This window comes from Pelodiscus sinensis, chromosome 1 (genome assembly GCF_052426305.1).
Source record: "Pelodiscus sinensis isolate ZL-2025 chromosome 1, ASM5242630v1, whole genome shotgun sequence".
Classification (NCBI taxonomy): Eukaryota; Metazoa; Chordata; order Testudines; family Trionychidae; genus Pelodiscus; species Pelodiscus sinensis.
The window spans coordinates 162533191-163109906 of record NC_143052.1 but is presented as its reverse complement, the minus strand read 5'-3'; the positions used below and the strand labels follow the sequence as shown (position 1 = coordinate 163109906).

General features: G+C 40.8%; 1 protein-coding gene and 1 pseudogene across 5 annotated transcripts; one reads left to right on the top strand and one right to left on the bottom strand.

The window, feature by feature from the left end:
- Positions 1 to 96014: 96014 nt before the first annotated feature.
- EPHA3 (EPH receptor A3) lies at positions 96015 to 418965 on the bottom strand. 5 transcript variants are annotated; one of them, XM_075908777.2, is made up of 18 exons: positions 418853 to 418965; positions 417955 to 418336; positions 395969 to 396033; positions 301726 to 302386; positions 194629 to 194784; positions 193682 to 194017; positions 165129 to 165253; positions 160300 to 160462; positions 157438 to 157540; positions 156916 to 156983; positions 153010 to 153135; positions 144269 to 144454; positions 134908 to 134969; positions 131405 to 131614; positions 122189 to 122338; positions 119830 to 120023; positions 102033 to 102188; positions 96015 to 99455 (listed from the first exon to the last, which is right to left on the bottom strand). In XM_075908777.2, the coding sequence occupies exons 2-18, from the start codon at positions 418040 to 418042 to the stop codon at positions 99350 to 99352; spliced, it is 2955 nt and encodes a 984-aa protein (XP_075764892.1). In that variant the 5' UTR covers positions 418043 to 418336; positions 418853 to 418965; the 3' UTR covers positions 96015 to 99349. The 5 variants fall into 5 exon arrangements, with proteins under 5 accessions (XP_075764892.1, XP_075764884.1, XP_075764903.1 ...); XM_075908769.2 differs by lacking the exon at positions 418853 to 418965 and adding an exon at positions 418541 to 418640; XM_075908788.2 differs by lacking the exon at positions 418853 to 418965 and having other exon boundaries at positions 417955 to 418162; positions 418325 to 418498.
- Positions 418966 to 516122: 97157 nt separating this feature from the next.
- LOC149525668 (uncharacterized) lies at positions 516123 to 516788 on the top strand (annotated as a pseudogene).
- The last annotated feature ends 59928 nt before the right edge of the window (positions 516789 to 576716 follow it).

The following is a 576716-nucleotide window of genomic DNA, read 5'->3' as shown; positions in this document are numbered from 1 at the left end:
AAAGTGACAGCTGTTTGAAGATGCTCAGGGAGTTGGATAAATTCCAAAGGAGACAGATTAGTGGGCTGAGGGCCAGGTGAGGTAGTCAATGGTTCAAGACAACTGAATTTATCACGAGCCTCACTGTCACAAACTTATGTATATGAAGCAGTGAAGACATTTGATCATTCTGTGTTACAGTGTTCGTGAATCTCAAGGAAAAAAGGAATATTAAATGAGCCCCCTTTTAAGCATGTTCTGAACTGACAAGTAATTGGCATGTTGTGTTACTTATATTGTATTTTGGTTCATCTGGACTAGAAAAGGAACAGGGCTTATGTTTGTAATTACCGTAGGCATTTCTAAGTTGATTTATTATAGAGTGATTATACATTAAAAAAAGCCATCACCACAAACTCAACATTCCTTACATTGTGAAGGTGCTCTTATGCCTTCATAAAAAGAAACAGCTGGCCTTCGAGCAAGCAGTCAGGAGGAATCTTCCACATAGCATCAAATAAAAGCAATTAGGCACTGTAGTGTTTACTGAAAAATGATCAGCAGGGTAACTCATTCCATTAGGCTTCACTTTTCTCATGTTCAAATGCCAGCTGAGAATTCAGTCACAAGGGGAAATGTTTAATAGTGTTCAGGGTAAATGACTACTCCAGAATTCTATTTAATAAATTTATCTTTTCGGTGATTAGGGATTTCAAAAGGAAGACGATAGACTTTCAAATTTTTGTATTCTAATGTGTCACATTGCACCACTCAGTTTATCCTCTAATATATTTTACTGTGTGTTCTTACAGTGGCTAGCACAATGTGGGGAGGGGAAGGGTCCACATCTTGGTTGGGGCCATTTGCAAGGTATTAGTAACTACACAATGCAGATAAATATTGCATACCACATGCAAGGATGTTACAAACTAAAAATAGAAAAATGGAAAGCTTTTCCCTCAAGCCTTACGTTTTGTAGCATTAACTTTTTGGAAAAGAAGTGACTTACTCTGACACACTATCTTTCCATTTGCCTTTGGCCAATTTTTTTTTCAAACATTTTTTTGGGGGTGTATAACCTTAAACGTCCTGACCAATTTAACTGGGAAGGGCTTGCAAATAGTCCAACTCCTTTTCTTCCTGCTACATCACTTCAGGAGGTGGTCAGTGGATACAAATCACTGGGGAGCCTCCTCTTGGCTGCTCTAGGGACTAACTCCTTTCAGATCCAATGCCCCCTTTTTAGACTTGTCCACAGCCACCTCTCTCTGTTTCAGGGTGTTCTCTCTTCATGGCATGGCCTTCCAGCTGAGTTAGTGGTTTTCACTTTGGGAGTATTAAAGTCTATTCCTCTACAATGGCAACCGTCTCTTCACTGTTTACACCGTGCTACTTCCCTCGTGACTGGTAGGATCACCCAGGCTTGCCCTGTATTTGGGGTTCCAGTCCAGGGATTCGGCATCTGGCAACTGCATTCTGCTTGCTCTGCTGCCATTTCCCTCTTACGTTTTCTGGCTCACCTCCTCCCCTTTGAGTTTACCAGCCTAAACTCCCTCATCCCAGGGAGTAACTGCTGACTATCAATTCAATTTCTGCTGCCAACTGCCTGGCTTTTTACCAGCTGTGTCTGTTTCATTCTCAGCTGTGTTCCATCATCAACCTACCTTGCAGTCCCAGGCTGTCCTGTAGATGCAGCCTATCAGATTACTTAACCTACTCTGAAACATCTCTGTAATGGGATGTCCACCTACATAATGCAGAGGGGTCCTTGAACTGAGTTTAAAATAAAACAGATGAACAACTAAGCCCCAAAGAAAAGAGTACTGTACTGTAGCTCAGTGATTCAAGAGTTACCATATCTACCCCAATTGTTGCATTTCTGTTACCATTTCCTTATCGCCATCCACCTTCATTTTGACATCCCAGTTTTATATAAAAAATGGACATATGCTACTCAAATCCTGATTATCAGTAAGATTAAAAAATAAAAATTGCTGTCTAACAAGGGGGCTGAGCCTTGTAATTCTGTTTCCTTTGAAGTCACCAGTTAGCAAAGGGAGCGGGGGGGGGGGGGGGGGCGGGGGGGCGGGAAGGGGAGGAGGAATCTCCAATTGGGAAGGAAATTTACACCCTTCTCTGCCTCTTGTAAGGACCTGGACCACCAAATGGGGCACCTGATGTACTGGAGTCAGGTCAGTGCCACCTTACATGCATCACACATGTTGAACAAAGAAAAGCTTATCTAAGAAGGGAATCATCCAACAGCAAGTCATCTGTTAAAAACCCCACTTTTGAGATGACATCTGTATGGTCCCACGTCCCTGACCCTGGTGAGTTTGGGAACCTTCCAGAAAGAGAAAGCATATTAGGATCCTGTAAGTGTCTCCTCCTGGCATCAAATGTCCAAGTTGAGACTAAGAAACTCCATCGTTTTCCCGCTGTCTCAGTTCCTTTCTTTCTAAAGGTACTTGCAGACAGAGACTGTTTCGCTCTGCCTGGAGAGCTTTAACTTGTTTTTCTTTCCATTCTTATAAGTTTAAAGATTTCAGGTAACATTGATAGTCTTACCCAGGATAATTCTTTAGGACCACCCTTCTCCTCTGAATTATACATTAGAAAGTGGTTTTGAAATGTCTATACTGTACTACAGGACTATCTGGATTATTGGCAGATGCATCCCAGGAGTAAAACATACTACCCCAGTCATTTTTTTAAAGTAAGTGACAAAAAAATCAAAATGAGATGAATGATGATCAAGTTGCAATCAGTGAAGATTTTGGAGTTTTATTTGTGAATGACAATTCATTCAAGAACTGTGGCTTTCAATCCATATGGATCTTATGGCACTGCTTTTATTAAAAATACAATCTCCCTGGGCAAAATCATTGCTCATTCTGAAGTAATGAAAAATATGTACAGCCAGCAGCCCTCTGATATTTGAAAATGAAAATTGATATCCAGATAGTAAAGCATCAAAGTTCTGTTAATCCTTTTAGAAAGCTGTTTGATTTCAATGCCAGGATTACTTTTTTGCAATGGGTTCCCATGAGTAATAAACTTCATTCAGCTGAACCTCCCCCTCTCCCCACACTTCCCACCCAACCTGCCAATGTTTCTTTTAGCTTCAGGCTGTAACACATTACTGCCTGTGCCTATTCAGTGCATTCTTTTTTGTTTAACCGCTTTACCAGTGCATTCAAACAGCTTTCCTCCCAAATCAAGGAGAGACAGCCAGGGCTGAGGCGGGACACGCTGGGGCCCAATCCTGCATACTTCTGGTACACCATCACTCAAGTAAGTTGTCCTGTTGATGTCAGTGCAACTATCTGAATGAGAAGACTACTTGCACAAGGAAGGGGTATGGGAATAGCATACTTATTTTAAAAAGGCAGCAGTCAAGAATAGAAAATTAATGTACCTAGGGACAGTGTTAAAAAAGAATTAAATGCAAGAGTCATCTTTCAACTGAAACATATCGATGACACTTGAGTTTGGTTTGTGGTTACTTTGCCACTCAAACCATATTTACTCTTCTTTTCTCTGGGGTTTTTAAAATACAGTTCAAGAGACAAAGATGCACTTTGGAAACACTTACAAGTACCAATTTAGGTCTCAAATTCCATTCTCTTATATTTACCATAGTCTCTTGGCTATTTTTCAGAAAGTGAGCCTTTGAAAATGATTGGGAGGTGGAAAGGATCAAAGTGAACTATTCTCTTTCCATGCTTCAATCGTATTGGGCAATTGTCTTTTTGAGTCCTTAAGAAGGGCTGCTCAGAGGCTCAGTTTACACTCCCACTTGCTTCATAAAGTCATAAAAGTAGAACTGCACACTTTCATACAATCATAGAACACTAGAACTGGAAGGGACCTTGAGAGGTCATCGAGTCCAGTACCCTGCCCTCACGGCAGGACCCAGTACCTTCTAGACCATCCCTGATAGATATCTATCTAACCTGCTCTTAAATATCTCCAGAGATGGAGATTCCACAACCACCTTAGGCATTTATTCCAGTGTTTAACCACCCTGACTGTTAGGAAGTTTGTCCTAATGTCCAACCTAACCCTCCCTTGCTGCAATTTAAGCCCATTGCTTCTTGTCCTCTCCTCAGAGGCCAAGGAGAATAATTTTTCTCCCTCCTCCTTGTGACACCCTTTCAGATACCTGAAAACTGCTATTATGTCCTCTCTCGCTCTTCTGTTTTCTAAGCTAAACAAGCCCAGTTCATTCAGTCTTCCTCATAGGTCATGTTTCTAAAACTTTAATCATTTTTGTTGCTCTTCTCTGGACCTCCTTCAGTTTTTCCACTTCTTTCTTGAAATGTGGTGTCCAGAACTGGACACAGTACTCCATTTGAGGCCTAACCAGTGCAGAGTAGAGCGGAAGAATGACTTCTTGTGTCTTCTCACAGCACTCTTGTTAATGCATCCCAGAATCATGTTTGCTTTTGGCAACAGTGTCACACTGTTGACTCTTATTTAGCTTGTGGTTCATTATGACCCCTATACCTCTGTCTGCAGTACTCCTTCCTAGACAGTTACGTCCCATTCTGTATGTGTGAAACGGATTGTTCCTTCCTAAGTGGAGTACTTTGCATTCGTCCTGATTAAACTTCATCCTATTTACCTCAGACCATTTCTCCAGTTTGTCTTGATCATTTTGAATTATGACCCTGTCCTCCAAAGCAGTTGCAACCCCTCCCAGCTTTGTATCATCTGCAAACTTAATAAGTGTACTTTAGAAGTGCTGGATTAAGACAAGAGTGAATGCTGTGCAACTAATAGCTGCATCAAACTCCTTGCCAGAGGATGTCGAGAAGACGAGCACTTTAACAGGGCTCAAAAAGAACTAGATAAAGTCACGAAGGATAAGTCTATCAATGCATATTAGCCAGGATGGGCAGGGATGGTGTCCCTGGCCTCAATTTGCCAGAAGCTGGGAATGGGCAACAGGGGAGAGATCACATGAGGATTGCCTGTTCTGTTCATTACCTCTGGGGCACTTGGCATTGGCCACAGCTGGAAGACAGGATACTGGGCTAGATGGATCTTTGATCTGATCCACTAAGGCCGGTCTTACGGTTGTGCTAGTGTCCCTTCGTATTGATGTGCCAAAATGGTTCAGCTTAGTGCTGGAAGGATCACCTCTAGAGGGAAGAGGGTATTAGTAACTCTATGGTCAGTCAGTGATCTCAGACTGCTGACAACAGCACCACTAATGGCAAGAGAGGATTCGTAATGTGCCCATGACTATTAGACTCTGAACTGGCATATCCAACTCATCGTGTATGCCACCACAAAACTTTGAACTAGTCAGAAGTTTCACTACCGGTAGCCTGGCTAGAGGAACTCTGGAAATTGTGTCATTGGAAAGCTCTAGATCTTCTGACCAGCTCCAGTGGAATTCAGTGCTGAAGTAATAGTTGTTACTGACCGAACCATCCATGGAAGCCTGGCATTTACATAAAGACCCTGAAACAGAACTGGTCAGGACCAATTAATTCTTTATTATCTTCATTGCTATAGTGACTTTGGGCTAGGTGATGCTCAAACATATCACTGTATCAAGGTTGCTTTATACTTCCCTTGCCTGCAGAAGTTAACTTTTGAAGTTACTCATCTTTAGAGTCTCATTGACAAGCATGCCAAGTGACTACTTGGCCAGTGTCAGATTTAAGGTTTACTTCCCCTTCTCCCCCATAACCTTTAAGGAGATATAGGAGATAGAAAGTTGCTTCCTAAATGGGGCAGAGGGAAAGAGAGAGGTGTGAATGCCTTCAGTGCATGACAACAGCCCATATAACCAGGAGAAGTGGTTTAATTTGTTTTTCATTTAAATGCCAATACAAAGACAAAGCTGACAAGTCAGCCTAAATTTTTCTTGGTTCAAAATGCCTTACATTTAGAAGCCCTCATTAAAAAATATGCTGTTAATATATACTGTATATATGCTTCCAACTTTGTGGAAGGGAGTAGGAGGGATAGTTTCCCATTACTGTTAAGCCAAAATTCTGGAAGACTATCTATGCTAGGCCAAATTCATTGTGCTTCCTTCCAACATCATTGTAAAGGTGAATAAGCTGCCATACAGACCAAATTCAGTTCACTTTACCCAAGCAAAGAAGTCAATAGAAGCAAGAATTTGAGTGGAAACAGAGCTCTCCAAGATTAGTACAAAAAGCTAATGGTAAAGTAGTGCAAGGATGAGCATCAAATCTTGTTTGAAAGTTGCAACAGCACAGGATAGGTGAGTAAATGGAGCTATCTTGCCTTGGTACAGTCCCTCACATACCAAAGAACTTTCACAAACCATAAAATATGTATGAATCACTTGACTATCACTGAGGTGCAGCCAACTTGGGAGAGTAACATGGTAGCTCATGCCAATACAGAGTAACCACAGAGCTAATTTGGGTGGGGTGGCGGGTATGCATGCTAGGCACATACATGCATGCATTAGAGCTGACCCTCCGGCTCCTTAGCTTTGCCCCTCCACACATGCCACCCGGAGTGGTACCTGGGCCTCTGATGCTAGCTCAGGGGACAGGGTCAGAGGAAGAGATGGGCCAGCTTAATGGGGATGTCCCAGTTGACGCAATGACCCTACTACTTTGGTGCCTCATTGCTGCTCCAACTGCTTTTCTGCCCCATCACGTGCCTCTTCCCCAATGGCCCCTGCCTTTGTCCCCTTCTCTCTCCCACTGCCATGGGCACTCACCAGTGTACACAGGAAAGAGGATGGCAGCCATGAAGGACTCCAAGGGAGGGAAGCTCAGCATGAGAAGAACAGGACTGATCACCTCCTCTCCAAGCAGACCAAGCCCTGCGTGGCACTCACAAAAATGGGGGGGAGTGACACGTGATGCCATGTATCCCAAACCTCACCATTGTTTGCAAGGCAATGGCCCCTGCCCCATAAACTACACTCATGAGAGCAGCATTACATCAATTGCAGAGGAACTGAATACTGCACAAAGCTGAAACAGCAGGTGGAAGGCTGAATGCAATTACCAGACATTTACTAATGAATCAGTCACAGAATGTAAAGCCAGAAGGGACCCTCATGATGAGGTCAGACCTCCTGAAAGTTGCAGGCCCTTGCCCAGCCACTCCTGTAATAGACCCATAACCTCTGGCTGAGTTATGGAAGTCCTCAAATCATGATTTAAAAACACTTCCTGTTACAGGAAATCAACCATTTACACTAATTTAAAGCTGCAAGCAACCAAGGTGCAGGTGAAGGCAAAACTATCCCCCCCCCCATTGACTTTGCCAATCTGCCCTGGGGGAAAATTCCTTCTCTGCCCCATTGGCCAAGAATGGTTAGTCTCTCTGAAAGAAGCAGAGCCCTGATTAGGGTGCCTATAAGGCAGCCAAGAAGTCAGTCAGCAGCACAAGAGCCAGTAAACAGAACTGAAAACCAGGGAGCTTGAGTAGGAGCTTATAAGGTAGTGGAGTTTTCTATTTTAGTTTCTTGTTTTCCTTGACTGGTACTTTGGAGGAAAGATTTTGACAGCAAAAACCCAAGGAATGAGCAAGAAAGGTGACTGGATGGGGAATGGCAGAATATACATTATGCTGGAGAAAGTTCCCAAAAGAGTTTACTTTGTAGGCATCAAAATCATAGAACTGGATGCCTGAAAAGAATCTCAAGAAATCATGAATTACCATCTGGAAGAGCTGTTGAAAAAGAAGATCAAATGTTATGAAATGCAGATGGAAACCATGGGCATTGAAGGGAATTGGAGCATATGATGATGGGAAGGCAAGAGGAGGCTGAAGGGAAGAGTTAAGACACTGAGGTGCAAACTAAACTGGAAAATTGAGGATAGACTGTTGGAAATCCTTATTATATTTATAAAACTTAGGGGTTGTACCCCATGATTGGAATTGCCAATATATAGGTACCCTTTTTAACAATGGAAAAAAGTGGTTCAGGAAACTAAAGCATTTCATTTTGACCTCAATCCTATACAAGGTCTTGAAATAAATTCTGAAAAAGAAAGAATTTTACAGATGCAAATGGTTATTGGGATTAAAAATAAATGATTTTACAAAAATTAGATCCCACCAGACAAACTTGATCTCTTTGCAAACGTGACCAGTTTTCTTAAATTAACATGCAGTAGAGTTGATCTATCTGGAATTCAGTAAGGCATTTGATATAGCTCCATATGGAAAGTTAAAGAGAATATGGAGCTTAATTTGCAAATTGCAAAGGCTTACAGCAGGTAATACTGAAAGATAACCTGCCAGGTTGGAGAAAGGTTACTACTGGAGGTCTTCAAAGATCACTCTTCACAATTTTACTAATGACCTGAGTACAAAAAGTGGGAAATTCAGTAGCCCTGAAGTGCATGACTTTGTACTAATAAGAATTGTCATTATAAAGAGAACATTCTGGTTGGAAGTGACAGAAAAAAGATCTTGGGGTATCAGTTGGACAGGTGGCCATGAACCACCAAGATAACACAGTCCTAAAAAAATGCTAATGCAGTCCCTGGATCTATCAGTAAGGGCAGGGAAACATTATTGCTATTATACAAGTCACTGGTTAGACATCTGAAAAATTTCATGGAATCCTGATCTCCCATGTTTAAGGGAGATGACTACAAATGGAACAGGTGCAGGAACAGAAAAGGAAAACTTATTAAATAACAGCAGGCTCAGAGCTTATAGTACACAGCCTAAAGTAAGGCTCAAGAGATAAGACTGCATTACATGAATACATTAGAGAACTGGATGTATTAGGGGTAGGAGCAACTAAGTTAGAAGCCATTTGGATGCCCTTACATAACTTATTCAGGCTCTGCTTCTTCCACAGCACACCGACTGCTACCAGACACAATACACACACTTATCACCGTGCTGCTCCTGAGGCACAAGGGCCTGCTTCCTCCCTTCTCCTCTTGCAGAGCTCTTACTGCTCCTACTTTGCAATATCCAGCTTCCAGGCTGCCAGATGGCCACCTGGCTTCCCTTACAGTGTTGCTAATCAAGGCAGCCCCATTTCCAAAGCAAGGCTTAGTTGCTGTCCAGCAAATCAACACCACGCAGAGACAAGAACTCACCTTACTGTTCCTGGACTACATGGGCTCGTTAACTCGCTCTCCTCCTGCACAGCGCCCACTCCAGCACCCCTGTTTCAAGCTCCGAAGCTGTTGAGTGGGGAAGTTCCACCCTACAAACAGGACTCAGCTGCTTGCACCCTGATCACTGCAAACAAACCACACTAACTCCACCAAGACACAGGAATTCACCTTGAGCACCCATGAAACATGGATCTACTGCCTTCCCTCTTGCAGAACTACCGCTTCAGGTCCCTTGTTTTCAGCTACCTGCTAAATGACCACTTGGCTATCTTATCTCTTTAAAGGCTGCTAAGCAAGGCAACCCTAATCAAGGCTCAGCTGCTAGCCCAGCACAGCAACCCCTGCCAGCTCCTGGAAACAGAAACAAAGTCCACTACCACACAGACAAAACTCAGCTTGCTGTTCCTAAGGTTCAGGAGCTTGCCTCCTCCCCTCTCATCCTGCAACACTCCTACCATAGCTCCCCTGATTTAGGCTGTTTCTTCCGACATTGCTTGGCTTCTGTTCCAATCAGCACCAGCCCCAAATCAGGGATCTCCTTCTTTCCCAGCACCTAGCCTCCACCAGCTACTGGAAATAGCAAAAACCACATCATCACATAACCTCCCAAGAACTCACCTCAGTATCCCTTAAGTATACAGAACTAGCCTCTTCTATTCTCTGAATTCCCATTCCAAGTCTCTTGCTTCCAGCTCTGTTTGGCAGCATCTGTGCTAGTGGTTGTTGACTGGCTGCTCTATAGAGCCAATAATCAGGCTAGCCCACCCTCTCATTAGGGCTCAGGTGTTTTCACAACTCCGTGTCCCCTGCAAAAAGGAAGACTCATATCACACACCACAAAGAACAAACACAAGAACTCACTCTTTGTCCCCGAGGCGGGGAAAAAAAGGTAGTCTGCCTCTTCCATTTTGCTCCAACCAGGCTCCCCAAATCCTCAGTTTTCCACTATGTTTCTGTCTTCTGTGCTACTGCACTTGACCTCAGTCTGACCACTTCTAGTCTTTCAAAAATGCTACAGGATCATTCATGATTATAGCTGGTCAGACCAGCCTTTCACATGTCATCTTAGAAATAGCCAACTTCAGGAGCACCGGGCACTGACACACACCATAACTGAAGCATTCATTCAATGTGAACTCCCATGGTAAAGTGAGCTATGAGCCCCTCTTCATATGATGAGCTGTGGCTGAACCTGAACAGATTGTGAATGGTTTTTTCTATTGAGTTGATTTGCCCTCTGCACGTATTGCAGACTTTCACTACTTAATTTTTGATCTGGTTTGCTCAGGCTGAGCCCCAACACCTCTCGGTTTGGCAGGTCATCCTTCTAGGCGGGGTATAAGGAAGGCAGAGCAAGAAGCAATGGCAGGCACTTCATGACTAGAGCCCTGCAAATCCACAGATATTCACATGTATTTGCATCTGCAGATGTAAAGATTAAAGATCTGCAACTCATTTTTGCAGCTACAGATGTGGATACAAATTGTGTAACTGTACAGGGCTCTATCCATGACTCTAGGTCAGTTTCCCCACGTGGGTGCTGTAGAGAGGTGCAGGCATGAGTAAAGCACAAAGGGAGTGGATTTGTAGGGATCTGCTTACCTGAAAAGAATATTCTGCCCCTGTCCCCCATACCTTGTCTGAGGGACACATTACCCATCATTTCTTTCCTTATTCCATCCCACTACTGATCCTGTGGAGTTTAGCTTAAGATTTGGACTGGGATTCAAGTAATTTGTTTTTCTTTTGATTCAACTACCCTTATAGAACAGTGTCTGGAAGAACATTTGACCAATAGAATCAATATTTCTCAAGCTGAACTTTGATAGGGAAACCATTTTCATTTCAGTGCTATCCCTTTAAAGTTGGACAAGAGGGAGACTGACATTTTTATTCACTCTTGCTCCTATATGATCTTATGGGAAGTGAGGGTATGTCTAGACTACATTGTTTTTTTGAAAAAACTGCCCTTTTTCGAAAAAACTTCACCTGCGTTCACACTGCAATCACATTCTTTCAAAATTAAATGGAAAACAGATTTTTTGACATTAGTATACCTCAAATTATGAGGAAGAATGCCTTTTTCAAAAGAGCTCTTTCGAAAAAAGGCATCCGTGGATGTAGGACAGGGACATTTTTCAAAAGAAGAGGCAATCAAAAAAAGCACAGGTGCCCTGGTGGCCATTCTGTGACTAGCAATCAGGGCTTTATTTCAAGAGAGTGTCCATGCAGTCTGGACGCTCTCTTTTGAAAAAGCACATTGCTTTTTTGATCCGGTTATGAGGTGTGGCTGCTCTCTTTCGAAAGAAGCTTGCAGTCTAGACATACTCAAAGTGTCAATGTCACCCAAATCATCAAACGCATTTGAACGTGGAAATGCATCACTTGCATGTGGAAGTGACACAGTGAAAATAACAGTTGTGGGGATAATATGGTTAAGACCTGGAGCAAGAGAAGCAAGTGATATGAGAAAGCCTGCCACATACAGGAGACTAATCTCTAAAGTGGATCAGAGAGGGAACTTTGAAATCTGAAAAGAAATGTGGGTTGAAATGAAAGATAATCAGACAGATCTGAAACCATGGAGTAAGAAAGCCATGGCTAAAGAGTTCTTCATAGTATCACTGGGAGATATATTCATGCAGGAGATGGGAAAGTAATTATAAACTACAATTTTCAAAATGCTCTGTCTTCAGGCAGAGGGCATAATTTTTTCCCTTCCTGCAAAATTATTTTTTATAATGCTTTCCTTTACCAGATACTACCTTTTATTCCATGCTTGGTCATCAGTGTTGCCAACTCTCAAATTTTGATCACAAGTCTAATAAAGCTTTTCTGAAACCTCCAGCTCCTGCTTCCAAGAGAAAGTTTAAGAAACTCTTGTCTTGTAGTTGTGGAGAAAAGCTTTAAATCACGGGATATAAAGACTCCAACACTAAAAGAAACAAAAAAAACCCAACATTGATCATGTTTAAATCTTACAATTTAAGCCAATCAAGATTTTGCGGGAGGGGGCCTGATTCATATTATTAGCTACCCTAATAATTAAAAAATTATAATTGTTCTTCATATCTTGCAGTGGTATAATTCCCAACTCCTAAAAAGTTTTTTGAGGAGTCCATGAAAAGGGAAATCATGTGAGTTTCTGAAATACTGCCCTACAAATACCTGCAATAGATGAGTTGCATAGCGTGAGTCTGGCTAAACTGTGAGTTTGAAAGCTGTGGACATAACCTAAGTGACACAATACTAAATGTACAATATAGAAATTAATTTGCTGATGGAACAATCAGGCAAATTTCTGAAAATTTGATAACTTTTCTTGATAGGCTTGAGGAAAATAATTTTAATTTATTGTCAATCTAGAAACACCAGCAAGAAAGGATAACTGGAAAAGAGGAGAAGAGGTATCACTTTTCTTCAAGAAATCAAAACAGAGTTTTACATCTTGAAGTTCTTTCTTCTCTAATGGAATTATCAGAGTGTAGAACATAGATATTTTAAAATTCCATTCTAGTGAAGTAGAATGAAAACCCATTTGTTCCTGTGGATTGCTGTGGGAAAACTTCAATTTCAGTTATAGTGCATCTCTAATTACATTGATGCTGCTTAGTGAAAACTGTCTTTTCCCTGGATTTGCATGGTGTCTGTCCATAAACTTTCAGCTATGATTTCACGTATGAATTTTAAAACAGTTTTCATAAATAGCATTATTTTAAAAATCAGTTCCTTTTTATTTATTGCTGAATTTATCACTGTACTTATCAAGATTCGAGTTATTAGTATAACAAGCATAGTATTACTCTTTAATCAATGTGTTAAATAAAGCAGGGCATTTAGTGCTTTAAATCGTATGAGGTGCAGATTCCCTTATTAAAAAAAAGACCTATTGAAAGCTGAACAAGTAAAGTGGTAGCATAAGACAGATACATACTAAACAAATGTTATTATGGAAAATGGCAATTAAGATTGTCTTAATTAGCCTGTCATTTTGTATTTATCATCATAATGTTTGTTTTACAATGCTTTATTAAATCTGGCTTTATGACAAGCAGTCTGCTGGCAGCACATCCTGCTGTGCAACATATGGTGTTACACCTAATGAATATTAATGTGTGAAGTACAAATGGTCTTCCGGGACAAGCACTGATGGCTGGGAAACTCCTGCAGATGGCATTATTATTTGGAAAGGTTAACTCACGTGTTTCTCATCAGGTCTCATCACTGCTACCTAGGACTCTGTGGCAGAATCTTAATAGACTGTTGTAATGCTATTAAGCAGTACTTTTCTTTCCCATGTGCCTGTTTTTTGAAACAATATATATAGGAGCTGGGTATCACACTTTAGCTTAGGGAGTTCTCAAACTGGGGGCCATAAGCCCAAATCTTCTTCACCTCCAGCATTTATAACAGTATTAAATCTATTTTAAAAGTGTTTTCTTAAAACTTGTAAGGGTGTCACACTCAGAGGCTTGCTATGTGAAAGGGATCATCAACCCTTTGTATCAAAGGGTTGTATCAACAGGTGTGTTGTAAGCAAAACTCGTGAAGTCATTCTGCCGCTCTATTCTGCACTAGTTAGGCCTCAGCTGGAGTACTGTGTCCAGTTCTGGGCGCCACATTTCAAGAAAGATGTGGAGAAATTGGAAAGGGTACAGAGAAGAGCGACAAGAATGATTAAAGGTCTAGAGAACATGACCTATGAAGCCAGGCTTCATGAACTGGGCTTGTTTAGTTTGGAAAAAAGAAGATTAAGGGGGGACATGATAGCGGTTTTCAAATATCTAAAAGGGTGTCACAAGGAGGAAGGCGAAAATTTGTTCCTCTTGGTTTCTGCGGACAGGACAAGGAGTAATGGGCTTAAAGTGCAGCAGGGGAGGTTTAGATTGGACATTAGGAAAAAATTCCTGTCAGGGTGGTCAAATATTGGAATAAATTGCCAAGGGAGGTGGTGGAATCTCCCTCTCTGGAGATATTTAAGAACAGGTTAGATAGACATCTGTCAGGGATGGTGTAGACGGAGCTTGATCCTGCCTTGAGGGCGGGGGGCTGGACTCGATGACCTCTCGAGGTCCCTTCCAGTCCTATTATTCTATGATTCTATGATTCTATGATCAGTATGGGTATGTCTACACTGCCGCACTATTTTGGGGTACTTCTGGTATCCCGAAATAGTGTTTTCCACGTCTTGACAGTGCACCCATTATTTCAAAATGTAATCAAAATAACGGACGTGCTGTTCTGATTTCCCAGTAGTCCTTGTTCCACGAGGATTAAGGGACTTTTCAGGATAGTGGTCTATTTCGAAGTTTGGCAATGTGTAGACAGCACCAAATTTCAAATAGACTTTGTTGAAATAAGCTTGAAATAAAGTACACAGTTTGCATAGTTCAAATTGCATAGCTTATTTTGAGCTAGCACCGTAGTGTAGACACTATGAAAGTTTGAGAACCACTGCCTTAGGTTTTACTTAGCTAGGTAACACAAATAACACTTTTCATTTTGAAACTAATTCTCAGTGTCTGCAAGACTCTCTTGCCAGGATGGAAACATATAACTGAGCAGCTCTGAGAACATCATAAAATGTATTTTAATCTTAGGTCTATGGCACAGTGTGTATCAAAGGTGCTGCACTCCCCGTCTTGAAATGGTTCCCATTATATACAGGGCTGACAGTTTGGTTTAATGGGTCTCAGCATACCCATTAGACACATTGTTCCTGTGCCCCTGTTGTGCATCTCCAGACTTACTCCTTTACAAACCTAGAAGTGAAGCTTTTGAAGTTTCTTGGCTTGTAGTTAGATTCCAGTTGCTTTGGCCCTTGTAAACTTTGGTAACTTCTCCAACCCACCAAAAATGAGGATTTTTTTAAAGGTTTTGTGGGGTTTGGTCTTTTTGATTTTCAAACTGAACTCACCCTTCTGTTCTGGGTTTATGAAACAACTAGTATTGCCCACACAATTTTATTGGGTAAGGTGATTTTGGCTTGCACTGTAGGAGCTATCACCCTCACATCTGACAGCTGCCCAGTTCATTCTACATACCACTTCTAAAATTAACTTGTCCTCTCCCCCACAAAATTCCCCATCAGTTCTATGCCTTCTGCCACATCTACTCCCTTCCCACCCTGCCTCCCATCTGTTCTTCCCCCTCTTCCCTTCCCCACTTCATCTCTGCTCCACCAAGAAGCTATTGGGTTCTTCACCTCTTTTCCCAAGCTTGGGGTCCAGCCCCACCTTCCAGTCTCAGGAGGCAGTGCCAGGGGTTTGCTTTCACTTTGCCAAGCCTAGTGTTGAGAGGAGAGGGGCAAAGAGCCAGCTTGTTGCTCACCAGAAAGAAGGGCTGAGAGGAGCTGCCCTGAGTTGCCTGCTCAGAGGCTACATCTACACTACAAGCCTCTTGCGGAAGAGCAAGTGCAAATGGAGTGCTCATTTGCATATGTCACGCTCTCATTTGCATTTCCTCTTCCTTTCCCTTTTGCGCAAGAGGTATGTCAACACTGGAGTTGGAAAGTGCAGTTTCCAGCTCAGACTCGTGCTAACTCTGATAGCGCTAAAGGTGCCCAAACTAGCCATGTAGTTGAAACAACAAGAGCGATGAGACAAGCTTGTCACCCAAAGTACATATGTACAGTTTCAGACAGGATCATACTTGGGGTAGCTGGCCCATTTTACTGCTTGTGCTGCCAGGGCTACATTGTTATCTTTAGCATGCTCAACTCAGCCAGAGCTAGAAGAGATATAACTATCTGAGATGGAAATTACACCTTCCAGCTCTAGTGTAGGGCTGTGCCCTGTAACCCACCAAAACTGTTGCTTTTCCTATCCTGCTTTGATCTCATGTAGCTACTCCTTCAGGCAGCTGGGCAAACCAGCTCAGAGGCCAGACAGTGAACCTCTCTGAAAAAAAAAATAACTGAAAAATTGTAAAACAGTTTTCTGGTTTTCATCTACTTCCCTCTACCACTCTTCCTTTTCAGGAAAAGAACTCAAACAATTTTCCATTTTGAGAAAAAAATAAAGAGGACGGGGAGTGAGGGGGAGACTGACAAAGAGCAAAGGGCATAGAAACGAACAATTTTGTTTAGCAAATAAGCCAATTTTGTGGCACTTTTTTCCGTTCAGTGAAGAGGATTTGAGTAGTGCTGCTGGGAATCATTCAGAAGCACTGCTGCCAAGTGCTGTTTGAAGCAGCAAATTCTGAGTTGAAGGTAACAACAATTCCTCTCCGTCTCCCCATGGTATTGAGGGGATTTGCATGAAGACAAATTTTCTCTCTCAATAAACTACTACATTTATTTTCCTTACACAGAGACAACTATGTAATTTAGGGTTATAAACAGGGAAGTCTCTAAAGGGGTGTGGTGTGAGAGTTGCTCCGTCAATCCTGACACACAAAATGGCAGCTGTACTTGCAGAGAGAGAGAGACTCTGAGTTAGTAGTAGCTCTGCAACTGATGCAATACACACAAAGCAAACACCACACAATACTTATGCAAATCTCTCCATTCTGATTCACTACAGTAAAATCCTGTATTGGCTGCCCAACATAGAACGTTTCAGGCACATGCTTTTTCCCTCTTACTGCTGAGAAAAGAAAACTTTCACACTCTAAATCAGGGGCGGGGAACCTCAGGTCCAGAGCCAGATGCGGCCCCTGGCTTGTCTGGATCTAGACGCCAAGGCTCAGGACTCCTCACCAGCATTAGGGAACACACACTGGTGCTCCAGCCCTTCTGCTGCCCTACCGCAGGGCTGGAGCACACAAAATCTGCTAGCTTGAGCCCCACTAGACTCTGGTGTGCAAAGGGAACGTGAAGAGTGTCTTTTTCTCTCTCAGTCAGGGGCCATGTCAGTGAGGGTTTTTGTTTTATTGTGTCTCACTTGTGAGTGGCCCCTGACTGATTTTTCTGTGGGTTAGCAGCCCCCAACCAAAAAAAATATTCCCCGCCCCTGCTAAATCAAAGATGGAAAGAGTGTACAAAAATAGCATCTGCCAAAGTGCTGAAAGATGGGTTATTTTATTTTTAAATGTTAATTTATTTTAGCCCCTCAAGCTTCTGTAGCTGAGAAGTAAGTGCAAGAAGTTTGTGGCTCAGTTATCTGAAATGTGTCATTTTGGACACCTCAAATCATAAAGCACATTTACTCTTCCAACCAGAGCTAGAACAAGAAGTTGTTTCTCGGTAAGGAATATCCTGCATCATTTTCATTATATCTGCTATTTCAAAAGCCAAGCCTCATTTTTCAATCACACAACAAAAATTCTGAAAGCATGAAAATCTAGCCCAAGCATGAAAATCTAGCCTAACCTCTACACTCCCACTGGGGTTTCCCAGTAAAGAGAACTACTGTAAAAAGAATGATTAGTTATACAAAGTAACACTCCCAAAATGCATTGGCTTCTTAAGGATCATTAGAGTAACCTAGAAACTGACTCAGGTTTATTTTGTTTCCCAGCAATATAGTTACGCTAAATTATGGAAACGTAACCTCTGTTTCATTCCAAGAGGTACCTAGGCTAAATACACTTTACTAATTTAACAGTACATGTATGAAATAAAAAGTACTCATGAAAGATGTCAGATAGACAGCCACGAGCCAGAAGCTTTCTGTTTATCAGTCGAACAGCAAAGATGGTACAATAGCCACTTTCCCATATACTTCTGGTAATGCTGAGATCATCTGTAGAGACAAGAGAATAGGTGAATCTCCATTCATTCTGTGTTATCTCTGTTGATGTTTCAAAAAAGATGCAATTTAGTAAGTCCTGTTGGTAATTTTTATTATGTAATAGACCACCAAACTCACTTTATATACACCACCAAACAAGCAGCAGACACTCTCTCTCAAGATAGTACTACTGATTTAATGTTACTAGGGGGCTGAACCCCTTGCTCGCTATGCTCACCAACCCTCCCCCCCCCTCTGTGGGTAGGTGTCTGGCCAGCGGGGAGGGCGCAGGAGTGGGCTATGCAGGGCATGGAGGGTCGGGCTTGGACGGCAGAGAGGATCCAGTCCTAGCAGCTCCTCCCCAGAAGTGCAGCCCAATAGCAAGCGGTCACAGCAAGCGGCTGAGGATAGAGGTGGACAGCAGTGGTGGCATGTGGATGCTGATGACATGATGTCATTCTGTCATCCCACAGGAATTTATTTTTTTATATATGAGAGAGGGAGAGAGAGAGAGGGAGAGAGATGGATGTATTGGGTGACCTATTGTGAAACTTATTCTAGACCTCTATCCTTCTCCCAAGTCCTACAGATGTAGTTTAATTTGATATTTTCTAAATTTTTATGATCATAGTCCAAGAGGTTACAATAGCTTCTAGGAACAGTCAACATTGACAGCTGCAGTTAAACCCAGAACTGCTCAGTTGTTTGAAATCATCTAAAAATTCCCTTAAAGTATAGCTTATGCTGCTTTGTGTAACCATATGAGTGAACAAAACATTTTTTGCTATAGGCAACAGCACTCAATATGCTTAACTTCCAAAATGCACACACCTTTCAATTCCATGCCTCATCTTCTAAATAGTGCTAATCTCCGGCAAACATCCGAGAAACTCATTAAAATAACAAAATTAAAGCAATGTATTATTCTGCAAGAGCCAGTAAAAATTGCTGTGCCCTATTAAAACCTCCAAACCAGAAGGGTACACAAATAAATATAATGGAAAATGGATCAGCTAAGGGGTTTCCCTTTCGATGGATAGTTCAGTGTTTGAGAGAGTTTTGCTGCAAGCTACTATATGCTTGGTATGGTGTTAGAGGTATAGTATGGGAATGAGCTGGAATCACATTCACTTTAGAAGCCATTCTTATTCATCAGAGACTGTGAATTTTGGCAGTCTTTGGAGCAGAGGTTAGCAGTTGTCCTGCCAACACTTTATTGCTTGGTTTTTCTGGGTGCTTTTGCCATTTGGCAGATGCTTTTCCTCATTGTGTGTATTATGATGAAAGCAGAAGCCAAACTGGGCCTGGTTCATTTGCCTGTTTTCCTGCTTGTTTACCAGTATCATCAATAACGTAAGCAGGTCTCTAAGAATGAGATTTTTGCAGTACTTTTTAATTACTGGGATCATTAAAACATGTCCGGGTGTCCTGCGCAAGTAAATAAACAGTAGCTAGTTTTGCTTATGAATTTGTTGGCTAGGGAAACATCCATTTAGAAAAAAAATGGTTTTTTCATGTAGAATCTAGAGGACATATGTCACCCAACTTTACTAAATTTTAAAGGAAGCAGAGCCAATTTCAGGCACAGATTTTTTAATGCATGATATCACAAGGGGCACTTGACAGAGCTTTCCATAAGAGGAATCTTACAAAGAACACTAGCCAGTTGCCTGTGCAGGTGGCTCTCTCTCTCTGAAGAGTTTGGTGCCGAAGGAAATGACGAGTTAATCAATTTCCTCTATTATCATGCTCTAGAGGGAACTGACTGCAAAGAAGAAAGGATTCCAACAATCCTCATCAGTTTCCCTTCTCAGCTCCCTAATGTGTTTGATACAGAGTAAAATTGATTACTCCTCCTCGGTTTCCCTCTGCAGACAAAACTGAAACCATTCCTTTCATATACTGCAGCTGACCTTGCAGTGACCCTTAAAAAGGAAATATAGGGGCATAGAAAAAAGTTGAAGGTGTATGAAGGGCAAAAATGGGGTTCAAAGGAAATCAAGGAATGGCAAAAAAGAGGAGGGGGAAACAGAGACAGAAAACTAGAAGCAGACACCGGAAATACAGATGAGAGGTACTAAAGACAGCTCTAGTCCGGAATCCTTTGTACCAGCTCATAGCATTACTACAGCCAGTGTCAAAAGATACTGGGACACATTTGAGAGCAACCAATGGCAAAAAATTTCCACCTCACTGTGGTCAAAGTTTGCCTCTGAGACCAGCCTACGTTGCTTCAGAGATTGATGTTAGATGCTCCTGTGTAAAACACTTCAGCTTTGCTTTGTTTGATCTCATATCATCTGTATTACAGCAGCACCCCCAGTCCTAGTCATGGACCAGGCCCTCATTGTCCGTGGTGCTGTACAAACCAAGAACAAAAAGAGATGGTCCCTGCCCATGGAGTTGAAAGTCCAGCTAACACGAGACACAACAGATGGGGCTGTTGCAATTCTCCAGTGCAAACAGTCTTTCCCAAATCTAAAAGAAAATGAGTTTGTTTAGGGATCACCATTAATTTTGGAAGGTTCAGGTGGCTTTAATCTCAGATAGCATTTTTTGAGGGAAATATTAAATGTTTTTTCATTTACTCCTGCTCATTTCTCTTGTAAATGGTCACCTATTGAGTTATAAGCAAAGACTTCTAAAGGAAAATGAACTGACCTGTACCAAAGTACCACATACATTCAATATACTACCTTTTCTTTTGAGCACTATATTTTGATTTTAAAAACATCAATGCACAAAGCGCAGACTGCTGAATTCTGACAGGCCCAAGAAAGGAGGATAATAATATGTTGAGCTTTGTAAGGATTTCATATAGGAGATCAGAATTGCTCAGTGTGAAAGTTAAAAGGACACTAACTGCTGATCCTGAAAAAAAAAATCATCCTGTGGATCGAAAAAGAATCTGGATTGCTTCTAGCTCTCTCTCAACAATTAAATCTGGTACCTCATTACATTTGACCAACTCGGTTCCCTTGCATGAAATTCTCTTGTCCTCAGTGTAGTCAATCAGGTTTAAGAGGCAAAACATTTGGTCCTGCCATTGAGCTTAACCACTTTTGTGATGTTTGAACCAAAAGACAACTCTGCTGTCTTTCTCTCTCTCTCTCTCTCTCCTGTAGCTGTGCTGCCTTCCCAATACTAAGGAGTTCAAAGCTAGTGTGTCTGTGTAGATAGACTCATAGCAGTGGCAAGTGGGTGTGTGACTCAACTCTGCAAGGGTAAATCGACACTGCATGCTGACTATCAGTGCAGGTAGTGAGGCATAGTTTAGGGGAAAAAGGACACTTCTAATGGGTGTGGTTATGTACCCAAGAACATACCCTACGTGCAGGGCCGGCTCGAGCCATTCCTGCGCCCCGGGCAGCGGGCATGCAATGCATGTGCAGCTCTGCCCCCGGGCACAAGGCACATGCACAGCCCCTCCCCCAGCGGCGTGCTGCGCACCTTACAGCTGCCATCGGGCGCACGGCGACTGATGGCAGCTCTAAGCGCGGCGCCCGATGGCAGCTCTAAGGGGCGTTGCGTGGCCAGGCACGCGGCACCCCTTACAGCTGCCATCAGGTGCCCCCCATAGCTTGGCACCCTGGGCAGCTGCCCAGCAAGCCCCCCCCCCCTTAATCCAGCTCTGCCTACATGGCTCTCTACTTGACCCTTGCCATCTACACCATTATTTTCACCATAGCAGGAAAAGATTCTGGCAGCAGGGAGACAGTGGGCAAAGACTGACATGTGACATGGCAGCATGGACATAGCTTGCATTTCATTACAGAGTGTAGATACAATTGACCTACATCCCACGGCTAGTGTAGATATAGCCACATAGAGCTGATCTGTTGGTGAACTCACATTCCATAGTTTCTTTTCAAAGTGTAACCACAACCTAAAGTCAATTCTTTATTGGAAAAGACTCAGAAAGAGAAGGATGATGATTGTCTAGCTCTTGGATTTAGGATTCCTTTCACATTCCTTCTGAAGCATGTGCTCCAGTCTCTTTTCTATACTGCCTTTATATAGTAATGTAGCATAACAGCTCTGATTTTCAGCTACACCTTGTGCAATCACATCTCAGCCATATAAGTATGAAATGCTACCATTCAGAAATGAATTTGCCATTCCTGTAAATAACTAGAAGGGTGAGAGACAGTAGAAAATCCTGTTGATTTTATTCTATGAACTGATGACGTGTTTCAACAAGTTGGATAAAATTACTTTGTTAAACATTTTTGGCTTCTAGAGAAGATTTTATTGTTAAACTGGATGGCTTGACAGTGGTGTGTGGAAAGATCTACCTAATAGTGATGGGATGAGTATACTTAAAAAGTAAAAATGATTACTAAATATCAGCTGTTTCTCCTCCATTGAATCTGGATAACCAGCAATGCAAATAGTCAACTACACACTTTAAAAGAGTGAGTGTTTGAACATTGGTATGTAGTTTTCCCCAATTCTCACTTGAGGCAAGGGAAAGAATGCTTTATCTAGGTTGCTGAGTTGTAGCCTAATGCCATGTCATCACTAAATGGAAAGACTGCTGCTGCGATCAATCTTCCAGAGCTTGATTTAGATAGTCTAGTTAAAACTCGCTAAACTGAACTCAGAGTATGCCCCCCCAATGGTGGCCAGTACTCCTCCTTCTGCAAGGAATAAGGGGAGTTGATGGAAGCATTTGCTTCTGTCAGCATCCCGCTGTGGGGTTGGTGGAGAAACTCAAAACAAGATATGTTGACTACAGCTATGTAATTAACTTAACTGGAGTTGTGTCTCTTGATTCATTCTTCCCCTTTATTGTAGAGCTAGCCTAAGCAAAACGTTCATCATTATTATACCAATGAGCTGCTCAGATTGCTGCTGATCTCAAACAAGTATTTCCAGCAGATTTTAACATCTAGTCAGCTGAAATCTCCTTAAGCAAAGTATCAAAAGTTAAAAATGACATTTATAGTGATGACTTGTGTGCAAATTCTCTGATATGTACACATGCATAAACACACAACATGTGAATGATTCAGTTTGCTGTACTCAGGCACTAACCAATTAGCTTGGAATCTTGAACACACAATTATTGTATTACAAAATTAACTGGTGCTGTTTTGATCATAAATGTCAGACACTGAGTTATAAGAAGCTATGTAAGATTCATAAACACAACAAAATTGGCAGATGTAATACATCATATCTAATGTACTCAAACAAAATACCAATGGCTACATTTTATAAGATCTGGATTTACTGCTGCTTCCCTGAAAAACAAACAAACAAACAAAAAAGAGATCCATAACAAAGTGGTTTCTACATGTTCTCCAAAGACAACTTAATAAGGAGGACTCACAATTAATGGCTCTTTCAGCCCAATGGATTTGGAGGGTGGTTGAGTAGGGGGCTTATCCAGAATTTAAGAGCTATCTTTTTCTGGTGTTAAAATCGTGAAGAAAAATTGCAGAACGATAATAAAAGTAACTTCTATTACTGTGAATGCATGGTAAGACTCATGATCCGAATCCACAATAATTGTCCATTTGGGGCATAACAAGCTTCAGACTTGATGCCACAGAATCATTCCTGTGTATGCCTTAACATCTCATTAAATAGGGTGATGAGTAAGGTTTAAAACATAATCCACAAACTGGAAAGCATTGTGGGGTGGTATATGCTCTACGTACCAGTGCTAAATAAAATGACCTGAAGAGGCACCTTTCTGTGTGGGTTGAGCTGCGAATTGGAAGTATGGGAGGAGAGGGGAAATGAGCAGGGAATTGAAGAACATGGTTTCAACACCTTGCCTCTCAACTGCCTATGACAAGCAAAAAATGCTATGAATACATGTGGTATGATTCAAGTTATTTGGCACCCTGGATGAATTGAGTGAAACCAAAGTGATTGAACAGACCAATTCCCTGTGCCAGTCTGTATATTAAAAAAAAGGAAGTAATTAATTCCACATTTATAGCACTAGACCATCAGTAGCAATAACAGGACAAGGAAAGGAGCTGCTGAGTTAAACGGAATTTAACTGCGTATTTCAGCGATCACTGGGAAGCTGTTGAGTCTGGATTAGTAATTAGAAGTATGAAAATGTAGCAAGTTAATGTTCCTCCCCAACTTTTGTCCATTTTCTCTTATTAAAAAAAGGAGCGTGTGCGCTTTAAAGGCAGACACTGACATCAGAATCAAATGCTGCATTAGGGTAAACTGGTTATAGCTCCTGTCGTTATGGACCAGCCAGACATGGGTTTATAGGATGTCAGCAGGAAGTAGGTCTTGTAAGGAGCTCTGAGGACATGTACCTAACATGTTTTGCATACATTCTAGTAGGGGACGTGCACTTCTGCGACAGAGTGACGCGAGAGTAAAATCCTCAATCAGCCTTGCAAGGTCTTTGCTGTGTGAGAAACCGAATGTAGCAGCTGACATCAGGATGTTGGTGTCCAGTGAGCGCGATTGGCTCAAGGCATATTGCTCTGTTGAGATTTCCTAATAGCTCAGCCTGAGCTTGTTTTGCATTCTTAGCATTTCAGTAAGCAGACCCACCAGCTGATCATTTTGCCCATTGGAGGCAATTATCGGGCAGGAACAAATAAAAGCAGAGTGATGGTAGCTGCCATAACAATGCTAATGATGAGATAGATTCTGCAGGCAAAGATAATTTTTTTTTTTTAGTTGCAATCATTTGATACAAAAGAGCTCCTATTTTCTTTCTCTGGTAATATATGCCAATCAGACTAGGCCATTGATGACACCAGTAAGCAGAGTCAATAAGTCTGATTTGTCTCTCACAGCTGTATGGCTCTATTACCTTCGCTGCCTTTATTTCCAATTTACACTGAAGATGGTTAACGGAGACTCAAAAGCAGCATGTTCTGGGGAGGTCTTTGCAAGACAGGGCGGAAGATTAGCTGCTAATGGAATCTGATAACTTACTAGCGAAACAGTGTAAAATAGCCTTAGAGAAGTGCCTAGTAAGGGAATCCTAGATTGTAACAATTTAAAGACTGCAAAAGGTAGTTTAAATATGCATGTAAATTATTAGTCTGCTGTTTCCTTTGGAAATGTCAGGGAAGTGTTTAACAGTGGCTAGCAGAAGTGGAATGGATTCTCAGTGAAGCTATTTGCATTTGCACTGTCTAGCTGCATCAGTTCCTGGAGGAAGAACAAAAAAGAAGTCTCAGAGGGGTAGCCATGTTAGTCTGTAACTTTAAAAACAAGAAGTCATCCTGTGGAACCTTAGAGACTAACAAAAATATATACAGTATCCTGTGGCCCCTCTGCCATGTATATTGACCAAAGTAGTCAGTCCCTATGAGAAAGAATAGACACAAGTCAGACATCAGAAATGGTAACACACAGAAAGCTGCAGGGGAACATTTTAACCTGCCTAGTCACTCAATCATGGATTTAAAAACAGCCATTCTTCCACAAAGAAATTTCACAGGCTAATTACAGAGAGTACAGAACTGACTTTCCTATGCAAATTTGACAGTTTCCCTGGGCTTGAACAAGGACATTAATTGGATGTCACATTAAAAGGCAGCCTTCCCTGCATTTAACATCTCATTTACAACAAAAGCTGTGTATGGGACTGTCAAAGAGCAGACTCACCACCATGGTGCTTCCTGCCAGCAGTCCTGGGAATTAGCTCACCAACCCACTGGATGCCTCTCGCTAGCTGGTGTCTCCCCATGTTCTCGCTCTTCCCTCTAGTCCAGATCCATGTCATTCTTTGACCACGGTATCCTCTTTAGGACACTGCCTTCCAGCAGTGCCCACTCCAGTCTCTCTGAGCCCCCTTCAAGGGGATGGAGGCAGGATTATTTACCCATCTGCACACTCCAGGGTCCTTCCCTCTCAAGGGGTACCCAGTTCTTCTCCCAGGGAACAGCCAGTTCCCCTTTACCCACCTTGCCTCAGTGACCCACTGCCAGTCTTCATCTGGCCCCTGACTCAGGGGCAAACTGCAGTCCGTAATGGCCAGTCATCATGGGTAAAGAGGTATGGACTTGCTGCCCTTGCCTATCATGGCTGCTTCTTGCAGCCCCAGTAGCTTCAGGCCTTGCAGCTTGGGGGCTTGATTGTCTAGAGCTTCCCCAGCAATGCTCTACTTCCCTGGCAGCCAGGTCCCTGCTGCTCTCTAGCCACAGCAAAAGTGATCTCTCCCCCGCAACCTACCCTCACCCTTCTTTATATAGACCCCAGCTGGGCCCTCATTCGCCAGAACTGCCTCAGCTGGGGCTTCACACTCAGCCCTCACTCAGGGCTGGATTTTTGCCCTTAAAGGGCCAGTGCAGGGCAAGCACCCAGTCACAGGGACCCTTCCAGCCCACTCAATTAGCCTCATTAGCACTGGTACAACAATTGATAGGTACCTTTTTTCCTCCTCCTTTTTCTCTGATAGATTCTGAATTCCTGTCATTTCCATGCCAGCTTCCAGTTCATCTGATGAAGTGGGTTTTGCTCACAAAACCTCATGATCCTATACATTTTTGTTAGTCTCTAAGGTGCCATAGGACTACTCGTTGCTTTCAAAAAAAGAAGTGCTCATTTATTGACTTCACTTTTAAAATATCTGCTAATTAAAGCCCAATACCTAACACTAAATTTGAGAAAACTGTAAGGAAATGAAAAGCCAGCAGAATCACGCATCAGCCACCACGGACCAGGTTCTGTCCCATGCCAATCCAATCTGTCATATTTTTGGTAGCTAATGTAAACTTGAGCTGCCCTTAGTAGGAATTCCACTTGCAAGGGCAAAATCACTGCCTGGTATAGAGCAAGCATAGCTATGTCCGCACCATCCCCACACATCACACTGGTGCTTGGAGTATTTTGGAGTATGTCATGGATAAGGAGAGGTGTGGCACTCTGGCATTATTCAACTGGTTTAAATGCTCCAAGGCTCTCATTGCAAGGGGTACAACTGCCACTCTACTTTACATGGGGTCAAACTGTTTTTTCTCTGTTACTGTGATTGGGGAGCTAAATCTAGCAAAAGAAGAAGGAAAAAGAAAAAAATTACCTTTGAATTCTCCACCTCTGGTCTACAGAATGCTGATTCAACACCAATTCTGTGAAATTGCCAGCATGGTAATTCTCTAACTTTGCTGTGTCAAAAAGTCTCTGATCATCCCATGAAATTCAGACACAGCAAATATACAGCAAGGCTCCTTGTAGAGCCCTTTTGCGCTCATGTGCTAATGGGTTTGATTATTAGAAGTGAAAAAAAATTAATGTGTATCTTGTTACATGAAGATGAATGTCAGAGCAGTTTCCAACTGACAGAAAAGCTGAAGGAAAAAAAAAGTCTGAATGTTGTATACAAAAATCACTGAAATGCAGGAATAGGAACTCCATCCTTGAATATTTGCATGCTCCTTGCAACTATGTACAAAGTAACAAAGAAAGTGTAATTAGTTTTTGTCATCAAAATGCCAGAAGCCTGTAGATTTTCCAAGCAACTGCAGCATATTGACTGAATGTTTCTGTAGTAGTGAATTTTCTGCTGAAAATATTCTTTATAATACTACTATTCTAACCCTAACTATATTGTTTCATCACTAGTAAAATTACTATAGGTAGTTTAACTCTTCCATCCAAAAGCACACACAAAAAATATTCCAGTTAGACAATGATTTTTTTTTGCTTTATGCTCTAAATTGTTTGAAAAAAGGACTGATCAGAGATATTAAGAGTGACAATATTAGTGCTAATGTGATAAAAAAGATGCATAAATACATTTTTACAGTCGCTCAGACAAAGCAAAATATTCCCATGCGTCTGCCTGCCACAGGGATCCTATTTGCATGTGGGTTTGAGAAGATGGGGCTTTGGAAATTTTGTTCCAGGAATGGATTAAAATTCTTATCTAGTGAAAGACACCTAGAAGAACAGAGCTGTTGCGTCTTGATCTTTAAATGCATCAAAAAGTAGTGGTGGGTGTGAATGATTGTCCCATCCCTTCCCCAGAGGGGAGAAATTAAGCCATTTTGTGCAGCTGTCATTGGCTTGTCATCGTGACAGGCGACAAGACTGTACCTTGGAGCCTTCCAGAGGCATTTAAAGAAGCTTAGTCCAATAAGATAGTAAAAACCAATGCGCTCTGCTAATACATTTACTGTATAACTGTGGCTGTGGAACTCTAAACCGATAGAGATTGCATTCAGTAAAACTCGCAAAGGCATAAACAAAGCTTGCAAGGTTTGACAGACTTCTTGACATCTCCTCACACAGACAGAATCTTTAAGTTACTGATGTTTCATTCCAAAGACCGAGAAAGTATAATATATTCCTGTGGGAGTCTGGCAGCTCTGTCACCTTGCTCATTATTTTTCCCGTAAATTAATTAGCTGTTCTGCACAAAGTTCTGGAGACACATTTTCTGTTTATGTGACTTTTCACTGTGATAGGGATGCTGAATTTCTTTTTCCTAAACATCTCTGTTTCTGCATGATAAATACTGGATGCCACAGACTGTGGGAGGAATCTTCACAGATAAACAGCCCAACTCGGAGAGAACTCTAATCCAAGGGGAGCAGTTTTTAAAAATATACTTTTTGTTTCTACTTGATATTACTGACAACTGGTGAAGTTACTTACATAAAGGAAGGTTACAACAGCTGTTTTTATTACTAAAAACTGCCTGTATCATTTGAGAACAGCCCCTGCACGAATGCTTGAGAATGAAAAGGAAGGAAACAGATACCAGTGAAGGAAAATGGCTACCACTACTAACAAACTAACAAATTACTGAGGGCCGTCTTCTGGCATCCTTGTTTTGGGTAGTGCGATGGATTTCAATGAGATTAGTCATGGAGCTAGGTAACAAGGTGAAGATGGCAGATTTGGATCCTCCATAATTTTTGCTGTCCACAAGGAAATAAATGTTATGTCTCCCTAGACAGGGAATAAAAATGTCTGGTATTGTAAGGCTGGTTAATTTGGGTCATAAGGGTTAATTTTAGAAGTCTATTACAGGTTGGACCTCCCTCGTCTGGCACCCTCGGGACCTGACCGGTCCCAGATGAGGGATTTTGACAGACCAGAGGTGGTCATTTCTTCCCCCGACCCCGGCTGCCAGCCCCCTCTATCCCTGGCCTGATCACTGCCCTTCCAGCTGGCTGGCCCTGCTGCCCTACCAGGCAGCCCTGCTGCCTCTGCTTGCTGGGCTCCCACTGCCACACCAGACAGATATGCTGCCTGTGAGTGCACCCAGCTTCTCCTGCTCCAGCACCTGGCAGCCCCGCTGCCTCTGCATGCTAGGTTCCCGCTACAGAGCTTGGCTCCTGATGCCATTCTGGGCTGCCCTGCAGCCTCTGTGCAAGGCTCCTGCTGCCACGCATGGGGCTCTCGCTACCCTGCCAGCCTGCAGGGCTCCTGGGCACTAGCCCGCCAGTGGGTCTCTCTGGTCCTGAACCATTTGTGATCATGCATAAAAATATACCCTTTTTTGGGGGAATAGATAGTAGTGTACTTTGGTTCTCTGAAACTACTGTACAAAAATTCCACTCTGTTTCCATAAAAATCTAATTTCATACCGTCTTTTGGAGTAAACACTGATATTCTCTAATTCAATCTAAATGATTAGAAGCAGTAGAGAGGGGGAAAGCCTAATAAATCATTGAAGACAGGAACAATTAGATGAAAGGGATACATCTGAAGAATACATTTCCCCACAATCATGTGTAAAAGCTCCAAATTGTAGAACCTTGAATGATACAGCTAAACCCCAGGTGACCAAGCAGGCACAAATAAATGTTGAACTCCAGAAAGAATATGGGAACACACTACAGCAAAGGCTGTTGTTGTTCAGCCATATTCTTTTTCCTAGATAAATTGTTATCATTTTTTAATTGTCATGATGAGTTTTCACTGACATCCTTTGTAAATGAACATTTTTTTAAATGTGTGAAAATACACAGTTACCCTTAGTATTCTCCACGCAGTCTGAAAAGGATATCGTGGGAGATATGGGTAATTAAGAGGCTGATAATTATTTAGTAAAGATTTATAAGTGTAAGGCTCAATCAGGATTAGAGGCTCGTTGTGCTGGGCACTATATAAACAGAATAGGGGAGTCAATAGCTCTACTCTTAATGGTTTGGGCTCAGATCCAAGCAAGTTGATTGTTCTCTCTAATTCTTTTAACCAATGCCAGTTTCACTTCAAATAGGGCAAACTCTAAATATTGACTGCACAGTCATGTCCGCCCTGCAAGATAACTGCATGATGTATGTAGAGCCTCCCACGGGCTCCTGGCTAGGATTTACATCACTATGTTTGGCGCTCTCAGCCAGCATACCATGGAGGTTACCACCCTACCAAAGGAGATTCTAGTTTCCTTCTCTTCTTAAAATGAGAATGCCTTGAACTTCAGTCACTTTAAATTTCAAAATGATGTTAATAAATTTATTGCAAAGAACTATAAATACCCACCCCTGCCTAAAAGAGGTCTTACCAGAATGAATGCTTGTGAAAGGCTGTGAAGCTATACAAGGTCACATAACACTTACTGGCTGCATCTAGCTGGAAAAACTTAACGGCTGTCTACACTGGCCGCTTGAATTTCCGCAAGATCACTGACTTCCTACTGTCTGAAATCAGTGCTTCTTGCGGAAATACTATGCTGCTCCCGTTTGGGAAAAAGTCCTTTTGTGCAAAGTTTTTGCACAAAAGGGCCAGTGTAGACAGATCAGATTTGTTTTGTGCAAAAAAGCCCCATCACAAAAATGGCGATCGGGGCTTTTTTGCGGAAAAGCACGTCTAGATAGGCCCGGACGCTTTTCCGCAAAAAGTGCTTTTGCGGAAAAGCATCCGTGCCTATCTAGACGCTCTTTTCCGCAAATGCTTTTAACGGAAAACTTTTCCGTTAAAAACATTTGTGGAAAATCATGCCAGTCTAGACGTAGCCCCTATGTATTTAGATTTGACACATGGGTTTGATGAGAACACAGAGGCAAATGAACAACAGACCCAGGGGATTTAATTGACAGGTTGCGGTGTTACTCATGTATCACTGGGAAGAGATGATAGCCTTCCAGCAATCAGTTTGGGGTTACAGGGACCCTACAATACAATTAACAACTCTAGACAGAGCCACCTCACCTTTGCACTCAACTCACTTTTGAATCCTCCCAGCCTCTCTTTGGGTGTGTCTAGACTACAGGGTTTTGTCGACAAAAGTGGACTTTTGTAGACAAAACTATACCTGTGTCCACACTGCCGTCGAGTTATGTCGACATAACTCAGCAGTTTTGTCGGCGGCTGTAAACCTCATTCCATGAGGAATAACTCCTTTGTCGACATAGTTATGTTGACAAAAGGCAGGTGTGGACTCAAGGGAGAAGTTATGTCAATAGAAAAGGCCTCCAGGAAGAACACCTGGTGGACACTCCTGCCACACCTTGTAACTCTATTGTTCCTGCCTGCAGCCATCTTTAAAAGGCACAGGCACCCAGGATTGGCACTCTGGCAACAAGTGCCAGAGTGGACCTCGATGGCGGAGCTCTCGTGTAGTGAGCCATGTCCCAGGGAAAAGCCCCCAAAAACCTCCCTGGCCCTTCCAGGGACTCATCCCCCCGGGAAGCCAGGGGCACTAAATGGCGGTCACCCTCCTGATCAGGGCCCGAGATTAAAGTCCTTTTGGAGCTTTGGGCTGAGGAAGAGGCTCACCAGTCAGGCACCGGAACGTGGACATTTACGCCAGAATGGCACATAGCCTGGCCAGGAAAGGCCACCACCCCTGCACAGCACCGCAGGTCAGGGCCAAAGTGAAGGAGCTGAGGCAGGGGTATTTCAGGGCCCGTGAGCACAGTCCCGCTCCAGGAAAAGGCCACACTCCTGCGCCTACTATGAGGACCTGGACAGAATCCTGGGGGCAGGGGAACCTCTGCCTCCTGAGAGGCTCGTGGAGTCCAGGCTGGAGACCCCCGTGGTACAGCGGCCGCAACTTCTGCTGGAGGACCAGGAGCTCCAGGAGGAGGAAAAAGAGGAGGAGGACGGCACCCAGAGCACCCAGGAGCCAGGCACCCAAATGCAGGAGGCCTCGCAGACCACCTCGGAAACCGGGAAGGGAACATCAGGTGAGTGCTGTGAGGGTCCAACACACACAGGGCAGGGCAGGCGGGAGCAAAGGGGCTGTGCAGAGCTATGACATGTCATGCTGAGCATGGCCTGGGAGGAAGGGGGGGACACACCCATGGCTGCCCTCAGGGAGGGCCGTGCTACCCCCCTGTACCCACATGGCTGCTAGGCACCGCCTGTTTTGCACACAGGGATGGCACATGAAGGCATGGGCTGGAGACGCTGGGATTGCTGCACAACCGCAGGCCTCTTAGCACTCTGTGGGAGTCTCAACCATGACCCGACACTTGTCCATGCTGCTCGGCCATGGGGGATGTGTGAGGGAGGGCACGACGGTGGCCTGCACACCACCTGGGCTCTAGGGAGGCAGTGGCTGCGGGCCAGGCCACACCATGCCTTACTGAGACGCACATGAGCAGCCTCTGACCCTAGGGTAGGCACTGCCTGGTGAGAGGAAGGAGGGGAAATGGGAAATGGAAAGCATGCATGACTGACGACTTTTCCCTCTTGTCCGCCACAGCCCGACCAGCTGTGCAGGAGGGGGGCGCCACACCTACCCCATCACCGAGATGGCCGCAGGGAACCCGTCGGCACTGGCGCAGCTACAGCTGGTGCTCCAGCACATCACGGTCCTGCAAAGGATGCAGGAGTCAATGGACAGGAGGCTGGAGGCAGAGGCAGAGGTCGAGTGGCGCCGGCAGTTGCTGCAGGAATTTGCCCTGCAGCAGAGGGACATCTGCACTGCCATCCAGGAGGCCATGGCCTTCCCCAGTCCTTTGCCTGGTCGTGCCCCTCCTCCTCAGCCTGCCCCCACCCTCAGCCCCTGCCATCCCAGCCCCAACCGCAGCCCCACCTTCTGCCCAGGCCCCTGCTGTGGCAGCCCGCATGCACAACCAGGTGCGACAAGGCCTCTGTAGCCAAACTGCCAGGGGCTCTTCCTCCGGGCAGCCCCCTCAGCCCTGAGCCTCCATCCCCCCTTCCAAGTTGACATTCCCCCTTCCCACCAGTGACACAAACTGAGGGACGCATTGTATTTTTTTTTACAAACAGTTTATTTGATAAGAAACAACATTTTTTTTCTCTGAACACAAGAGTTATTTATTTTATTTTGTTCCAAAAGCAATAGTTAAATAAACTGCACAAAAGTTTTCACCACCACCTGTCTCCATTTTTAGTGTGTGATGAATGGGTCGATTGAGTGAATGTGGGGTCGGGAGGGGTTGCAGGGAGGAAGGCACCGGGGGCATGTGGCACTCCCACGTGCCCCTGGGGACAATCAGGGGCCTCCCTGTGTGAATTGCTCAGGGCTTCCTGAATGTGCAGGCCCAGCTGGTGGGCTTGCCGGGTGGCAGCTGTCTGGGACTGCTTGAAGTGCCTCCCCTCCACATCATCCCGTGTTCCCCATGCAGAGAGGAAGGCCTCCCCTTTCCTCTCCATGGCTGTGTCCAGACTCCATGCCTCCGTCGACGGAGGCATGTAGATTAGCCAGATCGGAAGAGGGAAATGAAGCCGCGATTAAAATAATCGCGGCTTCATTTAAATTTAAATGGCTGCCCCGATCTGCCGATCAGCTGTTTGTCGGCAGATCGGGAGAGTCTGGACACGATGCCCCGACAAAGAAGCCTTTCTTCATCGACACAGGTAAACCTGGTTTCACGAGGCTTACCTGTGTCGATGAAGAAAGGCTTCTTTGTCGGGGCATCGCGTCCAGACTCTCCCGATCTGCCGACAAACAGCTGATCGGCAGATCGGGGCAGCCATTTAAATTTAAATGAAGCCGCGATTATTTTAATCGCGGCTTCATTTCCCTCTTCCGATCTGGCTAATCTACATGCCTCCGTCGACGGAGGCATGGAGTCTGGACACAGCCCATGAGGTTGTGCAGCACACAGCATGCTGCAACCACATCGGGGATGTTGTGTTCCCCCATGTCCAGCCACGTGAGAAGGCACCTAAATCTGCCCTTCAGATGGCCAAAGACGCATTCCACCAGGAAGCGAGCCCTACTGAGGTGGGAGTTGAACAGTTCCCTGCTCGCATCCAATTGGCCAGTGTAGGGCTTCATGAGCCAGGGCATGAGAGGGTAGGCCACATCGGCCACGCTGCACGTAGGCATCTGCACATCCCCGACTGCCAGGTTCCTCTCTGGGAAGAATGCCCCAGCCTGCAGCCTGTGGTACAGGTATGAGTTCCTGAACATGCGGCCATCGTGTACCCGGCCTGACCACCCGACACAAACAGTGAACTGGCCCCTGGGGTCGACAGGGCCTGCAGTACGATGGAGAAGTAGCCCTTCCTGTTCATGTACTGTGCTGCTCGATGGGGTGGGGCGCGGATGGGGATGTTGGTCCAATCAAGTGCCTCACCACAGTTTGGAAACCCCAGCCCCGCAAATCTGGCCAGGATGGTCTGCAGGTCTCCAAGGCAGACAGTCCTGTGGAGCAGCTTGGAATTGATGGCTGTCACCACCTGCAGAAAGGGACAAATAGAAACACACAGAACAGGACATTAGAGGGGTTGGCTCAGCTGCTGAGGGGTGCTTCCCCCCTCCCCCCCAGACACCAACAGCCCCCCCCAGACAATCCCTCTCCCACCCCCTGCACCATGGCTTCTACCTCACCCACCCCATCCCCAATTCCCTGTGTCTGGTCCTTACTGATCCCCTGGAGTGCCCCCTGAGAGTGACTTACCTCCATTAAGACGGCCCCGACAGTAGACTTCCCCACACCAAACTGATGCCCCATGGAGCGGTAGCTGTCAGGGGTGACCAGCTTCCACAGCGCAATGGCAACGCGCGTCTCCAGGGGGATGGCGACCCACAAGCGGGTGTCCTGGCGTTGCAGCGAAGGGGCAGGCCAGACACAGAGCTCCTGGAAGGTGGCCTTCTGCATCCGGAAGTTCTGGAGCCACCGGTCGTCATCCCACTGCTGCAGCACTAGCCGGTCCCACCAGTCAGAACTGGTGTCCAGCCTCCAAACTCGCCTCTCCAGGAATAAGGAGGGGGGCAAGGGCAGCAGGGCTGCAGCCTGAGCGAGAGGCTCAAAGCTGGGCTCAGAGTCCAGCTCTGCCACCAAGGTCATCATGCTCTCCTGAGCATGCAGCAGAGCTTCCAGCAGCACGGTTAGGGCCATCACCTGCCCAGAAGCTGCTCAATCTCCATGGCTAAAAAAGCCAAAGTAACACACAAACAAAAGAACAAAAGAAACAAAACAGACAAAAATACAAACAAAGAAACAAAAAACCAAAAAAGCCAAAACAAACAAGCAAACACAGAAGCAAACACACAAACAGACAAACCAGAAAATAAACAGCTGTGGTGTCCGACAAAGCAGGGCACCCAGAGCCAGAAAAACTGCAGCAGCTTTGCTTCCACTGTATAAAGTAGGTAAGCCAGAAGCAGGAGCAGAGCTACAGCTGTCCAGGAGGATCCCTTTAAGCACCCGTCTCTGCAGAGAGCATGAAGCAGTGCCTGGGCTTTATGGCTGCCCCTGTGAACTTCCAGAAGCACGTCCAGGTGCCTTCTTCTGTTGACAGAGCGTCCCGCAGTCTGGACGCTCTTTGTCAACAAAGCAATGTAGCCTGGATGCTCTTTGTCGACAGAAGTTTTGTCGACAGATTCTGGAAGCCTGTGATGGGGGAGATGGGAGGTTATCATAGTGAGATCTAAATCTGTGAAGATTTTGAGTCTTCCTTTCAGGTCTCCCGTTAGGCACATGGGCCACACAAAAAAACTTTATACTTCTAAGAGCAGGCCCTTTAAAGACACTAATTATGTCCTGCAAATTGCAGGGAGCTAGACAATCTTACCTTTCCTACTGTTAATCTTTCAGGTCCTATTGCTCCTGTGGCATAGTGAGAAAAGCAAAAAACCAAAATCAAAACCCAAATGAAACAACCAAACAATCCATACACCTGTGGGTAATTGGTCTCAGTGGGAAAGATTCCTTCCTGATCCCACACTAGGAGATTGGTCAGATCCACAGCATTCCAAAACACAGCTCCTGTGATACCTAAGGGGAGGGAGCAGTAGGCAGCTAATAAGGGTAAGAGGCATTTGAAATCTCAGGAGAGTTTCAATAGGCAAGGAGCAGCACCTGAAAAGCCAGTCAGCCTTGTCTGCCCTGCCCCAGCCTACGAGAAGGCAGAGGACTTGATGAGGGGCCATCCCTCATCCTAACAAGTATGTGATCTCACATTCTCCCAGCACTGAGCAATAGTTACCTACCATTGATTTTGGGTTGAGGGTAGATTACATCCCTTTTTCGATAAAATTAGACATATTGAAATTGTAAATGAAGGAGGGATTTGAATTTCCTGTGCTTCATTTACATAATGGTGGCCGTGGCTTTTTTTCAAAAAGCTACTTTAAAAAAAAAGTGGTTAAGACGGGGATCTTTCAAAGTAAATGCCCCTTTTTGAAAGATCCTGTAATCTTCAAAAATGAGGTTTATAGGCTCTTTCAAAAAGGGGCATTTATTTTGAAAGATCCCCATCTTAACTGCGTTTTTTTCCAAAAGCAGCTTTTAGAAAAAGAGCCGCATCCGCCATTATGTAAATAAAGCGTGGGAAATTCAAATCCTGCCTTCATTTACAGTTTCAATATGTCTAATTTACATCCCTTTTTCAATAGAGGGATGTGAGTGAAAAATCTAAGGGCCTCAGATTTGCTCTTTATTATTACTGATTCCCTAAATGTACATTTTAGCAACAGGTGACAAACTAAATCCTAGATTCTTAACTCAGTCCTAATCTAAGTTGCAGGAAAAGAAATCTAGAGAGAAGAAAGGAGAAGAAACGAAGAGGAGAGAAACAGAGAAAAGGAGGACAGAGAAGGAAGTGAAATAAAAGGCAGAAGTAGCAGTGGTTCTAAAAGTAAGCAGATTTCCCCATGGAATGATGCTGAATGTGACACTAAGTCACTGAATAAATAATAAACTCAGAGCGGTAGCCATGTTAGTCTGTAACTGTTTAAAAAAAAAAAAAAAAAAAAGATAAGTGGTCCTGTAGCACTTTTGTGCATGTCTACACTAGAAAATTATTTTAAAAATAACTTATTTTGAAATAACTCCCCAAAAGAACTATTTCAAAATGTACTTAAACAAAAGGTCTGGTAGCACTTTAAAGACTAACAAAACATGTAGATGGTATCATGAGCTTTCGTGGGCACAGCCCACTTCTTCAGATGACCAGAGTCATGAGTTTAGGATGTGCAGACCCAAAATAAATAGGGGAGAAGGGAAATAGCATGTCCACATTACAGGAAGCCTTGAAATTAGTCTGAGTCAGGCTCTCTTTACTGGATGCGCTACCTTGATTTAGGAAGCACTGGGGAGCAAGTACTTTGAATGACTCTGGGGAATAGTTATTTTGAAATAGCAACAGTGGAGCATCCACACTGTCACTATTTCAAAATAACTATTTCAAAATAAGCATTATTCCTTGTGGACAGCAGGAGTATTTATTTCAAAATAACCAGCACCTTATTTTGAAATAATGGGCTTGGTAGTGTGAATGCTCTGCTTGTTATTTCAAAATCAGGGCTGTAAATTAGGGCTTACAGACTAAAAACAAATGTATATAGTATCATGAGCTTTTGTGGGCACAACCCACTTCTTCAGATCAGTGGAGCAGGGGTCACAGAGAGTTACAGAAATGTTGGGGTTCTGTATCTCTCTGTGCTTCTTGCTCTGCTCATCTGAAGAAATGGGTTGTGCCCATGAAAGCTCATGATACTATATACAACTTTTGTTAGTCTCTAAGGTGCTACAGGACCACTCTTTTAAAGTTTTTAAAAATAATAAACTGTACATTCAAGTTATTACACACACATTCTACCCATAATATGATGCTTCTCAGAGGTACCCAGGGTTGTGAGAAAGCATCTTGCTATCACCTGCCCTTTCCACAAGAAAGCCTTGTCAGCACCTACCTGGAGTCAGCATCCTGACATCACTAGCCTCTTGCAATACAAGTGTTGCCTTCAAAGCCTCCTCCAGCCCTACTTTCTTTTTACAAGTTAGTAATAGGCATACAACCCCAAAGCTGTCCAAACAGTTGCATGCAGTGTTGTGCCCCTAGTTCAATGGATTCTTACAGACTGAGATTCTCTTTTCCCAAGGGAACAGTGCACCCCACTTTACTGGTGGAATGCAGCTCTGCTTACACACAGCACTTAGATTTGTTTACAGAGGAAGGAAGTAGAAGTTTGTTAAATAAAGAACAGAGATGCATAGGCTATCAAGCAGATATATTGAAAACAAATTGCTAAAATAAAATCAAATCAAAACACACATTCTAGAGCCTAAACTTACCTAACATATTATTGACATGTTATATCACACAAAAGTTCACCTTACAGTATCATATAGCCAGGTTTGATTGTAATCTTTCATTCATGAAGCAAGTCATGCTGTCGTCTTGCAATTTCAATGCAAAAATGCAGTCTCTCTCTCTCATTCCTCCTACAGTATACTCCAAAAATCCATTTTCTTCACTTACGAACAGAGTAACTCCTATTTTGGGCTACTCATCCACCACTGGTCATATCGCTTTGTGGTTATCTAACCCAGTAGCCTGTCTTCTGACAGTTGTTAGTGTCCCAGAGGGAATGGACAGAACAGGCAATCATCAAGTGATCTGTTGTCTTTTGCTCATTCTCAGCTCTGACAAACAGAGGCTAGGGTTACCATCCCTGCCTGTCTTAACTACTATCCATTAATGGACCTACCCTCCATGGACGTATTTAGTTCTGTTCTGCAGTTTAGTTTTTCTTCCAGCTCCGATGTTTCCTCCTGTAGTCTCTTAATACATTGTGCTCTCTCTCACTCTGAGGTCCTCCTACTCTAGCATCTTAATTGTGACTTTGGCCCTCCAGCCAGCTCACTATTTAATTTCCCCTTCCAGAGTATAAGATCTCACTGACCAGGCACTGCCATTTATCAATGGCTGGTAGGGGAATCTTGTCCCATCTGCTACTCCATGTTTCAGCCCAGGGAACCTAAAACATGAAGCCAAGGTCTGCTCAGATCCTAATCTCACTGCTCTGTCCTTGGACTGCTTTTTACTCTGCCTCCCACAGGCTTCCTTGTCCACCTGTCTCTCTTCAGGGTACACTCCTTCCTCTGGAACAATCTCGAACCCTTTCTTTATGTTCACTATTCCCTTCACTAATTCTCACTATCATCTCTTCTGTTGCCTATACTAGTCCAGCCCAAACTTGCTCATCTGATCTTCATCTTCTAATCAGGAGTTGCTTCTTCAGCCTAACTCTCTCACACAAAGGGTAAGTCTACGCTGCACAGTTATTTCGAATAAATAGCTTATTTCAAAATAGCATGTCTACACTGCTTTGGCAAGGAGTGTGAAGATAGCATAATACTCACATTTCCCTGTACCCTCTAAGAGGTCACACAATCAATGGGCAAGTCTTTCACTAACATTTAGTGTGCGCTATGAGATGGATCAAGAGTAATATGGAGACCGACATTTTTATCCTAACCTACAGGCCATAACTCAATTGAAATTCAGTTTTTATTACAGAATGCATTTGCCATATCAATCATTGGAGCAGCTTAAAAAGGGACATGGTGAATTCATCGCTGCAGTCTTCAAATCAAGACTAGAAGTCTTTCTAAAATATTTACTCCAGTTCAATCACAAATTATTGGGCTTCATGGTATTATTCACTTATGTAGTAAAGAAGAAAGATACCCTTCAGAAACTACTGGGTGAAATTCAGTGGCCTATGTTGTGCATGCAACAGGTTCAACTATATGGCTATACTGGCCTGGCCTGGCCTTAAGATCCCTTCATTTATAGTTGTACATGGCTGTAGGAGGAGCTTTTATATATAAATCACCCACTGGGGCATGACCCAATAAAAATAAACATATAAAATGTGATAAAACAGAATCCAGAACAATGAACATGAATGTGAGCCTTGTAGTCTCTCTTCCTACTTACACTAGGATTACATTTTAAATAAAATTCTATATGGTAAAAACACATTTCTAATGACACATTCAGTGATTTTTTCCACCAGTGCACATCCAAAGTGGCTCGTTGCTATTGTTTTATCCTTTAAAACAATTTTTTTTTCAGGAAGAAAGGATTGAGTCATATCTTTTCACTACGAAAAAGTAGTTACGATAATTGTATTGAGTTTATTTATTTACAATACAAATCTTTCCACCAGTTTAGGGATTAGATAACCACTGTGCATGTTTGGAACTTGGTCAGCAGCTGATGACATTAAAAAAGGCCAGCCAGCCAATCGGAACATGACTGTAGACAATCAATGTTTCCTGAAATCCTCTAGTATTAAACTGGGAAAACACTGAATATGACTAAGAGGAAAATGATAGATGTAAGAAAAGATTTTTCTGACAGTTACATTAAAGGTTCTTCCAACAACATTTACATCAAGAGAACTAACTAGTCTATCCAATGCCCATTACATCCTAATCACATTAGAAATATTGAGTCATTAGGGTCAAGTGAGGTAGACACAAAGAGATTAAAGACAGTAATCAAGAAATCAAAAATAATTAGTGCTTAAGTCAATTCAAATAGGTCAAAAATAAACTATGTCTACATGGATTTATGACTGAGACCCAATTTTGAAGAGTAATAGCAGGACTTTTGAGAAACTGATGGGATACATTCTTGAATTTAAGAAAACACACCTGGTTTCAATGGAACAATGTAGAACAACACAGAACATATAGCACCCCATTTGGCTGACATTTTCATACTTGAGTTAGGCACCAAATTTAAGTGGCCTGATTCTTCGAGGTCCTGAACACAGAGCTGCATGTATTGACTTCAGTAGGCTGTCCAGCAGGCTCAACATCTCGGTAGGTCAGACCTCTTTGTTTTGGCACTTAAACATGGATTTGGATAGCTAATTTTAGGATTCCAGGTTTGAATACTTTGGTCACAATGCTCCAAAATATGAAATATGAACTATTGCCCACATAAGATATGAAAAATACTTAAAAAACGAAAAGGAGAAAGATAAGAGTGGTAACAAATAGCATTCAATACTTGACATTATCTGGTGAACCTCAAATGTCTGACATTTCAGTTAGTGTGAGGGTCTTTACTGAACTTCTTTGATCTCCACAATTGGGTTAGAAGACTTGCGAGTGCAAGCTTCTGCAGGAATTCTAGTGTTTCCCACTAATAGAAATACCACAAGTACCTCTTTTGTTGTGGTGTTGCAGAATGACTGCTTCTCTTCTTTGCTGAAACTAGGAAACAGAAAGGAACATGAACAATCACCATGAAAAACAGCCCTCCAAACTTCTTTTTGTACACCAAGTTCAATTCTGTTCCAACTCCAGATGAAGATTTGAAGCTTGCTGTACTATGCTTGTACTCCACAATGATTTATGCACGTACTAAACTGTCTGTGTGCACATACTTACTTTGAGCAACAGATTTACTCAGTTGTGTACAGTGATGCATGTGAGGTAATTCCCTGCATGACTGGGGTCTTTATCTGAACCAGCTGATTGTCATTGGAAAATATTGGTAGATTTTATGGAACATGATTCTAACCCCTTATACATGTATTATAGCTTCTAATGCAGTAAATAGTCCCATTGAATACTCAAGTGGTACTGGTCAATATGGGCAACAGAATCAGATTCATGGTAAATATATAGGTAGTTACTATTTGTAACTGTAAAATTTGAAAAATCCCGGAATAATAATAAATGTAAGAAAAGCTGAAAAATTCCTCTTTTTAGTATCGTTACTGTACTCCATCTGTCTGCATTATGATCACCTAAGCCTGTTCCCTTAGCTCTAAGGCCTTCCCAGTAAGTTGAATCGGCATCTGCACTGTTATATTTTAAATCACACAGGTATGTTGATATCTATTACCTCTGAGCAAACCTTATGGCAAACATCAAATCTATAGACACAGCAAGAGATGCTAACATGTATAATTAATAACACTACTCTTCTAACTTTTTGGTAAACATCCCATGGGAAAGGAGATGAAAGCTGTACACTTCCCCAATGTATCATCATCATCATAAAAAAAAAAGTGAGGGGGGAAGCTGTTGTCATCCTACCAGCAAAGACCACTTCCTCCCCTGTGAGTGTGTCAAGATCACTATTTAAGAATGACTTTATTGTACACACCTCTGTGTGAACTCAGATTTAACAGTCAGGCCATTCCTCTTGTAAAGCTATCAGAGATTCATTTCTTTTAGGCCTAAAGCAATTCGTATTAAAGATAAGCACATCGTGTACATTGGGCTTTACAGGTTGGCTGGCTCATGTTTATTTGCTCCCTGGTAGGCTTTTGAGCTCCTTGAAAAGGCTGGTAAAATAACCCTGTCAAAACTGTTTTGATGAAATATTAGAAAGACAAGATGGATACCATAATAGCTTTTATTGGACCAACTTTTGTTGGTGAGAGACAAGCTTTTGAGCCATATCTGTGTTCATGGTTTGCCTCTCTAACAAAAGTTGGTTCAATAAAAACTACCCACATGATCTCTATCATCTTGGGACATAACTGCAACTACACTGATGAAAAAAAATGGCATTTTGACTAACTGAATTTTTTTATAAGTAGTCTTTAGCTTCCATGAAAATCTTTGACACCTCGGCCCTTCCCCATCCCAGAAAAAACACCCAAAGCCAAAGTTTCAGTGTTCAAGAAATACTGCCATGGTGCCTCAATGAAGAAGAGCGGTGTTTGTGGTGCCTTCCTGAAAATGTAGTACAGACAAAGGCCCTCAGCCTACAGAGGAGACTGAGGATGAGAGGCACATGACCTGCAGCTTCCACAAGGCACCCATAGTAGCATTTCCAAAGCAGAATCTTCAGTTTCTGCCAAAAGACTTTCAAATTTTACCAAAATAATCAAACTTTTTAGGAGGACACTGGAGGGGAGAGCAATAAAGGAATTATAGTTTCCTGGCCAGCTCAACTTGCCACATTCTCTTGGACTTTTATCCTGTAGTTACAGCCCACAATTAAAAATTGTTAGTGTAATGCAACCAAATACTCTCAAACTGGGTCTCTGAGTTACTGCCCCTTGATTTCCAACCATGAACAGGTTCATCTGAGAAAGTTTCCCCTAAGGAGCCTTCAGACAGTAATAGGACACACAGTGACTTGGAGAGCTTCTTTAAAACAAAATATGATTTGCCAAAAATTCCATAGCACTTGGATGAATGGCTTAGTCTTAGGAACTCTACAAGAACCATCTACGAGCTGGCACATCCTGCCATGGTGGGGTATGTCAGAGCAGGCTTGCCTCTGGCACCTTCTTCTAATAGCTGCTTGACCTTGCAGTGGACCACTTCACTTTGTGACTTGATCTGCTATCCAGATCACATTCATTCCCACCCCTTCTGAGGTAACAATTCCAAAAACAATGGATCAGTGACTTACTCCACATCTTTGGTCCCCACAAATCAGGCCTAATGTTCCTTCCACCCCTTTTCCTGGGCATTCAATAATCCTTACCCCTCATATCAGAGGATTTCAAATCACCATGACTGATGGCCAAGAGGCAGTACTCAGGCAATTGCTCCACTCCACGTTCCCACTGAGGGAACCTGTAACAAATAAGCATTTAAACATCTGCTTCCCCACAGAGCTTGCTGCTTCCCTCAACTAATTCCTACCTTTCTCTGTCTCTAGGCTCTGTCCCCAATCTCTTTCTGCAGTCTTCATAGCACTTTCTGGCTCCTTGGGCCAGTTCTAGCCCCTTTGTTATAAATCATTGCAGAAACTTGTTCCACCCCTGTAGCCTCTCAGTGTCTCTTCTGGCTTTCTGCCAGAGTATGCTTCTTGGGAGAGGCTCCCAAAAGTCCTCCTGGCTTGCCTGCCTTTCATTTGCTCTGAAGTCCTGCCTTTATACAAGCCACACATTCCTCCTCACCTGGGTCCTTATTTGATGTAGATGTGCCCTGTAGTTGCCAACAGATGCCCTCATTGCTTCCTTTAAACTTTTCAGTGCCAGTACAGTGACCAAGACCTCACAATTAGCAAGTTCCAGCCTGTTTACTATCAACACTAAGCACCTCTACACTAGAGTTTGAAGGTGTAAATCCCACATACCTGCTATAGCACTGATCAAGCCGGTGTGCTAAGAGTGTAGCTGCCATGGCACAAGCCAAAGGCTCCACATGGTTGCTTTGAATGTGTGTGTGTGTGTGTGTGTAGGGGGGAGGACACAGAGGTCTTCTGCATGTGAAGCAGGGCATGTCACAGGGAGTGGGGCAGGGGAGAGAGATTGGAGTGCTCTGCAAGAGGTATTACTGTGGCTCAAGAATGGGGCACATTCCTACCTGCCCCCTCCTCCAGGCCCTCTGGGTTCCACTTCCACCTAACCTCCGTGGGTATATAATTCACAGGGAACAAAGTGCAGGAACAGAAACATGGCTCACAGTCCCCAATATTTCCATTGCTGTGACAGTCTTGATATGCTGCCTTGAGCATGATCCCATATGAGATGACAGGGATGTACTTTGGGGTGGGCAATAATTTTTGATGGGAGGGGGGCAATTCCAAGACTTTGGAAAGTGGTCAAGGGACGCACTCTTCCATGAAATTAATGGAGGAGGTCCGGGGTCTGGGATGGAGGTTGGGTGCAGAAGGGAGATTGGGGTAAAGGATTGGGGTGCAGGAGGGAGTGTGGGGTCTGGGAGGGAATTTGGGTGAAGGAGGTAGTTGTGACTAGGGCAGGGGACTGGGGTGTAGGCTTTTGGGTTGTGACCTAGGGTAGGAGGGGATTGTGATCTGGGGCAGGGGATTGGGTTACCAGATCTGGGAGGGAGCATGGGTACAGGATGGGGGCAGAGGGCATGGGTATGTTGACTGGGAGGTGGGGAGGGCAGAGGGCTGGGGAAGGGAAGGGCTGGAATGCCAGAGGCAGGCTCTGTCCAGGCAATTTACCAGCCAGCAGCCCAACCAGCCTGCCAAGCTAAATGTTTGCAGAGCTTAAAACATTTCTCAGCCAGTCTGCCTGCCCTGCACCTTCATAGGTGTACTTGAGTGAATAACTGAGCTAGAGGGGACGGGGGCGTGGTGCTTCATGTGCTCCCTATTATTCATACAGGAAGTTCCCACTGGCTAGTTTCTGGCCAGCAACTAGCCAATGGGATTATGCTGGGGGCAGGGGCAGTGCCTGAAGCCTTCCCCCCCCATTCCTCCGAGATCACAGTTTTGAAAGAGAAAAGGCCTTGCAACTGCTTTTCTGAGTGGTGTGCAGGGCTAACAGTGGAACCTGCTGGGGCTCCCCACTGCATCTGCAGGCCGGATCTGGTGGTGTGGCAGACCAAATCCATATTTTTCCCAGGCCTGGGCTAGGCCTTGCTGGAACTTGTTCCGCCCCAGCTATGCTTTTATTTTTTGCATTTTTGCTTGATCAGAGTTAGTGCAGGAATCTCTCCTTGAGCAGGAATTGACACCTACCAGCTATAGTGCTCAGTCAGCCTGGGTGTTTCCTTCCATCCCTGTGAGCACTCACTGGTACGCTTTGGGCACCCTTTCCTAATTCCCTCAGACCTCTAGCCTTGTCTAGGGCCATGGTCCTGGAAAGGCTTTGTATCCTCCCTTTAATCCTAGGCTAAGCCTAGGGAGAACAAGCTGTTCTAACCTGGTTGGAGCCAGATAAGGAGTATTCCCTATTTAACAGCTTCCTCATTGTTTCCTATCTGTCATCATTTTGCCTTCCCCATTTGCTCCAACACCACAGGAACTAACCCATCTGACACACACATAAGCATGCACAATATTCACACAAAATACACTTGCATATTTGGCCTGTCCCTGGAAAGAAACAGGGGTCAAATTCTTTCCATCTCGGTGTAAGCTGGACTTGAATGATTTCTTTGCTCAAAATTGGCTGGGAAGAAAGGCAGAGACTCTGCATGTTTTTATGTAAATACCATTTTCTCCTGTTTTGCTTAGATCGGTTAGATATTTTGCTGATGGAGTGGTGTTTTTCTCATTGTAATCAAGTTGGCTGGTGTCAGTTCACAAGCTGTGTTAATACTAACTGCAAAGTCTGTAATTATTGTGGGAATGCAGAAAAGAAAGACAGTGCTTAACCTGGCTCAAAGGTGGCAGACACTCAGTTTAAAGAATGAGACTTTGTGCAGGTGAAGGTACATACAGTTTGCTGCTGTTTTGTTTAGAAATGCTAGCTATTCAGCTGATGAAGTGTCATTTTGCTCATTCTAATTGATTTAGAAAGCAGGAATTGTGAAATATGGGCACCAATACTTGAAATTATTGTGGGAGTACAGAAAAGACAGCTTTCACGTAACCTATTTCAGAGGTGGGAGAACCTCAATGTAAAGAACCTTGGATGGACAAGAGCTCCACTGCCAGGGTTCTGTGAGGTCATGAGGGGAGGGCAGGACTCTTAGGGTATGTCTACACAGCAAAGTTATTTCAAAATAACTTTCCTAGCATCTACACAAGCCAACTGCTATTTTGAAATTAATTCAAAATAGCGGAGGGCTTATTTCGAAATTAGTAAACCTCATTCCATGAGGAATAGCACCAATTTCAAAATTTTATTTCAAATTAAGGGCTGTGTAGATGCTTATTTCAAAATAGGGGGCCTCCAGCCCTTCCCAGGGTGCCCTGCTGGCTACCCGGGCCACAGGGTAACTTCTGACCTGATGCCCTGCCAGTACCAGTTCTGGCTGGCCCTAAATGTGATTCAACGTCCAATCAGTGTGGATATGCTATTTCAAAATAGCAAAAAGCATTTTGTGTGTAGACACGTTATTTTGAAATAAGATATTTCAAAATAACTGTTTTGAAATTAGATATTTCGAAATAACACTGTAGTGTAGACATACACTTAATCAGCAGTCCGCATGCCCTCAAGGATCTGGCTGCAGGACTGGTTCAACCTGTTTCTCCCCACTGCTCCAAAAGCAAAGCTAAAATAGCTTGATCAGGAGTCTTTTTTTTATTATTTAAAAATTACTCCAGTGGAAGCTGAAATTCTTTGTGACTGGACTGTATTTCGGACTAGGAGGTGAAATCACGCATGGCAGAACTGGGTTTCTGCCAAGAGCTATCCACCATGAGTGGACACTAATGGAAGCAATGAATGAACAGGTAGCCAGCAGGAGCTACAAGGAGGTGGCCAACAGGACGGTTGGCAGGAGCATCTCCCCATGCACAATGAGGGAGACTTCATGTAGAGGAACCTATGAACTCTGGGTCTGAGCTGATCAGACACAACTATGAGTGAGGTGTTGGAGGGGAGGCACGCCACAAGAATTGGGACGTTAGACTCAAGAACTTGGAGCAAAGGACACTAGCCAGCAGACTCTGGGGAGTTTGTGTTGCTCATGGGTTTTTATGTTGTTTATGGATATTGCATGTGTTGTTTTCTTAGATTAATGTGAGGTTACTTTTATTAAACAAATTATTTCTACCTCATACGCTTGCTTCTAAGAGGGGGGAAAATTGTCTTTAAATGTGCCCAATCGGCAGAGTGAAATTTTCACAGGTTACTGGGTGAGAGTTCAAACCGGTTTGTTTATAATATTGGAAAGAACCTCCTAGGTATCGAAACCAGACCTTCTTGCTGTCTACTGCTAGTGGCAGAAGAGTTACATTGGTGCTGGGCAGGAGATGGTAGCTGAAGAGCAGCACTCTGGGACTGTCCACCGATCATCACACCGTCTCCATGTGCACACATACTCGGGTGAGCCCAGTGGTTTCTTCAAGGGCTGTTGGAGTTGCTTCCGATTCTCTCTGTTTCTAAACTGAGGCAGCGTGAGCAGACCTCTCCCTTATAGACCTCAAAATGTTACAGCAGCTGTGTCCACTCAAACTGCCACCAACAAGCTGTGGCACTTGTAACATACTGTTTATGTTTTTTAGGTCCTTTTTGCAGTTGTAATGGGTTGGGAGGTTGTTGTTTTTTCATGAACACTTGCATTCATTGGTAATTAGTGGCACTGCACAGATTACCCAGAACAGCTTCCCTTTTGTCTCAGGATAGTGGGATTTTACAAGTCCAAGGGGGCAAAGCTTTGTATACAGAATTTTACACATCTCACAGAAATATAACTCCTGACTAACCTGCTTGCTGTAGTGTGTAACAGACTGAAGCATTCTCTCTCAAACTCACATCTACCCCCTATTGTGATCATAAATAATAAATCAAGGCCCTGTCAGATTTTAAAGGATGGGTTTCCTGAATAGTTTTGCCATAAGTAATGTAAGGTTTCCTGGCATTCTCTAGCCTCTTTCACATCCTTGTCTCTGCAAGTTTCATACAGTAGCAACATCTGCTGATAGCAACCAGATTGTATTCTTGCACCAGGCTTTATGGCAGTGCTGGCCACCACTGATACGGTAATTCATGCCAGAAAACTGGTACCAAATGAACCTACTACTATTTGCGCTGGTTTCTGCCTACTCCTTCCTTTCTCACTAGACCACGGAGGGGGAACTTTTTTTGGGCCAGGAGCCTCTGACCCAAAGACATATCAGTCAGAGGCTGCACACAAGTGAGGAGCAAAAAACAAAACAAAAAAACCAAAGCAAACCCTCTCGGACATAGCCCTGACTCAGAAGGAGACACTCCCCACATTCCCCTTGCACCCTGAGCTTAGGGGGGCCCAGGCTAGTAGATTTTCTGTGTTCCAGCCTTGCAGGGAGATAGTGAGGGAGCTGGAGCAACAGTGCAAGCTCCCCAATGCTGGCAGGGAGTGCCCTGAACATCGGGGGCCAGATTCAGACAAGACGAGGGCCGCATCCTGCCCTCCGGGCCTTAGGTTCCCCACCCTGCACTAGACCTTCAGTGTTGCTGTAATCATTGCTCTGGTGATGAGTAAGACAAAATATTCATGTTAGTTTCTAGGAAGGACAAAAATGTGTTTGACTCTGTCTTCTTTGTTTTTAAGTCCAGTGCTGAAATGGCAAAACCAATTCTCCTCGGGCTTAAAGAGCATATATCCTTCGAGTGCCATCTCCCGTGTCAGGTGCACGGGGTAAACTTTTAGCCATTTTTCCATAACCATGGAATATATGCCCTGGCAACATATATCCTATGAAAGAGTTTCTTGAGGAACATTTCTCTAACAGTAGTTTCTTCATCCACTGATTTACAAGCTACTGATTTACAAGCTGTGAATGAGTGGCGGCCTTCAACAACAGGAAGCACTGCCATTGCGAAACCCTATCGCGTCAGATGGAGCCTGGAGACAAGCCTGTCTGCTTACAGGAAAATTCACTCCAGGAACCTCAGGAACCAGAGCTGTTAACCAGAAGGAAATGTCTTTAATACTCTTACATGGCCTTTAATCAGATACTGACAGAGAACCTTTGATCAATGAATTTTCAAAGTAAGGTTAACTGCAGTGTACAGTATGCCTACATAGATTTCAAAGGCAGCTCCAAATGTGTACAGCCTGAAATCATTCAAACCTCCGTCTCCATTCTGTTTTTATGTGGGAGTCAAAGAGGCTTAGAAATTGGCAACACACTCTTTCAGGGGTGTTAACTGGCTCTAACATTCAAGAGTGAAAGAGGGGGAAACCCCACATCTGCTTGCCTAGGAACAATGAACTATTTTAGAGATAAAGCAATGGTGGAGGAAAAGTACACTGCCAAGTATTTTTAATTTGCCATTTCCCATGTAATCAGATTCCCAAATTCATACTGAAACAACGCCTCATGAATAGACTTGCAATGAAAAAGTTGGCAGGGTGGTATTATAGGAGGCTGCAGAACTTTGCATTCCAGAATGTTATAATATTCTTAGTGACTTAAGTTGCCTAATAATCAATGTACAATATCTTATGGATGATGTAAGTAAATATACTGCACTCGGTCAACAATGAATTGATTTCCTTTTGTCCAGATGAAGCACTGCTGGGAAGCCATCATACCTGATGTGGAAAAGGTCTGAAAAAACCCTCACAATACTTCTATATTCAATTGGTAATTCTTTTACCAGCATTATCAAGAGTGAAGTTTGTGGCTGCACTCTAGGCCTGGTCAGAAGAACAAACTGAGACCACTAAAAGGAATATGTTTATACTGACTTTGTAGCGAGTATCTCTACTTCACATCTTAAAAGCTTTACTCAGACAGATTTTAATATAAATAATGAGATTATACAATCAAAAAACCAGATTCCACACTGTTCAGCAACAAGTAACTTAAAATGCTGAAGTGGTCTAAGATAAAGAAGCTGGTTTAAACTTCCAGATTATTAAGAGAAGTATAGCATTCAAAATTAGAAATAAATATATTTTAAATAGGCAGCTAAGCCATCCTTTGCTCACCTGGTTGTACCTTGGTACAGCAGGGCTTCTGGAGCAGTGGGTGATCTTACATAGCGAAGGCAGTGAACTGTGTAGCACATATGGTATGTACATTGCAGAAACACAAGATAAAAGGTTACCCGCTGTTCTGTGGCTTTCTTAATAGAGTACCTACACACCACAGGGTGATTTAAGAATGGAGCAGCAGCTTTAACTACATTTCCTCACTTCAGAGTTAGAAACGTTACCTTGTTTAAAATAAATAGCACATTGAGTCACTGAGAAAATGAAGAGAGTGATGGTGGGACTCAGTGTCATTTAAATGGACCTAAAGACCCTCATAATGCTGGACAATTTAAAAACAATCATATTACCTAGTCAAAACAAAAGCTTATTTGGAGCACAGAACAAATCTGTATACCACTGAAGCTATATATTAAAGGGAAAAAAATGGTTCAGAAGTCTGCAAGAGTATTAGCATTTTTGTACATGAAGGCTTGTCAATGAAGATGTTGAAAGAAAAACAGAGCTATCATTCACCAGTTTGAGAGGATGGATCATCTTCAGCAATGGCAATAAGATAAGGCTGGCAAAGAAGTGACATTTCATCTCAAATAGGAGTGAGTTTGACATACCTCCTGTATTCAATTTAAATATCATTCTCTGCATATCATAATGAATATTATTCATATTTTTACAATCCATCAAGTAAGGTTAACTACTCGTTGTCCATAGACTGAATACTTGCAGCATTTGTAAAATTCAAAGATCTAATATCTGGTGAAAAATCAGAGAGCAACTATAACATAGTTGCACTATAGAGATTTGACTATAGGTAACTATTTGGGTTTATGGTGTGCCATATTTATGAGAGATTGTGTTCTTCCTGGCCTAGTACATACATTTTTTGGCATACTTTGAGGAACTGAGATTGAGGAAGCTGAGGCAGCCAAAGGTTTTAGAACTAGTCCTGTGTCTATATCACATCTTTTTAAAGACAATACTGTATACTGTAGTGTGAGCATTTGGCTTCTATAGTCAGGCAGAACTAGTTTTAGAATTCTCTGAATTTATGGTACAGATCATCATGTGTGTCGGGGGGGGGGGGGAATTCCTTCAGGAATTATATAAAAGTCTATACTTTTTGTTATATCAAAATCTCAAATTTTATCATTTGAGGATTTTTTAAAATGGCTAGGATGTACAAAGGTCACATCCATTTATTAACCACATTGCTAGCTTATGGTTGGGCTGGAGTGAATCCAGAATGCTATTGAAACTACACACAAAAACAGTACTGACAGCCTTGATTTTTCCATTTAACTTGATTGTTCCTATGAAAGTTCTGATATCAGAGCATGATATTCTGCATTGCAATATTTGGGTTATGTGCTCAAGTCATCTGATGTGGGAGGAGTAAGCACAAAGCAAAGAACATAGAAAATCCTATGAAATCAAGTAAGATACTAAGGGCATCTTACCTTTCGTACTTCATTTAACAAGATGTTACCAGAACAGTGAAAGTTCAAAATTACATTTACACTAGTGTTAGTAATACCCTGAGGCCAGTCAAAATTTGACAATCTAATTTGTGAGAGAAAACCAGTGCTTTGTTTTGCAAAATAATTCTCATCTGCCAAATCACTTCTGTTGCTGTAAGATTGCTACCATGCCTCAGACATATGCATTTGACCAGGAAGAAATTGTCATTGAATAATTGTCTACATCTCTGAAGGACAGTTACTGGACAATGCTATTAATCTGGACTCTCAACAATTGTCAGAGATTACTTGATTCACTAGCTGTGACTAATTACTAAACTCTTTTAATATTTAAGAAAATATTTTGAACATATGGAACATCATTCAGTTACTCATCAGAACTTAGTGTTATACTTCATATTGTGGAGAGGAAGGGTAGTTTTAGCTTTGTTCCCAGCTCAAAACTATTTAATGCTGGCCATAGATCCTTGCATGAAAAAAAAAATCATTTTCAGTGTTTGAAGGTGATGATGGTATACTAGAGTAATCTTTAGAATAAGAATATGCCCTCATATCTAAGGCAAATGGTAGTGAAACTTCATTGAAGCCAGCTTTGCTACACATGACAGAGGTTGGATTATATAGAAGAGATTATATAGAAGAGAGTGCAGATGCAGCTGGTAATTACCTGGATTAAAATTTGAGCCTAAATTTACATATGGATACTGCATCAAGCTCCTCCCCCTACAATCTGATCGAATAATTTACTTTTCACATGGAAAAGGGAGACTGACATATGTTGTCTGTGTCACCCTGACACTTTGAAAATATGAGCTTAACATACCCAACTTGATACTGAGCAAACTCTCATTCCTTTGTACTAAAATCACTTGCCATGGTCTAGAGGTTTCAGTTTAAGTTCCTAGTCTTGTTAGACATATGCAGAGCATAGGTAAAAAAATTTCAGAGACAGACAAGAGTTTGATCTACATCTGGGTTTTGAACACTTATAAATTTCATACATACATGAACCTAAAATATGTGTTTTGATTCATTTAGTCACCACTAGTTTTCCTAAGAGAATGGAATTCTTCAACCATTTTCCCCAGTTTTAAAGTCACTATCTTCTACATACAAATGCTTTCATGTGAAAAAATGGTTTTATGCCATCATTCATCCACACAGAGTAGTGTTATTGATCCAACAATGCATTCTGTATTGTTTATAGACAGACTGACCTATTAAATGCTAATGCTTTCTCTATGGCCAATTTTGCCATTGCTCTATTACCTAATTTTTTCTACAGAGACAATTTTCCATGCTTTGATTATATGAATGTAGAGTCATGTTTTGTTCTGAAATGGCAGATGAAAACTGACTCAAATAAAATAGTTGTTGTTAACTTTTGACGCTCACTAGCAATCAGTTTTTCCTCCTTCTAGTCAAGCAACATATTCAAGAAAATTATGGTTTTATGAATGGATGCACCATAAGTCACATCTATCACACACAACAAGACAGTAATGACATCCTTAAATCTATACATGTTTGTATCTATTACATACACATATGAAAGAGAGAACAAAGATGTGAGTATGGTATAAAAAACCTCATCATATGTATAGGCTGGCTCCATTATTCATGTGGCCCCTCAGCAGCTATCGTTGATGTAAAGTTATGAATATACCTTAAGGTTAATGGGATCTCAGATATTAGAATTCTGATTACTTTCTTATTTCCCTCATCTCCCACTTCAGTTCTGAGCTTTTATCATCTGTTGCTCCAGCGGAGAACAATGTAAAAAGTGAGCAGCAAAAATAGGGAAAAGTTCTTTATTAGCCAGATTTCAAGTGCTTAGCCCCTTCAATTGGGACCCGAATTTCAAAAGAGCTCAGCACCCATTTAGATGTCTAAATAAAGCAGCAATGTATCCTCTAGTACTCTAGCACTCAGGGAGTTACTGGATAATAAGCTGAGGTAATCAAAGCCTGAAATTTCTGTCTTGTGGTAAATTCCACTATTTCAACATCTGTTTTCATCTTCAGATGAATCTTTTCATGAAATAAGAGTTTCAAACAGAATATTTTCAGAATAGTCCAAAGGTTTTTGCCCAGTTCAGTTCAATGTTCAGTCCAACTGACCAGTGTTTCGTGCTTATTTTCTCACCCTTGAATCAGATGCAGACTCTCAGGATGCATTTTGGTGGTTCCAGCAGAGGGGAGACTGTGGTACACCACAGGAAATCCAGGGTAGGAATCATAGTTTGATGGCTAACCAAAATATTTCAATTCTGTTCAACATCAAATGTTCTGATTTTGCATAACCCAACACCAACAAATATTTTTGTTTCTATTTCCTTGACAGGAAAAAAAAATCAAAACGTTACAGCAAAAATGGATAGGAAAGCATTCATTTTTTGGAAGGCAATTTTTGGACCAAAAAGCACTGGGGAAAATTCTCTCTTGAAAATCTGATCACTTATGAAGGAGCCTAAATAGAAATTGTTGGGTGTTGGTCTCTGAAATATTTGGCTTTAGTTATGTTTTATTTAATTTCTTACAAGTCTAGTAATTTTTGTTACTTGTAATGCAGGTAAGGCTATTCAGTCAAAAACGATAAAAAACACCTTTTCTAATGTGACTGTCCTTTTGAATAATTTCAAAGGACAGTATTGCTAATTTCAAGCATTCAAAAACGCCATGAGATTTTAAAAGATAATATTTGGGGAGGTGTGGGTGTCAGTGGTTGTGTTTTTGTTTAACGTTTAGCTTCTGGTTTTGTGGCCTTAAGGAGGTCCACGTTTTCTTCACATTTAGAAGGACAAGAAACAATTTTTTTCCCATAAAAGGAGACATTCATTCTTCTAGAAGTTTGTACTTTAAGAAAAAAAAGTCAAGTAGTGCGAGGCTTGTGAAAAGAATCAGAAGTACTAACAAAACAAAGTATTATGAAATGAGTGATTGATATATTCTAAGTATTGCTATTAGTTGTAAGTATTTCAGTGGAAACCAAATTTGAGCTTGACTCATAAATATCAACATTTTATTTAACAATCACCATTCATTCAAACACCTGATGGGCAGCTGGAGGTTCAACTCGTTAGCCAGGCATGATTAGTACAGATGGAAAAAATAGCAGACCAATCCCAAAGGAAAAGGGGAGAGATTGCAAATATAAAAACATCACATTCAATAGCACCAACACTGTTCAATTAGGAGGCAACTTCATGACTGTATTGGCAAAGTTCAAATATCCATAGCTAAGAGTGGAAAATGGAATCTCTTCCTATCTTCTAGCTACAGTATGACAGATGCCAGACACTATAATGTTGTCCTTGTGCATGTTTATATATCATTTAAAATCCAAAAAACATAAACAAACAAATGGGACCACTGTGTGCTCACCAATACAAGAGCAACCTTGTGTGTTAGCTCAGAGATTGAAAGCAGATGTAGAACTTTGTAATTAGGCACGATTCAAGCTGCCTGTGGTGCATAAAAGCAGTTGTTTAGGAAATGGTGGGAGGGGCTAGGCTAACGTAAACATTATTTGTCTTTTTTGCTACACATGGCAACAGATTAAAGCCAGTGTGAGAGCATTAATCATGGAAAATAGTCTTCAGGGAGGGCACTTACATAAGTACCTCTGGCACCCTTCAAAACTGAAATGTTTAAAAAATAACCATTTCAGAGCTTATATTCTAATTATTCAGTTCTACAAGTCTGATATCAAAGCTGAACCACTTGAGTATGTTCTGTTTTTACTGAGCATGCTGCCCCAAGCACCATCATCAAAATGACTGAAAAAAAAAAACTGTGAGAAAGTTTCTCATATTGTGCCTGTTCCAAAATCCTACTGCAGTCAATAGAAAGACTCCCTTTAACTTCAGCGGGCTTTGGATGAGGCACTGGGTTTTCTGGAAACGCTCTTGTGTCATATCTGAAAGATGCCTTTATAGATGACTGGCAGCGAAACAGAATGATGCATAAGAGAAGGCAGTAGTGATGTATGTCTTGCCTTTCACCCAGAAATTCAGCAAAGCACTTCACAACCGACATCCAAGCTATAGAAGGTTGTCTGCATATCAACAATATGTAGAGTGCTTTGAGATCCTTGAATCATACGCTTCACAAGTTGAATACCATTCCTAAGCATTCTACAAATCCATTTAGGACTGGATTTTTCATAACACCACAATCTCTGAGAAGTTGGCAAGCATATAGCTCATGAATAAAACACATTTTATTAAATGCTCCAGTGAAATTGTTATGTTAGGATTAATATTAAAATTCATTCAGAAATAAAACCCAACATCCACTATAGTATCATGCAGGCAAGATCCTATTTTATTCAGAAATTAAGTCTAATATCACTGATTATGCTGAGCAAATCAATCACAGAAATATTCATTTCCCTTTGCTTATACAATAGCCATCTGGCTAATGTGCCAGTATAATGTGGATACATGACACTCAAGGTAATCATTCTACATTTGCAAATCCATGAACATCTTCATTGTGATTAATATTTATTTAAAATTCTCAGTCCTTAATCTGTGTTTAACATTCTTGTCATACAACTCAAATGATTTCACCCCTCAGCAGCAGTTTTCAGTAACACATTCCAAAAGTTTAACTACCAAGTTATTGGCGATATTAAAGCTTGTCAGGCTGCCTTTTATAGGATTAAGCACACAAGTGGCTGTTCCATATTTTTAGAGCTGCTAAGATCCCCCTCTCTATTAGAAAGGAAAGAAGATTTCGTGGAAAAGTCACAAGACTGGAACGCAGTACACCTGGACTGAATTCCTAGTTCAGGCTGAATTCCTATGTGGGCTTAAGCAAGTCATTTAGGGCTGGATTTTTACAGCTATTTAGACATTGCTCCACTCAGCTTTGCAAGGCTTAAGTAAGTCCTATTTTGAAAAGTGACTTAGGAATGTAGGTGACTAAGTCTTGTTCAAAGTCAGGCGGAATTAGATTTCTAATGTGCCTCCATTCACCACCCATGAAATGCAACTAGAGCTATTTCCTCGCTCCCTCCCCACCATTGTTTCCGTGGCCCTCCTAACAAAAATAGTTTACGTCACACAGATCATTTATGTGGCACCCTGCCCCCTTTTCCGCTTGATTATTTACTGCTGCAAGTTTAATTCTTAGCTAGCCTGTGCTAGGCAACCCTGCCTAGGCTGTGCCTGTTTGCTTAATACATCCAGCTGGGGAGTGGAATTCACTGCTGCTTTCTCATTAGGTTTGCATTCCTTCTCTGCACGGATTGATCATGGTGGGGAGAGTGGGGGAAGAATAAGGGTAAGTCTACACAGCAGGGCTAAAGTTGGACTAAGCTTCACAACTTCAGCTATGGCAGTTGCATAGCTTAAATTGAAATAGCTTATTTTGGCTTTTGGCACTGTCTACACTGCAGGAAGTCGAAGGAAGAGCACCTTTCCTCTGACTTCCCTTACTCCTCGTGAGAGAAGGTTAGAGGAGTTGGAGTAAGAATTCCTCCAGCTTGACATTATTTCGAAATAAAGGCTTGTAGTATAGATTCGCTCTTTGTTATTTCGGAATAACATCAGCTATTCCAAAAAATGCTGCTGTGTAGACATAGCCTAACTGACCTGGAGATTTTCCCCTTCAGTAGCAGGAACTGGTTTCCCCATCCAGCTTTAGCTGTTCAGCTGTCTGCCCCACACCACTTATTGTCCATTTAGCCCCTGAGACAGGAAAAACAGAAAGGGGAGGTGAGGGGCTGTGGAGAATTCTAAGTAATACATGCCTACTCAGCATGGCACTCTTTCCCCACTGTTCCAGCCCAACCCCTATTAGTTGTTAAGACCATATGCAGAAGTTGATGGAGCTGCTATAGCTGTAGCTACTAGTGGTGGGTTCTTTAGTTCAGGGGGCTGAGGTTCATGCTTTTAGAACCCATGGTCCCAGCTTCAATTCCCAGTGCTGACAACAAACCCAGGGGCACAGCCTTACATTGTCACATGGGAAAGGCTGAGAATCAAAACGTTTCAGAGGGGTAGCCGTGTTAGTCTGTAACTGGAAAAACTTAAAAAACAACTAATAGTCTTGCAGCACCTTAGAGACTAACAAAACATGTAGGTGGCATCATGAGCTTTTGGAGGCACAACCCACTTCTTCAGTTGAAGGCTTTCCAGAACATTGCAGTTATTTAAAGTTGTGGGTCTGGGAGGAGGAGATATTGTTACAAAACCTACAATTCACGTTTGAGGCATCAGCAAAATACAAGTGTGATGTCATTTAAGAATAAGCATTTTTACAGTGATGGCATGTTGAAGAATTACTGTGTTTACCACATAAGCTTACAATTGCTTCTGTCACCAATTTCCCATCAGCAGCAGCCCTGGGTTCTAATGGTGCACACTACCAATTGCCATGCCACCAGTTTTTAAATCAGAATGAAAGGATGTACCTTCAAGAACATACACACATCGTTCCCTGCGGGTGGAGAAAAAGAATACAGCTTCTTCAGCTAGGAGCTAGCTGCTCAAGGTACAAGGCATTTTTAGTTCCTCCTCTGCATATAGAACAAAACAACAGCCTTAGATGAAGGATTGCTGAAACACAAAGCAATGCAAAAGGTTTTAAAAATGAAACCACTGGCATTTGAGTGGATCTGGAATCAGAAGTTCAACAGCAGCCACGCTGTTTTTAATCTACTAGAACTAAGTGACAAATGTTACCTTCATGCTAATAGTAATGTCCCCTGCAGATATTTGCTCCTTAGTATAGGTCTTGAATGTTCTTCCTAATCAAATATGAAAATAAGCAGTGCATCAAGAAGCACCTTGTATTGTACAAAGACTGAGTAGATTTTCTTATGCATCAAAGTTTCAAACTGGGATATGAAATGTGTCATTTGTTGTAATTCGATTGCATTTTTCACTCAATCAGATCAGCAAAAGAAAATTGGAAATGGAGACAGGCATTTACAGACTTCAGCAGGGTCTTGTGTTTATCAAGCTGTATCATACATAGGCTATTTACTAATTAACCTAATTTGTTTATAGTAGCTCGCGGGGGAGGGTATGTTTCTCTCAGTGGCAGCAATTCACCTAACTCTAGCAGTATCTGAGTGCTTCACAATTTTAATATATTTAGACTCCCAACAGCACAAAACATAGGGAAGTATCATCCTCATTTTGCAGATGGGGAATTAAGGCACTAAGTCTCAGATCGTGAATGGTACTCGGGCTCCAAACTTCCAGTCTGGGTAAACAACTTGCCCCATCATACAGTCTATGGTGGGGTGGGGAACTAGGGTGTCCTCACCTCTTTCTTACCATCCTCTCTGTTGGACAAACTTGTAGGATAATCAGTTGCTGCCTTGCAACCTCGACTTCAAAGTTTTGAAAATATTTCCATCCTTGTTTAGAAGGAATAGATAAATAAATACATACATACATAAATAAAAGCATCTACCAAAAGCAAAAGACATGGTTTTCACTCTATACTAGCCATTTTCTTTAATAGTCCAAACAAATAATTTGTAACTTAATAACATATCCCTTACTTCTTCCATGCCAATGCTCATTAATTCTCTTATTGATGCTAAGTCGTGATTAAAGCTACTACTGTGTATTGGTATGGAAAAGTTGGTGATAAAATGAATGTTATGATTTACAACTACTCCACATTTAATTCACCAAAGTAAGAGTAAACCCACAGGGCTTGGTCCAAGGACTCATGAAGACCAAGTACATACAGCAAGTGAATCCAGATGGTCACTTCAAGGATTGCCTAGATTAGACACCCTCTTTCCTGTCGATGGGCTTGATAGAAAAGTGACATCCAGTGAATCTTCTCTGTGAGCACATCTTCAGCCTTTCATGTTGAGATTAGCAAGCATTGTTTTGTATCATATTTGCCAGAATGAGATGATAAATTCCATAGGTGTGGCCTTTATCTTTTAGCTTTTTCTAAATACCGTGAACCTCTATGGCGCTCTGTAAAACATTCTGCAGTGGCAGAAAGAAGACACGCCTCTCCATGGCTCCATTTCCATTTTCACTACTCTGTCAGCATCTCCTGGGATAAATCTTCCTCAGACTGGCTGTCATGGGTCAAAGGGATTCAGCAGGGTCTCTACCCCTTTCTCCTTGCACATTTTTCCTAGGAGATCGCATCCCACGATTGTACTACCAGCTGTATGGTGATGACTCACAAATTTGCCCCTCTGCTCCTCATCTGGCTTCAGATTTACACATGAGCCTCTCTCACACATCTCTGCCTGTAGCTCATGCCAGCAACCCTAAGCCAAACTTAATATGGATAAAACTAAACTTCTTACCGTTCTCTCTCCACTTCCCACAGTTACTATTGACAAAGACACCATTCTCCCTCTCACTTCAACTTATATCTTAATTTTTTAAAACAAAATGGTCTTTAGCGGCTATGAGGGCAAAACAAACTTTATACCAGGGCTACTCAACTTGGGAAGACCCGGGGGCCGCAATGATACTCACAGCACATGCCGAGGGCCGCAACTTAAGTGTGGTTGCATATACATGCTAATATATATGCAAATAGCTTCTTTCACACTGACTGACATGAATACAAAGCACTTCCCACAATAACCTGCTACTCCTGGCACCTTCTCCCTGGGGGCTAGAAACGCCGACACCTTGTACCCGTCTGTTCTAGCCCGCCTGTCTGCTTGCATCTTTCAATGCTCACCCTGCCTGGGAGACGCCTCTCCATTGTGGAGTGTATTTCCAGTGGAGGCCATGTTCACAGGGTCCCACCCACGGGCCATGAGTTGAGCCCATGTAAACCCAAACTGCACCATGGGCCGCAAACAAACAGGCCGCAGGCCACATGCGGCCCACAGGCTGTGTGTTGAATAGCCCTATTTTATACCATGAACCGAGTGTAACCAGTGCAAGGACATCAACCTCAGGTTGGCAGAGAGTCTGATTTGGCTGAGAATTGTAAGCTCTACCAATAATTTCTGATGACCAAAGATAATTTAAATATCACTGAACTTTGCTTCTCAACAGAGCTTGGTAAAGTACCTCTGGTTCCCCCACCTCCCAGTGTTCATGTAGCTCAGTCTGAGGCATTTGCTAGTCTTTCCTCTCCTCCCACCAAACCTGTTTGGGGCAAACTGACTCAGCCAGACAGTGACCTCCGAGAGAACCTGGGGAGTATCACTAGGGACTTGAGACAGTTTTACTAAGGACTCCAAGAGTGAACTGAGCTCCTGCCATGAACAGAGGGATTGCTCAGGAGTGCAGGCCCCCGTGGGGAACTGAGTGGCAAGAGACTTGAACTATGGCCTTGCCCAGGGGGATGGCTGGATGACTACAGACTCAGACTGAAAAAAATTCCTCTCCGTTTTCCTTCAAAACCTTTTCACAACTTTCCGACTCTCCTTGTGTGGTCACGTGAGCTTAAATCTCAGCCCTGTGCCACCTTTAAAAATAGCTCACTGTGGGACACATCTATATGGAAGAAAGTATGATAAGGTAAGAAAATCTTTCATTGACTTCAATGGTTCAATTAGCAGAGAAAATATTCATGGTACAGCTTCTTAGCAAAAGACTAATTACCATAGTTGTTGTTCTTCAGCTCTCCCTGTGCTGGAATAATCAGCAGCAGGAAGATGTTTGAAAACAAGTGGTGAAAGAGAAAGGATTGGTGAGCTAGATTATCTTACGCAAATATCTCATCTTTCATAACCTCAACTCACAGGTAAAGTAAATATATCCTCTTTTTTCTGCACTTGTTGGCACCTACGGTAATTACTCCCAGAAAGGTAACTCTCTGAGGCAATATTTCCATCCTCCTTAATTGCACAAGTACCGACTTACGCTATCAGCATTGATGAGCAGTGACATCCTCCCATCAGCCAAGTAATTTGTTGGCAGAAAATGCCACAGACACTTTAGGTTCCATCTTTCAAAACCTCTCATGCAAATGAGGCACAGTAATTAGCACTGACCTTTGGCTAATGTTGGTTGCCAATCAATGGCATGCCCTTCTCAGCTGCTGCCTTCATATATTCCATTTAACAACTGGGCATACAAAGTGGAAAGCAAGAGCAAGGGAGAAACATCAGTGTCATGGTACAGCATTCATTCACGTTACCGACGGGGCACTAGACATGTTTTTAGTACTTCAGGATGGTAAGAACACAAATGTGGAAAGGCATATTTGTGTCTTGAGACAAGAGGAGGCTGAAGGCACTCTACACCTTGCAGGACTGGGCTCTGAGAAGGTCTACCCTGAAGGTGGGAACAGGGTAGACTCACACACATACTTGCGCTGTGGAAGCGGACATGCTAAAAAATAGCTGTGTAGCTGGAAAGCATGTTCAGCAGCCTGGACTAGCCACCTGTGTACATACCCAGCTGGTCTGGGCACACAGGTAAATAGCCAAAGTTGCCCAAATACATTGCTCACAGGAGTCAGATTACTTGTATTTGGAAGCATGCTGCCTGTTGCAGTGCAGACATTGATTAATGCCACAGCCCTTTCATCCACTGATGAATATTCTGAGTTTGTAAACATCTTTTATGCTGTCTGTCCAAATTCAAGATGCTCTGCTACCTGAAGCAGGGCTAAGATCTGGGTCTGGGTCTCTTGCAATAGCTGGGCCTGCATTTGAGAGCTCAGTTGTGAGTTCACAGAATGCTGTAACAGCCAGTAAACTACAACTATGAATGTACATAGAAGAAGGTCTGAAAGCCTGAATTAATCCAGATTAAAATTCCTAGTGAGCTAACTCAAGGATTCTGTTAAGAACATGCCCAGTAAAGAAGGGGAACTGAGGACCAAAAATTAATGAACCAGATTTGAACTATGCAATGAGGTGGTACACACTTCTCACAAACACCCCTGGCTGGGGGCACATCTGCACCTCTCTTAGTTTGTGGTAACCCTTGTTGGTGATTTCTCAGGCAGTTTTGGCAACACAAAGTCTGTGTGAAACGCAACGAAAGCAAACCCCTGTCTGGTGCATCAGTAAACAAGGCCCTTCTGGTGCCCTCAAAACTATCTTTATCTGTAGCCTGGGCTCTGGTCTTTAAATAGTCCAGGCCTTGATATCTAGCCATTCCTCCAGACCTCCCTCCCTGGAGACATCTTCACCTTTCCACTCTAGCTGGGCCACTAACCAGTGCAAATCTCCTTCTGAGAGTATATCAAAATCATTTCAATAGCACTGACCCTCTTTGAGTGGGAAGAGTCTCTCACCCCTTCCCAGGGCAACTTCCCTCGCTGGGTTTAAGGGCGCTCTGACTGTGGCAGATGGAGGATTTAGGCCTACCCATTACTCTGTCCACACCATGATATGACTTGCTGGCCACTTCAATACGGCCCTGTCATTTTATTAATTCTTACCTTAGGGTTACAACTACCAAGTCCCAACAGCCAGCCAGGAGCCCCTCTTGTTCACCTGGTCCCAGCTGGCAACTGCTCTGTCCAAGGAACTGCAGTTCTTTGTGCTCATCAGGAATACCACCTCTCTGCTGTGACTCCAAGCAACAGTTGCTCACTGCTCTCCTGTGCAGTTCTTTTATATGAACCTGCTGGGCCTGGATTGGCTGCTTCCCTGTAGCCTGTCCTTGACTGCCAGTGTCCTGTGCCATCTCTCTAGGCATCTAGGTGGACTTTGTTCCTTTCTGCAATGGGATGTGGTAGAATCACATGGCCTCTAGCAGGGGGTCTCTGGGGCTAGTACACTCCATCAGAGTATGTCAGAATATTAGGCCTAATTGACAGACAAAATAACGAGGACATGAGTTATCCCACCCATCACTCTTTTTTGGTGTCCTTAAAGAAACTCTGGGAGAAAAATTAGTGACTGGGGTGAACTTCACCATCATGGCTGCTCCACTGCCATCTTCTGGGGGCCTGGACCTTTGTCATCCTGATCCTGAGAAACATCCTGCCCAGACCATTCCAAGGGGAGGACTGTCAACTCCACCAAGCATGTGAGACTTTGCCCTCCCTACCTCCCATCCTATGCAGACTTTACCTTCCCCACCTTACTTCGTCTCTTTCCTTTCTCCTTCTGCCTAATAAGAGTCTGTCCGATTGGGACAAGAAAGTATATTTTGAAATACCACTCTAAGCCTGTGACTGCAAAGGCAGCTTTAAAGCAATGCCTTAAAATCCCAAACCTGGTAAAAGTTTGCAAGGTCTTGGAGTGCCTAATAAAACAATGTGCTGTGCCTGTGATTTTCTAGCAATAGGGTTGCAAGTGAGACAGAAGGTTGCATTGTCTATCTTTGTGGTTCTTTTTGTGCCCTTGTTGTGCATTTGTCTTGTTTCTCTCTCTAGAGAACAGGATTGGACTTTAAGTATAACAGCTTTAGACCACCTCAGCTAATTTCTTCTGTTCCCTCTCTGTCTTCAAGAGGACTATTGTTACCTGTTACTGTTATTTAAATACCTTGTCCAAAAGGGTTTTTTCCCTCTAAAATCTCTTTACAACTAATGGGGAAAGGAACAAGGGATGTTGTTGAAATGAAAGCTTTAATTAATAATTTCAAATGCTTTAACAGTTTCCCTTCTTTTCTGTATCTTTAGTAAAAGGTTAAAGGGATTTTAATGGCATGTTTACCAGAATAATAAGCAAGCTGAAGGCTCTGTACACCAAACTCCAAATCTTGTTTAAAAATGTTTAATGTTGGATAGTGACTGGATTATGTTAACAACTTTGACTGGTTGGGCCCCTTTATTGCATCTGAATTAATACAACAGGTCAGAATAACAGAAGACAGTGTTTCACTGAAAAACTCAAGTTTAAACACCGATCACTGGGGAACTTGAGTTTTATTGTAGGGGTCTGGTTTAATCCACATAGGGACAGTCTCTAGCCACATTCTTTCAACGCAGCTTTACAAACAGTAAATTCAGCAATTCAAAGTACCAATGAAAAGGGGAGCTCTTATGCTGCCCCAAAGCTCCTTATATCTGATGAGCCCTGCCTCTCACTAAGGGTATGTCTAGACTACATGCCTCTGCTGAAATGAGGTTTACAGGAGCGGTCGACAAAGGCATTCCCCGTTGACTGATCCACGTCTTGATTGCATCTTGACTTCTGCGCTGTGCTGACGATCAGCTGAGCCGGCACAATGCAGTGGCCATTTTTATTTTAACAAAGCGGGGGATATTTAAATCCCCACTTCATTGACTATGTTGGGTTGTGTAATTTACATGCCTCTGTCGGCAGAGGCAAGTAGTCTAAACATACCCTAAGTTACTACATCCAATTAGCTCCAAAAGGGAGTGCCTCATAAAGCCACCTCTGAACCTTGTCTGGGAAGTAATATCCAGAATGCCAAACTTTACTAATGAAGACCTCTTCTGAGGCAGCAGAGAGTTGAAGGGTTAAACGTAGCCAGGATGTGAACTGCCTTCTCACACCCAGAAATCATCTTTCCAGATCATGGGTGAGGCACATTGATTACTCTGCATTTGTTCAGTGGGAAAATGAGATAATTTAGCTCCAGGATTTCCAAACTATTGCCTTTCAGGGGTCTCAAGGCTCACATACAAACATTCACGAAAAACATGGGAAATTGCTTAATGTTGTAGTGTAGCTTCTGCTCCTCTGTGAACACCTTCATTGTTCTTTTATTTTTAAGGACCAACGGGGGGATTATTATTTCCATGAATGTGGATGGCATATGGTTGTCTTCCCTGCTGATTACATCTAGCCAGGGCCAGCTTTAGGCGGATTCTTCCGATTTCCCCGAATCGGGTCCCACACCTAAAAGGGCCCCGCGTACCAAAGCAAGAGGGCCCTGCACCCTAAAGCTGGAAGTGTGCTGGCATGCTGGGTGCACTGCAGGAGGGGACATTGGCCCCAGAGGAGCATGGCGGCTTCTGTGTGTCACAGGAGGGATGAGTCGAAGGCAGGGATTTCCCTGCACTGTGGGAGGGGGAGTCAGCCCCTGGGTTTGGTGGGAATGTGGGACTCTGCCCTGCCCTGTAACTGGAGATTTAAAGGGGCTGTGACTTTTTTGTATGTGTGCTGGTTTTTTCTTTGCTCAACCAAAATTTGTGAGTGTGTTGGTTTTTTTTGGCTGCCGGGGCCCCGTCGAAGCGGTTCGAATTGGGCCCCACACTTCCTAAAGCTGGCCCTGCATCTAGCATCCATAAATGGGATAGTCAGTCCTCAGCCACCATTTTTCCATTTAGAAGACAAGCATGGGAAGTTCTTTTCAGAGGAAAAGCACAGTAGTATCTGGTGTGGTTTGTTACAGCTCTTAGCTTGTCCTGTCACCTAATATTAGCTTCAGGTGTACCAGTTTAAAGCTCTGCTTCATTAACTTGCTTGCTTGAAGGGATTAAGGGTACGCCTATAATAGAGCTGGAAGTGTGCCTCCCAGCCCAGATAGACAGATTTGCACCAACTTGCTAAAAATGGCAGTATAGCTGTTGCAGCATGAATGAAAGAATGCCAGAAAGGCAGAGCGAATGATGACAGAACTGTTGGATGAGCAGGGAAAGACAGTGAGCTAGCTGCTGGGCAACTGAAAGGAAAAGGAGAAGTGATGAAGCAGGAAGTATGGAGAGCAGAACTAGTTCCAGAACACGGTGAAGGGATTTAAAGAAAACCACAAGCCCTACAGCCAGTTAGCGTGGTTTGGCAAATAGGCTTTTTGTCCGAACTGTCAGATAATTGGATATGCCTTCACAGCAAGTATTGAGGCTTTAAAGCAATGAAGGCCAATAGCTAAAAATGACCACAAATCACAGTTATTATTAAGAGAAGGCAGTTCAGGATGAAAATTCTAGGGATCTGAAAACAAATGAAAGATAGCCTAAGATTAATATGGTTGGCCAATGTCTTAGAACACTCAATGTACATCTTTGCTTCCAGTCCGTAATGGTTTATCCTTAGTTCCTTTGCTAGAGGCAAATTGGTTACAGTCTCCCTCACTGTCAAGTGAATTCAACAGAAGATAAATCATCCTGAGTTAATCTCTCACAGTCTACAGGAAATACAAAGGAACTGTAATGCGACACTTAAAAAACTCTTAGCATAGTTGGAATGGAAAGAGATGTTTGCAAGAGTAAAATTATTATTTCTGTCCCAGTACAAACTGTGAACAAGCCCACACCTTCCAGAGTAAAAAAGGCGGTCTCTGGAAGAGCTAACTCAGTCTATCTGATAGCATTAGGATTAATAGAGAAATCAATATAAACTGTGGATGCCCAGCAGCTCTGAAAATGAATATTTGAGTGTAAACAGTTTGGGCACCTAAAACATGAGACACTCACAGTAACAGTGGCCACTTTGGAAAGTTTGGGCCTTCCACCAGTGAGGAAGAGGTTGGTTATGTTTTCAAGGCCTTAGTAAGAAATGAAAACCATCAATCTTGGATATTGTGTTTTGGGGAGAAGGGAAGCAATTTTGTCCTCCACACACCCAAAAAGCAAACAGCCTACTGTATATTTCTAATTCTGAAAGATGACTTATATGACATTAAAATCAAATCAGCTGTTGACCATTATGTGCAGTAGTCAGACATGAATGTTTGAAGGTGTCTCAGAGAATGTCACTTGCGCTACACAATCTCAACAAGTTTTACTGAGCGTTTAAAATCCAAGAAACTATGCTATCTACTCTTCAGCACCATCTGCTGGCACATTATCTGTTAACTATTTACCTATATACAGTGACAGAGCACTCTCGCATGATAGTAACCTCCTGGCAAAATATATAGCTAACCAAGAATGATACCCAAAGGGGTCCAAATAGGTTATATAGATTATAGGTTTACATAATTTTATGACAGTCAGCACACCGATGCCTCTATACATGATCTTTACATCAGAAAAGAAAAGTGCTGCTGCTTCCTCCTTCACATCAGCCACAATCTGAACAATTGAGACAACATGCTGGAAAAGTATTCAAGTAAGCAATCCACTTTCATGCCTTTTTAGGATTCGTGTTTAATTCCATTATGTAACTGCAGGCGACATGCTCAGTGCCATAAAGGACCCAGAATAAAGATAGTTTTTCTCCTCCAAAGTATTTCAGTTCTAAACAAGATAGACCCTGGACTCTGGATGTAGTTGCAAAGACCAGAGAAGTGAATGCTGGGGATTTTTAAAAAAATAACATCTATCTACTTTTTGTAGGCATCCTGGGAAAAAAAGTGATTCTTCAAAGATTGAGGAGAGTGAAGACTCATGGCCTAATTTGCAGAAGTCCTGAGAACCAGCAACTGCTCATGAGATACAAAGTCAATAGAAATTGTGGTTTTTCAGTCCCTTTAAAAATCATTCATGTATGCCTAAATGTGGTGTGTGTAGACACATACACGTGTATACATGCATTTACACATGCATATAAAATCCCCTCTTATTTAGTTTATAATCACCACGGGACATTAGAAATGAACGGAACCAACAGCTAATAAATAGCATTACTCTTTAAAAATCTAAATACTGTGGTTCTTAAGTCTGGGAAATGACAGTAGACATTAGTTTAGCATTACTGACTATGTCTAATGAGGGCTGAGAAAATAAAAATGAAATGTTTAAGTAGGAGTGAGGGGAGGGAGAGAATGTGAGAGACTGAGTTTGTCTAATGCTAGGCAAATTCTCTTCATTCTTATATCGTTATTCAATTGTTCAGAATCTGTTTGCAGTCAAAGGAACAATACGGCCATGTGCTTGTGTAATATTTACCATATCACCAAGCTGTTTGATGCTAACACGTTCTATTAATAGACTACCCAGGAGTGACACTAATGGAACTACACTAAAGTGGTTCAAATCATGTTTAGCTGACAGACAATTTGTCAAGGTGGGAGGCTGAGTTTCGAGCCTGGAATTTAATTCAATGTAGTGTTCTTGCAACAGTCTGCATTAGTGCTTTCTGTAAAACAGAAAACTGACACTACAAAAGTATGCAAGGGGATAAATGAAATGATCATTCCCTACAGCTTCAGAAAGAATGCATTTTATTTTCTAGTACAGTGAGTCTTGTCTTTGACATAACTTGCACTGTCATCTTTTTCCCTTATCCATTTGCCACATGCCCCATCCATAATCCTTTCTCCTACAAGGCATTCAGTGTAACACTTTTCATGCTAGCTGGCAGAGTTATGGCTTAAGCAGGCCATTAAAGGAATCACAAATATGACACTGCAATTGGGAGATTTTCTATTACAGACCCTTTCCTTTTAGTGAGTTAGGTATTCAGACCGTACAAATTCACCAACAACCAAATGCTAATACCACTGAACACTAACAAGGATTAGTCAAATTGGTGAACTCTGACCATGGCCCATCATGATGACTAATATTGTTTCATTGTGCTCCCTTGTCTGTCAGTTTAGTGTACACCTCATGTCTTATAGGTAGAGGCTCCAACTCTTTTTGAGCTGTGTTTGTGCAGCACCTAGCATAATGGGGTCTGATACACACTTGATAGATGATACTGTAATACAAATAATACATTATTTTAATAAATCACTGGGAATTTTACCGCTGACCTCAAAACAGAAGCAGGACTTGGCCCATTGTATAGTAATGAGTCACCTATACAGTCATACTATACAATACCACAGCCCTCATACATATAGCTGTAATGAAATTTGAAGGAATGCAGAGTATTTTATAAGAGCAGAAGTCTCAGAGGGGTAGCTGTGTTAGTCTGTAACTTAAAAAAAAAAAAAGCAACAAGTAGTCCTGTAGCCCCTTAGAGACTGGCAAAAACTATATATAGCTTTTGCCAGTCTCTAAGGTGCTACAGAACTACTCGTTCTTTTTTATATGAGTAGAAATCCTCAGGGCTAGGTAGCACAAGAAAACGAAAACTCTTCAACCCATGCCTAAGCTAGTTGTGGGATCCACAATTTCTGATGAGATAAAATCAAAGGTATTCTTATGATTCAAGAAAAGAAATAATGTAAAAATGAAAACACAAAACACAAACCTTTAGGAGAGAGAGAATGGAGAAAGCGACCCAAAGAGGAAAGCACTACTTCTTGGAAATCTTCCCAGCGTGGAAAGGAATGTTCTACCGAGTGCATGTGTTCCTCTCTTTCTAGCTCTTCCAGAGCTATGTAGCCCAGACATCTGTTGGATGTGGACAACAAGGAAGAAAATATAATGAAACAACTGTTCTCCTTCGGTGCACGATTGGGATCCTTACAACAACATTTTGCTGCCCTTTGGTTGACATGGCAGTTGGTAGCATGAGGCCCTGCATTTGCAGAGTAAGAATGCAAGACAAAAATGCAGAAGATGCTAATGTAACAGGTTGCAAAAAAGCCAACAGGAAGAGAAGGACTAGGATGCACCTGAAATGAATGAAAGAAAATGACAAAAACCACTTTTTTTTCCTGAAACAGCCTTATATTTTAAATCAAAATAAAAAATCCAAGTGCGACCCAACAGGAAATCACAAGCAACGCTAAGGAATTCCAAGGAATTTAAGATGTGTTAGTAAAAATATCAGACAGTTATTTTATCAGCAGCCCTGTAATGTGGCAGAAATTTTAACTTACATATTTGAGGGGTTTGTGTCTGCCAAAACTGAGGGCTGGGCAATGCAGAGCTGGGAAGTGCATGCCTGGATGTCAACTCTCCTGTACAATATCAAGTGTACTGGATTATGTTAGCATAGATTTTTGCAGATGATTAATCTGTGTGGTGGACTGCATGACTTTTTGCTTTATTGAAATACAGAATTGCTTCTTTTTCGGTACTTCTTGGGAAAGATGACGCATGCAGTAATCTCATTCTGACAATGCCAAGAGGAAGGGCAGTTGAAGCTGGGACTTTACTGTGGTACATATTTTGATGTGCTGAGGCAGGGAACTGGTTACATGTGAAAAAAAACAAGCTCCCTTTTCCCTACTTTTCCTTATTAATTTGAATTGATATTAGGTGTCTCAATCAGGGCTGAACTAACTCTTTTGTGGGCTTTAGGGGGTAGCCGAGTTAGTCTGTTAGCGTATGTCTACACTAGCCCCCTGGAATGAGGTTTAACAGCTAATTCGATTTAGGGCTTTAATTTGGAATCCCATTTCACTGCCGCGTGTAGACATGGGCAGTTACTTCAGGCTAGTCAATTTCTAAACTGGCGACCGGCTGGGAACATGCTAATGAAGTGCGGGATTTAAAAATCCCGCACTTCACTTCCAATTTTGGTCACTCTCATTAGCCTCCTCAGATCGAATTAGGGGGCTAGTGTAGACACACCCTAACAGAAGACAACAACAAATGGTCTGGTAGCATTTTATAGACTAACAAAACATGTAGATGGTATCATGAGCTTTCGTGGTCACAGCCCACTTCTTCAGATGACCGGAGTTATGGGTTTAGGATGTGCTCACCCAAAATAAATAGGAGAGGGGAGGGGGAAGGGAAGCAAAAGGGAGGGGAGTGGGAGATGGAGAGCATCAGTAAGTATCTGAAGATTGGGTAGTTAAACTGAAGCAGCTAAGAATCAAAGTCAATAGATATACTACCATGTCAGGAAGGGGGCTCAGGTCTATTTGTGGGGCCTCCTAGATGGGTCCAGAAATGAGGGGTTCACAGAGAGGGGAGGGAACAGTATATTGAGGCAAGGGGCTGGGTGCAATAGGGGCAGAAGGTTCTGACTGGGGATTTGAGCTCTGGGATAGGCTGGGAATTAGGCATTTAGGGTCCAGAAGGTGTCTCCAGGCAGGGGACAAGATGTTCAGATTGCAGGAAGGAGCTCAGGGTAGGAGAAGGTGGTGGTGGTGGTACAGGATGGGATTTAGGGTGCAGCAGAGGGTTGAGGGCAGGAGGTGCAGGGTCTGGGAGGGAGTTAGGATGAGGGAGGGGGCTCAGGTCAGGAAGTTAGGGTTGAGTGTGGGGCCTGGGTGGGAGTTAGAGTGTGGGGGCACCTCATGCCTGGGGGGTGAGAATACAGGGTCTACGTGGGAGTTAGCATGGGGGTGGGGGCTCAGGACAGGAGTATGGGGAGCAGTGCAGGGTATGGGCAGGATTTAAGGTGCACGAGGAGCCTCAGGGCTGGGGCAGGATATTGGGATGCGTGATGCTTACCTGGGGCAGCTCCCCTTTGGTGGCCCTGGCCCCATGGAAGGGAGAGGACAGGTCTCTCTGTGCACTGCTCAAATGCTACCTGCAGACATCACCCCTCTCCTACAGCTCCCATTAGCCAGGCAGCTCCAGCCCAGTAAGGGAGGAATGGCAGTGCACAGAGCCATGCCCCCCGCTCCACCTTGCAGGAACAGATAATGTGAGTAATTAATGCCTACTAATGTGCAGGGCCTTTAGTAGGTGCAGCCCACAGTCCTGAGCTATGGGGGCCATGCAAACATCTGCGTTTTTGGCAGTCCCAAGATTTTTTTTTTTGCACACACCCTTTTAGCCCAGGCTCTGCACTGCAGCTTCTAGCACCCCTTTCTGAATCCTGCCCTTCTCACATTACAGTCCTGATTCTCACATGCATGAGTACTTTTCTGGGCAGTTATAAGGATCAGCAAATGTAATCTTAAAGCAACCTGGCATTCCTTTGTTCTGATGGCACAAATTAGAGCAGCCTCCCAACTGTTTTACCTTGTGGTGGCTTTTAATTGCTCTAAAGGGCCCATATGTAAACAAGTTTCACCCCAATACACCATACTCACACCTGCTCCTGACACTAGAATACCCCCACTGCCATCAGATCATGGCACTGCCTTGCACAGTAGTCATTAGCACTTGTGCAAAGGAATCAACCTCTCTCCTTTGGTAAGGCCTCCTTTGCACAGGTGTAAGTGACTATGCCAGATGAAAGGCAGTGGAGAATCAGGCCCAGTAACTGAAATTCTCTTCCCATTGGCTTTGCTAGATTGGCAAGCGGTGTAAGGAGTACGAGTGCACGGCCAGCTTGGGTGGAGATCTACAGCTCTTTAGCCTGCCGTGCATTGACTGGTGGTGTGGAGAGCGCTACCAGGCACTAAAAGTTCTGCAGTGCACTTTTGCCTACTACTGAGTGCACTACAGGACTTTTAATATGTGGACACAGAGGCCATATGACCAGTTAGTGTATGGCAGGCAAGAGCGAGTAGAGTTATACTCTTGCCATATGTTAGCCCTGCTTTCTGTGCTGCAGGAATCCAGGGCATGTTGCATGCAAAGCTAATCCAGATACAAGGCCTTTCCCTGAATTAAAGTCTGGATTGGAAACACTTTAGGCCAAATCCTGCTCAAGTGAAAGCACTACAGCATGGATGAGTTTATCCCTTGATAGCTCAGTGGTTGCACTGTTCTTTATACAAAGCAGATGGACAGAGCTAGGTAGTGGTTGTGAAGGCCAGGACTTTATCTAGTTTTGACTAGAGCCAAATCCCTGAAAGCTGCATGGAAACTTTTTAAAGACACCATAATAGAAGCCCAACTTAAAAGTATACCCCAAATTAAAAAACATAGCAAGAGACCTAAAAAAGAGTCACCGTGGCTTAACCACCATGTAAAAGAAGCAGTGAGGGACAAAAAGGTATCTTTTAAGAAGTGGAAGTCCAATCCTAGTGAGATAAATAGAAAGGAACATAAACACTGTTAAATCAAGTGTAAAAAGTGTAATAAGAAAAGCAAAAAAAGATTTTGAGGAACAGCTAGCCAAAAACTCAAAAAGAAATAAAATGTTTTTTAAGTACATTAGAAGCAGGAAGCCTACTAAAAAACCTGTGGGTCCCCTAGATGATCGAGCTATAAAAGGAGCAATCAAGGCCGATAAAGCCATTGCAGAGAAACTAAATGATTTCTTTGCTTCAGTCTTCACGGCTGAGGACGTTGGGGAGATTCCTGAATCTGCACCGTCCTTTGTGGGTGATGAATCTGAGGAACTGTCCCGGATTGAAGTGTCATTAGAGGACGTTTTGGAACAAACAGAAAAACTTAATGTTAACAAATCTCCGGGACCGGATGGCATTCATCCAAGGGTTCTAAAAGAACTCAAATGGGAAATTGCTGAGCTATTATCTGTGGTTTGTAACCTATCCTTTAAATCGGCTTCCGTACCTAATGACTGGAAGGTAGCCAGCATGACACCAATATTTAAAAAGGGCTCTAGAGGCGATCCTGGCAATTACAGACCGGTAAGTCTAACTTCAGTACCGGGCAAATTATTTGAAACAATAGTAAAGAATAAAATTGTGAAACATGTAGAAGAACATAATTTATTGGACAAAAGTCAACATGGTTTCTGTAAAGGGAAATCCTGTCTTACTAATCTGTTAGAGTTCTTTGAAGGGGTTAACAAACATGCGGACAAGGGGGATCCAGTAGATATAGTATACTTGGATTTTCAGAAAGCCTTTGACAAGGTCCCTCACCAAAGACTCTTGTGTAAATTACATGGCCATGGGATAAGAGGGAAGGTCCTTTCTTGGATTGAGAACTGGTTAAAAGACAAGAAACAAAGGGTAGGAATAAATGGTAAATTTTCAGATTGGAGAGGGGTAACTAGTGGTGTACCCCAAGGGTCAGTCCTGGGACCAATCCTTTTCAACTTATTCATAAATGATCTGGAGAAAGGGGTAAGCAGTGAGGGTACGTCTACACTACAGCGCTAATTCGAACTAACTTAGTTTGAATTAGTTAATTCGAACTAAGCTAATTCGAACTAACGTGTCTAGAACTGAAAACTAGTTCGAATTAGCATTTTACTAATTCCAATTAGCATGTTCACATTAAGTGGACCCTGAACCGGGGTTAAGGATGGCCGGAAGCAGTGCCGGCAGGGCATCAGAGGAGGACTTAGAGCATGGAGATTCTGTCTCAGGCTAGCCGAGGGCTGCGCTTAAAGGGACCCGACCCCCACCCCGGACAGACAGTTCTCAGGGGTGCCCCGCTTGAAAACCAGTCCTGGCTTGGAGTGCCCAGAGTGCCCACACTGGGCACATCACAGCACTCGGCCATCAGACCGGCTGCACTTGCCGCAGGCTGCCATCTGGGGAGAGAGGGAAATTGGGGGGCTGCAGGAGAGCTTCCACCCCCAGAAGCCCGCAGAGCCAGCCCAGTCCTCCCCATCGGGGGCTCGTATCCCATCCCTCCCTCACCTCCTTCCACTTACCCTTCCCTAGTCCCTTTTCTTGATGTACAAAATAAAGGACAATTGTGTTAAAAAATGGAATCTGTCTTTATTGAACAAAACTGGGGGAGACTGGGAAAAGGAGGTGGGAGAGGGGAAGAGAGGCTGGGAGAGGGGAGGGCAACTAAAATGATCAGGGGTTGGGAACAGGTCCCATATGAAGAGAGGCTAAAGAGACTTGGACTTTTCAGCTTAGAAAAGAGGAGACGGAGGGGGGACAGGATAGAGGTCTCTAAAAGCAGGAGTTGGGTGGAGAGGGTGCATACAGAAAAGTTCTTCATTAGTTCCCATAAAGAAGGACTAAAGGACACCAAAGGAAAGGAATGGGAAGCAGGCTTCAAACTAGTAACAGAAAGTTGTTCTTCACAAAGCAAAGAGTCAACCTGTGGAACTCCTTGCTGCAGGAGGCTGTGAAGGCTAGAACTGGAACAGAGTTTAAGGGGGTGTGAGATCACGTCATGGAGGTTGGGTCCATGGAGTGCTATTAGCCAGGAGGTAGGAGTGGTGTCCCTGCCCAAGGTTTGTGGAAGGCTGGAGAGGGATGGCATGAGACAAATGGCTTGGTCACTGTCTTCGGTCCATCCCCTCCATGGTCCCTAGGGTTGGCCGCTGTCGGCAGACAGGCTACTGGGCTAGATGGACCTTTGGTCTGACCTAGGACGGCCATTGTAAGCTCAGGGCTCAGGGTCGGGGGTCTCAGTGGACCCTCTTGATTTTCATGCACACCTGCTCCTGGGTGGCCAGGCTGGCAGCTCTCCTGCCCTAGATGGCCACTTTCCTGTGCCTAGTGCGGACATCGTGGACAAAGTCCACGATGTCCGCACTAGACCAGGCGGGTGCCTGCTTCTTGCGGTCCCGGGCAAGCTCCCGGGAGCCGCCAGCCTGGTCCCGGGAAGAGGGGGAGGGTTGGGGTGGCTGGCTCGAGCCGTGCCAGGTGCAGGGTCTGCTGGCTGGGTGCTGGCAGGCTTGCACCTGGCACGGGCACCGTAGCCAGCCCGTGCCCCTTTAAGGGTTCCGGGGCCGGGAGGGGGACAGACGAGTTTCCCTGGTGTTGGCCAGAGTGGCCACCAGGGAAACCTGGGGAGGGCTAGCCTCCCACTAGTTGGAATTAAGGGGCTACACACCCCTTAATTCGAAGTAGCTAGTTCGAACTAGGCTTAATCCTCGTAAAATGAGGATTACCTAGTTCGAACTAAGCGCTCCACTAGTTCAAATTAAGTTCGAACTAACGGAGCGCTAGTGTAGCGCCTATGAAAGTTAGTTCGAACTAACAGACGTTAGTTCGAACTAACTCTGTAGTGTAGACATACCCTGAGGTAGTAAAGTTTGCAGATGATACAAAACTGTTTAGGGTAGTCAAGACAGAAGCAGACTGTGAGGGACTCCAAGAAGGTCTCACCAAACTGAGTGATTGGGCAACAAAATAGCAAATGAAATTTAATGTGGATAAGTGTAAAGTAATGCACATTGGGAAAAATAACCCCAACTATACGTACAGTATGATGGGAGCTAATTTGGCTACGACAAATCAGGAAAGAGATCTTGGAGTTATCGTGGACAGTTCTCTGAAAACTTCCACACAGTGTGCAGCAGTGGTCAAAAAGGCAAATATGATGCTAGGAATTATTAAGAAAGGGATAGAAAATAAGACCCAGAATATCTTGATGCCCCTGTATAAAACTATGGTACGCCCACATCTTGACTACTGTGTACAGATGTGGTCTCCTCACCTCAAAAAAGATATTTTGGCCTTGGAAAGGGTTCAGAAAAGGGCAACTAAAATGATTAGGGGTTTGGAACGGGTCCCATATGAGGAGAGGTTAAAGCGACTGGGACTTTTCAGTTTAGAAAAGAGGAGACTGAGGGGGGATATGATAGAGGTCTTTAAAATCATGAGTGGTGTGGAGAGGTCCGATAAAGAAAAGTTATTTATTAGTTCCCATAATAGAAGAACTATAGGACACCAAATGAAATTAATGGGTAGCAGGTTTAAAACTAATAAAAGAAAGTTCTTCTTCACACAGAGTGTAGTCAACCTGTGGAACTCCTTGCCAGAGGAGGCTGTGAAGGCTAGGACTATAATAGAGTTTAAAGAGAAGCTGGATAAATTCATGGAGGTTAGGTCCATAAAAGGCTATTAGCCAGGGGATAAAATGGTGTCCTTGGCCTCTGTTTGTCAGAGGCTGGAGAGGGATGGCAGGAGACAAATCGCTTGATCATTGTCTTCGGTCCACCCTCTCTGGGGCACCTGGTGCTGGCCACTGTCGGTAGACAGGATACTGGGCTAGATGGACCTTTGGTCTGACCCAGTACGGCCGTTCTTATGTTCTTATGTAGTTCTTTTTTGAACATTAAAAAAATTCATGGAGGTTGGGTTCATCAATGACTATTAGCCAGAATGGGAAGGAATGGTGTCCCTAGCCTTTGTTTGTCAGAGAATGGGAGTCAGAGAATGGATCACTTCCCTGTTCTGTTCACTCCCTCTGGGGTACCTGGCATTGGCCACTGTCAGAAGACAGGAGACTGGGCTAGATGGATCTTTGGTCTTACAGTATGGCTGTTCTTATGTTTTTAGCGGTCACTGCTACAGTTTAAAAGGCAGCCTGTGCAGTTTATCTTAGAACAAAGATATCAAATATTGAGACAAAGAAAGTAGCAGGTAAAATTGTGAATCTTAAATATGAAGCTTATGCCCCAAAAGACATTCACAGGACAATGTGGATCTATCTGGTTACTTCAGTCTCCAGAATTTTTCCCTTATGGCCACACAGTATGTGCCAAGCCAGTCCTAATGTCTTCACACACCAAATATATATCTATCTTGATGTCTAAGTGAAGAGTTCGATGACCTTACCATGTGATGTGGGAGTGAAATATGTTAGTACATGTCACAGCTGGGTTTTTTTACATTGACTTGTCCTTTCCCAAACACTTTCTAAAAGGAGATAATGAATCCCTTACCCACCTTGGAATAAATCTGCAACATATTAAGCATCTCGAAAGGCTATGAAACTCATGCTGTGCCAGACTGGAAGGCAATGATCATTCAAAGCTCTGATAATCAAGAAAACGGACAGATAGTCTTGGAACTGGATAATCCTTGAAAAACAAGATACAAATTAAATCCAACTTGGTCATCTTTTATTTTTGTGCTTGTTTGGCTCCAGCCAAATGAGGTTTCTTTCCACCCTTAACTGTAAACAGGATTTAAACTGAAGGGAAGGCCCAGTATATATGATGAACCCACCCACACAGTTTTGTAAACATCCAGAAATCCTGCATGTGGAATCACTCAGTCATTAAATAGAAACTTGTGCTTTCACTATTCCAGTTTCTGTGTAGTTTTCTGCAGCCCAATATAATGCACCATCTTGTGACAGACAAGTAACACGTTCTGCTGATTATAGCTCTGAAACAAACTAATTTATGATCTGAGTACAGGACAGCCTGAGGACTGTATTTAACAACATCCTCTGGGATGCATCTGCTTGCTGACAAGATGCAGCAGTAATTTTGGTAGGCTTCCATATTTCCATTTCAGGGGTTGCTTTCCTTTCCAAATAGCTGCACAGTAAAAGAAGGAACAATCATATACCCTTTGTTCAAGGAAGGTCTTTGTGATATTAGATTCAGCAAAGGTATTCAAGAACAAATATTAAATATTTTGCTTCTGAATAGGCATGCTGCTTCCTGTAGTACACAGATTTGCTAGTACAGAATGAGAGTAAACACTAATTACGCTTTCAAGATGGTCTGTTTGGTGTACCCATCATGCCAGACATAATGCATTTAACAACACAGAACAAGAACTCTGTTCTCCAGGTTGTGTATGCGAAGGTTGGAGAGTAACAAAGGTATTGGTTTAATTACCACATACAGTAATTGATCTGTACAAGCTCACAGCTAACCAAAGACCTGGTTGCCCCACTGAGGCTGTGTCTACTTTGGCATGATTTTGCGCAAGCAAAAACTTGCTGCCTGTCTATACTGGCGGAGAGTTTTTGCGCAAGAACACTGATGTTCTAATGTGTGAAATCAGTGCTTCTTGCACAAGAACTATGATGCTCCCGCTCAGGAATAAGCCCTCTTGCGCAACTGTTCCTGCGCAAGAGGCCAGTGTAGACAGGCAACATGAATTTCTTGCGCAAGAAAGCCCGATGGTTAAAATGGCCCTTGGCATGGATGCTCTTGCGCAAAAGCACATCTCTTGCGCAAAGGCACATGCCAGCGTAGATGCTCTCTTGCGCAAATACTTTAACGCAAAAACTCTTGTGTTAAAGAGTATTTGCGCAAGATCATGCCATGTAGACATAGCACCAGAGTAGACTGAGCAGATCGTCTCAGGCTCAAATTTACACAACATTTAGTCCACTGCACTGAAATTAGTAGATTGGCTTGGGTTTAACTGAGGGTAAAACATGGCACATGGAGTCAATAACCATCCGTAGACTAAAAAAATCTTGACACTATCTTCTTGCACCCTACACTGTATAGTCTTCTCAGGTCACAGAAGTGTCATTTCTGGTCCTGGGACCTTGTAGAGGGCAGAAGAGAGATTGCCCATGTAGTTATTTCTCATATCTCTGCCTAACGCCCTACAATGATGGACTTTACTTAGTGCAACTGAATTACCCAGAATGTTAGAAGAGACATTCTGGTCTTTGAGCTGGAAGCAAGAATCTTCTGGAAACAATGAAGATCAGCTGATTTCTTCAGATCCATGCCTACACAATATGCAGTAAGCGTTCAGTCATCAAGAAGAGTTGAGACTAGGAGGGAGAAGGTCATGTATAGGAAAGGAAATTATGGTTGGAGAGAGAAGGAGGGATTTCTGCACATTTATCTCTTGTTAATCAACAATATACACATTAGCCTTCCTTATTGTACCTCTAAGCCACTCAACTGCTTGTATTGAACAAATGGCTAGGCATTGAAAATACTGGTTAACTAGCACCATTACTGAATAATGACTATACCCTCCATACACATATGCTATGAGATTGGCCAAGATTTATAATCCCTTTGGGCACCAAATTCCCTGTATAAATAACTCTGCCAAAACTGTATTTTCAGTTTGCCTCTTTATAGTCAACCTACCTGGACCTTCTGTTTTGCCATAAACACCACTCTTGATGTTCTCTTCTCTCACTCCAGACTTCATACTGAGTAGAGCATACTGAGTAGATTGTGCTGCTAGCTAGGCACGGTCAGAATCTCCCCCAATTCTGAGTGTGCTATTGGAAGTCACTTACACCTATTACAATGAAAATTTCCTCTTCTAGTCTCCTGCCTTCTAGTCTTCTGCAGGACCAGGAAATTACTCTTTAAAATCTAGATGAAAACATTCCTGACTTGGACCCTCTCTCTTTTCTCACTCCCACTATTTGTAAACTGCTCTAACTCCACTGACTTCAATAGGACAGCTCTGGATTTAGACTGATGTAAGTGAAAGAATCTGCCCCTAAACCCGAAGGAAATACAAGGACAGCTTTACACAGATGGATAACAATGCTAAATGAGAATACAATTAAGCCCTGATGAAATATTCAGTTTTAACCCACACTACCCTAACTATGTTAAACAATCACGTATTAAGATTTGGAACATAGTCCTGAAGATTATATTCCACAGAAAGGGTGCCTAGGTAACTAATCTTCACCAATGAACAGTGTCAAGGAATCCAAAATACCCATGTAATTTGTATGGATTTTTACTCTAGATTGATGCCTCAATTTCTGCTATGAAACACAGAACAGAAACCGTCATTTAAGACTCACTGCATTATCATTTTAAAAGTCTATATCAGTATATAAATCTTCATAGACTTCTCAGGTACCAGCAGCGATTTTGCTTTTAAAACAAAAGAACTAGGCTGGCCCAAACACTTATTTGTTGGCAAAATAGATATTTTTAAGTAAATGTCAAAAGCATACAAAACCCTTTCATAACCACCTCTATATTAGGCTCTTCTTTGAACACACGTGAATTCATCCAGTGCAGAATCAAGCAGTAAGAAAACATTGGACATTATATTCCCTCCTGAATTTGAGCTTCACAGTGAACCTGAACTGCTGTAATAACCATGTCTTGAAAGATAAAGCACACACTAATAAAAGGCTGATAGCGTATGACATACCAGTGACCAATCCAAAGAAAACTAAAGCCCAGATCTTCCAAATCAAGGTTCTCTCTAAACTGCATGGCAGCACGGCCCCTCAGCTGCTTAATGAGCCCTACCCAGAGGGGCTCAGGACTCCAGGCATGGAACTGCCTGGCTGGGAAAGGGGCACTTCTCCCTTTGGAAGAATGGCAGCTCCCTGCTGAGGACAGAGCCGCAAGTCTCTCCCAGTTGCTGAGGGAGAAGTGCCTCTCCCCCAACTTGGCAGCTCTGTGTATGGAGCCCTGAGGCCCTGGCTGGGTTGGGCTCATTAAGCAACTCCAGGGCCAGGCTGCCATGCAGCTTACTGGAAACTTTGTTCTAAATGTTTAGGTCTGTATATGACTCCATCCATGAAAGTACTCCATAAACTCTATGGGGCTATTTCCAGTGGATTTCAGCCTTAAGAAAACAAAGAAGAAATCTTAGAAAGTTAAAACTGGGGCAGTGTCCAGGAAAGAAAACTCTAATTGTACAAGCACCTATTTCATTTTTGTTTGTGAAACTCAATACAACTGTTCACAGATTTTGAGTCAGAAGGCATCTTAACCAACATCTAGTGTAATTGCCAGCATAGCATGGGCCATAGAACCTCAACCAGTAATATCTGCACCAAGACCATAACTTGTATTTGAGCTAGAACATCTCTCTTAGACCAGTGTTTCCCGTGGCTCCCCTTGACTGGAAACAGTGAATGGGAGCCACAGGGAGCTGTGAGGGTCCAAGGCTATGGACCCTTTAGGTAAACAAAGTGGTGCAGGTCTGCTAGCAGCTTTCTCAAAGTGGGCCTATGGCCTATGGCCCACTTTGAAGAACACTGTCATAGATCAACATCCAAATATGTTTTAAAGACTTCAAGAGATGGCGAATCCTTCACTTCCCTTTACACATTGTTCCTTTTCCTGCTGTTTTCACTGCTCACAATAAAAAGTAAGGAAAATCAGGAGTGCAGAAAATAGCATAGTAATGATCATCAAAATCTTTAATAATTGTCTCCCATAATCTATGCAAAAAGAAAAAAAATTGTAATCAGAAAAATATTTTTTGCTGTGCTCCAGAACTGATGATACATTTCTGGTTTCCAGTCATTATTAGTATGCGTTGTGATGACACAATTCCTAGTAAAGTTACATTAAAGCAATCTTTACTTAGACAGAAATTTCATTACACCCCAATTCAGCAATAACCGACTCTCCATTAAAATGCAGTGTTTCTCCAGCACCTCATGAAATGTGTGTGAAGTTGGTACAGCTGCAAACACAGTCACATCTACTTATAACTTTAAAAGTTGCCAGTAAAATAGACTTGTTTGATTGTTTTTATTAAGCCATCTACTCCAGCTACTCTTGTAATTTCTACATTTCAATGTATTCTAATTTCATTTATTAAACTTTAGAAAAATCATACTAGTAGATGTCGTGCCCTTATATTTCCTGAAGCTACAACTGACGTGTAATAAATTTCCCCTGTGCGTTACAAAATAGGGCTGTCAAGTCATAATAGCTTTATTACGGCTTCTGCTTCAGTCTTTGCTAGCCTTTCTATGCACTGCCAAAATCCTCACTTACCCAAGGGAAGTTATATTCAACAACAAAGAGGAAAAATTGTGTTCAAATGAATTGTTCCCCTACCAAACAGATTAAATAGGTTGTTCTCTGGATACTAAAGTGAAGGAATAAGAGGATGAGAGAGAAATGGTGCGGATAGACGAGGATCAAGAAAGGAGCGTGTGTGGGTTCTTTCCCTTGTTTTATTCCTGAAACAATACATTGCTATTTGTATTAATTTCTGTAATACCAAAAAAACAAACAAAAAAATTAGAAAAGCAGTAGAGTCAAGTGACAAAGACTCCAGACTGTGAATAAAAAGACCTCAGTTAAATTCTTGTCTGTACTATTGACCTTCTGTGTCTCTTTGAAGTCCTTCATCTTTCTGTACCTCAGTTTCTCTGAAAAATAGTGATAATGATATTTACCATCATTGGCAAAGTACACTGAGATCGATAGCTGGAAAGTGCTCTACAGAAGCTAATTATTATTATGGGCTTTGAAAAAAAAACAAAACCTTCAACATCTAAAAAAAACCCCAATTGCTCAGCACACCCAGAGACTCTTCACATAATATTCATTCCTGTGACCATAATGTCACCATTGCAATCTTTGGCATGAAGCCTGTTTGTGATGAAAGAGGTTAAAGAGGGGCTAACTCCCAGTCAAGAGAGTAATTAAAACTGAAAAGGAACAATACGATTGAGAGGCGCAGCACTAAAAATGCAGATGACGATGGATATTGAAGATAACAAAAAACTGGTACCTATGATGACACTGCAAATTGTTAAAGAGAATATGGTATTCCTAGCGTATGTATAATAGCACATATGGTCCTCTGTTGATACCTCCCCCCCAATAATATTGAAAATAATTGAGTCTTCGCTGGTGAGACTTTTCATACTTTTCAGTACAGTTTTATATAATTTACCATTTACATTGCAGGAGCTCCCCAATGTCCCAATCAGAACTGGAAACTTGATGTGTACTCACAGGAAACACTGGCCCTGTTCTGAGCTTTCTATCTAACTGAAATCCTTTTAAATCCTTCATCTCCCTGCAGCTGGCTCACTGAACCCCGGATGCCTCCATACACCACTGGTCTACCTCCAAACTCCAGCTGGCTGCTGAGTTCTCACATATTATCAAGTATCTAGACAGACTGAGCTGAAGCTCTTTGCTGCCTGAAGTATCTCATGGGCTTCCTAGGGGGAGGAACTCCTCTGTTCTTCCTCTCAGGAGGTGCACTGTAGAGTAGCTTCCCTACTAACCCCTTGCTAAGGTCGGCATGAGGTGAGCTCCACTGCTGTCTCCCATGGGGATGCTGAGAGGTCAGTAAGAGAGGAACTCTGCAGCTGTGTTCTTTAGCAAAAGCTTACGTAAGGAGTCTGGAATAAAAGAGAGTAACTGAAATGGTCTTTTAACATAAGACATTTTATTTGCGAGTGAATTTAATTTTTGTTTGACTATTTATTGCTGTATTTGTATTGTCTGTAGTTTTTGTGAATAGACATAGCCATTATATCAGCTTAAAACTGGGTACCGACACTTAAAAACAGGACTTGCAAGAGTCTCCTAGCAGAATGAGAGAGCAGTTTGCAGGCACTTACACGATGTGCAGTGACAGAGCATTTGTTCATTCATACTATACTATCCACTTCACACGTGCAACATGCCCTTCTTTAGTTGAGAACCTTATTGAACTTACTATGCCCCCCGACTCATGTAATGCACACCTTTCAGTAGCTCCTGATGCAGTAAAATCAAACCAACTTTCATCTCAGCACTCCAACACATCTCAGAGAGGCCTATTTCCATGACAAACATCAGCTTTCACGCCCCACCCATTTCTATTCCAAAAAGTTGTCAGATTTTACTGAGGAATGTATTACCTCTCTCCACCCATGCACATCCTTTTCTTGTATTAAACATCTTCATATTTTGAGCGCATACCTTAATAGAATAATAATACTAATTTAAACATACACGCACATCCCAAAACCAAACAATTATAAGAAAGCAGAGATCTAGACCTGGATGATTGCAACCTAACAGTGAAAGCTTTAACTTCAGACAAACAGGAGCTCTATTCAGGGCTTATCTCCACTACATGGTGGATCAATGCTGCAGCAATCAATCAGCTAGTAGTTGATTTATCATGTCAGCAGAGATGCAATAAATCACTCTCTGAGAGCTTTCCCATCTTGGTATTCCACCAAGATGGAGAGCAGCTCTCGCAGAACTTACTACATGGAAGATGCTGCAATATGTCAACTTCAGCTACGCTATTTGCGTTGTTGAAGTTGTGTAGGGTAGATCAATGGGAGAGGGGGATTAGTGTAATACAAAACACTGAACTTCACAATGAGCTAGAAGTCTTTCATCAGTAGCCTACAATCCCACAACTTTAGCTTGCTACTGGCTCAATTGTTATGCTAACTTCTCATCATTGACCCAGCACTTTAAAATACTTTAAAGATAAAAATTATTAAAAGCCTCCTTCCCCTCATTATCTGGGATAAAGTATGCACTTTGCAAGGAGAAAGTTACATATATAGTAAAGTGACCTTACATGAAAACTGATTGGGATAATATTGTAGTGGAAGTAAGTCTGTTTTTTTTCCTCAGGCACTTCTAAGACATTCAGAACTTAGTATAAAAAGCTTCACAGTCAAAGTTTTAGATGCTCATTGAGGTACTTTGATTACAATACCTGTAAATACTGCAAGAGTCAAGATACTTTTGTTCAAAAAACCTACATTTTTATTTTACACACTTGAAAGAGATTTATGAAACATCACTTTCATGGTGCATGTGATACTTTACGTGATACCTCTGGAGAATGAAGTAATTTTAGCTCTATAGCCATGCTCTGCTAAGGCTAAGTGGAGGAAACAGAATGCTCCCCAAGAGATCTCTCTGCCCCTGCCTCTTAAACTTGGTATTTCAGGTACTCAGCTAGTCCCTCTTTTTTTTTTTTCCTCTGCCCTTGGAGAATTAATCAGTGCTTTGCAAACTGTAGGTAAAGTTTCTGATGACTCTCCTGAGCCTTCTAGGATTTTTAAAACCAGCAGAACTAAATGTTCTGTGCATACTAGTGGCAATTTCTCCCCAAAGCCCTAAAGGGGAATTATCAAAAGATAGTGTTTTAGCTAAATGTTCTTAGAGCTAACTATATTTCTCTTGTGTGTTTTTAGATCCATTCAATTTTTATGAGAGTGTATAATATCTATATATCTCTATCTAACTTCAATACAGTTTTAGTCCTAAAATGCAAACAAGCCATTAACTCATGGGAAGCTAATACTTAAATGTTTGCGTGTTTTACGTTATGAGAAGAAACTTTAGGACAGAAAAAGATTTAGGATTTATCACCAACTGAGAGTAAATAAAACAGTCTAACAATATGTTTTGAATATGTCCTTTTAGGCAAGTTGCAGGGAGCCATTTTCAATTATTTATTACTTTTGATCCTGCCCCCATCCACTCATCAAAGCCATAGTTTCAAAGGTAAGAGTAGCAACTTAAAGAAAAAACAAAAGCATTTGTGTTCTCATTCCATGCTCCTTCTTCAGTGTCTTCACTGAATTTGGGCATCTCCAGGAGGAGGAAAGGTCATTTGCTTTTATGGTTATTTGGCTCCTAGTTTCTCAACAGATATTTCTGCAAAGAAGCCAAAGTTGTTTTTTAAAGCAATATCGTCCTGCAACATGGATACAAATTATTTGGGAAATCCAAATGATTCTCAAAGATTCTTCTCTTGCTGGGGGGAAGTGGGAGGGGAGATAGGCTACCACTATAACAACAACAACAAAAAGTCCATAACAGGTATTTACTTGCTAGAGGGGAAAAAAATACCTCAACAACTAAAATGGCCATGTTAGATTTCATTGTGCTTGGCAAACAAAATTTTAAGGACAAGGCCCAGAAATACATGCTAGCAGAAAAGTTCCTATAAAAAGATGGCCCTGCATCAAACCAAGTGTTAACTAAGATCAGCAAGACATTGGAGAAGGTGTTATTATGGGAGGAGATTATTTTGGTGTGCGATGAGATACTTTTGGGAAGATAACTTAACCCTGTTTTTTGTGGTTTTTTTTTTAAGGTTCAGCCTAAATCCACTTTAGACCAGGTTTGCTAGGAAAAAAAATCCTGCACAGTTGTGGCTGTGGTGCCAATTAAAGTGATCATAGTTAATGGACTGTTTGTATCTATGATTGTTCATATATTGTAAGGGTCCTTGTTGATCATCTATTCTGACCTTCTGTATAACTGAGGCTACAGAACCTCAACCTAGCAGGTTGGCATTAGAATTGCCCACATGCTTTCAGTCAACATTACATTTAGTTATTTTTCTGTTTTAGGCAAATGTAACATGCGAGAACATAGAACTATCCAGGACACCAATTCAATATTTTTATACCTATCAGTATCCCAAATCAGTTTATCTTTTTCTGCCACATATGGGAGAATACCTTAGGAAAGGTGTAGAGGGTAGATAAATGTAAAGAGTTCATTCTAGTTCTCTTTTAAGAATAGGAAATCTCTCATTTTAAGTACAGAGATGAAGTTACCTTTTTAAGTGTGCCCATTATATTAGCAAAGGACACTTTGGCTTGTTTGAAGTAATCAGTAATGGGAGAAGGGTTTCATGTAGTGTTACATGATGTCAATGATTCACTTGATATGAGACCAAACTTTTTCTCTATTTTGCAGGCACTTAGCTGTTTGTATGAACTCATTTGCTAGATTTTTTTGAACCTTCTGGTCTATTTATTTTAAAAATATTTCTGCGGCATATATTACAAAGTGCTTTTCACAGTTTATGTCTTATGCAATTCAGAGAGAAAAGGGAAAGGATGTAGATTGAGAAAGAGGAAGAAAGGGAAAGAAAAAAAGAGAGGTGGGGGGACAGGGAAGAACTAGACAAAGAGAATGGAAGTTGGCAGAGAGAAAGAAAAGGGAATAAAGTAATGACATAGGGAGAAAGAAGGCAAGAAAAGATAGCCCTTTTAAACTAGAGATTTTATTTGTTCATGTTATTTCCTATGTTTCACTGTATTTCCCTGGCAGGCATCCCACAGCTCCATAAGTTAGAGGAAGGGGAGTTGCAAAATCATATCATTGTAGGGATTGAGTTTTATTGCTTTGCTATTGCATTTAGGCATATATTAACTCTTTTAATGAGGCATTGATTTTTAAAATTATATACAACAACATCAGGTAATAACCCTCCACTAACTCCCCAAACAAATACTTGAGGAGAGAGGGAATGGGTTTGGAACAAAAAATAAATGTCTCAGCTTTAATGGGGAAAATGAAAAGCAGGGAATGATTAGTGCTGATTCACCAGCAGCCAGCCCAAAGGGAGACTGCATGTTCCACTAGTAACCAAGAATTTGAGCAGCCAGCTAATCACTCAGCAAGCCACCCACATGCCAGACTAGATGTAAGGGATATTAGATTATATTAATCTCTATAGATGTTAACTGCTCACTGCCTAAGTTACTGTTTTAAGCATGTGCAGCTGCATTTGGATACTTTTTAAAAATGTGCATCTATTTTTCTCCAGGTTGCCTGACATACATTTCAGATGTTAAAAGGGAACATCTTGGTTTAACAATCCATTTAGAAACATCTTTGTGGCCTAAACTTTCCCCTAACTTTATACACAACTTAGTCTTGACTGGAGAAAACTTATCTTCTTCATCTTATCCTGGGTGTCAGGTCACTGTGCAAGCATCTGACATCTTTGCCTGGACAAGGCATCGCTAAAATCCATGTCTATCATCATCATCATCTTTGATGCAGTCCATCCACCACTTCCTTAGCTTTTCTCTCGGTCTTTTTTCTAACAGTCACTTTCTTCTGTCATGTTATCTTCACCAGGATCTCTTCAGGACCAGCAAAGTTGGGCTTTCTGGCTTCTGTTGGCCCATGACTAATGTGAACTTCCATCCTAAACTTTCATTTTGACATCTTGGAGTCCAAGCAGTTTTATATTTGGGGTGAGTTATCAAAGAGCAATAATAGATAGTAGCTAGGAGGGAAAACATTAACCATTGCATAAACTTAATGGGATAAATTGAGAGGCATGTCTAAAATTCTAATTGGAGTCTACTTCAAGAGCCCCAACCCTAATTTCTGGTACACGTTCCTTTGGATGTAAAAGACATGAATTTAGTCTTCCTTGTACTCACAAATCATTAGAATAGGAATAAGGAAGTGAAAAGGGCTCTTAAGTAGATTTAAAGAGTCAATCAAAGACTAGGTCTACGCTTGCAATTGGTTGACAAAACTTTTGTCGTTCACGTGTATGGCAAGTGCAAGTGTGAACACTGCTTTGTAGGCAAGAGTGCTCTCCTGCCAACAAAGCAAAAGCTGCTCATGGGGTTTAGAAGTGTTTTATCAGCAAAAGTGCTGGTAGTGTTTGCATGCACCTACTTTTAGCAACAGGGCTTTGTCAGTGCAGTCTTGTTGCTATAAACTGCAGAATGTAAATGAAAGGGAAATATACCTCCTTACACATATGTATGAATTTGGCTCTTTCATGAATCTCAAAATTCATCATCACCTACAAATATTTCTATACTATTTCTTGGGGAGCCACCCCAATCTCTTGCCTGCACCTACATTTTATATTCCTAATTTCAGAAATTTTCAAAACAATTTTTAATGAGAACTAGGGTGAGAGGTAGAAAGGAGAAAGAGAAGCTATAACAAAGGCACAGAAAGGGAGGGGTATGTCCCGTCTTAAACTTTTTTAGCTTAAGCTCAGATTCAGGGGACTGCTCAAACTACTTAACTGTACAAAAGAAAATGGGAGCTTTGAGAGCAATGAAAAGACTGTGAAGACTGAACCAACCACTCTAAAAAAATCATTTTAAGAGGTAATCTTTATGTGCATGGACTCATGCTCAACAGGTGGGAGTGTAACTTAGCTCTGCTGACCTGAAGGGTACTTATGTGAATCCCTGGACACAGCACTCGACAAACAAACAGTCCTGCATTGTGTTTCATTCAAGCAAATTACTTTTAGTGTGTGGCTCTTCATTCAGGCTTTATTTTAGCTCAGTGTCTTTTAAAATTAAATGTTATGCTCCATAAATTCATGTAACATATTGAGAAGCAAATGCCTGGTTATGTATCTTACAGGCTAGGGAAAGAAATTCAGATCTACACAGATCAATACAATCTTTAGAGTTTAAGCAGTGCATTCAGTTCACGGTAAATTTGGTTGTGACTGAATTCCTTATGATATCCTGCTTTCTAGGTAGACGTCAATTTCTCATTGATGCTAATGTGAGCTGAAGATGTGCTTAAGGCACAACCTTTATACATGGTGTGGTACAATTTCTTTCACGAACACTAAATAATTATAAATACATTTGCAATGCATCTGAATTGTTTACCCAGCATCAAGCTATGCCTGAAATATCATTAATGGTGTCACTGCCAATTATTGTTTCTGAAACCATGATTCCTCCCTTTGAACTTATACACACTCGACACCTGGCATAAGTGATGAGTGAGATTATAAAGCCTCAGTGGCATATTCTGCTTCCCTAAAATTGAACTATGGAAAAGTTTTAATCTGTTCATTTCACCCTCACAGGCACCACTCTCATGTCCAATTTTGGACTGAAAAAGGGAAAGAATCAGGTCATCCAGAGAAGAGCTATTCTTAACTTTATGGCTTGACCAGAGCCAGGAGATCTAAAGGGAGGGTCTGTTTTCAACACACTGGCACCCTGGTTGCTCATGAGGAGGCTTGGGATACATCTATCCATTGGGATTCTTATCTGAAGTGATACCACCACATTTTGTTTGGTCAAGCCATCATTAATCCTATTATTCTTGCTTTGTGTCACTCTTTAATATAGTTTAAAGACACTGCTGAGCCAACTATTCTAGAACCAAAGCTGTGAATATTCTTAAAGAGAATGACTGGGATTTAGAAGATCTGAGCTCCATTTCCTTCTCTGCCACAAACTTCCAGTGTGACATTGAGCATGTCACTGTGTGCTTCAATTTCCCACCTGTAAAATGGATATCATCCTTACAAAGTTGTTGTGAGGATAAATACACAAAAGATTGTGAGATGCTCAGATACTATGAAAATGGGGCTGTATGAATACCTAAAATAGATTAAAACCCTAGTGATGTTCCGCATAGGAAGTTCTATCTACACCCAGGGAGTGGGCAGGGGAATGGTGTTTTATGGTTATGCTAACAGGGTATGAGAGCCCCCTTAACATCAGCATAGCTCTCCATCAAATCTGCAATACTAGTAGCTTACTTGACTGAAGACGTGTCAAGTAATGTCTATGCTGCTATTAAGGGGCTTTTTAATAATACTAATCTAACTTCACTGAAAAAAAAAACCCCTCCTCCCCATGCAGATAAGAAATCACTGGCAATGTGGACTGCAAGATTTTATGTGAGCCAGGGCACTGAATCTCTATTAACTCTACAAGAGCTCCCATCCCCAAAATTAACTTTATACAAGTAGTAATGAATGAAAGTGACTGGGTCTAAATAAAATCCCAGTGATAAAGTTCTCTGGCCAAACATAGTGAGATAAATGCTTTCTCCAGTGACTACTTGTTTGCTAACCTATAATGATAAGTTGAAATGGTAATATACAACACTGAAGGGGACACTTAGCCAAAATGTGTTCTCACAGAATTTGTCTCTTTTTGTTGTACTTGATTTACAATGAAGTGATCTTAAGAACTTGTAGGGGACAAGAACATACCATAACTTCTTACATAAAACTGGAGCCAAAACATTTGCAAATACAATGGACAGATGAGAAGATGAATCATGATTACAAATTCCACCACTCTGGAATACACAGAAGTAAAGAGGTAAAGCAGGGAGATCACAAGAGATCTGTTTACAATTACTAGAGCTGGTTAAAAGTTGGAATTTCGCTTCTGTGGGAAATTACTTTTTTATTTTTAATTTCTTCATTTTGGATCTTAAAGTAAGAACTTCATAATTTCTTGCAGCAGAGGAATTTTTCCCTGAATGTGTTTAGAACCAATCTGAACATTTCATTAAGTACATTTCTAAATGAATTTCCCCCCTAGAAATCCAAGCTCCAAGGCCCCAGTCTCACCTGTGGCTCCAAGGCATCTTGGCCTGTTGCTTCGTGGCAGGAAGACAGGAAGCTGTGGGTTCCAACACAGTGCAGCAGGCAGGCTGCCCTGCAGCCACAGAGCCTGGGAGGCCTGGGGACCTGATTCTGAGGCTGCCCACCAGGGTGGGCCAACAGTTGGTTAGTAGGAAACTAGACAGGTAAGTTTCTAAACCTGCTGGTAGGCCAGGTTCCGTTGGAAGTTTGTCAAATGGATGTGGCATGGGAAAATGTTCTGTTGGGGAATTTCCAACTAGCTCAGGCAAGTACCATGACTGACTGGCTCTCTGCATTCACAAATGGCCCACATACTTATTGGATGAGAGCCACCATAACTATATGTGCAAGCTAAGCAGGAAGAATCCTTACAACTTGGCTAAATACCAGGCATATACATAATAGAACTGGGATTTCTTTGAGGAGCCTTTTAGAGGTACAGTACAGATCCTGCAGCCAAGGAGGGCACGGGGAGGGAGGGAGGAAATATGTGATATTTATACCACTTTTGCACCCTCGCCATCCTGGGCTGCTCCAGATGATGAAGGAGCCACTGGTGTCACAGGCATTGGAATGTGTGATTATGTTACAGCAGAGTCTCTGACTGAAATCATCACAGCACTGCATGCTGAAGCCTTCCCCTTAACACACCATCCTTCCTGCCCCCACCTCGTACACCAGCTTGTGGGTGGTGGTGCCTGAAAGGAAACCTTACAGTTGTCTTCTGTAAGTGCCTGTGCTCAGGTAGGGATCTTCCCTCAACCACATCTAGAGCCTTTTAATGCTCTTTTACTCTACTCTATTCCCTTTTTCTGGCCTAAGAGAGACAAGAGTAGGGATTAAGACCTTACACTGTATCTTCAAGTAACTGAGGAATGCAAAGACATTTATTACTGCTAATTATTTGGAAGTAACAAACAGAGAACCCTATCTTAAATTATGTTTTCTCTTTATACTGATTTCAGCTCCTTTTGCAATACATTGGCTATAGGTTATTAGATTTTATGGTTTGAAAGGGGTAGGATTTGTAATGAGTTTTTGACAATCTTTTCTTTCTTCCCCGTCACTAACAGGAATTGTTCAAGAACATAATGGAAGCAACAGCCTGACGCTATATGTCAATCTTGTTACATCTCAGACAGTTTGAGGACAGCCTTTGGAGAGGTGGTGATTTGACAGCCCTGAAGAATGCTTGCATCCAATTTGGGCTGAGAGGTAACCACTGACTTCAGATAAAACTATCTGACTTTATTTTTAATGATGTAATTTCTGCCCAAAGGACTTGGATTCAATTTGAAAATGACACACAACCTGGAATATGGGGCCAAGCAAGAGCACAGATGGTTTTGCATGTGGAGAAGAGATGCATGTACCAGAAGCATTTTACATGTGCAACGTGAGAGTAAAATAGACACTTTTTCAAATTCATGCCAGACAAATATGATTATGATCTCCAGATGGGCTGTCTGGTTCAGGGGATATACAGTGGGTGCACTTGAAGACATTCTTCTGTTCTGAGAGGTACTGCCCATTCTGACGATATTTCCCACCTGAAGTATAAATAATATCCATCAATCAGGCTGAATCTTTCAAAATGGAAGACAGTTTGTGTGACCATGGTAAAACAGCTAGGCTTCTAGCTGGATCAAAAGATGAAGAGATGTTGTTTACCTTTTGAAGCCTTCTTAGTGACAAAGCACATATCGACTGAAGAGTGGCTCTCAGGACCATTCCTCGGGGATGGATGTTCAAAGCATCTCTTCCACTGGCACTGAATGGTATCCCACTGGCAATTTCAATAAGGGATGGATAAACAGATATGGGGTAAAACTTTCTTAGGCACCTTAGTGACTTAGGCATGTGAATCCCGTTTTCAGAAGTTCCATAGCCTCTTAACTCTCAGTAAGGCTTTCCATAAGGCTTAGGCACCAAAATCCCCTTTCAAAGTGGAATTTAAGCCTAGGAGTCACTGAGGTACTTTTAAGACCACACCCCTGGGTAACGAACTGACCTCTAGCACTTAAACTACCAGATTAGTATAGTACCATGGATAGAATGGAGTTTGCCTTCATTACTGCTGATTACATATCTGTTCTATGCCAGTGCTTTCATGAGTACCAATATTCTTTTATGATAAAGTAAAAGAGTTATGGCAGATTATTATCCAAAATTCCTAAAGAAATTACTTTTAGGTTAGTGTGCCAAAGCACCCAGGGACAAAACAAAATTCTAAGTATTACTGCTAAGTATTACCTTTTCATAGAGTAAACAGCTTGCATACTGTACAGATTAGATGAACCTTGTAGCTTCAGACCATAAGAATGGACATACCCGGTGAGATCAAAGGTGCGTCTAGCCTAATATCCTGTTTTCTGACAGAGGCCAATGCCAGATACCCCAGAGGGAATAAACAGAACAGGTAATCATCAAGTGATCCATCCTCTGTCATCCATTACCATTCTCTAACAGAGGCTAGGGACACCATTCCTGTCCATGCTGGCTAATAGCCATTGATGGACCTAACCTCCATGAATTGATCTAGTTCTTTTTTAAACACTGTTAAAGTCCTAGTGTTCACAACCACTACATGTCTCTGTCCATCTACCTTGTATAAGGAACAGTGCAATCACTGAGCTATCAAGGGATAAACTCATCACACCACTCAGGGTTCCAACCTTAGGCGCTTTCGCTTCTTGTAAATCCCCTCTCCTTCTACTCTCTGGCTTCTTCTTCATCCCCTGGCTTCCTTCTTCTGTGCCTGTTTATAGCCCCAGGCAAATTGGGCCAACAGCTGTTCTGTCTCTGCCAGTCAGACTCAGATTACTCCAGTCAGCTCCAATTCACTTCCCTCAATTGCAGCTGGAGTGACAAGGCTGGCCCAGCAGTTTCTGGTAAGCAACAAGTCACATACCCTCTCCCAACCTTTGATAAACAGAGGCTAGGGATACCATTCCAGCACATCCTGGCTGCTAGCCACTGATGGTCCTGTCCTCCATGGGCTTTTCTATTTTTTTTTAAACCATGTGATAGTCTTGACCTTCACATCTTCTGGCAAAAGCGTTCCACAGATTGACTTGGTTTCCACATCATTTCAAATCCAACACTGGGATTTGGATTCGCATCATATGAACCAACTTCAGCACAGTATGTAACATAGGGGTGTTATAAAGAGGTGCTTCAGATTTGAATTACTGTCTCCTTCTTTCTGTTCTGTGGTGTCCAATAGCTCCTCTTTCAATTAATATCACTTAACAGATAACACTTGCCAAGTTTACCCACATAGAATTACTGGCTGTGTCTAGACTGGCAAGTTTTTCCAGAAAATCAGCAGCTTTTCCGGAAAAACTTGCCAGCTGTCTACACTGTCCGCTTGAATTTCCGGAAAAGCACTAACGATCTCATGTAAGATCATCAGTGATTTTCCAGAAATACTATGCTGCTCTCGTTCATGCAAAAGTGTTTTTCCGAAAGACTTTTGCGCAAAAGGGCCAGTGTAGACAGCACAGTACTGTTTTCTGCAAAAAAGCCCCTATCGTGAAAATGGCGATCGGGGCTTTTTTGCGGAAAAGCGCGTCTAGATTGGCCACGGATGCTTTTCCGCAAAAAGTGCTTTTGCGGAAAAGCATCCTGCCAATCTAGACGCGCTTTTCCGAAAATGCTTTTAACGGAAAACTTTTCCGTTAAAAGCATTTCCGGAAAATCATGCCAGTGTAGACGTAGCCACTCTGTAATGCATTGCTTTGCATGATTAAAAACAGAGTGAGTTAAAATACAAGCATGTCCTCCTCATTTGTAATACAAATGGATACTAATTCTTTACTCATCCTAAGTAATTTTAACGGGAGAAGCAGAACATCCTCACATTCTTCTAGGACAATATCTCTTGAGATGCAAAGCTAGGGTTTACATTGGTATTTTCAAATGATTTATGCCTCAGTGAAACACATAGAAAACAATGCTTTTGTTTTGGTACAGTAAACAGGAAAAAATCACTGCCTCTCACACACACATATAGGAAAGAGCATTAGATGATGATTTGTTTACAATACAGAGGAAAAAAATGATCATGGGGAAAAGTTACAGTAACTAATGGGCTTTGCCTTACTTTGTTGACAAGAACATCCTTTATAGTACTTAAGCGTTCTGGACCAGTGGAGGTCCAGTCCCCTTGAAACAAAAGTAGAAGTTTGGAGTTACTTGGCTTAGCTAATATAAACAACTTTCTCAACACCCTATATGCAGCTTGTGACTAAAACAGTCTTCCCATACACAGAGGGAATCAGATCTCCACACTAATGTAATTTGGCACAATACCAAGGGATCTGGCCAGTGGGTCTATTTTAAACATTGATTTTTTAATAGGTGTTCTTAATAACTGCTCTTTAACTCAAGCTGTGCACTGAAGTTGAGAATTTAGCCACAGGTAATGTATTACATTTAATCCCAATGTAATCAAGCCAGTTAGTTTCTTTTTTTTAAACCAAACAGATTTACTTTGCCTCAAAGTAATCACCTGGGTATTCCAATATGTAAAAAATACTTTCATTATGTTTATTATAAAAATATAAATGTTTCCACTACAAATAATTTTACATTAGTAAAGAGGCCATCTATAATTGCACAACATATAAACTAAATGAGTAAGTAATGTTTGAATTACAAGTTAAAATAAGTACATATTACCAATCAAATCACATCTATACATTGCTTATTGAATGCTAAGTACAGCACAAAACTAGATATGTTAAGAGAAATAAATTATATATGTAAACTATATTTAAAGATACAAAACCAATAATATGGTACATAATGTTGTGAATAGTTTGCATTTTGTGTGATGTAAATAACCAATGCAGATCCTGTACAGGAAGATGGCCACAATAATTCTAGTACCTCTACTCCACATTTAAGAATTGTACACTGTTATGTTTACATATGTACAAGGGGAGGGGAGTGTGGGATGTTTTCAATAAGAGGCCACTTAAGAGTATTTGTACAATTCTGAAGGGGAGAGGAAGCTAAACTTGTTTAAAACCATGCTACTCATAACTGCAAGCAAAAAAACAAAAACAAAAATGAATTTCCCTCTTACCAAGAATCAATATCACTCACATACGCTGAGCATGTTCAGAACAGTGTCCGTAGAGCATGACTAAATACTGAGAGAGAATTAAGGATGGCGTGAGTTGTAAGATTTCAATTTGAAACATTTTTATTGTTTTGAAAAGTATTTAAAACTGCCCTCCCCCAAAGATTCCTGAATGAAGACTGAGAGAAACATCTATAGAAATACTTTGTGACAAGATTTCTTGTGCACTTGTGTCCACACTGGAGCTGGGTGACTTAAAAATTCAAAATTCACAACTTTTTAATCAAGTTAAGCCCAAATTTGAAGAGAACAATTCTGAACACATTAAGCAAGCTGAAACTGCCATTTGTACTTCCTTGGATTGGACAGGGTGACCACCCATTCCTAACTGGGCAGGAGGGTCTGAAAATGTACATTTCAAGTCCTGGTCCGAGGCTGAATGACACTGGGATAAATTGGCCCCTAATTCCCTGGAGTGCCTCTATGTGCCTGCCTGTGGCTAAGGAGCAGTACCAACCTTTTGCTGAGGCGGACTTTGCTCCCACACATCACAAGGTTCCATCCTGTGCTCCTCGTTACCTTGAGGCTCCACCTCCTGGACAGGCCAAAAGCTCAAGCTGGGCAGCATAAAAAACATCCCAGAGAATTCAGGCTTCTGTGGGGAATCATGGAGGTCCGGACCCTTCATCTGCACCTTGCAGTGCACCCTGGAGGGCAGGGCCACAAGATGGGGGCTGTTCTTGTGCATCCCAGACGCCCACCCAAAAGAGGTGGCGTGTCTGAGGCTCCCCAGAGGTCTGAACTCCCTGGGTAGCCCTTTCAACTCCTTGATGCCAGCTTGCTACCTGGACAGGGGTGGAACCAAAGGGGAAAGAGAAGAAGAAGGTCTAAGGCCACAGAGGAGGCAGGGCTCCTGCATATATCCCATTTTTGTATTTGAAAAAGATGGGATCTGCCCTAATATTGGATCCTCCATCATAGTTCACTGCAGAAAACCATGAATATTTTGTGTGCTCTCACTGCTTTCTTTTTAATTTTTGTGTGTGCACTTTTCAATACTGTTGGTTCAAATTTATGTAAAACTATTTCATTGTGTTATAAAATCATACTAATAGCTATTATCAATTGAACATTTTCAAATCAGATTGTTCTAAGCATGTCCACCAACCAGCATGTCCCTATTTACCAGTGAGTGATAAATGTGTTCACAATGTTCATGTTTGGGATCCAGGAATAATAATTTAGAAGCAGATTCAGGCTGAAAAATTCTAGGAATTCAGCCTCATGCGTCAGTGTGTACTTCAGAAGAACAAGCAATCGATTTTGCATTCATGGCAGACAACAACTAGATACCTAGTAATCTATACTACATACAACTCTGGAGCTTTCAAATTCCATTTTGACTTTTGCTTGTTTTCGCAGGAACTCAGCGTTACTCGTTAGAATCCATTCTGCAGAACAGGTAGAAGTTTAAGGAGGGCAGGATTCCAGTCATAGATGTGCAGCACTAAGTCATATCCTAGTGTAATGACAGGGGCTGTATACATATACATGCCACAACAGCCTTGTGATCATGTGAATTTCTGACCTTCGGCTCCAGACTCAGACTCAAATCTTTACAAGTTAGCTCAAGCAATCCCACTAAATTAGGGTGCTACTCATGATGTGTGAAGATGGCCAAATCAAGTCTTTGTTAAGTAAAGAGAAGTAACATGCTTAAGCAGGCTGGATATTGATCCGTGGAACAATTCATATGTTGTCCACACACGCAGTTCCGCTAGTATATTTACTCCAGGTTAGAAGCATAACATATTATTGTAAACAGAAACATGACATATGTAGAATGTCAGTAACGCCAGATGGATTGTTCAGAGCAAGAGCTGGAAAAAAGCTTTTCTTTCTCAGATTTCAAACAGGGCAGTGTGAACATACAACAAAATCTAGAAAGTAACACATCATACAATTTCTCAGGTTAAACCTGAGAAACCAGTGATCCTGATCAGTGAAGTCTGACTGCATTTGGCACATGGCAGTAATAAATCTAAGTTAAGATATTAAACATAAATATAAACAATAAGGAATAAAAGGAAATAAATATGCCTTTTGAAAAAAAATTAAGACTTTTTGTTTTTAAATGGAAACATTTACGGAAGCTAACGTAGTGGCAAAAATCATTTCTGAATTAACTCAAAGTCACTACAAATTTTATTTCTCTACGCCTTTCCACAGTCGAAACAAAGGATGACAGTAATATTATTGTAAATATGGCCAGATAAATTTGAGGTATAATCCCTCGATTTTGCTTGCCTTTAAAGAAATAAAATGCCTGTTACAGATCTCTTTTGTGTATAAAAATACTGCAAGTCTTTTTTTGTGGTTGTTGTTGCTGCTGTTGATCAAACACACAGCTTTTCTGTCCGTGGTGTTTCATGATATTCAGTCAGTAAATGTTCAAATGGCTCTAGAATTCACTTTCACTGTTATACTTGGAGGGTTTATACATATTTTTTTCTTTTCAAAATTATTGTCTGTATTATCAATTAGATACTAGAAGGGGAAAAGAAAGCACCCACCCTTTAGGATTAAAAATTTTTGTTCCTATTTTTAAGGCATTTGTACTCAATATTTGAGTTTCTTAGTGGGCTTGAAATTTCCACCAATGTTCCCAACGTTGTGAGAGCTCCTTTAATTCGTGCAGTTTCCGCAGTGGTCACTGTTTGCCCTTTGACGCAACTTGTCTCTCTTTGACCTGAGCAACATCATTTTGGTACCTTACACAGGAACAGGGCCATTCTTTGTATGAGTTTCTAGCGCTTTAATACTGCTAATAATCTTCTTCTGAGGCCCCACAACCGTAACACCAACCTTCTTCATATCACTGTAAGAAAGAGAATACATGGCTGATAAATGTGTTGTATCCTGCCTTTGTGTTTCATACTGCCTTCTTCCCTATTGCTAGATTGGAGGAGCATATGGGCACAGAAACTAGTGAGAATGTACAGGACTATATAGCACTTTAAAGACTAACAAGATGGTTTATTAGTTAGTCTTTAAAGTGCTACATAGTCCTGGTTTTTGTTTCAGCTTGACTAGACTAACACGGCTACATCTCTGTTACAGTGAGAATGTGTGTCTCAATAAGACAAACAAACAAACAGCACAAGAAAAGAAGACCTCACTTAGCATCTGCAAATGCCCACTCAAAAAACAAGACAATGAACTAGTGCTGATTGTAGAATCAAGTAGAATATTGAGACTCCTGAGGCACTTTCCCCTGCTTTCTCAACACTTCATGCTGTGATCACGGGAGAGCCTCTCTAATGCCTCAGTTCTCATTCAGCATGATTTTTCCCCCCACATCAATCCTGCTATCTTGTTCGCTGAGCTCTTTGAGCAACATGGCTTTCATAACTCTTGTAATGATGCTGAAATGTATAGCTACCAGTCATGTTCACAGGCCTTGCTGTGTTTTTGCTTTCTGTTTCTCCAGACAATCTAATCCTTTTGTTGGGCACAGTGGAAATGTGACTTCACACTTTTGCTGTAGAGCTAATTAACTATTAGTCTATGAGCTAATTAACTATTAGTCCACAGGAAATTGGTCATTACCAGCGAGCTTTTGCAGTGTTTTCAGAGGTCACTGCTATAGTAAGCCATTATCAGCTTCTTCTTACAGTTGCAATAACATGCTAATTATGTGTTTGAATTTTCATACTGTATCTATTGATTACTTGAAGCAAAATGCAGGACAATGTAGCACTTTAAAGACTAATAAGATGGTTTATTAGATGATGAGCTTTCGTGGGCCAGACCCACTTCCTCAGATTGATTACTTGTTCCCCATCGTTTAACTGTCACTAATGTATACCAATAAGAATTCAATAGTCTCTGGCACAGTATCTTCATAACTAGACCTGACGTGTTCCCAGTAGCAGAGAGACTACCATGACACTCTATATGACAATAATAAAGATGGTATGGATTTAAACAAACTAATTCATTCTAGGTGGACACATGAACGAGCAACACCAATACTTCCTACTTCTTTCTTGATATGCCAGGAAAGAATTGCACCCATTTAACCAGTTCATTTCCTTCTCTAAGTAAATGAAACTTAAGGTAGAGTAGAAGACTTGTAACATTTGTAATATTTCAGAAATAATGGAGAACTCTGTTTTCGCAGTATATGTGTGTGTGTCTTATTAGCATAAAAAAGAAACAGGCACACATATCAGACGATTTGAACAAGGGGACGATATGTTTGTAAGGGAAGATTGATTGCAACAAACAATTTGATATTTTTTGGTCCACATGCATTCTTAAGTACAAAAATACAGGCTGCAAATTTAAGGTTCCCACCATGCTTTTGTGATGAACTGGATGAAAAATGTCCTAAAATGTCTCATGCTACCTCTCCTGTAAACATTCCCACCCTCTTCCTGAGAAAATGAAAACCCCCAAATGCTTTTTTGGGCTGCCCTCCTGCTTATAAAAGTTGTGATCATCTAATCATGGACAGAAAAAAAACATCTGGCCAGTCATCCAGCTAAAAGAGAGAAGATTTGTAGTAGACACTCCATGAGCACTGTCATTGTTGAGTTCATTGTGTGAATTGATTCTCAAACACTTCTTCCTACTGTTATTTTGCCTTCCATATATACCATATCACGTCCCTTCCATCATCTGTTCACATCCCTGACACTGAGCTCTCTGTGACAGTGGCTGTCTTTATGTTGTTTGTTTGTACAGTACTTAGTACAATGAGGTCCTGGTCCCTATGCAGCATCCCAAGACATTGCTATCAACAGTATAGCAGTGAGCAGTTCCTAGGCTGAAGTATATTTCTCCAAACATTCACCGCATAAAAGGAACAGCAACAAAAATAAAGTTCTGGGATGTGTTTCACAGGCAGATTAGGAACAGATACACTCAACAGAAAAAGGGCTTCCCTATGAAAAGCTTGTATGTAGCTCTGGTAATAGTTGATAGTTTTGTTTTTCACAGCAAAGCATTTGAAATTAAATTCTAAATCCCCATTAGGATTCTATCAATGGTTGAACTTTTCAAACCAAGGAGCTTGAAGTCAGATTCCTAAACAAAATGGCCAGATTTTCAGAGGTGCCAGGCAACCCTAGATCCCACTGCTGCTTGGCCAATGACTTCTCAGGCTCTGGCCCTGCAATTGGAATCACATGGGGAAGATCCGTTGCTGACTTCACTGGGCTGTGTGAGAGAACAGCAGTCTGTTTACACAGAGCTAGCTGCGGAGTCATTTGCTTCCTATCACAACTAAATTTTGAGATTCTATTTGAAAATGGCTTTTTAATACAAGAGAGTATTTTAAGCTACTCCTGTTAAAGCTTAGCCCAATAGTGTGACATATGCCTGCCTGAAATAAAAAAAATAACCATGGGCAGCAATCATGCAGTATATTATCACTACAATTTGTACTTACTCTATGGAAATCTTGGCTATAGTGTCACATGAACTGTATTCCACACCCGTGAAGATGTCCTTGCACTGTCCTGACCGAATTCCATTAAGCCAGTCACCTGTTGTGCGGAAGGCTGAGATGTCAACGTTGCTTTGGTCCAGGAGAAGATTTGCTGGCCTAGAGTAAAAGTGAATGTGACAAAGGTAAGACAGGAGGAGACAAACAGAGATACACCGTGTGTCTAAACTTAACACCCACACCAGGAGGAGTTTCCAACTGCCTTCCAGTTCACTTGTGGAATTTATCCACTACTGAGGCTGCATTTCTTCAGACTGGCAGCTTTGAGGAACATCGTGTAATTGTCTTACTTACGAGTCCAGCTCATCCCCATGCTTTAAGTAACTGGAGCATTCCCGGTACATGATGCATATTTTTTACATTATTCTTTTTTTAATCTTTAACAAAGATGAGTCTAATTTACATTACATTTATATGGCTTGACTAGTCTCAAACAACAGACTGGTCAGTCGAGTGATGAGTTTTCTCAATTACGAATCCAACTCACTGATGATATAATTCACTGATACTCAGAATTTGGAATATTAGAGCTGAAACCACAAATGAATAATCAGAGAGAGCCAGGGATTTAAAAACACAAAAAAGGTCCATAAGGGCTCCAAAAATCACACAGTGATTAGTAAGGGAATTAAGAGCCTTAGTGGAGCAGTTGTAACCTACGTGGGGAGTTTGTACTTTACAGTGCACAAGCACAGAGAGGTTCATTATTGAATACAGCTAGACAATTTCTCAAGTGGTTGTTAAAGCCCTACATTAAACACTTCAGGCATCCCAAAATTAGAGCATTCTGCAAGTTGCTGCAAAGTTATAACATATCTTTTCTTTAACTTTAAAATTAACTATTGCTCGCACAGGGTACGTCTAGACTACAAGCCTCTTTTGAACGAGGCTTTTTCAAAAGAGATCTTTCAAAAAAGCCTCTTTCGAAAGAGATCATTTAGACTGCCACAAGACTTTCAAAAAAGCAATCCTCTTTTTCAAAAGAGAGCATCCAGATTGCCTGGGTGCTCTCTTTCGAAAAAGTCCTGTTTGCATTCAAGAACGCCTTTTTTCAAAAGCGCTCTTTCAAAAAAAAAAGGCATTCTTCCTTGTAAAATGAAGTTTGCCGCTGTCAAAAAACCTGCCACATTCTTTCAATTTAATTTCAAAAGAATGGGGCAGCAGTCTAGACGCAGGTGAAGTTTTTTTGAAAAAAGGCCATTTTTTTTTAAAAAACTCTGTAGTCTAGACATAGCCGCAGAGTACTGAATTGGCACATTTACTGAACATAATTCTCTGATTATCCACAAAATAAAGCATGACAAGGATACCAAATATGCAAATTTTCCTCTTTTCCTGCTCTCCCAAGGCACCTTAATTTCCTGTGAAAGGGATCGTGCTCTATTGGTTAGATGATAGATCAAGTCTCCACACTCTTATTGCAGCCTTTACTATGATGTACAAATAGTTATCTAGGAATTACATTATGCGCATTCATTCACTTATTCAAAATCTGTGAGCAAACAGAGGGTAATATCTTGGAGCTACAACTGCCTGGGGCCAGGTCTGAATGTGTGGTAAGTAAAAGGCATAAGAACGGCCATATTGAGTCAGACAAAAGGGCCATGTAGCCCAGTATCCTGTCTTCCAATAGTGCCCCAAAGGGAATGAACAGAGCAGGTAATCATCAACTGATCCATCCCGTCTTTGTATTCCAGTAACAATCCACCAAACCATTCACACCACAGGTTAGAGTAAGAGGGAAAAGAACCTTCCCTCTATTTTGAGTCTAATTTGACCACTGATTCAGAACAGCAATCTACTGTAATATTAAATGTGTGACACAGCCACTCAGGCAATCCTAGTTGTGTCTTCTTCAATCTTCACTTTATGTGGTGTTACGCAGTGCTCATTTGTGTACCAATTTGTCTATCATAACCCATTTACAGGCAGTATGACTTGAAATAGGAGGCTGTTATTGGGTTAATAGCAACTGGGGAGTAAACATCACATTGAAAATAAGCATAAAAAGTGGGACAAGGTAGAGGAGGTAATATTTTGTCTTGGGCCAATTCCTCTGTGGCCAGGAAGATCTGGATGACAGATACCCCTGCCTTTGATAGAATTATAGAGGGCTATACTTACTGCTTTCATAATGGTCTATCAATGCAGTCATATATGGGATGGATCTTTTATCACAGAATAATAGAATACTAGAGCTGGAAGGGACCTCAAGAGATCATCAAATCCAGTCCGCTGCCCTCATAGCAGGACCAAGCATGGTCTATATCATCCTGGACAGATGTCTGTCTAACCTTTTCTTAAATATCTCCAGTGATGGAGATTCCACAACCTCCCTAGTCAATTTATTCCACCATTTAACCACCCTTGTCCAATTATCAGAGAGCAAAGAGAACAATTTCCCCCCACCCCATGACCCTTTTAGATACCTGAAAACTGCTGTCATGTCCCCTCTCAGTCTTCTCTTTTCCAAATGAAACAAGCCCAATTCCTTCAGCCTTGCTTCATAGCTCATGTTCTCTAGACCTTTAATCATTTTTGTTGTTCTTCTCTGAACCTTCTCCAATTTCTCCACATCTTTCTTGAAATGTGGTGTCCAGAACTGGACACAATACTCCAACTGAGGCCTAATCAGTGCAGAGTACAGTGGAAGAATGACTTCTCATTTCTTGCTCACAACATTCCCGCTAATGCATCCCAGAATCATGTTTGCTTTTTTTGCAACAGTGTCACACTGTTGATTCATATTTAGCTTGTGCTCCACTATGATACTTAGATCCTTTTCTGTAGTACTACTTCCTAGATAGTCACTTCCCCTTCTGTATGTGTGAAATGGATTGTTCCTTCCTAAGTGGCGAACTTTGCATTTGTCCTTATTATATTTCATCCTATTTACCCTTGAGCATTTCTCCAGTTTCTCCAGATCATTTTGAATTATGACCCTATCCTCCAAAGCAGTTGCAATCCCTCCCAGCTTGGTATCATCTGCAAACTTAATAAGCATACTGTCTGTGCCGTCATCTAAATAGTTGATGAAGATATTGAACAGAATGGGTCCCAAAACAGACCTCTTGTTATGCCCTTCCAGAATGATTGTGAACCATTAATAACAACTCTCTGAGAACAGTTATTCAGCCAGTTATTCACCCACCTTATAGTAGACCAATCTAAGTTGTATTTGCCTAGTTTATTGATAAGATCATGCGAGATTGCATCAAATGCCTTACTAAAGTCCAGGTATACCACATCCACTGCTTCTCCCTTATCCACAAGACTTGTTATCCTATCAAAGAAAGCTATCAGATTGGTTTGACATAATTTTTTCTTTACTAATCCATGCTGGCTGTTACCTATCACCTTATTTTCTTCCAGATGAATGCCTTAACTACTTGCTTCATTATCTTTCCTGGCACAGAAATTAAACTGACTGGTCTGTAGTTTCCTGGGTTGTTCTTATTTCCCTTTTATAGGCGGTCTCTATGTTTGCCCCTTTTCCAGTCTTCTGGAATTGCTCCTGACTTCTGTGATTTTTCCTCTTCTTCTTCAATATTCCAGTATATTGTAATGTCTTATTTTACTGCACAGATGCCTGGTGTCCCCTTATTGACACTAGTTGTTGTTTGTTCTCATTGCATTGTCATGTTTTTTCTAAGCTGCACGCAAAGCCTCCAAATTGCCACGTGATCAGTAATCTTTCTGGTGAACATGACATTTTAATGCCAATATTAATTATTTCCCAATTGTAGCACTAATTAACAATATAGCAGGTTTCTCCACCTGTGACAGTATTTGAGATTATAAGCCACTATGGTAGATGCTTTTTTGCAGCAACACCTTTAAGAGAAACCACCGTTTATGAACAACATTTCCCCTGAGACCATTTCTCCTGAGACCCAGTGGGTTGCTGACACTCCTCATAACAGCAACAGCCACTTAGGAGCAACATAGCAATCCAGCACTGCTATGTTGTTACTAATGTGTCTCTACTGTATTCTCTTCAGTATTGACCTCCCCTACAGCTACTATGAGCCTGTATGGGTGAACAGTAAATCATATTGTCTTATTTTTTTTACTGAACTCACAAGTAACCTGAACTCAATTGTACTGCCCACCTGAGAAGGGCATGGGTATACCATGAGCTTCACCAAAATACTCCCAGTCAGTGAGAGTCCTTTCCTACACCTCTTATTACCAATCCATACCTTCGCTACCGTTGTAGACTCAGGACCAAAAAATTAAACCATTTAATGCTTACTCAGCACAAAGCAAGACTGTGAAAATGAATTGCCTCTTGCTACACAGCAACTGAACTACTTAGCAAAACAGGAAGGGCCCCGGGACTCCTTGTCTGTGTTGGTTTCACACACACATTGTACTGTGCTCCATTGAGTTGTGGACAGTATCTTGAAACAGGTCCTTTAATAACAAAGAGAGGCTGCCTGACATTATGCTGGTTTCATGTTTGGCAGGAGACAGCCAACCTCAGCACTGAAGCTCTGTGTGAGGGCTACATGGTGGGCCTGCCGGTAGAAGAGCCACATCCTCCATGTACTGCAGAGAGTTTACTGCACCAGCACCAAGGACAGTAGAAAGGAATGCTCAGATGACAGGCTGCAATGTCTGCATGTGCACAGGTAGCCCTCCCACATCAGGCCAGTTGGCTAACGATCTATTGGCACTTCTCTGTCATTTCAGGCCCTATCCCTCGGCTTTTCAGCTGGACTAAATCTAATTATTCCAGCTTTAGGCAGTCTTCACCAGGAATCAGAAGTGAAGGAGACTGATTGGAGAACATGCTCCAATTACTATGATTTGAAGTTAAATGATTATGCCGTATTACTGCTGGGTACGTGATTCATTAATGTTGGTAATGGGAGGACTGATTTGGGTTCAAAAGAACAACCGCTAAAGACTTTTCTGTCCAAATTTGAACAGAATCTGGGGTTTGGAAAAAACTTTTAAGGTAGAATTTATGAAGCGGCCCCCAACAGAGTTAAATGCTCAACTTCCAGTGAATTTCAATGGGAGCTGGGCACATAATTCTTGTAGGCTGGTTTGAAAATCCCAATATGAATCATTTTCATGTTCTTTTACCCTTTTAAGTTTCATCAGGAGCAGAAGTACTAAAAGAGCATGTTCGTGTGGTATGTCTGACCCTGCTGAGGGGTAGGAAATACCAGAATTCTTACGCATATGATTCTGACCTCAATTTTTAAACTAAAGAAGTTTGGCTAAGTTCAAATAAGCCACTTTGACTTTTGGCTACATATCCAAAGCCAACCTTCCATCCTTGAGGTTTTGCCTATCATTAGTTTGATAAATGGATTCCTCTTATAACTTACAAAATGCTTTCAGAATGCAGGCTTTGGAAGTTGTGGCTGGCTACTTGACTGCTGTAGGATAAATACAAATATCACTACCCATAAAATTACTCAGACGGTGCACAGTCATGTACTATAGGAGACCCAAGTTTGGTACAAATCGTGAAACTCCCTTTCTGAATTACTGGACACTACTGTGAAGCCAGTAAGAAGCTTCAGAATATGCTGCTTTAGAAACTGGAAAGGTATTGATACTCAGGGTCTTTCAGTAATTCTCGACCAGGTTCAAGAGCAGTCATTCAGCTGAGAAGAAACCTGAAAGCCTAAGCAGTCAAACAATTTGTTGTTGTCTGGAGTAAGAAGCTTTGGAGTCATCTGGGGCTGATCCTTTCTTGCTATCAATCGTGGCAGCTCCGTTGATTTCAATGGCACAATGATTTCAATGTTTTACAACAGCTGAGGACTAGTTTTAGATGGGAAAGTTTCCTGTCTACCATCATACACCACTCCACGAAGAGAATAAAAGTGATAGAAGACACTTGAAAATGGTACAGTATAATAGGCCTGGTGGATGGGGAAAAGAGCAACCAGCGGAACATGGCAAGGGAGTTAAAGAAACCCCTTTAAAGCTAAGCACCCTCATTATCAGGCAAAAAGTAGCCATTATGCACCTATAGAGATGAAATTTAGAACAGCGAACACTAAAATGTCCACGTTTGGCAAGCAGGCCCTGGGTGTACCCAGTAGCTATATGGTCAAACCTAGCTAACTATTATTTTTGTTAGTCTCTAAGGTGCTACAGGACTACTCACTGTTTTTAAAGGTACAGTCTAACACGGCTACCCCTCTGAGACTAGCTAACTACTGTTTGTCTGATGGACAGTCACACTTATTATTTATGCTTTCTAGATATAGCATCTGGAAACCCAAGACATTTATTAAAGGTATTTATGAAATGTGTTTAGTGGTAAAGTACAAAGATTTTTTCCCCCTATTTAACTTAGCGTGTTCCTTTTTTTTTTTTTTCATCCTAACTCTAATAAAACAGGGCTGGACTCAACAACTGCTTAGAGAAAGAATGAACATCAACAAGTTGAAATAACACAGGTCACTGGGATTAGGGATTAGAGTGGCCCAACAGAGCTTTTATGTTTATTACTTGGATCAAAGTATCACCAGGACAAAAAATATGACCTAATTTTTATGTAAGTGACCTCAGACTAACCAGCACTGTAAAGTATCATTTTTCTCCTTGTAGGATTCCAAACAAAAATTAGTTACTTTCCTCCTCAGAGAGGACATCTGGACAGTTTATCAAGGAACAGGAATTTGTCTCTCACTGTGAAGAGTCTGTGATGTCTCCTCCCATGCACCAAGGGAACGCTGGGCTTTCAGAGCATCTGCACAGATCGGCATTTTTTCCCTCTGACCCAGCCCCTAGACAGCAGGTCTGAACACGAAATTTATGGGCTGGGTGATGTGTGCCATGAGCTCACACTTAACGAGACAAATTAGATGGGTTGCAATCCATGCAGCTGTAAACGACGTCCTGCAGGGTTCCACCTGATCTTTTACAGCTTTTCATAAATCAGTACCTACCAGCTTCAGAATAGAGTCATTAAAAAGAAATTATGGAAATAGCCTGTTTGCTCAGGGGAAGTGAAACAGAAGATTTCTCCAGTCTCTTTTTGGAGGGGGGCTCTTTTGTTTTGTCCCCACCTCCCCCCACACCAACTGCTATATTTTCTAATTGTTATCCTTCCACTGGCAAAGAGAAATTCTCAGTTTCACTTGTTCTTGTATTGTATGGGGTTGGAGGTCCATATTTGCTAACATGTGATATACCGCCCCCTCCCCGCAAATAAATATAAAGCAACAGATTTAACCTAGAGATGCCAGACTACACTTTCTATAAAATGCCCTGATGCTGTCAGATTTCAGTGGACTCGCCCATTGTTTTAACAACTGGAATTAACTCTTGTGTCATGCACATAAACACAGAGGAACGTGGTTTGCTGTCACTAAGACAGATTTTGTCACAGTGCAAAGAACAATGTCACAGCACATCATGTCTAGAAATAAATATATAAATAGCAAGGAAATTTCAGTCCCTGCTTATATAAATCTCTATCATAGATATGCCAGCTATCCACTGAGAGGGAAACAACTTAATTTGTAATATTCAGATGCCAAGACCACCAGAATGAAGCATTATTTCTGGTTAAAAGATAGAATATTGCTTCTGGATGGAGAAATCCCATGTTACCTCCTGGATTTCATGTTCTCTCCCCCCCCCCTCTTCATCAATGCAACCTGATTCTGTATTTCTAAATTTGAAAGCATCTTTTAGACATTCACTTTTAAAAACAGGCATCTACAATTTCTTTTTTGTCTTACAAAAAGCAAACTGACACCTTCACTACTTTGCTTTGAATGCAAATAACTGACTATGTGGCGTAAGTAACGTCAAACACTGAAATTCTTGACTAACGGTAAGGACAACATAGTTATCGCAGACCTTAGAAAAACAGTGCATGTTAAGCACTTTTAGTTTTATCTTCTATAGCAAATAGAATCATGAGGGTATGTGCTTCCCAACAGGAGACCAGTAAATAAATGTCACACTGAGGAGAAGTAGACTCATTGTGTTAACTTTAATTATCCCTGGACCTTAAGGACTAGAATCTTTGCAGTTACAGCTATTTATGCCTGGTATAAAGTGTCCCTCTGGTAAAATTAGTAGCTTTATTCTTAACATCAAATTTGCCTTGCTGTTTGGCATATTTTTTTCTCTTTCCCATCCTCCCTTCCCCTGAGATTTCATATCATGTTTGCTTAGTTTGAGAGTAAACCGTATTGTTGCTACTTTTTCTTTTTTAGGCAAAAAATGGGTACACTTTGTTGTTATATGGATCACCAGTTAGGAACTGCAAGCAGGTATCTTTGCCGACTTCCTTTTGAAATACACTCACATTCTTTACAATCAATAAGCTTCTTTCCACTCACTTTGCTTCCTGAGTTTTGGCATTATTAATCAAGAAAAAAATGTAAGACATTAAAGATGAGCCCATGTCTTTTCCTCAGGCTTGGCTATTCCTAAGGGTCCTCTTCCAGGACTGCTCAGCTACACCCTAAACTATTTCCCTCCATTCAGCCATCAAACCTGCTTTATATTCAGGTGGGAGAAAGGAGCGACTTGCTTCAGTTGATTCTTTCACATACACCTCCACCCAGCCACACCCAGGACATAGGTGGGACTAAAAATATCATCTCAATCTTACTCTGCAATTCACCAGAGCTACATTTGAGTTAAGAGAGGTTCCTCCCTTCCCAATTAGTCCTTATTTATCCATTCTCAAGGCAATTACAAAGAAAGCAACCTGCTGGCACTTTTCTTCCAGCATCCCCAGGAGGTCCAGGATGGAAGCATCTTACTCAGGGTCTGATACAAAGCTTGCTAAAAGGAATCCTCTGTATGATTAGCTTGCCTCTTCTCAGCCTTGCCTGCTTCCAACGTCCCTCACTCGGAGCTGCTTCCACCACACATTAGGTCATCTCTCTCCAGAGAGCCATCCTCAATCCACTGTGTCCAGATAAAGTAATGACTCAAGTCACCTCACTAAGTATAATTCACTCTGTGCTTTCCAAGCAAGGTCAATACTGTATATTCAGGATAGGGTGTTTTAGGACAACATTATTACTATGTACAGGAATGTATTTTCAACTGACTACACACAGTGCAGTGATAGCTATATAATTCAGTCACTGATCTCATTTCTTGGGGATTCATGACTAGCTGAATGCTGCCCATTAACACCATCCACTCATTATTGCTAAAGCAACGTGTAACCTCTTTAAAGTGAAAATAATGCCATTAGAAGGCTTATAAAATCTTGTACTGGCTCCCTGTCTGTCCCATTTTGCGCGTGTGACCTGCCTTATGCGGACATCACATCTCACATTTGGATGAACTGTGAATCTCAAGGCAGACTTAATGTATAAGGATATATCAGGTAATAGCTTTGCACAGTTTGTTTTCCAGCACCTCCAGCTTAGAATATCCATTAATGCTAATGAGGGTGGCACAGTACATGCCCTGAACACTGAGTTGAGAATAAAAGAATAGATCCCTTCTGAATTGCAATAAACAGCAAGCCAAAAAAGAGGAGGGGTTCCTCGCCTTGTGCTGTAACTAGAGTTTTTCAAAATAGGTCTCCCATGGATAGTCCACATGCACCTTGAGCCTTCAACTGGAGATTTTAGGTAGCAGTACCTGTTTATTCCATGAACACACCCTACATATCCTTGTGCCCCATAGTGAGGTCACAGAGGTCTATATGGGTGAACCGCTCTCAGGCTATGTCTAGACTGCAGGCTTCTTTCGAAAGAGGCTCTTTCGAAAGCATCTTTCGAAAGAGCCTCTTTCGAAAGATCGCGTCTAGACTGCAGGCGGATCTTTTGAAAGAAAAATCCGCTTTTTCGAAAGAGAGCACCCAGCGAGTCTGGATGCTCTCTTTCGAAGACGGCCTCTTTACATTGAAGAACGCCTTCTTTCGAAAGAGGAACTTTCGAAAGAAGGCGTTCTTCCTCGTGAAATGAGGTTTACCGCCATTGAAAGAAAAGCCGCGTTCTTTCGAAATAATTTCGAAAGAACGCGGCTTGAGTCTGGACGCAGGGGAAGTTTTTTCGGGAAAAGGCTACTTTTCCCGAAAAAACCCCTGAGTCTGGACACGGCCTCAGTTTCTTCTCTACCACAAAGAAACTCCAACATAGTGGACGGAAGGGCAGGTAGTGGAGCACATATGGGATACAAACATCTCAAAGAACTCCAGTTAGTGTACAAGGTGAGTAACCTCTCCTCCTTTTTTGACTAGTGTCCCTTTGGGAATTCTGCTTTGGGTGACCACATAGCAGTAACCCTTTAAGGAGAAGGGAGTTTTGAACAGAGTGCATCACAAAAGAAGAACTACATTAGCTCCTGCAGCATCTGAGCTTGCAGAATGAAACAAGGAATAATAGGTAGAAAATGTATGAACCAAAGACATGCAACCATGAAGAGTTTAGCAACTGAAAATGTCCTTGAGTAGGGCTATAAGGTAGATTTTGATCTAGTAGAGAGTGAAATCACTCAAAGGAGAGGGGAAAACACAGCAGAATTGGCAGTAATTCATTCAGCAATTAGCAATAAAGCATCCAGGAATCCATTTAGAAAGTTTCTGAGTGGAGACAGAAGTTCTCCTCGGTCTATTTGCAATAGAAATATAGTTTGTTGAGTCTTCCTGAATGGCCTAGTTATATTCAAGTAAAAGACTCAAGCCCTCTTTGAATCTAGCCTACAGAAGGCAGATTTCTGTGTATACTGATGGGACTTAGGAAAAAATATTAAAGAAAACTGGAAGGTGAATAGTTTGGTTAATGGGAAACTCAGAAGAAACCATAGGTAAAAAATTTGAATGGGGTCATAATGAAACCTTTTTCTTGCCATACTTATGATCTCGTTAGGTGGCATTCTGCCAAACTACTAAAATGCCATGGCAAAAAAGTCTATTCCCTCTCACAGACTTCAGAAATCTACTATAATAAAGATCTAACCACTAAAGTAAAGAGTGAACAAATACAGACTAAACTCCATGTCTGGCGGAACACAGATGAAAAGGAACTGAGGATGTTTAACTCAGACAGCCCTCTATAGCCTTGGTGTAGACTGTGAGGATGTTCAGGCACATGAGAGGGTAAAATGGGCTCAGCAATCAAAACCTCTGGAAGTGAAGTAGGCAGAGGGACGCTACTTGAAGAACAACAAGGTCATAATCTGACCTGTGGCTAATGATGATGATTCTGAAAGGTATAAATCAGCCTCCAATTTATTGTTTGGATCTTATTAACAGGGTCAAAATGAAAGCAGTAAAAGAAAAGCAAATGTTTTACTTATATACTAAACGTAAGTCTTAATTATATTGCATTCTTGTGGGGAGGTGATTTCAGTTTATTTATATCAGGCTTGTTACCCATGGCTGTTGAATAAGTTGTCATAGCAAAGAGTCTTTTCTCTCTTTAAGCACAATGGGAGCTAATGCTAATAAGCAAAATTGGACAGATATCTCTTTGATCTCAATAAGATTGAAATTATTATGAATGTCTACTGGTACCTGGACAAGCACAGTATAATTTCCTGATGAATACAATGGCATATTTGGCATTGGTTGGAATGCTTCAAGTAAAATTGGAGTTCTTTTGCTCAACTTATTAGTCTTAAAATACTTATGGTGAGAAGCAAATGACCAAAATGAAAGTAGGTCAGAAATGGATTTAAAACTTCCTAAAGCATCCTACTACTGACAGAAATTATTCACATAAATAATTTCAAATAATTAATAACACATTCAATAAAGTGGCATGGCGTTTGCAGACCATTAACAGAAAAGCTTGCATGATAAATTATCCACGCAACTTTTCATACACATTCTCAGTTGTATCATGGAGTGAATTTCTTTTGATCTTTTGAATTTGCAAGCTGGTTGACAATGGTAAAGGGATTCAAACTTGCTTTTTAAGAAAAGTTGATTGTTTTGGAAATATAGTAATGTTTGCAGAATTAAATGGGTTGCCTTTTTAGATAATATTTAAAACAGACATCTTACATTCCTGAGGTTCTCTATTTGATACACTGCAGCATATTCTGGAGAGAATGTCATTTTGAGGCTTTTTCAAAAAGGTTAATTAGGGCTATGATTAGATATTAAAATAACAAAAGTTTTAGGGCTTACAGTTATGTAACTCTGTTCAGAAAAGACTGTTTTGTTTTATACAAGATTAGTTATTTTTTATTACTGAATCCAGAAAATTAACGGAAATATGCACCTTCAGAGCAATGCCTACAAATTACAATTCATGGGGACAACTCCTTCCCTGTACAGAGTCTCAGTGAAAAATAATGGGGTTCTGTGCACATAGCACAGGGATCAATCCCCACATTGCAATCTGCAAGACCAGAGTCAAAAGATTATTGAAGACTTGTTCTGCACATTTACTTTAACAGCTTACCTGAAATATTAAGGACCAATTTCTGCTCTCAGATACATCAGTGCAAATGAAGAACAAATTCACAGAGTCCTGATGAATTTCTCTGAATTTACACCTGTGTTTTTGAAAGCAGAACTTGGTCCTACATTTTATTTATGATTTAACCATATAAAAAGGATTAGTTAATCAGGAAAAATGATTTATGTTAGATATTTTAGTACAAACTACAATTTTAAACCTGTTAACTGTTGTCATCGAATAAAAGACAGGATATACTGCTTCACATTTTGTGGGGTTTTGTAGTTGTCAGTTTAGTATCTCCTTTTAAAATGACATGACTTTTCCGAAAGCCTCTGACTGGACATGTTAGTGCTCTTTAAAATCGGACAGGTTGATAACTATACCCAACACAGACAGTCTGAGGAGATTCAAAGAGAGCTTATAAAAACAAAAATAAAATATCATTTCACAGGCGCCTGTGCTTTATTTCTGAAAAAAATACCTTAAATTGAGGACTGAGTTTGTTATATTTCCACTCCAGCTTTTGGCCTCCATAAAGGTAACTATTTCTGTAGCAAGAAAGTAAGTTGGGAAGTTCCCCATTTCTGAGGAAATGGGTCTGGCCCATGAAAACTCATCATCTAATAAACCATCTTGTTAGTCTTTAAAGTGCTACATAATCCTGTATATTGTTTCAGCTACACCAGACTAACACGGCTACATTTCTATTACTATTTCTGTAGCAAGAGTCATCCTCAGTTTGGTTTTCAATCAAATGCTTTTGCTGAAGCCTTTTGATTTTTCCAAATTAGATCAAGTTTGCATGAATTACTAGCCCTTTAAAATATTTTGTAGTGATTTACTGCTACAACAAAGAGCTATGTCTGCAGATCTAGAAGCTGTATGCTACTAACTATTGGTATTTAGCCAACTTGTCACACTTTTCATGTTCCACAGACTTAGCAAATATTAACTAATTAATCTTCCTGTGAAAAAGGCATGTGTTATCCATATTTTACAGATTGGCAGAGAGGTTAATTTAGAACTTGCCTACACAAACATTTAATTTGTAGCAAGCTGCTATGTAAATCTACCCCACAATAGGCTACTATGCAGTAAATGTCTGTGAGGACCCTGCTGAGATACACTATCATCTACTTAGTACACTTATATCTACTAATGGTTTGAAGTGCAGTAGACCAAAGTCTATAGTCCATATCAGTGGAATCCATGCTGACATTTAGTTTACTGCAGGCTAGCATGGCATAGGGTCACATATCAGCATGCACCAAACTAAACATTTGTGTAGACAAACCCTAAGTGAACTATCTGTGATCAGAATCAGTCATTCTTCAGAATCTACTAGTCCTTGTTTAAAAACACACTATTTCTTGCAGGCAGGAGTATGCTAAAGCCAGACTGCAGAAAAAATTGGTAGCCTCTCGTGTAAAAAACTAAATGAGCTGATTAATGATAACAACTACCAGTTTTGTTATATTTGTCCTTCGTTAAAAATTGCTAAATAGTTTCTGATTTGCAAATTGTGTAGAGGAAATGGAAAGAAGGGTAATTTTATGAAAGAGACATGAACTAATGGTTTCAGTCCACTTCCTAGTAATCACTACCATTTCACTTGTCAGTCTCAAAGAGGAAGGTAAGAATGATAGAATTATTTCTAATCTCAAAATTGAAAAGAGAAGAACAGCCCTTCTGAAATTTTGTGATCAACCATGTAGCTGAAGGAAATTTTGCAAATGTTAAAATGTAACAGAATGTAGAGTTTCAATGTTTTAATTTCTGGAATTAGAAAAATGGGGGAAACTATTTTCTTTTCCCACTAATTCCCCCTCCCCCAGATTTGTTTAACGAGTTCTATGGATTAACCTAGCTCCATTTTAGAAATAGGGTCAATGAGACACAAAGAGATCAAGAGATTTTGCTCATGACAAATAATATGCTGGTCTTCAAACCAGGCCTGGACAAACCAATGTTGACTTGCACTGAGACCCCAAACTGAGGGAGACCTCCATTCAACTAGATTTGACTTTGTTGCCCCAAAACTATGAGGAGTGGCTTAGCTAAATTTGAATGGACTGGGTCGCACACTCAAGTTTTGTCCTCTATGAATGCTGTGCTGAGAACCAATGGGCTGGACTATGGACAGGACCCAGCCCTGTGGGACAGGAACTGGTAGGGGTTCATCATCAACCAGATTGCTCACCAGCCTTAGGTAAGCTGGTAGGGGTAGGACCTGAGCTCCTCCATCACATTCTTTGGGAGCAGTTCACCCCCCAGTGCGCACACAATTTTCATAGTGAACAGGGCCCCTAAATTCTTTAATTTAACCCTGCACCTCACTCTTAGTTCAGTGTAAAGTTGCCTGGAAACCATGCTTTGCCCATTAACACAACACATTTGGGGTCACTGCAGTACTTCTAATGAAGTTTTATTACATTTTAATTATATATATATTTATTTAGTTCAGTGTTCTGACTGCTTATGCCCATGATGATATAAATTTTCATCCATCACACCTATAAGAGTACATCTACCTTGTACTTTTAGCTTGAAATAAGCTATGCAATTTGAGCCACGCAAATTGCATAGCTTATTTTGAGTGTATTTTGAAATAGCTTATTTTGTAATTTCGTGCTGTCTATACAATGCCAAATTTCTAAATAAACTGCTATTCTGAAATGTCCTTTAATCCTTGTGGAATGAGGTTTACAGGGACGTCGGAATAGCGCACCCGTTATTTTGAAAAATATTTTGAAATATTAGGCATGCTATCAAGATGCCGAATAGCTATTTTGGGACACCGGAAGTATCCTGAAATAGTGCTGCAGTGTAGAAGTACCTGAGATAAAAAATTTTCCTTGAAATCTAGCCAAAAAAAAGTTTGCTCATTAGAGTTTGAAGAATCATAGAAATCTCAAAACAGCCTCTATAGCAGACAAAAAATGAAGTGTCAGAAGCCCATTTCAGATTATTGTTGTTTTGGAAATATTTTCAATTATGCAACTTATGGTTTCCATTGTGTCTCACAAATGAAAAAAGAATCAACAAACTGAATTGGACCCCAGCGTCACCAACTCGTTATGGGGTGGTTGAAATATTTCTGACTCACCCCATTGTAATTTGGAAAGTTTTTCATCTCTTTGTAATTGAGTGTCATTGAATACACACTAGATTCAAAAATAATAAATGCAAGTACAAAAGTAATGGAATTGATGAAAACTGGAAGAACTATGAACTCATTTCCAGTACATTTCCACTACAAATATCCAAACAACCTAGAGATTCAATTATAAAAGCAAACATAATGCTCAGATACCAAGAAAAAATAGCAAGGCGTGAACGAAAGGAAATTATTATTAGGTTATGCAATGCTTTGGCAAAATTATATGACTTGCACAACTTCACTTGTAGCCGTATTCTGTTTCTACATCACATAACTAGACACTTACTTCTACAGGAGAAGCCATAGGGATATGAGTGCACCAAGTATATACACAGCCAAGTAAAGACAGACTTCACAAAGAATACGTAACTGCAGAACATACATTGTAAATGAGAAATAAACTTTGATGGAGTTAAAAGCCCTGCACTATCGGTTTAAGGAATTAAAAAGCTCCTGTGTGCAGGCCCTGCACCTCTGTTCCTGTCAATCCTGTTAAGTGTGAATATCTGAGGTCTAAAAAGCAGGAATTTCTAGCCAGTTGCTGAGAGAGCAGACTGTGGCTCTACAGCTTCCAAGAGAGACTCTTGTAAACCATCAGGGGAAGGGGGGTTGTTCTCAGGCCATTCACTGTGCCTACAAGGAGACAACAGTTTTCACTGTACCATCTGGGCAGATTAGGTTCAGCAAGCTGAAAGATGAGCATTTAGGTAATTGGAACCACTACCCATGACCCCTTTCAAAATGAGGGAATCAGGGACTATACTACAAGGACTAAGGGAGTGGAACCCAGAAAATTCAACCCCTTTAAACACCATCACACTATCTGTCTCAATTTTTGTATCACAGAGACTCCTGCTCAGGGAGGCTGACAGCTTCCAGAGGCCCCTGGTTAAGGTGTGGGGAAGGCCCAGAGCTGTGGCCCAAGAAGAGGAGGAGCCTCTAGTGAAAGGGGTGGGGTCAGAGGGCAGCCAGCCCGCAGTTCTTCCTGGACCATGACCCTCAGAGCTGCGTGGCACATATGAAGTGGTGCTCTGGTGGCAATTTAAAGGGCCAGAGCTCTGGTTGTCCCTATAGTAGTAGCAGCAGGGCCAGGCACCTCAGCCCCTTTGAATTGCCAGGCCCTGGGATAACTGCCTCTTTTGCCCCCTTCCATTGGCAGGCCTGCTCCTGCTTAAGCAGATTGGGACACCATGAAATTTGTACAGACTAAAGTTCTGAATTCAGCAAAGCACTTAAGCACATAGTTAACTGATTCAATTGGGACGAAGCGAAGAACATGCTTAAGTGCTTTCCTCAACTGGGGCTTAACGTAAGTGAGAAAGTAATGCAGCAGAGGATGGTGATAAACTATATTGCACCTATAGTAATATGCATTTCATTTGGACATAAGAGGGTAGTGACTGTTGTAAAAAACACCAGTGTATTACCAAACACATTTAAACATATACGATTAAAAGCCACAGAGAAGAGGATTTTATATCTACAGTATTTTTTAGAAGACACTATCAGGGTAAATATTCCCTTCTCTAACAGGACATTGCTTATGCCCCAGCACCCCCTGGATGAGCAGGGCTATGAATGAGTCTTTCTAGTGCAATTAGAAGTACTATGTCAGCATTCATATGAGACCTGAGATCTCCATGAAGGCCCTGACTCAGCAAAACACTGAAGTGCATGCTAGGTCATGGGAATACTCCTGTGTTTAGGCAATTTGCTGGATGAGGCCAGAAAAAAGTGGGGGCAATACATACATGGACACCATTCCGCAAGATACTTTAGCACATGCTTAGTTACAAGCCCCGGAATCTCTCCATTTTAGTGAATGTGGCTATTTAAATGCTTATGTAGCTTGCTGAATCACAGCTGCTGGGAGATACCGACCACTCTCAACATCAACTGAAGTCAGTGGGAGATAAGGGAACTCAACACACTGCAGGATCCAAAACAACGTGACCTGCAATCCAGATATTCATTCACCCACATTTAACAGCTTTCCTTAAAATTAGCTGGGTTTCACCAGCGCAAACAAAAATTTTATTTAAAATAATCTCTTCCAACCAGAGAGTGGAAAGCTGTCTCTAGTGTTCAAGCATGCAAATAAGCAATGGATAAAACCGAGAAAATGGATGGACAAAGCAAACATATTTTAATTGCTGTAGATGGAGAAAGCAAACACTGATATTCAGTAAGTGTGATGCAGAATTTAACATGTCACCTTGCAGCCGCATTAGTGATTATTTTCAGACTGCTGGGATTACGGATCAGTTTGTCCAGGATGCTGACAATCTGCTCAAACTTGGGTCTGTTATTTCTGTCTTTCTGCCAGCAGTCCAGCATCAATTGATACAAGGCAGCTGGGCAGTCCATAGGAGGTGGCAAGCGGTACCCTTCATCCACAGCCTTGATTACCTAACAAGGATACAAGTTTTTGGAAAGATGAGGCAATTAAATTAACTTATTTTATTGCTCCTGTGAAACACACTAGCACAGACATTTTACGTTTAAGCAAATATGTTTATTCACCATTTGTCTTGCAGTGTAATGCTTCTGGTTTATCTGCAAAGTAAACCATGCCGACCACAAATTAGATCTACAGAATGTGCTACTGGAAGGTGAAGATACAGTATGTGACTTTCAGGAAGGTGAAACTCTTAAAAAAACAAAACAAAGCAACCAAACAAAAAGCTTCCCCCAAACCTCAAAATGATTAACCAAAGCCATGAAAATGCTGAGTTTCATAAGATGTCAAAGAGAATAAAACCATATAATCTGTCCACCATTTAGGGTTATAACAGTTGTCTCTCCAGTTCTGATTATTGCTTATTTGATTCCAGTATTATCATTAGTAATTATTAATACTTATTATTTGTAAATATTAATACTTATACTGTAGATGCTACCATTTAGGTATCGTTAGTGTCTCATAGTTTTCTCTATACACAGCTGAACTTCCATCTCCATCAACAGGATACCCCACCTACACCCCAATGGAAATTCCAAATATGGGGAGCCTTAAAGAGCACATAGCCCTTAGATCACAACAAATCCTGGTTTGGGAGCTGGTCACTCAAAATCACCTAATGTGACAATGGCTTATTGTCTAAATACAGTGCAGGTCAAATTATCTTCTCATTTTCCTGGATGTAACATCACTGAAACCAGCACCTTCATTTAAAATCTAACCCTGCATCTATAATTTTATGAGATTTGTGTCTATGCGACAATTTCCTTTCTTTCCTGGTATTACAATCCTTACCACTCCATATTAAAGATATTGTATAACAAGTTACAAAGTTATGTATCAAACTAGATCACAATATGGGGAATATTATACTGTGTGTTCCCAGGATTGCTAGATTCCAAAGTTGTGAAAATTGATTTGAGACAGGAATCTGATAGAAATGTATTCAGGGGTTTAAGTATCCCTACAGTGAAAACACATGCCCTGAATTTAAATTTAATATGAACAGTTATTGTGGAAAGCATTCCACTACAAAATAAACCTAAAGAACACTATTAGTTAACCATGACCAATAGTAGGAACATTATTACATCAAGTTAGGAAGAATACAGCTTTCTGCTCAAGTTTGAGATATAGCCAAGAGTCATTAGTTGAAAGAAACAGTTTTGTTTTGTTTTGTCATTATTTTTGTATTTATAGTCACAACTGTAGACAAAGTAGGAAAGAAAATTATCTGCCTGCCTGATTCTAGTTACCATTTCTGCTCCTTTATTTAAGTGTTAAACATTTGACTTAGAAAATCTTCTGAAATCTATACCCAGCCCATTTGTGACAGAATGTTACAGTTTTACTTCTATCCAAAAACTTTATAATTGACTGATGTGGAATAAATCCAGCCATAAGACAAGAGAAACAACACAATTGATTTTGGGTGTTTAAAATCAATCTTACTTTGGAAAATGCCATTCCTATTACAATACCAAAAACGTTAGCAGAGATGCATTATTTAAGCCCACAAAGAATGGCAGGTGTGTTTAGTTATTGATGCTACATAGACAAAACTCAACATTAAAGGTCTTCTAGAAACAACGTTATCTGCCCATGTTACCATTTGACTGATTTTAGAAGAATTTTTGTTTCATGAATGTCTTAGTACACGTTTCCATTCTCCTCTTCATAGGATCTAATAACTTACTTCATGCATTCAAGTTTTATTGAAAAAATATATAGACTGTTGCAAAGATGGGAAAAAAGTGATCTGCAGAAATTTAGCATGGTTCTAAAATTAAAGTGGCTCTAAAAAGCCTAGGAGTGTAGAAGAGAATATCTTCTTATTTAAGTGTTGAGCATCATCTTTTAGAATATTATAGCATGAACATAATTCTCTGTTACCATGTACACAGTGGTCCAAAAACCTTTTAAAGAGCTTATCATTTTCATTTAAATTCTACAGGTCTTTTCTACAAACATAGAGACTTGGAAGCTTTCCTTTTTACATCTTACTCAATGTCACTGGCAAAAACTAGGGGCCACCTGGCTTCACTATGCTTCACTTCCTCTCACAGCTTGATTCTTTATTTGAAAACATAACTCAAGACTACAATATACTCACGTCCTGATTGGACATCTCCCAGTAGGGTCTCTCTCCATAGGACATCACCTCCCAGAGGACAATCCCATAGCTCCACGCATCACTGGCTGAGGTGAACTTGCGATATGCAATGGCTTCTGGCGATGTCCATCGGATTGGAATCTTCCCCCCCTGAATGCAGAACAGTCCTTTAATTATTGTAACACATGTGCATCTTGCATAGGCTTTGTTACCTAGCCATATTAATCTTATGGAAACAGGACATTTATTATACACATTGGATTACGTAACACACAATGCATTATATGGTATCTCTAAACTCTTCTGAGCTTCATGTGTGTATGTTTTTTATATAAATCAAATCATCAATTTATTTATTTACACGTAAAAAAATTGATAAGCCAGTCTCTCAGAATTCAAGTGGAGAAGCGATCAGTCAGTGTACACCCTGTGGGTGTAAAACTGACTCCTAAATTCCCTGTTGCACTCTCATGTTTTGGGGAGCAGGGGGCAGGTCTCCTTCACTAATGACAATCTTCTGGTGGGGTAAAATCTTGTGGATCACATGAAGGGACATAATTAGACTAACTTAGGGAGGCCAACAGATTTGCTGGCCACTGGGTAAAGTAGGGATTGGGGCACTGGGTGGAAGGGCTGAAGGCAGCCAGTCCTCTGTGCTGCCAAGACTGTGTTGTGCTGCTCCTCTACCCCACTGCAACAGTCCTCATTGCAGCTCAGAGCATGCTGTGTGGTACACTGGCAGCGATTTAAAAGGCCTGGCGCTCTGGGCCCCAAGGCAACTGCCTCCGATCCCCTCCCCCCTCATTCCCATCATGGGCATAACTAATGCTGGGGTTCGGGCTAACATACAACCACTCTCAGAGTCAGGAGACAGCTACTCTGTTTCGCCCATTTGTACTGGTAAGAATCTGTCCTGAGACATTTTTACTGTCATGAGTAGAGCCATCATTAAATGATTTAAACTTGGAAGAGAAGAAATGCTACTGTTAAAATCAGACCTGCTGTTAAGAGGAACATCTCTCCCTGATTGAGCCCACTGTTTCGTGCCATAAACCAAATTAACAAAATGCATGCAAGGAGCCTCAGGCTGCGTTTCTGCAACACGAGAACTAGTCAGAAGAGACTGAGTCACTTTCCAAAGGCGCCAGCTTTTGCAGAAATCTGTAAGTCTATGATTTGGGGTCACGCATGAGAAAACAAGCCCATATTACACAGTAAAACAAAACTTTGGCATCAAATAATTCAGAAATGAATATAATTGAATGCAGAATGCAATGACAGGTTCAAGCAGCTTCCAACACCAGGAATATACAGTACATGTAGCTCTGGTGAATGGTCCAGCAAATGGTGTCTATTTAGGAACTTCCATTACTGTATAACACGAGCACCTCGCAATTTGTTATACATTCATCTCCCAATGCCCTATGAGGTAGTGAAGTGCTATTATCACCATTTCACAGTGAGGAACTGAGGTACAGAGAGACCACGTGATCTCCCCAAGGACATGCAGGAAGTCTGTGGTGGACATGGCTCTTCTGAATCCTATGCTTGTGCCCTAACCATTAGACCAACCTTCACATCACATGAATCCTTCAAAATTGTGTGGGTTTGCTGTAATTTCCTCACCTTAAAAAAAAAAAAAAAAAAGTAGAGAGCAGTGTTTGAAACCACTCCTTCCCAGAACACAGATTTAATCTTATGTTCCAAAGCCAGAATGACAGTCTTCCTCTTTCAGACTCAATACCCAAAATGTAACAACCCCTACGCACACTGAGTAAAATGTTGTGTGTTTGTATTACAGTCCTCGTTGCTGTGGCATTAGAGAGTCACACAAACCTTCATAAGTTTCTGAGGAAGAGAAATAATTCTGTCCTCTTTTCACAGATGCTCAAGACCAGCAAGCCTGGGGCAGACCTGAGGATTAAAACCAGCTCTCCTTGAATCTCAGGGCCTTAACTGTCAAAACTACTGCTTCAACCTGCTGTTTCTTGGATTTCTTAGTATTTATTTTTTCTAAGTATCCAGTTTGTCTATGACAGTCTCTCTTGGGTCACCCAATAAAAATTAAATCCGAACAGAAGAGCTGTAATCCAGGGGTCCTCAAACTTTATTGCATAGTGATGCCTTTCTGACAATAAAAATTACTAAATGGCACCAGAAAGGAGGACCAAAGCCTGAGCCTCCATGCCTGAGCCCTACCACCCAGGGCAGGGCAAGGCAAAGCCAAAGCCCAAAGCCTTCAGCCCGAAGCAGAAGGGGGGAGAGAAGAAGCCTATAATCTAAGCTCTGCTACCCAGATCTGAAGCCTTTAGGCTTCAGCTTCAGCCCTGGGCACCTCTGACACCCTGGCAACCCCATTAAAATGAGATAGCAACTCACTTTGGACTGGAGTCCAGACCCACAGTTTGAGAACTGCTGCATGTAATCTAAAGGTACAAAATACACACACATACATCCGAAAAGTCTCCTTCTTGAAACTCTCCTGCTCATCTAATTTGCAACCAGACAGCCTGAGTAAACAATAATCCTTGCAACATGACACTTGGCTCTGGCAGTAGAGGGGAAAGTGATCTGAGAAGCAAGGGCCTTACACTGAGACAGCCCAGTCCTCAGAAGCTCATTGCTAGGGGCTATCTTCTTACATGTCCCAGCTGCTCTCAACTGTCAGGGTAAAATTACCTTTATGCTACCTGGGACCTAAACTACAAAGGACTTTTATAGATCAAACCCAACCTTTGAACTACATCTGGAAATGAATGCGTACCGATTGCAGTCTCTGGAACACAGATGTAATGTGCTGTCAGTGTGAAGCACAGATGCGTATGTCAACAGCAGAATTCTGCTCTAAGTGAATTTTCTAAGAGAACCTGAAAGGTAGGCCACATTGCAGTATTCTAGACAGGAGCCGACATAGGTTGAGGTTTGATTTGATAGGGAAGGTTGCAACTTCCTAGCCAAACCAAGATGGAAAAGAAAACACTATCCTGCTTTCTAAAACAGCACCTTATCCTACACTGTGAATCTGTCTAAAAAAACCAGTGAGCAAACTCCCTCAATCGAGGAGTCAAATATCACTTCTGGTGTTTCCCGACCTACCTTTATCACCACAAAACCCAAGTGACTGCACCATCCGATCTGAGAGAAATTCAGACACGGAGGTAAGAATCGCCAGTACATTAATAGCTCTGCAGCCCAGATTAACTCACATTAGCTCGCACTGTCCCTACTGGTTTAGTCTGCGCAGTGAATAGAGGGAAGGCAGAACATAAACTTGCAGTACATTATGTGACAAAGCTCTTCAGCAGATGAGCAACTACCCATTACTACCCTCCGCGTCTTCTCCAAGAAAAAAATGACTTGAATACTAAAGTGTGATTCCAGCTAACTCACCAGGTTTACAGACATGTATATACCATCTTGTTGTACTAAACACTGCTGCCGGATCCAAAAGAAATCAGTATAGCCCGCTCTGCTTTTTGCCCATCAACACAAATAAGCAGTGCAGCCAGGGATGAAAGTAACTTACATGTCTTACAGATACTGACATATCATCACCCCTGACCCTCAGTGTAGGGTGGAATCCAGAGGACTCACAGGGCAGGGGGTTAGAGGGGGTATGGGTGCAGAGGGCTCAAGGCAGGGGGTTGGTGTGGAGGAGTCAGAGCAGGGGCTTGAGTGGGTGTATGTAGGGTGGAATGCTCAGGGCTGGGGAGGTACTGGTTAGTGATCTCACCCTGCACTGCCCCTGTCAAAATGGGAACTATGGGGGAGCACTCATAGGCATGGAAAGGAAGCTTTGGGTGGTCAGGGTGCAGAGATCCTGGCCCAGTGACTGCATTTCCAGCTGCCAGCTCCATGTTGGGACTTTGCTCCTGGCCTCAACTTTTGGCAGGGAGTAGGAAGGGAAGAGAAGGGTTAAGGCATCTGGCTCAGAGCCCACCCCTACTTTCTTATTGGGACACTGCACTAGAGTGCACTGGTTTACTTTCACCTTTGAACACAGCTCAAACATCAATTGCCTTCAAATACTGAGTATGCCTGGTTCACACCTGCTGTTTGTGTGTGGAAAATAAGCATGTTATTTTTCTTATAGTCAGGTTGGGACTTATTTCTTCCTCATAAGATAATGTCAGTGGAGAGCCTTCAGGATCTCATTCACCAGAAGTCTGAATTCCCAGACCTAATTTAGGAGCTTACCTTCTGGGCATGGCCATTTTTAATTAAGAGAAAAGTACAAAATGAAATTAAAATGGTTGCAAAATACCAATTTTGTGCCATTTTCTAATGCTACAGTGTATGGGAATAAATGCAAATTTGGATCTGACTCCTATACAGCCCTAAACGCTTTCCAGCCCAAATGGTTTCAACTTCTGAAAAAGTTTAGAAAAAGAAAAGACTTGGTTATGTTAAAATGGAGATAAAAAAGTGGGCATTCAAATAGCATGGAAACAATAGCAAGGTATAACATATACTACCTTTAGTGCAAGTACAGAATCAAGATAATTCTGATTGGGTCTGGCAGAAATCACCAGATGTTAAAGAGGTAAAAACTAAAATTAGTCTGTGATTAGAAGCTAAGAACGTCATGAAGGGGAAGGACATGCTGACCGATGGGAGGCGGGGGGTGAAGAGGGAAACTGCCCTGGGGCCTAATGATTCAAAAGTGCCAGGGCTCCCAGCCACTCTTGCCATGGCAGTGGCCAGACCCCTGGGTCCTTTAAATCATTGCTGGAGCCTCATGCGGTACACTTGGTAGTGATGAAGGGCTGCCTGGGGGAGCTAGGCTGAGCCCTGCCTCGCCCCACCCCTTCATTCTTAGATCTTAGGATATAGAGTTAACTCGGAGAAATATACAACTCTTCTGCTCCCCTTCTGAAATACTCAATAGGTTAATAGAGGTCCAAGCATATAAGGAACATAATAAATCTACATAACTTAAAAGCAAGGTATACAGTATACCATTTTTCATTTCTCTAACATAAATGTTCATGATAAGCCAGGTCATAACCATATCAGAGTAGGACTGCCATGTGGGATATTTCAACTGCATGTTGTATGGAAGCTATTACTCACTCAGCACAGTATACGTCAGAGAGTTCTGGCATTAATTTCATATCAAAAGCAACATCACATTTGTTACCTTTCAATGCAGAACTACAAATTCATGCAAAAGAGGAAGTCTAAAATTTAACAAATGTATTTAAAATGGGAAACAATAGAAAATAAAATTGGGAAGCTAGGATAAAACACTTAAAATTAAATATTTTGTGGCAACTGAGCCACCTTTTATATCTAAATTCCACAGAAAATATTGAATTTTTTTTTCAAGAGGAATATTTTAAAATTAAACTGGATCTCTCATATGCAACTTTAAAATCGTCAGAAAATTAAATTACAGAACCCAAGCATTCAGAATTGAAATTGAGTTTATGCAGTGGTCCTGGAAAATACTTCTGCTAAGAGAAGGAATGAGGCTTTCTTAAATAAAAGTGAATCCAAAACTTTTAACAAGGCACTTTAGCTATTTTAGCTAAAAGCATCCACTGACATTGAATGGGTTCTGCTTATAGGACTATAATTTTGACATTTTGTCCTATATCCAGCCATACAAAATCCAGCAACACTGTCCTTTCTGAAATTATAAAAATAGCTCATTATGAATAATTTAGCTGTAACAACAATGAAAAGCAAAGAAATTTTAAACATGTTAACATTTCAGCACCAAAAGCTAAAGATTTTTTTCTTAAAATTGATGCAACATTTTCACATATTTCTATATATTTTAAACAACAAATAAAACAGTACCATTCATTATAGTAAACTGAATTTTGAATATTTATGCACTCATCCATTTTTTGACAAAATATACAAACTACTCTAAAAGTCAGTAAACTGAAAGAGAGCACTTAGTAATCACTCAGGTAGAAAGAATACATTTCTCGCTCTCTCTCTCTCTCTCTCTCTTTTAAAGAAATATTTATCAGAGTTGAAGATTACTTGAACACCCACAGAACACAACAGGTTAATTTTTATGATCTACCCACAGCAAAGATGTCATATAACTCATGGATAACCACACATTTTCTATTAGGCTATGAAATATAAAAGAGCATTTGCCAACACACACAATTATTCTGAGAGCCCTTATCACCATTTAATTTTTTAGGATTACAATTAATGTGGTTATAAAAGTGACAAATGTAGGAAGGACACAGATTGATTCCCTGTGGTCTGCTCAGGTCCCTTCATAGTCTTGTGCTGCATTGGCACACTGCACAGACTCATGATGGAACACCACATATACTACATGCTCATGAATAGAGCTCTGCAGAGATACAAAACTTTGTATCTGCATATACATCTGTATTTGCAAAAATGAGGTAGGGATATCTGCATTCACATCTGCATCCGTGCATGCGGATACCTGTTGAATATAAAACAGATATGAGTAGAGCCCTGATAACATGCAGATGTGTACCTTACGGAGCACCTTATGTAACATAAAGTTGGGGCTTCTTACATTCCCTTCCATGAACACAGGCAAAATCCTAGCTAATACTGTTGGGCTATTGTTTGTGTGATTGTTTGTTTGTTTTTTTAATTAAAGGCAACTGGGCAAATTGAAACATGTAAAACCAAATTTATGAATGAAGATACTAATGATGCCTACAGAAATGTGCACTGTAATATCATGTCCACAGACACCAACCAATGGATTCAAAAGGAAAAGGAAAAGGAAAAGGAAAAAAAGTTGTAATCAAGTGAATAAGTAGTTACATGTCTGTGTATTCTTACCTATTGGTGCCCTCTTTTGTCATTTATTTTTCTGAAGACAAAGTACCATTATGTACACTTCTAGCACAGTCTCTTTTTAAATGTAACCAGGAATAAACAACAAGCTAGACTCTCTCTCTCTCTGCCGTGGCATCCTCCTCTTTCTTTGATTTTTAAGTAAAAATGTAAAGTTGAACCCCGGGATTGGAAAATGGGTGCACCACACCTTAAAACACTGACAGCAGTGCATAAAACAAAGTAATCAAGAAAAAAAAAGTGCTATTGTGGGGACTTATGAAGGGACGTAGCATAGTGCCATTACAGGCAGTGTGAGAATCACATGAGCAGTCACACGTGTGTGGGAGTATGTCATCATTTTCGTATCTGGCAACATTTTAAGACCAGAGGTGCTTAGTTTCCAGCTATGTCAATGTGAGTTTGACATTGCCATGCTGATGGAAATTTAAAAAAATTCTGAGGGTAACCCACCGGATCTCCTGCTAGTAACATAATGCAGAAGCTCTCCACCCGTTCCTAATCATGGGCCTAGCCTCAAACAAAGCCACAGGCTTATTAATACGCTCTATATGATCATATGAAGCAAAAATGAAAAGCACTAGTTCAGCTAATTCAAATGGCTATGTGCTACTATAACCAGTGAATTGAATATATAATATTACAACACCATAGCACACTGTCTTTGCAATTCACCTAAATCTGATTGCCTAAAACGTGTATTATTTGATGCTATTTATTCTATTTTTACTCTCTGCTTAGCCCAGCACACTTTCAACTACACTTTACATTTATTTCTTAGATGTTTTGAAAAATACACAAACTTGAAGTTCAAGGAACCTGTGCAAATATTCATTAATTCACAAGACATACAGATTAAGATCAATGTCCTAAATATAACATCCTCCAAAAATGTCGCAAACGATAACTCTTCCACATGCTAATATAATCCACTTGGTCCACTTTCTCCCCCCAAAAACAACTCCTGAGTAAGTCTATGCTAAGTACAATAGATATTTACAAAGGAAAATCAGTTACATGCTTAAGAGCATCACAAAAAAGTAAAAATGTGGTATACTTTCAAAGTGAAAAAAGAACTTCCACTTCAATTCAAGAAAGAAGCCAGCAATAGTTGCAAATGCCGCAGAACTGTGTTTTAGCAAATCTGCAGCTTGGGCATCTAGATCCGATATTTGCTGTTGTGTGCTGGAGCAAAAGTGCTTGTAGTAATCGAAGATTTTGTTTTTAGTCAACTGAGATGAATGATTCTTACAATATCTGACCCGTGAAGCATAAATCTGCCAAATCTAAGCACAACCTTCGATTTATTTTGAGTATGTCTGCTATTCAACACACAGCAGCTGCTTCCAGGCCTACATAACCCAATCTAATATTTTGATTTATAATCAGTTAGGAAGTGATTGTCATGGACACTTGACTAGGAAGAAAGGAATCAAGAAAAATGGATTTAAACAAATTAGAAGAATTTGGCAGCCAAAAATGGGATGGCAAAATCCAGACTCATACCGTACAGGGTCATGTTACAAGCGAATCAGTATTGTATTGGACATGAGGACAGTCCAAGAGCCATCTGACTGATCCAGAATAGCATGGTTCTATGGTGGCTGTTGGAGACCTGACCAATTTCCTTAATTAGTAGAATGTGATTCTCCTTTTGCTTTAATGGACATGATAACTAAACCCATTAGGTAGTGTCCTCTTGCATGGAGGTGACTCTTTAGATGCCTAGGGGAGGTGGGAATGAGCAAAGACTGAGACCTATGATCTCACTCTGCAAAGCATCCACACAGCACAAGACAGGAGTCAGAATTCTGACTTCAGAGAGACTAACAGCTAATTGGACTGCATTCCTCAATTAAATGTCATGTGCATTGGGGATGTGTCTACATATGCACTAAAAGACTGGTCTAATGTAGTCATTTGTCTAGAGTACATAATATTACATATCTGACAATGCCAGCCTATCCAGGGGGGCCACTGCTTGGGTGGGAAGAGAAAGCCATAGAAGACACACACCCTAAGAATCCGGCATGTCTTTACTCAACTTAAATAGTGCCTTAAAGCTTGTACCCATGCTAGGGGTGTTTGCACCCATGCTAGGGGTACACTACATACCACCATAAGTGAGTGTGTAGCATAGACACACTCACACGATTTCCCACCAACTATAAATGTAGAGTTACAATTTTATACTTGCTCCTTCCTTGACAAACATATAGGAATTGGCTGCAGTGAGCTCACCAGCACGTTTAACCGGCTATTGATCAGATTTTCCCATGCTTTACAGGACAGAATGATCCATGTACCCCTGTTCAGGAGTCTTGAGGTCACATGTGGTCTCAGGTTGCACTTTCAATACTTCAGTTTTATATTACAATTAAGATAGGCATAAACATATGAACTCACTCTAGTTGTGTAAGCAGCTTCTGGGTCATCCTCCAATACACGAGAGAGGCCAAAATCCGAGACTTTGCACACCAGATTACTATTGATGAGAATGTTACGTGCAGCTAGGTCACGATGGACGTAACCCATATCTGACAAGTACTTCATGCCAGATGCTATCCCTCGAAGCATGCCCACAAGCTGGATGACAGTGAACTGAGCATCATGTTTCTGAAAAACACCAGGAACCCATGATTAAGAGACTGACTGTACATGTTTGCCATGCACAGATTTTCCATTGAAGTCAATAGGAGTTGTGCATGGGGAGGGCTTGCAAGATAGAGACCCAAAATAAAAACCAGTCAAGAAAATACTGAAACTAAAGCAGTACAATCTCAGAATTAACTGGAAGCAAACATAGGACAGGCTTTAATTTCAGATAAAATTTAGCAGAGCCTGTTTTTACTGCCACTTGAATTTTAAATTGCCCTTATATAAGATAGGTGCAAATGTAGGAAAAATCCACACTGTATGCCTCCACCAAGGCTAGGAATTTCAAGGAAGCCTACAGGAATTAATCACTGAACTCCTGCTGTTACATCTGTTAGGTACTTTGGAAAACCCCTGTCTAAGTGAGTGCAATAAAGTAAGTTCTATGAATAGAGAAGCAATTTTAAAAACTGCAGATGCTTATGTGACTCAGGAATTGCTAAATATCATCCAAATTGAAATCTGTTCTCCAAAATCTTCCTCAGCTCCAGAATGAAAATCACTATGTCACCATTTTTAGATTGAGAACCAATGTATTCATGCAGTCATCATTTGGCTACCAAAACAGGCAAAAGTTCTCATCTTGCAAGCTCTTGCAAATATGTTTTGCTTGTTAGAAATATTCCTTACATGTTGCTATGTGAATCGACTTATGACCAAAAATAAAGTGTACTCCATGATCAGCTGTCAAACACATTGACTCCCCACTCCTGCAGGCATATCAGTGTGTGTAGCACCTGTACCCCCATGTGCATGCTTACTACAGAAATGTGTCTCTTCACTCCCACAAGGATAAAGCGTCAGGAATCTGACTGAAAGACAGGGCTCATACGTTTTACTTTGGAGCACTGTTCTCATGGGACTATATTGGCCATGAAAACAATTAGCTGAACATATGGTAGACTTGGCATTGAAGTGGCAGTCAAATGTTTGAAAAGCCCCATGGCATTCACTTTCAGAGTGAGATTCTGAGTGACTGGAAAGTACACAATTGCACAGTTTGCAAATTATGAAACTTGTCTTAACTTTAATGACTTCATAAGTGAAAAATACAAATTTTGTTGCATAAATTAACAAACAGAAATCAATAAACAATTGCTGAAACACAGTCCACCAATGAATTGGTTAAATTACATTAAGAAATGAGCTAAGACATGATGTAATTGGCCAGATCAGGGTCTGAACAGTAGGCAGGCTCCATTATTTATTTTTTATAGTACCCCATAGGTTGTTAGCCAATGCACAGGGAACACAAAGACAGGTCTCTGCTCTGAAGAGCTCACATTATGAATCATGGACCCCTCAGGCAAATATAAAATACCCCAGAGATGGGAACAAAGACAAGTATTATTAGAAATACGAATCTACTGGTTCCCTGTTTTTATGTGGGAATCTGTATGAGCAATTTGAGCTTTTTTTTAATTTAAATGTTGTAGGGAAGACGTTTTTGGGAGGGACTGAAATGGGATGAAGATGTGATGTTGCTAAACTGTTTGGCATAAAGGGACAGCATGGAGGAAGACAGTGAAATGCACGTGAAAGAAGAGACACGGAAGTTAAAAAGGCAAGCTTTGCTGGTGGAGCAGACAACATGGATAAGAATACAGCGGCTGCAATTGGATGATGCTGGGCCCCAAAAGCAAAGAAAAGTTTAAATCTGATGTGTGGTACAAAGGGACACAAGGGAAATGGTATGACATTGTAATACATATAAAGTGATCATCATTATGAAGTCTGCATCTGAAAAAAGAGAAATAATGGATACCAATTTATGGCACTAGGCATGGTTAATATTTTTTGTGAAAATATTAGGCTAAAGAGGTATTTAGGTAGGGAATGCAAGTACCTGTGCTTTCCTGAAATGTTTCAAAACTGGTCCTGGCCAGTTCACAGTGATTCAAGGGATTAAGGAATTGAGCACACCCCTCATTTAGCTAGTACATAGGAACAGCACTACTATCTTCTTTCATTTGCAGTTTTAACTTTGTTACCTTCTGGATATGTATTGTTATGCCGTCTTTCATCACCAGACTGCATATTATGGTTTCTGACAGAACTTTGCCTCTCATTCAGGGAAAGATCTAAAACCTGCTGAAAATGAGTGGGATTTTTGCTATCAATTTCAATGGGCTGTGGATTAGGTTTTTTCGGGGATACTGTGGAACACTGACCAAATTAATAAAGAAAATGTGATCTGTTCAGTGATAAATTTATTATAGAACACCAGAGTAAAATCACTGTATTATATGTAACAAATACTTGACTCAGCGTGTATGTGTATATCAGAGCAGTCATTGGTCTTGTAGCCTTGAATGACTGAATCAGAGATAAAACTCCTGTGACCAAAGAATTTTCAAGGATGTTTATCCTTATCAAAAGTATATAATTCAGGAGAAGATTGTTAAGACAATATTTATATGCATTTTATATGATTCAGCAGACACCATAACATATATAGTATATACAGAAACAAGAGCTGATAATATATCTCCTTTTGGGGTATAATGTCTATTTCAGTGTATGAATTTGAGGGATAGTATCATTCAAGCATGACAGAACCAAAGCAAGGTTTGTAGCCAGAACTGAGGTCACCCTAGCAAATGAAAATAAAACTGGTGCTTCTCCCCAGGCGGGAGTTTACTTCTGGCACACTAATTGTTTTGCCTCGTGTAAATCTTGGTAACATGGGGAGGGTTCAGGTTTTGTTAGGCCCATTACCAGCTTTAAAAGGGAAGGAGAATAAAGTAAGCAAAACATTGCAAGAGTGTGGAAAGAGGATGTGCTAATAGAGCTTGGCAACATAAAATTTCTACACCTCATGGTGAGAGGTTATTCTTTAAACATCTTGCATTTAAATTCTTGGCTCAGCATATTAGTTTACCATTATTTGGATAATGCTTGGTATGATGTATAGGCTACCTACCAATATCAGCAAGCATCAGTGCATTAAAGCTATTAATTTAGTCCTCATAAAAACAGTTTACAGTTGTAATTGCTAGTAAATCATTCTTTTCCCACAGCTGGAATGTACTAAATAACATTTCTGCTTTTTTTCAATTAATCCCCAAACAAATCTGATTGCAAAGGGTTCACACAGAATGCTAGATTTCAATGACAACACACTCTAAAATGAAAGAAACAATGGAAGATAAAACATGGGACAAGAGTTCATGGTGATTTAAGAATAATCCAACAGCCAGGACAAATCTGATGACAGGAGAAGATCCACACTGGGTCATCAACTTTGTACTTACTCGGAGGAAGCTGTCCAAAGAACCATTCTCCATATACTCTGTAACAATCATAACTGGTTTACCTGAAAACACATTAAAAGCACCACGTAAGCATTTAAAGAGAAATACAAAATTCATAATAAATGAAAATGGTTTATGTATATTTAAGAAACTGGCTTCCAAATTCCTCTGCCTCTAAATACTAATTACTTTTAAAAATATAAATGAAGAAGAAGAAGAAGAAAAAAAGAAACACAAAGAGAGGAAGGTTCATGAGACATTTGCAACTCTGGTAAACAGTAAATGAAACTCCATTGGAAACATTCGAAATCCACCACCTTTACCAGGGCTCAGTCTAGGCCCATTTGATTTTAACATGTGCAAAAAAAGAAGATGTAAGCACTTGTATTTCTGTCTTGCATTATCACTACACTGTAGTCACACCCACTGATTGTGAACCCATAATAGGTGCTCACATGGTACTGAGTGGTAAAAAGGAACAGATATTGAAGCACACAAGAGGGATGCTCCTGAATGGGGGCACCACTAATATTTTGTTCTGTTTTCTCTTTGATAACACACTAGCTATATCTTTCCCCCTATACACTACAGGGTGGAGTCTCTGATCAGCAAAGTCATAAAGTGACAGGAGAAGGGTCATAGAGAATCCTCCCTGTGCATGGAAACTCTCAGCCAATGCACAGGTTTCTGCACCAACTCCCTTTCTACCCCTCACCCCACAGTAAGAGGAGGAAATGGGGCAAGGCAGGGTGTGAAGGCCCCAGTGGAGCTCTACTTTGATCCATCTGCCACTGATATAAATTATAGTTGTTCCCCTGTAAGTCTAATTTGCACCAGGCCTGGGTAGCTTAGGTTCAGGGCACCGCAACCAGGTCCCTGTTTTCTCTCCCTTGGCTTTGAAGTGGGCTTGCATGTGACTGAAAATCTGGCCCTATATTTTACTTTGTATTATAGCAAGGTACTCTGCAAAAAAAAAAAAAAAAGAAAGAAAAAAGAAAAGAAAGAAAAACCCCACACTCATGCTGCTGACTGCTTCCAGGGGATAACATTTTGAGTCTCTGTGCTCAACTCTAGTCTGAATTATGAGCTGGGAACCTGAAAAGCCACTAACTAATCCATTTAGCAACCCACGTAGCTTCCTAGGGGAAAATCACCCTTTCCCCTGTTCCTTAGAGTATTTTTTATAGAGCAAACGATGCAACAATCAATGCATAGATTAGACTATAATACATTAAAGAGCTTTAATTATTAACAACTGTACCACAGTGGCACATAATTTATCTAGACAATGCACTTTGTGTACAAGTTCTGAACTTGTAAAATAAGCCACTGACAACATGTGCAAAGTATTCCTTGTTCTACTCACAAAACCATTGTTAAATGATATCTTTAACACTGTTACCCTTTATACATGGTGATACAGTTTGAATCTAAGGAGCGTGACACATGAGATAAGTAACAATTACCATAAATACAGCACTAGGGTGAGCGTTTAGCAAGGTAAGTAAGCATATGACTAATTCAAAGTTTGAAAGTATTCCCCATTAGCTTCAATGAGATTATTTTGTGCTCAGGATAGACATGTGCATAAGCACCTTGCTCACCTGTGGCCTAAGCTAACCAGCGTTATGAGCAGACACCAAGTTCCTTTGTATTAAAAACCAAACAAAAGCAAGGCGATGTTTTTACTAAGCCCAGACATTCTAAAAATCACGAGTCAGGTCTCCCAAAATGCTGGGTGCGTTTTTAAAAAATAGATTATTTCTAGTTGCCTTCTGGCTTCTGAACCATTACAGCGCACACTGGTCACTCTTTCAAATTCTCTCTGGTGGAACTGCAATAGAACCTTTTTTAAACACCATGAAAGCTGAGACTCTCATCGAATCCACTGACTCCAGAAGCTGAGGTTTAAAGGAAAAACTTGAATTATCACAAGAGTTGTGACAAAAATCATGAGACTCAGCAATGCTGATGTTGCTGCGCCCAACTATAGGGGGCAGAGGTATAGCAAGAGCAAGCGAGTTGTCCAAGATCATGCTGGAAGCAAATCAAAGCTGTGTCTCCTATGTTCTAGGCTAATGCCCCAACCAAAAGTCCATCCATCCCTTCCTCATATCAGTCTATGAATGTCATTGTTTAATAATGTTTTCCAAAGTTCGATTTATCTGCTTTTCTTCCTGTGGAAAAAATGAAATTGGGCAATGTAGGTATTTAGGGAGGTGTACTGTTAAGTCCTGAAAGAAGACATGGATGTTTAAAAGCATGACAACAGCTTGCACTGTATTCCCAACCATAGAGCAGCTTCCAAGGGCTTGTTTCTCTTTGGGACTAATGTGCACTAGCATTTGTGTAGTAGCAAGTCCTTGTAGATTCTGCTTGTGCACCTTAAACCCTAGTAAAGAACTTTTAATGCAGTGCTAGTTGAAAGAACACTAAGATCAAGTGCACTAGGGAAACTTGAAGGTGCACCAGCAGGGTCTCTAAACCCAATGAATGTTTAGAAACCTCACAATGTGGGTAAGTCCTCAAGGAAGGCAATGGCTCAACCCTCAAATTGTTATCTACCACAGTTAAGTGCATGAGAATCACAAAGAGAAAGTAGCAAAAAACTTTTCACTGAATTGTTTTGTGTCCCCCCGCAGAAAACCCAATTGGCTTTTCCACAAAATTAGATTTTGTAGAAATTGTTTTAAAATGTTTGGTGGGAATAATCAAATTGAAACCAAATCAAAATATTTCATTTGGGGTCAGTTCAACAATAATCTGGGTCCTCCAGAGCCATCACAGAGGTTTGTAGGCATTATAACTTGGGGGCTTTGTACCTTTGTTCCCCTCTATGACCTGTGCTCCCTGTCCAGAATACATTGCATGCATAATGGCAATCATATGACAATGGTGCAACTAGAGCCAGATCAAGAAAGGGGCTTTAGGGGCTGAAGCCCAGGACCCTCAGCTAGAGGGAGGCCCCACGGAAAGATCTCCAGGATGCTGAAAGGCCAGATTTATTTGCAAAGCACCACTAGCATTCCAGCCCTGCCTGTTTGGGTAGGCAGTTGCGCTGCCTTTCCTCCCTGCATCCCAACTGGCCTGGAACCATGTTGCTGCGAGCACCAAGGGCAGTTCCATCCCCACACTGCCCTTGCTTGCAGGCTCTGCCACCACCGCTCTATTTGGTGGGGAGTTACAGACAATGGGAACCGTGAGGGGCAGTGACTGCAGGGCCCCATGGACCACAATGAGCCACCTGCTTCAGCCACACAAAAGGGGGGCTGCCAAAGGTAAGGGCCCTGCACACCAACACTTTGCCCTAACCTGAGCCCCCTCCAGCACCCTAGCCCCTGCTCAGAACCTGTACTTTCACCCCCTGCCTCCGCCTTTAGCCTCTTCCTGCACCCTAAGGCAATAACTCCCTCACAGAGGTCTGGACCCAACATGCCAACCCTGAGCCTGCTCCAGCACTCTAACTCCCACCCAGATCTTGCACCTCTACCCCAGTTTCCTTCAATGAGCCTGTTCCCACATTCTAAACCCCTTAGCTCCAGACTGGAGCCCCCTTCTGCACCCCAGATGACTTATCCCCACTCCCACCCCCAAAGCATCCACCCCTAGTGGGAGCCCTCACCCCTCCTGCCTCAACCCACAGCCCCCTCCCACACTCTGTGAACCCCTCATTTTAGCCCCATCCCAGAGCCTAGGGGGCCCCACAAACTTTAATCCACCCCTGAGCATAACAAGACAGAGATAATTTGTCTCCCCATATCTCTTGCAATAAAGGGTAGACAAAATCTGTGTCCCTGAAACTTTGACCTTTTACTCAATTATTCTGCAGACCTTCCAGCCTGTTGAAGAAAGAGAAGAATTCAACCTCTTCAGCAACCTTCTATTGATTGTTTGCAGTCAGGTTTTCAGGCAAGGTACAGCAAGACAAAGAGAGACTACTTATGCTAAAAGCAAATAGTGTCTGTTTCCATAAACTATCAGTAACACTTTGCTATTAGTATTTCCAATAACAACTATCCTTACAAATTCTAAAATGCAGTTTAGTATCATAAATGAGCTATCCACAAAGTTTATAGGATAATTCATGCTCTGACAAAACTGAAGTATTGTATACCTGTCAAATACTTGGTTACCATACAAATTTCTATTTAAAGATGTGTCAGAAGTCTGAGATTAGTTAGGGCAAAAAGGAAAACCTTTCAAATTATTAAAATAACATCTCCCTCTCTTATTTGTCCTCCCATATGCTGAGTGTTCTGAGTGCAGGTTTTCACCCACATTCTGTTGGAAATGTACATGTAATCAGAAACATATGCGCCAAAGAAAAGCTGTGTACTTTCAAAGGAACATTCTGCATTCATTTATCAAAAGGCAGCCATTTATACACGATAACAACTTGTGTCAACAGTGTTTCAAAAATTTATTATACTAACAGGCTACAAATTGCTGTAAATTATTAGTAAACTAAGGAGAACATGTGTGCTGGCTATTAAGACTACTGCCTATAGGGCACCCTTGAGACCAGAGTAGAAGGAAAGTTCTGAACAGAGACAAATATGAAACAGGGGAATAGTTCAGAGCTGGAACAAAGAATCAAGATCTTATTTAGCTAATGCACCTCAGCACATCTCCAGTGTATTGTAAGGCATGTTGCACCATGCTAGATTTCAAGCAGTCACTTTTAGCTATGGTAATCATTGTAAATTGCTAGGTGTTGCTTCAAAGGTTATGATCAGTACAAAAAGTCAATTCATTGCTCTAGACCATATATCAAAAGTAATTTGGTTAATGAAGAAAGGGGCGCATTGTCTCATGTTATATATGTTTATCTTATTATATATATTGGGAACGATCCCATAAATTCTCCACAAATGGACTCTTCACTGATTGTATATAAATGCTCATTCAATGCCCGAAAAGTGCCTACGACATTGTTAAGTGCTATATATCTGCTATTAAATAATGATTAGTCAGTATTACAAAATTGTAATTTAAATGTATCTGCCCAGGACAATATGTACTAATCTAGGCAGAAACAGCGTCTTCTTTAAGTATCTTAAACGACAAGTTATAAATCAAGAAAATAAGGCCTCTGGATGAATAATTGAATTGTGCGTGCACATGTGCACGTGTGTGTTCTACCACCTTGTTGACTGATTATTAATGAAAAAAACGGACTTCATTTGCCCATCAAAAAAAAAAAATCACTCCACCAGAATGGATGTGAAGTATTTTATAAGTCTTCCAAAATACTTTTAAGGTATTTATAAGCACGGAGAACTGGAAGTTTCCCAATTTATAATTTCACTGTTCTAGAACTCTGATGATTTAAAAGGAGAGAGGAGACTAAATTTTGGTTTCTCAGATTAAATGTGACCATCTATATCACACACCTTTGATGTTCAATAGCTGCTACTGAAATAGTTAATAGCCTATTGTGAATAAACCAAGAATTTAACTGACTAAAGGATTTGCAGAAACCCACTTGTATAAGAGCACAGCAAGGGCTTGCATGTTCAAAAGCTTCAGAGGTGTAGCCAAGTTAGTCTGTAACAGGAAACACTCAATAAACCACAAATAGTCAATCATAGAATCATAGAACTGGAAGAGACCTCAGAAGGTCATTAAGTCCAGCCCCCTGCTCTAGGCAGGACCAATTCCAACTAGTACCTTAAAGCACTAGGACCAATCAAGTAGCACCTTAAAGACTAACAAAATGTGTAGATGGTATCATGAACTCATGATACCATCTATACGTTTTGTTAGTCTTTAAGGTGCTACTTGACTATTTGTTGTTTTTTAAGCAAAGCAAGAGTTAGCTGTTCAAAGTGAGCATCTGCAGCACACATACAGTTAGAAACACACAAAATTGTGTGTGCAAAGAAAAAAATATTTTCAGCAATGCCGCGAGAATCTTTAGTGCAATTGATTGTAAGGTATTTTCTCTGCTCTGTCATGTGCAGAAAACTATCCTCAGTATTTCAAGAAATTTGGGGAATTCAAAATTTAACTTTATAGAGTAGCTTATTAGACATAAGCATGAGATACATGGAATTTATACAGGCAGATCTGACAGCCTTTTCAGACTTAATTATTTGTCATCTTAGGAGATAAAGCTTGTTTGACAGATCAGTCCCACCAGATATGACATTTCTAGATTACTATGAAAATTAGCTATTATATTTTACATGGTTTTACATAGTTTTATACTGTTTATTTTTAGACACTCCATTTCTCAGTTATTTGATTGCCTATGGGTTAAAGGCTACACTTATGGCAGTATTTAGAATATGTACACTGCACGCCCCACCTATCATGGGCATAAATAGTGGTGTAGATTCTGGAATGCCTTTACTTGCCTAGTGGTGAGGCAGTGCCTAGGCAAGTAAAGGCATTCCATAGCCTTTGGAACAGTGCCCTTCATGGCTCTTTTAAACACCCAAGCAGCACTCTTCGGGTAGATCTAAACTACAAAGATCTTTTGAAAGAGGATATGCAAATTTTGTGGGGATTTATATATCTTCTTCCGATTGCATTTTTGAAAGAGGATCTTTCGAAAATGAAAGTAGTCTAGATGCAGGGTTTTTTTGAAAAAAGTCCCAGCCCTTTTTCAAAAAAACCCGCTCTTCCTAAAAAAGGAAGTTTATTAAATTCTTTTGAAAAAGGATTTTTTTTTCCAAAACCCGCCCCCCGTGTCTAGATAACTTTCATTTTCAGACTGTCAGGGGAAGGCAGTGGGAGAATGCTCCATTACAAGAGACTTCCCGCTACCACCTCTTCCAGAGCCTTTCACTACTACTGTTTGTAGCCACATACCAGTGTGGATGTGGCCTACTTTCCACTGAAGAGTGTAGCCATTGCTACCAGTACACAAGGGCCTAGTTCTGAGCATGAAGCAGTGTAAATCTACTCTGCACTAAGGGTTGCATAGTGTGCTTTGATCTATCCAGCTCTGAAACAGGAGTAAGGCAAAGGACTCCAGGGAATGCTGAGTGTGCTGTAGCTTGGTCCACACAGACATGCGACAAGCTACGGAGGGGAAGATCTGCATTCCAGCTTGCCACCAACTATGTGTTTGTGTAGACAAGCCCTTTGTTCCAGTGAGTTGAGAACTTCTGGAGTTTGCCTTTACTTGTTTCAGAAACATCACCCAAGCAGTTTCGGTAACAAAAGAAAAATTTACTAAAACAAGTATACAGCCAATTGTATCATTTTACATTGGAAGAATCCCCTCCCCCGAGCTCTAAGCAAAGCTACTCACTGACAGTACAAAAGTTGCTCCTTCCTTTTATTGACTGATGTCTATGGAATGAAATAGGGAAGGGTAATGTTTCTGTACCATTTTCAGATTAAATCACAGAGTGGGTGTACACTTTACTGTTAAAATCTATAGGTTTTAAAGGGTAATTAATAGCAATCCCTTGAGGTGTTATGCCCATCAACTCCTAAAGGATTTTTCCATGAGGTGAATCTAGTATAATATTTCCAGTTACAAAAAGTGACACTGGAGTAGCTGTATTTAGTTTTAACAGCCTCAAAATGAAACCAAAATTGGTATATTTATCTGTCCCATCTTTCCTCTTTCCCCTTCATTTCTTGTTTGAAGGTCTCTGGAACGTGTCTAAAGCATGGTTTAAACACCTTCAGCAGCCACCTATGGAGATCCATATTGAATGGGCAAAGGAAGGCAGGACCAAAGCGTGTGTTCTTTGGCAAGTCAGGGAAAAGCACTCCAAGCCTTTAAAGTATAGTACAACTGAGGAGAAAGGGAACAGCAGGGCAGTGCTCACACCTGTTCCTGATTACTAAGCAACCAATCCTATCTTCCTGTCTTTATACCTCTTTGTTCTGACCTTTAGTTCAGTCAGTAACAGGAAAAAAATGTGGCTGTATCTCACCATTCCTCCTTTTTATCACTCTTTTTGACAGACACCTCCCAGAGGAAGGGATTATGGGAGAAACTCTAGCTTACGCATATCAATAGGAGTTGGGATACAGACTTCAGCCCATGTGTCCTCACCACAAACAGATGTGACACATTTGAGGGAGAAAAGGGATAGGGATCAAGTCAGCTGAAGATGATGTGAGAAGGCAGCGATTTAAAAAAAAAAAAAAAAAAAAAAAGCTTTGCAGGGCTAGTAGAGAGCTCAGAAAAGAGTGATCCTGTGCAGTAGCATCCCGCCAACCTGCTCAGCTCCTCAGAAGTTCTTTCATCTGTAAATATTTTTTAATGGCTGAAATGTGCTTCCCAGCCTTTCCCTCCCCCATACTATGTCTAGGCTGTATGACAAGTTTAGGAATGAGAGCATGGGTGTCCATCCTTCTCATTACCCCCTCACAAACATTAGAATGGCCTAAGGCTGGTTATTTTTGTTGTTATAAAACTAATGCACCAACCCAGGATTTTACCAGTTACTTATCTTGCTTAATAAAAGCAGCACTTGTATGCTTCCTTGAAAAGGGATGCTTTCCTTAGTCAGGGTCCAAACTGGTATCTAATTATTAGCACAATCTGACAAAAGAGTTTAATAAATCATAAATGTTACTGAAAAATCTATTTGTAGCCACAGATTTGGAATTTTCTGTTTGGCAACAAATGAAATAATGCTCTGATTTAAAACTCCGGGTCAAAACTTTAAACTTACAAAATTATAAACTTTCACTGTATTGACTTGGGGTGCCCAACTAATGACGTCTTTGAGAGGGGCCTCCTTTTTGTAAAGTATTAAGCACTTATCCTATGAAAATGAGTCAGAGGCTCAAATTGGGCACCAAAAAATTGAAGCACTTAAAGTCTCTTAAAAATCTTAGATGCTTAGCACTATTCCTATTAATAACTGCACAAATGTCACAAGACAGTTAATTTAGTCTATGTGAATGATAATAGCTAATGATTTAGCTTGAAAATGACACATATTACCTATGTCCAATTAGAAGACCAGGAAATCAAACTCCATAACTCCAAATCAGCAAGTGCCTATTGGCTGCTTTAAAGCAACGAGCTCTGGAGTACTAAATTGGTTAATACAATCTGTCTGTTTATAATTCAGCCACAATACCCTCCCTTTCTCCTTCCCTGCCTCCCTTTGCTGATGCACTGGCATGTGCTACCTCAATGGAAGCTTAGCTAGTGCCGTTCATCTGAGTATTTGTTTCCTGCTTCTGAGGTAATTTAATGCAATAATGAAGTAAAAGTGCATGTTTTTCATGTTAGAATTTTAAAGGAGTGAAATAGTTTGAACATAGTCTACTAAGGCTGCTGTATAAAACAATTCTGGATTTAAAATTAATCCTTTAAAAATGGTTTATAGAAACACTGTTGAGTACCCCCCACAGTTGGTGTATACTCTAAAGTTCTTACTTTTGGTGACAACTCCCTCTAGACGAATGATGTTCGGATGGTCAAACTGCCCCATGATGCTCGCCTCCCCCAAGAAATCTCTTCTCTGCTTCTCTGTGTAGCCAACCTTCAGGGTCTTGATTGCCACTGAAATTTCCTTCTTAGAAGGAAGCTTAAGGCGCCCACTGCATACTTCTCCAAATTCTCCTGGGAAGGTTGAGGGGAGAGAAAACGTGAAATCTAGTTATTTCAACCAGAACTTTAGAGAGGAGGCTTCGCCTTATAGAAAAGTCACTCAGGCTGTATCTTTAGTGCAAAAGACTGGATGTCAGGGATATGAATTCTTTCAGCTTTCAGCCAGTCACTTAATTTTTCCATGCCTCAGTTCTCCATCTGTAAAATCGGATTAACATCTCTGAGGCCTGGTCTAGACTAGGACCTTAGTCTGAAATTAGCCCTCCAAGGTAGATTTTGTAAGTGATGTGTCCACACTACCAAGCCTGTTATAAGGGGCCAAGCCTGGAATAAGGGGCCACGGAAACAGAACTCTAGATGGGCAGGGAACTGGGTTTGATGATCTCTGAAGGTCCCTTCCAGTTCTAGTATTCTGTGATTCTGTAGTCCTGATTTTCATGAGGAACACCACCATTTTTGAACTTGTAAGTCCAAAATAGCATTAGTGTAGACACTCCAGTGCTGCTAATTTGAACTAACTGGCCTCAGAGGAGCCTCCCGCAGCTCCCCAGAGTGCTTCCTATGGCTCTGAGTCTGAGGCAGGCTTCATGAATGTGTGCGCGCTACCTCAGACTACATTCAGTTTTTCCCTGTAGTAAGGATACAGAACTCTGAATTTGTAAAATCGGGTGCCCAAAAGTCGAACTTAGTAAATTTGAAGTAATCTCATAGTGTAGACATGGCCTTAGCTATTTCACAGGTCCTGGTAGCTCCAAAAACAATGCGTGGCATAGTGTTCACTTCTGATGCAAACTGATGCGATGTGGGATAGCTGGGGAGGACTAACTGAATTGGTGTAGTTTTAAGCAAAGAAGTGATGCATACACACTGATCATGAACTGACATAATTCTGACCAAAACAGAGTAAAACTGATTTCAAAGCAGTTACATTATTTCAGTGTAAGTAGTGAGATAAACCACTATAAGAAAATCTGAGTATAGGTATGTGATCCTATCTATCAAAGAAAGTTTGTATTGTACTGCCTTCCTATGCACAGGTCCTTTGTAATGTTGATCAGTGAGGATCTGATCTTGCAAGCACTCATAGTGTGACTTGCATGGACCTATGAGACTACCTTGGCAATATGAAGTGCTTTTGGAACCTAACATGGTAGACCTCTGTTCAGTGTTATGTACATGTCAGCAACAAAGGATTAATTAATAATGCAGGACCCCCTCCAAAAAATTATCTCATGTTCCAGTTTGACAAACATAAAATGCGTGGACAAATTGCAGGTTATAATCTCACTCATGCTTTACTAAAACTAAGCATCTATGTAATGAATATAGAAACCATAAAACAACTGAACCAGGACAATTTTATTACAGTGAAGAAAAGCTGCTATGGCAGCTGATTTTGACTCTCAGTGATCTAAATTCAAAATATTGTAGAGGAATATTTCATATAATATAATGAACAGTACATACAATATCAGAGTTCTAAAATAAATATTTTTATATGTACTAAAGAATATGACAAATGTAGCGAAAATGGATAAATATTAGGGATGTCAATTAATAGCAGTTACATGATTAACTAAAAAATTAATTGTAGTTATTTGTGTTGTTAAACAATAGAATGCCAATTGAAATGTATTAAATATTTAGAGGTTTTTCTACATTTTCAACTTTATCAATTTTAATTTCAACACATACTACAAATTGTATAATGCTCACTTTATATTATTTTATTATAAATATTTGCATTGTAAAAATGATAACCAAAAGAAATACAGGTTGAATACTCTCTAGTCCTGCATTCTCTGGCCCGGCAACATCTGTGGTCTGGCATGATTTTCATTAACCAAATGTCAGAGGGGTAGCTGTGTTAGTCTGAATCTGCAAAAGCGACGAGGAGACCTGTGGCACCTTATAGACTAACTGAAGTGTAGGAGCATAAGCTTTCGTGGGCAAAGACCCACTTCGTCAGATGTATGTACATGCATCTGACGAAGTGGGTCTTTGCCCATGAAAGCTTAAGCTCCTACACTTCAGTTAGTCTATAAGATGCCACAGGACTCCTCATCCCATTAACCAAATGTTCACTTATCATGAGTGTGGCCAAGTTTCTGGCGATCCCATAAGGTTTGTTCATAGCCACCTATCCTAGCTCTTAGAAGACATTTAGGGGGTAAATTAGAGCTAAATAATAGCACAAAACAATAAGAGCCCAGTAAGCAGTGGAGGTGTTGGTATTGCTGCTAGACACTCCTCCCATGGTTCAGAAAATTCTCTGGTTCAGCACTGGTCAGGTCCCGAGGGTGCCGGACTAGAGAGGTTCAACCTGTATCGTAATGCAAACTCTATCATGAAAGTGCAACTTAGAAATGTAGGTTTTTGTTATGTAACTGCATTCAGAAACAACACTACGTACAAATTTAGAGCCTGCAAATCTATTCAGTCATACTTCTCATTCAGTCAAACATTAAGAGAAACAAGTTTGTTTCCATGTATTGGAAATAATGCAGCCCATTTCTTAATTACAGCTTCACCCGAAAATGAGAACAAGGATTTGCATAGCACTGTTGCAGCCAACATCGCTAGATATTGATGTGTCAGATGCGCTAAAGAGTCGTGTGCCTCTTTGTGCTTTGGCATGCCATGCTTCCATGCTGATGATGTTTACTAAAAAATATAATACATTAATGAAATTGGTGACACCCCATTTTGGGGGGAGAATAGTGCATCTCCTGCTCTGTTTTATCTGTATACTGCCATATACATCATGTTACAGCAATGTTGGATGATGGCCTAGTACATTGTTCGTTTTAAGAACACTTTTACCACAAATTTGACAAAACACAACAAGGATACCAATGTGTGCTTGGGTGGCCACTCGGAAGAAATTCAAATGCCACCTAGCAGATTAGGGGAGTGCCCCCAGCTAGATTGTTTCTAGTAGAGGTGCACATCTGCACATACCTCATTGCACATAGACAAATTTATTCTATACATGGGTGGAAAAGTTTAGAGGGTACCTTGTACAGCACTCGATCCAAAATTTAAGAATCTGAAGCAGAGCTATCCCTACCAGTGCTAGTGTCCTATATAGTCCATCACTGGCGCTCCCACCTGGGTGGCCAACTCTCCTGGACCAGATGTCATTTGCAACCCTGGAGTATGGCAGGGCAGGGCAGGGAAAGAAGCTTACCTTCAGCCTCAGGGAAGCAGGCGGGAGACATGGGCAGCAGCAGGCGGCATAAGCATGGGATGGAAGAGCAGACGGTGGCTGTGCTGCTAGTTGGAGAGAAACAGCACTTTGAAGGGGAAACTAGTGTCCCTACATTTGCCAAATGTGTGACCTTCTCCTTCTCCTCTGGAGTCCTCCAGCCCACATTCACCATCTTCTGGTGAGTGGGGGTTGGGTGTAGAACGTCCAAAAATATTTAAATAAATGGTATTTTGCTATTGTTAATTGTGTGATTAATCACAATTTTTAATTACTTGACAAACCTATTAGATAAGCATAAATTGCAAAGTAGGTATTTAAGTAATCACTCTTTTATAGCTTCTGATTGTAGTAGTAAGTGTATGTGAAGCTGAAATACATAGAAAACTTTTTGTTGGACAAGAATGGAATTACAGACTTTTTTTCTTACATAGGCTGCAGATGCACGGGGCTATTTTAAAATAAAATTATTTTGTTAGTTCATTTAAAATAATCATTTTGTTAGTTCTTTTCTTGGAAATTTCTTAGATTTAAATGGAATATTGGCTCCTAAATATTATCATTAGTCAAATGTTCTTGTGTAGAAAAGTCAGGCTTGGAAAGGAACAAAAGCTTCAGCTTTGTATCTGGACTCATTTTCAGGCCAATCAGGATTTTTTTTTTATGTATGTGAATGATATAGCATTTAAGAGCAATTATTCTGCTCATATCTTAACTTCTTACTAGTTACAATGTAACAATCCAATGTGAAGTTGGATTATCTAGACCTATGGACAGCAAAATCACTTTAGACCACAATGATTCGAACATCAAGGAGCAGATAGGCAATACTTCAAGACACTAAAATAACTGGAATGTGTGGGAATAAAATATTCTGAAGTCCAATCTTTATCCCACTTGTTGCTTATAATGGATTTAGTGCTCAGAGAAGCATGCTTTCTGGATTGACTAGTGCTAGTTCCTCCACATCGACCCATCAGTGTGCCTCCACTCTATCTTGGAGCTATCATCTCTTGGATGGGAGGGTTGTCGTTCTCCACATTGACTAAATCATTGCCTTGTGTTCTCAGATCATAAACAATGGTGCCAAATGAGATTAATTTGTTTTTATTTAACATATAGGACTGTCTCCTCGCAAATTAACAGAGGTCATCAATTTAAGTGACACAGGCCAACACACAGGTATTACATTGTAACAATTTATCACCACTAATCTGGATTGAATTTGAACCAACAATGCAGAAGCAAATGACTCCCTATCACATCACCAATCTCCATGCAATTCAGTTAAGAACCTGTTACACCAATAGTGTCATAAAAAAATCAAAATAAATTAAGGTGGAAATAAATGATGTATGGAAATATCTCTATATACAATAGAGTACAATTTTATTACAATATATATTTTATTATACCTACATTCTCTAAATTATCTCTACCCACAGATTGCAAAGCCACCCACAGGTTGAGAAAATATTGTGTAAAATCATTTTTGAGTTCTGGGGTGGAGCGGGGTGCTAAATTCTGTTCCAGAACTTGCACAAATCACAAAACTTCCAGATTAACCTTCCTCCCCAAGTTCTGCAACCTAAAAATGCCAATATGCTTTATTAAGAGCAAACAATGCTTCAGTTCAGCTATTTCCCTCAGCTCGATACTGTTAGAACACCCTGTGAGAGAAAGACCAAAGCATGGCTTTAAAACAAGGAGAAACTTGCAATAAATCTTGTGATGTCCCAGCTTTGAATTTGCTTTTCTTTACGCTTTAATGGTCTGCAAAGCTATAACAAGCTAGTTTCTTACAACGACTGTTTGGCCACTGCCAATGGGGCTTGTATTTATGGTTTCAGAAGCTGGGCATGCAGGCAATCCATCCTTCATCTTTGACTGGAGTTAGGAGTGAGCTGTTTGTTTGATTTTGTGTGTGTGTGTGTGTGTGTGTGTGTGAAGGAAAAGGTTATACTTGATGTCCTACATCTCTCAGTACCATTTAGCACCAACTGTGCAATTTGATGATCAGATGAATTAAGATGATTTGTAAGAGCACAATATTCTTTCAAAACCAGTCTGAAAATCCTAATGACGTGATTTTCAGAAGGACTGAGCGCTCACAAACCTCCTTGAAGCCAATAGGGGCTGCAAGATCGTCAACACCTCTGAAAATCAGATCGCATACCAGTAAGGCCCCCTTCTGTTGCCTGTTTCATCTGTGAATCTTGAGTTTACCTACATAAAACAATTTTGCTGGCTTTCACGTAAACACTGTTATGCTTTCTGAGCTGCCAAGAAAAACAAGTTAATCCCTGAATAGAGTGTAATAAGGCTCCTGGAGGGTTCCAACTGGATCAATCTTTGGTGTCTTAAGGCATACAGTATAGGATCAGCACCGTGAGAGACTGGCTAACCAACACCCAAACTGACAAACCAACTAAAACAATTATACCACACCTTTCTTCTGTGAACCATTGCTCTGTATCCACTTTGTGGTACCCACCTGAGAACAATGGACTGGATTACAGCTGAAAATAAGAGCTGTCAATATCTCAGTTTAGAAGGCAAGGGGGCTTTGGTGAGAAAGCAGAAAATCTGAGGTAAATCTTGAAAGAGAATACCAGTGACTTTCTCTAAAATGCTTCAGTATTATTCCCTTCTTAGGTCCTGAGCAGGGAGACGGTGTTACTTTCAGTCAGGTGTGTCTCTTTGTCAAAGAGATATTATTGGAAGGGTAGTAAAAATCAATTCAAGGAATGCTAATATTTCTGTTAAACTGTTTGTGATATCAGCATTTTGTTGTGAATTTAGATATAGTGAAAAAATAGTAGATGAGCTTGTGAACTGCCCTCCTTTTAGTGTCTTATTAATGAAAGCTACAGCTGCTGCGTTCTACCATAGATTGGGAAGGCAGCAAGGATGAAAATTTCATAGACTTTGTGCACCTCATCAGTCTCAGAGACATACTTTACAAACCGTAATTAATGTGCTACAAACTTTACTGACAAGGGAGTAGCTAATCCTCCATACATGTTAGATGTGCATTGTTTAGCAACACATTATATTAGATGTCTGTTCAGTCTCCAAAAGAAACACAAACACTTGGGCCCTGTTTGAGCAAAGCAGTGCTTAACTCCATTCTCATTCAAGAAAGTTCTTTCTATGCACTTAACTCCCCTTTTAAACCAATGCTTAAATACTTTGCTGCATTGGAGGCTAAAAAATAAATGAATGGTCTTACATAAAGGAATGCATGTGCTGAAAACTTGAACATGGGCAGCCTAACTTGGATTGACTGATGTTCAGCCTCTAAGTCCCCTTATATCCTTTGAGGTTCCATTAGAGATATTTCCTTGTTATGCAGGGATATATTTTCAAAGTAACATTAAAGTCTCATAGTTGAAGCCCCGAGGAAAAATTTGAGGAACTACACCAAAATGTCAAGATTACCTCTCAGAATCTGGTGTCTACTTGTTAATTTCATGGGTAGCCAAAATTCCTTGTCACTTCTACTACTTCTACCTCACCATTCCACTCCTCTGTTCTTACCCACATTTGTAAAGAAGGTGGCTAATATAAAGGGAAACACAGAAAGACACTGGCTCAAATAGCATTTTAAATAAAGCCAGAATGCTCTCCCCTACATATGGGAACAGACAGAGAAGAAATTAGGGATGCGGATCAAAGGAGTGCAAGCTTTAATCCACATCCCTAATTTAATAATACCTCCAGGCTATTTCATGGGTTGAGGAGTCTATGATAGACATGCTGCCATGAGTTGGGTATGGAACTAGGGACACTAGAGGCAGTACTGAGGTCCAGGACTCCACAGAGCTCACCCATCTGTCAGCTCCTCTGAGATCAGTATAGCTTTCCAGGGATCTGCAGGTTTTCAGGGCCAAACTTATTGGCATTTCTACTAGGATGGGAAGAAACATTGAATTTCTTCCCCCCCTCCACAATCTTCCTCTCTCCTGCTTTGTGATGCATTTATTTTCAGGCTTCTCTGAACCTAGTCCATTCCCCCAATTTCATATCACATTTTTTAAAAAATGTAGTTAATTGTTCAATCTTATATGCACCATAATAAAAGTAACTCATAACAACGATCTATATACTGGGTACAGTTTCAGATCTTCTGCTTTGAAGATTTCTATGGTACATGGAACCTAACATATTTACCGGGAACTCTAAGGTTTTCTGGGAGGACTGTGGACAGCTTAAAAGAAACACAATTTGTTCCTGAATTCAGATTTTTGAATCTCTCTCTCTCCTTCTGTCCCCCACCCCATGTTATGTCTGCCACATCTGCGTGTAGTGTGCACACTGCTACACTGCCTTTATTAAACAAGATGGAGAACAGTGCACTCTTGTGGGGTAAAATTAAAACTAGCACATATCACAGATTTCACTACTGTGGAAAATAATCTGACTTGTTCACACTTACACTGACAGTAGCAGCAACACTGACAGTAGCAGCAACAAAAGAGAATAATCTTTCTTTCCTTTTTCTTCTTCTTTTTTTAATTAGAATAGTAAAATATTAGGAATAAACCAGAAGGAAACAATAAAAACAGAGACTATCTGGTAATTTTCAATGGATTAAAAATTGATTCTGATTTGCACTCAAATTATTTCATTTAGGAGTAAAGCTAAAATGCTAATTTCCTGATATGACAAATCATATTTTGTGACAATATATGAGTGAGTGTTCATCATATGATGGTTTACATACTATATTGTTCCACCCATTTTTACTTTTTATTAAAATCAGCATTCAGGGGCATCTGTATGCTCAGAAAAATGTTTATAGGGCAGAGAGCCCTTCACTGTTGAATCACTAATGCAAATCCAAACCAGTGACCAAAATCAGCCCAGTGATCAAAGGTCAAAGCAATTTGATAGCAGTTTTGTGACCTGTGTGAAGTAACTTTGAGGTATGAGTTCAATCCTAATAGGCATGTGTCCATATAACAAAATGCAACTTTACATTTAGCACTGTTTCCCATGATGAGAGATTCTTTCATTTTTTGTGTTGCTTTCTCCAAAAAAGAGTGGAGTTGTAGTTTTGGGAAAGTGAGCACGTTGTTGTCTGTGCTATGCCTGCCTTGGCAAAAAAATCACAGATGCGTGTCTTCAGAACTGGCAACCCTCAAACTTTCACATGCACTAAAGTCAACTTGTTCGACTTCATCTCAGTAAGCGTTCCCTTCTTACTATGAAAACAGAATGTTACAGTGACACTTTTCCCAGGTCTGTCTTAATGTGTCCAGGTATAATTCATTAATCCAAATGGCATAAAGTTCTAGGGAAATATACTGATGATACCACCCCCTGACTTAAATTTGATATTGATTAAGGCTGTTACCTGCTCCAACAACTTTATCAATGGATATGCAAGTAGCATCTAGTTCCTTGGCAAATTCATGGACAGCCTGATTGGGGTCCTCATACGTATGTGGATCTACATAAGTTCTGAGACCTGGGAGTTTTACTGTTAAAAACAGAGAGAGAGAGAGAGAGATAAAGAGAAAGAGAATATTACCTGGTCTTAATTACTCATAACTAGGAAACTGAATGGGAAAATAAACGGCAATATATAAACACGGCAAACAAAAATAACTATAGCAATAAAAAGGACCATTACTTCCTTGCATTGAACACGTGTTTTTTAAGGTATCTGAGATTTCAAGATTTAATAAAATTGATATTAACTTGAAACTCAGAAACAAATACAACTTTTCATGTCATTAATGCATGTTTGAAAGGGTGATTCTTAAACTCACCTGTGCTATAATACAGTTGATGTCTTTTTGAATATTAAAGCTCAATATAATCAAGTTCTCTCTCTGTTGAGATACTTCTTTAAACTTACATTTTTTGGGGTCACACACAGAGGCAAGGCCTCAAATTGGTATGAAAATACTGCAGTGCAACATGTGGCATTCTGAAATAAAGATTGCATAGAACTCTTCCCTCAAACCTTTTAGCTCTGAGTACACTAAGAATTCCACTGAATGCATCAGAGAAAAGGCAATGCATGGACAAAAGCTAAAAGCACTGGAAATAATGAGTTCTATATACAGAGAATGGCAGATTACTATTATTATTTAGTTTTAGTGACAAATAATGCTAACACCAACATTATCATATCATTCACTTCCCCACTTTTCTGGTGAGTGGTTATCTGTTCATCCAGGGCAAGCAGTAGAATTAAATGAATGCTTAGCACTGAATGGCTTTAGGGGCAAGACACAAGCTGACCTCTCATTATTCCTTCCAGCAGCCAGACTGGAGGGAGGGGAAACACACTGTGATTCCAGATTCCCCACTGCCTCTGGCTATGAAACTATAGCCTTATTCTCCTCCTGCCTATTAGCCAGGGGCCGCTGATGCTTCAATCTGATGAATGAATATAGGGCCAGTTGGGCAATTTAAATAAATGTTTCTTTAATAACAAGTAAAGTAACTTACACATTCAGGAGTATGGCCCTACAGATTGTGTCACATATTGACCTGTGCTCCATTTAAAATATGTTTTGCAATGGTTATGCAGAGAAAGAGAGGCGAGGGAGGGAAAGAGACCTTCCTAATGTCAGGTAGAATGTGGCATTATTTTAACAAACCGTCACAAATGTCTTTTTACAAGACTTATGAAACATCCATTTTAAAGAGATTTATTGGCCCATGCTAATTGCCTCCAAAGCCAATGTGAATTAAGAGTCATATGCTGAACAGAGGGCTGTGTGTATATATATACTATTAAATGCTGAATGTGTTTCCCTAAAAGGTCTCATAATTAAAGAATCATTCTCAAGTAAAACAAAAAGTAATTGGCCATATATTGTTGTTGGTAAAAAAAAAAAAAAAATCTTGTAAATGCTCTTTTCCATCCATGTTGGATGTATGTTACGGGCTCCCTCATGCCCCCAATAAGAATAACAACAATTAAAAGCTTCTGCATGGTGGGGGGTTTGGCTGCTGATTTTTAATGCTGACCCCAGAGGTTCCCAAGATCAGGTGATGGTGAATACAGGGAGAATAATCCCTTCACACCAATAATTAAGAGCAGCCCGTATAGTAACTGGGTTCTATCATGAAAAACAGATAATAAACACATGCACATGTGTTAAGCTGTGCTACTTTACAGCTCATTCTGTGCAAATACAATAATTTACATTTCCATTTTACCAGCATGAATTGTGGTAAGGGTAGCAAAAAAGTAGAAAGGGCCTTGCTAAAGGGCAAGGGGAGAGGATCAGAGTAGGTGAAACATTTCTTGTCCTTTGAGGTACTATTATAGGATTTGTAATAAGACTGCAGGGAATAGTTCATGGCTGGAGTTTTTTTTTAAGTAATTCAGAATTAACAGACTGAAATAAACCAGCTGCCGTATTTAAGATGCAGAAAGTTTATGACAGCCATGGAAGTTATTTTATCCTCTTGCAGTTAATACAAGAGAATTTTTGTTTCTTCGAGTAAGACTGTAAAATAACAGGGAAAGAAAAACCTTTCAACAGCCACATGCACACACAAAAAATCCTGACAGCTATAATATGTGAGCATAATCACTTACTCCTCTAAAGATATTTCTCAGTAAATTTATCAAAGCTCAGAATTACGTGACCTATTGGATTCTCACCATATCCTCAGGATCAGCATGGTACTACTCAGAAAACAGTACATAGACAGACAAAGCCAAATTTAAAGCAGTATAATCCACAGGAATTTAAGTGCACTGACAAGTTTAAGAATAGTGATTGTGACATTCCATTGTGGGGGAGCAGGAGGGAGAGCAAACCCTGACCTGATATTTGTCCACGACACTTTTAGTTAATGGCTGCTTTTATTTTATAACCTCATTAAATTTGAGTGATGAAGCATTAATGTTATGGGACACATACAACTATATAGATTATTTTAGCCTACTTTGTTAGCTGTCAACATGCAACCCTAAACAATCTGATATCACAGCCTGTGTGTTCCATGAAATGGGGCAGGAGGCAGAGAGAGGAGAGATGGGGTGAGGGAGAGAGAGATTACTGGGGAAAAGATGGATCCAAGCATAAACGTATGATAAGAACTGCCAAGCATTAAAGTCCCCATAGTGACAGTAATTACAAAGCAGTTCTAATTTCAAGTCTGTGTAAGAGAAGGGCATGCTATTATGCACAAAGTAATAACAGTTTTATTTGGGATGCAACTACCTACTACACCAAACCACCATTTTACAAAGATGGTTATGTCACTGCTATACTCAAAAGGGTAGACGAAGAGGAAAGCTATTTAGTCACACACTAAAATATTCTTAAAATGCAATTTGCTACACTGTATAAATGCAAGATACAACATTCTTTATGGTGTTACGCTGAGACCTTCATCTGTAGATGAAGCTGTTTAAAAACAGACTATTCACTTTTTCTCAGAATGGACTAAGTGCACGAGGAACAGAAACTGTTTATGAATGGTGGCTTCAAAAACCATGTTCTTTTCTGCCAGAATCATAAACACAAAAATAATGTAATTAGCTTTAAGACATTATAAAGGTGTCCAAAAGAGGCCTTAGCCCAGACAACGTCTTGCATCTTTATAAATCGCTCTTTGGTGATTATAAAAGAAGGCCCTGATCTAAAGGCAATCCTGATCAATGGAAAAGACTCATTTTGGATCAAACCCTAACAAAACTAAATGATTCACTCTTGTCAGCTGGCTTCTGTTCTTTAAGACATTACACAGAACATGCACTTTAAGTACAGTAAAATGTGTAAATGACACCCCCCTTAGCAGGCATTCCTGTCTTCAGAAACTGATCCAAAATCTGTCAACAAATTAAACCCATTTCCAATGGAAGTTTATTAATAGATCATCTTTATCAAGCACACTTGTTTTGTTGGTCAAGATAGAGCTCACTATCTTTGTTGTTTCCTTAGGAAAAAAACTATTTACATGTCACCAATGGTTGATCATAACGAAGTTGAAGCTATGCTTCGCATTTCAATGCGCAGCTGAGTCGATGTGGTTTTACTAATCACATGTATCATTTGAGCACAGCCAACCTATTTCATTCATTACTAATCTGACCCTGGAGGAAAGAAGTTGAAACAAAGATTAATTAGTGGGGAATACTCTTCTCCACAATAGGAAAAAACCAAACCCTTTCTTCCCAATTGCATTTCAGTGTATTTGTTTCCTTTCTATTTAATCTGAAAAACTTCAGTTATTTTAGGGATTCACTCAATACAACAGGAAATTATAAGGCTCTTCAGTAACTTACAATGTCCATTACCAAAATGCAGCCTCTTCTCATCAGCACCATGTTTAGATTTGTTATAGCCACAGAATCTATAGGCAGCAGAGAAAAAAAAAAAGAAGACACACACACACACACATATATATATATATATATGGAAACAGAATAAAATGTTTTCCTTAAACAATTAAATTCCTGTTTGAAAGTTTAATTATATTTACATTCTGTGTATCCTACAGAAGCAAGCTATGTTCGCAGGGAATTCAAGGCAATTGACTGATAAGAGGATTTGTTGATTTTTCACCCCTACAGTTTAGTTCTTCAATTGCCTAAAAATGCTACAAATACATTTAACAACTATTATATGATTGTGGCATACTCTATAATGAGCCTGCTAACAGTGCTCTTAGTAGGCTGACATAAGGGGAAGGGGAAGTCCCAACTGTTTTACTGCTTGACAGCATTTGATTGAGCTCATCAAGTCCTCATGGCAGATGATAGAATATGGAAGTAGAAGTAAATGTTTAAGATGGATGACAAACTAACCTCCCAATCAGGACATACACCACGACTGTTAGGAGAATAATTGCTACTGCAGCTGAAATGGCAATCATTACAACCTGGCTATTTTCGCTGGAGATGGAGAATGCTGGAAAGTTAAAAAATTACGCAAATAAATAAAACAAAATGGCATTAAACACATCACAGCACACAACCCCATGACAGCTGGCAAATTAGGTAACCACTGCTTTGTTCTGAACTTTGAAAACATCTTCCTGGTGCATTTTTAAGTAATTTTTCAACAAACGCAAACATATGGAGAGAAAAGAGAAGATTTCCCTTTACTGCCTTTTCAAGTTTGCAAAGGTTGTTGATCAATGATGATAAGTATTGTTGTTATTGTGATGGATGCTGCTAATAGCGATTGTCATTCCTGAGGAAAGATGATGTTTAAGGGAAGAAGTCCAAATCAATACTTACCATTATTATTTGCTTCTAGAAGATTCTGTAGTTGAGGTTTTCAATTGGGCTTTAGTGAGCTAAACCTCATAATATCCTTGTGAGGCAAGGGATTATTAACCTATATTTACATTTGGGAAGAAATCTGATGGGAAAGATGCCTCTCCAAAATTAGGGCAACAAATTAGTGGGCTGCTGGGCAGAGGGAAATGAAGAGAAAGTGGTCCAAGGTGGTAAGAATCCATTAATGAATTCAGGGAAAAAACTCACTATGAGGTTCAATGGGGGAAGAGCTCCTCCATGATGGCCCAATTTCCATATGGAAAGCAGTCTCTATGCATTATGGGCACAAGCTAACTCATGTTCCACAGACTAGAGATGCACAACAACACTCATGTGGCTTCAGTAACATTGTGATTGTGATCAGATTATGGGATAATTTCCTATTTACCCATATAAAATGTACAGCTATTATGGTGATACATAGTTATAGTTGTGACCAGTGTTCCCTGTGAGTGGTGTGGCACCACAGCTTCACAGGTGATTAATCAGCCCTGCCCAGTCAATCAGGCCAGGAAGCCCTGAGCCTCTGACTGGGTGGAGCTGATTAATAATTGGTGAAGCTTTGCTGCTGAGCAGCTTAGAGGGAACACTGGTTGTGACCCATCACCATTTCTCCCAAGATATTTATCAGCTTCTTTCTGATTATCTTGCAGTGGCATCTTCAATTTTAAGCATGTTGAAAAAAACCTAAAATAGACACAAGTGCCCCCTCCCCTTTGTTATTCCTACCATCAATTACTTTTTCTTGGTACTCCTTGCTTAGTTATTTTAAAAGCTGAAGGTCACCACAATAACCATTTAAAACCGAGTGATTTTTAGAACAAGGAGCTCAGTTATTTCCCAGAATAAGAGCTCAGTGAAAAAATAGCTCACATACTTCAAACGTTCAAACATGTCAAGTGCAAGTACCATTTGGCTTCTTGCTAAATTTCTCTGTTTATTTTTATGACATTGTAGTCTCTGAACAGAATGTTTCTTAAACCTCACACTCTCAATCTTTATTACAAGTCCATAAGTACAAATTCCCACTACAGTATCTGTTGTATAATCTTGAGTTATGTTACCTTTGGAATTCCCCATCTTATCCCCCCCCCCCCCCCCCCCCAACACACACCTCTAAATTCATAGGTATGGCAAATTAATCACAGCTGAACACTGGATAGGATTATATTTAGTGAGTTAGATTTTTGAAATTTTCCCCTAAAAATGTTTTATGCATACTATAGTGGGGAAGGCCCTGGCTCAAATGTTCAAACCCGGTTTGGATGCCAAAAGTTAGGCACCTACATCCTTATTTGGGCACCAAAATAAACAATTTTGCTTTTTGTGATACCGAACATCTGAAGCTTCTAGTATAGAAAATCTCAGCTTTAATTACTAAAAGTGAACAAAGGTGGTGAGAGAGCTAACATTTGGATGGGTGGCTCCAACAAGTGTCTTTTAGAAGTATAAAACACAGAGGACAGAGTCCTCATTTTTACAGAGCACTCAGACACATGCTTAATGTCTCCAGTGTCCCAACTACAAATAAAGGGCTCATTCCTGCAAATGTTTACTTATTTCAGTAGTCCTTACATTAACTATACCAATGACTTCAGCCAGGATAGTTATGTAACTAAAGTGTGCAGGAGACAGATCCACAAGAGAAGAGTTAATTTATTATGTTGGATTATTATTACATTTAAAATAATTAAATTTCTCTTGGAACATCCCATGCTGGATATTTGTTTAATGCTCAGTGGGTATAATTTGTTTCTGTGCACAAAATCAGTAGAAGATCTATGCATTACTTTGCTCCCATGCACGTAGTGCATTGGCCTAGAACAAGTACTCTGCACACGGCAGGAAGGGTGACCATTCTGAAAACATTTTCATTCCATTAACTGACTGAAATTTTATTTTGCAAAATTTTCAGCTGGATTTTTTAATCAGCTTTTTTTGGTTAACATTTGAAATATATCATTTTTAGGGAAAAAAAGTTCACCCCCTCAAGTAAACTGACTAGAAAAAACGTGACCCTCATTCTCTTGGAGCAGAGTTTTTGGAGTTTGTGGAGTCAAGCAACAAGCTTGGAATGTTATTTCATTATGAAACTGTTACTGTATCAGACTTCCTTCCTCAGCAGGAGCTGCCACGGAGTGTAAGATCTTATTAATTCTGGTAACAGGAATAAGATAGGGCAAGGAATGCAAGGAAATATTGCCTGTGCTATTTACAATATACCCCTTACACCATATTTCAATTGTAATGCTAAAATATAAGATTACATAGCAATATTTCCCAAAAAGACACATAATAAATAGTTACAAATCACATTGGCTAAACTGAAATGGAGAGGGAGAGAAGCTAGATATTCAAATCAGTGGGCAGGAAAATAATACATACAATCTGGACTGGTTTCAAACTCAAACTTGCGGCTGTTTGATCCGTATCCAGCTGCTGTCCGGGCTCGGATTTGGAAGACGTAGGTGGTATCAGGTTTGAGGCCACTGATGGTAACATTAGTGCCTCTTGCTCTCAGAATAGTATAACTTGTCTCTTGCTCCTGCTTTGGGGATAAAACATTGCTACATTAAACCCCAACATATCCCTAATCAATTAAAGCAACACAGTACAGTATTACACAAGTAGCAGTGCTCGGTCAATACTAATAGTTATGAAATATGTAAGTTTTGTGAAGCCATGATCACCATGGACCTGTAGATTATCAAGAATCTCAAATCATTAGGGCTTCTTTAATCTACTATACATTCTATTAATGAGATATTTTATTTTTCTATCGCTTTGCCTGTAACCTGAACTATACATGAAAATGACAATGAAAATGTTATCTGAAACCCATAAAACCTAGCATCTCCAACTGAACTAAATTAGAAGCTAATTTAAGCCCATTTAGAACCTTTAGTGCCTTGCAAGCCCTATAGGTTTGGCTCAGCTTTTACGGCCATATGTTTTACAAGTCATTTTTTACCTTTATAGCCATAAGAATACTTCTCAAAAACTTTACCTTAGTTTTACACAGAAGTTAATAGAACAATATGGCAGTTAAACATGGTCCTGCTTGTGCAGTCCCCTCTCATGCCAAAGCACTCGAATGTCAGTGGAGGCTTTGACTGAGTGGGATCTGGGCTGTAAGAATCAGAGAGGTAAGATGTAGCTGCTTTGTTTCTCTCTGCTAAAAATTGTACGTAATTATCATATCTTTCCATATATGTACTTGTACACATATATAATGGCTAGCAGTATACACACAAAGCACTCTGTCAGAAAAAATGGAAAAGACCAATCTCTATAACAGCACTTTAATTATTTATTTTCTGACAACATGTTTTGTTTGTAAAAGTAAGTAAATCTGGGTACATTTTATACCTTACAAAAAGTTAAATTTGCTGAGAAAATGACTCAGACTCACCTGTAACCACATAGTGCAATGATTTAAGCATTTTCTGTTTTGTACTCTTTGTAGTACTTACCCTATGCTGTGCTGAACCAGCATTTGGCTACCTAAAAATGGCAGCTGGTTTCCACCTCAGAAAAAGCACTGGACAGGTGCCATACATGTGGGGAGCCGTGGGGCACTCAATTGCTTTTGTTCACAGAGGTTCATGGGAACTTTTTTTTTTTATTTCAAAAGTTGCTTTACCGCTTGGTAGCATTCAAAACTCAAAGCAAAACTTTCTGAGTTCAATGATTTTTGCTTGGTTTTCCCAGGTGAAATGAGTTTCATGTGAATGTTGAGAGGAGGCATACTCACCTAGCTTTGCATTGCACTGTGAAGTTTCACAGAGCATTACCCTGAGTTTGGAAGGTACTGTGTAAATACTCATACAATCAAGTATTAAACTGAGTACTAAAGTACCAATACTGAACTTGGAAACTACCCTCATATTCTCAGGACCGAGGCATGCTTATTTTACTCACACGGATACTTCTATAACTAGGACAGCATTAGAGTATGTCTACAAATTTCTGTAAACCCAGGTTGTAGGACTGAGGCTTGTGGTCTTGCCATTTCCAAGCCCACCTTTTAAACCTGGTTTTACATTTGCTGGACCAAGGACTCAGAGTTATACCAATCAATGTCCATACTGCATTACACAGACCTAACTCAGACCTGCAGCTTGAGCTGCATCCACACTGCAAAATGTCAGGGCTTGGACCTGAGTCACAGCGGGACATGGGCTATGATCCACCATCTCTATTAGCAGGGTCTTAGAAGCTGAGTTAAATTGATTTCTGTGGATCAGAGGGGAATCGGTTTCAAACCTAAGTCTGAGCCTGGGTATAATGTGATATGTAGACATAACCTTAGAGACTGAAGCTTCAATTCACAAAAATACTGAAGCATGTACCAAATATTAAGCATGTGAATGACCTAACTGTCATCAGTAAGACTACTCACAAGTCAAAAAGTAGGCCTACCTTCTAAAATTAGGGTCTTAAATCTAGTCCAATTTACATCTCTATTGTGGTAAATTTGATGTCAGACTAATAATGGAAAATAAATTGGCAATTCTTTTTATCTAGAAATGCTGCTCCTACGAACAAAACACATCTTTTAATTAAACATTTAAATAATATAGGCAAAATAGTCAAAAACAATATATGTGTATATAGTTTGAATGGATAGTCAGTTTGATCTGATTTTGTTATTTTTATGCATTCAAACTTTTCCTTATGCATCCCGGCACATGAAAAGAGAACACATGGTCATGGCTTAATATTTAGTACATGTATTCACTATATTACTCAATGCTACTCAGTAAATAAACATTTTAAACTGTGGTATGGTGGATATCATAGTATGCTAGTTTATGGTAAACTATGGTAAATGAAAGACATATGTTTTGTGTGTCAATTTTTATGTTAATAGTAGTCAAATCAGTGTAACACCATAAACAAGCCTTAGTTTATCTTCCATGGGGGAGAAAGCATAACTTCAGAGATACTGCACTCTATTAACCAGAAGCCTCAGGAATATACAAAAAGAAAAGAAAGTCTGTTCCAGGCAGACATTTTAATCAAACACTCAGTTTGTTGACAAATTAAAAACATGACCCACTAAGTGTATTCTGCTTAAGCATCTCCTCATGATATGCTAGATACCATCTGTATTAGGGAGAAAATTCTGCTGTTCTTAGTATTTCACGTGCAATTAAAATTGGGTGGTTTTAATCTACGTGTTATTGAAGGTACTTCAGCTAAGTTTAACATTTACAGTGGCATCATTAGTGAGAATGTATGTTCTTTTTTCATATCCAGTCTTTACACTGTGTTAAAAGGATTTTTTATGCAACTGTTATGGCTAGCACACATAAGGAACAAAAAAGTTGAAATCTCTTCAAAAGCAATATACAGATGCAATAATATTCCCTCTTCATCCAGAATCTAACCTGCACACTGGCATGTCAAAATTTACAAAATTAACAGCATATACATGGCCTATCTCAAAAAATGAAGGAACTGGAATTTGAACGTGATTAAAACTGACTGTATATCACTTGGTCTCTACTCTCAAGATCACAATCATATTTATTTGTCTTTATCTTTGCTTTTTAAAAATTAACCTGCTACACAAATGGAAAAAAACACTTTTGAGGGGCACAGCTATCTGAATCTAGCGAAATTGCTATTATAACCTAGTTGCCATATATGCCTTCTGGGTACATTTTCAAAAGAATTTGCACAAGTTATTATAATCAAGTCACTATGTACATATGTTTATCCGTATGAAAAAAAGTTGCAAATTTTCTTCACAAATATATTGATATCTGCTGATTTAGAAGATGACAATGTATGCCCCCCAGGTTCTATGTATCTGTACATCAAATTAGGGCATCCTTAAGATCTAGAGTAGCAATCTTTTAAAAACAGTGAGTAGCTATATTGACTCATACGATCTATTTGCATGAATGAGTAATTGTGAGAGTAAGGATTTTCAAGGTTTTCAATTCAACAAAGAATTTGTGCTTTGTGTTAAGCAAATGCATCTTTCCATTGACTGCAATGAGACTACTCAAATGCTTGAAGTCAAGCACATGCTTAAGTGCTTTGTGAAATTGCAGCTTTATTTTGTACTACTCCCATAGCTGTGTGGATACTACAATGTTAACAGTGGGAGAAAAATTATAAAAATTCACTTTTAACACTTCTATAAACTGCTTGCCAAGAGCTAAGTGATGGTATATATTAACTCTTCATTTAATTCACTTACATTAAACTAATTCATGATAAGGTACTCTTATTCTGGAATAAGAGCATCTACGCATGGAGTTAATTAGGAAGAGTTTTTCAGATTTAAACCTACACTCTCTGGACTCATCTACACAGCAGGACTGTTGCCAAAATAAACTATGCAACTTGAGCTACGTCAATTGTGTAGCTTAAGTCAAAATAGCTTATTTCGGCTTTTTGTGCTGTCTACATCGCAGGAAGTCCAAGGTAGAGCACTCTTCTGCTGACTTCCCTTATTGCTTGTGAAATGAGGGTTACAGGAGTTGGAGTATGAAGTTCTCCAGCTCACCGTTATGTCAAACTAACTGCCAAAATAACGCAGCCTTCTTTACTCCAGATTAAATTGCATACGTGGACAAGCCCTGAGACGACATTATTTTTAGAAAATATACAAGGTATTAGCTGTTGTCAAAATAACACAAGTGGTGTACTTCCTTGGTTTTATTTCCTTCTTTTGCATGTATTAATTTATTCACAAATTATCAACATTCACTTATTCACAATCGGTCTCCCAGTCTTTACAGTGCATTACTAGAGTGATGTGATTGTTAACAGGAAAGTAAACAGAGAGCTCTAATCCCTCTTCATTCGCTTTTGTGCAAACATTGTGTATGCTGCACTGGAACACCAACACTTTAGTGCATGTTTAGTGGAAAAATAGTATATTTTAGTAAATGCAATGCAATTGAGAAGAAAAAGGTTCCTTTACATTTCACCTGTTTTGATCCTTACTCTCATTTTGGAACATTCTGATATGAATTCGATGCACAGGACTACTTACCAACTTTTTCAGATTCTCATAATAATATCTGTATTATTAATTAATGATTATTAATAATCCATTACAGTTATTATATTGAATGGTGTCAATATTTAGTTGCCACTGAGAACGAGTGAACTGGTGCATCCTAGTAGCTTTGGTGAAGGGAAGAAAAAATTATTTCAGTGCACACACCTCCCCTTCAATCCTTTCCTCCCACCTTTTCATAGTACTTGACCTCGTAGTCCAAGATGATTCCATTAGGCTGCTCAGGTTCTTGCCAAGAGAGAGAGACACTATTTCGGGATGTCCGCTCTTTCCTAATTGTTGTGATGGGGGATGGGGCTGTAAGAAGAGGAAGGTAGGGAAGAGAGAAAAAGCAAATGGAGTTTATCACTGTTCTAATCCTTGGCAAGGCGGTATTGTTTCCATTTAAAAGACTCCTGAGTATAAGTCTGGCCCTGTATCAATACTCAGCAGCTGGGTTATAGTCTTGATACACATGCCTTGAGGCATACTGGCCTGAAGGAAAGCGAGCTGAGACTTTGCCTTACTGGCGGACTAGTGGCAAGACAACAGATGTTTTCAATCTGCTACTATAATGTAAGCAATAAAATACATTTGATATAGTAAAAAATTCCCCCAAATAACAGTACTACCTATTTGTTATAATGTTGCAGTATTATTATTACCAGGCTCCGCAGATCATTGATAACATTTTCATATACAAGGATATGACAGGACTGGAATACATTACATACAAGGAGTCTTATGGTATCCAAAGTTAATAATAATCATCAGCATATTGCAGAATACATCCTTTTTTATTAGAGTATTTGGTAGGGATGCCCCTGAGGCAAATAATTCCCACACACATCACATTTCCTTTACAGTGTTCCTTTTTAAAATAAAAAAAAATCTAAAACTCAAAGTACATGTGATTTAACTTACACTGCCAGTAATTTTATTTGTGAGATACATTAATCACAAATACAGATGACAAGCTATGGCATGCCACCCACTAACCACTATCCAAAACCTGGAAGTACTAGAGGTCTGGCAGTAAAAATCCTGATCTCATGAGATTTCCAACATAAAGAATTTCAATTAAGCTTGAAACCATCATTTTTTGGATGCTTTTCCAAACCAGTACTGAAATCCTGGACTCTTGAAATCTAAGGCAAAACTTCCATTTACTTCACTGGGTTTATTCTGTCAAGGTTTGGCCATCATAAGTTAGGCAAGTTTGATAGTTTTGCTGTTTGTATATTTGTTAAGTTCAGCTATTATCCATTCCCAAGTATTAGCATAGTGCTCTTAAGTTTGCATTTCCAGTGCTGCAGAAGAACATCTAAATACCGGGTATATTGCTCTGACTAAAACAAACAAAACAAAGAAATAAAAACTGCATTTCAAAAACCATACTTGATTTTGTTAATTTATTTAAAGGACTAGAACAGAGAAAAATACGACCACCAGTGTCAAACACTTTACCTACAATATTTTTATATACAATCTCATATACTCCCTAAATTTGCATTTCAGAAATGCTCTCTCAATTCAAATCTAAGTAAACATGTATCTTACAGTTAGGCTGCTAATTAATCTGGATTTTGGGGGGCATGTGAGGAACCTATCATAATTTTTCCTCATATTGACCAGATGTACAATCTCATTATGGTTGTTGAAAAACATTAAGCAAAGTATATAGGATTGGTTTGTAATATACATCATTGAATAATTCCACATTTGCATAAATAGGTCAATGCTAGAGGCAAAATATCAGTGTGATTAGACTTGGGACTGCTGTAGTACAGAAACTCCTATGTTAAGTCATCCCCTCCTGTTTGCTGCGTTTATGCCCTTGTAAGTCATATTTATGCCTTTCTAATTAATGGTATTTGTCATTTTTGTGTTTGAACAGCATATCAAGCCCAGTACCCCAGCTGGTATGGTTTCTCATTAAGTTAACATTCATGAAAATTATTAATAGTTAAATGATTAAGAGAAATGGCTTTTCTCTAATAAATTATTGTAAGATTTACTATAATATGTTGTTGAGACAGATCTAAATAATCATATGTACTTCTGTACATAGTGGTCATATTAAAGCTTTCTGATATACAGTAATTCTCATTTAACACGTGCCCGCTTAACACATTTTTGCAATAGCATGATTTTTTTTTTAGGGAACGTTTTTTGAATTACACGACCATCCCTGGAATAACATGATTTCCCCAGCTGGACCATTGCTGGCAGCTGCGTGGGGCTTCCCCCACCTCCCTGCAAAGCAGTGGAGGGCTCGCCGCTCACCGCGCCGTTCCCCATCAACCCCCCCCCTCGCCGGACGCAGTGCGGGTCCCAGCAGACCCATCACAGGGGCATACTCCCAACCCAATCCCCCTTCCCTCTCCTCCCCTTTCCTTCCCCAGAGCCAAACGTCTTCCATCCCTGCTGTAACCCAGTCCCCTTTCTCCCCCAATCCCCACCTTTTCCATTATTTTCAATGGGGAAAATTGACCCCGCATAACACATTTTCACTTAACACGATAATTTTCTGAAACATATCTATAGTGTTAAATGAAGAATTACTGTAATTGTTAAAAATACATTTGTTAAACATTTCTTATAATGTGTAATTTAAAACTTTTTTATACATCTCTGTGGATTTTACAAGTAACATCTCATGCCAGTTTATTAGAAATGTGTTTGCTATGCATTTATCAATGACAATTTACATGCATATAGTTTCTCTCTGCCCTGTGGATCCTGAAGCACCTTAGAAACTATCTAGTGTACATACATAGCAGTTAAGAGGTATATTCACAATTCTATCGAATTGATGAGAGAGGAAAATTTAATCCCAGCAAAAATGCTATCAGACATATTTCTATAGAACTTTAATGTCCAAACACAGTACTAGTCTCTTCTGAAACATTCAACCCACAGCATAGTGTATCTCTATAGCTGACTATACCTGGATATAATCTTGCAGCACTTTAGGGTATGTCTACACTACAGCATTATTTCGAAGTATCTTATTCTGAAATAACGCATCTACACACAAAATGCATTTCGAAATAGCGCATCCATACTGAGTGGATGCTGATTCGCATTTAAGGCTGGCTGGAACCATGTCTGGCAGGGCATCAGGTCAGGAGTTACTTTGTGTGGCTGCTGCCTGAGTCTATCTAAGGCCTGTGTTTAAAGGCTTTCCCTGCTTGCTTGCCTACCTCGATGAGGGATAGCAAAGCATTTTATCTCTGTGTGCTCTGGTTGCCCTCACTTAGGACACCACAGCACTCTGCAACATGGAGCCAGAACTGCCCCTGGGCACTCTGGTGCTTCTCATGGATGTGTTGCTGTGAGCCTGGCTACACCATCTGCAGGATGCCATCCGGGAGGGTCATCGGGGGATTGTCTGTATCCAGGAGGCCCTGTGGGAGAGCTTCCACCCTGAGGAGCACTAAGAGCCTCCCTGGTCTGCCCCACTGGGGGCTTGTGCCTCATTCCTCCCTCACGTCCTTCCATTTACCCCTCCCTAACCCCCCTTCCTGATGTCAAATAAAATACACGTATTTTCATGAATACAAACTCTCTTTATTTAACAAAACTGGGGGGGGGGGATGAAACTCTGGTGAGACTGGAGAAAGGAGGCGGGAGAGGGGAGAAGAGACGATGGGAGAGGGAAGGGGAAAATCTGGAAGGGGGAAGCTAGGGAAAGAAGGGGGGGGGGAAGCTCAGGGCTCAGGATTGGGGAGGTCTCACTGGACCACCTTGATTTTCATGCAAACCTGCTCCTGGGTTTGCCTCTGGTGGCCAGGCTGGCAGCTATCCTGCCATAGACGGCCACGTTCCTCCATCTAGTGCGGAGATCATGGATGTTGGGGACGTGCCCCCCAAACCTGAATAAGGTCCATGATCTCCACCCTGGACCAGGACGCTGCCTTCCTTCTCTGGGCTGTGGCAGGCTCCTGGGAGCTGGCAGACTGCTCCAGGGGAGTGGAGGAGGGCTGGCTGCCAGTGGCTTGCTGGCTCATGTTTTGGGGCTCTGGGTCAGGGGCAGTGACTGCTGGCTCAGGGCTGGCAGGCTTGGAGCTGGCACAGGCACTATGACCAGAGTCTACCCCTTTAAGGGCTCTGAGGAGCGGGGAGGGAGAAGAGTGTTCTTGGCTGAGGCTGGAATGGCCACCAGGGCACCCTGGGAAGGCTGGAGGCCCCCTATTTCGAAATAAGTGTCTACACAGCACTTATTTAGAAATAGCTATTTTGAAATTGGCATTATTCCTCGTGGAATGAGGTTTACCAATTTTGAAATAAGCCCTCCGCTATTTCTATTTAATTTCAAAAAAGCGGTTTGGCTGTGAAGATGCTAGGATAGTTATTTCGAAATAATGGCTGTTATTTCGAAATAACTTTGGTGTTTAGACATATCCTTAGAGATTAACAAAAAAAAGGTAGATGGTATCATAAGCTTTTGTGGACATGGTCACAAAAGCTCATGATACCATCTACATTTTTTGTTAGTCTCTAAGGTGCCACAAGAATATTGGTTGTTGTTTTAAGTTTTTTCCAGGCACAAACTAACATGGCTACCCCCCTCTGAAACTTTTATACCTGGGTATGGACCTCACCTGACAGGAAAACCAGAAATTTCAAACCTGATGTTTAAACTACTAAGATGCCTCCTTTAACAGTGCTGCAAATGTTACTTCATTAAAAAAAATATTAACCTCCAGCTCCTGCAGAAATAGCTTGTCTAGACAATTTGGGGAGTAGTTGTTTGTTTTTAAAGATTAACTGAATTCTCCATATTTTGGGGCAGAAAGAAGTTTAAACAATAATAAGAGTGGAAATTACTTTTTAAAGAAATGTTCTGTTTTCTAGATAATCTGAGAATGGGGTGTCCAGTCTGTCCTTGGAAATAGGGAATGAGTAGGTGGGAGGCAGCAATTTAGACTTAAGTCCCTTCTTAGGTCCCTAAGGAAAAGTCTACACTGCAGAGCTATTTTGGAATACCAGAAGTATCCCAAAATAGCTATTCCTTGTTTATTGAAACAGCCTGTTATTTCAAAATGGATTTTGAAATAATGGGAGGCTTATTCTGACACCCCAGTAATCCTTGTAGAGGGCATTTCGGAATAGCAAGTTATTTTGAAATTACAAAATAAGCTATTTTGAAATACACTTGAAATAAGTTACGCAATTTGTGTTGAGCAAATTGCACAGCTTATTTCGAATGAAGGGTACTGTGTAGACGTACCTTAAGTCAGAAAATCATTCCTATTTAGGACATCACTTAAGCACATGCCTAAGTCCACTGCAGTGAATGGGACTTACATGTGTTTTAAGTTAAGCATGTTTCTAAATGATGTCCTGAATAGGAATAGATGTAAGTGTGTGCATAAGTGCTTTCCTGAAATTGATTCCTTAGTTTGAATGAATTTCAGATTTTGCCACCTATCTCTATTTGTGTGGAATTGTGTCTGGGAACTTTTCTACATGTTCCCAGAGTGCATTTTAATAAGTCGTGAAAAATGAAATATATTTGAAAAACATTTCTTTAAAAAGGTGACCGATTTTCAGTTCTTAAAATTTGCTTGTACCTCTTTTGAATGCAGTGGAATTTATTGTGCTCTCATGCGGATACAAAATAGCATTAATGCCATTAAAATCAGTACAGCTTTATCAATGTAAAGCTAATAGTTTCTCATAAAAGAACCAAAGTAAATGAGAGGAGAAACTGGCCCAAGACTAGAGGCAACCAATTAGAGGAATCAATTAGTTTTTTAGAAGGCACACCAAGCCCTAATATGGCAAATCTATTCTTCACGTATTATGAACAGCACAGTTACAGAATTCCAATTGTTTCACATTACATGAAATCCAGCAAAAATGAGAAGTGGGTTCACTGCCAATATAAACTATTTTTAAGAAGATGAGAACATCAGTGATATGCAAATTCTATAGGCCCTTCAAACCTTAAGAAGAGGGAACTTGAGAATTCCTCTCGAACCTGAATATTCTCAGTTACCAAAAATAATGTGCCCTTCCAGTGGAGGACTGGTTCAAATTAAAAACAAAGAAATAAGAATCAATTTCTTAATATGCCATTTGGATTTTACTTTCTGAAGTGCTAGAAGGTTTTGAATATACTTTATCAAATGAAGCCTTTTTGGTCTATGTAAACACAGACTATTTTATCAGTACAGTTTGCTAAAATTGGCATTTTGTGAAGTGGATTGTGCAAACATTCATTTAACACAACAAAATGAAACTGTTTTACTTAGGAAAATGTATACAGATTTCAAGATAAGACTTAAGAAAACTGTTTAAGTTAAGACATGTAAACTTCCACTGGCTTTGGTGGGTGTTGGATAAAGCCTCATATATCAGTGTATTAATGTTTGTATTGAGGGTGTGATGTATCTATTATCAACCTCAACTTTCTCACGATATGGGATTTGTGTTTTTTGAGAACAATCTTATCACATATGTATCTCGTGAGTGAGTACCAAGAGATAAATTTTCATTCATGAGTAAAGAAGATTGTATATTTTCAATACACATGTGCAATGTGTACATCCATAAAACTATTATTTGTCTATGTACTGTATGACTGGTTTATGACCACTCTATGCTGCTAACATGCACTAACATAACTCACAATATTAGGGGAACTGAGGCAAGATGCAATATAGATTTACTAGGGGAAATGTACTTTGTGCATTCAATATTGTTAGGTGGACTTTGGTGGCAACTAGGGACTTGGATGTTGAAAACGTAACTAATTGTATGGACTGTAGAGATTCAGGGAGCTTAAGCTCAGAAGTGTAAAAACCTTTTCACTCAGAACTGTTAAAAGTGTAAGTGAATAGCATGAAGGGTAGGAGAGAGGACAATAAAACTCTGCTGAAATTGATTTCCCAGAGAAACTGACCCCAACAGATCATTTGTTTTCTTCCCGTTTAATAGCAGATGTATATAAATCTACTTATTGACTTTTTTATTCCTTGGTTATTGTTTTCATATGTGACTGGTTTACAGATGTACATACTGTAAGTGAAATTTCCTTTTCCTAAGAGAGGGAAAGTTCAGAATTAACTTCAGGAAGCCATGTATATGCAACTAGTGAAATGTTTAAAGTCATCTTGTTCCTTGTTTAGTCCTGCTGGTCACAAATTACACTTCATTAAAAATCTCATAAAGTTACATAGGATTTAAATCTAAAAAAAAAAAAATGTGGGTCATTGTCTTCAAACAATGATGAACCCACTTGGCATGCAAAATTGTATCTTTAAGGATAAAACATTTCAAGTAAGTTCAGGTAGCATGGGTGGAAAATTAGTGATTTGGACAGGATTTATTCAAGAGTGCGTAGGAGGCCCAGGAAGAGCACTAGCTACTGAACATGTTCCATGAATGCAGGTTTTCATTGAACTGGTTTTTTCTTAAGAGACTGTTTTCATTTATTGTGATCTGACGACATTATCATCTAATCTTGAATAAACCCTATCCCATTTCCTAGAGACACCATGCCTCCTGTCTCTATAGGGAATCTCTAAAGAGACTGGCATGGCAGGATGTATTTTAAATAAATTTATGTTTTTAAATTGAGGGTTTGGTTGCTTGGGTAATGACATACTGAGTCTCCCCTCCCAACGTCACTATTTTCATCCCAAATCTGTAGTGACAACAAGACACCACCAGCTGGAGTCTGATTGTGAGCTACCTAAAATGAGTTGAAGATCACAATCCAATTCTCAAGCGTATCAATGTCAAAATTGCAAATACCACTACCAATCATTGGCAATCTTGCTGGAAGGCCTAGTGGAGAGACCAAAAACTGAATTAACATGAAGTAAAAAAATACTTTCCCACATATAGGTGGTCCCCACAGAATGCAGAAGGCACATTCAAATCATAGAATCATAGAACCCTAGAACTGGAAGGGACCTCGAGAAGTCATCGAGTCCAGTCCCTGACCTCTCGAGGTCCCTTCCAGTTCTAGTGTTCTATGATTTGAACGTTCCTTCTTCATTCTGTGGGGACCACCTATATGTTAAAAAGTATCGTTTTACATAGAACAGCCTAGGGAAATGTGCATGTTTCCAGTGCTAGTGGTTTATTTTTGTCTGGCATCTTTCACAAAAAATGATTTTTTTTCCTTTCTCTCTCAAAAACAAAAAACAAAAATTTCTCTTTCAGCTTGACTTTAGAACAAGGAGAAACCAATATAGGGATGGTTTAGTGACTGAGCTCTCACTTTTTGATTTATCCAAAACACCACTATCTACTGGCATTGTATTTGTTCAGCAGTCCTACATAATGGAAGTGGAGGTACATCCGTATGCCTTAGTAACTTTTATTAAAATTTTCTCTTTAAGAACCATTGCATTTCTCTTCGGATGTGTGACTTTCTTCCCCATCTCCCTCCTTCTCCCCTCCATCCCAGGTTGGTATCTAACAATGGTTTATTCTTTACCATTGCTTATAAAAATCAGGAGTTGAAATATTTTAAATAGGGAACTTTATTTGATTGCATTACAATGTACTCCCTTAATGAACTGCAGTTAAACAAGCTGCCACCATATATAATATTTTGCTAGAACAAGTCATTACAAGGTTAAGCACATTCCAAAGAGGGTACAAACAGAACATTGTGTCAGGTGGCTCATAAGGCTTGTGGAAGAGAAAGGAAATCATTATATTTTAATGACAACTTTGGAAACCTGCTAAACCCTACACCTCCTTCTCCCAGATACAATCACCCCACTCTTGAGTGTTGCACACACACAGACCTTTACCCTTTAATCTCCAGGATATGTAGTTAAACTAACACTGTACTTTTGAATGTGTTTTTGCACCTTTTGTTTAAGTACTACATACTCAATATATTTTTATGACATGCACTGTGAAATGTTACCTGAGTCTGTATAGTCATTAAGTGATCATCAAACTGAATGGAATTCACCCTTCTTTCTTTTTTTCTCCAGACAGCTGGAACTTGGGACTGTATCAAGCCCCAGATCCAAGAGCATCATGTCAGCATACAGAGCTCTTACCCTGGACCTGGCTCAAAACTTTGGTGGGACACACTGAAACATATGGAAAGAGTAGTAGTTTCTGAAAGAGGCTGTCAGGAACTAACAGTTTACACTAAAAGAAAAAAAAGATCTAATGGTAGGAGGAAAAAGGATGTTAACAGGGGACATGTTAACATTGGAAGAAACGGAACACAAAGCCAGATTGTAAGGGGCTGGTTTAGGTTGTATCCCAAACGAGGCTTGTTTCCTTAAAATCCTGTGGCTGTGTTTGTGTTTTGTTCAAGTCATTCTCCAGTCCTGAGGATAGACACCTGGGAGGAACGCTTTCTGTGTAAAGCCACTGGCTATTGGAACTTGCCAGCTAAATCAGCAACTTCTGGGATAATGTGGAATAACGTATTCTGTTCTGAACAGGTGTGACATTCTACAAAAATGTTACATTTAAACTATTTATTTTAGACATTTTAAAAGGAATTTTCTCACTCGTTCACTGCATGGATACCCTCTTGCCTCACAAATAGGAATGCTCAAATGTATTCTTCAGAGGAGTGGACCATAGCAGTAGACTGCAGGCTCTGGGATGACAGCAGGCATTTCAAAATGACAAGAAGGAAAAGAGAGGAGGTGGGGGGAGGGGAGGCAAAAAAGAAAGCTTAACATAGGAATGGCACTAAAACACAGCTGGTTACTTTCACTCTTAAGCAAAGAGGAAAGCGACATTCTGGGCAGCAGCTGTCACCAGACAAAGGAGTATCAGGGCTAATTTCTTACCCTAACAATTAGTTTATAAATTAAAACCAACTTTATTAAGTTGCGCACTTTCACATGCTCCAATATCTCTCACTCTCTCTGATTTTGCTCTTTTTAAATACCTGCTGCACTACAGACACATTTCTTGACTTATTCATGTGCTTAACATGTGTGTGATAAATCATGGACGTGCCATGTCCATTTGAGAAATATCAGGCTACACAAGGCACTCACTTCAGAAACTAAAAATTATGGTGCAGTTGTTATTTCAGAGAAGGGAAAAATCATGTATGCTTTCATAAGATTTCATCCAAAGGTACACAGAATAGCAATGTTATTCATTCTAGTCTCTATAAGAAATGGGAATGGGCAAGAAAGAGGAATGGAAAGTTTCTCACCTTTTCATATTTTCACTCAATATTTATAAGGCTATTTCAATTAACACACCAATTGAGCTTCCCCTGCCCAATCCCACTGTCAAGTTGCTGCATGCTTTCCTACAGTTTTGTGCCTCCTGGTGAGAGCTTTCAAGAAAGAGTGAATTATTCACCGTGACTGCAACACCAACTGTGGGATGCTTACTAGGCTATTGCTCTCCAGGAAACTAAATTATCACTTCAGTTGGAAAAATTCCCTCCGATTTCTTAGAAATTTCATTAAGAACTCCTTGCGTGTGTGCCAATATCTTAGACTGAACTCCGGCCCTGAGAAAATGGGTGATTCAAGATTGCTGAGACAAACACTTTTCTGCTCTGAGCAGCAGCCCTGAAGTCCTTTTCGCAATCTGCCAGCAAATGTAATCAAAACGGCTTCACTCTGGTTCTAGAATGTTGGGGGTACAAAGTATACAGAAGCAATGTAAAAATGGTATTTTTTTATTATTTTAGAGACATTCTTCTCTTTACCTCCCCCCCATCCCCCTTCTGTTCTGAAATTTGATTTGTCCTTTTCATATGTGTGTATTTTTTTTTAATTGTATCCTCTGGTATATTCGGTTGTGACAATTTTCTTCCACTATTTGATCTGAGGCAGTGGGTCTGGGCCACGAAAGCTCATCACCTAATAAACCATCTTGTTAGTCTTTAAAATGCTACATAGTCCTGTTTTTTGTTCTCTTTCACTGTGCCTCTCTGCAATTCTGTGGTAGTTCACAATTTCACCAATGCAGGTGACTTCGCAGTTTTTACTGCAGTACACACTGTCTCTGAGTGATACTATCCTTTCAGAGAACAGCTACCTACCAGCTTCAGCTTTAGACGATTTAATCAGCATGAGCCGTATGCATGGGTAAACTGCAGCTAACACATGTAACCTCCTTTGGACTTCATTTCATAATAAATGAAAAGTGCCTTCCACTATTCTAAGCACAGCTTTCATTTTGAGCCACATCTACCACTGGCATAGTAGATTACCCATGTCAAAAGTCTAGAGAATAAGTTTGATGAGGTGATCCCCCTGAAGTAACGTAAGTTACATCAACATAGAACACTCTCTTGTCAAGATAGCTTTTTCCTCTTATTGAGGTGGAGTACAGTATTCATGTTGATAGAGCTGCACCCATATAGCATGGTAGTGAAGCTGGGCCATCAGACTGACAAAGAACAATAAGGCTCACTAACCAAATTCCAGATAAGCATTCAAAAAAATGGAGGGTTCACAGCTTCAAAACAATAATTTCACTTTAAATGGGGAGGTTCTTTTTGAGTCCTGCAGACTTTATGAACACAAATCTCCTCTTAGCTGCAGTGGAAGCTAAGAAATCTTGGCCAAAAACTAGTAGAGGGATGGGTGTTTGCACCTGTGGATTAAAGAAACAGGTAGTTTTAGAATTGTCTTGATTCTAGAATTCTCTAGAATGATTCAGCGTGCAAGCGGTCTAATAAAGACAAGCTTCAAGAGACAACGCCAGTTGTTGCTTTAAAAAAACCCAACAATTCAGAGGTATACTTATGGACTCTCTCATTCGTGACTCACCTTGCAATATTAGTGCTTGCATTGAAAAACAAATTAATAAGATGAATAAGGGACATTTATCCAGAGAATATGTGTTTCTTGCCTTAATTTCTTTCTTTTTTTATTATTTTAACAAACTGATGTGTTTACCTATTCTGTGTCACATGACTTCACATTGAAAACTTAAAGAAATCATAGTAAGGCATAAATGGATATATGGATCAATGTTGTTGACAATTATCCATTGATATCCAATCTACCATTCCAACACCTCCACTTACAAGACAAGAAGCATGAGAGTAAAGGCATGAGAGATGATGGGCATCCGGAAGGAACCAAGACACAAGCTCCATATTGGACTCTCAGAGATGAGTGGATTTCAGACACACACTGTTGTTTGTGGCTTACACTGATCTCTTCAATGTGCCAAAGTTCAAATCCAGGGCATAGTTCCCCTAAGGCTTGTGGGGGTTGGAATCAAAGGTTTAGAAGGGGATCATCTCTGTCCAATAACAGTGAGAGCATGGAAGACACTTGCTACATTTTCCTTTTTCCATTGCTACAGGTTGAGTGTTTGAGTTAAATTGATCCTTGAGCAGCCCCAGGGCTAAACTGTAAAACACATTTGAAAAGCGTAAAATCCTTATTTATGCCAGGAATCTTTGAAACTCAAAAGATAAATGTCATTCAAAAAACAAGCATGTCCTAGGCATCCAATATGTAATGGGGCACAGCTGTAATAACAGTCACTGAACCACAGGCTCCCCCCTACATCATGTCACAAGTTGACTTTTAATAAGTCTATCTTCTGGTCCTTTTTATAAGGGCCATTGGGAAAGAAAGAAATATATCATCCACCAAACATCTGTGGCTTTGTCATATTGTGTCTCTTAAAAGATATATTTACTTAAGGGACCTGTCTTCGGATATAGACGGTAAAGAGCATACAACCATCACTAAAAATGGATTTTATTTAAACAGAGAACAACATAGTTTGTATGTGAGTTCCAGCCGTCTGGAGAAAAGAAGAAAGAAGGGTAAATTCCATTCAGTTTGATGATCACTTAATGACTATACCGACTCAGGTGACATTTCACAGTGCTTTTTAGTGTAATAGAAAAAAAACACGTATTTACACAAAGCTGTAATAGTTCCTCAAAATAAAATTAGGTGTACTTCTGACATTTCTAATAGAGCTCAAGGCCTAACTCACTTCCATATGTCTTAGATATCTTTGTGTATTCCCCCAAGCCACCAGGCACAAGGAAAGCAAAATCATAAGTCTGAGGTGATTTTGAGAGTTCGCTCCAGATGTCCCATAGATTTCTGCATTGCAATAGGGTTTTAAAAGTAAAGGATTGTTTTACATGTTTATTTCCAAGGTAAAGTCTGATCTGGGAGAGTAGTTTGATAATCTGCACTTCAGGACAGTAGACAAAGTTATAACCCAACCACCAGTTCTCATCTGCAGCCATTTATCCCCCTACTTTGCCAATGATGCCAGCCTTGATGTACCCATCAGTTTTGCCTTAAAACATCCCTGTACATTTTTTCCTATCAACTTTCATGCATGGCTATTCTAGTTCACCAAGCTACCACAGCTCTCATCTTGCAAATCCTTCCAAAAAAACCATTTATTTTGCGTTTCAAACTTCAAAATGTTGATAATTCAAAAATATTACCAGACACATAAAGAGATTGAATACCATGTCACCTCTGTATTGGACTCAATGCCCCAATGTATTTACTGCCACTGAAGGATTTGATTTTAAAAGATGAGATTGACTGCACAGAATTTTGAGGAAAGAAATGTCATGTTAGTAATGGGCCCTAAGCTAGCAATAACATACAACAGTTTTATGGTTTTTTTCTAGAACATCATTGATACTTCCTCTTCACATTTTGCAGAAGAAAGTTCTATCCTGTTTAACTTTTATTCACATCACATTAGGGCACCATCCTGCTCTCTGGTGCTCACTTGAAAACCTCAATTCATACATACTACTTTCCCTTTGGGTCTTGAACACATCTTAACTTTCTCTGATTGGATCAGCATAAACCTCAGACTCAGCTTTGTGGCCCATAAATAACTGGGAACGTAAGTTTAAAGTCGGACTTTCTTCAAGATCTAACCCCAGTAAAGTAGGATTCACATGACTCTGCTCATGACAAGGAAACATGAAACCGTGAGCACAGGAAAAGTGAAGTTCTTTAAAACATTCAAATGACTTGTAGTGGGAGACTATTTACAGTGCTGGTCCAACACTAATTCTATGCATGTACGGAGAGAGGAATGTCAGAATCATGCTTAATTCTAAGAATGAATGGTATTTTTCCCTCAGAGCCGTAGGAAAGAAATTGAGACCACTCTGCTTATCCCGAAAGTCTCACACCTGAAAAAAGGATGCCAAATCAGTTCTCCTCACAGGTTTTAAAATTCATTCAGTTGGATGTTGTTATTTATTTATATTATCGTAGCACTTAGGGGTCCCAATTATAGACCAAGTCCCTACTGCACTAAGTGCTGTACAAATAGAACAAAAAAAGACAGTCCCCAGTCACAATGATGAACTGAGGGGGGGGGGGGGGGAGGAACACTTGGCTCTCATTTCTCCATGCTCCTCAGGAGTATCCTTTTCCCATGCCATGGCTATGCCTGGAATTCCGCTCCTCTCCTTGTGAGCTAAACTTCCTCTCTTCTCATGTCTTCAAATCTCTCCTCAAGTCATATTTCTTCCATGAGGACTTTCAACATTGAATTTCCACATATAGCATATTTACATGCACACACAATTAATCTCCCTCTCTGGAAGGTGTGTTACCTCTCTGATTTAGACTGCCTGCATCTGATATGGATTCTAAACTCCCAGGCCATGTCTTCCTCTGTGCCTGCAAGTGCTCAACATATTATCTGGGCTCAGTACATAAAGAATACAATACGGCATATTTTTCCCTAATAGCATGAAGCATGCAAGGACTATTGGGTGCATCACAGGTCTAGAATGTACTTAATGTCATATCAATATTTGCTACATGGTCGCAAATGTCAACGTTTACATTGTATTCTTGAAGTTACATTTATGCAATAAATACACTGCCGGTCAGTTTCCTATTAACTCTAGATTAGAGACTGCAGTAAGTATTCTGTCTGAACTGTAAAACAATTTGTGCCCCTAACAGATGTCAGATGAGGGATTTTAGAAAGCAGAACATAAATGATTGGCACATTGTATTAATCACACTCAGTGATCCAAGTCATATCTCATTTTGGGAGTCCTACCCTCTGAAATCTACAACAGACATAAGTCTGGAAGTAAGTGTGTTTAGTAGCATGGGGCACATCAGTTGAAGTGTATAAACCACCACAATTAACCACTTCTCAGAGGCACACAGTTGTGGAACTGTCAACAGTCTTTTTTGTCCTCAGTACATTGCTAAGTGGAGAATACTTCACATATTTTGAGAACGATTCAAAGTAAGATCTTACTTTAACACCTATTTGTGCATGGAGAGCTAATGGGATTAAAGATCAGGATATAGACAAAAGCAGAGAAAAGTATTGAGAAATCTGACCTCATGAGTGCAGAAGGCAGATCACATGGCTTTAGCTCCGTGGTCACCAACCAGTAGATCACGATCTACCCGTAGATCTCAGGGGCTCTAAGAGTAGCTCTTGAGCCCTCTCTGAACTGCGCGCCTGCACAGTATATTTACATTACATTTCCTCATTTGAGGAGCAGCTACTCACCAAGCAACAACATAGGTGAGTAGCTAGGTGGAATGGTGAGAGCTGGGAGGTCAGGAGGGCTGAAACACCGCAGCCAGCTGACTGCCCCACGCTCCAGCTGATCAGCGGCTTCTCCTCTGCGCCTGCCCACGTGGAGCTTGGTGCACCTTGGCTGAGCGCCATGGCCAGCTGGCTGGGCAGCCGCTTCTCTTCCCTCCAGCTCAGCTGCCCTGCACTCAGCCCAGGGAGGCTGGGTCTAGCTCCAGCTGTGCTGGAGTAAGCTTCCTGGGCTGAGCGCAGGGCAGCCGGGCGGGAGCGAAGAGAAGGGGCGGGGCGGTAGATCTTGGCTTGGTCTGTCACTTAAAAAGTGATCTTGGGTGTAAAAAGGTTGGAGACCACTGCTTTAGCTGAAACAAGCACCTTGGTTCCCTACAATCCAGAATTAAACAAGAAAAGATGATGTTACAGAGTAATTTTAAGTTCAATGAATCTGAATACCCAATAATTATACTACTAGTCTTAGAGGAATACAAAGCTCTTTGGTGTACAGGAATCTATTTTCCTGTCTTCTTTAGTGGAACTTTTATCAGGCTCAGGATAACTAAATTCTTCTTCTTCATGAGTTCCAGAAATGCAAAGGGTGTAAGAGAAATAAAAGAGAAATATAAAAGAAAAGAGAACTGATGATCAGCCAGAACCCTCAAAAGGACCCTGCAAAATGAGTTACTATATACAATATATCTTATTTTTAATACAGGTGGTACTTTCCTAAGCCATGGATGTTCCTGGATCAGAAAGCCCAGGGTCATGGAGGCCAGCAGCAGGCCAGGAGCCACGGTGCAGGAGGCTCAAGTGGTATGGGGAGCCTTGCACCGGGGAGCTCAGGTAGTGCAGCCAGGAGCCCTGTGGCAGTGGGCTCAGGTTGCACAGGGAGTCCTGCGGCATGGGAAGTCCTGCAGCAAGAAGCTCTGAGAGCGTAGCTGGGAGTCCTGGGGCAGAGGGGTCCAGCCAGGACCAGCAGCACAGGGATGGCCTGTTGGAGCTGGAAGCAGCACCTATGAGGAGCTGGAAGGTCGGTGTCAGGGGAACTCCCATGGTTCAAGCAAATTCCTTGTTTGGAACTGGTCAGTTCCCGAGGGTTCTGGACTCTGGAGGTCCAACCTGTAATCGTAGCTGTGCTGAGACACTCCAATTAGCAGAGGCCCTGGAGTACTACTGACACTGGACTAACTTATAGTAAGAGGAGTGCCGCAAAGAGCTCATAGTCTAAATAAGGGTGAGCAATAATTTTTGGGGGGAGCGGAGGCATTTAATGACTTTTGGTACGGGTTATGTTTGGCTCTACCTATGGAAGGAGCGTGGCCTCGGACAGAAGGGGTGGGGCTTGGGAATAGTCTCCCTCCAGACTTATCTGGGACCAGAGGCTTTGAATTAAAAACAAAGAAAAGGGCTTGCGGCTCCCAGCCCCGTTACTAGGCAGCTACCTGGGGTTGCTGCAGCTATTTAAAGGGCCCATGACTCTGGCCCCAGAAGGAGTAGTGCCATGACTGGGAGCTGGAAGCTATTTAAATAGGATCCTGCTGCCTAAGCCACCTCCTGGTAGCATGGGCTGCAGAATAAAAATAGAAAGCAGCCAAGTGCAGTCCGCGGGCTGGATCAAAGTGTTAGGCCAGATCCGGCCTCCGGGCCACATCTTGTCCAGCCCTGGTCTAAATGCATAACATATGGGAAAAAGGAATCACTATTTTATAGCTGAGCAATTGAGACAGGAGAGGTTGTGACTTTCCCAAGGAAGTTCTGTGGCAGATCCAAGAATTGATCTGAGATCTACTGAGTCCCAGTCCATGCATTAGTCAAGAGACCTTAAACAGAAATTACCATGTCTTTAGTCTGAGACTCTCAGTCTCTTTTAAACCTACTGCCTCTTAGACCTCATCCGTACCATCATCCAGGAGTCCTCCCTCCTCCCCCAGTCTCTTTCACTACAGTTGAACAAATGTTCCAGCCTCCACAACGCTTATCAAAAAGAGAGGTGTATAACAATAATAATAAACAAGTGCTGCACATTAGCAGAAGACAGAGTGGCTGTTAGTCCCAACTGTATCATGGAATCAGAATAATGTGCTCATTAAGTGGAATGGCATTCGGCAAGGTCATATATAATACAGTGCCTTTATGGGCTCTAGCCACATTAGAAAAATGACTGTGATCTGAAGTCATGTTCAACAAATGATTTCAAAAGTTTTTTCCCCTCACACAACTACAGGCAGTCCCCGACTTACGCGGATCCGACTTATGTCGGATCCGCACTTACGAACGGGGCTCTCTCGCCCCGGAGGTCGAGGTAGCGGATTGCTACCTGCGAGCTCCGGGGCGAGAAAGCCCCGTTCGTAAGCTGCTCCCATGCCCCGGGTCTGCTGGAGACCGTCTCCAGCAGACCAGGGGCACCGGGCGGGTTCCCGCGCTTCTGAGGCTTTGCCAGAGCAAAGCCTCAGAGGCACGGCACCCCGCTGCCGCTGCGGCTCTGCTCCCCGTGTCCCTGGTCTGCTGGGGGAGGGGGGGGCGCGGCTAGTGTGCCCCCCCCCCAGCAGACCAGGCTTTTGTTTTGGACCCTGGAGCAGAGCAGCTGGGGCGCTGCGGATTGGTCCTGCAGCGCCCGGTCTGGGCACTACTGGACCAACCCGGCAGCACCCCAGCTGCTCTGCCCCAGGTCCTGATTCAGCCGCCGCTGGTCAGTTTCAGCAGTGGCTGAATCAGGACGCCTGGGGCAGAGCAGCGGGGGTGCTGCTGGGTTGGTCCAGTAGCGCCGAGGAGCGGTGCTACTGGAGCAACCCAGCAGCACCCCAGCTGCTCTGCCCCAGGCGTCCCCAAGTCAGCCGCTGCTGAAACTGACCAGCGTTGACTACAGGAAGCCGGAGGCAGAGTTGCTCTGCCCCAGGCTTCCTGGAATCAGTGCTGATCAGTTTCAGCAGCAGCTGACTGGGGGACGCTTGGGGTTCTTAAGTTGAATCTGTATGCAAGTCAGAACTGGCAGTCAGTTTCAGCAGCGGCTGAATCTGGACGCCAGTTCCGACTTACATACAGATTCAACTTAAGAACAAACCTACAGTCCCTATCTTGTACGTAACCCGGGGACTGCCTGTAGATCAGCTGGATGCATAGCGTTTGTTTCCCATCCCTGGCAGTTACCTTGGTATGGTGAACATGCTTCTCAGTACATTGGTTTAATGTAGGTGGCTAATGGTTCCCATTCCCTGTTGCACTACACAGACATTATCACCTTAGGTTTCCTAATCATTCAGTCATTGATTCAACAGATAACTATTTAAACTATGTGTTGAAATTATATAAGGAACCTAAGCTGAAATATCCCTTTGATGAGCAAAGAACCAATGAACCAGCCCTACAATCCCTGGTACATACTGAAGCAAAATGCAGGACAATGTAGCACTTTAAAGACTAACAAGATGGTTTATTAGATGATGAGCTTTCGTGGGCCAGACCCACTTCCTCAGATCAAATAGCCAGATCACTATTTGATCTGAGGAAGTTGGTCTGGCCCACGAAAGCTCATCATCTAATAAACCATCTTGTTAGTCTTTAAAGTGCTACATTGTCCTGCATTTTGCTTCAGCTACCCCAGACTAACACGGCTACATCTCTATCACTATGGTACATACTGGCATGACATCCAGTCTTTTTTGTTTATCACTTTGCAGTGAGGAGTCCTTGGTAAATGAGATCTCTTCTCACCAATCATCAGTTTGATTGATGGGACCTTATCCTTTACAACCAAGCAAACCAGGCGCTCGCACATGCACATGCTCACACAAAACAGAGATGACTGAAAGCTGATGATGTATTTTTTGGGATTAAGAAAAGAGGCTTTTGGTTGCAAAACAATAATATAGTAAAGATATAGGAAGCCTGCCTTTTAGGCACCAACTTTCATATTTATTTGATCTATTTAAAGTTAACTTGGAACAACGTGGTCCTTGCCAAGGAATTTGGTAGTTGACAATTATTGTACCAGGGCTTTGGACACACTGATTCATATTGCCCAGATCTGAAGAAACTGTAAACAGTGTAAGTAATCTCGGGGGGCGGGGGGGGGGGGGCAGGGGTAACCCACAAGTGGAAGGTGTGAAGGTCAAAGATGGGATAGTTCACCGGCCTAATATGACGAAGCCAGTAGAAACCCCAGACTGCTGCTACCATTACAGTGAAGGCAGTGGACTCTGCTCACCCAACTTTGCTTTAAATGGCTGTATCTATGAGCTCTCGTCATGTTCCCACTTAGGTCCATTCCCTGCTCCAATCTTTGTTTGAGTATGAACAGCTGCACTTGATGCCTAAAGAAGCTACACAGAGCCATTTATGTTATGACCAATAGAAATTAAAAATAGAATGATTAATCACAATACACTTCCCTTGACAAAGCAAAGTTATTCTTCACAAATCACTTCCCTAGAGTTTACGTACTTCCTTATAGCGAAGAAACTAAAAGAATGCTTCAAACATAAATTAATGTCTACATGGGAAAATGGTACTCATTTAATTTAAATTGTTTTTAAACCAATTAAGTTTGATTGATGCAAACCTCCATCATGTGGAAACTTTTATTTTTGTTTAAACATGTTCCCAGTCAATTTAAGATAACTCAAGTAAAATAACTCTTAGACTGGAAGAAGAGTTCCCAAATAAAGGAGCTTTGGAGGTTTAACATCAGTTTAAATTCATACCATAGGTTATTCATAGGTCTAATCATTCTTGGATGTATGAGATATGGGATGACTTCCTCAGGATCCATTCTGCTGTTTCTCAGTGTTAAAGTCCCATGACATTGTGACAGTGAGCTGAGAGGTCTAGGCAGGAGGATTCCATCTCTCTTCTCCTTCCTCTCTCCCTCCCTCAACTGCTGCTTTTCTCTATACAGAGTGAACCCTACTAATAATGAAGATCAATAATGAAGAGAGTGTGACAGAAATGCAAGCTGGACACTTACCACAGACACACTTTGAATTACGAGGATTAAACCCAGAGTCTTCAGCTTTATCATCAGGCCAAAAATGTAACTGAACAGACAATGTGTGGTAACGCTTTTGTGCAGCTTATTATTCAGCATCTAGTTATTCTATATTAATCCAGAGCCGGGAGCTTCCCCAAGGCGGAATGGTATCACTGATGTGTTAAAAATTACAGGGATGTATAAACACACTGTGGTCTGCCACTGCCTCGCTTACAATAGTTGTTCCAGGAGAAATGCACTCTGCCTGCATTTCAAAACGAACTGAAAATGAACAACCGGGCAAAGAGATGTCTAAGGCCTCAGTTCAGCAGTCAATCCCAGTACAGCAAAGCACTTTAAGTGCATGCTTATCTTCAGGCACATGGTTAAGTTCTGAGTTTGCTCAATAAGTATGGACTTTAGCACATGTTTTCATTTATTTGGTCAATCAAAGTCCAAGGCCTGCAGTATGACCTTTTCTAACCAAGTCTCAGTTTTGCTACGTTGTGGTATTGCCTAGTTAAGGGTCCAGGCTGAAATAAGTCAAGGAGATTTTCATTTATCTCTCTTGTTTTCCGTAACAAACACCATCAGCGCTTGGAATTAAGGTATGCTATTGGCACCTTGTTTGCCAATATTTGCATTTGTTAAAACTACCAAATGCAAAATATAATAAGTAAACACATTTAAAATTAAAGAAATGAATGCTTTTCCTGAACCCTGAGAATTCTCCTTCAGCTCTGAGGCGCTCATTCCCATTGGTCAAGGTTCTTTGTTTTCTTCTCTGAAATTGCAAGCACAAATATTCTGCACATTGCTATTTAAAGTGTAGTTACATTAATAAAAATAGTTATAGCTTAACATAAACTTTTGCTCAACACCTGCTGCTATCAGGTTTTACTAGTGTTTACACTATGAAACTAGTAATTTTATAGAAAACTGGATATTCTACCCCGGTCACGATCAGCAAACATATCAGCTCAGTTCTCACTTAGGAATCTTCATTATTGGATGTCAAGCAGAAAGATCATTGATTAGTTTTTAGATCTTAGTGCAAGCTTTCAGTGATGCCAGATAGAAAATTATCTTCTGACTGGAAAAATGAGCATATTGCATAGATATTATCAAGAAAAAAAATAAGCACTCAACTGAACTCCACAATGATTCTTACAGTCAATTAACAAACCACATGTTCCATTTGCAGCTTTCAAACTTTAACCACCAAGTCGGATATGGATTGAAGTGTCCCTGCCCCCTCTTAACTCCTGCACTAGACTGAAAGAAAGCAAATCTGGAATGGTATGAAAACCAATCTTTTGCCTTTGGGGGGCCTGCAGGCTAAAAGAGAGGCATTGCTGTTTTCCTTTGTGTTTTTAAGCAAAGGAGAAGGGAGATGTGAGGTTATCAGAAACTATTCGTGCACATCTGTGATAGTCTAACAATTGGGGCTGAAGAAAAAGATACACTTCTAACAAAACTTTGGTCACTGAATTAAGATCACCCTGAAAGGGTAGAGTTTTACAAGTCAGCCAAACTGTGATTATAACCAGGGTGTATTATGAACCCTGAATACAAGATTTGAGTCATCTGACTGGCAGCTAGTAAATGCAGAGGAACTGAGAATGACCTGCACAAACCAAATATGAATAAGCAGCTGCAAAATCACAGGAATTACTGGTTTACTCTGTCCAATTTATAAATTCTTTATCTCAGTGGTTTCAACCAGGGTCTTTCAAGGTTACATCAATTCATTTAGATATTTGTCTAGTTTTAAAACGTGAATACTTAAAAAGCACTAGTGAATTAAGTATAACTAAAGTTTCATTCAGACAAAATGAGAAAGTAAGCATTTAGTAATAGTGTGCTATAACACTAGTACTTTTAGGTCTGATTTTATAAGCAAATTTTTTTTAACTGAGGTGAAATTTGGGGTACCGAAAAAGGATACTACAGTCTGGAAAGCTTGAGACCACTGCTTTAACTAATGAGAGCAATCAGAGTAAGCACCCTCTATGCTGGAGTACTACACCGATCCACTAGAGCTGCTGTATTGTTCCCAGTTCCTTTCTTGGAAGTGGCTTCCCCAGTCCATCCCCCTCTACAATTCCTGTTGACTTCAATGAGATATGTGCATATGGCAAAAAGTGCCAATCCCTTCAACTTGAGAACAACCCTGATTTGAATTGCATCTTAACTTTACTTAAGATGCTGGAGTGACCCCTAAAAACCCAACAACAACAGTAGTGGCTATGGGAACCAGCCAAATACCTGTAACCTCTGGATCTTGAAAATATCAAATCAAGCGAACCAAAAAACACAAAAGAGCAAACTACAACCAGGAAACCTATAAAACAAATAAATCCAAATAAATAATAAATCTGGCACAAGGGCCGGAAAAAAAGCTGAGAATTCTGCACATAGACCAGGCAGTGTGGCACAGTTGTCAGTAACTCTGCATGACATTCATAATTAACACCCCGTCTCCAGGGATTCTGACTTCCATATAATCTCCTGTAGCAGTCGATGACCCTTCCTAAGCATGGTTGATTGGTGTTATTAGGAGATAACATCTGTGTGAAAACATATTGATGTGAAACAGGAGAGAGAGTTCTTCCCTTCGGCATGTGCGATAGGCAGAGGCGAACAGCTCCAATTTAGAATATCATAAAGCATAATTCAGAGGGTGTCATATTACATTGGCATCTCAAGGAATATTAGAATGCAATTAAATGCAACACTAGCCAAATTCGCCTTATAAACTAGATAAAAATGAAAACCTGTGTCCTGCTGCTATTATTTCCATGTCAAATACAGAAAGGCTTAAAGGTATTAGAAATACTGCAGTAGGAGCCATATCCTGCCAGAGGGCTCATTTTTCAAGGCTTCCAGTTCAACAAATTTCACCAAAAAACAAGGAAAGGAAAACAAAAACACAACTGAAAAAGAAACCCAACAAAACAAAATCCCACCAGTTAGAATTGTCACCTGTCTTACTTTACACGTGGAAGTGAAAGAAAAAAGCAGCTGTTAAAATCTCAAAACAGACACCAGATGAACGGGCCTGATTCACTATTCCTCTGGATTTTTCACCAACGGTGTTTATTGACCTTTGCTGCAGCACTAGTTCCGATTTATAACAGAGAGAGAGAAAAATCAGACTCAAATATCTTACATGCATAAAGCACCTTTTGTCACATTCTCCCCCTCTCCCCACCTTCATCCCCTCACCATTTAAGGGACTTTACAAACTGCATACACTGCATGAAGCTCTAGTGAAGTGCAGCCCCATCTGGGTTATCTATCAGCTGGCAGCATAATCACTAGGGGGGATGTTTTAAAAAGACTACATCTGAAGGACCCATATACTATACATGTCATGGTGGTCAATTTATCTGTCTTGGAAGGACTACAGGTTAAGTCACCGCTGGTTGGGGGTTAGAAGGAGGCTGATGGGTTGGTGGCAAGTTCTCACACCACTGATTTCCCTGAAGTTACTCCTAGATTTATACCAGTGTGAGATCAGAATCCAGCCTTGGGTGTTTCCAGCATGACGTATGACCATAAGGCATTCCACTATTCCACTACCTGCTGAGAATGAAAAAGATCTTCTGAATTTTCATTGTGATTTTTATTTATATGGTAGAACAGTACGTTTCGTGAGTGTTCAGACCTAGAGCTTTGTAGTCCTTTCACAGGCATCAGCTGATTTCTCAGCAGCACGTAAGATGTTTCTCTGTGGTTTACTTATACATATATATGTGTATGAAAAAAAGATGTGTTGTTCCTTATAGGTGACTGACTTGCCAAAGCAGCCCTCCATTTATTTTAAAACAGTCTAGCAGAGCTCTCAGATGCCATATTACCAAAAATCAGCACTGCCTTTGTTCTGAACTATGAGGCTGCTGACGGATCCATAAGCAGAGATGCCCACAAGAACAGTGAAAAATGTGGCGAGAAATATTTGCTCACTTTCTAGGGGGCTTTTGGACTTGAGAGATACAGCAATTATAATGTAAACTGATGCCTCTCTTGAAATTTTCTAACTGGCAGAACTGCCATAAAAATCACATTTTCACCAGTGAGGGAAATAAAACATGTGGCAGTTTTGCCTCAATATCTTCATAAATTTCCCCCCTAGGAGCAACAAAAGGCAGTTTTCTGTAGGTGAAAATCCTCACTTGGAACAAAGATGTGTAAAGTAATCACTTTGCACCAGGCTAAAATTTCTTTATTTTTCACTATACAAAAAAACCAAAACTGCTCATCACTGTGAAAGAGCAAAATTTCATAACTGACCATACATGTGAATTAACATGAAAAAGCAATAAGGGGGAAAATCTCATGAGACTGTCTGATGAAGCAAAACTGGATGGTTTTGCTCAGCCCTTCTCTGAAATCTTTGACTATAAAAAACAAGCAGAAATCCTACCACAAGCTTCCACAGCGAAAACACTGTAGCCCAATCACAGCCATTTATGGTTTGGGTCCTGCGTAACTTGGAAATCATGGGCCAGATTCTTAGCTAGGGCTCTCAGGAAGCCCAACATGGAGAGAGGAAGGCACTTCTGAATTCTCAGCATAGCTGTGGGCCAGCCTGGCTTATGCTTAAAATTAGTGAAGCCTCAAGGACTGCTGTGATTTAAACTAGCTTTGAGTGATACTCAATTAGCCCAGAATAGCCAGATCACAAAGCACTTCAGCCATACTTCTATTACAGGAGTTGTGTGAGGGACTGGTGAAGAAATCTACATTGGCTACATTGTCTGGGGAGCTTCCCAGATGTGGGTATTCTATAGGAGCTGTCTGGACAAGATGGTGGATTTTAGTAGACATCTCAATTCACCTCAGCTTTTGTTTTCTAAACTGGTAGTTGTGATCTAACGGAATATTTCAGCTCTCCAGTTGTATTCACTAGAGGCTCTGAATAAGAGCTAGGGGAAACCAGGCTATTTTCTTTGCCTTCAGAGTCCTACACTCTAGGAGATTCCTGGACCATGCTGCAGTCTGTTTTTTTTTTCCTTCTGCAGTATGGCAGCTTTCAAATCTGTTACTGTGTGTCCAGAAAGATTGAAGTGTTCACCTTCTGGTTTTTGAATGTTACCCTTCTTGATGTCTAATTTGTGTTCATTTATTCTTTTGCATAGACAGAGTTCAGTTTGTCCAATGGCAGAGTGGCACACGATGGTATATGTCACATTAATAGCTATGCAGGCAAACAAACTCCTGATAGTGCGGCTGATAGGGTTGTCACCAGAGTAAATATGTGCACAGAACTGTCAATGGGGTTTGTTGCAGGGATAGCTTCCTGGACTGGTGTTTCTGTTGTGTAGTTGGAGGTAAAACTTCTGAGCTGGAATTCACATGCAAACCTGACCCCATCAAAATGGATCTGAATAGGGACTGGGAATGGCAATTACAGCAAGTAATTCTCCCCTACTCTCACCTTCTTATCAACTGTTGGAAGTTGTCCATGTCCACCCTGATTGAATTAGCCTTATTAGCACTGATCTTCCACATAGTAATGTAACACTCCCATCAATTTATATGTATGGAAGCTGCTATACTGAAACTTCTACTTCATCCATCTGATGAAGTGAGCTGCCTATTCCCTAATAAAACTGTTAGTCTCTAAGGTGCCACAGGACTCCTCGTTTTTGCTGAAACAGACTAACACAGCTACCTCTCTGAGACTGTGTCTAAACTACATCCCTTTCTCGAAAAAGGGATGTAAATTAGACACTTCGAAATTGCAGATTTAAATTTCCCACGCTTCATTTGCATAATGGCAGCTGTGGTTTTTTCATGAAAAGGGACTTTTCAAAAGAAAAACGTCTATTTAGATGGGGATTGTTCAAAAATAAAACCCTTTTTCAAAAGATCCTGTACTTCTGAAAAAACGAGTACAGGATCTTTTGAAAAAGGGTTTTATTTTTGAATGATCCCCATCTAAACAGCCATTTTTCTTTCAAAAAGCCTCTTTAAAAAAAAAAACCCCCGTGGCCACCATTATGTAAATGAAGCACGGGAAATTTAAATCCTGGCTTCATTTGCAATTTTGAAGTGTCTAATTTACATCCCTTTTTTGAGAAAAGGAATGTAACCTAGATGTATCCTGATATCGTGAACTTCCGCACAGGGAGAAATATAGCCTCTGAAGAGTCCTTACATTTTCTCTGCCCAGTGTCTACGAAGGGGTGGGGAAAGAACAGAGCAAAGACACCAGTTAGCACTAGTGCTCAGGGGATACGTACGCTATGCAGGGCATAGACTCGGCACAACGTTCTTTCACACTACAGCAAGAGAGAAGCCAGAAGGCAGACAAGAAATGAAAGTAAGTCAGTAAAAGCCAGGTAACACCAGACCAGAAAGTACCCAGCAAAGTCCTCTATGCCACAACAGCTATTTATAGCTGGTACAGTGAATCAGAAAGACACCACATCGCCACCAGTGTCTACACACAGCTGTCTCCCAGAACAGGGCTGGGGGTGGAGGGTCCTGAGAGTTGCACAGCAGCTGGAGGAGCGGCTAGCATTCTGCTCCTTTCTTCATGTGCTACTGGCCCTCCCTGTGGGGAAAGGAACGGAACCCCCAGACCAGCCCCCCGCTCCCGAGCCCTGTACTCTGGAAGGGCTGCTGCTGTACAGAGAGAACAGGTAGCTCCATGGAGGGGCAGGGTGCATGGCCAGGGCTTCTGCTCCTGACTCCACAGATCCTACAATTGCTGTACTGCCCCAGCCCCATACCTCAAGTAATATGGAATGGGGAGGGGAAGAGTGTGGGGGCCCTGGACTGAGGGTCGGGCAGAAATGGTTCAAGGAAACTGAATTTACACAATGTGTCGCAACTCACTGACATTGCTGCTATTTGGAAGGGACCGCTAGAGAAATCTCTCTCTCATGTAACTGTAGATCTTGTAAGAAGGAGGATTTAGATATCTATTTAAGGCCTGCTCCTGCAACTTTTACTCACATAGTATACAAGAATTTGTGCTGAGACATTGAGCACTCAGTGTAAGCAGGAGGTGGTGGAATCAATATGGCAGTAATTTACGACTCTTGGGTACAGTCAGAGAAACACCAGGCTGTTCTCAAAAATGAACCAATTGCTTAAGAAACTTCACAACACATTGCATTACCCACAACCACTACTGGAATCACATCTGACAAAACAGAAAAAAGCAACCCAACGCATCTTGTATCACTCCAGGAAGGCTCCTGACTTTGGTGGTCTACACCTAAGGAAGCACCATTTCATTGGTCCTGGAAAGTTCATTGCTGAAGCTGTGAGCAAAAGCATTCTCCAGCTGATTTTTAACTACTGCCATGGAGCACAGGGTGAAAGACAAAATCACCAATACAAAAACAAAACAAAATCAGAATAAAAGAGACTTTCCTTGCATACAGGGAAGGGAAACCCCACCAAGTACTGTAATTGGATGTATCAACACAGATATCAAGGATATCCAGGATTGTCATAATAAACATCCTGTGGAAGGGATATTAAACCCTATATTTCAGGGCTTAAGCCAATTTCTAATCATTAAAACTTGAGATGAGATAACTAATGTGTGTGTGGGAGGAAGAATACCACATATTTACCTATAGCAAGTTCTTACATCTACCTCTGAAATTCCTGCAAGTAGCCACCATCAGACACAGGATCTCATTATGATCCAGTATTGTAATTTCCCATGGTACTGTGTTCAACACCAAAATCAGGCATTCTTCCTAGAAGTTGTTAGATACCCTAATTAAGTATTCATATCCACACCCCTATAATGCTGGCAATGGTTTGGACTTGGATGAAAAATGATATGTGCTAAGGAAAAAATATAATTCATTGTGCTTTGAATCACTATCAATTTAAAACTTAGCTTTTCATGTGCCTAACATCAAAGCATTTTTTCACTTCTATTTAATCAAAATTGATTATGAAGATTACTACAGTAAGTTATGTTGGAGATTACTAAAATTAATATTTTATTAAAATCTGATTTTACTAATAAAACACATTCCAGCGATGGCATCATATCAGTATGTCATTAGGGACTACCAACTAGAGGCTGGAAGTTAATTATAACAGTAATCCAGCCAGATCCTTTGACAGCAAAACCAGGCCTGATTTCGCTTCCATTTTCACTGGCATAATCAGGAACTATTTAACTGAAGTCAACAATTACATCAGTGCGTTAAGATTCATAGCACATGTGAAATAGGAAAAGGTGATGGGATTACACAGTCTTTGTTATTTCAAATACAAGAGAGGAACACCAATAAAATTACACTCACCAGCCTGATTAGTTGTGATGCTGACAGCAGCAAATTGCCTCTGGAATGTACTCAAGTCAGACACCCCATTGACTGCATCAATCTCAAAGGTGTAGTTGGTGTGTGCCAGAAGATCTACTACGGTCACTGTGGTGTTGGTGAGTCCAATCTGACGGGGTAAGAAGCGCACGTTGGCACTGCATGGTTCACACAATTTGATGTTCCCTCCGCATTTTTTGCAAATGATGTTGAAGGTGACATCTTTCCGGCCTCCTGCATCAAGGGGCCAGCTCCAGTCTAGGATAACTGATGTTTCATTGATATTCGAGATAACGTTTCGTGGTGCAGATGGAGGTCCTACAAAGGTAAGCCCAAAAGGGAGATTAACGGGATATTGTATTTGGTACTTTTCCACCAGGGTGACAGGACAAACAAACATGGAACTGACCACAGTAAATAACTATATTGTCTTTATTATACATCTCATGGTCTGCCTGAGATGTTCTACTGAATTATAGACACACATAACTGAGGAGCACACCTTCCCAAAAATGGTTAACTATCTTCCAGACAAGACTCAAGATGGAAGATGTTTTTGCAGTAACATAGAAAACAATTTACTGCTTAATACAAAACCCCTTGTAATACACTATTCTGAAAACACTGGTATTAATTTTAAACATTCCAGACTCTTTTCCCTATTAAATCTGACAGATAACAGCAGAGAGGAATTGAAAACAGAGATATATAAATCCATGCCTATAAGCTGTAATAGCCTGTCAAATATAAAACAGGGCCTGGACCAAAGAGAGATGAGGGTTTTTTTTTTAAATTGAATGTATTTTGTATTTGAGAAACAAGGTACTGAGACAGATCTGGAAAATAAAGCTTTGTACACAGCTAAAGAACCTATGTGGGGCAGAGTAAAAACGACAATCACAGCCCTAAGCCAAGATGACACTACTCACTTGTGCAAGCCATGGATGGAGGATCTCTCTCAGATCGAAAGTAATTCTTCTCACACCTGCAGTTCACAGAACCCTCTTCGTAGGTAGAGCTGTGTGGTGGGCATTTGGCACATTTCACGTTACCAGCAAAGGCCTTGTAGAACCCAGGTCGGCAGGCTGAAAAACAACAGTAACAGTTTTAAATCCCCTGAGTGCTGGCTCATTGTAACATTCTCCCTTTGTTATCCTCTTGGCATCTGTTCATACATACATCATATTTTTATATATGTTTATCGTCTATAAAATATGTACTTAAAATGAAATAATTGAGGACACTGGCCCTCTTGCTACACAGGAGTTCTTTATGCAAAAATTAGCTTTATATCTCATTTTGCCTCTCTCACAACAGGAGGAAGCAGTTTCTACATTTCATTATCAAAGCTTTACTCTTCTCCCTCTGCCCCCTCCCCATGCAAAGAGGCTAACTTTTTTTATTCTCTTGCAAAGGCTTGCTTATGGAAGCATCACCGCTATAACCTGTTTGTTCCATTGAATATGACAAAGCAGGCCAAAACCAGAAAATAACACCACAGTGAAAGTCTGAAAGACTAAGCCTGGTGCAATGAACTGGCTAAGGTGTTGAGCAAATATCAGGAACTTTCACCAAGTGTACTAACTTGAAAGACTAAGCCTGGCACAATGAACCGGCTAAGGTGTTGAGCGAATATCAGGAACTTTCACCAAGTGTACTAACTTGAAAGACTAAGCCTGGCACAATGAACTGGCTAAGGTGTTGAGCGAATATCAGGAACTTTCACTAAGGGTACTAACTACAAGGATGACTTTTGCAAACACAGGATCCTCTAGGGATGGTGCATCTGATAAACTCCAGGGGGTGTTATTTCATTAACATTCACATCGTCCCCCTATTTGCCTCTTGCTGCATTTGAGACTGACTCAGTGTCACGCTTGCCTCAGAAGGAAAAAATGTTTTTTTTAAAACAAAAATCACAGATGTGCCACTCCAACCTGCAAAATAATACTATTATTATTAAATAATTTCTCTCTGTTAAGATGACTTCACTATCCAAGAATAAAATCCATAGATAAGCCCCATACTCTCCCATTCATCTATGACAGAAACATGAATATCTCTCTAAGAAATGCACGTGTTTCCAAATGAGGTTTTGTAAATACTGCTGTCCATCTGAAACTCTGCCATTCCACAAACATACATCAATTAAACAGTGTTATGAATAATATTAGCAAGAACAGATAATATTGCATAATTAATGTCTTAGGACATGTTAGCTTTGCCAGTTATATTTCCAAAATTGGTCTGCATTAATACTGTCCAATGAAAAGTCTGAAAACTCCCCATAGTAACTTCTAACTTGCATATGTGATAATTTTCAATATCTCCTTTTTATTTCAACACCAAGAGGACACTTCTTTTGTGGATCACAGCTCTTTGCCACCCTGTAAAATTGTCTCTGGGGTGAATCCACAGCAGGATTGCAGCCCCTTGCCATGCCCAGTTACAATTGTAGGGTCAGCCCAGTTGAAGCCCCAGTCCATTAGAATTTTCAGGCCTGCTTATTTTGTTGCAGGTGGGGAAAACCCCAAAGTTCAAAGTCAACGGAGAACAAGACCATTCTCTGGGCAACACAAACAAAATGTATCAGTGGCTCCAGAATGCCTAGGTAGCAGCTCTACCTTATGGCCAGTTTGAGTCAGTTTCTCCATAGGTGGCTTGAGCCTGACATTTGCTGGACTTCTTGCAGAATCGGGGTGTCTCTGGCAGAGGGATTCCTGCAGGGACCCACTCCAGCAGTTACCATCTCAGGGCTTTCTCCTTGCTGACTACAGCTTCTGTCCTGTTCCTCCTTCTAAAGCCCTCCTTCCGGTCATGCTTGTTTGGCAGGTCTGGAGTTTCCTTAGCACACAGAGCCGCCCTAATCCACATGCTGTTTTACACATTTGCACTGAAATCTGGCTTCAGGGAACCCTAAATCCATCCCTGATTTACATCCTATCTGAAGCCTAAATATGAGTTCCTCTAGCGCTAGTACAGTAAAACTCCAATAGTCCGGCATCCAATAGTCCGGCACTCCTGATAGTCCGGCATCAATATGGCAAGAGCCTAGTGAGTGAGCTTCGGCAAAAAATGAGTCACAAGGTAACAGTGGCAGCAGGTGAACCGAGTGAAAAGGGTTAAAAAAAGGGTTAAAAATCCTAAAACATTATAGTATACTATATACAGTATGTACAATAAAAAGGGTTAAGAACACTTTATATACAGTATATACTGTATATGGTATATACATAACCAGCTTATAGTACCTCCTGATACTCCCGCATATCTGATAATCCAGCACCACCTCGGTCCCATAGATTCCGGATTATCGGAAGTCTACTGTATCCTTCTAAACTGGCAATCTTCGAACAACAACAGTATGGTATACAGGGGCAATACATCTTTTAAGCTGACCCATATGCTGCTCTAATACATACAAAGTGCACAACAACAACAAAAAATGCTTTGGAGGTAGTCACTGTGGCTACTTACTGTTGCTTAATATCAAGATAGACAATTTTTAGATAAGACAATTTTTCTGTCAGCTTCAGAATCAGAACAAGATAACTGAAAATAAGAAAAAAAAATGCAGACACTTGTCCAGGGCTGAAGCATATTAATAAGGGGAAAAAAATAGAAAAGAGAAAAAAATGCCCCTCACTTCCCCTCCCAAAAAACCAACCTACCCTGAAAACAATGAACACAGTTTGAAAAATATGACATTCCATAAGAAGTCATCCCATTCTCAGTCAGCCTTTAGCCCTCCATGTACCTTCCACATAAATCCTGACAGGGTGCAGCTGCTGTATTTTAGCCATTAACATGTCCCAGAAAGACACCCCATATTTGAAAGATCTTTCCTGTTAGCCTTATGAAATGATCCCGTGTTTCATCTATGATGTGGAGGCCACCAGGCAGTTATTGAAAATAAGCCTGGCAAGAATGAGCTTGCAGGCAAAATTCACAAAATTCACCAGTGACTGGATCTGCAGAAACTTACATGACTTCCTCCCTAGGGATATGGCTTCTTGTGCCACCATCTGCTTAAGATTTTGGAAGTATGTGGGGTTTCAGATTTTTTGTTTTGTTTTATTTGTTTTTAAATAGGAGTCAAACCACAGTCCCTTCCCAATAAAGCTGAATGGACAAAAATAACAGAGCCACAGTGACCAGAGAATTTTAATTCCTGTAGAATTACCACATTATCCTATTTCTTAGCATAGAAAGGCATCAGCTGGACCTAAGAAGAAATTGAGTCACTAAAGAACTGATATCAATTCAGACTTTAGTTAGGGTAAATACTTCAAACTATGAAGTTTGCACCTCCATCAGAATGTGTTCTTCAAACAAACTCTAGTTATCTAGTTCAAATGGTTTCACATAAAAACAGTTACTTGGATTGGAGAAGCATACATAAATAAAATTATATATTCTCTTAGTAAATAAAGTTGCAAGTTCTTCCCTGGGTTCTATATAATAACCTAAGCAGATGTCCAGTTTGTGATGTCAGCCCTCCCATAAGATGTAATGACAATTGCTTTTTAAAATTATTTTAATTTACAGCACTGTTATTATCAAAAGTGTGATTGCAAGCAATTGCTAGTTCAGAAGTTACAATATAAGAATTTTTTTTATTACAGGCATTTCCAAAGTACCTGCCACTACAGTATCAATGCCATTGCTCATTTGACATTGGTGCATAAGATTGTGGGAGATATAAATGTAAGAATTGGAGGGGAAAAAGGAGATGAACTGCTTTGTGAAGATGATTCTCCTTTTTGACCCTTCAGGAAAAGGCCAATAGATCTCATTTAAGAAAGGAAGAGAACAAAGAAGGATAATGCAGGAAATAGCTTAATAAGGCTAGGATTAGGAGTTTTTTGTTCTTTTCTCGAGGGGAAGGAACTTCATTGTCCTCATGGTTTCTGTGATGCTCTGCTATCATACTGTGAAGTCAGCAGTCAGAGAGAGAAAATGAGTTGGTTAGAACCCTGCTGTCCCACCCAGAATTCCCTAATGGAAGGATTCTGGTTTGTATCTTCCCTTTAGGCTGTCTTCCACTTTCTGTCCTTGACTGTTACACCAGTTTAAGACAATTCAGTGCTTTAGAACCTAAAGGAGAAGAAATGCAATGATACTAAAAATAAAATCTGGAAAGAAGGTGAGACAAGGAGGAGATAACACCCTTTTTTTTGTGTGTGTGTGTCAGTTGTTTTTGACATTTAAAGCGAAATCCCTCATTTCTTGAGAGATTACTTTTTTGCTGTAAGTAGGATTGGATTTTTTGGGTTGAAGGAGCAGTGTTTGGCTCTTTGGAATGAATAGCACTGCACTGATTTCAGGCAGGTAGAAAAAAAAACCACAGTGGCACATTCATCTTTGCAACACTTTTTTTTTTAAAGTTTTCAACAAGAGGACTGGCTGCGAGCAGAATTTGCATTTTTTTTAAATATCCTTTTACAGCTGTTTGCTTCTCATTGCCTCTCTCTCCACTTCAACATTCATTTTAAATTGGAGGTAAAACGCATATTATTCTATTTGATTTCTTATACCACCCTATATAGAAGAGGTGTTATCTCCTATTTATCCCACCGTCTTTCCAGATTTTTTTTAGTATCATTACATTTTTTCTCCTTTAGGTTCTAAAGCACCCTATTGCTTACTAGGCAGCAGGTTTAAAACTAACAAAAGGAAGTTTTTCTTCACTCAGCGCACAGTGGAACTCCTTGCCAGAGAATGCAGTGAAGGCTAGAACTTTAACAGGGTTCAAAAAAGAGCTAGATAGATTCATGGAGATTAGGTCCATCAATTGCTATTAGCCAGGATGGATAGGAATGGTATCCTTAGCCTCTGTTTCCCTGGAAGTGGGTGACAGGGGAGGATCGCACGGGGATTACCTGTTGTGATCCCTCCCTCTTGGGCATCTGGTATTGGCCACTGTCATCAGATAGGATACTGGGCTAGATGGACCTTTGGTCTGACCCAGTATGGCCATTCTTATGTTTTTATGTTCACCTTTAGCTAAAAGCTTTATTGGGGAAAAAATTGCATACTGGCCAAATTGATGGGTTTTTAAACTTTCAGGCCTGGCCAGGGTCCTGGTTTAAAGAACTGTGTCTGAAAAAATGGAATGTTTCTAACCATTGGAAAAGGGACTGGGTCAATACAATCTCTGGCTCGCTACACTTTCATCTACTTTCTCAGTTGGCTCGGCTCTCCTCTCTCTCCTGCTCCTTGCTTGCAGGAGGTGCAGAATTTACAGTAGCAGTAGAAGCGGCAGCTAGAACGATGTCTTCCTTATGCCAGAAGAACTCCATAACTTCTGGGCCCTGATGGAACACTCCTCTGAAGTGTAAGGAAACACTATACTTGCAGCCCACTCCATCCTTACTGCAGGACTATAACAGTGAGGAAGGAAAAGTGCCATCCTGCACAGAAATGCTAATTTCTCCCATGCTTAATGGGTAAAAATAACTATACCATATCAACTTTGGAGTTCTGAAGCAGAAACAAATACAAGAGGAAGTAGACACATTAGGTTAGGGAGCAAATTGTCTGAACCCATTTTAACTGACTCAAGGAAATTTTGTAAGTGATTAAGTATGTGATAATTATACACTGAGGCTAAGATTTTCAGAAAGTACCCAGAGTATTAGGTGGCCACAACACCTTTTGACATACATTAGTAGCTGAGCACCTATAACATTACTTAAAAATGCCTCAAACAAGACTGTAGTCTCTTTTATCTCAGTGTAAAACCACTAACTTTTATGAAGTTACTCCTCAGATACTCCCATTTAACCAAGAGTATTTTCAGGCCTAAAATCCTGTCATCTTACTGTATAGCAACTGAGTTTCTAAAGTCATAATGGATGGGACTGAGGAAAATTAACTTAGCGAAAATAAAGCAAATATATTTACAATCCATGATAGGTATTGCTAAAAAGAAATGAGAGTCTTCAACTGCAAAGTGAATTTTGCCTCACTTTGTGTTAGACTTTCAGAGGAAAACAGGGTCCTAATTAAGGGTCAAATGGAGCATTTCAATCTGAATTAATTTTAAATTAAAAAAATAAAGCTGTTGGTAAATAAAGCTCTTTTAATATTCAGACCTTCAGCCTCTTATATACACACAGCACTATCACCAATTCCCAGTCATAGCACAAGCTAATGCTCTGAACCAGCACTGATTAAACAGATGATTTCCAGGCACAGCTATTCCAGGCCTGACAGGGCCCATTTGCCTGTGCAAGGTCAAAGCAACTGTTTATACGCAAAATGAGCTGCACTCCATGATCCTACAGGAACTCCATTCTTTGCACTCTGAATAGAGGTAAAATGCTTTGAGGCAAAACTGAAACATTTCAATGCACTGGAAGTGGATATATGCAGCCATTAAACACTGTGTGCAATGGGTAGCATTAACAAAGTGATCAAGTGTTTCCTTCCTTTGTTCCTCTACAGCTCAAATAAAGAGCCTGAGGGCAAAATGCCACTGTGGTATTAAAACTCAATGTTTAGAAAATAAGGAGATTGAATCATAAACCAGAACGGCTCAGAGACCTTAACAACATATTCCTCTCCCCTTGCCAATCTCCCCCAGCTCTGGAGTGCTTTACACAGGTATCAGCAGCCCTAGAATACATTTCAGTCTCTTTTCTCTACAAATAAATAAATAAATAAAGCTAATGGCCCCCTGAGCAGACTATGTTATGGAAGCCTTTCAAACCTCTCCAGCTTTCATCTGCAGAAACTTATTGAAGAAACTAGCAGCAGCAGAGGTTCTTACACCAGACCTCCAGCCAAAACATTTGTTTTGACAGCATATGCTTTCCGTGGAGCAAATGCTACACAATATTTCACCTTGACTCAGAGGTCAATCTTAAGCCTATGAAAGGGTTCTTATGACTCTTCAAAAATCATCTATGCAGCTCTCTTGCACAATGCATATATTAATCCACACTCCACAGATGACAAAATGCTGTCGAGGACACCACATTTGCCAATAGTAAGGAAACTACACACACACACACACACTCAATGAGATGCAAAATAGTTCTCAGTATGTGATAATAAATGGCACAAAACATATTGGAGATTAATCTCATAACACACCCATGTAATATTTCTTTTAATTACATTAAGAATTTCCTCCCCCTTCTGTCTTTTTTTCCTGCCTTTCCATAAAGAAGAGATTCAATCAGCTATCAATATAAATGAAGACGATCTCATTGCTGTGCATTTCACATTGGCGATGTCACACAGTTACATTCACACTTGGGAAAGACAGAGGCAAAATATTAAACAATTCAAAGGCTCTGGCTCAAACATACAAAGAGCAGGAAATTCAGTTCAAAGTGAAGGTATAAATCCTTGTCTTAGACATCCTGATAAGCATTCCTGCTGCAGGTCATGTGCTATATTGACAGAATAATGAAAATGGCTGGTTTTGAACATCCCTTCCCCTCCCGATTCTTCTGTGGCATCTCACACAACTGAAATCAATGCATTATAATGGAGAGCACCTACAGACTCCCCAAGTGCTGGAAAACACTCTTCAACATCGCCCCTTGTGTAGAACTATAAGGATCTAGACACAATATAAAGAACTACACGAGTAGGAGCACTGTCTGTCACTCACTTCTGAGTCTCTTCATAATCTCTTCATTATCTAGACTGAGCAAACAGCTGAATTATATAACTATCCTGAAACTCACTCAGTTTTTGTTCCACCCTAACTTCCATTTAACTCATTAGATTTAGTAAGGGAGAAAGATCCCAGGTCAAAAACCCTTCCTAAATGCATGGTGATAAAGACATTGAGCTGGGTATTATTAGCCTAGAGAAATACATCCCAGCCCATGTGTCTGCTTGATAACCTCATATATACATTCAGTAGGAAAGGGCAAAAATATAGACCCACTGGTGGCCCGTGGTAGAGAACTCTCAAAGAAGGGGAAGACTGGTTCTTTTTCTCAGTACTATCAACAAGTCAATAAACCTTGTAAGGCATCAAACAGCTGTTGACTGATCTAAAAGAATCACTACAGATATTTATGTTTGTCCATTGCCAATAATAATGAACTAACATAGCCAGTGCAATTTATTTCCCTTACCCAGACCTCTAATCTTATTGAGTAGGGGTCAGGAAAACCAAAGACACAAAAAAATTATTAGAGCGTTATCCCACTAACAACCTTCTCCACAAATGGGAGACTAGCTAGTTAGCAACATTGTCAGTATCAAGAGTTTGCTTCTGGAGCGTGGGACTCACAATGGCTTCTTGAAAAGCCACTGGCACCCTCCCCCTATTTTTCCCTTTAGGCAGCTTTCATATTTCATCCAACAGTGGACCTATTACTTCACTGGTGGCCTTCTATAGCCAGAGTCCAGCTCACAAGTTGTAGCACATAGCTGTTCCAGCACCTCTCTAACTTCAATGGGGGAGACAGATTCAAGCAGATCTTGTTCTGTGTCCACAGCATTAGACAGTTTCATCTGAATTTGATCCATTTTGCCTGCAAAGTAAAAAGAACATTCTCCACACAGAGAAATCTCAAATCCCTAACCCAGTGGAGGCAGCTACATATTCAACCTATGTTGAAATGATTAATTCCAGATCTACAGTATGCCCAGCCTTATGAGTAGAGTCAAAGGGAATAGTCCATTGGCTGTAATGGCAGCCAAGGAACTCAAATATCAAGAAAAAATATCAGCCACTGTACTGCACAGTGAAACCCCCAAATGCTTTTTGCCCAGGTGATTCGAGTTCAAAGAGTATCTCTGCCTAGAAATGATGTCCCAGGCACCAATATTAACCTTTTCTCACTCCTTGAACATCGCAGCCTGGAAACCCTATTATGTCTGGCTAAATTGAGGCTGAGAGAGAAAATTCCAGGAGTTGTCTTCCCCACCCATGCAAGGGAAAGTACAGTACAGTCCTCACAGCACTGTGTAAATTACACAGTTTTGAATCTTTCAAAACAGTAGATCCAGTTTCCTAATTATTTTCCTTTTTATTTACTTGCCAATTGAATAATACATTTTTTTCAATCTGTGGTACAAATAGCTTGTAAAATCTCATTCTGACAAAGCAGGCTGGTCTGATCTATCTATGGGCTTTCTACAGATCCATTCCTTTTGTACCTGTTTCCTGTTTCAGGAAATAAGAATCTGAGGACACTTCTTGTTTTATTTGTTTGGAGGAGGTTAAAGGTGAGCCGGATCCTGTATTCCTTGTGTATCCAACCCCCCTAGTGATTTAGTGCAGTACACCTACACTACAGGTGCCTCAGTGGCATAGTTATGGCACTGCCCCTAAGCGGCTGTGATTCCATATTGTATACACAGCCTGCAGCAATGGAAGGGACCCTTCCTTTACAGCACTCGCCCATGAACACCACAGCTATGTCAACCTATGTTTCAAGGCCTTAGAGCAATAATGCAGGATTAAGCCCTTCATGATATCAAAAAATGATTTTCTTCAAACACTGTTAGAAATCAAAAAGCTTTTTGGCCAGGAACTTGGTAAGGCAACTTTCCAACCATAGCACATTTTTAGAGAGGAGCTTGTTACGCAGAAGTCAGGGCATATACAATGGAAACGATGACAATCTTATTTCAGAAGAGTGAACTTCATCACTATTGATAGTGCAGGGATTCACTATGTGATACTGCAGTGCCTCTAGAAAAATCATCTTCAGAATGAGAACTTTTCATATTTTACATTGGAAAGCTGCTGTTAGTACAGAAAACATATTCTATGGCATTTAATCTTACCCATGAGTAAACTTCTGCCATTTACTTCCCACTTCATATTTTACAGTGATCTGTGACCTTACGTATTTTAATCAGATGCCTTTTAAATTGGCTTTACTCCCAGGTCAAGTTATTCAACAGAAACAATTCTTGCCCTTTGTTTAATAACTGTTACTGGCAGACATATTAATTATATGTACATAAGAGATAGCTTTATCCTGAGGGAATAGCACTGTACTTTTCAACTGCAGTCTGTAATAGCTTCCCATTATCCTTTGCCGGCTTCTGTTTTTTTTTTTTTTTTTTTTTTTTATGAAGTACATTACAGTAAGGATTGCTACTAGCAATGTAGTTAAAAGGCATGCTGGCAATGATGTAGGTTTCAAACTTAGCCCAGCTGGAAAATGGGATTTTGTTTGTAGAAATGCATTCAAAGGGCCTCACACCAGAAAGCTGGTTAAATTTCAACTCACTTGAGCTACTGTTTTTTATATATATATATATATATATATATATATATATATATATATATATATATAGTTCAGCAAGAGGACCAACTACAATCTTGATTCAAAAAACACTTAGGCATTGTGATTAATTCCATCCCTATTGCAAGAATGCACTTCAGTTCACATTTTGATGTCACTGACTTTGATGAAACTTACTTGCTTCAAAACTCTTCCCTGAGCAGAGATGGTTTCCTGGTTTAGCGCCTTCTATAAAGTAGATCAAATGGTAAGCTTAGACTCCCTCACTCACTTATCTTACTTTGTGTTACTTTAGTGCAACACAAAATGCGACTTCCCAGTCCAAGCATCATCGAAAATAACCAAGAACTTTAACAGGCAAAACTCATCAAACACACACATACATACATATATTTGGGAGGTTTAGATGCTTTTTGGGGGTGGTGAGGGGGTAATCAATGAAAGTCAAAAGTTTCATTAAAAAAAAGTATGTTAAAAAAAGGTTCAGGTGCGAGTAGCTAGTTCACATACACATATGTGTGCTAGCTTTCACAGAGCTAATGTGTTAACAACAATATGGTAGCTACGCAGCATCAAAGGGCAGCATGGAGGCACACTCCTCCTTACCACCATCAAACACTAATCTGCTTAAATCCCATGAGTATATACATATGTGGTCCAACTAACCTTTGCCTCTGCTCTCACTATCCTGGTGAGATAGAGTCCGGAGTGGGCTGGGGCTGGGGATATAGGTCTGGAGCAGGCAGATAATTGCAGATAGGTCTTGGATCATTGCAGATAGGTGACCCTTACCGTCTCCATTTTGAGATGAAGAAATGGAGACAGAATGGAGAGATGAGTTGCCCAAGGTAACGCAGTAGTAGAACCAGAAACTAAATATTTTGAACCCCAATCCTGTACTTTATCAAAAAATTGTTTGATGAGTTGAGTGGAGTTGAGGGGATCTCAGTACAGTTCCCAACTTAGGTGGGTCCACTACTACAATTAGCATGAATTAGTACTTTTATTAATAGTCTCAACAGAGCCGTCAAGTTAATTGGAAAGAAAATTTAACATGTCTTGTCCCTTAGAGAGATTCTTTCAGATCAGGGTTGAAACACATTGATTGGGCAGTGTTGCTTCTCTCTATGCAGAACCTGTCCTTTTCACATCAATAGAGTGTTTCAGTTTCTTAGGCTAATAATCTGGTATCTAGAATTGCCAATAACCTTTTATATTAACTTGCTGCTATGTAATAATGTCTAGCAGTCTTCAGCTCTCTCAAAACCATTCGCCACCTCCATGCTCAATACACAATATCAGACTAATAGAGCATTCAGACTAAAACAAGGACTAAAAAGCCCTTGCCATTTAAAAAATCTTTACAACAAAACACATACGTGCAAGTGTAAATAGGTATCCTCTGTATTTTACTCTGTCCCCAAGGACTTGAAGTGGGTACACAGAGAGAGGTTTCAGTAATTACTTTTGAAAATAAGTTTCCTCTTAAGCCAAGATATTTTCTTCCCAGTTCACCTCTCTTCTCCCAAGTCCGTATTTAATTGGCTGAATTTTCATTTTCCTCCTGGAGCTAAAGCTTGAAAATTAAACACCTTGAGTCTCTAGAGACAACGCTAGGCTGACAGTCTTCTGACCACAGCTGAAATGAAAAGCCCCAGGCCACTGAAAAGCTACAGTACCACACAAGCATAATATTCATGCATGGTTGGTTTTATTTTAGCCTTTCATTGGACTTCCCTGGCTTTTGTGGCTTGAAGACAGACTCTTGTAATTTCTTAACATGGGGTTCTATATGCATGAAAAATTCTCTAGCTATCCAAAGTAAGTAGTTTACAGACACTTATGTTTGTGTGCTGTATTCCACAGAGCTAGTTTTAGCATTTATTTTATCATTAACACAAGGAAACTTCAGGTCTGTATCCTGTAAGACACTGGTGTCAGCAGTTAGCATAAGGTTTAAGACCTATGGACTTTGGCACAGATAAATAGCATGTCACCCCCTAGGTTTTAAGGAACTAGGATAGGAATAGTGTGTTTAAGGGGAAAGTTTGTACATAACAAAACCAGGCAACCACAAGAATATGAACTAATACCAGGTTTTATTTGGATATTTTAGGACAGGAACACTTGCAGATGTCTGACCGCAAGAATGACCTGGCAAAGAACTGACTTTATGATAATAAGCTGAGATCATTAATATACTGAGCAACAGGAGAAAGGCACCCACACATTCTGTACATACTGGGCCAAACTATCTATAATTTTCAGCTGGAGTTCAGCCAATTTATACAACCACAAAGCTTGTGTCATTGTCATATAAGAGAAGACACCTAATCAAAAGTAACCAAGTACTGTGAGCTGTATGAGTTATTGGTTTCAGAATTGTCCCAGGAATCACCAACACCTTTAACAACTTGAAATGAAAGTGCTGCTCAAATTCCAATTCTGGGCAACCAGGGGCAATTTTGTTTGGTGAATAAGAAACTTCTCATGCTAGAGGACACTCCAATAGTTGACAAAATATGAGGCCAGGTTCACCAGTATTCTGGTTATTTTGAGTCACTCCTCCTGGCTGACCCAGGATTCTCACTGTTTTGCAACCCTGGAATACTACTCATCTGTCAGGCTCTCTCACATTGTTTTATATCTCATATAAACATTACAAAAAACAAAGTGTTTATAGCACCACTATTTATTTTCCCAGGAAGTTCTACAATTATCCCAAGTCATATAAAACAAAAACAACAAAAAACAAACCAAAGAGCAGCAAAGTGTCACCATGGACTGCTGGCTTATGTATGACTTTAAAAAATCATGTGTGTTGGGGAATCAGCATAACAATGACCACTAGCACATGTTGCCTTCTGTTCCCTAGAAAATAACCGAGATGGTTTTTGAGCAGTTTTCTGGTATTCAAGCTAATGTTGCTACACATAGCACAGGGATTCATTTACCCATTTTCAAAAAACTTATCTGGAACATGCTACTTTTAAAAAATAAAAAAGACCATTTTGTCTGAATTCAGACAGGCCTTTTATTTTTTGTTTGTTTTTAAAAGAGTTGTGTGATTTGGTTGTGGTTCTGTATCAAAACTTGGGACAAGTGGTCATGTGCAGAAGGGTCTTCTGGATTCAAGGGAGACTTTCAAATCTTCTCACAAAGAGAGTGTAATGAAACTACTCCATTTCAATTCAAGTTTCACCTTTACGATTTTGGGTTAGAACAAAGCTGAAAATAGACGTCTCAAAGTGTGGGGGAACCCATCTGAACCAAATAAAACAAAGTCAAAATTACTGAAGTGAATCAAGCAGGAGTCTACCTGTGTGGTTACAATATTACATCGAACAGCATATTTTCATACCAATCTCTCTGTCTAGCAGAAATATCCCTACCAAAGCCAATGAGATTTCCAGGATTTATCTGAGAGTCTTATAGTGCAATTTGTGGATAGCCCCACCAACTTTTCAATTTTACTTGTGAAAACAGATGCAGTCAGTTAAATGTGCCTGGCACATAGAGGGGATAACATTGCTTTTTCTATTTGTAGAAATCATGTCTCTGACTTGCTAGAAGAACTGCAGCTGAAAGATGAAGTCTTGTAATTTATGCTCTTTATGACCGGAACAGATCATAATATCTGATGCTACAAAAATTGGTAATAAAATTATTTATATGATAGGATATTGCCCCAAAATTGAATGTGACTGGGTCAAGGTGGACTATTGCTATCTGGATTATAAATGATATACTTTCATACTGATGTGTGTAGAACAAAGAAACTCAACAAGAATTAATTTCAGCTTTATTACTCTTGTGAAGAATATTGCATGCCCTTAAGAAGAGAAGCATTATTATCTGGCTATAAAATTAGCAGAAAGGACAATATTTCAGTATTTAATGTGGCATTTTAAATTTTAGTTGCATGTATTAAAAAGATTGGTTACAGTAGAAAGTGGAAAAAATCTCAAATCACACAAGTTTCCTTTATTTTTGGCAAGCCCATCACATATTTCTATTTATGCTATATTATTAAAAACAAAATGAAAAAGAACATAGCAACTGGTCAAGATTCTTCTGAATGCCCCAGGCAAATAAAGCTATAAGAACATAAGAATGGCCGTACGGGGTCAGACCAAAGGTCCATCTAGCCCAGTAGCCTGAAGGTCCATCTAGCCCAGTAGCCTGTCTGCCGACAGTGGCCAGTGCCAGGTGCCTCAGAGGGGGTGGACCGAAAACAATAATCAAGCGATTTGTCTCCTGCCATCCCTCTCCAGCCTCTGACAAACAGAGGCCAAGGATACCATTTTATCCCCCGGCTAATAGCCTTTTATGGACCTAAACTCCGTGAAATTATCTAGCTTCTCTTTAAACTCTATTATAGTCCTAGCCTTCACAGCCTCCTCTGGCAAGGAGTTCCACAGATTGACTACACGCTGTGTGAAGAAGAACTTTCTTTTATGAGTTTTAAACCTGCTCCCCATTAATTTCATTTGGTGTCCTCTAGTTCTTCTATTTAGGGAACTAATAAATAACTTTTCTTTATCAGCCCTCTCCACACCACTCATGATTTTATAGACCTCTATCATATCCCCCCTCAGTCTCCTCTTTTCTAAACTGAAAAGTCCCAGTCTCTTTAAAGTAGAATCCCCTACTTTCTTCCATTACACAGCCCTTGCCACAAAGTCTTTAGAACTCTCTTACCCCCTCCCCCAAAAAAGGAATGAAGGAAAGATGAGCCTTGAGGCAGGCAACTTAGGATATTTGAGACAAAAGGTAGGTTAGAAAACTGAGGAAAACACGCTACTAGAAATACCCTTTTTTTTTGTACCCAGGAAGCTTCACAAGCAGAGTTGGGCAATAATTTTCAGTTGAAACTCCCCCACGACTATAGAAGCAATTCACCCACCTCTAAGCACAAGCAAGTGTTCTCAGCATCCCATAACAGTATCTTCTCTATTTCCGTCAAAGCTTTCAAGCTTCTAGATGCCTAGAGGATTATCCCCATTACAGAATATGAAGGCAGACGAATTACAATGGACATTAGCAGAAGGGCAATGGGAATTATTCTACATGAAGACCCCCCAAGTGCATTAATGGCAAGATAGATATGGAGCACATATTGTAATCTGTCTAAAAAATATGCTTCTGGAAATACAAGGATCACATTTCTCAAGCTGAGATGGGTGTCATGTGAGGAACCTTCACCAAGAAAAGAGTGATTCTTTATAAACATAATGGTTACCATTGAAAAGCAATGATTTACCAAAAGGCACCACCATCTGTATTTGGTGTTCCACCATAAATCTCCATTAACATTCTTCTGAGCTTTTGAATCACCAGAACACTTCACAAATATTAACAAATTAAGCTAGACTGGGAGAGCAGCAAAAGGAATTAGTTACTCAACTCTCATTGACTTTTAATTGGATATCTAATTCACTTAGGCATTTCTGAAAAATACACTCTCAACACCCTTCAGAGGTACATAAAGCAAAGGTAATACTAACTTTTGCCCCCATTTTACAGATGTAGAAACTGAGGCATGTGATTTTTTTCATTAAGTGATTTGCCCAAGGACACAAAAGGTGTCAATTTCAGAAACAGGGTGAGAAATCAGGAGTTCCGGGCTGGCCTACCTCCCTCTTAATATACTAGATAAAAACAAGAAAAAGAGGAGCAATCATTTCCCGACGAAGCAAGCACATAGATAGTACATGCATATAATTAATCATTTGTATTTTTAAGCAAAGATGGGTTGAAGGAAAGGAAGAAACCAAAAAGTTCATTATCAATTAGAAGCGGTATGTTTGTGTATATCATCAATTGTCTTAGTATTGTTCTTCAAAACTAAAGTGGAAGACTGTCATGCTGAGTTTTATAAGCTCCAGACTTAGATCAGAGTTGTGCCTTAAGGGTAGATTTCCATGGTGGTGCAAACTTGAGATTGATTAAAATGTTATTTAAAAGGAATTTTTTTTTTGTAAAAGTATCACTCTGCTGAACATGAAGGAACAGAACAGTAACACACACGTATATTTTATACTGCAATGTAGTGTGTGTGTGTGTGTGTGTGTGTGTGTGTGTGTGTGTATAAATTAAATGCACACACACACACACACACACACACACACACACACACACACACACTCCATTGCAGTCTCTCTCCAGCACAAATGCCTGTGTTTATCAGATGAAAAATGTTCACTGAGTTCTTTCCTAAGAAGCCATCCTACCAACAAATACAAAAACTAGAGATGGTTGGGAACAGACATCAGATACTAGCAAAATAAAATGTTTAAGCATTTTCTTGTTGAAAACATTCATTGAAAATGACACATTCCCTCCAAGTTTCAATATCCATGAAATTGTACTTTTCCATGAAAAAAGTGTGAGGTTGAAAAGATTTCAACCAGCTCTAACAAAAACAGATCTAAAATATTTTAGCTCTGAAAAATCTATATAAAATATGAAAACTGGATACATTTTCTGTTACAGTACAGTCAATAGGGGCAGGGAACAGAGTATGACAGATTATCAGTACAGAACAAGCAATTGCAATAGGCAAACTCAAGCTGTCTCTTTTGTTAGACACTGTCACAATGCATTAGTGAAGTAGCATGTTAGATAACTAATGTGAAATGATGGTCCACTGATAGGGATGTCATGGATTCTGTAGTCTGTTGTATTGACATCACACAGTAAGGTAGTTATTCACAGTTATAACTCTGGCACTGTGCTTCCAAAATAAAGCCAGAGAAACTGTTTAAGTGCTTGCATTCCCACCTGGTCTTAATGAAGTGACACACATAATCCTAGGTTTTGGCCAATTTTTATTCTATGCATTTTAACCTGTGCATCGAAACTGCCTCGGACCCCATCCTTGCTGACAAATGGCATCTTCTGAATAATGATGGCCAGCAATGTATGAGACACAAGGTGGACTGCTCTACATTATCTCTCTCTTTTCCCTTGCTTGATGCCATTTGTACATTCAGGAATTGAGAATGTATAGAATCTGTTTCATGGGAGCATAAGAATGGAGGAAAGATTTTTGTTTCCTCTTTCTTGGAGAGGAAGAACATTTTTTCCCACATCAAGAACTTGCTTCATTAAAGAATGTGGTTTTTTCCCTATCTTTCCTTGACAGAGAAATCCTGGACTGTACTGATATACAGCATCAGCAAGAACTGATTTGGAAGCTGTCCCCTCCTTGATAATTTCAATGATTAATAGACAGTAAAAGCTGGAATACGGAGTGCTGACTCTAATTGCTGACAGCAGTCCAAGTTTAACAAAGACTGGTCCAAGCTTTGTAATCTCACTCCAGACAACATTCTGTCCATATTCCTGGCAGCATATGAAAAGATGGCAATTTTGCTTTTTTGGTTTCTCAGTGGCTCCTTCCTCTTCCCATGTCCAATTTGCAGCAACAGGTCCCAGATCACTCTCTTCAGTCACTTCTCAGAGCTACACTGAGGGGGAGACTGATCCCACCCACAGTGATGACCCCAGTATAAGAACCAAAACAGATGAAAGAGGGAGCCAGTGCTGAGGGAGCAACCACAGGGGAAGTCAAACTCAGTAGAGCAACATGGGAAAGGGAACAACATTTTTCCAGATTTTTTTCCCAGAAAAGTTGAGGATAAGCACCCCCAGTTGATTTCGTGTACAAGACCTCTATGAAAAGGATAACTTAAAATGCATCAAAAATACACTCAATTGCTATCTGGGGGGCTGGATGCCTGGGATTCCCACACCTTGGTTCATTAGGAGAACTGTACCTGGCAATATTTTTCTGCATGTTGTCAATTAGAGTATGACTCCAAATTTGTAGACCATTGTGACTAACAATGCTGACAACTCTTCTTGCTTTCTCATGAATGTCAGTGGAGAAGCTTACACTATCACATCTAACAACCATTCCTTACACTAGGGGAAAGAGAAGATAACAAGCATTCTCCAGAGACTGCATAAGCTTCCAAGTTCATTTTCTATCACATCCAGAGAGAATTGTCCCCTCTTCCACTCTTATGGCAAGGCAAGGTCACAGCACCTACTTCCCAGTTAGAAAGACAAAAAAGACCCTTAGATCTGCTTGACCTCTTGTACCCTCACCTCTGCTGAAATAGCACCTTAAGGATTCCAAAATGGCAAGTGAAAGAAAATGAAACATCCAAACATTAGGAGATCTCATCCTCATTAAAGTTTCCTTGTGTGTATCTGCTCTACATCTCTAACAACAAACTTAGGGCAGGAGTTGTGGTCCAGGGAAAACAATCAAGGGATAAGGATATCCTCTACCACTGCATGTCTAATTATTGGAGAAAATGCATTTTTTCCTTTCCTGTTCTTTTGGCTATTTTAAGACCTGATACAAAAACAGGGCTGCTTCAGAACTAAGAAAAATACTGTGGATATTTTTTAAAAATACTGTAGATTCTCATGGCTCAGACTTTGTCTAATTAGCTCCCAACTAATGAAAGCATTGCGTCTCTGAGGCTTCGTCTACACTGTGGCGTTTGCCGCAAGAGCCTATACAAACGAAGCGCAGATTAGCATATCACTATGCTTCATTTGCATAATTTATCCAAGCTGTTTTTGTACAAGGGGTTTTTGCGCAAAAACAAGCAGTGTGGATAGGGTTTTTGTGCAAAAAAAAAGTCCACACTGATTTTGCACAAAAACCCTTTGCACAAAAACAGCTTGAAATAATTATGCAAATGAAGCATGGCAATATTCTAATCTGTACTTCATTTGCATAGTCTCTTGCAGCAAACGCTGCAGTGTAGATGAAGAGAGAATCTCATGTAAAACAAAAACAAAGCAAGCCCCATTATTTTTTTTTTTACCATACAGTAGTATGGAGTCTTTGCCACAGGGTGTCACTGATTTGAAAGCTTAGTAGGATTCAGAAAAGGACCATACTTTTAAACGGATAAAGAGAATATCCCAGAATTGCAATAACAGGAATTGGGGGAAAATCTACCTATGGCCAGGTTATTCCTTATCTTCCTACCAAAGAGTTTCTTAGGTTTTTTCCCCCTGACCACTGCCAGAGACAGGGTATTAGATAAGATGGACACTGGTATTACCCAGCTATTATGGGATTGCTTATGTTCTTAGATTTCAACTAGACATGCCAATGCCTGGAAAGTGATATTTTCCTTTTTTATATTCTGTGTGTTACTGCTGGATACCAATATTTGCCTCAGCTGCTTTTTCACACTGTTCCAGATGCAGCCATGACTCTTTATTTATGTTCTAACAAGAAATTAAGCCATTCATCCTTCACGGCAATTAAGTGATGTTTCTAACTGTCACATGGTGCTGTGAAAACCAGATCTAACAACTTTTTAATGTAGCTTTTGAAAGCTCATCCTAATGGCCTTATTTGTCTAACTTGTGGCTTTTCTACATGCAGCATTGCCAGTTTAACGGAGTGATTTTATACTGAGTTTGTTAAGCTAGTATAAAAGACACATTGGATATTTTTGTTTAGGTTTAAACCAGTTTAAAATCTATTGGATGTTGTCTAAATGAGAAAGCCACGAAGCTTTAATTAAAGATGTAATTTTTAAGGTATTCTAGTTAGGACTGTCTATATCATGGATTTGGATTTACACTTCCTTGTTTTATTTTAAGAGTAACTTATTTCAGTTTAGTGCACACGCACACACACACACACACACACACACACACACGTTTCTACCAGGTTAAACCAATCAACTTTCTCCTGGACCAACACCCTTTGGAATAGATTTAAACTCAGTCCAAATAATTTGATTTCTCTTTAATAGAAATCAGGCTACCAGATATGTATGCATTTAATTGAACTAGCTTCACTCCATTTGTGCAACCTTATGTGAGACAATACCTTATCATTCTAAATCCTGCAGATGAAACAATAGGACCTCCTATTAATCCTGATATTAATGGAAAATACAACATACTCTCCATAGCACCTTCTTTCAAATTAATGGTTCTGGCATTTCCACCACATTTTCAAAGAGCTAGCCTAGCACTCAGAAAGCATGAATGGAGTTTTATTTTAAACTTGTGAATGTTTTAGGGGTTATTCATTTAATCTCAAGCCTTTTAAATGAGAAGATAGAATAATATGGGAATGAGCAAGCTTTTCTCTCCGCACATCAGTACACAAGGACCTCTCTATATTATCTAACCTCTTTTTCTTGGTTATAAATGATTCTGCTGTTTTCCAAGTCATATTCACAGACACATTATAGTTTTTGAAACATTTGTCATTTTTGGTCTCATGAACTTAAACCCTAGCAGCTTGGCACATATACAAAGTGCAAAAAAGTAAATGCATTGATGACAACATACCTCCTTCAGGATTGCTTTCTTCTCTTACCTTTGTAACTAATATGAACATTATGAATTTTATGATTGCATGAAAGCTTATGATCTTTTAAATCCAAAGTCCAGCTGTGTTCATTACCCCAGTATCGCCAAGAACAATTATTTTAAAGCAGCTGTCATTTTGTAGGATTTTCTACATGTCCTATAACTGAGATACGTATCTTCACAGTTGCTTCTAATTTGTAAGAACTGTTTTGTCACCCATTCCAACATTTCTGTCACAGTCACACAGACCACCAATCAGCTGATTGACCAGTAGACCAGTGAGATAGCAAGTAATTGTGACACTAACACTATTTGGATTCATAGGCCTCTTTTTGGAGAGGAATATTTTCCTTCAGTGAGGTACTTCCTGTTACATGATGTTGTCTGTTTAGTAAATGGAAAAAAACACAAACACGACTTTTAAACACAAAAAACTTAGAACTTTAAGGAAGGATTTAGATTTGCTTACTCCCAACTCAGACCATGAATAGCTAATAGAAGTTTGATTCAAGATCATTCAAATTATTACTCTAATAAGTTGACATTTATGCAACTTATTTTAAGACAAAGAGAAATCCATACATGTAACTGAGAATAAGAAGCTATGTAGAAAGAAGGCAAATAATGATTCGAGGATCATTTCTACCTTTTCAAAAAAGACAGCATGTTCCTGGTTTTTTTCCAGTTTCACAAATAATGATGTGACATTTATGTTTTATTTCTGCTGTCTCCATCTCGTACATATCCATTGACAAGATGATTGAATAGTTCTCTTCCTTTCCCAAAAATAGAATACGAGAAGCCTAACATTAAAGGAAATCTGGTACACTGCATTAGACTTGAAAAGTTTTAGAGATTTGTTGTTTCTACTGAAGCCTTATAGCTATTTCAATTTTTGAGTTGCTGAGTATTCTGTCATGAATTTTAAAGAACAACGTATCATGTTCTATAGAAATTCAGTTTCTCTTACCCAGAGGTTTAGTTTCCCTGAATACAATTGTATTCAGATAGCCCTTTGTTACAGGCAAAGATTTTTACAGTAATTCCTTTAACAGAGAAACTGTCTTGGTGAAGTATCAGTTAGTTCGTACTCATTAGAAATCTTCATGCTCTTAAGCTACCCCTGAAACCACAGGTATGTGACTCTGCAGGTGGCTACAAGCCATGCAATATAACCTTGTTAGTGCACTAACTTCTTCTGGATACCAACATTAAAACTCTGTTTTAGGTGAAATAAATGAATAGCATTTTGGGATTTCATTTATTTCCCCAGGGAACCTTTCTGTACATCATGAACTGGGCAGAATAAATCACAGAGAAACAGACAGACAGAAATAAGTACAAAGAGAGAGATGTTTAATCATCAATTAAGTGCATGCAGGGCTTTTTTATGTAGAAATGCACATTGAACCTCTCCAGTCTGGCAACATCTGAGGTCCAGCAACATATGTGGTCCAGCATGATTTTAGTTAGCCAGATATCCACTTATCATGGGTGTGGTCAAGTTTCCCATGGTCCTATAAAGTTTTACAGTCACCAGTCCTGGCTCTCAGTGTTCTGTGCTGTTATTTAGCTCTAATTTACCCCTAAATGTCTTCTAGGAGCCCAGGATGCAGTGGAAGTGTTGGTAATGTTGAAAGACAATATTGATCTCCTGTGGTTTGGCCCTTGAAAGAACCCAAAGGTCCTGGACTAGAGAGGTTCAGCCTGTTTTCTGAAGCATCTGAATGGCATAAAATAGGAGAACGCTGGCTTGGAAACAATACTACAAAAATTATTAAGCTACAGAAATCCAAGTACAAAATATTTTCTAAGATTAATTACTGGTAGGGAAGAGTTGCCAGATCTAACACATGACCCTGCTGATATGTAGATAAACACATATTCTTTCTGAAACACACTGAGTAATTATCATTGAAGCACCTGATGTTTCACAGAACTAGTCGAAAATTCTAATCACATCAGTCTCCACATGAAATGCTCTGGACCCAAGATGATTTTAGCTACTACAAACCAAAGTAACCAGAATGGATACTTTATATGGACTTTCACTTTCAATTAATACAGAACATTTCAAGAGAATTCAAGCCCTGTGGGTAAGTGAGTCAGATTGCCTGAATTGTGTGTTAACTTTCTACAGGAATTCAATTCATGGTAATCAATACATTCAACATCAGCATGTGATAGGATGCTTTTAAGAAAAGTCAAACTTTATAATGTGAGGCCAAGAAAAGAGATGCAGGTTAGACCTCCCTGGTCCGGCACCCTTGGGACCTAACTGGTTTCAGATGAGGGATTTTCCCAGATCAGGGGAGGCTATTTTTGGACCACTGGCTCCTGTGGCCTGGCCACTGTCCTTCCAGCCAGCACCCCATCTCCTGCTGATCCCGCTGCCCTGCTGACCTGTAGGCAACTATTGCTCCTTCAGGCAGCTCGGTGCTGGGGCTCCAGACACATGAACCTTTGGGGTTCCACGAGCAGTCTTGCACTTCATGCGCCAGGGCTCCCTAGGCAGCCACACCACACTGAGGCTTCCAGCCTTGCTGGGCAGCCACACGCCAGGTCTCCCAACTCCCCTGGGCAGCCACACTGCCATGGGCTGGATAGCCCCACCATCAGCCCACTTCCCTGTCAGCCCTGCAGGGATCCTTACTGATGGCCCTGCACTGGGACTCTATGGTGCTGCAACATCCATGCCGGACCATAGATGTTGCCTGACCAGAGAATTCCAGTTAAGAGAGTTTCAACCTGTATTATATGGAGGACAGAATTGGTAATTCTCAATAATTCTGATTTCTTAATAGCTTTTTACAAAGCAGCATCTGGAGTGTCACATACATTTATAACAGATATTGTAAAATTAGAGTGATGCCAGTGGAACCTTCCCATGGTGGCAGGGAAGATCCTTAGCTGAGACCCTCAGACAGGCTCAATCTTTCAGAGTACCCACCTGCATAGAAATCTGGCCCACCTCCTTGTAGGCTTATAGTGATGGAGAGTATTTGTATATTCTTTTACTAAGGATAGCTTTCCCTTTGCCTCTAGAAAGCAAGGAGACAATCTATAGGAGAGGAGGAAAAATGGCATATAAGTTTAGAAAACTTGATCTATGAAACCAGGTTAAGACATGTAATCAGAGAGAAAATGTTATTAAGGAGCAACCAGTCGATGCTATGTAAATGTAGTGAAGCATTTAGAAAAGATAGGGGACAAAATGAGAGAAAAATTACTGTAGTCAAGATCATATCCAAAGCTAATGGCTGGAAAAAAAAGAAAAGAAAAGAAAAACCCAGAAAGAGGCTTATCACTGAGATCAAGAAGTGCAGTAACCTGGCAAAGGATGTTGTGAGCTCAATATGGAGATATTCAAAGTTGTCTTTGAGAAGGGACTAATGAAAAATCATGTAGCAAACCATTAGTACTATCCTTCAGTAATGCCGGAGGAAGGACAACATTACCAAGGAAGCCTTTTCCAACTCTAGTCTCTCTCATACTAACTCTCAAGCTTTGCCATGCTGTGATTGGAAACAAAAAGTTCCATGACTCCACTCCCATTCAGCTATAAAGAAACCAAGGGTGGTCACCATTGCATAGTGAATCCTGCTCTCAAAACCCCCGCTCAAGAACATATGACGACTAGGAAACCTCTGCTCACTGAAATATAATTTACCAAGTCTCTTTTGAAAAGAGGCCCACTACTTCAAGAGCAGGAGTGCTATCAGTTAAAACTCAAGTGTGTTGGCAGAATTGTGCAGAGACATTTGCACAGCACACTGCCTGTCCTGTTCCTGGCAGGAGCGAGTGATGTTAATCCCTTACTTCCATAAGAACTAAATTCATTATTTTAAATAGGCACAGCAGATGCTGTTCTAATCACTAGTCTTGCATGTGAGTCTGAGAGCTTAAAATCCTTCCTTTTGCCCGAGTGATGTAATTACATGGAAAGTCAATGTCCCTCAAGCATGGAAACTTTAAACTCAATATTATTACACATTAAAAATCCAGGTTTCTTGTGGAATACATATGAAAAGTTTAAATGTGGAACAACCAAAAATCTAAGGGAAATGGCAAAAGATATTTTTCCAATACAGGCAGTCTGACTGTCTTATCTAGAGAGGTTAATTCTCTTGAAATGTCCTATATCAATTCAAAGTGAAAATTCATATGCTGTATCTATTCGGGTTACTTATAATTTGCAGTAGCTAAAATAGAACAGACTTCAGTATAAATGAGATGCTCCAGAAACTACGTCTCTAGATTTAAGTTTTCAAAGAGAATATTGAAATCATTCAAAGTAACAAGTTCAAAATACTGAAACAGTAAAAATTTAAACAAGCAATTTTAAATAAGATCATACAGATTGTGCCCACATACCAGTCACAAATTAGTTGTCTGCTCGTTGAGGGACAGTTTGCCCTGAAATTAACAGTGCTGGAAGCTTGAAGTTCATCATTTATCATCAGATCACAAAGCTACTGCTCATATTACACAATTTAGGTGACTTACTCTTCTCCTGAAGGGACTATTCATGGTCTAAGGAAAATGCAGGACTTCTCTTGCTGAGATGGTCTTAATGAAAGTGTCAATTCATAGTCTTATTCCTTATTATATTGTTGCTGTCCATTAAAATGGAGGCCACCAAGTCATTTCATGCCCACCATCTAAAATCCTGAAAAGGTTACTTTTTCGCTCACTACAGAACTGGGCTGGGGCTGAAGGACCGATGCATAAGACAAATAAGCTACACCCCTTTACAAATTTCTTATGTGATCCAGTCACCTTTTGATAATGCACATTAGGTTGAAGAGGAAGGTTGGCAGGCCCACCGAGGGGGGAGGCAAAAGAGGCAGTTGCCCTGGGGCTCAGTGACTGGTGGAAGCCAGAGCCCTGAGTCCTTTAAAACACCACCAGCACGGTGGCCTACTCTAGGTGCCTCTGGGGATTGCCTGAGGAGGGGGAGGAGGAGGGGGAGGGGGAGAGGACGGTGCAGCACACTCTGAGCAGCACTAACGGCTGGCTCCCTCAACCCTGTCACTTCCTCACGAGGCCCCACCCCTTCCAGGAGCACGGAGATGCCCCCACACTTTGCCCAAGTCTGTTAGTCCCCCTGGCTGGATGCAATGCTGGCAACTGCAGCAGAAATGAAACTAGTGTGAAATGCACTTGTTACGAAAAAAACAGGGAATTCAGAAATGAGAAAACTTCACTCAGAAAGTGAAGCAAGAGTAGCCAGATGGAGTAATAAAGATATAAAATGAAAAAGAGAGAATAGCTACCTCCAGCAAATAGTGCCATGATGCTACTATTTCTAAAGTTCAATCTTACATAAATCCATTGTTCTCTGCTCAATGGAAAGTTTCTTGCGTTTTCAGAAATTATATATTGGTTGTACAGTGCATCCGAGGAATGAGCTAACCAGCTAACAGATCCTCAGAGGTTGAATAAGTTGTGTTATTGAAAGAGTGTCTGTAAGTAAGTAAGATAGGAAGTCCTAGAATGAGGTTGGAAAGTTAACTAAAAGTAGAAGGCAATAGTTTGGTGACCATGAAACTTTTACAATATAATTCCTAGATCAGATGTTTGAGACTAAACATCCAATCTTGATTTAAAAATTGTCGGTGATGGAAAATCTACCATGAGCATTGGTAAATTGTTCCAATGATTAATTTATCTCGCTGTGAAGAATGTGTGCTTTATTTCCACTCTGAATTTGTCCAGCTTTCAAACTTCCAGCCATTGGATCATATTACACATTTCTCTATTCGACGGAAAAGCCTATTATTAAATATTTGTACCTCATGTAGATACTTAGAGGTTGTAATCAATTCACTCCATAACCTTCTTTTTGTTAAACTAAATAGATTGAACTCTTTGATTCTATTCCTCTAAGATTATGTTTTCTAATGCTTTTTAATCCTTCTCATAGTTGTTCCCTGAATGCTCTTCGATCTGTCAACATCCTCCTAGAATCGGACACAGTATTCCAGCAGCAGTTGCCCCAGTGCCCAGTATAGTGGTAAAATAACTTCTCTACTCCTATTCGAGATTCCTTAGCTTATGCATCACAAAATTGCATTAGTCCCTTTGGTCACAATGTTACACTAGGTACTTATGTTCAGCTGATTATATATTACAAACCCTACATTTTTGTTCAAAGTCTCAGCTTCCTGAGGATAAAATCCCTCATCCTGTACATGTCTTAACTCTTTATTCTAAGATATATTCATTTACATTTTTAGCCATGTTAAAACACAGCACGTTTGCTTACACCCAGTTTACTAAGTGATCCAGTTCATGCTGAATCAGCAGCTGTCCTCTTTATTATTTTGCAGTCCCCTCAATTTTTTGTGTCATTTGCAAACTTTATCAGCAATAATGGTATGTTTTCTTGTAGCTCAATGATAAAATTGTTAAATAAGGCAAAGAACAGATACTTTCAGGATCACTGGAGACATACAGTTTCATGATGACTCTCCATTTACCTGTATCAGATAGCATTTAATATCCCCTATGTTAATTTTAGATTGCTATTGGTTTTTTTTAAAATCAAGAATATAATTGAGGTACAAAGTCAAATACTTAGGTGTGTGTAAGTATATCACATCAGCATCATTATTTTATCAACTAAATTTGCAACCACATACCAAAGAAAGAAAATATCAAATTAGTGTGATAGGATCTATTTTTTATAATCTCATGCTGATTTGCATGAATTACACTGTCCTGGTTTAATTTTTTATTAATTGAGTGCCATGTCGATCACTCCATTATCTTTCCCAGAATTTGTGTCAGGTTAATTGACATGTAGTTACCTATACATCCCATTTACCTTAAAAAAAAAAAAAAGCAGAATAGCTTTCTTCTAGTCTTCTGGAGCTTCCCTAGTGTTCTAAGACTTTAATGAAATATCACCATTAATGATCCAGTCACAATCCTCATCTGCCAGCTCTTTTTCCACTCTTGAATTCACGCTGTCTGATGTGCTCATTTAAAAATGGTAGTAGTAGTTGCTATTTAATATCCCCATGAGATAATAGTATAATGGAATGTGTGATATCATCACATGAGGATATACTGTCTATCATCCCCACAGATACAACTGATTTCCATCTCATAATGGATCAATTTCATGTCAAGATTCTTTTTGTTCCCAATATATTTTTAAAAATTCTTTCATACTCTCCTAAATTCTCATGGCCGAAGATTTCTTCTTGTGTCCCTTTGATTCCATTATCAAGCTTTTCCAATTCTTGCTTTATAGCCATTACTATCAACTTCCTTTTTCTTCCTTTTATAGCGGCTCCACTTCCCTCTAAAGCAAGTCAGTGTTTTAACCAATGGTGCCTTCTTCCCGGGCTCTTGGCTTTTTTAGGCATCTAGCTAGGTGTTTTACATGCTTTCCATTCATTTACATTTTTTCTCATTAAATTCATCCTCCCAGCCAATGGGGCTCATAATTGTTTTCAGCTTTGTGAAACTAGCCCTATTAAAGCACCAAGTGTACACATATATTATTGGTCTGGTCTTTATTTTGCTTGCAGTCACGACCAAGTCATGATCACTTGTACTTAAGCTAACATCATTTTTCCAGTTCAGTTCATTCCTCCTTATTTGCTCAGACATGTTCTTATTTAAAAAGTCCCTCATAGCTGTAACACCATTTAAGGTAGGAAACCGCCACATATAGGCTACGTCTACACTGGCATGATTTTCCGAAAATGCTTTTAACGTAAAAGTTTTCCGTTAAAAGCATTTTCGGAAAAGCACGTCTAGATTGGCAGGATGCTTTTCCGCAAAAGCACTTTTTGCGGAAAAGCATTCGTGGCCAATCTAGACGCAGTTTTCCGCAAAAAAGCCCCGATCGCCATTTTCACGATCGGGGCTTTTTTGCGGAAAACACTACTGTGCTGTCTACACTGGTGCTTTTCCGGAACAGTTTTATGGAAAAAGACTTTTGCCCGAATGGGAGCAGCATAGTTTTTCCAGAAAAGCACTGATGATTTTACATTAGATCGTCAGTGCTTTTCCGGAAATTCAAGCGGTCAGTGTAGACAGCTGGCACGTTTTTCCGGAAAAGCAGCTGATTTTCCGGAATAACTTGCCAGTGTAGACACAGCCATAATGTTTAGAAATTCCAAGGAAACTTTAGTATTGGAAACGTGAAATGTCTAGTGTATGTCACTGAAACTGAAGTTCCCTAATACCACACAGTGTTATTTCCTACACATTATAGATAGGCGCGTAAGGAAATGGTCATCTCACTCCCTGGTGTGATTTGATGGCCTGTTGCAGACACCAACTAATGTCCCATCTTCTGCTTTATCAGCTAAGACACTGATACACAAGGATTCAGGACCATTTTCTTCTCAGTTAACAGTAACTCAGAAACTGGTAAAACCACTTTTGGCAGGTAATGCCACTTCCCTTTCCTAGTTGCCCACTCAATCCTTCCTATATCGGTCATAATAATTGTTTTTAATATTCTAAGTTGTACAACTCAAGTTTCAGTAATACCATCTACATTGAATTTATGTCCCTACATGAGCTATTCCAATTCCTCTTGTTTGTCACCCAGGGTCCTAGCATTGGTATATAGGCAATTCAATAATTTATTTTTTCATGTAATATGCATTAACACTTAGAACTTTTCCCTTTGTTTAGTTTTAAGAATAAACATGACTTGAAGCTGTGGCGCAGTCTGCAAAATGCACCGTAATTACACAAGTGGAAAATGTATTAGAAAGTACAGCCTATACCATAACCTCTGAGATCATATAACAGTGATCAAACCTGCTTGGTCCATTGGGTTCTATTGTTTTACATCAAGACACAGAGAATTAGTAACATTGGTGACAGAAGCATCCAGTAGTGATTGATGAGAGATGACCACTTTTGAGTAGTATGTTATTTATGTGGGTGTAAATCAACTAAAAACATTTATTTCCTGAGGTTTATGAAACTCGGGAACCTCAAGTGACAGCAAGTCCCCGTCTTCTCATAGGGCTAAAATATAAATCATATCCGACGCATCTGGCTCAGCGGGGATGTGAGCACATTTGTTAAGATTTGACTGCCAGGCATCTCCAATTTATCTCTAAAGTCAGGGCACTGAAGCTGTCATAAGGCACAGTGTAAACCTGCTCAAAATACATCAAACTTCACATGGAATATGAAGCGCTTCATCAGACATCTTCATACATCTTACGGGCCAGGCACAAGTCACATAAATCAGCCAAAACTTTTAGCCAGGCAAGACAGAAAGTTTTGTTCTCCTTGCTGTCAATAAGTGACGGAGTTATAAAGTGGAGCAAATGATCCTTGCACATAATCTCATGCAACACTGCACTTCAAGGTTCTTAGTTAGTGGTTTAATAATAATTCTTAAGCCTTAAGTACCTAAATTGCCTAAAAGGTACTTCAGATGAGCAATTGATCTTATTATTCAAATATCATGTAAAATATTCTCTTGTCCCCTCCCTCTCCTCTAGACACAGGCCTTTGTTCAAGAGTAAATTAAGTAAAAATGCATTTATTACTGTCCTTAAACATCTTTGCATATACATCAAGCTGTTTGAACTGTTCTGCCTAATTAGGTTCTGGAGCTTTTGAACACATGTAATTTTTCTCCAACCCAGGTGCACTTCACATACTTCAGAAACGCTGAACAGAATAGTTTCACACACAACTTTTGTTCACCAGAATCACTTAGAAAAATCAAATAAGCTCGTAAAAAGTAAGCTTTTCACTATGCCTCTCAGAACTATTCCTTCAATGAGAAGTGCCAATAAATGAGGACTAGGGATATACTAGTAGTGACATCTACCAAGCCATGGGCATTCAGTATCTGATTTTCTTGTGCACAGTACTAAATACTTACTCTGAAATATCAGATCAATATCCAAAGAAAGAAAAACGACAGTTTAAGGGCTTTCCCCACCAAATAGAAATTAAGGAAGAAGCAATAAAAAGAAGAGATGGTGATTTCAGAGGGATGAAAGTAAAAGATCTAGGTTCTATTCTTCAAGTCTGTCATTGTCATTGAGTCAGTTGTGTAACCCCAGAACATAAGAACAGCCATATTTGGTCAGACCAATGGTCCATCCAGTCCAGTATCCTGTCTGCCAACAACGGCCAATATCAGATGCCCCAGAGGGATGAAACACAACAGGTAATCCTCACGTGATCCCTCCCCTGTCACCTACCTCCAGAGAAACAGGGGCTAGGGACACCATTCCTACCCACCCTGGCTAATAGCCATTATAGACCTAACCTCCATGAATCTATCTAGCTCTTTTTTGAATCCTGTTAAAGTCGTAGCTTCCACCGCATCCCCTGGCAAGGAGTTCCACAGGCTGACTGTGTTCTGAGTGAAGAAAAACTTCCTTTTGTTTGTTTTAAATCTGCTGCCTATTTATTTCATTTGGTGACCCCTGTTTCTTAGATTGAGGGAATAAGTAAATAACGTTTCCTTACTCACTTTATCCATATCAGTCATGATTCAATATCAGTCATATCCCCCATTGGTCTCCTCTTTTCTAAGATGAAAAGTCCAAGTCTTTTTAATCTCTCCTCATACGGGACCCATTTCAAAATCCCTAATCATTTCTGTTGCCCTTTCCCGAACCTTTTCCAATGCCAATATATCTTTTTTGAGATGAGGCAATCACATCTATATGCAGTATTCAAGATTTGGTACCATGGTTTTATACAAAGGCATTAAGAGATTTTCTCTCTTATGTTCTATCCCTTTTTAAATTATTCTTAACATTCTATTTGCTTTTTGACTGTCACTATTTTTTCCAATGTGCATTACTTGACATTTATCAACATTAAATTTCATTTGCCTTTTTGTTGCCCAATCACTTAGTTTGGTGAAATCTTTTTGAAGCTCTTCACAGTCTTCTTTGGTCTTAACTATCTTGAGCAGTTTGGTATCATCTGCAGATTTTGCCACCACACTGTTTACCCCTTTCTCTAGATCATTTAAAAAAATAAGTTGAATAGGATTGGTCCCAGGACAGACCCTTGTGGGACCTCACTGGTTACTTCGCTCCATTTGGAAAACTTACCATTTATTCCTACCCTTTGTTGCCTTTTAACCAGTTATCAGTCCATGAAAGGACCTTCCCTTTTATCCCATGATAACTTACTTTGCTTAAGAGCCTTTGGTGAGGGACCTTGTCAAAGGCTTTCTAGAAATCTAACTATACTATATCCACTAGATCCCCCTTGTCCACTTGTTTCTTGACTCCCCTCAAAGAACTCTAGCAGATTAGTAAGGCATGATTTCCCTTTAAAGAAACCATATTGACTTTTCCCAACAAATTATGTTCATCTATGTATCTGAAAACTTTATTATTTACTATAGTTTCAACTAATTTGCCCAGTACTGACATTAGACTTACTGGTCTGTAATTGCCAGGATCACCTCTATAGCCCTTTTTAAATATTGGAGTCACGTTAGCTATCTTCCAGGTATAGAAACTGTTTAAAGGATAGGTTAGAAACCAGAGCTAATAGTTCCACATTTTCTCATTTGAGTTCCTTCAGAACTCTTGGGTGAATGCCATCTGGTCCCGGTGACTTGTTACTGTTAAGTTTATCTATTTGTTCCAAAACCTCTATAATGACAACACAATCTGGAACAATTCCTCAGATTTGTCACCTAAAAAGAACAGGTCAGGTTTTGGAATCTCCCTAATATCCTGAGCAGTGAAGACTGAAGCAAAGAATTCATTTAGCTTCTCCACAATGTCTTTATCATCTTTGAGGATACTGATATAATAGGCATCATGGAAACTTGGTGGGGTGAGAACAATCAATGGGACACAGCCATACCAGGGCACAAAATATATTGGAAGGATAGAACAGGTTGTGCTGGTTGGGGAGTGGCACTATATGTGAAAGAAAATGTATAATCAAATTAAATAAAAATCTTAAATGAGCCTAAATGTTCCATCAAATCTCTATGGATAGTAATTCCATGCTTCAATAAAAACAATATATCAGTAGGGATATATTATTGACCACCTGATATTTACATATCTTCTGAAAAATAATGGCAGTGTAGCTGTAGTCTCTGTGACTAGTCAAGTAGCTGACTGCCCAATAAGCCTAGGATTATCAGGCAGTCGAGTCACTACTTGACTAGTCGCTTCTCCCTCCTCCCTTCCCCCCCCCCTCCACTGACTCTATCAGTGGCGGTAAGGGAGGGAACAGAAGTTGGTGCTGGAGGAAGCTGGCTTAAAAGCCAGTCCCTCCCTTAGTACCATCTCCATGGGAGGGGAAGAGGCAGAGGAGGCAGAGGCATAGCAGGGGATCGGCCTGGCCTTCACTTCTCCCAACTTCAAAATGGGACAACTACCAACTGCCTTCCAAGGTGTGAGGTGTGGTGTACAGTTTTATGTAACAGGGTGGTATTTATGGATGTCCTGATGTTGAAAGATCTCATATGTACATTTTCTTTGCTTTGGCAAAAGGTATCTCCTTCATGATTTTCAGGAATGGGCATATTTTTTATTCTGACCTCATTATCCTTTCCCCAATAACTCATTCCCATATGTGTCTTTGATCAAATGCCAGAAATTCCATGATTTCATTGCTGAAGGAAAGCAGCTACTTATAGCTTTACACCACTCTGCAAAGGGATAAACATTTATAGAAAATTTAGCTGGGTTTTCAAAAGTTTGCTTCCAAAACAAAAATGCATTTAAGTGGGATAACTTCAGCAATTCTGTATGATCACTGAGTCAGTTAGAAAATGTTCAATATTTTGGCTGGTCAAAATTTGTATTCCAAGAGCACAAATTCTTCTGCTGTACAAATCAACTGGTAAATTTATTTTAGTGTGCATAGAGGCACAAAAAAGACCATAATATGTTTTATAAGTGCACAGATGAGGTAGCATAATATACTTAGAGGTTCAGAAAAGCAAACCTGTAAAAGTCCCTAGGAAGACCAGTCTCCAAAGTTACAGAAGCAGAAATCATGCAGCTATGTCTATGTCTAGACGGCAGGTTTCTTTTGGAAGAAGCTTTTCCGGAAGAGATCTTCTGAAAAAACTTCTTCTGAAAGAGAGCTTCTACACTGTCAAAGCGCATTGAAAAAGTGATCTGCTTTTTCAAGAGATAGCGTCCAGACTGAATGGACGCTATCTCTCATGTAAGCTGTGATTACTATGGACAGAATGGCCACCAGAGCACCTGTGCTTTTTCCGCTTTCCTCTTCTTGCGAAAGAACTCCCTCTTTCCCATCCACACACCTTTTTCCGAAAGAACTCTTTTGGAAAAAGGCTTCTTCCTTGTAGAAAGAGGTTTATCAACGTTGAAAACTCCCCTCTGTTGTTCCATTTTCTTTCAAAAGAACACTATTGCAGTGTGGATGTAATTGAAGTTTTTTTCAGAAAAACAGCCATTTTTCCAAAATAACTCTGTAGTGTAGACATACCCTATATGTATCAAGTAAATGACTGAGGCTGAGATGATGATAGTCCACAGTGGCAGCCTAGCTGGATAAAATGCTATTACTTGTCACTTTTAAAGTATATATTACATTATTCTATTATGATGTATATGGTACTGCAAACATGCAAGGCACATCACAGGCAAATCAAAAGACATAATTGTGCCCCACACAGCTTGCAATAGCCAGGAGAAACAAATTAAAGTAAAACAAGATGAAAGTGTGTGTGTGGGGCGGGGGGGAGGAGGGGGAGGGGAGGGAACTACAATACAACAAGGTGAGGTGTAGAGCCGGTTAGAAAATGTGTTATGTTCCATGGGAAATTTTGACAACAATAAAAAAAAGGCCCGTCTTATTGAGGCACCACAGTGCTTCATGAGAGATATAGTCCTGGCAAGGAGCCCAGCCTGCATAAAACAACTCATGAACTACAACTCCTATAAGGTCTCACAGTGGCATTTCCTAATGGAAATTCTCTGTTTTTCGCTGAAAACCAAAACTTGTTCAGTTTTCAGGTGCTCAGTTTGTTGAGGAAAAGTCACAGAAAGCCTCCAGTTACTTGTACGGATTCCCTCAGAGTTTCAACTCACTGTGTGTGCTGTGAGTGGCCTAATTAACCCCAGTCGGGACCAACGTGGCAGGCAGATAAGGAATATGGGCTTAGCAAATAATTGTTTACCTACAGAGAATTTTACTGTTTAGAAAGCACCAGAGAAACAGATCTCTGCAAATAAACAATCTTGAGACATCCCCTTGTCTGATCCCAGTGTTACAGGTTAGGCAAAGTCTCCCCAGCTTCTTGCTCTCCAGCCCAGATTTCTGGCATGTGGCAGTGGACAGCCCTTCTTTTTCAGAGCATGCACGCTTTCAGTCTCTCACCCTGTTTTGCCATGTATACCGACTGGGAAATATTAACACCCAGCTAGGTAACCTCAATTTGAAAAAAACTATTGGCCCCCAAGAAGGTCTAGTATTTTACCATAATAAACCTTGATGGCCCTCTCCATAGTGTCCATATAGCTCTCTGGCAAGGCAGTATCTGGAATGTCTGTCCTTGATCACGGAAAGCTATCTTTTGAACAAACGCAAAATGAGAGACACAAAATACGTTTGCAGTTCAACATAAATTTACCCCATTCTGTCACATTTTTACATGCCCACAACGATGTTCAAAGAAAATTAAGTCAATAAAGGGAATGATTATGTATCATCATCTTTAAAAAAATGGTTAAAAAGAAAGCAGATTGATTAAATGATTTCCCAAGGCCATTAATACAGAGAGTTGCACAGCTGGATTGTATAAATGGCCTTGGGAAATCATTTAGAGAACGGTAGAACCAACTCAGCTGAACCAACTGATTCCCAACTATGTATTCTATGTCCGAGACCATGAAAAGTTTCCAGGAGCTTTAGAAGAGCATTTATGCTCTTCAACAGTGTTTGCATCAAAAAGCCATCATGTATTCTGAAGAGAGTAGGCTCTTGGTCAAAACATGGCTCGTTGGAGAAAGAAGAGTCATTGGTTGGATGCATGTGAGCAGTACTCTCTCTCTTTCACACTCACACAATACTGAAAGCATGATCAATTACTTGCATTTCATTTAGAATTGTTTCTTGTTTTCCATTCCTCTATTCATGCTTGCAGCATACAAGCATGATAATACCTGTTCTTTGTAATTCTAGTTGGTTTGCACATCTGTGGAAACAGGATTCAACCTCAGCACTATTCTGCCCAGGAAGCTGTAAAGAGGTCTCTAACAAGAATGAATTACACGGCAAACTGCCACTGGATGTTCATGTTTTTAAACCAATTTAGTCTTTTCAGAAAAGGGTACATGATGACAAATCTATTGACAACTTGTTCTTAATAATGCTCAACTAATTGTCAGCTAGTAAAACAGAGTTTGCACCCAGTTAGGGTTACACAAAAGGTCACCTACTAAATTATAATCTAAAGACGGGAAGCAGTGATCATGAGATGGTAGATTTCAGGATCTTGACCAAAGGAAGAAAAGAGAGTAGTAAAATACACACCTTGGACTTCAAAAAAGCAGATTTTGACTCCCTCAGAGATCTGATGGACAGAATCCCCTGGGATGTTAACATGAAGGGGAAAGGAGTTCAGGACAGCTGGCAGTAGTTTAAAGAGGCCTTATTGAAGGCACAGAAAGAAACCATCCCGACACGTAGCAAGAGAGGCAAACATGGTAGGAGACTGGATTGGCTTACAGGGGAAATCCTTGGTGAACAGGTTAGGAGCTATTTAGAAAAGCTAAACGTACACAAATCTATGGGTCCGGATTTAATGCAGCCGAGGATACTGAGGGAATTGGCAAAAGTCATTGAGGAGCCTTTGGCTATTATCTTTGAAAAGTCGTGGCGATCGGGAGAAATCTCGGATGATTGGAAAAAGGAAAATGTAGTGCCCATCTTCAAAAAAGGGAAGAAGGACGGTCCAGGGACCTATAGGCCGGTCAGTCTTACCTTGGTTCCTGGAAAAATCATGGAAGGGAACCTTAAGGAATCCATTTTGAGGCACTTGGATGAGAGGAAAGTGATTAGGAATAGTCAGCATAGATTCACAAAGGGCAAGTCGTGCCTGACCAATCTGATTAGCTTCTATGATGAGGTAACTGGCTCGGTGGACATGGGAAAGTCAGTGGATGTTATATACCTTGACTTTAGCAAGGCTTTTGATACAGTCTCCCACAATATTCTTGTCAGCAAGTTAAGGGAATGTGGATTGGATAAATGGACGGTAAGATGGATAGAAAGTTGGCTAGAAGGCCGGGCCCAGCGGGTAGTGATCAACGGCTCGATGTCAGGATGGCGGTCGGTTTCTAGTGGAGTGCCCCAAGGTTTGGTTCTAGGACTGGTTTTGTTCAATATCTTTATTAAAGACCTGGATGAGGGGATGGATTGCACCCTCAGCAAGTTTGTGGATGACACTAAGTTGAGGGGAGAGATAGATACGCCTAAGGGCAGAGATAGGGTCCAGAGTAACTTAGACAAATTGCAGGATTGGGCCACAAGAAATCTGATGGGGTTAAACAAGGACAAGTGCAGATTCCTGCACTTGGGACAGAAGAATCCCAAGCATAGTTACAAGCTGGGGACCAACCAGTTAAGTAGTAGTTTTGCAGAAAAGGACCTTGGGGTTACAGTGGATGAGAAGCTGGATATGAGTCAACAGTGTGTCCTTGTAGCCAAGAAGGCTAATGGCATATTAGGTTGCATTAAGAGGAGCATTGCCAGCAGATCCAGAGATGTCGTTATTCCCCTTTATTCGGCTTTGGTGAGGCCACATCTGGAGTATTGTGTCCAGTTCTGGGCCCCCCACTACAAAAAGGATGTGGACGCATTGGAGAGGGTCCAGCGGAGGGCAACCAAAATGATTAGGGGGCTAGAGCATATGACTTATGAGGAGAGGCTGAGGGACTTGGGTCTGTTTAGTCTGCAGAAGCAAAGAGTGAGGGGGGATTTGATAGCAGCCTTCAACTTCCTGAAGGGAGGTTCCAAAGAGGATGGAGAGAGGCTGTTCTCAGTACTGACAGATGGCAGAACAAGGAGCAATGGTCTCAAGTTGTGGTGGGAGAGGTCCAGGTTGGATATTAGGAAAAACTATTTCACTAGGAGGGTGGTGAAGCGCTGGAATGGGTTACCTAAGGAAGTAGTGGAGTCTCCATCCCTAGAGGTGTTTAAGTCTCGTCTTGACAAAGCCCTGGCCGGGTTGATTTAGTTGGAATTGGTCCTGCCTAGAGCAGGGGGCTGGACTTGATGACCTTCTGAGGTCTCTTTCAGTTCTATGGTAAGACATCCACTTAATACTGATCTGCTCTAGTGGGGGGGGGGGGTGCATGCGTGCGCACCATCTGGCTGTTCGCGTCTTTGTTACAGTAGAGAGGCTCCAATTCAATACATTACAGTAAGTAGTATGATTTCAAGGACTGATTTTGACAAAGAATATAATAAAACAAGGCACAGGAGAAAAAATATGAACATTCTAATATTTTTCCTTGCTGTTCTTTCTAAAGACCCAGAAGACTTCCATTACACCCTCTCTGTCATAGCATTTATACACATACACACACAATGAGTGAAATATTGGCCCCATTGAAGTCAGTGGCAAAACTTCCATTGCTACCATAAGTTCAGGATCTCATCTTTTACATTAACACACACACACACACACACACACACACACACACACACACACACACACACACACACACACACACACACTTTCTCTCAGAATTATCTACCTGAAAAAGTTATGAGAACAAAGACTAGCATTTCCTGATCTGTGTGCCTACACTGATAAGTCTCACATTTTCCCCAATCATACACACAGTCATACCTGTCAAAAAGGGAGGAGCAGATAAAGGGAACAGTTTCCACAGGGCCCGGGACTCCCAGCTGCCACTGCAGCAGTGGTTGGAGCCCTGGGCCCTTGAAACTGTGGCTGGAGCTCCACACTGCACGCTCTGTGCAGTGATATAAGTTTGGGGGGGCACCATGCCCTGGGGGGCGCAGAGAGATGGCTGCCCTAGCTCTGCCTCTTCCTCCTGAGGCCCTGCCCTGCCCAGGAATGCAGAGCTGGCCTCCCCACCTTGCCCGGGGCCCATGGAGGCTGTCAACTCCCCTGTACCCAGCTATAAGAATTGTATACAATGTACTTTCCATTTAAAACATGTTCATAAATGGATATCACAGTTTCTTGGTATGCTTAGTTTTAAGCTGATCACGTACATACTCGGATACAAATGAAGTACTATGATGCCGTTTGTGTTAACATTTATGGCCCTTGTCATAAACTATCTCAAATAGATTCAGAGGATATAAAGTGCACTGAATTGAAGTGCCTATACAGAGGCAAACACAGCAGTCTTTATATGATGAGCGCTTTTGTATTCATGACTGTTTGCATCAGTACCATTTTTTCCTACAGGGAACTGGGAGACAAATACAAATTTGTACTTAATGCAACTCCAGTGGTATGGACCTGCAATTGCAACTGAACAATGGTCTAGTATCACAAGACTGAAATAATGTCCTACAGTTTATCTGTTAATAAATATCGCTTTTGTACACGTCTGTGCATGACTAAGTATCAAACACAAGCCTACTGTAACAGTTGTCTCGTTACTTTTATTGCCAGGGTCTATTTCAGAACTAGTGTTATTACCACTAATTTTGTAAAGTAACCATCCTCTAATACTTTTTGACCATACATAAATTCTTCCAAAAATGCTCTGGCCCCTCCACACCACTTTTCTTCGAGTGAAAAACATACAGCCTGGTTGCTCCTGTCTCACTTAAAGTACTGAAGCCATCAATTCAAGTACATGTAAGGCACATAAAAAGCCATTAAGATTTCAAGCCGAGGCACTGTAACTGCATGCCCTTAACCTCTATTGACTAATCTCAGACATAAAACCAACTTGATAAAAAGAATAAATGTGCTTTATGGTAAATTGTACCAGTACAGCTTGAAAATCCATAACACATTTCAACTCCATTCTAGGAAGATTATTTTCCCCTAACATGTCACACACTTTAGTAATTTGGCTACTACTCAGGAATATGCCAATAGCTTCCATAGTATCAGTTCTTTCTAGAAACTAACTTTTAAAATGTAATATACTGTAATTAGCATTAAGTCAATTAACACATTTACATTTCAAGTCCTTGCTTATGAGCAAAAGAATGTGCTATAAATATCTGTAATGGGAATGCTACCAATAACACTATTTCCCATAAATATTGCTCCTTCCACACTTATAAAAAACAACTACACTAAAAAGGGAGAAAACTGGATATATTAAATTTGGATGCACTCACACCAGTATCACACTATAGGTAGGTATGTTAGAATTCTATTTATCAATTATTATAGATTGGTATGTGATTTTGATTTTATAGTTAGGGAACTGCAGGAGAGATAAGTCAAGTGACTTATCTAAGATCTCATAAAAAGTGTACTGTACTGCAGATCCAGAAACAGAACCCCAGTGCCTTACCCACAAACTATCCTTTCCTTTCAATATATAGTAGAGAAAAATTAACATAATATGTAAATTTCAATTCATTCAACTATTTTTTGAATCAAAATCAATATCCATCTAGGAAGTCACTTATGTATTACAGGAACCTCCAGTCTGGGCAAAGCAATCCAGGAAAAGGAAAAAAATCTTTTAAATACATGGGGGGGAAATCTAATGCTTTAGGATAGATCCATTAAATGGAAAGGGATGGCTGTCCCAATTAGGTACATTACCAAATCTGACTTTTAAAATCATTTGCTGATTGGGATCACCTTAATTTAGTATTAGCAATGGGTTCAGTACTTTGAGAAGTGGGGATTAACAGGAGTCTTGTGAGCAAGACACAAAAAGTAATTCTTCCCTTCTATTCCGCACTGAGTATGCTTCAGCTGAAGTATTGTGTTCATTTCCAGGTACCATATTTCAGGAAAGATGTGGAGACGTTCCAGAGAAAAGCCACAAAAATGATTAAAAGTCCGGAAAACATGACCTATGAGGGAAGACTGAAAGAATTGGGTTTATTTACTTTGGAAAAGAGAAGACAGAGGGGACATGATAGCAGCTTTCAAGTACCTAAAAGGGCATTACCAGGAGAAGGGGGAAATTATTCTCCTTAACGGCTGATGATGGGACAAGAAGCAATGGCTTAAATTGCAGCATGGGAGTTTTAAGTTGGACATTAGGAAAAGCTCTCAGTCATGGTGGTTAAGTACTGGAATAAATTGCTTAGGGAGGCTTGTGGAATCTCCATCATTATAAATATTTAAGAGAAGGTTAGACAGGACGTCTATTAAGTATGATATACAGGACTTGCCGAACCTCACCGAGCCCTGCTCGCCAGCCGCGCTGTTCGGCAATCTGCGCATGCGCAGATTGCCTAAACCCAGCTCTTCCGGGTTACATTCTACTCGCCTGTAGTGAGTAGATTGTATTATTTGTCGAGCCCTGATGATATAGATGGTGTTTGGGCCTGCCACAAGGGCAAGGGACTGGTCTTGATGACCTTTTGAGGTTCCTTCCAGATCTGGTATTCTATGATTGTATGTTTACAGCTAAATGTTAAAAAATAAACCTAGATGCCAAGAATAACCTTAAAAAAGTTCATGAGACATCGACAACATAACATAAAGCATCACACCGATTGAGCAGTTTCAACTGTGCATTAGCTGTGACGGTAATCTAGAAATTAATCAGCAAAACTAAACAGAAGTTTCATAGCTGGGATGATTCTGAAATACACACAACTGGCCAGTTATATTATGGAAACATTCTGATTATTTTCCAATAAATTAAAAACTTTTACGGGTGTTCAAATCTACTCTTTTTATAACTTCTAAAACTAGGTATGGGGATTTAGCAGAAAATTCTTTAAAAAGAACTTAATCACAGTCATAAAGGCTATCATCTCATAGTTCTCTAGATATTTTATCAATAGGGACATAAAAGAACTCATCCGACTTCCTGGACAGATGAGAAAAATATAATTGAGAATAGGTAATAGGTTACCATTATTGACGAAGTCTCATAAATGAGCTTTTTCTATATATGCAATCATAACTGTAAGCAATTACAAGATATAGCATCACTATCACCTTTTCAAAATATTTCAAAATACTGAGCTATCATAGACCAACACTCAAGGAAATATGGAAACAAACATATGAAACTTAATTCCTGTCTTTCACAGCAAATGTATTAGCAGAACGAAGGTATAGATGATAATTGGGGATGGTCATTTCCCTCTATTAATAGCATGTTTAATAAAGTTAAGGACAAAATAGTAATGTAAAAATTAACACACACCAAATCGTAAGTTAATAAAGAAGACCAAAAAACCCCAACCATCTATCTATGTACAGTAAAACTCCATTAGTCCGGCATCCAGTGCTCTGGGACTCCTGATGGTCCTGCACCATCAGGAACCCGGAAGTGCTGGGGCAGCCGGACAGGCTTCCCCCATTCAGCTGCTGCTGAAATTGACCAGCAGCTGAATCGGGGAAGCCGGGAGCAAAGCAGCTGGGGTGCTGCCGGGTTGGTCCCATAGCGCTGCCCCTCGGGGCTGCGGGACCAACCCGGCAGCACCCCAGCTGCTCTTGGGGACGCCTGGGGCAGAGCAGCTGGAGTGCTGCCGGATTGGTCCCGCAGCGCCAAAGGACGGCGCTGCGGGACCAACCCGGCAGGACCCCACCTGCTCTGCCCCAGGGGTCCCCGATTCAGCCGTTGCTGAAACAGATCAGCGGCTGATTCCAGGAAGCCCGGGGCAGAGCAGCTCTGCCCGGGGCTTCCTGGAATCAGCCGCTGATCGGGGACCCCTGGGGCAAAGCAGCTGGGGTCCTGCCGGGTTGGTCCCGCAGCGCCGTCCTTTGGCGCTGCGGGACCAACCCGGCAGCACTCCAGCTGCTCTGCCCCAGGCGTCCCCAAGAGCAGCTGGGGTGCTGCTGGGTTGGTCCCGCAGCCCCGAGGGGCAGCGCTACGGGACCAACTGGGCAGTACCCCAGCTGCTCTGTCCCAGGCGTCCCCAAGAGCAGCTGGAGTGCTGCTGGGTTGGTGCTGTAGCGCCACCCCTCGGCGCTGCGGGACCAACCCGGCAGCACCCCAGGTGCTCTATTGCAGGCATCCCTGATTCAGCTGCTGCTGAAACTGACCAGCAGCAGCTGAATCAGGGACGCCTGGGGCAGAGCCGGACTATCGTAAGGGGGGGCTATGAGGGGTCTGGGGTGGCATCCCCTCCCACCCCACTCCAGACCCCTCATAGCCCCCCCTTCTGATAGTCCGGCATATCTGATAATCCAGCACCCCCTGGGTTCTAAAGGTGCCGGATTATCGGAAGTTTACTATACTTGGCTTGCTTTTGTTGAATTTTTGTGGAAGATGCATTCACTAGTTGTAAAATATCTATTGACGAGGACTATCTACAATAAGTTACAGGCCTTCATAACAAGCCCTTCATAACAACCCCCTTTCAAAATAAAAAGAACAAAAATGAAGTTACAATAAAAATCACTTTTACTTCACCAAAAAGAATAAAATAATTAACTTGTAACATTATATAAAAATGTAATGAAAACAAACCTACTTCAAATCAAACTTTTTAGCACTGATTACAAACAAGACTGGGACCATGTAAAATACTTCTTGTTAATCAACCCACTAGGCATTTTATTATTTCATTATTTTAATACGTATCTCTAACTTATTTAATATAATGGCCATGTAATTAAACAATAGGATGATTTAATAAGAACATTAAATAAAGCTGGGTTTTGTACTTAACTTGAAAAGGTATGTTTTTATTAAAATAAAAATCATTAACAAGATAAAAACTAAAATAAGACCTTAATCTATTCTTAATATAAATATATTCTGCTCTACCAGTCATTTATTTTAATAGAGAAAAATAAAAGTTTATAATTTTTTTAAAAGGTCACATTTAAACATATTATACTGACATCACACTGAAAGACATAAGAAACGGCATGAAATTTTCAGCTGATGTAGGCAGGGGCATTTCCATAGGCATCCATGAAGTTGCAACCAGCGTTAATGTGGTCCAGAAAACATATTAGGGACTGCCTACTTCCTTCTCCAAGTTTGTAAGGACTACAACCAAACTGAATGTCATCTTTTGTTCGGTAGGTCTCCTCAGTGAAAAATATTTTTATTTAGCTGGATATTTCATAGCAGGCATGGTGTAAGGATCCACAGATCCAAAACCTAGGATTACAGCGTCTTATTTGACTAAGAGGTCTCCACTTCACCAGGCAAAGTGGCAGCTAATAATTACTTTGGAGGATTAAGCACCACAGGAAATACCACCCAAAGAGGCAAAATTGACAGAATCCTCCTATTTCCTGATTGGTCCCCACCAGCTATTTAAAACATTGGCCACAATGGAGCCTGACTTGCTACTGCTACAGATCCTAGCTATGTCTACATTACCACATATGTCCATATAACTTATGTTGCTCAGGGCTGTGAATAACCCATCCCTTCATCATATAAATTACACTGATCTAAGCACTAATATGGAGAGTGCTGTGTCAGTGGGAGAGTTTATGGCTAAGGCCCTCCCCTACACAAGAGAGCTCTCTAGTGTAACCATAGCCCTTATCTTTTCCCTGTCTTGTTTCTGAGTTCTACCTGTGACCCCAATCCATCTACCCCATCTTGTGACTTATTTTAGTAACTAATCTCAATTCCTGACTTCAAACCTCACCCAGCCGTGTGCGCCGCGGCCATTAAACATACGTTACATGAATGGTGGGACTCTGAGATGTAATGATTTATATACACTTTAATCCTCACTGCCCAGCACCTATCAATAGGTATTATTTCTAATTACTTGCATTGCTGTGCAGCATAAGACCCTGATCTGAAGCCCCTTGTACTAGCACTGTACAGTCACACACACACAGTTATAAAGTCTCTGTGACGTTTGGGCCAGTCCTGGCTCTGTTTCCTAGGTGTGAAAGAGAGAAGGAGGAATCCTTCTTTCCTTGCACTCCATAGGAAAAATAATGCAGATTTCTGGTGTGTCTGTTTCCTGAGTGATGCCAGTACTTAATTTGGGACAGGGTTGAACCCCGGCACTTCTGGGCTTGCAGAATCAGTTATGAATTAAAAAAAAAAATCACTTAAGCTGCAGTACCTAATTGCTAGACCCTCAGCATCTCTTTCATTACAAATGTAGTACTGCCAGAATCCTTAAGGAAGCAGGACCCTTCTTTCTTTTGGTTTCTGCTTATGGCTCAGAGTGAACAATGACTAGAATGCAGCCCTCACATTTTAAAGAACGCTGTAGTTGCTACTCCTGCGGGCATTTCTTCACCATGATCTCAGAGGCATTCTAACTTTCTCTGTCCTCCACAGGCATGATGCCTGTGATATTAGTCCCTGGTGATGTATTTCCAAATTCCATAACTTAGTTTTGGCTTTAAAAACCACAGATCAATAAAAGTGAATACACTGAAAAGTCCAGACACACTCCTATGAAATACAATGAATGCCAGTTATTAGCAATTTCTTGGATCCAGCACAATATTGCCATTATCTGAAAGTTTCTTAATACTTGAAGGTCTTGTTTTCAATTGCATGCATTGTTATGGAACAACTGTATACCATAGTTATAGACACGTGGGATTAACATGAATTCATTTCTTAAATTTTTGTTTGGTACATTGTTAAAAAGTGTTTGTTGAAAAGCCATAAATTCTGTTCACATTCAGACTCTATCCTTCCTCCCTGACAGCTGTTTGCATAACCCACACTTGTAAAACTAAAAGGTACTGTACTGGATTACAACTGTCCTCACACCAAGTAAAGCACACATAAAAATTATATATTATACTTACTAATCAATATCCCAGATGAGTCAGACAAAGCAAAGCAGTGCTCAATTTCATTATAGATAGAACCTCCCTTCTAATAAAGTTGTCAAAAATTTAGCATGACAGCTACTTGCTAAAATTCAAATTCCATTAACGTGATAGTCAATGGGGTAGAATCGGATGCAGGAAAATGATGCTAATAGTAGAACGTTGTTTTTAATCAAGATTGCTAATAGGTGGCCTCTGCTGTACTGCTACGATGCATTTACAGGGTCTCTCATCTAAGGATTTCATAGGCTGAGTATTATCCCCATTCCATACCTGGGGTAACTGAGGCATGGCATAATTGAGTAATTTGCCCAAGAACATGCAGTAAAATAAAACATGGAGTGAGGAAGCCAGAGGTTCCCATTCCCACTCTCCTTTAACCAACCAATTTATTGCTTTCCTCTCTTATTCAGTGATATTTTCTATAGGAACAGCTGAGGTTTTGAATGTGCCCAAAGTTGGCAGACCAAACCACTGTGGAGCCAAAACCCTAACTTTAAATATTTAAAGATCTTACAAACGTTTGGTTCACAGTATATTAAGAAAGCAAAAGGACCACCAATATATACACATCCCATTTTGTACACACCCCTTTGAGGATATCTAATGTTGCATAAAACCCATAGAAAAATGTAATAAAAGAATAGTTGTCTGTTTGGACAAGAACTGTAACATATTGACCTTGGAGAGAAAAATTTCAACTGTGAAATAATTTGTTTCAATGTCTATGTCCCAAAGGCACTATTTTACATTACAGCCCTCAAAACTAGCAACTATTCATATTACAGACAACTTAAAAGTATAATTTGATGGAGTTTTACATATTTTTTGGCATAGGCTATTCATAAATAAATGTACTGTGACAGATGTCATTACACACTTCAATATTCTGTAGCCTCTAATCTATTTCCATTGTAAATGAGTGAAATAGAAAATACTGTGTCACATACGTAACTTCTTTTGCAATAAAAATTGCATATTAGACTATCAATTTACTTTACTTTTAGCTTCCAAAATTGTATGAATGGGGTCACTTCTGTGTTGAACACCTCTAGTATCTGGGGCTTGAAATTTCCTTTGCCCTATACCTTATGTTGTCATTTATAGTGGTTGAAAGTGAATGCAAAATGTTGTCAAATCTAAATGGTATCCACTTTGTACTGACTTCCCACAAGTGTAGGTACAACAAGGTACCGGACAGTGGAGAATCAGTCCCCTTTTGTCTATTTAATGTTGCAGTTATTAATATTCCCATCACCATGGTACATAGGCACTTATACCTCTACTGGTTATAGAACACATTTTTTTAAACTAGGATTTACCATAAACTTAGGGGCATTGGATGGCTCAAGAAAGCAAAGATAAACCTCAGAGCTTTCCATTTTTAGATTATCTATTTGCATCTACCCTGGGAAGGCAGGAACATTTCTTATGACTGTTCAGTGACTTTTATGAGTTTCTAGCAGACAAGTGTCCATATTACGCAACCTATCAAAACTGACACCTTTGTTGACAATCTTAGAGGTGAGGTAAAGACTGAACAACCATGGTGAATGAGCTACTCCCTAAACCGGGGATGGCCAATAGACAGACCACAAGCCAAACCCAGACTGACAAATGCTGTTGAATGAGCCCTGAAATATTTTGATGTTAATAACCTCATCTCCTGGCTATACACTGCATTTGCATTCATGCCTACATTACATTTTTACCTTCTAAGTTCAAAACACTTAACATATCTTAAGCTTACTGCCTTGTCTACAGCAAGCATGCACTGCATACATGCAACTATGTAATGGGCAGATAGCCCATGGGTTACAGCCCTTTCTCACAGCTGTATTGATGGATTTCTTGATACATTTGAAACCCGATTATAGCACACTTGACTCTCTGAAAAACAATCATCCCCTCCAGGATAGTCCACTCAGCCCTGATCGATGAGGATAGAAACATCACTTGTCACTGTTGAAGTGCTATGATTTGTATTAGCTGTACAACAAGGCAGTAGAAACAAGATGACAATTTTCCCTCTGGTTTTCCTCACCACCCCCCAGTAGCCTTCCTATTGATCTTGTGTTAAATCTGAAACGCTCTCCCTACACTGCTGTCACTAAGATGCAGACAGACTGTCTATCCCAACACTCACCATTAGTCTATGTGGAAAGGCCCCCAGCTTCCTATTAGACCTACCAATAGCTAGTATTTCAGAAAAATCTTGCTCAGGAATCCCTGTGAAATATGAAGCATCACTGAAAAATCCAAGTGTATTTTCCAGACTGAAAATGAGGGATCTATGTTGTTTATATCACGCCAAATACTTGTACGACTTGGTTGTTCTTTAGCCTTCATATGGTGCCCTCATTGCAAGCTGGCACAGGCATCCAGATTTTGATTTTCAAGTCTTGCTAGTGCTTTAACAACTCCATGTAATATGTGCCAATTCAGGAAAAGATTTCTTGTGGAATCTAAGGAACACAGGGGTTACTGATTTTTGCTTTTTCAATATAGAAATAAGGATTGGAATAAGCAACAAACATTCCTCTCCTCAAATCAGTGTTACTGTCAAAGAACAGTAATTTTATTGCTTTATCAGGGATTAGGCATTTCATAATATCGTAAAGAAATAAACTCTTGTCCTTTTAAGACATTCCAAAATAGATTCAAAAGCATTTATTTTGAAGTCCTTTGTGTAATTATACTGAGGTCTCTTACTCCACAGGTTCTTTATTACTCATCATTGATACTTTGGCTCCTTATTTAGTTTTAAAAGATTGCAACTAAGAACTAATGAGAACAGCCTACAGTAACTAGAGGACACAACACACATTTGCTTTACTTAGACCTCAGCATTGTACCAAATATGCATTTTAATAGAATACTATTGAAAGATGAATGGACTCATTTAAGAAACAGTGGGATGTCACTTATGATCAATTAAACAAAATCCTACATGTACAACTGGCTGACAGACCAGCTTACTTCACTGAATACTGAGTAAATTGAGCCATTTCTCTGAATTTTCAGCTTCATTTACCCTAGACATTTATTAAACAAACCTTTAAGCCCTGAACCAATTATCTATAGACAGCTGTTTAAATGGAAAGTATAAAATTAATCATGGATATCTCAAGATGATACTTTTACAAATTAGGTCTCACTAATGCTTTATCTGTAAATACTCTAGTACAACAAATGCACCTCGCTGACTTTTGCCCTCTCTTCTTTGGAAGACAAGCTGAGTGTAGATATTATATTAATCAGGATTGAGCAACCTGTTAAGTAAATTGTTTAGGAAATAAAGAATCTATAGATGCTTGGAAACAGCTTGCTTTACAGTCAGGAAAGGTCGCCATTAGAAGGCACCCATCCTGTTAAGTAAAACAATAAAAAAAAAAGTAAACCTTCCTGTACCTCTCTGAAAACCATTTTTGTGAGCTTTCCATGGCACAAATAGCAGTTTGGCCTGCAGTTCCTAATGACAGTCTAAGGTAGGTAAGCACCTTGACTATCATTTGTGGAAAATCTTCCCCATTTGAGTTTTTTTTTAAAATGTTGCATCCTATAAATTTGAAACAACAAAAACTATCTGGGATAACAATATTCATAAGGCTGGTATCCAAGACCATGTTCTCATTGTCACACTTAAAGGCTGGCTGCACATTTACATAAGAATGGCCGTACTGGGTCAGACAAAAGGTCCATCTAGCCCAGTATCCTGTCTGCCGACAGTAGCCAGCACCAGGTGCCCCAGAGAGGGTGGACTGAAGACAATGATCAAGCGATTTATCTCCTGCCATCCCTCTCCAGCCTCTGACAAACAGAGGTCAAGGATACCATTTTATCCCCCGGCTAATAGCCTTTTATGGACCTAACCTCCATGAAATTATCTAGCTTCTCTTTAAACTCTATTATAGTTCTAGCCTTCACAGCCTCCTCTGGCAAGGAGTTCCACAGGTTGACTACACGCTGTGTGAAGAAGAACTTTCTTTTATTAGTTTTAAAAAGTTGTAATTTAAGAGTCTGTGTGCTAGATTTGGCCCCCTTTGCTTATCCTGAGTAGTTCTTTGTTCAGCAAGCAATTCCAAATGATTTAAGAGGCACTATCTGAAGAGTAAGTTTCTTTTCAATGTGGTTGCGTCTAGACTTGCAAGTTTTTCCGCAAAAGCACATGCTTTTGCGGAAAAACTTGCCAGCTGTCTACACTGGCCGCTTTGAATTTGTGCAAGAACACTGACGATCTAATGTAAGATTGTCAGTGTTCTGCCGCAAATACAATGACTCTCCCATTCGGGAAAAAGCCCTCTTGTGCAAATGCTTTTGCGCAAGAGGGCCAGTGTAGACAACTGAGAACCATTTTGCACAAAAAAAGCCCCAATGGCAAAAATGGCAATCGGGGATTTCTTGCGCAAAACCGTGTCTAGATTGGCACGGACGCTTTACCGCAAAAAGTGCTTTTGCACAAAAGCGTCCGTGCCAATCTAGAAGCTCTTTTCCACAAATGCTTTTAACGGAAAAACTTTTCCATTAAAAGCATTTGTGGAAAATCATGCCAGTCTAGACGTAGCTGAAGTGTAAAAGTAGTAGGACAATAATGACCATAAGTTTTAAAAAATGAATAAGGATAACGTGTTAGTATCCTTGCTCCTGTTTAATAAAGCACAAACATACTACCTGAAGCAAGTAAGACTTTCTTGTGGACTAATGAGCAACTCAGCATGAGTATGGGTAAAAGAATGTGGCATTAAATAGAGATATGTCTCTTAAACCTTGATCTGAATTATGTTTTCAATGTGGTGACATATAGGTAAAAGGGATCTAAAAGGTCACTGGCATAGTTGAAAGTTATTAGCAATTCTTTGTTCAAAACAAAGTTTTCCTGAACACATATGTTTTACATATTCTGTCACATGATGGTCTTCCACAGTTTATACAGAATCTGTTTTCTGCACAAATCCATTTGGAAGAGATAAAGGAGAAAAAAAAAACAATGGAAAACCAGAGCAAAACCACAAGGCACTACAGATGAAGTCAACTAGACCACAGGATGGCTTTTCTATGGTAAAGGAAGTCGACAGGGATATTGGAATGTCCTCCTGCTGTGTTTACACATGGTATTCCACTCAGTGCATGAAAAACTGAATTGTTTCATTATAACAAACACAGTGAGCAAGGGAAATCCATGGCTGCAAAGTTTTCATTTAATTAACTTAGTAAACTAATCATGTTTCCATTACTCAGTATGACAAGCTGCTTTCTCCACCTGGAAGAATGGAGCTTCTTAGATCTGTAACCACCTACAGTGTAGCCACATGCACACTGCTACCTTCATGCAAGAGAAATTATACACATGGGCTACCAAAATTCAACGAAAGACCAGGAATGCACCGGAGAAAAATCAGCACTATATCTGAATAGTGTCTCAGTATGGATGGGATTAAAAAGAAATCCTTCAAAATGAAAGTAGAGCAGGAAAAAATACAAGAAAAGTAGACTTCAGGATAACACGCATTCAGCAGAAATAATCTGAAGTCCACTTTAAAGGACTTCAGGGAAATTAAAGACACACTTTTTTTTAAAGGCATCTTGTAAAAAGTATAAGCCCATCATGATGCTTGTAAAAGCAAAGACCACTGTCAGAAAAATGAATAAGATCAAGGGGAATGTCATGAACTTATTCAGTAAGGCAGCTGCAGCCAATCTTTTGCCATCAGTACGGTGCGTGAACGGTCAAACAGTTACAAAAGCCACTGCTACCCTGTCACAGGAGCATTCCACAATAGAAGAAAATCAAAGTTTTCAATCAGTATGCAAGGAGGAGGAATGGAGAACCCAAAATAGCATGGATCTAAGATGAAACGGGTGAATCTATTGGAGATCAGGGTCTTAACTTTTCTCACCAGTTTATATTTGCCAGAGTATTATAATTCAATGTTTTAAGCTTCTACTGAGCCCAATATGAATTTTTAATTTTTTTTCAGGCCCCAAAGTTACAAAGCTATGTGCACAGGGCTAGATGTAAATTCTTTAAAAGGATGCCAGCCACATTTTTTCTAGTATAAATTGTATCTAGTTTTTCTCCCCTTCCGCACTCACTTCACTTCTGTTGCTCACAGTCTGTGTGTATTTATTTTTTTCTGATTTTTATGATGATGTTGACATTAAAAGGAGATCCTAAGAATTCCAGTGGTGATGTTGGATAGGTGGGAATCATCTATCCACCCCTCTACTGCAGTCCCTTACTTCTAAAGGAATTTAAACTTGGCTGGTCCCTGTACACCCTCAGTGGCATGCTATGGGAACTTCCAATAATAAACCTGTTCTAACGATAATTCCTGGCATGGGTTTAACCCAAAAGTACCAATTATAAACAAACCTCTAACGTACTTAATTAGAATTAACATACTTTATTTAAACAAATTAAAGAAACAGGGCATAACCGACCAATATTTATATCTCGCTACTAATTTAAATCTACAAGGGGCAAATAAATGTGTGGAGGCAGGGAAATTTGTGTGCAGCCATCTTGGTATTGTTAGCAAGAGTCAGGCTAAGTCTGTGGCCTGACAACGCGAGAGCTGTAATAAGACACTGCCTTCGCCTCTCACCTCCATACGGAGATAAGGATAGAATGCTGACTCTGGCAGGGACCTTGAGATAAGGAGCATCTGGGTGGAACTAAAATAACTGTTAGCCATTGGTGTTTGTAATGGGAAGGAGACTAATAGTTTAATATTATTATATCTAATGAGTAGTATATAAACTGCTTCATAATTGCTTGTATTCGACGATCTGCCTAGCAGCAGCTTCTTCCCTTGCAATATTGCTCGAATAAACTGTCTCTGACTACTGGTTGCTCACAAACGCAGAGTGAAGGCTTATTTTCTTCCACAAATGAAATCAATCAACAAATAGAGGATACAATAATCCATGAAACTTATTTACTAACATGTACACTGACACCATATACTTCGCTCCTGAGCATACACTACTTTGGATTTCAGAGTCCTAGATGCTTGTATGGGCTTGAAGCTATGTCCAGCCAAAGCAAGAAATTGTATAATCCTTCTGAAGATAGGACCTGACCCTACCAAATGTCCACAGTTCTGGGTCCTGGTTTGAAGGGAAGATCTCACTGTCAATCCTCAAACTCAGGCTACATCTAGACTGCAGGCTTCTTGCACAAGAAGCTTTTATCAGAAGAGATCTTCCGCAAAAACTTCTTGTGCAAGAGCACGTCCACACTGCAACAGCTCACTGAAAAAGAGATGTGCTTTTTGCAAAAGAGAGATGTGCTTTTGCAAAAGAGAGTGTCCAGACTGCATGGACACTCTCTCGAAAGTAAGCTCTGATTGCTATGCACAGAATGGCCACCAGGGCACCTGTGCTTTTCCCTCTTTCTGTGCAAAAAAAAAAAAAAAAAAAAACACCCTCTTCCCCATCCACACAAACCTTTCTTTCGCAAAAAGGCATTCTTTCTTTTAGAATGAGGAATACCTACACCGGCAAACCCCTCTGTTCTTTCAAATTTTTTTTGTGCAAAAACATGCTTGAGGTGTGGATGCTCTGAGTTTTTTTGCAAAAATGGCTGTTTTTCTGAAAAAAAAACTCTGTAGTGCAGACACAGCCTCAGACTCTGTGCTGTGCTTCTTCCCTTGTAATTACTTTACCAACCAAGGGTGGGAATTACTCACATTTTATGCAGGCCCATCTCAGTCAGCTCTAGGCTCAGCAAATAGTCTCTCCCCAGGCTCCTGGGCAGCCACCAGCAGCCTCTGAAGTGCCATGCTCAATCAAAGCCTCTGCAGTAGCATCTTCTGGTATTGACATGGCTCCACACTAGCAACTTGGCTTCTCTCCACAAAATGGAGCCTCTGCCTGCTCTCCGTGTACTGCCTGGGAGAGGAAGTCTCACAGTCTCTCCCCAAGCCCTCATGGAAGTTTTATTCTCTAAGGCTAGATTTCAGTACCCAGAATCTTCCCAAATGGAATGCTCTCAATAAAATTCAGAGCCTCCTCCAGTAAAAGGTGCAGCTTGTTCTTTTGCCATTTACTATACTGCTGTCATAAAATGGTATTAGGCACGTTAGAATTAGAGTTGGACTGAAACTTTTTTGTCTCAATTGTAAATCTGGAGTAACTCCACTGATACAAGAGGGGTTAATATCAGGGGAAGAGAGAGCAGAATCAGGCTTCTGATAATCTGAATCCCTAAAAACTATGGGAATTATGGGTCTTGATTCAGTTGTAAATTTATATGGAGCTGACAGAATAATGGCAATTGGAAGGTATTGTGACTTTTAAACACAGAACCATGGCATGATTGAAAATCTTGAGAATAAATGGAGAATATTTTTATTTTTAAATCTATAGAGGAAAGATGGCAATTAACAGTTGAAGCTTTTCTTCTCTAATAAAACTACCACTCTTTGAAGTGCAGTGGCATTCTTCAGCGTTATTACATACAAGAAAATGCATACAAGAAAATATTTTAATTAATCATTGGAGCGCCATCTCCTCCCACATCAGTTTTTTAATCATAGTATCCATTGACTTGAATGAAATTACCTAAAATTTGTGACCATCCATCTCTGGCCCATACTGCTAAGAGTGACAATAGCCTTGATGACATTCAGTGAGGCTTTGTCTTCACTGCGAGTTCTTCCGGCAGAAAATATGCTAATGAGGAACTCATTAGCATAAGTTGCGATCTCAGTAGCATATTTTCTGCTATTTCTTTTTGCTCAAGGGGTTTTTGCACAAAAAGAAGCAATGGGGACTTTTTTTTGCGCAAACCCCCCGTTTTGCAAAAGATCCTAATGACTCTTGTAGATTGCAACTTATGCTAATGAGTCCCTCATTAGCATATTTTCTGCCGGAAGAACTCGCAGTGAAGATGAAGCCTCAGTGTTTGGGATCCTTGATGTAGGCTGAAAGACACTGTACAACTTATCCTTTCAACTTTACCCTTTGCTATATAGGTATTAATATCATAGGGTATGTCTACACTACAACGTTAATTCGAACTAACTTAGTTCAAATTAATTAATTCAAACTAAGCTATTCGAACTAACGGATCCAGACTAAAAAACTAGTTCGAATTAGCGTTTTGCTACTTCGAACTAGCATGTCTTAAGTGGACCCTGAACCGGGCTTAAGGATGGCCGGAAGCAGTGCCGGCAGGGCATCAGAGGAGGACTTAGAGCATAGAGATGCTGTCTCAGGATAGCCGAGGGCTGTGCTTAAAGGGTCCCGACCCCCACCCCGGACAGACAGTTCTCAGGGGTGCCCTGCTTGCAAAGCAGTCCTGGCTTGGATTGCCCGGAGTACCCACACTGGGCACATCACACCACTCGGCCATCAGACCGGCTGCACTTGCCGCAGGCTGCCATCTGGGGAGAGGGGGCAATTGGGGGGCTGCAGGAGAGCTTCCACTCCCAGAAGCCCGCAGAGCCAGCCCAGTCCTCCCCATCGGGGGCTCGTGCCCCATTCTTCCCTCACCTCCTTCCACTTACCCTTCCCCAGCCCCTCTTCTTGATGTACAAAATAAAGATAACGTGTCTTCCAAAATGGAATCTGTCTTTATTGAACAAAACTGGGGGAGACTGGGAAAAGGAGGTGGGAGAGGGGAAGAGAGAGGGTGGGAGAGGGGAGGGCAACTAAAATGATCAGGGGTTGGGAACAAGTCCCATATGAAGAGAGGCTAAAGAGACTGGGACTTTTCAGCTTAGAAAAGAGGAGACGGAGGGGGGACAGGATAGAGGTCTCTAAAAGCAGGAGTTGGGTGGAGAAGGTGTATACAGAAAAGTTCTCCATTAGTTCCCATAAAGAAGGACTAAAGGACACCAAAGGAAAGGAATGGATAGCAGGCTTCGAACTAGTAACAGAAAGTTGTTCTTCACAAAGCAAAGAGTCAACCTGTGGAACTCCTTTCTGGAGGAGGCTGTGAAGGCTAGAACTAGAACAGAGTTTAAAGGGAAGTGAGATCAAGTCATGGAGGTTGGATCCATGGAGTGGTATTAGCCAGGGGGTAGGAGTGGTGTCCCTGCCCAAGGTTTGTGGAAGGCTGGAGAGGGATGGCACGAGACAAATGGCTTGGTCACTGTCTTCGGTCCATCCCCTCCAGGGTCCCTAGGGATGGCCACTGGCGGCAGACAGGCTACTGGGCTAGATGGACCTTTGGTCCGACCCAGGATGTCCATTGTAAGCTCAGGGCTCAGGGTCGGGGGTCTCAGTGGACCCCCTTGATTCTCTTGCACACCTACTCCTGGGTGGCCAGGCTGGCAGCTCTCCTGCCCTAGCCGGCCACTTTCCTGTGCCTAGTGCGGAGATCATGGACGAGGTCCACGATGTTTGCACTAGCCCAGGCGGGTGCCCGTCTCTTGCGGTCCTGGGGAAGCTCCTGGGAGCCGCTAGCCTGGTCCCAGGAAGAGGGGGAGAGCTGGGGGGCATCGGGTGGGTGGCTCGATCCATGCCAGGTGCAGGGTCTGCTGGCTGGGTGTTGGCAGGCTTGCACCTGGCACGGGCACCGTAGCCAGCCCGTGCCCCTTTAAGGGGCCCGGGGCCGGGAGAGGGGCAGACGAGTTTCCCTGGTGTTGGCCAGAGTGGCCACCAAGGAAACCTGGGGAGGGCTAGCCTCCCACTAGTTCGAATTAAGGGGCTACACACCCCTTAATTTGAACTAGCTAGTTCGAACTAGGCTTAATCCTCGTTAAATGAGGTTTTCCTAGTTCGAACTAAGCGCTCCGCTAGTTCGAATGAAGTTCGAACTAGCGTAGCACTAGTGTAGTGCCTATCAAAGTTAATTCGAACTAACGTCCGTTAGTTCTAATTAACTTTGTAGTGTAGACATACCCATAGAGTATATACATGTTATTTTGAAAGATGATTAATATTATCTCTTCATTAACTATACAAAATGTTGTTTATCCACTCAAAAACAAAGATACATAGTTGCAGTTCCCAGAAAGATTTGGTTTTGTGTGACCTTTTGAGTGCCACAGAGAGCAAAGGGAACATATTTTCCAATGAGAATTTGATGCATGAGCATCTCAGGAATCACATATAATTCAAGACTGTAGCATAAAATGACATCTAAATATCTGTCTATTCCCCTGATGATGGGTCCATTTCTGATCCTTCAATTTAGTGTCAATGAACCATCATTTACTTAGGAGCAGCATCTCAATAGATATGCCTTAAAACGGTCTGATCTTGACTCCTCTGCCTCATAGACTTTAACGAATGCTAATGTTGCCCACTACTTTGCAGGATTGAGTACAGGATCAATTCATAACTCCATTAACATACAGTATAAGTAAAATGAAATTTAGTACAAATTGCAGACAAATATTTGTTTATATAATCATTGCATTAAAAACTACCAGTTTAGCTCCGTGAAGCCTGGCTTATTAATGTTAGCAACGTTGGCTTCAGGGAAAAAGACAAATTATGTGTATGGTGGTTCAGCCACAGCCACTGTCTCCTGGAAGTTTTATAACAACACATGTTTCAATTTGGTAACATAAATTATATTATATATATATATATATATATATATATATATATATATATATACACACACACACACACACACACACACACACACACACACATACACACACACGAGAGGCTTTTATTATGAAAGTAAACTTGAAGTAATAAATCTTAAATCAATGTTTCAACATTACTTGAAGTGCAAGAGCATACTCAGGCTTTAGGCACACTCCACAGTCATCTACTGCAACTCCACAACAGAACCATGGAGTATAGACTAAAAGATTAATGGATTGACTAAAGAGGCAAAGCATTTCTCAACATGAATTCAGGGCTCCCTATCTTGCTATCCATAGAGCATAAAAGCCTGCTGTATGGCAGCAAGCAGGCCAAAGTGGCCTTTGGAGCTTTCTATGCTGCAAGTGAGCCCTAATGTTTGTAAGAAAAAAAGAAAGCTCTTTCAGAAAAATCTCAGCTAACCATCCACATGATGAAGTTGAAGTTTTAATTTAAAAGAATATAACTCTGTTAAGGCTATCCTTGACTGAATTTTTTAAATGCAGAACAAAATTACTGTAACCTATCTGAGTTAATGCTGCAGCTGTACTGCCTCAAAACAGCACTGACTCTCAGATACTGTAGTTCCTTTAATACATAATGTGTCCTTTAATGCTACAGGAAAAAAATCATTTCCTGTGTTCTGTGAGAACCTAGACTTCCTGAGAGTATCATAAATCTTTACATCGAATACAGAAAGAATGGTAAAACTTATTCTCTCACTCAATCAAACTTATTTCAGAAAGCTTTTTTTTTTCAGACAACATCCCTGAGCTAGAAGTAGTACTGTATCATTCTCTGGTGCCTTTGGCTCCTGTGTTTTTTAATTTATATCCACATTTCAAATTGCTATATTAAAAATAGAAGAAAGCATGTCATCTTGGCATACATTATCATCTGAGCTTTAATTAGACACACCGTAGAAAGGATCTGCAGTACCATTTTCTTCACAGACAGACAATCATTTAAAAATTCCTTTCCATTCAATCACCTTTTGTCCTTTCTGTAAGAATCAGCTTGTGACAGGTAGAATGATCAATAATACATGCACACAGGCTGTGAAATCTCAGCATGGTATATGACACTTTCCTCACATAGGGGGCTCAGCTAAAGCTTATTAAATAGTCTTTTAAATAGCACAGTGTTTTCACTGTTATAGGTCAGATAGTGTCAGCATTACCATCATAAAACCCTATTCTTAGGAATCTATAACTCCAAGTGAGATGGTAAAATCAGAAAAGGTCTTTAGCAGCAAGCATATAAGACTGCAGTCTGGAAGCACTGAAGGGTGAAAACCTCTGTTTACCTATAGGTAAGCTTCATGATACTACCCAGCAAAGCGACATCAATCTGAACTAGAACAACCGCTCTAAGGGCATATCTTCACTAGCCATGCTGGAGATTGACATTCTGATGTTCAATTTACCGGGTCTAGTATAGACCCGTAAATTGAATGCTGAGGGCAGCTCTGGATGGCACCTGTACTCCTTGTAGTCATGAGGAGTAAGGGAAGCTGATGGGAGTATTTGTTACGTTCAGCCTCCAGTAGAGGGGACAGTGCCAAGCTTGGCTTAAGGTAAGCTTTCTCCAGCTACGTGTTTTATGTGCCTGGAGTTGTGTAGCCTAACCTTTCCTTCCAGGTCTAGTGTAGACCTGGCCTAAGAGATGAGTGGACCATTCATGGTATGTCTACACTTCAATACCCACACTGGACCACATCAGCTGACTCAGGCTTGCTGGATCCAGGCTCTGGGACCCTGTGATAGGCCAGGGGATAACAGAGCCCAAGTTCCAGACTGAATCTGAATGTCTACACCACAATTTGGTAGCTCTATAATCTTAGACCTACAGGGTCAGACCCAAATGACATGCAACAGGCATGGGTGAATTATTGTGGTGTAGACATACCCTCAGTCTCTACATCTATTCCAACCTCTCCCTCTCCTGAGACTATCAACACATTCGAAAATTATGATAGATTTTGCAATGCAAAGGGGACCAGTCAACACAGCATAGTCATGACTTTTGGTCATGGATTTAATCAGTTTTATCTTATAGTCCTTAAACAACTCAAATTCACCATATCTGAAAGGAAAAAAAATGTATGTGAACTGATAAAAATGGCAAACGCACCACCATAGATGAAATATGTCTATGCAAAACATTACTGCTTGCATATAAATAACTTTCTTATCAGTCTTTTTGGCAAAGAGAAGTTGATTATTGCTCATATCTTCTATTAGGGCACTGAGGTTGTCTTAAAGATGGAGGCCTCTGAAAAAAACACACTGAATTAAGCCTCACTTCTTGGCTCTAAAGCCCACTTCTTGGCTCTAAAGCCCAAACGTAGTGTGCGCTTTTCTTCCCTCTCTGTAAATCTTCACTGTAAATATTGCCAGTAGGGCAGGGAGAAATGCCTAATCACAAGTATTTGTGGCGGGATTAGAGGGAAAAGCAGAGAAAGACTTTGGGTGCATCTACACGGCACCGTTTTTCAGAAAAAACTAGCATCCACACTGCTGTTCTGTTATTTTGACAACGTCAAAACAACGGACGGCATTTTCCGACGGTGGTAAACCTCATTCTATAAGGAATAAGCCTTTTTTTGAAAAAGTTTTTTCAGAAACAGGTGTGTGGATGCAGAAGAGGGAGTTCTGTTGAAAAAAAGAGGCCTCTAGGAAATAACACAGGTGTCCTGCTGACCATTCCATACACACTCATCGCAACTCTATAGTTCCTGTTTCCTGGTAGCTCTTAAAGCTGCACACGCAGGGGACAGGGCTTGTAGCAGGAAGCAGGCCTGAGAGCTTCCAGAGCCAGCGTAGATCACAGTGCCTGACACGTGGGCTGCATGTCCCAGCCACAAGCCCCCCAACAGCCCACTGGCCCTCCCAGGGAGTATGCACAGGGCTCCCAGGAGCCAGTCAGGGGCCAGAAAAGGCATGCACCATCCTGATCTAGAGTCTAGGGTTGAGATACAAACATATAGCCGGATGGCTGACAGCCTGGCCACAAAGGGCCACACTGGTAGCAGGTCCAGAGTGAAGTAAAAGAGCCCAGGCAGGCTTACGCCAGGGTGAGGGAGCACAGCTCCCACCACAATAAACACCACCGCATCCTGGGGACGGTGCAGCCCCTTCCAAACCTCTCATGGTGGACTTGAGGCTACAAATGCCCATTTTTGCCTGGCTGGGAGTCCCAGCCCAGACTGATGATGAGGAGGAAATGGCGAGCACGATCACCACACTTACATCAGAGTCGGTACTGCAGGGCCTGGAAGCCTTCCAGGCATCCTCCCAGGCCACGGAGGAATCAGCAGGTGAGTGCTCTTAGAATTTCACACACACACACACACACACACACAGGGGCTGGTGGGTGCCATGGGCATGTGGTGCGATCATCGCTTGGCCTTCTCAGCCTGCCCATCATGCTGCAGTCTATGCACGCGGATGCATGTGCAGTGCCAGTCTGTGCCACGCAGCCCCAGGAAGCAGTCCTAGAGCATGCCTGGGCTCCTGCTCATAGGCTCTGGGGAGGCTACATGCATTTCTAACCCCTAGGAGGGATGCCCTCGGGGATGCCCTCCCACCACCAGCCACCGCTGCCCGCACACAGACTCTGGAGTGCCACACATGGCACACAGGCACGCTCGAGGCACCACCTGCTACCAGGGACCGTGCTGCCAGGTGCAGGGGTGTGTGGGGCACCGATAGAAGCCCAGGCTGCTCGAGGCCCTTTCCCAGCCGTTGTATCCCAGTGTGGCTGGACAATTCCCTTTCCTGCTTGTCCGTGGGACATGAGGGAGTGGGTTGGAAGCATGGGCCCCTGGGGACCTCTGGGCCCCTGTAAGGCAGGGCCCGCAGTCCAGGCCACACATGGCCTTTCTCCCAGAACATCACCAGGCCCCAAGAACTGTTGCTCTCAGCTCGCTGATGAGGGCAAGGCCTAAGAGACAGTGTCTCCAGGGCTGAGCACCTCTCTTTATTCTCCCCAGCTGAACAAGCCATAACTATGGGGCGATCACCAGTGGCCAAGCCAACCGCCTGACTCCAGGGAAGCCACAGGCATCAGTGGGCCCAGAAAGACCGAATGAGGGAGCACGTGTCCATCCTCCGGGACATGCAGCAGATGCTGGCCCAGAAAGTCCGGGACAACAACACTGTGGCGGGCCCCAATGTGGACCAAACTGCTGCAGCAGAGCCACAACGTGTGTGACCATCTGGGAGATGATGAGCTACCCAGACTAGTCTCACTCACTCCTCCAGTCCCCAGCCCCCTTCCCGTGCCAGCCCCTGTGCCCTCTCCAGTCTCCCTTTCTGCCTATCCCTGTCTTCTCCCAGGAGCCCTCCCCCTCCATGTTCGAGGTAGAACAAGCTAACGAGCTCCTGAACCACGTGCCAGTCTCAGCCCCATCTCTGAGCCTCTCCTCCCACATCCGAGGTTCTCAGTTCCCACTTCCCATATCCAGATTCTCAGCCCCCCCTCAACCCTCCCCATATCCAGGCTCTCATCACCTCTTTCTCCCCAGTTACTTCTATCCCAAATACAGAGTTCTTTTTTTGAAAACCAAACGTGTGATTATTGGGTCTGCAGGAAAAGGGATTGCAGGGGGAAGGGAAGGGTTGTTGTGGGAAAGGCAGAGAGAGGAAAGGCACAAGCCCCTAGAGGGGAGGCCTTGGGGAGAGTTACTGGAGTCCTTGAGAGAAACTCTCAGGGCCTCCCAGATGTGCACCCTCACCTATGGGCCTGGCGGATGGCAGCTGTGCACGGCTGCTCAAAGGCCCATACCTCCCAGCCAACCTCTGCCCCTCATCCTGAATGGAAGGCTTCTCTTTTCTTCTCCATTGTGTTGTGGAGAACACAACACACGGAGATCACCTGGGTAATGTTGTGCTCCCCCATATCGAGGCGGGTCAGGAGGCACCTGAACCATGCTTTCAAGTGTTCAAAAGCACATTTGGCCTGGATGCAGGCCCTGCCCAGGTGGCCACTGAAGCAGTTCCTGCCCAGGGCCAGGTGACCGGTGTAGGGCTTCATCAGCCGTGGCATTAGGTGGTAGGCCATGTCCCCCATGATGCACAGTGGCATCTCAACGTTCCTGACCTTGAAGTTGCACAGGGCGAAGAATATGCCAGCCTCCAGCTTGTGGGAGAGGCTGGCGATGTGGAAGACAGCTTCCCTAGCCATCCAATTAAAATATCCATGAACTGTCTGCAGTGGTGGACCTGCAGGACCTTCGAAAAGTATCCCTTCCGATTTATATACTGTACAGCCTGGTGGTAGGGGGTACCGATGGGAATGTGGGTTCCATCTGTTACTCCCCACCTGTCCGCAATTGGGGAAGCCCTGGGTGGCAAATCCAGCCATGCTGGGGTCCAGGTGTCCCAGGCAGATGATGTTACGCAGCAGGATGGTGTTAATGGCCCTCACCACCTGCAGAAGGAGACAAGAAACAAAACAGAGAATCAAAGGGATGAGTCCTTGGGAGGTCCCCTAGCCCTCCACCTCTTCCCCCCCCAAACACTTCAGCAGCCACCCCCTATTAAGCCCCCCCCCCCAGGGCTGTGTGAGGGCGCGACTGAAGAATCCCCTGGGGATGGGGCTACCCCTCCACCCCCAGATAAACCCCGCACCTCAACCCACCATTTCCCTAGGGTCCCCCTTTCCAGTACTCCTCTCCCTCCAGGGAATGAAGCCCGAGAATGCCTTACCTGCCTGAAGAGGTCCCTGACGATCGACTTTCCCACAGTGAACTGGTTGCCCACGGACTGGTAACTGTCGGTGATGGCGACCCGCTTTTCCTGGGGTGTCCTATTGACAGAGGGCAGGGGAGAGCCAGGCAAACAGCTACATGAATGTCACCTTCTTCATAAAAAAGTTTTCAGCCACAGTTGGTCATCCCACCGCTCCATCACCAGTGGGTCCCACAAGTTGGAACTGGTTTCTAGCCTCCAGAACAGTCTCTCCATCATGGGGAGCAGTTGCAAGGGCCTTGCTCCCACAGACAGGGAGATCTTCTCAAAGACCGGCTTGGAGTTGAACTCATGCGGGACCATGAAGGCAGCTTGCACAAACTGCTGCAGAAATTGCAGAATGGCTGTATGGGGTGATCACATGCCCAGAGGCAGCTCCGGCTTCATGGCAAGGAATGCTGTGGTGTCCAAAAGCACGCGCTATTGGCAACCAGAGCACACACTACAAATGCTTTGCTGTCCCTCGGAGTGGTAGGCAGACAAGCAGAAGAAACTGAGAAACGCTGTCCAAGGAGGTTCCTTTAAGCACGAGTCTCATATAGCCTCAGGCAGAAGCACCTGGAAGCAACTGCTGACCTGATGCCCCACCTGAACTGGATCCAGGTGGCCTTCAATGCAAGATAGCATCCAATCAGTGTGGACGCTCTTTCAAAATAGCACATCGCTATTTCATTGCGCTTTTTGTGTGGGGACACTATTTTGAAATAAGCTTGTCCAGAAGATCTCTTCCAGAAAAGCTTATTCTAAAAGAAGCTTGCAGTGTAGACGTTTGAGTTAACCAGAGGAAGAGAGGCATCTTTGATGTGCTCCAGCCTAGACTCTGATAAAAAAGTGAAGTATTTGGAATTTCCAGGAGGCTCAAGTGAGCTCTTCTCCCAGCCTTGGCGCTTACATGCCCCTCTCACGACAATATCTGAACACCTTACATAAAGTAATGATTTCATCACCACAATATCCATGTCAGGTAGGGAAATATTATCCCCATTTTAGGGAGGGGAAAGAAGAAATGACTTAGCCAAAAATCACACAGGCCATCTCTAGCAAAAATGGGAATTTAGCACAGCTCTTCCAACTCTCAGACCTAAACCTTAATGTTAAGACCATCCTTTCTCTCGGTGAAGTGATCCTCAAGCACCATGGCCTCCACACTACACAATACTCGTGCATAAGGAGTAAACATCACTCTAGCAGTCCATCATGCTCCTGGTGGGGCAACCCTGATGTTCTGTTAGGTTTTGCTACATTTTCTCAGCCAGCCCTGCACTGGCATTGTTTTCCTTTTCCTATTACAATGATCTTGCAGAACAGTTTGCTTTTTTGCACAGTTCTGGATGAAATAAAAGGCAAGACAACCAATTCTCTAGCTTTGAACTTGCAGCACTTTATCTTTAGTTTAAAAAATGAGAGGGATTACGGTCCTACATTTGAATCATTTGAACAATCAGATGCACGCTTGGTATTTCCCAGACGAAGAGGCTGAAATACTGAAAAACTGCGACTAAAAAGACACTGAGCTAAAGGACACTGCAGCAGCATGTCAAAAACATATAGCAAGGAAAGGAGTGAAAAAGGGGGGTGGGCAACACCACAGAGTGGGCTTCACCTAATGAACAATGGACAGGAGGAACGAGGGTGGAATATGACAATGGCAGTAACAAAGACAAATCAGCCCTGCAACTGGTCTACTCTTAGGCTATGTCTACACTGGCATGAATTTCCGGAACTGCTTAAAACGGAATACTATTTCGTTTTCAGTTTTTCCGGAAAAGGAGCGTCTACATTGGCAGGCTGCTTTTCCGGAAAAGCGTCTGTGGCAATGTAGACGCGCTTTTCCGGAAAAGAGCCCCGATTGCCATTTTCACTATCAGGGCTTTTTTCCGGAAAAGACTACTGGGCTGTCTACATTGGCCCTTTTCTGGAACAGTATTCCGGAATAAGGACTTATGCCTGAGGGGGGAAGAATAGTTTTTCCGGAATAGCGTCTGATTTTGTAAGGACAGCGTCGTTGCTTTTCCAGAAATTCAAGGGCCAGTGTAGACAGCTCACAGCTTATTCCGGAAAAGCGGCTGATTTTCCGGAATAAGTGGCCCAGTGTAGACACAGCCTTAGTGTTTCTGAATGGCTATGCCATTTCTTCTTTGAATCCTCTCAACAGCTTCATTAGGGTAGGTGGCCAGGGGAACATTCATTAGCCCTAAATATACTGAAAAAACCCCAAAAGCTAATTAATGATGGTTCTAATGAGAAAATAGCAGCCCTCCCAGTACAAAGCTGCAAGTATAATTTTGTAACATTGCACCTCTAAAATCTGGGATTCTCTGATCCGGCAACATCCATGGTCTGGCATGAGCATATATGTTCCAGGACCAGAGAGTCCTGGCACGCTGCAGGAGGGTAGGGATCCAGGAGCCAGCACACCACTCAGTTGGGCTGCAAGAGGGAGCCAGGAGCTAGCCTGCAGCTCAGCTGGGCTGCTGGGTGGAGGCAGAAAGCCAGTGCACAGTTCAGCTAGACTGCAAAGGGGGGGCAGGGGGCTGGCGCATGGCTCAGCTGGGCTGCAGGGAGAGCAAGGAGCCAGTGCGCAGCTCAGCCAGGTTGAGGAGCCGCCAGGAGTTGGTGCATGGCTCAGCTGGGCAGTGGGGAGAGGGGGTTGGGGGCACCCTGAAATGACCTCCCTTCATCCAGAAAAATCCCTCATCTGGGACCACTCAGGTCCCAAGGGTGCCGGACCAGGGAGGTCCAACCTTATAATTGATGTGATGTCCCCTGCTCTAAGCTGCGGCGCATCTATACTTCCATACCGGCAATCACAAATGTAATAAAAAGCTTAGTTTTATGTGACCATCCTCAAGACTTCCATTTTGATTAATCAAGTTCCAAGTCATTGCACACTACACACGAGGAGCTGTCATGTATGTATGAGAAAGAGAAAAAAGACTGGTAAGTATCCACTGGAGAACAAAGAATATAATACAGGTTGGATCTCCCAAATCTGGGACTGTCTGGTCCAGCAACATCGGTGATCCAGAAGGAAGGACCATGAATGTTGCTGGACAAGAGAGCCCAAGAAGGGAGGAGCACGAGTCAGCTGGGGCTGGTTCTGTGGTGCGTGGGGAGTCCAGTCCTGGGTAGCAACTACGGCAGCTGAAAGGAACCCACAGTCCCAGCTGGGAACTCCAGCAGCAGCGGAGCCAGTGCTGGCTGGCAAGAGTTCCTGGTCCCAGCTGGGAACCCAGGCATCAGCTTAGCTGGTGGAAGGTGCACGGGATCCTCAGCCAGAACCCTGGTGGAAGTGGGCCAGGCGTGGCCGGTGGGGATTCCCAGGGGAAGCGGAGGCCAGAGGGAATCCCTGGCCCAGCTGGGAACCCCAGAAAAGAGAGGCCAGTGGCAGCCAGGTGGAATTCCAGCTCAAGGAGGCAGACCCTGGGAGCCCTGGCATGGGGCTAGCAATGGGGAGGGAAGCCCAAGCTCCGGGGACGCCAACAGCCCAGAGAGAAGCCTTGACCTCCCTTGGCCCAGCAAAACTCTGTGATTTGGGACTACTCAGGTCCCAAGGGTGCCGGACCAGGGAGGTCCAACCTGTATTCTCAAAAATATCCTATCCTCAAAATTGAAAAACAGAAATTTGTGCAGCCACACTATGTAACATGGTCTGTTTTACTAGAGAGGCAGTCTACTAATCACAGCAGAGAACTAGGAAGTCTAAGACTAAAAGACAGCTAGGTGGGCACTGACCCACCCATAAGTATTTGACAAGGAGGAATTAATGAAAATAGTAAAAAGGGCATATTAAATTGACAAGGAGTATTAGGATGAAACCACAGGAGGTGGGGGGGGGGGGTGGAAGAGTTTTTTTGAAAAAAAAATCTGATAACGAAATCTAGATGACTGTGGAGTAACTTCCCAAGAGAAACAATGGGAGCCCATCATTTGGATATGTAAAACAAGATTGGAAAAAAATTAGCAATTGCTTCATAAAGAACAGTCCTGCACAAGAGAGAGAAAACTAGGAGAACTAGTACATTTTTTTCTGTGATCCTGAATTTGTGGAATAAATTATTGAGACAAATTTGAACTTACCTGGTCCGGCTGTGATCTAGCATGATTTCAATGGATGTGGCCATGTTTCCCATGATCCCATAACATTAGTTTACAGCCACCAGCCTTGGCTTTCAGTGTTCTGTGCTGTTATTAAACTTTTATTTACCCCTAAATGTCTTCTAACAGCCCAGTAAGCAGTTGGAAATGCTCCTAGGTAATATTGGCCCTCCACGGTTTGGCAAATTCTCTGGTTCTGCACTAATCAGGTCCCAAGGGTGCTGGATTTGAGAGGCTGAAATTATATAAATTCTCATTTTTGTTGTTGTTGTAACAACTCTCTTTGTGATTGAAAGGTGTGTTGATATTCAGTATTTTAATTCTGTTAAGAAAAAAAAACTACAGAGGTTAAAGACCGTGCTGGACAGACTTATGTAACAAAAGTAAACCTGGCAAATTTTCAAAACAACACTCTTAACAGTGTTTCTTCAAATTTTAACATGATGAGCTATCTTACATCTCTTTCTCTTATAGCTTCTCACCAAGGAATGAAAATTAGCAACACATCTTTCAGCAACAGAATTAGGTAACGTGTTTTGAGAAGAAGGAAAGTTGATCTTTTGAAGGCGTTTACTCCATCAACTCTGCATGGAGACTGGAAGCAAAGCTGTGTGCAAGTCACAATGAAATCCAAACTATGCGATGCTTAGCTGGTTTGAGATTTCATGAAAAACTATTTCTGGTTGTACTAAGGTCCTCTCGTACCAGATTTGTTAAACAGTCCACAAAAAGTCACTTAGGCAAGGTCCGCCACCCCTTGCCTACCCTGCCCCTGAAACAGCCTCCCTCATCTTACTCAGGTGCAAAGCTCTCCTCCTTCCTGGGAGTCCCTTTATGGCCTGCTGAAATAGTCATCAGCTTCTTTTGTCCTGTTCCTGCTAACTTCCCATTACTTCCAATCTCTTTCTCCCTGCCCTTCCACCTTCAGACAACAGGAAGTGTGTTCATCCACTATTTTATTTTGAACAACCCATATTTGTGTGCTGATGACTCTCCAATGTCTTTGGCCTGGCAGAGTTGTAACACAACCCTGCTAACTCCATGATGGATACACATACAACTAGGCTTTTCATCATAGGCATTGACTCCATGGGTACCACAGGGCTCAAGCAGCTAGTGACAAAAGGAAGTGCTCAGCACCCACAAGCCGCAGTGTGGGTTATTTTAATGCAAGAAATGTCATAGTAGACGTTACTTCATCTTAAACAGGAGTTTTATAATGGCACCAGTAGATGGCAGGAGAATGTGTCTGGCATACTGTGAAAATGGACGGTGGAAAGCACCCACCAACACAAAGGAAAGCCAGCACCCATGCTTTCTATGATACAGTAATTTTATGATAAAATTTCATAAAATCATCCCTAATGCCGAGGTGGTACAGCTAAAACCCCCAATTAGTTATACAAACAAAGAAAAGTTAGAGAAATGTAGGCAGATATGAGGTTGACTCGAAATCTAGCGCAACTTTGTGGTTCAAGCTTTAGGGCCAAATTCAGATCTGGGAACAGCAGACACACTGAAAGGTGAGGATTGCGTATTGGCTAACGTCTTGTCTGAATTTGCCCCGTAGAATTTGTTCAGATCCCGGACTAAAAGTGCAGCTGATGGGATGTGAACCCATATTTTAAGCAGACAAAATGCTCAAATTATATGCTATGAAATAAAGCCAGTAGGTTGCACACATACTGCTTTACGCAAAAGGTGGTAGAATCTTTAAATCACTTTTAAAGGTGAAATAAACTGTGGGGTTTAAAAAATAAATAAATCTGAAATAGTGTTTGAAATCACAATCACACACATTTCTGAAAAAAGGTGTGAGAAAATTAGTTCCCCATTCATTTACTATTGCTAACATCACTAAAGCTTCTCACAACGATAATTATTGTTGATTATAATCACTGATAAAATCACTATGGTCAAATATGTGTTCTATCAATATTCTAAAACACTAATTTAAACTCAGTCGCTAAAAACATCCAGTCACTATAATAAACTCACAAAATTAATACCAAAAATTTACAAATGCAGTTGAAGCAAATTAAATGCAGAAGTCCAATTACTATTTGCCAAAAGTGGTCTGCAATCTTTTGTCTAGGTCTTGTATCAAAAATCTCTGAAGAAACACATAACGCTGAACTTGGCAGGTAAACAGTTCATCATTCAATTCAAATGTATTAACATTTTGCTAAAATAGCTGAAGTGGTTGCCTTTCAGATGTCTTTGTCAACCAAGTTATCACAGTAATTCTTCATTCTAAACATAAGAAAAATTTGCTGTTCATGAGATAACAGTTAGTGGAAACTGTTGGCCAATGCAGTGAAGAGGAATCAAATGGTTCATACATCATGTGTTCTTATTCCTTCTGTTTTGCCAATAAAAATGTTAAGAAAACATTTTCAATTAAACCAATGCACATTAAGTAAAGCAGAACAGTTGCAACCCCTCCCTTCACTAATGTACCAATATCTGACACCAGTATTTCCCGATACTCATTTCCTTCAGTATCATTCTACTCCTTGACTTCCAGGCGAATTACTGTGCTCTTGCTCCATACAAAATGTGTCAAGAGTAGTTGCTGACTCCTCATTTTTTAATGGGACAATTACCATGGCCCAAATAAGCTTATTTCAAGTATCATAGAAGCCAGTAATGGAAAAGATCTATGAGAACAAGTCACTTAGATCATCGCCCTACCAGGGCAGAATTGTTCCCAACAATATGTTTATTTCTTTTTGCTGGGCAAGGAACGACTAAATTATCCATAGTATAAAATACAGTACCCACAGTGTAAAATACCCACAGATAATTAATTACACGCTGCCAGTGAAATGTACATTATAAATGACACCAGAAATTCACAATTCCCGTACTAGTAGACAGCCACTAGAATTCATTTACAAAGCAAACAGTAATGTTGTTCACTGGCTTCTTAATTTACTTCTGAGAGCCTTGTAACATTTTCTTTAACTTCCACAATTTAGCTTCCAGAGGATAGCATTATTTCCCCACTGGCCCACTTTGATTCCTACTACGTTTCTTCTACATGTTTTATTCCATTTCATTTCCACCTTTTTTTACCCAAGAAAAATAGTCCAATCTTTCTTCTTCTTCTTTTAGGAAAGCCTGGCTGTGCTGGCACAGCAAGAGAACATAACATGTGTCTAAGTAGTGGATAAAAGCTTAGAAGGAGTGTATAGGGAAAGAAATTTTTCTTAAAAAAATGAAAAAAAAACACATCCTTGTATGGCATTTTGTTTTAAATATTTTTTTAAAGGTCAACTATTCTTGAAGGACTTTAAAGGGTAAGTAGGTGGAGCTCAACGTCTGAGCAAAACAGAATATATCATGAGATACCGAAGCAGTACAGAGAAGATGTGCATGGAGAGTTCGATAAATTACAACGTCAGAGATTATCATACTTCATTTTTGCAGTTACCATTTACGTTCCAGATTTTACCGAAAGTAAAGATTTTTTTTCCATTCAGTTTTCTTGACTCTACTTACATACAGTTTTATGCATTTATCACAGTCACCTTGTAAGTTGCACTTGAGAGCCCTCTGCAGTCTCTCTCAAGGACACCCCTTAGGTGATCGAGTTGGCTTTCTTTACCTCTCTAAAAATTCAACCTCTCAGTCTGGGGTTATAGCCGCTTCTCTTCCCCCTGCCCCCATCCCTCCACCCGCCATTTACTAATTCTTTAAACAATCCCTATCCTATTGTATTTGGCATCTGCAAGAAAATCTGCTGCAGGGGACTGTGAGCAGCTGTGATGAAAGTAACTCTGAACTGTTTTATCAAAACGTGCATTTTTTTTTATCCAACCAAAAGGTACAGAAGAAGCAAAGGAAGAGAACAAAACAACAAAAGGCTCAAACCTCTATTTCTAAGCTAAACATTATTAGTCCCTTGCAAGCTTTTGGTAAACTGTACATAACCCAGGCTCCCTACATCTGAGCTGTTAGGAACAAGCATTCTTTCAGTGTCTGTAAGTGTCTCACCTCCTGCCCATTCCCTCCATACACCTCCTCTCTACACAGGAGGTTTTAATGGTTTATGGTCCCTTTGATCCTAAACTCTGACATCAAGAGAATAAATCTGCTAACGTGGCTAAAGACATGTAGGTAGGCAGGCATTTCCTGATTACTATTCCACCATTGCTCTCAAAAAGACCCATGGTGTTCACTATGAAAGCATCTCCTCTTTATTATTTCTTTTCCTTGTTTCCTAACAGTCTCCTCTGATTTAACTCTGTGTAGTTAGACTGAATACTATCAAGCAGGTGAACTGAAGGGAGCCCCCAAAATGATACACTATCTCCTTCATTCGCTACATGGTATCCATGTTCTTGGAGGGAGGAGGGAAGCTACAATAGCAGGATTAACTGCTCTATGGATTACCTACACAAAAACGTCAAGAAGACCTATGGAGGAGCTAACCACGCTGACAACCTGAATTACTACCTGAATGTTACGAAACACAATCCGAATAAGAAGATCACGCTTAAAGAAATGTGGAGACTGTATTACTTTTTATTACCACGTGAGTCAACAGCTCATGACTGGTGAACTGTCTTAAGCCTCATCTGTTTTCAATATACAAGTTATATGGAGACTCAAAAGCATAATATGCAGTAATATGAATTGAAAACGAAATGCAGCCTGGTAGTTGGATGATGTACCAACATTTAAAGCAGTGAATGAGCTTCTCTGCTCAACATCTTCTGAAATGGCTTCATTTCTCCCAGTATAAGCCTCTCCTTTCATGGAATGGAAACCTATTTTATATCTCATTAAACTGAATTCTATACTTTATCCTTCTTCCTTCCAGGAAGGGCTGATTTTTTTTTTATTTTAAGAAAACCATTTTATAAGACTTACTTTCATTTACTACAAGTCTATATTCAAAGATCTTACTTGATTCCAAACTCAAACCCTCTCAGAATGAGATTTGGTTCAAGTGCAGCTGAACTTTGTTTCAATTCCTTGTTTGCTCAAATACTGCTAGCTTCTGCCAACCTTGTTAAAACCATAAAATAATTTTACTGCTGTATTCGCATACCCACAAACATTCTAAACCTCTGTCCATATGCTCTACAGTGAGTTTAAACTATGCCTGCTGGGAACAGTTACAAGATGTTTTTGGTTTTTTTTCCTAATGTTGCTACCACTAGAACCACTTCCAGAGCATCAGTAAATTGATACAAACATGCCTGACCCTGAACTGTGTAAAAATCTCATTGTGAACCCACTGGTTATGTGAATATTGGGGACATTCACTTTCCACATTTCAGGGTTTGAAACACACAACTCAAAGTCACAAATCATTTATGTACTAATTGGTATAACTGAAGTTTTAGTTCCTCTTGCAGTTTTGGAATATATTAGGGCACTCTGTCATCTTTAACAGCAGCAAAATTAAAAACAAACCAACAGAAAATATGGTTAGTGCAAATTTCCTTAAATTACTCTTCAGTATTTCCAGTCTACCTATGAAAGAATTCTGCCACAGCATTTGAGTGTATGTACGTGTGCAAGAAACTAAGCCTCTCATTTTTTAGCAATCTGTTTAGAAAAGCTCACAAGGCTATCACAGAATCAGTTTCAACACACTGCCATAAAAAAAGAGAATATGTAAACTTCACAGAAGATTATTTTGGGGATATTTCTGCTCCTAAAACTCCTGGGGTCAAGTGCAAGATGGTATGAATAGCTTACTGAATGCTACTAAAAAGAACAGCTAAAATATAGAAGATACCTTGATGAATTTGCATCATATCCTGCCATCCAAGGCAGACAACACACACTTTTGTGATTTGTACTTATTTTTTTCCTCCCTAAAATCTCCCTACTATCAGCTTGTTCAAAATCGTAAGTATTTGGAGGGACAGATTGTGTTTCACTTATCAACGTGAGTGCTTGTTGAGAACATCACTGCCTGGGCTCAGTAATCTTCCTGCATGTACAACCTGAAGCTGGCTTTTATTTTTAATACAGCATAAAAGTAGGACCTGATCTCTCCCAATTATGCACAGAGTCACCTTTGAAAGTTACACTCACTCTGTACAGCTGAATATCCATTACATTTCTCAAGAGGTTAAGCGAAGTTACAGCATGGTAAGAACTACTAAGACCTAAACCTGAAGAGTTTTGCAAATTCACTTTTGTATTTTAAAAAAAGATGGAGGTGGGGAGGGAAAAGATTGTTTTCTGAATATTATGTGGTGGCAGTTTTTCATTCCTGTGAGTCTGCAAATGGTCTTTCTTCATATATGGAAATATCTAGATCCACTAAGCAAAAATATACTTGTTGAATTTACTTCTGCTGTGTGACTCAGGAATCTCCAGGCCAAGTGGAAGTGATATTAGTCTCCACAAGAAGGCCTCTAGGAAGTAATTTATAGCTATTCACAAGGGGAAACTTTAAAATTTTTTCCAAAAATGCAAGCATGGCAGCAACTCCTGCTGGGATCAGGAATATCATTTGCAGCAATACTTTAACCACTGTTTCACCTCCCCACTTGTCAATGCATAAATCTTACACTGTCACTAGGAATTACTGAATGACACCTGGGGACTGGTTTGAACAAGGATAAAAAGAAAACAAAAAGGAAAAAGAAAAACCAACATGCTTCTTTATACAAGATCAGGTTGAAGGGAGACTGAGTCAACATGTTTTGGTCAAGCTAATTTTAAGTGAGTTTATTTTAAGTGAGTTCATATAGGCATTTGTAAAACAGGATAAGGGAAAAGCAGAGTCAAACTAAATGACAGACTATGAATTTATTTTATACCGTAAAACCATCTTATAACAGCTAGAAACCTTTCCCACATTTATTAATATTGATCTGCATATTTTAACACTATTTTCTAAACAGGTGAGAATTCTACAAAAATTTGCCATTTTACCAAGAACATTTCTGAAATCTACTACTGTATCATCCTTCAGACACTGCAAAGGCACTAATTGCTTAGAAGGGGCTCAAGCTACTGTATGCATACCTGAATTCTTAACAGCCCAAAGTTTGAGATGAGCATTTTCAGGATTTTTGTTTAATTCTCTACAAGCATCTGGTTTGGGCAGTGCTGTTCAGTAGGAAAACAGACTGTGAAATATACCAACAGGCATAATTTCCCACATTTGTGTCTTGCAAATCTCTCATATTTCATATTTAAAAGTTCAGTCCCACATTCTAACCAGCAGATTATGTGCCTGCCTTAACTTACAATTTTTTTTGATAGTTAAATTCTTCTAAATAACTTAACAAAAGAAAAGTAAAACTGTTTGGGGGAGAATGGAGGAATTTTACAAGCTAAATTTGAAGCTAATGTGAATTTGCTCAGTCAAGTTACAAACCTCTGAAAAACAAGATTTAAAACACATACAGGGACATAGACAAGGGATGGGGAACCTTTTTTTGGTCAGCAGCCACATAAAAAAAAAAATCCGTCGGGGACCACATATAAATGAGAACCAACCAACCAACTACCAAGTCCTCACTGATGTGGCCCCCAGATGAGAAAGAGAAAGACACTTCCCACATTTCCTTTACGTAGCAGAGCCTAGGAGACACAGGATAGTAGATTTCATGTGCTCGAGCCCCACTAGGAGATGGCAGAGGGGCTAGAGTGCCAAACCGGGCTACCCAATGCTGGAGGGGCAGGGGGGAAGCTCTGTACCTCAGGGGCCAAATCCAGCCAAGGTTCCCCACCCCTTACTTAGAAATGCATGCCAACCTCACACAACATACACATGCTTTCATAGTCTAAGACAGCAAACAACAGACTCTCTCTCCCAATATGTGTGGAAATCACAGAGCACCAGAGAGCCCCAGATGCTGATAGAGCTGTGTGCACCTCACTACACATGTTAAGAGAATATAGGTTGAACTTCTCTCAGCTGGGACTCCCTAGTCCAGCAACATCCATGGCCCGGCAAGACCATGCATGTTGCTTCGCCAGAGAGACCCAGTGCAGGGCTAGAGGCAGCAGCACTGCAGGGGCTGGGAACCCAGCCAGGCTTGCTGTAGAGATGCCATTGGCTGGGAGTCCTGATGTGATGGCAGGGTGGCCAGAACACCAGCTGGCTCTGGCGGGGCAGCAGGCTGCTGTGGTGGGGCCAGGAGCCCTGGCAGCAGGCTGGTGCTGCCCCAGTAGGGCTGGCAGGGACGGGAACCCTGGCAGATGGACAGTGGTCTGCAATGGGGAAAGAGGAGGCAGGAGACCCAGTGGCAGGACTGTGGGCTGGTGGGGCCAGTGTTCCCACAGAAGGGTTGGCGGGCTGGAAGCAGAGGTGGCAGAGCAGTGGTTTGCCGCTGTGGAGTTGGGAGTCCCATCAGTGGGACCGTGGGCTGCCGTGTCAGAGCAGTAGGCTGGTTAGGTGGGAGCAGACTGGGAGGCCAGGCCTAGCCGGCAACTGAGTCAGGCTGGGTGGCCAGGTGAAAGAGAGACAGAAATGACTTCCCCTGGTCCAGCAAAATGCCTCCTTCAGGACCACTCAGGTCCTGAGGGTGCCAGACCAGGAGGTTCAGCCTGTATAATAATGCAATAACAATAATCACCAATACCAGTAAAATATATTAATAATGCCAAAGGGAATTTGCATTGCTGAAAATAGATGTAAGATACCCAAGGCCTGTGGATTTCATAACCCAAAGTACATTAGATGGTAATATTTACAACTAGAAATATAAAATAAGGGTGGGGGAGACCCAGTTCCTCATGCTTTGCAAACCGATCTTTGTAATCATTAGTACAGGGGTGGGCAATAATTTTTGGCCGGGGGCCATTTCAAAAATGTTTAAGTGGCCTTGGGCCAACCGGGAAGGAGAGGGGCCTAAAACAGAAGGGGCAGGGCCAGGATGCTTCCAGGCTTCCCTACCCCCAGACCATGATTGGTCTGGCGGTAGGAGAGCCCATTGCCCAACACTTCCCACTAAGCACCCATGCCCGTGGCAGGGCGGGAAAAGGCTTCGCATGCTCCCCCACTCCCAGGATAATCAGAGCTCGGGGGTGGAGACGTGCAATAAGTTTCCTCCACCCTGCTAGGAGCATGCAGCACTTTTCTAATCAGGCCAATCAGGGCTTGGTGGCGGAGGAGCAGGTAAGGTCTCAGGGTGACACTTCAAAGTGCTATGTGCTCCTGACAGGGTGGAGGAAACTGCGCGCTTCTCACGCCCCCAGGTCCTAATTGGCCTGCGGGCAGGGGAGCGTCAGGGTCTCCGCAGGCTGGATCAACCCGCTTGTACTTGTATGCCTACTGGAGGATATCTACCCTCCCTTTTTAAAGATGAACAGATATCAATAGGGGCCATTTTAGCTTTTTTATATACAATTGACAGTTATTTTTATAATGACAAGAAGAAGACAGGAGCTGGGAAAGCAGCGCTCCACCATTCTTCCCATTCATCTCAATGCTAACCATTAAGCACCATTGTTCACCAAGTGCTAATTCTCCCCCCTTTCCCCCCCGTGAGGTTTTGTTTTTCTTTTTTTTTAAAATAAGCCAACACCACTCGGACAAGCCTGAACCTCAGGCCATTAAGTTTAAATGCACGTGAACCAACAAGTTGTATATCTGTCCTGGTCTTCCATTAGTTCTCATTCTTTCATTTGCCACTATATACCCCTCCCATTCAAGCACTTGATTTTAACAGTTGTTGTTGATGGAATGTTCAACATTTGGCAAAATTTCATATTTGGAGATTTGTATTTGCCATGCTACCATTATTGCTGGGTTAGCAAATTCATACTGGGGGTTTTTAGTGTATCTTTCTGTTCCTATTGTATGGCAACTTACCCTAGAGAAAGTAAAATACCCCTTCCATTTCCAAGCAGTAAAATTAAAGGAAAATGTTGTATTAATTTAGATGGAAAAGAAGGGCCACACATGTTAACATTTACTGGCCAACATATAATGTTTGAATAACATTAACCATGGTTTGGCATACAGATCTCGAGCCTTCTTAGTAACATGGCAAACACATTATTAACCAACCTTTTTAACCTTTTACTAAAGATAAAGAAAAGAGAGAAAACCAATAAAAACATTGAAATGTAAAGTAGTACAGTCGACTTTCATTTTAACAACATTCGTTGCTTTTTTCTCTTTAGCTGGAGATTTTTTATTTTTATTTTTTTGGGGTGGGGGGGAGACTAGTTTGACAATCTCTTACATGATACCAAAGACAGTAATAACTATCTTTTTGGGGAATAGAGAAGTTAGTTCTATGAGCCAGAGCTGTTATAAAAGTCAGATCCTGTTTCCTCTCCAAATGAATTCTGAAGATTAATTCACTCACTGTTAGTTAAGAAGGTCCCTTCAAATTTTCCTCTGTAGATTGAGGGTCTGTTTAGTGACTTGATACTAGAATCTGCAGACTTTCAAGTCCCAATCCCATCAACTTAAATTTTGCTTCAATTTTGAGGGTTAAATTCTGGTTCCACTAAAAGGAAATTATTCATACAATTTCAATGGGACTGAGATTTAACCCCAACGATGCAATTGGGGAAAAAAAGGAAACATATATGCTCAACCCATACTTACAAAAATCACTGCTTATAATGACAGATTCTGAAGTTTATAGCAGGAATAAACAGTGACCAAAACCAATGGAAATTTTGTCTTTTTGAACGCTATAACTTTCATTCCATCATCAAACAGCATCACCATTTGTTTGATTGTACCTTTTTTGGATAACTAAGTTGGCCTAATTTTTATATATTACTTTTACTTTTGTCCTGAGTCATAACAAAATTTAAATATAACCAATTTTCACAGAATGAAAAGATCAGAAAAAAACTATTTGAAAATATTCAAATAAAATGAGTAAATATTGACAAAACCTTCCAACATCATCCATAGATCAGCGAGTACAGATCTATCTCTACTGCTAATAATTAAAACAATCTCTCTCATGACTAGACAGACATCAAAGTATCTCTTAATACTGGAAAAGAAGGCAAATTTAAAACTGAATGAAATCTTCATTCTCTCACCAGAATGTATTGCTGGTCTCCTAAACGTAAACTGAAAAATTATTTTTGGCTCAGGATACTCCACATGGAGCCATTTCTATCCTCTAGTAATTACAACCCATCTGCTGGAGCAAAGTTTTGTATGTGATGGGCCAGCTTATGGAGTATTTTGGACTCATCCTTCTTCTTAATAGTAGCGAAGAGGCCAAGTAATCCTAAAGCACAATGATAACTAGAGATACTCTCAACCTTAAATGTACCAACAGTTACACTTTCATGTTTGAGGCTTTATGTAGCAAGGGTTCCAAATTTAATAAAAATAAATTGTTTTGCTTTTAAGTTGTAGGTGTATGAACAAGAGGATTATTTATTATTTTAAGCAAGCTACAAACACCCCGACTACCTACAAGCTCCGGTTTAAATCCTCTCAGAGGTCCATTCAACTTTCCATCCTTCTTAGGATTTCCATTTCCATGCAGTTCACTCTGCAGGTATACATCAAGAAAACCCTTAACATTTTCTTTTTTTGCATGGATGTTGCAAATACACAGAGTATTTGCCTGAGAGAGCATGATTTTGCCCTGGTATCCAGCATCAAAACAATTTATCCTTGATTAATGTTGTGTGGCATGCAACCTTGATATAAGAGATGGCACATTCTAATAAAGCATCAGTTAGAGTTTTCAGAATGCTATAATCTATGTATTTTAGAAATATCTGTCTGTTCAAGAAATCCTCCTAAAGAGTAAGAGCTAGGACCACCACGTTTAGTATGCACTTTCCACTTCTCGGAACTTAATGCAAGGTCAGGGTTTGGTTACAACAAGAAAAATGGGAAGTACCAGGAATGGGATTGTTTTCTGTAACTTGGTAAGGAAGGGGACAGAAGAGGAGAAACACAAAAGACAGGGTAAGTACTCCCCTGTCCCAAACCATTTCTCTCCCCCCAGCCCATGGTGGTAGCTCTGGAGAGGGGGAGAAGGCCCCTGGCAGCTGGGGCAGCTGAGAGGGGAAGCAGAAGGCTTAGGCCGGGGCGTGGGGAGAAGGAGTTGGGAGGGAAGATACAGAAGGCCCCTGGTGACCAGGGGCGGAAGGCGTGGAAGGCCCCTGGAGGTTGCAGGGGGAAGGCCCTGTCAGCTGGGGAGAAGGAGAGAAAGCCCTGCTGGATGGGACTCCCTGCACTGATCCACTCTCACCCATCCTCATTCTCACCCCCCATGCCTCATAGCTTCCTGCCCTACCCCTCCCCATCCCCAAGTTCCTGCCCTGACTCCTGTACTCCCCCATACCATCAGCCCTCTGCCCTGAAGAATTCAGGCAATTCTAGGTAAGTCATCTAGTGTTTAATAATAAAAACAATTAGAGAAAATGTTGACCTGCAGAGTTGTTTATGTAACAGCACTTACTTTTATGATGGCAAAAAGGACATAGCTTTGGATTAAGATTTAGCATGCTTAATCCCTATGTAGACTTATTAGGGACATGGCCCACCCAAAGCCATTATAAACGGCTGAAAATAAGGAACAATGACATCAACACTTAGGCTACGTCTACACTGCAGGCGTCTTGCGCAAGAACTGTTTTGTGCAAGAGTTCTTGCACAAAAGATCTTGCTCAAGAGTGCGTCCATGTGCTTTTGCACAAGAGTGTCCATGGCAGTGTGGACGCTCTCTTGCGCAAGACAGCTCTGATGGCCATTTTAACCATAGGGGTTTCTTGTGCAAGAAACCCCTGTTGCCCATTCACACTGCCTTCTTGCACAAGAGCTCTTGTGCAAGAGAGCTTATTCCTCGTGGGGAGAGGAATAACTCTTGCATAAGAATCCCTCTTTTCTGATGCATTACGGTAAATTTACTTGTGCAAGAATGTGTGTGCAGTGTAGATGCTCCGCAAGTTTTTGTGCAAGAAGCCTGCGGTGTAGACATAAGCCTTATGGATTCTTAATTGTACAGCAAGCCAGATTCAACAATGCTGCAGAAATTACTTGTTTGGGTTACTAAATCCTTAATGTGCATCTATTTGCCTGCTGATAACAGGTTCAGATTTTTACCAACAAAGGCATTTGAAATCTGCACCCAGAACTTCCTTCTTGTGTCAGCTATCAGCTGAAGTTCCATCTACAGTAAACCAAGCAGCTGCCCATAATATTTCATGGTGTTATATATGCTTGCACATAAGCAACCAACAATCAGTGCCCTCAAATAAATAATTCTATCAAATCAAAAGTGTTTGAAAAACAAAGAAAAGGAAAGGAAGCAGCTTTTATTTTGGGACACAGGTTATAGGAAAGATTCTAGTTTTAAATTCAATGAAATTACATTTGATTTACAGAAGAGTAATGGAGATCAGAATCTGGCGCATTGTACAGGAGCAGTTTTACTTTGTATACTTTGTGGTATACAGCTTGCTAAATATGGCTGAGAACAACAAAGAAATAAAGAAAATATTCAAAATTTGTATTGGTTAAATATTTTGGTGAGGACAAACAAAATTACAACTATCCAATTTGGTGCTGCACTGGTATTTCATTTTTCTCTTCCTCTGCAATTGGCAAGGAAGACACATATATTTTGACTTTGTACAGAGAAGCCTACAAAACAAATTCCTGATTCATGAACAGTAACTATGACAGTGTGCAGTTAATTTGATTTAATATGGATGTATTTTTTGCTCATATATTGATAAACATTTCACAATCAATCCTTTGCCTCAGGGACAAGACATTAAGGCGCAGAAAAGGAGCAAGCTGTCCTAAACTGTGTAAAATGCTGAACTGTCATGGACTTAGGTGGATGTTGAGAATGCTGTGTACCTTTCAGACTCACGCCCTGGATGACCATCTCGTTAACACACTACATGCACATTCTTAAGGGTAACACAGATCATCTTGTGTTGTGTGACAATACTAATCACTGCTTCCTTGTTCTCCATAGGAAAAACAAATGTGTCACAGCACAAAGCAATAGACAAGGGAGGCAAAACGAGAAGGCACTGATGATAGATCCACTGTATCACAGCCTCCTTGTTTCTTGTCTGTCTGCTCTTGTTGTGGCTGCTGTTAAAACTAGCATGGCATGATTTCTAGGAAATAGCCATTACACGCTGCAATCTTTGTAGAGCAAATAAACTGATAAGGAGAAAAAAGTGTATTTTAAGAGAACAGATTATATCAAGTCACTGAGTAATCTTGCTTTCCGATATACTTTATTAGGAAGTATTTCATGTCACTTTTGGCACCTTTTATTGAAATGCCTATTTTTAACATATTTGCTATGAAAGAGGCTGTGGCTCAGACAATGTGTGTAAGTAAAGATTCTGATGGGCTCAACTCCCTACATTATCAGTGAGGATGGTTGCCTTGAGCATATATATTTACACTCAATAAATAGGGCTCTAAAACGTTACATGCCAATCACAAACACTATCATAGAATCATAGAACAGTAGAACTGGAAGGGACCTCAAGAGGTCATCGAGTCCAGTCCCCTGCCCTCACAGCAGGACCCAGTACTGTCTAGACCATCCCTGATAGATGTTTATATCTAACCTGCTCTTAAATATCTCTAGAGATGGAGATTCCACGACCTCCCTAGGCAACTTATTCCAGTGTTTAACTTATTACAGCTATTAAGGGCCCATAGTCTATATTTCAAGATGCAAGAATGAAATGTTTCCCACTCTTTCTAGAGGCCAGTACTTCACATGATCCTAAATATGAATGATAATGTCATTGTTCCTAGAATTGTTTAAGCATGCTCGGATGGCTACGCCTATGAAAAAGGCAACACTATAATACCCTAAGGTTAGTATCCCTGGTTCTTCACCAAGTTTTCCCCTGTGACTGTCATACTACCATGTTATTTTAACAATCTGATAGGCTTCCCTCCCTAAACTAAAATGTCAGGAGGAGCAGCTCCCTTCTTTGGCCCCAGAGGGGTTAGAAGACAAACTATTGACCTTTCACCTTGACTGTGCTCACTTGTCAATTTTGCCTACTGCAGCTGTCATATATTCTGGGGGATCAGCTGGCCAGAGCAAGCCAGGGAATAGACCTATTAGCATCTCTATGACTCAGCCCAGTCTGCTTGATTACAAATGCATTCAAATGAATTAATTTTTAATTTCATACCACCTCAGATATTATAAATCTAGTCAACCGAGCCAATGAAACACTCACTAAAATATCAAACTGTCTATGAGAAGCCTGATCAGAGGCTCAACTTTGGCAATCTGTCACTTGAGAAACAAGAAACAGGCAAATTATTCCTCTCAGAAATTATTGAGAAAATATTGCCTTGATTAATCATGCTGTTTCAAAAAGGTCACTAAGGGAAAAAATATTATAGCATTTTTGAACTCTCTAATCCAGCATTTGGGACTCAGGCATGCTGAGTGATTTATTCAAAAATAATCATGCAATATCATTTCCATTTTTAAAAATAAAGAAATAGACCATCTGAACATAGGTACAAATCATAATGTTTTAAATATTAACAGTTCCACATAGTCCTAATAGACACTAGAATAGTAACTGAGAGTAACTCTCTCTCTCTCTCTCCACAGTTTTCTCCAGAGAGAATAAAAAAAATAATCTCACCTTGAGATACTGGCAGAATCAACTAATTTCTCTCTGATCTGATGATATGGTCACTCACCAAATATTTTGCTTTCCTCCTTACCAACAACTTTCTTGAAAAACTCTGAGAATGAAAACTATATTTAAAAAGAATTTGCCCTCAACAGGTAAATCATTTTTGATTAAGTGACTTTTGATGGCCTAGAGTCTGATTTACAGAGAAAATATAAACAGTGTATGTAATTTTTTTTAAATTCAGGATTATGGGGGCCAATATTAAGATTTGAGGGCCATACCTGATCCTGATGTCAAGTGGGCAGTACTACACTGAAGTCAACAGAGTTACTTCTGCTTACACCAAGCTGGAGGTTGGCTCTCAATTTTACAGACTTGTGATGTGGTATACCAGCCCTTTACTGAACTAACATAATTACAAACACCAGAGTTATGAACCACACATCTCATTCAGAATGGGCAATATACAATCATGCAGCAGCAGAGACAAAACAAAAAACAACAAAAAGCAAATAGAGTACAGTACCGTGACAAAGTATTAAAAAAGAAGAAGGAAGCAGCATTTTCTTCTGCACAGTAAAATTGTGCAGTCAGGTGTTTTAGAGGGAATGACCAGGATAATTTTTGATTGATCTATTCCCAAATCTACAGGTCCAGCTTCTCAGTGTTAGAAGTTTAGGGACATCCAGGTTATGGGTTTGTGTCCTTGACCATTGTGGCTAATGGACCTATCTTTCATGAACTTATCTAGCTCTTTTTTTAAATCCAGTTATGTTTTTTACCTTAACATCCTTTGGTAAGGAGTTCCACAGGCTGACTATGCATCATGTGAAGAAACATTTCCTCTTGTATGTTTTAACAACTTTTGGTGACTTATTTTTGTAAACCAATTCTAGTTCTGTTGTGTTATGAAATCACCAACTTTAACACCATGACATTTTTAAGTACAGAAAAAAATATGCTGATTACATTTTGCTTAACTTGGCCCAGAGAGGGGGAGATTAGGCGGGAACATTTTTTTTGAGATGAAGGCAACATTTTAAGTTTTCTAAGAAAATGACAATTTTGAAAGTGATCAGAAATTTAGGATTAGAGCTGTTTTAAAAACAAACACCAAAACACTTTGATGGGTTGGTCTTCCATTGAAAAATGCAATTCTGTTAAAATCAACACAATGTGTACATATATACATATTTTTGTGACTGTCAAAGCAAAGATATATACACTAACAAAGCTCATAATAATAATCTATAGATCCTGGAATGGGATCATTAGACCACTAGAATGCTACACTGTTCACAATTTCAAAATTATTCTTTTGATTGTGGGTATATCACTCAGTACTACACTCCAAATGAATCTAATGTTGAGATATATGGGGAATATCAAACATCAACTAAAAAGTGTTGTCTCATTATAGTAAAGTTTTATAAAGTGGGATCCTTCATTAGTGAGTGGAACAGGGAGAACTACAGTGGGGAGGAGATGTGCACAATGTATGGCCTTAAAATAAAATTACTCCACATTAGCACTTTCATAGACTCCACTGCATGAATTCTCACAGTGTGTACAGGTTGCTTGCATTATTAGTCTGACAGGATTGAGTCTTTGCCTCTCTCCTATCAGGAAAAAGCGTCATTCATTGTGTTCTCAATGGCTTATTCTTGAATTCCACACGTATAAAAATATGGACGCTAAAGCCTGGGATTCACAGAGAAGCTCACTGTGACTGATCCTGAAATGCTTTTACGCTGCTATAACCCCATTGGGCCAACAGAGTGCAGGAGTGGAGAAAGAGACAGCTAACCACTATTTATTTCAGAGAGTTTGTCTGTCTGTCCCACAGGTGGGGGACATACATCCCTCCTCCAGTTGTGTCCACTGGAACTGCAGCAGTCATGAAGAGGCACTTCTCATCTGGCCCCAAGCTGATATGGCTAGCCAGGGCTGGGGCAGTCCTCTCTCTCTGAGGAATCCTCTCTCCCCACAGCTCCAGCCCCATACCAGAGCAATGATGTAAATGAAGAAAAACAAAATGTATTTATGTCAAGGGCCTCAGCAGTGCCAGGTAAATCTATCTAGTAAATAAATGAACTAGTAATGAAAAAGCCTAAAACCAGGATTTTATTTTTCCTGTATTGTCTTCGTCAGTAATTTGATTTATGTAACCCTTTACCTCAGGGTCCCCACTGATCTGTTTAGTTTGATTCAATATTATGCTGCAGTACTTCATCATTTTTCTCTTTTTCTCCCCTTTGTATTTGCAGTAAGAAGAAGATGATAAAAAAAGAAAACAGTAAAGGCAAGACACTCACTTCACTAGGTATCCATTTAAACACAAACAAGAAAGGATCTCCTACAGGCTAATACAATATATACACCTGGCATTAACACTCTGAAAAATAAATTGTGCTGCCCTCATCCCCCACCTCCACAAATTCTAAGACAAGCTAATCAAAATATACCATAAAGGAAACACCTATATAGGAGCCACTAGAAACTAGTGAGTTCTATATCAGATTCCTTTCACTAACATAGGTCAAAATGAAATTTGACACAACTGCCAGGACATCATGATGCTGCCAGACCAAGGGCTGCCAGACCAAGTTTCAGCGAGTGGTAGTGCAATCTAGCACAGAAACGGTTGGCTGGGCACATGAAATTGCAATCCAGCTCATGGGAAGTCACTCCTATATAGCAAAGCACCCACTGAAAACTTGACGCATACCAGTACCAACACATACATTGTGTGGACAAGTGAAAGGGGAGACTCCCTGGCTGAGAGAAGTCAGAAACTACTAGCACAGGTCTACTAACTATGTTACTACCATGGTACAGTGCAGTGACCACAGAGCTGATAGGCAGGAAAACTGGATTTGATTCTTCACTCTACCATGGATTTACTACATGACCCAACCATTTAACCTCTTCTTGTTTTAGTCTCCACATCTGTAAACTGCAGATGATATTTAACGAATGCTCCAAATGTCAGTGCAATGTATGAGTTGAACAATCAGCAAAAATATTGAGTATTATTGCTAATAGATTAAGGGAAAAGACATTTTAGCAAAATGATTGTTACAATGAAACATGAACAAAAGACCTTTCGTTTAACAAACCACCCTAAAGTGTCCTCAAATAAGTCAAATACTATTTAATTCCACTCTAATTAGAAGGCCACTTTCACTAAGCAGCCAAGTTTTATAGGTCACTTTATAGGTCTCAAAAGACAATTTCACTGTATTTATAAAAATGTTCCGTTATTTCTTTCTGTTGATTATCCATTCCATTGCAAGCAAAGTCACTCCATGGCAAGTATGACTGAATGGGATTCTGTGGTCCTACAAATATTCATTCTGGCTTATTTAATCTCTAGGCTCCTCCACCCCATTCCCTGAGAGAACTACATGCCATAGTTCCAGAAGTGCTACCATCTTAAAAATGTCACGGCAGTTGAGGTGCCAAAAACTAGGGAGTGTCTTCCAGCTGGTTCTTAAGCCTAGCAACATTTTCAGAAACCCCTATCTGACGGAAGTAATTAATATTTCAAAGTAAAAAAATTGTCACACAAAAACAATGTTTTATTATAGCAAAAATGTAAAGTTAAGAAAACTAAGAAAATATGAACAATGAAGTTGTAATGACAGTCATTCATTTAGATTATGTTTCAGTAATTTATTGCACCATTCGAATAATTTTAAAACAATGCTCTGTATTACATTACGAGCCTTCCTCAGGGTAAAAAGGACTAAAACCGCTGTAGCATGGGGAAGGTAATTGAATCATAGTTTAAATTAAGCTCAACAAACACAAACAATCTTTACTTCAGACACTAAGATTGCTATGGGATTTACATAGTATACAATTCTTCATTTTAATATCAATTTAAGATTCCTTGCTCACATGAACCATAATAGCTACACTTTAAAATGAATTTCTAAATCAGGTTTTCCTATATTCCTTCAGCCAATAGCATAACATTATTTTTGATATTATGTGTCCCTTTATCAATTCAATTATATCCATTTACTTATTTTTTATCAGATTAGTTAACCCACACTTCTTAATAAACAGTTTATAGTAGGTAATATTTTTTTTACTGTAAGTACTGCCCCTGGAGCACTTCTAAACTGGCCAAAACACTATATGGCCACACTGAGCTTGGGGTCAAATGTGTCTCATGGCTACTCTAATTTTAGCTCATGGAAACTGCCAATCCCAGCATGGGATCCCTTTAGCTTGATCCCATTGGCTTCCTCTCAGATTAAGATGGAGCACCATATGTTGGGACAAGTAGCCTCTGTGGGTTGCATTCCCCTGGTTTCCATATGTTTTCAAATAAATCTCCCTGTCCTGTGTGTTATAAATTGTTCTCTCATGAGATGCAGTATGAATAAAGCTCACCACCTCTGTGGGAATAGATGGATGGGGGAGGGGAGGTAAAGAGGAATTATTTCTTTCAGTGCTGTAAAAGACAAATCTGGATCAAAGTACTGGAACCCAAAACCTCAGACTTTCAGGAAGTTCAGATCCACATACCCACATTGCAATTTAGATTCACTTCTGAATTATAATCCTGGGGAATTAAAGATGAACAACTTTCATGTTGCTGCACTTCTAATTTAGTGAAACTCCTCTGAGAGGGACAGTGCTTTATGAAAAAAAAAAGTTTTTGAAGGTTTTATTGTATCAAGCCACATATTGTCTGATAGTGATATTTGCTCTTAATACCAGATATTTTGGGGGTCATTTTGGAGGCACATGTGGGAACTACTATCATTCAAACATATACAGCCTGATTGTGTTATCCTTAATCCACAATGTATTTCACTCAATGTGAATAAGAGTGGCAAAATTGGGTCCTTAATTACTAGGACTACATGAATAGTGGAAATAGTCCACAAATAATCATCTGAATTCTCAAGTAAATTTCATTTGGACCATACTGTAACCCAGTCAAACATTTAGCACTTAATCTCTGCTAACTAAATACTTCTGAAAAACAGATTTCTAGATGGACCATCTACAAGAGAAATTTTTTACTTGTATATTTCATTATAAAGTTCACAATTAGTAATTTATGCTGTGGTTGTTAGTTCAATTTCCACATGACTTTTTTTCTGACTGGATAATTTACACAATCAGTGAATAACACATACATTTTTAAGTGTGTATTTCACTTGGCATTTTTCACATTTTCATTCATGTTTGTTACAGAAGTCCAGACACAAAAACAGTACCATGCGACAAATATAAACTAGCATAGTTTCAAATGGTTAATTAAAATATTCTTTAAAATGTTCTTTGATGGCCAGCAGATCAAAAGTCTGCTAGAGAAGATCATGAATGATGATTAATATTCTGAAAATTTCATAATCTGAAGATAATTCACACACAACAGTAATTGAAATTCATTCACTGATTAATTCATTTCTTTGACTTAGAAACATCTCTCTCTGCAGGTTATTTCAAAATTCTGCTAATAGCCATCCAGAAGTTCATCTATCCAAAAATAATTTCTTATTTCTTGAAATACTTTGACTCATTCTTGAAGTAAATGGGAGCTTTGCCACTGCTTTCAGTGAGAACAAGAGCAGCCTCTACATGTCAGACATTCGGCACTTAAAAATTAGAAAAATATTCTACAAAGCAGCTCTCCCCCATCGCTTTCCTTCAGATAATTTAAATAAAAGCTCAGCCGACGAGGACAGTGTTCCCCTTCAATACACCACTGTCTTTTCCAGCCGACAGACTCCAATGTGCAGTCATCTATCTTAGTCATGTGTTCCACTGACTCCTACTGAGAACCAGCACAGAGCATCAATCCTCAGTCAAACAGCCCGCCAGCACCAGATATCCAAGAAGAGAAGAGAAGAAACCTGGGTTACCTCCCCCACACAAACACACACTCACATACCAAAGTACAACACAGTAGACAGCAGAGGGAGAAGGGCAGCATGTGCAAAGGTCCAAGGGTCCATCACAGCAGGAGAAGGTGAAATAAAAAGTCATGTCAACAACAACAAAGAAAAAATGAATGCTTTGATGTTATGAATAGCCACTGAAGCAGAAGGCAAGACATGCTGCTCATGGCATAACATCCACTCCCATTAGAATCAACAGACAGACAGTCACATTTACAGGCTTTTGTGGAATGGGGAAGTCCTACAGAATGAATAGGAAGCTATATTCTGAGCATAAGCATTTGAATAGAAGTTTTATGCTTCTAAGGGTTTTGTTGTTGTTGTTTTGAAGCCCTATAACCATGTTGATGTTTTTTAAACGTTTTCAGTAAGGACATTTTAAAAGTTCTGCATAAAAGTTCTGCATAGCTTGATAAGCATTTATATTCACACAGTTTTGCTTCCATTAAAAATAAAATCACAAATGATAGACTTCTTAGAATATTGTGAGCATGATGTTTCAGGAGTTACTAATTATATGTTTTGGATTTAAAACACCTTTCCTTCAAGCCTCTCAAAGTGCTTCACAAAACTTATGCCTAATGATCAATACCCATAAGTTTCTTGAACAGTCCAAAATAAGAATGAAGGGAAAAAAATTATGTCTTTCCCTCTTCTTTGCTGACTCTAAACTTCATCAGATTTCTGGATGATGAAGACTGCAGTCCACAGGCTTCCAGATTGGGTGAAATACACTGTACAACGGTGTATTTTAAAAATGGACACTAAGAAATCTTTTGGAGATATGGGCCAGACTTTAAGAGCAGGTTAGATAGACATCTATCAGAGATGGTCTAGAAGATACTGAGTCCTGCCATGAGGGCAGGGGACTGGACTTGATGACCTCTCAAGGTCCCTTCCAGTTCTAGTGTTTTAAGATTTATGATTCTATAACCTTACTGCTACCAACAAAGTTATGTGAATTTACATTGCCTGAAGTGAAATGTTACTGAGTTAATTGCTATCAGAACATTATGATGGCTAACCCTGACCCTAAATGAAATAAATGGTCAGTCAATAGCTACACAATTTCCAATAAGCACTAGCCACTGCTTAAGAGCGATCTTGATTATGTTGTTTTATTCTAGGACACGCGCTGCTCCCTGAATCCTCTGTTCCAGGTGGAACAGGTCATTTTAGCTGAAGAACTGTTACACTAGTCATCTTTTTTTAAATTTGTCATGGAAGGTGTCCTGTGATGGTTAAGAAAAAGTTCGCTCATTTCCATGTCTCCTCTTCTTTCTGCCAAAATTCATGCAACATTACATACCCTTCAAATGGAGCAGTTTGTTAAGCAATGGCCTTTTCAGTGTCTTGCATGAGTGCAGCAGCCATGTTCTTGCCATCTGTCAATATGCTCCCACACCTTGACCTCTTGGATTCTAGTCAGTAAGATGCTAGAGACACGCTGAACTATGTGATCTTCTTCAAAGTTTCCTGGGCCCTTCCCATGGTGGGGCCGAAAAATACTATAACCACTAACCTTTTTAAAAACATGCAAAATAGATGCAATATCACCATTTCAGATATCACAGAATTTAAAACCTCATACTTTAAAAAAAACCTCTGAAACAATCCAGGCATATTTTAAATCCAGAAACAAAAGAAGTAACTTCTCCATTGCCATTTTTGGGCTTATTTAGTAAAATGGGAAGCCTAGAAAATTTCAAGCCTTCTGATTTACAAAGCAAACAGCACCAAATCCCCTTACAACATGAAAAATACATGCACAAAGGAGCAAATTTCATGTACATATAATAATAATGACATTCTTTGGATATCAAAGTCTGGAAGAGTTACTGAGTTAAGCAAAGGTTTGGCAGATTTCCGGGATTGAAAAAAATACCATTAATCTTAGAAGTAAATCATTATAATGTAGCTGAATTATAAAATAACCCTAAGGTTTTTATACTGTCAGGACATTTTCCCTCACTCTATAAAATAATTTAATTGTAAAATGCACACATTTAAAAATTATTATTTCAGTATCACACTAAATCTCCCGCTTTCATCTAGGTTTCGTATGGATAGAATTTGGGTTATTTTAGAAAGCTGTAACCTGTGACTTTGAAAGCTATTATCATATATCCAATGGGAGCCTATAATCAAGCAATGGTGTCTGCTCAGTTTTTACCGTACTCTATTCCATATAACTGATCTCATATCAAGAAAGAGTAGCTCTCTGTGTGCAGGAGTAACCAATGCACCCAGTATTACTTTGCTTTCTGAGGATGACCTTTTCAACCCATCACTGATTTTCACAGTGAAAACAAAACACTGTCTCACTATGTATCTGCCTAAATAAGCTTACTGATAAAAGGAGAAGTTTGGAGAAATTTCCACCAGCTAACAATTCAGCTTAGAAACAAATGTACAAACAGCTCCCCACTACTTATCTCCTCAGAAACACTGGAAAAGAAAAGAAAGAATCAGAGAGTACTTGTTTATGAAAGATATCTGATAATATACAATGGCAGACTTGTTTTTACCTGAAAACTGTAGCCAGGAAATTCTTTCTATATAGAGGAAAAAAGAGTGAGCACCTATTACAGTACTTAATACCTGTCATTTTACACACACACACTCTCTCTCACTTTTCTGTTTAGTCAGTACACTCCTAGAGTATTCGTGTGATGGTGAAAAAATAAACAATAGATCATGGTTTTAACCTGGTGGTTCTGTGGTCAAATTTCATAGCCATTTAGTGTGAGCTAAGATTTTGACTCCTAGAACTCCATAAAAGAAGAGGCAGTCCAACAGATGGATAACTGACAGGCTATAAAATAATTCCTAATGATAAAAGAATTAGGGATGGTTGGCATGCCTGGTTTTAAGGAAGTAACTTAAACAATGTCCGATTGGTCCTGAGAACTAGCTATTACACAGAAGAACAATATGTCCAATTCTAAGGAAGCATTTAATCCAAGTTTACACAGCCCACTTTCTAAACTTGTGGGCTGAACACCGGCTTTTAGCACAAGGGGGTTTTAATTAGATAAGACAATAATATTATATTAGGAAGCAGCATAGTCTATTTGTTAGAGCAGGGTGGCTGGGAGTCAGGAGACCTGGAGCCTGTTTCTGATATCATACTATTGTATGTAAAAAGTAAGAACTGAAATTAATTTGATCACACTATAGGTTGGACCTCCTTGGTCTGGCACCCTGATTAGTCCTGGATGAGAGATTTTGCTGAACACGGAGAGGTCATTTTTGACCCCCCCCCCCCACCCACAGTCCTGGCCTGGACGCCGGCCTGTCTCCTGGCCCCAATGGCCTTCCAGAGAGTTGCTGGATCAGAGAGTCTGGTTTAGAGAGGGTCCATCTGCAGTATAAAATAACTGGGATTGGGATCAGAATCAGGCTGCTAGTTTCTATTACTAATCTGTGACAGACTCACTGTGAGCCCTTACTCTGTTGGGTAGGGGGAATTGGGAGAAGAAAGTCTCTCCCCTTCCCTTATAATATTGACTCACTTCTGCTTAGATTGTGACTGAGAAGGGGAGCAGGGGGCAGTCAGCTAATACTCCCCCTGAGAGCAAGCGGGCAGGGAAGGAGCAGAGAGTGGGAAGAATCCTGCCTCCTCCCTCCACTCCATTGATGAGGGCAACTGGAGGGAGAAGACAGTTCCATGAAATGACACGAAATCTGTAATTCCACTCCAGGGGGAACAGAGGATATATGGAAGCTTTCAGTCCCATTTCAGTCCTTGCTCCGCTATGTGAGTGGTGCAGCTCCCTTATTCAAAACAAATTGTACATTGATAACACAGCCTTACAAGACTATGGCTCTCACAACCTCTTGTCTCCCAGTTTATTCATCTGTAGATTGGGTCCAATAGTGCTGGTCTGCCCTTGCATTCGATGAAAGGTTCTATGTCTATGCTAAGATGCACTTAAAGGACAATCAAATCCTTACTCAGGCAAAGCTCCCAAATTAGCTCAAATGCAAGATATGGCTCTTTGCTTTTATGTCATGAAAGAGTGCTTTTATCCAACAGTCAGACATAATTGAACTCAACGAGAGCTATATCTTCTGAAAATTAAGACACTTATTAAGAGGCCTAAACATTCAGAAGCCTGACTTCAGGCAGCTATTCCTAACATCTGCTCGGTGCTTTCATTTTCTCTGCCAGGTAAATAGCATCCCAAGATTAAGTGGACTAAAGCCAAGTCTAAGAAATCCGGAGAAGACACCTTCTCTGGGAATGTCCCTAAAAGCAATCAATAACTATTATCCTTCCTTTAGAATTAATTGGGGAGTGAGTGGAGGGCGGGCTCATGTCTCTATTTGTTTGCACCTGGCTTGCTGGGACCACAACAGACAAATGGGCGAGTTACAACATTTCCAAGAGGAACACCTAGAATTAAAAATACCCTGCCACAGATTTATCCCTTCTCCCTCAACTTACCCAAGAGAAAGGGAATTATCTTCTCCAGATCATGGTATCAAACCAGGCACTATGTCAGGGCACAAACACCTGACATACATAAGAACATAAAACCAGCTTCACCCCACAGAGCATTCCAGAGACCATCAGTCATGAGTTCTGGAGCAAACATACAAAATCCATCGCAATCCACACTTCTGTATGAAGGACATTGTCAAGTAGGCATGTTCATTTCATGCATCTATCTGTTCCTGGGGGCAACATTTCACCTCAGGTGTCTGTAATACTTCCTGCTACCTACTGAACTTTCCTACTCACATTCATAGTTTAAATCAATGCATTATAAGACTCCATATTAAAGAAAGAAAAATGCCCCAGGTGGTGGCTCATTCAAAGAAGAAGTGTCCAGTTGGAAGAACAGCAGATAGATAGCATAATAATGGTTAAAACTATAATAATGGATATCAGTTTGGAGGAATGGAGAACTCATTTTTACCAATACATGGTACAAGGACAGTATTTATGCATGGAATCTCACTATACCAAAAATTATTTGGAGCAGCGAATAATTCATGTAGCCATTCAAGCACTCTTCCCTACCTTAAATTCCAGATGCATACCTGCATTCACAGAGAACTCTATTATCATGGCATACATAAACACACTAGGGAATAACTGATCAAGAGTGTTACAACACAAAAAGTACATCCTTCCCTCAGGAAGTAATTCCTCAAGATGCAAAATTGTGGACCAGAGGAGTTATGGCTCTATCAGAAGGAGTTTGATCACATAGTCCAAACTTTTAGGAGAACAACATTTGGATATAGAAGTCATGCATACATTTCCAATGCCACAAAAGTCCCATCCACTTTATGGTCCCATCCCCTGTAGTGAGAATGAGAAACACTGTCTTAGTACCCTTACAAATCTCTCATTCTGGTATAGGTATGAATCCATAAATTAATCAATACCGTATTTTTCACTTCTTACAGGACATTAATTTTCAATAGTGTTGCAATGTCTCCCACTTCCTCTTCTTTTTTTTTTTTAAGAGAACAGCTAATGGAAAACTGGGTTATTACATTTAATCAATGGCCCTAGGGTCATCTCAATTGATAGGAGTTGATTCCCTCTGGATGGAGAGTTCCTACTTAGTAGTAGTAGCGGACATATGTATAATTTCAGGATTAGGCAATTTTATCTCTTATCGTTAATCTTTTTTAAAGAATATTTTATTCAGACCATTTCTGCACCAAAGGATAAATGGACACAAATCAGACATCAGGAATGGTAACACACATAAACCTGTAGAGGAACATTTTAACTTCCCTGGATATTCAATAATGGATTTACAAATAGTCATCCTTCTACAAAAGAAAATAGCTGAGCTGGACTTCATTTACAAGTTCAACACTATCAGCTTGGGTTTGAATAATGATCTTAACTGGTTAATGCACTACAAAGGCAATTTTCCCACCTTTAATATTCACATAGGCATATCAAATGCTATGATTGGGACATATCCATCCTGACTGAATTAGCTTCATTAACACTCATTCTACAATTGACAGGATTCTGTCATTTCCACCCCAACTCATCTGATGAAGAGGGTTTTACCCATGAAAGCTCATGATCTAATAAATATGTTAGTCTCTAAAGGCTTATCTAGACTACACAGAACAGTCAAAAGAGGATTGCACTTTCGAAAGCAGAACTGCTGTTGTTTATTCAGATACAGTAGTTTCTAGCTTTGAGACTCTTTAGAGGGGCTCCCCATGGGAAGACATTATCTGGAAGGTCATCCCAGCCAATTATAAACATCTGACTCTGCCTCTCACAGTATGGGGGCTTGAAGAATTTATCAGTACTCAGTTCGTGTACTCATTCTTCTACCAGAATGAAACATTTTCAGGTGAGTGGGACTAAGTTTCTTGATATCTATTTCCTTCTTTCATTTTAGTCCACCATCCTCAAGAAGAGAGACTCAGCAGCCTGCTTCTTCCTCTCCCTTACTCTGGGATTCACTATTGTTAATTAAACGCTAAGGATAAGTGGTAGTTATTTTAGTCTATTCCTCCACCTTCCTATTCTCTTGGTCTCTACCTTCACATACACTCCTTACATGTAAATGCTCACACCAGATTTTGAATTGAGAATCTCACAGTCAAATTTCACCTGAAGCTGACAGCGTTTTGCATGAGGGTAGGATTTGGATCACACTTTTGAGGTCTTCATTTGATTCACAGAGCAAACTGAGCATCTGCTCTGGCAGTTAAAGATTTTCTAATCTTTCCTCCTGCCAACATGCCTCCTACCCAATTTCATGGTCTTTTCTTTTTTCAGTATGAAAACTAGATTTAGAAATGGAATATAGCTGTCGCCTCCATTTTCTTCCCTGATACACCTTGAGTTCTCCTCAAGTGACAGTCTCAGAAATTGAAGTTGCTTTTATTTTTCATATAACTCTTCGTATAACTCGTATAAGCTGGAAATTCCTAAAACATATTTGACAAATTGCTTGCTAAAATAATCGCTTGTACCCATTATCTCATTATTATGATCACATTATAGAAAAGGGGTCCCAATAGCAGGATTTTAGATCCTTAATAGAATTCCAGTTGTTTCGCACCCTAGAAGACAACTCTTTAACACCTAGAGATACTGCTATTTAATTGGACCTCGCTCACATTCCAACATCACTGTAGAAAGAAACATAAACAAATCATTAATACATTATTCAGTTTAATATTAAAGCATATAGGCAGTCTTTACTTTCTAACCACATGTACTTCTTTTAAAAAATTGCATCTTTACACACACAGATAAAACATTTTTCCCCTTCAGAGAATAAGCTCTATCATAAAAAAATATGAAGAAAATAACTCTTATGCTGCATTAAAAAAAAACCTTCTAAGTTTGTATTTGCAAGTTTGCATGTTTTAACATATGCACATGCAAATTATGCATGTACTTAAAGGATGTGCATGTTCAAATCAGGTCAAATCCTATAAAGTTTGAAAATGGTTGTGTTCAGAAAATTCCACAAGTTCATTGTACATCATTTCTACTGTATTGCACTTTATTGATCATTTTAATTTGATGACTGCTGTTGATTCACTAATCTGCAAGCAGATGACATTTTCATAGTGTTTTAATTGTTTTTTCAGTGGTTATTTTCTGTGCATCAGGTAATGCAGAGGTGTTCTCATTTCTCTTAAAGTATAAAATGTAAATCTTTTGTCTTACACACTCAAATGTTGTTAGAAAAAATATGGCTTCCAAGAGCAAAGAAAATTATGGTATTTCTTTTTGACACAGAGCTAGAGACTTGTGGATTTATCTTTTTCTATTATTTTCTTTTTAACAGAGAATTGTGAGAAACTTCGAGGAAGTGGCGGTAGGAGGGAGGGGAGGAGAGCTGGAAGACAGGGAGAGAGAATATGTCCAAACCTGCAAATTGTTCCATATGGGTTGACCCCTGTTGCCTATGCAGAGTTCATTAAAGGATGAGCTATACAGTACACATGCTTAACTTTAACAGAATTTAAACATGTACCCGAAATCAATAGAACTTAAGTGCATACTTAAACATTTTCTAAACAGATGAACTGATGAATTTAGACCTTAACATAAATTCTCCCTAGTGGCAGCTTTGAAGCAATTATTTTGTGAAACAGGAATATGTTTTTATTAACAGCAGGTTGAACAAGAATACCATTTATTTTCTTTTATTGTAGCTTATGTGCCATTGTTCATAATTGTCAAAACTTTCACACACAAAAAATCATTCCAGAAAGAGTAGCATATGATGCATTCAATAAACAGTACACTTAAACAGTACACTTGACCAGAAACACAAAAATTGGAACTGCAGGTTGAACCTCTTTAGTACAGCACACTCTGGTCCAGCAATATTTGTGGTCCATTATGATTTTAGTTAGCTGGATGTCCACTTATCCTGGTTGTGATCAAGTTTCCCACAGTCCCATAAAGTTTGGTTATAGCCACCAGATCTAGCTCTCAGTGTTGCTATTCAGCTCTAATTTATCCCAACTGTCTTTAAGAGCCCAGGAAGCAGAAATAGTATTGGTAATGCTGCTAGACATAATTGATCTCCTGTGGTTCAGCAAATTCTCTGGTTTGGCACCAGTCAAGTCCCAAGGGTGCTAGACTAGAGAGGTATAACCTGTACCAATGTGAAGGAAAAGTGAGTTATTTCAATCGTACAGTTAAGCAAAATTGGCCCATCTCATTTATGCTGTTATTGAGGGATGGCATACTGTCAGTCTTTACATTTTTTTCTTCCCTTGTTGAAAATGAATCTTACTTTCAAAGAACATCTGTTCTAAATTAATCACATCAAATTTTAACCTTACAGTAGACAACCATTGAACTCACAGATACATGACAGTGAAACATTTTGACCCCGTGACCCAGGAAGTATTTGTTTGTGTCTAAACCTGCTTGTTTGTGATTTGTTTTTCCTCTATCACCCCCAGTATACTGATTTACATGGCATCTGATGTTGATAAGCATTTAGTGAGGAAACTACAAACAAATCCTAATTCATAATCACTTTGATTCCTCAGTCTAATGAGTGTGTTAAGCCTAAATCATTATGGATCAAGATTATGCTATTATAAGGACCAAATATTTCTAAATGCAATTTCAAAGCCTAGGAAAGTAAAGAAAAATTGATTATCCAATTTGTAATGAAGAGTGACAATCAATTCGGCAATTTTTCTTGCAGTCACAAATATTCAGCAAAGTCGGATATCAATTACTGGTTATTTAGATGTCTGCCAACAGCCTATTTTGACAACATCCTGTACTTCAGGCTGAGAAGCAGCAGTCATATATATGATTCTCAACTACTCATATTTATCTTTCAAGATGGCTCTTACTTTAAGAGCATTTTCATCAAATGTTACCAAATCGTACACTTCTCATTACAATTGCTCTCTATTAAAGTCTAGTACCAGCTGTCAGTTGTAATGCAAGCCCCTATTAGCCTTTATAAGTCCCTCTCTGGAACTAATAAGGGATTGTCAAATAACTCTAAATACAGGCACAAGTGGCAAAGAAACTGCTGGGCAGGAATGGGAGCGAGGGTAGTGCAAAGTGTTCAATGAATTCATATTGACAGTGCAATCTTTGTGTAATTATTAACTACACTTATGTCTGAGTACCCCAAAGCTAGTGCGAGGGAGAAAGAAACCCTCAATCCCCCCAACCCACTTTTTAAATATCTTGCGAGAGCCAACAAAGAAGTAAAACCATTAAAATGAAAAAGGTTGAGGAAATGCCAGGAAGGTCCCTTAAGAGCCCTTATCATACATAGTTGAAAAATATTTGCAGCAAAGACCCGAACAAAAACTCGAAATCAGATACTCTAATGACATCTTGCACTGTATCAAAATCAGAAGCAAACTGCAGGTTCACAAATAGGAGCCAAATGATCCTCAAATACCCCTTAATTTTCAATTGGGGCTGCAGAAAATTTTATCACAGCTGGAAGAAAATTTGTTCCGCTTTATTGAAAGCCATATTTTCATGTAAATATACAGGACTGGAACTATTCCATACTATCAACTAGAGCGAACTATATAATAATGGTTCAGTGAATTCTCAATTTTTTTTAATTAAAGAAGCTTCTATTTTAGCTTTTGCTTATCTACAGAACTGATTTGATATCGAGTAATATGTTTACAAATTATAAATTAAGTTCATTTTATAATATCTATAAATAGGTTACCTGATTTTTACAATGATTCATCTAGCTAGCTATGCTTATGACATTCTAAGCTGAGAGGCTACTGGTCACCATCGACTTTCAGGAAAAAGAGTTAGACCAGTGCCAAACACGTAGGAAAATCCTACCTAGAGTTCTGTTCATGAATTTTCAGAATCTGACCTGGTTGAGAAAAGTGCATATTTCATAGCTAATGCATGTAATGTATAGATATCTGTATGCAATGTAATTTTAGAGAGCAAAAAAGCTTAGCCATCCCCCTGTAAAGGTATTTTTTTGTGTGTGGAAAAACAAACACCTTTTTCAAACCTAAAATATAGGCCACTTCAAATTCCTGTTTCATATTAAATACTTTTATTGTAGGACCAATGCTTGATTTTCTGGCTTTTACAGCTTTCTCTAATGACACAAAGTAATTGCTAACTTTTCATGTTACTGTTAGCACTATGATTATGTAGTCCTACTGAAACAACCACTTAGTTTTTCATTAAGTACAATGTGTTCTTTAGGTCGGTGCATAATTGTAATTAGTAGTTTTATTCAGTGCATATGCAATCTGCTATATATTCAGCCATTTCACATGGAAGCTCCTGCTCTCCATGGCATATAGATCAATAGACCTTGCCCATAAACACACACTACATGTCATCTCCCCCGTGTGTTGCTATATACACAACTAACTCTTAATTGCTCTTTTCTCCCTTTCCAATCAAACAACATTTGTAGAAAGCAGGAATATAATTATTAGTAGATGAAATCTTATAATTAATTATGCTGAGACCAAAATTATTGATTTATTTAAACATTTCTAATGCCTCACACTATATTAATATAATTGGTCATATCTATACCTCAAATAGAACATCCATTTCTCTGAAAGGGTTCAACAAAAATAAGATTGTTCAGATTTACATAAGCAGGTTTGGCATTCTTTCACTATTTCCATGAACTGAGAGATATAAATCTGGTTCAGAACTCTGTAACCATATAGCTTAAGTGTTTGAATAATTTAGTGTTAGTGGAGAAATTGAGAAAGCATTTCTGTGATAACCATGTACGTTACACACAATTTACCTTCCCCTCAACTTTTTGATAATTTTTTTTCTCCTATAACTTAAGTGATTCCGGTGATTAAGAATGATGTTCATGAGAAAGTTCTCTCGATTCAGTCCTTATACTTTTTCAAAAATTGTTCCATGAAATTTGTCAGACATTTGTGGTTGAAGTTTTAAACTTTATCACACATGACATTTACAAGGCAAAAAATAAAAACAATTCCATAACTTCTCAACAATTTGAACTTGCAAAGCAAAGCATTACAGCATAACTCAAAAGTGGAAATCCACCATCTAAATTTAAAATTGCACTTTGTAACGCTATCATGTAGAAGAACATGTATTTTGTGCATAGAAAGACAGGCCTTTCAATTTATTTGTGTTCTACCATTTGGAACCACAATGGATTTTGTGCTCTGAAGTGTTACCTACTGAAAAAGTACTCAAATACATGCAAGTTCATTTTTTCTCCCAAACTGGGACACGATTTCCTACTGTATGTTTGCAAATTTCCCTTGGGAGGCTGCTAAACTACTACATAGGTAGTAGTTAGTCTAATTTTTCTAATATTTTACCTAAATGTCCTCTTTCATTTTTTTTATTTCATTCTTTCTAGTTCTAGATCTTGCAATTGATTTCCTGTGCCTCCTTTATTTTTGGAAGGGTATAAATTTAGCATGGATCTTCCCATCTCCATTCCTCCTGCACCACACACAGAGAATGCCAACACATTCTCATTATCCTCATTCATTTTTGGAGCACATCTAAATCTAAATCATTCAGGTACTCAGAACTGACCACATCATCATCATCGTCCTTCACGTCCACTGGCGTATAGGGCAGCAACAAAGGTCCTCCACTTTTGTCTGTCTCTGGCCGGTCTCTCAATAGTGCCCCAGGTATAATTTATGCTCCTCATTTTGACTTCAACCGTCTGGTGCCATGTTGCCTTGGGTTGTCCTCGTTTCTGCTTCCCTTCAGGGGTACAGTGCACAGCAGTCTTTGTGATGGAGCTTCCATCTTTTCTGAGCATGTGCCCAATCCATCTCCAGCATCTCTTTTCATAACAATGGTAGCCATGTCATCTTGTTTACACTGTGTAAGCAGGCCCTGATTTGAAATTATTCTTGGCCAAAAAATACGGAGGATCCTCCGAAGACTTCTGGTGTGAAAAGTCGACAATTTATGGAGGTCGTATTGTGTCATCCGCCAGCATTCTGATCCATATAATAGTGTTGATAAAACAGCTCTGATAAAACTTCAGTTTGGTATGGATGCTGTATTGTGATGACTTCCATACAGCATTCAAACTCATGAAGACATTTCTGGCTTTACTGAGTCTGCTCTGGATATCACTTCTGACGCCTCTGTCTTTCTTGATAATACTATCCAAGTATGGAAAGCTCTCTGTGATAGGTAGGTCGTGGTCATTGATATTAACTGATGCTGGTGCCTCAATATTCAGGGTCATGACTTCTGTCTTCTTCTGGCTAACTCTTAGTCCGGCCTGTTTTCTGAAGGTGCAGAGTAGATTTGTCTTCTCTTGCATATGGCAAGGTGTATGGGAGAGCAGCACAAGGCCATCAGCAAAATCAAGGTCCTCTAATGAGTAGAAGACAGTTCATCTCATGCCTCTTGGCTCATCTTCTGTTGTACACTTCATAACCCAGTCTATGACTAAGTTAAAGGGCATCGGAGACATGATGCATCCCTGCCTTACTCCAGTCTTAACTTCGAAGCATAGATCATTGTTCTCCACACTGCATGTGAAATTGTTATAAAAGCTCTTAATGAGCTGTACTATTTGTTGTGGTAGTCCATATGCTCTCAGAATATGCCAAAGACTATCCCTATGAATGCTGTCAAAGGCTTTTTCGAAATCAATAAAGTTGATGAACAACTGCCCCTGCCATTCAATGCATTGCTTAATGATGTTATGCAGTACAAAAATTTGATCTACACACCCCCTTCCTTTGCGAAAGCCAGCTTGTTCTTTCCTCAGTGATTTGTCAACAGCATCTATAATCTGCTGAATAATGATCTTAGCAAGGATATTGCTTGGCACTGAAAGGAGAGTGATGCCACGCCAGTTGTTACAGTCATTGAGTGCTCCCTTGTTGGGTATCTTAACAATAATTCCATTTGTCCATTCCTCTGGCACCTGCTTCCCTTTCCATATTGCTGTAAAGAGCAGTTGGAGAATAGTGTCTGCAAGTTCTGGGTTTGCCTTGAACAATTCAGCATTGAGATTATCGTGTCCTGGAGCTTTACCATTTTTTAAGGATCTTATTGCCATGCTAGTTTCTTCCATTTTTGGTGGAGCAGTATTTATGTCAAGGTCTGTTTCCACTTCTAGAATATCATCATCATCTTCTGGTGGTGGCCTCTGTAGAACTTTCTGAAAATATTCTGTGCAATGAGCCTCTTGTTCTCTCTCTTTTGTAAGTAGATTTCCTTGTTTATCCATGACAAGGATACTTGTACTGGCATGATATTTACCACAAACAAGCTTGGTGATTTTAAAAACCTTTCCTTGCTCTCTTCGAGTAGCTGCTTCTTCAGCTTGTGCTGCTAGTTCCTCTATATGAGCTCTCTTATCAGCTTTCACCAATTTCTTAACTTGCCCGTCTGCTGAATTGCTGCTGGCTTCTTTCTTTCAGTCTTCCTGATTTAGCATCTGTGAGTTTCTTCTTTAAGATACGTCTATTATCAATTGCCTTCCACGTGTCTGGAATGATCCATACTTTTTTCTTTGGTTTTTGTTTGAAATCTAGATAGTCCTCGCTGCTCTTTATAATATTGTTGTAATTTGTTCCCATTTCTTATTAATTTCTTCTATGCTGTGAGTTTCTTCTTCAAGATCTTGTAGTGCTTGGAACCTATTTTTTACCTGAAGGACAAAAGCATTCTTAACTTTGGAGTCTTGTAGCTTCTCTACATCAAAGCATTTCTGCATGGATATCTTGCGATCAGTGCTTCTTAGCTTAAGCTTTATGAGTGTTGTCACAAGGTGGTGATCACTGCTGACATCAGCCCCTCTTTTCTCCTTGACATCTAGTAATGAGCATCTCCGTGTTCCATTGATTATCAAATGGTCAATCTTATTACTATCCCTATATTTGGTGAGCACCATGTTAATTTGTGAATTTCACGGTGAGGAAAGAGCGTACCTCCGATGACAAGTTTGTTCGAAGTACAAAATTCCACTAACCTCTCTCCATTCTCATTTATGGCACCACACCCATGTTTCCCCATAGTTCTATCATCGTGCGTATTATCCCTCCCAACTTGAGTGTTCAAGTCCCCCATGACTATTATAAGATCATGCTGTAATGCTGTTTTTATTTCAGCTTGAAGCTGTTCATAGAATCTATCTTTCTTTTCCTCTTCACTTTCATTTGTTGGGGCATAACACTGGATTAATTGTAATGTTTACATGTCTACCTTTCATTCTGGCTCTCATCAGTCTTCTGTTGATTTGTTTCCATTCCAGCAAACATTTCTCTATTCCTTTCTTCAGGATGATAGCAACTTCCTCATGAGGTTGGTCATCATCCCTTCTGGAAAAAAGGACTGTTTCACCAGTACTAGTCTTCATTCTTCCTGATCCAATCCATCTACTCTCACTGATAAGAATAAGAAGTTTGTAGCGTCTCATTTCATTTGTAATCTGCTTAAGCTTGTCTGTTTCATACATGGTACATACATTCTAGAACCCAATTCTGGTCTTAATCTTGGTGCTCAGGACTTCCATCTTCATGTCAATAGCTTCATTTCTGCTTTCACCACTGGCAGTCATACAAGTCACTGTAAGTGACTCTGGAAGGACACCACACACAGTTGAGAAGGAATTCTTTATTGCTGTTTCCATAACAAAATCTTTTTCTAGGTCCAGCCAAACCCCCAATCCTGGAGGACCGGTGTACATACTTAGTCTGGCTCCTCTCCCCTTGACCTCTCTGGCTTGGTTGAACCTACCAGGAGCACTGAGCTCCCACAGGCAAAGCTCCTGGGATCATAAGAACACGCAAGCTGCCCTGCCCTGAGAAGGCACATGTACAAGGGGCAATGACCACAATATAGTAGAGGCAAATTGTCCAGAGTTATATAAATGTCCACTTTATTATTAGAGAGTGACTATTTTGTATTCTGTCACACTGTAGAAAAGATTCCAATGGTAGCAGAAACCATCTTGGCTTCTTGGCATCTAGCAATAGAAAGGAACGGATTGCTAATATGATATTTGGAACCAGTGACCCAAGGCTGTGTGTGTTCCACTTAGCAGGAATGAGATCAGAGATTAAAGGAGCAGTGCAAGGTATTTAATTGAAGGAGACCAAATTTAGAAGTACAGAGTCCTCAATTACTTATGAGTAATTGCTGATAAGTGGACATACTAAAGTCCAGCCACGCAAAAGCCAGATGGGGAATCTTAAGACACAACTAACAATTCCTCCAGGTCACTAAGAAAAAGCTAAGTATCTATTTGAATAATTAGGAAGGGAGTCCAAGTTTATAAAAACAGACATTCACCTGTCTAGTTATTTACATGACAATTGTCACAAGAGGCTAGGGGTGCCTTCATGAAAATGAAGTAAACCACTAGTTAAAGATATACATCTGGTCAATATACATCTTAGAGAATTAGCATATGAATTTAATGTACCACTGACAGCTAATTTTGAAGAGTCGTGCATAACTGAAGATAAGGTTTAAAAAAAGAGATAAGTAAGTGAAGCTTGATTAGATGGTGACTAAGTGTGGGGAAATAAGCGGAAGTCACACATCCACTGGGACATTTACAACGAGCCCACGCAACACATAAGCAAACCTACAACAGAGAACAGTCCTTTACTGGCAGGGGATGGACTAGAAGGCATAATATCTAATTTCTAATGGTCTCTTGAGAAACATGTACAAGTCTCTCATAATTCTTCTTTCTAAATAATTAAAAATTAAATATCACTGTTTTGGAAGAATGGAGCTAGGTCTCTTAATTCTTTCACACATCCTTCTTCCATGTCTAGGGACTGACACCGGAAGTTAAAGTCAGGTTTTCAGCTGAATTAAAACAAGTCAGGTGAAAATCCAGTTCTAAGCAACCATCAGAAAACTACCATAGAGTACTAGATGAAAGCAACTCAGCACTTTAGGAAATGCTTGCACACAAGCTCAACTGTTAAAATCCCTTAATTAATTAATATTTTTAAAGCACTGTGAAAATAAAAAGTTCTATATTATTGCTTTACCCTCTTCAGTTTCTATTAAATAAATGTCAAGTAGAGAAATTCCAATACCCCATTCATTCAAAACTATGTTTGTAACCCCATTTTGTGTCCAGTCCAAACATTGCAATCCTGAATCTCTAGTCCTGCTGCTGACAAGCAAAAAAATGGCAGAAGCAGCCGAACTGGTCAGTTAAAAAGTATGTGAAAAATTGAACTCAGTTCCAAGCTTTCTGATTCCTGCTGTGGTATTGACGTCAACAGCAGTGAGGGGTTGGATTACCAACGGCTTTGAGAGTGCCACTTAAATCACACCAGGGTGAAAATATTTGACAAATGTGAGTCTCGATAAAAGTTGTCAGGACAGCAGGACATTATATGTAAAGCCAGAACAAACCAGAATGTCCTGTCACTTTCGCTAATGGTCTGACCATACAAAGCGCACTTGATGAACATATGCAATCAAAGCCAAAAAAACAGGACAGAAGAACTGGATGCCAAGAAATGATTGTAGTGTTAGTGTAAGCTTTTATGTTTAAAATTCATGGTCAAAATCTACCCTTAAAAGCACAGATGCATAACCCTTGCTGACTTCAGTAGGAACAGCACTGCTATATCTGTGAACAGAATCTGACCGAAATGGGGAAAAAAATTCCATTTTTATTGAATACTTCATGCTCATGTGTGACTGAAATTGTAAACCAAGGGCTTCATTTACTAGGACAAGGGTTCTAATGTTATATCAAGAGTATATTATGGTGTTAGAATAATACCAATGTTTTCCCCAAACTTTACAGGAATTTAAAATGGGGCTATAGGAAGTGAAAAATCATAGGTACCTGAATAATAAAATTCTAGCTCCTCTTGATTTTAGTATTGAAAAGAATAACCTAATTTGTGGGGTTTTTTAATTTGTCTCTAGCTAATTAAAGGGAAAATAAATTAAAATCTTAGCTCCTTGAGCCACTCTTTCAAAGGAAACAAACATGTTAATGTCCAATCAAAAAACGACATGCAATGTACACTTGATCTCCACTGTCTCTTACCCTCCTCACCTACGTTCTGTGGAAAAGATATTTTCATTAGACCAGGAATCACAATTGCATAGCATTATTGGAGAATCAGAGGTGGGTGCTCTCAGTTCCCAAGGGTTTCTCCAATATACATAAAGCTTTAGTAAGTCTCAAGGAAGTTCAAAGTAATGGTCTTATTATGTTATAACTTATAACTTATTATGTTAACTGTTTTCTGGGATAATTGTAATAACCTTTCTTCTAAAGGCACATTTCAAGAAGAATAATCATATCTGGCACATTTGCTGGTACTAATAGGCTAGGGACTTAACAGATAAACTTTTCACAATAAAAACAAATTTCAAAAGGGTATTTTCTACAAAATGGAAACTTTGAACTACTCTGGTTAGAAGGGACCAGTCATATTATTGACCAAGGCACCAAAAGAATAAAATCAAAAGCTAAGTATCTTTTGCCAAAAGACAAAATATGAAATCATTATTTCATTGTGACAACTGAGAAAATATTGAAAGCACTTTGCAAATTAATCTAATTTGAAATGTTTCAATATATTGGCTTTGGCCAATCTGAACCCTCCACGTGTTCCATTTCTAGGAGTTTTCCCTTAATCAAGTTTTGCTGACCCACACCTTTGCTGAAAATGATTTTGAGTAAAAAACCTGAGGATTCATGGATATTCAACTTAAAATCCGCAAACATTAGTATTTCTTTTGCAAGCATTTGCACACAGGGCTAATTTGGAACCAGAATCAATACTATGTATTTTACTTGACCAGTCACTACTAATCAAAAAAACTTAAATATCAAATACTAAACACAAATAACTGCAAAAATAAAGCCAAAATTAAAAATTTCCAGATACTTTGACATATAATACACATTTGAAAATATTGTAATGAACTGAGAGAAAGTCTGTGAGATGGAAGCAAGGCTAGATTTGCTGAATTCAATATTAGTTATGAAATATTAGTTATGAATCCTAGTAAATACGCATGGTTAAATACCATTATTTATATAAATTAAACAATGACTATTTTAATTTGCCATTTTATGATCAAATAAATCTCCCATTAGCTTCTGAAAAATTAACATAAGCCAATATATACGTATGGACAGATGGTGAAACCCATTTATAGCTCAACTGTGATGATGAAGTGCATTCTTACCTTGGCATTCATAGCCTCTTTCTTCATAGCCAGCATTACACAAACACTTTCCTATGGGCACTAGCCATTCGCCTTCTGTACTGCAATACATCTTGGGTGGGTCTTCTTCCTTGGAGTGATTGACACAAGAACCTTGCACTTCCACCAATGACTGAGAGTCCATAGGTACTGTATCTGGAAACATAGCCAGGTTTTTTATAGTGAAAGGGCATTTCTTGAAGTACACTCGCACTGATACTAAGGCAACACATGCGCCCACATCTTGAAAAGCCAGGTAAAAACCTTTCCTGCTGACCGGTCCCACCTCACGAACTTCCGTATTAAGCTTGAGAATTCGATCCCCCAGATCCATTTGAGTGAAGCTCTCATCAGCTGCAATAGTGTCAATCTTTGTAAACTGATGCTCTCTGAACTTGACCGAATGGTCATCATCGGACTCCATATAATAGAGATTGAAGGTCTCTTTGCAAGTGCCCAGCACCAGAGGAATGCTATTACAGTCCCTCAAGGTAAACTTGAGCTCCACATAGATTTTCTGAGCTGAGTTGCGTGGAATCCAGTTAGTTCTCAGCCAGTTGTTCTGACTGTGATCCATAACATTGCAAACCTGGTAAGTTCTGATTGGCGTATAATGTTCATCAACTCCACTAATCTCTTCCCACTGAAAAAAAGAAAGGAAAGAAAATATATTAAGTATACCAATTATGTCAACATGAGTAGCAGTTAGAGCTTCCCATCACGATCATGCAGTGCAGTGAAGGGTCTGATCCCACCTTACAAAATGTCCCTGTTTTACCTAGAAACTTAATGGGAAACCCTTGCCAAACTCAGAAACATATTACATAAATAGCAGATACTAGGAAGTAGTAAACATTTATCAAGTTACCACAAAGTGTACAAGAAAATTGATAGTTATTTCCATTTACTTAGAAGCGGTAATTGTAAATGTTGACTTTTTAAAAAAGAGAGGCAAGCTCGGTAAGGTAACATTTTTCATTGGACCAGCTTCTATTGGTGTGAGAGCAATGGCGCTGGAATAATTTTTAGGGTGAGGATGCTGAGCTACACCACTCTCACCTGTGTCTGTACCATCCTCACCTGTGTCCCTCACCACTCCATGCTGGGGGTGCAGCTTGGGTTAGCTGCAGAGCTGCAGCCCCAGACCAGAAGTGGAGCTTGTCGGCCAACAGCCTGCGTGATCTGCTGGGACCACGATGACACAGGCTGGCAGCCTGGAGCATGACACATGGCACAAAGCCTGGAGGTGCTGTAGCACCCTTCACACCCTTACTTTCTGCGCCTCTGCATGAGAGCGCTCCACAGAACTCTTCTTCATATCTGGAAAATGCAAGTGTCACAGCTAAATGAAAACAGAGGTTAGTGCATATTACAAGAGACCATTTAAGGTGAAGGCAGCAATTAACATGTCTGCAGTCAAAGGTTAAAGGAGGGTTTGTGGGCTACCTGTTGTTTTAAGTAGATATACAAACAGCAACTGTTCTGCTGATATTAATAAAATGCAATATTTATCCGATTTCCACCCATATGACAGCACTTCTAATGAGCAATGACAGTCCAGGAATTTAACTACTAAAATGAATATCAACAGAAGACTATTGACTATTTTTTGTTTTGGCTCCCATCCGTGGGCTGTATGTTCAGCTCTGCGTAAACCCAAACCACACTGCAGGCCACAAACGAACTGGCCGCAGGCCACATGCGGTCCACAGGCCACATGTTTAATAGCCCGGTCCTAAAACAAAGCTCCTGCATGGCACACATTTTGCAATGTGTGAAGCAGATGGAATTACATATTTTCAAATGCACCTTAGGGCAAACTGGGAATTTATCTACAGAAGTGAGTTGCTCAGTGTGCTCATATCAGTGCTGAATTGATGCTGATCAACATTCATCTGAGGAATCGAGTCAGTGTTTGCCCATCATGAACAATGCAGTCAGAAATGATCTTGAGGCAGTCATCCCCTAACAGGATGTTCTAGCCACCAAACTACCCTTGAAGTTGTGCTTGAAATTGTTCTCTCCCCTCCTAGGTCAACTTGCCTCTGAATTTTGAAATCCTAGAGCAGTTCACTAAAATGATACTTTTATAGCAAGACCTGGTAACTGGTTATTTGATATAAATACTTTCCTTCTCAGTAGGTATTTATATGCTTGGCTTCTTCCTCTAAGAGTTGGGAGTTATTGTCCATGCCTTGCAATGGCAGCTTGAACTATGGCATAGTGAGCAGGGTTCTCTTGGTACAAATCTCTCAGCATGTGGAAGAAGGGGAAACAGACGGGCGAGGGAGAGAGTAGGGTAGAGCACCAAATTCCAGGCTGGCCGTGCACATCAGCCTGGGGTTCAGTTGCTCAAATCTGGTATGATGTAACACCTGCCATGCGGTTTGAGGGGAAGCTAGCTAATGGGGTCAGTCCCTCTGGTATCCAAAAGGTGCTGGAGGCATTGGACGTACATAAGAAGGAAAAGGGGGAGTGCCAGGCTAGATAGCTATTCCTACATGCACTCTGCAGTGTATGTGAAGAGGAAAAGGAGTAAGCTATGTTTCTGAAGCAAGTATTGAAAAAGTTTAGGCATGGCCCAGGGTCTGATAATACTTTAGCTTGTTCATATTAGGCAGACCTTGAAAGAAATTTGGCAAATGTTTACAAACCCTTAATCTCACCCAAAAGATACTGCTGCAGTCTGGGCTGTTATGAAAAACCCTGTACTGAGGAGTTTAAGAAAATTTAGCTGACTGCAAAAATGAACATTTGGATTTTTACCCAAGTAAGGAATCAGAAGGTATGATAGCTAATCAAGGAGCCCATCCTTCTTACTAAATTAGTAATGGACAAAACCTGTGTCCATGAAAAGGAGCCATTTAGCAGGAAAAGCAGAATCAAGTACAGACCATAAGAAGGAAATAAGCATGTTTTAAGGGGGTAAGAGGTTTGGGGCTCTGTGTGTGCATAGTATAAAGAATAAGGAAAGCAGTAGTGCAGGCATTAGAAAGTTTTCATTTGAGGGACAACGCAAGTGATTATGGGTGCAAGAAGATGGGAAGTGTGGAAGGAATTAAGCAATTGTTGTAATGTGTTAGAAGGAAATGGACTCCTTGTTTTTGTGCGGCCTCTCTCGTAAGCAATGTGTAAATAATCCAGGCAAAGAAACAATTTAATTTAAATAGTTGGCTATGGACACTTTTTTTAAATTTGCTCAATGAGAAATAAGGGATTCTACTGGAATTTAATTGGTCAAATGCATAACAAATTTGTGAATCTGTTTGGTAGGTTTCAAATGAATTGGTTTTATTTTGTTTTGGATCATGCTCTCTCACTTAAAATTGCAAACTTACAAGACATTTTGTGCAAGACTAGTGCTGCTTGTCTGGGGGCTTTTAACCCATAAGGTGGTTCTAAGAAAACAAACTGTTATGCTAATAAGCTACATAAAACCTGTAAAACACTTCATGTACTTCAAAGAGAAAGCCATTTAGGCTTGCTGGAAAGGTAACTAGCAAACACCTTGTGCTAAGGAAAATCACTATAGCACTAAAGCCTCTCAGTTACTGCCTGTGAATAAATTTGGAGCTTGACAACAGACTGACTATTACAAAAACCTGGTCTGCAGTATATAAGGGAAATTGAGGCATACCATCTTTAACTCAAAAGCTGGTTTACAAAACAAAAGCATAGGTAATAATTGGGTAACAACAGGCTGATCAAGAAAATCAGCAAGAATACTTGTAACAGAAAGAAACATTTTAAAATATGATGTGCCACTCCCACAGGGGTAGAAAATTGTTCTTTTGTCTTACAGAACATCAGAAAGAGCTGGTACCAGCTGAAGAGAAACTGACAAAAAAAACTGTTTAGCAAGAGAAAAGGAAAGAAAAAGGATTGGGCCCAATCAAATGGCAATTCTAAAAAACTTAGTGGACGGATAATAGTCTGGTAATTGTTTAAGCTAGTTGAATGCTGACAATGTCTCCACAGGTAAACAAGAAAAGAAACTAAAGGGTAACCATAAAACTGTTCCTGCTACAGCTCCTACTACCCCTATGGAGGCTGACAAAGGGAGCAAAGAGTGTGCCATGTAAAAAGGACTGGGAGTGGGGTCCCAACCCCCTTACACTGGGTTTACTTTGCTTTAATTGCCATACTAATGAAATATTTAGTTTTTGCAAAACTTGTACACTAACAGTGAAAGGGGCCTGGCCAGAGGTAACAATAAATCTGCAAATGGAACATCAGAAAATTTGGATAAAATTATACACCATTGCTCACAGCAATGGGGAAACTAGTAACCTCACTATTGTAACAACAGCCGATAGCCTAGTTATTCTGGGGCCAGGTGCCTGATGCCTTAAAAGGCTTCGAAAATATCTGGAGAGAATCATGGAATTGCATGGGTTCCCCATTAATAAGGAAAGACATTCTTAAACCATGCTGTGGTCCTCAAATCACCTTTAAAAGAAGACAATTGCGTACTGACTTTCCTTGCGTACTGAAAGTCAAGGAAAATACAAGGTGCTGGGCTACCCCTCATTTAAACACAACTACTTTGCATACTATAAAAACACTGGTATTGAAAGACCCACACAATCCTCTGTATTAGAACTTGAGTGGGATCACATAAGTAACAAACCAAACACTGAAATCAAGTCATGCGTTAATTACACTGGCATAGTGCCTATGGAAGTCGGGCCTGTGGACTTCAGATGGGGCCTCCCACTTAAGGCACAGACAGAGATCACCCCAGTGTCATGGCAAATCTTTGTGAAGCAATGGCCCATGTTGAAGTGCTCTCAGCTGAGAACGATTAACCGAGTTCTCAGGAACAAGGTAAGAATGGGGCAAGCTCTAGCTATCAGCACACAAGGAATTGTAACAGATCTTTCAGATGGCCAAGTCCACCCAGCCCTTAAGGAAGTGGTGAGACCCCCCCCCCCCCCATCTTCCTAATATCCCTCTGTGGGAATGAGGAAACAGAGAATCCATGAGAATACAAAGGCCAATATGGATGGGACATAGCATGATCTTTACCCTTCTAGCACCTGGTGCACAATGTGGGTGAGCACCCATGGGCATCCCTCACACTCAACTAACGAAAATGGTGCTCTCCCTGCAAGTGTTGAGGCGAGGTCACATTACCAGAATAAAAGGTGTGGCATACTCTGAAGTCGCTGGAAAGGCACTGTACCCCAGTGAATGTGGTGCCCAATCTGACACAGAGAATGCAGGTGCAATGCCTCTGCCCTAAGAAGCTGGCAGCTACATTTATGCCAAGCCAGTGTATCAGCAATCTGAGCTTTTGGCTAAAATCTTTCCCCCAAATTGGACTCTTTCCCACAGGGGCCAAAATGGCAAACAGCGTGGGATCAGATCCACACCATTAACAAAATGCAACAAATAAAACACCAGGTCATCCCCCAATGGCTGACACCCTAATTAAGGGGCATACCAGGATGAGGTGCAGGAGACAAATTGCTTGATCATTGTCTTCGGTCCACCGTCTCTGGGGCACCTGGTGCTGGCCTCTGTCGGCAGACAGGCTACTGGGCTAGATGGACCTTTGGTCTGACACAGTACGGCCGTTCTTATGTTCTTATATTCTCGAACGTAGGGGTCAATTGTGGAAGAATGCTGTACTTGTGAAGTATAGTGGTGGTGAGGCCTGCATTCTCCATCCTCCCCCCGTTTCCTACTACTGATGAGCCAGAAGCAAGCCTCTAGGAACATACACCATTGTAGCAAGAATGAATTGTATATAAGGGCGGGAACATAACAATCCTGTTTACCTAAATGTACCGATAATGTAAACAAAGTCAAAGGACAAACAGTACAGATGAGCCATACTGTAACAAGCAATGAGTAACCCCCGGAAATTTCCAGACCGCCACAAACAAGGTAGACACACAGTATTTAAAGCTGGACCAGAGCACAGCAATTTAGACCTCACCGATGGGCTTTGGGTACCAGTGCCTCGGATGCTGAGACAGACCCCCACTTCATCCGCAGCCGAAACAGGTTCCTCAGCTAGCAGAAAGGATGTAAGAAATGCCGCTTTTTCTATCATATTGTTCTTTTAGTTAAGGGGCACAGCTGATAGCTGTCATGAAATAAACTGCTTGTGTTTGACAGATACCTGTGTAGCATGACTTTGTACTTTGAGAACCCAATGTTGGACCTGAGACTCACTCTTGCCGGCAACAAACCATCAAAAGTTCCCTTAGCTGTAACAATTCAGGATATTGCATGGACAGCTCCTATTATGCTCATCAAGACCAATGAGAAGGATGCACCATTGGTTAAGGTGGTCTCGAAGACAGGCTACCAATAGTCCAAAGATTAGGGATCCCTAAGAGAATCACCCAAAGAGGAAAATGTAGGTTCCATTGGTGGAGGTGTCGTCATTGATACAGAAATGCCTGGACTGTAGTGTTCATAGATTAATGATATCAGCAACTCTCTTGTAAGGACCAGATCTGATAGGAGGGGAAATGCTGGATCCTGATGGATATCATCCTGAGTGGATCTCTGTTGACAGTCGCTGCATGTGGGTGTGGATGTGAATGGCTATAGCCCCAGCTACAGCCCTTCTGCCCCAGGCTACACATCTCCCTGGAGCGCAAAGCCATCTCCCACACATTTCCCTGGAATCTATGGCAGATATCCTGCCAAACTAGCAAAAATAAGACCTCTATTTGCAGAATTTAATCACCTCAATAGAAGATGGGATTTTACTGCAGTAATTTCATTGCCCTTTCTCCCAACCTAACCCAACAACTTTCTACTCTGCCATGATTACACAGATACTTAAAGGTAGACTTATTAATTGTATGAAAAGCAAATAGTACCAGTATCTGCCCCATATAAATGATTGCAAAGATAAATTATCACTTCATTAATTAGTAATGAAGACCAAATTGCATGTAAATGACTGCAGATTGCCATTTCAGTCCAATTGTTCTAACAGCCAGACTCCAAATACTGAGTAACTTCTGAATAAAGAGCCCAATCCTAGTTCCACTGAAGTTAACAGAACATTTACCATTCACTTCAACAGACAGAAGAACCTTAAGTTATACTCTTCATGCAAGACACAAAGAGGATATCATCTTCTATTGGACCAGCACCTGGGTGATAAAAAGGACATACTTTTGATTGCCACAGAACCTTTCTTCTGAAACTCAGACTCTTGTCTCTTTCACCTACAGAAGCCAACAGGTATTACCCTGCCCACCATGCCTCACTCATATTTTAAGACCAATATGGCTACAACTCTTCATGCAACAATTCCCCCCGTCCCCCCCGCAAAAAAAACTTACACTGTTGCTGACCTCATCTGGTAAAACTCATGGATCTGCTCCCCCGTAACATGTGTGTATCTTAAAATCATTATAGATTTTAATACTACTACTAATAAATAACAATGTAGAGTTCTTTTTAATTGTCTTCTGGCTTTTGCACCTTTAAGATTCACATCTTTAATATTAGCTGTGCAACCATGAGGGCTGGAAATTTACTTTTTAAGGGAAAAAGATGAAGAATTGAGATTCTGGTAAAGTCACAGGATTCCAGCTTTGAGAAAAAAAGTGCGATTCACAATACAATGTTACAAGTTATCAGTAGTGAGTAAATGAGACAGTTGTTCTTTGTGCTAATTCTGCTGACTTAAATGAAGGATAGCATAGGCACATTTGCTATGACATCTAATCCTATGAAGGCATATATGCATAATTTATATGGGCCTTTCTGATCAATCATATCCTCCGGGACTTCTCATGCACAAGATTGTTCTGAACATAGCTAATCCCAAAGCCCCATGTTGTTTGTTGCTAAGTGCTACATTCATGCCCTACTTCATACCATCAGAAAAGTGAATAAGCAAGCTTTCTAACGCAAAGGTCACTGAGATATAAACCATCACCCTGCCTCCAGAGTTGCAGTTGTAGTACTTCCTTTATGATGCACTTGAGCTCTGTTGGTATAGAAACAGATCAGATAATGTTCAAATAAATCTAGGTCTCTTAAAATGCAGCACCTCTTCCTGGCACCGGCAAACTTACTTCTATTTTTTATCATATGTTGTTAACAGCTAAAACAGTCAGCTGAACCTTTCATTATGGTAAAGGGATACTTTAGCTTGTTAGGGAGAGTTAAATGCTACTGGAACATTTTCTGATTACAAATCTTGTTAGAGGCTAAGTATCAAAGGGGAAATTATCAAACACCCTATTTCAGAGCATCATTACACAGTACATTTAAGATTAGATGTAATGATTTACAGACTGAAATCACAGTACCAGTCAGAAAGCTTAGGCGAGGGAGAGAAAAAAAATAAAAAAGAATGAACTTGAGATAAAATTTTCAGCAGAGATTCAAAAATAGAGTGTAAAGAGTGAAGAGATACAGGAGGCCTATTCCAGATAATAAAAACTGCAGTGGGGAAAGCTGTCAGTTTTGTTGTGAGATTATAAAAAGGGTCGGTGATAAAGCAGAAAAAAGATCAGAAAGAGACAAAATAAAAAAAAAGTATGGGTGGCTTTACAAATAAGAGGACAGTTTTGAACTGGACCCAGACATACCAGTAAATGCAGAGCCCAGTGGAGTTATTTGAGACCTGCAGGGATGAGATTACAGTTCTTTGTGTATGTGAGATACGGGTAACATTCTGACTGTGCATGAGCCTGGACAACTGGGATCTCAAGAGCTCACAGAGGAGGAAAATGCAATAGCCACCGTGAGAGACAATGATGGCAGAGAGGGGGATCTAGACAGAACGGGAGATAAAGCAATGGCATACATAGGCAATGATGTGGCAGAAATGTGAGATGTGAAAGAAAACTTCAAATGCAAGGCAAATAGTTATAAACAGAAGCAAACAGTAAGTCTATTTTCAGAAAAACTCAGGAAGTGACAAAGCAATGCTTGAAAACGAGATCCCCCCAATCAACACAAAAGGAAGAATAATTCTATATGGACTCCCCCTGACGGTCGGAATTACAATCTGGATTTCTATATACAAAGCTTCCGCAACAACGCACAGACTGACATTATTCGCAAACAACAAGAAGCGACACACAATCTCAGCCACGCTGAACAACATGCCGTCCAGAGTCTCAAAAACAACCTGGACATTATAATCAAACCAGCTGACAAAGGTGGTGCTGTGGTCATTATGAATAAGGCAGACTATAACCAAGAGGCAACCAGACAACTCTCCAACACCACATTTTACAAACCTCTCTCCTCTGATCCTACCTCGGAATACTAAAAGAAATTACTCTGTCTCCTTAAAAGCCTCCCTACAGCAACTCGGGAACAAATCCACACAGAAACACCTTCTGACCCCCGACCAGGATTTTTCTATCTGCTTCCCAAGATCCATAAACCTGGACACCCCAGACGCCCCATCATCTCTGGTATTGGCACACTCACTACTGGTCTATCCAGCTATGTAGACTCTCTCCTCAAACCCTACGCAACCAACACCCCCAGCTATCTCCAAGACACTACTGATTTCCTAAGGAAACTACAAAACATCGATAACCTCCCCAATAACACCATCCTTGCCACCATGGATGTAGAAGCACTATACACCAACATCCCACATGAAGACTGATTACAAGCTATTAGAAACACTATACCAGGGGACACCACTGCCAACCTGGCAGCAGACCTATGCAACTTCGTTCTCACCCACAATTATTTCCAGTTTGAGAACGACTTATACCTCCAGATCAGCGGCACAGCCATGGGTACACGCATGGCCCCACAGTATGCTAATATCTTTATGGCTGACCTAGAACAATGTTTCCTCAACTCCCGTCCCCTTTTACCCCTTCTCTACTTACGCAACATCGATGACATCTTTATGATCTGGACACATGGCCAAGAAACACTGGAGACATTCCACAGAGATTTCAACAACCTACACCCCACCATTAACCTCAGCCTGGACCATTCCACACGAGAGATCCATTTCCTGGACACCACAGTACAAATCAACAATGGAAAATTAGACACCACCCTCTACAGAAAACCCACTGACTCATACAGTTACCTACATGCTTCCAGCTCCCATCCAGCACACACCATACAATCCATCATCTATAGCCAAGCCCTTCGATACAACCGCATCTGCTCTAATCCCACAGACAGAGACCAGAAACTTCAGGATCTCTACCAAGCATTTATAAACCTCAACTACCCACCCGGAGAAATAAAAAAGCAAATTGAAAGAGCCAAACGAATACCTAGAAACCATCTACTACAAGACAAACCCAAGAAAACCAACAATAGAACACCACTTGTCATCACCTACATCTCCCAACTTAAACCTGTCCAACACATTATCAATAGATTACAACCTATACTGGAACAGGACACTAAACTCCAAGACGCTCTGGGAGACAGACCCATAGTCTCCTATAGACAACCACCTAACCTCAAGATGATTCTTACCAACAACCACAGGACATACCACACTAATACCAACCCTGGTACTTTCCCTTGCAACAAACCCCGCTGCCAGCTTTGTCCACATATTCACTCTGCTGATACCATTATTGGGCCTAACCAAGTGAGTTATAAGATCAAGAATACATACTCCTGCGCCTCCAGAAATATAATCTATGCTATCATGTGCCGAAAGTGTCCGTCTGCTATGTACATTGGACAAACGTCTCAGACACTTCACCAAAGAATCAATGCCCACAAAACAGACATTAGACAGGATCACAAAGAAAAAACAGTTGCTTGTCATTTCAACCAGAAAGGACACTGTCTCAATGACCTGCTAACCTTCATCCTACTTCAGAAGACATTCAAATCTGCACTTGAAAGGGAATCCTCTGAACTGGCATTCATGCTAAAATTCGACACTCTCCGCAAGGGACTCAACAAAGACTCCAGCTATCTTAGCCATTACAAAGATAGCTTCCCCCATTATCACCTCTAATACTATTAACTCACAGACATCTACCCTTCCCCACCTCTAATATCATTAAATCATTGGCATTCACCTTCCTTCCCCCCCCCCCCCGCATCCCCCTTCTGTTCTGAAATGTGATTTGTCCTTTTCATATGTGTTCATTTTTTTTAAATTGTATCCTTTGGTATATATGGTTGTGACTATTTTCTTCCACTATTTGATCTGAGGAAGTGGGTCTGGCCCACGAAAGCTCATCATCTAATAAACCATCTTGTTAGTCTTTAAAGTGCTACATAGTCCTGTATTTTGTTTCTGAAAACATGCTCTTTTTCTCAAAACAGTGCTTTTGTCTTTGAAGATGTTTTCTTGAAAGGAGGAGAGAGTGCCACATGTTTACCTCATCCAAGTAATCACGAAAGGTGGAGGGAGAGAAGTAATAAAAATGTGTTGAGAGATATTGAGAACTAAGTATAATCTGCATGAAGAGGCCAAATGACAGGAATTTATCAATCTTGTAAGAAAGACCACTCAAACTTTGGCTTCACCTATCTGTTCAAAATGTTTTTGAAGTCCTCCAATCTGAAATTATAAATTTAGATTACTCCAACTGAGCACTATCACCCAGTTGTCCTACTGCCTCTGGACTTGACCACTTCTTGCCTTCTTCCCTCATGATAATTATTCAAATGTGATTAGCATGTATGCCACTCCTCAGAACAAACAAGTAAGGTCCCCTTGCCTCAAAGACTGACAATTCAACCGAGCAAAATATGGTACATGAGATACTGTTTAGTCATAAGACACACTCAACCCTGATATTTCTTTGATCCTTTCACGCTTCCCTTTGAAGTCCTCATCTCAGTAGAATCAGCTACCAGCTGTACTCTTACATTAAACCCCTATTCTGCAATCTTACACTAGACGGGTCCATTCTGAGTCAAGAAAGCAAGGTACAGCTATACATAGTTTCATGGCAGCCCTAAAAAGAAGCAGTGGAATTGTGACTAGGTAATTTTCTTTTAAGACAAGGTTTAGGAAAAGACCACTAAGTAAAGAAGGAATGAACAGCTATTATTTAGTTGTAGAATGTCCACGATATACTGGCAGCTGAGTGGAGAGGTTGAGGAAGAGAATTAGTTGGGATATTAGCAAGGTAAATGAATAGGTTTTTGTATTTATAGAATGTGACAGATGAGATCAAAAGCTATATTCTAGGGTTAGTTAAACCAGTGTACAACCAAAATCAGCTTCATTCTTCTCAATAGGCTACGTCTAGACTGGCATGATTTTCTGCAAATGCTTTTAACGGAAAAGTTTTCAGTTAAAAGCATTTGCGGAAAAGAGAATCTAGATTGGCAAGGACACTTTTCTGCAAAAACACTTTTTGCGGAAGAGCGTCCGTGCCAATCTAGATGCGCTTTTGCGCAAAAAAGCCCCGATCGCCATTTTCGCAATTGGGGCTTTTTTGCACAAAACAAATCTGAGCTGTCTCCACTGGCCCTTTTGCGCAAAAGGGCTTTTGCCCAAATGGGAGTAGCATAATATTTCCGCAAGAAGCACTGATTTCAGACAGTAGGAAATCAGTGTTCTTGCGGAAATTCAAGTGGCCAGTGTAGACAGCTGGCAAGTTTTTCCGCAAAAGCAATTGCTTTTGCGGAAAAACTTGCCAGTCTAGACACAGCCAATAGAGTTACCCTGCACTTACACTGGTGTAACTTAGGAGAGAATGTGATTTTCACACTATGCTACTTTAAAATCTGTCCTATTTGGTTTCAGATCATAGCACTGTGTATAGACTCTGCTATTGCATCACCATTAGGGTAAGAGAGCAACAACCCATTAAACAAAATGGCAGCCTAATCCCACTGAAATTAATTAGGAGTGTGGGGGTTAGCTCTCTTAGATTCTGCTGATAGTCTCAGGCAATAGGTTGAACAATATATTTTTACAAGTGTACTTTTTATCATTTGTTACAATATGTGACATTAAGCGTGATATGATGCAAGCATTGCTCACAATTACTGTTTTTTAAAATGGTTGGCAGTTAAAAGATATATAAACAAACACATCTGACATGCAGCCCTGTGTCCTCCCAGAAAACACACCAAGAACACATTGCTGAGAAAAATCAAAGGAAAAACAACCATTGGAAGCAAGGATACTGGAAGTACAAGAAGATAATTTCATGTTCTAACAAGCCCCAGACATAGCAGGCAGAAGGGGAAAATCACCACTTAATTCCAAATAAAAAATAAATTTTGTCTGATGTACTTGTCAGCCTAATTGACTAGTGTCCCCGACAGCTCCTCACACCGTCAATAGCAGCACCATCACCAACCTCCTACTAGAGGCAACAGAATTTGATAATGTTCAAAAGTGTCATAACTCTCAGTCTTGTGATTTTCTCTGCAGTACTCAGTTCAATTTTGCAACAAAGGAGGAAAAACCATGTTTAGTACATATATCCGGGAGATGGATATATGCACATTTTTATATTATTTTGTCAGCCTTTTGCCATTTACTGAATCCATTTCTCTTCTAAACAATATAATCACTGCAGTGAGAAGCTCAGATTTCAAAGAGTCTGTATATGAACATTAACATTTTACTAACTGAATACAAGGAAACTGATAATATCATTCTTTGCTTGGTTGCCAAGGAATTGCAGTAACAAATGATTAAAAAAAAGGGAAGTATTAATACCCAGCTCTGTTTCTGTGCCTAAGTATGAAAGGATTAGTTTTGGCAAAGAGTAGGTTTTACTTAAGATTTTTTTAAATTTAAAAATTACTTTATAATCCAGTTCTGGCTAACATTTTAAATGTAAGTGCTTAAAATTCAATATCTGTAACTGTATTTCAGCATTGCATGGCCTATTTAGAAGTCAGGAGCATCATTAGCATAATTCAGTTGCTCGACGTGGAGATCTCACGTCACTAATAATGGACAACAAGCAGAGTAATTCATAATAATTTGTATTATGGAAAATGGGTATATTTCTTTGCAGAATTGTTTTATTCTTTGTCAAGGAAACACTGAGTGGATTTCAACCAAAACTATTAACCAGAATACTAAAAACTATCAGCAGAAAGTATACAGCTTGTGTGAAAAAAATTGTTTTGTTAATCAAAACAATATTCCATCAGAAACTGTTTAATATTTTTTACTAGTTCTATATTATACCCTTAACAAGTACAATTGATGGAACTGTATTTGTGTCACTGATCCATGGCAGGTCCACTGAATTTCATTAATTTGAGGAAAAAATAGTCAGTTAACCAGTATTTTCTTAACTGAAGCTTGTTGAGATCCTACTAAAATTGAGAGAGTAAATTAAGTATTTGGGAGCATGAAAGCTGAGTGTTATGTAACAATTAGAGCTAAATTAAGCCCTTTTGCCAGTTAACTATTAATCCTCAACTTCACATCATTAGTGAATCTGACCTTAGGCCCTTAATCTTTTTCTTCTAGAGAGTTGAGCCATTCATTTCAGCTGTGTCTAGATTACATCTCTTTTCTCGAAAAAGGGATGTAAATTAGACACTTCAAAATTGCAAATGAAGCCAGGATTTAAATTTCCCGTGCTTCATTTGCAATAATAGTAGCCACTTTTTTTTAAATTTTATTACGGGGTCTTTCGAAAAAGGGTTTATTTTCGATCAATTCCCGTCTAAACGGACGTTTTACTTTCAAAAATCCCCATTTCGAAAAAAACTGTGGCTGCCATTATGCAAATGAAGCACAGGAAATTTAAATCCTGGCTTCATTTGCAATTTCAAAGTGTCTAATTTACATACCTTTTTCAAGAAAAGGGATGTAATCTAGACACAACACAGCCTGCAATAGGAACAGGAACAGGCTCTGAGTTGGAGATACTGGATGAGACCTCTTTTTGCTTCAAGACATTCAAATCACAAGCAGAAACAGATTATTGAAAAATAGCACAGAAAAATAAAACTTATCCCTTCACTTTGGAGTCTAGAAGGGCATGAGATAGAGATTTTTACAACCCCTGAGAAGCTGATAAAAATCCCCGATAAACTGACAGTCTCTCTTTTTTTGCTAATTGATCTCTCAAAGAGCTGGCGATATGAAATGAAAGCAGAGATCTCCAGGGTCAATCTGGGTTAGCCCTAAAAGACAGTCAGAACAGACTGTAAATAACTCATTTTCCCAGCTAATGAATCCTTAATTATTTTACTACAGGATTGGCTTTAAGCGTTGTTATATTTAGTGTGATATTAGAGGGTACAAACTGACTCTGGAGCAAGCGACAGGTCTCTTGGGATTGAGATCAATTTGAATCTTTTGTGATCTTTAATGTATAGCAATGGTCACTTAGTCCACTTGCTTGGGTGGCAAGATACACTAAAATGCCCAAGGCAACTGTCCATGACTCTATGGTAAGATGGTTGTAGGAGTTCACACATGTTACTGGGTTGGTGAAATCGAAATGTAGAAAGTACAACCAGTTTGGGGTACCTGCCCTGCTTTTTTGACAGTCTGTCCTGAAGTTGATACCTATGATAGAGGAGAGGAGGTTACTTACCTCCTGTAACTGACATTCTCAGAGATGAGCATCCCTGGGGGTGCTCCACATCAGGTGTAGAGCATCCCAGTGCCTCTGGATGGAGTTCTGCTAGCAGTGTTTCAGCGGGGACCGCGTGTGCATGGCACATGCAAATTCCCTGCCTAGCTATGCACATGCATGGCCCCCGGCTTCCTTCAGTTCCTTCTCTCTCCGGAATGTGGCAGAGGAGCGTGACTAACATGATTACTTCTAATTTTATTTTATTTCAAGGTTTCCGAAGTAGAGGGGAGGAAGGGATGCTCATCTGAAGTAGTGGAGCACCCCCAGGGACTCTCATCTCGGAGAACGTCAGTTACAGGAGATAAGCAACCTCCTCTTCTCCGTTGAGAGGCGTCCCTGGGGGTGCTCCACATCAAGTGACTACAAGCAGTTTATCTTATGGAGGTAGGGACTTTGGATCAGGTAAGTATGCCCTCTTCAGGGAAGCTTTCACTAATTTAGTGTTATGTAAAAGATCCAAGGTAAGTGAATAGTGGCTCGCAAAACTGTGATCTGTGGATCACAGTGCTACTGCATAGATATCCTCAAGTGGAATTTCTCTGAGGTATGCAATCAAGGTTACAAGTGTCCTGGTGGAGTGTGCTCAGATTTGAGCAGGTGGAGGTAAGTTATTACATGAGGAGCAGGTATTAATACATGTCGATATCCAATGGGGTAGACTTTGGGATGATATTTTCTTCCCCATGTTATGGTTAGTGATGTAAATAAACAGCTTCAGGAAGAACACAGATAGGCATGTTGACTGATTTATGTGAAAAGTTGTGTGGATCTTGGGTAAAAAATTTTGCATGTGGCCGCGGTTTCGTTAAAGTTGCTGGAATCAGCCCAAGGTTTCTGTGGGGAGTGACACATCAGGGAAAGGAGCTTCTAGGCCCTTCAGAAACCATATTTAGTCCTGGGATGAAATATTGTTATAGGAGGTAAGAGCACTCTGACAGGCTAATGAGAGATTAGATCACTTCAGGTGCAATAATTATTGCAATATTGCCCGGAGTGTGTGTTTTAGGCAATATATTGTGCTCGTGGGCTCAGTGTGTAAACCGTGCCCATTTACTGATATATGATTTTGTAGTTGCAGGTGCTCTGCTGTTCAGAAGCACTACATGGACTTGAGAGCACTGGAGCCCTATGTTAGTGAAACATTGAGGAACCACGCTTTTAGATGGAGCATCGCGAGCTGAGGGTGAGGCGTGCTGATCTGCGGATGATAGAGGAGGTAGGAGACTTTTGGTAATGTGACTGGATGGCTCTGGTTCACCCGGTGTAACAGAGGGAACCGAGGTTGTTGTGGCCAGCACAGGCCTATGAGAATAATTTTTGCTTTGTCCCTCCTTATCTTTATGATGACCTTGTTCAGGAGGGGAAATGGAGGGAATGCGTATAGCAGGGGCACATTCCATGAGAGAATCAGAGCGTCTCCTAGGAAGTGTTTGCCCATGCCCGCTCTGGAGCAATACATCCTGCACTTTCTGTTGGATCTGGTGGCAAACAGATCTATGCAGGGGTGGCCCCACTGGCTGAATATTTCTTGCAAGATTGAATGGTTCAACTCCCACTCGTGTTGTTGGGGAAGGGCCCTGCTTAGGGCGTCTGCAGTTGTGTTGAGAGCCTCAGGTATATAGCATGCAGATAATTGGATATGCCGTGCTATTGCCCAGTTCCAAAGGGCTATGGCTTCTTTGCACAGGGGCTGTGACTGTGCTCCGCCTTGTCGGTTTACATAAACCATACACGCCATGCTGTCTGTGAAGACAGACATATATCCCTGTCCTCTGAGGGAGCAGCTTTTGGCACGCTAGATGGACGGCCCTGAGTTCTAATATATTTATGTGCAGGATAGGTTCCGTGGGAGACCACAGTCCCTGAACAGTTTTATCTTCTATGTGAGCACCCTAGCCTGTGAGCGAGGCATCTGTGGTAATGACTACTGAGGGCTCTAAGGATTGGAAAGGTGTATTTGTGATTAGATTAGGTACTTTTGTCCACCATTTGAGAGATGCTTTAACTGATGGAGGCATAGTTAGCCCCTTTGTCAGTGAGTGAATATTTGGCCTGTAGTGCATTAGGAGCCAGCCTTGGAGACATCTCATAAATAGTCTCGCATTGGGAACCACAGGGTTGCAGGAAACCATATGGCCTAACAGTCATAAAAGTGGTGACTGTGGGCATGCCCTGGAGGGATAATGCCAGGTGCCTGATGTGAGTAGACCTGTCAGGGGGAAGCAAGGCTCTGGCTGTGACACAATTGAGATTTGCCTCGATAATTTGGATGGTCTTCGAGGGAGAAAGCAAATTTAGGGTGGTTCACAAAGAGTGGAAGCAGTCTAGTACGATGCAAGTATGTCGGAGGCACTCCTGTCTGCACCGTGCTTTTACTAGGCAGTCATCCAGGCAGGGATATATAGTGATCCCTTGTCTCCTTAGAGGGGCTGTGACTGCAGCTAGGATTTTGGAAAAGGCTCTCAGAGCTGTAGAAAGTCCAAAGGGTAGGACCGTGTACTGAAAATGGCATGTACCTAAAGCAAAATGAAGAAAACCTCTGAGAGAAGGTCTTATAGAAACATGAAAATAGGCATCTTGCAAGTCAAGAGAGGAGAACCAAGCACCTGGCTCCAGAGCAGGAATTATTGTGTTTAGGGTAACCATCTTAAACCTTTGTTTCTTAATGAAACTATTAGGTATCTGAGGTCCAGGATGGATCTCTAGCCACCAGACTTCTTCTGGATTAGAAAATAGGGTGAATAGAACCCTGTCCTGTGGAATTGAGAAGGAACAGGTTCTATGGCTCCTATGTGTAGCAGGTGATTTATCTCTTGTTGTAAAAAGATCTCGTGAGATGGGTCCCTAAAAAGGAACGGGGATGGGACGGGGGAGGGAAAGAAAGGGGATGGTGTATCCCTGGGAGATTGTTTGAAGAATCCATTTATCTGAGATAATAAGCTACCATTGGTGGAAGAAAGGAAGTAAACAAAAGTGGAAAAGATTGTAAGGGTTCTGATTTGCTGGAGATGGTGATCTGGTTCTCAATCTCTCGACTGTAATCTCAAATTTGCTTGTTGGATTTCCCTTGGCGGTTGGCGGTGTTGGATTGAGACCGCCGCCTCTGCTGCCTGTTCCGACCAGAGTTTTGTTGGTACGGAGGTTGTTCCTGTCTGTGGTATTGGAAGGGAGGCTGCTGGTATCTTGGCCTGTGATAAGGCTGATACCTATATTGTCTGGATCTTGTTGTAGGGTCCTGGATACCCAAGGATCACAGGATGGGCCTGGAATCTTTCATGGACTGAAGAAGATAATTGGTTTTTGAAGAGAAGAGACTGTTACCCTCGAAGGGCAGATCCTCTACAGCTGCCTGAAGTTTCCTCGGGAAGGCCAAGGAATTGTACCAAGCGGTCCTGCGCATGGTAACAGCTGAAGCCAAAGCTCTAGTGGCTGTGTCTGCTGTATCAAATGCCGCCTGGAACACTGTGCACGAAATTGCTTGACCCTCAGAGACAATGGCCTTAAAGTGGCCTTTTTTACTATCCGGCAAATCGTCAATAAATGCGTTCATTTGTATATAATTGCTGTAATTGTATTTACTGAGAAGGGCTGAATAGTTTGCCACCCTCAGTTGGAGTGTAACAGACACATACACTCTCTTACCAAAGGTATCTAGCCTTTTGTTGTCTTTATCTGATGGGGTTGAGCGTTTTTGTTGCTTGTTTCTCTGTTGTGCAGCATCCACCACCAGAAAGTTAGGCATGGAATGTGTAAAGAGAAACTCAGAGTCTTTGGATGACACAAAGCATTTTTGATTCACCTTTCTGCTAGTAGGGGGAATCGAGGCAGGTGTTTGCCATATAGTTTTTGCAGGTTGGAGAATGGCTGGATTGATAGGGAGAGCAATTTCTTAAAAAGAGCTGGACTGTAAGATGTTAGTGAGGTCATGAGGAGCGTCTTGTACCTCCTCCACTGATATGTTTAGATCTTGTGTTACACGTTTAAATAGATCTTGGAAAGAGGCTACGTCTTCTGAGGTCTTGCCAGCAGGAGGCAGCATCGCTTCTCCCACGTTTGCTAATGATGAGGTGTGAGCCAGAGATGCTGTGGCTGATCTGGGGGAGTATTGGCTGTCATTATCACTCTCCATGCCTCTGTGAGGAGATTCAGTGAAGCGAGGGAGTGGCTTCTCTATGTGTTTCATTTTACACAGTCTCTTTTTATGCTGATATGGATGATGGCTCCACAGTTCCCACTGTGGGGGGTATGCCAGCGGAGGGGCCATCTAGAGATATGGAGCTCACGGAGCCATCTGCTCTCTGAGAAGGTCTGGTGTCATATACCCATATGTCCCCATTGCCCCTTGAGGTTGAGGGTGGGGGGGCTCTGGTGAAAATACTTCACATTCCTTGTCCTCTTCTTGTGAGAGGGGGAACTGTGGATATAAGTCAGAGAGCAATGAATGAACATATCCATCTTCACTCAGAATAGGAGAGTGAAGGGTTGAGTCGATGTTCAAATCTTCACTCTCCCTGTATGTGATGAGGGGAGTTTGCGACCTGGAGGGCAACGCTAACTGGGAGGAGCCCGTATTTACCTCAGAGGTGAGCGGGAGAGCTGTAACTCCTAACTGTTGAGAAAAGGGGGCAGCGTTTAGGGAGTGCTCTATCCCTTCACTGGGTGCCCTCATGAGTGGCTGAGGTTCCAGTGTAGCTGTCATTGGGGTCAGCATTACCGGGTTTACTGAGGCTGGCACAGAGTGGCACTTTGCCTCTATCGGTGCAGCGTTTGAAGTGCTTTCAGGCATACTACGCTGTTTGCCCGAGGTTCCAGGGCGGTCGAATGTGCTGAGGCGGTTCTTGTCTGAGTAGCTGGATTTTTCCCCCCTCAGACTGTGTTTTAGTAGGTTGCTGAGATAAAGAACTCACCCTCCTTTTAGAGGGCTTAGAGATGTCTTTATTAGATGATGATGAGCCCTGCCCAGAACCTGGGTTAGAGGCATGACTTTTGTTGCTGTCCATGTGGAGCAATTTAGCTTTAATTTCTTTAACTCTGTGAGAGCCCAGTTTCCTTTTGGCACAGTGGGGGCAGTCTCTGCGAACGTGAGAGCCCCCCAAGCATTTTAGGTAAGACTCATGTCCATCGGAGGCGGACACTGCGCCGCTGCAGAGCATGCAGCATTTGAAGCCGGGAGAACTACTGGCTTGAACGCTGAAATGGCGGTTCAAATCCCGCGCCGCTTTTTTTTTTTAAATAACGATTGAACAGTAGTTAAAAAGGAAAGACTAACATTAAACTAAGTAGAACTAACTATCTAACTAAACTAAGTTTGTGATGAGGTGAGAGAGCACTGCCACATTCCATCCGCAGCCGGGGACAGGAGAAAGGAACTTGAGGGAGCCAGGGATGTGCATGCGCATAGCTAGGTAGGGAATTTGCGTGCTCTGGGCGCCGCGCATGCACAACCCCCTCTGAGACACTGCTAGCAGAACTCCGTCCAGAGGTGCTGGGACACTCTACACCTGATGTGGAGCACCCCCAGGGATGCCTCTCGACGGAGAACCACTCCAGACAGCGTGACAGGGACCTAAAAGATTTCAGATACAAATAGAAAGTAGAATCTCTTCATATATTGCCTAAAAGTTTAAGATAATAGTGCCTGGAACCAAGAATTGTGAATACCTGAGGTTAAAGAAAACTGTATTTCTGACTAATAATCAGTATATAAACATTGTCCTCATGATGTTGCTAAAGTCACTGAACTGGAGTATCATAAATACCTATTAGCTGTGACCTATCAGGGTTTGCACTACCAAATCTGGAAGGTTTAATTAATTTTTCATTCATTTTCTCTGTAGTTGGTGTTCAAGAGCCTATGAAAATTACTAGGCAGGGCTGGATCATCTACTTCACCCACAAGAGGAGGGAGATGCATTCCAGTATTTTCCCTGTTAAAATGTATACACATACACAAATCAACACCCTGAAAAAATGCATAAGTCCATGCAGACTCTTACATGCTTTTTAAATAGACTTCATTTTTTTACTCACTAGACACATAGTACAGATGAAATAGCATTATCATAACAAAAAAATTAAGCAGAATAGAGAAGTCATTGCCACAGAGTTGAGAGAGAGGCATAGCATTGCAAAGCTAATTACCACACAGTTCTGTTCTCAAATCCACATGGAGGGCCGTAATTTCAGTTATGTGCTCTCCATACAGGCATCCCTAGGATTTTGGGGCAATAGGTAAGCCAAACAGTTAGGAGTAAGAAATTCCACATGGTTTTAAGAACAGAATAATATTCTTATTCTATGCAAAAGTTACATTTCACCTTGACTAAGTGTGATGGGGTTCACTCTTCTTTCGTAAGCACCCCTGGCCAAGTGCACATGCCTTCACTCTCTTTCCATTTGTTCCTGTTCCAGGACAGAGTAGTGTCCCAGAGCTCTCTTCTCAGACAGCGTCTTTGCCCTCTTGCTACAGCTTCTAGCTGGGCCACTATGCTTCAATTCCCTCCTCTGGGGTGCCTCAATGTCCAGTGGCTAATGGGAAGGTTGGGGAAGAACAGAGGCCCATCCACTACTCTGAGTCACAATGCAGGGACTCTATAGCTAGCAGCTGTCTTCTATGTTCATTCATTCAAGTTCCACCACTATTCTAATTTCCTGGGCCACTTCCCTGTGGCCTTCACCATCTTCACACTTACCTCAGGGCTTCATCCAAAATATGAATCCCAGTATTCATCTCAGGGCTCCTTCTCATTCCAGCTCCTGGCAGCATAGCTCTGCCCAGGGCTCTGTAGCTCTGCCAGCCACCCACGCCATCCACGCTCCTACAGTTCTGGCAAGGAACTGACTGGCTCTTGCCCAGCAACTCTCTTTATACTGGCTTGCTGGACCCTGCTACTTCTCACATAGCTGCTCTAGGGAGACTGGAGGATGTCCATACTCATTCTTGGGGCAGTCTGTGGCAGGGCCTCAAAGCCTCCAGCAGGAGGCCTTAGGGTCTAGTCCACCCTGTCACACTACGTAAAACAATATCAGATCTCTTTATCTGCAGAGGAAAGGGGGAGGATTCTAATTAAGCAGATTATAGAATGTCACAGGGCCTCAGCATGCTTTATGAAAATTAGATTATGAATATGCATAACTTGATGCTTTACACAAAAAAGTCATGTAACAGTCTCCTAAATCTGTATATCCTATTTTTGTGCATGTATCATTCTTGTATGTGAAGTTAGAAATATGAAGTGAGAGTCTATTTTCAATTCTAAATGTGCTAATGAATGCCATTAGTGATACTTTAGGTACTTAATGGCTCAGTATACAAACCAATAACCATGAATGGTTTTATTTTTCCTGTAAGCCCAAACTGTGGTTTGACCTAGAAAGAAATCTGACCATGCTACCTGGAACTGTAATCCATATAGAATCTGGTACTTTTCCATGTGGAAAGAGAACAAAGGATTCCCCTCCTACGGTAAAGTCTATTTAAGGAATGAAAAGCAACCAAATCATTGTCTTCAAGGGGGGATATAATAGAGGTATATAAAATCATCAGCAGTGTGGAGAAAGTGAAAAAGGAAAAAATAATTACTTGTTCCCATAATATAAGAACTAGGGTTCACCGAATGAAATTAATGGGCAGCAGGTTTAAAACAAATAAAAGGATGTTCTTCTTCACACAGCACACAGTCAACCTGTGGAACTCCCTGCCTGAGGAGGTTGTGAAGGCTAGGACTATAACAGGGTTTAAAAGAGAACTACATAAATTCATGGAGGTTAAGTCCATTAATGGCTATTAGCCAGGATGGGTAAGGAATGGTGTCCCTAGCCTATGTTTGTTAGAGGGTGGAGATGGATGGCAGGAGAGAGATGGCTTGATCATCACCTGTTCAGTTCACTCCCTCTGGGGCACCTGGCATTGGCCACTGTAGGCTGACAGGATACTGGGCTGGATGGATTTTTGGTCTGACCCAGTATGGCCATTCTTATGTTCAGTTGGCTTTTGAAATTGCCTCTCCACCCTAAGAGGACACACATATAGAGATCTGAAAACAAAGAACTGTAGTTAAAGGGGAGAGGCAAAGTTACTGTTCCCACGTCAGAAAAAGATAATTTCTGGCCTGAGATAAGAACAACTGTTTAAGGGAAGAATTTCCTTGTTACAAGTTTCTTAGTGAATTAGGACTAGCTGGCATGTTTTGTTTATTTTGGCTTGGTAACTTACTTTGGATCTGTTTTTACTTGCAACCAATTAGATCCTACTTTTCATACTTAATAAAACTACTTATTTTTTATCAAGCCCAGAAAAATAACTGTTACAGGGCAGTAAAGATGGGAAGGGGGGGAAGCATCTTTCTCTTTCACTGATAAAGAAGGCCGACCTTATAAACTTTCTCTATGTCAAATTTTTACACAGACTAAAACGGATTTATTGGGAGTTTTGGTGCAGAGGGTGGGTTTCTGGGTGATGTCAACGACCTTATAACTGAGTTCTCCCAGAGCACAGCTGTTCAGCATCTCTGTTGCTCTACAAGAGGTTACCCCAATTCTGTGCATTGGATGGGGGAGACCAGAGCTTCTGACCCAGCAGGACAGGGTGGTGGGGAGCCCAAGAGGGCGGGAAGGTGGGCATGAGTGGCTTGATCAGCAGACTAGGGGACAACCCCAAGGGATACCTGCAATTTAATCCATCACACAGATACTAATGTATCCAAGTATTAGATTTACATAGCAAAACTAACAGTCCAACCAACAAGCTTTTACCAAACAAACCCTGAAACAGAAAAGGACCAAAAAGGAACATTCTTGTCCAAGCCTAAGCCTGTTTCCCTCAAGCTTTCTATGTTCTGATAAGATAGGATAAAAACTGAACTACTTCCAATTTTGGTACAGGTTTTCTGAAGAAGAAAATAAACCACACATGTGGACAGCAAGCTTTTCTGAACAAAAAGCTATTCTATGTTTATCCAGGTCTTAACAGAACATGTTCATATACAGGCAGTCCCCGGGTTACGTACAAGATAGGGACTGTAGGTTTGTTCTTAAGTTGAATGTGTATGTAAGTCGGAACTGGCGTCCAGATTCAGCCGCTGCTGAAACTGACCGCCAGTTCTGACTTACATACAGAATCAACTTAAGAACCCCAAGTGTCCCCAAGTCAGCTGCTGCTGAAACTGATCAGCGGCTGATTCCAGGAAGCCCAGGGCAGAGCAACTCTGCCTCGGGCTTCCTGTAGTCAGCGCTGGTCAGTTTCAGCAGCAGCTGACTTGGGGCACGCCTGGGGCAGAGCTGCTCTGCCACAGGCGACGGAGAAAAGCCTAGTCTGCTGGGGGGAGGGGAGGCGTACTAGCTTCGCACCCCTCCCCCCCAGCAGACCAGGAAGACGCGGGCGGCGGACCGAGACGCACCGCGGTCCCGCCGCCCGGGTCCTCCGCGGCTTTGCTCACAGTGTCCCTAGTCTGCTGGAGACCAGCAGACCAGGGAGACAGGGAGCAAAGCCTCTGAGGACGCCGGCAGCGGGACAGCCGCAGCGCGCCTGGGCTGCCCCCCTGCCGGCTTCCCCCGCGGCTTTGCAAAGCTGCGGGGGGGCTCGCGTAGCGGAGCAGCCCAGGTGCGCCTGGGCTGCTCCGCTGCGTGAGCCCCCCCCTCCCGTGGCTTTACAAAGCCGCGGGGGTAGCCGGCAGGGGGGCAGCCCAGGCGCGCCCCTTTGCTCCGCGTCTTCCTGGTCTGCAGACCAGGGAGACGCGGAGCAGCTTTTCTTGCCGGGGAGTACACGGGCGGCGGGACCACGTGGTCCCGCAGTCCGTGTTCGTAACTGCGGATCCGACATAAGTCGGATCCGCGTAAGTCGGGGACTGCCTGTAAATGTTTGCTTGCTGTATATAGCAGTATGCTGCAAACAGTACATGAAAATACTCTATCTACAGTATAACATAGAATACCAATAAAATACACTGCCACAAACATTGAAACACCCCATTTTCAATTTAAAAGTGCTAGTTAAGACAGAGTATAGCAATTAAGGATTTAACACAAATTAACCTAAATTCTTCATATCCTACTCCAACACTGGGGGGAAAATAGATCAAGACGTTGAACAGTCTGTTTCCCCCCCCACACACACACGCACACACTTTTTGCTTAAGGGAATGTGAAATTGTCCTTGATGGGTTTAATAAAAATTAAGTAAACCCCTTCTTCCAAGTTCCAAAAAATGTACACATTTTATAGACAGACATAGGTTATATACATGCATTACTGCTTACATGCGAGCGCGAAAGATACCAAATTAAAAATCCTTTACTTATGCTTTAGTTATCACTATTTTTGCATTTCTCTAGTTCAATGACTAGATTGTTATTAGTCCATCTGTTCCTATCTCCAGATATTTGCCTTTTTTGCACTCTTGAAAGCAACATTCACTAAATCATGAACAAATAAATACTTCTCTACTAAAGAAACTGGCTGGTCTCAGGGGACGTAACAAGATTTCCAAATATATTGTCTAGATGCCCTGTTCAAAATTTAAGCAAACAACGTCATATGTATGGTTCTTTTCTTTCAACGGTACATCTTGAGAAATAGATTTCAGGTTTTTTGTTTTGTTTTGTTTTTTTTTAAACAGATGACAATTATTTAGAGAGCAATTAGATTTTTCCCCAAGTGTTCTATCACAATACTACCATTGGCTGACATCTCCTATGGTTATCTTGGTATACTAAAACAGCACTTTTTAGACCGGATATGGGAAGGAGGAGGGGAGAGAAAGAGAGAGCGAAAGAGAGAGCGCGACCATCATAGTAAAAAAGCGAAAATATTTGCAACACTAGTATTCTGAATATCATGGTTAGAAAATCTTCACAGTTTTTGGCTTTTCTTTTGCTGGCACAAAAATGTGTTTATACCAAACTATATAAACAGGTGCATAATATATCATTTCCTTGGTACATTCAGTCTTTCGAAACAATATATTACTATACAATGGAATTTCCTATAGAAATCCCAATTCACTTCATGTACTCCTATTGTCATTTAACACGACACTGAATGTACAGTGAAATCCAGTAGTTCTGTGCTGAATGAAACTGTAAAAAGCACCAGCTGGCTGAATTAGAAATGGCATTCTTCCAGGTCTCGAATGTCTTATTTATATACAATGGAATTCTGCCAGGTGTTTAATATTTAAGGCTAATAAATATAATTGGCAGTAGTACTACACAAGGACAAGTAATACAAATATGTACAAAATACTTCACAAAGGAAAATGTGACTTGTATTTATTTCACATGATTGAACTCAAGACAGGATGAGAAGCTATGTTTTAAGCAACTTTTATATTTAAAAAATTCAAACAATATTTGCTTGTTTTTTAAAGGGAAAATGAATGGACTGCTTCATGCCAGCAGCTGTAAACCCAACAAAGCCTTCTACAAGTATGCTCCATGGCTAAAGAGGAATCATTGAGGATAGCATAATGAGGAGCAAACGCAGGACATTAAGTGAAAGAAAAATTAGGAGGAACATCAAGAAAAAGTTTCCTGTTACTGAGATTTACAGCTCTATGATGTCTTTCAAAGGAAGTGCTGTAACTCCATTATTTCGAATATTCAAAGTGGCCTGAGCCTACAATTGACTATGCGGGAGGATAAGGGAACCTCTCTCATATTAAGTCTTTTGAATTTTGATTCCATCGCATAATTGGGGTGCTATGCCTATTATATGCCAACTACTCCAAAACATTTTAGAATAAATGGTAGGGAACAACTCTCCTCTGTCAGACAATGCAATAGATGTCTGAATGGCTCTATCCCATCTGTAACATCTAGGAGTTATCAGATTATTTTCCCCCTCCTTGCCAGCATGACCCAGGTGGAGAACTGATTTTAAAAAAATGCTTGATTGCATAAAGCTTCATTAGCCTTAAATTTCATATGCAAAGGACTGTATTTGAAAAAAGCTAGTGGAAATGATACCTTTTCTTCTTTGTAAAGTACACTGAGATCTGTAGATTACAGGTGCTGTATAAGAACAGAAAGTATTTTTTCTTCCTTATCCATTGAGGGACATTCTCACCTCGCTAATATCAAATGTGTAGTTAACCTAATCATATCCGTCAGAATGAGTTAGCAGGAATCAAATAACATCTCATCTGCTCACATGGTGGCTCAACCACAGAATCCCCTCGCCATGTTATATTCTATTACAATAGGATGGTAAATGTTAACCTTTTTATAGTATAGGGAAATGCTCTTTCTTGCAACAAATTTTTCACATAGAAAACATTGTTGGTATATCTACAGACTATTTAGCTTCAAAGTGGCCAATAATGGATTATTTGACAAAATTTACAAAATGTAGGCGAGAAAGATTTCCAAAAGCATGCTGAGCACGCTGCATACTTGTGTGATGCAAAACATAAAAGCAGTAAAAATAAAGAAATAAAAACTGGAATCATAGCAGAACAGTGAATACTGTAATGTAAATAGAAGCAAAATACAGTCTTGTATTTCAGATGCTGGAGGAAAGAAGATTTGCGTTTCACTAGTCACTTTGCTACTGACAATGTGAAATCCTTACCAAGGTATTTAATGCCATGCCTCAGTTTCCACCTCTGTAAACTGGTGACACTACTCCTTATCTATCTCAAAGACATGTAGTCACTAATATTTGTGACTAACTTGGTTGATGCTATAAAAGTTTTATTAAGATGACTAGAAAAATATTGACATTTATTTTCTTTATTTCCCTCACTTCACATATTAAAATCCAGGAACCTCTTACGATTTTCAAAATTAATCACACTTTGAAAGCGGAGCTGAGTCACTATGCATAAGACTGCATAAGTAAACATCCCTCTAAAAAGGCCCATTATTAATTTGTCAAATGCTGGGTTAAAGGGGCAATGTCAATTATATTTTCACTCTAACACTAAGGAAATTATTTCTCCCCACTATGCTTCAGCAATTTGACAAAGTTAGTTCTGTGCATGTAAATTTCCAATCATTTCAACTGCAAAATGTTTTTCTTTCATATAAAAAAGGTGGTTTGACATTTCACATTTGAGGGAGAGGATCCCCCCCCCCCCCCGTTAGACAGAAAACAAAAGAACAATGGAGTGTAGAAACCCTGAGACAAGTCTCCAGATGTTTTATCAACTTCACTGCTTGCTACACTGCCGGCATTGGCCACTGTTGGCAGACAGGATACTGGGCTGGATGGACCTTTGGTCTGACTCAGTATGGCCATTCTTATGTTCTTGAATGGTGTGGAACTCACCCTGGTACACCTAATTTCAGTCAGGCATGAAGCTACAGGGGAGCCTTGCCATAGTTTTCATTTACTCTTGCTTATAAACAAACCTAGATAGACATTTTTATCAAAGAGCGCCCACCCCCTTTTAACAAGGGCTTCAATTAGTAACAAAGTCATAAGCATAAGTATGAACTCAGAATCAGGGGCATGTGTCATCTCAGGCACAGTCCAGCTATCATTTCCTAGCTCCTTCCTTCAGGATAGCCTCCTTTCCTGGGCCTGGAAACAGTTTCTCTTTCTGGGACTTCTCACAATTTCCTCTGTAGATTACTTCTTCTCTACCCAACCTTAAGCAATAGTCCCCATCCCTCCTTTTTGGAAGTGGACTGTATTAATTAGCCCTGCAGTCTCACCTTAAACAGCAGACTCCTTTTCTCTGCACTCTTCTATCTGGAGCTGAATTCCCTTAATCAGACTCATTTGTCCTTCTTAAGTAGAAGCCCTCATCATTCTTCTCTGGAGCCAAGCTCTGGGGTAACTAACTATAGGGCCTTTACCAGCTTCTCCCTTAGCTGGCTGCTTTTATTTAATTAGCTATCAGGTTTCTGGGTGCTCAGTAGGCTACTCTTCTCTTGCTTTTGTTTCCTTGTGTCTTCCCTGCCATCAGGAGGGGTGCAGCCTCTATGCTGTTCCCCTTCTCCCAGTTCTCCCCAAATTGGTCTGGGGAGAAAGGAGCCAGGCCCTGCTCTCTCTGAAAAGCTCCTGGTTCTTGGCCCTTAAAGATACAGAAAAGAGATTTCTTTTCAAGTACCACTCAGTCCTGGGGCTGTGTCATCTATCCATATCCTTTGCAGGTGCTTACAGCTGTCTCCTGGAAATTTCCAACCCTTCCAGGGCTATGCTACCTAACATGGCAGGATGACCACTAGTCAATATTGCCCTTAAAGGATAGACTGCCTCCATCACACCTTTCACAGTCTTAGAAAACCACTCAATGACTGCGTTTTAATATGCTGTGTTAAGCATAGAAGAGGAATTCATGCTCAGTTTAATATCCTAATTTCTGGAACATATGCAAAGCTATTGTAATCAGTATTTCAACAAGGACCTCTTCAAACCTTGGCCTTCAAACAACTTTTAGCTCCTCCCAGGCAGAAGAATCATAGAATCATAAAATAATAGGGTTGGAAGAGACCTCCGGAGGACCTATCCCAACTAACTCATCTCAGCCAGGGCTTTGTCAAGGTGGGACTTAAAAACCGCTAGGGATGGAGATTCTACCACCTCCATGGGTAACCATTTCAGTGCTTCACCACCTGCCTAGTAAAATAGTTTTTTCTAATATCCAACCTAGACCTCTCCCACTATAACTTGAGACCATTGCTCCTTGTTCTGTCATATGACATCACTGAGAACAGCCTTTATCCATCCACTTAGGAGCCCCGCTTCAGGTAGTTAAAGGCTGCTGTTAACCTCCCCCTCCCCCCGCACTCTTACCTTCTGTAGACTAAGTAAGTGCAAATCCCTCAGCCTCTCCTCATAAGTCATGTGCTCCAGCCCCCCTAATAATTTTTGTTGCCCTCCACTGGACTTTCTCTAATGTGTCCATATCCTTTCTGTAATGAGGGGCCCAGAACTGGATGCAATACTCCAGATGTGGCCTCACCAGAATAATCACCTCTCTAGATTTGTTGGCAATGCTTCTCCTAATGCACCCTAACATGCCATTAGCTTTCTTGGCTACAAGAGCATACTGTTGACCCATATCCAGCTTCTCATCCACTGTAATCCCCAGGTGGTCGTCTGTCAAACTGCTGCTTATCCAATCAGTCCCCAGTCTCTAGGCTAAAAATCTACCACTTGATGAATTGTCATTCTCATTTCATTGTTTAATGCGTTATACACACAGAACAGTGCAAAAAAATAGGGGAGTACGATGCAAATATATATAGGCTCCCTTTACTAAAGGAGCTTCTGACTTTTACTGGGATGATCCTTGGGGCTACAGTCTAGCCCTAGAGACGATAATCCCATGATGCCTTGAGAAAAAATCAGGGAAAACTGTTGCTCTCTTCCAAGCAGTGCAGGGAGAAGGTTGGTGGGCTCCAATTTGGAGAGAGGAGCCAGATTGCTGGTATGGAGCCTTTTCCAGTCCAGAAGCTGTTGCTGGAAGCTAGAGCTTGCCGGTGCTTGGATCTGGCAGGCTGCTTCAAGAGCTGCTGGTGATTGTCTCTGTACGGGAAGAGACCCTGGCTGTGCCTGTGACTAAGAAAGGTCTGTATAAACCTGCATAGATGGTACTGTGGGTAACTGTGGCTGTGTGTGGAAGTGCTGCCTGGGACGGAGCACAGAAGACAGACTGACTTTGGGTAAAAAGAGAGGCAGAGTGATCTGCCCAGTAAACCAGAGCTGCTGGCATTTAGTGAGGGCTGCTCCAGCGACAGGGAGATTTTGCAGTTGTTGCTGCTTGGACTGACACACACACACACACAACCTGCATAGTGCTGTCCCCACTCCAGCTACAGATCTGCAAGCATGCCCGTGCAAGCGTCTGAGATCCAGAGGAGTGCATGCTCTGGGGAGGGATAAATGGTACATGAGAACATAAGAATGGCCACCCTGGTTCAGACCAAAGGTCCATCTAGCCCAGTATCCTATCTGCCGACAGTGGCCAATGCCAGATGCCCCAAAGGGAGTGAACAGAACAGGGAATCATTAAGTAATCCCTCTCCTGTCACCTATTCCCAACCTCTGACAGAGGCTAGGGACACCATTCCTACCCATCCTGGCTAATAGTTATTGATGGACCTAGTCTCCATGAATTAATCTAATTCTTTCTTGAACCCTGTTAAACTCCTGGTCTTCACAACATCCTTTGGCAAGGAGTTCCACAGGCTGACTATAGACTGTGTGAAGAAAAACTTCCTTTTCTTTGTTTTAAACCTGCTACCTAGTAATTTCATTTGGTGACCCCTAGTGCTTATGTTATGAGAACAAGTAAATAACTTTTCTTTATTCACTTTTTCCACACTAGTCATGATTTTATAGACCTCTATCATATCTCTCCTTAGTCTCCTCTTTTCTAAGATGAAAAGTCCAATCTCTCTTCCTATGGGACCCGTTCCAAACCCCTAATCATTTTTGTTGCCCTTTTCTGAACCTTTTTCTATGCAAATATATCTTTTTTGAGATGAGGTGACCATATCTGTTTGCAGTATTCAAAATGTGGGCATACCATGGTTTTATATAGAATCATTAAGATCATTTCTGTCTTATTTAGTATCACTTTTTAAATTATTCTTAACATTCTATTTGCTTTTTTCACTGCCGCTGCGCACTGAATGGATGTTTTCAGAGAGCTATCCACAATGACTCCAAAACTTCTCTCTTGAGCCAAATTCATCCCCATCATATTGCATATACAGTTGGGATTATATTTTCCAATGTGCATTACTTGACATATAACAACATTAAATTTCATTTGCCATTTTGTTGCCAAATCACTTAGCTTGGTGAGATCTTTTTGAAGCTTTTCACAGTCTGCTTTGGTCTTAACTATTCTGAGCATTTTAGTATCATTTACAAATTTTGCACCTAATTGTTTATCCCTTTCTTGAGATCAGTTATAAATAAATTGAATAAGATGGGTCCCAGAACAGACCCTTGGGGAACCCCACTGGATACCTCTCTCCACTCAAAAAACTTATTATTTATTTCTACCCTTTGTTTCTTGTCTTTTAACCAGATATCAATCCATGAAAGGATCTTCCCTTTTATCCCATGACAACTTACTTTACTTAAGAGCCTTTGGTGAGGGACCTTGTCAAAGGCTTTCTGGAAATCTAAGTATACTATATCCACTGGATCCACCTTGTCCACATGTTTGTTGATCCCCTCAAAGAAGTCTAGCACATTAGTGAGGCATGATTTCCCTTTACAGAAACCATGTTGACTTTTCCCCAACAAATTATATTCCTCTATGCATCTGACAATTTTATTCTTTACTACAGTTTCAACTAATTTGCCCGGTACTGACATTAGACTCACCAGTCTGTAATTGTCATGATCACCTCTAGAGCCCTTTTTATATATTGGCATCACATTAGCTGTCTTCCAATCATTAGTTACAGAAGCTGTTTTAAAGGATAGGTTACATACCATAGTCAATAGTTCTGCAATTTCCCATTTCAGTTCTTTCAGAACTCTTGGGTGAATGCCATCCGGTCCTGGTGTCTTGTTACTGTTAAGTTTATCAATTTGTTCCAAAACCTCCAATGACACCTCAATCTGGGACATTTCCTCAGATTTGTCACCTAAAAAGAATGGCTCAGGATCTCCCTAACATCCTCGTCAATGAAGACTGAAGCAGAGAATTCATTTGGTTTCTCCACAATGGCCTTATTGTCTTTGAGTGCTCCTTTGGCATCTCGATCATCCAGAGGCCACATAATGGAGGCAATGTAAATGTCAGTTAAATAAGTTTCCTTTATTTCTGTGTATTTTGTTAATTGGTTTTATTCACTTTTAGTCTGTTAAACCCTGTTTCTTTAAGTTGTTCAGTAAAGGTGTGCTAATTCTAATTTAACCAGTTAGATGTATATTATTCATAATTGTTGTTTTGGTGCTAGATCCAGCTTATTCCTGGAATAAGTTTATTCCTGGAGGCTCCCAAAGCACACCATTAAATGTGTACAGGGGTTAACCAGGTGGAGGCACCACCATTATATATCCCTTTAGAAGCAAGGGACTGCAGCAAGGGGGTGGATAGGGCTTCCCCAACTATTCAACATCACCACTGGGGTACTCAGGATCATCTTTAAAAATTATCAGGCACCCAGGGGAGCATGATCTGCTCCTGAGTAACCCAGGGAGGAAAAGAGGGGGTTACAAACATCAGAAATCTCACAAGAAAGAGCAGTTCTTGTCATGAGCACTTGCATTTTGTGTTTCATTTACACCCTATGTAGAAGACAGGTCAGTTTTGAGTCCAATTCTGACCCCAAACCACAAGAACAGGTTCTTTTGTTTCCTACATCTAGTGGAGGAATGAATGACAGACTACTAAAATTAGGTAATAAAAAATTATGTACTTTAGAAAAGCCCTAGAGCAAGCCAACAGATTTGAATCCCATATTTTATATGTATACTTTATTATCTATGTACAAGTCAGAAAGACATCTGTGTAAGTATAGGAACTCCTAAGTTATAATTCTAGCTCTGGAAGAACAACCTCAGCCGCATCTGAAAGTAATAATATTTACATTCTTTCATCCCAGGGGGCTTGTGAAGTCCTCTGAATATCTAAAAAGGGTTAATTACTTTTATTGTCACTGCTGCTGCTTTTCTTTGGAGAAGAAATGAGGTACTGGGAGTTCTTACAATTAGCTCTGAGAAATCCTCATTATAGAAATATTTTTAAATTGCAGATAATTTACACTTTATTGGCTCAGGCTTGACTTCTTTATCATAACTAGCATTGATATAGATGCATGACATCTGCAGTTTATGTATTCATACATTCAAATTACCTAGTCTCTAGGTCTCATGGTAAAAAAAAAATGAAGTTAAACTTTCACTGCTCTCAGTGAGACACTGATCACATACTGTGACAGGCTCAAAAACTGAAAACAACTACGCACGAGAGATTTTTTTTCACCAAACCGCAGTACTAAACATAAATGAAACCCTACTGGGAACATGTATCTACAAGTGCAAATATGGTTGACTCTGTTTCTGTATTTCTGCCTCCATGCAAAAAGAAGCAGAATTCAGACAAGGACTTCATTGTTTTATTTATTTAGATGATTTGTGGCCTGTTAGGTTAAAGTATAGGCAGCAGCAGAATATAATGAAGCCTTCTCTTTGTCCACCAGTCAGATCCACTGTAGTTAAGCATACCACCTTCCATACTGCAATTACAATTACCTCAGCCCCAGTAGATGAACCATCACTTCAAGGATAAGAGGGGATTTAACCTTCATGCTCTCTCAGTCCTTTGGGCTTTTCCTGACCATAGGTTAGCAACTGAGTTACTATGTCAAATTATTTGTGATTATGATAAAAATGACTCAGTCCCAGCGGGATGAAATAAGATCACCAAATTCATTTTATCTGAATTAGTCTCTCAGAAGTCAAAGTCTTGTCACATATACCCTAAAATTAAAACTGTTTTCATATACTGTACATTAGGAAAATTATTCTATGAAAATAATTTTCATTTAAATTGTCAGCTTTAGTTACTTGCTTCACCATTTCCATGTGAACCTTTTATAAGACTCAAGTTCTGAAGGCAAACATTTCTGAGGAGGGGAACCTAAACTGTCAAGAATCCTGGATACTTTTAGAGTTCAAACCCTCGTGTGCCACATAGACAGTATCTAACTTGAAATGTCACATGTCAAAAGATATGAGTACTGCTACTCATTTGTAACCTGTAATATATATATATAACTAATGGGACAGATTAACTAATGTTGCAATACGCTTTAAAAAGTGCATTTTATGAAGTTGTTTCATGTCCATATGCCCAAAAGCCAGCATCACAATGGTCACTGTTTGGTAGGATGATAGATAGCCTGAACCTGTATTCCTAATTCTAAACTCAGAGATAAGAGAAATTTGTGTGTGCATGAGGTGGGGGCAGGGCTCAGACTGAGAAAATTGTAATCTTGTCTATTTGAGAGGACTATGAAGAAACTGACTGTATGTCTACACTATAAAGTTTCGTCAGCAAAACTCATGTCGACAGCAAAAGACAACAAATAAAAAAATTGCCAGAAGATGTTCACAATGTGAGCAATGCACCGTTGGCATGTATCCAACACTGTCACATTGTGGAAAGGTAGAGCTAATGCCTGCGCATTTTGGGATTCCCTCTCAGTTCTCCCACAGCCTCATAAGCTGCCAGGAATGGCATCACGTGTACCTCGGTGAGCTCTCTCCTTGCTGAGAAATGTCAAAGCAGCACAACAGTCTGTCCCTCTCCCCCTGAAGCAGCAGGCTCCCCGCCACTGTGTTCCTAGTGCAGAGAACAACAGGAGCAGTCCAATGATTTGTTCTTCATGTATTCCCCAAATGGAGCAGCTCACTCAGTTATTGGATACTTCCCAGAGTTTTGAAAGGGAAGGTGTTCATGCCTGCAATGCAGCAGGGATCACAAAACACTGAGCAGAGCCAACAGGGCAGGCAGTGTGAGATGCTGGTGGAAGCCAGTTCTGTAGACAAAACAGCAGAGTCTACACTGGGACTGTGTTGGCAATAAAGGGAGGGGGAAAGAAAAAAAGGCCCCTCAGAGGAGTGGAAATTTGTTGTTGTTGAAACTGGGTGTTTTTCCCAATGAAAGTCCCATTGCAGGGTAAATGCTCTTACTGTTTTGTCACCAAAAAGTATGTTTTGACGACAAAATTTTGTATTGTAGAGAAAGCCTGGGGCAGAGTCATTCAGACAAGTTTGCTATCCAAACCAAAGTGTACTGTCTTTAAAAATTAATAATCATCATATGGTTTTCAGTCTCAGTGGCACCAAACCCTCATACTTTGTGTCCAATCTTGGTGCAGGAAAACACATTTTTCATCAGAATTGACATTTTCCCACAAAAAAAATCATTTAAAGACAAAAAATGTTTTTGTTATGGGGGAAAAAGTCTGCACAAAAACCATTTCTAACTTTATAAATTTTTAATCCATCTTCTACTCCATGGATACCCTTGATAGGAAGATATTAAACATAGATTTTATATCCAGCACTTTGGCAAACACCTGTAATGATGTAAAAACATTTTGGACAGATATTGGATACTAATATTAAACCAACTCACATTAAGTTTCAAATGAGGCATCATGCTTACCTTGAAATGATTCTAACCCATGACATATCGGTAGCATTCCACAAAAAGTAAGAGCGGCTGGAAAATAATTCCATAACCTGATATTTACCATTGCTGAGAAAATATCAGTAAACCCGAAAAAGAATTCTATGACTATTCAGAGTACAATATCAGATGTAATTATGTTTAATGTTATAAGATTTTGAAAACAAAATAAAAAATACACTTTAGGTTAGCAGAGCTAGAACCTAGAAAAATGTTACTACGTAAATGAGCAAACAACAAAATCAAAATAGAGGTTGGACCGCCCAGTTCCAGCACCCTCGGGACATGACCGGTCCCAGGTGAGGGAGTTTGCCAGACCAGGGGAGGTCATATCTGGCTCCTCTGTTACCAGCTCACCTCAGGCTTGGACCAGCTGCAAGTCTTCTACCTGGCTCCCCCTTGCCACCAGCCTCACTACCCTTCAACTCCTTCCCTGCTTTGCCAGGCAGCCCAGCTCCCTGTGCACTGGACTCCTGGCCAAGCTGGGCTGCTCCACTCTGGAGTGCTGAGCTTCCTCTTCCCTGGCCCAGTCTGCCCTGCTGCAGTGCACTGGCCCCATGGGGCAGACCCGCGGGGTTGTGCCTGGCTGCCCTGTTGTGGTGTACCAGGCAGCCCAGCAGAGGGGAGCCCACCTGCCAGCCCTCCACTGGGACTCTCTGGTCCTGGAACACCCATGGTTCTGCCGGATGACAGATGTTGCCGAATCAAGGTGTCCCAGATTACAGAGGTTCAATCTGTAGTGAAAAATGATGAAAGGAAATGGGAACATTTGTTATGGAGTTACAGCTTTAATGAGAAATGACACTGTATGTGCTAATCTGACTAGTATGTAGTAGACTTTAGAACAACTGGACTATATTTTCTGCATGTGTACTGTTGATATTGTTGTTGTATTATTTTATTTCACAATGTCTATTAAGTTCTTATAAACTTTGTGTTAAGTTCTGTTTTTATGGCAAGAGCCAGACTGACAACTCTGCAGACTCCATTTCTCATTTGCCAGAATAAGAACTGCCTAAGAGTGCAACTGTAAACCTACCATTGAGCACGTTACCCACATGGACACATAGCTTGAGTTCAAATATGAAATTGAAATTTTGGGTTCTAAATTCTATTTTCTTTTGTTTTTCCTTTTTTCACTAAAAAGAATCCATAGGAAAAAATCCACAGAAATTACAATGAAAATATTTCATTTTTGTTGAATATTTGCAGGGGGAAAAATGTCAACCAGCTCTATTTATAAGGATTGGGCAAGCGACTCCAGGAAACGTGATGTTTTGAGATGTAGGTAAAAACCACACAGCAAACCTGTGAAGGGATAATCATTGCAAGCAACTCATTGGTTGCAATTTGTTCACGCTAAAATTCAAACTACTTCATACGTAGGCAGACAAGTCTGTGAATGATTACAGTTTGTTCATGGGCAATTTACAGACAGGAAAAAAAAATCAAAATGTACCGAACAAGTTGTTCATTGTGAATTGTTTGTGCTGCTCTATCTTTAAGTGCAAGACTATGTTCCAAGCAGGAAGAGGAAAGGACTGTTTTAGAGAAATGGGAAGAAAAACCAAACATGAATTAACTAAAGCCCAAGTGTTTGTGGATGGGAAAGGAAAACAGGAGTGTTGTCAGAATTGCAAATCTAAGTGAGAGGAGAGTGGAAGTATAGTCCAGGACACGGAAGAGGAGAACAGCATAAATATTACTGACATGAGAAAGTGAAGAAGAGAAATAAACAGTTGTCTGAATTTGGAGGAAAAAAGTGGGTAGGATTAAAAAACAATCATATACTACAGAGGAGGGAGTGCTGTGAAGAGTAGGAATGAAGTCAAGCAGGAAGAGAGAGAAAAAAGATAAAAATCCATGGTGAGAAAGCAAACAATGTAAAAACAGATGAAATCGTGCAAGTGCAAGAGCCACTCCCATCATGAAAAGTTGCGGGGAAGACACAGACAAAACAGAGCAAGGAGAACAGGTAGGAGAATAAAGCTAGAGAGGGAGAGTGTGGACCAAATCCATGGAATGTTGCAAAAGCCAGGAAAACAATTGTGAATTGGTTCAGAAGCCAGTAAGGGGACAAAGGATGGGGAATGATACACTGAAATTCTTTGATGAAAAAGAGCAGTCTGGCTATAGTATTCTGAATACCTCCATACTCACGGTATGCCTACACTGCAGCTGGGAATGCACTTCCCAGAGTGGGTAGACAAACATACATTAGCTCCCCTTGAGCTAGCTCACTAAAAATAGCAGTAAAGCCAGAGGTAGTAAGGTTGGAAGCTTGGGCAACCCACCCAAGTATGTAACCAAGGAGCCTGGGATGTTTTGGACTCAGGAAGATACACCAGGCTGCCATCCATCCTACCCCCTCTGCGCTATTATTTCCAGCATGATAGCTTGAGCAGAGGTGTGTCAGTCTGCCTGCACTGTCAAGCACACTCCCAGTGTGGACATACTCTGAAAGAGACGTAATGTAAGAAAACTCAGAAGGAGGGAACTGCAGTTGTTAAGACGGGAAATTCAAAGTGCTAGTTTTTTCCCATCGTAATTAAATTGTGCCTCTGAATATTGAATTAGAATACACTTTGACTTACTTCCAAGTTAGTTCTTAAATGTATCCAGTGACTGTATACTGCACCTGCAAAACTTGCAATTTAATAAAGACTGGACTAAAAATATATTTTAACAACTTTAGCGGAAAGGGTCCAGAAACATGGGTATAGGTTCCCTATATTGTACAGAAAGCTGGGTGAACATTTTAAAACCAATAAGTTATTGCTGCCCCTTTCTGTTGTCAAACTGTTCTCAAAGAGAGATTTGCAAAACTGAGTGAAAAATTAACAAGTAACTTCAAATGGAGTACATGTTTTCTCATGATTGTTAGCTGTATGGATTCAACTATTTACCCCATTCTACTCTGGGACTAGTCACCTGTGGCATTATTGGTCTTCTCAAATTGGACGAGTTCAATAATAATAAAGAGGGAGATAATGTGATCAAGGCTGGTGACACTCTCAAGCTGGTTGGCAACAATTTGTAGACTTGGGAGGAGCTAGGTTAGCTGTAAGAGGAAAGAATTCGACAATTTAAAACCTTTTCCTTCTCAGGTCCCTTGAGTCAGGGCTTGTCTGCCTTCCACTACTAGGAAAATACAGCTTTTGTAATATTATAGACCAAAGTTAGAATGACTTTTTGTAACCAAACTCATACCAAGTAATTGTTGGTGGCAACTGACTGCACAGCCTCTACCACAAAGGGTTTGACCTGTTTCTTGTTCGGCTTTAGCTGTCCATGCCAATGCTCTGCCTAAAGATTCTGCATGGGCCTAGCTAGGAAGACTGCAGTTGCTATATGTCACCTTTTCATTTAACTCGGGTAATTGAGGATCCAGTTTGGGGGAACATGGTTGAAAACACCATCTCCCTGACTAGGACCCCATTGTCTTAGGCACTGGACAAACACATAATAAGAAACTGACCCTTCTCTAAAGAGTCTTACATCTAAAAAGGTAAAGGTTGGGAAGGGAAACAGAGGCAGAGGTGTAACAGCACCCAAGTCATTCTGGGTGATTATAGTCTGCTCCCTGCAACTATGTTCTTTCGTGTTTTTTAAGCATTGCCCTATATATAACAGCTCATCAATACATATGCCACCGGTAGTTTTAATCTACTGGTCCCTACTTTTCTGTCATGCACTACTATGATCATTGTCACATAGCAATTTTGGGAAGCCTATTTGTGTGTGATCCTTGCTGTGAAAAGAAAGGTGAGATCATAGGAACAGCCTCTCTGTCAAGACTCTGGGGAACCTTTTCAACAAGTCTGGCCAGCTGTTGTGTTAATTAGGAATTGTTCGGTATGTAACTGCTTTTACTGGTCATCTGCACACACAGCAACTGAGAGGCAGCAAGGGAGATCTGTAAAAGGAAAGAGTCACACACCAGGGTAGCTATCAGGAGACTGTCACCAGCATAATTTTGTCATCGGAGCCTAGCCATTGTGCTAACAGCTGACTTCAACCACCAGCTGTACACAAATTCCAAACTGCTTTGCCCACTTTGAAAAAAGCAAGAGAAAAAACAAATAATCAGGGATTAATATATTTTTTTTAAAAAATGTGTTGGAACAGGGCTGCTACTTAACTGAGAATAATAGAGATAAGGTCAGTGCTTGTGATAACTATGCATTTCAGAATTACATAATCTACCTTTCTTTCCTCTGAGAGAAGATGGAGCAAATAGCCACCACAACACTAATTACTCTAGAAATCAGGGACATGGCATAAAGGAGGAACAATGCATATGGCTCACAGAGGCTAAATCTGAAGTTGGAGGTATGAGTGTGATACTTGCACTAGCTCCCTGAATAGCATAGCTGCACTAGCAGGGCCATAGCTGCACCAGCAGCTGTGGCATAGGCAAGCTGCCCCATGGATCTGGGAAGGTGTGTCCTTGGGACAGGCAGCGCAAGACACTGTTCCGTGTGCTACTGCAGCCACACTACTCATCAAGATAGCACAAGCATATCTCATTGAGCTGAGAATCACATCCAGAGCTCCAAGTATAGACATAGCCAGACAGTGAGAACAGGGCATGAAGGAGGGTAACATGGAGAGACTACACGCTAACAGGTGGGGTCACATGCCATAAGGGGGGGGGGGAGAGGAAGAACTACTAGAAGTTCTCTTTTTCATAGACAGCACCTGCTGTCTATTATTCCTACAGAGCATTTTAACACAATGAATATGGGGCAGAGAAAGAATGTGAAAGACTAAGGATGCCAGCTCAGTTCCTTGCACTGACACCTGAGAGACAGGCAAAGCACTCAGTAAGGAAGCAGGTGCTTACCCATTATAATGAAGGCCAGTCTTTCTGTATTTCCTGTGGATAGGCAGATACACACCTGCTCCTGATGACAGCATCTGCTAAAAAGCCACTCAGAGTCAGTCCTTGACAGGGGACTGCCTGGGAGTTGTACAGCTATGTAAAACAGAGCCTTCTTGAACTAACAGAATAATAAAGATGTATAATGGCAGACAAAGTCATCTGTCTTGTTTGCACTCCCTTCACAACCTGGAGGAAGCAAATTTAAAAACTCCTAGCCGTCATTACACCTTTGGAACTACATGCAGGAAACAGCCTGTGCCTTTTATGCTCATGCTGACATGCCAATATAAAAAGGTATTACTTTTCTCAAATCAATACAGAAGCATTTTGGAAGTGTCTCTCTCACCCTTTCTCTCTTTATTCAAGGTCTTCTAGGAAGTCAAAGCAAGTGCCAGTCCATTATGTTACCCAGTTTATACTTAAACATCATATCTTTAGACATCCACCAACTGTCTCTATGTTTTGCTTGATTTAGAAACAACCAGAATAAGAATGCTTTTTGCAAACCTCCTGCCATGAAAAATGTAATTACCCTGACATGAAACTATGCGAGTACGATGTTCATTTCTTGGTTTTCAAAACAACCTCGCTCTCTATGTTCCTGAATTTAAATATGTGGCTGTTTAAAGCCTATCTACCTTGCCCAACTAAACCCCAATCCTTGTTGTTATTCATGCTTTGCTGTCACTAAAACATGGCACCGTTTCAGAACTGAAGATTGAGCTAAAATTAAAATGACTTGCAACACACTGAACTATGACAAAGACAAATCTAGACTTACTCTCAACACAGATTGCAGGCTGCGTACAAAAAGTCTGTTGTGAGAAGTTAGAGAAATGACTGTAAAATTCCTACATACACTATAAACTTTAACAAATAGTAAGTCTGTGGAGTGATCTATTGGCTTGTGTACCCTCTGGTGCCTGGGCACTGCATAGCCTCTGGGCATCCATTACTCCACTTTTCTTTAAGTTTAGTCCTCTGACAGCTCATGTTCCCACTTGCACCCTCTTTGGAATATCAAAATCTCTAGTCCCCAAAAACCTAAATCAAAACCACAGTCCCTCTACCTCCTTCCTCATCCCTGGGGACCATAAAACACTGACAACTCCAATGTCTCCAGTCCCAGCAGACTCACTGACCTGGTCTATTCCTGACTCAGTTTACACTAGGCCCTGGTTTGGGCCTAGCACAGTGAGGACATGTCTAAATTACATCCCTCTTTCAAAAGAGGGATGTAAATTAGACAGATCAAAATTGCAAATGAAGCCAGGATTTGAATTTCCCATGCTTCATTTGCATAATGGCAACCATGCGGTCTTCTGAGAAAGGGCTTTTCGAAAGTAAAACCACTGTCTAGATGCTGTTCTTTCGAAAAAAACCCCAAGGAGTACGGGATCTTTCAAAAAAGGTTTGTGTGTGTGTGTGTGGTGTTCTTGTTTTGTTTTTTGTTTTAAAGAATGGCGTCTAGATGGTGGTTTTGAAAAAACCCTTTCTCGAAAGACCGCGCAACCGCCATTATGCAAATGAAGTGTGGGAAATTCAAATTACGGCTTCATTTGCAATTTCGATCTGTCTAATTTACATCTCTCTTTCAAAAGAGGGATGTAGTTTAGACATTCCCTGAGGGTCTCTGTCTTCTGCAACTCCTGCTCACTCCAGGGTTGTCAATTGTCAAATCACAAAAACACCGTAGCCCCGCCCCTTCTGTGTCCCTTCTCTGAGGCCTCATACAACTCACTGAACCCCCTTCCCTCCATTGCTTGCCCTCCCTCATCCTCACTCATTTTTACCAAGCTGGGGCAGGGATTTGAGGTGTGGGCTTTGTGGCAGGGGGGAAGGTGGGAGAGGGAGGCTCCAGGCACAAGCTCATGAAAGGTGTTTAAGGGTTAGAGGGGGCTCAGGGCTGGGGAATGAATTGGAAGGGAGCGCAGGCTCTGGGAAGAAGTTTGGGTGCCAAGCAGAGATCTGGGCTGGGGCAGGGGGTTAGGGTCCAGTTGGATGGCACTTTCCTTGCGGGGGGCTCTTGGGCTGGTTGTTCAGCAGGGCCATGGCAGATTCTGTGAGGCTCCCAGAACCAGCCAGCACATCCCTGTGGCTCCTAGCATCCCCCTTGCCTGCAGACACCCCTTCTCCAGCCAGTGGGAACTACAGAGGAGTGCTGGGGGTGGGGGCAGGAACAGCATTCAGAGCCACCTGGAACAGCTTTTCCCAGGGAGTGCAGGGACATGCCAATTGCATCTAGGAGCTATATGAAGTGAGGGCAGGGAGGGAGCCTCTCTCAGACTTGCGGACAGTTAGCAGCCTAAAATCTCCTGATTTGGCTTAAGTAGCTTTGGGAGATAGACCCTGATTCTGGAAGACTTCTGGCAAAACCAGGAGGGGCAACCCCAATGCATTCTTGTCCCACCTCTGGATTTTCATGCTGCCTGCAGTCCTTCTGACATCCTCAGACTCCTGGGCCTTGGTCTAAGGCCTCTCTTCCTGCAGGTTCACTTCTAAGATTCACCGTGCTACCAGCTGTATGTTCTCCCTAATTCACATCCTCTTTAGACTCTTAGCCCACCTCTTATTCCCCCACCTGGAGCTTCCTTCTTTATAACTGTGCCCTGCCAGACACAAGCTCCTTCCAAAAGTTTAGCAAGATAATATTAATCAAGGCTTTATCTGCATTAATTCCTTCCAGAGTCCTGCTCCCCTTACACAGACTCCCCTGGGGGGCTACCACGATGGTGAAGGAGGAGGGTTTATTGTAATCGTCAGGCACAGGGCCCTAGACCAGCCTGGTCACCGTCATTAGGTAAATTTTGTGGTGCTAATCACATAGATGAGGCATGACTTCGAAAAAAAACATTTAAAAACATTTTAAATGAATCCTTTTGTTAGTATTATTGCTATTTATTACTCATACTGTGGAATTCATGGCAGGACCCTATTGAAAGGAGCACTGTACAAACATATAACAAAGGAAAGGCCCTGCCCTGAAAACTTTAATGTGTAAACAGCACAGAATACTTAGCATCACTTTGAAGGGTTCTCTGCTCCCCTCCCATTTATGCAGGATTATCACAGCACGAAAAGCACAATAGGTTTCACTGCAGGAGTTACAGAATGTAAAGCTCTAAGGCTTCTGAAGTGGATTACTGCAAGTACAAACCAGGAAGTTGAAGTGTACAATTCTGTTCTGTGTGCATGGAAATACTTGATTGTGTCACAGATACATTCAGAACCCGGACTAGCACTTTTGGGAAGCTCAACTGAAGTTTGGCTCACAAAGCATGTAACGGATAGTGGGACAAATCAAGAAAGGTTTGAATCAAGACCTAAGTTTGTAGCCTTTTAGTGTTCATTTTCTAATGTAAACTTACTGGATAGAATATGTAGTGCAAACAAAATACTCAGCAAACTTTTGTCAAGCCCATATAAAGAGCCACAGCAAAGCACTCTACACCATACAGATTTTAAAATTAGTTTGCATACTTTTTTGGACCATTTCAGCCTGTAAAAGTATATCTTACCTAATTCAACAATCCAAATCCACTCTTTAGTATATATTTCAGCAAAGCATGTTATGGATCATTCATAACAAACTTTATATAAACATTAAATCTACTGCATTGTATTCCCTCATTTTCTTTGAAAGAATACTTCAAATCAACTCCACCTGCCACTCCCCCCCCCCCCAAACCTCTGTTAGACAATTGTCCTCTCTTTTTCCAGAGACTGTCTGGCTTTCTAAATAGTACCATTTTTCAGGAAGTTTCTCTTTGCTTCATTTCATCTTGTTTGTTCTTTAACAAATAAACAAACAAAGTAAAATAAAAATAGCACAATCCATACAATGATATGAAACAGTCATCTACTCATTCAGACAGGGAAGCCTTTAAGTACGGTTGGTGTAAACAGTATTTTAACAGCCCTGCAATTATCAGTAATTTGAATCAAGTGACCAATGCAAAGGTTAACTCGGAGTAAAAGAAATCACAGCAACTAATTAATATGTCAGAAGTACTCCCTCTTCTAAAGGAGTTAATGAAGCTTACCAAGGACACATGTGTACCTTTTGTAGACCAGTCTTGACTGTGCAGCATGGTGCAGCTGAGCTTAGTTAAATTGCATGTTTGTTACTGGCCAGTTGGCCACCACCTAGCCGTTGTACCACAATCCTCTCCTCCCCTTATTTCTCTGTCTTCTCAGCCTTGAATGGCAAGCTGCTACTATTAAGCATCAGCTAACATCTGACAACTTTTTGTCACACAATGGGCTCCTGACATGTGAATGCGGGGCATGGATACAATATGAATGGGGAGATTTTCCCATTTAGTTTCATAATGTTAACAACAACAAAACCCCATCCTCTGTGTCTGTGCGGCCGTTAGCATTTATAACAAGATGCTAATAACCTTCAAGCTAGTGATTACTATACAGCTAGTAGATTGATGGCTTCAGACGCCGACAATAAAATAGATTTTACCCACTACAAAGAAGAAAAGTGGTTTTAGAGTCTACTTCCCAACGATCTGCTCCTATTTACACTAAGCTTCCATCTGGGAAGAACCAACACATCCCATCCTGCTGCCAGAGAAAAATTTTCCATCTCTAATTTTGCTTTATGTGGGATATGAGTAAGTATATATTGAAAAATGAATATGTGAAGAATTTTTCACAAAAATAGAGAAAGCCTTGTCTCTACATAGTTTCTCAGAACAGTGCATGTACAATAGTGTACATTGCACCAGTTATGAGATAAGAAAAGAGCTATGGTATTTTCCACACCAGTAGGAAGTCTGCTTATTTTTAGCATCTTCTTTGGATTTAACAGCTTTTGAAGACTAGATTGTTTACTTATAAGATGAAATGTTAATTTTCTGGGCCTTTTAATTTAAAATTTGATATACTTTAAATGTATCTTCATGTGTCCACATCAAGTAATTTCTATTTCTGGTTTCATTGCCTTTTTGTTCAGTCCTATACCATGAAACAGAGAGTAGATTTACATAAATGCTTAATGATTCCTTGTGGAATCACTCATTCAGTAAACTCCTCAAGAACTAAATACCAATTTTGTTTAGTCTTCAAGCAACACTTAAAAGAGAGAAAAAAGAAACCACCCCACAACTCAGCATGATAGCATTTATTTCTTCTGACATTCAAAAACATCATTAAATCTGATTAGTGATATTTGATCACTTATGCCAATTGCTGTGATTCCATGGCTATCTACATTTATGCTGTGACACCATAAAAATCCAAATCGGCCAGGTTTCCAGCTGCAAAACTATATTGCTCAGGATAGCAGTCATTTGTGATATTGCTTGCATGCTTTAATTACCACCACCAATAAGTGGCCTTATAATCAACAAAAGGTACTTGATTTTTGTAAAAATGACCTACAATGCTCTGCTTTATAAAACAACATTCGTAAAGGCCATCTTTCATAGGTAACACCAAAGCCTGTTCGAGATGCTTGTGTATAATTTGAGAGATTCTGCTGTATATACAAAACCTCTCACCAACTCCAGTGAGAAGCAAAATCTTTACAGGTCTCTTACCCCCATTGGGAGCAAGAAACAGCAGAAATCATTTGTTACAAGACCAAAGTAATGAATACAGAGCACAATCAAACTTTTCAAGCCTGTATATCTCCATACAAACATGTCTGATGAAGATATTACTGAGCAAGTTCTACATGTGGAACAGAACACACCTGAAGAGGTATATTCATGATGATCGATAACCTTATTTAAAGAACCTCTAAGTGAAGATGCTAAATGAGGCATGTAATGTGACCAAAATCAGGAAAGTGCAGCCTTTTGTACCAGTTGTTTGCACATTGTCTTAAGCTAGCAATCAGGGTAGGGTATCTGAAGAGGAGTGACATTTCATTAGTTCAATATATTCCATGTACTTCCGGGTATAAATCTACATGAACCCTAACAGGCATTTACTAAATAGGGAGCAGTTAACATACAAGTGACTTTATACAGCTTTCAGCTTAACTCAAAGGTCTACATGCAAAATCCAGTACTCAGGCATCAAATGGATACCTTATACTCTAGAAGACTTTGAGATCATAAACCAACAAATGGATCGCACTCAATTATTCACATACTTTTGTCATCTGTGAAAGTCAGATGTGCAGCAATATGTGTTTTTTTTAAGTTAGTCAATCACTGAGTATAATTCAACCTAAACTAATATAAACTACAAAAGTCTTCTTTTTATAACACTTTAGACCTACTTGTATGAGAAAATACAACCAAGCAGAAATGGGGGGGAGGGGCATTTTGCTGTGAATGGCCAGAGCCTCAGGGAAGTATTTTATTTTGTATAATTTGGGAAAACTCTTACTTGGCGCCCCAGGAATGTATTTTTAACAAAAATTACATCAGTATCAAACACATAGCCCCTTGTTATCCAAAGCTAAAAACACTATCCATTCCGCACCTCCCACTGAATCTACCCTCTCAAGAAGAGCCTTGAAAGAGACAAACCTCAGAATATGCCTTGAAAATCCACACATACAGGTTCTGTAGTACTATAAAGGGGTGATAAATACCAGAGTTGTGTGCCCTATTCAGAACATCCTCTCACTTCTACCATCTACACCACCTACTGTTATCTACTGGATACTCAAAAGAAAAGAATGGAATTTAGGAATGACTACTTCATTTATGCTATCAGGTTCTTTGGAGATGTTGATCAACTGTAAGACCTTGGGGGCAAGATCTTAGGGGCAATGCCTGCTGACTTCAGAGGATTTTGGCTCAGACCATGCACAGGACCGATTCCAATGGGAAAGTATTTAAAGACTATGTCATAATGGCACTCCTCCTAGGATTAGGGTTTGCCCAGATACATGTGACTGATGCTATGTTTACACTACAATGATCTATCAGAGAAAGGTACACACATTGCACTCCACAATTTGCGTACCTTTTTCTGATAGTTTTTTCAGAAGAGGCTTTTTTGAAATTTGGCTTATCTACACTGGGCCAAATTTCGGAAAAGTCTCCTTTTTCGGAAGAGTTCGTGGCAGGAGGAAGACAGGGCTTCTGAAAGAGCACGTCTGCTCTTCCACAAAAAAAAGCAGAATGCGGTGGATGCGGTGGACATAGTGTAGACATAGCCTGAAAGTCCTTGGTACTTTCTGTCCATTAGCCTAACATATTGATTGGCTACCACTTTCTATCCCAGAGCCATCTTCAATACAGTAGAGCTGGAGAGTGAGTTGACATGGTGGGAAGTTTTGGGGAATTTATCAGTATTCTAACTACTACATAAATAGAAAGTATCATAAGGGACAGGTGTACTGACAGATTTAATCTTTTGCAAGTTTAAACTGATATTAAAAAGATTTAATGAAATGAAGTTTGGATTGCAAAGAAAGAACAAATGTGGCAACTGAGTTCCACAAAGAAGTATTTTAAAAGATGTTGATATGCAGGAAAATTTAAATTGTCTCAAAATAGCCATAATAGCCTCAATTAATATGACCAAAGATGAAAGTGGGAAAACAGTTCATTTCCCTTAAATTGAGGACTTTTCTCCCAAGCTTATAATTCCTATTTCTGGCATAAGAACCTCAATTACAATGCAGCCATATTGCTTCAAAGTAAGTTAGGGTATGTCTACACTACAACACTAATAACCATTAGTTCAAATTAACTTTCATAGCATCTATATATGCAAACCTCTAGTTCGAACTTAATTCGAACTAGCGGAGCGCTTAATTCGAACTAGGTAAACCTCATTCTACGAGGACTAATGCGTAGTTTGAATTAAGTAGTTCGAATTAAGAGGGCTGTGTAGCCACTTAATTTGAACTAGTTGGAGGCTAGCCCTTCCCACGCTCCCCCCGGTGGCCACTCTAGGCCAAACCAGGAAAACTCTCCTCTTTCCCAGCTGCAAGGCCCTTAAAGGGGTAGACTCTGTCCAGACAGCACTTGCCAGAGCCAGCCCTGCCAGCAGTCTCTGCCCCTGACCCAGTGGCCCCACGATGAGCCAGGGAGCTAGTGACAGCCAGCCGTCCCCCACCCAGTCCCCCAGCACCCAGGGGCCATCCAGGGGCCATAGACAGCGCACGCCCTCCTGGACTAGTGCGGAGCTCATGGACCTCATTGAGGTTTGGGGGCAGGTCAGCAACCTCCATGATCTCCGCACTAGGTGGAGGAACGTGGCCGTCTATGGCCACATAGCGGCCTCCATGGCCCAAAAGGGGCACAGGCGCACCCAGGAGCATGTGCGCCTGAAAGTGAAACAACTGCGACAGGCATATGCCAGGGCCACCAGGGGCGGCGCCGCAGCAGGGGCTGCCACCTGCCCCTACTTCCCTGCCCTCGACTGACTCTTGGGGGGGCAGGGCGGTCCACACCAGCCCGGGAGGCAGCGAGCCAGGACCGGTGGGCCCTGACCCGGGTGCACTGGAGGGGCCACCGCAAGCAGTTCCAGCACCAGAGTTGGCAGGGTCGTTCGGGGAGGCCATACTGGGTATGTGCCAGCACTGTCCCCTGCACACCTCCCATTGATCACGCAGCGACCTGTGCACGTGCGAGCACATGCCATGCCACCCTTGGGCAGGTGGCTCCAGCTTCATGACACCCAGGGGCCGTGGCCCAATAGGCACATGCGTGTGTGAAGAGACCTGACATGCTCCCGACTCCGGAGCAGGACTCAGCAGGATGCTCTCCCTTCACACGCCCCCTCTACACAGAGGCGTGGGACATCTCCCACTCCCCCCCCCCCCCCCGCCTCAGCCACACTATACACCGCACAGAGACATGGGTGCAGTCTTGGGGCAGCTTCCAGTCCTGGGGAGAGCCAGACATCCTGACCATGGCCTCTGTACAAACACAACGGCTCTGACGGTGCAGGCCACTGTCACCCTCACGTTGCGGGGAGGGAAGGGGCTGGGCATCATCCACCGTGTCCCCTGGGAGAACTGACCACTTCTCTTCTTTCTCTACAGCTGCACCAGCTGCTCCTGCAGGGCGCACCACCCCGCCCGCGACATGCTCCCACACCCGTGGCCTGCTCCCAACTACCACCACAGAGCAGGATTACTGGGACCAGCACCTGGGGTCCCTGTGAGCCCTGAACTGCACCACGGAGGCCTGGATGCAGGCAATCCTACAGCTCCGTCAGGAGCAGTTGGCTGAGGAGTGAGCCAGAAACGCTACCCTGCAGGCCCTGCTGCAGAACATGGTGCTCCGTGCCCGTCCTGTGCCTGCTGCCCCTCCAACAACTGTCCCTTCTCCCACTCCTGCCCCCCTCCCACCTCTTCTTCCTCTACCTCCACACCCTCTTCCTCAATGTCCACACACCCCCACCTCAACTGCCACACCCTCCACCCCATCCCCCCGGGATCGCCGAGGCCCCCTCCCTCGCCGTGCTGGGAGGCAGTTGGCCCGGCGAGACCCCCACCCCTGATCCCTGAGTTTCCCCTCCTTCCCCCTTCCAGCTCCCTCCTCCCAGGTTTCCCCCTCCCCTCTCCCACTCTCTCTCCTGACCTTTCCCACCTCCTTTCCCCCTGTCTCCCCACAGTTTCATTCCCCCTCCCCAGGAGTGTTGAATAAAGAGAATTGTTATTTTTGAAAATACGTGTCTTTTATTTGACATCAGGAAGGGGCGGCTAGGGAAGTGGAAAGAGGAGAGGGAAGAATGGGGCACAAGCTCCCAGTGAGGCAGACCAGGGAGACTGTTAGCGCGCCTCAGAGTGGAAGCTCTCCCACAGGGCCCCCTGGATCCTGACATCCCCTCGATGGTCCTCCCGGATGGCAGCCTGCAGAGAGTGCAGCCAGGCTGCCGGCCACATGTCCATGAGATGCAGCAGAGTCCCCGGGGGCAGGTCTGGTTCCATGTTGCAGAGTGCTGTGGTGCCCCGAGTGAGGGCAAGCAGAGCACTCTGAGACACAAATGCTTTGCTGTCCCTCAGCGAGGTAGACCAGCAAGTGGGGAACCCTGAGAACTGTCTGTCCGGGGTGGGGGGGTCGAATCCCTTTAAGCACAGCCCTCGGCTAGCCTGAGGCAGCAGCTCCACACTCTAAGTCCTGCTTCTGGCCAGCCTTAACTTCTGTTCAGGGTCCACTCAATGCTATTTTGAATTAGCAAAATGATAATTCGAATTAATTTTTAGGTCTAGATGCACTAATTCGAATTAAGTTAGTTCAAATTAGTGCTGTAGTGTAGACATACCCTTACATACAAGCACTGTTCCCTATTCTCCAGTACCCCACACAACTTATTCTGGGCATGTGCAGCAACTGACTTCTTCGTCTAGCTCCATGGGAGGCTCAGTACTGGTTTATAGGCAGAAGATAAAATATCTGAGTGTATTTCCGAAGATGAACTCTCTTTCCCTCTGATTTTTGCTCATCTTCTCAATTAAAAAAAAGCAAATTTGATTCATGGTTTTAAATGTATGTAAAGTCAATAGAAAAGGATGAGAAACTGAGCATACATGCCAAGAAAAAAAAATAAGGTTCCTAAAGTACTGCTAACTTGGTCAAAATGCATGTATCTAAATATACTTTTTTCTGTTCTCATTTTATTGTTCCATATGTAAATTGATATCCCATTTACACCGTTAAAGCTATACCATAGAACATACAAAATAGGCAATGTAGTGGAGTTAACAATAAACAAATTTTGCATTGCTTGCTTTGCGTGTTTGATTTGTCAACTTTAACATTTCCTTAAGTTCCTTCGCATTGACTATTTGCAGACACGCTATCCATATAATGTACCTTTGTGGTTGCAATGCTAGAATTTCTGACATTACTTTGATCATGGTGCATTGACTGACAGAAGTCTACCTTGAACATTTCAACTTAATAAAATGAACAAACTGTTTCCAGTCCTAAAGATTTAAAAACAAAAATTCCATAGTTCCCAAAGTTATCTGCTTCTTATCAAGATCCATATTTGGCACCAGATGCATTTGATTCATTCATCATTGTCAATGCACTAGCACACTAATTATTTCAAATTGTTTCCTTAGGCAGAGGTCTAGGACAAATGCAGGCAAGCCAAAAATAGCAGTTATGAATAATTATGCATAATTTACCTCAAGGCCTGGGCCAGTCTATCATTAAAACTTTTACTTGCCACCTGTGATCCATGCTAATTGCAGACTTTAAATGAGTTCAAGATTTTTTTCTTTTAATTCATTGTCAACCTTTGGCCCTGCTCTTAGTGGATTTCTGATGTTTTAAACATTTCTAATGAAATGCCCATAAGGGTTGGTAGGTTTTGTTTCTTGTTTTGTTGTAAGGCCTTTATATTTTGCAACCCTCCAACAAATTCACTGATTCAATACACCTTCAGCTCAATGGTCAGTTCATGTGATTTAGCTCTGGAAATTCCATCCCTCTTTCAGTTGGCAAGCAAGGTTCTCAGCAATGGACAAATACGTCTCCACAATCTCAAGGTGAATCCCAGTGCCTTAAACCTAAAGTTATATTACTTTCCCTACTGTTTTGTCTTTGACTTTCCAATCTTCTTATTGAGAAGAAAGTGAACTCTCTCTATATCCTATATAAATTGCAAGACTAGCCATGATTCAAAAGAAAAATGAATTCATAAAATGTGATTGACCTAGTCCTGAAAGCTTTGATACAGGTATAACTTTACACTTGAGCAGTTATGTGAACTTCAAAGAGACTCACACAGAGTTATTGAGGTGCAGAAGGGCTTGCAGGAACAGGGCCCTGTGTTATTTAGTGTATAATCAGCAGCATCGTAGTATGCAAGTTAAATAATAAAGTGACCCACGTAAAATAAAAACAACAGCTAAAAAATTTGAAAGTGGAAAGAGAAGAGATCAATTTTTAAATACAAAAATTGAAAGAAACATTTTGGTAACTACCAGAGAGATACATGAAGGCTATTCCAGATGGCAAAAAGAACACAAAGTTTTACATTTAGTTAAATTTTATTTCTAGGTAACTAAGAATAAGCCATAGATAACTAAGAATAAGCCATAGCAGCTAAGATAATTGATTCACTTTCTTCAAACATATTTGCACAACACGAACAGGAGGTATGCAAAAATGGAGAAGTTTACAACCAAGAAATTTTGAAAATTAGTTTTACATTAAAATTTAAGAATATTTGTCAACCAAATTTTAAATTTATTAATCCAAATATTTGGACCATAAAGCATAAACAACCACAAACCTCTGGGCTTAGTCAAAACCAAAAAGCCTCTGGGCTTAGTCAAAACCAGTCAACAATTTGACTTTCAAATATTTAACTCTAGCAAAGAAATGTGTAGACAATGTATTTGCTGATGTCAAATAAAGAAACTGAGAATCCCTTTAACAGTTTCTTGATTTTCAAATAGGAAGTGAAGGGACATGTGTATGAATTATTTACCAAGTTCTAATCTTTATACCACAGGTATAGCAGATCATACACTCATTTCTAAAAGCAAAATTCTGCTTGCATGATGGATATTAACAGCAAAGTCCTGCTTTCTCTATCTAGCATCTCTATTGGTTGTCAATGGGAGTTTTAGGTACCCAGGGAGAACAGATTATCAGAATTGCTATAGGATTGATCCAAAGCTAACTGAAGCCAAAAGAAATCTTTTAAATGACCTCGATGCACTTTGGATCTAGTCCTGTATGATGTATTCACCTTAGAATTCTGAGAAAATTCTGAAGTTCTCTTTTGCGAATTAAGACAAACAACATGGTCTCCCAAATATTTGCAATACAGTATCTCTCATCAGAGTGAGGGACGAAGTTCTTTTCTTGTAAATGTATGTATTTTTCCCCAATAACTTCAATAAAGATCACCTGAAAGTTGTTCACTTATCACACCATGGGAAATATTGATGAGTGATGCAATTAAGCAGAATGGGTTGTCTGGTAATAATGGGTCTGCCATCTCTCAAATTTACATGGATTAGAAATCCTAAATTATATTTTAACTCCTCACCCTTCTTTTCTTATGGAGTGAAAGGGTGACAGGAATATCAATATCAAAGATGTTACTGATAATTGCAATTGAGGACTTTCTTATTCAGAATGGCAGAGCGCTGGACAGGGACTCAAGACCCGGGTTCTACATGTGGCTTGACCACCATCCCGCTGGATGACCCTTGGCAAGCCCTTACAGTGCTCTATTTCTCAGTTTTAACATTTCTAAAATGAGGATAAGACTATTTAACTCCTTAGTAAAGCATAGTGAGATCTACTAATGAAATGCTTCGTATGAGAGTTGAGTTATTACCCTCTGCAAGTTTGCATGTGGATTGCCTTCTCCTAAAGTTCAATGTGGAAATGAACATTTTAGTTTTGTGACAACCCAATAGTATTTCTTATGCCCATGTTTTTTGTTAGACCTACTCAAATATTTTTTACAAATAATTCATCTAATGACCTCAATGTTTTAACCGAACAAGTTATTCCTCAACAATTTTTTAACTATCCAACAAGCTCTGCTCTTTGCAAACAATACTGTATTTTTAATAATAGGAATTCCCAAGATGGCATCTTTAGGTGAAGTCTACCACACACAATTTTAATATCAGAGCTTGATCATTTAAAGCTTTTGTTTTCCCAGTTGCATTTTCAATCATAGATCATTTCTAATCATTGTCATAAAGTACAAGTGTTGTAATATAATTGGGATAAAAGGACACTAGATGGTAACCAGATTCTCCCAATTATACATAAAAGTTATAAAAAGACAGAGACTGGAGAACCTAAGTAACAGATATAGGAATCAAATTGATGTAAATTAAACCAAGATCTGGAATAGTATTGGAAAGATACTGGACTAATTTATTTTTCAATAATTAAATTTAACAAAACAAACAAAAGCAAGATTTAAGGGACTGAATAAATCAGTTTACAACTTTGCCATGGCTTGATCTGGACTATCCAGAAATAAGTACAGGCAGTCCCCGGGTTACATGGATCCGACTTACATCGGATCCCTACTTACAAACGGGGTGAGGCAACCCCGCACTAGCTGCTTCCCCCCAGCAGACCAGGGAGATGCAAAGCTAGCGCCCCCCCCCCCCCCCTCAGCAGACCAGGGAGACACGGAGGGGATTTTCTCAGAAGACACCTCAGCTTGAGAATAAAGGACTGAGGGAAGTGAGGTGTGGGAGAATAAAACTGAGCTCTGGAGAAATGTTTGGCTAGAGTTTCCCCTACAATATGTACCAGTTCCGACTTACATACAAATTCAACTTACGAACAAACCTACAGTCCCTATCTTGTACGTAACCCGGGGACTGCCTGTAGAGAGAAAGACATGCAAGTACCATAAAAAGAAAGAATTTTGAATTTAAGTATAAAGCAGTAGTGCTCATGCTGAAGATTATATTAATCTATATTTTCTACACAAATATCAAATGTTAATGATTGCAGTGTTCAGATTTTAATTCACGTTAATTTAAAATATTAAAAGCAAAGCAGCACTGGGCACTACCCTGTTGTGTTCTGATTCAAGTAGGTTGGGGCCAGCAACACTAAGATGTCAAAGATTAAATTAGAAGGACTTTTGTCTGTTTCCTATATCAGGAAGCCTGACCTTCAGTGGCATCAAAATAGGAATGTCATATGTTTTCTTTCTCAAGAGATGAAGAGCAGCCACTAGATTTCACATTTACCATGGTCGTGAAAGATATTGACAACTGAAGAGAGTTCAGGGAAAACCATAGCAAACATGATCAGGGGACTGGAGGGACTGACTTAGGAAGGAAGATTATAAAGACCTAGATACTTATACTTAACTGAGCAGGAAGAAAGTGAGCACATGATGATGGTCTTAAATTTGAAGAGTATAAACACCAGATGAATTATATAACATAGTACACATAGGTAAAGTTAAAAAGGACGTCTGAGGGAGAGAAAAAAAGCTAAAATGTAACAGACTGACCATCAGCAAATACTTTCTGGAAGTGAGATAAAGGAGTCTGTGTAATAGTCCCCCAAATATGCTGGAAGCCCCACTGGTTAAGATTTTAAAATTAGACAGAACAAAACTCTGGAAAATGAACTACAGGAACCAATCCTTCTTGTCAGAGTGTGGGGTGTACGTATGAGTGGCCTAGATGACCTAGTAAGGCCTTCTCCACCTTTCCCTTCCGTAATTCAATCAGGGTTGTTTTGCTTCCTCGTGAGGTGCACATTTATGGCACTTGGCTCCCATATGGAAAGTTCATAAATAAATTGAAGAATAGTGTAAGAGAATCAGAATTCCTCCTTGGAATAGACACCAGTCACAGTTCAGAGGATACTCGACCCTGGGAAATACATACATTTGAGTTTAACAAAAAGGAAACTACTATCACTTTACTTAGGGTCACAAACCACGAGCTGCTTTCTCCAACAGCAAACTGTGGAAACCAACAAAACAGTCTAGAAGTAAAGCTTCCAATGGCTCCTTTATGGTGGACTTTTCAGCCTGTTTTCAAGAACCTCCATCCTCCAGATACGGATACCCAGTAAGTTATAGATAATCATCTAAGCTAATGACAACATTGCGAAGCTCTAACTACTGCTTAACTCCACTGGGTTTGAATACATCATTAAAGCAGGCACAAGAATAGCGGACCTAGTTTCCATTGGTATTTTGGATGCCTGGGTCCTATCCCTAAGGTGTGAAAGGTTAGACTATCTCAGCCTTACATCAGTTTAAAATCCTTTTCTCTCCATAATGTTTTTTTCTTGTACAGCTCAGGAGTGAGGTGCAAAGATAAGCAAAGAACCCTACTATATCTTCACTTCAAGAAAAAAAAAAAAGAAGTACTACATACAGTTGACATACCACTACAAAATTACAGTTAATGCATCGTGTTTACAGAGACATCTTCAGAATGCAATCTCGGTGCTGATCCACTGCAAAATATTATAATATTCACTGTCTATCAAAAGTCTCTTTTCATCCCATGGGTAATCTGTTTTTCTGTACTTATCAAGTACACTTACACTTACAGAAGAATAAATAGTTCTGGCTTTAACAGAGTTACAAATAATGAACTCCTTTATCTTCTTCCAAAAGGACTCCTCTACCAACTACTCCTTTTTACCTTTCTGTTCCTTTCCAATATCATATGTCATTGTTGGATGCACTGTGCAGTATAAAAAAAAGTGAAATATTTTTCCTCGTGAACTTTGTTCATTCATTAATATAATCTCACTGCAAAATCTAATATATTTTTGAGTCTGTGTTTAATCAAGAACTCCTCCTAAGCAGTAAGAACTAGAACTACCAAATTCACTATACAGCTTCCTTTTATCATAATGTAAAGCAACAAGGGTATGGCTGTGCCAGGAGTATGGTATGTGCCTGGAATGGAACTGCTTCTCACAACAGAATAACCAAATCAAGTACAGTCCTCAATACTGACGTAATTCAGCAATTGTTGAAAGAAATTGAACCAAAATGAGCCTGGAAAATAGGATGAACCTGGAATAGGATTGCTTCTCAATAAAACTTAAAGAAGAGAGATTAAAATGGAAAAATCTGGAGCAGTGCTCTCTTTTGGCACGGCAAAATCAAGGCTTAATTTGAAAACTAGAAGAAAATGTAAATGCAAACTAAATTACCTAAATTGTCTGTAGACCTTTTTTCTTAAAATTGAAAGAGTTTATAGTGATGAAGAAAAAAATACACTTGATGGAATTCCTATTTAAAAAATTAAACAGAAAAAAATTAATAATCCCTTTTTATAAGGGAAATCTGAAATAAAAATTAATTTAATAAAGAATAACACTGTATTTTTGAAAATATAATCATTTAAATAAAGCATTTACATTTTCCTTTTAGTCCCTCCCTCTCCCCCCCTCCCCCCAAAAAAATACTTAATTGAGGTCATGACTAGCACCAGGTAAATCTATTAGTATATACATAAATCAAGTTTTGTTGTTTGTCCAGTGAAATATGAGCTCAGTAATTTTAAATATCATCAAAAAGCACATGATTTTGACACTGGAATGTGTACACACAGATCCTTAACCATGTGGCACTAAAGATACCAGATGCTTCTCACCCATGTCTCATTATGTATGATTTTGCTACTGACAATACTGCTCCCTAGAGGCTCTCTTTGATGTCTATTTAATGCAACATCATTAAATTATTTACCAGAAAAACATCTGGATTAAATAAACCAAAATGTATAAAAAGCTTACATGGGAAGGCCAAATTTTGCTGATCTCATTTACACAAGTAGACCAACAGTTTATCTATGGTGTGAGTAAGGCATTAGGTATTTAAGCCACATTCTGGACCAAATTTGAAGATGTGGTTAATGGTGGTATAAATTACATGTATTTACATGGGTGTAATTTGGATGCCAAAGAGTGGAAGGGTGTGGCTGAAATGGGAAGAAGGAGAACCTAACAAGGAAGCTGGAGAAGGCAGGGGGCCTGTTTTACTTTATACTGTGTGACAGCTCCCTGTAATTTAGTTTTCCTGCTACAACCCTGCCCTCTCACCCATTGGAATGTAGCATCTATTTACCGGGGTCACTGGTAACAATTTGCCCCAAAATACACCTTCAGTAGCTAGGTAACTTTATCTCCTATTCAAGCTCTTTCTTATAGTAAATACAGGAAATCAGAAAATACACTGGAGACATCCTGGTAATCGCCTCTGTTTATCAAAGGCAAATCTTGTCAGCTCTTGACCCTCTAATTTTTGGTCAATTCCTTGTATTTTTCTGTCTTGTTCTGTTTTACTTGAAGTATGCAGCTTGACAACAAAGTAACTCTCCTTTGTTTTTGGATCAGTAGTCTCGAACATTACATGCTCCTATATCAAATTCCAGCTGTCCCATAAACTGAATTACCTGCAATTCATTTATCTATTGACTGTTAAAGAATCATTCTTACACTACCACTTACCAAAACGTATATAAAAACTAATTGACATAGTTAGAATATCATCCATTCTATTTTACAAAATATTCAACAGAGTTTAATGCATTTCTCACACCTTACATTCAACTAATACATGGGTCAGAAAATTGACAAAAATGACAAATAATTAATCAGAATCATAGAATACTTGGATTGGAAGGGACCTCGAGAGGTCATCGAGTCCAGTCCCCTGCCCTCATGGCAGGACCAAATACTGTCTAGACCATCCCTGGTTGACATTTATCTAACCTACTCTTAAATATCTCCAGAGATGGGGATTCCACAACCTCCCTGGGCAATTTATTCCAGTGTTTGACTACCCTGACAGTTAGGAACTTTTTCCTAATGTCCAACCTAAACCTCCCTTGCTGCAGTTTAAGTCCATTGCTTCTTGATCTATCCTCAGAGGCCAAGATGAACAAGTTTTCTCCCTCCTCCTCATGACACCCTTTTAGATATCTGAAAACTGCTATCATGTCCCCTCTCTATCTTCTCTTTTCTAAACTAAACAAACCCAGTTCCTTCAGCCTTCCCTCATAGGTCATATTCTCTAGACCTTTAATCATTCTCGTTGTTCTTCTCTGGACCTTCTCCAGTTTTTCTACATCTTTCTTGAAATGTGGTGCCCAGAACTGGACACAATACTCCAACTGAGGCCTAACCAGTGCAGAGTAGAGCAGAAGAATGATTTCTTGTGTCTTGCTCACAACACACCTGTTAATACATTCCAGAATCATGTTTGCTTTCATTGCAACAGCATCACTGCTGACTCATATTTAACTTGTGGTCCACTATAACCCCTAGATCCCTTTCTGCCGTACTCCTTCCCATACTGTCGCTTCCCATTCTGTATGTGTGAAACTGATTGTACCTTCTTACGTGGAGCACTTTGCATTTGTCTTCATTAAACTTCATCCTACTTATCTCAGATCATTCCTCCAATTTGTCCAGGTCATTTTGAATTATGACCCTATCCTCCAGATTAGTCGCAACCTCTCCCAGCTTGGTATCATCTGCAAACTTAATAAGCGTACTTTCTATACCAATATCTAAATCGTTGATGAAGATATTGAACAGAGCTGGTCCCAAAACAGACCCCTGCAGAACCCCACTTGTTATGCATTTCCAGCAGGATTGTGAACCATTAATGCCTACTCTCTGAGTACGGTTATCCAGCCAGTTATGCACCCACCTTATAGTAGCCCCATCTAAGTTGTATTTTACCTAGTTTATTGATAAGAATATCATGCGAGACCGTATCAAATGCCTTACTATATTCTAGGTATACCACATCCACCACTTCTCCCTTATCCACGAGGCTCGTTATCCTATTAAAGAAAGCTATCAGATTGGTTTGACATGATTTGTTCTTTACAAATCCACACTGGCTGTTCCCTATCACCTTGCCAATTTCTAAGTGTTTACAGATGAATTATGTATGCTTGTTAAGTCTCACCCATATCTTAATTTGTTAGAGATATAATACTGTACTAACGATGCCCCCTTTTCCACCACTGTTTTAAAATATTTTATATACTAGGAAATGTGAAGTTACTTCACAGCAATGGGGGAAGACACATATTTATAGGTCAATATATATTTATTGCTGCATATCAAAAACCTGACAACTGGGCCACTTGTAATGACTGATGATATTCACTCACACATACACACTCATTATAAGTAAAATATAAACAATGTCTCTCATTTGAAGAGCCCAAAAAACTTCAAAACATCTAGATAGGCATATTTTGTCAGAAAATGCAGTTCCAACAAAATAAAAACTTTATGCCTGAAAATTTCAATTTTTCCATAATTGTTCAATTTTCTATAAGAAAATATCAACTGAATTGAAACATTTCAGGTTGTCAAATTAAACTGAAATGTTTCACTAGGGGACAGTTCACCATTAACCTGTATGCAAATGAGGGTTCCTTAGTGCCTTATGGGTGCAGTAGTCTGATGCCCTGTACACCCTTTCCCTTAAATAAGACAGGACCCTTGGCATAATTTCCTAAGATGCAGCTAAGTGCACCATTGAGCTGAACTGCTGTGGTATATCATGGGAGTTGTATGCCAAAACGCATCAAGGGAGTCCAAATCTGGAGACCTTCTGAACATGCTGCAGAAGACATCTATTTTGGAGAGGGATGAGGGACGCAACAACGAAGAGCAGAAGGTTTTTCTATAGAAGTCTGGGTGGGTTGTTGGCTTAGCTTTATTAATGATAAATTAGGATGCCTTGTGTCTTGGATAGGCTTCTATATAATTAATTTTACTTCTAAATAAACAGTCTGCCAGGAAGTTCCATCCATACAGGAGAATGGGGACATGAGGCACACAAACTACAGCTTCCATGAGAGAGTGCAGCATTCAAAAGGGACACAGTTTTAATGCTGAGCTGAAGTGAAATGTTTTGATTCAGTTTGGCAAGCCAAAACACAATATTTGGGGAGGGGGGGGGGGGGGGGGAGCTGTGAAATACTCCTTGCAATAGAAAACATCTAAATGAAACACTTATATTTTCAACTGATTTTTTTCTGAACTTGTCATGAGATAAACATTTTAAATAGCTTGGCTTTTCATTCCAATTTGTGATCGAAACAAAAATAGCAGAATTGCTCTTGAGATGGACATTCCAATTTTCAATCAACGTACTCATTAGGCATTGCAGCATTCTTGGAAAGCAGATGTAATTCCCATTTTACAGATTGGTAAAGTAAAGTACAGGAGTCTTAAGACACAAGATTTCTGATTCACTATCTCCTGCTCTAAGCACTGAGGTTAACATTTCCAGAAGTGATCTACAATACTGGTTGACTTTTTTTTTTTTTTTTTTTTTTTAAAAACAGGCGCATGTAAATGGCTTCTCATAAGAAAGCCATTCACGGTGCATAAGCAGCAATGCTGTTCCTATGAAATCCAGAAAAAATGTTGTATATTATCAAGTGCCATCTACTGGCACCTTACTTATTGTTTGCATACTGACCTATTTTTTAAAGCACTCCTGTAACACACAGTTTGATATGGCAGATGAGATTTCCAGAAGAATAGACCACCCACAAATCCAAACCAAGTTAACAGGAGCTGCAGATGTTTAGCATCTCTGAAAATCAAACCCAAGGAATCTAAAGTGCAATGGCAGTAGAATCAGAAACCATAATAGTTCATATGCCAATAACCACTGTATTTTTGCTATCCTGGGAACACTGAGAAGAATTTATCACAAAAATTTACAGCTCAGAAGGAAGGTGAGAACTTTTCAGTCTTTTTAATTTTTGCATTTGTTCATTTAATTTCATTTTCTACTACAGCAACATCTAGAAATCACCATACAAAAAGACTAACAACAAAAAGCTTCTGATTTAAAATGTGTTTTGTTTTCCACAAAATAAAGTTTTGATTTTATGCCAGTTTTTCAGCCAGCCTCAGGCTGGTACTTTGCTTCCTTCTCAGAAAAGAAAAGAAAAGAAAAAAGAAAAGAAAAGAAAAGAAAAGAAAAGAAAAGAAAAGAAAAGAAAAGAAAAGAAAAGAAAAGAAAAGAAAAGAAAAGAAAAGAAAAGAAGTCCACAATAGGAAAGCACATAAAGGCTCTGTGATAAACAAATCATCTCTTCTTGTTATCCATCACTGAATAGCGTAGACCAGACATTTTAGTTTAAAAATATCCACCAATTTTTCATTTTAATTACTTGTGTATGTGTGCTTTTTTAGAGTGGAAGATTTCTAGATGTTCATATAAATCTAACCTCTGAAACGCTCAGATACAAAGGAAGTATTTTCCCAAACAACAAACATACAAAAAGCTTCTACTATAAATTATTTTTATTCAGCTGCCCACTTGTAATTATAAGAAATGTTATGTTGATTAACAGAAATCTAATCTAATCTAACAGTAATTTAATAGATTAAAAAATATCTAAATCAGCATTACCCATTTACTGTGCAGAAAACATTGGTTTCAATACAAAGAAGTTAGATAAAACAACTAGCAGCCCATACTCTGATGGTCACACCCCAGCATATCAGCAGTAACTTCACTGTGTTACTGGAATTACACCAGAATAAAAGCAGTGAGATCAGAATGATACCCTGTGAGTTTCCTTATTAATATTTAAATGAACTGGCATTACGGAAAAGATTAACTAAAGCATAAAAAACCCTCAGACATCTTGATTACAACTGCCACTGAAATTATACTCCAACACTGGACAGATTCATCACAAATTACATTGTCTGTCAGAGGGTGCATTCTTTCCTCATGACTTTCAAATTAAAAATGGATTTATTGGAAGGCCTCAATAGTATGAGTGCAAAAAATGCCCAGTCAGGATCTGCATGCCAATTCCTGGAAGGATCAGGATTCACATCACCATTATTCTTTAGCATAATGAATCATTTAAAAATTACAACAATCAAGCTAATATGTATCGCATCTCACTACAAATTACAGGACAGGTATTCGTTCAGTAATCAGCCATTGGCCTTTTTTTAGCATTTCCTACTATTTGTTAATTATTTTAATTTGAATTTAACCAAACCTGGGTGCCTAAAAAGTCTGGCTTCTAAGGCCATACTTAACTTCTAAAAGTAAGTTGCTATGATTTTCAGAAGTACTGAGCATTTCAATATTGAGCTGAAGTCATTTTGAAAATATGGCTTTTTAACTACCTAATTTTAGGCACCTAAAATTGAACCATTAGGCTTTTTTTTCCTACAATTTTCTGTTTGTAAGTGTTCCTACCCATTCTTACATAGTTATTTAGAGTCAAATGTCCATTTCCTCAGTTATCCGTGTCAAAGTGTTTAGTAACCCCTTTAAGAACGCTGCACCTACATAATCTTTACTCATGCGAGTAGTCCCATTATAATTGTGGTTCCTTACTGTAAGCATTGCTCCAATGAGAGTTATAATGGCTTTTGTTGTAAAGTTGTAGGGTGTGTGGAGTCCATTTTCAGAGATGGAGCGCCAGACATTCCAAAGTATAGCATGTGATCTTTTTCAATCTCCAGATAACAGGTTTAGCTTCTTAAGTCTGGCACAACAGACAAGCATCTGAGTTCTTGCTTAGTGCTGAAGGCACTTGACAAGATAACACTCCCCTCAAAGATGGACAAGAGGAAGGAGTCCCTGTAAGTTATTGCATATACATAACACACCCAGGACACTCATGGTGTGTCTACACTTATGAGAAGATCCTCACTCTGGAGGTCAATCTTCTAAATCCCTAGACCCCTAAATTGAACACTGAGGGCAGCCCCTGCCAGCATCCGGTACTCCTCCTCCTGCAAAGAGTAAGGGAAGCTGACAAGAGCATGTGCTCCCATCAGCCTCTCACCGTGTGGGCACCACCATGGTGCGGCTTAAGGAAAGCCAACTCCAGCTACACATTTTTCCTAGCTAGAGTTGCATGCCCAGGCTTTGGTATGGTATGAAAGTTTGGCCAGCATCAATTTTCAGGGGGCTGTTCCCTAACGTAGTATTTCAAGCCAAATATGAAGAGCTTAGAGGAAGCCATGAAAAGCCTCACAAGCCACCTAGAATAGCTTTTCTCTACCTAAAAATGTCACGGTGTTAATATGAAATATCTCATGGTTTAAACTTAACATTCATGAAGGATTGACTATTGCCCATCATGAACCTTGGGCTGAAGAAAACTTTGGCAGGTTTAATATCACAATTTGTGGTGGGGGGGGGACATGTTTCTGTGTAAAAATGAATGTTTTAAGCTACTGGAATGAAAGAAAAAGGTGGATTAGAGAATATAGGGCAGATGAAGTGTGCAGAGGTATGTGATAAAGATGTTTATCAGATGGCTATTAACCTCCCACACATGGGAAGGTTTTTATACATAAAATCTCCACATATAATATTTACACACACCCCTGCACCCACACAGAGTGGGATCATCCACACAGGAAGATTATGTGTCAGAAAAAGACCCTAAACGCCTGCTCTTTAAAGGAGGTTTCCCCCAATGGGGAAGACACCCAAAGACAGCCATAAACCTGTCTTTAAAGGACAACCTTGTTACAGTTTTACCTCCCAAGTGCTGAAACAGTGCAGGATTGCAAGAGCAGATTACAGCTACCATAGTGCTCCTCTCTACTGGTCTGTGTGTTTTGTGCTCTCTTCTACGTGCAGCAGAAAATTTAATCTACACCCTCCATAATTCCTAAATCTCTTGCCATTTGAATCATCATCGCCAGCTCATTCAGTGCATCTCTGCTTAATCTAGTTCTCATTTTCTGTCACTAAAAAGTTGTTTCTAGTGAGATTAATACAGTACAGGCAGTCCCCGGGTTACATGGATCCAACTTACATCGGATCCCTACTTACAAACGGGGTGAGGCAACCCCGCACTAGCTGCTTCCCCCCAGCAGACCAGGGAGACGCGAAGCTAGCACCTCCTCCCCTCCCACCCCCCCAGCAGACCAGGGAGACACGGAGCAGCTTTTCTCAGCAGACACCTCAGCTTGAGAATAAAGGACTGAGGGAAGTGAGGTGTGGGAGAATAAAACTGAGCTCTGGAGAAATGTTTGGCTAGAGTTTCCCCTACAATATGTACCAGTTCTGACTTACATACAAATTCAACTTAAGAACAAACTTACAGTCCCTATCTTGTACATAACCCAGGGACTGCCTGTAATTTATTGCCCTGAAAGGCCTGAATATTCTAAACATTCCTAGATTCAGTGTGCAGCACTAGAAACGCACATGAAACAACAAATAAATAGGAAGTGATCTGCTCCGTTCTTGTTACATACAAAAATGTAGCTGCAAACATCTTGAAGACTTCCTTCTTGTTACCAGAAGTTATTTTCTCTAAGACCATGAAAAGATACTTTAAAATCCATAGTCATGTCACCCCGTCAGTTTTTAAGCAGTTGCTCGGTTTTTCTGTAATTATGAAGAGGAAGGTTTCACATCAAAGAAATACATAAAAACACATGAAAAGAGGTTTTTTTAGCTCAAGCGCAAATTAGGTAAATAGCCTGCATCAAACCCTAATGTGTCATACTCTTGTCTAAGTCCCACAGTAAGGACTGTTCAGAAGAGTATGACAGAAAAGGATTAGTCTCCTTTCTTTTTTCATGCTTTATGCTCTGTTCTTATGAAAAAAGGGCAAGATATTCCTTACCAGAGGCTCCCATTACTTTAAGGATGAGAAACAACACAAACTTGGGAAGAAATCATATTCCACATTGTCAATCCATTACTGTAAAGGATCAATGGCTATTAAATTAATTTGGTATTCATTGTAGTACCATTAATCATCATGTACTTAATATCTGTACAGCAGTCTGGTTTGTAAGTTTCATCTGAATTACCCTCAATTCTATTACACTTTGGGATTTGCTTTTCCTGCGTCAGTTTCATTGTTTGCATTTTCACTGAAGTAAAAGCTGTTTTCTATAACTTGGCCATGTTTCTCTTAACCCATTCTGTATTATACTTAGCAGCTCAGACATACTGGCATATTGTGGAGCAATGTAGTCTGCAATCCAATAATTTTTTATCAATTTCTATGGGAAGTGTGCATTTTTATCTGTTTGGAGATATTTAACAGCTTGTTTTTGTTTGCACACACACACACACACATATATATATTTTAAAACTATTACCCTGAAGATAAGATAGAATTCAAGAACATATTACAAGCATGTAAGAATTCTGAACTGAGAGATGCATTAGGATTTAGTCTCACATAATTCAAGTCAATATACATCTGCTATATATTGGATGTCATATGCTATGCATATCCAGCAACTGCCCTCTTGTATTACACATCATTGATAACAGCTCCCATGCCAGGAAAGAGAAATCTCTTAAGAATCATGCCAAAACATCAATGGCTGATTCTGCCTCGAGATCTGACTCTAAAGCAATTAAAGCGGACAACAAACTTCGCTGCTGCTTGCCACAACTCCCCCCAAATTAAATCACATCACAGAACAATTCAAGCATTTCTGTAAAGAAAGAATAGTGCTGAAACTCTGAGGAAAAAGTTTAATACAGCGTGCCACACAACCACTTGGACACTCAGACCTTAACAATACTAATTAATATCTAACTGTAAAATTGAGCAAGGTACAGCTTCAAACTTAAGAACAAAAATCTGTGGAGGACTATATAGCAGCATACATGGAGAAATTGTTCCTTAGTTGGTTGTCTTTGAAGACCTAATTTATCAAACATTTTTCATAGCAAACTTTGGAAACTATTACTTCATAGGAGAGCAGCCCAGAATTGGGAACAAGATACCACTTTAGCTCAAAAATTGAGGAGTAAAAGCGTCAAACCACATCTTCTGGGAGGGTTGATACCATCATTTTACTCATCTGCTCATAATTCTGAAGCAAGATCATACACAAATACAGAAATGTGGCTGCAAGGGATCTCTGGAGAAGAGTTATATTCCTCTTCCCTCCCGGCCAACCTCTCAAATGGCTGTCGCAATGGTCACAGTTTCCATCACATACATTCTTTTCATTCCCTCAGTTCCTTCTATCATAGAGCCAGGGATCCAAAACACATACAATTTGCATGGCTCATACCATCCTATACCCTGTGCACTAGTTCTCTTATGAACAGGGACCCTGAGATGCAGGAGTGGAATGAAAATTACTAGAAATCTTTGCATGGCAGAACAAACAAGTTGACTGAAAAATATGGCACACTTAAAAGAAGGTTTGAAAACTTGTTAAAGAAAAGTGAATAATATGGAAAGAAAAATGAACAGACTGGAGAACCACCTGGAACTGAGTAGAATTTGATGCCTCCAGAAAATGGGAGCTGACACAAGGGATTTGAGAAGAAATTAGTACTACAGACAAATTTACATTTGCTAAGCATCTTGAACAGCTGCTGAGACATGTTTCAGCTAAAGCCAGCAGATAAAAAAAGTTTTTATATTTATTGAAAAGTTTCTGTCTGTCTCAATCCTACATCTCTGGACTTATTGAGAACTCAAAGTCAGAAGCAATTATATTGTTCTACAGAAGAAGACCTTCCAACAAGAAGAAACTTGGGGATAGTATGACCACAGCTGTGTCAGACAGGACACTGAAGTGGCTAGCAAAAATTGTAATAAGTTTAAGTTATTTTTCCCTAACTTAGACCTAAGCCTCCTTATTTAGAAGCAAAGAAAAGAATCAATGATTAAACAACAATTTTAAGATCATGGCATGATTGTCCTATCCCCTAAATAAACTTATGAGTAGCATACAAATAATAATAAAAATAGCAATAATAATCATAATATATAGCTCTTACGCAGTGTTTTTTACCAGTAGGACTCAAAATTTTAAAAGGTGATGAGCATCATTACCTCATTTTATGCACGGGAAAACTGAGGCAAAAGGAGGGGATGTGACTGTCCAAAGTTCACATAGCAGGCCTATTGCCAGATACCCAGGCATTTTGAGTCCCAGTCCATTGCTACATCCAATGGGTCATACTGAGGATGTCCAAAGACTATTGTATCAACTTTTTCAAAGTTATGTATGTATGTGTAGATAGACAGACCGATATTGTTGCCTTCAGGAGATTACTGTCTTGTACTGTTATTAACCTAAATCCTCAGGTAGGTAGCAAATCTAGAAGAGGAAGCTGCACAGAACAGCTTGAACTGCTGAAAAAGACTTCAAAACAATAAATCAAATCCCACTCCCCCACTATGTAAAGTGAGCAACCTGACTCAGGAAAGGAGAACATTCGATGGAAGAACCGACATGACATTGAGACCGAAGGGCACAGTCACCATGGAAAAGGAGAGGAAGGGTTTTGGTTCAATCAGTATTTCCATGTGGAAAAATGGATGATTGCCTGGTAAGCTAAGTCCTACTCCAGATCTCAAACTCAGGTTGACCTAGGCCTGTGAAAAATTCTGTGCTATGAGGACTGCTATTTGGTCAACCTAATCCCTGATGAAGATAAGCTAGGTTGTTGGAAAAATTGTTCCATCAACTTAGCTAATACCTCTCAGAAACATGGATTACCTACATGGACAAAAAAATTGCTGTAGCACAATGTGGCCTAAAATTTGCACACAAGGTCTTTATTCTTTTCAAGATATGTTTTCTCCAATCTTTACACTACATAAAGAATCCTTTGCTTTATTACAGTTGATTGGTTAACTCTGTCCATGTCACTGTCTATGAGTCAACACAACTGTCGGTGCTGAACTAAACTCAGACTTGCTAAGGTGATCACAGTGAATTGTAGGAGGGCTTGTAGCCTAAAGCTACAGTTTAAATGGAGGGCCCTGGAATAGCTAGAGGTCTGACCCCTAAGTAGGAGGTGCCATGAAGGAAGCAGCTTAAAAGATAACTATATTACTGAGGGCCAGGCAGGAAGTGTACATGTTCATTACCAGGGCTTGACAAACGGCAGCGAAAGCCACTCGCCAGCCCCACGTTGCGCATGCTCAAGAGCTGTATTGCGCATGCGTTCGCCACCGGTAAACGGGGCGCACGGCTGAAATCTACTCGCCACGGGCGAGTAGATTCTATAGTTTGTCGAGCCCTGTTCAGTGCTAAAAAATGCAGAGAAGTGGCTCTGAAAATCAAGCACCTGTTTCAGCTACATTCGCATCATGCAAAAGAAAGCGAGATAATATAAAAAAATTGTGTGCATTAGTAATCTTGTGGGAAAAAGCTTTTATTATGATCAGGAAAGTTTACATAATAAAAGTATCTAGTATGTATTTTTATATTCTATAGTTTTAATCAGGATGTCTTCATTGTATTCATTTAACCTGCTAAAATACCTCTTAAAATAATCATGGAACACTAGAACTGGAAGGGACCTCAAGAGGTCTTTCAGTCCAGTCCCCTGCCTTCATGGATAAGAACAAAGATGATTAAAAGCAGCAAAGGATACACTCCCCAAAGCTAGAAAAATGCATAGGTAGCAATCCCTCCCCACTCCCCAGTGAAAAACTGAGGAACAAATTTTAACAGAAAAAAAATAATTATGTTTTGAAGATGTAAACACAGAGAAAGATATTTTACCTGGAATGGTACAAATGGCATTTTTTTAATTGATGGGTTTTAAAAAATCCAAACAATTTAAATTAAAAATTTGATTAAGAGAGGCTTTTGGGGGTTTGTTTCTTCAACAAAAATATTTAACAAAAAAGAGAGAAGTCACAGATATGTGGAGGGCTAGTGAGGAACTCCTGCCCCTTCTTTCACACCCTCGCATCCCCACCCCATAAAGAGCCATCTGAGAAACCTAGGAGAAAGGAACTATAGTGCCAGAAGACTACCTTTTCCATGCAGCAGTATGGGTATGTCTACACTACAGTGTTATTTCGAAATAGTTAATTTGAAATAAGATATTTCGAAATAACGCATCTATACACAAAATGCATTTCAAAATAGTGTTTTGCTATTTTAAAATAGCACATCCACACTGATTGGACGCATTTAAGGGCAGCTGAAACCGATTCCAGCCGGGCCTCAGGTCAGTAGTTATTTTGTGTGGCTGCTGCCTGAGGCGATCTGAGGCTTGTGCTTAAAGGAATCCCCTGGACAGCCGGTTCTCTGCTTTCCCTGCTTGCTTGCCTCTCTCACTGAGGGACAGCAAAGCATTCTTGTCTATGTCTACTTTGATTGCCCCGACTCAGGACACCATAGCACTCGGTGCCATGGAGCCAGAGCTGCCCCTGGGCACTCTGGTGCTCATTTTGGATGTCTTGCTGCAAGCTTGGCTGCAATTTCTGGAGTCTGCCTCACAGCATCTGCTGCAACCTGACCACCAGGCCCTCTTCTGGACCCCCCCTAGGGGATGAGAAGCAGCAGCGACTGGTGGGATCACATCGTCCTGGAGCACTAAGGAGACCAACAATGGACCCAGAACTTCAGGATGAAGAAGGACACCTTCCTCAAGCTCTGTGAGTGGCTCACCCCTGCTCTGCAGTGATGGGACATGCACATGAGGCCCGCCATTCCCTTCCAGAAGCATGTGGATATCACCTTCTGGAAGCTCTCCACGCCAGATAGCTACCAATCCATGGGAAACCAGCTCGACATGGTGAGATCCACTGTTGGAGCAGTACTCATGCAGGTATGGCAATCTCCAGCCACTGTGCCTGGGGGGGAGGGAGCAAGGTGGTGGTGGGCTGCCCCAGGGAAAAGGGGGGGGAAGGTGGTGCAATTCCCCTCCCTGGGAGGGTATATTCTGTCCCAGCTGCACTCCACACTGCCCACGGTGGCCAGGATTGTAGGGGGGGGGAGGGTTGCTCCTGGGGAGGGGCTGTGGGGCAGTGGCAGGGAAGGAGCACTATCAGCCACCCTGGCACCCACGTGACTCTCAGTTTTGTGTCCCCCTCTGCAGGTGGTCAAGGCCATCAATAGAGTGCTGCTCCACAGAGTCATCCACCTCACTGATGTGGACGCGGTCATCGAGGGCTTTTGCGCCCTGGGCTTCCCCAGCTGTGGGGGGGGGGGGGGGAGGGGGCATTGACGGGATGCAAATCCCCATTCATGCCCCAGACCACCAGGCCTCCCTGTACATAAACCAGAAGGGATACTTCTCGGTCATACTGCAGGCTGCGTCTGACTGCCAGGACCACTTCCTGGACATTAATGTGGGTTGATCCGGCAAAGCACACAACACACGGGTGTACCGCAACTCCTCCATGTGCCAGAGGCTGCACACCAGGACTTTCTTCCCCGACCGCCACATCAGGGTCGGGGACGTAGACATGCCCATGTGCCTGGTGGGGGATGTGGCCTACCCACTACAGTTCTGGCTCTTGAAGCCCTACATGGGACACCTCAACCCCTCCTGGCAGGACTTTAATGCCAGGCTTAGCAGGGCCCGCATTGTGGAGGAGGGGACCTTCGGCTGGCTGAAGGCCCAATTTAGATGCCTCCTCACCTGCCTGGACCTCTCCGAGAGGAATATTCTGCATGTGGTGGTGATGTGCTATGTTCTGCACAATTTGTGCGAAAGGAAAGGTAGAGGCCAACCACATGGCTGGTCTGTACGCACAGCCCCGCAAGGCTGCCAGCCGGGAGGCCCAGAGGGGGGTTGTCAGTATCTGGTAGGCCCTGCGGGAGAGCTTTCAGATGGAGGAGTGAAGTCTCCCTGGTGTACCCCACTGGGGCCTTGTGCCTTATTCCATCCTCAAGTCCTTCCACTTTCCCCTCCCTAGCCCCCCTTCCTAATGTAAAATAAACACGTGTTGCCAAAACCAAACTCTGTTTATTGAACATAATTGGGGCGAGAGGGGGAATGAGGATGGACGAAGGGAGGGGTTAACCTGGGACCAGGGAGCTGGAAGGGGGAGACAAGGGGAAGAAGGGGAAAGAGAAGCTCAAGGTTGTGGGTTTTGCTGGTCCAACCTGTCTCCCAGCACTGCGGGTGCGGGGGCCTTGGCATCCCCAGGAGGGAGCAGGTATGGAAGGTAGGGTGTGGGGGGGGGGGGAAGGAAGAAGTTGGAGGGGAAGCAGGAGTGGTAGGAGGAGCGACAGATCTGGCAGCAGCAGGGGCTGAAACGGCAGAAGGCACCAATCTCTGCACCAGGGTCTGCAGGTAGTCACAGATGACACAGCCCTTGGCAAGCAGCTCCCGCCAGCTCTCACAGCACAGCTGCAGGTCTTCATGCACCCAGTGCTCCAGGATGCAGACCTGCCTTCGCAGGAGCCCCAGGCACTGCTGCTGGTACTCCTCCTGGTTCCAGGTCAGCCTGCTAAGTGCCCGGGTACGGGAGGATGTCCTGGGCGGGGTGTTGCACCCTTCACTCACAGCGGCTGCAGCTGTGGAGAAATGAGAGAAGTGGTCAGTTATCCCTGGGGACACAGTGGGTGAAGCCCAGCCCCCCTATGCAAGGCAAGGACGGCAGGTCTTCACACCATCGGAGCCCATGTGCTTGCACACAGGCCATGTTTGGCATGTCCTGCTATCCCTGGGAGTGTGAGCTGGCCCGGGACTGCACCCATGCCCCTGTGTTGTATATAGTGTGAGGGCGGGGGAGGGGAGATGTGCCCTGCCTCTGTGTAGAGGGGGCTTGTGGAGGGAGGGCATCATGCAGTGTCCCTCCCCGGGGTCCATATCATGTGCCTTCATACATACACGCATGTGGATAACAGGCCAGGGCCCCTGTGTGGCTGCTAGTCGGGGCCACATGCCCAGGGTAGTATGGCACATGCATAGGTTGCTGTGTGCTCTGTGGTCGGCAAGGCCCACACATGCAGTCCCTGGTCTCTCCGGTCCCTCCCCCCCCCCCCCCCCCCCCCCGCATAAAGGGAGAGTGATGGCACTCACCTGTCAAGGCCTCCCTGGCCTCGGATGACACTAGGGGACATGGCTGCTGTGACGCCTCAGGGGTCCTGGGTGAGTGCCATGCTCCCTCCGGGCTCCTTCTCCTCTGTGCCCTGCTCAGGGCCCTCTGCCCCTCGGCTGATGACCATCTGGGGAGGCACGGACCGTCTGACCCCCCAGGATGTGGTCCAGGGCATTATAATAGGGGCAGGGGTCTGGGTCAGCCCCTGGTTGGGAGCTGCCCCCTGTGGCCCTGGCATAGGCCTGCCACAGCATTTTCATGCGCACCTGCTCCTGGGTGCGCATGTGGCCTTGGGTGGCCAGGCTGTCAGCCATCTGCCTGTAGATGGCCGCGTTCCTGCATCTAGTGCAGAGATTGTGGACATTGGAGGCCTCCCCCCAAACCTCAATGAGGTCCATGATCTCCACACTAGACCAGGAAGGTGCCTGCCTTTTGTGGCTCCTGGCAGGCTCCTGGGAGCTGCCATCCTGCTCCTGGGGAGCGGTGGAGGGCTGGGTGCTACTGGGTTGCTGGCTCATGCTGGGCCAGGTGCACAGACAGCCAGAGTCTACCCCTTTAGGGGCTCCAGGGCTGGTGGGGGGGAGCAGAAGAGTTTTCCTGGTTGTTCCCAGAGTGGCCACCAGGGCATATACTGAGGCCTATGTATTTGCTCATATCTGGAAGCATTCACTATAGTGTCTTTTCTCCCCGAGGGTACAAAGGGGAGATGCACACCCTTTTCACACTATATCTTAACAGCAGTCACCATCCCTCTTCCCCCTCCCCCTCCCACACGTTGTTACTGGCTGTTCGCTCTTCTTGTGTTGTGTCATTTCCGCCCTTTTTCTTCCTATTTTTGCTGACTTCTCTCCTTTGCAGCTGCACAACCTTAACTATGTCCCTAGCTGTGCAAGATTTATGATAGACTTTTATTACATTATATACTATCTTTTCTGCAGTAACCCCACTTCGTTCAGAGCACAGGATGAATGGTGTTCAGTGAACAAGCAGATTAATCTTGTGCTGGTGCATGATCAGTTATTCCAATGTTGTCTTGCTTTCACTACTTCTTTTCTCTTCTGGGGTAATGCATTATAAAAGGCATATATGTTTCTGTAATCTTCCTAGCCAAAGAATTGTGGTCATTCAAGCAAATCGTTAACTCACTTTTGAATTAAGCAATATTTATGGTCATTAAATTATCCCAGTCACTTCTAAAAGGCTACACCACTTCCTTCATTGACCACTTCTTCCTCAAGTAATTTAATACATTCTTATTCTTTATTTTGACCTTTTTGCACTCTTCCTTTATTATCAATTTTATATGGTCGTTAACAATCCTGTAATCCTATATGTTGCTTACTCCACTAGGCATTGATTGCTTATTACACTTCCGTGTTCATTCTCTCTTTTCACAGCAAATGCATTTACAGCCATTTGAGACCAATAACTTATCTCTGGGTACTTATTTCCTCTCCATGACTTTATCCCTTTGGATTTCACTCCAACTTCCCATCATGTTCCTAACTGTGCTTGGTTGAAATTTAACACTTTTTATTTTCATTTCACTTGTCACATTTACAAAAAAGAGTCCAGCTGAATCAGGACAATACCGATGAAAAAGCTCCAGCCCGTCCTCAGTCACCTTAGTGGATGTTTCTTGCAATGGATTATACTCCATTCTCAGTTACACCAATGTAAGCCCAGCATTGCTCTGAAGGGAATGCCTATATGCTGGTTGAAAGGCAAAGTAACTTAGTGTATTTTGTTTGTTCAGTCTATGCTATTTGCCCTGAATGATGCAGCTTCCATCAGTCCCTTGAGAAATATATTCTACATCCTATTAAATATCACTGTCTGGAAGTTTCCCTTGAGAGTCACTCAGTGTAATTTTGCTTAATTCTCTCCCATTTCTTCTATTTATAGCATTTTCTGCCAGTTTAGATAATTGCTCTTTATGATTCCCATCTCAGGGCTTTCGGCAGTATCTTCTCATGTACGGTACCCAAGGTCCAGCAGCTTCTCTGCTAGGCCCTAGTGCAAAGACCAGTGTAAAGTGCCCAGCAGTCTGGAGCTTCCATGTTACATTAGCCCCTAGGAGCCTATTGCCAGAAAATTACATAATAAAAATCTGATGACTTTTGATGCACGTGTGAACTGAAAATTCCCTACTTTGCACCTCATGTGTAATTAGAAGCAATAGTGTCTTTCTCCTTGTTTCCCCTAATGCTTTGCTTCTAGTTCATTTTGTCCATGTCAGTAACAGCTGATGTTGCTGGCTTTGTTGTTTGGTTGCCATGTGCATAAATTATTTGCTCAAGTGTGCTCTCTTATAGAGGCATGATATCTGAGGGGTTTCCATCACCGTGCTATATAGCCACACTGGGTGGCATTTTACAATAGCATCCACATGACTTAGGAGCATAAACACCATTGATTTTTCAAACAAACAGATGTACAGCCAGGCCTGCAAGTGCTGAGGGGGAACAAAGAGGCCAAATGCCCCGGGATCTGGCAATTCAAAAAGGCCTGGGGCTCCTGGCTGCCATTTTTGTGATGGTGGCAGAGGCTGGAGCCCTGGGCCGTTTAAATCACCACCAGAGTCCCACGTGACATGCTCTGGGTGGCTCTAATGGTTCGCTGGGGGGAGGGGAGGAGGAGGTCCAGCATACTCTGGGCAGTGCTGTGGGCTGGCTGCCCACAGCCCCATCCCTTCTGCCCAAGACTCTACTTCTGGGAACACAGCACTGTTCCCACCCCCATCCCCCGCAACTTGCCCAGGGGCCCAATCAAGTCTGTCAGCCTTCCTGTGTATAGCCTGCATGCCACTACTCCAGATACGGAATACCACTGAAGTCAATATGAGGGGTATAAAAATTATGACAGGATAACACTAAATCTGTAACTATGTTCACACTCAAAGCAAGCCATGTAGGACCATGGGTGTGTGTATAACACATGCACACCCACCCCTTCATGGTGGACAACTAACCTTAAAGGGATTTCCAGGGAAACTGCAATCAAGTGAGGCTTTCACTGAAGCTGGAAAGGATCACCCTGGGAAGGATCATCAGCAGGGCTCGACAAATAATGTAATCTACTCGCCTGTGGCGATTAGGTTGCAACCCGGAAGAGTTGGGTTTGGCCAATCTGCACATGCGCAGATCACCGGACAGCGCGGCTGGCGAGCGGGGCTCGCCGCGGTTCGGCGAGCCCTGATCATTAGTATCCTGAAGTGAAGAATGAGGTACCAGGCAACTGCAAGGGTACCACATTTCTTCCAGGTTTCCTGGGGCTTGAGAACAATACTATAGCTTGCTCTGCACAGGGGGAAACAGAGTCCACAATACAACACCAGAAGAAAACAAACAGGAGCCCTCACATTCCCTCTTTTTTTTTTTTTTTTTAAACCACACAGGAGATTGTGTCCTGATGCTCTGCCCTTAGTCTACATCTAGACTGCAAGCTTCTTTCAGAGGAATCTTTTCCGGAAGACATCTTCCGGAAAAACTTTTTTAGAAAAGGAGCATTTACACAGCAACAGCACAACATAAAAGTGATGTGCTTTTTCGAAAGATAGCATCCACGTTTATTGGACACTATCTCGCATTTCAGTTGTGATTACTGTGGACAGAGTAGCCACCAGGGCACCTGTGCTTTTTCCTGGAGGCCTCTTCTTTCAAAAAACCACTCTCTTCCACATCCACACATGCCTTTTTCGGAAAGACGTTTATTTCGACTGTCAAAATAACACAATAGCTGTGTGGACATAAGTGTAGTTTTTCCAGAAAAACAGCTGTTTTTCCGGAAAAACTGCAGTGTAGACATATCTTTGGTGAGTGAACTCTTTCAGTGAAGTATATAAGGATTTGGCCATATGTGGTGTGCAAAGTGGCCACAGAACGGGGTCAAAGGTATTCAGTGAACAAGGGAATAGCACTCCTGCTTGCATAAGATGTTGTTCTATTGTTATAAATTTCCTTTTTATGGGTCAAGGAGGAAATCTACCCTCATCAAGAAAGGAGACTAGCTCAAGTTCAACAGTATGACCACATTTGTTTCTTTTTCTGATTGCTGGACGCTCACAAATTATAGGTAGGTTGCTGCATGACTGTTTCCTAAGTCATTGTTGGCTGGATAAATCTTATTCTGCTTGAGAATTTAAAGGTTAAGGGGTGAGTAAAAGTTTCCAACCACTCCTCCCCACACACACACACACACACACACACACACACACACACACACACTTCTGTTTTATAGAACTCAGAAGGGAAAGTCTGACCCTGTATATCAAAAATCAGGTCTTACAAATGAGGAATAACTATGCAGATGAAAACCAGGCCCTATTCACTAAGTGGACTGACTTCCCTCACCAAACACACTACAACTTGGCACGTCAGAACTTGTTTACATTCATTCATTGTGATGCCTTCAACTCAAATACTAAACTAGGTTAAACAAACACACATCACGTTTGACCAATGTTTGTAAATACCTCTGTATGCACCAGTTACAATACATGTGGTTTAAAAAAAAAATTACTTCAAAATATGTCAGATGCAATTGAATGCAAATATTACATACAACATAAAACACAATGGCAGATGCTGCCCAACAGTCCTGCTATACGGACTACTCAAAAATAATCCAACAGTATGCTTTTGTCTGTTGTACCATCCTGATCCCTCTTCTCTGATACTGCCATTCCTCATATTCATTTTTAAACATAGAGACTCTGGTATTTGATCACACCATATTTTGTTCCCTTGCATAACTTCTAAGTAGATCCCTGCCATTTTTCAGTCTCCTCAGGTTGAATCATGACACTCAGCCACAAAAGGCTTCATTGTCTGTATGTAGGTCTTAGTCACTAATGTTCCAGGGTCAAATACAGTAAGCCTCACACATTTCAATAATTTGTGAGGGCATCTGTGGTATTAATTGGTCTCACCAAATACATGATTTGGTTCAGTGCTGCCCTCTGCCTTGGAAAGCCAGCAACTTCACTAGCGTTGCTCAAACAGCTGCTGAATTTTCATGACTCAAGGTGCGTCTACACTTCACTGTTATTCCAGAATAACGGACGTTATTCCGGAAAAACAATACTAGTGTCCACACAGCAATTGTGTTATTTCAAAAGAAAATTGAAATAACAAGGCCTTTTCCAACGCTGGCAAACCTAATTCTACGAGGAATAACGCCTCTTCCAAAAAAATTCTTTGGAAGTGTGGACGCTTCACTGCTATGTCGAAACAGCTCCTCACCAGGGCCATTCTAAGTTATTCCTCCCCATGCCCCTTGAGGCTCTAAATCGAGATAGTGCATTCACATTAGGGGAGCCTGCCTCAGACTAATTTGGAGGCTTCCCTGTAGCGTAGATGCTCTATTTTGAAATAAATATTCCGGAAGATATCTTCTGAAATAAGCTTGCAGTGTAGATGTACCTGCAGTGATATAAGTACCTGGCAGGCTATATCTATACCACCGACTGCTGCCAGCACAGCTATACTGGTCAGAGACAAAGATGTTTACTCTCTGACTGATACAGCTGTGCCAGAAGACATCCCTAGCACAGATTCACTTATTCTGGGAAAACTGAGCTTTTACCAGTCCAGCTTGTTTCTCTCAAGGGTGGTTTTACTGTATCTGTATAAAGTGCAGTTTTGCCAGTAGAACAGCATTTATACAAGGAGCATTTTGCTGGTGTAGCACACCTACATCTATGTAGTATTCCTAGACTGATAAAGCACTTAGCCTTAGCATTGTAGAAATAGCCTTAGCATTTCCCCAGAAGCCCCATGGGTAGGATTCTCATCACATTCATTTTCTCTCCCCAGGTTTACTTCTACTCCCAAAATTGCTCCCAGCTTCCAACACATATTGGAAAAAAAAGTTTAAATAAATCTGCCAGCCTTCAAGAAACAGAGATAATTGGGGTGGCTTGCATTCAGAAAACAGTATTTTTATCCTATTTTTTTGTACATCAGGATGACAATTGCAATTATACAACTGTGACAAATTGTTGCCCTACTTTATTGTCCTCTCTTCCCACACACCCTCATTTCTTTAATAGACAAGCAACATTTGTACATGGTTACATCTCAAGGAAGGTCACGCCCTTAGGTCATGTGAGGAGCTCTTTTGCGTACAACAAACTAATAGAGATTCAGATGGTCCATGCCGATGGACAGTGTTGCAGTTGGTTGGTTTGCAGTTGGGCTGTACTTTCACTTAGTGAGCTGCCTGCTGCTCTCCTCCCGCCCTTCCCAATCCAAACAAGACTATGAGATCAATTCTGCTAATGTTCACCTCTGCAGATGATTTCATTGTAAGAGAATGTTCTCATTTGAAAAATCATTTACTCCTGAATGGATGTCACTGAATTACAGTGTTAGCAAGGAGGGGCAGAGTTCAGCTCCTCCACAAAACACTCCAGCGGCCTACGGGTTTTGTAGTGAAATTAAATTACCTTCACGGGTAAATAGCAATAAAGGCAACACAAATATTAATGCAACATTAAGGTTTCACAGCTCAGCACAAACATCAGGAAATGGAAAAGCTCAATATTCAGCAGTAGCATTAGTTTAGCCATGAGGCTCAACTGGTAGATTTCATTTGTCACAGGGTGGCTGGCTCTTATGAACGAAGTAGGTCCAGTTCCAGGGCCAGCATTACCATATGGCCAGTTAGATGTGAGGGCCCACACTTGAAGGTGATAAAGGATCAGGGAAAAAATCAGAAATAGAAAGACACCCAGTGAGTTGGAAGAGCACAGACCTGAGGAAAAAGAAAAGAGGCAAGGGAAAGCAGCCTGGGTTGGTCAGAAACAGGTGAGAATAATCACAGATAAAACAACAGTCGACTGTATTGGATAAGGTCCCTCCAAGAAACAGAAGGTGGTTCCTGGGAAAAGGCTGAAGGCAGGAGAGCAGCAGCTGGCTGGCATTTCCAAGCTGGAGCCAAGGCCAGAGGGTGGGAGGGCCCTGAAGGCACAAAGAGCAGCATAGGGAGGTATCTACTGGCTCTAAGGGTGCAACAGCAGAGGAGTTTAAACCCACTGATATCACCATAGCCCAGAGAGCTGGATTTGGAAGAACTGTGAGAAGGGCAGGAGGAATGAGGGATGCTCCTCAGACAAGGATGGACCCAGCCAAGAGGTGGTGGGGCTTCCTGCTGGGAAGACCAAGGAGTGGAATGTCTGTTGTGGTACAAGAACAGGAGAGAACTGACAGAGTCCGAGTGTCCTAGAAGGTGCTGACATATGGTATGTAGAATCCTGAGGGACGAGATGTTTTGAGTTTTCATTACTGCTTGTACTAGGTGAGACATGAACTATAAATTGGGGACTTCTCAAATCCTGCAAAGTTTAAGACTTTCAGATTAAAAGTTTTGGTGCAGGCCTACCGCTACAGGTCATAGGCAATAGAAAGAATGCACTTTGACAGTAATCATGCATGCTCATTATGTTTCTTTGCATTTGAGTCAAACTTAAAGTCAAATCCAAGCTTCTCTCAACCACATGAGCAGCCCAACAATTTAATTTCAGGTTCCACTTGTGTCCAATATTCATTTCTCCCAAAATTTGTTGTTAATTTCTAACTATTTTTCATTCAGACAACGTCATGAACATACTCCCTCAGTGAAGTCTATTGACTTGCCACATTTCTGCATTCAACTGTTTTTGATTTGTGTAAGACAAATGTAAACAGAAGAGTGGTCCTTTTCTTTACAGCGAGAAATTTGTTTATTTTTTCAAACATGCAATTCAAAAACTATTTCCCTTTACAAAAATAAACTCCCATCACCCTTTACCTCAGAAAAACAAAAACACACTTTTGGGCAGAGACTATGATTTAGATCATCTAACTTGGAGAAATTCATGGGCTGAGACAAAGGGTGTAAGAAACTTTCTAGTTTCTAGCTAATTGCCCCCTAAATCACCCTTTATCTGAAGAGGTAAGGCATGAGTGTAGGACATGGGTTCTTAAGTCTCCAGGAACTCAGAAAAAGTGGAGCCTTAAACCCAAGAGGTAAAAATCTTAGCAAGGAGGGCCTGACATATAGGCTGTGTCTACACTGCATTGATTTTGCACGAGAAATATGCAAATGAGGCTAAGCGTGAAATATCGCCTAGGCTCATTTGCATAATTAACGAGTGGACGCTTTTTGCACAAGAGGCTTTTGCGCAAAAAGTGGCTGCCCGTTAATTATACAAATGAGGCTCGACGATATTCAACGCTTAGCCTCATTTGCATATTTCTTGTGCAAAACCAGCGTGTTCAGTTGTCTCTTCTTTCCTATGCAATCTGCACTGCTTCAGAAACCAAACTGCTGTTAGTCAGACCTCCCCTCCCCCCATTGTTGAATAGCAGCCACAAGGGGGGCAGAGGGCTTATAATGGAATGCTGTGTGAAAGTAATTTCTGTATTGAAACCTTCAACTGGAGTCAATGCCCATGCAGCTATACTTGTGATCCATCCACAGCTGGAGTTTCCTGCAAGCCTGTCCCTCACAGAAACTAGCATGGTAATGAGCAAGGCATCAAAACCTAGCAAGCCCAGACTAGATCATCTGTGTCACCCACACGAGAGAAATTTTAGAAGCAAGGAATAATTTCATATGAATTTGTGAGTCATAAATAGGTTCTAATTTAAATGCTGCAGCCTCAGTCACAGCACTTCCGGCATCACCAATATATGTTAGCAGCAGTTAACTATAAGTGGGTCTCAAAAATTGAGGCACGCAAAATCATATTTGAAAATGTAGACAAGTATCAGTTAAACTTGGCTAGAGCTAAACATAGATGGAGTGCTGGTTAAAAGCTAGCTTTATTGATGAGTTTGTATAACACTCTGGCCTTACAACAGAAAAGAATGGGTAAAGGGCAAGAAGATTCCTTGACAGCTATGATAAGCATTTCCGTTTTCTACAGGAGATATAATGTAGCTGACATTTAGAAATTATAAATCTGATGCGTCCATTATATTAGCCTGTATGTCCCGTACGTACAATGTTTATTTTCATTTTGATATTGTTTTGTTTTAAAATCAAAGATTGTGTGCACAGAGCTGTTCCAAACTTCTTCCTTGGAGTCTAAACAACATCCATTTTCAGTTATTTGAGGAAGAACTGAATCAACTGCCTGTACTCACCCACGGACAATTCTGAGCCCAGGTCACCAATCACATAGTAGCATTTGAGTATTTGTGTATATCAAGTAACTAGCAGCTGATGATCATTCTGCATGTCTTTTTTTTTTTAAACACACACGCTCACCTTCTTTGCCCCCACACGCAGAAACTCAAGACATTGTCTCACCTCCCCATACATCTGATGAATATCTGCACTTCTCTGTGGCTGTCTGTTCTAAACACCAAACTTAGCACAAGCCTCTGCTACTTCCAATCCCTGCCCTAGAGAGGCAGTGTTTGTAAGGAGCAGGAATTTCGAGACTGAGATTCTTACCATCCTATGAGGCCTAGGTAGGATAGCTACTGCTAGGGGCATAGCAGAGAGAAGCACAAGAGCCGGTGTGTCTACACTGCAGGGCTTAACTTGAAGTAAGCTACTTGTGTATCTTATTTATAAATAGCTTATTTCGAAATTGGGAGCATCTACAAGGCACTTATTTGGAAATGGAGCGCACTTCCTCTGACTTCGCTTACTTCTCGTACAATGAGGGCTACAGAAGTCGGAGTAAGAAGCCCTCCAGCCTGACAGTATTTTGATACTATTTCAAAATAACTGCCTGCTATGTAAACACGGACTAAGTTATTTCAGAATAGCACTAGTTATTTCGAATCAGCGTTGCAATGAAGACAAACCCTTAGATGGCAGAAGACCAAAAAGCAGGCGCAAGGAAGGAAGAACTGATGGACACTAGGGGTATGTCTACACTACCCCCCTAGTTCAAACTAGGGGGGTAATGTATGCATACCGAACTTGCTAATGAAGCCCGGGATTTGAATTTCCCGGGCTTCATTAGCATAAAGCCGGCTCTGCCATTTTTAAAAGCCGGCTTGTTCGAGCCCCGTGCCGCGCGGCTACACGCGGCACGGGCTAGATAGTTCGAACTATGTAGCCATTCTGATACAGATAGTGTGTACAGATAGATCGGAATGGCTACATAGTTCGAACTATCTAGCCCATGCTGCGTGTAGCCGTGCGGCACGGGGTTCGAACAAGCCGGCTTTTAAAAATGGCGGCGCCGTCTTTATGCTAATGAAGCCCGGGAAATTCAAATCCCGGGCTTCATTAGCAAGTTCGGTATGCATACATTACCCCCCTAGTTCGAACTAGGGGGGTAGTGTAGACATACCCTAGCAGAGATAGTTGTCTGTGGCTGCTGCTCGGGATAACTAGAGTACAAGGCAGTGGGAACGTCTGAACTACAGAATTTGCGTATCTTCTTCCGATCGCTTTTTTGAAAGCGGATCTTTCAAAAGTGAAAGTAGTCTGGACCTGTTTCTTTAAAAAAAAAAAAAAAAAAAAAGGTTTATGCGGTTTTTCAAAAACGGTTTTTTTCCCCCAAAAAAACCCACATCCAGCCTACTTTCACTTTCGAAAGACCTGCTTTCAAAAAAGCTATCGGAGGAAGATAGCTGGATAAACCTGCCTGCTACCGAGTTAACAGATTTCATTCTTTAAGCTCAGGCCATAGAGGCTCTCATTTCTGATCCAGAAGTTTCTATTCTAATGCTGATAACACACCGAGGGCTTCATTCAAAAATACTTTACTTGCTAGCTTCAGTGTTGGATTCTGAGGAAGAGTAAGATTTTGCTGGACTGAATTAGCTGTTGTCAGAAGCCTGAGAAGACTTGGGCTGAGCTAACTGCTCTGGAACTTCATAAAGTGCTGTCCTCTTGTCTTCAGCCAGGCTGGCTCCAGAACATTTATAAATTATGATGCTACCTGCATGGAGAAGATGTACTTTCTAGTCTCGCATTTTCTAAAGCAAGTTAAAATGTTTACAGAAGTCCTCATCAATTAATAGGCAGAACTGGACTGCAACAAGGAGGGAAATAGTATCTGTGAAGGAAGAAATGGTGGGCTGCATTGTCAAATTGATCATTAATAGTGATTGTCATCAGGTCCTAATCAATGAGCATTGCTTGATAGACACAGAAGCTGAAGCAGAGAGAATCCCTACTTGGCCCAGGCCCAGAAGACTGTATTATCAATTCCATTATTTGCCAGTATATCACCACCAATAGTAAACTATTCTTTTATCTCCAAGTGCTCCTTTAGGAAAATAATCTTTGATTTTTGCTACAACACATGCCAACTAGTGCTCACAAGTGACTGGATTAGTTGTTTGTGGAGAGACATTTAAATGTAAAGATATGGAAAACGTTTCTTCAGGAAGAAAAAAAGCATTCCGCGGTCATTTCTCTTCTGATAACTTACCACAAATGTTCTGCATTTATCCTGAGACTGAGAGAAATAAAATTCCTGCCCACAAAGGAAATGATACTCTTTCTAAGCTTTGAAGTTCAAAGGAAAAATAGAACGCTGGAATGTATGTAATACTAGTTCCAAATAAAATCTTTTTGGGCCTTGGAATGGACATTGAATCTTGCATTTCTTGGAATCAGAGAAAAATGATACCCAACCTGCAACATCCTATTATACTAGTGGCAGTATGACTGATTGCATAACCAATTAAACAGGCTGAACTTTCAATATTTTCCAAAAAAATGAATTAGAGTATCACACTTCCTGCATGTTTCGTTGCTTTTTGGTTTATAGAATATTCTTTTTAAAAATAGAAATAAAGCAAATAATCTGAAGCAGTGTGTTGATAAACTGAAAAAGGCTCATGTCCAAAAAGGAAAATAATAATAGATCTTTGCCGAGTGAAATGTCATCTGAATTGGAATAAAAATGAATTTGCTATTATTCCACAGAGTTATCAAAAATGTGGGAAGATAAAAACATTTTTATTATTCTATTGAATTTGAAATTCACTCAATTTAATAAACAAAGGAACACAGATTCAAGTCAGAGTTTACTAAGAGTCAAATAATATAATGAATTTAGTAGCTTTTTAACATTTTTCGTTAATATGCACTCACTTCGCAGCACTGGAAAAATAATTCAGAAATCTATTTGAATGTTCAAGTTATTTTCTCCCAGATTTCAGATCCAGATAAAACAACAATGATGTCATTTTTAAGTGGCAAATCTTTGCCCAGACTTCCTATTCTAAAAACCGATCTTTGCAAATGAAGTTAACATGCTAGTCAAACAGCACCAAAGCCAACTTCAAAAAGCTGCAAACATGCATTTGACAAAGAGTGATGCTACCCTCAAGTTTATGCAGGAGAACTATTTAAAAAAAAAATCTTATTGCATATCCTACAGTTAAAGCTCCTAATTATAGTAACTATGAAGATGAAGACTTTACAATCATGACTGACTTCAGCTACCATTTAGTTAAATGAAGAAACCACAGACAAAAAAAAAATCATCTTTGCCATCTGACTCATGACTGTGACAATTTAAATGAATGACATATTAGTTTAAAATGCTGAGGGAAAATTTAAAGACTTCACAAGAATGCAAAGCAAAAGGCTTTATTTAAAGATGTGAGATACTAAAAATTGCCTTAATATTAAAAATGAAACTTCATTCCAAAGGAATGAGACTTTAGACACACATTTATATATATTTTTCTTCAGTTCGCTACAAAATATATAGGGTATGATTTTTAACACTGTTCGCAAATTTAATCAGAAGATCAGCTCAAAAGCAAATATGCAATATTTAAGATGTATCCCAAACAGCACATTTCCAAGTAATCAAAAAAATCACAGAACACGTATGTCAAAAAAGTTGATTTCCTTCAATCAACTATTCAGCATATGAAGGAACATTTAGTGTGTGATTCACAAAGACAGAATCCCAGGTGGTTTTTTTCTGACAACAAGTTGTCAAAATACTCTGTTTGCATTTCAGACATCATCCACAAGCACTGAAAGCTAAAATGACACTATACAGCATATAAAATTGTTGGGAAACCACAGTTCATGCGTAACAATAAGAGCCAAAAAAGCAAATACACAATTTTAATAAGAGCTAAGTAACTGCTACTACTAGGGAACAGGCAGACACACTATTTTGGACAGTTAAATATATCCTCTTTCCATTTGGTAGTATACTTAAATATTTAACAATAAAGTAGATTTTCTCTATTTCAATCTTTTGCCTTACACAATAACGAGCTTTCTTGGAATGTTGTTTAATCTTTGAAATGCTTTACCAATATTTAATAAAAACACCCACTACACCCAGCTGAGTTTTGTAAGTACACAGAGAGGAAAAAGTGAGAGTCCAAGACCAGAGAGTGAATCTCGGGATCAAGGTATCCATCAGCTTTAAATGCCTAGCAATAGATAACTCAGACGAAGACTGTCTCTTTTCATCCAAAAGCCTGCTATGAAAGACAAGGACCCAGTCAGGATTCATAGCGTAGTCAAGCTCAGAACTCCCATGTGGACCCAGGATCTTGCAGTGGCTAGAGTACTCTGTGTTTTTAATGACAATATTGGAAGAAAAATGTATCTGAGTAGATGTCCCTTCCCTATGGTTTCTTTGATCAATTGCTTTTTTACCAGGACTTGTTTTGGCAAAAGCAAATGCAACCACAAAGATCTCCTTCCTCCATCTCGTCAGGAATGACAACCAAAGGCATATTTTACACAGATTCTTCTTCTGTCACTCTCTCTCAAATCCCATGAAAAAGACCAGAAATTGAACATGGTGCCATGTGCCAAGTATGTCAGCAAAAGACAGGAAACAGAACAAGTTTAGCTGGGGGCTGTCATCTCAAAGATAGCATTCTGGTGTAATGGAAATATTGTTTTTCCCCAAGTAAAAATGAGGGTGGGGGGCACAAAGAGTCGTTTTACAGCATTCTTTTAAAAGGAAAAGGTCTCAGGAAAAGCACATGCAGCTTTTCCTTATTCTGGCCTGAATTCAGCAAACTTGCTTAAGCATGTGCTTAATCTGAGCCATGTGTTTAAATGGTTCCACTAAAATCAATCAATATAATCAATGCTGAACAAGGGTAAAGTTAAGAACATGCTTAAGTTAAGGTCTTTTATGAATCAGAGCCTCAGTAGGAATTAGCGGGTTTAAGTCAGTGAAGACTAGGGAACTACGAGCATGAATAAAGGATCCAGTGTGAAATGTGTCTTCCAATATTTTTTCCTATTGGGAACCTGTTAGTTTATTCCTCAATCACCCTGTAGTTAGAGTATTAGCTTAGGACTTAGGAAACCTGGGTTTAATTCTCTGCTCCAAAATTAAGTCCTAACGTAACCACGGGCAATTCAATTAGCTACTCTGTGCTTCAGTTCCTCATCTGTAACATAGGGACACTTCTTTTTTCTCTCTCTCATTGGGGTGTTGTGAGATAAATCCAGCCCAGATTTTAAGGTATGCCAAGTTAACAGCAATGGGAGGAGTCATGTAAGTTCCTGAGACACAAAGGAAAAAGGGACGTGGGACCAGATTCCAACATGACAGACTATTTTTAGCTTTTTGAAAAATCTGAAATAATGAGAATGAGGAAAATGACTTAAGGGTTGATCCTGCTCCCATTGAAATCAAAGGAAAATCTCTCACTGACTATAATAGTGCAGGAGCAGGGGAAACCAAAATTTTGAAGCAGTGGGAAATGCTGTTTTTCTCCCCCTCCCACTCAAGCCACAGGCCCCTGAATTGGGATCTGCAGGTTCTCTTTTCCATATGCCCATGATTGTGAGGGCAAGGGATACATGGGCACATTCAAGCCAAAATTTTCAAGTGCTTATAGTAAGTCCCTTGCATCTATAAGAGACCTCAGAACCTCATGATTTTCAGTGGTTCTGAGCAAGTACAGCAAAATCAACATGGAGCTGCTGGTATTCAGGTATCAAGCTGATTTAAGTGCTTTACATCAGGCATGCAAAGTTTGAAATTTTTGGCCATAATTTGTTAACTCTGGTTATATGCAAGACAAATGTATTCACAAATAGGCAGGACATATTAATCATATCTATAGCTATATTTAGAGATATATGCGAGGAGTGGCTATTTTCTATGGCTATGAACAAAAAGACAAGATAAACAGGTTTTATCTTTGATTTTATCTTTTTTTCCCCTTAACTATAGTAAAAACAAATACATTTTAGCCCAAACACACCAATGGCAATATTTAAACATTAGGCCATTCCCTAATGATATTGCAGTACATCTTGTATTTTTTGAATTTGTGTCATGTCATGAGGAAGGTACATAAAGGTATTTGAGATTAATTTTTACTGAACCAAAGAACACTAACCAGGGGTCTAATCCTAGTCACCTTACTTATGCAATAAATCACCCTGAAACTCATATGACTAGTGACATGAATATGCAGAACAGGATTTGGACTCTACTCTTTTTGTCCTGTATGAATTATCCATCACATTTGTATTGTATGTTACTAAAAGTCACTTGCTTTTTTATCTTCCCAACCCCCCACATCTGTGCTGCTGTAATTTACGTGAATTGCTGTTAATGATCAGTTGCGTTATGCTTAATCAGCATATCAATAATATACGCTGCAAAGACTAAGTAGCTCTTCTTTTTTCCCCCTTTAATGAAATCTATAGAAATGGAATGGGTATTTGACTGACAGTACAAAAAGGTTGCATATGCAGGTGCTAGTGGTGGCAGCGCAGGATACAGGCTTTGTAGCTGCTGCCAATCACGTTCAAACATAAGCAAACCTAGCTACTCTATTTTTTAAAAATTCAGTTTCTTTGCCCCCTAGCTGGGCCAAGGTTTGTCTTGAACTGGTTTGAATTAGCTTGACAAGATCAGTGTCACTGATGCCAAGATTATGTACATATGGGATGGCTCAAGCCATGATCACATTCATACAGGGTGATATTATTAACCAGGGGCCATCAGGGAGTTATGTGGGACACACAGATCTCTGAATACCAATGAGCCCTAAATCTTAATATAAATATTCAAGCATTTCTAACAGCTTCTGTTCTATAACCCCAAGTAAAATCAGATTTTACAATGAGATGTGCCACTGCATACTGAGCATGACAACCCCTTCCAGTCATTTTCCAGAATTAGGCAAAATGATTAACTTGATAAAAAAAAAAATCTCTATTGGTTACCTTTTGATAAATCACTGGATGGGGTATGTGGGGAGGGAGAAGGGGGGTATTTATATAAGTAACCTCCCTCCACATATTGACATTTATGGTTTCTGATGGGAATACTGCTGCTGGATTTTGGAAAAGAGTTGGCACAATACCAGCATCCTCATTTGTGAATCACAGCCTCAAGTGCAGTGCTATCAGTTTTACCTTGTAAATCACCAACTCGCTATTTGCAATGCTTCAGTATGACGTGACATCTTTATTATAATTTTTTTCCCCCACTGAAGTTTAAGTTCATATTTTAGTTAGCTGTCTGACAGATATATTTACAGGGTTTAATTAAAGCGGTACAAATAATGTTTCCCTTTTCCACTGCCGTTCAACTTTCCTGTTATTACATCACTTTTATGGCATAAAGTTATACTACAGAGGATTCTTTTTCTTTTTTTTTAAGTTTATATTTAAGTTTTTAGGCCTAAAATATCACAATATGTAAAGAAACATGGTTTGAGGTCTGGTTCTTTACCACCATCCCGTGATAAGAAAAATAAATAAATTTACTGCTCTTTGACTTCAGCCTAAGAATGTCATTATTTTATAAGCACATTGGTGCAATTCTATATGTACTGTACAGTTTTATTCCCCATGGATATTATGGTAGGTAGGAACCGCACGTGCAGGAAAAGCTTAGGCAGATTTACTCAAACCAACACTGACTTGTGAAGGCTAAAAAATTGCACTACAGGATACGCACGCCCTTCTGGTAGGGTAACCTAGCAAGCCTGTTTTTCTTACAGCCGTCATGATGCCTTGTATCATTCCTCTGCCAGCTGCTTTGCCTCTTGCTGCTTTAGGCATCCAAGGCAGGAGAGGCACAGCTGCAGGGAGATCAAGAGAGAAGTGGAGTAGAGCAGAGTGGCTGCCAAAAGAATCAAATGAAGCTTTGCAAAACAAAATAATAATAATAAAAAAAATACACAATGGAGAGACCAGAAACTGATGAGTTTAGGAAATAAATGGTGAGTTCTGTCCCGGGAACCCAGCTCACCAAAGTAACTCATTAAACAGTCTGTGGCTGTAGCAGTAGGAAACTTTGGATTCTACTCCTACCCATCCTGCTCCAGAATGAAAACATTTTTGTGGGGCCTCTTAGGGACACAGAGGTTTTCTCTGTATAAACATTTTAAACTATTATGTTAAGGCACTGTGATCAAACAAACAATACCTTTTAGTATTTCCAGGACACTTGCTATTCAGAAAGTACTTCATACTCATTAGCTAATTCAGTCCTTTGAGGTAGAGTTGCAAGTGTTGTTATCTCCGAAGGATGGATGGAGAAGCAGACTAAGACAACTTGACCAAAACTACTGAGGGAGCCACTGAAGCTACGTCTACACCAGCAGTGGGTAATGATTTTTTGCTGAGGCTACATTAGAAGGGGCAGGGACTCAAACAGAAGGGGTGGGGCTAGGATCCTTCTGGTGAGTGGTCTGGGGGTGGCAGACCCCTTTGCCCCCTCCCCCAGGTTCTTCCTAGGCACTCATGCCCCTGGCAGTGGGAGGAGCCTTCCTGTGCTCCCCCACCCCCAGGCCAACCAGGGCTTGGGGGCAGGGGAGCACATGAAGTCTCCTCCCGCCCTGCCAGGAGCACATAGCACTTCTAAGTGCCATGTGCTCCTCGCAGAGCAGAGCAAGACAGAGGAAACTTTTCACACTCCTCCCGTCCCCAGGCACTGATTAGCCAGGGAGTGGGGGAGCGTGTGAAGCCTCCTCCTACCCTGCCAGGAGTGCACAGCACTTCAAAGCGCTGCATGCTCCTGGCAGGTCGGAGGAAACTTCGTGCACTTCTCCCCACCCCCAGGCTGTAATTAGCCTCTGTGGGCTGAATCAACCCACTTGGCCGGCTGGATCTGGCCTGTGGAGACCCTTTTGCCCACCCCTGGTTTACACAAATGGCGTAGCTTATTTTGAAATTTGGTGTTGTCTACACATCACTTACTTTGAAATGAATAGCTATTCCACTGACTTCTTTAATCCTCATTCAATGAGGTTTACAGGAAGTCAGCATAAGAAGCCTGTTGTTTCAAATGTATTTCAAAACAACAGGCTTCTTGCATAGACAGCGCATAATGATATTTTGGAACAATGGATGCTATTCCAAAGTAAATCTGCTGTGTAGACATACCCTCATAGAATTAGAAGCAAAGCTCTGGCCTTTGCAATTCCCAGGCCTGCATTAAGTCCAGAGGCCAGATTTTGGCATGATGATCAGACACAAAATTGGGGACAGATTTTTAAAATATTAAACTGTCATCTTGGCATCTAAATATATGGGCAGGTTTTCAGAAGTAGTCAGCACCAGGAAGCTCATCACTATACTTAGCATTCAAAAACAGAATATTGTCCTTGGAAATTAAAAATCAGAGGGTTTTTAAAAACAAAAAAAATTATCTTGCTAATAGATGGGTTGAAAAACCGTTACACAGTTTCATTTTATATACATACCGTGTCATAATTCCATATACTTCAAGCAAATTTGGGTAGAGGAGGTGCAGCACAACGTGCACTGAAGTACAATTAATACTGCATTATTTATAATGAGGTTTGAGTCAGATTTTCTAGCCCAGCAACCAGCAGTTCCCATTTAACCACCTAATGAAGTAGCCATTGGCCTCCTTTTTACGAGTGCTCAGTGCCCACTGGTTCCCACAGAGAACATGGAGTTGTGATAGGGAACATCCATAAAACAAAACAGATGCACAGAATAAAGTTGACAAATGATCTGTTTCAGCAAGAGTTATTAATATTTTAAATTGCCCAACAGAACATGGAAACGTGAGACTTCACACACTAATATCTTCTCACTCCCATGTTAACCATCTAAGTCAGATTATACTCACAGAAATGCCAGAATCTTGACTCAAACTATATCACTGCCTCCTCCAGACAAGCTTATGAATCACAGGACAGTGATAGGTTGGATTTGCTAAAAAGATTGGGCATTTGGTCAAATTCAAGATGTGGCAGGAAGAAAGGCAGACAAAGGAGATGGAGTTACCTTAAATTCTATAACCTAATATCTCCATTGGCAAGAAGCAAAATGGCTATTTAAGTAGATTTTTTCACAAAACTATCAATAATATGGAAGCAAAAGGAACACAGAACTCAGCCCAATTGAAAAATATTACATTGTTTCATCTGCTGTGTGCCAAATAGAGCCCTCAGATGCATGTGTGCAATGCCAAATGAAGCCTCTACCAAATCCAAGGAGAGAATTTGGCCCCAGGTGCTTTACTGTTGCATTCAATTACTCAAACAGCAATAAAGAGTGTATTAGATTTCCAAACGGCTCTTGGGTTTGTTTTTTTTCCCATTGTTCTTCTAATTTACAGGTGAGAGGGGTTAGGACAAACACCGAGAATGAAGAGGAATAATTTAGTATGGTACCCAGGAGCATGACACAACGAGGAGTAATGGAAATAAATTAAGAAAGGAATATTTAGACTGCATATATGGGGGAATTTTTCTGACAGACACATATTAAGCTGTGGGTTACATTTCCAACAGAGAGGGAGGAAGCTTCATAACTTGGGATTTTAAAATTGACTGTGCAAAGAATATTTTGAAAAATCTACTCAAGTGAACCATCCTCAAGTGAAACAGGAATACTAAAGTTTATGATTTCCCAGTAGATAAAAAAGTTTCAGCTATCAAATGGGTAACCTCTCCTTTAGCAATTGTAATAACAAACAACAAAGAGATAAACCGTTTAGTAAATCATAAATCAAATTTAAAAAACCCAAACAGACAGAATTTATATACGTCTCTTTTGCTTCAAAAAGTTTAAAAGCCAGAAGGTTAAGAATCCTAACACTGGACAATTTCAAAGTTACAAATAAGAGATCCAGTTGAATTTGTGCAAGATAATATTAGAAAATGTACAAGAAAACACGCAAGATATGCACCAAGACATGTGCCTAAATTTTACCAGAGAGAGAAAAGCACCTTTACAATAAGTTTGGGGGGGGGGGGGGAGGGACACAGACTGTGACATCTGCTGAAAATCCTAGTTTGATCTAAGAGCATCACTAAGCAGAATAGTTCCATGTTAAAAATGCACATAACAACAGGAGGAAAGATTTAAAGACAATTTGCATAAAATAGGGGAAGTACCACCCCTTTAATTATTTCCATTAGGGGTGACCTCACCATGGGGATTACATGCAGCATGATGTATGTTTGAATGAAAAGGTACCATAGTAATACAGCACAAACCCTCATTTCAAGTTTAGAATAGACTATTTTTGAAGCTCCAAAGAGCCCCAGTGTAGCGTTCTCTGAAGAGGAAACAATAGTTAAATAGCACATTGATCTGTAGCAGCATTTTCCCATTTCACAGTCTAGTGAACTCACCCCATGTGATGGGTAGGAGATCCAGCCCAGCTCCCCTTGAATTGCTTTTGAATCCAGCAGATTAACTACAAAAGAAGACAAAATGAAGAAGAATGAGTTTCATTTGCCTCTAACCAGTTAACCACAGTTAGTCTCTACTAAAAGATGTGTTTATTTGGGGGCTGTACAAAGTGGCTGATTTGTTCAGGTGGCCTGACTATTTATTACATGAAGCAGATGAAAAGGATCAGCTTGTTTATATTAAAACACTGTAAGTACAAAAGAGGAAGAACTTTTAAAACAATTGGCAAAACTAAGCAATGGCTAAGATCTCTGTCAAAATTCATTACAGTGGGGTGGGGGAGGAATAGGGTGGGGAGCTTTGAACACTTATCTGCAGTGGACAGTGCAAGGCTCTCCCATCATATGTCTGAAACTTGGGTCAATATATCTAACTATATAGATGAGAGGTGAAAATTTAAATGATTTGATTAAAACATACATTTCCATATGCAAGTTAGCATACAAACATAAATGATGACTAAGAGTTTTACACCTTCTTACTTTTTATCAGATTGATTCCCCAAATCATCTTCCACTAATGGAGTATTTTCTAAATTGTAGTAAGTAAAATACTAGATTTGTGTAAACCATAGTGCTTTCAATTCAAGATAACATCTTAAGGATGACTGTCACTGCATAGCTATCCTCAGAGTTATTCTTTTTTTTAAACCTTCTACTAGAAGAATACAGATTTTATTTTGAAATACCTTTGAAATGTATCAGAGGGGTAGCTGTGTTAGTCTGAATCTGCAAAAGCGATGCTTTGAAATGTAAAATAACTACTCAACCAAATGAAGTTTTAAGTTCTAAGAGTGTTATAAAATAGACCCAATAATGCCCCTTATTTTCGGATACTGCTTAAAAAAAAAAAAGCAAGTTTTATTCCATTTGATGCTGTGGTGTCCAACACACTAGCTACTAGCCACAACTGGCCATTCGAATTGCTACTGCTTCAGAACTGGTTGGACACTACGGCATTAGAGTCTACAAGTAACTGATTACATGGTTCCACAAACTACACATTTATTAACATGAACCAGAACACACTAATCAATGCATACCAGTTACAAAGTATCAATGCCAATCAATAAGACACATTAATACACAACAACGGGAACCCATACATCTCCAACATTTATCAGTTATAATTAGGGATTTTTGTTTGAAATATATAAACTATTGGCAATGACAAAAGGAAGAAATCTCATTCCACATAAGGGAGCTTTAACATCTCAGTATGATGGGTCTTTCAAAAAGAAATAACCGCTCTAACAGTCTAGGTTAGGCTGTTATGTAGTAGGGTTCCGTTTGTAAGCCTGAAGGGTTGTCACTGTTCCCACGACCAGATGGTCTAAGCATCAGTGCTCAGAGAAAGGAAAGGAATGGGATTAGGAGGAAAAAAAACCCTCTGAAATTGTCTGTAAATCTATTAAGTAGAGCTATCCGTACTAATTTTGGCATTCTCCAGGACTTGCTATTTAATTGTGGACCTTACTAATAAAATGAAGCAATTAAAACTTTTGAAAAGGTTTCACACAGTGGGGAAAAGGGGTTGGAAAAGCAGGTGTATGCTATCAGAAATAGAGGAAAAACACCACATCATTATACGGATATATAATTTAATATATAATTTTCACCATTGTGTTATTCCACACTGAATGAGTTACTCTCTGGTCTGTGGAAAGCACTTCCCTTATAATTACACGCCCATTTTTAAAGAAACCTACATTCTGATTTTTCATTTTTTTCTAAGACCAAGTCTACACTACAAACTTAGGTCAACATAAGCTGCATTAAGTCAATCTTATAATATACGTGTCTACATTACCAAGTCCCATCTGCTGACCTAAGTGGCTTATAAAGTTGACTTCTATACTGCACTTCCATGAGAGGCACAGTGCTTGATTCAACATCTAGAGGTTGACATGGGGATAGTGTCAACACAGCATTGTGAAATTCAAATGAATTGGTTTCTAGGAGTTATCCCACTGTGCTCTTCTGTGACCACTCTGGAGAGAACTTTCAACTCCACTTCATGGCAGCCAGATAGACATGATACAGTCCCTTCCCCTGTTAAAGCCCCAGGAACTTCTGAATTTTAACTTCCTGTTTGATCATCGTGGAGAGCTCATTGATCCTAGTGACTCAAGGCCACCAACATGCTCAAGCTTGGAGTACAAATAAGGTGGTAGATTTTACTGATGTGTGAGGAAAAGACAGGCAAAGCTCTGATCCAGCAGAAGAAACACTGACATCTATGCCAAGATTACTCAGGGCATGGTGGAAAAGCTATATCAAGGACACGTAGAAGTAAAACATAAACATAAAGGTGCTTTGGCAATTGTACCAGAAAACAAGGGATATGAACAGTCATTCTGGTTCTGCCCCTCACACATGCTGCTTATGAGAGGAGCTGCATGAGATACTTGGCAGCAACCCTACAACTACCCCAAAACAATTACCCCAAAACACTCTGGGTATGTCTAAACTACATAGCTCCATCGACGGAGCCATGTAAATTAGTATACTCGAAAAGGGGAAATGAAGCGGCGATTTAAATTATCGCCGCTTCATTTACATCAAAATGGCTGCCGTGCTGTGCCGATCAGCTGTTTGGCGGCACAATGTGGTAGTCTGGACGCTCCGCGGTTGACAAGGGCTTCCCTTGTCGACCACGGAGCGTCCAGACTACCGCACTGTGCCGCCAAACAGCTGATCGGCACAGCGCGGCAGCCATTTTGATGTAAATGAAGCAGCCATTATTTAAATCGCCACTTCATTTCCCTATTTCTAGAAACCTCATCTACATGGCTCCATCAACGGAGCCATGTAGTCTAGACATACCCTCTGTGTATATCTCCCAGGAGCCTCAAGTGACCTCAACCAACAACGAGGAGAACATTGGTGAAGAGGAAGAGGAGGAGAAGTAAGAGGAGGAAAATGTGAGGCAGGCAAGCAGAGAATCCCTTCTCCCCAGCAGCCAAGAACTGTTTTCAATTCTGGAGCCCATCCTTTCACTGGACTAGTTGGAGGTAGAGCGTGATGCCGGGAAAGGCCACTTTTCCAATCCAACTGTGGGGGTTACATGCTATAGAAGAAAGTAGTCATAGTGGGTTTCTCAAAAGACTGCCTTATTTTGTCCATCATGGTAGGACACTTTCCCACACCACTCCAGTGTTAACTCTGCTGGCATCCTTGCAGCACAGCATGGCAGCATAAAGACCAGGTTCGTACTCAGAGGCTGGCAGCATCTGTTCCCTTGCCATAAAGTGTGGATCCACTGGAGCAAGGAGGAAACATCTGCTGTCCCTCTACCATACCCAGGGGAGTGGCATTAGAGTCAGAGAGCTCAACAGCAGAGCAACCCCACCTATCATCCTGACTAAGTACTTGGGGTCTGACAGTCACCCAGTTCCAACTGTCATTCTCCACAAAGTTGCCTGTGTCATACTAATGGTGAGCAATGAGAGTCCTGGTACATACCTCCCTGCCTATTTTAGATGGGTGCCAAGAAAAATTTCCCAGTACCCAACAATTACCACACTGTAGTGTGAACCATTACGGTTTCATACCAGGAGGAGACAGTGGACAAAATGGTGACACTCTTGGCCCACAAGGAGCACAGTGTCTCATCATTTTGCATCAACTTCAGGTCCATCGGCAAAATCCCAAGTCTTTTACAGCTGAAAGCTGTTTATTTTATCCTTTTCATCTCACCAGGAACTGGCCACGCGGGACACCAATAACTATTTTGGTCGCACCTCACCCCAACTAGTATTATTACTTAAAGAACTGGAATTTCAAGACAAGACAGAAATGAGAAAAGCATAGAGATGTGACAGACATATGGGGGTTGGGAGGAAAAGCTACCCAAACCTAGCACACTGGATTTTCCTGTGCATTTTATGGCTATCACTAGGTAAACTGGCTTATGGTCATCGCACAGTCACTGTAACCTACATTTCACAGTTAAAGAGTTAACGTGACTGCATGTACAAGAGGCTTCACTGAATTCCTTTCAGACACATATTGTTCCCCTTCTTTGGTATCTGCATGTTGTCTGATTTGGCCTCGTTACCTCAGCACAAATTAAAATGACATGTTTGAAGTTTCCCCCGTCATAACCATTAGTGTACACAGTATTCATTTATATAACACTATTCCCAAGGTATCAATGGCATTAACCAACTTAGAATGAACAAATTACAGTACAAGAGAAAGTCTGCAATTTAGACTTAAAAATAGCAACTAAATTAGCTAATAGTATCCATCTGGGGGGTGGGGGAAAGTGGGAAGTCTTCCAAAGAGGAATGAGGTGGTGAAAAGCACATATTAAGCAGTAGCAGCCAGGTTATCATCTGCAGCATTCAAGTTCTGACTGCTCAGATTGAATGCAATAAAAGTCTTCATTTATCTACTCTCCAGTTTGTTTTGTCCCTCCTTCCACCTCTCCCTTACCCCCCCAAAAGAAGAACCACACACACTACTTCCACCTGTACCCTACCTGTTTCACTAACACTTGCAAATATTTATATACTGATATGTTCAAGAAGGCAAACGCTATGCTCCAGATCTGTCATTCCAAAACAGATAATTTGTGTCAAGCTTATTGATAAACTTGGTATATCCCACATCACTTTGTTCTGGGACGGGCATAGACTGATAAGTCTACTGCATGTTACATCTCCAGTAGAAAGAAATTGGAAAGCCCTATGTACCTTCACTTGGTCTTATCCCCACTCATCCCAAACATCAATTTCTTCTTCTGTTAAAAGGTGGGAACTCAGAAGGAAGAGAGCATGGGTGGGAAACAATCAAAGGAAAAACACCTGTGGGATATTGACTGTCCTTGTAAAACATCTTGTCCTGTGCATTGTGCAGTCGTCATTTGACTAACGGGATTCATATAGGAAGTGGGAAAAATCTCAGTCTGGCATCTACTATGTAGGGCACCAATAATTTTGTTGCCAGGAACCAAATTCAAATTTGAAGATAAAGCATGTTCCTCTTAGAAACAGACTTTAAAGATTATTTTTTCCTCAGAAAAAATGAACATCTGTACCTTTATCTAGAAATATACCACTACCCCCTTCCCTGCTCACATGCAACTTTTTAACACTGTATATATATATATATATATACACACACACACACACACACACACACATACACACCCTGTTCACTATATATATATATATATATATATATACACACCGGAAAAAAGGCGTGAGATGTGCAGCTCGTTCTTCCTAAGGGCAAAGGAAGAGCAAACTATACAATCTCATTTCCACCTACTTCAGTGCAGGGCAAACAATTAATTCAGCTAGCCCTTATTAGGCTGCAGCCATCACAAAGCATGGCACAAAGGCATGCAAGAGGAAAATGATTGATATAACTAGACATCATGTGTCACAACATGTTCCATCATGTTAGAAATTTAGAGGGAGAAAATTCTTTTCCTAGAACGTGAAAGGTAAAGACAAAGAGAAATAAAAATGTGAATTAGATATTTGTTGCCTGAATCTTTTTGCAAAGAATTACTGGATTCGAATAAAATAATGTCACATTTTAGAAACTAGAGACCCACATAAAAAGATAATCTCAAAGGTTTTATTATTAGATGTGTAGTAAATTAGATGTTTTTATTAGATGTGTAGTAAATATACCGTGATAGTCACATGTTGATTTGTAAAATCAATTTGACCAATTTATAAAATGTAATGTAATATCCAGCCACATCTTCAGCTAGTATATATCTGGGCAGAGAAGTAGGTTTTAAAATATTCAATGAAAACGCCTCTTAATGAAGAACAATAATATATATTTAAATTTGATCTAATGTGTTTGAACATGAAATCAGGTGAAATGCATAAACTCTGAGAAAAAAATAGGTAAGATGTGAAGCTTTTTACATGACAATATTTTTTTACTGTATGAGAAATTACTACAATGAAGAATTCCATTAGCATAACCAAGACCTGCTCCAGAGAAGTCAGTGGCGGTATAATCTAAGAGCTGTAGATGTTTGGTATCTCCAGAATAAAGCTATTAACCTCCCAATTTTATTAATTTGGAGAATAAAAAAGGGTTGAATGGTTAGGACAAGAAACAGAGTCATAACTTCTCCGTCTCTTTATAGTTCTCTCATTGATTTACCTTGTATGATCTAGGGATGTAAAAATATGCTTTCAAATATTAACTGTGTAACCGATATTAAACTATCAGTTACACGGTTAACCGCAAGGCGAGGCGGCCAGCTCCTGACTCCACAGAGCTGCTGCCCACATGGCACGGTGCGTCTAGCTTGGCTGGAGCAGCCTCCCCACCCTCAGTGGGCTAGAGCAACCCCCCTGCCCTCCGTTGCTCCATCTGGGCCTCACTTCAGTTATTAACTGCCCTTGTATAATCTCAGGAAACTCACTTAAACTTATCATGCCTTGGTGCCTCTAAAATGGTTGGATTATTTATCTAACTGAAAGCTTATTTTATTAATGTTTTAAGACTATGCTTTCAGGTCCCCATAAGAGCCTGCTGATCCCAGTTTCTTCAGCTCTCACCGACTTCATTGAGCTTTGAGGATGCTCAGTAACAGATTCTATTTCAGTGCCTGCTGGTACTGCAGAGCCAGTCTTATTCATGTCACCATAAGAACTTGTTGTTCATTTCTCCAAACCTCCGGCCTTACTAGCTTTGCAATATTTAACTCTTTGGTCAGTTTGTTAGTGAGAGACACATACCGTGAACTCCAGCTGAACAGTTACAATGCCAGCTACTGCTGCTTTGAACTGTTTTTCATTTCTAGAAAAAGTTTATGCCCTATTTGAGGGAGCGGGGGAGTGCTATTGGAACACAATTGTCATAAAAAACCAGCAATAACATACCAAGGAGAAATGAGTGCAGAAATGTTCTTGTGAGACCGAGATAAAAATCAGCAGCTTGCTCACACCTCAGTGCAGTCCCCGGCACGTCTGTTTTCCAGAACAATGCTAAATGCTTGCTGACTGCCAGTATTTAAATATCACAGTGATCTACAAATGAGCAACAATCACAATCCCAGCTCTGGGAATTCAATGGCTTTAGTCCTTTCATATAACAGGCTTGTTCACTGTACAGTACACTGTGGCTATTTATGCCATATGGCAATGTGCCGGCAATGCTGTCTATTAACAACATGTTCTTTCCAAGAGCCTTGCCTCCTGCCTGCTGCTTTGGGCTCCAGAGTAATCGACTTCCCAATTTAAGAGAAACCATATAAGCTACCTCAGTACAGGCTGTGCCAAGTTGTAAGGATGAATCTCTCCCCAAACCTTGGAACAGGAACATAAAATACACATGGAATGTAAGCTGGCTTGTGTTTTTGTAGGTATTGTAGGATGAGGAACTAGCTAAATGAAAGGATTTGATAGACAGGCACACTAACATCAGTAACTTCTTTCAATTTGGAAATGAATGCTACCCCCAAAGAAGAGGGAACAGAGATTGTGGACCTGTTCATATTCTCATGTATACCGGGCTAAATCAGTAATAATTTCATGGAAGACAAAAGAGTAAAACTAGTAAGGAATCAGAAACGGAATCTCCATCTGAAGGAGGCAGCACATCAAGAAAGATGGGAGGTTCACACTTCTATAGTAAACCCCAAATATAGAATAAATACATTCCTCATCCGAAGGGAAATCAATTAGCCAAAGTAGCGTGTCAAGGAGACTCATCCTGAGATAGTCCTTGCTTCATAAAAACCAGAAGATAGAGTCTGTCAACAGTCAGATTTCAAGATCTAAAGTACAAGGATTTGATAACTGCAGCTTCCTTAGTCACTAAACTTTCCCAGTTATGTGCGGTAAGAAATCGATTCAGCAGGATCACTGATTTGGCTAATCAACTAATCAACATTTTTCAATTTAAAGTAAAGTAAAATAATACCATGCAAATGTTAGAGACAAAGTAGGTGAGAGATCTTTTTTTTGGCCCAAATTCTGCTGGTGAGAAGTATTACCTACCTATCTTGTATCTCTAAAATCCTTGATCAACACGGCTACAAAAAACGCTGCATACATGTAAATATCTGCTCTGGTTAGGCACCCACTTGCTAATTTGGAATAATATTACTTATTAGAAAAATGCTAGCAATGGGGAAAAATCTTATTGTGGCTATCCAACAGAAAAAAAATCTGAGGATGCCCATAACCGAAATATGCTGTGTAAATCTCTGGGAAGCAAAGAAGGCACTTTGAAGCAGGAACCTAGCCAGGATTTGGTTTTGGGGTGGGACAGAGAGGAGTCTGTTCACATACTGACATACATTTTTAGAATGGTAGCCTCCCTGTTGCCAGGACACTCCGCACCTGAATTTTTATACACTTAAACAGCTATGGGCATAAATCTGAGGACTGGCACTTCTAACTACCATATTACAGGCAGAAGGCATATAGCTGGAGATGCAGTTGCTTGGATTTGCACCCACAGTTCGCTTGCTGGGTGGAAATGGCAGCTGCCAACATACAAGTTGGGCCATGGCCAGGGTGAAGACATGCCTCATTGTGTACAGACATCTGGGATGAACCATCATGTTGGTCAAAAATAAGTTAAAGGGCTTCTGCGGAATTTTTGGTCATGGACAGAAAAAAGTTTGGAGAGTAGGAATTCTGGCATTAACAATTCTAACCAATGCTATGTCCCTGTTCAAGGAACAGTGTTCAGACACATGTGGTTCTAAATTATCCTTGCCCCAAAGCTTTGTGAAGTAGCTGACTTGAAGCCTGATTTTCCATTCCTTTATATAAGTACATATTCATAATGGTTCAGATTCTATAGCGCTATTACAGCGTCTTTCTGCTGCTGAAATAGCATAAAAAGGGTTGCAATTCAGAAAGCAAATGCCCAGCAGCGAATTAACCTGGCACAGGAGAACTTGGTTCTCTAGCACCTTTGCCTTCTTGGTCCTGACACGGAACATGCCAGGCTTCTGGTCAGGCTGCACATCCCACCTATCCTTCACTACTCTACACCCCATAAAAATCCCAGTAGAAAATTGTTCTCTCTCATGCTCATTTGCTTAGGCTTCCGGATTTTGTGCTATATAGTTCTCATTCTAAATGTGGGTCTTTGGGGCAAGGGCAGGCTGGAGGTGGGAGGGGGGGGTTCTGCCATATTAAGGCTACTCAGTAGCATTTGGGGACGTATGATCATAATGAGAATTACGTTTTTTTCTGCCACTCGTGCTGAATACAAAATAGGGATTTGCACAGAGCATTGGAAATTTAGCAAATGTCATTTGTAATCAATGGTTCAACTGCTGACTACAGAACTGTACAAGCCAAAAAAAAGCCACATACCAAATAATGAAACAAACACTAATTGTCATAAAAATGAGTCCAGTGGCAACTGACAGAGACAAATCACTGGAGGGTACAAGCCCTCATCATTCTACTAAACAAATAAACCATGGGAAGCCTTGGAATTTAACTTCATTTACAGGTTTTGGGACTTATCACAAAGGTATGAAGAAAGATATTGCCTGGCTAGAACACTACCTTCCACATCCTAATGACAAAAAAAAAAAACAAACAAACAAACAATGGGTACTTAAGAACAATTTGCACCTTCTCTATCAGCTGCATGTAACATGAACACTAACTGACTTCCCCCCCTTTACCCCTTCCTTCTTTCCCCCGCCCCATCCCCCACTATTTATTTTAGAACTGGACCTTTAATACTCCATTCATCTGAAGAAGTGGGTTGTGCCCCCAAAAGCTCATGGTACCATCGACATTTTTTGTTAGTCTTTAACGTGCTGCTTAACTATTCATTGTTTTTTAAGTTTTTCCAGTTACAGGATAACTCGGCTACACCTCTGAAACCAAATCTAAAAGTTATTGCTATAAACCGCACATAAAAAGCACAGCCACCCAACCATCTTCAGATGTGCCACGTTCTCTTTAAAATTATTAATATTACAGAATTTTCATTTTTATTACACAGCAAGTTCTCAATATTAGTTTAAATCATTCATTGATTTTTGGTGCATGTCAAATTTTCCAACGCTGATACTTTGCAGCTTCTGGCAATTGTCCTTGTAGTTCAGCAGCAAGAGAGTTTCATTTTTCCTGGAGTTTCATTCTTTTCAGCAATCATGCTCTCTAGTGCCTTGTACAGGCAGTTCTTTCTACAGTTGATCACACATTACCAAACTAGGAATCTGATTGTAATTCTCTCTTGCACAGGCCTGTTGTTAAGTACTTAATGAAGGGACTCAGTACACTGATGAGCACTACAGAAATGCCTGCAAATAAAGGGCTAGGTTGTAATCTGCCATGTCCTAGGACAAGCCTAAGGAGGCAACTCTGACTGAATTGCAGGTCTTTCCTCTTTCCCCCAGCTGCTCCTCCAAGATGTATTTTGCTGCTGGTTCAGATAAGTAACAGATTTCCTTACTATCCCTTCCCTTCTTTGGCTCCACTGTGTTAGCTGGTAGCCAAAAGCTCTATCCACTCCTCCCTCCTGCCCATTCATTCTCTACACACCTGCACAGGCAATGGAGTAGATGCCATACAAAGCTGTTCTGCTTCCTACTCTGAAAACTCCCAAGATGGGCTGGCGTTTCTGCACAAAAACAAGTAGTGTGGACATTTTCTTTTTGCGCAAACCCCCCTTTTTCTGCAAGATCCTTATGTCCCAAAAAAGGAGATTTACCAATCTTGCGGGAAAAGGGGAGGTTGCGCAAAAAGAAAATGTCCACACTGCTTGTTTTTGTGCAAAACCCCAGTGCAAAAACAGATCAGCAGAAAACATGCAAATGAGATCACAACTCATGCAAATGCGTCCCTCATTAGCATATTTTTTGCAGAGATAGCTCGTAGTGTAGACATAACTCATGGCTGTACAGAACAAAGGACAACCATGCCCCTCCTCCTCCAAAAGGCTTGCTAAACACTATGGCTACATCTACATTGAACATTCTTGTGCAAGAAGATATACAAATGAGTTGGGAGATGAATATCGCTTATTTTCAGGCAGAACGGCTTTTGCACAAGAGGGGGGGGTTTGCACAAAAAAGAGCAGTGTCGACTGCTCCTCTTTGCACAAAAGCGCCTTGTGCAAAAATGGCACCTTATTGGGTATGCAAATGAGGCACGGCGATATTCAGCGCCTGCCTCATTTACATATCTTCTTGCGCAAGAATGCACAATGTAGACGTATCCTATGAAAACCTCAAATTAATGTGTGGAAGAGCAAAACATTTTATTGTATTTTTTTAATTATGAAGCTGAAAATGTTTGAAAGGAATAATTGAACTTAGTAAATTGTTATTTCATGCTAAAATACTTTCTTCCTAATTTCAGTATAGAGGATGTGCAAAGGGTAGCCATGGAGATGCAAAATAGCTTGATATGCAAACTAACCTATTTTGAACCCAATCCTTCAGAGTGACAAATGCTCTCAAATTCCCATTAAATACAGTGGCTCACTGAAAGACACGGCCCTATTTCTCCCAGGATAAAGGAAAAGACGCAGTTAGGTATCTCTACTCAGAAAACGTGAACTCTGAAATATCAGATGTTTTGCAAGTTTTGCAAGAGAGCAGTTTTGGCAAAGATACAGGGTGGATTTTCTCACCGTACCTGTCTGTGTTATTTTGATAATCTGCCCAGTCCCTTCACATTTATGAGAAAATATTTTCCTGTCCAATCACCACCAGAAACAGATGAATTTATTTTTTCCCAGTCTGAAACATTACACAAGAGTAATCTAGTGAGCTAGAATGCCATGTAACTCGCTCTCCAACCAATTGTATAAAAGCACATCACTGGTGTTCTGGAATGTAATGTTTATCAAATGGGTCTAATAAAGTTTCAGTTTTATTAGCCTCCTATTTCCTGCAGAGTTGTCATGCTGCCAATTCTTTTCATTATGCCAGAAATATAAAAAGCTAAGAATGGATGAGCCTAATGAGGACCAAACCGCAATGCAAACCTTCAACTTGTTTTTGAGTGTTTAAAAAAAAAAAAAAAAACTCTACTTCACAAAGACTTCCAGTCAATTAAGCCTATTCTACCTCCGTTCTCAAGAGCAGTACTGAGAAAGAAAAAAATAAGCAGACTTGCCTACATATATTCTGAATTCATTTTGTTCTTCAGATTTTCTCCACTGCCTCCCCCACCCCTTCCCCAGTGTTTCTATCCTTCTTAACACTTGCATTCACGTTTCAAACACTTACGGCCCGATTCTACTGTTACTTCATGTTAAAGCAGGAGTAACCCCGCTTACTTTAGTGGGAAATGTAAGCTGATACAACTGATGTGAGTTCAGAACCAGGTCCACAGAATCAGGGTAGGGCCTCAGTGTCTTCAACAATAAAGCCCTAAAATTCTTCCTGTGGTCATAAACTGCCCTCTCTCCTCAAGATAACTTATGGAAATCAAATAAATGAAACCAATGGGTGTTTTGAAGAATGAGGCCCTTTGAGAGTTTGTTAAAGCAGGGATCTACTGGGTTGTCCCAAAGGGCTGCATACTGAGGGATTTTATGGGTCTCCAAGATGCTGCATGTCTTCAACTTCCACTAAGTTCAACAAAGACTGAGAACACTCAGCATAGCACCTCCTGGGGTGGGACCCTTTACATTAGATCAAAATACTCTACCCATATTTGATAAATACACATCAGTAATTCAAGAAACAAACACAATCTCAGCTTCTAGAACTCCTGACAGCAGATCTCCTAAAAAATAATAGCCACATTTATAATGACACCCAAGGTCATGGAAACTTTCATTTTTACTACAGTGCAAACACACTGAAGGCCCCAATCCTGAGAGTCTTGATTGTGTACAACTTCCAGAGAAGTCAGGTAATCAGGTTGATTTCCGTCTGTTGAAATAAGGAGCAGAACCCAAGTAAAGTAATCGAATGTTCATCAGCCATAGGGCAAAAAAAACTGTTGAATCACACTAGCATTATCCAGATTTTAGAAGAATTTGCTTTTCAAGTTTGTTTAGGCAAGAAAAAAAAAAACTTTGCCAATCTGGAATTAGTAACATTTTTCTATGTATTAACTATGCTCAGCCACTAAGTTCAGAGAGCCATCTATAAAAGTGTACTTCCTATAATTTCATGAGTCTCTTCTTCTCTTGCAGATTGTTATGAAGGATAAAACTTTTGTGAATCAACTTGCACTGATGTACTTGGGCTCTTATCCAGTGAATCATATGTATAAAATACATCCATAGGGCAAATGGTTTAATGTTTTGGTATGATCTGGGAGGCCAACATGCTCATAGCATCAGAAAACTCCAGAAATGTCATGTTGAGGAAACCAAGATGCTAAAACCAGTTCTAGTTTCCAATACACTGATGTCACCAATATGCTATTCTCATTGTTTGCTGGGTTATCTGAATTTATGGAGGTAATTAATGCAGAACATGTGTGCTGTGCTAGCCACATGAAAAATGGAACTGCCTTGATTTAATTTGCTGCCTTTCCAACCCAAACCTTGCTAACAGTCTCTGATTCCTTCCATATATGAGAAATATAAATATTTATAGCAAAGAAAAGGTAAACGCTCATGTGGCAGTTGCATTTCCCCCCACCTACCTATCAGAATTCCTCACAGACCTAACCTCCTGCTTTGTCATCTCCTACTATTAGCTTCTCCAACACACTGAAAGCTCCCACTATTCTTTCATTGAGTGTCCCATCCCTTGTCCAACTGAGTACATTCATTGTGTATAAACCCCACTCCTTACCACTCCTCTCTGGACTCCTGAGTGTTTAGCTGATACTGTTGAGTTCAACACTGAGTGTGCTGTTTGAGTAGCACACTCCTGCATGGCCTCCTCTAGGAAACCAGGGATCTCCTTTCTAACTACAAGAGTGTGGATGAAAGGGAACTGGTAGGAGGTTAAAAATAAATAAATAAATCACATTTTCCCAACTAAGATAGAGAGGAAACGGAATATGACTTACTTTGTAGAAGAGGGAGATAAAGAATAAATAGGCCTGGGAGAAATTATGGGGGGGAGGGAGCAGCAAAGATAGGGATGGTGAGGAAGAGCAATTGAGGGATGATGGAGAAGAAGAGGCACAGGATTTCCCAAAATGCCCTCTTACAACTATTTTACTTCCCCAGTGCATTTCAGCTCCCATTCTCATTGGGACAGACACTTCCTTCCGTCTACTTATTCTTTAACTGGGGTCTCAAGAAATATTTGCAGGGTTTGGATCTTTACACTCTGAGACCTTATTTACCTCTAAAACTTTGCAACTGTAAATTCTCTAGTATGTTCCTTAATGGATGGTGATATCTGTAGCCACTACAGCGTAACCAGGGATTGTGTGTTTTGAGCCATCCTGTTATGTATGTGTTAAATAGGGTGGTAAAATGGTCCAAGCCCCATGAAGCTTACTGTTGTAAACAAAGCCTGAAATTTTAGAGATAGGGAGACTGTCTTTACTTGTGCCTTATTCAGCAGCAAGAGGCTTGCCAGCACTGAAATAAGATTTATAATAGCGTAGCTAATGAAAGAAGGCATTGGGAGTTATGCATTTGTTGGGTTTTAGCTCAGACCTTCCTCCACAAAAATAACTTCACTCTTTGTTATTTACTACCGGGCAGTTTGTGGGAAGCCTGAAAGTTGTGCTGTGAAGATTTTGCGGTTTTAAAATGTCCAGTTCAGACAGTTATTCTTTTCCTTAGACATTTGCTATAAAACATTCTCTTTCCTTAAGTGAACAAATTCAAAACAAACTTTTAAATTACATACCTAAAAAATCAGGGAGGCATTAGAGACCAGCTTTCTAGTGGCCTTTCTATTAATATTTTAGCATGCAGTCAGAGGTAATCTGTTTTTGTCCTCTCCATCAAGAGAAGGATATAAATATGGTGTGGGAAACAGGCTGGACAAATAAAATGCTTTCACGGTTCCCATAACATATTACATTCAACTGCCCTGACTGAGCCTTATTCCGTAACATTCATCCCATTGTTTTCTTAATTGCTAGTAAGTTTCTACTACTGTTCGTTTGGTCTGCTATTATTCTTCCATCAATATTTTTCCAGCAGATTAATAGGATTTCCCTCCATACTTTGCCTCAAACAGCAGGATATAGTAGTTCAGGAAAAAAGGGAGGCTGGCAGTAAAGTTTCTACTTACAGTTTGTCTCATTTAATAACATCTCTGCAAGTTTAAGACTTTATTTGGTGTGGTTTCATTCATTCCAGCCAGCAGTCTCACAGACTGGGGCTTAATTCTTTTGTCTGTCTCCCAACATTTTCTATGAGACAGGATTATCTTTATTTCTAGATCTTTATTTCTTTTTAGTCACCCTATTCATCACTGCATTTCACAAGCAATCTGAAATCTTTGGGTCCCAATTCTAATTGCACATTGTTTTCACACTGGTAAAACCATTCTTTAAGCTAGGATTTTTCAATAATACCTAATAGACTTAGGCACACAAGTTCCACTGCAAGTTAGGAGGACTTGTATTCTGATGTCATTTATGTGCTTTTGAAAAATACATAATTTGAGAGAATCAGCTCCTGAATTCTACCAGCATGAGGTCAGATCTTGCCCTTTGTATTTGTTTTAAAAGTAGACTTATAAAAACCACCATAAAAAGTTGTGTTTATGATTTAAAAATATAACTGCAGTTTACAACAGTGGATATTTTTTCAATTTATTTACAGTTTCAGGAAATAGAGATGGATATTAATTAAAGCTATCTTTTAATGTGATTCTGCTGGTAGCGGAAGAAATGATGAAACTGCTGAAAACTTTTCTATAGCAATATAAAGGAACTGAACAGGGATAGCTTTTTTTTAACGAGCATTACCCTACTCTATATCAGTCTATCATTAGATCATGACATATGACTGCTATTTACTAAGGACTTTTATTTTTGGACTTTACTATTAAAGATACCATAAGACTGTGGTTATGAAATATGAACAGCAGCACATCCCTTCCTAAATATTTTTCTTTATTTTCTCTGTACTATTTCTACTCTTTCTGCCTTGTAAATGCTTGCCAACAGTCCTGCTTCTTTTTGTAACAAATGGAGCTCTGATAAAAACTGTATTGACTTTCCCACTGGAGAATCCCTACATCACTGCCCAGTGGAGCAACCGAATTCTGTCATCTGGAATTGTGTCTCAAAGGAAAAGAGCTTGTAAGACACTTTTTTGCTTGCTCCTGAACTTTTCCTAACATACCTCCTTGCCTGGTTAATTGACTAATTCAGATGTTTGTCAGACTTTTTAAATCAATATCACAATTCTGACTCTGTAGGGTACAACTTTGAACTTCAGGAATTTTGAAGGATGTCACTGCTTCTCAAGATAATTTCTTAAAGACCCAAATGGCAGCCTAGGACACTATTATAACTGGATAAATAGCCAAATGGAAGCATAGCAGAACTAGACCAGACTCTGTTTAAAAGTCTGCAGATTGTACTCACATTTGGTAACAGCTCTGTAGTGACCCTCACTGGTGATAAAATCCAGATCTCTAAGAACAAAAGCTAACACCTGCATCTCTACTTCTAGACCTTTCATCAAATGAGGATTACAAGAACATGAGAAGTTACTTACTTTCCTGGAAGAAAACCGATATATTTTAAAACAAAATCAAAAGCAAGCATAATGACCGCAAATTTGCTGAATTCAGTATTATCCCAAAGATTTTTTTTAAAAAACAATGCCAAAATCCTTGCCAAATTACATGCAAATAAAATGCATTTATTCATGAAGCATCATGAACTTTGAAAGATTTTACTGTAATTAACAGCCTAAGCTTGGTATGTGACATATATATTTAAAGTTTTCAGATAGCTGATAAGCTAAAGCTTGTACCTGTTTATGCTTTTTTTAAAAAAAAAAAAAAACACACTGAAAAGTTTCACACAGCCTAGCTCTTTGCTTATTACATTTTTTGTTTTCATTTGGAAGGAGATTAGCCCAGCAGGAGAAATTATATACATAACTTTTGACAACAAAACATGTCCAAAGATAAGATTCTTATTTCAACCATTGTAAGTTAATTTTTAAGAAGCATCTAATTTTTTTTTCCTTTTAGCACATTGCAATGGAATAGTGCTATTCCAGGAAAGAATCAAAGTGACAAACAGAAGGAAAACAAATTATTCAAAGTATTAAAATATCTGAGTAGATATGGACATACAAAATAAACAATCCAGTCAATTTCCCCCTCCTCCCCATCCAAAATACCACATTTTACAAACACCATGGTGTGAGTATTTAAGCATGCTCATTTCTTGTCTGACTGTATAGCCAAACACAGCAGCTTTAAATAAGATACAGCTATACAAAAATAGCTCTTTAAACTTCACCAGTTTAAATCTTTCAAATTCCAACTTTAAAAAGACAATATATTACTTGTTAAGATGCCTACCTTTATTTACACTATTTTGCAATTAAACTCTCAGACTTAAAAGTCACTGAACTTTAAATGCTTCAGGAATCATGTCATGATACATCAAAACTGGTAATGATCTAATAATAGGTGACTCCAAATAAAATAATGCTTTTTTAAAGGAGATTTCCCAGTATGATTCTTTTTCATTGCTGTAGAAAACTTTCCAGAATTTCAACATTTCTAATGGCACTAAAACAAAACATAAAAATATATGCACAAGTCAGTGGTACATGCCACTGCATGTACAACACCGGCATTTTTAAAAATGCAATAGTTGACATTGCTAGAAAACACATTAATGTTAATAACTCTTTAAAAACAGTAAATATTCACATCAATAGCCCTGCAAACCTATATAATTTACTTGCTGAGTTGTGCAAAGATCTGAGATGGAAATGAATGAGAAAAACATGAAACCACATCATGGAAATTTCATCTGCACTGGAAAGACGGACTGATTGCATGTTGTTTACTGTTTACCAAAATTGAGAGTATTTGTATCTCACTACCATAAACAGATTTACAATATTGGCCCTCTTTTTTAAATCCTTTTCATAAGAAATTAATTTTATGCTAGATTGAGATGTTAAAAGAAGTTTCCTGTCTGCACAGTCAAAATATTATTGAAGCAATTCAGGTTGTCAGTAAAAGCTTAAACAAATTTGCTGATAATCCTGTTAATGACCCAGGTCAAGTGTTAACTGTTGTGGGTTATAAAACAGTGAAATTAAGGTTGCTGGTACCCTCAGGCAAATAGCATAAGTTACTGAAAAGGATCAGAAAAAACTATTAAATTACAGAATTGAATAACTCATTCAATTTCTGGATATTATATAAACTGTTTTGAAAGAAACTGCATCTCTCTAAGTGAAAAATTGTAATCCTCCAAAAGAAAAAAAAATTATAGTTCCAATTGAAATAATAGTGTCTGTCATTTCTATGGACTTGAAGAGTATGGCACGTTCTCAACCTAAAATTTCTGCTTGTGTGATGAAAATTGATGTCAACCCTAAAATGGGGAATGATCCACTCATTCAGATGTTAACTCTACTTGACGGTTCCTATTACTGTACTCAAAAAATGCTTCACTCTTCACTACTGTACATTGATAAAGCTTCTTTTGGGACTACTGAGATCATTTAAGGGCCAAGAAATGTGTGGGTTTAAAAAAATAAACGCCCAGCATGTGGCAGATTCCTTAAGAAATAAGTTTAATAAAAATTACCTGTTTCCATAAAAGAACAGTTTATTTTAAATAAAACTTTTGGCGGTGTTGCAAAGTACCATATGTTCCATCTCTCTCACAAGAAAACCCAAATTGGATTTAACAACTAAAAATGAAGTAAACCGACATGTAACGATTACTATTTTCTCTGCTGTTGCAATGTTGCTATTGGCTGTAAGTGTCATATACTGTACTCAACGTTTTAGCATTAAAATGTTTTCACAAAAATCTCTACAATTCTTCCAGATGAAATAAATTTGGTAATTTTTGGGGGCTTGTCTACAAACTACCCTCAATATACCCGATGTACAGTAGCAGTAACTGTAAAACAACTTGGATTGTATTTCATGATATGAAATTAATTGGTTAATCCACATTAAGTTTTAAATAACTCACATATATTCTATCCACTTATCGAGGCTGGCATACACAGACACACCCCTTGACCAAGTTCATGGTTAAAATTATTAAAGTTTTTTCGTGCCCATGCAGAAAAAGAAAACTTTTCGAAACAGTTATTACAAAATTATGCAAACATATATTTTCCCTTAACTTTTCCTTTTGTGAGGGGTGGCAGAAATTTAGGGCAAAGGGATGAGGAAGAAGAAAGATTGTCAGAAGACAATTATTTCAAGGGAAAAGAAGCAAAACCTTTTTGAGCTTACATTTTTAACCTGCATGTCAACAATGGATTGTCAAATATGTGTGTGAAACCTGATTATAATTATAAATTAAATTATAAAAATTCAAGTGCTTAAATTGACTATATCCACATACATTTACAGTAAACAAACACAAAAAACACTGTTTCAATCCTTCCTAAATCACCACAAATGTTAAATTGTTTAAAACTAGTTTTATTTTTAGAAGAAACCTCCATTTTGGGAAAGGAATATGAAAATAATACTCAATCTGGAAGAATAAATACTTAACGCTGCTCTCCATTTTTTTTTTTTTGGTCACTTACATCGGCTGTGTAGAAGACATTACATCTATTTCATAATGTATCTTGTGCAAGATTTTTAAACTAATGATAATAAAACTAAAATCAAACTGGATGAGTTAAAAACATACGTCTCTGATTCATTAGAAACATCTTTGGACAGCTACGCCTAGTGCGCATTTCATATTGCATAGGAGTTTTTCCCCCTCACCTTCCCTAACTTTTTTATGTTAAATCTCACAGCCCACAATGGTCAACAAAAGAAAAAGTAGTGCTGTTTTAGCAAACTTCAAAGTTTTCAAAAGTTTTTTTGTTTTACTTACTATCTTAGTTTATATTATTGTCTGTCTGCCAGTGTCATGGAAGCGGAGCTGCTCTGCTGACTGCCTAACCAAGCAACATACTTTGCGAAGAATCTTTTTTTATTATTATTATTATTACAAAACACACCACACACCCACAAAGTAGCCCCCACTAACATGCTTGTTTTTATTAGCCAAATTCATTTGCAAAGGGCAACACTACTGATAAAATAGCATGTTGTTAGTGGCTATGCATAACACTTTGAAAGTGGCTTCAGTGCTTTGAAGCATTCTCCATATGAAAAATGTTTACAGACATATATATAAAAACAGCTGCTCTATATTTTCATAACTTTGTATAACTGATTCTTCCCAGCAATAAAAAGAGCTGATGTAAGAATTACTTGGATTTTTCAAGGTTCCTTGATTATTTTCCCCTTTCACATAAAAACAAATAATAATAGTTCTACCCTGAAATTGCCTTACCCCAAAGACATTTAGGACATCATTTAGCTCACCAGTGTTACTTGGGCACCAACAAATAATTATCTTAATAGCTCTTATATTTTCTTGACTATGCAATACTATACATCAAGCAGGTGTATTAGGGTCTGTACAATTGTTTGCTGCTAGAAGTTCTTCATAACCTTTTGACCTCAGAATTTTATAGATAAAAGTGTCTTTGGACACACTGATCTCTGTGTCCAGTGTGTTATAAGCAGGAAAATCACCTCTTTTTATCCATGGGGAATGGCTAGGCAGGTCGTTTTCAACAAAGGTTTTAAATTAGCTTTCTAGAATGACTGTCCAGTGAGTATAATTATTTTGCTGAAATCAGTGTGTTTTAATCACTGAATGTCACATGTTAACTTAGCAAAGGCTAAAAAGAATTATTTTCCAACACCTTATGTGGGAATTTTCTCATAACTCTTTTAAGTTAAAGACTGGTTTTAAATTGTTCCAGGTTATCTAAAAGGAGCAGCACTATTGGTTGCTTTTCCTTACAATTAAATTTCTGAAGTGAAATAAAATAAGACTAATTATATTACTACAGCTATGCATATATGCAGGGTTTGTGGTTTAGTTACCAGTCAGGAAATAATTTATTGAAAAGGACAGGTGCTATAAGGTAATTTTCTAAGATACTTAGAAATTATTTACATTAGATACAAAAAAAAAGTATTAGGCAACTAAGTTAAAACTTAATATATCAGTTATATCCCATGCATTAATTGTAAAGAAACCGTAAGATCAGTTTGGTAATTGTGTAGCTGGAAAGACATTTAAAATGTAACCTCAATGGAAGAAAACATCAAATGCTCTACATTTTCCTTTCCTTCCTTTTCTTTCTCCGTCTTTCTTTCTTGAGATTTTGGGCTATCCAAAACAGAATACAAACGTTCTATACAAATAATTGTATGCAGACAGACACACTATGCTGGTCATTACAATGACGGTTCCCCTTAGCGTCACTGACGCTCATTAAAACCTGTACCACGGAGCACCTTGTGAGATGTAATAAACTTCCACCTAGTCTGTGAAATCCAGCCACTACAGAAACGCGCACAGATGTGCTCTGTTCCCCTCCATCTAACGACCAAGCTCCCTTTACTTGTGTCATGGGTCACGGTCACCACCACCACATGTCATCACCCCCGAAGAGAGAGCTGTTCACACGAGCGCGGCGACGTTTTCTGGTTTTTAAACTTTGTGCACCCAGGACTACTGCGAAGAAAGCGAACGCCCCTGGGTGTGAATTCACACGCCGCCTTGTGCAAACTGCTGTCCCTTTTGCATGGCGAAGGAGGATTATAACTGTCCCAGTTGCCATCCTCCGATTTTAAAGGGTGTCTTTGCCCACTCCGCCCCTCCCCTCTCCCAGATCCAAACCGATCTCGGTCCACCCGCGGCACAGGGAATTATCGCGCTGGACCACCTTAAAAAAAGGGATGCGAACCCGGTTTCAAACAGGATCCGAACGTTGAGGGGAGGAAAAGTGAAGCCACTGTGGGATCTCCGGGCTGTGCCCGGTTTACTCACCTTCGTTTGTAGGATGGAGAATCAGGTCCCCTAAGCAGCTGCGGGCAGAGCAGATTACAAGGAGGAGGATGGAGACGTGACAATCCATGTTGCTGGTGCAGAGGGCAGGGAGAGGAGCATATCTTCATGCAGCATGCCACTGATGTGAGAGCGCTGATTGCAGGAGAAGTTACCATGCTCCGCTTGCAGGCTGATGTCAAGTTTGACACTGGAGATAAGGAGGAGTCTGCTGAGCTGCCTTTCTGCAGGCTGCTTCGGGGGCAGCTCGCTGGGTCCTAGAGAGCACCCCTGCCACCTCCCAAGTACAAAGGCAACGCAGCTCGTGAAGTGGTCAATCCGAGAGCGGGGGGGAAGAGGGTGTAAAACTGACCTGGGAACCAAACTAGAAGAAAAAACAAATCTCAGCAGTTATTTAAAAAAGCAGGAGCCGCGTCAGTGCCGGTTGCTTCGGTTTAATGCTGTGTGCCGCCTAAAGAGACAAGAAACCAAAGAGCATTCGGTGCTAAATCAAAGTTGCCTTAGGCGCTAAGGTCTAGGCTCAGGAGAGAAGAGGCAACCTTCCACTGCAAGAGAAGCCCAATCATACCTCTTGTTCATAAAGGCTCATAGGAGCAGAAATGTTAGTAATTCACTTGCAAAAATAATCACTGAAGGTAGATCAAAACAGCCTGCCACACCCTCCCCGCCCCCCATAATACTATACTATTAGATCTCTAAGCACACCTGAGAAAAAAACCCTTCATCTTGCCACACCTGCCTCTGCTTTTTAAAAGAACAAAGATCGCAGGTACATTCCCCAGGTAGTCCCAAGAGCCCCTCATTCACTTGCTACCTGTTTCCAGAACCCTTTCGCCGCCTCCTCCTCCCCCAGAAGTCCCAGGCCAATCCAATTACAAACATTTGGGTCTATGAAGTTACACATTCTAAGTGCAGTATTCACACAAGCAGCTCCTTCTAATAGCAGTGCTCATCTCCCTCCTGGCTTCTCACAGTGCAATCTTTCTGCAATGCCACATGTAAAAATCGGCATCATACAAATCAAACACACACCACCTGCTAATAAATCACAGGAGCAACCCCCCTTCACATGCTGCATTAGCAGCTCCTAGGGCCTCAGCAATAAAGGATGACATAATTCACATAGCTCAGGATTCTCGGTTCAACATTTCATCCATTTACAATCTGATAATATTCAATTACTGTTCTTTCCTAGGCTGAACACAATTGCAAAAGTAGTAATGCTATCGGAGCTCAATACTTCCATGGCAGAGCTATTATATAAATTGTCAATCTCATTCTTAATCCCTGTGCAGCCAAGGGTAATTGTAGCCTGTTCTGCTTCAAGAATTTTGTGATTTGGGTGCTAAGATAATTCATATCCCAATCACTATGTTCTCTTTGAGTAAGCCTATGGCAACTCCTCACTCTCCCTTGCTACTGCCCTGCTCATTTTAATGACACTAAGGCTTATGTGACTTTCTGATAAATTTCCACCCAAAATGTATCATTTTAACCAGAATGATTACTTAGCAATTCAGAAAATGTCTGCTCTATTTCCCTCATCATAGGCCTCAAATGAGGCCAACTCTGGGTCTGCTACAGGAGAGTTACAGGCAGATTCTGCTAGCTTTCATCAGCGCTACTCCATGCATCTGCCAGAGGGGATCACTACAGAGCAGCAATTGCTGAACTGTTTCATTTTGTGGATCACTTCTTTGGATTCAGACACTGTTGGAGGTACCTTCCCTCCCACCCAACATTACTCAATTTCCCTATAGCAATCACAGTGATTGGTTCCATGGAAGCAACTCATAATGGAACAGTTGGGCTCTAATTAAATCAGCTTTGCCATCGGATACTTTTTCTAGGCCAGCACTTCAATTCTCTTTCTGGACCCTGCCCTCATTGTCACTCAGTAGCCATCTTGTGGTCAGCACGGTGTATCCATTTGCTTTGTGAGTACGTAGCAAGAGGCGCTCACTGCCTGGACTAGCCTGCATTCTAAACAGGCAATACAATAAAGGCTGGGGAAAAGAAGTATTATACCCATTTTATAGATGGGAAACTAAAGCACAAAAACATTAAAGTTATGTGCCTAGAGTCGCACAAGAAATCTGTGGTAGAGAACACATGTGAACTCATTGTCTTAAATCCCAATCTGGTTCCTTAAGACACAGGATGTGATATGATGCACACAGGAAAGTCAAGGGCTACGTCTACACTGGCCCCTTTTCCGGAAGGGGCATGTTAATTTCACCTATCGTAGTAGGGAAATCCGCGGGGGATTTAAATATCCCCCGCGGCATTTAAATAAAAATGTCCGCCGCTTTTTTCCAGCTTTTAAAAAAGCCGGAAAAAAGCGGCGGACATTTTTATTTAAATGCCGCGGGGGATATTTAAATCCCCCGCGGATTTCCCTACTACGATAGGTGAAATTAACATGCCCCTTCCGGAAAAGGGGCCAGTGTAGACGTAGCCAAGAAGTACAGATGTACATCCCCAGAAACGTCACTGCTCACTGCTGTCAGCAATATCCCCTGGCCACTGCTGTCTGGAGCACCCATGGCTGGGGTTTATAAGTCCCAATGAATGTTCCCTTTAATGTCTTCTATCCAAGTGTGGAATAACTGTTGTTATATGCACCAATCTATGTTGTAATGTGCACCACCAATATAAATACATGCTGCCACCTGTGGGTGCTCTACTAATCAGCTGGGCAGCATTTGATTCTCCTCGTGATAGCTGCCTAAGCATACAGTTTACAAGGAACACTAGTGAGAATCCAGGTTGGCTCTTACGTACTGCAGCATAAGAGCTATAGAAAGGAGGAAATATATTCGAAGAGGAGTGGGATGCAATCCTGCAGGAGAGGCATGATTGGTTTTTTGGTTTCACAATACACTTGAGTGTAACAGAATCAATTTTTGTCTGTCGCAGTCTTTTGCCATGTGGACAAGCTGGCAACAGGGAGGGACAAGGACAAGCAATGAGCCCTCACCCCCCCCCCCACTCACCTTGTCCTCCTACCAGCTCAATGGAGATAATGCAGAAAAGGTTGGCTTAGTTCTTTTCTCTTTCCTACCTCTCTCTAACTTTGGTATCATCCACAGATTTAATTACACTTCATTTTACATCAAGGAAATACATGAAACAGCCATGCAGGATGCAAAAACTGTGTTGGAGCTTTGTTTTATTATGAACAAGAGGGTAGTTCTTGAAAGGAGAATGAATTCTCTGTCCTTCTAGACTCTGAGCTGGGTGACTACCTCCAAACAATTCATATACATATTCACTCAGGAAAACATTTATCTCATTCGACTTGTGCTTCCACCTCCTTTCTGGGGACCTTTTCCTGAATGATCAATACAGTCAGGAATAAATATGGAAGTAATGTATTTTAATCCCAGTATTTCCCAGAGTGTTAAACATGGCCCATATGCACAGGGGAGGCAGACTGACAGACCTCTTGAATTGTTCTCCAGAATTTAAGCTTTCAGAAAATGTCTCTCTCATGGTAGCAAGTCTTCAAAATATGGAGGGTATCACGCACAGGAATATCTTCCTGAGTTTGCAGAAAGCCTGTAAAAATAGCTTTTAAGCAGTACTTGCCTTAGTCATGAGCATTTAATTAAAGGCCAATTATGGTCATTTAAAATGTCAGCATTGTTAATTATTTCACTGATTAAAGCATGTAAAATAGGAGCAGAAGGATAATATTTGAAGATCTATACCAGTGTTTCTCACACTCAAGACAGGCTTGGGAATATGGAAGATATATAAATTAACAGGTGTAAGTACTCAAATTTTCAAAAATCACAAGAAAGGACTCCTCCCCCCCAATTAAGGATTTTTTAAAATAATAAATATGCATTTAATTTGTTTTTGACTTCTAGTTTCTGAGTCCTTAAGGTGCAGGAGGATCAGAATTACAAGTGATTTTTTTCCCACAAAAAAGAAACTTGTGAGTCTCATGCAGAATCTTGATTCCAGCAGGAGGGTGTTTGGGGGGGGGGGGGGGGACTCCTAAATATCAGTCAATAAAATCGTCAAACCTGGCATTTCTGGATGAAGGCTTTTATCATCAGATGATGGAATAGCAGACGGTGAAATTGGTTTTGCTGAAGTACTAGAGTTTTCCTAATATTGAGAGTCTCTGTTTTAAGTAAGTATCTGTTATTATTCACAACAAATTTTGGATTTGTAACCATTTCTACCGTAGAAGACGTATGCACTCAGGGAAATAATATCAAGTGAATCAATCCTCACAGAAACAACGGATTTCATGTATTGACAATACATCTCAGATTAAGACTGATTAACAAATACAATTCACAAACAGAAGAGAAGATATAAATTTTATTCTTAATACAGTATATCAAAATGTCTAATATACACTAACGTTCTGTATAATCACTGAGTATGAGTGGCAAGATCTTCACTCTAGCTTACATAAAATCAATCTAGAGAAAGACATACGCAAGATTTACAGTTTTCTGCCAACATTACACTTTTTTATATACATTAGAGATTAAAATCCTTCCTAAACACAAGTTTTATCTCATACATTTTTCTTGCCTAAACAAGAAAGTGACACTTTCTTGTAATAGAAAGAGGGGGAAGGGAAAATCACAACACAAGGGCAGAGCGCTCTGGACCTCACGCTCGCATACAAAATAGGAAAACAACTTTCATTCTGATGAAAAATATTACAGGATTGTCAGAAATAGCTAGATAAATAATCATTCACTTCCTCCATTGGGACTATAAATCACGATCTGTTTCCAAAAAGGCTTTTTAATGTTTATGGAGCTTTATTTGTACTTTTAATTAATTGTGCCACATAAACTTGCATCTCATCTGAGGCCAGGCCTACACTGGTCGAGAAACACAATGTAAAATATGCAACTCCAGCTATGTGAATTGTATAGTGGGAGTTGATATACCTTGCATCGATTTTCTGGGGCAGATCCAAGGGAGAAGGAGAAACTCATCCGTTGATTTCCCTTGCGAGGAGTATTGCGACGATGGAGGTGCCCTCAGCATTCGATTTAGCAAGTCTATGCATATGCAGCATAGGGCACTACTACATTTAGTGGTGCTCTGCACCACTATGTATGCGGCGTATGCCCAAAGACGGTCCTGGCAAAAATCCACATCCACTTTTAGAGCTGGTAGCCAGGCATGGAAAAGCTGAATATTTGATGATCTTGCCCTAAGCCATTCAGACTCCAGAACTAATAATTTTAAGTACTGTGTGGGAAATTCATTAAAGAAACACACACCTAAGGCTTCTTATGCTGTACAATATTCACCACCAACATAACCATTTCTCAAATGAACACTAAGAAATAAGGGAAGTGAGCTAATAAATAAAGAAGATGAATTAAGTATAAAAAGTTACTTATTTTAAACCAAACTTCAACCATTTAATCAATTCAAACACAATAATTACTTGAAAATTTACAAAGGCTATCTGATTAACTAGAGAGGAAGCAAAGTTAATTCCACTTTGAACAGCAACTTAGCTGCAATCTTAATTAAGGAACAGCTAGGCACAAATTTCGTAATAAGAAAATACATGTGACTTAAACTGGGGATGGAATATATTAAGAAGGCATATGAAATGTAATTGCAAATAAGCTGCATATTTTCTCTCTAAAGGGTGAATCATTTGCTAAGCATGCAATAAAAATGAGGCAATGCAAACTCTTCTGTTGATTTTACCTGAATTTATTTATTTCTAAACAAAAAAGTATATTAGTCATAAAAATAGCTTTATGTACAATATTATCAAATTTCAGGGAACAGCAACATTTAAGAGAAAAAATAATGGTTTGTATAAACACGTGTGAAGTACTAAGTAGAAATATATGACAGGGACAACATGTCCTACTAATATGCACATGCATGCCAAGTTTCAACTTGGGTTTACTATATACAGGAGAATTATATGAATCCTAGAAAGTGAGACTGTGTTTATAGGTGCTGGCAGACCTCGAGACTGGGCTAGTGTGAATGAAGGCACTAGATTTTTGTACGATTGGAGCAAACATTCACAGGAGATTTCTTTTATAAAGAAAATGTTGTCTCTTGCCACACTGGACATCAAAAGGTAAAATGAGGTTCTGTTGCCCGCCATTCATTTCACTGCTTCCTTCCAAAGGATACAGTCAAGCTCAGAACCAAAATTTAGCGAGACTAAAAAATAGAAACTTATTTCATTACATTAGTCATACTCTCACTTTCTATTCTTACAGGAAGCCAGTGGGTTGAATTTAAATATTTTCCTGAGGTTTTGGAACCAGGCTTGCACATAAGGCTACGATGCTTATTGCTTACTTTGCACTATTTTGTAGGATGAAAGCAAATGACGCAGAGATAGAATGTAGTGAGGAGGACCTGCTCCTCCTCCCCTGATGGCAGGAGCACAAGAACACAGGACCGCAGAGCATCAGGCATATCCTTGTCAGAGAAAAAATGTAAGGCGAAATGGGCCCCTTTCTTTTCTGAGGCTAAGTTTTGAAATAGAGCTTGCAGGAAGAATTGGTTTTGACATTGCATGCTCCCTTAAGTTCTACCCTAGCTAATGTTCAATCAAGATACAACACCCCAATCCCATTTAGAGTCATTTTTAATGCAGTCCTAGAGAAGTCACAGGCTGAGAAAATAATTATTAAAGAGAGATAGGAGACACTATCCCACAGCATATGGAACATTCTCCCTGGTTGCTTATCCAAAAAGACCTATCTTAGGACAGCAGGTGCAGAGGCTCAAGCCCTTGGGCTTGAGAGTGGCGTACATATAGAGAAAACCCATTACAACCTCTTTTTATTATCCATTACAATAGCCCTATTCTGCTGAGACTGGTACACTTTCACTGCTATTCTCTGCCCAGCCCTGAAAACCCTTACTCACGCATGTAGACTTTCCTGGTGCAAGTAGTCCCCATGAGGTCAATGGGATTACTCTCCTGAATAAGAGTTTGCAAAACCAGGCTCTGTGTTTTCTCCTGAGCTGTCAGCTCACCAAAGGTGAAAATTTATGCATGTTGTATGGTACCAAAAAAGTGTTGAAAGACAAATTTACTAGTCATTTCTATCACAGACTTAAAGTTGTCAAAGAATGTCACTGAGAATGAATCTGTCATATTTCTGAGAGTGTTAAAGGGAGAAATCAAAATAACATTCATCTTCCAGAATCAGGATAGCGTCTGTGACAGACGTGGAGCTGCTATGTAATAATGTTGTGAATACTGAGCTACAACCATTTTATTAACCCAGCACATGATTTGGGCACTGAGAAGTTATTGTCTATTGGGGTTATAAGACTTTCCTGAATGAATGCCTGGATCTAGCTTAATAGGGTACTGTGGGAAGAATAAGTAGAAACTCAACACACGATTCCAGATAGATAACCTCCCAGAAGATATGTTACATGACAATGGCAGAGTTCCAGGGTCCAGGCCAAAATGTTACAACTTTTTGGCCAGGTTGAGAAGCTGGAGATCGAAGAACTCTAACGAGTTAAAGGTTTTCTCGGCAGCTACACTTAGTTGCCTAGGGAAATGAGCTGACAGAGAGAGACAGACAGGAGCTGCTAACCCACAGGGGAAAAAAATCAATCAAGGGGCACACAAAAGTGAAATATAAACACCCGCTCAAACCCCACCTCACTGATGTAGCCACCGACTGAGAAGCAGGAAGACAATCCTCATATTCCCCTCTTTGCAGGGGCCAGTGCCAGCTGTGTGGATCCTGAATGCTGGAGGTGGGAGAACCCTGAGCATTGGGGGCTGGATCCAGGCAAGCCAGGGGCTGGACGTGGATTTGGGCCTTATGTTCCTCACCCCTGGACTAAAGAAACAGGCCTTCCGAGAACGGGAAGTCTTATTAGAAAAGCTAGATATACATAAACCATGTTGTATTGTTTTTAAGATAAGTTTTCTCTGAAATGATTTTTACTGATCAGTCACTGTGTCTCGACATACGTCAGACCCATTGAAGTAAATCCTACTTAATACTCAAAGGGCTGCGACCCAGGGCCAGGTCTGAGAATGAGAGACTTGTGTGATTCCACTGCGAAAGAGGTGACAGCTCAAGACTTTAGATTTGAATCAGGCTGCACTTTAAAAATGGGAGGATAGAGGAGCAATTAGTTGGGTAACTGAGTCATCTTGGTGTGATTAATTTTTCTCAGCTGTACTTCAAGTCAGTCTTGAGCAAGCTTGCTTATCCCCTTACTGTGTTTGTGTTTATTCATCATCCGTGGTTTTAAATACAAACACTAGTATGAATTCCCTGTTAATAAAAGTTGAATCATCTACCTTTTTTTTTTTCTTTAAAAACAAACACACACACACCTGACAGCTAGAGCTCTTGGTACATTGTGTGTTACCTGTCTTTTCAGAGTGAAAGATAGACAAAATCTGTTCCCCTCTCTTGCAGAGTGCCACAATTTATACTGTTGAACTGGTGAATTATGCTTTGTCAGTGGACTGCTCAGGCCTGAAGCTACAAGCTCTCTAAGATTTGCTAATATTTAACAGAATATATTTAGGCCCAGGCTTAGTATTTGTGGCAGTCCAAAAGTTCAGAGTAGGAATCCATATTTAACAGAAGCTAAACCCTTGAAACACTAAGGCTACATCTAGACTGCAAGCCTCTTTCGAAAAAGAGCGTCTAGACTGCAACCAGTACTTTCGAAAAAGCAAGCTGCTTTTTCGAAAGAGAGCACCCAGGCAATCTGGATGCTCTCTTTCGAAAAAGCACAGTTTGCATTCATAGCGCCTTTTTTCGAAAGAGCACTTTCGAAAAAAGGCGTTATTCCTCATGAAATGAGGAGTACCACCGTCAAAAGAAAAACCACGTTCTCTCAATTTAATTTTGAAAGAACGCAGCTATAGTCTAGACGCAGGTGACATTTTTTCAAAAAAAGGCTTCTTTTTTTTTGAAAAAACCCTGCAGTCTAGACACAGCCTAAGATATGACTATTTCTGTGATTATAAGCAAGGAAAGGATGTGAGTTGTCTTCTGATCCAATGTTACTTCTGGGACAGATGATGACTGTAGTTGGCTGTGTGTTGCTCAGCCAAAAATTTACTAGTCTAGTTTTTGACTACTGGGCACCAAGTAGTTGCCTGCCTTGCTTCTTCTAAGATTGTCCCTGAATAATGCATTTTTATGCCAGATGTGTCTGTCAGTTCAAATAAAGGATAGTTGTATTGTCTACCCATTAAAACATGACAAAAATGAACCTGCAGCCATCTAACATTTTCACATTTTAAAAACTGAGACTCACAAAAAGTCAGTTCTTTCTACTACTTCAGATGGTTTCCTACAACTTAGGCTCCCCTCCCCCACCAATGGGGCAAGACAGGTGTCTGCAAATTCCTTCATCTACCATTACAGAGGAATTGGGGTTCTTAGATGCCTCTACCCTTTAGGAGATTGAGGGGCATTCACAAGCCATAAGTATTTTTAAAAGAAATTGAAATGGGAATTAATTTTAACCAGTTAATTTACTTTTAAACAGATGTTAATAATGGCAATGGATCTGAACTCTCATGGAACACACCACACCCACTGAACTCAACGCATCAGATTCTGCTCTCAGTTGCAACAGTGTAAATCCATAGTGATCTGTTTACGCAAGAATGGAGAAAAATTTCAATCATGTCAGATTTTAAAAGCACTAGCCTGCTGTGTACCTCAGCAGTGGTACTAGTCCTTGAAGCTTTTAAAACTCTTTTCTTAAATTTGACTGATACCACTGGTGAATTCCAAATGTGCTGAAAGATTTACTGTTTCACCCCCTCCATGCACTCAAACTAGAGTTAGTCTCCCATCTCTAAGCATTAACATTACTGGAGAAAGAAAACAAATCTCTTAAAATATACTCTCTCTTCCAAAAGTATTTGGTATCTTTTGGTTATAAATGCAGGCACACACAGAGGTACTCATATAGGCTGCGTCTAGACTGGCATGATTTTGCGGAAATACTTTTAACGGAAAAGTTTTTCCGTTAAAAGTATTTCCGCAAAAGTGTGTCTAGATTCGCATGGATGCTTTTGCACAAAAAGTGCTTTCGCGCAAAAGCATCTGTGGCCAGTCTAGGCGCGATTTTACGCAGGAAGGCCCCGATTGCCATTTTAGCCATCGGGGCTTTTTTTGTGCAAAACAGTTCTTCCCTGTCTACACTGGCCCTCTTGAGCAAGTATTCTTGCGCAAGAGGGCTTTTTCCCGAGCGGGAGCGTGAAAGTATTTGCGCAAGAAGCACTGATTTTGTACATTACAAAGTCAGTGCTCTTGCGCAAATTCAAGCGGCCAGTGTAGACATCTGGCAAGTTTTTGCGCAAAAGCAGTTGCTTTTGTGCAAAATCTTGCCAGTCTAGACGCACCCATAACGTTCTTATCAGATGGCCGCCACAGTTTCTAACACCTTGTGCACTAGGTCTGATATTATTTGAGTCTATTTAGGGTACGTCTACACAGCAGTGGTATTTTGGAATAACAGGCATAATTCCAAAATAACAAAGTGTGAGTGTACACACAAGCAGTTATTTCAACATAATGTTAAAATAATGTCCTGCCGGAGGACTTCTTAGTCCAACTCCTGTATCCCTCATTTTACAAGGATTAAAGGAAGTCCGAGGAAGAGTGCTCTATTTTGAAATAGGTGCTGCGTAGATGTGCCCAAATTTGAAATAAACTATTTTGACTTAAGCTATGCAATTACCATAGCTAATTTTGAGTTTAGCCCTACTGTGTATATGTACCCTTACTATGTCTGGTTCTTTTGTCATTTTGTCTGGTTCTTTTGTCATTTTGTGCAATATTTTTCTCCATAAAGAACACATTTTTTGATTTTTATGGTGTCTCAAAGGCCTGGAGTAAAAGGCATGATTTTTGTGTAGTTCTCACATGTATTGTCAATATACAATGAGTTCTTCCAACAGCAATTTTATTTTTATGTTCACAGGTTTTGCCATCAAATCTTCACTTGCACACTCACTATCCAAGTATTTTAAGCACCATTACATGTTTCATGTTTGTAAAACTATAGGTTCCTCCCACTACTACCTGGAGTTTTTTCAGTTATTTTCTCTTCAGTCATTTGAAATGCTTGGAAATGATAGCCTGAAAATACTAGCAAAGGTTATTTGGTCTGAAGTGCCACCGCAAGACTAAGATTGTGGTGATATGACCCTGAAACTGTCGCAATTTGCCTTGAACACATGCAAAACTTCAGAATATTGTTTTGAATTTAAACTCTTAAAAATAGACTTGTGGCATCCAATGGCACTTCTGCTGGTATTGTTCAGATCACATACAGAAATAAGAGTTGAATTTACTGGTACAAATTGAAATAAACATTTAAAAATCCTGAGACCCAATTCTCTGTATTGGTGAGATTTAGTTGGTGCAGAGGGGGACAAAAGTGGGATTGCATCTCCCAGGGCTGAAAGAAGCCTGCTGAATTCCAGTGAGGCAACATCTGTCACACTTTGGTGTGTCATATGGGTGTATTGGGAGAGTTAGCACTATTTTTTTTCCATTTCACACCCTGAGGGAGCAAATGCTTAAAAATGGCAGAAACAAACAAGTGGATTCAAGCACCCGATGTTTACACTCAGAACTGAGAGTTCAGAATGAAAAGGTGTTCACTCTATGTTTTGAGTGAAAAGGTAAATTATGACTCATTGTCAATGGGGACCAAATCTTTCCTGAACCCCCTCTTCTGATCTTCAGACATCCTGGCCATACCATGCTCTTTGTCAGAAGCAAAATTCCCACAGACCAGAGGACACCAACTCAAAGCAGCCTCAGAACCTGCCATAACAGATGCAAAATCTGCAGATATATCTTCACACACAACACTTGGCAAGATCCAGAGATCTTACAAAAGATGACCAATGTGGGATCATAAAGTGTCATGTCCCCCAAGATTGCTCAGTCGCATCTACATGATTTATATCACATAAGCCATTTGTTTTACCCAATGTATATGCAGTACATAACAATATGTGCAACTGAGCCAAATTAGGAAATGTTTCTAATTTCCAAATATTACAATTAGGAGTGGCATTTCAGACTTGCTTTGCACTATATATATTTACAGACCACAGGGGAGAAGGTCTGGAATCTTTATCAATATTTTTCTTTACATTAAACAAAAGCCTTCCCATAATCAAAGAAGCAAGCAACTATACTTGACAACGTGCCCTTTGCTGGATTTTTTAGGCCATGTCTACACTATCACTTAGGTTGGCAAAACTTAATGTTGCTCAGGGGTATGAAAAACAGCACCTCCCTGAGTGACATAAGTTTTGCCAAAATAAGTGATAGTGGGCATAGCACTTCTCCTGCTATCACATAGCTATCACCACTCATTGGAGGAGAGGGGGATGATTTAATTATACTGACAAGCATAGACAAGCTACATGAGAGATCTTACAGCAACGCAGCTGCCCCAGTACAGCTGTGTCACTGTAAGCTCTCTAGTGCAAAAATATTTTCTGAAAAGAATGCAGAACACAGCAATAGAACGGGCACAGAGTTTATTTGAAATGGTTGGGCATAGAGATCTTGCAGAGAGGGGCCAAGGCTTTTAGTCCCTCTTGAGGAACATTCAGAGCAATCTTAACAATTTCAAGGGCAAATGTTGCTCTCCTAAAGTATTTTTAGGGTCCAAAAGGATAAATCATCTGTAGCAGGGGGTGAATCCATCAGAGGCAAGGAAGCAATTCAAATTCTGCTACAAAACTGAAAGACAGGTTGGAATAAGGGTCTCCCACAAGTTGCCTCTAGCAACTCACTGCATGATTCTCATATATGTACATGGAGTCTGCACAGTCACACAAATGTCTAGGCTATTTCTCTTTTTGCTACGTCAGCTTATTACAGAACACTGAGTCCTATTCTGTATGCATAAATATTATTGAAAGTGCTTTATTTACAAGCACTTTCCCCCTGGAGTATAATCGCACTCTAAGGAATTAAACTTGTACTTGTATTTTTCATTGAAAGGGAAAAAATAAAGGGAACACTAGTCTGTAATAGTATTTTTTCCAGAATTTCCCAGCATTGTGTTTATAAGTGCATCCTACCAATAGTGAGAACACCTGGGCAGACAACACATTCAGTGTTTTAACTATCATCATTTATTTGTATTTCAGTAGGCTAGGGACCCCAATCAGGATTAGAGACCTTCTAAATTAAGCACTCCTGAAAGATAGTACCTGCCATTGAGAATTTACAATTTAAACAGACAAGATAAAGGGTAAGAGGGAAAAGAAGCACAAAGAAATGAACATTTCACAAAGCAGTCCATTAGCCAGTCTGGGAATGGAACCCAGTTCTCCACACATTCAGGTCAATGCTGTAAGCACTACACCATACTGCTCAGGGTAGGTGTGAAGGACATAGAGGTTAAAATGTTAGTGTACCACAATGGTAGGGCATGGTAGGGCATTTTTAGAAAATACTAGTGGAGAAAAGGGCCAGGGGAAGAATACTAATCTGATGGTCACTCAGAAAGCAGGACTGCAGTGGATTCTAAACAATAAATGGTTAGCCTTTCACCATGAAACTTCATATGAGCTTAGGTGATGTGCTTGTTCAGTGAGTGGCCCTGGTTACCTTTCAGATGATCACCAAATATTAGAGCTGTGAAATGAAGGCTTCAAACTAAACACCACCCCAATCCCCACCCTAAGGGGAGCAGGAGAGTTGCACATTCTCTAGGAAGCACCAAGATATGCTTCTTCATAGTTGCCTCAACTTTTTGACAAAGACAGGATTTCATTATTATAGATAGGAACCAATCACCTTTCTGGAAAAAAAAATCACATTTCTGCAGAGAAGAAATTAGGGAAATCTTAGTTTTACAGAGAGCAGAATGTTACCATTCTTTGACACGAAACAAGGTTTGGACTTGAAAATGGTGATTTCTGTATCTCAAAATTAATTTGTGAAGACCTGTAAAGCAAGAATTGATAGTTGCCAAAGATAAGATCAAAAGGGTTTGTCTGAATGTTACGATTAATCCATACTAGAGCTATCTTTTGTGTACTGCCAGCCACCTTCTGCAACCCTCTTGTCTTCACTCCCTTTGTTTTAAAGATAACAACTATCAATCTACTTTTCCACGGTTACATCAGTTTTACACCAATGAAGTAAATATTCACAGTATGGAGAAACAGTCTGTTTCTCCAGATACCAAAATCCTGAGAGATTCTTTAGCTAGCCACTAGGAGGCCAAAAAGAGCACAAAAACTCTTAACACGCTCTCTTGCTAGTATGCCCTCACACTTGGAATACAACCAGTTTCAAGTGGTTCATAGAATGGGAATCTCTTCCTTAAAATATATACATCTCTTGTCCAATACCACATATGATTAACCGTAAAATAACTCAACCTTTTCTATGAAAAACTTGGGCTGCTAACGGTGAAATATATTGGCAGTAAACTGTAAGATATACATTGCAATACAGTTTTAATTAAATAGAAAGAACCCCAAGTCCTGCCAGATACCTGGTGGTGGAAAGACCAACATAAAGAATGTTTTAAACAAACTTTCAAATACAGAACTATCATGAAAAAATGCCCTGCAAAATAAAGAAAATTGAAGGGGAAATTATTCTGAGGGGGAAACGCACAGGGAAAAAAGTGACAGGGAAAGGTAATAATTAATTATAATGAAGTTACAAATGTGATCTTGGGTTTCCATATGTGGTTTTACCAACCCCATTAGCTCCACTGGAAAGGTAGAGTTGGACAAGAGCTGGAACGTTTGTGCTTGTAGTAATTACATTAGAAGGTGGTACATTTGGTCCTGTATGACAGTAATATTCAAGGCTGGATTCTCTGATCCACTAAGCTCTGCATAATAGTGCAGAGTGAACCTGAAGCAATCAGAGATCTGTGCTGGGTAACTGGCCCAGCATAAGGGGATTCTCTACAAGCCTAAAGTAGGTGCAGCAGTACTGCTGCTTCCCTTACCAGTTCTGCAGCCCAACATCAGGAGACTCGAAGTGTGCACCCAAAGGCGACATGGCAGAATTGCTGCCAGAGAATGTTGTGCAGATCAAGACTTTAACAGGGCTTAAAAAAAAAAAAAAAAGAACTAGAGGTTAGGTCCATCAATACTCATTAGCCAGGATGGGTAGGAATGGTCTCCTTAGCCTCTGTTTGTCAGCTGCTGGAAATGGATGACACATGATGATTACCTGTTGTGTTCATTCCCTCTGGGGCATCTGGTATTGGCCACTGTTGGAATACAGAATTCTGGGCCAGATAGACCTTTGGTCTCACCTACTATGCCCATTCTCGTGTTTTTATGTAAAAGTACACCTTATTCTCAAAGCAGCCTCTCAGCAGTTAAGTTGTGCTAGGGCTGAGTGAAAAGGTCTGAAAATGGGTATAGGGCAGAAAACAAAAGCCAGCCAGGAGGTCAACAAAGGAAAAGAATTCTGGATGAAGTAATTAGAAAGTGACTATTAATTCCGCATGTCCTACCTGAGACACCAGGCACCATTTCTCAGAGACAGTGAGCAATTTATGAATTGGAATAAGTTGATGTGTGTGGAATACTGGGGAGCCAAAAACAGAGACACCCCAAGTTTTTGGAAACCTAAAAATATTAGTCTTCATACTCTATTTTTTTTCTCAATGTGAAATACTATGGTCAGGGGTTTAATCTTTGCGGATTAAAATCTCTTCCTCTGGGAGCCAATCTCAATGCTTACACCCAGCAGTGCTTTGTTCTCCTGCATATGCCCACTTCCTAATATAAAGTGGCCATACAAGCATGTTTGAAGACCTCATTCCCTTCACTCTTTCCAGGTCTCAGTGCTGCAGTCATAATGGATGCTGACTGTACACTCACTGCAGGCTGTCATAAAGGGCAGTGAATGTAACTTGGAACACAATTGCTTTCCCTGCCTAGTTCTCACCTTGGTGATAATCCTGTGAGATGTTCCATACAGACAAACCCTAAACCTCAACCTCAGTGGGTATAGCCACAGGTGTAAGGGTCCTCTTGCCTAGATCAGCTTGTAGTATTGAGGCCTTAACTGTATTTGCATTACCTTTCTAAACAGCCCCCTGTGCTCATTTGGGAGGGATACATGTCAGTCAAACCTGCTTGCTACTAGTTATGCAGTGTCCTACCCATACCTTGTGGGGTTGATCACATGTACTGCATATGACATTGCTTCTGCACAGGTTCAAGCCCAACGCTGGCATGTCTCCCCATGTGCTGTTTGGAAAGATAAAGCCATTGAGGGCACATCTACACCGCAGGGCTGCGTCAATTGAGATTCTTATTTCTAAACTTATTTCGACTTTTGGGGCTGTCTCCACAGCAGAAAGTTCGAGGTAGAGCACTCTTCCTCTGACTTCCCTTACTCCTTGTGAAATGAGGGTTACAGGAGTTGGAATAAGAAGTCCCCCAGCTCACCATTGTTCCAACATTATGTTGAAATAACTGCTTGTAGTGTAGATGTGGACTGTGTTGTTTTGGAATAACATCAGTTATTCTGCAGCAATACGGCTGTGTAGATGTACCCTTAAGACTGGACTTTGGGACATACATTAGGACAGCTTATGGGTAAAGTGCCATTTCAGATGGTGTCTAATCAATTTGCACGCTAACAATTAAAACCAATTGATCATACATTTGAGCCATTTGGCAGGTGAAATGATTTTCCCTGAAGAAGTGGGTACAATCAGCTCAAGTGTGTATACATGACGTTCAAAAGTATTCAATTAACAAGTTCCTTTTGTAAGTCAATATTGCTTTCTGAAGCATTGGCACAGAGCAGGCTTATTAACTTAACAGCTCTGATACTATATTTCATCATGTGTTTTCTGAGTTGTTATTCATTTTGATTTGTTTATTCCTCTTCAAATATTAATTTAAATGGGCTTCACTAAATTGCTGTATAGTAAAATGCACCCTTTTGTTCTTATTCATAGAAGCTCACGGACACACATACCGTATACTAAAGTATCCTGTTCTGATACTGGCATCATTTAACTCTTCAAATTTAGAGCTGCTGGTACATCATAAAGAACAGATTAAACAAAGTCAGCAGAATCCAGTAAATAGTGAATACTCTTTGTCCACAGAGATAGCCTCACTGTACCTGCGGTCTGTACTGAGTTGTAGGTTTACTAATGTTATGTAGGAGGGTAATATTAATTTTGGTAAGGGGCCATATTATGAGCTAAGACTAAAAACTAGTGGATGACAAGGAAATAAAGCCAATAAATTATCTTTGCAGTAGTGCTGGGACTACAGTAACTTCTGCCATTTATATGCATTCACCCATATTTGGGAGCACGAAAGTGATTGATCAAATCATTTATCTCTGTTAGGACTAGGTTAAGTCATTCCATTAAGGTAGCTAGTTAATCTTGATTAACAAGGGATCAAACAGCATGGTCCAATTCATCATTCATGTATCACACAATACACACACACACACACACACACACACACACACACACAATGATCCTTAGGTAAATGTCAAAAGAAAATGAATTGAGTAAGTAGTTGAACAGTTCCCAGGAAAACAAGTCTTTGCAAACTTTTTAGCCTCAGAAAATAGCTCCTGAATCTGTTTTTGTTAATCTCTAATATTCACTGAAAGAGATTAACAGACCACACATTTCATAAGCATGTCCAACATACACTAAATAACCCCACACTCTTTGATGCTTAAAGAAGAGGGATTTCAGACACAAATTTTGTAGGGCTGAAGCCAAACAGGAATTAAAATCTGAATGATTTCAAATGATTAAAGATAATTGTAGATTTGCCACAATGAGCTAATAAGGAAACAGTTTGAGAGTAGGTCATATTGATCCCTGGTTTAAAATCATAAGAAGCAATGAAGTTAGACAAGAAATGTTTTTCTTGTTTCAAAGTAAATGAAAGAGAGGAACATATGTGCCCGCATCCAGACACATGCACAGAGGCAAGTGTGCATACACACCTCTCTCACAAACACACCTCTCTCCCAAATTTTTCACAAGAAGAAGTTCTTGATTTGTGAAATTTCCTTTTACTTTTCAAACACAGCATTTCTATTTTTGCACTCCATGACAACTTCTAAAGTTAGTATTTTGGTGGCAGGGAACCAAGTGAATACCAAATATATGTAACACTTCTGAAGCCCCAGAGCCAAACTGCAAATTGGAAATGAGCTGTTGGTTACTACATCAACAAAGGAGACTCTTGATGTGCGACTTCACTCATCATCCCTCTTAAGCCATTATCAGACAGCTGAGATCAGTCAACAATGAATGCACATGTGCCTGATTGTTAACATGTCAGACATACATTATTAAAAACAGTAGGGGCAAGGAGTGAGATGAGAGGAAAAGCATTAGTTTCTTTGTTCAGATATTTGAGGGCTTATTTGGAAAGAAAGGAATTGTAAGATGCATCACTGTAGATCAAGGACTTTCTATGATGAAGGCATCAAAAACTTCTCCGTTCATTTGGGTAATGAAGAAGTTTGGATGGTAGGTTTGTTCTGTTTTGTTTGTTTATTTTTGGTTGATTTTGAGAGGATAACATCTGTCCTGAACCAAATTATGACACTGAAATGTGTGATATGTAAAAGGCCTCATTCCATAAGAAAAAAACATTTGTTATTGTCACAGAAAGGACATTGAATATGCACACCATGTAAATAAAGTAGAAAAGAATAGAATATGAAAAAAATACAAAATACAATTTCTTAGACTTCTCAGGAATTTTTTCTTCTGTCAGAGCATCTAAATTGTGGAATTCCTTGTCTAAAATGCACAATGAGACTCTTAGAGGATATAAGATAGGAACAGATGATACAAAAGGCAATAGAGGAAATAGCATGTGGCTAACCCACAAGCTTAAAGCTCAACTATTAATTATATTGATATGAATTATGCCCAGGTAACAAGCAAACTATTAGAAACTTTTCTGTAAGTTGTGTTTTTCCAATAAATTGACTTGTTTTGGTTTAATAGAACGTTAAACTAAATTACCAAATATTGGTACTAAAATTGGCAACAGAACTTTTTTATTGAAACAAGTAAAAATAACATTATACTAAAATATGCAAGATTTATGGATCTATACAACAACAAAGAATGCTTTATTAATATATATGCCAAAAACTGGTGTTATTTTACCAGGATATTTCTGTGAAAGCTAGAGCTACTTTGTTTATGTTCTCAGAGGAAAAGAGAAGATATTTAATTTCTTTTACAGCAGGAATAAGGCAAATTATCCTTTTTATGTGAATGAAAAAAGGTTTGATTAATATATTAGCGAAATACAAATTTTATCCAGACCACATACAAAATATATTTACAAATGTTTATTCTGATTTCATTTTCACTATTAATCAATGAATCACTGGAATTTTTCTCTTGCCATACTATAAACATATATTGATGTTTCCAAATACTGATGGAGGGAAGCCAACACAAATTTATTCTCCTCAATACCCATTTGACCCGAGCCCTCAATCATGTGAAGCATGGATAGCACATGAAACAGAAAGTGGTGTGCACACTAAAATAGACAATTATACATATGTACAAGGTAAAAGAAGAAAGAACACCCACATAGAAAATAAAACAAAACAAAATGAAGGCATTATATGGCTGAGCATGCTGGACCTAAACAAAAGATGGCAGCCTTCCAGCTATTACCAGCAAAGGGGGACACTATACATGACATCACTTTCAGGATGAGACCCATACAAATATAAGTTTGGTGAGATTGCTTCTCAACACTGCCGTCTCCAAGTTCACATTTTCGTCATTTTTATCGAAAGTGAGATTATTTATTCATTTAAATCAGTTATGAAGGTACAGTCAGAATTTTACTGCTAGCAACTGGCCAACAAAACTCTGCCTTAGGAAACTGATAGCAGACATACTCATAGAAATACTAATTTTATAATTTCAATTATTTTCCCTGGTCTGTCAATAAAGAAGTAGTGGTGAAGGGTAAGGGTCCTTGTGTAGATAAATGTGGATATTTTTGTAATATTTGAACAAATATCTCTATATTTAAGAGACAAAGATTCTCCTTTATTTATCAGCTGATTTTGATAAAATTTGAAATGAAGTCAGTTTTTTTCTTTTTTAGAGACTTTTCATATCATGAGACCCCAAGGCTTAGTTTACTAATAGCTTAGTTTATGCCTTAATCCATAATAGCTTAGTTTATGCCTTAATCCATCACTGAAGTTGCAGTGTCTGAACTACCGAGGCATTCCCACACCTGGCTGAATTACTAGTATTTCTTGATATGACAAATATGCATCTTGTATGGCAACTATTTAAGATCTTCCCACTGTTAAGTAAAAACAAAACAAAATTATCAACCCTTCAGCTTGCCTGTAAAGAACACGTCTCTGCTTGTGTTCCATTTCAGCTTCAGACAATTGCTATTGCAAAGAAAGAGAAAGCACAGCCCCAACCCAACATGATACCGCACAGATCAAATACCAAGTTCTAACAATAATGCTTACTGGCATTTTTAATCTGAGCATTTAACAAACATTAACTACATTATACATAAACATCTTGCAAAGAACTCTTGCAGAGTAGTTAAACAACTTGCTTAAGGCCCCAAATTTGACAGTGTCATCAGTGGTACTGGGAAAGAAACTCCTGAAAATGCTTCTATTGCTGCAAATATGGACAAATCAAGATTTTTGTGTAAAGAGGACATTTTAGGCAGATTTACATTAGCTCAGCCAATGCAAGTGTGATGAACTCTACTGAAGAAAACCTAAATTTCAGTTAAATAAATTAACTGAGATCTAAATTATAGCCTTACCCAAGACAAATGTTAAAGAAAAAATAACTAAAAATGAGCACAAATACTAACAACCATTGAAAATATCAGCTCATCAAAACTTAAATCACATTTCTAACAGATATTAAGGCCAAACCACAAAAACCTTTCACTGAAGACCTCCACATAAATTCAATATGAGTGGCAAAACAATGCTAAATGACATACTAGGAAAAAAAAAGTGCAACTTAAAGATTGCCTGCTCTAAGGCCTTTTCCAAACATGGTCCTATGTTTCTTCCTGATCTTTCATCCTCCCATAGCCTTGCCCCCAACCTTCTTGGCAGGTGTCATATTTTACAAACAATAGATTGGTTATAAACATCTAAAAGGCTATTACTATGCATTTGATGCCTCTTCCTTGTCATTAGTCAATCTCCGAGTCTGGCATTCAGAAGAGATACTATACCAAACAACTATTTTATCTGTTAATATATCTATCTATCTACTGCATCTCCCAAGAGCATCTTTTAGCATTGGAATTTTAAATTCTTTAAGGAAAGGGATGATGAAAGCAAAAAAGTCTTGAGTTCTTTCCCCAGTGCAGCCAAATGTTCCAAGGCTTGTATGTGCCAAGAGACTTCAGAAAACCACACTGTTGTAGTATTCCTCAGCTAAGGAATATGTCTCTGCAAGTTCATAAGACTAAATTTACTTTTGTTTACTATGTTTTGATAATATGTACTGTGCATGGAAAAAATTATAAATATTTTATACTTTTGAGGGTGCTTAATATTTTACTTTTCAAATATTAACCAATAATATGACCATTTTCAAGCACCTTGTTCCTTCTCTTTTTTGTCTGCTGAGTGTTAAAAAAAGCAATACAATCCTTTGTGCATACCCAGATTAGAGAGGTACTTGTGCAAACATGTTGAGTCTCAACAAGGCCATGACACTTGTTATGAAGCTAGTGAAGCCAAATACATCCCAGAATTGCATTGCTGATTGCGTTGTAATGACAGTTATGAATGAACACCACAAGAATAAGCGCCTCTTATAATTCTATCTCTGCTTCAAGAGCTAGGCTAATCTAGAAGCAACATAAGCTAAACAAAGAGGCTACGTCTACACTGCACAATTATTTCGGAATAAGCTATTCCGGAATAGTTATTCCAAAATAGCTTATTTCGAAATAGAAAGTCTAAACTGCAGGGAAGCCTCAAAATTAGTCTGAGGCAGGTTTCACTAATGTAGACATGCTATCTTGATTTAGAGCCTGAGGAGAAAAAACTTAGAATGGTCCTGTTGAGGGGCTATTTCAAAATCGCAGAAGTGGAGTGTTTACACATATCTTATTTCAAAATAGCTAGTTCAGAATAGGCATTATTCTTAGTAGAATGAGGTTTACAGAAGTCAGAAAAAGCCGTCCATTATTTCGAAATTATTTCAAAATAACGGAATTGCTGTGTAGACGCTCGCATAGTTATTTCTCAATAACGGCCGTTATTCCAAAATAACTTTGCTGTGTAGACACACTCAGATAAAGCATTCCATCTCCTATTGGTGCATGTAATAACTCAAACCCCCAGCTGCACTGAACCTGAGAAGATTACATTGGTTTAATTCTGAGCTTCTGTGTGCCCAATACATTAATTAGCAAGAGAGAAAGTGAGACAAAAAGTGGTTCATGAGAAATTTGCTTTAATTATTTTAAATGTATCTGTAGCTAGTGACTGTGTGCTACAAAAAACTGAGATTACTCCTATCAATTTAGTGTTACTGTATTATGGAGTCAATTTTGCCTCCTTCTGCGTGAAGTCAGGGACTTTTGCTCCCAAGATTTGCACAACCTGGGTTTACAACAATGAGACATTTAAGGCTGGGTAGGGGAAGACCAGATAGCGCTGCAGGCCATTTGTATTGCCAGAGCATGCCCCTACTCCAAGCCCAGCACACAGCAAAACTGTGATGGCTATATTTACAGGAGTACAAACTATATCTATTGCAAAGGTGTGTCACAGGGTTCTCACCAATCTATTTCTTCTAGCAGCTAAGTGTTATGCCTACTGAGACCTAATGTTTCCAGCAGCCTTTGATAAGATGCTGGATCTCCTGGCCTTTCACCTGTGAATTTTTTAATTTAATATTGTCACCATCAAACACTCAAAAATTTTGAGCTAGACCCCACCAAAAAAATCACAAAATTAAAAATAAATGTATATAATACATTTGGGTTCTTTTTCATTGTCTTTTGATTTCTTTGGGGCACCATCTGAGTTGTTTTCAAACTTTGCTTTGCAGCCATGAGGGTTAAACATTTACTTTAAACATAAGAAAGCTGAGAGTCTCCTGATTCCAGCAGCCAGCTCTTTAAGAAAAAGAAAACATATCACAAGACTCACAAAGGCTTGATAGTTTGCAGTTCTGCAATTAATATGCCTCTGGCAAGTTATCCATCTCTATGGAGCCCCATCCGTGATCTGAAAAACAAGTTGTGACTAGTTTCTCACTGAGACACATCAAACCAAACTGTAAGTCCTGTATGGGATCAAAAGCACTTCAAAATGGGGTGCAGCTCCAACCGCAGCACTCCTAGTTCCAGCACCTCACACTGTGGAGACCTGAGGTTGATGCTGCACCCAGACTGGTTGCACTTGAGATTATTATTATTTATTGTTATAACAACATCTAATGGTCAGCCAAGTGTGGCTCCCCATTATAATATTAAATAAACACACAGTGTTAAATTTATGGTGCTGATGAAGAATTAAACTAAAGGCAGCAAGAGTAACCACTAGAAGGCACCTGGTGCTAGTCTATAGGTTCACTGCCATTAAAACTCTAAGTCAAGTCAAGACCAGGAGCTGTAATTCAACAAGAAACAAATATCTAGTAGGATATTTGTTTTGAACAATGTATTTTTTTTGGCTAGATATCATATTTTCAGTTGTTCTTTTTAGATTGGATGGATATCTTAGGACACAGCAAACTGAAAATCAATAATTAGTGTGTGAGGTTCAGAAGCTAGTCAACAATTTAATATCTCAGTTTACAACTAACTAGAGCTATTCCATTTAACATGAGGGATATTTAAATTCAGTTCAGAAGTATGTATCTGTTCCTTTTAGAAGACACATCCTTCCACTCACTAGGGGTTATTTGTGGAAAAAATGAAGAAACTGTTTGTAAGAGGTAAGTTTTTAGATCAGCATTTTTGTCAAAGCATCTTTTTAGTTACTGTTAGCTGTTCAGGAAATTAACACTCTGAAGCTTTAGGAGGTCCTCAGACAGCACAGATTGGAAAACAGATTGTTCCCGCTATTCCTGCATCTTCTTGTCACACCTTAATAATGATGTCCCTTAAGCATAAAATAAAATTAAAAAGTTTTTGTGCACTACTCAAGCGAATAGCTGATGAAGAAGACAGTAGTGGGTGAAAATAGTGGGTTAAATTGATTAACTCCTCCCGCCATTTAGAGGTTACTGACTACATACTGGTCAGTATTCAGAACACAAAAAAATACCATTCTTCCATCCTCAACACAGATTCCTGATCGCATACAAGCTTTGTTCGGGTTGTGGGTGTAAATAGCATTGAGTGTATATTTCTTTTGGAGTTCAACAAATACATAAACAGAGGTAAGGTCCAATTTCTAAGAAACACAAACATACAGAATGTGAACTCAGAGAGGACAAACTACCAGTCTCCCTCTTGGAATGTAGAGAATGGAAAGAATTTACTGCAAAAGATCGTTTTTATAATTTTGTTTCATTATTAAACATTTTGATTGTAGTAGCTGAGGAAGGACACAACATGATTGTGCCCCATTGTGCTAGCCAATGTATAAATATCACACTTGTCCCTGCTTCAAAGTGCGTTTGACATACACAGTTGTTTGACTGCAAAGGGTGAGGATTCCAACCACATATTATTTTTCTTCTTCTTTTCATGCAATTTCATAACATGGACATTCTCTCTCATCTGAAGACACTAGGGTTCAGTACTGGAAGAAGCTAAGAATCATCTGTGAAGTACTGAGTGCCTTCAGCATCTTGCACTACCTTACAAAGAGAAGACAGATTGCCTTCTGTGTGCTATTTATTTTATTTAAATTGTGTGTGTGGAGGTGTTTATACTAGGTGATTGTGAAAGGATATGAAATGGCACCCTAATAATACAATGCAGCCCCCACTTTCTGGTGCCATTGATAAAGTAACATTTCTGGATGCATAGCATTAAATGGTTTTCCCGTCTGCTCCAGTTGTCACCACGGGAGCAAATCTGAGCTAGCTTACCTGTGAATTTGAATATTTGCAAAGGTTACTCTCTTGGCTACTTCCTACAACAGAGCAAGATGTTCTCCCTTTAGAAGGTGTATATCCAATTAACTTAATTTTAACCAAGTTCCTTTCCTCACTTATCAAAGCAGAAAACAGGTAGCATTTTTCTTGCCTGACTCCAATGTTCAGGAATCTTTAGTGCACTTAATTTACAAGAGTCTATCTGATTAATTTAACTTTTTCTGGCACTATTCTATTTCCATGGACAAGACTCCAATCAGTTTATACACCTTGATGGCTCTCTCTCTGCAATTAAAAATTGTTTAAAAGACATTTTTTTGTCCTCATCATTAAAAAAAAATGCCCGGTGGCATGAAAATTAGAAAACTCAAATTTGATGCACATTTCATTATAGGTCATGACCTCATACTTCTTGGCTGTGTCTAGACTGGCAAGTTTTTCTGCAAAATCATCTGCTTTTGAGGAAAAACTTGCCAGCTGTCTAACTGGCCGTTTGAATTTCCGCAAGAACACTGACGATCTCATGTAAGATCGTCAGTGTTCTTGCAGAAATACTGTGCTGCTCCCATTAGGTCAAAAGCCCTCTTGCGCAAATCATTTGCGCAAGAGGGCCAGTGTAAACAGCACAGTACTGTTTTCCACAAAAAAGCCCTGATCACGAAAATGGTGATCGGGGCTTTTTTGCGGAAAACCACATCTAGATTGGCCACTGATGCTTTTCTGCAAAAAATGCTTTTGCGGAAAAGCATCCTGCCAATCTAGATATGCTTTTCCAAAAATGCTTTTAACGGAAAACTTTTCTGTTAAAAGCATTTTCGGAAAGTCATGCAAGTGTAGACGTAGCCCTTTTGTCTGATTTATTTTACATTTAGTAAGAGAACAACACTTGCTCACAACTCTAACCTAACAATACTGAAAAGTCTCCAGTAAGATTTCTTTGCAGATTTTAAAATGAGACAAAGTTTATAAGTGGAAACCCAGCTGCAACTTTAACTCTATTAGCTGCATAATCCATAATAAAATTAAACATCTGTATATCATCCCAAATTCAGTAAGAAAGTTTAGCATTTTGTTGCTGTAGCAGAATATATAGTAATTATATACTGTCTAACCTTGATATTTAACTGGACAAAGTTGATTTACTATTGATTGTTCCCAGGTGCCATTCCTGCCTTTTTGATTTCCTCTTTCAGTTATGTTGGTTTGTTTTCAAACACCATTGTAAAGGTAGCCAACCTAAGGTTGTCCACAGGCCTCAGATAATTGCAGTAGTGATGTATATATATAATCTGCTCCTTTTAACTTTTCTGGGTTTAGACCATTGATTTTATAGGAAAATAACAAAAATGATGGGTGTGTCTTCTCTATTAGTAACAATATTTGTGGAATTCCCAGAGTGTGCTATTCTTAGGTTCCAATTAATTCTGAATTAATTGAATGAATTACTGCAGCTTGAATTCTCTCTAGGACCAGTCTTTTCAGCATGTCAATTGTTTAACCAGCTCTGAGTAAAATGTCATTGTTTTTAAGCATCTTGGTAATTTCCTACAAACTAAAGGTCTTGTGCTGATATCAGTACGAGTTTAAGGAATATGAGGTCCTAGATAAAGGAAAATCATGTATGATGAGCCATCTATTACTGGGTGTGAATGTTACATGATATCATGAAGCAAAATGCAGGACAATGTACAGTTTCTTGCCATTTTAACCAGAAAGGACACTCTCTCAGTGACTTAACCACCTGCATTCTGCTACAAAGACCTTTTACATCTGCACTTGAAAGGGAATCCTCTGAACTGTCATTCATGTTAAAATTCGACACTTTCCAAAAAGGACTCAACAAACACTTGAACTATCTCACCCATTACCAAGCTAGTTTCCCCAATTATCACCTCTAATACCATTAACTCACAAACATCCCACTCTCCCTACCTCTAATATCATCAATTCACAGACACTTACCTTCCTTCCTTCCCCCCCCCCCCCGCATCCCCCTCCTGTTCTGCAATGTGATTTGTCCTTTTCATATTTGTTCATTTTTTTAATTGTATCCTTTGGTATATATGGCTGTGACTATTTTCTTCCACTATTTGATCTGAGGAAGTGGGTCTGGCCCACGAAAGCTCATCATCTAATAAACCATCTTGTTAGTCTTTAAAGTGCTACATTGTCCTGCATTTTGCTTCAGCTACCCCAGACTAACACGGCTACATTTCTATCACATGATATCATGTCATGCAACTTATCCTCAAATAAGAGTTGATGTTCCACATGGCCAACCCTGCCAACAGGCAAAGGAGGGGCAAAGGGGATAAGTGCTCTGGGTCCCAGCAATTCAAAAGGACTCATCAGCAGTGGTGCCCAAAGTCATGGCTCTTTTAAATTACCACTGGAGCACCACATGGCATCCTTCAGGCAGTGCAGAGGGCTTGAGGAGAGGGAGAGGTTTCTGGGAGGTGCTGAGAGCTGGCTCCCCTGGTCCAACACTTTCTGCCTGAGGCTCCTCTTCTTCTGGGAGAGCAGAGCTTCACTCAACACCTTGCCCAGGTACCCAGTAAGAATGTTGATTCCCCTGCACGTGATCATGACAACCAAGCTGAAGAAACCTTACTCAGATGAAATATTTTAGATATGCATTTAAGGCCCAAGGGTTTTCATCAGTATTTGGTGGCAGCAGCTCTCTGAATATAAGAATAGATTTTGTCACTCACTCAGGCAGCTGTCCTCACTTGTGGTATCTGGCATATCCCAAATAAACTGTTCAGATTTGGATATTCAATGTGCTGCTGTGTGAAAATGAATATTTTTTTAAATATTTATTTTATGAAAATATTTCAGGTTTCATTTGGGAAATTTATATCTGGATAGTTTTGATTCTTGTAAAGTTTCATAAAATGTTTTCATGTTGAAAATATGCAGATTTTCATTTTCATTGTAAATCTACCATTGCTTAGAAACAGTCCATGTTGTACTTACAGAAATCATCCTTTTTAAGACCATTTTTGGCTGTATCACGGCTAGTTCCCACTCTGGCACTTTGAGTGCAGAAGGTTGGGGCCTGCAAGAGACTTTAAAATACCCTGCCACAAAGGCTACGTCTACACTGGCCCCTTTTCCGGAAGGGGCATGTAAATTTCAGCAGTCGTCGTAGGGAAATCCGCGGGGGATTTAAATATCCCCCGCGGCATTTAAATAAAAATGTCCGCCGCTTTTTTCCGGCTTTTAAAAAAGCCGGAAAAGAGCGTCTAGACTGGCCCCGATCCTCCGGAAAAAGCACCCTTTTCCGGAGGCTCTTATTCCTACTTCAAAGTAGGAATAAGAGCCTCCGGAAAAGGGCACTTTTTCTGGAGGATCGGGGCCAGTCTAGACGCTCTTTTCCGGCTTTTTTAAAAGCCGGAAAAAAGCGGCGGACATTTTTATTTAAATGCCGCGGGGGATATTTAAATCCCCCGCGGATTTCCCTACGACGACTGCTGAAATTTACATGCCCCTTCCGGAAAAGGGGCCAGTGTAGACGTAGCCTAAAGGTTTCTGCTTAAAAACTCCCCAAGTTCACAGATTTTGTGACTTTGGGTGGTACGCTGCCACCACCTAAATGCAAAAATCCCTTTGAGAATCTAAGAAGATACATTTGGGAATTTTTTTCTGTAGAGTATCCTCAATCTCTTTAACCCTCCTTCTGGAGAGAGCTGACCTTTCAGTCTCAGGCATGCGTATACAGATTCTCTTTCCTTCTAGGACATAGGAATCAGATCGTAGTCTTAAAAATAACCTGATTGTGTCTGACTAAACATTCCCTGTTCAACTTATATACCAGTTGTTGCAAGATTTAGGAACAAGGCATGGCGTTTCCAGTGATATTCTTACCTAGAGAAGGACTATCTTAATTCATCTCTCCCATCTCTTTCTCTGATCATATAAAGACTGCAGCAGAAAACTCACAGTCTCTTTCCATTGGCTCTCCTGGATCCCTGCCAACACTTCTTAGACACTCTTAAGGATCCCCTGTCTCTAGGTTTAACCTGTAAAGGTAATTTAGTTAGATGTCAAGAAAAGCATAGTACCTTTGCCATTCATTGTAGAGCATGAGTTTTCAAATAACTGGGCAGGGTTGGAGGTAAAAAATGCATACTCAAATACCAAAGTTGATGGCAACTGTCTGCCTTCAAATTCTTAATGGTTCAGAATTTGAGACCATTAATTTGTTGTGTTCTTTCCCCCTTGAAAATATGACATTATATGTTAATTATTTGTTTAGTGCCAATAATGTGTTTGCAGTTGTATAATATAAACAGAAACATATAATTAGTCTTGGCTGAGTTCAGTTTTCATTTTTTATAATTTTGATGGATAATATTGATGTTAAAATCTAGAAAAATGCTTACAAGAAAGTGATCTACATTTTCACAGCTGCACAAAATTATGGATTTCAAACATTTTTCATTTTTTAATCCCTTTAAATTTTCATTGCTGTGGAAAATTATGGAGGAGATAGACAATTATTTAATGACAGTTGAAAGTGAGATTGAAAAAGTTAAAACTTTATGAACTGTCAAGACACAAACTGTCAAAATCATGTCAAAATGTACAAAGTAAACATCCTTATATCAACAAATGATACCTGCTTTTATTATGCATTTGCTAGTTCATGTGTAACAAGATAAATTCAAAAGCCTAACTCACTGGATTTTGATTCTAACATTCTCAAGCAGCATTCTTCTTACTTTATCTATCTATCTGTCTATAAATTGTGAGCATCATTGATGGAAATATTTTTTCAGCTTGTAATTGTGTGAAATTGACATTTACTGTTAAAAATCTAGTACTGCCAAACCTAGAAATAGTCTAATAAAATAAAAATCCAATTTTAAAACTGTTACATAATGGTGCATAGCCATGTTCTAGACACTATATAACATGACTATTCCATCAGCTATTAGAATGTGAAAATAATTATTTATTTAATCATTTAAACTCTGGGCTTACTGCCTGGCCCACTGCCCAGCCCTGACCAGTGTTTTACCTTTGGTCTAGCCTGCCTCGCCATGGCTGTAGCTGCCCCAGCCCAGCTGACTGCCGATGAAGGTCAACAGCGGGGGCTGGTTAACCAGAAGAAGGCTTTCTGGTATGCTTGTCTGTGACACAATATTCCATATGATGTAAACACTCTATTACTTTAAGAAAAACCCAGTACCACTCCACTGCCTATTGGGATACATGACATCAAATAAAAAGTGTCAAAGACATTTTTTAACTTTTACTAAAAAACTTGAAATAAAATTCTAGTTAGGCCTGTGGGCGCTGTGTGTGTATAATTTTAATAAAAAATGTTTTTCTTTCTTGGTAGGAGTCATAGGCAATAATATAGTATCTATTTGATAGCGGTTATTAAAGCATCTGACATTTACATAGCACTTTTCATGCAAAGAACCAAAAGTGCTTGGACATGTGACAAGCATCACAAGCTGTTAAAAGATTATAAGGAACTGGAATGGAAGAAAGTATAAATGTTGGGGCCAGTCCTCCAACCTTTTATCACACAATTCATAATCCTTATTCCAGCCAGCAGTTCTAGTGACATCATTGGTATTCCTTGCTCCAGTAAAGACTGCTCATGTGAGTAAAGCTTGCAGGGTCAGGGGCTTATTCTCAAGCATGGCTTATATATCAAAAACTTCCCCCAAAGATAAGTACAAGATCTATATTTCCCCACATAGGTAAACTGCCCTAGACTTGTTTTTCTCTATGTGACGTAGTAGCTATAAACAGATGTGGGTAGTCTTTACTTCATGTCCCCTATTCCACCCATGTTGCTGGTTTTTGCTGTGTGTTGCTATCAACCAACTAAAGAGGAGTCTCTTCTGAGTAGGGGACACTTGTGCAAAGCATTTCTGAGAGCAGGTTATGAAATGGGACAGGGTAGATCCCCTACCTCTGGTACAATGTAGGATACAGCTCCTCCCTTCCCCCTGGTTTAAAACAGCCCTGCTTGTAGAGTTCTCCTCCTTTGTTGGCAAAGAGAGGGGAATCAGAAATAGAAGCAGAACAGATAGAAGAGTTGGCGTCTCACTGGAGGATTTCCTGGAAATCCAGTCCTTCCCACCAGAAGCAGCAAATGCTTGATGTGAGGTGTGCCAACTTATCAGAAAGTTAACCCTGGCATAAGCGCTCATTCCCTAAAAGGGAATAGGGTGGGGAGGAAACCCACACTGAAAGTTCTCTCTGCCTTCTGGGAAAAGATAAATACATGGCAGTACACTGCCAACATCTGTCTTTTTAAAGATCTTAGAAATGTTATCGGGGTGGGAAATCACATTGGATATTCAACATTTTCCCCAAGAATCAGCACCTCTCCTGCCTTCTCCCATTATGCTTTATTTTTAAAAGCAGTACAGAACCTCCATCCTCATCAAGTTCACACGAGAACTTTTATAGGAAAAGGGGATGGAAAGCAAGAAGGGTGTGTGCTCCATCCAAAGTACACATACTCCACATATATATTGGCTGAGATTTTCAAAGCCAGCTCAGGGATTTAGGCACACAGATCCCATTGTAATTCATATAAGACCCTCTAGTTGGCTTTGAAAACCTCTACCAGTAAGTTAATGTGGCTGGCTATCATATTAGTTATTGTTATTTTGTATGCATTCTCCTTTGTCTTCCAACTTCTTCCTGTAACTGTAACCTGTCACCAGAAAACAATGGATAGTTATATTACTACATATCACCAAGTTCTGCAACGACAGTCATGATTTCCCATATAGATATACATATCTCCTGACATATTATGTGCACGCACATTTAACAAAGATTGTGATAACTAGGGGGGTTTCGGTAGAAACCATAAATGGCATTCTTTGGTGAAAAAAAAACATCAAGAAGTCTGGTGGCACTTTATAAGTAGCAGACCCAGAGAATCTCTGCAATCCTTATAAATCCCTGTGCCCTCTGCCAATTGACATTGAGAGGCCGTTGGGTGTCAGCTCTATCCAAAACACAGGCATGTCACAGTTAAAAACAAAGGCACATATGAGACTGCTCAGGAATTTTAACTCTGTGAGCAGAAAGGCTTCCCTGGGTATTGTTTAGTAGATGCTTGTGTAGGAGGCAGGGAGAGAGAGAGAAGCAGGAGAAACACGACAGAAGGAGACAGGAAGCACCAAGCACAGCCAAAGGAGCACTAGTAGTTGAAAAAAAGCTGAGAGAGAGCGTGCTTTTGGTTTAAATGCTTGCGGAAAGACTCTTGGATATGTAAAGGGTAAAAAAATCTCTTGTCTGATTTCTATTGAGTTTAAGGCAACAGAGTTTTGTAAACAAACAAGGTTACATCAAAGAAATACAAGATTATAGTAGAACCACTCTGCAAGGCCCTGAATTTTGGCTCACCGCTGATTTCAAAAAAAGGAATAACACAACACTCAAATACATTGATTTAAAATAACAGAGACTTATACCTGGTGTTGTCATCCCTATGCTTAGCATTTCCCCTCTTCAGTGCCGTCGCTAGACATGAGTAACTCTTGGTGCCCTGTTGTCTTTCAGACTAAGTTACAGCATGCCCACTGCAGACCCCTGATTCTGCATATACATCAGCCTGCAGTAGCTGACACCCTCTCCTACTACTCCTTCTGTACAACATATCTTTTAACAGATTGGCATCTTTTGATCTCCAGATTTTTAGCCATGGCAAGCTACCTATGCCAGCAGGATTGGGTCTTGTAAATTTGCTGCTATTAACCTGCCAATTATGTCTGAGAGTTTCCTGAGATGCTCTTATCTAGGTTATCATTTCACCACGTGTGCTTAGCTCTTTTATCAGTCCTTTTGTGCTACAACTCCACAGCAAATATCCCATTATAAACACACACAGACACATGAACACTATTCATTGAAAATAATAGAGTTATCTGCCAGTTCTCTGCAGCCCAAATTTTAATCATTTATATGGAAGCTATTTAAATGTACATGACAAGGGTGGGCTAAAATTATTTCTAAATTTGGAAGAAAAAAAATCTTATTTAGCAAAAATTAAATAAAAAGAGAAAGAGTTTAGTTATTACTAAGGGTTCAATTCTCATATATGGTAAGGTTGCTTTAATGCAATATTAAAGTGGGCTGAAATTATGATTATGTTCATCTTAATGCCCCTTTCCACAAAACCAGTGTAATGGAGTTTTTGTGCAAATGAGAATCAAGACTTAAATTTCTAGGTGTTTATAGTTTTAAACTTCTGACCTCAAAGTTTTATTCAGAATATTTATGTATTAGTGTCTATATACATATATAATTGCAGATATCATCATAAAAGAGGTGGTTGGGCTAAGTGCTCTCTCCATCAAAGTCACTAGCAAAATTTCTATTATCTTCAGTGGAAACAGGATCCGACTGATAAACCTCTGTGTACAATAAAGAAGTACAGGGTGCTTTATAAAGAAAGAATAATGGAGGTTCTACTGAAGATGGAAACCATGTTCAGTAATTTCCTACGTATACCCTGAAGAAAAAAGAACACGATGTAAAATTTGATAATAATATAATTAAATCTGACTTTTCTTCAATGTGTATATTACAAAAAATTACACATCAGTCTTTGGCTCTAAAAATCTTTAAAACACATTTTATCTTGGCTGTATTCCTAACTGTCATGGACTCTCAAAGGCTTTATTGTAGTGTTACTGAAACATGCAAATTGCCCAGCTTCTTGGAGCATCTTTCTACATTGGACAAATGAATGCACGTAGGCTGTTAGCAAATGTCTTGGTACAAAGAACACATGTACAGATGTCATTTTTATCTGAAGCCTTTCTTTTTTCCAAGCCATGTAGCTGCTAAGGATGTCATCTGGTTTTTTGGTGCTCCAGAGAAGGAAATCTTGTGATGTAAGGATGTAGTTTTAAAAATTTCTGCAATTGTTTTATTTAAGATACAACTTACAACATTCAGGGCATTTACTTGGGTCATAGACAGCTCTCTCATTGGTTAGAAAATAATGTTGTACTCAAAAGGGTTATAGCCCATTAAGATGGTATGTTTTGCCTTGTATTATCCCCTCCTGTGCCATACTAATTTCATTTTAACACTATGATTTGAACACCACACATACAATTAGTTTCTATCACACGTGAAAGCGTTTCATTCAAGGTCAATTATATTAAGTTTATGATGCAAGACGAAAAGAATCTCAGTTCAATAAAGATTGGGTAAACCTTTATTGTCTGGTTTTATTTTTTATATATACACACACAGATGTGTGCATATATACATATGCTTTTTATTTCATTATTTTCTAAAAAACCTCAGGTCAGCATACATATCTGAAACTACTAAACAAAACAGTTCATTTTCTGCTATTAAGGCTGTTTGTTCACACTGCAATTCACTTTTGGTCAAGTTAACAGCAACTGTCTAGAAAGCTAATTAGAAAATATAATGAAGCTCTGTTTTAGAATTTCACCAAAGAGCTCTCAATTAGTTCAGGAAAATTAAACAGGAATGTCTAATAGTGTAACTGATGTTGCATAAATCACTATAAAAGAATATTTGGACATTACTACTTCTAGTGCTACAGAAGTAAAAAAGAAAGCTCAGAAATCAGCCGGCATACCTTTAAGTATACTTCATTTTAGACCAAAATTTGTTGCCTCTTCACTTTCTCCATAAAATTTTCATATCAGAAATAATCATGAAACTGGTTTTTTTTCTAGAAAGAAAGTTATTTAATCCTAAACAAATTATTATAACAACATTTTAAACTTCCCTGAAATAGAAACACGTGTTCCATACATTTTGGATCTCTGTTATATGCTGCCTCTCACATTTGGGCCTTGATAATTTGACAGGCATTGCCTTATTTGACTACAGTTTTAAACTTTTTTTTTTTTTTTAATCCTTAGCTATTCTGTTGAGGTGGAAAAAATTGAAGCATGCAGTGTACAAGACAAAGTCACTTGGGGTATGTCTACACAGTAATTAGACATAATTTGTGGCTGTCCCCTGCCAGCCAACTTGAGCTTGTGAGGCTCAGGCTGCAGGGTTATGCTCATTGCTTTGTAGATTCCCAAGTTTAGTTTGTAGCACCTTGAGAGGCTGGGGACAAAAATCCACTCATTTCTGTTTTCCTACCAACTTGTAAAAAAACCCACCCCGCCTAATTCATGAAAAGTCCAATATCTTATCCATTTGGCAGCTTCCTTTGCTTACTTCATCAGAATGACTATAGGTTACCTCAAAAGTAGCAAAAAGGTTGCACGTGAGCATTCATTACCTCTAGCACTAATACTGTTTTAGAAGTGAGCCAAAGCGTACAGCAGTGCTTTCAACTTTGAAAAACAGCTCATTTGAACACTGTATATGTGACTAGCTAAGATATTATGCCTGTGCAGCAACCTTTCATTAAAGTACATTGAAAATCCCATGCTACTTTGTAATTTATCAGTGGAATTCCAGTTCTACCTCATATTTCTCATTGAGTTATTCAAGAATGTTCCTGGGAATAATTGTAAACTATTCTCCCATTGGTCAGGAAGGATGAACTCTGACCATTGGGAGCTACAAGAAGCTGTGCCGACAGGTGCTCAGGTAAATAAATTGCCTGAAGTCTCGCCAGCAGCTCACCTAAACAAACCACATCTGGCCTATGGGCCAGAGATTCCCTACCCCAATGTAGACCCTACCCTGCCAAAGTTTGGTGAGTGGGTTCCTTCACTCTTTCCCAATTGCCATTGTAGAAAATGTTTGTTATCTTGGGTTTGCGAGAGGCACATTGTAGCGCTTCCATGTAATGCAAGGACTGTATACACTGTTTGGGAAATGGATTGTCTTGCTATGTCTTCATCATAGCCGCTCTGGGTCCTCCACAGCAATTTCTCCAGCCTAAAAGCTGCTGCCCTCTGTTCTGTATGCCAGAGGTCCTGCCACTGAACTCACAACAGTTAATCAAGTGCCTCTCCCAAGCCCTACCATCAACGCCCTGAGCAGGTCCATCAGGATTCAATGCAAAGTGTGCTACTCTGTAGCTCTTCTTTGTGACCACACCACACACACAAACCTCCTATCTCTGGAATGCAGAGCAGTGCTCACCTTCACCCACAAAGGAGGTCAACTGATAGGCACAGATTTTGCTTTTGTCTTCCATACTCATACAACGTGAAAGGTTCTACTTCTTTGTTAAAGGGAAAAAGCTGGTAAGCTGTTTGCATTAGTTTAGTTTATCATACCATGTCAACAAAACGTACCAAGAATATGACTAGCTAAGATATTGAGTCTCTGCCCACAGTAGCCTTTCATTAAAGCACACTGAAAATCCCATTCTAGCTTATATTTACGCACAGAGAAATTCCTGTTCTAACAGATACTTGTAGAAAAGTAATGCAATAATTTTCATGGGAATACTTGTTTCACTTTTTCAATGTATTTGCTTTGGCTATATTTGTGTCCCTGTGCATTTGCTTTTTTGCACATTTGAATGGTCCAGATTTCTGTCACAAACATGCATCAACAATTTTAATATTAGTGCTGGAAGTTACATTCTCATCCATTCAGTGAACAGGATTGATAAAATGTAACACACTTGATTAAATCAGGACTAATCTTTGTGGTCGGAATTTATAACATTCATGATCAAACCACTGAGTATGGAAAATCTGAAAAAAAGTATCTTCAAAAATATTTGAACAAGTAACTTCCTTGTGGTTATACCATCAGTAATAAAAGGCAATAATATCATTCAATAAAAGTATTCCCTTTGGTTTATTCACTCTGCTCCATTGAACATCCATAAGCACATTCAACTATTAAATTAGCACTGCTGAGCTGTGCTATTTGCATTAGCTATTTTTATACACAGCAGGCAATAATCATTCCTTAGTGAAAGAACAGGATTTCACCCAATGTTTGATTTTGTTGTTAGGAGACCTATATGTTTACTTCTTGTATTCTTCACTTGGAATTGTGAGGCCTCACCAGGATCATCTATTTTTATTTCTCAGTGTCATGTACTGAATATTGATTACAAGCTCCCCTTTTGTGGTACACATGTCCTGATTTACATTACTTGCCATAAACTAATGTAACACATTGCATTCTGTGAAGATGTGCAATATAAGTGTGATTTTGTCAGGTACCTTGAATTCGAGATTGCTTCTAATTTGACAGTCTCTGTTAGATTTCTGCTGTCTCCTTTGAAAAAAAAAAAAGCTCTGAGCAAGCTTTTGGTTTCTCATGTATGTTGTTAGAATGAGTATGCCTCTTCTGCTATAATATTTATTCCAAGAATGAACATGCTTCTTCCATTATAGCCATCAGTCCAAAAACACTGTGTTACCAAAAGCAAATGTCTTGATAGTGCTATTGACTAATGATCGATGTACAAAGTGTTTAATTACATATTATGGTTGACTCCCTTGTTTGCCACTTATTCTTTCAACCAGAAAGACTGCTGCAAAAAATAATGGATAAAAATAGGAAATATACACATGGAATTAAACAAGAAACCTATATGTGGTTTTCAGGAAAAGGCCCCAACATTTCCTTTCTGAAATAATTATGCGGTACCCACGTAACAGTGCATGTTATCACTAATTCTATCAGTAATAGGACTTCTCATTTTGTAGCCCTATTCCAATCCCCTAAGTTCACCCTTCCAAGTGGCAGGCCTGTGAACCCACTTCTCTCTGAGGTGGGATCCTGCAATCTCATCTCTCTCCAACTGGGTTTCCAGGATAAAGCCCCTTGTTTCCAATAGTGACACTTACCAGGGTCAATAGGCTTGACAAACGCTTGTGGACAGTAATAATCTCTCACTCTTAGGGTGTGTCTAGACTACATGCCTCCTTCGACGGAGGCATGTAGATTAGCCAGATCGGAAGAGGGAAATGAAGCCGCGATTAAAATAATCGCGGCTTCATTTAAATTTAAATGGCTGCCCCGATCTGCCGATCAGCTGTTTGTCGGCAGATCGGGGCAGCCTGGACGCGACGCGCCGACAAAGAAGCCTTTCTTCATCGGCACAGGTAAACCTGGTTTCACGAGGCTTACCTGTGCCGATGAAGAAAGGCTTCTTTGTCGGCGCGTCGCGTCCAGACTGCCCCGATCTGCCGACAAACGGCTGATCGGCAGATCGGGGCAGCCATTTAAATTTAAATGAAGCCGCGATTATTTTAATCGCGGCTTCATTTCCCTCTTCCGATCTGGCTAATCTACATGCCTCCGTCGAAGGAGGCATGTAGTCTAGACACACCCTTAGTGGTAACTCAGTAACTAGTAGGACGTCTTCCTGTCACCCTCCGATTTGTGGATCCGTAGAGGGCTGACCAGTCTGATTCTGGAGCCGCAGGTCTTATCGCAGAGGGGCAGGTGCTGGTGGCTATTGGAGGGATACGGGACAGTTTTTGCCACTTTTTCTCCTTCTCCACCTCTCCTCATCTGTACTGTGGCAGGATCTCTCAAATTGTGTGGCCCCCTCATGGATTACCACTCTCCACTGAGGATGGTCCTGGGCAAGGTTCTCCTAAGTATGCATACTGATGCCACACACCTTTGTCATGTTTACCTGCAACATGTCCTTTTATCACTTCTTCTGGCCCCCAACACTCCTCAGTCTTTCCTTCAGCTCATAAAGCAGAATCTGTTTTGGGAGGCACTGATCAAGCATCCGGACCACGTGACCAGTCCAACGAAGTTGTTGGTAGATGATGATAGCTTCAATGCTGATCATGTTCAACTCTTCCAGGATGCTAGTGTTCATGCGCCTGTCATCCCTAGGATATTTAGGATTCTCCTGTTGTCCAGGTACATGCACCCAGCAGTGTTTGAACAACTAGTGCACAGTATACAAGGAGCTTTGTTCTTGGCACTGATGTCCCAGTTCTCAAACACCCTTTGTCTCAGGTGGGCAAAAGCAGAGCTTGTGCAGCTCAGGTAATGCTGGATTTCTGCATCAATGTCAACTTTGGTTGAGAGATTTCTTCCAAGATACAGGAAATGCTCTACATTTTCCAGCAGTTCTCCACTGACTTTAATAGATGGTACATGTGTTTGTCCCATTGGTGAGGGTTGATGGAGCATCTTGGTCTTTTCGATGTTCAATGAAAGGCCGAGATTCTTGTACGATTCAGCAAAGGTGCTTAAGATAGTCTGAAGAGTAATGGGGGAAAAAGCAACAATTATATTGTCATCCACCTACTGGAGCTCCATGATCGAAGTTGTGGAGGTCTTGCTTTTGGCCTTCAGTCTCCTGAGGTTGAAAAGCTTCCCATTAGTTCTGTAGGCAATCTTCACGCCATCTGGAAGTTTGCCCTCAATGAGATGGAGTGTCATGGCAATGAAGATGCAGAACAGTGCTGGGGCAATGATGCAGCCTTGTTTGATTCCCATTTTGACCTCATAGGGGTTGCTTTGGGATCCATTGTTACTCAGCACTGTTGTAGTCATATTGTTACTTCAGCTTCAGGATGCTAATGAACTTTTTGGGGCAACCAATCTTTGAGAGGATAGTCCACAGGGCACTACAATTAATTAAACTGAATGCCTTGGTCAGATTGATGAAATTCATGTATAAGGTTTGATTTTGTTCACAACATTTTTCTTGCAATTGCTGAGCAGTGAAGATCATGTCCACTGTTCCTTGGAATGGTCGGAAGCCACACTGGGATTCTGGAAGAATTTCTTCTGAGAGTGGCAGGAGTCGATTGGCAAGGATTTGAGCTAAAATTTTCCCTGCCATTGCCAGGAGGGAGATGCCGCGATCATTTCCACAGTCTGATGTCACTCTCTTGAAGAGACTGACAATCGGTGTGTCTCTGAACTCTTGCATTATCTACTCCCTATTCTAGATCTTGAGAATCAGGAAATGGAGTTGTTTGTGGAACTCTGGGCCACCTTCTTTGAAGACTTCATTGAGGATTCTATCTAGTCCAGTTACCTTGTTGCTCTTGATCACTTTGAAGGTAGCTTGGACCTCATTCAGGGTAAGAAGTCCTGCAAGATTGTCCCCAGGCAGTTGCTGAGGATTTGGTCAAGGGATTCTGGGACTATGGTGATGGGGCAATTCAGGAGCTCATAAAAGTGCTTCCTCCAGTAAGAATCAATGGCTTCACTATCTTACAAGAGTTGGGTACCATCCTGTGACCTCAGGGGATTAATTCCATGGTTTCTCTGTCCATAAACAGCTTTGGTGGCATTGAAAAAACCTCTCATATCATTGATTTCTGCAAAATACTGGAGCTCTTGTGCCTTCTCGGTCCGTCATTGGTATTTCAGAGTCCTTGTTTTGCACTGGAGTTCTGCCTTGGCCTTGGCATGTGCTTCTCTCTTCATTGTGCAGTTGATGTCACTTTGCCAGGCCCTGAAGGCTTTCCTTTTTACCTCAATCAGACGTTCAATTTCCACATCATTCTTATCAAACCAATCCTGATGCTTCCTGGATTTGTAGCCAATGGTTTCTCCACAAGCTCCAATGATGGAATTTTTCAGTTGACACCAATGTTCTTCCACATCTTCAGGGAATACTGTTGTCAGCTTCATTTGGAGTGCTACCTGGAAGTGACTTCTGGTGGGATCCTTCAAGCCTTGTACATTGATCTTTCATTTGGATCAGTTTCTTCTGAGTTCTCTGTTTGGTGACAGTCCTAATTGCCATCGTGGATCAGATGAGGCAGTGATCGGTCCAGCAGTCATCAGCACTAGTCATTGCATGCGTGAGAAGGACATTGCGCCAATCCTGAGAACAGACGATGATCGATCTATAAGGTGCCTGTACTTCGACTGAGGAGGCTGCCATGAGGTCTTAAATTTGTTCTTCTGGTGGAAGAGGGTGTTCGTGATGACAAGCTCGTTCACATCATCTTCGGAGTCTAAAGTTGGTGCGTAAGCACTCACAACTGTTGTTTGTTGGTTTTTGGCAAGCTTCAAGCGGAGAGTGATAAAACGCTCACTGATGCCAACGGGGACCTCAGATAGGAACTTTGTCAGTTCATTCTTGATGGCAAATCCTACTCCATGAATTCATTTTTCTTCCTTTGGGGCTCCTTTCCAGAAAAAGGTATACACCCTCCACTTTCTTCTCTTATCCATCCTCCTTCTGGTCTATGCATTTCTGCCAGGGCAACTATGTCAATTTAAATTTTCGGAGCTCGAAGGTGATAATTGTTGTGCATCTTTCAGGTCATCCACTGTCTGGATTGTCCATTAAAGTCTGAATATTCCATGTTCCAAAATTTAACCTTCAATTTTAACTTCATAGAAGGTGAACCTACTGGATGCAGTTATCCAGTCGGAGGACTGAGGTGAACTATGTTTAGGGCACCCATTCTAGCCCTCTCTGCATATGGGGAGAGCACAGCGGATCCTAAATAGGACTGCTCAGTCATGGATGCAGCTGCCGGACTGCTCTACCACCACAGTCCTTAAAATGGAACAACTGATACACACATCCACTACTTACGTGCCTGTCCATTTCTAAAAGCTTCCGGTTTCACAATCCTGCTCCCATCACCATTCGCCAGTCACTGTAGGGCTTAAGATCAGGAAAGTGGTGCATAGGAAGATGCTTGTGTGTGAATTTTTTTAACGTGGTGGGGGGGGGGAGGGACTGTTGCATTGCAGCCACCACACGATCCTTGACAGATAGAAAGCCTGGTGCAATGGCATTGAATCCATGATAATTGGAAGTCTCCTGTCTGCTGCAGCCTTCATCCTCCTTCACAGCCGTTGTAGCATTACCCTTGCTATCCTCTGCCTGTTCTGCCGTTGAGGACTTTTAGGATCGTTCTTCATCCAGTTCCTCCCCCCTTGCCGCAATGAGTGTACAAGACTCCCTACGGCGTCACTCTCGGGTTCATTGGAACACACAAGCCCACTCCTCACAACAAAGTGATGATCTGGGCAGTGAGACAGTAATAATATATAGCGAAAGAAAAATCAGCTTCTTCAAAATCAAATAGGATTTAACAAAAGGTGCATAGAAGTCAGTGAAAAGGATTCTCAGCAACAGAAACCTCTGCTGGCGCTATCTTATCTACCCTTTGCATCCCCATCATGTCCTTAGGCACACATGACTTAGCTTTGTGTCCCCTCTCTTCTCTTAGGCAGTAACTTGATTCCCATGTCCTAAAGACCTTGACTCAGTCAGTGTGTGTGGCTCTGTGCATCCCTGTCGGCATTCGCTTTCACTGCTTGGACAGCCCCTTCTGACTCATCCACTCAACTCCCCATTCCTTTTGTAGGCCTGGGTCTTATAATATCTTAATATCCTCATACTGAGCTCAAGTTAAGTCCAGGGAAGAATAAACTGTTCTCGTCAGCATCAAGCTTGATTGGGGGAGTTCTCTAGGAAGTGACTTCCCTATTGTTTCCTCAAGGACTGTTATTGGTGTCCTTGTTTTGCCTGTCCTCCTTGGTCCCGCTACGAATAATTCTGAATAACTCCAGGGTAAGTAACTCACTCACTGTCACACACATAGAGAGATACAATATTAATTAGAATATTAAAATATTTACAAGTCATATCAGTTGTATAGTTCTTTTGGAGTTTGCCTCATGACGAAGGTTTCTAACCATTAGAGGAGTGAGGTTCTGGAACGGCCTTCCAAGGGAAGTAGTGGGGGCAAACGATCTATCTGGTTTCAAGATTAAACTAGATGGGTTTATGAAGGGGATGGGTTGATGAGATAACATGATCTGGGTAACTCATTGACCATTCATTATCAGTGGGAAATAGGTCAATGGAGGGATGATAGGAGTTGCTATAGGGAACTTTCTGGGTGTCTGGCTGGTGAGTCTTGCCCACATGCTCAGGGTTTAGCTGATCGCCATATTTGGGGTCAGGAAGGAATTTTCCTCCAGGGTAGATTGGCAGAGGCCCTGGAGGTTTTTCGCCTTCCTCTGTAGCATGGGGTACAGATCACAGCTGGAGGATTCTCTGCATCTTGGGGTCTTCAAAGTATTTGAAGGCTTCAATATCTGAGATATAGGTGAGAGGATTATTCTAGGAGGGGGTGGGTGAGATTCTGTGGCCTGCACTGTGCAGGGGGTCAGACTAGATGATCATAATGGTCCCTTCTGACCTTAAAGTCTATGAGTCTATGACTACATGTCCAAAAATGTAGTAGCTATCTTCTTAATTAGTGAACATTAGTAAAAACAGATAAAGCAAATATTTGAACTCCTCCTCCCTCAAATTAATAAAAACTTCTGTCTCCTTTTTAAAAGAGTTTTTAGCCAAGTTATGAACACATCATATATATGAGAGAGGGGGAGAGAGTGTTACTGTTCTTTTAGCACTGACTACTGGGGAACCAAAATAATGTACCGTATATACTCGAGTATAAGCCGAGTTTTTCAGCACAGTTTTTGTGCTGAAAAATGCCCCCCTCGGCTTATACTCGAGTCAGCATCTCGAACTGAGGCAGGCAAAGCCGCAGAGGCACGGGGACCCTCCCCCCCCCGCGGCTGCGGCTTCAGTCCGGGAGCCTGTGGTCTGCTGGGGACGGTCCCCAGCAGACCACAGGCACCCAGATTGAAGCGGCAGCCGCGGTGGTTCCCCGCGCCTCTGAGGCTTTGCTCTGGCAAAGCCTCAGAGGCGCGGGGAAGCGCCGCTGCTGCCGCTTCAATCTGGGAGCCTGTGGTCTGCTGGGGACGGTCCCCAGCAGACCACAGGCTCCCAGATTGAAGCGGCAGCAGCGGGGGGGTCCCGCGCCTCTGAGGCTTTGCCAGAGCAAAGCCTCAGAGGCGCGGGGAAGCGCCGCTGCTGCCGCTTCAATCTGGGTGCCTGTGGTCTGCTGGGGACCGTCCCCAGCAGACCACAGGCTCCCAGATTGAAGCGGCAGCAGCGGCGCTTCCCCGCGCCTCTGAGGCTTTGCTCTGGCAAAGCCTCAGAAGCGCGGGAACCCGCCCGGTGCCCCTGGTCTGCTGGAGACGGTCTCCAGCAGACCAGGGGCACCGGAGCAGCTTTCGCCCCGACTCATTTCCTACCCTAGGCTGCCTTATTTCCTACCCTAGGCTTATACTCGGGTCAATACTTTTTCCCAGTTTTTTGGGGTAAAATTAGGTGCCTCAGCTTATATTCGGGTCGACTTATACTCGAGTATATACGGTATGTTATATTGAAATGTTTGTTAACAGCAGGCAGTTAGAGTCTGGCCGGATCAAGGGATTAGTATTGGATAACCAATTTTTTCACCTATCGGTGGCATTTTTTAATCTGGCCTAGACTGGTAATGCTGTGAAGCCAGCACCAATTGCAGCTCTCCAAGGCTTACAATGAGGCTGTAATTCAATCCATTATCTAATGGAACTGTGTCAATGCCACAAAAGTTTCTCAGCTATTGGTGCTTTTATTGAAAAGCTCAGCCAAGAGTCCAAGGACTAAAACAGCCATGGAAACTGAACTAACCTCATACCTCAGATCCCCTAGGTTTACACTGAGAAGTATTAGTGCTATGTTCTGGTGTAGTGTGTTTGGGGAAGGAAAAGTAAGGGCATATTTTCAATGCTGATTCATTTCTGTGAAGAGAGCACTTCAGTCTATCCAACACCTTTCATAGGTAATAAAGATGATATTCAAAAGCATTTACATAATGTGAATTTTTGAAAATCCCACTTTAAATTTATCTATAATTTTGTTAATTTAGGGGCTATTTCTGTGTCTCGGCTTCCCCCGTTTAAAAAGAGGGACATTATTTGCTGATAATATAAGGGAGTTGTGCAGATTTCTACACTAATTTTTATAAAATTCTTTGAATTATGTGCTATGTACTTGCTGAGAAGAATTACTGGGCTAAAATACTTTCTCTCATTGAAACCAATAATGTTTTGCCTCTCCTCTGTTGATCAAATCTTATTTTTTACATAGTAAGTTATTGCTGCTGCATCCCAAACATAGTAACTTGGTGACTGCAGCTTGGAGATAGGAATCCAAACAACTTAGAGCATCCTGAATAATCAGAGCAGTTGGAAAAAATACCAAATGTCTCACCTGCAATAGCATCATCTCCCTATAGAAAACTGGGCAAAACAGGCAAAGAACACAACACATTTATTTTGTTTTCTATCTGGCAGCTTGGAGGAAGTACTGAGTTTTGAACTTGGCTCTGTCACTAACTCAGCATGTGACTTTGGGCAATTCACTTCAAATTGGTCTCAAGTTCCTACGGTTGTAAAACAAGGAAAATATCTGTACATAAATTTTAGTCTGAGATAGTTTAAGCAGACACTTGCCAGACTCCATGTGTTTAGGCAGAGAGCTAGAAAATGGTTTCCCAGCTGTAGGCTGTTCACTTCATTAAGTCCATCCAACAACATATCCTGGTCCACTTTGGGAACTAAAAACTTTATGAGTTCTCAACATCTCTCTCACAAGTGCGTTGTGGGGATAGCTGATGTCAGGATAGCACAATGAACATATAAAATGAGGTATAAAGGCATTTAAATATTGTCACTATGAAAATAGTCAAAGTAGTTTGCTTTACAACTAAGACATTGCAGCATTCAGGAAGAATGAGTTGGAGACAAAAATGCTGGCTAAACAAAGACAGGTAATAGTAGGGATGAACAATTACAGTTTCCATCTGACACTGCAGCATTCATGTCCTAACCTAATCCTGCCTCTCCTCCCATGTTTTTTAAGTTTTGCTTTCATCACTGAAGTCTCTAAATAACAGAGGATCAGTAGTCACACACACACTACCTGCATTTTACAGCAGACAGGAAAGGACCATGTTGTGCTTTCCCCCTGTGGCAAACATCATTAAAATCTTTATGCTTTTCTTAATGCATATTCCCACCCACGCGGATAACCACTGCCATGACAAAGGAGCAAAATACTCCAACAGTGACTTGAACATGGATCATCGCACATCCTTCAGTAGAAAGGTCCTTTCAAATCAGACTATTTTCTGGCTGAAATCCACAAGGAGAGCCTTGTTTGCTGAGAATCTGATGTGTTTTTCTTCTAGCATTGGCTGCTGTGCAATTATTCATATTATGGTAACTACAGTTAAAACGCAGAGAATAGCAATGTCTTTTCTAAAGGGGATATCTTGAATACAGAGAAGGCTATTTAAACAGGATATGTCTACACTACATTATGGACCAAAGCTTTTAGATTTGGTGTTTTCAAGCCCAAGCCTGAGTGTCTGCACTGCATTGTAAACCTGGGCTCAAATGGCTGGACCTAAGTCTTACAGCCAAGCCAACCACACTGTTCAGATCTTCTGGCTCAGGTGTGTAGCTTGATTTACATCCATGCTGCAACATGGCAGAGCTAAGACCTGAGTCACTGCAGGACTTGCCTGTCATTGTCCCCTTAGCAGGCTTCAAAGGGAAGCCCATAGGGAGCAAGAAAAGCAGATGTCTTGGGTGACTGTGGTATTGGAAGATGAGAGATTGTAGAGCAGTAGGAAACAGAGCAACTGAGCTTGGTGGTATCAGCAAAGTTCATGTGCAGCTTCTTAACTCGGTAACACATTCAAATCAGACAATTGCAATCAAATGCTCAGTCTGTTGTATAGCCTTTGCACAAACTGGAACACTGAAGAGTTCACACATGGACAACAAACTAAGATCAGGATTTTTTTTAACTTGGAAAATAGCTAAAGAATCTTAATACATGGCCAACCAATTACATGTCTCATTAAACTGACTGTTTTCTTTGCCAGGGTATAGGTAGCTTTTACAGAGCCATAGAACATATTGCCTGCAAGCTACATATGCAACTTAGATAAGCAGGTAGGGATATGTTGGTCTTTAGAGGAAAGGGTAGTGAAATTGCACTGTGGCTGTGTCTACATTGGACACTAATGGCGGGCTCTGACTCAGATTTGAGCCTAACCCTCCTTCCATCTGTGCAAAATAAGTCTAATTGGAGTCACCAAGTGCTCACGATCCGGAGAGCTGCTCAGAAGTTATCTGATGGAACAATCTCCACAGAAAAGACTAAATAAAATGTGTTTTTGCCATTTATTGGGAAATATTTAAAATGCTGTGTTCTGACATTATTCAGTTTTACCATTTCAACGTTTATGTTATGCTTTCTGATATATGTATATATATATATGCAGGGCTCGCCCCCGTGGTAAGTAGATTACAACCCAGAAGAAACGGCGCAGAGCAATCTGCGCATGCGCAGAATGCAGAACGACGCAAAACCGCGCGGCTGGCGAGCAGGGCTCGCCACTGCTTGGTGAGCCCTGTATATATGATATAAAAGTCAAAATACCGAATTTTGTTATAAATTACAAGGTAAAAATAAATATACAGGTACAAATAAGATGTTTCAATCTTATTGATAAAATGTTTCCGTATTCTGGGAAATTTCGTTCTGCAAAAATATTCTGAGATTTGGACATTTCATCCCACTTTGGGATTAAACAAATTTTGAAATGGGTGGTAATTCCAGCTCACTATGTCTTCATGCTGTCTGGAAGAAACCTTGTATCATAGCATAAGCATAGGGGTTCTCAAACTTCATTGCACAGTGATGTCCTTCTGACAACAAATTACTACTCAACCCTAAGAAAGGGGACCAAAGTCTGAGCCCAAACTTCTTTCCCACCATTCCAGAGTGGAGAAGGGGAGGTGAAGACAAAGCCTGAAGACTTCAGCTCTTGATGGGGAGGCTGTAACCTTCAGGCTTCAGCTTCAGTCTTGGCCAATGGAGCTCAGGCTGCAGCGTGAGTACCGGGTTTGAGCATGTCTAACACCCCTAATGACTCCCTTAAAATGATGTCTTGACCCACTTTGAGGTCCCAGGTCACAGTCTGAGAGCTATTTGCCTGGTGGCAATTATGAATTCTAATTTTGGCTTCAAATCAGTCCTCTTTCAGCACTGTTTGCATAAGTCGTTTTACAGTTATACACTGAATCCTCTTCTTTCACTCATCCAAAGTTATGACACACCAAGATTTATGTTAATGGATAAATTGTTATATATTATGGATTTGTAGTGTCAGAGCTGACCAGAATATTTTGAAGCTTTTCCCAGAACACATTTCTGTTACATTACTGAATTTGTGTCCCTTGCACACCCTCAGATCATTTTCCTTTGTGGCAATAACTTCGTGACTATGGTAAATTATCATTACTTAGAGACATTGTTGGATAAACCCACATCATTTAACTCAATATAACTGCTGAAGAAATTGTAGAACTAGAAAAATATATTCACAACTTGGTATGGAAGCTGGATTCAGACACACTCCAAATGCCAAGAGTAATCTCTATTTTAATTTGAGCCTAAGTAAAATTTGACAAAAAAAAAGAAAGGATGTACATGGTTTGTGGTATTACCAAACCATGTCAGGGAATGTTAACTGAAAAGCTTTGAAAGCTTCCAGTTTCCTGCTCAGCTAAATCCTGATCCCAGACTAGTGTAAATCTGTACTAACTCCATTCAAGTAACTAGAGTATGAGTAGCATGAGCAATCAGAATTAGACTCACTGTATCCAAGAGTTCAAAAGAGCCTGTCTTTGCTCCTAGAGTTGAATTGGAAAACCCCACATTCCCTCTAAGGCCTGGTCTACTGTAGACCAGGAAGGTTGGCATAAGGTACGCAACTCCAGCTATGTAAAATGTGTATCTGGAGTCATCTTACCTTAAACTGAGCCTTGGTGGAGTCCACACTGAGGGAGGCTGAAGGCAGAAAACACTTCTATTGACTATTCTTACTCCTTGAGAAAGAAAAAGTACTAGACATCAGTGGGAGTTGCCCTCAGCATTTGACCTGCTAAATTGAATGCCAGAAGATCAATCTCTGGAGCGTAGATCTTCCAGTAAGCATAAACATGCCCTATTGAATAGGATTAGACTCACAATTTTGGCTCTGGCTAGTGTTTAGAGAAAAAACAACTATTACAGCACTGTATTTTAGTGTTTGTTAAAATATAAAATTGTGTTAATTTTGAGAGTTCTCATAAAGAAACACCATTTTAAAAAATCTTACTGCTAATGGCTTGTCCCTGCTCCTATTGAAAACAACAGCTAAGTTTCATTTGAAGTTAAGAGCAGACCTGGGCATGAAACTCTCACATGACCATAGTCCTAGAAGTGAATTGAGTTTCCTTTGTTTAACAGTAGTTAAATACCTCAGAAGACATATGCACTTTCCATATCATGGGGATCACTTGTACAGCAGCTAATACCTGAGAATCAAGCACTACTTTAGACTCTTCACTGGTTATATTAATATTAACTATAGCCCCATAAGCTATTTTCTTATGCATTTGGTTGATTGCTTTGTACCAGAAGACCAGTTCCTCAATTGATACAGATCAGTTGCACTTCATTGACTCAAGAAGAGCTTCACCAAATTACGCTAGCTGAAAATTTGGCCAAAAAGGGTTTGCTTCATGTTCATTTTGACACTTCAGTTTTGGAAAAGTTCAATTTTGGATCCTAACCATATAGTGGGGATCCTTTCTCCACTGCTGTGTTTGGGTATTCTTTGCTATTTCCTTTTCTTTCTAACCACACTTAGACTGGAACATACATTAAGAAAGCAGGGTTCAAAATTGCACTAGTCCCTTACGAAAACGGAGGTACTCTGATGTATTTGGGCCAATTGCCAACCTCTGGCAGTAGAATTGGAAGAGTACCCCTTCCTTGAAATGTGTAGAGAGAAACATTTCACAGGAATCAAGCCAACAGCTATTTTTGCCCTTTTTATCGCTGGCAAAAGGCATGGAGAGATTCACAGTAATTGCTACAGTGTTACTGCTAAAAAAGAATAAGAGACAAAAGAAAGTTTGTCACAGTAACAGCCCTGTTTCCGATTCTTTACACAGTAAATGAGCTTACAAATTGGAACCCAATAAGTCTGTCACCAAAAATAGTCATTGTGTACATCAGGGACCAATCTGTGCAGTGAAATTTAATTCTAAAGCAAGGGCTGCTTAGTTAAAAAACAGATAAAAGCAGCATTAAGCTTTTCAAACCAATAATATTCTGCATGTAGCAATTACTTCTTGGAATTAGGGGAAAAAAGCATACAGGAATCAAATGTGCTTTTGCAATATTTTGTGTTTGCTGCTTGGAAGTTAACACATACCTTGATAGTGCAGATGCTTACTGCTCAATGCGAATGTGTTGCTCAGCAGCAGCTGCAAAATGATGCGTATGATGAAGAAGAAGAGTAAATGTGGTAGTTTATTTTTCTGTTTGCCAGGAAATTTGCATAGTTCCCTTAGGAAATGAGAGTCTGACAGTCAAAAATTCTTTCCATACATGCACATTCCGGGCTCTCTCTGATCTCAGTAAACACTTGGGTTGATTCAATCCACAGTGAAGTTAGAGCTCACCTTCAGAGCCCTCACAACCTGTCATGTTAACGCATAAGGGCCAACTTGTGTAGAAAATAAAAACAAAAGACCACTACCATGATGGAGATACAGGAGCCTTTTCTCCTTCTTTAGTATAGGTCGGACCTCCCTTGTCCGACACCTTCGGAACCCGAGTTGTCTCAAACAATAGGGTTTGCCAGACAAAGGGGGGTCAAGGCTCCCTACTCAGCTGTAAGCTCTGCTTTCAGCTGGGGCTGAGCTCCCTGTTGCCTGCTGCTGCCTCCAGCCACAAACCGTGCCAGCCCCAGCCAGGGCTGTGCTTTTGGCCCCAGTCTCGCTACCTCCCACCCCTGACTGGGGCTGTGCTCCTTGCCACCAGCCCTGACTAGGGCTGTCCTCTCCACCATGCTGGCCCTGTCTGGGTTGGGCTCCCCACCACGAACCCAGCCCATGCTGTGCTTTTGAATCTGGCCAGCTGGGGTTCTCTGGTCCAACAATATTTGTGGTTCAATCCATAATGCTGTTTTTACACTGAAAAAAAAATCCTTGCAATTGGACATCAGAGCTAAATACATAACTACTAAAGAATTGCTAGAACAGACATATTTATGGCTGGCAAGTAATTCATCCATCTACTATGCTTAAATGCATTTGAGTCGATGTTTTCTTCTCAGTAATACAGACATACCACAAACATACACACAAATATAATACACATGCTCACACACACACTGCTTTTAATGTAAGCAAACTTATGATCTGTTTCTGCTTTCATTTACCTATGTACATGAAATAAGCTACATAGTGTAAAGAAGAAATTATATTTCTCTCATATTTTAAACAACTAAATAATTTAAGATATTAAGCACCTGCTTCATCAAGGTACATAACTACATCCATAGTCCCATTCTAGTCAAAAGGAATATGTATGTGTCTTAACATTATAAATGTGCTTATGTTCTTTCTTGAATTGTAGCTTAATAACACTAAGTACTAAAATAGTCTATAACTCAGTTTCTTAAGTATTGTTTTGTTGCATACTTTCATGCTAGAAGTCTACTCAGTTACATATGAAGATGAGGATCATAAGACCATAGATAAATAAACAAGAGAGATAGGTAAAAAGACAGAAGCTTTGATTCTTATCTATTCTTCATTTGTCATGCCATAGGATGATAGGGGCTGGGAATGTGGTACTCTCTTTGTACATTAGAAGATGTCCCTTGATATACAGCAGCTAATGTTAATGGTCATAATCCACCATTAGAGGCAGCACAAAACTCTGCAGCATTTACCTTTCATTTAAACCTTCTATTGAGGCCAAAGCTAATCTCAGTCCCTACAGATTAAGGTCTATCTGTATGCTTTCCAAACCTGAATTTAAATATTCCTATATATTTTCTGAATAGAAGCCTGCTTATCATCAAACGTTTTAGATTAAATTAGTTTTGTTCCCTTCGGGTAAAATTCACTCACATTCAATGAGCTAGCACAAGGCTCATGAATTACCTAAATTCAAATATTTAGTGAGAGTTTGGCACTGAACAGGCCTTTATGCTGGCACTCTAGCAAGGGGAAGGAGCAACACAAGCACTGAAGACTGAGAGCCCTATAGTCAATAATTAGTGCTTGAGAGCAACATGTACCTACCTGCCTAAGAAGTGCTCTTCTCAGTCTCCCTGTTGCACTAGTGTACAATGTGAATGGGCTAAGAAAGCCTTCTTTATACCCTCACTTTCTACTTCTCCTCCTTCCCCTGCCCCACCCCTTTCCTCATTCCCCCTGACCCCACCAACAAAAAGAAAAGAAAAAAATAAGATCTCCTTTGGGTGTCTGACATATTCTTCATTATTTGGAACCAGTCCATGGATCATGATCTTCTGGCCTCCTACAGGAAGCCCCATCAACAGGGCTCCAGAGTGCTTCCATTCAGCACCTGAAATGGCTTAAGAAAGACAGCCACTTTTTTCATGAGTTAGCATCTAAATCCAGCCACTGACTGGCTGGAATACACTCTTGAGAATTAAAAGTATCCCAGGAACATCACCATTCTCAAATGCCTGTCAGATGAATAATTTTCAACTAATATATTCACCCTCACCAAACACATATTAACATTTCTGGAATCTGAAAGAATATTTGATTCACCAATCCCTAGTGAAATGTCTTGCTGGGAAATGCAGCACATTGTAATGCTGGCACTGAAACACACACACAAACCTACAGGAATTTCTCTGCAATCACTGAGGGTGCATTGATACATAATGCAAGTATCCTATACTGTACATTCAACCTAATTCTCAAATTAGCCCAAAACAATCAAATTTTCAAAGTGCTTCAGTTTACATGATCCTCGGGTGGAAAAAGCAAAGCCAGATGAAGATTACTTTTCCTGCTGGTTGAATGCTGAGCTAGTCTTTCTAGAAACAATACCAACCTAACAACTAATTACTTTTCCCTAATTGTTTCAGACATTTGTAGCAAGAGAAGTTGACACTAAACAGCCAATTTTAAAAATGCAACAATTTATAGCTTGCAATTAAAAGGCTTATCAAATAATCATGCTTTCAAGCATAATTTTACCTAAGAAGAGAAGTACAAAGAGGAACAAAGTCCCAAAGGAACAAAGAATGATTGTCTTATGCAAAGCACTAAGAATTTATTCTACTATCTTGAGCAGCTTACTCTAATAATGTTGAAGAGACAGAATTTTAAAGTGACATCCAGTTCATGAAGTAAGGAGAGGGAAAAAGAAGGAGCATATGATGTAGGCTATAAAAGGTAGTGATCCAAGGAGTACGTTTTCAAACTAACATTTTGTTCATCAGCTAAAGCTGTCTACGAAAATATTTAGAGTGATGTATTAGTGGGATTTGATCATCAGGAACCAAACACACAGGGGTTTTTTGGTACTGGTGAAACTGAATAAATATCAAAGAAAAAAACAAATCTTGTGTGATAAATAAACATGCATGTCTAAATTGAGTCCAAAGTTCAGTAAGATTCTTGACAGAGGTCTACAGTGATGAACCAGCAGCCTTGCAGTTTACACTGTTCCATGGATATAAAGGAATTTTTCTTAAATTTTGAGACCTTGGAGAGGGAAGGTCACCATCTTACTGAGATAGCAGCTCAGACATCTTAAATCTTATCCTCTCCTTAGTGAAAATGTTATACCTCTATGGGGGCATGAACATATCCTTGTGCATTTAACATAAAGGAAGCTATTTTAGTTAAGCATTTACACTAAACAGCATTGGAAATAAAGACGCCTTTAAACCCAAAAGTCCACTTTAAAGTGTATTTGAATCTATATCATTCATAGTAAAACTAAGTCCGTGTTACAAAATTGCTGACTTGGTTAAGAATGGAGTCCCTAGCCCCTATCAGAGGCTGGGAATGGGTGACAGGAGAGAGATCAGTTGATGATTATCTGTTCTGTTCACTCTCTCTGGGGCATCTGGTATTGGCCACTGTTGGAAGACAGGATACTAGGCTAGATGGACCTTTGGTCTCACCCAGTTTGGCTGTTCTTATGTTCTGTGACTGATTAATCTGTTTTCACCAGGCCTTCCAAATACTGCCATGGTAAAGCAGAGTCCTACACTGAAGGCTAAGGGGACTATAATTGCTTTCAGACCAACTGTAGTTGTACAGTTCTTCAGACTCTTCTTGATCCAGACTTCCAATTTTCTTTTTTAGGCATCTGCTTTGTGTTATTGAGATATTGGTATGTTATGTAGGTACTAGAAATGCTGGAGGATTTCCTTTATAAATCAGAGTGAGTGCTAGGGATTTGGCAATATTTGCTGGGATTGATGAACAGAAACAAGCCTCATATGCAGAAGAATATAGATATCTTCTTAGGAAAATGTTACAAGTCAAATTCTTGTCTCACTGAGGTCAATCGGAATTTTTCCATTGGCTTCAGTAAGACTAGGATTTGGTCCTATGGAGGAATTGTTAAGACAATTTGTTTTCTGATTTCAGGCTGAGTGGACAATCAGAGTATGACTACACAGCAGGTGTCTGGTGTAATTCCCAGCTCAGGTACACATTCACACAAGAAATAGCTCTGTTTAAATGAGCATTTAAAAAAAACCAATGTGATACTTGAGGTAGCCACACAAATACAGAATACAACCAAGGAATTGAACAGGATTGTACTCAAGTGGCTAGCCTGTTCCACCACTCACCCTGCTGTAGCCACACAGTTATTTTTAGGCACTAAATTGAGCAGAGCTAGCACCATGTGCCTCTACCAGAGTTGGGATTTGCATTACTCATCTGCTGTGCAGATGAACCCACCCACCTTAATGTGAAAGGACCACATATACTAGTGTAATTTTGATATGTGGCTTATTTGCGCTAGCTTGCAATGGCACCCCAACAGAAATTATTGCCCAACCAAAATAGAGATTCAGTTGAATAAATATATTATTAATTTTCTTACTGTGCTTTTTGTTTGTCTACACTGTGATCAGTGGATACTGCTGTATCCATTTCTGTTCAGAGCAGTTACAGCTGTGGGGTGGGATTTACCCAGGATGAGATTTAACTGGGTCTGGAAATCTAAATGAATTAGACAAGCTGTATGAGACCAAGTGTAGTTGGACAGATGACCAGTACTGTGTGTACATCAGCACGAGTGACAAAACCAGTTTGATGACTCTGACCAAAGAGACATGACTGCTTTGGATGAATATTATTCACTATTTGATAAAAGTCTCCTCCCACCACTCACCCATTCAAAAATTCAGGATTGGATACCCCATTATTTTTAATATAATATTGGACGGCCAGCTTCTGTGAAGAGGAAAAGGATAGTTCTTTCACACTATGAGAAGTGCTACCTATTGGCCTGAAGACATTCAGTTCCTATTTGATAGGTCTATCTCACCTCTCATAGCATCTCCACAGATTAAACTTCTCTGCAACCTGTCCTATCCCTTTCTTAAATGTGTGGAACTGACATACAGAACAGGTAAGTGACTTGCCAAAGTTTAAACCATAGGTCGATATGGCCAAATCAAGGGCCATATTATACAATCAGTTGGAAATGAATCATGAGATCTGCTAACAACATCCACAATACGTCACTTCAAGGAACTGATTGCAAATCCTACTCAAAATTCTGAATATGCCATCTGTCCTTCATTGTCTTTTCTGGGGCAATAGGAGGAGACACAGAAAGTTACCCACGACTGCTTAAAAAAAAAAAAGAGACTAAACCACTGTGTCTGTCCATGCTCTGTGTATGTGAGCATGAGTGTGAAAGAAACAGGAAATTATGTTTAACATCCTGCTACTTAAAACATTATGCTTTTCCCTGGTACTGACAAAACCCATGTTTAAAAGGGGGTGCTATTGCATTTTAAGAAGCTGACCTTGTTTTTACTTCAATATGCCAGGGCGTGGGAGATTACTTTTACTGATAAGCCTGACATTCATTCTTTCCTGCCTCATGTACTTCCTTCAGCAAGAGCTCTGTACAAGCTTTTAATACAACATGCAGCCCTTAATTTACAATTTTAAAAATGATACAGAGCCAAGCACAGAGCTCTGTGGCAGCCGGAATGATTCACTCAATGGAGAGTTTTGTAATTTCCTTCGTGTTATGCTAAGAAGCCTAACATTAAAGTTATTGTCTTAAATGGTCATTATGGAGCAGATTTATGCCCTATGGCAATAACTGCCCATACTCAGGTCAGCGAGGAGAAGCACTAGCCAAGTGGCAACTGCAGGAGGCAGAAGGAGATGGGGAGCACAGTGGCTTCCAAACTCCTTAAGGGAGTGCAGCGGATTTTTTCTGGAAGGTCGGCCGTCTTGGCTCACCAGTGCAGAAGGAGGCCATGTTATATTCTTAGGTTTTGTCTACAAATTTGCACTGAATTAGTTAAACCAGGGTAAAAGAGGAATCATTTTCATTTATCTTTCTATTCTTAACTGATGTAAGCTTCACTCTCCTTCCTCCCCTTCCCCTCCAAAAAACCCCCACCTGGTTGGAACTAAAATAAGTGTCCAAACAGCCTCTGGGTACCTTATAATAAACTGGTACAACTCTGAGCATAGAAAGGCCCTCAGTCTGAGAGACTAAAGGAACACACGGAACAGAAGAAAGTAAGGTAACTATAAGAAAGAAAAGCAACTCCTCTGTGAAATGCTGGATCAGCTCATCTTCACAAAATGGTGACCATCTCCTTGCATGCAAGCAAACTACTTAAAATTGTAAAGATGTAGTACACTGAGAAATAAAGTCTCAATACTTACAAAATTGCATACAACCTAAGACACACAAGAGATTGCATTCTATTTTTCTCCCCTTTTAACATTTGAAAATGCTTTCTTATTGAACGAAAATCTGTCCATACATGATGTCAATCACTGGGAAAGGGATCTTTTTTGGAATAGATAAAATATAAAATGCCACCAAAGAGAATCATTCCAGTCAGATAACATTTCCACAAGCAGCTCTGCTAGCAAATTCAAACATGATCTGAATGGTGAGAACAATTTATGGACAATGAGTAATAGCATGACAGAGCTAATTAATGCTGGTTCAATCCAGGCTGTTTAGGCAATCATGCCAAATTGTGCTAAGCAATACAGTGGTTTTATACAGACAATGGTGCATGGGGATGAAGATTTACAACTAGAGTCAGAATACGAATGTTGTACTGTTATTTAATACATAAGTGTATGCATCTCTTAAATGCAGATTCCTACATTCTGGTTGTGGGTAGCAGGTTTGCATAGTTATGAAATTAAAATTAACCATATGGTAGAGTGTATAAAACTCCGCTGTCCAATTACCCACTGGTAGACACTCAGCATTCTAGAAGCCATAATGTAACAGAACTGTAGATGTGTCTATTTCTTTACTTTCTTTGGCTTCTCTTGGTAGAATTTAAGCAGCTTGTCAACAAATATTCTAATGATTTTTTTTTATTCACTTCATTGGAAATAGACAAATTCCCAAGCTGACAAAAAGAGAGGGGAGATATCACAAAGGAAACAGTGAGACTATGAAATTGGTGGAAGGGTAATGCTTTAAAAATTGTCTTCTGTCTTCTATGTCTGTTCCTACTGCTGCCTTCCCTTATGCAAGCACTTATGTCCACAGTTGTTACTCACAAATGGGTGTATTTCCCTTTTTTGTCTTAATTGTAAACCATCGCATCTCTCCCAGTTTGGCGTTGAAAGAAATATACTCAGTAATCAGAACACTGCACAGTTATAAAGGCTTCCCACAGATACTCTCCTTTTGCACCCGTACCATACCAAGACAATCACAAAGATTCTCCTCCCCACTGACATATAAGTAATTAAAGGCTTTCCCTCCTCCTCACCACATGCCCCCACAAAGGTTCCCTCCTCACAAACACAACACTACTGACTAAAGCTGAGTGGAAACTGGATTGTTCATTTTACACTCACAAAATTATTTTATATGTTTTTCTGTTCCAAAACATCAAGAAAAAAAATGTTACAATCTGTCAGGAAATTAATTATTTGGAAAAAAAGAAACATTGGGATTGAATGAAATGTATTGTTTTGATAACATAAACATGGTTCATTCAGTTTTTATATTTTATTTTACAATTCAAACAGTATAAAAGTAAAAATGGTAATGAAAAGTGTTCTCAAATGAAAACTGCAATGCACTATTCTGAAAAGGTCAAAATGGAAGCTTACCTCTGTGCTTCATTCGGATCCCTCTCCCCTCAAGTAAAATTTTATCAAAATAGGCTCATTTTTGTGATATGTTTTGCTTTCAGCTAATCAGCATTTTCTGACAGAAAAACTCTCTGGAAAATTTGACCAATGTTGCTAATGACCAGTAAGGCGACAAGAGAGGGAGGAAATGCAATGAGGAAAATGAAGCAGAACAGACACAACTGATATGAAGCAGGTGGAGGAAGGTCAAAAGTTAATTTATTTTTTTAATAAAACAAGCAAGAAAATAAATAAAGTTCTCCTTTCAGGATTTACCTTATATGTATTTATTTTCATTTCAAGTCTCAATATGTAAGCACTTCCTTATAAGATTAAGAGGAGCAGGTTAAAAGTGGTCCTGCAAATTTCGTAATAAACATAGGTAGAGCTAATAAACTTTTGATTTAGGTTTTACAATTGTTGGTAATAAACAGTTTGGCCTTGGTGATTTATTGAGCCCAAGATTATAAATTTGTAAATGATGATACCCTCAAGTTCTCTTCTTAATGTAACCTTATACTGTAAACTTCCAATAATCTGGCACCTTTAGGATCCAGAGGGTGCCATATTATCAAATATGCCGGACTATTGGAAGGGGGGATTATGAGGGGCCTGGGGTGGGGTGGGGGGCATGCCACCCAGACCCCTCATAGCCCCCCCTTCTGATAGTCCGGCTCTGCCCCAGGCGTCCCCGATTCAGCCATTGCTGGTCAGTTTCAGCCACTGCTGGTCAGTTTCAGCAACAGCTGAATCGGAGACGGCTGGGGCAGAGCAGCTGGGGTGCTACCGGGTTGGTCGAGGAGCCCCCAGGAGCAGTGCTACAGGACCAACCCGGCAGTACCCCAGCTGCTCTGCCCCCAGCTTCCCCAATTCAGCTACTGGTCAGTTTCAGCAGCTGCTGAATCAGGGAAGCCAGGAGCAGAGCAGTTCCAATTGTCCGACAGCCGGAGCACTTCCGGGTTCCTGATGGTGCCAGACCATCAGGAGTGCCGGAGCATTGGATGCCAGACCAATGGAGTTTTACTGTATTTAGTTAAGAATTATCATCTGAAAAGACTCCAAAATTGCTTTACAAATGTAAAAATTTATATAAAATACAAAACTATAGATGAAGAAATGATGACGTATTCAACTGCAGTCACATTTCAGGGATGAAATACAGCATCTACTGCAATTCTATGCAGCATATTAGGATGCTAAGGTTCATGTATTTTCAGAAAGTGCATACTGGATTTGAGTCTGCATATGCAACCTACATATCTTTGGTCTGCCTTTCAAGAAGTACCTGATGCTGATAACTCCAATTTTAGTCAATTGGAGCTGCAGGAAGTCAGCAAATATAAAAATCAAACCTACATTGTTTCAAAAGTCAGGCACTCAAACATTGAAGCCAACATGATTTCATATGAAGACTATTAGTCTACAAATACTAATGCTCGATTACATCTTAATTTTAGCCCAAACTAACAAAAATATGCAATATATTTCAAATTTCAGGATTTATAGTCATGTTAATTTATATTATGGTAAAAATGGAGCTCCTACATCAAGAAACTTCAGTAGCACCAACAATCTGTTAAGTACTATAGAAAGATTTTTATATCTTTTTTGTAAAGTTACTTCACAATATTATTTCATTTCAGTCAGTTTTAGCAGTTACATATTCAGCTTTACCTGTAATTCTCTACACTTTCATTATCACAATGTTAAAAAGGAAAGTTACTCACTCTGTGCAGTAACGGGGATCTTCTAGATGTGTGTCCCCATATGTGCGCCACTTTGGGTGCTAGTGTGTCCTTGCGTCGGTGACTGGAGATTTTTCTAGCAGAACCCTGCTATACCATGAAAGCACAGTAGCATCTCCCCAAGATGTTGGTGTCCGTTAGGTGCATGCGCAGTGCAGCACTTCCATTCCTTCCCTACCTTGGTACTAGCCTCTAAAGAGGCTCCAAGCAGAGGAAGGAGGGAGGATAGTGGAGCACCCAAGGGGAAACACATCTCGAAGAACCCCCGTTACTGCACAGGGTGAGTAACTTTCTTTTCTTCTTCGAGTGATGTTCCCTTAGGTGCTCCATTCTGGGTGATTATAGAGCAGTGGTTGTATCATGGAGGTGGGTTTGGAATCCTGTCCCCAAAATTGAGGACAGCACCACTTGTCTGACTGATGTTGCTAGAGCAATAGCAGAGGTAAGAGCGTAGTGTTTGCCTAAGGTGTGATCGGATAACCAAGGTGCTGCTTTGCAAATGTCCTTTAGAGGAATGTTGTTAAGGAAGGCTGTGGTAGAAGTCACCGCTCTGGTGAAGTGAGCTGTGATGATGCTTGGCAGGTACTGGTTATGTGTGGTATAGAATATGCAAATACAAGACAAGCTCTATTTGGATATTTTCTGACAGGGGATGGCTTAACCCTTGGATCACTCCATGAATGACAAGAAGAGTCTTGTTGACTTTCTCCAGGGTCTTGTTCAATTGAGGTAGAAGGCAAGTGCTCTGTGGACATCCAAGGTAGGTAGTGCTGCATGCGATGGATTGGAGTGTGGCATGAGACAGAATGCACGTAAGTGTATGGGCTCATTGATATGGAAAGGGGATGGGACCTTCGGGAGGAATTTGGGATAGGGTGAAAGGGTTACTCTGTCCTTGGTGAATATTGTGAGGAAGCACCAGCACCCAGAGTAAAGCACCCATGAGGACATCACTCAAGGAAAAACAGGTGATTCCTTATTGTTATTCTAATTAATCCTTGTTACAGGGCTTGGCAGCAATTCTCTTTTAGAACATCCAAGCTTGCCAGCAATTTTATGTCACTTTTGATACTTGGGTTCTTCTCCATGAGGATTTTAAGACATTTACATTCCTCATGAGAACCATATACTTCTGTACATGTCCGTAATGTCTAGTAAGATAGTTTAATTTGTTATACTGAAAAAAACCCAAACTTTATTTTACACGTTGGCTAAGTATAATATTATTTCACAGATAAAAGATATTGCCAATCATGTATTAGGCAATCATTATAATCTATTAAGCTTCACAACAAGCTGTTAGATAAGTTCTACTATGTTCAGTAAAACTGGAAGGAGGTGTTTTTATTTTTTGCCTAGTGCCTTTTAAATGTACACAAGTGTCCGACTATTAACGGTGGAAATGTCTTGGGCCTTCTGGCTTTTCACTGGTTATTTTCCCCACAATGTAAAATAAATGATTGACTCAAAAGGGTATGATTACCTATTTTAGATAGTTACTAATTTTACAGATGAATAAACTAAGTTACAGGACTTGATTCTTCACTGCTGTGTGTCCTATGTAGTCATTTAAACCAGAGTGAGAGAGTGGGGAATTTTGATTAGTGTACTATCTCTGCTTTACACAGAAGTCAATTCAAGGCAATGGAGAATCAAGCTTACACAGTTAAATTGATTTATCCGTTGTCACACAGAGACAAATAGAACGGAGGTGTCTTGAGTCAATCCCCCTGCCCTAACCTTTCTCTACCCATAATCCAATGCTGTGGAAAATACTTTATTTCATGCTTAATTGTATTTTTGTTTAATTTAAAATTCCTAATTCATCTCACCAATTTCAGAAAGGTATAACTCTATTAAAACACAGTCACTGCATATGCATCCTCACATATGAGAGATCAAAATCAGACCCACAAGATTCTGAGAGTCATTCTTTAAACAAGGCAGATGGTACTCTGCTTACAGGGAAGAGAAGAAACACCTTTTTTTAGTATTAGCTAAAAGGAAGGATTTCAGATGTTGACAGAATCAGAAAAATACAGAATATGAATTAACATATTTGCATTAATTGAAACCTAGGTTGGCAGGACCTTATTTTCTCCCCAAATACCCTACTGAGGGTGTCTCAATATTAGACAGAAGAAGAAGCCCAAATCAGTGTGTCCTAAAGCCTTTACTCAAGTAGCATGTAGAAAAATTTTAGTGCCCTGAAAGAAAAGCAACCCACAAGGTGTTATTTCATAGTATTGTGTATAATGATATTGGAAAGCTGAGTGCTAGATTAGTTACTCTGGGGATTTGTTTGGGGATGCACTATATGGACTTATTGCTAAAGATGTGAGACAACAGTTCCCACTACACACGTTCACTAAAAATAACTTTAATATCAATCTTAATGTGATTCCCATGTGCTCCTAATGTAACCTTTCTCGGTGTTCCAACATGAGTGACTAAGAATTCCATCTAAAGCCCATTCAACTCAATGGAAATCTCTCCCACATCATAAAAGACTTTGGATCAGGCCCCAAATTTAAGCTATACTAATGTTGGCCACATGAACCAGTTTGGAGTTGCATCTATATATAAGGACAAGGTTTACCTAGTGCATACATTCTGACATGACAAAGGGGAAAAATAACCCCTTACCAAAATAGTTCACCACCCAGCTTCTGAAATGCATGTGTTTAATTTGTTTCTGTTTACATGCAATATTATAATAGCACAATAGGTTAACTGTTAAGCCAATGCAGTGTAAGTTATGAAAATGTGTTCAGAACTAGTGTGCTTTCTCCAATTTGAATATCTTTCATCCTCATAAAAGATTCATAACAAATATTTTTCTAATGCCAGAATTGATTTTAACAAATTGAGTTCAGACAATAGTGATCAAATCATCTTCAGGTACATTGCTTTTTGTAACTGCTCAATGGATTATCTATTTTGCAGAGCTGTCAACATCAAATGTGTGATAGAAGTTCCCTCTTCAATAAAACAAAAGAATTTTACACTAAAACTCCATTGGTCCGGCATCTGACGGTCTGGCACTCCTGATGGTCCGGCACCATCAGCAACCCGGAAGTGCTCTGCAGCCGGACCATTGGAGCTGCTCTGCCCCCAGCTTCCCCTATTCAGCCGCTGCTAAAACTGACCAGCAGCTGAATCGGAGAAGCTGGAGGCAGAGTAGCTGGGGCGCTGCCGGGTAGGTCCCCTAGCGCTGCCCCTGGGAGCTGTGGAACCAACCTGGCAGCACCCCAGGCGTCCTGATTCAGTCACTGCTGAAATTGACCAGCGGCTGATTCCAGGAAGCCCGAGGCAGAGCTGCTCTGCCCTGGGCTTCCCTGAGTCAGTCGCTGGTCAGTTTCAGCAGTGGCTGACTTGGGGACGCCTGAGGCAGAGCAGCTGGGGTGCTGCCAGGTTGATCCAGTAGCACCAAGGAGCAGCGCTGCGGGACCAACCCAGCAGCACCCCAGCTGCTTTGCCCCAGGCGTCCCCAAGAGCAGCTGGGGTGCTGCCCGGTTGGTCTCGCCGCGCCAAGGGTCGGTGTTACCCCGACCAACCCGGCAGCACTCCAGCTGCTCTGCCCCAGGCGTCTCCGATTCAGCTGCTGCTGGTCAGTTTCAGCAGTGGCTGAATCAGGGATGCCTGGGGCAGAGCCGGACTATCGGAAGGGGAAGCTAAGAGGGGTCTAGGGTGGCACCTCCCCACCCCAGACCCCTCATAGCCCCCCCTCCCGACAGTCCCGCATATCTGATAATCCAGCACCCCCTGGGTCCCAAAGGTGCCGGATTATTGGAAGTTTACTGTACTTCCATTTAAGAAAGGTCTCACTCCTTTTAAAACATAACCACCTTTGTCGTTTCATTTCCTAGCATGCCTTCGGCATACAAGTTTTTAGGTACAGATGCATAATTTTCAACATTAATAGTAGAAATGGAGTCATAATAAATACCAACATTATACTGTATGTCAGTTAAAGTAGCTATACATGTTACATAGATTACTTAGACTGACAGCAGAACAGGCCCTTTGTTGCACTGGTACAAGGTCTGGCACAATAATGTTCAAGCCTTCTAACCACTGTTGCAATTTACAAATAATTATGAACCTGACAAACATTTTATTTTGTTGCTTTGAGATCTAACCATCCATAATTCCTCCATCAAGACACGTTTACTTGGGGTATAGGCTTGACTCCACCCAGTCAATGGCAAAATCCCTGCTGGACTTCAGTGGAGTCATGATTGCTCCCTGACTAATAGTTTGTAGTGCACAGTGATTAAATACACCATAGCCTGAACTGCTTACTTTCATGAATACCATTAATCCAACTTCTTTCTCAAACTCCTTTCCAGCCCATACCAAACAGACTAGACTTAATTCTTTTTCTGCCCTACACACATCTGGAAACCCACATACGTTTGGTTGAGATGATGACAACTGGCATTCCTAGGGGGATGGAACTAACATTGTGGTGCACCGTCTGTATAGTATCATGGTTGTGCTAGTGGTCTTCAGCACTTCTGGATGGAGGAGTAAAGGGTGTGTTCTGTTAGATGGCTTAGACTTCACACACTCTTGCTTTTGAGGTTGTGTCAGATATGTTGTGTACACCTTTAAAGAAATCCCATGTCCTAGATTTATCTGTGAATTTTCCAGTTGCTTACTTCTAGAAAAGCAACTCCCACCAGGCAGTGGCTCTCTTCACAAAGAGCAGGACATACTTCTGCTCCTGATCTGGCATGTAGTTTCACAAGGATCCTGTTTGTGAAAAAAGTCACCTTTACTGGTGAATTGAGACCATTACATTGCTAGCTGATGAAAAAAGGAGAGGAATGTTCATTCAAAATTTACTTCAAAACTGTGATGTCTACAAACAGAATGAAAAAAAAATGATGTTTTAATACTCATTTGATGATATTATACTAATATTTTTGATGAATATCACAGAGAGAAAATATCTAGAAAAAATATGTTTATTATGTAGGCTATACTTTAGATGATGCTAAAACCTATGAGTCAATTTATAAATCTCAGAAATAATATCAATGCCAGAGGCCTGAAAAACCCTAAAGATCTTATTTTTAATTAATTAAAACTCAAATTGATTAAAAGACTTTTCTACAGAGCCTTTAAAAATCTCAGTGCCTTTTTTTAATTTTTGCTAAATACCCTTTATACCATTCTGGCAGTATAAATGGGCTTGAAATCAGGTGTAACACTAAGAATAGTTCCTGTCTCATTATTCACAGAATGAACTGTACTTTTGGGGAGAAAAAAACACACTGAATCCTTCATATAAAACAAGGATATAATCCTGTTTCAAGAGGAAAAACTAAACCTAATATAAAGAATGTGCTACTGTACATCTATAGCTTCAGGAGATAGCCGAGTTAGTCTGTTACAGAAAAAAAAACAACAAATGGTCCGGTAGCACTTTATAGACTAACAAGACATGTAGATGGTATCGTGAGCTTTCGTGGGCACACTCTGATCATCTGAAGAAGTGGGCTGTGCCCACGAAAGCTCACAATACCATCTACACGTTTTGTTAGTCTATAAAGTGCTACTGGACCATTTGTTGTTGTTTTTTCTGTACATCTATAGTCAGACGTTCAGCTGTGCAAATATATCTTAAATGAACAAGGAAGACATTTTGTGATATGAATGAATCATGTCCAGAATGAAGTCATAATTTCTTCCTATAAAACTCTCATTCCAGGGGTGGGGGAGGCAAGACACTTCAAATTCTCAAGTAAATCAATGGGCACTGAAAGCACTACACAACACTGAGGAGGTGTTGCATATCTTACATGGGATCAGGCTCTGTAGTTGTATCTTCTCCCATTTCTGTGATATAGTCATCTTGGCAGTGCAAGGACCCTTCCACCTACCAACTTGTGTAGCTATCTTTACCCCACCTAAATGGTTATGAAGTTTTTTTAAAAAAATCATGTGCCATTCCATCATAAGGTTACATTCTCTAAGGCCTTGTCCACATGAGAGGTTTTTTGACGCTTCTTTCTCTTCTATGTTTATATTGACAATAACTAAGCTAAAAGAGGGCCTCCACATTGCTGTGCCTAAAGTGGCATAAGTTGCCCTTCTTGTTAATCACACTGCCCACACAGTACTGTGTGTTTTCAGAAAAACACACATAGCATTCTGGGTCGCTCCCCCAAGATGCATGGTTCTACTGCTGGTCTCCATGTGTTATGAGTTGTTCATCATGGTGGATTGTGGATTCTAGAACCTATAGAATTCTGGGTCCTGGGGTCAATATCTATGACCTGGGGCATCAGTACCTTATTAATACCAGCAGATGCCTACCTGGCTTTCCCTGGCCAGTGCCAGTTTCCAACTTAGTTTCAAATAAAAAATTTCAAACTGCCATTTGGTACTATCTAGGAAGCACTATTAACCACTATGGCCCTGACCATCCTTACCACAGGGTGCTTTATATGTACTGGCAATCTCACAAGCAACTGTGGATTGACAGACTCAGGCTGACAAGCATGATTCAGATTTCCAGGAATTCTGCACAGAGCTCATACCAAAGCACCAGCATGAGAATTCCCCTGTAGCAAAATGCAGAGCCATCATCAACTACCACACCCAGTTCCTATCAGTCAGTAGCTAACCAGGTTGATATTGGTTACAACTGTCAGAGCTGTTGTCATGGAGCCATATGATGCCATTAAGAAGGTATTGCTGCCCCAGATCATAAAATCTGTCAACACGAAGGATGTGATTTGATTGTTTTGAATGCTTGAGGTTCCCTCATTGTATAGATGCCATATATGGGCCTTAAAATGCTTTGCTGCTATAGCTCCCTATCTGGAAGGTCCCAGCCAGCATACAAACATGGCATACAAGGCAGCATATGAGTGTCTCTGCATTGAGCATTCTGGTTCATCAACTCTGACTCCAGCAACTAGTTGGTCACACCACAAACACACTTTTGGCTAGTAGTGAGCAAAGCTGTGACTCCGACATGATTCTTCATCACTAATTTCCCCTGAAATGCCCATCCCTCTTCTGGAACATTCAGAGGAGTAAGAAGGCTGATGGGCTCCTTTAACGAGACCGAAGCACAACAGCTTGTTGTTTTAACTGGAATTAAACACACACATAGCACTGGGATGATTTAGAATAAAAGTAAACACGATCCAAAACTGTCTGGCTACAGTGTTGCTGCTGTGAAGAAAGGTTCAAAAGAGTCTGATAGAAAAGGCTTCCTCCTGGTTTCTTTCCCACTGCTGTTTTCTGAAACAAACATTGATTGGTCTCTGCGGCCAATGAATGGCTACTGGATTGTGATTGCCAATTGTCTGAAATTAGATCAGGATGGAGATATTGGCAGGGGGACCAACACAATTGTCAGCCTCCCTGGGCAGGGACAGGGCCTTTGGGTAGAAGAGGAGAGGCTGGGAGGCACCTGTACCTCCCCTACCAACCCAGAGTGCACAGCATGGTGCTTCAGCAGTGATTCAGGCTGCTGGCACCACTGCTGCTGTGCCCTCCCCACCCCTTCTCCCCGCTGGCAGGCCGAAATGTTGGCCTTTCTTTTGTCTGGGAAAAAAACTATTTATTCACCCCCCAGGCTTGTCTGGTTCCAACACATTTTAGCACATTTGTATAGTCCTTTGCGTGTTTGCCATCCTCCATACACCATACAAGAACATTAATGATCAGTATATTATTGGTTTTCCAAAGATACCTTACACAACACTTATTAGATATGTATTATAAATGAAATAGGGTACACTGAATTTGTCAAGTCATCTGGAACGTATTACGCCTGAGCCTCTGGTACCGTAAGGTCCACCTACCTATTATTTGTCCCTTCCACCAGGTGAGATTTTGCGGCTCACCATCAGAAAGAGTTATTTCTTCATGGTCACACAAGGCCTGATTCGTCACCATGGCATATTCATGGTGAAGTGATCTAGAAAGATCCAGGATACCACAATCTGTAGAAATTCATCTCTTTTTCAAGCAATTACATTTGGAGTTGGACATCTTTGTAGTTCCTCCAGAAGCAGTTTGCTTTGGCATGCAGCCATTCTGAGTGTGCCCCTTCTCTTGCTTTTGCTCTTCTAGCAGTTTGCAGGCTTTGATGTTCAGATGGAACTGGCTCCTCTCCCAAAAGGACAATGGATTTTAATAACAGCCAAACATTATCTAAAGCTGTTTATAGAAAAAAGACCTACCTATGGTAATTTCTGAGATAGGGAATTTCATTTTCCATTTTGCTATTTTCTACTTCCTCATGTCATGGTGATACCTTCTGTCTCTTTCTTCAAAGTATGTCAGAATTAGGAATGTAAAGGACTAACCGGTTATATCTCCTATTTGCATGCTTCCTGGGGTTAACCGACACCAGGCCTGGCTGGAACAGTCAGTCTGCCTGTGGCATGATGCGGGGGGCTCATTAATAGTCGAAACATATAGTTTAACCAGTTAACATTTTAAATGGGATTTTACATCCCTAGTCAGAATACGATAATGGGCTCCATTTTTCAGGTTTGGTAAAGCACGACTTGACATTTTGGACCAGTTTTAAATTTGGCCCCGGATTTTCAAACATTTACCTATACTATCTTTTTTATTCTATGTAACTTGTACTTCCCTTTAAGTTGATCAGTCTCTCTCCTCCTCCACGAGAAGTAGCAAGATCTTGGGGCTTTCAGAGTTTGTATCTATAACCACAAGCTTTCCTTCAAGACTCATGAGATATTTTACACAACCTAGTCACTGCTAAATATTTTTGAGAGCACTTACTGCTCACCAGCAGATCCACATCCATGGCTGAAGTACACATGTGATCACCTTGTCTGAGCTAAAAATAGCTGTCAGTATCCTGCAAGCCCTGACTTCTCATCACACACTAAGCATGGGTCTGAATCTGAACAGCTCTGATGATAACTTATATGCACAGGCAGCTAGGTCTCATTAATTTTGGGTTTCTGGATTGAATACACAGCAGTTTTCCTATAAACATCCCAAAGTGATTGATTCCGACAACATTTTTCACCAGATCTCAAACTGCTAATTCAATTTGATGGGCACAGCGGGGAATGGAACGTACCACAGGGAATTTTCTTGCAACAATGCGCAAAGTACAGCCCTTTCATCCAGTCATGTTACTCTTGCACATCAAATGGGTTTTTATATAAAACCTCTCTTGGTTGCCTTTCTGTAGAAGAAAATATCAGAGCAAAATTATACTTTTCCTGTTGCTTCTTTTGAAGTTTCCTGGAAAGTCAGGAAAACAGTATCCACACATTTTGACTCTTTTTTTTTCACACCACGACAACCCAAGCAATGAGTACCAAGGCAGATGCTCTCTGCTTAAGAACAACAGAGAAGTGATGTGCTCAACAGGCTCCTAGGGACTGATTCCCAGGAACTCTTGTTAAAATTAATTACTACAGCTTATTTTTTAAAGACAGACAGCATGCCTGGCAGCGTACAACACTGCCAAGAACTTGCTGTGTTTTTACAGCATCAGCAAAACACAGAATACCTCTAAGTTACTCTTTTCTTCAGTTGCTCTGTTTTGTTGTCCAATGACCCACTTGGTGGGAGGACTCAGAAGAAATGAAACTTCAGAATGCTCTTGCATATGGAGACAAAAATAGGCAATAAAAATTCTGCTTCTGAACTGAAGGTTGGGTTGATTCACTATTGATTGACTCAAGACCTTCTTTGGATATTAGTAAATTATCTCCACCAGAGAACTTGTGCCTGAGGTTCATAAAAATACTTCTGAAGGGCAAACTTTTCCCTATCACCATCCTATGAGAAGAACCACATTGCATCAAATGGCTGGTATTGAGTAATAACAAAAGTTTCCAAGGGTATGATACTCATCATCTTAATTTCCTTAAAGTTATGCTGCTAACAACACTTGCTGAATATTATACAATCTTTCAATGTTTTTTAAAACTTTCCATTGACAACATATAAACATTTCCAACAAAAATGCAACAAAATAAGCTTGTTTACCCAGCACTCCGGCCTTCATTAAGGTTCTGCTTTAAGTGCCTCTGGTTAAACAGATGATAAGTTCTTCTGCCCAGGACTTCTGAATAGCAAAGAGGGTTAACAAAAACCCCAGAGAATTCTTCCTGGTGTACTCTGAGACTAGTGCATTCTAAGACAGGAAGTGTTGTAATGCAGATGCATTCACTAGAATAATTAAATACCTCACCATGGACTGTCAGAGCTTTGATTTTAGGAGCTCCTACTAATCAGTGACTTGAGCTATTCTGGGAGTTAACTGCATGATAAAAATCTGTGTCAATATATCTTTACAGTGTGTGATGGGGTGTTGGGCCCCCGAGCCGCGGAGCCCTCCAAACCCTGCATTGACGGGAGGGGAGTGGAGGTGCTCTGCATTTGGGCAGAGGCTCCCTTGAGGTGGTGCAGGGGTTGTTTGTGGGCCACTGCTGATGCATGCGCAGAAGCGCCCGGCGCCGGCCGACTGTCCAGGAGGACTATGCCTGTACAGGCATCCTGGGAGCAGGGCACCGGATTTGAAAAGGCTACCTTGGCAGCAATGAAAGGGGAGGCATCTGATGGGGGGAAGAGGGAGTCCCTGGAGACCATGGCGAGGGGAAGACCCATCGACGGAGGTGGTCTCCTGGCCTAGGGAATGTGGCCATCCAGAGAAGAGCTGGTAACACAAGCCGGATCCTGCTGAGGGGGATGGTCATCGGGACGAGCCATTGTCGAGGAGGCGATCAGAGGGTAGAGAGCGGCCCAGGACAGGATGAAGCGGACTTTGGGCAGTGTGGAAAGCCTGGCTCACACCCGTGGGTTGGTGAGTTGTGGGGTACGTCCCCACCAACCAAGCAGAGGATCGGTGTCTCTGCTCTTAGGGTCCTGGGTCAAGATCTGGAGTGGGTGACGACCCAGGTCTCCCTACCTTCCACAAGCTGTGAAGGTAAGCCTTCGGAGCGATTAATTTGAGTCAGGGCTAAAAGGACTAGCCGTGCTGGCGAATGACTTGTTATCATGTAGATAAGGACATGGGTAGAGGACCCATGGTCGGAGGAGTTTGGGACAATCACCTGCCCGCTCACGATGATGAGAGCTTGGGGTGTCTGGGTGAATGCATATTGAGGTGCTGCCCCCCTTGAGACTTAGGGTACGTCTAGACTACAAGCCTCTGTTGCCAGAGGCATGTAGATTAGGCTACCAGCCATAGGAAAATGAAGCAGCGATTTAAATAATCGCCGCTTCATTTAAATTTACATGGCTGCCGCGCTGAGCCGACAAACAGCTGATTAGCTGTTTGTCGGCTCAGCGCGATAGTCTGGACGCGCGGGTGTCGACATCAAAGGTATTTGTCGACCACCCAGGTATGCCTCCTGGGATGAGGTTTACCTGGGTGGTCGACAAATACCTTTGATGTCGACACCCGCGCGTCCAGACTATAGCGCTGAGCCGACAAACAGCTGATCAGCTGTCGGCTCAGCGCAGCAGCCATGTACATTTAAATGAAGTGGCAATTATTTAAATCGCCGCTTCATTTTACTATGTCTGGTAGCCTAATCTACATGCCTCTGTCGCCAGAGGCATGTAGTCTAGACGTACCCTTGGACTCAATCCCTTGCCTAACTCAATCCCAGATTTTTCTCAAACATTTAAAAAGGTTCACCAGCTGAGAACATTCATGCAAAAAATCAGTGAAAAAAGAACATTTTGGGAAGCTATGAACCCATGACTACAGAGTGTTTATAAGTAAGTTGTTTACAATCTAAAAGATGGACTCTTTCATAGACCAAATTCATAACAGTACACATTTTGTGCACGTCTGCTGAAGATTACATGATTGTTTGTCCAAGATGACTTCGCTCCATAATCACTGATGTTCAATTTTCATGAAGGCTATTTTAGACTCCAACATTGCTTACATGTGCTTTCAAAGTTCTTTTTGGCTTTGTAGAAGGGCATGGGCTATCTCTGGATGACCCCATGCAGCCCTCTGTGGCACTGCAGGTGTGTTCCTACCCCTTAATTTCCCCAACCATGCATAAATAAGATTACTTTATAGACCAGGGCAAAGAGAAGCCAAAAATGAAGAGCATCTGTGTTTGAATCAGATGTCAGGGAACAAGCAATTAAAACCAAAAGTTTATAAGGTCCTTTCCCAAACATGAAGTCTCCAAACCAAGTCTTTGAAGCTGATCAGACTAGACCACTGAAGCGGGAATGAAAGAGACCCATCTCTTATAACCTAGATGCCTTCTAGTCTCCTCTCCTAGGCCTCTCTGGTTTTACACGTTTTCGTAGGCTTTTCCTTTTTTCCAGACCTACTTCCTGCTGAGTGCTCTAATTCTTAGTGACAGCCCGGCTGTATAAACACCACCTACCAGCTTTAATCTGCACCTGGATAATGCATAAGGCTGGCTGGCCCCATCTCTCTGACCAGCCACAGCTGTCTGACCCTTAAAGAGGCAGACCACCCTGTCAACCATGTTTCCAGTTGCCACTGAAAATTGCTTCTAAGTTAATGATAGAGAGAGTTCACCATAAACGGGAGAACTGGAAATTAGGACTTGGGAGCCTTATTCATAGCTTAAAGATAAGGCACTGTGTGACAATGAACAAGTCATTTAGGCCTCAACTGAGCAAAGCACTAAAGTATATGTTGTATTTTGAGCACCTTTGGAGGGTTTGCTGAATTATGACCCAATGCTATGAATTACCCCAATTGCCATTTATTGTGCTAACCAAATGCTAATAACCATTTGGAAATTAGACAGAATGCCATTTCCTACCCCGACAGAGTTGATGTGAGAGTTGTTTGTAATCCTCTGAGTTTACAATTGGATCTATATAATTACAAAGAGCCATCATTGGATGGGGAGCACCCCCTGCAAGTTCTTTCACTTGCCCAGTGATATGATCTCTTTTCTGTATGATTTTAGGAGAAGCAATCCCATTCCAGGCATATCCCATTGTCCTGGCACAACCAAACCCTTACCTTGCTTTAAGTTATGATAAGAGGAAGCTGGATACCTCAATTGGTGGTCCTAGCTCTGACTGGTTAGGCGGAATTTTTTAACAGACAGAAAAATACAGAGAGACAGACAAACACTCTCAAATATATAGCGGACGTAAATATTGCATCCCTCCCGGAGGAACCAAGTATAATGCTTTAAAAATACCCAACAAACAAGTTGGTTCAATATCAAACTACCAGAAGTTCACAAATAGCCTTCCATCTTTTTAAGCTAAAGTGTAGCAGTACATATCCTTATGTTCATTTTTTTATAAGACTATGATCAATTTTCTACAACCTATGATTTGTGAGGAATCTTAGAAAAATTAGTCTGTTGAATGTTACTGTTCTGGTAAAATATATATGGCAGCATTAAATGTGAAGTTAAGACTTATTCCAAATTTAGGGAAACAGCTTCAAATCAGTTTCCCAGAAAACAAAAGGCTCAGCCAGGTTTCAGCATAATCAAATAGACTATCACCTGATTATGTAGTCATTCTTTGGCAGGAAGAAGGGTGAGTGAAAAATGTAGATCTTGACAAACAGACTTGCTGTGTCTGTACCTCAGCTGGAGAGGATTCTCAAAGACAAGAATTGCTATAAGAAAGGGCAAGAGAGGCCCCCAAATCTCTCCATCATCTATCTCTGCCCATGACGTCCACAATGTCTGAAGGACAAGGAAAGGAGCATTGAAATGGGGAAGGAGATCTGTCTGGAAAGCATCCAGCCAGTAAGACTGAAAAAGAACATTTGTTGAGAAAACACATTTTGCTTTCAATATACTTAGCCTGTTCTGTTAGGGTATGTCTACACTACCACCCTAGTTGGAACTAGGGTGGTAATGTTGGCAACCGGAGTTGCAAATGAAGCCCGGGATTTGAATTTCCCGGGCTTCACTTGCATATAGCCGGGCGCTGCCATTTTTAAATGTCCGCTAGTGCGGACTCCGTGCCGCGCGGCTACACGCGGCACGGACTAGGTAGTTCGGACTAGGCTTCCTATTCCAAACTACCATTACGCCTTGTAATTCGTGATGAGGAATAAAGGTAGTTCGGAATAGGAAGCCTAGTCCGAACTACCTAGTCCATGCCGCGTGTAGCCGCGCAGCACGGAGTCCGCACTAGTGGACATTTAAAAATGGCGGCGCCTGGCTATATGCAAATGAAGCCCGGGAAATTCAAATCCCGGGCTTCATTTGCATCTCTGGTTGCCTACATTACCACCCTAGTTCGAACTAGGGTGGTAGTGTAGACATACCCTTAGATATTAGTTCAATTTTAGCTTTTCTTTCCTTGTAACCAAATTCTGACTTTATGCTTCATATCTATAATCACTTAAAGTCTTTCTCTGTTGTTAATATACTCATGTTATTGTTTTATCTAAGCCATTGCATTTGGATCCAAGGGTTTGGGAACCTTCATTTGAAATAAAAAGTTTTGCACATATTTTCTATTAATGAAATAAAGGACTTTTGAGGATTTTTTGTCCAGGATTCTGAGCGGTACAAGATGCACATGTTTGGGGTGAAATCTAGGTGTGGAAATTTCAGTATAATTCAAACGTGGCTAAGTAAGAGCCCTCACATAGCTCAGCTGAGAGTAATTTACATTATAGAGACTGTGTGTGAGCCTGCCAGGATTGGTTGCACTCACAGCAAAGAAATGTAAAAGGCCCCAGATTGGAGAACAGAAGGGACCAAACTCTGCAACACTCCAGATTGTATCCTGGGTAATGACATACAAAACAGAGATTAGATGGATTATATTGTGGCATCTACTGGAATCTACCAACAGATAACAACTAGGTACAGGGCCAAAAGCAGGAATTTACTTGGGAAATGTAAAAACATGTCCCTATTACTGTTTCCCTTTTCATACACCGAGGGGCCTTTGGATTGTTTTATACTACTTGTGGTAAGTTCTTTGGGCAAAGGAACTCTCTCTTACTGTGCCTAGTACAGCAGGAACTTTATGAGACTCTTTTAAATAGTGTAATGAACAATAGTAACAATTAACGTGGGCCCTGGACAAAACAGGGAAAAATAATTTTCAAAGTTGAGGACTTATGCTGAGAATGATGCCCCACATGCACCCAGATATTTAAACATACGAAATGTTTTTAGCGAGAAGAGACAGGCCATTTGAGGTAGGAACGGTCAAACTATATAAAGGCTTTCAAGAGCAATAATGCCAAGTTTTTGAATTGTGCTTACCAGTGAACAAGATGACTTTGGAGCAATAGTCTAACACATGTCCTTCGCAAAACAAAGCAGCCAAAATGGCATATCTAGGCACCAGTAGTCACTTCAAATTTGTCAGTGGTAATCAAATGCAGAATGTGTTGCATGGATACCTGATCTGCAGATGGCTCACATATACTGATATAACCAAAGACAGAGAAGGCACATCCCTTAGGTGACTTTGAAAATCCAGCTAAAATCCATTCTAAACCCCTTCATTTCATGAAGTGCTTTGCTTTATTCCAAAGCAGTATAAATATGGTTATAAAACAAAGACTGGCTATTATCATAGGCTATGTCAACACAGCAGTGTTATTTCGGAATAACTAACGTTATTGCGAAATAACATAGTCCATGTCTACAGTACAAGCAGTTATTTTGACAATGTCAGAATAATGCCAAGTTGGAGGACTTCTTACTCCGACTCCTTTAACCCTCATTTTACGAGGAGTAAGGGAAGTTGGAGGAAGAGTGTTCTAATTCGGACTTCCTGCTGTGTATACAGCGCCAAAAGCAGTAATAAGCTATGTTGATTTAAGCCATGCAATTGATGTAGCTCAAGTTGCCAGGCCTACTTCAGCTATAGTCCTACTGTATAGACATGCCCATAGAGTGCTCTATTTGCCACATTTCGAATGCCACACATATGATGTTAAGCTGAAAAATACAAACATTTTTGACAAATATTTCTTGATGCAATAAGATTCCCATACTTTATTTAACAACTATTGAAAAACGCTTTTGAGAATTCCTTAATCCATCTGAGTTTTCAGCTCAAGCATTTAAGGGTCAGAATAACAGCTGGAACATTCTCTGTGATCTAATAAATCCCGTAACACTTTCAATGAAACATCAACAGCATAGATTGATTTCAGAGTTAATAAAAAGTCTATATATTTAAATAATCAATTTTAGAGCAGACCTATTAAGGATAGCCTCTTATGAGATAGGTATATTACACAATTAGACAAAATATTATATGAATGTATCTGAGTCAATTTAAGACCATAGTCAAATCTTTTTACGTGCTGGGAATTCCCATTGGTTTCCACATCAGTTTGACACATAAGGCAAGGCAAGGCAAGGGTATAAATAGCTCTCAATATGGGATCAATCCATTATACTTTGTTCATATCATAATTCAAAGATACATACTGAAATCGCTTAAATATAAATACTGTTATTATAGAACCAAAACTCAAAGAAATGAAATTGAAATAAATCTGATATTAAACTGTCAATAGGGACTCTTTCAGATCTTTGTTTATTTTCAGTAAGAAACTAGCTGTTGTGGGACTAACATTTAATAAAAACAGTATGCTCCACCATAGTTACAGAAATATGTATAATATGCTCCTGCTGGACTCATCTATGATGGGTCTTCTGATATTTTGCTAATTACAGTGAGCAAGCATAATTTCCTGTAAAACAGATGCAGTCATCTGGCAGATGTGCATTAAACGTTACAGCTACCATATCTTTTACACAGAAGGAAATATATTAGTAACACTGACCTGACCTACGGTCCAAGCCTGCAAACATGGATACAGAATTGATTCCATAATGTCCCAGGTTCCTGGGATGATTATTGTGTGCTTTATCCTCAATTGTCCTATTAAAAATCCATAAACATTCCTAAAAGAATCAGATAATGCCTGAAGTTCTCCTTTAATTGCTATCATAAAGCAAGCAGCGAAATGTATAAAGAACAGGCCACCATGAAAATGGCCTCTCTGGTGTCTTAAAAGTACATCCACCTCCTATGGAAATATTTGCAGGATCACAACATCAGCTGCATTTTAGCCAGCTTTTCGTTTTCCTTTTAATTCCGTTGGAAAGAGCAGATAGTGCCTGCACTACACGTCATGGGATAACAAGTATTAAAATTGACTAGTTCAAGAGTTTTTTGCTAGTATGTAATCTATACAAGAGCCAGGGGAACAGGAAAATGCACACACACAGAAATGTTGTAGCTCTATACTTAAAATCAGCTAATTGTAAATAGAAGGGACCACGTCAAGGTTGGTAGACCTTAACATTATGCTTTTGTATTTCCAATGGATCCATTTTTCATGGAAAACAAAGCCTTGCTCTGTGCCTTCCTGTGAGACTGGCAATATAAACAAGACATTGAACTTAACATGTTCTGATTAGAGCTGTGTGAGATGTTCCTAACAAAACCCAAAGCCACATAGAATTTGCCTTATGCTCCCAGGGAAGCCCACACACCTGGGGTTCCTTATTACTTCCCTCCTAAAAAATTAAGGGCACTAGGGTGAAGCAATTGTGTATTTGAACCATTATTTCTTCACAGTCACATTGTTGTTGTAAATTTCAAATCCTCAGTTTCAGTTGACTGTTTTGAAAGATGGGGACAGGCTGCTGATAAATTCATTTTCCTGCAACATATCTTCATTTATCTATCATTGGACTTGCATTTCAGTGAGTTATTTCAGTCTTTCAAGAAAGTAGCAAGATTTCATTAATAAAATCAACTTACTTCAACATGAGTTCAGTTTTTATTTAGCATTCATGCATTCCAACATGTAGCACAAGTTTCTAGGATGGAAAAGAATGGGACAATATATTTAAGAAAATTGACTTACCATATTGTGACCCAAAGACCTCTTGATGCCAATTGTCAGAAGGCACAGGGGTACCTAAGAGTATGGGAATCCACTGGGCTCACCAAAAGAATGTCATGTAAGGTCTCTCCTGAAAGCCTGAGTCACATTGTTTGTCGCAGCTGTTGTGAGATGCATGTGTGGAACATATGTGAGGTGTTAAATATATATGTGGGAAAATGTGTTCTCTAATTCTGCAGTTAAAAGCACGTCATCACTAAAATTTCTTCAGACAGGAGATGGGAGATATTTTTATTGTGTGCTTTACAATAAATGTCTATTGGCATATTGAGTCAAATGCTAATGAAGATTTCGTGAAGATTTCAGAAGGAAATTAACAAGAAAAGGTGAACAGGGGCACCCTGTTTTTAAAATGAAGCTCAAAATGTGCAGAGAGATGCTCTGGCATCTGTCAGTCTATGAAGATAAGCTGCCAGCAAATTTGATCTCATGAAAAAAAGACAAATCTCAGCCATCTTAGTTGAAAATGCTGGGGAAAGGACTTGGACGAAGCTATCCTAGGAGATAGGGGAAGGTCCTGTGAGTTCAGTCTAGACTCAGCCAAGAAAGTTATAATGTGTTCTACACGTAACCATTTGTTTCCAATATTATTATTTTCTATCATTAGAATCTCTGTTCTTAGATAATACACTAATTTTTGTTTTTAAGATATGCATCCTAAATGCTGCATGTGAAGAGGGACTGGGCATTCCAGGAAGGGGCTGGAAGGCATGCGAGTGGGGATGTGGCTATTGCTAATCTGTATACAGCTCGCCAGAGGCTTGAGAGCATTGTTCATGTTGCTCAAGCCTGCTGGATGCAGGGAGTTGATACAGATAAGACTAGCGCACACTAAGGGCAGGTGATATCATGGTCTCTCTCGATCCTGAGTGTGGTGGGCTGGTGTAGCACTCCAGTAAGAACCAGACGCCGGCCTGGCCCACACAATACGTTTTGCTCCGACCTTTCAGCAGCTGGACCCTAAGGGGAGCAAAAGAGGCAGCTTCCCTGAGGCCCAGTGATCAGAGGTGTTCTATCCATTGGTTCATCCGACTATAGGGCTCATGTTTTGGAGGGTGCTGCGGGGCCCAGGGCAGCCTGGGGGACTAGTGGAAGCCTGCCATCAGCACCAGGACTTGGGTCTATCCCTGCACTCACCATCAGTGGTGGGAAATGGAGTGATCCAGCTGGGAGTGGACAGAGCAGAGCAGGCAAGGGCGAGGTCACTCCACTACTCACCACCACCAGAAAGTGCATGGGTGGGCCTGACCCTTAGTGCCAAGTCAGGCCCCATACTAGTCCCTGGGCCATGTCACTTAGGGAAGGAGGCTTGGGAGAAACAGTGAAAGGGGACAGAACAGGGGTGGAAAGAGGTGGAGCAGGGGTGGGTCTTGGGGCAGATGAGGAAGGATTGTTCCAGGCCCTGTCCCTCCTAGAGGGAGGGACTTTCACCCCGGTTGGTGTCATTTTTTGCTTCTGTCAGGTATTTCACTGGCTATAGTGTTCTCTGATTGCTGAGAAGAAGCAGCATTCAATAAATCCAATTTAATTTAGGGAACTCGTTTAGAAATTGGGACCTGATTTACATAGTTGTTCATCTGAAGCAACTCCATTAAATCAGCAGAATTACACTGGAATAAACCCAGTATTGTGACTAGAGGCTCAAACACTTAATGACTTCTGGTCAGATCTTATTCATCAGAAGTGTCCTATAAAACTTACAGCCCATAGGAAAGAGTGAAGGTGGCTTTAAAACCACCCTCCTGATGTTGTGGTCTTTGCTGCCATAAAATTAGCCAGCAGTGTTGGATGAATGCCTAAAATGCTGGCAGCCTATACTCAGCTGCTAATGGGTGCCGGTACTAGTTAGAATCCCCACAGTGATAAGAGCTATGGCCATACCTCCTTTTACACCAGGCCTGACTCACTATTCCCTAGTCTGGGGCTTGCAGAGAGCCATCCTACAGTAGCATCCTCGGAGAATTCTCCCGTAGCCATTTCTGGGACTTCAGTGTTTCTTATGTTGTCACAGCAGCTAAAAAAGACTAACATGGGAGAAAATCCTTCCCATAAGGCTTTAGAATTAAAGGGATGAAACTGCCAAGCAAGAGAGAAAGCAAGCTTGATTTTGCTTCCCTTACCACTTTACTGGTAAACAGAGTACTGGTTCTCATGGCTCAGTCCTATTCCATGGTGTAGCAATCTGTGGAGTCTAATTTGACACTGATGCTAAATTCTTCCACATGCATACATTTTACTTCACAATTGTACCCTGAGTTGAAGCTGTCTAAGTTGGATGTTGTATTTAAATTTGGTGCTTAGTTATATCATATATATATATATGTGCCAACTCACTTCCCTTTTTATGCAGATTGCACTGTGCAGAATACTAAGTTTCTGTACCAATTTCTTATGGGTGATAAAAGAATGTCAGTATTACCGCACAATAGAACCATTAGATTCACAGTTGCAGACCTAAATCTCCACAGGGCTAAGCCCCCTGATAAATAAAGAAAAGGACCAAAAATAAATAAAAAACCCAGTTCTAGATGGCAGTACAACAACAGATGGTTTAAGATGAACTGCTCATACGGACAGAACATTTGGTAAAAGAAGCTGAGCCCTGTTCTTGGCATAAGATACCTACCCTGTACTCAAAAGGACTTCAGACGCATGCAGACAGCTTCAGAAGGACATTAAGACATCCTCTCTCACCTGAGCTGTACTAAATGTGACAATTAAAGGCAACAGAGCATTCTGCTACATGCTGGAAGAGATGGTCTTCACTTTGACACTACTATTATGGGTTAGCAAGAAGGTTTGTGCTGAGCTGATGTGAGTGAAGTAATTCCTTTGCATCCAAAATTACTACTTTAGCATCTCCTAATAGTTGGACTTTGATGCCTTTTCCCCACCGGTGTATGTGAAAAACATTTTGTCTCTTCTGGCCTTCCTCCAATGTAGAAGATACCCATGGTCTAATATACTAGTAAAAGTATCCTGGATCATTTCATGTTACACACTCCTTTCTACTGTATTAATTTTTTTGACAGAGGTCTGTGAAAATCTCTACAGTACAAGACACTGAAGTGGCAATCTAACCAGTGTTTCTTTCACAAGCTAACTGGGGCCTGATGTAATCCTGAAAAAAAGCATCTCTTCATGGGCTATTGGATAAGACCTTGTTTATAGTAGTTTTTCCAGTCAAGTGTCAGAAAGTAAGTCAACTACATGACAGCAACTTCTTCCTGTATCTTGATTATAAGATAATACACTCAAGGTGACAGCTCAAATAAGAGTTCTTGAAAAAAAAATAGTGTGGCTATAGGAACCTTTGATCTTCTCTGTTTCAGGTATCTAAAATATTTGTATAGCTCCTATCACAACAGAACAAAACTTAGATTTGCATAGTGCTGATTGCCATTTGCTAAAATTCTAACTACAGAAACATCAAGACACAATAAAGACATATTGGATATAATACTGCTGAAGTGGCGATCAATCTGGCTGTGATCCAGCCAAACACTTAAGCATATGCTTAATTTGATGCTCAGAGTAGTCCCACTGAAGGCAGTACTCTTCAGTTTTTCCACTAGTCACTTTGTTTTCTTCCCTCTTCTTTTACATATGAGAGGCAGAAAGCTGGGGTGCTCAAACTCGATACAGCCCCCTACACCTAGAGGTGCCTGGAGTTCATGGTGGGGCATTCTAGCAGTGATTTAAAGGGCTTAGGGCACCAGCTGCTACTGCTGCCACAGTATCAGCAGCAGTGGCTGAGAACTCCAGGCCCCTTTGAATCACCATGGACCAGGGCAAGTGCCCCCCTGCCCGATTAGCAGGCCTGGTCACTAGATAAGTCATTAAACAAACAGGTTCAGATTTCCCCATGTGAGAGGACTGTGGTTTTGGAATTGAAGGTCCTGCTATAGCTATGATTATCAATTTAGCTAATTTCTATAAGGTTCTCCTTCCCCTAAACCCTGTATAGCCAGACAGGAACCCCCCTGTGACATCCATCTTTGCTTTCCTGTAGCATACAGAGCACAAAGAACAGTAAAAGCCTTGAACAGAAGGCCTGGATATGCAGGCTGCTGTGATCCTGAATGGCTGTAAACAGAGATACACCAATTGCTGACCAAGAGGCTGCAGAGGAGTGCCCTTGACTGAAACCCATATTGATATGAACATACAGCCATCCGTGGGGGGAGGAATATCTCGCCCAGTAAAAAAATGTCTAGTACTCACAATTTAGTTATCTCTCTCGCAAGTGTAAATTAAGTTGAAACTTGCTTGTAAGAACTGGCGTCACAAAGACGGACCAGTACAATTAGGCATCTTAGATAAGAAAGAAGATACGAGCCCCTATGGGTATAAAGATGGGTACAGCAGCACATTTACTCTGAGTGTCAATCTACCATCTATCTGCTGGTCGGGTTAGGTGTTTGACCTCCCGAGGTTCCACGGGGATGCCCACCTCGTATTCATCTTTCCTAGGAATTGAAGGACCGGCCCTGGCTTGACCCGCTGGAGTCGAGAGGCACAGAAGGGGGTAAAAATTGTAGCTGGATGTGGTCCTTTGTCTTAAGTGTACACATAGACTTAGAGCTCTTTAAAGATTAAGCTGTCACTTGGTACCATTATTTCTATTTTCTATCTTTATTTTCTTTGTAACCATTTTTAAAATCTATATTTGCTAGCAGTTAAGACACAGAGCAATAGCCGCTGTAACCATATGATTTATAAGCTTCTTTAATAAACTTGTAACTGGTTAAGTTTTAACCTGACTCCTTCAGTTGCTGTAACAGAACCAAGCACAATTTAAAAGAACTTCTGTCGGTCATAAGGGACAGGTATAGGAAGAGCTTGGGCGTTTGGATTGTGTCACTCCCAGGTGACAGATCCGTTGGGGCATCTCTCAGTCTTCCCTAGACTGCCCGCTGCAAAGGGATCCTGTATCCTAGCAGCTGAAATCTGAGATGTAATAAGCTCTTTCTATAAACTCTGGGGCGTCTGTCAGCCTCTTGGCTGGCTGCCGCGATGGGACCCCGGTCCTAGCGGTAAAGTCACGGACGTTAAAAACTCCTCGGGGCACCCGTCAGTCTCTCCTAGACTGCCCACTGCGACGGTGCCTTGTGTTCCAGCAGTTAAAGACTTGGGTGTAACACACACACTGCCCTGACCGTCGGCTGACACCCTGTTCTGGTATGCCAACACAATCTTGCCCCTTGAAGTAGTGTCAAACTTGTGGCTGTCAGTTACACCTGTGGAATTTCCATATTAATTATGTGTATTTGAATTTTAGGCCACTTGTCTGTTGTGCATGCGTGAAAGCGGCGTACCTTTCCATAGTTATGGTTTAAGGGGACATGTCCATACTGCTGCTGAAAGCAGAATTGAGTTCTTATAGTAAAATACTAATACTTCCTTCTACAGCAGCATAATGGCGCTTTTTTCTTAGTTTTATTCATTTGTGAGCATGCCTCCCTGAAAGTGAATAAATATTAAAATGATGTTTTCCACCCTGAGCAGCACCCACAGATATCCTCCAAATGGCTCCACAAAGGCTAAGCTTCCTGAAGCATCCTCAGGAATGCTGCAGGGCAGCCATCTGCACTTTTCCATGAAAATAACTGTGAAATATAGGTTTAATAGAACTCAACTTGTTTTTTTGTTGTTAAAAAGAAAATCAGGAGACTCGTTTTTAAAAAGATGGATATCTGACAGATGGGACTGTAACACTTGACTTACACTGAGAACTGCTTAAATCTTAAAACAGGCAATGTCTATGCTGCAATTTTTATTATTCTTTCCGTGGACTGAGTCCTGTATAAACGCCGATCTTTTGCCACTTGCTTTAAGATTTTTCACCACCTTTTTCAAAGATAAGTGCCCAAGCCTGTGAAATGTAGCATGCCCTCAACAACCGGGCACTATTAATACAGTAAAGCTTTACACTGAAAATTGATGAATTATCCCTGTCAAGTGAAGAGTCACTGCTGCTCTACTTAAGTCAATGTGCTCTGGTGACAGAGCACTTTGTATGAGGTGTTCACCACCTCACACTGGGCTCTTGGACCCTGGCCTGATTTGATGCAATAGCAAATTCAAAATGGGAGCAGGAGCAGATCCCTAACTGACAGTTGGGAACACAAAGTACCTCGGAGGATATGCTTACCTGATAGCATAGATCACAAGAGGCTAAGCTTTCACCTCCCAGCAAACACCATTCTAGAAACACCTGCTTTGGTCTCTGGAAGATAAGCAGTTTAAATATTTTCATAGTAGCCAATTCAGTTTAGCACTAACTAAACCTTTTCAAAGTCAAGGCAACATAAACAGAAAAGAACATGTTGCAGCAAACACAAGTAAAGCAAAAGGGGGCTCAGAAAAAAGCAAGTTTCAGGTACAGTTGAGCAAAGTACTTAGAATACATGCTTAAACAAAACTTAAACCCCAGACATTTCTTCAGAGTGCTTACGAATATTTTCCTTGGTACCCCCTCACCGTCCATCCCAATTCTGGCCTTCCTCACCTTTTTTGTATAGTTTTTTTGGTTTGAAAGAGAAGTAAAAAAAGATGACAAAAGGGCAAGACTTAAAATAAAACACTTGATCTCACCTTCAAATGCAAAAGCAAACCCATATGCCAGTAAACACATCTATGATATGTGGAAAAACAAGATTATACCAGATGTGTGTCCATGTATTGAAAACAGAAACAAACTATTAAGGGTCAAATCTCCGTGGTACCTGAGACAAATACTCACCAACAACTTTATACCCTAAACAAAAAACACTAGCTCAGGAACCTATCCCTGCAACAAACCCTTTTGCCAACTCAATCCACACATCTAGCCTAGTGAAACCATCACAGGACCTAACCACATCAACTATACTATCAAAGGCTCATTCATATGCACATCTACTAATGTAATATATGTCATGTGCTAATAATGCTCCTCTGCCACGTACATTGGACAAACCGGACTATCTCCACACAAAATGGACACAAATGAGACAATAAGAATGGCAATATCCAAAAGCCAGTGGGGGAACCCATTAGCCTCCCTGGGCTCACAGTGTTGGACTTGCAAGTTGCCATTCTCAGACAGAAAAACTTCAAAAACAGACTTCAGAGAGAAACTGCTAAGCTGGAATTCATATGCAAATTTGACATCCTGAGTCAAGGTCTAACACACGTGGAGTGGTTCTCACATTACAATAGATAATTTCCCATTCAAGTTCTCACCATTGTTGGAGATGAGCCACATCCATTCTGATTTAATTAGCATTACTGTTACACTTTCATCTCTGTATCCTTTCTCTCCCCACCCGTGTCTTTCTTTTTCTCTTCAGCATCTGAGGAAGTGAGCTGTAGCTCATAAAAGCTTATGCCCTAATAGCCTTTAACTGCCACTGGACTCCTTGTTGTTATTGTGACAGGAATGAGGACTAATGAGCTCCATATACAGAATCCAATCGTCTCATACAGATTCAACAGAAGAGATTAATGTGCAGGATGTTAAAATGAAGTTTGAGCTTAATATGCCTGAGGTTTCTAGAGAGATTGAGAGACCCACCACAGAACAGCTACTAGCTAGGTGATAAGAAGGCTCATCAGAATCTAATTCATAACAAGCTATTAGCTATTTTTGGGTTGTGTCTCTTTCAGAACCTCTCATCCTGGACATGAGAAACCTTCCTGCCAAAAGTTTCGTTGATATGTACACCTTTCTGCCAAAAGTTTCTGTTTTGACCAATCAATATTTTCCTATGAATTGTTTTGCTGAAAACTAACACACAAGCTCTAATAATCACCAGTATGTTTCCTCAGGCTTTGTCTCATAAGGGTGGCAAACAGGAGATATGTTTCAATTGATTTTGAATGTGTTTTGGTGTTGATCTAGTTTGACTAAAATCGGAAGAGCTTTAGAAATATTTTTGGTGTTAGGTTAACCATAATTGCATGTATTTTGTATTCATTTTGTGGGTTTTAACCCAATACTTTCAGAAGACAAGTACACGTTAAAAAAGGGAACCAAAAATAGCATAATGCATCAGGGGAAACAAATCAGTGTTTGAAAGCCGTAATGATGCACTTAATGAATGAGCTAATGTTAATGCTTGTTCAGTTTACTGAGGATGATACATAAATCTATATCTACATATACCTATCTATATAGATATATATATCTGCACCCACTATTGTGTGGTTTCCCCCCAATTCTATGCAAAGTGGGCCATGTGAGGTTTCAAACGAAAGCTTATGCTTTGTTGATTCTATGTATGCTATTCATATACTTCTATGATTTTTGTATGTAAAGTTATGAATATGGGCTCTGTACTTGTATTTAAAAGTTCTCTGGGAGGGAGCAATGGCCCTTGGCCACCTGGTTATCCAATGAATGGTTATCCAATGAATAGCTATGCTAATTAGCAATACTGCATATAGACAAAGACTGCCAAGGTTGCCAATTAACACCTGAGGAATGTGTCTGGGAACCTGCAAACCAGCAAGTACATCATGGCTACTTGCATGAAAGAGAGAGGCAGGTCACTTGATCATGTGATCAGCTCAAGTTTGGGAGATACCAGGAATATAAAAGTACCATGACGGCATCTCCTTCTTGTGTTCAATCCTGCTTCTTATTCCAGAAGCACCTTTGGTATGGACAGAAGGCTGGGAAGGATTTGCTGACCCATTCTGACATAGGAGGTACTCCAGAGACTTAAGCTAGCAGTTTGTTAAAGAGAATACATTACCTTACAGCAGTCACCAAGTTCTTGATGCAGGCTCTTAGAAGAGGTGTGACAATCTCACTCAACTTTTCTTTTTTTATTAATAAACCTTTTAGATTTTAGATTCTTAAGGATTGGCAGAGTGCGCTCTTTTGGATAAGATCTGAGGTATAAATTTACTTGGGACTGTGGCTAGTCCTTTGGAATCGGGAGAACCTGTTTGGAGTTGGTGAGATTGGGATTTATAACCTCTCACCTGTGAAAGGTGTGCCTCTGGTTATGGCACAGGTAAAGATGAGGTATCTAAGGGGTTTTTCTTGTGAGGCTTCTTGCTGGTCAGAATGGCAGCAGAAGCACTCTGCGTGACTCATTTGGTGCCTTATAGGGAAGGGCTCCAGTCTTAGTCTTTACATAGCCCTGGTTTTAAGCAATTCACTCTCATCTGATATTCTCAGTAGTGCCCAAACTGCCCAGGTGTATTGCACAGGGTTACCATTTTCTTAGTTGGAATAATCCCCCTCTCCCCCCCCCAGTATTAAGTCACCTTCACACAGCTATTGATTCTCTCTCAAAACCTATGGAGGACAGTTGTGCTAAGTCTCTCTATCTTTCTTCCTAAATTCAGACGATTTTTCAGGAGATTGTTGGCAAGGTTGAGTGGAACACTGACCACACTGAAGTAACAAGAAAAACAAACACCAACCTCCATAAGCAACACACTGATTATTCCATAGCATATTTTATTTAATCCCCCAAGAGATTTCCGTAATATGTGAAGACAGTAACACTAAAGGTTTATGTTGCAAGACTTGCACAGCCTAATCTGTTATATTAATACTTTTCATTTAATCTTAAAAGATACAGAACTTAAAGGAACATTTTAATAACGCAGTCTCAGTTTGCATTTCAGAAAGATTCTTGTGTTAGTGCTGTAAAGAGAATACAGTAAAATGCTTGAGGTCACTTGAAACTTAATTGTTTCTGCAGATAGTCCTAACACATTTTATTCAGCACATGCACCTTGCACAAAGCATGTATGAACTTTTCAGGGAGCGCTTCATATTCAAATCAGGTAAACTTCAAGCTAGATACATCCACGAATACAGCAGTAATTACCGTTCTCTATGGACATGTTGAAATGACATTATCATTTGTCAGCAGGATACCACTAGCTGCTGTCATAGACAATTTACATTTAGCATCTTTGTTAAATATAGGCTGCTCACCAGTTTGTTAATGACCTGAAACAAACAATGACTTCGTGATGTTGAACACTGTCTTAGAGTAACATTAAAATAGTCTTGGGAGATAGGATTGACTTTGTAAAAAGTAAAAAAAAAAAAGGATTTTTTAAAAAACAGCTTGGAACTCCAGTTCAGACATTACAAAGACTGCATGCTGTGTGGTGGAGAGGGCACGGAAATATGTACGGACAGAGAAAAAATATAGTGGACACAGCTATAAAGTATTGCCACTTTTATAATAAAAAGGAAAATTAGGATAATTCATGAGAGGCTCTACCCCATCTGTGATTAATGCAAGACTTCCCAGATAATTGACAATAATTTTTACAACACCATAAACCATCATATCGTTTGTTTGTTCCACGGATGTTTTTCTTAACAGCATTTTGATTTGGTAGTCTTTGTGTTTTTTCTCTCATTTGAAATACATTAGTTACTATCTTTCCATTGTTAAGCAGTTTTGGACTCTGGGACCTTCTAAATCAGCTTCCCATAGAGAAGAAATCAGCACTGTTGAGTTAGTATATTCCTACTGCACCTTCATTTATTTGCAGGTATACACCAGTCTTGGGAAAAAGGTGGTCACAAACAGAATTTAGGCAACAACTTCTTTCACAGGGATCTCAGTCAAAACACTAGTTTTCTATCAAATGATTCTGCCTAAAGAATTGAATCAGAGAGATTAAGGTAGAGAGTAAACTCTCTTGATACGTTCCAAAGCTTCCCACCAAATAAGCCATCACTAAATAATACAACATTTCATACTACATAAATAAGTTTCATAGGGGTCAGAGGTGTTAGTCTATATCTGCAAAAATAATGAGGAGTCCTGTACCACCTTAGGGTACATCTACACAGCAACGTTATTTCGAAATAACTTAGTCAGTGTCTACACAGCAGGCGGTTATTTTGAAATAATGTCGAAATACTGTCAAGCTGAAGGACTACTTACTCTGACTCCTGTAATCTTCATTGTACAACGAGTAAGGGAAGTCAGAGGAAGAATGCTCAATTTCAAAATAAGTGCTCTGTAGATGCTCCCAATTTTGAAATAAACTACACAATTGAGGTAGCTCAATTTGCATAGCTTATTTTGAGGTAAGCCCTGCTGTGTAGATGCACCCTTAAAGACTAGGGATGCATCTACACAACACTCTAAACTTGCAAATTGCGTATCTTATTTCAAATCTATTTTGAAATTTGGCATGACAAACTTCAAAATAAAATACCATTTCGAGACATCCCTTAACTACCGTGGAACAAAGGTTACCAGGATGCTGAAATGGCATGCCCATTGTTGTGAAAATATTTCTAAATAACGGGCAACTTGTGTAGATGAAGGGTAGCTATTTCAGTCATGCAGTGGAGACGCTAACATATTTATTTGGGCACAAGCTTTTGTGCATAAAAACCACATCATCAGGTGCATGGAACGTCTCTGACAAAGTGTTTTTTTTAACCTCGAAAGCTTATACCCAAATAAATCTGTTAGTCTTTAAAGTGCCACAGGATTCCTTATTGTTTCTATAAATAAGTTAGGTTTAAAAAATGGAAGAGTGGTTTGAATCAACATCGGATGACCCCTAACTTTACTCATGAACAATAGGGACATTGGTGTAAGTGGAATCCAGCAGTATAGATAGCTTTATGTCTAAAGTCTATTGGAACATTTGATCAAATCTATTTTCATAGAAAAGAATATATACATTTCAGAACTTCTGATGGGAAGTTTTTTGAGGTCCTAGATTCTCTGGTTGCTTCTGATAAGTATGAAAGATCCATGTGAAAGATTTTTGAAGAAAGACCAAAGTCTTAAGAACAGATTATGGCTACATCTTAGCTGCAACTGAAGCACCAGGGTTATAATGTATGAGACTTACTATTCACATTTCAGGACAGTATGAAATAACTGATGTGTATGTGACACAGAATAAACTTCAAACATGAATTAGGGGAAATAGGCAAGTCAGTAATAAAATGACCAGCATGGACATGGGATACCAGGAGTACATCTACACAACAGTGCTGTACTCAAAATAAGCTACACAACCTGAGCTACATTAAAGTCAAAATACCTTATTTTGAAATTGGACACATCTACACAGCACTTATTTTAAAATAGAACATTCTTCCTCTTACTTCCTTTACTCCTCAGAGGACGAGGGTTACAGGAGTCAGAGTAAGAAGCCCATTAGTTCAAATTTATTGAGAAATAATGAGCTTGCTGTGTAGACATGCAATACATTATTTCAGCATAACGTCCATTATTCCAAAATAACACTGTTGTGTAGATGTATCCTATATAATTAAATATGACACAAACTAGCCCACAACTTACAGCCCAGCTATAGACATAGGTAAAATCCATCTAGAGAGTGAAATGAAGATTTGAGTTCCAAAAAGTCCTTTTGTAACAGAGCTGAGGCAAGCTAGCATCACCATTACTGTACCTGAAGTGATTTATTTTCTAGAGTTAATACTCTGAAATCTTTTACCAACAATGTACTCTGTATTTTAAAGAGAATGTTAGTAAAAGGATTAGTCTCACAACATTTTAGATTGTGCTGATTACTTTATGGCCTTTGTGTTTTGGGGATATTAGAACCATAGAAAACTTGAAAGTCCTCTATTCTTTGATGTATCCACTATATAAAGAATTTCAGAAATGCATGTGACTTGCATCAAGTTATTGTTTTTGTACAAAAAGTGACTAATGGCAGTCTGCAGTGGATTGAGCATATATGGTTGCTGCTAGATACAGTAAATGTGTGTACTTTGGCTTGTTACCTTGAGACTGTGTCTGCAATGCGCATATAAAATAAGAAAGGTGATAAAAAGAAAAGGATGGCAAATACTGTGGATATGATTCCCCGAGTGCGTTTATTCTGCCTGACATTAAGGGTTTCCAAAGCAAATAACTTGAAAATGCCAATAATGTTTTGCAATAAATGTAAGAATATATAAAATTTTGAATACATTCAGTCCAAAATTTCCCTGGGGTGTTATTAACCCTTCGATCAGCAGCAGAAAACAGAGCTGAAGTAACAAATCAATGCCTTCCTGAATGTTACAAGTGAACTCTAAAAGGAAGGGGAGGCAAAGCAGAAGAGTTCCAACTGTATCATTGCATTATATGTATGAAAACTTTTCAACTACATAGCAAATTCTTAGCTATGTGAGAAATCCTTAATTACAAAAAGGACCCACTAACAGTAATTGGGGCCACTCACATGACTAGTATTTTGGAAGATTAGAAATGAGTGTTATCCACAGCAGAGATCCTAACTTTGCCATAATTTTCTGGTAGGTACAGTGAAAGTTTTGTTGATGATAAAATCATCTCAGCATCACTTGGGTAGCTTATAGTCTAAACTAATATGCAGCACGGTTAAAAAAACCAACAAACTACAGGTTGAACCTCCCTGATCCGGCACCCTTGGGACCTGAGCTATCCCGGACCAGGGAGTTTGCTGGACTCCCTTGCTAGCTGCCCAGCTGCCAAGCTTCTCTCCTTGAGGCTCCCTGCCCTGCCACTGGCCCCCCTAACACTGGCCCATCACGGCTCCCCACCCTGCTACTCAGCCGCTGCTCCAGGGTCTCGCAGGGTTTCTGGCTGTTTGGCCTCTGCCAATCCCGCTGCTGCAAAGTTCTCTCCTAGGTTCCTACCACCAGACCTACTACTGCCGGGGGTTCCTCAGCTGGAGCCGCCTAGACACCCCACCCCGCTGCTGCTGGGGATTCTGGCTGACCACCTCTGCCAGCCCTGCTTCAGCTAGGGGTTTCCCAGTGGAGGCTGCCCGGTCATCCCAGCCCTGTTGTCATTGGGGGGTTCTCGGGTTCCTGGCCGGGGCCACCCAGCCACAGGCAGCCCACCTGTAGCTGGGGTTCCCTGGATGGGGTCAGGACTCCCTGATCACATGGCCCACTAACACAACATTCCTGGCTGTGCTGGACAATGGGTGTTGCTGGATCAGAGTGTCCCGGATTTGGGAGGTTCAACCTATATTTTTTCACACAACAAACTGTCATCCTGTGAAACTCCTTGCCAGGAGATGTTGTGAAGGCCAAGGCTAGAACGCAATTCAAAAAAAGAACCGGATAAGTTCATGGAGGATAGGTCACTCAATGGCTATTAGCCATTGGTTTGTCAGAAGCTGGGAGTAGGTGACAGGAGATGGATCACTTGATGATTACCGGTTCTAGTCATTCTCTCTGGGGCACCTGGCATTCACCAGTTATAAGACAGGATACTGGGCTAGATGGACCTTTCATCTGACTAACCTGAAGTAAAATTAACAGCTCACAGGATCCCTTACAGGGAAATACACAAACTACGATGGAAATGGCTCTCAGAATTCATCAATGAAACAAACTTGAAGTCTTGAAACATCAAGTAAAATGCTTTTAATCCCTTCACTCTTGCTTCTATATTGTGCAAGGTCAGACACACAAAGGCACTGTCTTCTCTTAGGAGATACCATAACATTGGCTAATACTGAATAAGGAAATAAACAATAAAATATGTCTTCATAGTATCTTCAATACTGTATGCGTATCTGATAATGAACAATATGTTCCGTATCTTACCTGGCATTAAAGGTACTGGCCTAATTTTAATTTTTGGCGAGTATATGGAGAGGTTCACATCTATATCTTATCTTATCTTCCTGTTTATTCCAGACAAAAAAGTGGTCTGAGATGATAATCATGCTTCATGTTTCAGTTTTCACGTTTTTTAACAGTATATTTCTAGTGTATTGTTTTATCTTGAAATGGTAGTGATGGGGTATACTGCTGAGCTGGTACTTTATAGCAAACTTTCACAGCTAACAAATTAATACACTTATTCTTAAAGTTTATAAAAAGAACCCACTGTGATATCTATTATTAATACTGTGTTAGTATGTGAAACCTAATTAATTTGCTTTTAACTTTTGCAAACTTGTGCCTCTTTGGAAAGAAAATTTTCCACATTTAATCTTACCCCGGAGGAACTTTTTTTTAATGTTGGAGGGAAAAAATGAACATAAATAAAAACAATACAGTATAAGCTGTTTTTTAGAAAGTTTGCAACACTTTTTTGAGTCGCTCCAGTGTCTTAGTGGGTAAGTAGAAGTAGGAACTTAATATTTGGCAGAAAAGATAGTTGCAGATGGGTTTTTTATTGGTATTATTGTTTATAAGGTTAAGGCTTTTAACATGCTTTGCAAATGCCTATTAATTCTGTTACACAAATAACTTTTTACACCAACATCCCAAAAATGCAGTGGTTATGGGCATGCACACACAAACAACAAGGGTAGGAATTTTCATAAGTGTCGGCCCTGTTGGAATGTGATCTGTGAGAAGAGAGATCTGTGGAATGAGGCAAGTTTCCTCTAAAGTTAGTTAAAATCAACCTTGGAATAACAGTTTCAGAACTGTGCGGTAATTAACTGTCACAGTGACTTAACAGAGACTCACCATTGCTTGGAATCTTCAAGGCGAGATCAGAACCTTATTTTAGAAGATACACTTTAATCTAGTTTGGGGAAGAAATTCTACAACCTGCATGTGCCAGGCGTTCCTGCTTGACGGTTATAGTGATCTCTTCTGGCCTTAGAATTTGTGAAACAGAGTCCCCTGTTCTTTCTCTACTTTAACAACCATAGGAAGGGAGAGGGACTACCTTATTCTCAGCTTTCCAATAAGATTATGGCTTCTGAGGGAGTGAGAGGAGGGCCTGGCAGAGCAGGGGCTAAACAAAGCCTTTTTGCCCATCTAGCTCCATCCTGCTTTACCTGCAGCCAATGCCAGACCCGGAAGGAGGATAGGAGAAAGAAGCCTGACTCAATTAGGGGATGACCAGTGAGGAGACAAGAGCTGGTTCTGCTGTTTGCAGGACCTGAGCCAGAACCCATCTGCTTGGCCAGCTGCTGGAGCACGTAAGCCTCCGACTCTACCCTCTGGGGCAAAGGAGGGGGAACCTACAAGGAACCCTCACAAAGGAGGGGGAAGTTTGGACTCTTGGGGCCATGTCCCAAATTTAAGGACTATACCCAGATAGAAGGCCAGAATTTCCAGGCCTAGGGAAAAAGCAGCAGGGAGCTGCACCCTTTTTCCACCTGCTAAACTGGGGTCCTAAACACTAGGCCACCCCGCTGCCAGACCCGGCCACATATAGAGTATGTCCACATATAGTAACATGTGGGTAAAGTTTGTGGGAAAGATAACTTCTGCATTGCCTCAGGAGCCTAAAAACTATTTGAGCACAAACCTATATAATCATAATGTTGGGCTATGATGCTGTAATACTTGATAGCTTCTTACAGAACTTTTTCCAGCTAAAATAATCAAATAGATTTGTCATCAAGAGGTTGCTGTGATTACATTAGACAATAAAATGGGGTTGTTTTATACTCTATATTAATGTTGTTGCACAGGTAAAAATACTTAAACCTATAAGTAAGAGACATTTTAATATCCAATGTCAGAATCAAATGAAATGTATAACAATGTCGACTACACCCACACATACACAGCTCTTCATTGCACAGATCTGATTAAATTGGAAAGAATCAGAAAATCTTCATAAGGATTTTCAGGACATTTTATTCCTTGATTACTAGCAGGAACAATCATCTTTTTTTGGAAGTGGAACAGAGGAGGTGAAAATATTAAAAAGATATTACAGCTCATTCTTGAGATTTCTTTCATTGCACTCATCATTTTCTTAGTGATGAGCAAATCCTCTGCTTTTCTTGCTTGCCTGTCAATTTAGCATAAGATTCCTTTATGTGTCCTTGCAATAGACACTTTGATTTTATAACACTGCCTTTATGAGTTAAGGTTCACCTTTATATTGATCTTCTATTGGAATGAGATGTTATAGAACAATTAGAAGTATAAAAGCAAAAAACTGGGCTTCATATTATGCATGAATGAATTGAGCATGGAATGTACTTGAGGTGTCCTTCTCAGTAGAATGCAAGGTGAATATTTATTCCTAGAGACTAGGGTAGGGATTGTCTTATCTTGTCAATCCAACTTTTGTTTGTAGGATTTGCCCTTTAAGAACTACAATCCTCCCTCCATGTGCTCAGAGGGCTCTGAGATCAAAAGATTTGGTGAAGCTCTGTTGCCTCAGGTGAGTGACCTTAATGGGATCTGGGGGAGGATTGAGTGCACCTTGTGCACCAGAAACAACAGGTCTCTAGGGAATCCCTGTGCCCTGCCAAGTCCTCACTTTTGGTGAGGAGCCAAGGGAAAACTGCAGTCAGAGCTGGTGTATCTAGTAAGAGTAGACCCTACAAGCCATTCCTCTTTCAGAGAGAGATTACAGTTGGAACACAGGCTAGCTGACTTAGCCACAGCAGTAGCAGATGACCATTCAGGAGGGAGAATTCCCATTCACATTATCATTCACATTCTGTCTGAGCTAAGGATCAGCGTATACTAGACTTCTAGGGCACGTTTAACGAAAAAATAAATAAATGAATGAAGCCGATCGAAAATTCAAATGAAGCACTGATTTACTAATTTCACACTTCATTTGCATAATCGTGTGAGAGCGCTTTTTCGAAAAAAGATTTTTCAAAAAAGAAACTGCAGTCTAGATGGGGTCCTTTTGGAAAAAAGCCCTTTTTCAAAAAACCTGTACTCCTGAAAATGAGGTGAATGGGTTCTTTTGAAAAAGGGTGGGTTGTTTTTTTTCCTAAAGAACCCTGTCTAGACTGCGGTTTCTTTTTCTAAAAAACCTTTTTTGAAAACGCGCTCTCATGCAATTATGCAAATGAAGGCAAGATTTGTAAATCTGCACTTCATTTGAATTTTCGATTGGCCTCATTTACATTCCTCTTTTGAAAGAGAAATGTAGTTTAGACATAGCCCTAGTAACTACGGTAAGGAGTAGAACAATGATAGTCATGGTACTTTTTTTAGGGCAGGCCCTGGTTCCCAACATTTAGTGAATAACTTTAAGAGCATAAGAATGGTCATACTGGGTCAGACTAGCCCAGTATCCTGTTTTTCAACAGTGGCCAATGCCAGAACCCCAGAGAGAGTGAACAGAGGGGTCATGTGATCCCTCTTCTGTCATCCATTTCCAGCCTTTCACAAATAGTGGCTAGGGACACCATTCCTACCCATCCTTGCTAATAGCCATTGATGGACCTAGCCTCCATGAATTTATCTAGTTTTCTTTGATCCCTGTTAAATTCCTGCCCTTTACAACATCATCTGACAAGGAGTTCCACAGGTTGACAATGCGCTGCGTGAAAAAAACTTCCTTTTGTTAGTTTTAACATATCGTCTTAAGAGCTAAATTTTAATCTAATTTAAGATCAAAGGATATTTTACCATTATGATAGACAGGATTAGGATTTGTCCTTGAAAGTAGTTGAGACCTTTCATACATTGCTTTCTTTTCGCCTTAGGAATTTTATAATCAGAACATTAAATGGAGCAAATGAATGTCTGGCCAGTACTTTGAGTAGCAAAAAGTCTTAATTCCACCCCACAGAAGTAAATTGTATGACAGTCATTGAATTATCAGGCATAATATTGGGGCCTAAAAGTTTGTGGTGTATATGGGTCACTGTTAAGGCTTTTACTTGGTCATTTCTATCAAGCTTAACAGGAATATAAAGGCAAATCTGTGCTCGTTCTTAACACTTCAAAATGTATTTTATTTTATACAATAGCAAGTGTGTGTCAGAACTAAAAGCTTCTTCCCACTTAGATTTACACAAGTCAGTACTACTTCATGTCTCTTGGCCTCTCAGTCTCAATTGTGGATATACAAAGATGTTATAATTAATGTAATATTTATATGCTACCTTTTTTTTTGTTGAGCCATATAATCTTTCTTGTACTTCAGAGAAAGTGCTGTGTGAAAAATAAACCTAAGTATTAGCATCAATATATTATTTTTAAGCTAGCAGTCTACTATGTTTTGGTTGCATTTTGTACTGGTCCAAACTTAATAATGAAACTTTATTTTAATAATTATTATGTACATATGCTGACAAAATGAAGGAAATTAGAAAAAAAGTACCTGGTATCCAGGCCCTATCAGATGGGGGGTGGGAGGGAACCAGGAGGGCCATTTGGCCCAGGCCTCAGGAGACAAAAGTGCCTCAAATTTTGATATTTTTTTCTAACAAGACATTCTCATTTATTATAGACTTTGCAGTTATAACAGAGACAACAAATGAGCTATATAGACATGCACAAAATATATTTAAATCATTGTGGGACCTCGGGTCTTCACCAATTTTTCGGTCTCATCCAAGTTTTCATGTGTGTGACTGGAGTAGCTTCTGTGATTAGTGATTCTATGTTATGAAATGTTGTTTACAGTCTTTGCATAGATTAGAGGTTTTGAAAGTCATAATTAATTCTGTTACTATAAAGTGATTTTTCTTAGCCTGAGGGTGAGTTTAATCTTTAAATTAGATGTTTATCTCTGCATAGGAGATTTTTGTATTCCTGTTTTTTCTTATGTGTCTTTGTATACAATGACCATATCAGGCTCAGCTGTAAGCTACCTCTTTGTCCAGTTTTAGATTCACCTTTAAAGGTTTTTTGTGATAATAAACTTTTAATTCTAGTTGTTTAATACACTTTATATCTAATCTGCCAATCACCCTGTGCTCATATTAATAATAATGCACCAGTTATTAGAGAAATTGAAATTTAATCATGGGAACATGTTATATGAAATTTCAAGACTTTGAAATAAGGCTATAAGGGCCAGGGTAAATAGCATCTGCAAGACATTATTATATAATATTAATTGTGAATTATATACACAATTAAAGTTTTGTATAACCAATAGTCTTTAACGAATTAATTTATTGTGTTACTCTGTTTTAAAAGAACCCCTTTATAAAAATGAAGTGAAGCTTTGAAAGTGGTGCAAGTAAGAGACAACGAAAGCAACAGACTGAAACATCAAGTTAAGAGTTTAAAGCCAATAACATCATTTCTCATAGAAAATGACACCTCAGCCATGAGATGGTGACCATACTGACAGTGACACTTCCAGTACTAATGCTGAAAATTTTGTACCCACATTTCAATGCCACTGCCTCAAAATGAGGAGGTCATTAATCAAGACGCAGAAATGCCAACAGTAGCAATAGATTCAGAATCTATGCTTGATTTAGAGACTGTGCAGGCAGAAAATGAGGACTTTGGAGATGCTACACAGCAAAAGCAAGACACAGTGTAACAACAGTGGCAACAGAACTTCATATTGGATTTTTTTATAAGAACAATGTTGCTGAAATGCAGTCATTTCTCAAAGTTAGTTGTTTTCAAATTCAAAGCAATATACCGAAAGATGTTGAAAATCATACTTTTCCCACTCGTCTGCTGACAAAAACTTTTCTCAATGGAGAGATCTACACAAGAAATTGGCTCCGTTGGAGCATGGAAAAGCAGGCTCTGCACTGTGTACCCTGTTTCATTTTTAACAGTAATACTTCAAATGTGTGACCCATCTGGTTGGAGCACCAGTAGAGGACGGAGGAAGCTGAAAGACTGAACACCTGCACATGAAACGTCAGTATCGCATAAAGATAACTATGTTACATGGAAATCAACTTGTAGAGCAGCACTAGCTGATAGTTCAATTGAAAACTTACTCCCGAGTGAAATAAACACAGAAACTGATAACTGGAAAAAACTACTTGAGCACATATTGAATGTCATTCTTTTTCATTCTGAATGGGGATTGGCTTTGTTTGGTTCCAGTCAATGTATCAGTGACCCTACAAACAGAAAATTCCTTGGTATACTTGAGCTTCTTAGCAAGTATGAACCACTTTTATTAGGCCATGTTAAGCATGTTCATTAATCACAAGAGAGCGGAAAAGACATGCATGTTCATTATCTGTCTACCAGAACACAAAACTAGTTTATTGAGCTGTGTGAGACATTTGTGCAAACAACAATTCTTGAAGAGATATGACACGCGAAATACTTTTCAATTAACAACAGAACTCCACACTGTTCTCATAAAGAACAGATGACCTTAATTGTTCGATATGTTAAAATTGTAGGAAGTTCAAAGGTTTCAACTGAAGAATGATTCATTTTGTTTGATAATTTTTAAAAAAAAAAGCTGGGAAAGAAATTAATGCTCATATATTAGAAATTCTGGAAGGCTTCAAATTAAATTTTAAAGTCTGCATTGGCCAAGCCTATGATGAAGGAACCAATATGGCTGGGAAGTACAATGGAGTACAAGCAGTCCTCCTTCTGCAAAATCCAAACTGTGTTTTCTCCAATTGTGGCAACCACACTCTAAATCTTTTCAGCCTTGATTGCGGTGAATCATTCAAGGAAGCAATTGCATACTTTGGAATAATCCAGCAATTGTACAACCTCTTCAGTAGCAGTCCCCGAAATTCTGAAGCAGCATCTGCCTGTTTCCCATCATGGCATGTTGACGAGATCATCATAACAAACTGATGATGTTAAACCTGTTGCACAGCATTTGGACTCTGTGAGAGAAGCTTTAAGTGAGCTTGAATCTCTTACTCTCACAGCACAGGCTTGCAATAAGCTTAAGTCAATTCAGAAGTATACATCCAAATTTGAATGCATTTGAATGCATGTCATTCATGTGGATGAAGCTGCTAAAATGATCCACAAAACCAATGTTGTTGTAATTGCAGCACACAATGCTATATTAGATGTTGAGAGGGATAACATTGAATGACTTCTTAAATATATTCAAAAGATTTGTGATCATTGGGATGCAATCCTTTCTGAGTCCTAATCAGTAGCACAGAGTATTGACATTTCATCTGAGTTTTCCACCAATCACAACCTAACATCTCAATATGATGAAGAAAGACACTATTGAGCCAATTTTTTTGACTCCATCAAATCTTGTTTTACACATTGATTTGAGTCACTGTGACAAATTTGTATCCCTCTTGGATTCCTTTGGGAGTTCAGAGAACTAAGTGATAAAGATCTATCTGTTCAGTGGCTGAACAGTTTCAACAAAAGGTATGATAAACTTTTAAGAGATCTCTGTGACGAGATCATCTTTCTGAAACGTATACATTCCACCAACTTTAAAACTGGACTGCAAGCCAAAACAACTGCTTCAAGAAATATTTGATCTCAGCCTGTTGACTGTATTTCCTAATATCACAATTACACTACATATTTTTGTCAGTCTTCCTGCACCAGTGGCTTCAGGTGAATGAACATTCAACATGTTAAAACAAGTAAAGAACTATCATTATTCTACAATAAGAAAAGAGCATTTGAAGGGGCTCAGAATGTTTAACATTAACAGTAATGTTGCATGTAAATTAGATTTTTCTTCAATTAGAAACAAGTTTACACACAACAAAGCCTGAAAAGCATTCCTAAAATGAAGAGCTTTGCTTGCAGTGGAAACTCACAATTAAAGTTACATTTTAATATACATGCTGTTGGTACAATGTTAATAAATATGTCTCAAGTGTTCATTTTCATATATTCTGACTCTGTGGATGAGATGTTAGATAGGTCAGGGGACCAGGGCTGGGCTGGAGCCTCTAAACTCAAAGTGGCCCAGTCTTCTGTCACTCTCTCAGAGGGTCTGCTGGTACTGATTTACCTTTTGGCATCTGATTTAGCAATCTTTCAAAGTCAACTCATTTGCCTTTAATAAAACTCCATCTGTCATTTCATGGCACATTCACAAACTGCTGCAGGGAAGATGCCAAGCCAATTTTAGAATTTCTTTCTGCAGCCTAGCTGAAACAAAATTTCACTGAAGGGATAAATGAGGAAGTATTCCTTTGCCAACTGACAAAGTGTAATGATACATAATTTGTGAAACTATTTCTCCTCCATAGACCTCGCCTCTAAATATGCTACATTGTTATCAATAGAGTGGGAGGAACTGTGCTTTAGACAAGCAGAGTAGAGAAGGCAACCTGTACTTGTACCACTAGGATCCACTCCCCATTGAAAAAGACGAAAGCAACTATTATAGAACCAGTGTTTGTTTCTGAAGAATTTCAGAATGATGTGTTTTCAAAGTAAATGTATGTGAAAACAAGCTGGGCTTGCAGGTTCTGATTTGAGCTAGTTGAAAATATTCAGATGAAAAGTTTATCAGAAAATGGTATTTTGTCAGTGAAATTTTCCAGAGGAAAATTTAGTTTGTTTGTTTTTTTCCAATTACAAAAACTACACACACCATGAAAAATCTCCAAACATCTTCTTTTAAAATTGTGGCTTTATCCCCAGATTTTCTTACTGTTTTCAGATTGGAAGCAGAAGTGAGAGAAACTTTAAAGGTTGTAGTGTATCTTTCTTTGTGAAACTAACACTATCAAAATTTTCTAACTGATAAACTTGGGATAAAGTCTATGCAAAAATGTAAATTTTTCTCTCATTTTCTCCGAGAGTAAGTGTGGTGGCCCACAAATTTCTTTCCAAGTTCTCTCAGCAGGCAAGATTTATGGGAAAATTGGGAGAAAATCCACTACAAAAATTCCCGTGGGAAAACAGAATTTAAATCTGATAGCAAAACACTGAAAAGGGATTTTTTGCATAATATCTTTTTTTTTTTTTCAATCTTTACTTATGCATAGGATTTTCAAGAGTGCTCACCACTGGATTAGTGCTGCTTGTTTTTAAGTAATGGTAATCTTATCACTGAGACCAACAGAAGCAGATTTAGGTTTCTGAAACATATCACCATCTATGCCAGGGGTGGGAAATAATTTTTTATGGCAGGCCAGTTTGAGAATTTGGTAAGTGGTCAAGGGCTGCACTCTTCTATGATATTAATGGATTAATGGGATGTAGGTCAGGTGCAGAAAAGAGCATGGGGTTGGGCACTGAGGTGCAGGAGCAGATGTGGGGTCTGGGAGAGAGTTTGCATGAAAGAAGAGGTTGTGACTAGGGGTAAGGGATTGGGATGTAGGATGGAGTGCAGGGTCTGGGATGGGGTATGAGAGCAGGAGAGGACTCTGTCAGGGATGGTACGTGAGGGCAGGGGACTGGACTCAATGACCTCTCAAGGTCCCTTCCAGTTCTAAAATTTAAGAAAATTTAAGATTCTGACCTGGAGGAGGGGTATAAGAGAGGGTGCAAAGGGTTTGGGTTGTGACCTGGAACAAGAATACCAGGTGCAGTCTCTGGTCAGGTGGTGTTTAGTTTAGACCAGCAGCCTGGAGGACCATTGGTCAAACTTCCTACTGCCATGCCCCCACATGCCACTCCATGTGGCCAGCTGCTGGGGTCATGTGCTTTTGGCCCTTGAGTGGAGGGGCCTCTGCACACTGCCTGCACTGCAAACACAGCCCAGGCAGTTCCCATTGTCCAGTTTTTAGCCAATGGAAACTGAGAGATTGTGCTGGGGGTAGGGACAGTGCAAAGCACCCTCTCCCCTCCCCGTGGTTTGCAGCATGCAGAGAGCACATGGGCCTCAGAGCTGGAAGCTTTGAGCAGTGTCCAGGAACGCAGCAGGCAAAGAGCTTGCCCAAAGTTCCTGCTGGGCCATGGGCAGGTGGCAGACTGGATCCAGTGATTTGGCAGTTCAAATCCAGCCTGCCACTGACCTATGCTTGCCCACCCCGATCTATGCACAGAACTGCTCTCAACTTCGATGAAAGGGCATAGGCACTCAGAGCTTGCACAACTATGTCCAACAGCTGGTTTTAATGAATGCAGCTTGTAAAATTCAAGAATAACTTTAAATTATAATTATTACAAAGTAAGTGTAATTATTTTGGCTCATGACAGCGGTTGCTTGAATGGCTTAATTCTAACAGGTTGAACATTCTGTTGAGATTGGGCAGTTTGCTTGATCTTGGTAATGGGAATATAAACAAGCAATTTCTGAGAAGACTCACTGATTTTGTTGGTCATTCCTTTTAAAGTGGCTTCAGCAATGCAAGTGAAAAAGCTATTGTGCAGCTGTAGTCTGCTGTAATTAAAATATCCCATAAATGTTCCTTTAAAAAATACATGAAACATACATAACACATGCATTCAGCATCTTGCCCAAAAGTTAAACCGCTGCTTCAGAGAAGTGTCCTTGATGACACCACTCAGAATGCACAGTAAGTTAGATTCCTTCTATATTGTATATGTATTCACATTGCTAAGCAATATAGCATACCTGCCATCATCGTATCTGATGAAATGGGAAAATGAATGTGGTCACAATATGAAATGGTGATTAACTAGAGATAGAAAGGTAGGCATTAAATTGATTAAAAAACACAGCAATATTTGTAAGAGCTTAGATTAAAAGAGATTTATAAGGTACATATAACCGCTGTGTTGTACCGAGATTATGTTCTTGATAAAACTTTGCAGTGTTAATACAATTTATGCTGTAGTATAAATCTAACAAGAAAAAATGAGCTCAGGGAGGAAAATTGGGATGTGGATCTCAACCACTAAAGCCTCAAGAGGGGATGGGATGCACCATCTTTGTTTTGGTCTCCCTAACTAGGAGCATAACACTGGATGTGAACTAAAGATAGACAAAACCTAGGTTGATATTGCAAGTTCATCAATTCTAGCAGGGACAGGTCAGATCCTGAGGCCAAATATCTAACACCTCCAATGTTTTTGGATAAGTGATTCTGATTTTGGCCAGCCTTTACCATAAGCATAATAAACATACTATAATGGGATGGTTGAACGGGACAAGGAGAAAGTCACAAATGGATTCCCCTCAAGAAGGAAGCTGATTATGCCAAATATTTGTCCTTAACTGAGAAATTACTAAGTTTTTAAATGATTGTTTTTATCATTTCTACAAACTTTGGGATGGATTCTGAGGCTTCCTCCACATGTGGAACTGCTTCTGATTGCAATGAAAGTTCAGTGTGAGTAGCATGAGCAGCTGCTGGAGCAGAGACCCTTATTGATAACTCGAGGAAGAAGAAAGGCAAATGTCAGAGAAGTTGTGTCACCGTAAACCGGGGAAATGCTTCCAGGCAGGATTGTTTCAGCAGGGGTTCAGGTGCACCCACAGAAATTGTGATGCCAAGAGTGCATAAACAGGCAAACATATACTTCTCCTGGCCCCATGTACAGAAGAGACCCCAGGGCATGTGGATGTAATAGAGAGCAAGCCCATTCCATGCTCACCCTGTAGCCAGGGCTCCTCTCCTGCAGGTGTTGGCCCAGATCCTCAATCTGGGTGTTGCAAGCTGGGGAGCACAGGGACACTCAGGTTTGGTCCAGTTGCCCCTGCATCGAGACAGAAGAGCCACCATCCCAAACCAGATTCAATGTGAAGCCCAGTGTGGTTGGTTGCATCTCTCAGGAACAGGAACCAAGTCAAATCCTTCTTCTACTGTCTGTGTCACAAACTAGATGTTTTTCCAAAACTGTCCACAAGTGATGGTTATTTCAGTGGCAGCCATGAGGTCCACCTTTGTACAAGTCTCCTCAAGGAGTCAGCAAACAAGTCTATGCTCCATGGTCTGCACTACACTGCACTAGCACATTAGATTTAAAAAACCCTGGAAGGTACTCTCAATTACCCCGCCCCCATCTCAAATAGACATTCTTGAGGCCTGAAGACAAATTTAAACAGACTTTAAGGTTATTTCAGTTACAAAGTCTTGTAAGCACCAAAACTAAGCATTTAATTCCATCATATCTGGAACATTTTCAGGACAATTCAGCTATCAGGGTATCAGAGGAAGCAAGCAACCCTAGACCTGAATTTTGTAAGGTCATGTATGCAAGTCTACATGCAACAAGAACATCCATTTGTGCACCTATGTTATGTGCTTACTTACTGTGATTGATAATTAATTGTCCTCACGGGACATTTACATACACAGTAACAAATCACACGGTAACTGTGATAATTGCCAATACCAATTTGGTAAATATGCAGATGTTTACACATTTCTTTTGGAAAAGAGTCAAATTTATTATGCTTCACATTGAATCTGAAACTGGTGGCCTAAAATCTTATCATCCATTCGAAGACACCATGGATTAAGGGATGGAATAAAGGCTCTTTGGTCAAGTCTGTATGCTATAATTCCAGGGATATGTCATAGGGATATGCTAAAAGCACTGCTGAGGAACAGATGGATGTACTATTTGAAAAAAGTGCAGGCTAAAAATATTTTCATTCCAGGTATGAACTTTAATTTCAAGCATGCGATTCCAAAGACATTGACTAAAAACCAGAGTTATTTTAGGTTGAGACAGATAGTGTTTGTATATTAAGAGATTTAAAGGATGGAGTAACCTCAATGAAACTGTTCATTCCTAGAAGTTTTGAAACCATTAATGCTACTCCTTAGATAGGAGAGCACCAAGAAATTAAATAAGTAAATCACAAATTAAACCCACTACCTATGACTTGCTCTTTAATTATTGGCATTACTTCCAAAAAATTGCATCAAGCGCTATTGTTGCAGGAGGAAGTTTTTGCAAGTATGAGTCTCTAAAGATTTCAGTGAGAGGATGCTCAGCACCTCAGAAGGAGATGGAAACATGCTGTCTATGTTTCACCACCAGGATACAAACCTGGCAGTACTAGCTTTCTCATAGCCATCTGCCTTTATGGTCCCAATTCTGGAATAAGACCCACTTCAGGTGGACCCCACTGCAGGATCACAGTCAGAGAATTTTGAAGGTGATGTTTTATTTTTTACTTTGTATTTCATTATTTAATATGTGCCCTGCCTTGCTTTTCATGATGCTATTTCTCCCCCAGATTGATTCCTAACATCACTGATGCAGCCTGCCTATATGCTGTGAGCAAGCACTATGTTGGGTCATTAGAGGCCTCCTGGTACAAGGAAATATGCTGATGTGGCCAGAAGACTTCCAGAAGATTCCAGGCTGCTCTGGACAACAGAGCAGTCTCCAGACAATTGTACATCACTGAAGTAAATTAGAGCAACCTCTGGCTGCTTTCATGTTTCTGGGTGGCCCAAGTGTAAATTAGAGTGCAATTATGACTTCGGCTATTTCTATAGAAAAAACCCAGAGTTGGCCCAAACCAGGTGACCTGAGCTCACAGAGCTCAGGTTAAGAGGCTGTTTATTTGCAGTGCAGACATTTTGCAGCAGGCTGCATTCCAAGGTCTGAGCTCCTCCCACCTTGCAGGGTTCTAGAGCCTAAGCTTAAGTCTGAGGCCATACCTCAGCTATAATTAAACAGCTCATTAGTCCATGCTCCATGAGCCAGAGTCAGATGGTATGGCCCAGCCATAAGTTTGTATTTATAGTGTGGATGTACCTTAAGAGAGACGAGTGCTGTCCGGGGTTCTCTGCTCGGTGTCCCCACCCGGTTCCCTCATTTTAGCCATTTGACCCTCACACCTGTCCCTGTTTTCTCTTTATTTGTTGCAAGTAATTAGTTGGTTATCTGGGCTCTGTGGACCCTCTCCGTAGGCTAGGGGGTGGTCCTTTAGATCTGGGCAGGCTGGCGCCCACCCATCTTCCAGACACCAAATAGGACCAAATACTCTTCTTCTCTCCCACAATCTCAAAAATAAAACAAAAAATCCTCCAAAACCCTGTAGTGCTAATTTACGAATTTGGATTTATTGCAATAAAAATATTAAATTAAAAAAGAGATTATCCATGACTAATGCCTCCAGAAGCTTTATATAAAAATTACAAAATGTAACTAGTTGATGGAAAACACACACATAATCATTTCAAACAATTAAGTAGTGAGGTAAACCAGCAACTACCTCTTCATCACACCCTCAAAATGAAAACATGAATACAGAGTCAATGTAAAGCAGTGTTTGTCATAAGGCAAGTAGGGCTGCAATGCTGCAACTTTAAGAAGTTTAAAACGCAACTCTGTAACCTCCCCTGCATGCCCTCACAGGCAAGTGCCATCCTCTATTGTTGAGCTAATGGTTCAAACTATACCCTGTTCCCCCCTCTAGTTCTTATAACCTCTCCCCTAGAGCAGGTTTCTCTTTTGTATGTACGCGTGGCTGATCGCATAAGCAAGGTCTAGTCTAAGACCAAGTGAAAGAGCAAACTGAATGTGGACTTTGACCTTCTTCCACTCTCCTCAGACACCAGACATTTGATGACTGCTAGCTTAAAGAAAAAATTTCAACTAGCACAGCTTGATTGCTATTTAAGCATTTTTAGTCAATTTTCCAAGATAGAACCTCCTAAAAAAATTACACAAAAAAGCACATATAAAAATAAGACTATCTGGAGACAGCTTTAATTTGTATAAAACCTTCCTCAGGTTTTATGTGCCTGTTTAATCTTGTAACAGCTGCTTCTCTAAGTACTCATTTGAGCTAAATATATCACATGACAATGCATATGCTCTTTCTAAAATAAAAATAAAAGAAACCTGAATGCCTTCTTAAATGATTCTGCACATAGCAATATTCAAGCAGCACCTACTGTTACCATTAGAGCTAAGTACCTGAAATAGCCATTACTGTCAGTCGAAATTTTTAAAATTTCCCCTCTCTCCTCACAAACAGTTCTTGAGTTACTTCAGTGAGTTAAGTGCTGTGAGGAATGTTGGAAATGAGAGTAGAATTGGCACACTTGCCTATGTCCCACTGACTGTTATGGTGATACTGAGGAATCCAAGTCAAATAGGCACTTTTGAAAATTTTACCCAAACTGCAGAGCACTAGTCACAGAACAAATTAACAACAAATAGCAGACTTCCCATTCTATCCTGTTGGCATCCCCTAAACCTCTTCTGCAGGAGGAAGAGAGGTTCACTACGTAGTTAGTTCAGTCTGTGTCCATTTTCGTGGAGGTTTCTCTGATGTGGTCCCTTGTCCTCTGATGGACTGGGTTGTAACCATTAAATCACTTCATATAAGCCACTGATACATCAAAGAATGGGTGCTGCTTTTTGACCAAATTTCCCATTCTTGCTTCTCACTGGGAATGCCTCAACTTCTGGGTTCCCAACGAATGCTAACAGTAAAATTAGCCCCATGGTGTTTGAAGTTAGGTACAGGCAGTCCCTGAGTTACGCGGATCTGACTTATGTCGGATCCGCAGTTACGAACGGGGCTTTTCTCGCCCCGGAGGACGGGAGCGGCGGGACGCCCAGATGCACCGCGGTCCGCCGCCCCCATCCTCCGGGGCGAGAAAAGCTGTTCCCCGTCTCCCTGGTCTGCAGGGAGACTGGGAGCAAAGCCTTGGAGCACGCCCGCAGCGGGACAGCCCGGGTGCACTTGAGCTGTCCCCCTGCGGGCATGCTCCGCGGCTTTGCTCCCCATCTCCTGACCAGCAGATCAGGGAGATGGGGAGCAAAGCCTCGGAGCATGCCCGCAGTGGGACAGCCGCGGCGCGCCTGGGCTGTTCCACTGCGGGCGTGCTCCAAGGCTTTGCTCCCCGTCTCCCTGGTCTGCTGGGGGAGGGGGGGGGTGCAGCTAGTGCCCCCCCCCCAGCAAACCAGGCTTTTCTTGCCTACCCCTGGGGTAGAGCAGCTGGGGGCTGCCAGGTTGGTCCCGCAGCGCCGCTCCGGACCAACCCGGCAGCACCCCAGCTGCTCTGCCCTAGGCGTACTGATTCAGCTGCTGCTGGTCAGTTTCAGCAGCGGCTGAATCAGGACGCCTGGGGCAGAGCAGCTGGGGTGCTGCTGGGTTGCTCCAGTAGCGCCGAGGAGCCGCACTACTGGAGCAACCCAGCAGCACCCCAGCTGCTCTGCTCCAGGCGTCCCCAATCAGCCGCTGCTGAAACTGACCAGTGGCTGACTACAGGAAGCCCGAGGCAGAGTTGCTCTGCCCCAGGCTTCCTGGAATCAGCCGCTGATCAGTTTCAGCAGCAGCTGACTTGGGGACGCCTGGGTTTCTTAAGTTGAATCTGTATGTAAGTCAGAGCTGGCATCCAGATTCAGCCACGGTTGAAACTGATCAGTTTCAGCAGCGGCTGACGCCAGTTCCAACTTAAATACAGATTCAATTTAAGGACAAACTTACAGTCCCTATCTTGTACGTAACCCGGGGACTGCCTGTATAGAAAACTGAGGCACATAAATTAAAGGCCAATTTGGAAAAACTGGGCCTGGATCACAACCAGCCAGGTCTGACTGGAACAACTATAGTGATAGAGACTACTCATGTCATTATCACGTCTAAGAAGCGCGGGAACTACTGTGAATTCTGTAGATGTGCACACCGAGGGTATGTCTACACTGCCACACTAGTTCGAACTAGGGTGGCTAATGTAGGCATTTGAAGTTGCAAATGAAGCCCGGGATTTAAATATCCCGGGCTTCATTTGGATCTTGCTGGGCACTGCCATTTTTAAATCCCCCTTAGTGCGGACTCCATGCCCGCGGCTACATGCGGCACAGAGTAGGTAGTTCGAATTAGGCTCGAATTAGGTGTACCAGTAATTTGAATTAGAGAGCCTAATTCGAACTACCTACTCCGTGCCGCGTGTAGCCACGGGCATGGAGTCCGCACTAAGGGGGATTTAAAAATGGCGGCGCCCGGCAAAATGCAAATGAAGCCCAGGATATTTAAATCCCGGCTTCATTTGCAACTTCGAATGCCTACATTAGCCACCCTAGTTCAAACTAGGGTGGCAGTATAGACATACCCTGATGGTCTTATGCCCAGGGAAACCCTTTATATTTTTGCATTGATTCCAGGGAAACCCTTGATATTTTTGCATTGATTCTAGAGAGTTCAGTGGAAATGATCAATGCCAGTCATCTCAATAAAATGTTTACTATAACTTTAAAAAAAAAATCTTATTAACTATAAAAAATGTGGACGTACATATAAAGATATTGTCTGCAATTTTCATTCCTCTGCTGTGCTTAAGGATTTGGGATATGTGCTTTGTTCTGAGACTCTAATCAGTTATACATCAAGATATAACTGGCTGTGCATGACACGCTTGCCAGAAGCACATTACAGTCAGGTAAAGGTTTCTGAAAAATCTCTAAAATGGCAAGATTCCAATGGAAAAAGAGTCAGAGAAATGTAACTTCCCATAAATGCCTGTGCTGTTTCCCACCAGTGCTTGTTACAGTACTTCAGTGGTCACAAGAGCTACATTTAAGAGATTTTCATTTTCTCCTTGGAAAATGTTATCAAGTTAAACAGGGTTGAGAAAGAGTGAGTGGGAAAAAGCAAGCAGCTACATTTCTGAATCTGTGCAATGGGATGAAGTTATTCTGTGGATAGCGGATCACATCTGACACCCACATAGTGAGAATGGGTACCGTAGTCCATGATAGTGCTATCAGATCAAATATTCCCTGTTGAATTAAAAACATTGTCAAATACTACACAATACTAGAATGGCCAAAGTAATCTAACTTCAGAGCTGTTAGCACTGGTTTTCTCCATCAGAGTACACTGCAAATAAACAGCCTATAACTCCATTATGCATGTTTGAAAAAAAAAAAAAAGTTATCACTATTTTTTTTCTTTGCAGGAACATTGTAAAAGACTCCCCATCACAGAGTGACCCCTTGCAGCGGTCTGTTTCAATTTTCCCACACCATTTTCAGCCTACTCCTGCCGCAAAGGGGGCTGGCTGCAATAACCTGACCATGCAGTGAAGTCATTAACAAAAGCCCACTCCTTCCTGGCTATCCAAGTCTGAAACAAACAAATCTTAAACTGAGAAGTAGCCTCCTTTCCTGAGGGCCTGTCTTCTCATTCAACATATTATTCTGTCCACTCAACTATCATACTTCCTAGGTTCTTGACCTCTTAGGGCAGACACATCTGAAGTTCAGCACACCTGCTTCTTTTGGATTATACTTCATTTTCTCCTGAGCAGCCACCTCCAAGCCTGTCTACCTTGAGTTTTGCACAGTACTCTACCTGCCTTGTGCACTCCTTAGAGATTTGCATTCTTCTCTCCCGCTTAAGTCCACACTCACTGTAAATGTAGCAGGGCAGGATTAATTGGCCTGAGCTGACAGACCCTAGGCTTCTTGGCCCTTAAAGGGTCAGACCATTCTGTTCCAGCACTACTACTGAATAGAATTGGTCTTTTAAAACAGGGGTGGGGATTCACAGAAAAAACAGTTGGGGGCTGCACACAAGACAGAAGCAAAGGAGAAAAAACAAAAAAACCCTTCACTGACATGGCCCCTGACTGAGAAGGAGAAAGACACTCCTCACATTCTCCTCACACAAGAGCACAGAGGGACCAGTGCTGGAGGGGGAGCCTTGAGCCTCAGGGACCAGATCCTGCCCAAGCCTGAAGTTCCCAACCCCTGTTTTAAAAGAAGGGTCTTTAAGTGCCAGGTGTAGGTACTGAAATATCTTGCAATATCTTAACACTGGAGGGTTCCTTTAAAAGGTGCTGACTCAGAAAATATCGCAGGAATTCAGAACCCACCAGCAGCTCCTCTCCAACCCTTCCCTCCCAGGTGCTGGGAACAAGGAGAAGCAAAGGTAGTGTGGACTCAGAGGAGGAACGGGATGCGAAAAGGTAGGATTGGGGGGGGGGGGGGGCGGAGCAGGGACACAGCACACCCCACTAACTCACAAAGACAGTACCCATGATTCATTTAAAGCTTTGAGCATTTCTAATGGATTAATGGGTGTGCGGTATATCTGGTACCACCTTAATCTCACAAGTATCACAAGATCAGCTATTCTATCCAGTATTAAATGAAGAGGTAATTTTGAAAAATAAATGCATATAATACTGGATTTTATGACATTCTATACTTTAAACTGGAGAGATTAGCTTCCTTGTGGCTCTCTCTCTCTCTGCTAGAGTCAATATTAGAAAGTTTTTTTTAACCATATTGTATTTTGTCCCCTTTCTGGGTATTTCATCATCACCTCAAACCCAACATACGAGTGTGATATGTTCAGATTCCCCTTCTCTTTCAGTTCTCAGGCTCAACAATGCTCAGCAGGCAGTAGTCAATTTAGCAAGCGATCTTATCCATCACTGCTGAAAAAAATACTGGGCATTGACTGATGAATGGAAGATAAATCACAAGAGGGTTGTCCATTCAGGCAGGGCTGAATGACTCTGACAGAGCCCTGCATGAAAGCTCATTTTGTGCTAGCCTGTACAATGTGTCATTTGTAGAGTGTCGCTCTCCAATGATATCAGTCCCTTCTCAGTATGAAGCTCTCTCCCTTTATTCCCATCCATAAAGGTGTCCATTCTGTAAGAAGGGAAATCTCAAAGCGACGACGAGACACTATTATAATCTAAAAATTCAAGTTCAGAGGTAGGCTTTGTCATCTGCTGCACCCTAAGCCGAATGCAGCCACTTCTCATCACTTAAGGCATGAGCGGTGGAGGAGGGGGAAGGAATGGAAGGGTCCAGCAGGTGGTTTAAATCATTTTAGTGAAGCCTATAGCTCCTTGAATGCATTGCATCTCTCTAACTGGGCCTGTTTATTATTACTCAGACCAAAAATGTCTATGAGTGGTCTACTGTGCTACTTCCTAAAATTAGGCCAATGCTATTTTTTCCAGTACTTTGACACCCAAGAAACGAGTTCAATCTCCCCTCTTGAGGAGTCAGGATGACATATACTCTCAGCCACTGTGTGTAATGTTGCCTTTGACACTGGAAAGTGGGGCAGTGAAGAAGAGCGAACTGTGGGGGAAGGGATATTTGCTAAACACCACGTGGCAACTACTGAAATGCTAGAAATTACTTGTCCGTGATGAGCGATGTCTATTTAGAGTTAGCTTTGTTCACATTCTTAAGCATGTCTTTATGCTGGGAAGTGACCTAGTAAAAAACAGCACCTTCTTCATCAACAGATAGGACTCCAAACACACAAAGCGCACAACTTTTACTCCCACTAACCATCCGGAGGGAAGACTCAGAATTGCAGATTCTATTCCATATTGCACCTCAAAGGAGTTGTTTAGAAAGTGCCAATTAGCTACACCTGTGCAATCCCACTGACAAATGGAGGTATGCACAGCTGTTAGTGAGGGCTTTAATTGGAAGATAGTGTTGCACAGGTGTGGCTGACAGCCCACTTTGGCTGGTAGAACTTTTAACTGTAGATGCCAGAATAAAAAGGGACTTGACATGATATTTAGACACCCAATTGTATTCATAGCCCTGGCAACAAACCCCTCCCCCCCACAAAGCTACACAATATTTTATTTTAATATATTGGCTCAGGTAACAAATTGTCACTAATGTAGTAAACACAGGAACCACCATGCCTTGTTTGCAGTGATGCGTGATAGAATAGCTCCGCATTCACTAAGTTTCTGTTTGTTCCTTGTGTTCTGTTAAATGTTTTATGGTCTTGTTTAAACAGTTCTTGCCTACCTAGAGAAGATGTAGTTTACGAAAACAGAGTTCATGGGACACATTTTACCGCTTCCAAACTTGCTCCAGGAGAGGCTTAGCACAAAGCCATGGAAAGACTATTTGCAAAAATTGTTGGAGATCAAAGCACATTTTGGATTGTTCTTTTTTTGCACTATCATTCTAGTTAGTTGGGAGTAATCAGAAAACCACCTCACAATTTCTGAAATTTCTAATACCATCTACATAGTAATTTCCCTCAAAAGATCTCGTATCACTTTATAAAGGAGATTGGAATTATTCTTCCCATTTTACAGAGGGGGAAATTGAGGCACAGGGAGGGTGAAGTGATTTGCCCAAGGTCACCCAATACAGCCAGTGACAAAGCCAAGCATCTCCTGGGTCCCAGCCCCATGCTCTGATCACTAGTTTAGACTTCTGTCTCATAAATATTTTATGATTTTTAACAGATTTTAACATTTTTTCTTCACTGACAATTTCCTTTTTAAAATGACTCATTCATCCACGTGGATAGCAAAAGCCTTGCCATGTGGCACCTTGTGTATTTTGCTTTCAATACAAATACTGTATAAAATAGACTAATACTGGTCCAAACAAATAAGAGCACAAAGGGAATCAGAAATTCTTCTGAAAGATTAGCTAATACATACAAACAGGACTAAATTCAGGACATGAATAGTTTGGCTTGAGCGAAAGGAGAACACTAGAGAAAGCTACTTTGCTCTTAGAAATCAAATGCTTGCTGGCAAAAAAATAAACATTTAACAATTTGTCAATGACCTGGGGCAAAATTATGTGGTTTTAAACAAGCAAATATTCCCACAGCTCTTAAGCCTATGGCTCTTAACATAGAATTTCCATAGAATATTTGGTTAAGGACCACATAATCTAATCCCTAATTATGATGTTTATATCAAAATATAAACAAACTGAAGTTATTTACAAAATTTATTTGTAATGAAAGGTTCTTGCGTCTGACATTAACTGCTCACATTTCATTCTATTAGCTGCTGTTTAAAACCCTCATTAAAAAATACAAGCTAAAAGACACAGATGAATCACCACTGTTTGTATACACTGCATTAAAAAATGTTAGACAACCTTAACTGTAGTTGTTGCTACCAGCTTTGCCTACAAGTTTCCAAGTTAAATCACCAGTTTTCAGTTATGAAAAAAGACAGACATAGGAAATTACATTTACAAATACAAAGCTGCTGAATTTCTTTGATCCCAAAATAGCTGCAAGAACATGTCTCAATTTACTTTCTACTGCAGAAATAGAGTCTATCATGAAATGAAATATGGCATAATAATTGTATTATTTGACTTTGCTTTGGTATGATATTGCATGGAAGACTCCAAAAAGCAATTCTGTTTCCTTTGCCTGATGCTATGATTACAAGAAATTGGACTGAATTAATTTAAGTGTATTATTCAGATACCCATGGCAGAAATAACTGTATTATAAAGCATCTTAAGTAATTGCCACACCCATAGAATAGAATGCCTTTTGTTTCCACAAGATAGCTCTACATTGCTTCTAGTTCATCCAACATTGTAACTGGTTAGGCAGTTCCAAGTATTTTGTCAAAAAGAAGAACTTCCTGTTTTCAGCTAGAAGACAATTACTGCAGCCTACCATATATATATACTCAAGTTGCACCTCTGAAAACTGGTACTCTCTGGTCCATCAACAGCAGTGCTGGGGCCAGGGACTGGAGAACCCTGGCATCCCATGGCAGTGTGGAACCAAGGGCTGGGGAAACCCAGGCATCGGCAGCAGCATGGGGCCAGCAGCTGTAGAATCCCAGGTGCCTGTGGCAGCATGGGGCTGGAGGCCGGAGAAGCTCAGCCAACTGTGTCAGTCTCCAGCAATGTGGAGCCAGAGAACAGCCAGCAGCAGTGCAGGGTCGGGGGCTGGAGAAACCCGGCCACCGGCGGTAGCACAGTGCTGGGGAAATCTGGCAGCCTGGGACCAGGGCCAGCAGCAGCAGAGCGGGGGAGAGGGTGGATGGGACCAGACACAGGGAATACTTCCCCTGGTCCAGCAAATTCTGTCATTCGGGACCGGTCAGGTACTGACCATACTGGACCAGGGAGGGCAACCTGTATTACATTACAAACACACTGGAACGAATGAGAGGAAAAAAGAATAAACCTAAGAAAGTTGTGATTTTTCAATCAATGAAAATGAAGTAATGTTTTCCGTACTTTTATGTGTTCACTTTAAAATTGCGTAAGATGATCACACTGAAGCATATTTTGTAGTTGTCATTTTAAGTCAATGAGGAATATTGACTGAGTAAAAACTCCTAAAGTAATCCATTTTTGACACTGAATTTTGAATCTTTGGTCCGTCCTAAAAATTCAGTGTGCCGGAGGTTATGCTGCAATGCTGGACTATCCGCAATATGCGTTTAACTGCAACTCAATGCCCTGGTAAGACATTTTAGGCAGAGGGTTGGGGGGGGGATCTGACTGATTCTAATATAGTATAATCTAACAGTATCCTGAATGTTTGGGCCTTAAACTCCTGATGCGTGCTTGCTTCAGTTCGTATTTACTAACATACTGTTAAATATCTATTTTTTCAGAGCATTTGAAAATGGATGCATGGTATTTATTGGTGCCTCAATTTATACTGAAAAGGCTATTGAGTTCAGATAAACAGTCCAAGGTTTGTATAGCCAATTATACCACTTAGGACTAGAAAATTGTCTGGAATTGTAATGGGGTCAACTCACTGCTGTGGCTCTTCCTGCTGGTTCCTTTGGCAATTAGCTCTGTTCCTCAACCATGTGTCCTGATGAGGTGGAGGTGAGGGGGCAAGGATTTCAGGGGCTCCCCCATCCCCAAGCCAATCAGGGTCTGTGGGCGGGGGAGCACGTGAAGTCTTCTCCCACCCCTGGCAGGAGTGGGACATACCTAGAGGGAACAACTCCCTTCCGCCCGATGCCCTGCAACCACCCCTTTAAAAATTATTGCCCACCCCTGGTTTAGCGGGTCTTTACTATGACTGCTAAATCGACCCCTGGAGGAGTGATTGCCACAGTGCCAATCTCTCAGTAAATGTAGACCTGCCCTCAAATTCCCCACTCCATCAAGAGATTTGACGGCATGTCATTACTGGATCAGTGACTGCAGCACTTGTTTGTATCCCTCAGTGTGTATGCCCAGATGTATCCTAGGCTGTTTTGAAGAGTTTACAAGAGCCTTTGGAAAGCACTGCTCCAAAATGTGCAGCTGCTCACTTATGAAATCGGGAGGTTTGGCTTCTGGCCTCACTCTCCCAAACATCACAGTGTGACTTCGGTTATTCCAGTCCAGGTACATTTCTCACAAAGGCCAGATGGGAGCTAAGGGTTGGGCCAGTTATTTTAGGCCAATTAGTTTGTCAATTCCCATTAACACTAAGTGGCTTATCATTTGGCACCAGTGACATCTGTGGCTGGAGAAAACACTTGCCTGAATTCTCACTTTCTTCCCCTTTATAAAAAAATTTAATTTTGGTTCTTTATATATATATAGAGAGAGAGAGAGAGAGAGAGTCTATGCTTCTAAAAGTAGCGAACAAATAGTATCAGCAAGAGCTCAGTGTAGCACCTCAGCTATTCTATTTCAATGGTCTGTTTTAGTGAAGAGATGATCAATCATGCTAAAAGAGTTTGGGGGCCTGGAAACCGATAAAAACCTATGAAAAGCTGGCAGATAGTACAAGGGAGACTAGGGAGTTGGGATTTGTGAGCTCTAATCCTAGCTGTTCATTTAAGTGTGGTATAACTTCAGGCAGACCTCTTCAACACATTCTATGTCCTACTGTATACCCACCCACCTATCCAAAGGTATAGTACTAATACAGGAGAGTTGAGGCATCAGCACTTGGTAACACTTTAATCAGGCAAGATTTGAAAACTAAGTTCTACCACTATAAAATTCTACATGCTTATTTCCCTTATGCCATCCAGCTCAAGTGAGCTTTATTTAAAGCCTTAGAAACTGACCTAACAATTCAGCCATAGGGTAACCATCACATTTCAAGAGGCATGGAGAGAGGAAAAGGCAAACTGAAAAAGATTTTTTTGGGCAGAAGAAATAACATGAAGGTTCTGGCACAAAACACTAGCTCCATTCCATCTGTCCTTTTCATTCTAGCCCTTTCCAACTTGCCTCAGTCATTTCAACCTTGTGACCCTATTGTGAATTGGGTCTGGGAGTAAACTCCATATACATTAGTAATTTTAAGGGAACATAAGTGATGACATTTACATGCTGAGGAGTTAAAGAAAATATAGTGAGAAAGTCCTACTTTACCTCACATCTCCATATGCCCTCCTGTCAGTGGATTTGTCACTCTCTTTTCTAAGTATTTTCAGTCTCAATGACTCACTTTAGGTTTTAAAAAAGCAGGGGAAAAGTAAGTTTTCCAAAAAATAACATATTGTGTGTGACTTAGTGTTTTCAGTCCTGGTGTGACTGTGACTTCACTGAGTTGGTTATATGTGGGATGAATTCGGTTCTTAGTTTTTTACAGCAGCTGTTTGAAACTATGGCTCCAAAATGCAGCCCCTCAAAGCAGACAGACAAGCTACTTACATTTTTTGGGGGAAATTGTTTCAGAAAAACTGATACATTTAGGGAGGAAACAGTTAGAAATTACATGCTTGTAAGCAGGTGAGTGCAAGTACTCATACAGGGAATAAATTCAGGTCTCGTACACTTGGAAGGTATGGGGAGGTGAGAGAACAGGTGCAAGATACAGCAGCTTAGACTCCTTTTTGAACTCAACCCTTGATATCTTTATCACCTCTTGCCTCTAACTTCTACCCTTCACATCTGAATTCCTCTTTTATTTTAGTGATCTGTGTAATAGCAGCTGCTCTAGTTTTATTTATAGAAAAAATTGCAACCTGGTTCTCTGTCTGAAAGAGGAATGGGAACACATAAGTAAGAAGGTTTTTTTCTTAAACTTGTGGCAGCAATTGGATAGGTCTGAGTTACCTACATGTGGGGTGCATCTCCAAATTAGCTTGGAGCAGCACAGCCAGCCAGACCTCTCCATTATTCTTCTGAGTTTCAGCTATACTTTAACAAGGCTATCGTCTTGCTATTACAGTTGTAAAGAACATTTCAAAAACACTGCACAATGGATGGAGATGTTTGGCTAAGTTTGCAGTCTTAAAAAAAATCCATGGAGTTGTCACCTTCACTGCTCAATCAATGGGCTCTAGCTAAAGTGCCAATGACGATACTTTGAATATCAAGATGTTTTGAGTAGTGAAATAGTTAACTATGTAAAAAAGAAACAGAAGAATCACACTATGAACATCTATGATAATGTTTCCCAGACAGAATGGAGGTAAATGAATGGCAGTAAGATTTACCCAGGAAAATATGGAAGATTCCTGAATTAAAATTCATAGGCCTTTATCATCACATGGCAGCAGCAAGTGGTTTTATCTTCCTGAAGGGTGGGGGGCAGCACTTACCTCAGTTCTACTTCTGGTTCTGCCACTGGCCTGTTGAGTGACCGTTGTCAAGTTACTTCCCTTCTCTGTACTTTGATTTGCCCATCTGCAAACTGGGGGTGATTCCTAGACTAAGGCCTGAAGGGACCATCACAATCACCTAGTTTGATCTCCTCCACACTGTGGGTAGCAGAAGCTCATTACCCTTTTCTGTAATAGTCCTATGACTGAATTCCGTTCCCAAATTATGATTTAAAAACTTCAAATCACAGATAACCTACCCATTTACACTACCTCCCTTTCTAAAGCACTTTGAGATATGCCGATGAAAAGCACTATGCAAGAACTAGGAATAATTGTTAATGAAATCTAATTCCATGGTTGCATTTGAAGTCAGGTGACATGATTCAGATTAAAACAAATAGCTTCACAACAGCACCAAAATGCAAACAGAAGTACTTTACAGGGTGACTCATCAGTCTAGCAAGATGATTACTCTTAAGGAAGGGTGAACACGTTTTACACACTGAAAGGGTGAAAATGGTGGTCTGATCATGTGATGCAAACACCACTCTATAACTGTAACTTCGGCACAGGAAATTGCAGAGGCCACTGTGGACTAGCTAGCATCCTTGAAATACCAGAGAGTAAAGTGGCCAAGAGATTTTGAGTAATTGCTTCTTCATCAAACATGCAAATTTTTCAAGATTGAAAATGTTAGCAAAAAGACTGGATTTGACACATTTCCCAATGTGAAGAAGTCATTTTTTTTTAATTTTCAAAATATTTCATTTCACTTTCTTTATAAACATAACACAATTGACGTTCTGGTTCAAAATACTTTTCCTTTTAGAAATGTAAATTACACTGAAAAATTTACATGAAAAAGATCTAATTCGAGACGTAATGTTTGTAAATTATCAAAATGAAACATTTTGATCACCTGAAAATGAACATAAGTTTTGATTTTTGACTTTGTGAATATTTGCAAAATGTTCACTTGTTATCCCCATTTAAGAAAGGGAAAAATTCAAACTCTTGAAGTATTTGAGAAATGGGTAAATCAATGCCTACCTCAGCTGTATTGCAGAGGGCATTCAGTTATCAAGTGGGAAAGCAATGGCTCCTCTCAGTTACTAATACAAGCAAATGCTGGACAGTTTCTGCTTTATTCTTATGTAAGATTTGTACTTTAGTATCACCAAAAGGTTCCAATGACCATCACAACGCCATTGTCCTAGGTGCTATGCAAATACAGAAGAGATGGTCACAAATGTAAAGACAGAACAGATGGAATAATTATTAATCATCAGAATATAAAAATGGCCATTCTGGGTCAGACCAAAAATCCCTCTTGTCTTCTGACAGTGGCCAATGTCAAGTGCCCCAGAGGGAATTAACAGAACAAGTAATCATCAAGTGATCCATCCTCTGTCACCCATTCCCAGTCTCTGACTGAATCTAGAGACACCATCCCTGCTCATCTTGGCTAATAGCCATTGATGGACTTTTCCTCCATGAAGCAAGCAGTGCTGGATAAATATTTTCAGACAGAATACCTTTCCAGCCAAAAATGTTGAGCTGATGGAGTCTAAACTATACACGAGAATGCATTAAACTATAATGTCAAAACTTTTGATGGAAACCTGGTAGGTAGGCAGGTTGCCAATTCCCTAGCTTCCTTCCAGGCTCAAAGGGAAGCTTTCAACCTGCCTGCTTACCTGTCAGCCACTTTGCCAACCAGCCAGACGGTTCGCAAAACTGATTGCTCTATTTTGCAAGAAATCCTGGCATTTAAATGTTTTATTCCAATTTAAAATGAAGTAACCCACTGATGACTCACAATTTCCTTTTCTAGTCAGCTTTGGAAGGAAGTAACATGTGAAGGTACATTTTTAGAATCCAACACGAGATTTAGAAAGATGATTAAGCAGAGCCAAGGGGCATGTCAGCTTTTGAGTTGAACTCTGTATTTGGGGGAAGAGAAGGTTAATAAAACTCTTCAAAAATGGGTATAACATTCTTCTTCTGAGTCATCTAAAACTAAAGGGCAGACCAATGACATTTATTGGGGGGATGGAGAGACTCTCAAATAAGGAGAGAGTGAAAAAAATTAGGTCTTTATAGTTTGAAGTGGTAAATGAAATAATGATATAGAGATGATGGACTTGGTGCTCCTATTGCGTCAAAGCTAAAGGACAACAAATGGAAGTGAAAGGGAAATTTTGAAGCTAAAAGGAAACACTGTGCACAATTAATCTGTGAAACTCATTACCACAAGATATAATAAAGACCAAGAGCTTCCGTGAAGCACTTGAACATGGAAAAGAGCATTTATATATGTAAGATATGTAATTAAAAATGCACGTGAGAAACTCTTATGCCGCATAACATAAACCAACCACTAACTGCTTGAGGTTTAGGAGAACACTCCCCACGTGGGTAGCTTATTGCTAAATTTTACGTTATCAGACATCTTTGACATTACTCTGAAATATCTGCTGTTGGCTACTGTTAAGAAAAGATAATAATAATAATAATAATAAATAGATCATTAGTTTGATACAATGTGATTATTATGTTTCTACAAAAAAAATTTAGCTTCTGGCCAATGAAGCATTTCTACATTAATAACTGATGTGTCAATCACATTTTCTTAGTGATTACAATATATGGGGGATGGATAAAGCTGAAAATAGCAATTGGTCAATTGAGCCCACCTGAACTGTATTAGGAAGATTAACAGAAGATCAAGCACGTTCAGAAATATTACAGAAAGCCACAGTGTTTAAAAAAAAAAAGTCTACAAGCCCCAATTTTTTTCATTTCATTGCCTTCATACTAAAACTAGATTATTGACATTTTCTTTTGGCTGTTTAAGATAGGCAGCAACCTTATTTACATAATTACAATTATGCATAACAATGAGATTCCATCTTAAAGATATAATAGCATTCCAAACACAAAGGAAAGGACTTGGATTACTGCTCTGTTTTTAAAGAGGAAAAAAAAAATCTACAAAATGGCACTTAATATATTGCCATGCACACGAACAAAATGCCATATAGAGAAAAGTATTTTGTTGATTCTGCATAGTAATAGTTCATTAAGAACTCATAATTATGCTGATTTAAAATATAAAGTGCAAATTGACCTTTAAAAAAGAAACCCAACAGGCTAAATCCTGCTTTTAGTTACATCAAGGCATCCCTACTGATTTCAATGGTGGTTATAGAATTTGGCTAACTCCTTGAGTATCCTTAATCACATCAGTAATGGTAAACATTTCGATTGCTGTTTCACTGAGTTACTCTGCCTAGAAAACCCTCTAGCTACATAAAAAAAATCCTAGCTACATAAAAACTTTCTGAGTCTTTAACGATGGAGTAATCAAAAACTTCCGATCTCATTTACACCAACGTAAATCCAACATCACTGAAGGCAACAGAACTCATTCATGTTTACATTGGTAAAAGAACAAGCTATGGCTCCATGAATTCGCCAGTTATAAAAATACCCATAGATCCTTGCAGCATGATTTCAAGGTTGTCCAATCCAGGCTTTTGGCAGATGGGAATATAGCCAAGGACTCCTCACTAAGAATGCTGAGCTGGAACTAGCTCAGATACATGTGAACCTGCAGGGCCACACCTTTGATACCGTCAGGGCAAGGTCCAGACCACTTAGGATGTTAGGTTGAAAGCAATTTCAGTTAGAAGTCAACTGGCAGCAAAGCATGGAGCACAGCTCTAACATGCTCAGTGTGATATACCCTTTAGTCAGTGGATTGCCAGTTTCTGCTCTAACGTCTTTGTCATGGGTAGCATGTATAAGAGGCACCAACTTGGCCCCATCCACACTCCATTCCCAGCCCCTACCTTCCTTCAGCATGTCTTCCCCAGACCTCCCAAGGGGGCCCACACCACCTGCTGGTGGAGGAGTGTCCTGCCCCTAAAGTAATAAGACTCCCCCGAGGCTCTGGACAGCCAGGGTGAAGCTGGGGACATGCCTCCGGCAGCCCTAGGTTCACCCACCAGCCATGGTCTGTGTGTTACAACTAATTATTTATGCTAGTTCATACTGTGGGCTAAACACTCCCGAATAGTCCCCACTCAGAGAATAAATTTAGCACTACTTGATCAAACTGGGCAAGGAAAATCAATTTAGCACTGTAGGGACTGAAGGATCTTGAGGTTTGATCCCACGCAGAGCATATTAAAGTAATCCAACCTAGATGGGACAAAGGCGTGAATCCCTGTATCAAGAGCTGCATCAGGGTGGGCAAACTGACTTGAATAAACCAGAGCTAGAACCAGCTGCAGGTCTAAAATGACTTTTGAGCTGCAAAACCATAATAGCAAAGTGCGAGCACCTTCCCTCCAACAAAAAAGTTGCTCGGAACACCTTCAATACCTGCAAGGGGCACTTGGATTCTAGTAACTGAAAAAGAGCTAGTGCTGTAGGGGACTGCCACTCCCCACTCATCTGAACGGCTTCATGACTCATTTGGGGTCATTCAGCCCCTTGCCTTGGAGGCTCTTGTCCTGCAGCTGCTCTCGCTCTAGTCCACAGCTACAACAGCTTAGCTCTCTAGCCAAATCACCATCTTCCACTTCTGGGGTACTAGTCTTCCTTATTCTAAGCCTCAGGCAATTCCATCTCACCTGTGTTGGCTGCACCACTCTTGCCATGGCTTACAGGGGAACGTTGGCCTGCCCTCTACGCTATGGCCAGTCCCCCTCCTCCCCACCACCATCCCCAATCAGCAGCCTAGACCTACCCCTCTTGGACCTTACTGACACTTCCCTAGACTGCTTCCTATTTTGCTTCTCTGCGGCTCCTACTCCCACGCCCCGGGGAGCCAACAGCTGGTGTGGGCCCCTAGGCAAGGAGGTGGGGCTGGTACCACACTCCTGGAAGGGGGAAAAGGGCCTCAGGCAGAGAGGGCAGGGATCGGGGCAGCCAGCCCTCAGCACTACTCAGAGCACAGAGTGCTCCTTCCTTAGAGCTCAGAGCCACAGTGAGCATGTGGTGCAGTACTCCAGCAGTGATTTAAGGGAGCTTCAGAGGTCACCGCTGCCACAGCAGCAGTAGCAGCAGTGGGGAGCCCGGGCCCCTTTGAAATACCAGGTTCCAAGGCAACTACCATCTTTGTTCCCCCCGTATCTGCAAGCCTGCTCCCCCCATCTTGTATCAGGGAACATGATTACAGCCCCCTGCTCTATCCTCAGGTTCTTGGCTTTGGAGAAACTGCTACTGTTCCTACCCAGGTGAACTGGATTTTTAATCAGTTTCATTACCCCCTTCCTCTGTGAGAATTATGGGTGCTCCACATCTCTGGGTAATGGAAGGGAAAGTAGACATGATACTTTCAAATCACTGCCAAACCTGAGGGAAGCCAATATAGCAATAATTTATTTTAAAACATTCCATAACATTTAAAACCTTCACAGCATCTTCTGTTCTGAATAACATTATATATTAACACTGAATTATAGGTTGGGTGACAGAAAGGAGAGTGTGTGTGTGTGTGTGTGTGTGTGTGTGTGTGTGTGTACAATACCTGTACATTCTATTAAACGAATGAAGTTTTGATTACTACTTTCATTTTTGGAAAAAATGAGTCCAACTGTGAAGGATACAAACTGCAAAAAGAAATGGTGATAAAAGATTAATATTGGCACACGCACACACAAAAAAGAAGTAGCCCATCTTCATTAGAAGATGGATGAAGTACACCCAATATTTTGTTTATAAACAGGAGTACATGCATCAAACAAAATATTTTCCCAGTTAAAGTTACTTGAGATTAAAGCATATGGCTGGACTCTCACTGAAAAGGACCTAAAAATTACAGCCCCTTTTTCTATTTTAATGAGTAATTGGTAACACTAGATTACAGGATTTGCAGGGTCCAAAGTGTTGTATTTTTATAGAGAAGAGTCTCCTTTCTTCCAGTCTTAATACACTTGGGCTATATCAGCTTTTCTCACATCAGTCCAAGTGTCACATTTGGGTTCGGGGAAGCTTGTTAGCTGTAATTACCAGCAGTAGGTTCTATTATTTGCCAAAGTAATTTTCACTGCTAAGTACCACCAAAACTGCCTCAAGCCTTTAATTTTTTTCCCCCTTCCTTTTGCTTCCTTTTAATTTGGTGCATTTTCCCATGATACTGCTCTCTGTGGTGCAGGACAGGGGAAAGACAAGGCGCTGGGTATCAATGTGATCTTGAGAGATGGGGTCAGGCCTAGCGAAAGCCTTTCACAAACAGAGCCTGAACTCTATTAGAGATGCAAATCCACTCTCTAAGTGAGGATTGTTTCGGCAACATAATGGAGCCCAAGGAATTCCACAGCAGCCCCCTTTTCAGCACAGACCTTTTGTCTGCGTATTAGCAAATTTCTGCAGCCTGTTTAAACTGCAGCTATTGTCCCCATGGCTTCATTGATTTCTCTCCCTGCCACCAGCTCACAATGGGTTGATATGAACATCTTTGTTACTGCTTTTGTACTGTATATCAGAGTAATGTTTCAGCAGATTGAGGCCTAGCAGGAAGAATTAAACCTGTACTACACAGAGCATGATGAATTGCAGGATTTACATATCATTTTAAGGGGTATTTTTTGGTGGTTGCTTCTGAATGGTGTTGTGTCTCGAAGGATGTAGTCAGAGGATAGAGTGACAGAAAAGGAAGTGATTTAGATATTCCCTGACAGCTTAATACACAGGACACTGGCAAATTGTGGAAATTCTCACATTGCATCTTTCTGCACTACGTACATCTGTGTGCATATGTGCAAGTGTGTTTGTGTCATTGGTCCGAGCTGTTTAAAGTGTTGGAGAAAGGAGGATATAGCACGTTTAGTTCATGCAGTAAAAGATTGGTTGTTTCAGGGCAAAAGGTGCCAGGGCTCACCCACCCTGGTGTTTTTGATCCCACTGTTCTTGGCTAAAAGAGAAACTGCTTATTGAGTCAGGTCTTGACATTACACAACAACATATTTCCAGGTCTTGACGTGCTGTGCGGCTTCCTGAGTGAAATCGCTGAACTCAATGTGAGATCACATCACTAGACATAGGCTAATAATGCCTAACATCTGCTGCATCCTTAAAAGATTAATTATGGGGGGACAGAGACAAAGCCTGCCAGGTAGATACTTCCACACCTTCGAATCTGTAATACTTGAGAACAATATATTTTTTAAAAAGGTATTTTTGATTATTATATGCACATAATGCAATTATAGAATGGTGCATGTGTTAACAGGTTTAAGAATGTTTTCTTAGTCAAAGCCTTATACAGTTTTCTTAGTCATTTAACCTTCTAAGGCTTGACAATTTACATAATTTATAAACGCATAATTTATATAATACTATATATAGTTTCACATATATACGACATAATTTTAGTTACAACACTAAAATAATGCAATAAAGGAGAAGAATACATATGGCATCAGAAGGAAAATTGCATGGCCATTAAATCAAAACTAAATTACCAATATGCAAGAAAGATAAACATGAGGGAAACAACCTCCAGACTGGCGTTTAAGTTACTCTTCCAAACCTCGGCATGGAGCCTTCCCAACCCGCACAGCAGAGCCTACCCAAATTGAAAAAAACTGCATAGATTTTGGCCAATTTAGCAGGCAAAGATCAAAATCACATGACTAAGTGATTATGAATAGATTTTCTACTGAAAGAACTAATTTCCAATCTAAAAAAATTCTAAAAGGCAGATTTTCTGTCACTTATACACACAGGAACTAAGTATGGATTGAAGGGCACAACCACTTCACAGAGAGACAATTCTCTGACCCTAATTCTTTTGTAATAGAACTAGTTGGGCTAGAGCACTGGAATAAAATTCTGACCCTGTTGATGTCTATGGGAATGTTTCTTAAAAACTTTTCTCTGTCTGCAAAGGTAGAAATAAAGAGGTGTCTGCAGTGCCATTAGTTAATATTTTCTTGCTTGCAAGTTCATATTAAGTCACACCCCCCTCATCTTTAGTTACTTAATATATAAAATGGATAGAAAATAAATCCTCTCGACAGTCTAAAAACTTAGGAACAAGGCAAGGGGCACTTTTTTTCAATCTCTGCCAATTTTGCCTTTTCATGGTCCCTTTAAAAACACAGCAGCAAAAGATGACCACAAAATGATTTCCTAACCTGAAGGATGCAGAGGTATGGGAAGAACTTAGCATCAGCTGGTAAGAATATTAGAAGCAAATGGTTACATATGAAACAAAAACATAACCCACTTTCCACAGACTAAACTTAACTGACAATTTAACCTGCTGCTTAAAAAGGCTCACCTCACTCTCTAGTGTTTATAACCAAGACTTGTTAAGATGCCTCTTTTAATGAAGCAAACACACTAGTTATTTACTTCCTTAGTGAAGGATGACCAAACATCTCCTTTCTCCATTCAAGCAAAGCTTTGATGGACACCTCAAGATAGTGTTCTACTACCACCCTCCTTGCCATTTGCTTCTTCTGGTTACTTCCATCCCCCCATGAAAAAAAATGTAAAATTCAGTTCAGGTTGATGATAGGAAATGCCTTGCAAACTATACAATACTTCATTTCTGTGTAAACAGCCAGCTGGATAAACATTTATTGTCTGACAGCAAACTTCTTTTTTCACCTTTGCTGGGGGCAGACACACGTAACATACAGACCTTTTAGAACCTAAATAGTATATATACACATAACTCTTTCCAAAAATCCATATACATGCTTTATAACAACACTGATGACTAGTCTGAAACTAGCTTTTATTTCAGACCCACACATGACACACTGTTGAACTAGCCTACACATTCCAGACCCAAGAGTTTCCTGGAACTGCACTACACTCTCTTCTCAGTTGCCATGAAGAGGCTCTTGGGTCACACCCATCAAAAACACAGTAGAATGCCCAGATTGGCACTAAGCATCCAATGCTTGCAGAAAAGGAGCAGAACAGACATAATAACGTATGCGTGTGTTTGTGTGCTGGGGGGGAGGGGAGGCGTCTGCAAATGAGGCTCTCCATTTCATTATGTTGAGCTGACCCAATGGCAAGGAAGGGCATGGCCTCATTAGTGTCACTTAAAGGTAAAGAGAGCCTCCTTTTTCTGTAGCATTAGTAGATCAGTGGTAGAATCAACATCTACCATTGCACAAGGGACTCCCAGTGGAGATTTGCCTGGTTTTTCTCCTCAAAATTTGTAGGTGGCTACTGTTGAGTTCATCCAGGAATATCTATTTGTTAAACTGCAAGCATCTGGAAATTTTCAGCACTTACACAGGAAAAGAACAAACAACCTTGTCACGCATTGCATTTGCCTTTGTCGTGTTTTTCCCCCCAGCAGATATTTCCAAGGCTTAGACTTTGAGCAAAACCATGTGTTTTCCTGCTTGGGTAGCTCTTAAAAATAACTAGAAAAGATTTTTTTTTTTGAGAGAACCGAAGTTGCTATGTTAGGGTGCTTTTTTTAAACAGATTATTTCCAGGAAACGATTTCATATTGTTGACTGGGCCAACAAAACTATTTTTTGCCTCCCTCTCCTTAAAGAAAGGCTCTCATAGATTTCTCTTCATTATATCACATGTGACTGCCCAAAGAGGTGCTCAAGACTGGAATTTCCAGATCTGGAGTTATGTATGTTTCAGACACTTAACTTTTTACCTTCCTTTAATATAATTTGTTTTCTAAATGAAAAGTCTACAACTGATTGGCTGTGACCTGTACTTGAACTTGGCCTCCCCTACATAAGTGAAAGTTTATAATGGAAAGCCATCAGGGCCAGCTTTAGGAAGTGTGGGGCCCAATTTGAACAATTTTGATAGGGGCCCGCAGCAATTTCGGTTGAGCAAAACTAAAAAAATACCCACAATGGCACAAATCCCCAGCTACCTCCCTCACAAAACCCCAGAGGGGTAGCTAACACCCCCATCTCAGCACCCCACAGCGCAGGGAAACCCTGCACTCAACTCACACCTCCTGAAGCGTAGGCAGCCGCTGCACTCCTCCTCCAGGGCCAATGCCCCCTCCTGCAGCTACCCGGAACATTTCCAGGTTCAGGGCACAGGGCCCCTTTAGGCGCAGAGCCTGATTCAGGGGAATTGGTGGAGTACCATATGTGAAAGTCAGCCTCAAAGAATGTCTCAACTATATAGTTCTACAGAAATCAAGTAATGTCAGATAAACATGCAAATTTATTTAGTCCTTGAAAACATGTTTCATTGTAGTGCTATTCTATAAATGCTCCTCCAGTCCAGGTAAATTCACTGAAAAGTCGATGGGTCAGTTTGCTCCATATTACTAACAATAATAAAAAGCCTTTCCAGCTTTCAACTCATCTGAGGAAGTGGGTTTTGCCCATGAAAGGTCATGATACTCTATATATTACTGTTAGATTTTAAGGTGCCATACGACAACTACTTGCTTTTAAAGTTACAGACTAACACAGCTACCCCACTGTTTTATTGAGACAATAAAAAACCCCTGCTTGTTGAAAAACTGATCTTTGAACACTTTTCCTGTGGGTGGAGGCACGCAAGAGCACACCCTGGGAATGGAGCGGCTCATCAGTGCTTTCACCACCCAATTCAGGCAGTTGGAGTGTGTTGCATCATCTTGCTCAGGAGATGAGGAGAAGGTAGTAAAGCTGCTCCATGTGCAAAAATGCAATGAAGCAGCACACTCCAGTAGCAGAGCAGCTCACCAGTTCTTTTACAGTCCTTGGTCCCTCAGGTCACTGGGGTATATTGTCTCTCTCTAAATGGGAAGAGGGAAAAGATGGCTGTGCTTTCCATCACTGGGAGGATGACGTGGGTCAGGGGAAAGATAGGCCCCTTTGTCTAGCCTCATCTGAGTCACCTTATATGTTGAATCAATTGTTTCCTAAATCCCTTTACTACCTTCTGACATATATTATACATGATATGTTATACATAAACAAGCCATCGATTTATAGGCCCCTTGAGATGACTGCAGCCACTTATTTCAATTCTGATACCACCTCTACGTGCACTGTAACTAATTTTCCTATTGCAAAACTCTGTCCTACTAACATGAGAAATACGTGTATTAAAGTTTCCCCCCTCTTCAGACAATTAACATTATCTCTAAGGCTGCCAACCTCAACAAAATCTATAGCTCTGCTCAGCTGTATGCCAAAGGCACAGCACATTTTCTAAGAAATCTAAGGCCCTGGTTTATTTCATTGCCAGAAATGTTTATTAAAATTGAGGCCTCCAGGCTCTTAAGGCAGCTGAGGACATCACAATATTCTTTTCTATAGGTAATTAGTATTTTATTACTAATTAAGTGAACATAGTAGTCTTGTGCTCCATACAGAAAGAAAAGAAAGTGTAACACAGAACCTGCTCTATGAAAATAAAGAAATGTGTAGCTAGGTATTTGAAATGCTTCTTAGATCTGCTGCACATAGAAGTGCTAGGTAAAAAAAGTCTGCTTCAGCTTTGGTCTTCCATGTGAGGCTATGTCTACACTACCAGGTTATTTCAAAATAATAACTCCTGAAATAACTATACTGAAATAAGCTTATTCCTCTTCACAAACATAGGTTATTATTTTGAAATAACAAGGCCCATTATTTTGAAATAATAGGCTTGTTAGTGTGGATGCAAGACTTGTTATTTCAAAATAAGGGGAGTTACTTTGAAGTAACTCCTTTGTGTAGACATGCCCTTATAGCCCTACTAACTAGGCAGTAGAGTCAGTCTCACTAGCTTTCTGCCCAGAGACTATCCATTGTCATGTCTGCCCCCTTATGATGCTAAAGGATAGTTATTTGGCCAGGGACACCCAAGTTCAAATACTGTCTCATGAAGAAGAAGAAAGAATTTAACCTAAGTCTCCCATCTCAGTGTCCTAACCCCGGGCTAAAAGCTATAAGCTGCATTACCACCACTTTCTTCTTTCTCCTGCTGCTGTTTTGCTACTTGTTTGCTTTTTGTCAAAATTCCTCCAAGTAAAAACAAAAACATTGGCACTACCAAAGAATTCAACTTTTTTGGTTTGATTGGAAGTGTTCAGTGAGCGTGACACAAATTCGTTAATCATTTTGGTTGACCTGAAATAGCCATTTTTAAGGAATAATGTTCAAAACATGTCACCCAGCCCTACTGCTGCGTGGTAGTTTTAGAAGTGGATGATACTTAATCATTGCACATAATACCATGGGCCACAAAATCCCCTTTTTGCCCTGTGTTTCTATGTACCTGAACTATGCAGAATCTCTTAAGGATTTATACTGAGGACTCTAGTATTCAAGTGTTTTCTATTCAAAACCTATAACAGCAGCAAATTCCTAAGTGAGCTGCATGGCATGTCTAACTCTTTTCCATTTGGAAGAAAAATCCATGTTTGGGCTGAGGTTTTTGGGGGGGGCTTGGGGGAGGGAAGGATTGTTTAATTTGTTTTATATTTTGGTATGTGTGAGAGATTGATTTGTTTTGTTTTTTTGTGATGGCTGGAGTAAGAACAGAGAACATAGCTTCCATTAAAGGAGGCACTTAAACATAGTTCAGCCATTTAACTACTGCTCCTGCCATAAATGGTATGGTTCCATATTGAATAATACTATATAGCAGCCTAATTCTCAAATCATTCTTTGACATATTTACTCTTCAAATTAAGCAAATATTGCCAGCCTACTTTGGGAGAGCTCAAATACAATGTAAACTAATTATTTTTATTCCCCCTTAAGACAGTGAACTTATTCCAAGGAAAAGAGATAATCCTCTTAATATTATGCTAAAAGAAATTCTAGGAGCATTTAGATAAAATGTTATAAATAGGTAGCCATTGAGAATTAATTTGGATTTCAGCAAAATGTACTGCGGAGAGTGGAAGGGGGAAGAGTGGGCTTGGAGGAAAAAAAAAGCTTCTGAAGTATTTATTAAAGAAACAAACAAAAATAGATTGCTTCATAAATAACACTGTATAATTTCAAATTCTCTCATACAGTCATTAAACCACATCCTTATTATAAGCTGTGAGATTCACTATTCAAACCCAATGACTCTTTTTGTTCCATTCAAGGTGATTTTAATTACTTGTAAGTTTAGTTTCTTGTTACACAGACATCTCATAGCTCTTAAGCTGGTTTGCTTACTTCAGATGTTTTAGCCTGCTCAAGAAGCTCAGCCTCAAGAACTTTCAAAAATTGGAGAAAAATATATTGGTGGTGTACATTTTCTATTACCAACTGTAATGGGTACAAGCTATTTAACAACTAGAACTTGCATATACAGTTGCCAACAGTTAGACATTCTATGCTTACATGTCCTGTCTCTTACTCTTGATTTCTGGCACACAAAAACAAAAACAACCCTCCCTCCCCCCAGCAGTTTATTACAGAATGAATTTCTCCTCAGTGTCATTTACAAATTGTACCTCTTAATACAGTAATTGTCCAATGACATTTCCTGTCATCTTCATTTATTGGTGACTAGGTTTTAAAATGAGACATTTCAGCAGAGGAAAGCTCTTTTCTGGCCCATCTGAACTTACTTTTTTTTTCCAGCTGAATATCCTTCAGTATTTGTCAAGTCAGTAAAAACTGATGTCTGTTTTATGTCCACCTTAAATCACTATTGGACTACTTTATTTCATACATGATTGCAATATATATCCCTAAATATTACTAAAACAAATCTTTCTCTCTTTCTCTTCCTTATGGGTATTGTGCTGTTAGCTAGTGTCCAATTCTTAATCTGGTCCTTTGCTAACACATTTTAGATAGTGATACAGAAGTCCAGCTCAACAACATGCATTTAGGCCTCCATATTGGATTGTGTAGAACATGCTTTATCCCACTTCCACCCTGTCATCTTGAGATCTGCTATGCCATTTAAAGCACTACATTTTCCAATGTTCCCTGTTAGGGCCAGTGAGAAGCAGGGCTTCACTGGTGCAGTATCTGGAGGGAGACATGGACGTACTAACAGAACATGGAGAATGTCTCTACACTCCGAGTTGGGAGTGTAAAATCCAACTCAAGGAAACATACCCATGCTAGCTCTTGGGTAGCTCTAGCTCCCTCCCACTACTCATGTAAGCAGGACTAAGCTCTGTTTTTTAGAGCAAAAGTGTATATTTCTCACCAAAACTGGGCTTAACCGCTCCACAATGAAAGGTAAAAATCACTTGTTACACAGCCTAGTTGTCCATTCTATGCAAAGGACTAAAACTGGGACTAGGCAAATAAACTGAAATTAATTTATTTTGCTGAATTCTTCTCTCATTTTCAGTGTGATCATTACTATAGTAAGCAAGTGTAAAGTTTTTATTAAAAGCCATTTCCTGGTCATGGATATGTTGCAAACAGAGTACAATTTCCTCATAATGTATTCAGCAATTGATATTATTAGACACTTGTTTGCAATTATGTTCAATTGTGGGGACTGTTGCCAAATGGTTATCTGCCAGTATACTATATATATATATATATATATATATATATATATATATATATATATATATATATATATATATATTTAGTGCTATGTATTTATTTGAATTGATGGAATTAACGAAAACCATGGCACTCTAGACACCTTTAATGAAAACCACAGCCCACAAGTGTCCATTTACAAATCAAAACTCCTGAGATTTTTGATTTGACACCTGTTCCCAAAATATGAGTGAGCAAGTAAAGCCTGATGATTAGGGCACTGGCCTGAGAAAGAGACAGGTTCAAATTCCTGTTGTGCTTGATTCTATGGAGAGGCTTTTCATCCAAGATCATTCAAATGCAAGCAGAGCAGGGACCTGAACCTGGGACTCTCAGTCTCCCAGGCATTTTCCTGAAGCACTAGAGTGTCAATCAGCCAGGAGCAGCCCTAGACTAGCTGCCAGCAACTGGCGCCCTAGGCGAACCATGCAATCGGCACCCCCACCTCCAAACCCCTCAATGATATTACACCACTATTTGGCACCCCATTGTGCCCCATGTAACTTGGCGCCCTAGGCAACCACCTAGTTTGCCTATATTGACAGGCCACCCGTGCAGTCAGCCACTCTTCACCTCGCTACTCGTCCAAAAGCACCCCCCCAAGAAAAACCCACACATTTTGATGACGCCTGTTGAAGGCAAAACATGTCCATGAAATGTTTCCTCTTTGACAAAACATAAATTTCACTGAAAATGTTCTAGCCAGCTCTGAGACACACCTTCCCTTCCAGACCTACAAGGATGGTAGGAAGGGTTGGGAAGGGTAATAGGTTACTAACTGTGTTACTAACTCCTGTAAAGGTGATTAAGTGTCTGCAATAGGCCTCTCTAAGGAACAATTTGCTCTCCAAAGCATCCTTGAGGAGAGTGTGTTGCTCACTCACATGCAGTGCTCCTGGCATGGAGGGCAAGCCCCATAAGGCCTCACCTCTGCCAGAGACTGAGCAGTACAGGTAGGGAGGGACTCATACCATGCAGCTCCTGGCTTCCCGGGAAGGAAGGGCTGGGGTGGAGCCCTCAGCCAGCCATCTGAGAAGCAAGTGGGCAGAGGGGAGGAGCGGGGAGAAGTCTGCCTGCCCAGCTCAGGGAAGGTGTCAGAAAGGAGTCTGTGCCGTAGGGGGAAGCCCAAGCCCCTTGAGATGCCCTCCAGCTACAGTACTTGGGGCATGTGCCTGGTTTGTCTGGCCCTAGGACCAGCAATGTTCTTTCCTATTGAAACAGGAAACCCAGCAAAGCCCTACACTTTTAATGAGCAAAGGAAGTCCTTCTCAGCCTCTATTAGCCACAGTTTAATAAAGATTATAAAAGAAAATAAGGGGGCTTACCTCAGATAATGTGGTTTTTTTACCACAGGCACCAAGTACATGGAGGAGTACACCACTTCAGCACTCTTTTCTGCTGCAGCCTTCATCCCAAACAAACCATGCACTGATTCTCTCCTTTTTCTGGGATGCTAAAGGAATTCCTTCCATCATTCTCACAGCTGGCCTCACCTCATATCAATAGGCAGCTGAACTTAACCCTTTCTCTTTCAACCACATCTCAGGGACCATATATGCCTATCAAAATGTCAGAGAAGGGGTTGCAATTTACTGTGAAGCAACAGATGAACTGGTAAAGGGGTAAGATTCTTTTTCAAAGGAACACCTTTCGCACTATTAAGAATATGTTGCAGAAAAACAACCACCAAGGATTATACAGACCAAGTTGTCTCTAATGAGTTCCCTTACTTCTCTGTACCCTCTCATAATCCACGTGTAAATGCAAATAATGATATTACTTCTCTGTAACATGTTTTGAGAGCCACAGATAAACACCATCATTTAAATGCTATGTAGTATTGTTTTGAAAGATTTTCCGGAGTAAGTTGGCCTTGTAAATTTGCCTCTGTAAAACCCAAGAATTTTTCTCTCATTACTCACCCTGCTTCTTACTGTTCTCTATCAATGATCACTTTGCCTAGTCCAGCTGTTGCCTTAAATGAGCAAAACCAAAGAGGAAAAAGCAGGAATTAGTGACATTGCTCAGAGTTAAAGCTAATCATAATATATACAATAAAATGTTCCTATAGTGTGGCCCTTTTTGCTTTGGCCACACTTTGTATTGGGAGGATCCATTCATAAATAATCACTTATTCAAACCTCTAATAATCAACTGTCAGAGTCCAATCAGCCAAAGGGATGCTTACTAGCATAGACCTTACTTACATTTCAAACAACTATTATTTATTCACTCTTTTAAACTTATTTATGACTGTATTGTTAACATAAAGCATAACTCTCTTTTCTAGGAAATTGTAGGTTAGACATTAGATAGGAAAAATGTTCTAACTATAAATCCTAAGGATAGTTAAGTACTGGAAGAGATTACCAAGGAAGTCTGAGGAATCCCCATTACTGGAGGTTTTTAAGAATATGTTAGACAGATATCTGTCAAAGGTGATCTAAGACTTGGGTCATGCCTCAATGTGAAGAGATGAACCTCTCAAGCCCCCTTCCAGCCCTATGATTATATGATCTGCCAAATGGCTTGCGTAGTGAAAACTACCCACTTCAACTCTTGACCCTTTTGTGGTGTCTGATATGTCTTCTAAGTTACATGATATCATCTCTACTTCCTGCATAGAAGCAAGACAACAAGTGATTATAGGGAAAAAAAGCATTTCAAGTAAGAATTTTCAATAGCATGAATCACTTAGTCTAAAATTTTTGAAACTCTCAGTATTTTGCAAACATGGTCATGAATAAACCAGTGGTTGCTTGAATACTGACACAAACAATGATTAATATGAACCCACAAATAACAGTAGAACTAACTTGCCATGCTTATCTGCAAAATTTATGATCAATCACTGTGTTCCCCAGGCTCTGCTCAAAGAGACGATAGTGACACTACATAAGGGAAAGAAAGTGGGTGTGAATGAGCATGGGAACAACTCACAGACACCTGGTAAAATTTATGGGCAATACTTCCTCTTCTGAGTACAGTATTTATATTATCTTTCCAATTACTTTTTTTTCCTGGGCTCTTAAATTTTATTGGGAATGCATGCAGAAAGATTATTGTGATAGGCAAAGTGAATAAATTGGAAAATAAATAAAGAAGGGGATATGTGATGAAGCTGGGCTATTTATTATTGAGAAAGATTTTGGAGTCAGAGGGAAAACAGAAACTTGGAGAGAAGTCAACTTTTAAAAACCACAGGGATTAATGGAGATTAGGTCATGGAGGGGAAAGAATGACAAGAGAAGAATTACAGCCTCGGAGGAAACATCTGTAAGAAAAGAGCCCCTCCAGTCAGAGGTGCAAAGCATGCTAATAAAGTCCTCTGCTTTCCAGAATAACTGCAAAGCAGGAATATGCTCCTGAACCTCTAGCTCTTCAGTACAAAAAGAAATATCAACTCAATGGTGCAAGCATCTTTTTCTTCTTAGACTAAAGGAACAACGCTTAAAGCATGATGATGTCAATCATATACATTGATGCAACTATTGGGTTCAAGAATGGGGTTAGAACCATGATCCAATATGTTCCAAATACTCAAGTCTCTTTATGCCTGTTGCTAAATAATGACCCCTCTCTTTTCCCCAGGTAAATGGGATTTTTTTCCCCGAAGTTCACAGGACTTAAAAGACAGCAGTTAGACATGTTGGTTCCACATCTGTAGATAAGACAACTAGTGTGTATGTGTGTGCATGTGTTGTTCAGTGGGAACCCAGTGACTCTAAATTTGACCCTTCAGCTGCAAGAAAATAGGCCTATATCACTTCAGCTGAATAATTCTCTTGATTAAGGCTAGCCACATACTGTATTCCTTTTCCTCTCGGTGGGCCAACCACCAGAGGGCACCCTAACTGATTTACTGAATGAGGATATTACATCTGAATCAATTCACTACCCAAAAGAAGGGTCTTTAAAAATGTCTTTGACATGAGTCTCCCTTCTCTTCATCTTATTGTAATAGCTCCTTGTGACAGGGCGCTCGCCCTGCACTGGCCCTTTAAGGGCAGACCCCGGCCTGAGCCAGGGCTGGGGAATTTAGCCCAGCTGAGGCTGTACTAGCCCATTAGGGCCCAGCTGGGCGCTATAATAGAGAATGGGCTGCTGCTGTGGGAAAGGCAGTGAGAACCTGGCTGCTGAGGGAGGAGGAGGCTCCCTGAAGCTAGGGCAGGGCTGGGGGGAGGCCAGGCAGGGCTAGAGGAGCTCTGGCCAGCAAATCCCCAGACTGCAGGGCTTGAAAGAAGGCCCGCTGGAGGAACATCAACCCCCGGAAGGGGGGCTCAGAGACAGACTTGGGCACTGCCGGAGGGCAGTGTGGTGAAGAGGACGCCGCAGCCGGGAGTAAAGAGGGGAGACATCACCCCAGAGAAGGCACCCTACCTGCCGAGGGAGCCAATTCCTGAGGACAGACGGCAGGGGGGTCACGGTGGTGAGTGAACCCCCTCACACTCCTCCTACCACCTATTGCATGGGTTTTCAGCAACAAACTTCACCAAAATTGGGTGTGCAACCTTAGCAGTACCAACACCTTTGGGGGATTAACATGTGTCTTTTTTTCCTTGTTCTGTTTCTCCATGTAGTGTTGAGTATCTTGGAAGTAAGAAATGTATGTTGTGAAAGATTTGTCAAAGCAACTGCTCAAGCAAAATGTACAACATAGGTAAAGAGTGCCACACGCAGAGGTTTTTTTCTTTTTCTGTGCATGTGGGTAAAATATCTTAGCCTGTTAAAATTCTAGCTCCATTAGCTACAGGTTCTGACTTTTTCTTTTCTAGTTTATTAGATTTCCACTTTAATGCATATAATGTGCATTGATGATCATACTTTCAGTATCATTATGTACACTACCAGACACTGAATGTCAGATGTTAAGGGCAAAGTTCAGATTCTGTCTGAATACTGAGTGGTGTTTATCTTCCAAATGAAAATCATCTGCATGATCTTCTGGACTATGTATCTATCATGTTAACACTCTTCAAGCTCCCTTATCTCAACCAGCAGGAAATTGTATTTATGATATTCTTTCATTATCCCAAAGTAACTGCGGTAAAAGGTGAAAGAGTCCTCCAAGACACTGAACACACAATGGAGGGCAGGTTGAACCAATATGCAGCCAGCTCCACAATTTGCTAAGTAGCCTCAAATGTCATAGAGCAATTATACATTGACAGCGGTTTGGAAATAGTAACTGTAAAAATATCAATGAATACAGTCTCTCCCCTTTGCATGAGGATTTGGCTACAGATGGCCTTTGCTGTGCATGTAACTGTTGGGGGTACATATGGCACCTCTGGTTCTATACAGACTGTGGATCCTTTATCCTTTCCACAGATGTGGCCCATGGGAATTAGCTCATGACTGTGAGATCATAGAGTGAGTTATATCAGCAGAGACTGCACCTGCAGGAAATGGTAAGTGGGTCCTCTTAAAAACTTGATTGTGCAGGAGAGAAAATCCATATATAAATCTCCGCATATCAGCAAAGCCAAGAGCAGCCTCCTTAACCTGGGAAGTGCTCAGTCATGCTAGGAGGTAGGGGGAATGTAGGCAGAGGACGGACCCCATGACATGTCATTATATTACTGCAGCGGGTCTTCTAGTCTGGAGAAGGAAATGACTAAGTATCGAGGGCCCAAGTGTGTAGATTCAGAGCAGGTGAAGTGCACTCTGATGGATCATTTGTGCTGTTGCTTGTGTCACATTCAAGAAAAGAATTTGCTCATCTCCAGTTGATAGGAATACATTTTACTGTGGGGATATGCAAATTTGGAGCATATTTTTCATTAGTCACCTAAAAACTCCACCACACATTGCCAAACACTTATACCTATATATCCACCAATCAGCTGCCCCTTGGCCTTCAGTGTGATTAATTCAAAATAATATAAGGAACAGCTTTATTGTGCTAGTCTAACTTGCATATCCGTTTTCTCACAGAATTCTATTCAGTACCCCCCTTTACTTCGGTATCTCTTTGCCTCACAGTCTTTGGTGTACTTATCTTCACTGCACCCCTGTGCACCAAAGAAGTACTACAATCCCTGTGATACAGAGTCAGAGAGAGGCTAAAAGCCATGTCCAAAGTCACACTGGAACTCTGCATCCAAGAAAGGAACTGAACCCATGTGCCTAGGCTAACCCTGGGATCATGTTCAGCTCTGTTTGCTTTCCTGCATCAATACAACTTGGTTACCAAATTCTTCAATGCTTCCTGAGTTTAGTGCAAAATTGTTAAAAAAGTGATAAAGGAATAGCTTTCTGTTGCTACTATAAACTGCGCAGGAATGCAATTGTTACTTTTTGAAAAGATCCATAGACATGAAATGAAGGAGACATTGTTAGAAATTTGTTGTGGCTGCAGAGTTTGGAAATGTTTGAATGATTCTTTCTATACATTAAGCAGCAGAGGCACCCATTATAATTAATCCACTATCAGTATAATCATCATTCTGAACCACTGTTTCATACTATGACAGGAAAAAAATAGCGTGGATTATTCCTATGAAATAATGTAGGCAATTCATCCATAGAGTGCCCATAAATCAGATAGTTAGCACTCCATCTACTAATAGCATTTGCTACCAATTATAGAGACTAGTCTTTGGAAAACATAACCCCTTTGGGTGACTTGCTGCAAAAGAACTCATGAATGATATGCAGGTCTTGCTGTAGCCGGAAACTCCTTTATAATATGAGAGTGTAGCTGTGCAGTACTCCCAGTCCTGAACTTTCAAAAAATCCTGAGTTAGGCCCCAAAGACTCTCAAGATTGGGGGAAAAAAAGATTGGTGTTCTTTTAAAATATAAATTGCCTTCTGGTGTTACAATCTTGGAAGACCATATCTTCAAGCCAGGAACTTTTTCCCTTTTTAAACTGAAGCTGAAATTCTCACATGACTCCAGGAGCTAGGGCTTGAAGGAAAAAAAATCACATATTGAGAGACTTGTGAGAGCAGGCTGCATTGGGTATTATGGGCCAGGTCTTCTAAAAGGAGATGCCTGCTGCATATTTCTCAGAACACTGAAGGTATATTTTTCTATGCTTTTAAACATCAAGGTCTACTCCAAAACCCTTCATCTGGAGGAGCGGGAAAGGATTTTTTTCTGAACCTGTGAATTCCATTAGTTCAATCAGGTGCTGCTGAGCAACAGGAGATTGTCCCTTTTCCCAGACGTTAAGCGCGCTTCCCATGTAACATTCAAAGCCTGTGCTAGCATGGAAAGTGTGCATCTGGGACATGGAAATGATCTGCTGCTAATCCACATGGCTGTGCAATGCATAGCTGAAATGTAACTGCACAACGTAGAGATGCTTCAGTCACAGCGCTGTGTTCCTCCCTCACACAAATCTCATTATTCATGATCAGCCAAAGCTTGATCAACATTACAGACTGATGTTGGCATAACTACATTGCACATGGTGTCGAGTTCCACACCCCAGAGTGACACAGTTCTATCAAACTAACCCCCAGTGGAGACAGCGCTATGTCAATAAAAGGGCTTGACTCGCGGACATGGCTGCCACTTCCTCTTCAAGAGACTGAGTCCCTACAGCATTAAAACAACCTCCATCATCAGCATCGTGGAGTTTTCACCAAGTGCTACAGCGGCACAGCTGCATCCGGGCATCACTGTTGGTATAGACAAGCCCCAATTAACATGCACAGTGTTTGCAATACAGAAAAGTAAGAAAGCCAACAGTGGCATGAGGTGTTTATTTCTGGAATCCAGAGAGTAAACAGAATGACTATTATTAGGATTTAAGGTGCATGAGAGACTACACTGACATTAGTGTGTTCAATTCAAGTTGCTGTAGTGTAGGAGAGAAGGAAGGACACTAGCGAGATTGAAAAGGTCAACCAAAATGATAACTAATTCCAAGCAAGATGTCAGGGATTCAAGCTAGGAAAAAAAGATCAACCTATAAGCAACTCAGGCAGAATATTATTGAAACATACAAGGGTAGCTGAAATACAGTATGGAATAAATTGAGAGCATCAGCACTGGCATCAAGTGGTCTAAGACCAATCCAAAATTAACTGAAAATCATTTACCGGAAAACAGAGAGTTAAAATGTACAACTGTAAGGTAGAAACATATAATCTCCTTGTTCCTGTGGGAAGTAGCACATGAAGCTACAGTGTCCTAACATTGGCACAGAGGGATTATGCGTAGAGGGCACACAAATGCAAAATGCTTTACAGAGAGAACCAGTTGGTTCTGCACACTGTACTGTATTGCCAAGTGTCCCATCCTTGCATTTGCTACAGAAGAACTTAGCATGTGCTCTCCTCTGTTCTGACTTTAAAAGGCATTGGGGAGAAAAAGGCAATGGTTTTAGAAAAACCATGGCCTTGACTCCACTCTCATCATGGATGTAGTGCAGGGGATGGCAACCTTTCAGAAGAGGCATGCCAAGATTTAACTTATTCACTTCTGTTTATGGATCTGAGTGCCGGCGGGAGGAGGGTGGAAAGAGGGTGCAGGGGTAAGCTGGGTAAAGTGACCATATTTTCTGAACCAGCTGCAGCTAAGGAGAACAGTTTAATTTAAGGTATTAAACAGATGAAGTGTTTTAATGATCTTGTGTTACAGTTTAAAATGGAGTTTGATAAACTAACAACAAGCGGCCGCCTGGAGATGGAGGCGGCGGCGGTGTGGCTGGACCGGGGCCCTATGCAGCAGAGGTGGTCCCATGAGAGGAGGGGAGTGGAAGAAGGGGGCTGTGCAGTGGTGGGGCAGCTGTAGTGAGTGACGAGGGCTCACTGAGACTCGAATAATGCTCTGGACTCCAGAAACCTCCACGTCACCGGAAGTCACCCTGACTGCCTGCCAGCAAAGCGCCCCAACTGCCTATATTTTCTGTAGGGTGGGGGAAGTAGGCGGGCCGTTGCTGCAGTGCCGTGCTAGCATGAGCCCGTCCCAGCTGCAGGAAAGGAAATGGCAACAGGCAGAGCTGGGAGTGGGGCTAGTGTTCCCCGCATGCCAGATCAGGCAGGGAGGCTCGTGCGAGTAAAAATCATCTTGAGTGACACTTATGGCACGTGTGCTATAGGGTTGCCAACCACTGATGTGGAGAGTTGCAGAATACACTGCTCCCATACCTATGCTCAGGCAGCAGTCTTTCTGGATCCTTTTCCCCAGGAAGAGATAGGGTGGCTCTGTTTTGTAGAGCAACCATCATTTTATGTTTGGCATTAGAATGATAACATGCAAGCTGATTTTTATATCCTAAGTTTGCACACCCAAATCCCGATGGACTTTCTATATTACCTCTTAGGACATGATCAAAAGCACATTGAAACCAATAGAAAGACTCCTCAGTGAGGTTTGGGTCAGGTGTATATTGAGTCCTGAATATTCCTATTGTATCAACAAGCAGCATTGGAGAAAGAAAAATCTTACCAGTGAATTCCTAGAAAGTCTATTAAAAGCAAATCAAAGTTACATTTCAGTGATCGTCACCATCTGTTGCTTCTCCTGTTTATAATCTGATGGAAGCAGTAGCTACTGAAGTCCTTGTATATAGGATGGGTTCATTTATGTATTATCAAAAACACAAAAAATTGCTAACTGTAAATACAAAGCACTTTAAAATACTAGTTGAGGATGGGCAGGTACTTTTCAAGAGATGCTAAACAGACCAACAGCACAACAAATCATTGATTTGGACAAAAAACTTCAACACCCAAAACCACACACTGTAACATCTTGTACCACAAACAAAGAATAAAAGATGCAATAAAAAGAGTTAAAAGTTGTGAAAGCTGCAGGTGAAGAACAAGTCACAGGAGAAAATGCTGAAAGCTTGTGATTAGACCATAAATAAAAGCACTGAATTTTTTTAATGGGACTATCTATGAATAGCCTCCAGAAAAATGGCATTTCTGTCAAACTTTCATAGAAAGATGATCTAAGTGATTGCAATAACTAACAGGGCATTACACTCTTTCAATGGTAGACAACATCTTCCCTAGTATCTTAAGCAAAAAGAAAAAAAAAAAGAAAGAAAAAAAAGGAAGTGATTGGGGCAAAGTTATGACAAGATCCTGGTAGTTTTTTAACCACAAGATCATATCAACCAGATTTTCACCCTCAGATTAATAATTGAAGAGAGCATTGAATGGCAAAAAGAAACCCCACACACCACACCACCACTCTTCAAACTTCATAAGAAAGCATATGACAACATGCAGCATGATTCACTCTGGAACTTCTTTAAATATAATGGGATGCTGTAATGGGATGGCTACTTTGGCATGGGGGGTATTGAAGTAGACTAGAGAGACTGCACAGAACCTCAGTATATCAAGAAAGAGCTTACTGGGAGCCAATCAGGAGGAGGCTTGCTGGAGCAGCTCAGGTGTAAGGGGATGCTCAGTGGAGCAGAGATCAATTTCTCCCTGGAGGGCAAGGGAGAAGACCTGGCTGCCTGTAAAGGGACAGCAGCATGGACAGAACAGTACTGGGAAGGGTCAGAGGAACAAAAAAAAGGAGCTCCAGCCTGACCTGCGATCAGATCAAGGCCCTGATATGGGACAGAGAAGATGCTAGGGAGAAGTGGCCCTGAGAAGCAGGCAGCAGAACAAGGAGGAGGGGCAGTAAGTGGCTGCCAGCTACAGGGTCCCTGGACCAGGAGCCAGAGTCATGCGAGGGCTTGGGTCCCTCACACCCACATCCCTACTTGCCATGGTGAGGAGTGGCCAATGCACAAACCACAGCAAGCCATTCACAAGAGTTGCTAGGCTGGCATTGCAGTTGGCCACCAAGGCAAGTGGCAGAGCTGAGGATGGTCGGTCCCCTGGAAAGGAGAGATGACAAAATGGAACACAGCCAGAGGGCTGTGTTCAGAAGAGGATGCAGTCATGGTCCAGGATCAAGGCAGGTTCCGATCCATAAGACGGAGACAGTGAGAATGACAACTGGTAGGATACTACATGAAGAGGGTGCATGAAAACTGAGCTAATTCTCAGGAGGCACCATAGTTTTGAGTCCTAACTCTGTCAAAGATGCCATCAGAAGGTACAGGATTAAAATATAATCATATCTGGATAAATGGTTTAAACAGACTCTGGTGTCAAAGAATGATACATTCATCTCTCTTGTCTGGCTTTACCATTGAGTTTGTTATGAGAAAACGTAGAAAGATGCAACATAGGCATTGCATGGTTCGATATCAGTACAGTAGAAAATGTTTATCCTTCTGATGATACAGCTTTTCCAAGGGACAGCTCAGCCCACATGCAAGCAAAGACTGCTCAAAACTGCCCAGTGTCACAATAAAAAATGAGTTATTAATTGGTAATTAATTTATTTAATGAGGACCCCAGCAAGTCCCAGCTCAAGCATTACGTTAGTAGGAAAAATACACAAGAGATAACTGCAAAGATATGTGAATGGATTCATGTGGAAGCCACAGGAGCTGTCCAGCAGGAAATCATGACACAGACTGATAAAGTGGGCAAGATTAGGCAGTCTTAGGCAAGATTTGCTCATCAAAATATTAAAGTATGAATCTTCAACTCAAATGTTATTTTCACCTTAACATATGGTGGAATACTAAGCATTTAATGGAATGAATTTATTACAAATACTGAGATTTGCCAGAGTTCAACAATCCCTTGTCTCCAAAATTACCCAAAAAAGATGGAAATATCTGGGATCTGGATTAAGAAAAGTCAGCATGGTTGCCATGGCAGTTATGCTATTGGACAGTTAGTTGTAGGAGCACGATCTCTCCATTGAGAAATATCGAGAAAATTGATGGGACTTTGCATCGTGGAGGAAGTGAAAAGCACAGCCGGGAGAGACAGGATGATAGAACCTTATTTATGTCCTAAGTGACACTTGACATCATGGAAAGCATTCGGATTCAAATATGAGGAGGAATCGTGCTGGGAAAATGCACATACAACAAGTAGCTGAACTACCTTGCTTCAGTGGAAAGCTATAAGATAAATCCATATACCTATCATATGGTGGCAGAATTGGAGTCCAGAGGAAAACATGATACAAGTTGCAGTCCTGAAGGCCTGAAAATAGTTTGTGCAACCCTATGTTCCAACTCCAGTATGGCATTTGCCATATAGTATGGTCACACAGGCAATTTAAAAGTGATTTTTTTTTACCTGCTATCATTATGTGACATCTTCTGCTGATGCTTCTTTAAATATTAGTACAGTTCTGACAATGGAAAATAGATGAAGCCATATCAGGAATCTCAATTTGTTCTATGAACAGTCCCAAAATATCTTTAAGTCCTTAAATTAATATTCTTATTCCAGCTGGTCCAATTTTCTATTGAAATATTTTGACAGGAAATATTTTATTTTAAACACATTTTGGTGGAAAAATGTCTTTTCTTCAATATTTCAGGGGTTCCTTTCTTCCCACACTTTTTACCTTTGCCACTGAAAGGAGGGATTTTTGTGGGGTTTGTGGGGTTTGTTTATAAAAAGTTTATAAAAAATCTGTGGAAAAGCATTTTAAAATTTTCAACAAGTTCAAATTATTTATATTACTGCATGTCAGAGATCAGGGCATGGATAGTCTGTCCTGAAGGTAGCATCAGGTGCAAGCTGAGGGATCAGGACCCAGTTATATCAGCAATCAAGTTGAGTAAAAATACCCAGAAATTGGAATCAAGAGGCAAACTAGAAGGCAGGAATGAGGAAGCAGTAAAGCAAGAGTAGGGCTCAGTCAGGATACAAGGAGGTCAGGGGGTGAGAAGGCAGAAACAGATAAACACCAGACCAGCAGTCACTACTAGGGTGAAGGCCCCTTTTATGGACAAGTTTATCTTCTTCTTCTGGCTTAAAGAGGAACTGCAGCCCAAAGAGGGGCCTTTGATCTCTCAGGTGGGGCTTGTGCTCCTTTGGGCTTCATGGACCTTGTGCTAACTGCTATGTATGACCTTCTGGGTGGAGGATTGCAGCGTTAGGATTCCCAAGGATGTGGGTTCAAGACCTGTGGGGCCTGACACGGTAGCCCCTAGATACAGTTCCAGCTGAAATCAAGTCCCCATTGTACTAGGTGTTGCACTGACAGACAGGTCCTGCCCTAAAGAACATTCTACATACTGAAGATAGTCAAACTGTGGGAGGGAAAAGAACACCAGCATAGGTGAAGCAACTTTCAAGGTTACACAGTGGGTCAGTCAGAGAGAGCCCAGGTCTTTAATGGTCTGGAGACAGACTGCTACACTGCCTCAGGGGTATATGGCTCCATATCCATCTCTCCCCAAAAGTGTCCTACAGCTCTGTTTCTTGCATTACATCACTAAAAAGTGGTTAGTTTCAGGCATGCTGCTTTGGATTTACACAGGTGCAAGAACAGAATTAGAACATCTATAACCAGTAAGTCTCAACATGTGTAGCCACCTAGTGGACATTTCTGGTTACAATATTTGTTATGTTACCACACCATGCTTCATAAAGCTTGCCTCTACTTGAAAAAGTGTCTTCTGAAACCTGTTAAATTCAAAGAGGGTTTTAGGATTTTTGTGCTATGAAATCACAGATAAAAAATAAATCACTTTAAAAGGAATATTGAAAAAAAATATCCTGTGGCTTATCTCCAATAAAAACAGACATACTTTACTAAAAGGGAATTTGAGAGCAAATTATCTATGCTCAATATCGCCACATGTCAGATGAGCATCTGCCCCACATACTAAGATACAACTAGGCAGATGAAATATTACAGGTACTTACAACTATGGCTTAGGAGAATAACCAGGTGTGTGTGGTGGTAGCTGGGGGGAGGGGGGGGGAGACCCAACAACATCATGGAATTAAAGGCATATTGGTCCTGCCTCAAAACTGTTACACTAGAGTTGAATCCATTAGCTTAAGGGAGTCTCACCAGGATAAAACTGATAGAAACGTTTTATCAAGTCCAGAGAGCTCATTCAGGAAGGTGATGATCCCCCTCTACCACCACCAACTCCAATAGGAGCTGAGGACACTTTCAGCTGAGGATCTGACTGAAACAGAGTAGCTTCTGAAGCCAAGTAAAATCTTGACATGAACAGTAAGGTGTGGAAATGGTGCCACTTCCCCCAAGAGTGCTCAAAACTGGTTATCTTACCTATTTAATCATAAACCCAAGTGTATGGGTCAGAAAAATTCCATTGTACTGGCATATTTCTAAACAGGGGATGTAATGGTTTCAAAATTTATCACCAAACTGTCTGAGTTTAATAGACACTGGAGAGAAAGAATGGTCTTATGGAAGACAGAGAATTTGGACTGGAGGGATGTAGGTTCTTAGCTTTGCCAAAATAGACAAGTTGCAATCATTCGATGCTGAATTCTCTAACTAGAGTTATCTTTTCATCTTCCTCAATATTTCGACCAAGGGGAATCAAAGATGGGAAGGGAGAATGCATACTGCACGCACTACAACAAGGCATTAGGAGGCAAATTAAAGTGATAAATTGCAAGTTAACAGGAAATATTTCACTGATTGGTACTATATATTTATTCAGAAAAGCTTAATATGCTGTTGCATGTGTGTATTTGATTATTCTGTGATGTCAATCATTTACTAATGTTTTCAGCTTAATGTTTGCAATTAATGAGACATGGGTTCTGAATAAAAATGTTTAAGAATAAAGGATTGTTTTCAGTGAATCATATAAATCACAGCACTCAACCTTTTCAAAGGATGATTAGTGTCTGTTTTAGTCTTAAGTATTGTTTTAGTGTTTAAAGCTTTAATGTTGGTGTTGCAATAACATCATAAATCACGTAGTCAAAGTAGAACGAAGCACACTGTAGACATTTATGATGATGACTGAACTTGTTATGGTAAATAACAATGTCTCTTCAGCAATGTTGCTCTTAATAAGGATGAAAAAGGAAAGACAAAGCCATCACCATGCATTTAGATAGAGATTTCCATGAAGGATTAAGAATGAGGTGATCAACTAAATGTCACCGGAAATTGGGCATCTCTCTTATGCTCTTTTGAAAAATCCTAGGCTTAATTCCTAGATTTTTTTTTTCTGAAAGAGAAATGCAGTGTCTGTAAATGGAGCTGGATTGATTTCAGCTCTGACTCTTGTCTAGTTCAACACACTGCACAGCATATGCTGGAAACTCAAGGTGCAATATGGAGAATGGTGAAGGTTCTGACACAATATCTCCCCAACGCACTCATCCTGGTACTGGAGAAGTCTCTTCAGTGATAATGAATTACCTCAGTTTCCAGGCCCACTCGGTCATTGGCCTCCACGGAAATATGCGTGAATGTTAACAGGGTAGATCCTTTCATAGCCAATTAAATGGCACTGTGCTATACGTCACTAGTAAGATGGATAACTACTAAGCTAGACTGAATTGTTAATAACTGTGAATTAACTGGCAAACCATATTGCAGTACCAATCCAATCCTTGCACTATGTAATATTTCCTAACTCAAAACTTTGTTTGTATGGTAAAATAGGAATGCCTTTTAGACTATTCTTCTGTGGCTTTTTTTACATCAAATGGGTGGAACCTTAATTTTCTCGATTCCTTATTCAGAGACAACGGCAGTTTGGCTAAGAAAAGATTGAGGGGGAAAAATAGAGCAGGACAAAGAAAGCAACCTTTTCTGGGAGATTTCAAGTTCTCCTCCTCCCTGAGAATTTTCCAATGAAAAACTGAAACCAGCTTTTTTGGGGGGAAGAGGGTCAGTGTAGAAACAGGTTTTTAACCCACTGTAGAAATAGCCAGTAACCCTTTGATATATAGGTGAGACCCCAAATTATGGTCTCTGGTTAAGCCTTTGCAGAGGCCTTGCTGTGTAGTTGAAGCAAAGACACAAGGTCTAGCTCGGGGGGTGGCTAACCCATTTCAGACAAAGAGCCACAATAGCAGTGGAGACAGCGTGAAAAACCAGGGCAAAGTTGTTGAGAAAAAAAAAATAGCAGCTACACTGAGGGAAAATAGGTGCAGGTACATTCATTTTGATTTGTTTTTTGGCTCAACTTTGCCCCGGCTCTTCACGCTGTCTCCACTGCTATTGTGGCTCACAAAAAAGCACTGGGAAGGGGTGAGAGGTGCAAACTCTGGGAGGGAATTTGGGTGCAGGAGGAAGTAGAGAAGAGGATGCTGGCTCAGGGAGGGGGCTCCAGGCTAGAGTGTGTTGGGGTCAGGTGGAGGGTTGGGGTGCTGAGCAAGCCGCAGGCTTCTGGTTGTGAGGGTGCAGTAGTTTGGGCTGGGGTGCATGAGGGGCTCAGGGCAGGGAGGCTGGGAGTATGATGGGCTCAGGACACAGATTTGCAATGTGTGGATGGTGCAGGAGTGTTGTGGCAGAAGATTGGGGACATGTGGGTGCAGGAGTTTGGGGATGAGAGGTTCAGGTTTAGGGTCTGAGGGTAGGGTGCAGGAGTGTTATGATGCTGCAGCCAGGTGGGGGCTTGTTGGCCAGGCTTCTTTTTTAAATAAAATATTATGTCAAACACAAAATGTTTCAGCACTGTCTTTATTTATGAGAAAGGCAGGGAACCTGTATTGAGTCAGGGGTCACTGACCACAGAAAAGTCAGTCGGGGCCACACAAGTGAGATGCAAAGAAACAACCACTCCAAAAAACCCCAAGCCTCACTAATGTGGCCCCAACTGTGCTGATGGGGACAGGGGACAGAGTGCTGGGGAAGCCTACTCGTGGGGGGGGGGGGATCTGGCCAGCAGAAGGGGACAGAGACAGCTGGGGCCAGTACCTGAGGATCCCGGGTCTCTGGCTGCTCTTCCCCTCCCCTCTCCCAGGCACCCCCACTGCTCTAACCCAATCCCCCTCCCCCTTCCCCAGAGCCAGGCACACAAACCCCAGTGTAATCCTGCTCCCCCTTCCCCAGAGCCAGGCACACACACCCCAACCCAATCTCCCTCCCATTCCCCAGAGCCAGGCACAGAGCCAGGCACACACCCCAATGCAATCCCCCTCGCCCTTCCCCAGAGCCAGGCACACACACCCCAACCTAATCTCCCTTCCCCTTCCCCAGAGCCAGGCACTGGGCCCCCTATATACCAATCTCCCTTCCCCCCACTCTAACCTAATTCTCAGGTCCTGGAGGTGGAGCCACCACTACAGCCACACACATCTCCCTCCAGGAGCTGGGGCACATGCATTGAGTGGCTGGCCTTGAGATATGCTGGCTGGGACGCCGTGTGCACCCTATCCCCCCCCAATCCAATCCCCTCCCTTTCCTTCCCCTCCCCCAGACTAGACCCCCGATCTAGCCTAATTCTCAGGTCCCGGAGCCGCAGTCACCGCTACAGCCACGCATTTCCCTCCAGGCACTGGGACACATGTACTGAGCCACCCCCCACAACCTCTTCCCCAGAGCCAGACACCTCCCCTCCCTGCTCTATCCCAATCTCTCTCCCCCACTAACCTTATGCCCAGGTTCTTATGCTTGCTGCTAGGATGTGCAGGCTGTGATGTTGTGTGCAATCCAGTCTGCATGTGCACGATATGACGTAGTGCATCGGGGGCCGTGAGCGGAATGGCACGGTTCCTGTGAGAGTGGCTGACCTGAGTGGTTCCGGCCCAATTCCCTCAGGAGCCGCAATTTTTTTTTTCGTGAGCTGCATTCAGCTCACAAGTCATGGGTTGGCCACCTCTGGTCTAGCTGAAGCCAAAACAGATAACAGGAAGCTTGGAGAAAACAGGATGGACACAGAAAAGCAGCCCTGTCTGTTTATAAGCTAGGCAGCACAACACCAAACAGAAAGCAATAACTGTGTACCACTTTCATTAATTTCACATACACACCTAAGGTTACAGCTCTGCAGAAGGCCACCCAGTCTGCACCTGGTATGGGAAAGCACACCCAGCTGCCTTCTCAAGGCCAACCACAAATTGCTGCTAAGGAACTAGAGATAGCGCCCCTCTTTCATGAACCCAACTTGCTAATCTACCAAAGGTATATTTTAAATTATTGCTTGCTGCGTACCTCACTCTGTTTTGTTTTTCACTTTATACCCCTAGGCAAGCATCTATGGACTACACCTATCGGGAAGGCACCGTTATCACTCCTACGCATCATGATCCAATGTAGCTATGCCTCACACTTCTTGGGGGGAGGGGTGGGGACATATACTTGTGTTTAGCAATTGTGTTAATCTGAGCTGTGGGCAGAATTACTATGGAATCTTTTAGACTTTTGGCTTATTGGCTCATAATAGCTAGAACCTATCCAGGGGCTCGGGAACTCCCTGCCCCATGGTTTCTCTCTGCCCATCAGCTCCCTATATAATCTATTGTAATTATTTGCTTGGCAGTGTTCACTGAGCCCAAGTGGCAAGGTGGCACTCCACCAGCGCTATGTGTAATAAACACTCCTGCTTGAATCTACATGGTGTCTACATTTTTGGTTTCCAACAATGAGTAAAAATTCTTTCCAGAAACTTGGTGGTTTCGTTTCTCAGTAAAAAAATAAAAATCAACCAAAATGAAAGTTTTCAGTCAAAACAAATATGCAAAGAAAGCCATTTTTCGTCAAAAGGATTTTTTTGTCAAAAAGACTAGCTTTACTTTACTACTAAAAACTGAGGACTAGAGTATGCTTTTGTGGTACCTGCTTAGATAAAGAGTGCTGCAGAACTACACTGTCCCAAGGGAGCACAGGGAAGGAGGCAGATAGGGAAGGATGTGGCAGGCACAGAGGAGGGCTCCAGAAGCGCACAAAAGGGTACATATCTGTCAACTACAGTCAAGGGAGAAGCATGGGAAGGGATTTTTTGTCCTTCCTACACCCTTTTGCTACCTCCAGACTGCATCCCTTTGTTGGCAGAGGGATGCAAATCAAGCACTTCGAAAGTGCAAATGAGCCTGGAATTTAAATATCCCGGGCTTCATTTTGCGTACTCACGTTCACGCGCTGTGCCGAAAATGAAAGTAAAGTCTAGCCGTGGTTCTGCCGACAACGGGGACCTTTCTCGGCAGATCCAGTAACTCCTCATTTTTTGAGGAGTACAGGATCTGCCAAAAAAGTTCCCCGCTGTCGGCAGAGCCACAGCTAGACTTTACTTTCACTTTCAAAAGGGCGCCCAAACGTGAGTATGCAAATGAAGCCCGGGATATTTAAATCCCGGGCTCATTTGCACTTTCGAAGTGTTTGATTTGCATCCCTTTGTCGGCAGAGGAGGTGTAATTTACTTTGGGTGCAACATTAGGTGCAATAACCAAGATGTGCAATTACAGACAGGTGGCAGGTGTCTGTCTCCTTGCTCCCATGAGCACACTGTAGTTGTGGTAGGCTCTTGTGCACACTGCACAAGGGCCAGAAGGCCCATAAGGTGTTTTCACACTCTGGACCTGAATAAGGATCTCAGGGTACGTCTACACTACAGCGCTAATTCGAACTAACTTAGTTCGAATTAGTTAATTCGAACTAAGCTAATTCGAACTAACTCATCTAGAACTAAAAACTAGTTCGAATTAGCGTTTTGCTAATTCGAACTAGCAAGTCCACATTGAGTGGACTCTGAACAGGGCTTAAGGATGGCCGGAAGCAGTGCCGGCAGGGCATCAGAGGAGGACTTAGAGCGTGGAGATGCTGTCTCAGGCTAGCCGAGGGCTGTGCTTAAAGGGTCCCGACCCCCACCCCGGACAGACAGTTCTCAGGGGAGCCCCGCTTGCAAAGCAGTCCTGGCTTGGATTGCCCGGAGTACCCACACTGGGCACATCACAACACTCGGCCATCAGACCGGCTGCACTTGCCGCAGGCTGTCATCTGGGGAGAGGGGGCAATTGGGGGGCTGCAGGAGAGCTTCCACCCCCAGAAGCCCGCAGAGCCAGCCCAGTCCTCCCCATCGGAGCTGCGTACCCCATTCCTCCCTCACCTCCTTCCACTTACCCTTCCCTAGCCCCTCTTCTTGATGTACAAAATAAAGGACAATTGTGTTCAAAAATGGAATCTGTCTTTATTGAACAAAACTGGGGGAGACTGGGAAAAGGAGGTGGGAGAGGGGAAGAGAGAGGCTGGGAGAAGGGAGGGCAACTAAAATGATCAGGGTTTGGGAACAGGTCCCATATGAAGAGAGGCTAAAGAGACTGGGACTTTTCAGCTTAGAAAAGAGGAGACGGAGGGGGGACAGGATAGAGGTCTCTAAAAGCAGGAGTTGGGTGGAGAGGGTGCATTCAGAAAAGTTCTTCATTAGTTCCCGTAAAGAAGGACTAGAGGACACCAAAGGAAAGGAATGGGTAGCAGGCTTCAAACTAGTAACAGAAAGTTGTTCTTCACAAAGCAAAGAGTCAACCTGTGGAACTCCTTGCTGCAGGAGGCTGTGAAGGATAGAACTAGAACAGAGTTTAAAGGGAAGTGAGATCAAGTCATGGAGGTTGGGTCCATGGAGTGGTATTAGCCAGGGGGTAGGAATGGTGCCCCTGCCCAAGGTTTGTGGAAGGCTGGAGAGGGATGGCACGAGACAAATGGCTTGGTCACTGTCTTCAGTCCATCCCCTCCAGGGTCCCTAGGGTTGGCCTCTGTCGGCAGACAGGCTACTGGGCTAGATGGACCTTTGGTCTGACCCAGTATGGCCATTGTAAGCTCAGGGCTCAGGGTCGGGGGTCTCAGTGGACCACCTTGATTTTCATGCACACCTGCTCCTGGGTGGCCAGGATGGCAGCTCTCCTGCCCTAGCCAGCCACTTTCCTGTGCCTAGTGTGGAGGTCGTGGACGAGGTCCACAATGTCCGCACTAGCCCAGGCGGGTGCTCGCCTCTTGCTGTCCCAGGCAAGCTCCCGGGAGCCGCCAGCCTGGTCCCGGGAAGAGGGGGAGGGCTGGGGGGCATCAGGTGGGTGGCTCGATCCATGCCAGGTGCAGGGTCTGCTGGCTGGGTGCTGGCAGGCTTGCACCTGGCACGGGCACCGTAGCCAGCCTGTGCCCCTTTAAAGGGTCCGGGGCCGGGAGGGGGGCAGAGTGGCCACCAGGGAAACCTGGGGAGGGCTAGCCTCCCACTAGTTCGAATTAAGGGGCTACACAGCCCTTAATTCGAACTAGTAAGTTTGAACTAGGCTTAATCCTCGTGGAATGAGGATTACCTAGTTCGAACTAAGTGCTCCATTAGTTCGAATTAAATTCGAACTAACGGAGCGCTAGTGTAGCGCCTATGAAAGTTAATTCGAACTAATGTCCGTTAGTTCGAACTAACTTTGTAGTATAGACATACCCTCGGGAACTGGCCCATTCATGTGGCTGCTTAAAGGTTTGCTACTTAAATATTATCGTTAATTAATTAATTAAAAATTGTGTGCTGGCAATGGATTTTAGTAATAGGCTCCTCCTAAGAAAATGAAGTCCTCATGAAAACTACTTTGGTATGAAGAATATGCTTAAAATGTGCACCTGAAGTTAAATAAATATCTTGTATCTTTATTACAGTTGAGACATGCTTCCTCCTGGGCAGGGGAGCTAACAGACTTGTCGGCCCTTGAGCTAGGTGCATGTGTGGGCTGACTGCACAATCCTGGAAGAGTCAGAGCATTGAGTGGAAAGGGTCGGCCTGGTGCTAGCTTCACTCCTTGCCAGCCCTTGAGTGCCATCCTGGGCTCTGTAGCAGGCTGCATGGGAGTTGGGGGGCAATTTAAAGGACTCAGGTCTCTTGCTGCTGCCACGGCTGCAGTAGCTTCTTTGCACTCCCTCATCAGTGGGTCTGCATCTGGATTTTGAAGAGAGTATAAATCCATGGCTAGCTGATGAGTGAATTTTTATGGGTTGAAAGTTCAATTTACAATGAGCAAAAAGGCAATTTATAGCCTTTTATTCTGTAAAAATGAACATGGGATCTTCACAATCAAAAACATTGAAATTCTATCCTGAAATAACCCCCACATTTCCAAAAATTAAATATAGGCAATTATCCTATATCCTAAATATAGGCAAGAAAAAACCCACTAAAACGTAAACTATTTTTCAAGATTTGATCCCTATGTAATCAAATAAATAATTCATATAGCTTAAAATGCTTGCTTTCTAGTGGGAAAGTGGATTCATGAAAAGTGACTGAACAGCAGGTGAAGGATTGTATTTATAGAGATGCTTATACAGCAGCAGTATAGGCATGTTAGAAAGAAGAGAGGAGTCAAAGTACAAGAGGAAAAAGCAATCAAAAGAAACTAGCCATTAATTCTACACCTTGCTGAAAAACCACTACAAAAATGCCTGTGAATGACTTAATTCATTTACTGCATTGTAGTCCTTTAAGCAATCAGCTAGTGCAATCCCCTGACCTGTCCTGACTTACTATATTAAGACCTAAGCAGCCTTCTAGTCAGACTGCATGTAGTTCATGAACTGTCACCTCCAGCTCTTCTCCTAATGAATGAAAACTTCACTGAGAAACCTCATTCCTTTTCTATCAATATCCAGACATCATCTATTCATTCTTTGTCCCAATTTCTTTCCCATTTGCAAAATTTTATTGTACGCTCACAGATTGGTTTAGGAATCTCTTGGGTCTCATTTGTACTCCACAGTGCATTATGGGGCTTTTTTCATTACATTTTTTAAAAGACCCAATCCTCAGAGAGCAGGGTCACATGAACCACTAACTAGTGTGTTCAGTAACACAAAGGCAATGCTCTGCTCTTCTAAAACTCAGCAAAGGTTTAGTCAGACAGATTTACATACCAAACTCCCTAGCAAATACAATTCATCAATCTCTGCAATTATTATAAATGAACAAGAGTACATGTTTATCAGGTATATATTACATCCTTTTTGCCCTGATACTGTAGTTTAGTAGTTGTTTAATTTTAGCTTGTCAAAAGCATATACAATGTCTGAGGTGTATATTATTTAAACTACAGCTGGACAACTAAAAGATGAACAGGAAAAGATGTCTCTCTCACATTTAGAAATCATGCAAATGATGTGAAATCTGGTTTACATTCTATTTTTGGCCTATGTGGTTTATCACGTGTTAATACTATTCACTTAGGTGGAGTTACTTCCAATTTATACCAGCAGAAGGATATGAATCGGGCCTCAAATTTTTAAGCTGCTGCAAATTGAAAAACAATTTTAATTTAAAATGTTTGCCTTTTGGGGAGGGGGGAAGGCTTTGCTTTTAATTCTTTTAAATTCAAGTAATAGGGGGACAACTGCACAATTTCTAAAATTAGTACTATTATCCTTTAAGACGCTCTCATGGAAAATTTATAGTAATTACTGAAAAATGCTCCCATAATGATCATTGCAACTATGACTCATTTGAGGTTCACTAATTACTCAAATCAACATCCCTATTTCAAGGTTGTGCTTGCAGCAAACAGTATGTTTTCAAAATTTAATGGTTTCCTCCCTCAGTATAGTTATCTAATTGTGCCGCCCCTGAATCAGCACAGTACTCAAGTTCAGGCGCTTAGATTTACATAGGCATTTAAATACCTTCCTCAATCACAGTTACCATTCCTCCAATTATGCAGTTATCATCAAGAATACTTTTTATATTAATTGTACTTAATTATTCCTTACTCCTCTGGGGGGGGGGGGGGGGGAAGGACACCAAATATGGCTAAACAAGATAGCTATCTTAGGTTATCTATGTGTGGCTTTTTCATATCATAAACTGGGGGGGTTCATTTTGGGTGGTTATTAAGCATCTTTGTGCTATATTAAGGCTCCATGAGTCTGAGTCTCCCATAATTTACACCAGTTTCACACAAATGCAATTCCACTGGCTTCAGTAGAGTTACTATTGATTTATGGCTGGGTGAGAGGAGAATCGGGCCCTAAATAACTTTCTAACAGTCTTACTAACAGACACAAAGGTGAGGATTCACAACTAAAACAAAAGAATCTTCATATTTCAGAATTTCAAAAATATGATCTGTAGTACAGTAGCACCCTGTCATGATCATGAGGGATAGCTAGCAGCCTGGGAAATAAGGGATTAACCTTAGCTAAGTCAGGTAGATTCAACCAATAGGAATGTAGGTAGGAATTTCAAACTAGGACCAAGGAATTTCTGGGTTTCCTTCCTTTGTCTCTGGGGCAGTGTTTCTCTCCAGCTACTGAGGGAGTCAGACAGAATGTCTCCCTCCAGAAATAGACTCTTCACTCTTCTGTAAGCAGGGTAAAGTTTAGATAAATCCATTAGGTTTTATTGTTTTATGGTTTGGGAAATGGGATCTGATGTCTATGCATTTAAAATGGGTTTTGCTCTCCTTTGTAACTAAGCTTTTGACCCATGGTGGGTTTCCTCTCCATGAGTATATTACTTTGTGACTTTTCTATCTAGTCATTATGCTTGCAACAGGAATATTGTGGTGATAATAAAAGTTCTTTCTCTTTTTTTTTATTAACCTGGTATTGGTTAATTTTTGTGTCCTGGTTTCTACTTTAGGGGTGAGATTTCCCAAGTAGTCTCTCCCTGGTTTCTTTATCATTACTTGGGTGGTGGCAGCGGATTTTATCCCCAAAATCTAGGGTTTTAAGATTTTGGGGGGAAGTTTTATACCAAAGCCTGGTAGATAAGGTTTTGGGGTACTTTTGCTGGCCCCCACTTCTGCATTTATCGTGCCAGAGTGGGGAAGGAGCCATGACTAGATGGAAAAGTCACAAAGTAATATACTCATGGAGAGGAAACCCACCATGGGCCAAGAGCTTAGTTACAAAGGAGAGCAAAACCCATTTTAAATGCACAGACATCAGATCCCATTTCCCAAACCATAAAACAATAAAACCTAATGAGTTTATCTAAAGTTTACTCTACTTACAGTAGAGTGAAGAGTCTATTCTTGGAGGGAGACAATCTGTCTGTCCCCCTCAGTAGCTAGAGAGAAACACCGCCCCAGAGACAAAGGAGGGAAACCCAAAAATTCCTTTGTCCTAGTTTGAAATTCCTACCTACATTGCTATTGGCTGAATCTACCTGACTTAGATAAAGTTAACCCTTTAGTTCCCAGGCTGCTAGCTAACCCTCATGATCATGACACACCCAAAGACCCTAATAAAGACCAGAACCTATTCAGCTAGGCACTCTACAAACACATTGTGAGAAACACTCCCCTAGTCAATGACTGTCAACAGTCTAAATAAATAAGGCAGATAGGGAACTAAAGCAGAGAGAGATGAAGGCCCCATTTCTGCAAAGCCTTTAAGCAGTAGGCAATGATCAGGCACCCTTGCATCCTATCTGCACAGAGCACTCTTTACCAGGGCCGCATTATGACTTTCGTGGGCCCTAGGCAGTTTTGCCTTCGTGGGCCTCTCACACCATAATAATATCAATATTAAAAATTATTTTTGATATAACTTTAAATATTTCAACATTTTACTTTTTTTCTGTTTTACGCAAAATTTACTAGATTTTCATGGGCCCTAAAAGTTTCATTTTTTCTGATGTGAGAAAAAAATTAAAACATTTTCTTCGACCCTAAAAGTTTATTTTTTTCTTCTAATTTTAAAAGTAATTAAATCATTTTCGTGGGCCCCTAAAAGTATCGTGCCTACTGTGCCTAATGGATAAGTCGGACCTGCTCTTTACATGTACTCAGAATTTGGTACAAGATAAGCCCATTTTCAGGCACAGATGAATATGAGAATTAAAATCAGTACTCCCCAGAACAACACTTTTCCACTCCACCTTCCAATCTCTTAGTACTAATTTATATTCAAAATCTTGGCTTTTATGCAGTCATTTACTTCTTTGAGACTACCAAGAAGCTTCAACACACCCTTAAAATTAAACCACATGGTTTTCCTGCTCTATCTTATAAAAATGACATTATAGGAATTAGGCTAATTTTAATTTATAACAAAAGAGAAACCCAGGACTGATGTCAGGGAAAGGGTTAAATGCAGAGTGACATATATTTCTCCCTTACAGTATGTATGATCTCTAAAAATCAAAGCATGAAAACACAGGCTTTGGAAAAAGTCCCTTTGACCCATGAAA

What these genes read in the sequence shown, in the direction of transcription:
- EPHA3 (XM_075908777.2), bottom strand. Translation starts at nt 418,042, where the DNA reads ATGGATTGTCACGTCTCCATCCTCCTCCTTGTAATCTGCTCTGCCCGC. An exon ending in AGGTCAAGTACTATGAAAAG is followed by an intron (nt 160,463 to 165,128) that starts GTGGGAGGAAAG and finishes TTATCCCCAAAG; the next exon opens with CAGGAGCAAGAGACAAGTTA. An exon ending in GGGAGATGTCCAATCAGGAC is followed by an intron (nt 120,024 to 122,188) that starts GTGAGTATATTG and finishes TATCCTTGTTAG; the next exon opens with GTAATCAAGGCTGTGGATGA.